Source organism: Ammospiza caudacuta, chromosome 8 (assembly GCF_027887145.1).
Source record: "Ammospiza caudacuta isolate bAmmCau1 chromosome 8, bAmmCau1.pri, whole genome shotgun sequence".
Lineage (NCBI taxonomy): Eukaryota > Metazoa > Chordata > Aves > Passeriformes > Passerellidae > Ammospiza > Ammospiza caudacuta.
The window spans coordinates 38,108,573-38,685,288 of record NC_080600.1 but is presented as its reverse complement, the minus strand read 5'-3'; the positions used below and the strand labels follow the sequence as shown (position 1 = coordinate 38,685,288).

At 41.7% G+C, this 576,716-nt stretch overlaps 5 protein-coding genes across 6 annotated transcripts; 1 reads left to right on the top strand and 4 right to left on the bottom strand.

The window, feature by feature from the left end:
* Positions 1–16,816: 16,816 nt before the first annotated feature.
* NXPH2 (neurexophilin 2) lies at positions 16,817–52,449 on the top strand. Its single transcript, XM_058809606.1, has 2 exons — positions 16,817–16,887; positions 49,662–52,449. The coding sequence occupies exons 1-2, from the start codon at positions 16,834–16,836 to the stop codon at positions 50,403–50,405; spliced, it is 798 nt and encodes a 265-aa protein (XP_058665589.1). The 5' UTR covers positions 16,817–16,833; the 3' UTR covers positions 50,406–52,449.
* Positions 52,450–65,110: 12,661 nt separating this feature from the next.
* SPOPL (speckle type BTB/POZ protein like) lies at positions 65,111–97,912 on the bottom strand. 2 transcript variants are annotated; one of them, XR_009275003.1, is made up of 11 exons: positions 97,702–97,912; positions 83,075–83,209; positions 82,778–82,899; positions 82,375–82,526; positions 78,791–78,918; positions 74,578–74,755; positions 74,428–74,483; positions 72,742–72,864; positions 71,387–71,529; positions 71,142–71,300; positions 65,111–69,257 (listed from the first exon to the last, which is right to left on the bottom strand). XR_009275003.1 is itself a non-coding variant. In XM_058809578.1 (11 exons), exons 2-11 carry the CDS (start codon positions 83,150–83,152, stop codon positions 69,113–69,115), a joined length of 1,179 nt encoding a protein of 392 aa, XP_058665561.1. In that variant the 5' UTR covers positions 83,153–83,209; positions 97,702–97,912; the 3' UTR covers positions 65,111–69,112. The 2 variants fall into 2 exon arrangements, 1 of the variants encoding a protein (XP_058665561.1); XM_058809578.1 differs by having other exon boundaries at positions 71,247–71,300.
* Positions 97,913–228,586: 130,674 nt separating this feature from the next.
* Positions 228,587–242,278, bottom strand: LOC131560717 (histamine N-methyltransferase-like). The gene is made up of 7 exons (XM_058809630.1): positions 242,213–242,278; positions 241,363–241,552; positions 240,048–240,100; positions 236,242–236,349; positions 232,723–232,853; positions 232,097–232,190; positions 228,587–229,791 (listed from the first exon to the last, which is right to left on the bottom strand). Exons 1-7 carry the CDS (start codon positions 242,274–242,276, stop codon positions 229,436–229,438), a joined length of 996 nt encoding a protein of 331 aa, XP_058665613.1. The 5' UTR covers positions 242,277–242,278; the 3' UTR covers positions 228,587–229,435.
* A 25,168-nt stretch (positions 242,279–267,446) lies between these two features.
* Positions 267,447–277,583, bottom strand: LOC131560883 (carnosine N-methyltransferase 2-like). The gene is made up of 8 exons (XM_058809887.1): positions 277,558–277,583; positions 275,517–275,578; positions 274,071–274,209; positions 272,522–272,574; positions 269,506–269,613; positions 269,268–269,398; positions 268,867–268,960; positions 267,447–267,802 (listed from the first exon to the last, which is right to left on the bottom strand). Exons 1-8 carry the CDS (start codon positions 277,581–277,583, stop codon positions 267,447–267,449), a joined length of 969 nt encoding a protein of 322 aa, XP_058665870.1.
* Positions 277,584–298,369: 20,786 nt separating this feature from the next.
* Positions 298,370–543,842, bottom strand: THSD7B (thrombospondin type 1 domain containing 7B). The gene is made up of 29 exons (XM_058809582.1): positions 543,760–543,842; positions 541,600–541,773; positions 491,651–492,446; positions 483,112–483,366; positions 476,548–476,717; positions 465,107–465,262; positions 463,323–463,520; positions 435,817–436,008; positions 432,203–432,437; positions 430,396–430,511; positions 424,623–424,755; positions 423,555–423,658; positions 394,528–394,722; positions 390,194–390,457; positions 374,846–375,024; positions 339,336–339,341; positions 331,112–331,245; positions 330,284–330,437; positions 321,117–321,258; positions 319,606–319,721; positions 319,050–319,167; positions 312,656–312,801; positions 307,635–307,794; positions 307,115–307,288; positions 306,932–307,027; positions 305,762–305,844; positions 304,568–304,760; positions 301,164–301,251; positions 298,370–299,453 (listed from the first exon to the last, which is right to left on the bottom strand). The coding sequence occupies exons 2-29, from the start codon at positions 541,736–541,738 to the stop codon at positions 299,372–299,374; spliced, it is 4,824 nt and encodes a 1,607-aa protein (XP_058665565.1). The 5' UTR covers positions 541,739–541,773; positions 543,760–543,842; the 3' UTR covers positions 298,370–299,371.
* Positions 543,843–576,716: the final 32,874 nt, after the last annotated feature.

Genomic DNA, 576,716 nt, shown 5'->3' with positions numbered 1-576,716 from the left:
TCAGAATTATAAGTTTTAGCAAATAAATTCACTGTTTCAATTATAGGAGAATCTGTGCCAGGATTGCATGTATTCATTCAAAAACATACATTCACATGTGCATAGGAAGCTCCAAAAAATGTATATGTCTTAAGCAAGACACAGGACAGAATGTGACCTTCCTGGCAACAAATATTCAACTAAACACAGAGATTTTAAGCTGTTTTAGGAAAATGCTTGTTTCACATTCACCAATTTGGAGAGGGATTCCTCTTCTGCAAATGCAACTACATCAGCTCTCCAGTAGCAGATGGCAGGAGTGATCATAAACGGGATGATTTTACTTTCTGGTCAACATCCACTTGTCAGGATTTTTATATAGGTTCGTTTTTCATTGAAATGAAGGAAGAGCTGCATCTATTTCTTCATTCACATACAAAATATTTAGGAAAAATTAGCAGGAAACTCTCATAGAAACACAGAATCTTCCCTCCCACTTCCTGCCTTAGAATCTTGTACAGCAGCCTGGGAAACCAAAGCAGGTCATGCATTAAAAACCAGTTTTCAGAACAATTCATTAAAAGCACTGAAGAGTGCTTGTTGCTTTCATGTTCTCCCCAGATGATGTTTTGACTGCATATCATGTTTGCAAGCCCTCATTCCTTGCAGACCTGCTCCCAAGAGAGAGTTAAAAGTGGGAAGACACATTACTCATCCAAGTATGAGAAGTTAAAATCGTTCAGAGGGGATTACAAATGTCATTTTTCCCACTGAATCTCTTCCACTCTAAGTCCTGTTGACTGCACACATTCTCACAACCATTCCCTTTGAACAATTGTAGATCCATCTCAAGCTCAAGTATCTTCCTTTAGGGAAATGCAGAACATTTCTCTTGTTTTCAGTGTGTTGGGAAAGACACGAAACTCATTCATAAAGAATTTGTTTCTTCTCACCCATATTTTTATTCGCACGTGAACTACAACTTTTACATCCTGCATATATAGGAGTTGTGTAGAATTGTGATTTATAGCACTCGTTTCACCCATTTTCACTGCAGTGTTTTTTACTCCTTTTTTTTTATTGTTTTGTTTTGTCCGACTTTGTATTTACTGGGTTTATCTCCTACAGTGTATGAATTTAAAGAAGTTGTGGAGTTCTGAGACGCTGTTGAAGAGGTCTGTTGTCAGTAGATGGCAGCATGTGGCTGCTTAGCACACAGACTGCCAAAATTCTTACAGAGGAAACAAACTCCCAGGCAGAAACAGCTGGGTCTTTGTAAACCCCTATCCCTACATATCTTTCCCAGCAAAATACTGCAGTCATGTCTACACAAAATCCTTCAGGGCCTGAGTCAATTGTGAAGCTTTCTCTGATTCTGGCTTTGGTGTTTGGTTGAGATTTTATTTTTTTTTTCAAACAAAAGCACAGCAGAAATTAAAATATTTCTGTAAAGCAGAGATAATCTAGACAAGGTCTCTTGGTACAGATACTCAGAAAGGTTTGTAAATGTTTGGAATTCCAGCCCTGTATCTGAAGTTCAACACATCAGTTCTGACAACAAAACTGATTTTTGTGTCCCTGCCTCTTCACAGTTCTTGACTACACAGGGTACTTTCCTGTTATCAAACAATGCACACACCTATATAATATTTTCTCTCTTTCCTATCTATATAAAAGGATGCAGCAGTGTATCCAGGAGGATACACCTAACAAAATTTAAAATAATGAATCCCAAAATATACTCCTCTCTCAGGTGGTTTTCATATGATAATTTAAATGGAAACAATTCCCAAGTTAGTATCATGAACATGTCTTATTCATTCTAAATTCATAATTCTTTACATTCCCAAAACCAAAATGGGCTTGAGAAAATGTACACAGCTATTTGCACTTGCAATCTACAGTTTGCTTCTCTGAGTAAGTAATTATATTAAATGCTGTGGGCAACATAAAAAAGTGTATTTCTGTATGCAAGGTTTATTTCCATTTATGTGATGCAGTTCTTTCAGGTTAGCAAGTTTAGGGTGTATTTATAACAGAGTTTTCACAGTGGATAGAAACTTCCTCTCTTCTGGCTGGATATATCTCTTTCACTTTCTGACAGTACAGAAGCTTAACAGAGTATTTTTCTGAAAATTTTATACAAGTGCTGCAAGTCCACAAACAGCTCATGCATCTCTTTTGTCGTGTTGGTTCTACAGCCAGAATTACTTGGGCATTCCAAAATAAATGCTAAAGAAACAAGAACCTATTTTATGTTGCTGGTGTGTTTTTCTTAACTGACATGATTTCATTAGCCTCATTCTGTCCCTCAGAAACAGCTAAAATTCCACTTTTTCCTCGTTGCAAGTAGGAGCTGCCTCAGCACTGTGGGGAAAGAAAACCCTTTTGTCAAACAACATAGTGCTTTTAAATTGCAACATATCACACAATTGATCTTAATAAAACAAGGCCTCAGAAGGGCACTGCAGCAGGTGAGAGCTCATAGATGTTTTTAAAGCAGCAAGTCCATTTGTTTTGAGCCTGTGAGGACAGTGGCCATGGCTCCCATGCCAGAGACAGAATAACTGGAGGGCACAGCGCTGATGGAAGCACTGCCCGTGAATCCTGAGCTCCTGGAGGGGCTCATGTGCTTGACCACAGGTTCCTTCAAGCCTCTGAGCTCTGGGCACTCAGATCAGGGCCTCTCCCCAGCCAGCTGATGCCGAATTTTGCCCCAAAAGGCGAGAATAACTGCCTAAGAGACTCAGCTTAAGTTTAATAAGCAGGAGGTATTTTATTGCGACGCGTCGGGGAAATCACAAAGTGGATTTCCAAGTTTCCCGTAACAAAAGCAAGCTCTTTTATTGCTTGCTTTAAGTTTTGAATATAGGATTACATCAGATCATATACGTAATCATATCTTTTGCATGAATATTCATATGAGGCGTGGCGTAGGCGGAGCGTGGGCGTGGACATTTCTTTTGAGGATCATCTTGGTGGTCGTTCCGGTTGCCTTCATCATGGGCAGGGGTCTCCTGATGAGTCTTCCTCTTTAAACTTTTGAACTTCTTTCCTAATTTGGTCAATTCCCGGTGTACTTGGCTTGATCTCTATGGCTTGGCAAAGTTCTTAGGGTCGGTTTGACATTGTTGGCTCTGAACATGCTTAGCCCATCGCTTCTTCTATCCCTATCTCTTTCCTGTCATTGTGTTCCATGCTTTAGCTAATTAATTGCTCTATGTGTTTCGTAATCCTATACCTTCTTCAAATGCCTCACATTCTATGTTTTAACTCATTATTTCTTGAAGGCTATCCGTTTTGGGGCTTCACAGCCCTGCTGCCCCAGGACTCCCAGGCTCTGTCAGGAGGAGCGTGTGCTCCCCCAAGCTTCCCCCAATTATTTAATCTCCAAAAGTCCATCTGGCAAGGAACAGAATTTGAAACCAGCTGCTCATCCATGGAGAGCATCATTTTGGATTAGGCAGTTATTGCCACAGACTATCTCAGAAAGTCCAAATTTCAATATGCCTTTGAAATTTGGGGTGCTTTGAGTTGCAGCAGATGAGCTACAAAGAAGGCTGCAAAAATCCTTTGTTTCTAAGCAGTATTAATGGAGTAAAATGATGATGGGATTTAAATATCCCAAGGTAATGACAATTAAAATGGCATCAATTATAGCAAAGAATGGCAGTAAAAGTTCTGCATCAACGTTACTCCATAAATACAGGGAAACACAGGACATTTTCCACTTCTCCGGGTTCTAATGCTTCCACATTACATCCTACTTGTAACTATTGCTTGGCAGTTTCTGAGCACACCTTATAGGCAACATGGCAACTGAAAACACAATTCTTTATGTCTTTGATAGCCTTCCCACCCTTTTATTTCTTTTTTATGACCTCTTTTTCCTTATTACCCTTACCATTAATCTCTATTTCCTCCCTGACTTCTCTCTCCAGGTGTTTTCTCCTGTATTTCTTCAGATCTTAATAAATTTGATGTATAACACTGGGGGGAAGGGAAGGATCTTCTCTGAAGCAGCATTTAACAAAGATAAGGTTAAAGGAGGGGCAACAGGATCTAATGTCATTATATATTTAAATAGTGCTAATAGTGCACGAGCAGGCATGCCAGAATTCACCAGCTGTCCCTAAAGGTACAAGCCAGCTTTCTGCCTCCTCACATGACAGCCCAGTTTAACCTCTGCTGGAAAATAGCACAAATAGATTGCAAAACCTCCTTCCCTACAACCAGTCTAATTTATCTGCCTTCAGGAATGTTCAGAGTTTTCTGTAGAGTTGGAAATTCAAATATTACACTCAAGGAAAATTAACACAGCAGAAGTTTAATAGTAGAGTTAAAGCAGAGTGGATAAAGTAGCATAACAGAAGTTTCTTCATAGATATCTATATGTATATGGAAGATATATCTCTATATTTGTATATATAATCTAAATATTATATATATTTATATATATACATATATATATATAATAAAACTGATATATAAATAATATTTTCTGTATGGAAAAACTATGATACCATCAAAATAAGCAGAATTTGAATGGGAATTCATACATGGGAAAAAGTTCTGGACATAAAAACATGCAAGAAATTGAGGGACAATTTAGCAAAGGCAACAATATAATTGGGCTGTGTCCAGCTATAAGAATGGCCTTTGAGTTGCAGGTAATGATATCTGATCTAGACAGTTTCAAATGTTTAGGTTAATTGGCACCTAAATGCAGCTAGAAAACAACAGATCAAAATCTATGAGGAGCCATTTCTCACTCTCTGACCTCACCAACAAGAAGTAAATATAAGACCTATAAATGAGAAAGAGAATGAATATCCAGAGAAGTGTGTGAATAGGAAGAATATATTTAATTTTGGCAATGTTCATATGGATGTGCAACTTTTAGTGTTTGCTATCAACTTTTTCAGGCTACAACATGTAATTTTTTCTTGATTGAGTCTGTGTCTGGAAAGGATTTAGTCTTGTCTTGGATAACCTTCTGGGACAAAATGCTCTCTAGCAGGCTGCTGTGCCTGTATCTCCCAGTTTTCCTTCAGACCTCCAGCAAAAAAAAGTTTGTAAAAAAAATTCTCTTAAATTCTAAATTCAGACAAGCTGGTATTTAGTTAGGGCTTTTTCTACCCATGAGAAATCATATGACTGCTCACTTATAAGCACCCTTCAGCTTCAGAGGCCTTATAATTTGTTTAGGTTAATATCACATATCATGTATCACACCTTCAGTGAGCTTCCATAGCCATGCCAGATGCAGCAGTGGAAGATTTGGGCAATGAAGTACCCTCAGTTCAGCAATCCAGACACAGTAGTGAGTGCTGTACTGTCCTGATGAAGTCTCTGTTACAGACGCAGAAACCTCAGGCAAGATTTGACTTTGGAAAAATTGTTGGAAACCTGGTTTGTGTGGCAGTGCTGGAGGTGGAAATGCACTTTATACTCCATACACTATATAGCCAACACTACCACAGCTAGAATGTTGGAGCTGCTCTACATGAGGAACAAAATACTTCACTCTTCTGTTTAAGCCTTCATAATTTTACTGTCAAATAAAATGTCTCAGGTTTCACCCAGTCTTTCATGGAGTATTTTCTGCCTGCATTAGGCAGCCCTTGTCCTTATGCAAGTTCCTGTACTTACAAAAATATTTCATTTAACTGTTTATAAAACCATTTCTCAGTTCTGACACCGCCAGAAAAGTTTCAAATACAGCACCTGTCCCTCTTGTACTTTCCCTGCATCCACCAATGCTTTGGAAATGAAGCCACATCTCAAAAATCAGGCCTGGATTACACAGAGGTAGTGCAGCTGCAGAAGCCAGCAGGGCTGCACTGAACTTCAAAAGCACAAAAAGTCTGAGATTATTTTTAATAACCTGGCCTCAACCTGAAAGAGAAATAGGAATTAAAAAGGAGAAAAAAAGATGAGGCATGAGATAATCAGCTTAGATAAAGCAAAGGCATGATTTGATCAGTTTGCTCTGCAGTGAAATTATTTGGTACATAACACTCACACCCTGGGTCACTTTAGACAACTCCTAACAGGCACAAAGAGATTCAGGAAGCAGGGGACACTCCATGGAAAAGTACAAACCAGTTCATTACTGTCCAATACACAAAAACAATTGCTAGGAATAATGAGCTACCAATCCAACCCTTGAGAAGTTCACTGCTCCAGAGATGACTCCAGATGACTGCTCCAAACAATATTTGCCAGCCATGAAGATCATGTGAGGAGGCTTTTCTCTGTTTGTCCTTGGGACAGGTTGAACCTGATGTCACCCTGATATTTTCTGAAAAATCCCTTTGCCAGGATTTCTTCTCCTGGAAAGATGAGAAGCCTCAGCTTCTCCATGTTTTGCTGCTCTGGAATGTGGCCTGGAGATTCTTTGTCCAAACATGTGAATTGTTTTTTCTTAATGGCCAATCAGCAAGCTGTGTCCGGACTCTGGTCAGTCAGGGGTTTTTATTATTCATTCTTGTTAAGCCTTTTGATGTATCCTTTCTCTTTCTTTGGTATAGTTTTAGTATAGCATCTTATCATATCATATCATATCATATCATATCATATCATATCATAATAAATCAGCCTTCTGAAAACATGGAGTTAGATTCTCATCTCTGACCTCGTCCTGGGGACCTCACACACACCACACCTTGGTGCTGCAGAGCTGCCATCTTAGTTCTTGTTTTCTTCTTAGGACTTTTCCATGGTTTTTCCATGTTTGTTTTTTTTCCATTTGAATCCTTGAGCTGCCAATTATGTCCTTCTCACCAACCTTATTTCTTCAGTTTCACTTTGTTTCTTTGCACAGCTCTGTTCTGTGTAGGCTTTTCCAGCTCTTGCCATCAGGTCAGCAGGTTTCTCAGAAGTCTGAGCTGGGGCTGCACAAACATTGCTGGATCCTGGATCACAGACACCTGAACCACTGGGAGGAGGTTACAGGGACAAGAAGCTATTCTGGAAAACTATTGACATTCTCTTAGGAAGAGCCATTGTTTTCATTGTCACATCACATTTCTGCGAGGAAGCAGAGAGCAGCAACACACACTTAATAAAATAAAAGAACCTCTTTGCATCTCATTCAACCCTGACACAGCAGTGAGAGCAGCAGAGGATTCACACAAAAGCAGACAGAAGTACATCACAGAGCTCTTCATTTGCACTAAGAAGTTAAGCAACAATAAGCCTACTTAGGCCTGCAGATGGTTCAGTGCCTCTAATGCTTGGCTTGGGTTTTAATGCAGAAATATCAAAAGCTGTTAGTGGCAATGCTGAATGACCTCCTGCCTACAGTCAGTGATTTGCTTTTAATACCGAACACCATCTACAGAGTGACTGATCATATTTTGAGTCTCCTTAGGCAGTCACAAATGGAAGGGAAGAGGCACTAGCTAACTCTCTCTGCCCTGATGAGCAATAGCAGGATAAAGCACTGCCAGCCCTCACAGATCAGAGCCTGCACGCTCTGGGGATGCAGCAGCAAGAAAAGTTTGGTGTGTGCAAACAGCCCAGGCAACATGTGCCAGATGTGACACTGCAGGAGAAGCACAGGAAATAAAAAAGTCATCACAGATGTAACAACCTCATCTCTGGCACTCTGTCTCTCTTGTGAGATGAAGAAATTTCCATATCCTAGCAGGCAATCACATCTAACTGCATGACCCCACTGCTTTGTTCAGTTGAACAGCTAAATAAGTGTTTTCCATCTTTTCTCATATGGAAGGCTCCTAAAATGTCACAACATTCCAATACTGTCAATGTTAACCAACTTATAAAAAGTATATTATCCAGGCTATTCTTCTTGACCCCTGAAAAGAATCCATAAACCTCTGGACAACAGGTCAGACAAACAGACCAGACATAAGTCTCCTCACTAAAACTATTTTTATCTCTTTTTAATGTCCCAGCACCCATCTACTCCTTATAGTAAGGAATCTTGCAAAACTTGTCTTGCAAAACTTATTCTGTTAAGCACTTGTATCAATTGATTTTATTCTGAATATTGGCTGTCATAGAAAATTAACCATGGCAATTGTTTCTAGAAAACTCTTACAAATGCTGTCAGCTTGTGGAAATTGCAATTACTAAACAAGGATCCCTGGTAACTTCAAAACTTTTGGACATAACTTTGAAGAAGTCTGTGTATGTTAGATTTCACCTGTCTATATTTATATCCACTATTGCCCTGAAATGACTGCAGCATCAGTACTGATGAGAAAGAACAGAGTACAAACTACCTGTTTATACCAATGGGTTTGATGCCTATGATGAATTTTGAAAACACTATTGAAAATTTCTACTTGCTACACTTAAATATTTGCAATCTGGCTACAATGTGCCTTATGTGAAGTGAGAATAAGGAGGGAATTTTATATGATGGCACAAAATCCCAATCTTTTTATAAATTACTTAATCCCACAAATCATGTTTTCCTTAATTCATTATTTTATTAACTGGCTGGCTGAAAAGTTATAGTAGCACTTGCTTCCACTAATCATCAGATCAAAGAAATCTGTTGAAGTTTTAATTTTGGGAACATTTCTGAAGAATGTCTTTTGATTTAAGAAACCTAACTTTTCTCATCCACCTAGATATTTTCTTGTCTTCCCTCCTGATTCCACTCTCAAAAGAAAAGAAAAATTGATCTGTCAAATCTTTCTTTCTATAACTCTGAAACTTTTAAAATTGGCAGAGGCTTTCATGGGTCTTTTCAACTTAGTTTTACAACCGTAAAAAATTGACAGATCTCTGCAAGAAAAATGAGAGCATGATAGATTTGTCAAGGACTGAGTGGATAAAAATGAATGCAACAAGACACATATATGCCTCTTTCTGCTGTAAGTGAAAGGAAAGCTCTTCAGAGTCAGCAGCAGGAACACTCTGTTCCTCATCCCCCAGTCACACCAAGTTTATTTACAGCTTTGTGTCCCCATGAGCAGAGGGGGGATGTCTCCTGCTCAGTCCAGCAGCACCAGGCCTGGTGATATTGGTGATACCCCAAGGTGCAATTTTGGACTCCTGTACTCTCAAGACCAACCTAGGCTGATTTCTGCCACCCTTTCCAGGGCTGAGGAAGCTTGTTCTGTTCCAGTTCTCTCCAAGGTTATGTAACTTTCCCTGCTGGGTTATAATTTTCATGCAGGTATCTATGCCCTGAGCTGGATGGTGAAGTCTGAGGTCAACACAGAACAAACTGGTGTGACCTTACACAGGAATTCAATAGGTCCCTCCAAAATCACTGCTGCTCTCCTTATCACTGCACCACTTTTAGACATCTTGCCCTTATTGAGATGGGTTTCAGAGCAAAAGGCAAAGCTAACCAGCATTGACTGGAATACATGGCAAACTTATGCTTGCAAATTCATGCTCCTGTCCTGAGTTTCTGGTCAAATAAAAACCAAAACAATTCCTCCAAGGCAGGCTTCCTCAAACCCACATTTATTATTTTATTTCAAGCACCAGGTCTCTAGAGATGCAGACTTTTAAAAAAATATCCCAGCAAATGAAAACCAAAAAACAACACAAACCACCTTGTTTCAGGGAAGACTCCTGAGGCCCTCTGATTTATCCCAGTGCTGAACAAACAGAGCACCTTTACAGCAGCTTTGCCAGTTCTCCAAAACAATTGTGCCAGAAACTAAAGTTTGCTTTTCTCACTCTCTTCATCCTTAGAGGGAAGCTGTTTCTCCAGAGGGCCAAAGCACTGCTTCCAAGTTCCAAGTTCCTCAGTGGTTCGGGTCTGGATTCTAAAGAAAAAGAGGCTTGTGCTGATTTCCCCACTACTGAACAAACCTTCTAAAGGTAATTCCTTCCTCCCTCAAGAGCTCTGACCCCACCTGGGTAACAACGAAAGGGAAGGTGGAAGGAATTGTGCTTACTCTCCACCTCAGCCTCCTGGAGACAAGATTACAGGCAGCATCAGGGAAACACAAATTCCTTCAAAGTGGCCTGACATGAGGAAAGCTCAAAAAATTCCCTGTTTCTCTGGGGTACAAAACATCTTGTGAATAATTGCTTTGGCTTTGTGGAAGATGATAAGGAAAATCAAGAACTTGTGTCAATTTTCAAAAGTAACCAATTATTTATTTAACCTAAGAGCTCGTGCATTTTTCAACCTGCTCTAATTGTTCTGATAACAGAAGGCACGTTCTGGATGTTTTATGAACAATTTTATCTCTCCAGGCACCAAAGGCCACTGGGACATGTGCTGTGCTCTACCCTGGGTAGATTTAGAATAATAAAAAAAGAGTGACACAATCTGACATCTGCTGATAAACAGTGTGAAAAGAAATGCAGGGCACAACGTCCCATCAGTGATTCAAGTCACTTATGCTGGAAATTATGTAAATAAAGACATCCTTATTTTGGCCAATTTGGCCAGAAAAATGATGGGTTTAAAAACCACAAGGGGCCTCTTTAAGGCATAATGTGATACATTTCTCTCTATCTCTGGCAAAGTTCACTTGGGCATGTTATCATCCCTTTAAGCTATTTATATCCCTACCTTACTGAAACTCTTTTAAAAATATTATATTGGAGTTGTCTTTTAGAAATAGCCAGAGTTCACCTTGATATTAGTAATTGTACATGTTTTATATGGATATTTCCTTATCACTCCTCAGATGAAAGATGACAGTAAAAACAATGCATATTTTTATATAAAGGTTATGAATTAGAAATGTAATAAAATGAAAGGGAAGTGGATTTGAAAGCATCTGCTGAACAGCACTTTTTTTCAGTACTAAATTAATGCAACAGCAAATTTAATCTCCTGAGTCACAGACAAAATTTTAGCACAGCTCTGGGACTTTTTTCCCCATATTATAAAGTTGGATTTTTTTTTTTTTTAATAGAAGTACACAGCAAATATTTTTGTCGTAATGCAGATTTGCATCTTTTTTCTGTTGGGTTAAATACAAAGCACACAGCACACATTTATGGTTTATACATATTCTATGGGAAAATAAATAGTTAAAAATCAGATTCTCAAAAAAACTCTGAAAACAAAAACAAAACTTAAAACTAAAGCAATTTTAGAACTAGAACCTTAGAGATAAATTAAACAGGGTAGCCACAGCATAAATGAATCTCACATGAGGGTTCATTATAAATGAGAAAATGTTCCTTTGCAAGAAATTAACTGATTAAATAATGTATCAATTTCTGATGAGCAAAACACATTAAAAATTTTGAAGGTAGGGTAAAACCCCCAAGGGTGTTAATGCAGTCACTCTGACCTCAAATGCTGTGATTGCTTTCTTTGAATATTTAGTTCTGCAATAACTCTAGCTATATGACTTTTAAAAACAATTTTATTTAATAGCTCTCTTTAACCAGTTACAGACAAGCCATTTTCCTTGCAAGCAGATCTTCATCATTACTTTTTCTCTTTAATGTACCTTGCAAAATCTTTCCCATTTGCCTGTTTTGACATTTTTAAAATAGTTTGTAAACTCTAGAAGTTTAACTTGGCTTCTTGATGTCTCAGTGCCAACTGTGTTGGGACTATCTAGATAAAAAAATAGCTTAGCATTTAAAGATAAGCACAGAACACCAAAATAAGGCAAAATATTGACAACAGAGTTAATGGATTTATTAGAGGTCAGAAAATGTAATAAACTGAAAGCCATAAAAGACTACATGAAAAAGTAGCCAGGACTCTTCAGCCTCACCCAAAAGTACATGGAAAGGAAAAAACCCAAGGCATTCTCTCTTTGGAAGGAAATCAATCTCCCTCAAATTAATCTTCTACTTTAGCTTTCAATGTGAATGAATATCCTGAATCCTAGGGCAAATATTACTAATCAAAGGGCAGGAGAAAATGTTTGCAACACCCTGGGTAAAACAGAATTCCAAAGGCTGATGCGCTCAGACAAGCAGAGATGTGGAAGTGGACAGTTCTCACTCCTGAATCTGAAATAACCAACGTGGGAAACTGCAAGTCAGAGAGAGGAGATCAGTAATAAAGCTGTGAAATCAGCAGTGGTATAAATGGGGAACAGCAAATGCAAATCTAATTCCTAAGAATATGAAGAGAAACACAGTATCAGCAAATATGAGTTTTAGAAATATGCAAAGCTGTTGGAAGCCACCTGAAGGAGGAGAAAAAAGGCTTGGAAACACAGAGAAATAGAATATGGAATAAATTCATCTGGGTTTTGGTTTGTTTTAAGTTTTTGGTTTGGTTTTTTTTTTTTTTCAGATTGTTCTAGGATGACAAATATTGCATTACCACCTGCCTTTGATTAGGTTACTAATTTTATAGACAAAAGAAATAGAGTCATTTATCAACACTTCAACCAAAATATGATTGGATGTCATGGAGGGAAACAAATAGGCTGGAGAGGATGATTAGCAAAAAAGTTGTGAAGAGGATAAGGTATGGTTTAACAGACTGTGTTCAAGGCCTGGGAGGAAATAACTAATAAGGTTCTTTAAAGATTGATCTTTGGGGCCACTGGTATTCAATAAATTAATTAGCTAGTCAATAAATTAATTAGCAATTCCAGCTAGGTAGGAATTGCCATTGAAATATGCTGCTCACATAGAAGCAGCGGGTGAAGGATCTGGATAACACATTGGAACAACTGGAGCAATCCTGAGAAAATATAATGGGGATGCACTCTAGACAAGGAAAATACTGCCACATGGTGTATCAAATATTCTCTTTTCAACAGAGATAAAATAGGCATTAATGACATTCCACAAGACTCCAGCATTTAACTTTGAATGTTCACCCACATTTTTTAAAAAATCTATTTATTCCAATGGGAACAGATAAAAGAAAAGTTTTACTAGACTAATACAGGAAATGGAGTGCTATTGCCTGAGAGAGACTGCCTGGCTCACATGATTAATAAAATTTGAGAGGGAATCAGTGCCTTTTAAATTTTTTGGGCTACACATTATAATTAGAAAGAAGAGCTCATTAACATAAAGCAGTTGACTGTAAAAGGATCCAGCTATCAAATACAGCAAATTTGAAAATTAGAGGTTAGGAAGAGGTTTTCAAATGCCAGAGGTGTGAATTTTTGGAGCATGAAATTCCCCTACTCCTAACTAGCTAATTTAAAGGAGGATCTTGAAGACTTTCCAAAAACCCCACACTGCACAGTCTGCAGTGAAGGGAGATGGACTGAATGACACAGACAGCTGGTTTGTGTGGACAAATTACTCGATAAAGGAATAAAAGTTATTACTGACTTTGTGCACAAGCATTAGCAATCATGTATTAATCAGGTATTTTTCACTCTTTTGAAGCAGCCAAGATGGTTTAGCAGGATCCTGAGTTTTTAGTTTATTTTTTTCCACAGCTGGCTCATTAATCCATTTCTAGAGAGATCAGGATTACTTCCTGCAGTATACAACCATTATTTCCTGAGATGAACCAACTATCAGCCATTGTGCCTTAAAATTAGACCAGAAAATTTGCCCATCCCCATTTAAATGAGGTTTAAAGATCATGCTAACATGGCAAAGACATGAAATGCAAAGCACAGGCCTTCCATTCTCTTCTTAGCCAGCACTACTGTGACTTTTCTGGCAAATAATGCAGATAACAATAATACTTAGCACTTACTGTGCATGATGCTTCTCATCTTCAAAGCACTTTACAATTATTTACTGCTACTTAATCTGGAAAAAGCATGATTTCAGGCCGGCTTCTGGCAGCTTGTGTGACAAAGTTAATGTCATTTGAATCAACTCTGTTTGTATTTAATAGGATAGAAGTGCAGTACTTCAGCTCCAACGCTATTATTCCATTAAAAGCCAATTACAGAAATTCAGCTTTCCCTGAGTTTATAGAGCACAGATTTATTTTTTTTTATTTATTTTTTTTTTTAAACAGACGAGATCTATCAAAACACTTGATCCGAGTTTAGCCTTTCCAACTCTGACATTTGCGATTGCCCCGAGCGGGGCCGCGGTACCGCCTGCGGGCGGCAGAGGGCGCCCGAGATGTGTCCATTGGCCCCCGGGCCCCGCGATTGAGCGCAAAAACCGCGATTTGGGCACCGCAGAAAGTGCCATTTGTCACTGCTAAACACACGCAGAGCAGCGCCTGACTGCTCTCCATCCGCGCGACTTTGGGGGTTTAAACTCTAATACTGGTAAATCCGAGCGTATTCTATTCGGGTCGTTGTGTATTTAACAGGATGTCAAATGGTGGCACTAAAATAAAGTCGGGGCAATCCCAAGCATAAGCGCAGGCTGGGTGGAGAAAGGATCGAAGGCACCCCCAAGGAGCTGATGTAAAGCTCAACATGAGCTCTGGCAGCACAGAAATTCTCCTGTGTCCTGGGCTGTCTCAAAAGCAGCGTGTTCGAGCAAGGGGATCCTCCCCCTTTCACTTTGGTGTCACCTCACCGGCAGGACATGAGCCCTATGGCCCCAAGGAACAAAGGACATGGAGGTGTTGGAGCAAGTCCAGAGAAGGTCACAAAGATGCTCTGAGGACTGGAGCAGCTCTGTGCTGGAGCCAGGCTGGGAGAGCTGAGGTTTGTGGTCTGGAGAAGAGACGGCTCTGGGGACACCTCAGAGCCCTTTCCAGGGCCTAAAGGGGCTTCAGAGAGCTGGAGAGGGACTTGGGACAAGAGGAAATGGCTTCAAACTGAGAGAGCAGAGCTAAGAGTAGAGATTCGGAAGAAATTCTTCTCTGTGAGAGTGGAGAGGCCCTGGCACAGGTTGCTTAGAAAAGCTGTGGCTGCCCCATCCCTGGAAGTGCTCAAGGCCAGGTTGGTTTGGAGCAACCTGGGATAGAGGGAAGTGTCCCTGTGCAAGCTGGAACAGTATGAACTTTAAGGTCCCTTCCAACACTCTCTTCTAAGAGTCTATGATTCTATGAAAAAAAAACTCTTGAACATTTTCCACAAAAAGTAACTCTATTAAATTCATTATAGTACATTTACTCAGTGACCATCACTATTTCAGTCTTCTCCGAGTCTTTGAATCTACTGCAAATGAACTCATTTAAAGTTGTTCCCTTAATAAGTAGTTCCATTTGCTATAGATAAAGCATTTTGTCCAAACTCAAATGAGTGATTGTGACTTTTGGCTCAATCACATCCACATGAAACCTTTTCAAGCCACCTTGCAGCAGAGCTAGGAAGGGAACAAGTGGGATGTAACCAAAAACCAACAATCACCACCTGGTAAAATCATGGCTGCTCTCAAGTGCCACAAGAGGGATTGCAAAGCTGTTTCCACTGACAAGGATTTTAGCAGTTGAATGTACAAGGGTTGTCAAAATGTAACCTGAATACAGACCTAGTAAGAAGATGAGGCTGAGAATTAAGAGGAAAGTAATCTACAAATGGCAGGCAGGGTTTGCAAACTGAAACCACGACTTGCACTTCAGCCCAGTGGCAGAGAGCTCACATATCACATCATGGAATTATTGATGAGCAAACACAGGCGCTGCCAGGCCTGGCACAGGTGTACCTGCTGTGGTGGCACTGCTTCAGCCCAGGCTGTGTGTGGTACACGTGCCAAACCTGGCTGAGGTTCCACCTAGAGCTTTATTTCCCCTTTCGAGGTTGCCACCTTTCACAGGTGTCACAAAAACAGAGGAACAACTTCAGCCTGCTCACGGCTATCTCAACAATGGATCTGGTGAATTCTGTTATTAAACGGATCTGACCCCAGTGAATTCTTTGGAAATGGGTCCTGTGGTCTTCGGGGCGCCCCACAGGCTCGCACACCATTTCCCAAACCCTGCAGCCCTGCACAAGGAGCCAAATTAAACATCATCCTGTGCCCGCTCGAGTGTGCACCAGCCCCAGGTGACAGGGGTGTGGTGTCCCCAGAGCAGGCCCCGGGACAGGTTCAGGGTCCCCGGGGCTGCTTTGGTGTCCTTGGGACACTCTGAGAGTCCCCGGGGCAAGTTCAGTGTCCCCGGGGCAGTCTGAGTGATCCCGGGGCAGATTCGGTGTGCCCAGGGCGGGCCCAGTGTCCCCGGGACAGGTTGAGTGCCCCTGGGGCAGGTTTCGTGTCCCCAGGACACTCTGAGTGCCCCTGGGGCAGGTTCGGTGTCCCTAGGTCACATTCGGTGTCCCCAAGACACTCTGAGTGACCCCGGGGCAGGTTCGGTGTCCCCGGGGCAGGTTCGGTGTCCCCAGGACACCCTGAGTGTCGCCGGGCCGCCCCACCGTGCCTGCTCACAGCACAAACACGTCGGGTTTCCCCACAAGCCCCGTAGCGGCCCAGCCGCCTGTGTGTGCCGGGGGCAGCCACCCCCGAAGGAAGGAGCGGTGACACGAGTGCCCTATAAAGCCGGGACCAGTGCATGGCCGTCGAGTCTGTTCACCTTGCCTACAGCGGCGGGGCCGGGCAGCCCAGGGCGGCTCCCAGAAGCGCACCCAGGCTCGGCAGGGCGGCCGCGGGCGGAGGAGGGGCCGCCGCCTCTTTAAACTTGCCGTGAGGGCCGGGCCGCCCCGCCCGGGGCAGCGGGGTCCGCTCAGCGCCCGGCGGGGACGCGCCGCCCCCGGCACCGCTCCCCTCAGCCGCGGCCCGAGCGGGTCCCTCCGGCTCGGAGGACGGCGGGGCCCGGCCGCGGGCTGTGAGGGGGCCCCGCCGTGCCCCGCGGGGGGGGCCGGGCAGCGCCGCCGCCTCCCGCCCGCCTCAGCCCGCCTCCCGCCCGCCATGGCCGCCCGCGGAGCCGAGCGGCGCCGAGCCGAGCGCCGCGGCAGTGCCGGGGTCTGGCCGCTGCCTGGCAGCGCCCCGTGAGCGGGGACGGCGGGCGGCGTGTCCCTGCGCTCGGTCCTGCCCCCCGTCCTCCTCCCGGAGCGGCGATGAGCGAGACCCGCGCCGGGGGAGTCGCCGCCTAGACCGGCAGCCAGGATGGTGCCCCTGCAGCCCCTGCCCCTCGTCGTGGTCCAGGGCGTCCTCCAGCTCGTAAGTCTCCATCCCCGCGGCCCCCGGACTCTCACGGGGGGCTTGGGGGACACCGGTGCCTTCCTCCGGGAGCGCGGCGGGCGCGGTCTCCTCTGGAGCCCCGTTCCCCTAACCTGCCTCCCGCAGCCCCTAACATATTCTTGGTTTTCTCTTTATTTTTTCCATTTTTTTTTTCTTTTTCTTTTTTTCTTTAATTTTTTATTACTTGATTTTAATTAAGCGGGCTTGCCTCTGTTCGCCCCGTTTGGGAGTGCGGGACGCTCGCAGCCCGAGCCCAGCGCGGCCCCGGGGCCGGGATGCGCCGGGAGCCGCCGCGGAGCTGGAAAACACCGCGGGCAGGGATGGGAGGGATGGGGAAATGTGTTTGTGTGTGCCGAGCACCGCCGAGACTGCCCGCTCCCGGAAAGTTTTCTGCTGGCCACAAGCGCCTTTTTTTTGGCGTGCAAGGCATAGCAGGGCGCGCAGGTAGCGCTCGGGAAGCTCCCCCGTTAGTTCGGGCTTGCTGCAGCGCGCCCCGGGCGTTTCCTTAATTTTTTATCAGAAACTGTGGGACACGCCGGTGCTGCGGTGAATATTGCTGTGCATGCGGTGGGGGAATGCGGGGGCTGACGTGGCGGCAGGGTGAGGTGCAGAGTGCGAGATTCGGGGCGCTGAATGAAGGGAGGGAGGCGATGCCAGGTGCGCGGTGAGACGGGCGAGGAGCGCAACTTCTCCAACCTGGTGCCTCATCCGTGGGGCGCTGATGGTACAAATGGACTGATGCTCCTGTTCGTGAGGAAAAAAAAAAACGTGTTTGTAAAAGAGCTTGGCCATCTTCACTTTTATTTCGGAAAGATTTTAACCGCGCTTGCTGTTTTGGAGGGAGTTCTGGTGTTACTCTCACAAATACCTCCGCTGCAAAAGTTATGCCTGTCTTCCCCGGCTTGCCTTGGACGCGAAAGTTTGTCACGAAGTAGTCAATAGGGAGTGTGTAATAAACCCTGAAGGGATTAAACACCCTCCGTAAGAACTGGAGTCTAGTGTTACAGTGTGAGGTGATTGATTAGTTTTTGAGGAAGCTTATGTCAAATTCTAATCCGGTTTTGGATTGTGCTTGTCGTGTAATGTTTTTTGCTCCAGCACTTTATCATAGCAATGAAGTAGCGAGCTGCAGCCCTGCGATAAGGCGCACATTTCTTTCACACTCCCATCCTTTTGGACAATAAAGGGCTGTTTACATTCTTCACATTCTTGCAGCCCAGTTTCCAACTAAACAACGCGCAGGGGTGAGAGATGGGGAAAGGAGAGCAGCAAATGGATTACAAAGTTGCTGAGCAGGAGGGAACTAAATAAAAACTCAAACCTACAACCTCTCTCTCTCACTTGCACCATCCTTTTTTCTTCCTTTATTTTTATTTTTTTAAGAGCTACCAAAGGGATCAATTGGAACTTGCACCGTCAGGGATGGGGTTTGTTGTGCTATGTTTTATAGGTGATGTTGGGAAGTTGCTTGCTGTGTGAGTGTGTGAGTGAAGGCTGACTAAATGAAGCAAAGTTGCTGCTTTGAATCAAACAAAAATCATAAATAGCCACTGCAGGTTCTCAGGTGGATGTGGCACTCAGCTCACCCAGGAGGATTCATTTTTTTTTTCTGCATTTTTTAGATACAAACAGCAAGGTTTTGGAGTCAATTAGTTTTACACCTTTTGTAAGTTAGTTTAAATAATAAAGTAAAGCAAAATGAGAATGTGTGAGATTTTCGAGGCATTTTAGATACCTTTTAACACTAACATACTACTAAAAAGTTGTGTAAATGTATTTTGGCATGCTCTTACCAGAACACCTGATTTAAGTTACAACTTATTATAAATTATGAAATATTTTATGTTGGTGGTAATGCATCAAATGCAAGTCTGTGCTATTCTTTGTGCTCTGGGCAGAATTTGGAGGGACTGGTGACTTCCTGGAATCAGATGAGCAGGTTTAGAAGAGAGGCATTGGTATTACTGATTCTTGACTTTTTCTTTCCTTTTTTAACCAAAAATCAGTGTGGATAATATTAATACTACAGTGAAGGCTCAGCGTTTCAGCCAAGAAAAAAAAAAAAAATCCCGGGTTTCAGTGATGCAATAGAGCAGCATTTCAGTAAGCCAGAAATGCTACCATCAAACCCTTCCTGCTGGGGCAGCCTTAATTTTTTATAAAATCAGAGTTCTTAGAATGGGAAATACTTTGGCACTGCCTTTCAGTGAAGGGAGAAGTGCTTTTTATTTTAATAGATTGAACTTCAAATGCTGTCTGTCCTTTCAGATATCAAAGTGTGCTGTCTACTTACCTCCTTGTTAAAGATGCATAAATTAGGATGAAATCCGTGTGAAACTTCACAAATCTGAGGAGATTATGGCAGAGTGTCTCACTGAATTTCTGAAAGCAGTGTTAGGTGATTCTTTGTATGCTGCATCTACATTGCTCAGTCGAAGTTCATGTTTTATACTTTAAAGACAGCATAGATATATTTTTTAGCATGTTTCTAGATTATTTGATTATTATATGGGGTACCAGTATGCATGCAGCAATTGCACATATAAATTTCCTAAAATATTCTGCATATTTGGATATGTTAAGCAGTAAGGAAGGCTGCTGTTGAATCAGGTTAAGGTGCTAACTTGCTCCTGTATAAATTCATTAATTTTTAAAGCCAGGTTTACCTTCTGTTGACAATATGGAGCAAAACAACAATTTGCAATGCACAGTCAGTGCATGTCTGGGCTGTTATTGATAAGAAGATGAAAAATTGCTGTGTTGTGTTATCATTAATAGGTGCTCTTGCTTTACTATTAATTTTCAGTAAGCTTTTCCAATTGTCACATAATTGCTGAATGCCCTGTTAGTTATCTCTTTGGAAGTAATGGAGTTCTACACGTTGAGAATTAAAGTGTACGAAGCATTAGGATGATGCAGTTTACAGAATCCCTGCTAGTGTTTTGTTAAGTCAGCTTTAAATACCTCTAAGGAGGAGGGGGAGCTTCTTCTACTTCCCTGCAAATATGAGTTGTTATTTTAAAGAATTCTTGTTGGAACAAAAAAAAGCTGTCACTGTCCCTTTGTCTGGGCAAGGTGGAGTTTCAGGCACGCACAGTCCCAGGCAGGACCTGTGGTTCTGGGGTAGCCAGGCACTGGAACTCTTGGTTTATTCTCTCATCTCTCTGGTCTGAAATTGAGAACGGCTCACAGCAGCGTTGTCCTGTGCTTATAGTCAAAGTTGCTTCAGTATTCTATCAATAAACTCTCTTTAACATTAGCATTGGGCAGAGTTGTTACTGCATTAGAAATTTAGGAATCAATCGTTTTACAAACCCTTAAAAGCAGCTGATTTTTTTTCCTCCAGCACTGTTTATATAGATGAGAAATAAGTAAGAAAAAAACCCAAAGGTTGTTAATTTAAAATTTTTCTCCACCAAGTTTAGCAGTATAGCATTTGACATGAGTGAAATTCAATGACAGATTGTTTGTCTTGGAATTTCAAAGGCTGAAAATAACTATAACCAAAGTAGATTTTGACAATGAAACAAAAATTTTACAGAGGTTTTTTTTTCTTTTTTTTAACAGAATTTAAGGCTCTTAGCAACTTGAGCTGAAAGAATATTTGCTATAGCACAAGGTACTGCTTCATAAGAAGAAATATATTAAAAGCTGAGCTAAAGCTGCCTTTCCATTTAAAATATGCATATCCTGTGAGGTGTAGAAACACAGAGATCTGTTCCTTCTGGCTACTTTAATTTTGTCTCCATAGCCTTGCAAATGTGGTCCAGGTAGCATGCCCTTGCAGTGAGAATCAGAAATAGGCACCATGCAAGTCTCTCAGCACCATTTCAGAAAGGTAAATGCTTCCCTCTGGTCATCTGGAAGTGCACAGATGAAATTCCATCCCCCTTTAATTTCAGTGAGAACTTTGTCATAAAATGTATTGGACCCAACCTTTCATTTGGCTTCCTCTGGTAATTTTTTTTTTTTTTTTTGATGCTGTAGGCTTTGTAAGCCTTGTGTAATAAAGTAATGTAGGTAACTCCAGAATTGCAGGTAATTTGGAGCTGGAGACAGATCAACAAACGCTGGTTTCACCAGATTGAGAATTTATTGCCCTGAATAAGGAGTTGTGTCTTAAGGTGCGTGGGGCCAGGTTTAGTTTGCACGGGAGGTTCCCAACTCAGCCTGTCCTCACATCACATCTTTTATCCTAGCTCCATGAAGCTGCTTCCATGATCCTTCTCAGTTTATTTGCAGGTTGACTGGGGCACAGAAAGATCACAGATCCTGTTTAAAATCTGTACTGCAAGACTTCTTTGCTGTCCAGTAGGCCACAAGATACCCCAGGCTTGCCTAGGCAAAATCCATGTCTCAAACTTTCCATCTGTAACACACAAGGAATTTTTCTGCCATTGTAAAGCACTTGGAGAGATGTCAGAGCCGTGCTGTAAGTGTAACAGACAGGGAAGTGAAATGGAAAGATTGGTGGAGCCCCAGTGCTGAAATAGGATGCTCTCACCACTCCCACCTTTCTGGTTTTCCTCCTGCGAGAGGGGAACTCGGGAATGGGAGCTGAAAAGGAGCAGCAGAAACCACGCACTGACCTGGACATTGAGAGCATCAGAGAGCTGCAATTCTACCCTAGGTACACCAAATTCCTCTATACTATTGAAATTTTTTACCTTCAATCAACACTTTACAAACAAAACGGTACAAGGAGAAGCAAGAGCTGCTTGGGAAGTTTGCACTGAGGTGCCAGCAGGCTGCTTGTGGTCCGTGGGTGAGGTGCTGACCTTTATTTGCTCCAGGTGTTGGGTAAGATGTGGTAATTCTGGGGCACTCACTCTGGTAAAGAGCTGCGGTAAGCAAAGGTCAGCGCTGCTCTGCGCTGAATGGTTTTAATACAAAAGCTGTGATTCCATGGGTGGGGATTGCCTCAGCAGTGAGCTGTTCTGGTGGTCAGGGAAGCCTGTGGCTTTGGATCTTTCACACCTACTTGTCAATGTGTCAAAACCGGAGACAGCGATGAAAAAGGAAGGGTTTTTTCCGTGTTTATGCTATGCAGGACAGTCCATTGGCTCTGCTAATCTGTTTTCGTGTTCTGATTTTTGCCCACATTAACACACTGCTTCACTATACCCATTACGAAACACAAACACCAGCTGTAAAATCTTTGCTAGAGCAGAACTGGAAGGCAGGAAGGTGGAAGTTCCCATTCACGTGGCTGTTACAAATTCATCCTGAACCTGACTTCCAAAAACATCCTATTCTGAGGCAGCTTTAGCCTTTCACTTCGAATCTTAAATATGTTTGTATTTATTTCCCCAACCCCATTCCTCCTTCCCATTGCGTTTCCATCCCTTCAATTTCCCGCTGGGTTTGTAGCTGTAGTTTGTGTAGTGTGTTTAGGCGCTTAAAGGATCAATCAGAGTGAAAATAAGGGGTGACCTGCTGGCAGTTTTTGCTTCCAGCAGAGCATCACTGCTGTGAAGTAAGTCCAGTTGCAGGTCAGGACTTGGAAAACATTGCTAATTCTTTGGTATTCCCTGTCGGTTCTAAGCTCAGTCACACTTAACAAAGAGATTCAAGGAAACAAATTAGGAGCGGGGAGGAAATGAAGGGCTGTGAAGTTGGGTCAGCAGGTAAGACTGAGTGGTTTTGTCTTTGCAGCAGGGATTTCAGTGCTGGTGTGATGCTCTGCTCTCCCTGAAAAGGCAGCGCTTACTGTAAATATAGAATTGGAACGATTGACTATAATTTAAGGTAGATTTAAAGAGCTGTAAGAGCTGTAGTTCTTGAGATAGGTTTTCTCTTTGTTCCAAATGACTGGTAGTAATAGAAGCTATTATTAGCTGGGAAGTGGAAATGAAAGAATAGGGAGAAATAAAAAAATAGAGTGAAGAATCTAATGTCTCTAAAATCGGGCTTTATGTGCATTGGGGCCAATTATGGTTATTGTATCATTACAGTACAGATCTGAGGCTACTCCAAAAGCTCTCATTCTGCTTCTCCAGATCCAGCATGTTTGGTTTATGTTTACAATCAGTTGTGAATTTCGTGACATTATAGCACTTGTTTTAGGGGATAACTAGGTGTTTCTAATATCATCAGTCACCAATATAAACACTACCTTAATTTCATCTTCCTTTACCCATTATCTAGGAAAATAAAACACTGTGCATAGAAGTGCCCCTATACTTGTTCTGCTATTAAATAGATTTAAGGGGTTTTAGTGGAGAAGGAGCTGACTGTGCTTGAGGCTGACCTGAAGGAAAAAAAAAGCCCTGGGACTTTGCTGAGGGAATAAGAGGTGAACATGAGAGAGAGAGAAAGATGATGGATGTAAAACAGCCCTGTGGGCAGGAGTGGAGTGAGCCTGAGAAGTTACTGCAGGCAGAGAAGGACAGACAGACTGACAGTAATGAGGAATATTCCCACAGTAACAGAGTTCTATTTGTGCATCAAACCCAGGTGGGTGAAATATCAGACATTGAAGTTTTTTGTCATTTAATGCTGCCTGTCTCTCTTTTCCTTGCAAGCACCTGCTCGTTGATTCTGTTGCTCCTAACATGTTTGGAAAGTTGGAATTCCCGTTCCCAGTGGGGGTTTAGGGGTCTGATTGGCAGTGGTTTGTTCTCAATCCTTTGAGAACATTCAAAGGGGTTTGTTTTCAATACTTACCTGTTACTAGTGAGTGTGTTTCTTTGCCACTGGGAGCCTAAACACAGGCAAGGTCTTCTCAAGTTGAATTTTCTCTGTACTCCAGGCAGTTGGGTGATTGCTGGAAGAAAACTTCTGAAATTGTATGCACATAACAGTAATTTTATAGTGCACTGTGACTGGAGTTCATGGCACTTTAGAGTCAAGGTGTGTTACATGTGTGTCATCATTATTTGGAGAAACTAAAGAAATAAAATAGAGGCAAATTTCTTATCTCCAGCCCAGTAGACCAGGAGAATATTTTGCATAACTGACTTTGTTCTTCCCTGGCCCATCTCCATCCAAAGGCAAAGAGCTGCTGAATCTGATGTGAACTGGCTGACAACAGGGGCATTTTTGGAGTGATGTCATTTGGATCAAGGCAGGAGTGAAGCCCAGTCCTTCAATTTCTCGAGCAAACAGAGTGCCAGGGAGAGGGCTAAAGCCTGTCTTGTTTTCCACTCATTAAACTAACAAAATGCTAATCAGCTTTGTGGAAAGATTGGCAGTAGATAATGTTGCTGTGGCACCACTGTCTGATCGGGTGTGTTAGCCTGGGCTGCTCTAAATGGGGTGATTGAAACACCTCGGTGTTTTTTGAAACTGATTCAATTTTGCCCAGTGACTGCTTTCAGTTCTGTCACCATTCTAGGCAAGGAAAACACCGATGCTGAATTCCTTGTGGGGCTGGGACAAATCCTGTGCTGCAGCTGCTGTTGTGTGCCAGCCTCACTGCTGCCTGCTGCTGAGCTACTGTGTCGATTTCCAGGCATTGAATTAATCTTCCAGTGCTGGAAACATCCATTTTTTAGTTAATTCTGAGTCAAGCTGCACTGTCTTCTATTGCTGAATGACAAATCCATCAGTCTTCCTTGCCTTCCCCTGGCTTGGGTCTGCTCACTGCTGTGAAAAAGTTTCTGGTTCTCCAGGGAGCTTTTCTAAGCTGCATTCTGCTGGGAGCTGCCTGCTTGCTCCCTCTGTTTCTCTCTCCCTCTGTGCTCCATCTTCCTGAAGTTTTTTTCCAGGCAGAGGATGCTCAGCTCCTCTGGGAGAACCTGCAGCTTCCTTGCTTTACTCTTCCTCCTGGAGATGCCCCTCCATCCAAAGTACAGCAGCCCAAGAGCAGGTAGAAAGCCTGCCTTCCTTTCTACTGCTCGGCTTCAAATATTTCACTTCAATATTTAAAACATATTTTTAGAAACTTTTATTTTATTATTTTTGCAGGAAACAAATTTTTATAGCTACCTTTCCAGAATCTGTTAATGGTCATCTGTTCACTCCTTGCTGATGTCTTCTGTCCAAGCTGTCTGGTAGCAAATCAATCCAAAGGTTTATCAGATTTGGGTCTTTCACTGTATGATGTATTTCCAGAGTGTTTCCATGTCAAATTGTCTATTTTTAAACTCATTTGTCACGATTCCAAGTCTGAGTGGATATCCCCTTTTAAAGCGCCTGATTGGAATATGATGTGAGGATTGGTTTTTAAGGAGCAAGTAAGCATCTGTTTCTAAAAAACATATTTTTCCCCTCTGTGTAGGGACACCCTCTGCCTGTCAAGGTCTTATTGTGGCAGTGAGCTGTGTTGTATAAAACTTATATCCAGACCAAGAGATGCAACAAATTGCATTTCTACCACATTACTTTCCTGGGGCACAGAAGGTTTTTAATTTCTCTACTCTTTCTCTCCTTCTCCCTAGAACCCAGAATCCCAGATTTTTTTTTACATCAGTTTTGGTGAAATCACAGTTAATGCCTTTCCTTAAAGTTCTTAAAGAGTGGGAAAGCCATTCTCATCCATCTCACTCTTCAAGTCTTTTCTCATTTTTCTTCTGACTAGAATTCAGTATCCAGCTGGCACCAAGCTAAGCTAGCTTAAAATAATACCAATGTCTTGAGTGTCTGACAGGGGAATAAATGCATTGTTGAGTTAGGACCTATTTGATTTAAATTAAATAAAATGCCTCTAAATGTAAGGATGAAGAAACGTGACATACCTCATACTCAGATCCATTTTATGGTGTTCACCCCATAATCCTTTTATTCAGACATGTGTGACCTATGTGTTATCAGCAATGGGCAGCCTAACACTGCAGTAACCAGGGAATTTAAACTCCATATTTTATTCAACAAAACCTTTTTGTGAGTATTGGATGAGATCTCTTGCTTGCTTAGACTGAGGGTTCCGTGTTGCTGTTTTTAATACTTGACGTTGAACAATGGAGAAAAGAATGAATTGAAAATAGCAAAATTTGTATTTATGCTAGCTAAGGACACCATTCTGCAGAAATTTGCCTTCTGGTGAGTTTGCAATATTCTTTCAATGAACAGCACAGTTGTATTTTTGGTGGAATAATAAGATTAATATGGGGACAAATAAGTATAATGGCTATTGTATCTTTCTTGTGTTTTAATGGATTGGATTATCTTGTCCATCCAGAAGTAACTATTAGATTTATCTTTAATTTTTTTCTCAATAACACCTGTTACTGTGAGGGAGATGGAACTTTTTTCTGTTTAAGTGTTGAAACTGTAGTCCTGAAAATACAACTCAGTAGTCACTGACTGACTTGTCCTACACCAGTGAAATCCTTTCATGTTTTCAGGGAGTATTGAGATAAACTCAGTCTGTGATCAGTTATTAATAAAGCCTGCTGAGCATGTGCCCTATGTCCCCATTTCTGTCTCATCCACTACAATTATCTAACAGAAATTTAATTATCCTTGAGATCACCAGCTCTGATCCAACTGAAGTGCACAGAATGATTGGACAGTTCTTTCAGTGATGGGCAACAGCATCACAGGAAGCTTGATTTTCTTAGGAAATGGGCTAAAATAGTATTTGAAACAGAAACAAGTTTGAAAGCCAAAACACACCTGCATGGCAATCAGAAGTTCACCAGGATTTCCTGGGTAGCCACACTTTGGTGTTTTGGACAGACATGCAGAGGCTGCAAAAGAGCTTTTAATCTTGCCTTTAATAGAAACACGTGCTGTTGCATAATCTGTTTGGTTCTGACTCCTCAAAATACTCACCTGGAAAAGGACTAGTGATCCATTTCAGTGGGGCAAGAAAACCTACATAAATTCAGTTGGTTTGTTTGGTTTATCTTCCTTGTTTCTTCAGTTTGAGAATAACATCTTGACTAAATGTCGTCAGGAGATTTCTACACACACTTCTGGCAAATTCAGTCATTAAAAGATAATGCAGAGGTTATCAATATCATGACTTTGAATTAAACACCTGCAGATTGTGTGTGGTACCTGAGAATGAGATTCAGCCAGAAGGAAAGTCCAGAACAGGGATTGCAGGGATGCTGCTTCCACTTGCACTGGCAGACTTTTTAAATGTTGGCTTAAGGTGGAACAGCTTTTAAGGACTGATGGACAAACAGGTGGCATCTCCATTCTCTCTGTACAAATAAGCCAGTGCTTATCCCCTGGTTAGGATGGCAGAAGGGAAAATGAGCTTGGATCTCTCAAGACCGTATCAAACTTATCAGAGGAGACAGCATTCTACAGCAGAGTGCTCAGTCCCTGCCCTCACCGAGAATGAAACCTGCTTGGATCTGCCTTGAAGAGGTACAATAGGTACAAATATGTTCATTTATTTTGGTGGGAGGTGGAATATGTACAAATTCAGTGGGAGCAGGAAAGTGACTTTTCCTGCACCTACCTGAGAATGTTCTTGCTCCTGCAAAGAGACACTAGAAAATAAAACACAGTAGGAGCATCCCTGCAAGCATTTTTTTCCTGGTTTTGCAACCTAAGTCAAAGGTGTGTGAAAATCACATCCTGGATTGGATCCTTTGACAGAAATCCAGGAAGGAATGTCTGGATTGTATCCTGGGAGAGCCCATCCAGGGATTAGCAGCTTGGATGCTTGGTGAGGTGTGCTCTTAAACTAAGGGGAATTTGCAGCCTTAAAATGTAAGGACCACTTGGGTCATGTGTCTTACTGTGGGATTTTAGAGATTATAGATTTAGGCACCAGTTACGAAACTGGGGAGGAACTGCATTTGCTCTCTGTCAAACTCTCCCTACTTTTGTCATTCTCCTTGTCAGATGGATACCTGGAAAAATACCCAATGCCTTCCTGTGATGTAGCATTGCTGATGCAAAACACTTCCTAGAATTCTTCCTTAGTGTTTGTTTAGAGGGTCCCATGATGATCCCTAGCTGATGGTATCATATTGTTTAGTTTTTCCTAATACTATGCACAAAGTTTTCTTATTTCCTTCCCTTTATGCTTAGCTATCTTCTTTTCTATCACTCTTGAGACACTTTGTTCACACTGCATTATTTGCCTGTTCCTTTTCCTCAGAGATCTGCAACATTAGCACTGTGAGTCACAGCAAGTTTTACCTCTTTATTGATCTTCTGATTCTGGGTGTTTGGAGTAATTTACTTTTTTTTTTTCCTTACCTCTTTCCTGTTGGCTTTCACAGAACATCTAACTGGAAAGATATGTGCTGAGCCAATTTGCTTAGACAGTATCTTTTAACCCTGACACAGAGGAGTCTTGGAGAATATGGCAATTTCTCAGATTTAGAAAATGGGCTAGATTGAGGAGGAAGACATTATATTCTGAATAATTATTTTTGAATATTTTTGCTACTTCAAATTGATGCTTTTACTGCCTATACATTTTTTTTTTTAATGGGCATGTGATGTAGACAGGTTGGGTTTTTCCTGGCCATCTGCAGCCAGCCCATGAGGATGGGACACTGTGTGTGCTCTGTGGATACTCTGAAGATGTGAACTTACGTGACTGTGTTAGCACCATGCATGAGCTCACAGGCACAGCCACAAAAAGGAGAATGAGTACAGCTGGGAGGGTTTGGTCAGCTCAGAGCTCAGGGAGAACATCCTTGCATCTACCAGAAACATCACCAGTCTCATTTCCAATGAAGTTTTTCCATTGCAAGCTCTTCAGGAGTGTCAGTGTCTGGGTAAAATTGATAGTGTCTGAAAAGAAAAATACCAGCAGGAAATACAGATAAACAGATTGTGCTCTTAAGTGTTTTGCTCAGACCTTAATTTCCTATTAAAGAAATATCCCAGCCACTCCCAAGGGACACATTTCTTTGCAAGCAGTGACAACCCTTGTAGCTGGCAGTGTGTAAGAAAAGCTTCTGTTGAAAGAGGCTGTTAAAGGATCACATGTTCTGTTGATATAAACCTGATATTGCTTCAGATTTCCTATTACTGAAAGAAATGCATTTAGAGCAGTCTGTAAAATAGTCCTTTTGCCTGGAACCACCACCTTTTCTCATACAAGTCATCATCTTTAATAGATAAGCTTTCCATTAAGAGCTAGAGAAGGTGCTAGTTTTTCTTTCAGCAGTTAGAAATAAGAACAATAAATGTGTGGGGGAAATGCATCAGTTTGGTTAGGAACATCAAAGTGTGTTCCTATCTGAAATATAGACAAATCAGTTCAGAGAAGGCTCCAAGTGTGGAATTATTGACCCTGGAGGATAAGATACAGAATAACCTTCCTGAGCTGTGCTTTGTCAATTTGAAATAGTGTTTGCAAGGTGAATAGTTTAACAGTCTCAACCCCCCCTCAGCAAAATATTAATAGTAGATTGCATCACAGCTTTTCCTAAAAGTTTTTTGCCCATTATCAATTACACTGCTGTAAAAGTATATTAATGTTCTATATATCTATTAATCTTCTGTAAGATAAAATGAATAAATCCAAGTGATTGATGTAACTCATAAAAGCCCATAATTGTCTCTTTCTTTCTGCTCTGGTTGCTAATTTCATGATGTGGTCTCAATTCTGGGTTCAGCTGGTTGAGCCCTCTCTGTGGTGTGTCAGAATCCTGAAAGCAGTGGGGTATGTAGGTGTTATATCCAAGTGAAGGGTGAAAGATTAAACCAGGAGATCACAGGGTTAAAAATCACTTTTATAAACTCCTTAAATATACATACAAAACTCATAAATTAACATTTGATATTAAATTCTTCTTTTACATGGAAGAATTTAATCTTTTACGTGCTAAGTCTTTGTCTGCTCCGTGATATTTTGAAAACCACCAGGCAAAAAAAAAAAAAATCTGTTTTATTCAAAATGCTTTTGAGCATTCAAGAAATGCACTGTCTTCCTGACAGCTCAAATAGGAGACAGTCCTGGATGTATTGCCTAGCAAGGAAGAACAGCTCATCCTGTGACATACTCTGTATGTATATGCAAGACAACATCCTGGGAAGTTAGCAGGTAAATTCTGTCCTTTAAGTTTTACAACACAAATATGACTTGTTTCAAGGAATATGTACATTAGAAACAAATGGGAAAAAATGGTTGAATTCAATTAAATGTTGGCAGTCAAAGCCTGGAGCTTATATAATCACCTTTGGTCCAACATCAACAACTGTCAACAGGATACTTTGAAAATAACTTTTTAATGAAATCTGAAGCAAACAAGATTGTTTAAATCATCTTTGGGAAGATTAGTTTCCAGGGTGGGTTATTCTGTTATGCTGTGATTTCAGTAACTACGTCAAATCTCCTCAGTGGTGATGGTGATTATGGACAGAGTGATTCCAAGTCCATCTGTGAATTCAGGCTGCAGTCTTGCAGGAGAACCAGAACCCCCTTGCTCCTGCTGTCTGCTCAGAGTGTGCCTCATTAACCACTGCCTTCTGAGCCTCATCCAGTGCTTTTCACTCAGGTGTCCCCTCATCAAGGCAGCAACATCCCACCTTGGGGGCAGATATGCTTGGGAGGCTGTGTCAAAAACCCGGCATCCCTCTGCTCTCTCCTCATCCTTATCTGGTTTTTTGATAAATATTTGGTAACCAGTTTAGTCAATCATGGTAAATTTAGTAAATCCATGATAAATCTACTCTGCCTATTCCCAGCCATCATCTTGCCCTTCCTTAGCACGTCAGACTTTCGAAAGGCTGTGCTCCATGATTTCCCAGGGGGCTGAAGAGACTCTGAGCAGCTGGTCACCTCCCAGACTGTTTTTATCCTTTTTAAAAACAGTTGCTGTATTTGGGGTCTTTCCTGGTGGTCAGAGCCCTCTCCCAGTCTTCAAAACCTTTCAAACATGGTAGTGAAAAGCCTCACAATAACATCAGCTGGCTCTTTCAGCACACTTGAATGACACCCACCCTCTGGGCCATGCTTGGGTTCAGATTGCTCAGGGAACCCCAATTCCCTGCTCTCTCTGACTGATACTAGGGATTGTGTAGGGGATAGAAGAAAAACTTCAGAGGACTTGAACTAGTTGTGCAAGAGCCAAGTGGATTCCTTGGAGTTCAATATATCACTGCGACAAGCACCATTGGTTTTGTCTAGTGATGGATGCTAAATGATCATCAAGCCAAAATTTAAATAATCATCTGCAAAGGAATAGCTTTAATTCACAGTTTTCTAAATTAGCTAGAAGGATGTGGATGGTTCATTTCAGATCTCTTCAGGAGATCTAAGCTTTACTTAGGGAGAAGGTCTTGAGTTTGGTCTTCCAATATCAACAGAGAATTGTCCCACAGAGGCAGAAAGTGTTCCTTGAGTCGAAGGTGGGGCAGAAATGGGCACCTGCTTGGTGACTGGAGCAGTCCTGTAAGAGCTGCTTCATTCCCCACCTTTCTCTACAGTATTAACTTGGGACACTGTTCTACGTTAGCATTGCATGAGATTCAACAAACTTTTGGAGAACACCATTAGGGTGGGTTAGCCCCATTTTTTTTTTTTCTGATTGAAAAAACAAGAATGGTTTTCTTAAAATGCTGATTATTAAATTCTTTGCTGTATTACATTTTAGCAATGCCTATGGATGCAGAAATAATACATGAAAGAAGATGTGTAATTCCTTGGAACTCTCATCCTTCTGAATTCAGTCAGAGTTTTATGAGAGCAAGCACAGAGGTAAAGCTCCAGCCTGGTCTTTGACTCGGACTAACAACTTTTGCTCCTGCAAAAATGATTCACGTTTTTAATGTTAGTTTGTGTCCTATACATTGAGGGCTTGTAGAAAAATAATATGAGACATTCTAGATAGGCAAATGAACCTCAAAGCAGTTATAACACCTGAAAAATTTATCAAATGTAGGGATATTTTTCAGCTATGGAAAGAAATTATCATTAACCACAGTTGAGCACTTGCAGTTTTCTGCCATACAGGAACTTCATTCTCCCCTCAGTCTGTGAGCTGATGTAGTGACAAGCTGCAGAGAGATGACAGATTTCGCTAAGGATTTGGAGTCTGAACACCTGTGCAGTGTCATGCATTTAAAAATAGAATGTGACAGCAAAACACATCAACCTTCTAATGTCCAAATGGAAACCACGGGGTTTTTTTCTTCAGCTTTTATCCAGAGAAATCACTTTCAATCATCACTGGCCAAGTGAAAATACAAAGCAAGGCTGTTTTGTTGTGATCCAAAATAAACGGGAACGAGTCAGAATGGTAAGCACGGGTGCACAGAAAATATTCAGTAATGCCCATTTCTTTCTCCTCAATGCTGTTGTGCATCTCTGAGGGTGCAGGTTATTAATGGTCCAGAGTGATTTCTTCAGGAAACCCTCAGAGGTGGGTTAGGAGGGGGCTGCCAACCAAAGCTGCTCTGCACACCTTGGCTTCTGTGGGAGTCACTCAACCCTCCAATGAATGCATCAGAAAAAAAACAACCAACACAGGTTTTTTGTTTCCTGTAATCTTCTCTGTGGGAGAAAAAGAAGCATTAACCAAGGGCAAAAAGATAAAAAGAGGCTTGCTTGATTGCAGGGTTAGATGTGTGCATTCTGCTGTCCTCTGGAGGAGCCTGCGTCACTGGCAGTGTTGGAAGGGAACATCTCTGCTGCCCACCTCCCTTAATAGTATCCTTGAAACGTTAATCAAATCCAAAGCACATAATCTTTTCTCTTTTTTTACAGAGGGAATGAGACTTCCCAGTCTGCCAGAGCCTCTGAGCCCTCTGCCAGGCTGCTCTGCTCTGCTCTAAGGTTGAGCTGGGCAGCACCATGGGCTGCCCAGGACCCCAGTCCATCCCATTTTTCCCATTGCACAATGCTAACCTTTCAGCAAGTGCTCTTTCTTCAGCAAAACTTTTGTTTTCAGAGATCAGATGTTTTTTCTTTATATTGACTACAATAATTTTGAGAAGTGGTTTTGGTCTCTTTTCCATTGCAATCCTATTAGCTGTGTTTAGAAGGACATTTATTCAGTGTTTTGGGACAAGATTTTCATGTGATTGTGTGACGGGGAATTAAAGAGGGTCCAGATTTAGCTCTTCTGTGCTCTCATTTGTGGATGAGAAAGACAGAAACCTACTTTAAACTCAGACGAGAATTAGCATTTTGGATGACAAAAGCTATCACACATGAATGGGTTGCTTCTTAAAATCAACAAAATAAATTAGACTCCCTGTTTAGGAGCATCTGGCACCCTTAGAACCTAGTTCATATAATGATGTCTCTGTTTGTTAAAAAGAATTATGTAACAATGTGGTTGATTTATTTCAAGATGATTGGCTCAGCAACTTAATTGGACTATGCAGTATACCAAAACGCACACAAAAAAATAATTTAATTAGCTCATTTGTTTGTGGATGACTGCAAGCACTGCTCATCAGGCTGGGCTCCTTTAGAGGTGAGCAGCCGTTTGATCCTGTGAGGAACCAACCCTTGTCATGTTCACAGCCAGGGAGCAGCAGCACCACTCTGGTGTTCAGGTGTTGGGAAAACCCACAGGAACCTTCCTTGGAATCCAAGGAGAGCTCTGTGACTCCTGGCAGGCTTGGAAACCTTCCTGGAAAAACAGCAAGGCAAAAATGTGCCTTGAAGATTAAAACTCGTTTTCTCCCTCTGTGGCCTCTCTTTTTTCTTGACCTGATATTCCACCTTCCATCTCCCAAATATTACTAACATCCCAGAAAATTAGCATGTGGATCCGGGTTTTAGATTCATCCTGGTGCAAAGTTTTATGTCCTCTGTTTCCAGGATGGCTACTCATACATGAATAACAGGCATTTGCAACACCATTGGACTCCTTCATGAGGTCACCACCTCCCACCTGAGACAGAAAAGTACTATTATTATTATCATCATTATCATCATGGTTATTTTTGTTATAAGAATAAAAATAAACCTTATAGTAACATAAGGGTAACATCTATTGTAATGTGTTCAAATTACTTACGATCCAAGTAGTATTTTCAGAATAGCACTTGACAGTGGTTCAAATAGCTTTCAAGATCTCTCCATTTTATTTCAGTTCCAGAGGCAGCCAAGAGATTGCTGACTTGTGGGAAAATTCCACTTAAGTGTTTATTAAGTTGTTTCTATACTCTAATTTTACACCAATTGAAATAAAATTAGAGGTGTGGATGTTGATTTCTCTTGTGTTGTTACGTTAAAATACTGTGTCCCACATGATTTCCTTTTTCCATTTCTATAATTGAACAGCAAACTCCCCCCTTCTCTCCCACCCCACAAAGCACACAAAAAAACAAGAAAAAAAACCTAAATTAAAATCAGAATAAGGATTTTACTTAAAACATAAAAGAAGAAATAGGGCTGAAATTCCTTACTTATTGCACCCTGTAGTTCCTAGATACAGCTGCACATCTGGTGTGCGAGATAATGCGCTGTTTAGAGACCGTAGTAGAACACAGAAAATTGGAAATGAGTTTCAAGTCTTAACACTACATTTCTTCACTGCTGGGAGCAAGTAAGGCCCTGCTTTTCACTCTTTTTGTAGGTTGTGTGATTTGATTCCCTCTGGTTTTTTGCTCTGTAAATAATATATGCGTGAAGGAAATCAGAAAAGGAATCATTCTGTAAGAAGTATTTTGTGCAGAACAGCTGAGAAGATTTTTTATCAGTACTCAGACTATATACCAAAGTTTAGTTGTGATATTAGCCACAGGATAAAAAAAAAATAAGAAATGCTTAGTTGAGGACATGGGTGGAGCAAGAAAAATAGCATGTGTATCTTGTTCATTCACTTACCACATAATATAAATGATTAAAGCCAAAGGCACAGGGGGTTTGCCGTTCTCTGCAGCAGAGGATATTATATCTCTCAGGGCTGGCTGGTGCTACAATTCACTTTTGCCACAATCACACCTCTCAGTTATCTGCATGTTCCCAGCCTGTAGCTGTCAGACAGAAGTTAAACCTGCAGCCAAGTGCTTCCCTGTTACCTCCTGCTGAAACTCGTGGCTGTTTGCTCGGGTCTGACTTTAAAGGGTATTTTCCTTGTACAGTCATGCAAAATGTAAGACTGTTTTACAAAAATATGACCCAGGTGTAGTGCATTAACTTTGGATTACTATACAGAAAATCAAGTACATCTCTAAATGTAGAACATCAGACCTGATCTGACCTTTTAGTATTTCCACACACTGGTAAGAGCATCATAACCTGGCTGTGAGGCAGGGAAGCAGCATCCCAAACCAGAGAGAGGAGCAAACTGGGGGCATTGGGACCCTTCCTCTCCCTCCAGCCTGTTTATCCCATGTGGTGGCTGTGGAGATGGAGAAAAGCAGCCAATTGAAGCCTGTTGTTGGCACTCCAGAGAAGATATCTCCTCCCAAGTATTCAGCAGCAATGAACATCAGAAGTTTTTGGACATTTTGATCCGTATTCAGCTCTCTGGATTTTTGCAGAATTTTGAGCAAGTTGAACTAGAGCTTATCTTATAAGAAATAAAACTAATAAGCACTAATGAGGTGTTGCACTTTGCTGGCTGGACAGACATCTGCTGAGATCCTTCTTTTCTGGAGCATGAGATGGAAATACTAACTCTGTTCAGTGAAGTAACACAATCAAGCTCCTTGTTCCCTGAAGGTGGGTGATAGCAATCCTTGTTTCTCACTGGGTGCAGCCATCCTGCCCTCCTCCATGCATGGCTTGTGCACAGAAGAAGCTGCTGTGCCTCAAACAGGTGCTGGAAGATTCCCAGCCTCAAAGCCAGCTAAGAAGAATGGGGAAACCAGATTTATTTACCAATTTCTGAGCCATAATCTGTAGCAGACTACCTTGCATGTACTCTGGTGACTGGTCTGGATTAGGTTTGTACCAGTGGGTGATCCAGGCACGCAGGGCTGTGCTCCATTTATCCTCATCCCTGCAGCATCACAGGCAGGCAGGAAGGCAGACAAGCCCTTCCTGAAATGGTTCATCACAAGAACTGGCACTCCTGGAGGTACCAGAAGCTGCAATGTAATTTGATGTAACAAGTTTATTGGCCTGATCATGGAGACTCAGAGACTTATAAAATCACATTTTTATTACCGATTCAGTCACGCACATACATATTTATAGCTTTGTAATTGATCACATAGGGCAACACATTAAATTTTAATACAGGGAATTACTTCCTGTCCCTGTAGAACCACCTTTTGTATCCACAGGAGACAGTTTAAAACATTTACAGCGGAGTTGCTTTTATGTCTGTCATACACTTATTACCAGCTTTGGTCTAGGCAGTTACATTTAGATTTGTTTCCTTCTTTGATCTTCACAATCTCTGGGAAAACATGCATTAGGAACAAGAAGGACTGCGTGACTTTTGAAGCCTGGCATCACTTACACATCACCAGCTCTTGTAGCTTCTCTTTATCAGCTCACATCTCACATCTCTTGTTCTAAAAACCTGCTCTTCCTAAGCCCTGAATGTTTGGGGTTCGAAATTACTCAGGGCACTTGTTAACACTCATCCCCAAACCTACTCATGACCAGGGCTTAGGTTTCTTACACAGACTCAGAATTTAATGAAAAACACCTCACTTTGTCCAGTTTAGTCAGTGTGTGGATTAAGCAGTGACTGTAAGTCTTATTAGCAATTTTGGGTCTTTATGAACTGGTTTATTCAACTTCTTAAATAGTAGTGAGAACTGATTACTGCAAATTGGTATTTTTCAGAGTAAGTCTTTGTGACAGTGTCCACAGGGGTCTTAGGATGAGGGAAGAGATGAAGATCTGACTCCATGTTTCAGAAGGCTTGATTTATTATTTTATTACATATATTACATAAAACTATACTAAAAGAATAGAAGAAAGGATTCATCAGAAGGCCAGCTAAGAACAGAAAAAGAAGGAATGATAACAAAAGCTTTTGTCTCTGACAGAGAGTCTGAGCCAGCTGACTGTGATTGGCTGTTAATTAAAAACATCCAACATGGGCCAATCCCAGATGCACCTGTTGCATTCCACAGCAGCAGATAATCATTGTTTGCATTTTGTTCCTGAGGCCTCTCAGCTTCTCAGGAGGAAAAGTCCTAAGGAAAGGATTTTTTATAAAAGATGTCTGTGACAAGTCTTAAATTAGCAAAGTCTGTTTTGTAAGTTGATTGATTATTTGCCAGGGAGCTCAAGACTGTGGTCAGCTGAAAAAAAGAATAACCACCAAAGAAATCTGTAAACTGAGGTGTTTAAGGAACACTTTGGTTTTGTTACCCTGCATGGCCAAGTTCTGGAGCAGGGAAAAGTCAAAGGGATTGTTGGGGGAATGGGGATAGGAGTATCCATGGAACCTTCCTGGCTGAAGGTGTCCCTGCCCATGGCTGGGGGTTGGAAAAAGATCTTTAAAATCTTTTCCAATCCAAACCATTCTGTGATTCTATGATTATCTGAACTTTGAGGAGGGGAAAAAAGCCTGCTGTAAGTGAAGAGAGACAAGCCAACAGAGCTGAGATTTCTCACTGAGGGTTTATCTAAACTGACTTCAGGCCTTTGAGGGCTTTGCAAGGTTTGGGATCCAGCTGGCTGGATCCACTACTCCACTGATATTTGCATTATTTGTGCTAACACAGGAAAGATTTTTTTCAGGTTATGCTTTTATACAGCCTTTCCTGTAAAACACCACTGGTGAGCCTCTGAAGAGAACACTTCCCCCTGTCCTGTTGCTAGGATTGTACATTTTCTGGGGTGTGTGTTTCAGACATGTGTGCCTTAAAAGCCACATGCTAGAGCACCATTCCCCTCGCCCCCAGCTCCCCTGGATGATTTATCTGCTGTCAGGGCTTGTTTCACCAACTGCAAGCACCCTGCTAGTACAGTTCTTTTGCACAACCTGGAAATATTATTCTTTATATGCCAATTGGAATACATCAAATGCATAGTGAAATGGGACCAAATTAACACTTGGGGTTATGTGCACTGTAATTCACAGTAAAAGAAAGACTGGAAGATGTAAAGATGTGTTGAATGTGCTCCCTTCTTGTTTGATACAGATGTGGAGCAAATAGGTTTGAAATTATATTTTTGCATGCAAATGGCAGAAATTTGTATTAACTCCTATTGTGCTAGAATGTAACATTTTCATCTGATCTGAGCCTTTCTGTCTTCAGATCCTCTTTCTGTTCTTACAGTGCATTTACAACAATCTTAGATATTAATTATCTTGGTAAATTCCTGCAAGGGAACAAACCAGGCACATGTTGTGACATTCTTCCAGGCAATCTAGGTGTCAAACTCATCTCCCTTTGTTAAACACAAGTCATGGATTTATTATATCAGGGCAGATGACTGAGCAACTTCTAATTAAGCCCTGTTAAAACTTATATGGTGACTGAATTTCAAATTTGAACTTTGTTGTTTTCAAATCATCTTAAACCTGTCATTTTGGTTTTTCCGAAAAGGAATTCTGATTTTCCTATTCTTGGGGACATAAAAAATGCCTGAATAAATTAAAAGAGATTAAAATTGGGTTTCAATAGGACCTCACAGCATGAAGTCACTGTTAGTACACCATTCTGAACAACACAATGACTGCAGGCGTGGCTGGCTCATGCCAGGCAAAAGCTAATATTGTTTCACCTTAAAACTTAATAATCAGGCAGCCTCAGTCAATGATTTTCTCTTCTTTAAGAGAGTAATTCATTTAGGAAAGCAGCATGCATGCATGTGTGTAGGCAGCAATGAAATACCTCCAAGTGCCCCAGCGCGCTATCTCAAGCTAAGTGCTTTGAAAAGGGAAAAGAGTTTTAATTTAATTTAGAAAATTTCTGTGCCCTTCCACACATTGAGCAGGGAGGGCAGAAGCTGTGAGCAGGCATGGGGACAGGCAGCTCCAGCGCAGCCCCAGCTTCCACACTGGCTGCATGGTGGGGAGGAGGACAACCCTCAGCCTGGCCTTCATCCCAAACCTGTGCTGTCTGGAGCACGTGGGGAAAGGCAGTGACAGGGGCTTGCCCAGCCAGGGACAGGTTTTGGTGCAGTCCTGGGGTGGTGCTCACCACCAGGCTTTTCCTGGGCCTCCACCTTAGTGAAAGGATGTCAGTAGAGGAGTTTCTCCCCAGTCTGTGACCCTGACATCCCCAGGCTGCATTTCCAAAGCAGCCTGTGCCTGTGGTTTGCCCTGCTGCGCTCCCTGATCTCACTGCTTGTGCCTCTGTGCCTCAATCCAGCTGCTCCTGCACTTCCCACGTGCTTCTGTCACAAAGCTCTGAAGCAGAAATATTTTTCTTAGGGAGATGCCACGAATGCACAGAGCAGCTCCCAGAGCTTGGTCTGACTGTGCTGCTCAGGGTGCATTAATGACAGCACTCGTGGGCAGCAGGGTTTCCAGGAAGAAACACCTTCCCTGAAGAAAACAACAAAAGTGTTCTCTGGAAAAGAGCTTTTAACCTGACAGAATTATGAGTCAAAGTCAATCTCCCCCGTCCCTGCACGGCTGATGGACTCTTGGATACATCCACACACTTCCTTCAGACAGCAGGAGGATTCAGGGGTGTGACGGTGTTCGCAGGGGTCTTAGCACGAGGGAAGAGATGAGGATCTGACTCCATGTTTCAGAAGGCTGATTTGTTATTTTATGATATATATTATATTAAAACTATACTAAAAGAATAGAAGAAAGTATTTCATCAGAAGGCTAGCTAAGAATAGAAAAGGAAAAGAATGATAACAAAGGCTTGTGCCTGACTGAGACAGTCCAGACAGCCAGACTGTGATTGGCCATTAATTAGAAACAACCACATGGACCAATCACAGATGCACCTCTTGCATTCCACAGCAGCAGATAATCAATGTTTACATTTTGTGCCTGAGGCCTCTCAGCTTCTCAGAAGAAAAAATCCTTAGGGAAGGATTTTTCAGAAAATATCATGGCTACACAGGAGGAATTCAAGAGTCACTGGATAACCCCAGTTAACTGGTTCTGTAGCCGGAGCCTGCCAGGTACTTGGGGTTTTCCTGAGATATCAGTGCCAAAAGCACTTAGTGGGAGCTTTCCACACTGAGCTCTGTGGTGATCCTGCCTGAGCCAAGAGTGGTGCCAGAAAAACACCTTGTAATGCTTTAAACAGAGCCTTTCCTTCCTAACTCAGCTGAGAGTTAGCAAGGAAGCGCACGCTCTGACAAGATGCACTAAACTGTGAAAGCTGGGGCAAAGTCGAGAAATTTGGTATTTGTTTCTGCTCATTCTCCCCTGGCTGCAGTTGTCTCTCATTAGAGGCAGTGGAGTTTGGAAGCACACAGGCTGTTCTCCAGGAGTGGGATCTTTATCTCCATCACGTCACCGGCAGGTTGTTAGGAAATGCAGCCTGCAGTGAAGCAACACAAAAAATCTTATGCTTGATTTAAATAATGGTGTTCATTGCCTATTAAAATGTAACTTCTTGCTTTAAAAAAAGATTAATTAAAATGTACAAGAATGCAATTCAGTTACATTTAATGCTTCAGCCTAGTGCTCACTTTTCATCACTCATTCCCAGAAGTAGTATTCAGGGAAGCAAGGCATTCTCAGTTCTGCCATTAAAAGCACAAATGACTATCAAACCTGTTCTTTTCAAAAGCCTGGCTCGAGTATCACCATTGTTAGATTTTTCATAACATATTACTTTGGTCATTACTGTTTTGTAAGATAATTGTATCAGTGATCTAACTTTTGACAGGATCCAAAGTGGCTGAAAATAGTTCACTGCAGCACCTTTGTCTTTTAAAGGCCATTTGGGGCTTGTTATTTTAATCCTTGTGCAGCCTGATTTATCACTTCAAACATCTGTCAGCTGTGCTTTGTCTTGAAATTGATAGTGATAGTGTTACTGATTTTTCAAGAGCAGCTGGTAGAGGTTCATTAGTTAAGCTCTCAAAGGGAGTAGATAACTGTAATATTTTTCTTTGTTAATCATCTCTTACGTCTTGTAATAATACAGAGCTTGAAATCTGCTAGAAATGCACTGCTTCTCTTTGTTTCTAACTCGTCAGAAGCATCCTTTCATTCTTTTAATCTGGTTTGATTATTAAAACTCGCCTCTGCATAATGCAGTAAAAAATTGAATAATTGCACATGAGTGGGAAGAGAGAAAAACCGGCCTTTGCTGTGTTGCATTTCACACTGAGAGAGGTCATCGGGGTCTCAGAGTTGACATCCAAACACAAAACAACTCCAGAGAGGAGATTAAGGCCTCTTCCATAATTGATTTTTAATTTAAACTTTGCAAGGCATAAAAACCCCTCATGACACCTTCAGTAAAATCAGGTTCGTTTCTAACAGATACAGCAGTTTTCCATTCACCTGCTTTCCCTGCCACACAAAGCAGCCTTTGTGGTGAACTGTGATTCTGAAAACATTTCCCCCCCTGAGATCTTGGCCAGCCAGGCTCCAGCTGAGCACCAGGGTGGCTCCTGCCCTGAGTTTCCAGGGCTGGAGCATCTGGGAAGTCTCCTGCCCTGAGTTTCCACAGACTGGAGCATCTGGGAAGTCTCCTGCCCTGAGTTTCCACAGACTGGAGCAGCTGGGAAGTCTCCTGCCCTGAGTTTCCACAGACTGGAGCAGCTGGGAAGTCTCCTGCCCTGAGTTTCCAGGGCTGGAGCATTTGGGAAGTCTCCTGCCCTGAGTTTCCATTGCTGGAGCATTTGGGAAGTCTCCTGCCCTGAGTTTCCATTGCTGGAGCAGCTGGGAAGTCTCCTGCCCTGAGTTTCCATTGCTGGAGCATCTGGGAAGTCTCCTGCCCTGAGTTTCCAGGGCTGGAGCATCTGGGAAGTCTCCTGCCCTGAGTTTCCAAGGCTGGAGCATTTGGGAAGTCTCCTGCCCTGAGTTTCCAGGGCTGGAGCATCTGGGAAGTCTCCTGCCCTGAGTTTCCAAGGCTGGAGCATTTGGGAAGTCTCCCGCAGCTGGGAGTGTGTCAGCGCTAGCGCCGCTTCCACGGGCAGCAGCGCTCACACACAGATAATTACTGCTTGAAATTAGGGTTTTAATGAACTGGTCCTGAAACGTGGAGTGAAATCTCCCAGGCATTAAGGAAATAAGCAGGAGGGGGAAATCATTAACTGTGAAGTTCAGCAGAGGGCTGGTGGGCAGGTGCTGGCTTGGCAGAGGGGCTGAGTGTCCCTGTTCCCTTTGCTGGGCTTTGGTCCTGCGAGCTGCCGTGGGTTTTAGGGACAGGGTTTGTGGGACAGGGTTTGTGGGACTTGGCAGTGCCAGATCAATGCTTGGACTCGGTGTTTTTTACAGCCCTTTCCAACCTAAATGACTCCACAAGCTGCGCCTGCAAGCAGCACAACTTCAGTGTAGATTGAAAACACCTGGCACATCTCACAGGATTTCCAGGTGGATAGGATTGTCTTCTAAATGGCCCTAAAAGTGACTTAATCTCCACCATAAAAGCACATCTCAGTCTCATAAGAGTGTACATGTGTCTACAGTAGCAGCAAAGCTCAGTGCAAAATAGATTGTGAGAATGCAGCCTGAATATTGAAAATATGCACAGAGTGATGAAAAAGCCACTTAAGAATCAGTGGGGGTTATTTGGTGCTAATATAATGATAATAATCTAAGTTTTCTGTACCTACTGTATCTCAATTTGATATTTTTATACAAGACTTTTTCAGATCCTTCACAGAAAGGTTTACATTTCTGTTACTTCCCCACCCTTCCAGAATGCCTCATATATAGTGAAGAACTAAAACTACTTAGTGATATCTAAGAAAAAAAATTTTCCCCAACACACATACAAATAAGATTTAATTTTTATCTCAGAGATCTCTAATTTAGATTTAAGGCAGGGGGAGGGGAACCCAAAGAGTCAAATCTTCAAGAAGAGAATTGGTGCAGATTTTTTGGCAAGAAACATTTCTCAGAACAAATTTTCTGTTCTCTCAGCAAAAAGGTAGATCAATTCAATGCATGGATATAATTTAAAAGCAATCTATGCTCTAAGCAATTTATCCGATTGCAGCTGGAGGGAACACTTCAGATAACCTAAAACTACTTGTCAGGGTTGTGAAAAAGGCACATTTTTGAAATAGGAAATCTTTGCAGGCTTTATTTTTAATTTTCACTCTTTTCTTCTGCTGCTTCTTCCTCTCAGTTTTGTTTCTTTACTGAAGTGCTGTTTTAGTAAAATACTATTTTGCCTGCTTGCACAAATTGGAGAATTTTCAAGTGGTTGGTTTTTTTTTCCCTGTAAAATATGATACTGAGTTTGAAGTTTCAATTTTGTTTAAAAAATACGTAATGAAATTGTGTCAGGAATGGCGTGGCCAGCAGGACGTGGGACTGGGCACACCTTGAGTGCTGTGTCCAGTTCTGGCCCCTCAGTTCAGGGAAGGACAGTGAGGGGCTGAAGCACGTTCAGAGAAAAATCTGGAGCACCAGGAGTGGCTGAGAGGTCGTGGTCTGAGCTGTGCCAGGGGGAGATTAGGTTGGACATTAGGAGGATTTTCTTCACAGAAATGGTGATTAGACACTGGAGTGGGCTGACTGAAATGGTGCTTGGTCACTGGTTGTACTCTGTGGTCTCAGAGGGCTTTTCCAGCCTCAATGATTCAATGATTCTGTTTACAAGCAGAAAAATCTAATGGGCTGCAAGGTTCAATCATGAAGGCTTTCTTTTCTGCTGAAGCATCTTCTCATTGTGTTTTTAACTACACAAAGCTGGGTAAAATTGCTAAAATAATCCAATTCTGTTAGTTATTGAACAGGGGATTTCTGGCTACCTTCCCTGAGTGAAAGAAGGTTGCAATAGCATTTAAAGATTTCTTAATTGTAACCTCCCTGACTTTTCTGGGGGGTTTTGAGAAGTCTGAGTACTCTGCCACTGTCCAACTGGGGATCAGTCCCCCTGAGTCCCAGCTGTGCAGTTTCCCCCCATGATGGATACCCTTGCTGGATTTGGCACACTGAACCCCACAGACCCTCTGTGTCAGCAGATTCAAAATGAAACAGAAATCAAGCAAGTGAACTCTGAATTTGTGACTTAATTTCATCTTTGCACCAGAGTGTTTTGAAGAGCAGATCATTGCCCCAGAAGAGAGAAAACCAAGCATAAGAACCTGCTAGTGCTTATTTACTTACAGTTTAGCAAGGACGAGGCTGTGGAACCTGGAAAGGCATTTTGGGTGCCTGAGGAGTGAGGGCACACTCATCTACAAGGTTCAACCTCTCTTCTTGATATTCACATCCCACCGCCCCATCATCAGCTTGGTGGATTAGAGAACCACAGAAGGGTTTGGGTTGGAAGGGATCTTAAAGCTCATCTTATTCCAGCCCCATGCCATGGTGGGCAGGGGCACCTCCCACCAGACCAGATTGTTCCAACTCTGTCTTTTTGCTTCATTGCAGAGCAGCTCCCCTGCATCCTGAAAAATGAGGCTGTGCTGGATGCAACAAGCATGGCACTCTCACACAGTCCTGCTGAAAGATGTTGCCTAGCTCCCAAATCCCTCACAGCATTCCTGACAGCAATCACATCTGCAGCCATAAAACCCTCCACAGCCTCTGTCTTTAAAAAAAAAAAATTATAATCAGTAAAGTTCAAGCTCAGCTTGTTGTGATGAATTATTGGAGCCCATCATCATTTTCTTGGGGGGAAAAAAGGACTAAAAGACTATAATGGAACACAATTTTATGGTTTTTTCCGTTTAATTGATGACGGGCTGAGTTTTTATTAATATTTCTGGGCTCCAGTGTAAGATGCTGAAAAAGCTAATATGAGATCATTGTATCTGGTTAATGTGTGTGCTTTGCAAAATTGATAAGCCCTGTCAAGACATAAATTATTTAAAATTTGATAAATGTGTTGAAATCACTGAATTTTCAAACCGATAAAGCAGAGTTATTTCTCTTCCCTGCCACACACCCCCCTTCAAACTGGGGCTTTTGTGCAGCCACTCGATGGGGCCACGTTATCTCATGGCTGTGAGGATCCAAAATCAGCAGAGGGAACCCAGAGAGGTGTCCTGTGCTGCTGCAGAGGGGACACAAGTGCAAACCCATGGGACACTTGGGCATGGGAGCAGCAGAGAGCGGGGAGACAATGGAATTCTCCCCCAGTATGAGTTTTTCACTGGTGAAACTGGGACCTAGAGCAGTGGTGGTATACCCCCTCCTCTCCAGCAGTGGGATAAAAAGCTCCCAGTGAGCAGCAGAATGGTGCTTCAGAGCTGTTTATTCCAACAGAACCAATTCATTCCAGCTAATTGCTGAGAGTTTTTAAATGATTCCTGGCAGGGGTGAAGCTAAAGGAATGATTGCTGGTGATTGATGAATAACCTGAATAAAATTCCCAAAGCACCACAACTATTAACTCTTGCATGGGGACACCTGCTTTTATTTAGTGCCTTGCCCACAGAGAAAGGCACTGGAGTGAGTTCCAGATGAACCCAAATTTGGGCAAATGGAGAAAACAGAGCATTTACTGATACCAGTGTTTCATCAGTGTCAGCTCATTTCTCAAAAATAGCTCACAGGGAATGTCATTTAACCCTGTGCTGCTCTGATCAGGATCATATATGGAAGGGGGAGAGTGTGAAGAGCAGTCACCATCTTTTAGAGGAAGAACCAAAGGTTTGAAGTTAAAACTCCATAAATATAAACCACACTGCACTGATTTGAGCTGTTCTTGTCGTTTATGCAGTGAAAGAAAACAGCGAGACGTGCTGTGCAGGGGGCCAAGGTTGTGTTTCTTACTGGAAAATATCTCCAGGCAAATGGGAATTTTAGGGTAACTGGGTGCCATTTTACAGCCTCTGTAATCAGGAAAAAGATTAGGTGATTTCTGTTTGGAAATGGATGGTTTGGAGGGAATGGGAAAACACTGATGCAGCAGAGGAGAACTCCAGCAATAGCCATCTGTTTAAATGGATACACTAACTTCCCTAAGCTGGTATTTTTCAAATACCCTACCAGCAATATTTTTCACTATAGTGATGCATTATAGTGAAATGGAAAGATGCTGAGGAAGTAGTTTTTTCCAGCATGTGCTGCATTCTTTTAATACAGATTTTTTTATTGCCCGGAAATTGCTAACCAATGTGAATAAACAGCTGAACAAAGCCATGGGCCCTTCCTCACTAACAGCAAAATGCAGCCAGTGAGGGAAGGGCCTTGGGAAAAAACAAGTGTTAGAGTTGGGTTCTCTTATTCTGCAAAAGCTTTATTCAAAACAGGAAAAAAATCTGCACTCCACAAAGGTTTTACATTACAAAAGCACAAACACCATTCACATCTCTGAGCAGTGTCCCCTCGTTCCTGCCTGCTGCTGAGGCAGGCACTGAGCACAACCAGGCAGTTCTTTGTTAAGCTCCTTTTTTAACTGAATATTTGCAAAACACAACCAATTTACCCCCCTGAGCCATGAGGGCTTCCCTGCAGCCCTCTGAGCAAACAGGAATTCTGTCAGCTCCTGAATCTCGCCCCTGTAATGAAATTAGTGGAACAAGACAGCACTAGGATGGAGCAGAGTCAAGAATTAAGGCTGTGCAAGACTGGAGAATCCCACAGCCTTGCAAAATACTTCAAAAAAGAGGAGGAAAAAAATACTCAATCAAAGTAAGTTTGAGTAAGCTCCAGCTTTATGTAAGGTACAGCTTTCTGCAGACACTAGGCATTGCTGTCTGGGCCTTAAACAGGGGTATTACATCCTTGTATTTCAATTTATCAATGATTTCACACTCCTGTGTTGTGAAAGCTGTTCTGTTACCACATGGAATAGACCAGGTCACTGCAGCTTCAGGGGTGTGTTTCGTTACCCCATGAGTAAACCTCATTTGGTGTAACAACTACATAAATAAAAGTAGCAGTAGTCTAGCAAGGTGCAATTCTGTGATTTCACCATCATGGTCTTGAAATACTTGTGTCCTGATACGCTATTGATGTGGCAAACCTGCCTGGCTTCAGCATGTGTTAATGTTTCCCACCCGTCAGCCATCCCCAGCCCTATACCCACATATTTCTTCCTTTCCTATCAGAGCCTTCAGCAAGGCACCCCTGGGAAAGCAGCACTCTGCCATCTCATCTGGTGTGAGAGCCCCCAGAAGAGAAATACACCGAGCTCACGGCTCAATGTCCTCTGCATCTCCTCATAAAAGGCCAGGGGAGAGAAGCCAAAGAGCCATTGCAGGATTTCAATAAGCACTGCAGAAGACAAGGAGCCCTGAAGGATGTTTGAGGGTGTTCCTGTGCCCTTGCCAGAGGACACTCAGAGCTGGGTGCAGGCACCAGCAAAGCCAGAATCCCCTGTGAACCAAACAGCTTCCTTTCCATAAATTTCACCTTAAAATATCCAAGCCCTTTTCCCTCTGACTCAGTTGCTAATAGCAATACCAGCTGTAGGTGCCCATGGTTTGAGTGGTCATTAGCATTTTAAATTGCATTTCATTTAGCTGTGCAAATGAGGAAAGTTTCTGGTGTTCCAGCACCCCTGGGCCCAGCTGTAATCTAAAAAAGCAGCAGAAAAGTCTCTTTTTTGTGCTTCTCAAGGCCCCAGGTCAAGTTGGGGATGGGTGAATGTGTGCAGCACTTCTTGCTTGGTGTGAGCAGAGTCATTCTCTGCAGCAGGGGAGTGATTTCCCTGCCAGAGGGGATGGCCAGCGATCTCAGCATCACACGGCTGATCCTGGGCTGCTGACAGGCTTAGCAGTGGCTGAAGAGCCTCTCATAAACATGACAGAGCTTCACCAGGAACTTTCCATCACAGCACAAGTGATGTTTCCCCCAGCATCATTATGACAGTGCTATTTGGGCTGGTACAGATCAGCATCTGTCACTGTTTCCATTAGAATCTCCTATTTCCTCGGGTTCCTAGCTCAGCCATAAAAAAAAAATATAAGATAGAGGCAGAAAGTTGACATACAAGGTCTAGGGCTGAGAGTGATCACTGTTGTCTTTTCTTCCCCCACTTTTAATCTGAAGAAGGAAATAAAGTATTTTTGCAGAGACACACCTGGCCCACTGCATTTCCACCTAGCCTTGGATTTATTTCTAGTGAAAAATAAGTGACAGGACAAGCGGAATGGCCTTAAGCTGAAGGAGCTTTAGATTAGTTATTAGGAAGAAATTTTTTACTGTGAGGGTGATGAGGCACTGCAACAGGTTCCTGAAATTGTTCAAGGCAGGCTGGAAGGTGGGGTTTGGAAATGAATGATCTTTAAGATCCCTTCCAGCCCAGACCATTCTGTGATTTTATGATTTAGCAATAATGATGGTCACCTTTCAACATTCAAGCTGTGAATGTTGCTGCTGTTCCACATTTCATAATCACTGCATTAGGGGTGATCAGGAAGGACATGTGGTGGTGGGTTTGGGCTCTGGTTTGGAGCCTATTGCTGCAGAACAGGCCCCACTGAAGATTAAGGGCTTTGGAGTTTCTAATCTTTGGCAGATGATGAAATGAAAAATTGCAATTTATAGAAATAACAGCTGGATATTGTACAAACAGAGCCCTGTGAGGAACCAGAGGTGCAGGAGACCCTTTGGGATCAGGAGCAGAGGGAAAAGCAAGCCCAACACTGAGGTTTCCCTCGTGAGACACGAAGCACAAAATTCCATCCCACACATTCCACATCTGCATTCTGTATTTTGGCTGCTTTAGGCAAACTTCCACCCTGTAATGTTGCTGCTGGAGAGTGAAAACCCCATTCCTGCATTAGTTAGACTGGGATCCACCTGGATCCTGGCACTGTGGGATCAGTGATGGAGCAAGAGCAGAATTTGGCCAGCAGCAGTTTGTCACTGGGGACACAGGCAGGACAACAGTGTCCTTTCTTCTTCCCATTTTAAACATCTCTTTGTTCTGTTCACACATTTTGTAGAAATAGATGCAGCTGAAAAAGTTTTTCTTTTGTACATTAGGAGGACTGTGGAAGGCAGTTCTAAACAGAACAGACCCTAAAAACACCTTCTCCAAAGGCATTCTACAAAAAGCTTCTCCAAAGATTTACTCAAGATTTAAAGGACCTAAAAAGTCAGATGATCATTTCTATCCTGTTGAAACACAGATCTTCCTTCTGACCTTTGGATCATACACTGGAGTTCTGCATTTCCAACAGGACTTGTCTGCCAAAGAGAGCAGGGAAACACCTGGGATATGTGTATCTGCACTGAGCTGGAAATTTTACTGAGTTTGACTGTGTGTTTGACTCTGAAACCTTAAGGCCATTCTGTCACTACCAGAAGGAAGTTTTGCTTTCTGATTGCAGACTCAGCTTGGCCTTAAAAGTCATGGATCTTAAAACTGAGCTGTGCTGTGTGGCTGGGAGTGCTCAGCACTGCTGGAAAGCTGGGCCTTGGTAAGCACGGGCAGCTGTGCAGCTGAAACCAGCACACCAAAACAGGGCCACTGTGTCAAATTAGGGGCACAAACGTGCAAACTAGGTTTGGATCAAATGGAAAAAGCAGCACCAGAAAAGATAAACGTACAATAAATGGTTTAGGAGACACTTGCACCAACAGAACAGGATTTTAAGCCTAAACCTGCTGGAAGGTTGTGGGGAGAAAAAGGAAGGGAGTGGAAATTTGTGCTGTTCTATTTCACTCCATCTTTTAGCAGAGAGGTCTTCAGGATTTTCACTTTCCCCAGTCAGGTATTCATCTAACAAATCTGTGAGCATGGGGCACCTGCCTGCTCTTGCACATCACAGCCATCATCCTGTCCAAAGGTTGGACAAGAGTCCCCATGGATGTTTCCTATTGAGATTTTTGCATCTTCCATAAGCTGTTCTAAGTTAAATCCTTGAACTCTCATAGAGCAGTGGAAACTCCTCATTACAGTGGTCCAGGTGACCGATTCAGACCCTATGGGTATAAAACTAAATATCAATGTCTCCTTCTGTGTCTTGGCTGTTTCATCCCCCCCTTGACCCTGCTCTCTGTTTCTGTTTGGAGCAGGTGTTCTGTGACACCGGCCGGGTGGTGCAGGCCGCGGAGGTGCTGGATTGGGAGGACAAGGATGCTGCAGAGACACTGGTTGACAACGTGGTCCACTCCAGGATCATCAACCCCCTACGGCTCTTTGTCAAACCATCCCCAGTGCTGAAACACGGCCAGGTGTCCTACTCGGACAGCATAGAAAACTTTTGGGATTGGTTGTCCAACATCACGGAGGTTCAGGAATCTCTGGCACGAACTAAGCGCAGACCTATAGTGAAAACTGGGAAATTCAAGAAAATGTTTGGGTGGGGTGACTTCCACTCCAACATCAAAACTGTAAAGCTGAACCTGCTGATCACGGGGAAAATCGTCGATCACGGCAACGGAACCTTCAGCGTTTATTTCCGACACAACTCCACGGGCCTGGGGAATGTTTCTGTCAGCCTGGTGCCGCCCTCCAAGGTGGTGGAGTTTGAGCCATCTCCACAGTCCACGCTGGAGACCAAGGAGTCCAAGTCCTTCAACTGCCGCATCGAGTACGAGAAAACAGACCGCGCCAAAAAAACTGCCCTGTGCAACTTTGACCCTTCCAAGATCTGCTACCAAGAGCAGACCCAAAGCCATGTCTCCTGGTTGTGTTCCAAACCCTTCAAAGTCATCTGCATTTACATCGCGTTCTACAGCGTAGATTACAAACTGGTGCAGAAGGTCTGTCCCGACTACAACTACCACAGCGAGACGCCCTACCTGTCCTCCGGCTGAGCCGGCCTGGGGATCCCAATCCCACAGAAACGAGCATTCCCATCGACCTTCTGGGGAGGAATGTGGTTTCCTATCAGGTTCAAAAGTCTCTAAAAACCGTAGCTGTGTTCGTGCTGTATCGTAACTAATCCAGCTGTTTATGTAACAATCGTTTTCCTTTGAGGCCGTCGCGTTTCAGCTCTCTCATCGTCTGTAAGGGAACTGCCAGGCAGGCACGTGGCAAGAATCAAACTAAATTATGTCTGGAATGAACATTGATCTTAAAAATCACTTTTTTTGAGCAACTCCACAGCAGAGACGCTGTGTTTTACTTGAATTGGACAGCGCTTAGCAGATCCTGTTTCTCATTGGGAACTTTAGGTGACAATAGAATGAACAAGTGATGGAGCAGCCTCAAAGCTGCTCGTACCCAAACTTCAAATAAACAGCTCTCCCACTGCTTTCATAAAGAATGTTACACAGAGGGCTCAAGTAGTCCAGTCCAAATACTAAGAGGAAGTGCTAATTCTTTGATAAAAAAGGAGAGAAATCTGCATTTTTCTGAGTTGTAGTAGCTGTAGGTGTTCATTGAAGTGAAGAGTGAGTAGTTCTTCCTTCAGACTCCCTACCCATGGATATGCAATGATGTAATTAGACCTCAATGAGCTTCAGTTTATTAGACCCCACAGGTGTGCACATGTGGTATACATCCCTTCCTCCCATGCCCACTACTGGGTTTGATTCCTCTCACACATTCACACAAGCACACACACCCCAGTATTAATTTTGCAGCAACAGAGAATCTATAAATACCTAGAGGAAAGATAATCTCTGTTTAAGTCAACCTGGTCTAGTGGAAGGTGCCCCTACCCATGGCAGGGGGTTGGAACTGGATGATCCTTAAGATTCATTCCAACCCAAACCATTCTGTGATTCGCTGAACTGTAGCAGGGGCTGGCTTCCTGGAAAAGGAAACAATTATTTTGCTATCCAGCCCTTGAGCATTGAAGTGCAGCAAGGAAAACACATCACAGCACAAGGATGATACCTGAACCAGCAGCTTTCTCCTTCTTGGCACCAGTTGTTCTCTTAGCACTGCACTGCACTTACTAAGTCAAAGTATCAGCCATGACAAAGAGAACAAAAATCTATGCACCTTCACCTCATAAAGCAGGTTTGAAATTTTAATATAAATACTCAGCCAGGCTTTCCCCTAGAGCAGCAGCAGCTCCCTGCACTGCAGCTGCAGCAAGGGAGGGTCCAGCTGTGGCTGTGCTCCCCCAGCTGTGGTCCATGGTTGGCTCTGGCCATGCAGCTCCAGCATCACCCCTGTGCTTGCTCTGGGTATTGCTCTGCTGCTGCTGCTGCCACTTTGCTCTGCTGCTCCTTGGTGACAGCTCCATGTCACAGGTCCTGTGCAAGGAGCTGGCTGGGGAAGTGCTGATTGCCTCAGTCAGGCTCACACACAGGGTTCAAGGAGTTACACACAGCTTAAATAAAGCACTATTGAAATACTGTTTGGTGATGTGCACACACACAAGTGACTGTGGCAGCTCAGAAGGACTCACTCATGAGATTAATCCTGATTTCCTTGGTAAAGACTCACACAAAAAAATTACTCTGTTAAAAATATACGAGTAACTGGGTGATTTGTTTTTCTCTTTAGGTGACAAATTTAAATGTGTGGTTTAGTTTGATCAATAATCTAAATGTTTTTCTTCATCTTATTTCATACAGAGTCTCTCCTGGTCTATAATGATGTTTTTTAGTTTGCCTAATCCTGTCAATTCCTACAAGTTGGTCTCTTTGTATTCTGTATAGCGTGTCCTCACCCCAGCTGTACATGAGCTTGGATTTATTGCTACGAGTTCAGTGCTTGGTGCTTTTGTAACTTAGCTGTAAGCCATGATTTTATTGCCATGTATTTTTACTCAGCACTGTAGGCAATTAAAAGAAAACCCTACATGCTATTTATTGTAGAGTATGTGGAAACCATGTATGTATATACACTTAAATATGTGTACATATACAGAACATATGTGTACATGTATTTGTATGTAAATAAAGAGAGTTTATTAAATCTGGCACTTGCTTGTGGCCCGTTTGATGTTTGGTTTTAAATGTTGCATGTATGAAGAGACAGAGTAAAACTAAGCAACAGCAATATCTCACTGCACATTTCTGCCCAGATAGATTTTGTTTTTCTGGGAGATATTTAAATGTGTGCTATAGTGAACTGTGCACAAGCACAGGCAGAGTAGTTCAGCAGCATTCCATGAGATTTGAGAAATGAAGCACATGTTTTGACTAAGACAACCCTTAACTGTTCAATAATTGCAGCAGCTACATTAAAATGAAGAGGAAAGTTTAAATTGGACAACATTCCCAAGCAGGAACGTGCTGGGAGAGAAGGCAGCTCACTGCTGATTCAGCCCTTGCTCAGTTCCTCATCAGAAGGGGAGCTGGATTCTCCTCCTCCCTGGCTGTGGCACTTCCCAGGCTGAGGTTTCCAGGCTCAGGAAGAGAAACCATGGGAGAAAAACTCACCCCAGTCTCCTCCAGGCAGCCCTGGCACAGGGAAGCAGCCTGGAGAAGAGGGAGGGAGCTGTGGTACCAAACCCATCACGCCCAACAAGCCCCCACCACTCTTCTCCATCCACAATAATCTATGAATCAGCCTAAAAGCAGTGGTTGGTTTTCCTTTCAGGTTAATTTTGAAAACATCACAGCAAAAAAAAAAAAAAAAAAAGGCAGTTTCATTCTTACTGCAGTCAAAATCTGCTTAAGAAGAAATGATTTACACCCAGCAGGGTAAGCAAAATACAGTGCAATGATGACAAGCTTGATTAGGTCAGATGTCATGCTGCCCATGTAAACAGAAATAAATGTGATTTCATTTCACACAGAACAGGCAAGAGTTTTTAAAAACATTTTCCTGTGTAGCAGGTGAGTGTTTCAGACAAGTTTCAAAATGTTGCTATTATGGATCTTATTCAAAGGATTTTGAAACTTGAATGATTAAATACCAGATTTAAAAAGTGTCCTGAGTGGGCAATGACACATTAACACATGACTGCAGCAACTTGATCTAGAAGTTTTTAATATACAGCCTTTATTTAATCTCAATCTCCACAGGACAGTTTTGCACACATTTATATCAGTGAAAATGTCACAGAATCATGGAATATGCTGAGGTGGAAGGGTCCCACAGGGATCATTGAGTCCAGCTCCTGGCCCTGCACAGGACACCCCAAAAATCCCCCCTTGTGCCTGAAGCACTTCCTGAACTCCGGCAGGTTTGGGGCTGTGACCACATTCCTGGGGAGTTCATATTAAATATATAAACTTCTTGCTAAATGCCTTTCCTATTGTTCTCCCCACCCAATGGGGAGAACATTAAAAATTTCCAAAAAAAGCTCATTCATACAAACATAAAAAGCCTCAGCTTTTTCTTTGGCCAGCACTCTGTGCAGAGCTGCAGGAACCATGCACATCCATGTTTTTATAATCATTCCAACTTAAGGAAGGAAGTAACAACTTGAGGGTTTTTTCTTCTCTTCACCCTGAAGAATTTTGTCCTCTGGACCTTCAGGTTTCTGAGGTTACACATTTGCTTTTTAGGGTGAATCTGCAAATGAGCAAACCCCTGGATGATCCTGATGCAACTGGAAAAACTCTCACAGCAACCAAGCTTCCATGCAGATCAGCATCCTGTGCTGCTTTTCTTTTTAAATTGTAATTCAAGGACATTAGAATTTGCTATTTGTTTTATGCTCTGTTGACCAGCATAATCTGGATAATGTTTTATTTATAGTATAATAATGATTCGTCATTAGCACCGTCTCTATTCAAATTTGCACAGTTGAAAAGACAATAACAAGCTGCTCTACACTAAGTAGCTCAATGAAACACGCATCAATCAAGTGGATTTTTAGCTGGAGGGTGTCTAGTTTGAAAAACCAGACTTTGCCATTCCCACCTCTCCCTCGTGAGCACCTCCTGCACGTCCATCAGGAGCAGCATCCTTTGTTTTGGAGCTTACAAATCAAGTGGGTTTACAGAAGAGGAGCTGAATTATGAAATATCTTGCTTGGTGTCAAACCATGCCTCCCTTGGGGGTTGTTGAGCTGAAAAACCTGCTCAGATCTGCAGCCAGGAGTGATGGGAACTGAACAGAGTCCACAGGACACGGCCAAGGCTGCTGCCACCAACTCCATGGCACAGCTCTGCAGCCCCAAATACTGGGGGTTGTCAGCCAGAAGCAAGGGCAGAGCTCTTGGTGCCCTCAAGCAAGGACTCCAGCCATCCTGACTGAATTTTGAAAGGAAAAAAGAAAAAAAAATCACAAAAAATTGCTATTTCCAAAGATGTAATTCAGTCTCCAACTCAGCACAAATCCAGCACCAGCTGCAGCCCAATTAAAAAGCAATCACAGTCATGGGAAAACAGTTTAGCTGGAGAAGAAAAAATTCCTACCTGCATAAACAGTGGTGAGACTCTAAAATAGACTCCAAAAGAAATATCAGCACCTTCCTATTCAACAGGAATTGAACAGCAACCAGGTCAGTCTCTTGAACTGCTGTCTGCTTTTGTCCTCAAGCCTGAACAGAAGGGGGAAAAAACTCCAGTGCTTCGGGGAGTTTTTTATGTATTTTCTTCATTTTATGGCAAATGCAGGACTTTTTAATGTGTTTTCTTCATCTTATGGCAAATGCACTGAGATCAGCTCAGCTGCCAGAGCAGGTGCTGGTCACACCAAGGGCATGGGTTGGAGCCCACATGGAACACTTAAAGCTGGACCCAGAGATCCTCCTGGCTCGCTTCCCACTGGGAATGTGCTGGGACTCCTCACCCAGACAGGGGGAGCTGAGCTGCACTGAGGGCTCAGGGTGATGAGCATCCCCCTGTGCAAGCCAGAAGCTCAAACAGCTTTCCCAGCTACCAGCAAAGGAGTGATGTGGGAAGCTGAGCTGGCACATGGGGGCTCTTCTGGCTTGTCAGGAGGGCAGAGTTGAGCTCCCACCCAGAGCTGGGCCATGGGAGCAGGGCAGGAGCACCACAGGACATGGCCTGATGGCACTGATGCCTCAGGTTTTAGCTTTTGTATTTTTCAGATTCTGTGCTGCTTTAGTGTGAACTTCTGAGCTTCATATTAGGGGATGGTGAGCTCCCTTCACAGAGCAGGGAGACAAAACAATTCCTTCTCTAGCTGGGCACCAAGGAAAAATGATCCAAATCTCAGCACCAAGAGCATAAACACTGTGGGCTGGAGAGAGAAAAACAATCAGGATGGGACTGCATGGGCTAAAGCTGGAATTGGACAATTAACTCCAATATGCAAATGGAGCGGAACTGATCAAAGTGTGAGACCCTGTGCCCAGTCGTGCATTTTGTGACCATTTTGGTTCATCTTGGGCGCAGCCCTGGCTGAGCTCTTGTGCTGCCCAAGGTGCATCCATTGAGGCCTCCTAATAAACCCCTACTTTATTCTTTAGCTCTGTCCAGTCTCTGAGCTCAGCCATCACAAGGCATCAGCGGAGTCGAGCTCAGCCACAGCAAAGGAGCCCCTGGAAGAGCTGCCCCAGGAACCCCTTCCAGGCACCCAGGGCTGCCCTGCCTCTCATGCAAACCATCCTTGGAAACCAAGGCAGCTTTTTTGGCAGCCTGGTCCCACACCAGCATCCAGCCCTCACCCTGCTCCCTTGGCAGCCCTTCATTTGCCCCCTCAGACTCAAATCCCATTTCCTTGTTCTCTTCCTCATTCCCAGACAGTTCGTGGCTCTTTCATCATTACAAGCCAATTAAACCTCGGCTACCTTATCTTAACAGCTCCAAATAAGCTGGTGATCTTCCTGAAAGGTGATACATTATAATTGGTTCCAAATTGGCAGGAAAGAGAATAGTGAAACATGAGACTCGGAGGTTATTTGAATTAGCCCTGAAGCTTAAAATGACCAAAACCTCACACCCACCTAAAGCTATCAAGTGTTTGCTTTGAACTTCTAGTCACTGTTGCTTCCCAGCAAACAAGATTTGGCATCTTTTGGGCTGGAGATCCTGCCTGGAGCAACCTGGTCTAGGGAAGGTGTGGAACAAGAGAGTCTTGAAGGTTCCTTTCAAATCAAATTATTTCATTATTAAACTGATAAACACCTAAACAGGCACCAGATAAACATCCCAGTTATGAGGTTTTAGATGGGTGGAGAGCACTCACACTCCTGCCCACATCTCAAAAGCCCCCGATGAAATGCAACTCACACTGAGCTGTTCTAGAGAATGACAAAGAAAAAGAAAAATCAGTCCAGGTTTTCAAAACACATCAAGTTCATTTAACTTGGACAGGAGAAGACTTAGCAGAAAAGTGCTCTGAGAGGAGCTGTCAGTCCCTCCTAAGCCAGCAGTGCTCCCTCAAAGAAGAGGAGGTGGCAGAGTGTGTCTGAAGCAGGTGATGCTGAGCACTGCCAACCTGGGAGCACAGAATATTTAACACAGATTTCTGAGCAGGTAAACTAAAGGATTAAAAACCATTTCAAGTTGCCATATTGAAGATGATAAGCAAGCCTATTTATTAAATAGTACTTAGAGCTGCTTAATTCCAATCCACTTCTCCTGTCAGATATATTTAACCGAGGCGTTTCTGACTTCAATCGGGGAAGATTTGGATTAGCCAAAGCACCGGGGGGGAAAACAACACAAACCAAAGCACCCAGCAGCTTGAAGGCAATGCCACACAGGGAGATTGATCTGCCCCGAGGGAATAACCCCTCTCTTCCCCTTCCAGCACTGGGTTTTAAAGTGAAAGTACCACAAACACCAGGCCCACAGTGTTTTGTCACTGCCAGGCACAGCCTGAGTGCTGCAAGCAGAAAGAGCAGCTCAGAGGAATGGTGTGCAAGGCTGCCCTCATCCCCAGGTCAGCCAGGATCAGCAGTGTCCAGACATTTAGAGATCCTTCTAGCTGGAAAAGAGGGAAGAGAAATCTAGTTTGATCCACCACCCCAGTTATCTTTAAAACAAGCACAGCCCCTTATTTAAAATATGAGTATTGAATTGTGTTGCCAGAAGCAGATTAATTGCAGCTTCCAGGAAAAAAAAAAAAAAACAACAAAAAACTCTGAGCTTATTTCACACTGACTTTATTCCCACTTGAATTAAGTTTCTTATGCTACACCAACTCATTTGAATTTTTTGAATTGGTTTTGCATAGTATCATTTACTGATGTACTATCGTTAATTACATAACACACATACACTCTCCAACTGCATTATTAATGAAAGTGTTTTTAATTAAATGGCTCTCAGCATAATATTCAGTCATTAATTTCACAAGCTCGGGATGTGGAGAGATTCCATTCTGATGGTCTGGGGAAGCTCTGTGCTTCAGATGAGGGACACTTGCAGAGTGATATTTTTTGAGAGGAGCTGGAATCATTATGAGCACAGAATTACCTCCTGAGCAGCTGCTGCTGCAGTTCTGCTCTGCTGGGCATTAGCTGTGCTTCAGCTCAAGAGCTCCTTTTGCTCTGCCACACTTCACCACTGGTAATTTGAAAATGCCTCTCCCTGGACCCGGCGAGATTCTGGGGTGAATAATCTCAGAGTCATCTTTTCGGGACAATTTACACTTAGACAATGGCACTAAGGCTGCACCCAGGGCAATAAAAAGCTTCACATCCTCCTCGCTAATTATGGTCACCCACCTGTCTCCACTCTCAGCCTCTCAGAAGTGACAAAGAACCTTCTCACTCCTGGGACAGGAACACAGACACACTGGCACATCATGCAGCCACCGCTGTGAGCATCCTTCACACTCACCTGCTGCAGAAGTTGCCAATTATGGCCAAGAGGCACAAAAGCAGCATTTTAATTTTTTTTTTTTTTTTTTTTTTTACTATTTCTTCATGCAGAGATGGCAGGATGATCTCTTTTCCAGCTTGGAAAAGAAGGCCCACCAAGGCAGTCCTGTACAAACTTTTCCCTTCCTCAAAGTCTGCAGGAAGGATTAATTTTCACCTCAGTTTATGCCTTCTATCGATTGATGAAAAAGAAGTTCCATTTAAAATAAAAAGAATTCCTAGGACAGTATTGTCCAGGACGACTTTGGAGGTCTTGAAAGTAATTTTTTTTCTTTTTCTAGAAGAGCTCAAAGGGACTTGAGAGCAGCAAGACTGCACACTACAGTACCAGTTTAATCTGTGAATTACGTGGTAAATTCTGTCCATCCTCCACAAAGGCAACGGCATATGAAACTGGTTTTGGAATGGATTCTTCCTGCGACTCAACATTTAATTAGCCTCTAATCTAGATAGCCCTTTTGTTTTTGACTAACAAAGTCCTTCTCTTTACTAAATTTCTTGGGATTAAAGGTTTTTTCCTGGTGCACACAGGGAGGGGAGAGGCTCTTGCCCATCCCATTGTCCCAGAGCAGAACACCCTGGGTCACACCTCACTCACCAGCCCCCTCTGTCTCAGCCCCATCTCCTGGCCCTTCCAGCCCTGCTCCTTCAAAAGAAAAAGGAAAAAAAAACCCACAAAAAACTTTGCTCTGTCAAAAACACACTAAACATGGACCTCCAGCACATTTACAGTGGATTTTGAGAAATTGCTAATATTTTTGTATGACAAGATTAATGATAATATATGCCCACATTCCCAGCACTTCATGTCTACATAAAACATTGTGCCATAATGAAGATAATTGAAAGTATGACTTCCATCAATATTTAATTAGCATTTGGTGCTAACTCATTATTTCGGTGCAAATTATTTGACATCTCGCTGTATGGCCTGCACAGATTTCCTCCTGGAGGGTTGTTTTATTGGGGGGACACAAGGAACACAAGACATGTGCACCTTCCCCAGGGATCAGGGGGGCTGTGAAATAAGGAGAATATGACTGACGTTTTAATCTGCTGCAGGATACAAAAGCACATTAAAGCTCACAATGTGCATTTGGCTCAGGTATTTGTGTAGTAAAGGCAATATTCTGCTAAACCAACACCTTCAGAAAATAAACTGTACCACCATCACACCAGGCTCTTCCATGTGTCTGTGTCCAAATCCCTTCTCCAGGCTGCAGAAGGACACACATGGTGTCAGCACACAGCTCTGGGGACCAAAGAAAGATTCTCTTCCCTTCCAAATCGTTTCTGCAGCTGTTCCCAAGAGCAGTGAGAGCAGCCCTGCCCTCACTCACTCAGGAACAGGTGAGTGAGCCCAGCACTCCCAGCACAGCCAGAATCTCTCCCTCTGTCATTTCCCTTCACCCACTCCCAGCAGCCAGGAGAGGGACACAAAATAAATTCTGCAAGGTGCAAATGGCAAAGAATACTTGGCCTACCATGTGAGAGGGACACCAAGTCCTTCCAGCTCAAATCTACTGGAAATAAAAGCACTCATCACCCTCTGCTTACCCATTATTTGGTGAATCTTCTGTTGATGATGTAAAATAAAACAATCACAACATAACAAAGTGCAAGTGCCCCACTGAAGTGCCCTCCCTCACTTCACTTCCCCAGCTTCACTCTGAGCCAAACTTGCTGAATAAAGAGCTTTTAACAGCCCCACACAGTGGCCAACCTCCCTTTGCAGCACTTCCCTCCCAGCTGTTCAACCCTGGCTAGCTGCAGGAATAGAAGCCAATTCTCACCAAGTTTAGCCCTACAAGAAGCAAGTAAAGATTACAGAACTATGACAGAACTATTGATAGTTCTGTGGTGAGAATCTGTACATACAGGTAAATAAAGCTTATTTTTATTCCTGATGCTGTCCCAGTGGCACTGAATGTTGCTAAGCCAGGCCCAGGTTCCATTCTTGCTTCTAAAAAGGAAGAAAAATACCCCAGGAAAAACTTCTTTCCATCTCTGTAATTCATGCAAAAACACAAACCAGGTTTATTGCTAAAGACAATCTCAGTGCAATAGCACCTTCCCCTACATATTTTTATATAGAGGAATCAGGAATGTTTAGTTTGCTCCCTGCAAAGAAGCAGCAAGATTATGGATTCTTTTGACAGCACTGACAAAGTAAATACAACTGTTCATAGTGTAACTTTGAGTATTTATTACACAAAATTGGCCCAACTTCAGAATGCTTAGTTTTATACCACATTGAGCACCCTCAACAGCTGATTATTTTAAAAAACCCCAAACCTTTCTCCTTTAAAGTGATAAAATACCTGCACTTTTTACCTCTGCTTCTTTTTCCAACTGCCCAGAATATTCCAATACCTTACTGGAAAACTGCAGCCTCCTGCTGAGGGTGCACCTTGGTTACCAAATCAACACATTCTGAACACCCACACTGTTTTTTTCAGGATAATTCTTCCATAAAAACAGGTTTTATACTCTGCTTAAGCACTTCAGCAATGATTGGTACAGAATATTCAGAGGTGAATCTAACTGGGGCACACTGCCCCAGTAAACACTACATATTTAACTGGGTGGCAAAACAACTGGAATGAAGTATTTATTGATTTAAAAAGCAGCTGAAACTGCCAACACTCCATTTCTTTGATGAAGTTTATCTAAAGAAAAAGGATTTCTGGAGCTACCCAAAGAGATGCTGATTTCAGACATGCAGACCCTTGCAGGATCCCAGAGCTGGGGCAAGTTTTGGGTTTGTTTTAATGAGTCAAATGTTGGATACCTGCAGAGCAGCATGGAAAGCCAGAGCTCCTGTGCAGACAAAAAACCAGTGACTTTCAAAACCCCATGGTACTGATTTTAAACACAAAATTCACATGGTTATTTATCTGGATAAATCCCTCCATGTGTGCATGTCCAGGGTAAAACAAAATTAATGACAATATAAAGGAGGCATATAGAGACTCTAAAAATAAAATAAACAAACCAAAACCAACCTCTGAAGAGCAGATGCCCTCCAGGATTTACCCAGTTTTGCCAAATTGCAGCTGTAAATATTTCCCAAAGCTGATGCTCAAAGGATGAGCTGAGCTGCTGACAATAACTTTGTACCCCTACACTCCCCACCTATCCACTGAAGAGAAAACTTCTTTACAGGAAAGATTGAAGCCTTGGGTTATGTCCAAATTATTTATTTGGAGAGACCGTATTAAACTCCCTAATGCATCCATCTTATTCTCCCTGTTCAACTGGAAATCCAAAGCTGAAAATCTGAAAAACCCCAGCACCCCAAAGAAGTAACAGACAAACCAGCCTTGCTCACATACACAAATTTGTATTTTTTTAGAAACACTGGAGATTGAATATGCAAATTATTAGAATGTATTAATTATCATTAATCATTCCTTCACAAAGACTAGAACTAATTGGAGAAATAATTTGAGAAAATTGAAGTACATGACAGAAAGCATTAAGATTCATTAAGTTTCAGTTCTCTGGTCTGTCAGCTTGTCAGAAGTAGATGTCTGCTATTCCAGCACTACTGGTAAAACACTGAGTATTTTCCTAATCTAGTACACAATTTAACCCCTTTTATAGTTTGTTCTGAGATTAACCACATCTGACATTTTCTGCCAGAAGGCACCATCACAAGGAAATTTGTATCTCCATTTTTTAAATCAGCAAAATTGAACTTGCTCAGATTTCACTATAAAGCGTTTGCAGGTTCACTAGGTATTTTGTATTTATTTCCATTATTTGAGAGGTGCCAGCACACATTCAAAAAACCCACAAGAGATGAACAGCAAGGCATTTGAAGAAAAAGCTGCATTCAAAAAATACCCACCCTGCCCCATACCCACGCCTCAAATCCATCTTGACCAGAACAGCCAATAAATACACAAATATTTTATGTCCCTCTATTTGTGGTTCTGCAATAATCCTCCCCATTAGAGCTGGTACAAACTCTTGATCCAGCACAACAACCCCAGTGCTGCTGTGTGGGAGGAACGAGGGCTTGGCAGTGCAAGAATTCCCACCTGCAAGAGGTGACAGGGACAAGATGCACCATTTCATTGACATTTTTATTCTCCATTAAAAACACATGGTGTGGGCTTTACAAAGACCACCACAGCTCCTAATCTGGGCATGGCACAAGGACCAGAGGCAAGATTAAGTTTTGCTGGAGGCAAATATTGTAGTTGTACACTTCAGTAGCAAGTAGGTGGTTTGTTTTAAAGTTTCAAGACTCAATAAACACAGCTGGGTTAGAAAATTGTGCAGATAATAGATAAAATTAATTTCAAAGCTTACTGAAAATTCACCAACTTAAAAATTGAAAATATAAATAGTTTATGTAGCAATTAAGGTTAAAATAGGTCAGACAAGCTAGAGCTTCTATGCTTTAAGATTTCATCCTATTAGAATGTTTTTTGCATACTCTTCAAAATTTACCTTTTTTAACAGAAATGGCTCAGTCAACTGTGCAGGGAGAAACGTGGGAAGTCAAAAACTGTGACTGCTTAAAATGCAGCAGCAGTTGTCTCCACTCTGATCAGCAGCACCAAGTCTGACATGGTGTAATTTATTTTCTGCATGACTATCACTGCCAACGCATGAAACATGCATAAGTTGGGCAAAGCAGAGATTTCCACTCATTATCCACCTACCCTTGATTGAAACACAGCACCTGCACCAAAATATTGTTATGCTCCAAACTCTAAAGGCAAACCTGTTGGTGTCAGGAAACATTTTCAAAGAAGGCCCTGCTCCCTGCCTGACAGGATGATGATCACTGGTATTGCTCCTTCAAACACTTGAACCAAGAGCTCAAAACACTCCTGGTACTTTCTCCATAAGCCAAGGCCATGCAAACTCTGCAACGCTGGTTTTTCTTCCTGAGTCTCCAAAATCACAAGCTTGTTTCTGTTCTTTATACTTGACTCACAAGAAGCCCAATTTTACACTTTGAGCACCAGCTTCACATGCTGTTAAAATAAAACTTATTGACACCCCCTGGAATGCAATTCCGAAGCACTCAAGAACTCTCTCAGCTGAGCCTGGGATGGGTTTTTTCCCTTGGTGCAGTGCTTGTAATGGAAAAAGCAAATCCTGAAATCCTTCACCCGACTCCTTGTATTTTTTTCAACTTTCTCTGAGAGTACAAAGAAGGAATCTTCAAAACTGACAACAAGAAACAAGTTCTTCTAGTGGAAAATTGCCAAGATGTTTGCAGAAAAATAAACTGTTCAAGACTAATTTTAAGAGGCAATTAATAGCATTTCCTCTGTTAGCACACTATCACAATGTTAAGTGCAAAGTTATTTGTGTGTAATGGAAGTAGCTGCATCTTTAATCTAATTTACTTAATAAATCTGGCAAGTAAAATTTGTAGTGGAATGAGTAATATTCTACCTTGAATAGTAATTGTAACTGAAGCCATCTAAAACACAGAAAGCCATTAATGCTATGAAGTTTGGAGTAGTGGCACAAAGACTCACTTTAATCAGCTTTGATTTCTCACCTGACTGCTCAGGCTGCACTCAAACACTTCAACACCAAACCATCCCCTCAGCACAGGGCAGGACAGGCAATTCTGTACAGCAAGAGATGGTTTCTACCCATCAGCCTCTATCACCAATTCAGAATCAATATTTGAGCTTCTCTCTCTTAAAGAAAGAGGACATACACAGGACTGGACCAACACTGTAAAATACTTTTCACAATATTCACCTTAAAGGAGAAAAGGATTTCTTCAAGTGCTTAGTTTCCACACAAAAAAACCCCCTGGAATTTGCTACAGAAAAAGAAAAAAACCAGGTGGTTTCTAAAATCAATCCTCATTAAATCAATTTTGCTGAATAACAACATTTTTTATGATTAACAACTGGGAGGAAAACCATCTTCAGAAAGGATAAAAATATGGCCTTCTAAATAAAGAAATAATGAAGTTTAACATTCTTTATCTGGAATTTCAAGCTCAGGTCAGACATTTGGATTGCATAAATAATTCTGATACCACTCAGGGGTAACCAGTCCTGCTCCCCTCAGAGGTTGCTGAACTCTCTGTGGGGATGTGAGTTATGCCATTACTGATACAAACCCCATGAAGAACATCACACTGGATCACTGTGGAGTCAGTTAAGGGATGATTTATTTTGTTTTAAGCACACCTGGAGAATTTTGCATGTACCTACCCAGACACACACTTTTTATAAAATAACTTACCTCGACATCACCATTTTCAGGAGTTCAGAGTGTCCAAAGCCACATACCAACAGTGCCACATATCACTGCAAATATTTATAACCACATGAAACCCCTTACATACCACTCCTCCTCTTCCACAGCACTTCTCCTGTAACAAATGCCAACAGCATTCCTGCTGGATGGGCTCAGCAGCAGCCTGTGCTCCTTGGCAGGACAAAGGATGATGGTTTTTGATGGTGGGTGGAAGAAGAAAGCAGATTTCAAACCCACCAATCCCATCTTCATTGCCACAGCATCAACCCTCCTTCCCACCAGCCCTGACAGAGTCTGTGCTAAGGGAGACACCTCAGGTGGGAAAGTTAAGCTGTCCCGAGCTTTAAAGTGTCAAACCAGAAAAATAACCAAGTTAATGGGTTAAAATTAAAAATAACCAAGGCTGCAAGATCCTCCCCAAAAGAGGTTTCCAAAAGAACAGCAGCATATTTGACATCAGGCTGACAGTGCAGATAAAATATCTTTCTCAAAGCAAAGGCAGCCATTGGGAACAAATGCAAGTACAGACAAGAAATAAAGACAGACACACTCTGTATAAGTAACAACTTTATTGTAACTTGATGTGCTGAAACGCAAAAATATTTTCAGCAACAAGGTACAAAAAGTATTTCACCATTAACATCAGCTGATAAAAAAAGGCTGGATGGTTTGATACGACTGTTTACATATCTGAATTTCTCTTTATCATTTCCACCCCAAAACAGGTCCAAGTCATTTCACTGGTTTAACTTCTAAAATAGGACTCATTGATCTTAAGCCTTCAAAAACCAGGTTACAAATACAGTGAAGTTCCTTGCAAAACACTTGAAATAGTGAATTCCCTTTACAAACATAGTCCATTTACTGTAAGCAGAAGCCAAGATATGAGACTAAGTGTCTTGGCTAGCTAAGGAGCTAAGCTCTGCACTAAACACACTACTGACAACAGACAGAGGACAGGTAACATTCCATTTGTCAATTACAAAAAAAAAAAAAAAAAGCAATTAAGCTTAGGAATTTTAATCAACTGTAAAATTGAACAAAGTTTGACAACATTTCAGGTAGCAGTACCTCACGTTTGCAATTCACTGCCTTCTATGAAACACAGTTTCAAATACTGCACATGGCTTTTATTCTCCCAAAGGAGAAGCCTTGCTGTGAGGATTTAAAAGGAACACAATCTCTGTGTAGGTCCTCTACTGATCTCCTGTGCAAAGGTGAATTTTATACTAAATACTCAATGTGTACAAAAACATCAGAACTAGAGTATCCTTGTGTCCATGATTATCACGTTTTGACATACACTTATCTTGTAACAGCAAATATTATCACAATTTCACAAAAATATACCATTACTCAACTTGTATCTGTAATACTTATTCCACTTGCTTGTGTAGTTTGTACCTTGGTGAAATTGAATTTAGGAAGCAAGAATCAACATGCAACAGAGGTCAAATGCAATTTGAACTTTTCCATCTCAATTGTGTACCAAAGAGCATTCTTCTTCACCTTTACAAATACGTTTTACAAAGACCTTGCACCCTGTTAAATCATCCCTTCATTGCAACAGTTTCCTATAAAGGCACAATGTGTTCATACTTCTGCATGCAGTAAATGGACTAGGAAATAAGGATTATTTATTGAAGCAACTTCCACCCAAAGCATCTCCTTAGGAGAGGTCTGAATGGAGAAAAAAAAAAAAATATATATATATATAATACATAATAGCATTTTAACAGCAAATTGAGTCCTTATTTTTAGAAAGTCACCCTTGACAAAAAACACCACACAGTCACACACACACACACGCACACACACACAGGACACATGCAGGGTTCTCCCCAGAAAAGCACAGAAGTGGTGGTTCACATCTATGAGAGTAGTGTTGGCAAGCCAAAACATGGCACCTTCATACATAGGCATATTCCTAACCTGGAGGGAACCAGGAAAAACCCCCAGGGTCTCAGCCTGGAAAAACCTGACCACTGATTATTCCTGATCTGCTGCACTTCCAACTGAGGCTTTAAGGGCAACTTCTTGGGATGTGGGGAATGAAACCGAGTTACTGAATCCAAAGGGGAAGGTTGGAATTATCAACGTCCCGTTCCAGTGAGAACACTGCATGTAGGTAATTAAAGAGGTGAATAATTAGTGCACTCACTTAAGAATACAGCAACTGCTTTACCTTTTTCTCAAGATCTGTCAGAACCTGAAAATATAAATAAAGAAAGTCCAATCTGAGCAGATGGATCAGCAGAGGGCTCTTTCCTGTTGGTGTCACACACAGTTCACACTGCCTGGCTCGAGGAGGGGACACTCTATGATGCACACAACATCACAGCACAGTGCCTGACATTTTTTTGGTACTAAGTGTGCTATTAGGCTTGAAAAAAAAAACATCCTAAAAATCTTTAAGCTTTCCATCTGATTACTGTGAGTTGTTGCTTTAGAACAGGCTGACCTGGGCAATCATTACAGCATTAAATATTCAAGTCACTTGGCACGTGAGCGCTGTGAGCGTTACAGTGATGAGGATGAAGTCCCAACACGTTACACAGTGCAGCAAAAATATGATTCTGGAATAAACACCTTCACCTCCTGTTGTGGAGAATGCCTGTGAGACCTTATCTCAGATAAATATTTAAAAATTGATAAATCTCTGTATATATATCATTTGATGCCTTGTGTATTATTAAAATTTCTGATTTTACACTTTAGCCATCATAAAGATTTAGCTAGAGGGTAAGAAAAAATTCATGTTTGGAGGTTTTAGTCTTCAAAATGGGACTGGGCATTTTTTTCCAATTTACCTTTGTAAGTGGTTCACTAGATGCCAAAGTATAAAATTAAATATTCTTTCCTCTAAAAATTTCATTCAGAGCAAGTCAGATGAATCTCAATGAAATGAGGATGGAGAAACAATCTGAAATTCTTCCTCTCTTCCCTGCACGACTTTTTTTAATAGGCAAACTCAAACCCTTACACAAAGTTGTTTATAAATTAGGTGAGATCTCCTCCCATTCCCCTGTAAAACCCAAATCTTCCCCCCAAAAAAAGAAATACAGCATATTATCACTATTACAGTAAACTCAATGCAATAACTCAGGGAACATTTAGAGTGTGCACTACTGCAGACTTTTCCTCCCAATTGTAAACAAAGCTATCAAACACTGAGGATGTTGATATTAAAGCTAAGGTTCATATAGTAAAGAACTGGCCCATGACAAGCAGTTTACAAATGTTTCATCCTTTTTTCACATTATGCAGAATTTCAATACCATCCACATTATGCAGAATTTCAATACCATCCACAATGCTAGTACAATAACTGAAATGCAAGACTGAGCAAGTCTCTGCTTGCAGATACCATCTGACATTTCAGGGAAATACTCCTGGATGTGTGCACAGCCTCCCCAGGTGTTTGTGGGAGCCGTGCATGTACGTCAAGATGGGAAAAAATCCCCTCAAAGTTTTTACCATTCGCATGCCTTTTTCAAATAAGCGAAAATATTTTGTTACTTAAATATGAAAGCTCGCAATAGCCACCTTCAATTGAGTCTTAAAAAGACATGCCTTTCTTTTCTAACAAAACTAAATCCCATGTGGCTGTGGGCATCTTAAAATGTATCTAAAAGTTAAGCCACAATTACCTGTACCTCATTAATTCATCAAAAGTAAAATATATATGTACCACACAACATACAAAAGTTACACATTAAAAGTGCATATTCAAAATCCATTTGGCCCATTTCCTCAATTTACATTTGGTCATTCTATGCATCCTTGACTTTTCTATGCAACCATACACTGGGATATATTTATTCCATATACAACACCATTCCTTTTCACATTGAGCTCCTTTACCTCTCGTTCAGTTCTGCATTAAATGTAAACTAATGATGGACCGTAAAGAAACACAAGCAAAAGGTTTATTCTGTGTTTCTCTTCACCGCTGGGACAGCTTTGACACACACACAATAAGCATTACAAACTGTAATGAAAATACATTTTTGGGCCAAACCATTGCATATTTGCCCCCACAATGAAAAATAAATTATGTTCAAAGCAGTATATTGCCATAAATAGCCTGTGGGCATTTGCTGAAGGTAAACAGGCTCTCCCTATATTTAGCACTTGCCTAGGGTACATGATGTGCCTCTGGTTCAAGTGCTTTTAGTGAGAGGCCAGCCAAAACCTTCCAGTTAGCACAGGACCAAACTATAATCTTTTTCTTTTTTTCTTCTGAAAATAATGGAAGATCCCTTTCAAAAATTAATCTTCAGTTATCAACTTTACTGCATTATGGAGCTAGTGCAATCCTGCAGAGCCTAGTCAAAAAGACAAGGCACGTTAAAAAATAATAAAAAAATCAAGATACATTAGACTATACGGACTAGAGAGTCATTGAAGATAATTTAAGGCCTTTCAGTGAATTAGAGTAATCAGTCTAATTTAAAGCTGAGGATTAAACCATAAATTATCCATCTGAAAAGCAAACAATAGGCTTTTTCAGCTTCTGTTCTGTGGACAAGGATAACAAAAACTCTTGTTATGGTTTGTGAAAACACCTCTGGACAAGGAGGAGTGGAGTCAGTCCAATTTCTCTAGAGTTCATGGAAGATCTCAGGACTGTTTTAGCCGTTTGCGTGGAATGCCAAACTGTGGACACTGTGCAGACGCCAGAGCGCGAAAGGCCTCGGCTACTAAGTGAGGGTGGGAGTGGATCATGGACTTCCAGCCTGCAGTTTCCATTATGTCTGTAGCTTGGCTGAAAACAGAAGCATTAAGAACAGTCACACCATTTCACAGACCAAATGCACGGTGGAGAAGAGCAGGCAAGGCAGAAATGCTGCAGTGAAATATTGTGGGACAGACCGGGGATGCCGGGGAGGGTGCCAACAGAGAGAAGCAGCAATTTGCAATTTGGGTATGGAAATATAATCAGATGTGGGACAAAAGGTACCAGCCAGACCTCAGCTAGAGAACTGTGTCAGAATAACCACCTTGAAATTGCTCATGAGAAACAATAAAGAGGAAAACTAGGAAGAAAATGAGGTCTGGTGCAGAGACAAAAAGCAAGGGAAGACACGATAATCTCATTACATAAAAGGGCATGCTCAATTTGGGGAGAGAGAAGGATGACAAGATGAATCAGCTGAAACTGCCTCAAAAATGATGCAGTTTATCTCCTAGAAAGAGCCATGAAGGCAGATTAGCTGGCTGGCTCCAGACCCCTTCACTGGGAGCCTGCAGTCTCAGTCTCCTATTGAGAACATTCACTCTTTTTTCAATGTAGATGATGGGCCACATTCAAAATAGCTCTCAATGGCCACTGTTGATTTTTAACTAACACAAAAGTAACAACAGATTTCAGCAAGTATCACACTTACACCCAGGAGATAAAAACTATGTATTTGCTCAGTGTATGTATTTACTTTTTGGTTAAATAACAGGAAAAAAAGCAAAAAATTCACTTGCACATGAAGAATATTGTATTGGTTGGGTTGCACGTCACACTGACACAGGATAAATTTGAAACTAATATGCATCAATCCCAAGTTCCCAATGCTCTGCATTTTCACAAGCCTTTTGTGAGCACACTCACATTGTTTCAGGAACATTATCAAGCATGAAGTTATCAGCTGACCTCTACACCACATGACCTCTAATCTTTGGTAGATTTCTAATGCAAGCCTTTAATCTGCTGCTGCAAGTCAGTGAGGGTAAGGGCCTTGAGAAACAATACTAAAGTTCAGACTCCCTGGTGCCCAGAATCAGTAAATTAAGCCAAGCCCTCTCCTATTATTTCCTTGAATTCCTGTAGATGTTTTAGCTGAAGCAAAGATGGCCAGCATGTTAGCTAGCAAACATTCAAGACAGAAATCAGCTCAGGAACTTCCAAATCACTTGAGAAGAAATACATGAAGTAGTTACATAGTTACAATTCTGACCTATCTCTATTACTGATATTTTACTATTTACTTTCACCACCCACTGCTTTTCCACATCATGCTCAATCACTACGCCTATGAAATCTTTTTTTTTCAAGGAGCAACAACAATTTAAACTAAGTGGTACAACACAGTCTTTAAGTTGTCTGGAGCTTCTGATGGCAAGAAATAAGTGCTCCACTGCCCTTACACTGAGCTTACTGCCAGTTGTTCTGCAGCTGGCTGTCTTCCACTCTGTGATTCACTGGAGCTGCTGCAATCCAGAGGCTGAGCCACACAGTCTCAACCTATTTCCAGTGTAGGCAGGAGCCCTCAGAGTCAGAGGGACCTGACTGACGAGTTGTGTGGCCTCCAGAGCACTTGTGCTGGCATGTGGGTAGGTGCACAAACACGTCCCCAAAGGCAAGGAGAGCAACTGCCCTCCTTTCTGTGGAAATACTGCAGGCTCACACTGACCCAAGCAAGTCTCAAAACCACACTGGGGTTATCACTCCTCCAGGCACAAAGCTGGATACTCATGAGAATGGTTTTCTCTATAAAGGCTGCTTCCATCATCTCACAGCACTGTGCCCCTGGGAGAGGGAATGAAAACCAGCTATTGTTAGGATCTCACACTGGAGAGCAGCTAACATTCCCTGGCATTTAAAGGGGGAGTCACAATCATAACTGGGGTAGCATCTGCTGAATCCTACTTTACTTACAGTCAGTGACAGGCCTCAGTAGTGTGGAAATGAAGCAACAGTTCTTAAGATCTGCAGTCTACTTAGCAGTGTTTGTACAGAACATCGTGGGGCAGGGAAACTTACTTGCTATTCCAGTTTTTCCCATCTTTACACCCAAGTTGTCTAAGAACACTGCACCTGCAAGACAGAAGTGTGCTAATATTGAGAAAGTACACCAAATATAAACACAAACATACTTAGTAAGTAATGCAAGTGTTACTTGCCTGTTAATAAAGTCTATTGCTTGTGCTTTTAGCTGTTCAGCGCTGTGCAAATCTGCGAGGATAAGAATGTCAGCAACATTTTCTACCGAGAGGTTACTACAGAGTGCTTCCTCACACATCACCTTCAGCCGTTCCAGTGCATACTGGAGAGAGAGAAAAACTGCACTAATCATTCCTCAAACTCATTCCCTCTGTCCCCACCTCTACAGTTCTTTAGACACTTCCAGCCAGGCTTGGTGCTTCCCAGGTTTAACATCAAACTGCTTCCCCACGGGTGCTGCACAGTGCAATGTGCTGCACTGGACAGTTCTCAGATGGAACACAGGCATTAGGCTTGGCACAAACTCATTAAAGACCTTGCTGACAGAGTTTTTATCAAACAACAGAAATAACTCATTCAGTAGTTTTCATTTAACTTTTTTTTTGGTAAAGGAGGAGAAACGAAGAGCCAAATCAGTATTGAACAGGTTCACATCTCTAAGTGAGGGGCAGGAAATGATACAATGGAGCTTCATCAACTACATTGCTAAAACAAATTTAACTTAATCCCCAGCCCATCTCTGAATTTCCTAATTTCCCTCATTCCTTTGATAAAGCCCACAAGAAATTTGATGGGAAAAAACTGCATCCCCATATTATATTTTGCATGAATAAACTGTGCTGCTTTTTTGAAGGGTGTCACAGTCTGAACAGGTTTCATTTTTATTTTCTGGTATTGCAGAAAATAATATATATAAATCTTATAATAGTCAACCCCAAATAATTAACCTTATAATGGTCTCTACATTTATCAATTATGCCCTAAATCAAGGCCAGCATTCAAAAAAACCCTTAATTGCTGAGCTGCTATAAATCCCTTCACCTCAAAAAATCACAGTAGAAAAAGTATTTCAAAGAACAACAATTTTAAGAGTAGACATGATCCCAACAAAAATGAGATGAAAGATTAGAACTGTTGGGTTTGTAGGGAAGACAAAAAGATGAAAGTTCTAAAGTAGCAGTACTTAGGGAAGCACAGTTAATTCAAGAACTTGAATAAATCTTCTTGAAGAATACAAAGATCTAGTATACATTTTATTCAAAACCCAATTTTCCAAATCATATTAATGGTCTCCAATTTCTAAAAATATTTCATAAATAAATACCTGAAACACTTCTCTTTAAAAAAAGATTTATCAGCCTTATACTGCTAAAAAAAAATCTATTCTTTCCTATCTTTCTTCATTTCTGGTAAGAACTGCTCCTCATGTTTTAAAATAGCAAAATACATATTAAACAATCTGAAAATATTTTTTTTTAAATCAACATTCCCCAAGCAAACACCACATTTGGGAAGTTTGGAGTCAATCACTTACTTTGTCTGCAGCTGCCAACAAATTGTCAGCCATTTTTTCAAGGTTTGGTGCTTTTCCTGTGTAAATGAATCTCATCATTTCTTTAAAAACTTCAGGGTCTACATCATTTATTTCTACACGATTCTGGTAAAGAAGAAGAAACAATGAAAGTCTTTGGAATTTAGCTACAATTTCAAAGTGAATATTAAATATCAACTACATGCATGCTACAAGTTTTCATTCACCATCCATCAGACAAAATCCTTACAAATCTAAGGTAACATTCAACAGTGTTAAACCAAAAGCAATCACAAAAGCTCTTAAAACTTAGGTAGAAATAAGCTGGAAAAGCTCCAGTAATAAAAGGTAATTTTTTTTTTCCTTAGAAATGCATAACTCTGGAGTCTATCACACAGACTGTACATAAAAATCAAGAGTTTCAGGAATATTGAAAAATGCTTCTGAGCTTCCAACACAAAGACAATGTGTTTGGAATATCAGAAATCAGAGAAGCAGACAAAACAAATTGAGCCATTCTTGGCTCAACTTAAACTGAGTCAACACAGCCCAGGTTTTGTTCTGAGAATCCAAAAAGCAAACACACTGAACTGACATCACACAGCTGAAGACTGCCATAATACAACAGTGGCACTGCAAGCTTGACCAATCCTAAAACAGTATCTCCTACAAGCAACTAATGAAGTGGGAAATGATGTCAAAGGTGTAGAAGCAAACCCCAGACTTTTGAAAGAAGTATAAAAATCCCAGGCACAGGAGATGTGCATGGCCTGGTTTCCTGTCAGTGTTTAAAAGGAGAGCTGCAGAGGAGATGCACTGATGGATCTGATGAAGGCAAAGGCCTGGCACGGCACATTACTCAAGCTGTGACATGCCTGGGTTTCTTTCAGACCAGGAACCTCTCAATAAAATGGTCCCAGTATTCCAATTGCACCTGTGAAAACTGGAGGTGCTGGGAAGGAAAGTGACCCTCAGCTGTACCACAGCACTATGTTCACCTGATGTGTTTGTGCAAGTGGCATCTTGCAGTTTTCAACACCAAATGATGACCATCCATCATAACCCTTCTGTGAGGTGATCAGTTCCTCACCTTTTCATGGATTCTGCCCATAACCAACCCACTTTTGATAATTCTTCAAGAAAGACACAAACAGCTCCTCGCTATGGGAGACATCAAGTGCATAAAAGCAGCAGCAGTGCTCTGCTGATTAAGAAACCCTCTATCCAAAACACTTACACAGGTCAAGTGCCTGCAGAAGCTGTGAATGAAAAGGTGTTCCACTGCCTGAGGGCTTAATGCCAGTCATAATCCACCTCTTGTTTCTTGGTTACCATAAAAAACACTTCAATACTCTACAGCAAAACCTCAGTCAAGTCTACCAGCTGATAGGAAGATACAAACTGAGTCAAAAAGGGGGCAGGATTACCAGGTTAATTACACCAGTAGCTAATGTTTAAAAACACTGTCTAGGGCAAATACAAGTACCTGAAAAAATCCAAATCCTCCAGCACCTCTCCACTCTTTCTACACAACTCCCTCAGAACTCACCAGGACAGGTTCAGGAACTGTCCCTCATGCACCATAAGAACCCTCATCCTCCTCAATCTGCTCTGCCTCAAGTTTTCTGCAATGTTTTCCTCTTTCACAAGGTACAAATATTTACATGTAACATTTTCAGTGAAGCTTACCTTTTTGCTTTCTTCCATTTCATGTTCAAACATTGCATTAAAAACTGGAGATCGTGCTGTATCAAGAAAAGTAAATATTAAATATAATCAAATTTTAAATTTATGGCAATTTAAATTACAAAATAATAGCAATACAAAAGTAGAAAGTACCTGCAAGGACAGATTTATGTGCTTTGAATTCTTGTCCTCCTACATAAAAACTGCAATCTGTAAATCTTGTTGTTTCCCAGAGATTCCCTAAATCTTCTGCTAGTCGACATTCAGGTACCTTCAAAGTGTTTGTATTAGACTGTCCTGATATATTTACTGAGTCTTGGACCACGCTTACCTAACAGAAAATCACAGCAAGACAACTCCTTCATAACTGAATGCCAACAAGAATTAAATCACAGTAGTACCTATTGCTAGAATTCCAACAATTCCAAAGCAAAGCAAAAAACAGTGAAGCTTCTGGCATTAGGCCAGAACCATAAATTAATTCTTTACAGTTTATTTTAAAGTAACAAAAAACAAATAGGGCTTACTCTAATATTGTGTACTTATACAACCAAAACAAAAAGAGAGCACAATACCACATGCCACCTTACAGAAATGCCAATATAAATAAGGACATATAGTTCTTGGAAAACCAGTGGGAACAAAAACAAGTTAAGGCTATTTCAGAGTTAAATTAACAGTTTAACACTTCACCCATCTCAATAAAATATACACAATATAAAATTATATAGAGATTATCAGGATCACATGGTCACAGAAAAGTTTAGAAGAACAATCTGTAGAATTTTTCAATATCCCTTATTGTACTGACAGTTAAGTTCATACATAACCCACAGTGTGATAGTGCAAACTAAGTGCAAGTAACAGCTCCTTCATTATTTTAACTTAGTCCAGATGAGGCAGGAACCACAAGTAATTGTTTTCCAAACAAGATTAAAAGCCATTAAATTCAAAATACATGGTGTAAGTAACTTCAATAATGAAATGCATTCTCACAAGATGTAACTTTGTACAGAACTAGTTAAGAAAACTGAAATATGTGCATTTGAAGTGAATATTCTGCCATTATTCCCCATGTTTAAGTCTTTCATTTAGGAATTGAACAGGACAGCAGCACTCCTTGCTGCTTTTTCAGTTACCTTCACATACCAAGTTCTTTAATCAGTGTGTTGGGAAAACAGGAGAACTCAGCAGGTTTTGCTTCTCCTGTCTGAGAGCACAGACCTGAGAATAAAACCTTTGTAACAAGTCATACTACAAGATCTTGATCACTCCATCTCCCAAATACAGAAAATTAGGATTAGATCTTAAGAGAAAATGCTGATACTGTTAGGATCAGGGCTTTGGTTGATTTCCAAAGGCATCTGGAATAAATCTGGCATAAAGCAAAACCAGCACAGCTCAGCTTCACAGAAAGTGGGAGCACTGCAAGCCAAATTCCAGACCAGAAGAGGAGGAGGATGATCCAATTATGACAGCAGCTTGGGGATTTGAATCACTGCCTAATTCCCTGTATCATCTCATACCCCCTTGTGAATACAAGAAATTCTTTTTCATTCTTCCACCTTAAAAAAAGAGAAAAACCCAAAGCACAGCAAAATTCCCCTTTCACAGTTAGACAGTTGAAAAACATTGAAAAAATCTATAGAGCTATTTCCCAGTTTTCACACACACAGTGATTTCAGGAGATATACATACACACAAAGGAAGTTTTAGCTTAGCCAAGCTCATCTTCTGTTGCCAGAGGAGAGTTCTGCTTTTCCAGAGCCTTGACTCAAAGTTCACGGTCCCAGCTGTCCACACAGCATCCTCCTGTTAGCTACAGACAATGCCTAGGGAAAGTCATCTACACACTCTTAATGTGCGCTTCAACTGAGCTCTGACCTTCCAAACTTCTGATTTAGAATGGCTTCTAATACATACTGAGAGCTGGGCAACACAATTTGCTACAGGTCATCTTTTTAAGATATAACCCAAGCAAAGTTTTAATTCAAATCTCCCCACCCAGGTGACCTGGAGTGTATTGTCCTTTAAAGAGTCTAAATACAAAGGATTACAGGGGTCTGACCTTTCACATCTCAGTCCAACAGGCATGCCATAAATCAAGTGCATCCTCTTATTATTATAACCTATTTAAATAAATCCAATCAAGTTAATCCCATATAACTATTGAAAACTTGTCAATTTGAACAAGTTCTGTGTGATGGCACTTAACAAGGATAATGTCCATGATTTTCTGGATTTTGAATCTGTGGTAATCTAATGGTAAGGGTGATATAAATGATTCCTTGGACTAAGGCAGGTAAGAGATCTGTGAAAGCAGGAACATTCTATTCTATTAGCAAATGGAACATCTGGAAGTACTTTCAGATTATATGGAAAGGGAGAATTCAGTTAGAGATCAGTGTCCCCAAAAAACTGAGGCTGTATTTAATCCCAAATTGCTGCTGGCAGCATCAGACTTCACAGAATATTAGACTTAACAGCCCCTCAGGTGCCATCCAAGGGCAGATCCAGCTGATCCTGAGAATCTTTGGTAACACAGAACGAATATCTTTGCTGCCAAAGACAACCAAATAATTTTCCTGCAAGCCAACAGGAAGAAGGGCCCACCAACAGTCAGTAATGAGAGAGCTTCACTCAATATCTGCTACATCTGACAAGTTTTATCAAGCAAAGTGGAATAGTTAGGAAGTGGTAAGTCAGTTTTCCAAACAGGAAACAAGCAGGAAGGCAAACGTGGAAATCAGAGCTCAGCAGTAAAGTTCTAAAAGGACAAAAACTTCAGGCTTGTCTATAGAAACAGGTCCTTCAAACAACACCTGTCATTTCTAAGGACAGCTGAAGAGCTGGTATCACACATCCAAAGAAAGAAATTCCTAAAATATTTGGATTTTCAAGTTTTTCCTTCACCCTGAAACAAGCCAGAAGTTATTTTAACACGTTCACTGAGAACAACTAAATGTTTTACTTCCTTCCACATTTATAATCAGGGTAGGTCCACAACTTCACAAAAGCAACTCACATTAAAACATCAAGATATTTTCATAGGGAAACACAGCTGAATTCAGTGATTAGCATCAGAATTTAAATAACAGTATTTCTCTGTGGAAATCCAGTATTTCTTCTACTTATATTTTTTAAACAAGCCTAATCTCTAAATTTAGAGTGATCTATTCCAAAACCAAATGCTACTTTTAAGAGCTTTTCATTTACATCCAAGTGCTCATTAGGAGGACAACTTAAGAAGAGAAAATACTCAAAAGTATCTTTACAGAAGCATAAAACACTTGTTATATCTGCTTTTATCACCCAAATAATTGTATTCATAACAAATTTATCATGCAGCTAATTTAACTTGTCTAAGTGAAAATAAGATGCACTACATTTGCAATATCTAGTCTCAAGGGCCACATTTCAATTATTCTTCCTACCCAGCATAATGACATATAATTAAATTGTAATCTTGCCAAGACAATTTTACACATTTCCTGTAAATACACAGATCAAAGCAAACTTATTAGCAGTTAGAGCATCTATCATCCTCCTAAGTCACTAATCACTTTATGGCAGCCCAGATAACCAGCCAATGTATATTCAACATACACTCCACTTACACTGCTTACTTTCTCTGCTTTCCATTTTTAACACCAAATAAGCTTTTTACTGAAATTTAATAGGAAAATTTAGGTTATGGATATAAATGATATTATAGAAGAAGGGATCCACAATACACCATGAAGTTGAATTTATAGCACAGCTCTCAATGTTAATTTTCAGTATCAAGCACACCTCCTACAAAATACTTGCATTCTCTCAGAAAACAAAATGTAACAATTAGTCAAAAAATAATGTGTTTCATTTACTGGAAAGACCTGATCATTGGTTAAAGCCAACAGTTAGGATATTAAAGGAATATAGATTTTGACAATCAGTTGGGTTTTCTTTTATAATGTGAACCAGTATTTGAACATTTCCATCCAGTGAAAACCAATCCTCTAATTCCAAATACAACTTCTTTAAATAAAAGTGACCTCAGTAAAACAGCATTTCTCTAGACAGCACACAGCAGCCACCTCTGGTACAAATAATTCTACAGTCAATTCTGATGTAACAAATGTGGCAAATTCATAAAAAGTCCAGCAGTTAAAAGTGATCAATTCAATATTCTACACCTCAGTGTACAAGCACCAAAACATAAAATAAAATGCAATGCAGACAAAGCAATGTATATTTTACCACGTTCATAGTTTTCAGAAGACAATTTTAGAGTACGTTACTGTTTAAACCAACAAAAAAAAATCTCTATTTATTAGAGCAGGAAACATTTTATTTAAAACTTTATTATTTAAAAATTAATACTCACCTCACAAAATAATGTAAGCTTGTCATCTGGTAGAAGACCATTAGCTTCATCTAATAAAAAATCTCTTCGGATAAATTTCTTAAACCCCCAGTCCTTGCCTTGCACAAACCGATATGCTCTTTGGCTTTCTGATAAAAAATTGTGCACAAATACAGCAAGTTAAGGGAAAATATTAACAAACAGCAACAAATTCCACATTAAGACTAAGTGGTAATAAAAAATTCATCAGTTTCACACATTTGGATCACGTGCCAACAGAACTGATTAAAGCCTTTTTAATGTTGTGATAGTGTTATTTTATAAAACACTTGGTGAGCACAATTTGTAATTTGAACCATATCCTCTCATTAGATCTCTCAGGCACCATCCTGCACAAGGAGTTTTTCAGTGAGTGTGTGAGAATGCCAATGTGTCAAAACAGGAATTGTTCAGAGGGAAGCACCATTACAATGAATTTGTCACCACAAACCCATCCTGACAACGCTCTGCAGTTGTCATAACAATCTGGTTTGACTTCTTCCTGAAATGGAAAATCTTGTTTCACAGGTTGAAATGATTTTGAAATACAGTAAAAGCATTAAAATAGCAAAATAGAAATGAAAGCTTTCAACTAGTAAACTATCTTTCAGTCATAAAAGATATTAATTATATTTATCTTCTGGCCCCAGTTATAAGAATTAATTTTTTTTAATCCATCAGATTTGCTGTGACAGCACAACTTTTTCTTTCTAAAATTCGCAGCCAAAAAAGAATTCCCACAGTCATGTCAGTGCAAACACATGTAAACCCAATAAGATCACACATTTTGCATGGCTGGTTGACTGAAAAGTGGCCACTTGTTGCCCAAATCAAACCACAGGAAAGAGAACCCTACACTTAAAGTAAAATGTGCAAAAGAGGTTATTTGGGAATGGTTTTGAGAATATAAGTAGAATAAAGCACATTTTGAATTAAATTTAGAAAGAATGTTCAAAATGAAGGCAACAAGAATACTGAAATAAGAGCAGAGGGGGAAGTGGGGAGGGGTCTTATGAAGAGTTCTTTCTTAAAGATTGTTTCTTTCATTCCAAAAAAGCTGGGCAAGAAACACATCACCACTTCATTTGCTGTACACAGAGATGCTTCAGCTAAAGAGAGCACTTCAGAAGTTCAAGTCAGAAGTTTGTAATAAAAGCAAAGTGTTTTTCATGACAGAATCTGTTAAAAACCCCTCCAAAATAAAGCCATCAGCAAAGCCAGACTTCCCCACACGATTGACCTTGGCAGCACCAGTGGAACACACTGGAGCTGGACCACAGAAAACACACACGTGTCACACACCGCCCTCACCTCCAAGAGCTGGAAAAATTCTACTCACAACAGCTCTTCACTAGGATTATATCAAGCAAAATATCCTCTAGAGATTTATTTTCACTGTATTTTCAGAGCACACTGAGGAGCCACCCAGGAGCTGCCACTGCAGGGGCTGTGAGGTCTCTGTCCCTGTCACCTCATCACACTCCTGTGCCAACAAGCCCAAGCAGAGCACAGCAGCACAGGGAAATGCACTCCCTCAAGTGCAGTGTGGGCAACAGCACAAACACACAACACTGCTCACATTCAAAAACCTGTATACCAAGGAGGAAACATATGTGTAAAATAATATTATCTAATTTTTTTGGCATCTGGATTAGTGTTTTCACACTTTTACCAATTTTTAACCTCATTACCTTGAATTAAGAGAAAAAAAATCAGAAATTTACATTCCCAAAAGCATTCACAAATTTCTTCTCTAGATTCAGCCCAATTCTTTACTCTGCAAACTTAGATTTTACTCTTAGCAGCAACAACCAGTGTTAACCCCCTAAATTAAGAGCCAAAATAGAGCAACACAAAAGTACAAATGTATTTTTCTTCTAATAAAGTCAAAATGTTAGTTCACTACCTGTTTCATCCACAGCTTCATCCCTTGAAGCAGCAGCCTATGCATGAATTATCAATTTACAAGGGACATTGGAAGTGGGGCATCATTTTCCTGTCTCAGTAAATACACAGCACCCACAGAAGCAGATGGCAAATGGCTGGAGAGTCCAAGAAATAAGACTTCTGTTGGTAATTTCCCAAAGTGAAAAGATATTTATAACTCCTGTAGTGCCAAACCCAGCACAGCCACTGTGGCAGAAGCTGCAGACACACCCACTCTCAGGATTTTTAGCACTGCAGTGGAGAGATGATGGGTCAGGTTTGGGTGTTTGCTACAGAAAGGAACAAACAGGTCACTGGAGATTGGGGTACTGGGGGATAACAAATCAACAACGACCCTCAATGAACCCCTAAGGCAAACAAAGGGCCAGCAGCACCTGGCTAGAGGCTAAAACAGATTGCCCAGATAAGCTGTGGAGTCTCCATCCCTGGAGATCTCAAAGCATCACAAGTCCCAAGCCAAGAGCTCAGGATGACCCTGAGCCTCCAGAGCTCCTGTGCAAACTCAGTAATTCTGTGCTTCCATGATGATCTCCAAATAGGTCTGGATGCAGTTTTACATTTTATTACAAATAGCAATCTACTCCAGGACTGTGTCAAGTCCAGACATACATCCTCCAAATGTACACAAGTGTAGCTGTGCTCACATAATCTCCAGAACAGAAAGTTTGCAGGGACTGAAGAAACCATCACCATCAGTGTAAAAGGATTAGTAGAGTGAAACATGCATGTGAAACATGCATTTACCTTCCTTCCAAAGAGTCCAATAATTTAATTTTTACATTTGAACTCCGTTCTGTGGATTTAATTTGCTGATTACAAGTGGGCCTAGTTATTTAAGGAGAAATAGCATGAACTTTGGGTGTAAACATGCAGAACTACAGACTTTCTGCAAGAAATGCAGAATTTTCAACAAAACAGGACTTGAAACATCTCTTAAATCCTGGAGTAGAAGGGAAGAAAAATAGATATTCTTCATATACAGGACTTGCAGCAGAACAAATTCAGTGCAGATCAGCATTAAATTATTCATTTCCACAAGAATGCCAGCTTTCCCAAACAGCATTTCCAATGAAGGTTGTGCTCACAAGTTTGAAACCAAGAGCCTTCCATACATTTTTCATATCAACAAAACAATAAAATCAAATCATCAGTTATTTCAAAGTCTTCTAATTCCTTGGATACGTGGCACATGTTTTTAAACTGATTACAGTGTAAATCAGCTGAAATAGACCAAAATATTATAAAGGATGTCTAAAAGATCCAGCCATCTCTGCTTATCCCATTTAACAATGGAAATCAAACACTTCCAATGTAGCTACAAACAAGCAAATACACCTCTACTAACAGGAAACAAGAATAATCTGCTGGAAAAACTAAATGACAAGGACCTGGAGTGACAGCAGTTAAAAATGTGCTGTAATTTATACTGCTCAGGATAGAATTAACATTGCTCAGTGATCAGAAACGTGTGAAACATGAACAGGATTTTATAATTATGTTTCTAAGAGGAAATTAGAAAAGGTATTTTATAAAAGTTTATCTCAATATTAAATTCTGCTCTCAACTGAAAAAAATAACATTGCTGATGTTCTTACAAAACCACATTAATATTCCCTTACCCATTGCTTTTGTTTCTTCTCTTTTAGCATTCAGCAAGGAAAATTTGAATTTTGCTCTGACTTCACTTTTTGGACAACTGACTAAAAGCAAATACAATGACAAGTAGTCTTTGCTTTCATCATCTAATCCCTTTGGGTTCACTCTCAGGCACCTGAAAAAAAGGAGAAATGGTAATTTTTTAATGGTACCCAGAATAAATTCAGAAATACTTTTACAAGCCACAATCATAAATGTTACCGAAATAAATGTTTCCTTTGTGATTGCTGCAATTTAAAATTAGAACAGTAACCCTTCAAGAAGTGTCCAAGTTTTAATATTGATTTTTAATTTAACTTTACAATTTTTGTGAGTAAAATAACCCCAAAACAAAACCCAAAGCACTTGCTCAAATAAAGACCTTACCACTTCATTTTGTCATTTGGCCCTGATGAAAATGTAGAACTCTTTAAAACTTCACCCATTTCTTCACGGCAAAAGCTGAAGTTATTAATGGTCCACATGTATGAAAATTTTACTACTTTAACCTGAACAAAAGATCAGAAAATGTTAAGAAAATTTAATTTACATATCCAGCATTAGCTATGAGAACTACTTAGATTGTCAGCTATATTTATTCAATATGCCAATAACTTTAATTTCGTTTTTTTTAACAATTATTATGACAACAGAAAATGAAGGCATTGGGATTTATGTAATTACCTGGGTGTAACACCAGCTTTCAGCCACAGGTCCACTGGACATCTCCCCAGGAGGAGGTGGGGTGGGAACCCTTGACATTGCCACTTATTGCAGGTTTATAGTATCAAGAGAGCAATCCAAGCTTCAGTAATTCTCCTAAAAAAAGGAATTCATCCATTTTGTTCATCCTTTTTAGGCGCGGGAAATACAAAAACTCTTATTACTGTGTTTACTAAATGATGCATCTGAAAATTAAACCTGAAAAGAGGACAATGGCTCTGCTGGGTGTCACAACCACTGGCGCTCAAAACCTGCAGGCTGAGCCCTCACACAATAATTTATAAAAACAAGCACCTCTGCATCACACACCACCACTAATGGCAATATTTCAACATTCCCTTGCAAATTACCACTCTGGCCACTCCAAAAGTGTTGTAACTTTCTTCAGGCTCTGCTCCTTTGACTTGCAGAGTACCCAGAGCATCATTAGCACAGTGCCTCAAGTTTTCACCCAGACATAATTCACAGGAACACTCAGTCACCTGGGAGGAGAACAGGCTCACACAACCCTGAGATTTCTGAATGGAGGGTAAGAAATCAGACCTGCATTTCAAGCAGTATTTTCTTTCACAAATCTTTAACACCAACAGAGCTGAAGAACTATAATAACACAAAGCCAGAAAACAGTTTGACTGAACTCCCAACAAAAAATAAAGTGATTTTGTTATGAATTAGCACCACCTAACAGAGCACTGCAGCTCCTCCTGCCCACCAGGAACTGAGGCACTTGCCCAGATCCTCACACCTGGCTACACAGCAGCAATTGGGCTGTGAAAGAAGACCAGTGAAAGAAGGTGGGCAATGATGGGGCAGCTCTGGGTTCCTGGCTGGTTCTCCTTTAAGGGAGGGTTTGCTGTCAGCTGTGGGCAGATTCCTGTCACAGGCACAGCCTCCCACTTAAGCCACCTCATTAAATTGCTAAAAAAGTGAAATGAACCCTGATCAAACCAGAAAAAAAATCAATTATTTCTGCCACAAAACGTTTTCTCTTAGTGCTGAAAGTTTCTTTAAACATATCCTGCTATCACTTAGAAGCACCCATCTTTCTGCAACATTTGACTGCTTCACTGTACAGCTCTTTTTAGCTGTGATAGAACAGCATTAATTGTCTTCCTCAAAAGATGTGATTGCACATCACTAATCATGATGGAACTCTCCACGGATGGAGCAACACTTAGAAACAAGGTTTTATGCAAACACTGGTAAAAAGCCACTGCAAGAGCATGTACAATTCAGTCATGATGTAACAAGTTCATTATTCCTACAGGAAGAATTCTGCTCTGTGAAATGCTGTGATCCTCACTGGATGTTTTCCCCTCTGCCTTTCTGGAACTGCTTCTCACTCGTGGTATGAAGCAGCCCTTCCACATCAAAGCCTGCTGACAGGTGATTGCTCTGAATCACAGGAGTATGAGAGCTTGAAAAGAAAGCTAATTCTCAGTTTTCACCAGATGAGGAAGCAGATTCTTTATAATAATATGCATTAATGAATCTCTACCAACAGATCTGCTATGACAGGGTGAAAACCAAATACTGAATAGGTCTCCTGTAAGATATGGATCCCTGAGACACTGAAAACTAACCATAAACACAATTTGGCTGTCTTTAACAAATGAGTTCTCCACAAATAAAACTAATATTTGTGGCAACATTCAGTACTTCATTAGTATTTTCTATAAATGAAAAACCAACATCATCCCTGAATTTAAGATAATCAAACTTGTTTGCTTCATGTTTTTTTAAGCAGGAAACACATCTATTGTGCATGTTGTGTTTACACAGTTTTTGCTTACATGGTTACAATTGGTTTTGATTCTCTGTACAGAACCACCCAGAGTAAAATTCCTGGGAAGGATACATATGAACTTCTGCTCTCATAAAGCAAACATTAGCACTTATATTACCATTACTTCTGGAAGCACATCCTACTCAGTGGTGACAACTGAAGCTGTTCCCCCAATGCAATGGATTTTGAGACAGAACCATATCCTGAAAGGGTTAAACAGCTTACCTCAGCCTGACTGACCCTGATTGCTGCTCCTTGATGCTCCACAGCTAAAGGCAAGAAGAACACAGCCCATTCCTAATTCTGTCATTTGCATGAGATGCACAGGACTGTCTGGTCTCTCATCTGTGCCTCAATTCTCCAGCCCATCAGACCAGCCAGCTCCCAGTAACCATGAAGGAGCAGCAGATCTGAGCCAAATTTGCTCTGAAGGGGTTTCTAAATTGGAAAAGCCTGAAAATAACTGCTGTACACAATCTCTTTTAAGAAAGTGTTCAGTGACCTTGGGCCAGCTACCAGTAGTTATCTGCCCACTCCCATCTCACAGCTAAATCAGCTTGAATCACTGCGAATTTAACTCTCAGCAAAGGTAGTTATTTGCAATTATTTTCAGGTCCATCTGTTGCCTTGTCTCTGTACCTGCTCTGCCCATGGCAGCTGTGCTTCAGAGGCTGCTCCCACCTGCTGCATGGCCTTTATTTAAGGAAGGCTTGATTTCACCTAAGGACACTTCTCAGGTCCTTCTGAACAGCCTCAGCCTTTTGTAAGGTTTCCCCTTTACTGCACCAGCACCAGACAAGTGATTTTCACGACCTCCTGATACACCTCTGAGGAACACATTAACACTTCACTTTTTTTGCATGGATTTACTAAGCCAAACACATTTTTAGACTGAGAAAACTGGCAGAATGCAGTAACTTTAAATCCTTGATACTGGGAGCCTGCATTGAGGAGCTGTCTGTATTTTTTAGTAAGTCTGAGCACACAACTTAAGCAAAACAAAGGACCAACCAAGGCAAACTGAATAATGGGAGAATGAATAAACAGAGCTTCTGATGCTCTGTTAACATGTCCCAAAAGACTGGGAGAAGGGTGGAAATGGTCTAGCAGTACTGCAGACCTGCCCTTCACTTTATTAAATCAATTAATTGGGATTTGGGTGGGGTGATGTGGATATTTACCAGAGCTACAAGGTGAGAGAGAACACAAGCTTTTACGATGTTGTCCTGAAATCAGAGGATTTTGGAGGTGTTTGGAGAGGGATTTTTGCAGTCTTTAGACTGACAGCCAGACCACCCTGAGTGGCCACCAGGGCAAAGCAGACCCTGCACAGGCAGCCTGAAGGTGAGAACAGAGATGCAACCCTTTGTTCTACAGGGCTCTACGTGGGGAGGAGACTAAATACTACTCTGGAGAAACTGTTTATGAATCATTGATCAGCCACTGTCATCAGCTCTGACAAAATGGTTTTCCAAGTACCAAGCCCTCATCACAGCCTATTAGGCCAAATGGTTGGGAACAGAGAGCTGCAGTTCACAAAACCAGTCAGGGAACGACTGGGTGGAATTCAATCAGTGAAGTGCAGGAAGACAGGTCTGCTATCTGCGGGATGAAACAACTTAGAGGGACAATTTTCATGCTAGAACCTGCATTTATTACTCTGCAGGCTATCATGAACAAAGCAGCAGAAATGAGGGAACATTATCAGACAATAGCTCCAAGAATTGTCAGGCAATGCTGTGCCTGTCTGGACACGGCCCAACAAACCAGTCTGTGTGGCCAGGCAGAAATGTCTGACCATCAGGGCAAACATGCACTGGGAGCAGGAAAACAAGCTTTAATGGATGGGTAAAGGAAGTTTCTGGTTTTCAAAAGGAAAATGAGATGTATTTTTAAAGGGTGTCAAGTTCCTTTCTTTGGATTTTTTTCCAATGAACTGATATACTGAATGTTGTACAGCAGCCAGTGCTGATTTAATTCAGAGTTTGTGTTCATTGTCCTCATTGAACACTTTGTGTTCAAAAAAAAGAAAAAGTCAAAGGTTCTTTGCTTGTACTTCCAGACCCCAAACATGATGGGCTTATCACTTCTACAGGTCTGTTAAGGAAGGTATTGGCTTCACCTGGTAATCACTCTGCAAATAGATTCTGTTAAATCTGGATCTCCCAGGAGCTGATCCTCCTACAGTGAGCAAGTAGGCAGAAATAACATAAAAGAAGGAGATTTCTCAAAGCACATTTTATTTAGGAATTAACTGAAGTGCCATCCTAGTCAAACAAATACTTATGCTGAACTTAAAGCCATGTGAAATTGATTATTGTTAATTAATTACCTGCACACACAGTATAAAGAAAGCACAGGCTACCTTCCAAAATATGTATTTGCACATATTTTCATCAAAAGCTGTATCAGATCTCCATTTTCTCAACTTTTAAGAATAGATCTTAAGATTCAAAGTTACTTCCTACATCAATAGCATGAATTTCAAAAATATCATCTTGTCTCCCCTGTCTGAAATTGAGTATTTATCAACATTATTCCGAACAAGGTTACTTTTTAACCTCTCAGAGCTAAACAAGAGCACATCCCCAGTCTCTTACATCTTGTGCTGGAATTATCTCAACTTTGTCACTGAAAAAGTGACTAGCTTAAGAAAGCACTTCTTTCTAATTATGTATTAGTAAATACATAATTTAGAAACCAAATATAGTTTATGAAGTTTTGAGGGTTTGGCTTTAATAAAAAATCCAAAATAAGTTCTTCTTCATTCAGTAACATCAACTCCCAAAAACTCATTCAAAATAAACATGGTGTAGTTACAGAGCACTTACTTAATTTCCTCTCATTAAATGATCAGTGAATAAAGTATTACATGGTATTATATAATTAGTATGTAAGTGTTTTATATAAAACTAGCAATATTTGTTCAAGGAATGTGTTTAGTTTTTCAAATTATGAAGAAGACATTCTTGGGAAAAACACCATCTTCCCACTTCTTGGCTGAGGAAGAATATATGTATGAATATAAAAATGAAGGAAACAAACAAACCAAATCAAAATAGTTATGTCTGAAGTGAAAGACATTCTAAGGCCAAAGATAAAATTATTTCTGCACTGCCCCACCTGGACCCAGCTGGATCACACAGTTCTAGGCAGCACCAGCTTATGAAGGCCAAACCATAGAAGAGTGAAAAAAGCCAAGTTCCTTTCTCACTGATCACAGAAGGATTCGTGTAACAGCCACCCACCACCTGGGTCACACTTATTTGGTGGCATGAAATGCCTATGGCTTGCAATTTGTTTGTTTAAGATTTTGTCTTATAAGCTAATTAAGCTTACATAAATGCCTACCATTTTTACTAGTAAGTAGAAAAAAAATGAACTTTGCAGGAAATAGGATTGTTTTCTTAATTAGTAAGATTTGCATCTCTTCACAATTGATCTTTTTGAAAGAATTGCTCTTGTATTTCCTAAACAGCTAACTATTAAACTAAGTTTCCTGCTGGATGATCCACAACACAATAACAGATGCCTGAAAGGTCTATTAAGCTCAGGCAATTTTCCAATTTGTTCAGTTATTATCTCCTCTGAAAACACACTTATGATATACCTACGAAAATTTAAATACTGTGTTCAGCATTTATGGATTTTTTCCATCACTGCATCATTTGAGTGAGCAGAATTGCTCACACTTACACAACTGCAATAACATATATCCATCCCCTAAGTTAGAAAACTTCTAAGTTAAGGAGGTGTCTCTTTCTCGGCTGTTTTGATGGCCTGAAAAGGCTCGGGGTGGCCTTGGGACAGCCCGCGCTCCAAAGGACGAAAAGAGTCTTCAGGTTTTTTCTCGGTCTTCAGTGTTTATTAGTTTTTATCGACAAGATTTTCTCTCGGCCCGACAGAGGTCTGCACAGCAGCCGGCCATGAGCACACTGAGAGCCCCCGGGGCGGTCACTTATCTTTATACCCAAAACTATGTATAAGATATTTACCTATTTTCCCCAATACCTTTCACCCTTATTGACAAGTGCACTTTTAGTAAGAACCAATCCCAAAGTGCCACCATCACCACAGAAAATGGAGGCCAAGAAGAAGAAGAAGGAGGCCAAGAAGAAGAAGAAGAAGGACAGGACACGCCCCAATTCCTCCATCTTACTTCTCTAGACCCCCCTATACTGAAATTCTAAAACCTGTGTTTCACACTCTAATTAACCTATCCCTTCACCATTTATCCCAGTGAAATCCTCCCATCCTCATACAGGTGTCCTCTCCCGTGCAGGATCAAAGTCCAGCCACCAACACTTCTGGCAACATTCCAGGACCTCTGAGCCCCCCAAGGGTTATCTCGGTGTCTCTGCACATCAGCCCTGAGGTGCTGAGATCCCACAAGGAGGTACTAGAGTTTGTGTTATCTGCAGTACTTCTAACATGAATAATTTCTCCTTTTTGTGGCAAAAGAAGGGAACAGCAGTTGGGTTACACACAGGAAACCCCTATAACACTTACTGAGGAGGCAGCCCATAACACTTAGAAAGGTTTGAGACTTTTTTGGAATATGATATTAAAAATGCTTATTTAAGTATATGTTTGCTCTGGAACCACACAACAGCAACTAAGTTGACACAAACCCAGCTTTGGGGCTTAAATCAGAAGCTCTGGCAGCTCCTGTGTGCTTCATGCTCACCGTGTCACCCTTGCCATGCCACAGCCCTGCTGGAAGCCTGTGCCCTGCCAGGAGACACAATCAGCAGCCACACCAGCCAATTCATGACTCTCTCCGCACTCTTCCAGCGAGGAAAACAAATCCTGCCATGGACTGGGCTGTGACAGCTGAGAAACTCCATACACACCCTGTCACCCCTGCCTGGGGACAGTAAACTCCTGCAAAGAGAGGGCAGGCAGCTGGGGTCACAGGCATCTCAAAATAGCTGCAACTAAGACTCCAGAATTTAAAAGCACATCCTCATGGTGCTTCCAGCAAAAAGGCCCCAGCAAGGCAAAACCCAGCACGTGGGAAATGCCCAACTTTTCAGAAGGATGATGGTGTTCCTATGTCTGGTGACTCTGAGGTCAGCAGCTCAAAATTAGCAAGAGAATACTATTAGTTGTAAAAACTGTAAAGTTGCTTACATGCTATTTTCAGGCTTTTCTCTCAATTTTCTTTCCTATCCAAAGGCTTTGAAAAATAAAGTTGAATTTTACCTCAGCTGTGAGAAAGCCCAAGTGCTCAGCAGAGCTGGAACTAAAGCTGTCTAGTTTACATCACTGATAAAAATGCCTCAGCATTTGCCTTGCATTATTGTTCTATAATACAGAAAACCCGCTGTGCTCTGTATTAGCTATCCCAGACCATCCCCTACAGCAGTCATCTATGCATTTCCCTGGAGAAGAAATGCAAGATTATTTCTTACAGCATTTTTCATTTTCATTGCCCAGTCTAGTTTTACAGGACCCAAAAGAGGTGTATTTCCACCACGATTCCTCTTGGGAAAATATTCTATTCAAATAATCTATTGCTGTTGGGGTTTGTTTCCTGGTATAGAGCCAAAGTGATCTTTTCCCCTCCTTAGTTTCACTCCATTACTCTTACTCCAACAAATCACTGACATGTGAAAAGTATTTTAAATGAAGACATTTTTTCCCTAAATGCTTCAGTTCCTCACAATCAAGAGTTCACCAAATCAAAAATGCTAATCTTCACTTTCTTCTTTGCACTTGGAACAGGAGTTTAAGCCAACAGAAAGCCGACTGCAATTGTAACAAAGAAATATCTTTTTCTAGCGGATTCACAGCTAGTCTAGTGTGGTATGGGTTGTTTTGGTTTTCTTTTCCTTTAAAATCCATCAGGAAAGCACTGGCCTGCACTCTCTGGAGAGAGGTGCTGTATTGTCATTTGCTGCAAAGGAGCTGTACAGGGCAGCAGAACGATCTCCTCATTATCTTCTGCAGACTGGCATCACCTGCAAAGCTCACACTGAACTGGTACAACTGCTGTCAGCAGGCAAAAGCTCACACTCACAGATGCTCTCAGGAGGGGGCTGATCAGTCATTTGTTGCCCTGTTGCCTCTCATGGCAAAGCAGTGGTCACATTGAGCACACAGCTGCATCTCAGAGACTCTGAGAGTCACAGCTCATTTCAGGCCCCCTCTATGCCCGAGTGTCAGACTTAAAGCAAAAAACAAGTGATACTTTAAAGCTAGGAAATTGAGAAAAAAGGGTCTAAAATTCAATTATGCCAGAGGACCAAACTGCATTTGATGTTAATTTGTCCCAACAGTCTTGAAATTGAGCTAATCCACAACAGCTGATTAGACACATCCTAGGAAAGACAGGCCAAGAGCTGCACACACACTTGCTTTGGTGAATATGAAGCAGTGATCTCTAAAAGCCATCCAGGCCAGCAAAACTTCACATCTCAGGACTGGACTGCAGCTAAACTGGTTTAGACTCACAGAGATAAAGAAAATCCTAAAAGTTCATAGAATATCCTGAGTTGGAAGGACAACAGCTCACAAATTAGTCCAACGAAACTGGCTTCTGAATTTCAAATACAAGTGGACAACTTCTACCATTCAAAACACATCCAGGTACTGTTTTGCTTATACTTCAGAATTTAAGAACCATTCTGATATAATCTGTTTGAGACCCCTTTTTCCACTACAAAAACAACCCAAAGCTCGGCAGTTTCCTGTAAGTTTCCCCACTGACACACTCTTAGTTGCTCAAGCCAGAAGAATATTTCCCAAGTAAGCAGCAAGGCAGAGAGGCTGGCACAGGCCTGTCGGGGTGGCCTGGCTGTGCAGTAAATAGATTTGGTTTCATCCTGGGTGCTGTCAAACAAGGCAGACCAGAAGCAGATGTGAGTGTGCTGCTTTCTGCCTCGGTGCACACATAGGAGACAGTGAATCATCCCACCCCACACACGCAGCACAACGCTCTCCCAGAGCACAGAAACAAACAGCAGGGAAAAAAAGAGATTTACTACCAGGAAATCAAGAAGTCAGCCAGCACCAAGTGCTGAGCACCTCTTTACAAGTGACTCTGGAAAGCTCTGAAGGCTCAGACACTGTAATTTATGAGTGACCCAGACTAACACTTGATGATGTTACTGCCATATATCTTTCCCCTCAGCACTCAGTGAGCAGAGTCTCACACTTGTTGGAGGGGATGGCACCTTTCCAAACACAACTGCTATTTAATCATTAAAAATGATGCCTGGCCTGTAAAACAATATTCAAAACCACTGGCTACAGAATAAAAGTGGATTTTGCTTGTTGATCTTATTAATATAACTAATCATAGAAACTAACTCTGGGTATAAAGTTTGCCACACACAAATTTTGAGCAGTTTACTGCCTACTGAAGCTTTTCTTTCACTTCTAGTTATATCATGCTTTCCTTCTCTCTTCCCTTCCTCTTTTTTTTTTTTGAAGGGGAAAACCCCCACTTCAGCAGAATGTTACTAAAAATGCCCTTTTCTGCCATAAGCAAGACAGGACCTCCCATAGTCACAAGCCTCTCATGAGATGCAACAGTATTAATTCAAATATTTCAGATTTATTTACTGTATTCTTTACCCTGGATCAACCACCTGCCCAGTGGATTTTGCAAAACTTGCCTAAAATGTATTTATGCAAACTTCTTCAGTATAAGTAGTTTCAGTTTCTTAGAAACTATATCACCATTGCAACACAAATATTATTCTGCTGCCATTTTAATTTAAATTTGCTCGCTATATGCACATAAATAAACAAAAAAATTCTACCTTGACATATACTCTGCAGAGATCAGAGAAACGCACTGCAAATAGATTTCATACATTTTATTCCTCTGAAACCACCATACGCCAAGTGCAGTGCCAGATCCAAGAGTGAGATCACGCCCACTTGGACAGTCAGCACAGCAATGCATTGCATTAACCTGCAATCACACAAATCAGAGATTTCAGACAGCTTCGTCTTCAGAATAACATTTTCAGAGCTGAGAAGTTTGACTTTAAATAAGTTCACATAGACTCTATGTGGAACTTTCCAATTGCATTAAAAAAACAGCTAAAAAGAGGTATAAATCCAGATGTACACAAATAATTGCTGCAAGTAACTTTGCACACAGTACAGACACATTAAAATTACTATTTTGTCCTGTTACAAGAACAGTAACTCAACTTGATATGTAAATATCAGTGTACCCACTGGTACATCTGACACTTACAAAAAGGAGCTAAGATTTAATATTTTCATTGTATATTGCTCCATCGCTGAAGCTGAAGAAACTATATTAACCACTCATTATATAAATTCATTACAAACAAGTTCTGGTTTTATCTTCAAGAGTTTTGATTACAAACAAGTAATTCTGAAACTAATCTCAGTTAACAAGGAATCTGTTTTAAAATTTAAGAAAAACTGCCACTAAAGAGTCATGGTTTTGTTGCTGAGGTAATGTCTACATATTAAGTAATTCAGAGCCCTATTGTGAAGACAGTAAATATGTGTCTCCTCTAAAGAATTTAGAGGAATTATTAGCTAATCTGAATCACTAGAATAATTTACCAAGTGCTTGAAACAACAGATAACTTGTGTTGAGATTTTTCTTCGACTTAACCCAGTGGTTTTTAACTTAAACTCTGTGTACTGAAATCATCTGTATTTCATAGGCTACAGGCCCTGCTAATGGAGAAAGCAGATTCATCAATTAGAAACCGAATCTGAATAAAGAAAGCCAGGAAAATGAAAGCTTTTGTGAACTTTTCCAAGGAAAAAGTCAGCATGGAACAGAGAACTAGAAAGCAGAACACCAGAGGAGAAAGCAATACCAGCTATTCCTTAGGCCAGAGAAGCTCAATTCCAGCTGTTCAGGCAGCAACTGCTGATGCAACCACCCCAAACCCTTTTAGAGACGCCCAAAAAAAAAAAAAGCTCTCTAATTAATTTGCTGAACATCCAGCACACAAGAAAACAAGGCATTAGGAAGAAATCAAGTGCAAGTCATCACCCCCCATTTCCTTCATCTCCATTCGCAGCCCTACTCACAAATCGATTTTGCAAAAGACTTGACCAACTGGTAAGTGAGCTCTTGGGAGGGGACCAACATTAAAGGAACTACCAGGAAGGAGGCCAAGAGAAAGCTTGGCTCCCAGGTTTCACCCAGTGATCCTTTCCACTGCACAACAATAAGAGGTTCCCACCCCATGAACTTTGGAAGTTTCCCAACTCTGGAGACATTTACTCCACCAACAGCAGCACTGCCCATGCCAAGAGCTACTCTGTTGCGCTCTCCCTGGCACACAATTGCTTTTTCTTAAAGCACACAGGTGTAAATTGCACATCAAATGATACTTCACCCTCGAACAAGTTAAGAATTCTTAAGTCACAATATAGTGCAAGGAGCAAATGCCACATCAACCACGATGAACTAATGCAGACTGTTACAATTAAAAGTAGCATGTGTAATATTTTTCGCCCAAAAATGAAGTGATAAATGGGAAATGCAAGGCAGTATCAAGGATAAGTAATCTAATTCAGGGAATTTGGATATGCGAGCTCTCTGGATTATTCCATGCCAATGATTTTCTGAATCAGCTGAAAGAGTATCTGACTTTCCACTACATTTCCCAAATGCTATATGCAAACACTCATCACAACAACGTTGACAGATACACGCATGGCTGCAAAGTGATTCCTTGTACAAAACATAAAAAACGTTGTAGCTGATAAAGAATAATTTTAAGCCAGGCTACCAAAAAACACATTGGAAAGCTATTAAATTTGGATAAAAAGGAACCAACACAGCTGAGGTTTCTAGCTGAGGGTTTTTAGGTTAAGCTCTCTCCAATACTGAACACACACTCCTGCCAAAATTCCACCACACAAGTTGAATAGCTTAAACATTACCAAAACCCCACATTTATGCAAAATACTCACTCTGTAACACAGTTACACTTCTTAAGAAACCCACTGAACTAAGGCAAGCGACCATCTTCTCTCAGTTAAGAAGTACAACATCAAAATTACCACCACCTCTCACAGAGCTGCAACAAATCTCCACAAGGTACTGAGGACAAGCTGAATGAGAGATTTCCTACTTCCATGTGAAGGGATAATTCCAATAGGAAGCCTTTTGATATGAGTGGGACAAGAAACAACAGAATCTCACAGGAACATGAACTGGAAATTTTCTCAAGAAATCAAAGGAAGGAAGGTCTCTTGTGAAAATGTACGTATTTTGTAGAGGGGAAAGAGAATCGTGGAATGGTTTGGGTTGGAAGGAAACTTGAAGATCATTTATTCCAGCCCCCTGCCATGGGCAGGGACACCTTCCACTGTCCCAGGCTGCTCCAAGCACAATCCAACCTGGCCTTGGACACTGCCAGGCATGGGGCAGGCACAGCTTCTCTGGGCACCCCGTGCCAGTGCCAAGGTACAAGAGGCTCTTGGAGACCACAGGCAAGACCATTAGTCAAGCACTGAGGCAAGTAACTTCTCTATTTCATCCCAAAATCCAGGGCCAGGACATCCAGGACAAAATGCACCGTCTTCATGCTTTGATTGGGAGCACAGCATTTTGAAGATCCCAGGATTTTATGACTACAGGTACCAGGCTCCTGCTTCTGGCAAGTGTAACAATCTCACTTAAGACTTCCTTAGTCTCAACCAGGTTTTGCTAAATACACAGGAAGCAGACTGCTTTTGACAAGGAGACAGAAATGCCCATAAGGAGCATATGAACCTGTCACAAAAACTGCGAGAAAAAAACCCACCAAAAATATCCACTTGTCATCAACATGAAAATATAACAAAAAAAAAAGAAAAAAGCAGGCTGAGGTGGTTTTGTAAGGCAAGACACACAGAAGCCTATGCCTGGGCATACCCAAAGCACCTGGAAACTTTCAACAGGACAAATTTCTAATTACCACCACCACCATAACTGCATGGGATGCAAAGAGAAAAAAAGTGAACAGATGTGAAGAGACTGTATATGAAAAACAATGCAGACTGTCTGCCAAAGCAGGCTGAAAACCTGGGAAGAATGAATGAAGCGAGAAGTTAATGAGATTTAAGGGCAAGTCAACTGTTTCCTGTTGCTGTCCTCAACTATTTCTTCTCCACTCCAACTTATGCTGATAATGACAACTGGTTTTATTCTCTCTACTGTATGTTTATGTTCAGGTGCTTTTAAAAGCACAAAAAACAACAGAGAAACACAACCTACAGGAAAAAAAAAAAGAGGGAAAAAAAGTAGTTTTACGTGATTTCAACTGAACATGCAAAACTGTAAACAGCATGATGGCTGAAATCAGTGATTAGGGCCAGAGAGAAAACTTGGTAGCTTTTCAAATTCATTTTATATTTGTCTATAGCATATACAAGTTTTTAATAGCAACAAGTAGCTTGCGCCGCCTATGCAAGTACAGAATGTAATTCTTTATTTTCACTGACAGTTTAAAAGCAGGCTGCAAAGTACCAAAGTTAAAAGTTTGGCAGAAAACTGTTTCAAGGGAATATAACACCAAGGATATTTCTGGATATTTAAAATCTCAGATTTCCAGAAGAGAGTTAAATACAGTTTCTGCTGATGTACCAAAGGCTGACGAATTTGCAGCTTTATACACAAAAGGCATATTGTTTAAAAATTATTTTCCCTTTCCTGAGTAAATATCCCCTTGCAGAGTGAGGGGGAAATAACCATGCAGTAGACACACGCTGGAAATCCTTCACAAACATTTATGGTTATCCTGGTCACACATCCCAGAAGGCCCAGAGAGAAGCCAGGTAAAATACTTCCAGAAGTGACAGTAACTAAAAAGGGATATTTATTTCCAGAAATAATACAACTACAAGTACAGAACAGAAAATGAGACATTTCTGTTAACCTTTTTTTCTAATGGTTAAAACAAAATGCCTTGGCAGTCATACAAATGGTTTAGCTCAGAACCACTGTGGTAAAAAATCCTGTAACCATATGGGATATCTATCAAAATAATGCTTTCGGCAGAACTGATAAGGATAAGGAAGGACTCTACTCGACTCTGTCACAGATTGTTCTTCCTGGCAGGAGGTTCGAGACAATCCTTTTTGTCCCAATACTATTTTTATGACTCTCGACACCTATTTAGAAAAGAAATTTAGAATACAGTCACAAAGCAAAGCTACGTTTTAAAACGGATTGCTGATTCCAGTATCCTACAGTTTAAAAAAAACCGAGACCTCAGCCTGAGCGATATCGATATTCCCTTTGTTTTGCCGCTTTCCATTCTTTACGGTCTTTCTCACCTACTTCTGCCCTCGAACAGCCTCAGTGTGATGCAAATCCTCCCCGGACTCCCGGGAATTTCAGCAGACGACATCATCAGGTGAAACCAGCCTGACTCAACTCCACTTCCTGACCATGGCTAAGATGGAGCGCGCAGCCGAGGGGAGCACTGCTCACACACCATCCCCCGAACCCCGCCACAAACTTTGCCGCAGCCCAAAGACGGCCAACAACCAGAACAACCTCCCAGCCACCACCCCCTCCCCCGCCGCCTCTTTCTGCTTTCTCACACGGCGTCAACTTCCCAAGCCAAACCGCACCGGGGGTATTGAGGGCACGGGCGGGGAACACCGCGCTGCTCCAGGGGCTCTCCGCGGCGGGCAGCGCTCACCGGGGCCTGCGGGATGCGGGGATCGCTCGGACCGCGGACAGCCGACACCGCCCGGCCCGGAGCACGGCCCGGCCCTCCCGCAGCACCTCCCGGCGCTGCCCGAGGCCACAACAAAGCCTTTCCCCCTCACCCCTTGCCCCCGGCCCGGCACGTACCGGATCGCGGCGCTGGCGGGGCGGCGCGGCGGGGCTCATTCCGCCGGGGCGGGGACGCTGTGACGGTCACCGGCGCCCGGCGGGAGGCGAAGGCGGCGAGCCCGGGCGGCGGCGGAGCCGCATCGCTGCCCCCGCGCCGAGTCCCGCTGCTCCCGGCCGTGCCCGCCCCGCGCTCGGCACCTCCCGGCTCCCGCACGGCCCCGCTCCCGCCGCACTTCCGGGAGGGAGCGGTCACGCGGCCGCGGGACGCGCCGCTTCCATCCGGGAACGCGCGCGGGGCGGGGCGGGAGCCGAGTGGGCCGGGCCGAGCCGAGCCGAGCCGAGCCAAAGCAAACCGAACCAAAGCAAACCAAACCAAACCAAACCGAACCAAACCAAGCCAAACCGCCAAACCGAACCGAGCCAAACCAAACGCTCAGTGTGAACGCTGCCGGGGACCTCAGCGGCTCCTCGGGGCTCGCAGAGCTACCCCAGAGCACAGCACATGGCGCAGGACCGCGTCCCGGTGGTTCTGGAATATCTCCGCTCCTCACCCTCTCTGCGCAGTCTGTTCCAGAAGGGAGCTCTGCTCTGCTCTTCCCCGTGCTCCCGTGGAGCTTCCTGTGCCTTCCCCTGGCCTCGTGTTCCCTCTCTTGCCCGTCCAGAAGGATGGGGCGCTTCTCCTGAGGGGCTGCGGCAAAGGGATTGTTCAGCCTGGAAAAGAGAAGTTTGGGGTGACCCAATTGTGGCCTTGCAGCACTTGAGGGGAACTTACTGGGAAGATGAGGCAAGGATATTTACATAGCACGTAGTGACAGAACGGGGTGAATGGGTTCAGATGGAAAGAGTGGGTTTAGATCAGATGCGAGGAGAAAAAATATAAATATTGAAGGTAGTAAGGCCCTGGCACATGTTTCTGTGGCTGCCCCATCCCTGCAGGTGTCCAAAGCCAGGCTGGACAGGGCTTGCAGCCACCTGGGATAGGACAAGGTGTCCCTGCCATGACAGGGGGTGGAACAAGATGAGAATCCAGGTCACCTTCTAACCCAAACCATTCCATGGTTCTCCTGCTTGGCACCACCTGGCATCATATTCTTGGCACCCCTTTAGGTATTTATACACATTAATGAGGTTCCTTCTCAGCTCTCTCTTCTCAAGGCTTAACAGGCCAGGCCCAGCTCCCTCAGCCTTTCCTCATAAATGTTCCAGTCCCTCAATTTATCCTCATTGCCCTCCTCTGGACCTCTGCTCCAAACGGTCAGCAGGGCTCCTCTGAGGACTTCTTATTTACTTATTTTTATTTTGTTTTGTTTTTCAGATGATACTGACCTGAAATTGACCTGAAATTGTCACTCGCAAGCTCTGTCTGCTCCCAGTAATGGGGCTGCAGAAGAGCCAGTCCTCAGTGACGGTTCCCCCATGTACAGGGCTGGTGTTGGGCTCTCAGCTTCTCACCCTGCCCACAGATCTGCTCCAGGCTGGCACAGACACTTCAATATCTTCAGTCCACAGCCCCTGACCAGGAAATCTTCTGCTCCCTCCACAAATATTCACCACCCAGCAGTTCTCAGACCTGTTGGTCACATCTGTTTCCTTTTGAACCAGGTGAATTTCTCTACATCACAGAAGTAGTTGCTTCTAAAAATACATGGTGTGATAATTTGTAAATTACATGCACAGTACTGCAGAATTCCCCGTGGAGGTCTGAAAATAAAACGTAAGCAATGTGTTTTGCTTTGTTTTTCAAACAAACAGGGCTTTAAAGAAAACATCCTCTATGGAGACAATTAAGACCCAGTGACACCTTAATTGCTTCTCTTGAGAATGAGCACTAAGAATGCACACACAGAGCATTGTGCTGTGTAAGGATACCCAGGCTAGCAAGGTCTCAAAATCGATACAACTGCATTAGTGAGGCTCAGAGCCCTGGATAATTCATCCTGCAGAGAAAAACTGCCCTGACAGGGCCATACTGCCTTTGGTAGTACTAGTTCTCTCAGAGCTATTTCATGAACCTGTTCAGCACTGCACTCTATTTTCAGATGTCTCAGCAGTTTTTGTTTATTTGGAGTCTTTTTCACACCAGCCCTTTTAGGAAACAACTTTACATCCACAGCCAGTGCTTACTCCATTTAGTGAGCAGGATTCTTGCAGGGGGACCAGGCTGCTTTTACGTTGCCCACTACTTAGAAAAAAACACAGTAAACATTTGTCATTCGTGAGAAACACAAACAGAACACAGAATGTTTGGTCTTGTGAGCCGAGCAGTTGAGTGATTGGAGACACTGTTGCTACTGGGAAGTGAAAGATGACCATTCTTTCACAGGGCAGAATTCAGTAACTTAGTGAAAATCAGGAGTGCATTTCTAGTTGTAACTGAAGAGTCTGCAACGGGAATCTTAGGATTTAAATAGAGTAACTTGGCACATAAGAAAATCAGTAAGTGAATCTTTGTGTCTAGTAACCATCACCTCCCTTAAATCCCACTCTAGAGAAAGTCTGCAAAGATGAATCATTAACAGAAGTTGTGGAAAACATGCATATTTGCCAGCAGTCAAAAGGTGAGATTACAGCTCATGCATCCCTTGGGCTGAAAAGTTCCTTTGCTCCCCCTCAGATGTTGTGGGGTGTGGGCACATGCCATGGCAGGGTGTGTAAATGGGGGCCAAGCAGAGCTGCTGCCACCTTCCAGATCTGGAGTCCCCACTTGATTTTAGCAGAAGTTTAACTTATTTTCCTTTACTTTTAATCCACTGCTTAGTGCTGTTTCCTGCTGTTCCCCCTCAGATTCCCATTTTGCACCCTCTCAGTGCTGAATTAAAGTGCCCCATGCAGTGTTGGTCTGTTGTGTAACACTCAGGTGAAATTCTGTCACTTCAGGAGGCATCGGTGTGATTTGCATTTTGGCAGCACTTAGTGGGTCAATTGAGATGAGTGACCCTTCGTGCCAAATGTTTTACCAAACACAGAGTTTGTAATGTAGTTATGACAGAAATGGGGGAGAAAAACAAGGCAGGGTGAGGTGATTAAGCACACTTCCAGAACAAAGATTTTGGCAGAGACCAGAGGAAGGACAAAACTTTCCTGGGTCCAGAGTGAATGCCTTGGGTCATGCTTCCTCAGACCAGGCAGGAGGACTCACAGGAATATCCTCTTAAAATATACACCATTTTCTGGCAGGACCTTCATGGTATTTATACTTTTCAAAAAATTGTTCAGAAAGAGACCATGCTAGTTTATTTTCCTAAATAAAACTCAATACTGAATGTATTTAATTTCCAAATTACATCCTGGGAAACTGTATGTCTAAAGACACCTGAAGAAAGCACAATGGCTGTTGTAGTTGTTTTTAATTGTACACACAGCCAGTAGTACTGACTCCTCTATTTAGACTGCCCATCACTTCTCATTGTGAAAAGGCTCTCAATCCACACATTTCTGTGTGAGGAAGGGTTGTTTAATGTGAAAGGCCTCTAAAATAATTTTATTTATTGCTCCTAGAAAGATTAGGAAAGCATATTAACATGTAGCTATAAAAGGATTAGTATGTGGAGATTTTCAGTGCTCTAGTCTGGGCAGGCAATACAGTGTGATCAAGTTTCAGGCTGTTGGGAGGTTCACCTTAGATAAACCCCTCAAAACACAAATTCTGTCTGCTATGGTTTTAAACATGGTATTTCTTGTGCTTCTATGTGAAATATGATTTATTCTAGGTTGTTGATGAGATTTCTTCACCCTTGTTTTGTGGTATGAGGTGAGCTGAATTCAGCTGCTGCACATGGTGATGTTAACTCCCAGGGCCTGTAAATAGATTGGTTTTAGTATTACTCCCACAGATTTGGGAGTAATAAAAAAGGGAAGTACTTGCATATGTAAACATGAATTGAAGTGATTTGCAAAATGCAGTTGTGAGTGGAAGCCATTCTCCACTCAATAAGTAGTCACATTTCAATGGTGAAATTATATATCCTAATTACAGATTCATCATAAATCTCTGAGATATTTCTGCTGAAAGGAGCCATTTATATACATGTGTGTAAGCACATTGCTGCAATAAGTTTTCAAGATCCACAACAGGATTATGTCACTAAAATAACATTTTTGAAAGAAATTAAAGACAGGAATTTTAATTTAATCTGTTTTTTAATCAGGGTAATTATTTCATTAACATATTCTAGAGAAATCCACTGCAAGCAACCCGAGAGAGGGCAAGTATTACATGATTTCTGTTTTCTTTTTCTGTCTGTTGTCCAAATGTGAGCACTTTCTGGAGGAATCATGATAAATCCATAGCATCTTATTTCATTCAACCCTATTTACTTTTAACAGAGCCAGCAGACAACACTGCAAATGTGCTGCCAAGATGTATGGGTGACTTTGCATTAAGTAAATGCAAAGGCAGATCTAGCTGATATAAATCACTATTATATGGGCAGTTTTAATAGAGTGAAAAATTTCAGCAGGAAAGTTTTTTGTCTTTTTGTAATAGAAGGGCCTCAGAATTTTAATTGCTGTTTGGAATTTAAAGTTCCAGGGTATAAAGATATTACTCAATTTAGAGTGACTTTCCCACCTTAAATTGTTTTTATATTTTCCTGGATTTCCTTTCTGAAAAAGGGAAAAAAAAAAGAATAAAACTGTTAAGCCATGACAAGCACCTAATTTCCTACAAAGTGGTGATACAGCCTTGAAATTATTCAGTAGTGTTTCAACAGAATGGGTCTTCAATTGGAAAGGTCAGTGTTTTGAAGCCAGCACTCTTCACTGTGAAATATCTGGTAGTTTGCAGGAAGGTTTCAGCACAGATGCAGTTTCCCTGAGAGGGGAGGGTGACACTGGAGGAGTGAAGTGTTCCTGCCAGTGGCTGCAGCACAGAGCCTGACTGGGGGTGAGTCACAGCCAAGTCTCTGTTTTTCCTGATTCAGTGTGAGTTTTGATCTTCTATCTTTCACCACAGATAAAAAACCACCAAGCTCCTGTAACCACCAAGTATTCTCTGTTTATACTTTGCATAAACAAACACTGGTTTTAGCAGAGGCTTGAACTTGGGACTTCCAAACTTTGCCTGAGCTCAGCTGGGTGTGAGCTTCCCTTTCTTCTTCCACTAAAATAAATAAATAAACACTGGACAGATTTTCATGCAAAATGTGAAAACGTTTCAGTTTTCTAACTTTCATAAGACAGGCACAGGTTTCCCAAATAGTTTCAGTCAGTTTTTCAACACATTTTATTTCAAGAGGTGCTTATAAGTTATTAGTGTTAAAAAAGAATTATTAAAAAGAATTTGCTTTGTATTGTCATGTTCCTTTCCCTCAGTTTCTGTGTTTGTGCTATTCACTGTTATGCCATAAAATAGAGAGCAAGGACTTCAAAGCAGGTATCCTATCTTCCTGTGGGTATTTCTTTAATTCATAATGGCAGAAAACTTCCTGGAAACTGGTTGCAACACTGCATGACAATAACTTTTCTGCAGAATGATGAGCTGCAAATCACTGACCATCTTTGTTTTATTCCTCCCCAGTATTTTCTTACGTAGTATCGCCAGTTTCTTGTTAAAAAAAACCATATGCACCCTAACAAATCTCATTTTGTAGTTAGTTTTTCTTCATTCATATTTGCCAGAACTGCACAACCATGATGGCTGTGTAACCACGTGCTGTGTCCAGGTTGTTTCTCCTTTACTCTCCCTTCACTGCCACTGAGGGTCACAGGTGAGATGGCAAACCAGGGGTATTATTTCATCTGCTCAGTAAGCCACAATCCTGACAGCCACAACTGGATGTGGTAACTTTTTTATAATAGTTTCTTCAAGGAAAGATTTTTAAAAAAATATTTCTTTGTCAAATTAATTGATTCTCTTCAAAACTTGCTAAAGGATGAGAAAACCTCTTTAAAGTTCTTTGCAAATAAGCATTCCTCTCCTTAAAAAAAAAAAAAAAAAGTAAAATCAAACCCTGTGGTTTTAAATGTTATGCCAGATTTGTCCTGCTCTGCTTCCTTCTGCTCTCCAAACTCCACTGAAGCACAAAGGGATTCCCTTCCACAGACTTCAGAGAGTGTGGAAACTTCTTTTTGTACCAGAAAGCAAAAAAGAAAAAATGCTGCTTTGTGGCTTATACTCATAAATTTGATAATGAAGCCAAATGCACTCTCTTCCTCATTTCAATACCAGATTGCTTTTAAAATGTCTTTAAAAGTAACTTTCATAGAGAGAACAAGCATGAAGTTCTGAATTTCATGAAAGCCCCAAACATCATTATTTATAAATAGAGATATGCCCAGCATCTGAACACGATTCAGTTGGCTCAGAGAGCCTGTGAACAGACTCTCAGAAGAATCCAGATTCTTCACTGAATGAAGATCAAGCTGCTAAGGCACATTTAGAGGAAAAACCACACCTCAGTTCAGTTGTGTCAGAAAGAAAAGCTGTTTTGAGCTTTATTACCCTTTTTGGTTGTGAGATTCTGTGGTGTTGCCTCTAGAAACAGCCTCCTGCTTCCCAGCTGATAAACAAAATTCTTAGTTATGCTGCTCACAGGAGCACATTTCAATATTAATATTCCCCAAATTCTTGAGTTTCATGACAGGACTTGGTATAATTGTCTCTATGCAAGGTAAAGCCCCCCATATTCCTTCTCAGATAGCATTTTATAGGACTGAGCTCTTCTGCCATACTTGACAAACCAAACTCTTTTAGCATGGAGCCCTAAATATAAAATACATATGTATAAAATACACAACATTTAATAAGGACTAAAATAAATCAGGCATTGTCATTCCAGTAAATGCCTGTTTTTATTCCTGCCAAATATGCATAACAGACAATTGGATATTTACTGATTGTTGCACAATCATTTACCCATGGATTTATGAGTTGCACAGGAAATTGCCTATTTTGTTCAGTTCTGCATATTCCATCCTGTATTTTCTTATTCTTTTTTTCCCCTATTGTGCAATTTTTTGGGTAGGAAATCGTACACTGGGGAAAAAATGGATTGGGGGAAAATTATTAAATTTGAAGCTCATGCCTTCATGTTTTACACGTGACTTGGCCTCTGTTAATTCCGGAAGTTAATTAATCCCTAATGAAACATGCTTTTACTTTGTATCAAACAGCATTTTTATTTGACCATAAATTGTTTTTCATAATTTTTTATGGGCAATGAAAGCATTCTACTGGCTGTTTTTTCTACTTTTTTTTATTTCACTGTCCTCACAAAAGACATAATTTACACAGCTTAATTCACCACCACTATCTATAATTAATCTGGACATATGGCTTTAATAAAATTTAAGTACTTAAAGTATAAGACTATCCTCCAAGTTAATTTTAAAGTGGTTGAACCATGTAGACTAGATAACAAGCAATATTAGATATATATGTATAACAATATCTTGTTAGATATATATATATATATATATATATATATGGGGAGAGAGAGAGAGAGAGATAACAATATCTTCAGTAGTCAAAATAATATAACCTGTGCAATAAGGTTGAGTTTTTGGAGGAAAATCTCCTAAGCAGAATGGTTCCTGAATTTTGCTGAAGAGATATGGGCTCACTGAATTTCATCTCTAAGAAATATTGGAGATTTACATACGAGTTTCCCCATTCCTTGTGAATAGATGTAAGGACAAATGGCATATTCTGAATACCAGAAAAAAGCATCAAACAACATTCAGGATTATTGGAAGGATCCCAATGCAAATGCTAAATACCAAGCTGGGAACACAGAACAGCCCCATGGTAATTTCTAACAGAATCGTGCCAGATATTTGAAATTTTGATGAAGCCAATCTTTTCATTCTAAGACAATACAGGTGTTTCTTATTTATTTTTTATTTCTTTTGGCATCTACTTAGACTTAACACCTTTTTACCTATCAATGTGTGCTGTAAGTGCTGTAGTTCTCCTTAGCAAAGATTTTGCACTGTTGATATTTTCATCCATTTCTCCTTGCTGGCAAGCATTTAGTGTCTCCAGACATATTATGATTCATAAGATGAATAGCTTCCCCTTGCTCTGGGATTCAAGAGACCAGCATGGATGTATCTTATTCCCAGAGCAGAATCTCAGCTGAATAATGGGGTATGACGAGTGCACCACTCACTGATGGAGATCTGCTGGAGTTCCTTCAGCAGCTTAAAACTGCTGGTCAGGAAGAGGTAGATTAAGGCAGATCTGACTTCTGAGTCAGATTATGTAGTGGTAAAACAGGGTTAAAATCATTTTGCAATGTTGTAATTGGATGCAAACTTCATTTGAGATTTCAGCTTTCAACTTATTTTATATGCTTCACCATATTTACATAACACAAAAGTTAATTAGTGACAAATATTGTGCAGAAAACTCCTGTGCACATTATGCTTAGGTCAACGTTCCACTTATATTAAAAGGTGAAAGTAGCTTCATTTTTTAAAAAAAAGAGTCTGTTGACGCCATTGATTTGGAAAGATGTGATATTTTCATATTTATATGTAGGTTCATTCTGTATCTCTTCATTAAAAAAGAATTTGCCATAGTTATCACAAGCATATATTAAAATAACAACTTTATTATAACCCAAAATTCAGGTGCCTGATTGCTTTCAACTCTTTCTTGTTTTATACTTTGAATATTTAAAATGAAATACTTGATGTTTAGAACCAGATATTTTAATGTGGCTGTTTATGCCTGAGTATCTCTGTTAAATTCAGCAGAATTATTTATAGTGGTACAGAAGGTGACTCAGTAATGGTCATATCCAGAAAGCAGGAATTCACTGTGGAACAACTGCAAGATATTGTGCTTAAATTCAGAAAACATAAATAACAGCTCCCTAGTGAGTCTTAGTGAAAAAGACCAGGTAGGTACAAATCCAAACAGATATATTGCATTTCAGTTGTTCAGTAATCAAAAACTGGAATGTCCTTTGAATTTTAGTATTTCAAGGTATTTACACAAGCACATAACCTAGATAATTAAAAAGGAATAAGTTAAATATGATCATTCTGGAAAACTACTTTGAACTCTCTTTAAGTGCTGACAAAACTTAAAATACATTATCTCAAAGTCATTGACAGTCATGGCTGCAACTCTAAAAAATGTGTTCTAAGAACACAAGGATCAGATTTGTCATCTGAACCACCTGTTTGGCCCTGCAAGTTTTAACATCAGAGAAGATGACAGCATCATCTCAAAATGAAGAGATTCACAGGAAGCTGTGATATAATGGAATACCTTGAGGCTTTTCTCTGAGTCATCTCTCCCTGATGGCAATTTTAAGGTCACTCTTGAATATGGACAATTTATTCTGGAGACAAGAAACAGTACTTGCCAAGAAACAAACAGAGATCAATTGGCACAACACATGGCTGCAGTGCAGTTAATCAAAGTGCCTTTGAAATACTTTTGATTTGCAGCTTTGGTATTCTGTTCTAGAAATCAGTTCTAATTTTTCATCCAATACTTTGGGAAGGAGTCTGAATTCCATAATATCTGGATGGAAAATGATTTACTTTCAGTGCTTTGATCAGTCTTTGTTGACAAAGCTTCATCAACCATTACTGAGTTTGGTTTTTTAGTTTTCATTTAAAAAATTTTATGGAAGGAAGACTTTTCACAAATACTAATTCCTTGGAGTTACAGGCTAGCTCAGAACCCAAAACAGAGAGGGAAATTTCCAACTGTTGATCTCAGTTAATATCACTTCTACTTGCTTCTAGTTCCTTGGCTGCTCATGTGCAAGGAGGTGCATAGCTCTTATCTCTTAACTGTGTGCACCTTGTCTCAAATGCTTTACCAAAGCTTGGGAATTTGGCTCTTTTCTACCTAAATGAACAATCACAAGAAGAGCTTAAAAAACTGGTTTATGAGAGTTTCTCATCAGTGACAAACATATTTACTTAGGAGAGACATGGATGGTGGTATTGTGTTTCTGTTTTATTTAAAAAGATAAGTCTATCAATATTTTTCTTTGAAATAAATGGAAAGCTGTTTTCCATTCAGCTGGGCTCTTTATCAGAGAATTAGTTATTGAATGGTCAATATTACTTGTTCTTCTCTCTGCTCACTGGATAATAGAGTGCAGATACACAGAAGGGCTTTCAGAACAATGCAAGAAGAGAGGGAATTCATGCAAACTCATTTTTACAGATAAGAGAAACCTCTGAGGACTTGAGTCCAGGGTTTCATAGTACAGAACTGGCAGAATGGGTCCTGGGAGCACTTAGAGACAATGCTGAAAAAGAAAAAACTTGTGCTCCTGACCTTACAACATTTTATTCATAGCGGAGTTGCATTTATAGAGTATGGCATGCTGGTTTAAAAAGCCTTAATTAGCTCTTTTGAGTCTCAAACAACTTTACAAGTGCAGGCCCTGTTTGTAACTATTGCTGACCGTGGTGCCTCACCTGAAAGAAAGAAATTACCACGGTGTTAGTGCTATCCATGAAGATAAGGCTGGAGTTGAGCAGCAATTCTGGCTGAAAACCTGCAGCATTTGAAGGCTTTTCAATTCTTGTGCTGTAAGGAGTCTTTCATGCAAGTAATAAATTGGATGGCACTTAGATGAGGAGTGCAAGTTGAAAGACAGAAGAGTGCAGGCCAGACAGTACAAATCTAAATGCATGGCTCAGGCGTTTGCCACAGTTCTGGGATTTCTGTAAGCAGCAGATAAAGAACAATTTGATTGTAAAGCTCGAGCTGTTACTGTTCAGCATTCCCAAGATGAATTTGATGTCACTGAGCAGATTTATGGCATCCACAACAAGGCAGGAAATGCAATTAACAAGGCAACACTGCAACACCTACAGAAGATGGTGACGAATTAAAAATGAAGGTAAAATTTGTTTTATTTTTCATTTTTCTTATTCTTTTTTTTTCTGTACTTTCCCATTGTGAAGCAAGGACATAAAATGATTGACACTGTTACTAGGCATAATGCCTGAAACACTGGAATAAGTGTTTAGTGTCTGGTGAGAACTGTGACCTGGGACAGAAAGAGGCTTTAGAGTGAAAAAACCTTAATAGCCATTAATGCACAACAATTACAAAAGTTCAAGGTAAGGGAACAGGGAAGTAGAGCAGGCAGGCACTGTCTGAGAGAGCACACATTGCCTCTTAAGGCAGAGGAAATGCACAAAAACCAGGAACTAAAACACTTAGCCCAAAATATTACTGAGGTTTTTTGGGCAGAGGAAATATCCCAGTGTTTGTTCCCTAAAGAAAATGGAAACTGAAGCACGTGCAAGCACCCACAGAGGCTACCCAGAAACACAAGTTGTGTGACAAGATTCTCAAAAGGGCACACCTTATGTGTGGACATAAGAAAGGACACTTTTCATTTTCGCAGAAAATTAAATCCTGGATGTTATTTAGCCACTGTGCTGTAAGCCCAGTAAAAAGCTGAGTTCTGGCTGACCAGCAGAGCTGCAATCTTACTCCAGCAACACTGATAAGCAACTGGTACGTGTCCATGAGAGAGAACTTCAGCATTGCAGGATCAGTGGACTGGCTGTCAAAACATTCATCACAAGATCATGATTGTTGCCTGAATTTTTAAACAACTGGCACAGAAATACCGTATCTTCCAAGAAAACTGCTTCCCAAAACAGCTGAGTAAATCTCAGATGAATTATTAATTTATCTTCCATAGAAATGTTTCATTTTTTTTCTAAAATCAAATGGAGTTAAATTTTTTCTACTTTTTTCTTTTGCATTAAAGTGACTTCTAAAATGTTTCCTAATGAAAAACCAAAATGAAATAATTTTATAACCTAGACAGAATATTTCTTCTAAAATGCGTTGACCTCTCCCATTACCTTCCATTTTTGACACTTACCCAGACAAAATATAACTCAAAATCACAAATAATTTGGGTTCTCTTCAGTATTTTGGCAAACAAAAAAAAAGTAGTATTTGGCCAAGGGTATCAAGGAACTTGTGCCACAAAAATGAAAAATGGTAGCAGGCAGAACTCACTGCTCTGGAATAAAGAACTGGTTCCACTTCCCACATGAGAGACAGGACAAAGCCTGAGTTGACAAATCTCTCCAGGAGCACCAGAGAGTTTGCACATCCTCTGTTTGGGAATTTTGTGAATACAAAACTCTGTGAATTCCTGTGTTGTGTTCACACCTCACATTTTCACACACCCCAGTCTTTGTTCTAACAGAATCTCACAAGTGCCACAATTACAGAAGTAGACTAGCAAACATTAAAACTGACAGAACATAAAATGTTCTCAGTTTAGTGGCTTGGACATAAGCTAAAAGCAAAGAACACAGCACATGTTTCTGCACTTGAAAAGCTTCCCCCAGAATGTTCTTTCAGGGACATCTTGAAAAGACAAATTGTACTGGAGTTTTCCAATCTGTCACAGTAGAGGAAAGCTTCTGAGCTGTAGAGAGATGCCTGAGAATTAAAAATATATCATTTCATCTGAGAATTTATAAACCTTTCTAGTTCGGTTGGGTTTTTTCTCTCCCTTTGATTAGCAGAAATCCACCTTCCAACTCTTATCCAGAAACAAACTACCAAAACAACTGTAACAATCCAAACTAAATGTTGATTTTTTGTATATTTTTCATGGTAGTTCTGTCTTCAAAATTTAAATATCATTGTAGAGCAAAATGAGGAAGTGTTTTAATGGGAACTCCAGGCCAAAGATAATCATCCATACTGTAGGAAGCTGGAATCCATGCTCAGTGATCTCCCTGAAAACACAAAACAGTGTAAAAGAGGAGTTATTGTCTCTCATGCAAGAAAAGAGATTTTTTAAAACCCTAAAAAACAGGTTTAATTTTAAGGCTAATGAAAAACTCGGCCAATCTCTGACTTAAAATATGTGGATGTAACCTGGGAGATTTTCATTTTTATGAGAAATCTGCATCAGTGTACAGGAATAGGTGGAATCTCATCATGCTCTGACATGATGCACATAAAATTGAAAAGAACACTGTGTTTTGTGATCAAGTGATTCCTATAAACACAGCTTCCTTGGTGGCTGCCTGTTCAGTGCTCATCAATGATCATCTGTAGAGTTGTATTTTCATATGAACTCTGTTTTAGCATGATGTCATGGCTCATAACCTTTACAGTTTGGTAAAGTTCTCAAAAATCATAATTTACAGTTCATTTTCTTCTTGGGATTTTTCTTGTTGGGAACTAGATCAACTGCTGGTTTTATTTTCTTTTCCTCAATGAAGGTTCATATAAACTTTTCAGTTAAGCATTTGGATTAAGTGAATCATGAAGGCTTTCTGTGAAGTCAGTCACGATATTCATGTTTTACAAATGGGGAAGGTGAGGAACAGAGAAGGAAAGTGACTTTCATGGTGATACTGTGAGAGGCAAGGCTGGGAATGGAAACTGGAGATCTTTACTGCCAGATCCACTCTACTAGATGGCAACCATTCCCTACTACTTATTTTTCCATAATTTGCTTTTTTAAAGTCATGATTCTTGTGGGTTTGCAGATAGTATGACAAGTGATGTATTAAGTCACCTTTACCGATATTTTGCAATTTTAATGCAAAATAAAAGGTAAAAGGTAAAACTGGCAGTGTTTTGGAGGAATTTTTTTTTTTTTAAAAGCAGATCTTAATTCTGACTCTTTAAAACTTTCAAAAATTAGAAGAGAGTTCAAGGAATGGACTTGTAAATTTCAGGAAATTATCAAAAACATTCAAAGAAATTGTTGTAAAAATGAGAGTGTAGAAAGCCTGTAATGCCTCAAGGAAAAGGAACTGTGTAGTGGATTCGAGGGTGCAGTAAATTAGGATTTTGAACTCCAGCTGCCCAACCAGAAAAATCTTGTGTTCCACCTGCAAACCATCATCTCACATAAATTTAATTTGCTGGTTAAGATGCTCTGTTTTCATGTCATGGTAGAAAACCTTTCTCAGCATCATCATTGTTCTGGATAATTCGACAGGAGTGCAGTGTGCATCTGTGGCTGGTGGAACAGATTTTCATGGCAGAGTGGTTTGATCCTGCCCAGATCTGGTTTTGATGTTTGCAGTCACAACCTGAGCCAGAATGAGCGGTAATGACCAATCTGGAAGGAATCCCAAAGTCATCACTTCTTTTGCTGTGGTGAAAATCTCTCCAGACATGATTCTGTTTCCATTCTCTGGCTAATTTCTTTGACCTGTCCCTGAGCAGGGTCATTCTCTGATTGTGTTTAAAGATTTAGATGGAAGAACCACTTCCTGAGCTCTTACCCCGCCTGCTCTTGAACAGACTCAGCTGTTTCTTTTAAAAATACACTCTTGCAAATTTTACACCTGAGCTGGCTGGCCCCTTACCAGCTGGTTATGTTGGGGAACCCCACATCTGTTACTCCTAGGGAGTGGGAGGTGAGCTGGATTGTGCAGAAAAGCTGCATGAAATGGGTTCAGACACTAAATAATAACAAGCTTCAGCCTAGAGTAAGGTTCTTATGCCTGAATTATGAGCCTCCTGTAGTAGAAACTGTAAGGGAAATTCAAACAGGCTATTAATTGTAGCAGTGCCAATATGTTAAGGTTTAACATTAAGATGAGTAATTTTCTAAAGGTATATACTAAGCAATTTCAGTTCTTTTTACTTGCTTCATTAGGAGGAAATTCTCTGCAGATGTATTTCCAATAAATGTAATGTGTGCTGATTTAAGAGCTCCTGTATTGGAGTCAGTCAGCCCTGCCAAGGCTCAGAAAACACTGTGTTCCTAAAGCCATCAGGGTTGGGCTGAGGTTTCGTGCTCCTCTCTGCCTTTGGCTTGCTCTAATCTTCATCTGACCTGTGGTAAATTCATGCTGACTGTTCTCACCCTCAAGGAAATGAAGTAAGATTAAGGTTTCTAAGAGTATAAAGTTCTGAAAATGAATATCATGGTCCTGAAGCCTCTTGGCTGCTTTAGGAAATGGTACAAGTCCACTGGTCATGATATTTTGTTCAGTTGACAGAACTGTTTTGTGGAAAGGCTGAAACTTCTCCTTTGAGAAGGGCAGTTTCAGTGATTCTTGGCCAGTGAAGGATTCTGAAATTCTGCCTGAAATTTCAAACACAGAGGGAGAGAATCAATCCAGCATAATCTATGGCATGGTGGCTCTGTCACACAGCAAGAGAAGAAAGCTGGCTCAAGTCCCTTCTCTGCCTGGCTCAGATCAAGGATTTGAGTCTCAGCTGAGATCTTTTGTCATAGCGCCCACTTCACCTTGTCCAATTATTTTTAAATATTTACATGCGCTAGAACGGTTCTTTGGAAAAATACTGAGAAAAAGGAAATAAGGATTGCCTTCTAATAAAAAAAAAAAAAATCTGAGTCAGAACTCTTTTATCCAGGTCTCATTCTTCAGGAGTGGATTGTGTGAAGTTCACAATACACGTGCATAAATATGTTAGCCACAAATCAATGTGATAACCAGAGATTTCACATAAAAGTGCTAACTCTAGGCACATTTACAAAGGATACACAGCAGAGTTCTACACTGTAGCAAGAACTGCATCTACAAAAGTAATTCTTGTCACTGAAAGAAGAGAACAATTTTGTTACTATGAGGAATCATCTGCATTGGTCTCCTTCTAGCTGTGCATGAGATAGTAAGGTTATTTTACTCCATTGCTGGTTTTCCTCTGCTTTTCCTGTGCCAAGCCTCTGTGTATGCTGTGAGCACAAATTTGTGTTGTATCACTGTAGAAGTGCTTGCCACTGTGCATCTGGATGCTGAGGTGTATTTGGGGAACAGGCATCTCTGCCAGAAACAACTGAGTAAAAAATATCTATCACCATAAATAGTCCCCATATTCTCATGGGAAGGATTTCCACACACTTCCTTTAAAGGAATGAAGTGTTTGGAAAGCCTAAAGGGACAAAGAAAATATCATTTCCTCTAACTAAGTGTCCCTAAAATGTTAAACATAATTTTCAGAATACACAAAAATATCTGTTACTTCATTTGACTTGCTCAAAAAAAAATTGGTTTTCTGCCAGCCTCATCTTTCCATAGCTTCTCTTGAAAAGATATTTCCATTTTGAGACCAGTTGCAAAAGAAATTAAGGAATCTCATCAAGGGAATAAAATCAGCTTTATAACAGATGAAACTGGACTATCACAAAAGAAAGAAAATTATTTCTTTTTCATGTTCTTCAGCACTTAATGTCTATTGTTATTGAGGTAAATCCAGAAAAATTATTTTTCTATCTGTTCAGGAGCACATGCAAGATGGTAACTTCTCACTGTTTTCAGCTGCAAGGTATCTGCAATAGTACTTTGAGCTCCAGGTGGCTTTTCCCAAGATATCTGAGTACTGGGAAATAAAAACTGTGCTCTGTAGATCCCAGGCTGCAGGATCAGTGAAGCTGTTCCAAAACACACAGGCTGAGGCTCTGGCCTGTGAGAGGCAGTGGTGTCCATCTGTACCAGGGCACTATCAGGAGGGTTTTACACTGGCACCAGCATAAAGCACCTCTGCTTTCTCTTCTCTGCTCTGAAACTCTTTTTCTTAACTGCTTTTCATTACAGCTCTCTCTGGAAAAATACCAGTAATTTAAAGGTTAATAGAATGCTGATGTCACTGTAATTAGAGCAGAGGAAAAACATTTCTGTAATTACTGCTAATGCTTTCCTGCTGTTCAGCCAATAAGATATGGCCCCCAGTCTGAGATGGAAGGTGGGTGTAGAGATCTGTGTGAGCGAGAACTTGTGTCAGGGTGATCAGACTGGTGCAGAAATGATGCCTGAGTCACTGGGAGAATGCTGGAAATTGGTCATTAAGCAACCCACCTGGAAAAAATAGAAGTCAAAATGTCAAGGATGAAGATGTCATAAAAATGCAGTTTATGGCACTGGCTAGCTAAAAAATTCAGGACATGCACTTAATCAAAATTCATGTTTTGGTTTCACTACACAGCATTACAAGTAATCCCATTAGTGTAGGAGTTCTACATTTTCAAAGATAGCTGTGATGCTGCAGAGCTGACCACACACAGGAGCGTGGGGGAGTGGCCCCTGGGACAGGGCTGGCACACCCGGCCATTGTCCCTAAAGCTGCTTTGTTCCCTGCCTGGTCACTCCCCATGAGGGTGCATGGAGAGCTCTCTGCTCTGCCTCCCCAGGTGGGGAATGGCATTTCAGAGCTCACTGGAATAGCTGTGAGCAACAGAGCAGCTCTGCTTGGGAGGCTTTCTGTTCCACTGATGGGAGACCTCTCAAAATTAAATTTATAGTTATTCAAATTTCTGTATTGTCAAAAGACCATAAAAAGAGAATAATTGATGCATTGTAGTTGTTTCAAGAAATGTCAGGGAATTCCTTTCCCTCTTTTACAACAGAAGTTCAAAATTGGTGGGTTTTTACCAGAAGAAGAATTTGTTTGCACCTAAGACCTTAAGAAAAAAACTCTCTACAAATAAGGCATCATGTGAGTTTTGCTAACTTGAATGGAATTGCATTTTCTCAGTTGCTAATGAAATTCTACACTCTAATGGATGCTCTGATGAAGACACACTAAGTTCCTTCTCTAACCCTCTTGGCACAGCACTGGGCTCAGGCTGATCAGCTCTGTCCTTGAGAGCTGTCCCATCCAGTAGCAGCTCAGACATCCTGTGTCCTGAAGTATTTTACAGTGCAGAAATGCCCTAAAACAACTCATCAATGAAGAATAAATTTTGCTGTAGCTCTTTCCACTATCATACATTTCCCAGATTCTCTTTGGCAGACCTGTCATTAGTCATGTCATTGTTTCCACGTGTCACAGTGGATGTGGATTTTAAGGAAAAAAGAGTTTACAAATAAGTAGCCACATGTTTCAGAGCAGAGCTGGCATCCCCCAGAGGAACTTGGGATGAGAGAAGCAGCACATGCAGGTGAAGGTCAGAAACACCAGAGGGGAGTTGGAGAATGTGATAATAGACAGGAGCAGATAACAGGAAGAGTTTCACTGCACAGGAGCAAGCAGGGCAGATTAAGAGGAAGATAAATAGGCCTTTGAAATTTCAAATCTTCCCCTTTCCAATTTAACATATGAAAGTGAATTATATCTGAATGGTTATGGGGATCTAAAACTGAGAAATAGCCAAGGTTCTTTTCTGACTTCTTTTCAGTGTTCCAGCAGCTCCATTTTCACTTTGAAACACAAGTGGAAGCAAAATGTTCTGAATGGGATCTGTATAGTTCCAAAAGGCATGGTCTCCAGAGATAATCATTACAGCAGCAAGTGTTCCTTTTTGTGCTATCTCTGCAGTGATCAGGCTCTGAATGTTGTACCAAACTGTCCCTAAGTGATTTTAGTAATTTGGAATTACAAATAAGTTATAGTTCAGCTGTAGTACCTCAAATGTAATACTGAAACTGCATCCTGGAGTATGTATTTCTGTACTCCTTTTAGGTGGGCTAAACTATCTGATTTTTACCCGGTACTGTGTATATAGTCTGCATTAAATTGTGATCATGATTAAAAAGCTGAGACCTGGGATCTTCATGGTCTCAAGCTTAGGACAGGCTTTTTTCCTACCTTTTTCATTTCAGGCCAAATTGATTAATAAGAATTAACACCTGAAGGCTTAGCATAAATTTATTACTTCTAACTCTTTTCAACCTGTTTTCACTGAGCATGACATGAAGACTGGACCAAATAGGTCAGACATTTGAAATAAACCCAGAAATTGGAGGAATGGTATCTCTTTTATTGAGCCAAGAGTTCTTGAAAATTCAGGTAATAAATAGATAGGGGGATGAAGGATATAATTTATATCTTGGATCTTCAGAAAACAGGAATCCTCCCCTTCAGTTAACTGTAATTGCAGTGATTCAATGAAAATATTAAATTAATTACTTTAATACAGTGGGAAGATCACTGTTCAAGCAGTGGTTCATCCCCTCACTTTTAGGTTCAGTTTCCAGCTTTTTCTAGCTGTCACTTCTATTTAGACTACATCAGCCTAATTTGAAATTAATCACAGACATGCAGTGTGGCTAATCTGCTTGACCAGAAATTTCTCTTCACTCTTCTGGCAGGATTAGATCCTAACACTGCATTGATTCAGCCAGGCTTTTCCTCTGATCAACAGAGTGACTAATGGTCCTGACTGTGGTGTTTGTCTCAAGAGCAAAGCAGAGCAGGCAGCCAGGAGCTGGACCTGTCATGTTGGAATGTCAGCAGTGTTTGCATTGCTGGAACACTTAGGGAGGCTCTGGCCATGCAGAGATGCTGCTGGAGGGAGCATTTCCAGAGGACCTGTGTGTAGGGACACATTTTGTGGTGATTGGGAGTGGAGCTGTGACCCAGCCTCATCCCCAATGGGTACAGCTGTGAGAAGCAGGAGAAGAGCATTGACAGTTGTAAAAAACAGTTTTGTAAAAAAAAAAGTGTGGGTTAATTCACCAAATACCTTTAAAACCAATAAGTGCTCATTATTGCTTGTTCTAGTTTTGGCTGGGATCGAGTTCATTTTTTTCATTGCTTACCCTCTGATTCTGTGAATAATGTTTTTACTTCATTTTTCAATGCCCATACTGTACTGCATGATTATTTCAGCAACTTCAATGAGCCATGGAGTGCCCAGGTGCACTGACCAACCACCAAAGGGAACAGAGGCACACAGGTGCAGTGCGTGAAGACAAGGGGTATAAAAGGTTGGGATAAAGGGCAAGAAAAAGCAGCTGCTTGCAGCCTTCTGAGGTGGTATGGTGTTACTCAGTATGGGCAGATGCGTGAAGCCTTCTGAAGTTGTTTGAAGCTTTCTGATGAGGTATTGTGTTATTCTGTTTGGGAATGCTTAAAGCCTTCTGAAACTGTACAGTGATATTCTGTGTATTGTGGCCATCCCACCTGTGACATGTCCTGGGCCACCTGTGGCTTGCTCGGGCTTGTGGAAAGTAGTTGGCTTCTTCAAACTCCAGGAGAACACTCCTTAGATGTGGAAAATGCTTGTTTGGACTGTAAGGGGTGTTCTGCCAGTGAGGTGGAAGCTGTGTTATGGGTGTCAAAGAGCTTTTAGGCCTTTTCCAATCCTTTTAAAAAAGGATTTAAAATTCCTTCTCCTCCTCTTACTTCTTCTCCTCTTACTCCTCTGCTCTTGGTGCCTGTGATTGGTGAAGACAGTTCTTTGTCAAAAAGCATGCACGTGTGTTGTCCTCTTCACCAGACATTTAATTTTAATTTGTTACAGTATGGAAAACAGTGGTATGCAGAAACTCTATTGACAGATATAAGCTTTTCAAAGGAAAATCTGATATGGATTTCATGCCCATATCGATGGAAAAGAGCATTGCCTTTTCTCAGATAGCAAATGGCAGGGAACTTTCAAGGACATTTAAAGTAATGAGATAGTGTGGCTTAATTCATCAAATACCAATAAGCAGTATTTGGTGAATTAAAACTTTAAAACCAATAAGTGCTCATTATTACTTGTTCTGGTTTTGGCTGGGATAGAGTTCATTGTTTTTTCATTGCCCCTCTGAATCTGCAAATAATGTTTTTACTTCATTTTTAAATGCCCATACTGTGCTGCATGATTATTTCAGCAACTTCATGTGCAGCTTTTTTATTGAAGGGCAATTTGCCTGCAGCAGCTTTGGCACTTGCAAAGTGAGTAAGAATAGTAATAAGGCAATAGTTCTGCTATTGCAATTAAAGGTGGAAATTATTTATTTTAAATTTGCAAATACTTTCAGTAGGTACTGGACATAAACTTACAGTTACATAATTACTCTGAGAATCTATACTAACTTTCAAAGGTCAAAGCACTAGAATAAAGAAAAAAAGATGTAATGTGCCAGTTTCTATAATTGTTACTTTCATAAGAGTGCTGTCAATAGCTATTGTAATAGTATAGTAATGAAGAGAATTGTCAACATAAGCAAAAGGTTCTGAACCTTTTGTTGTAATATGAAATTTGTGTTCATAAGTGTCTTTGCATGCACACTTGCTAAATGCAATAATAAATCCAGCTGAAATGGTTTTTTCCTTTTCCTTACCCCTTATGTCTTAAGCACTTAAGGAAAAAAGTGTTTCCATTTGTTTCTGTCTTAGCAAAATAGTTACGTTGTATTTTTCATGGCAGAAACTCACAAAACTCTTAGTGATCCATTAAAAAGAACCCTAAAACCACAACAAACCAGGAATACAATGCAAATATGAGAAAAAATTAGCAAAAAATGTGGGATAAAAACCTGTTAATTACACTTCTGTTATTAAGTGATGCCTTCTGTGCCTTTAAACTTACAATGTTTCCCTTGCCAAAGGGCTGCTCTTTTTTGCATGTTCTGGCTTTTGCCTCTCTAGATAAAAAATACTGCTGTGGTAGTATTAATAGTGTAGGCAAATGATTTAATCTCAGGAAGGGACTAGAAGTTTTCTTGTAACTGGGTAAGGGTACCTTCCCCTGGTTGAAAGTTTAGCTTGTGGCCATTTATAACCTTTCTATTTCCAGCTGAAACCTGAGTCCTTGTTCTTTACATGTTCAATGCTGCTTTCTGATAATATTCCCCTGTAACTGAGTGGAGGGGTTGAGTGTGTAATTATGGGTCAACGTTAGGCTTCTAATTTCTCAGGGAAACATTCCCTTCTATCAAATTCTTTGCTGCAAATACTGTGTGCAGCTCTACAGATCCCCTGACATGACTTAGCTGGCTAGCAGTGATCCACAGACCACGCTTCAGGAGCAATTACCCAAAACCAAAGAACCACATGAAAGGCAAACTGTGGTGGGGGTTTCTATCACAGCTGTGTTGTGTTGTTCAGTACTGTAGTATCATGCTGTTTCTTGTCCCCAGTTTGAGAGAATTTTCTCATCTATAAAATAGCAGTAGAAATGTCAAGTGCAGCCACTGTACTTGGAAGAACTGTTTTGCTCCACACGGTGAGTGAGACTAAAACTGAGGAAAAAAGGTGATGAGCTATTTCATATTTTTCTAGGCACCAGTGGATATTTCTTTCCACACTTTCCATAGCATAAAAATGGTTCTTTCCTAGTATATATGGGTTTGCATCTGACTATTACAAACCAGTTTTTGCATTTATGTTCCTGGTGTGCTTATTTATTATCTTACAAAGGTTCAGCCTGTGTCATGAAATTGCAGCCTCTTTGTCTCCTCAGTTTAGTGCAGCTAAGAAGGGGCAATTAAACTGAGGCAATAAAGTGTGTTTGTCATGAAACTGCAGCAGCTTGAATTGCCCTCTGTTCACAATCTTTTAACTAATAAGTTTTAATTTAGGGAGGTTGTATTAGGTGCACAGCATGAGTTTATATCATACTGAAGTGTCCCTGTTTGTACAAGCAGGCAGCTGTTGTGTAAATATTCTCCAGTTTTAAGATGGGGTTAAAAGTACCAAACTGTGATCAGGTCCTGTTAAATGGCTTCATGTTATTTAAATGTAGCTGGTTACAAATTTTGATATTTGCAGAGCATTGTCTGTATTATGCCTGTGGCACAGCATGAAGAGAGTTTATTGCAGGACCTAAGTATGATACACATGAAACTTGTCTGGACCTTAATTTCAGTAACAATTTTGTCATTAATTTTCCTATGCAAATGAGTTTTGACTTGAATTGAAACTGTTTCTCAGGAACAGATTTGCTTTAACCATCACTTTGGTTCTCTACTTGTGTGTGTTGGGCTGTGGTTTTTCTCAATGGCACCTGGCTACTTCTTTCACTAGGCATTGTATGCAAAACTCAATGAGTTCCCACTTGTACTCTGCAAGATTAATGCAAGTCAATAGAGGATTCAGAAGTGAAAGGGGAGAAAAATCAGGTCAGCAAGAAATATGAATAGACTGATTAAATCAGTGGGAAATGCTGTGGTAAAATACAGAGGATTCCAATTCCATTTATTATAAACTTGGGAGGATGAGATGCTTAATAGCATGGAAGGACAGTATTGCTTGAGAATTGGGTTGAATTGGCAGAGTACATCTAAAACTTCTCCTTCTAACAGAATGGTTATGTAATATTACATGGTACAAGTGTTTGGTCTCCCTGCTTTTTAATAGGAGGACTATGTATGTAACTCCTGAGGAAAAGATCAGTGGTGTTTCCTTGCACCAAGGGAATGAAGTAACTGAGAATGCATTTGATACTGTGTGGTTTTGTGGTTTCTGGTTTAAAAGTGGTGACAAAATCTGTGTGGATTTAACTCATCCTGTCCTGTTCAGAAAGGTCAGGATGAAGTCCTGATCCAATGATCCATTCCAGAGTTCTTATCACTTGTTACACACAACTATCAGTACATTGCAGAGTATGGGTTGCTGTTCTTTAATTCCTAGCTTTTACTGTAGTAAAAACATTCCTCACTGCACTGAAAATAGATACAGGCAAGAAGGAGTATGCCTTGGATACTGTAGGAAAAGTTAAATTTGAAACAAGAACCCTAGCTTCCCTTAAAACCTGTTTATAAGAGAAGTATCCAGCATTGCAAAAATGTGCTGTCATGTGGGTTTTGGATCATGAGAGGGAGATGTTCCCTGGGATTTTGTCATCTCCAAATGAGATAAATATTTTAGGATTGTGATTGACTTGTTATGGACATGCAAAAAATCACAAACACAACAGACCCCCAAACTTCACTGGGGAATCCAGTCACTTGTTCTGTATAAATATTCAGTGGTAGGAGATGAGACAGAATCTCTCACTGTGGCATTATGCATGCACCCAGCATGATGGCATTTTAATTCTCTTAGATGGTACAGTGCTGTCACCCCATAGAAAACTAGAAATGAAAAACTCTGTGCCAGCCTGCACATTTCCCATGCTACATGGAAGAAAAGCTATCTGAAATAACTGAGGGCTCAGAGGTGGCAGAGAATGACTGGATTAAAGTTTGATGACAAAGGCACACATACCCTGAAGATCTGACTGTTATCATTGCCATCTGACACTTCAGAGTGCTGCTCAGCAGAGTGTGAATCAATGACATGCTGTTTATTTCTCCTATGCTAAATCCCTGTGTGGGCATGCCATGTGTGTATATATATATATGTATTTTTATACATTCATATATATGTAAAAGTGGACTCAGGTAATTATCGTTACCTGCAAGTGAATGTAGAGCCATCAGAGACTCAGAAATTCATAGCCCAGGTTTGTGTAAAGCTTCTTTATGTGGAGAAACCCTCCCTAAGCAAGTTAAAGTCACTGATTATATGTGCCCATGGAGAGGTTTCATGAAGTTAAACAAACTGCAGTAAACCATGTCAAGTTTCCCATTTTTCCCTCGGTAGGTGAGCTCTAAATATTCCCACCATATTTTGTAACAGCCTTCCCAAATCCTTTGAGTCCAATTTCCTGATGTCAGACCAGGACTGGGATCTGCTACCACATCAAAGTTAACTTGTGGGATTTTGCTTTGCTTTTCATAGTTATGGATGCTAAGCTTCAATAATGTGCTTAGTGCTGTAAGAGGCAGCAAAAATGACACTTGGTGGCCCAAGGAGTGTGCAGCCTAATGACAGACAGACAGTGCAGAGCTTTGGTGCATGTGCCTGCGCTTGATGGCATACCATGCCTTTTGATGGCTTTGACTTTGGGGAAGATTTTTTCTTTTTTTTTTTTTAAGTATCCATGCCATGTCCCTCATATCTTCCCCTCCAAGTTGTATCTTCCTCCTTGCCTTTTCCCCCTGCTTTTGCAACATCTGTGAGCTTCATTTTGTCATGTTTTGGTCCTTTGCAATGCAGCACATTTCCTCACAGACCATTTTTTGAAGACCCTAAATCTCCCGATTTTCTGGAGTTTTTGGGGCTTTTTTCAATTGCATTTCATTTCATTCTATCTCCTTTCCGGAGTGTTTGTAAGCCTTTCTTTTTGGGTTTGCAAGATTCCGTTTCCCTTCCCGAAAGGAAATTTCATTTCCTTTTGGGAAGGGAAAGGGAATCTTGTGATTTCAATGGGGACCAATAGGGGAATCTTTGGTGTTTGTCCCTGCCCTAGATGGCATGCCATGCCTTTTGATGGCTTTGACTTTGGGGAAGATTTTTTTTTTTTTTTTTTTTTTTTTTTTAAGTATCCATGCCATGTCCCTCACATCTTCCCCTCCAAGTTGTATCTTCCTCCTTGACTTTTTCCCCTGCTTTTGCAACATCTATGAGCTTCGTTTTGGCCTGTTTTGGTCCTTTGCACTGCACCTGATATAATCCCGGTCCATTTTCTTGTAGTCACTAAATTTCCCAAATTTCTTTTTTTTCTCCTGCAATTGCAATTCCTTTGATGGTATCTCCATTCCAGAGTGTTTTTAAGTCCTTCTTTTCTGTTTTGGCCTTCAGTGGGGATCAATTTTGGCAAGCTTTGGTGCATGTCCCTGCACTTGATGGCGCATGGCCTGCCTGCATTTTGATGGCTTTGACTTTGGGAAAGATTTTTTTTTTTTTTTTTTTAAGTATCCATGCCATGTCCCTCATATCTTCCCCTCCAAGTTGTATCTTCCTCCTTGACTTTTTTTCCCTGCTTTTGCAACATCTGTGAGCTTAGTTTTGGCCTGTTTTGGTTCTTTGCAGTGCAGCTCATTTCCTCACAGACCATTTTTTGAAGACGCTACATCTCCCAATTTTCTAGGTGTGCTGGGAGACCTGGGGAAAGTGCTTCTGAGAGAAATGGTGCTTTTTGAAATAATGTTTGAGTGCCTGACAACATCTACATTAACACTGGCTAATTCATCGCTCCCAGAATGATGAGATTTTAGGGAAGGGATTTGGCTTCAGCAGATTTTATTCTGCCACGTGCAGAGGGATCAGATCAGTCGACCATTGATGCTATAGTCGAGTGTGGTCCTTCCTAACTTTGTTTTTCCATGTGGTGTTTGAGCCTGCTTTTTGATCTGTGCCCCTTCCATTCTGCACTCTGACTAGCAGGCTGCTCACAAATGCAGAGGAGTTTATGTCCTGCCAAATGTGTAATTACTGCAGTACTCCAGGCACCTCACTGCATACTAAGGAAGTTTTGCTGGCCTTACACTGATGCCAGATATTGCTGTACCAAAAAAATCATCTCCGAGAAAATAAGCTTCTTTAGTCTTTTTTAGTAAGTCCTTCAAAGTAAAATTGATATATTTGGGCTGATACTGCCTTTTCCTTCGTTATGTGGATATGTGTAGGATTAAAACTTCTTTCTGTATTAGTGATCTTCTCTCTTCTGGTTAAATAAGTGTATTTATTCGAGGGACAATTCTAATAGTAGCAAAAAATGTCTGAAGACAAAAAGTGAGAAATTTTAAAAGCATACTGACAATGCAAATTGCTAAGCTGTTTTGAGGCCGATTTTAGAACAGAATACACATGAGGAAATAATTTGTCATATGCTTAATTTGTATTTGGAGTAAATTAATGAGCATAGTGTCTAAAATCTGGGTCATGCAGTAAAAGTGAAAAAAATTGACACACAGCCCAAGTGAAGTCAACGAAATTCTCAAGTTAGGAACTGGAATAGGCCTTAAGAGAAAACAAGAGGATCTTTAGGGTAAAGATGATGACTATGACACACTTCCCTTTGCTCTAATTATTTTGCCCTGCTTGAGCTTTTGTTCCAGGTACAGATCCCAGGCTTGCCTGTGTTGTAGCCTTCTGATTCTAGAAGCAGCTGAAGGCTCACTGTTTCCCAATGCAGATGTGTGTGGGAAATCAGTTCTCAGCACACAGTAATGGTTAATCGTGATTACTCTAAAGCAAATGGATCTCCCCATTAGAGTGGTGATGCAGTCTTCCACTAAGCCTGACAGGACTCATCCAGCCCAGGCTCTAACAAAGGAATGTATTGTTGTGTAAGTGGCAGATTAGTAGATCTATAGCTTTACTCAGACAGCAGCAATTGCTGTAGTCACGATTTGTCACGATTAGTTTGTGACTATTAGTTATCAGCTTCTCAATCTATTTCCTCTGAAATAGGCACTGGCCACTGATGATTGCAATTTCTGATGGACTGGTTTGGGTTACCACTTTTCCTTATGTTACTGTCATTGCCTCGGGCCTCAGCTGCACTGGGTGGCTTCAACAGAAACACTCTTGTCCTTTCACAAGAGCTTCTGGAACTCGTCTGTTCCTGGTTCAGAGCCCTCACAGAGACTGGTTTTACCTGCAGATGCTGCGCAGTGTTGTAAATGAGTGTTTTGTTGCCTCCTCTACAATGGGTGAGTGGGAGTTCATTTACAGTGTGCTGGTGGAATGCCTCCCTGGGATTGTGAAATCCTTGGCATCAGTGCAGTTGGTCCTCCTCATCAAAATTTTTTTCACAAATCCGGTGTTTGCTTTAAACTTCTGTATTGGCTTCTCTCTAAAAGAAAAAAAAGTGTCTGAACAGTTGTCTTTGTTTCATACTCTAAGCTACACTTTCTTGTGATTTTTTACTTGCTTTTTAGCAGGAATGGCAATTCCTGGGAGGCTGTGGTTTCTTCTTAGCTCTAGAAGCAGGAAATTGAATTTAATTAGAGGCGAGTGAGATCTGCTGATGTGACAGGCAGGCTTTGCCAGCACCACCGACAGCACAACTTCCCCAGCTCTGAGATGGGATGGGCAGCAGGTCAGGGCACCCTTTTTCCTCAACATCCACACACCTCAGCTTGTTGCATTTCATCTGGTTGTGCCTGTGGGTGTCTCAGCAGAGTTTGCAGGTGGGGGCTTGTGGAGGCTCTCCCTGCACTCAGGCAGCACCTGCCGGCCCACAGATTTTCCATGGGTTCCACACCCCTGGACATCCAGCACCAGCAGCCCCTTTGTCAGCAGAGGCCAGGGAGAAAATACAATGTGGGAACAGAGCTCAGCTGTACAGGAATCAATCAGCAGGGTCAGCCCCTGGCAGGGGCTGTGAGGGCTGATAAGGCAGCAGCATCCTCAGCTGGAGCAAACGTGCCTCATTTCACTGCATCTCAGCTGCTCTCCAGAGCCAGGCACATCAGGCTCCCCGTGACCAGATTGCTGATTCACTGTGAGAGTTCTGGGGCTTATGTGCAAAGGGGAAGTCCAAGGCTGTCAGAAGGAAAGGAGGAATCTTCATTTTTGGAAAGTGTCAGAGAGGACAGATTTTGAGATGTGGTAATAGAAGACAAAAGGAAAAAACAGTTTGCTGTGACAAAATGTGGATCTTAACTGTTCTCCATTTGTGAGCTTTCACTTAAGAAGAAACTGAGAGATGGGATTTGCAACGTGGCTTATATATGGGTGGTGGTTTTACTAAATATATGCTATTGTTGACCAAGCTTTCTTATTTCATCTGAAAAAATAAATTTCAATCTGTAACAAACCAAATTCAACATGAGATCAGATCTTTGCAGCTGCTACAACTTTGCCACATATAGCCACAGAGTCAAGAGCTAGTGCTTTAAAAAAATGCATATTTTGTGGTTGTCTTTCATCTTGAAAATCAACAGGATAATAAAGATAAAGATTTTATTTAAAGATAAATAAAGAAAATAAAGATTTTTCTAAAGTAATTGTTAAAGTCTAAATGTCACAGAGGCAGTTAGGAATTAGAGAAACATATATGTTTATGCATTAACTCTTTAAAGTGTTTTATTACAGTGTGACAATTGTACTGGGATACTGAGTAAAGGTGTTTACACCCTCAGCCTTCATGGCCACACCAAAGCAGGAACCAACAGAAAGTTCAAGATCTTATGGTATTGCAAGTAAAGGCAAGCAGTTTACAGCTGAGTTGTTTGTTGCTGTAAGCATTTTATTTTCCTTAATTTGGAGACCATAAAATGGTACAGCAGATAAAATATTTGATGTATAAAAGATTAAGTTGGAGACTCCAGTGTGGATCAGTCTTAAACCTATGCACAAGAGCAGGCATGGCTGGATGTGGCAGTAATCATTTTTTCTTCTCTGATTCAGGTGATCCTTACAAACTTGCCTGGACATTTTGTGGGATAGAAAAGAGCTCTGTTGAGGTGAAACCTCTGGAATCATATCTCAGAGCTTCCCAGATCACCTAGAGCTGTAATGGATAATGTGTTGTTACCTTCTCCTCCTCCTTGTCATTGACTTGCAGCCTCTGCCTGCCCCTGTGGAAAACACCAGCCTCAGAGTCTCAGTTTGCTTTTACTGCACCCCAGGGTGGAGCAAAGTGGACAGTGCAAGCTGTGCTTTGTTTTAACCAGTTGGCATTACAGGAGAGTCAAACAACCCACTAAAGCTTCCAGTTGACCACCCCTCACAGTTTAAGGAATCCCATTTAAATTATTCATAAGCTGCCACCATTCTGTGTGGTTTCCAGCAACAAGTAGGTAGAACTGTTAGTGTGGCTGCTGCTCTGTGACATATCCTGCTGGACAGCTGGTCCCTCAGATTTTTGGAGGCCTTGCAGAGAGAAGTTGGAACAGCTTCTGTGCCCAGAGGAGCAGCCAAACTTTTAATGTCCAAAACCTCTCTGTCCCCACCATTAAATTTCTGTAGTGGTTTCCAGAATCCCAAATTGAACAGTCAGGCTCTGCCTCATAACTGTCTCCACTGAAAACCCAATTGATGCTGGAAAGTGCATGTGCAATGTGCTATATACCCGAAAGAAAAGTGTCTGTAAGAGAGGTAGTTGTAAGATTTGCCTTTTGAAAAGCCATTATCAGGAGAAATGAAGGGTGCTGCTTTTACAGCATTAAGAGATCAGGCTGGATGGAGGGAAGGCAGCATGGCATGAACCTGTGAAAAGCTGGAAAGTTTCAAAGGACTGATCCCACAGCTCCCAGCAGCAGCAGCAGCTGTGCTGTGACATACAGGCTGATGTAGCAGTTGTCTGATCCATAGGTTTCACTTCTAGGACTATTATTTCTTGGCAGCCAACCTAACGTAATTACGTATGTTTTCCTGCAACAAGCAAACACTTTATGTGGCTGAGGAAACAGCTGCACTACACTGAAGAGCTCATTTACATAAATATGAAAGTAGAATTGCAAAATTACATATTGTGCAGGGTTATGTGTTAATGTCAAGGATTATAAATACCGATAGGGATTATAAATACCTATAATGCCCTTTTATTTAAAAGGAATTAATATTTAGCCATTTTGAACATTGAGAGACAGTTTGTCATCTGACTATTTAAAAGTGTGACTATTTAGTCTAAAAATAACTTTGACTGTGACTTTGAATGGGAGATAGTTGCATTTTTTTCTTATTTTCTGGTTTGAGCTGCTCGGCAGAGAAGACACCCTTGAAAAGGATTGCCAAGCGAGATAAAATTTGCCTCATTTTCTTTCAACTGAAACTAAGCTTCTTGTTTGTAAATCATAGATCAGTTTCTGAAGGAACTTGGTAAACTCCTTGTGTATGAACTACATAATACAGGAACTAAACTCAGGCTGCAAGTAACATGACCAGGAGTACTCACTGACTCATAACATGAAGTGTTTCCAGAGAAGACCTAGTGGCAGCACAAGCATTTCTGCAGATCTGTGTCTAAAAGAACAGATTTGTTGGAGTAAAACATAAAAGTTTATTTTAGTCCCTCGCCTGCCTCACTTTGTGACTATACAAGTGCTTGTGCTGTACAAGGAAGATGTACAAACCAGAAAAGGAAGGCTAAAAATGTGGAGGATATGGACACAACGCCAGCCTACACTGCCCTAAACCATGTGTGGAATTACAGCATCACTGGGACAGCTGAGTGCCTGCCCTGTGCAGGGGCAGCTTGGCAGGGAGACCTTGTGAAGAGAGTGCAGCTTAGGTGGTGTTTAGCCCAGTGCTTTAAAAGAGATTTGTCACCCATTCTGTGTTGCCATGAGGCAGGGAGGCTGCAGACTGCACACTTCTGCAGTGGGAGCAGAGAGCCCCAGGCTGCTGGGGCCATCTCAGCCCTCTGTGCCCCCAGGGCCCCTGTGCTCACAGCACAGACAGCACACTGCAGTGCTGACACACTGAAATGGCCAAAGCTCCTGGGGCTGGCCCCAGAGCAATGTGTTCTTTTGATTTCTTGGGTGGTTTTATGCAGATTTGATTGACGTGGTTGGTTTCAGCTGATGGATTCAGTTGTGCAATTTGTTCAGCTTTTAATCAAGTAAGAGCAGCAAAATGCTCTGAGTGTCATGACAGCATGATGAGATGAGCTCTAACTCATCTTCTCATGATCTTTCAAAATATGTTGCTACATTTTTCCTCCAGCTGTTTACTCTGCCCATCTGCTGGATGTTGCATTTCTCGCTGGCAGTAAAAAAATCCAGTCTCAGTGCCCAGAGGCTGATGAGTTTTTTTTCTGGGTTGGTTTTTGTTCACAGTTTTAACTTTAAGACTTGGCACTGAAGCAGCCCATGAGCATGAACATGGACTACTGAATGATGCTGCATTTCTCAGATCCTGCTGGTCTCCAAGGGGAAACCCTGCTTGGCTTCATCCTTTCCCTTCCACCAGCCTTTGTGAACAGATCAAGCATTAACCAGAAAGAAAATTAACATTGTTTTGGCCAGAGCAGCGTGGGCTCAGGGGCTTGAGGGCACAGTGAGAAGCAGAGGGAGAGGGGAGGGTACCTGCCCACCTGCAGGCAAGCTGCCAAATTAACCTGTTTGATTACTGGTTCCACAACATGACACCACTGTCACCTCCAGCAAGGAGATGGTGACCCAAATCCAGCAGGTGGAGATGTCTAAAGCTCTCAGGGTCATCCTTAGCTTTTCTGGCAGCAGGTTGTTGTAGCTGTTGAATGATTGGTTTGCATCAGTATTTTGGGCCTGGAGAAGATAAACTATTAACTATACAGCCAATACATCTGTGTTACCTTGGGAAAAAGGCATTGGACTGTTACCAAAAATTTGGTTAAAAATTTGGTAAATATAAAAAAGCTCCTTAACACCAATGTAGCATGAAGAAGCAGGCATTCTTGATTTGTTCCAGATGCACAAGGGGATATCTCCTCCAAAGTCTCATAGAAATATTCATAGAATGCCTGTCTTTTCTAACATCCTTTCTGAGCACAGAAATCAGAGTTGGAAGAACATGAGAAAGGTGTAGGAAAGCATGGGTTGAGAAGAGTAGGAACTTTTTAAACTGGCTTTGCTATTAAGAAAGGGCAAGGGTGAACATCCACATCAGCTGTGGGCCATGGCCTCCCACCCATATATTCCTTACCTCTTTCATCACCAGTGATGCACAGGAAGCTGATTCATCTAAAGTTTCCTGTGGCAAAAAAAAAAAAGGAGCTGAAGGTGTGATGGAGATACTCCCTCATTAGCATGCAAGTATGTGATGAGCAAACATTTCCTCTAAGCACTGCTGATACCTCTGAGACAGCAGCAATTGGATGAGAAAATCCACAGGGCTTTTGACTATTTCCTTGAACCCAAACTGATTTTCTCACCATGGTTAAAATGGGAGGTTACTGGCATGATTTGGCAACCTGCAAAGAGTCATCCAGGCTTGGTTTTGTGCTGAAGCAGACATACTGGAACCAGTAGATATTTATAATAAGCTAAAAAGAGCTGTTGTGGGAAAATAAGAGGCCATTAAAGAGATGTTAAAATAAAAAGAGCAAGTGGTAAATGTGTGAAATGTGAGTTGGAGTCACATGTATGGAAGGTATATGAAATAGCACTAAGCACAATGCCAGTAAGTTAGTGTAGACTAATCCAATGTATATTAAATTAGGAAAGGTGAGTGAAATCATAGCAATATTCTTGTTGCTCAAACAGGGGAGCAGAAATCTGTATCAATATGCCTCCTGGGTACTCTTACAGCTCTTACAAGCTGCAGGAAAGTGTCTCCAGCTTCAAAAGAGGATGTTTGTGCTTTTCAGGTGATCTTGCTAAGAAGAATAAACAAATAGGGCCAGGAAGTTATCCTTTTTGAATTTAAACAGGTGTATTACTCAGTTTGGGAGGACTGTCTGAGAATTGATGGAGCCCTGTGGACTCCATCAGGGGCTGTAAAGACTGGATGATGAAAGAATGGTAACACACGTGAGAGCTGAAGCTGGAAAGGCATGTCACTTAAAAGGGAGGCTGGAAATGCAACAGGACTCTGTCTTGTTCTCCAAGTTGTTTGAAATTCTCAGGCATAAGCCTCTTAACTCTTGCTGGAAGATGACATGCTAAAGATTACCAGCCTGGAGGTATTAGGGTATGCAAGGCATTAGGAATGGTAATTACTGTGACCTCATACATAAATAATCATTTAATAACACAGCTGATTTCTGGAGACTTAACAGGGTGCTGTCAGTGTAGAAAACACAAAAAGGAAATTTTTTGAAGCAGGAAATGCCTTCAGTCTAAGGACTATAAAGGAAAGAAGCTTTGAAAAACAAAAAAGCAAGCATTATCGTGTTCCATAAAAAGGCAGTGGAGCTGAGCAAGAGATGCTGCACAAGAACCTGTCGGCAGGTTTTCAGACTTTGCAATGTGAAATGCTAATGATAAGCTCCTAAACAGAGCAGGCCAGGGCTGGATGATACTGCAAAATATCAGCTCCCACTAGACCAGTACGTTTTTGGTACCTTTTCAGATTAGCTGTTTTCTAGTTAGCTGGAATATGAACATAAACTCTAATTTTAGATATATTTGTGTTGGAAAAGTGGGACTTTATCCATACAATTACTTAAAATGTCTGGTTTGTTATCTTGTTTATTACTCTGTTGTCTGAAATCCCATCAATTTTGTGGTTAGCACCAACTCTGGCAGTTTTTCCAGAGCCAAATAAACTGCACAACAACTTTATGGTGTAAGATGTGTAATAACTTGTAATTCATTGTGCAGTTTGACAATAATTATTCACAGGTTTAGCATTTGCAACTTGATAGCCTATTTTAACAATACTGCAAAAAATGTTCTCACATAAACATTTCTGTAACTAAGAATCCTAATGAATTTACGTCATGTATGGTAAGTGCTTTTAATTTTTAATTTAATGTAACTCTGCTTGGAATACCTCTGAAATCATTAATAGAAAGTCAATGAAAAGACATGAATGCTATTAATTGTGAGTAGGAGACTATTTTTAGTCTCTGTTCCCCCTGATCACAGAAGACTTGTTCTTAAAAAAACTTGGTTTTGAGAATGAGTCCTAGATCTGAGCTGCAGCTATCTACAGGCAGAGATATTTTTAAAGGGGCAGGTCATGTCCAGTTGAGGCAACAATTGAATAGAAAACTTTAATACTTAATTGCAATGTGTATATTTTGATTTTTAAGAAATAAACTTCCTCAGTTACATAGGAATATTAAAGAAATGAACTATTAATTATTACAGACATTTACATGCCTGCACTGAAATTTTTCTTTTCTTATCCAACATTTAAGAAGTGTCCTTCTGAGGGCAGCACTTAGCTAGAAACAAACTATCCAAAGCTGTGGGTTACTTTGTGGGTAGAATTTCTTTTGTTATTTACACAAAAGATTTGTATAAACACATTCTCAGGCTATCTTGGGAGGAGCTGCTATTAAATAAATTAAGTTTGTTAGATACAGAATAATGACGTTTGGGCCAAATCTAGTGCTAATAATTTCAGAATTTGTTTCCATAAACTCTTAACTGAGAAGCCACAGGGAGGGTTGGTGACTCTGCTGTTTAAATAATTTAGTTTCAGGACTCAAGCCATTCAGTTCTGTTTAACACTGTACAAGACCTCCCCTGAGCTTCCTTGCAGGACAGTGAGGTTTTTGAGGAGTTTACATCATACTGTAGGGGTATTTTTAATTTTTTTTTCAGAAAACACAATTTTGTGTTGAAGTGTAACTTCTTTATAGTTTCCATTGTTCACTGAATTTTCCAATTAGTGCCCACAACAGCTGAAGCCTGTGAGAATTCCCTGTGAATTACATCGTTGTGTGGAACTGCAGCAGATATGAAGCTGCTGTGTCAGAAAATATGAAGCACTTTCCCCAAGTATACATCTGCAATTGCATTTATTTTAAAACTTGAAAGAGAAGTTGAAATTGAGGTTTTCTTACAGCTTTTTTCTAATCTGTGTTTTTCAATCTCCTCTCTTTTTGCCTGAGGATCAATAATATGTATTGTGCCCTGAGGGTACATTTGTTTGTTACAGAACATCTCACGAGCCATCATTTCCAAGCTGCTGGACTGCAAAGCCAAGCTCAGTAGATTCTTAGTTTTCTTTTTAAATGTCACTGACTCCATTTCAGGTTTGTAGAGGTTTTTTTCCTACTATCTTGACAGCGAGCTTTCTCTTTGTAAGTGCCTCTTCGTTCTTTTACTATTTCAGTATAACTTACAGTTTTGCACATAAAAAATTGAAGGGCTGTGCTCCCCTCACTCCTTCCAGACAGAGAATTCCTGTGCTGTGATTTGGTGTAGTCAGAGATAGACTGTTAAAGAAATGACTGAAGGGGCTGGATGACTTTGGATGTGATCAGTGGCTTAGGGGTGACTCTGATCATTGCTTCAGCTCCACTGGCTTGAGGGAGGCTGGGTCAGGGTCTGCATGAAGCAGAAGGATGAAGTCTCTGCACTTCTCCCAGGTGAGGCAGGAGCACCACTGTAACCATCCAGCAGGAAGCGGGCAGTTGGATAATCCTCACTGTCCGCAGAACCCAAGTGGCAGCTGGAAGACTTTGAGGTGAGGAAAGCTCAGCTCTGCCTGATTGCATGGAAGCCTTTCTCTCCAGGGACACTGAGACGCCTTAAAGGAAGACAGAGGGGTCCCTAAAGGGAAAGACCTTGGCACTTCTGCAGCCCTTTTTGGATGAATCACAGCAAATAATTCCCAAAGCAGGTACTATGTTCATGTCTCACCATTCTCTGCAGAGTCCATACCATGATAGTGCAACTTCATTCATAGTTACACCAAATTCTTTATCCTGTGTTTCACTGCAGCAGAAATAGATTAGAGGCAGCCTAAAAAATTCATGGAGCAGCAGAGGGAGTTAGAACCCCTTTCAGAAAAGATCCAAAGGCCTCCTCCTCCACGTATCAGGCACAATACAAGAACTCCTGAAATGCTATTTGTTGATGGTTACCACTAAATAAGTCATCACTAACATTTAGTCAGTTTTAAAGGTCATGAATGAGACTACTGATGTCAATAATAGACTGTTCATTCATTTCAGAAGTACTAAGTCAATTTTCAGGTATTAAACCTGCAAAGGGGCAAATGCTAAATCAGCCATAAAATACATGATTACAAAGTGTCAATTAGAGTTCTAACTAGGATCCTTTGTCTTGACTTCTATTAGTAATTGATAACAGAGAAAAAAATAATAGCACTCAACTGTAATCCAAATTCTCCTCAGTTTGAGATGGCTGTATGATCTGACACAGCTGGAAGTGGAAGGGTTAAGTGATAAGGTGGGAAACTCCAGCAGCTGATCTGTTCTGGCAGGTTTCTCTTTTTCAGATCTGTTTTATAAGGTCCTGTCACCTGCTCTTTGCATGGGGCTGTTCTAACCATGAAGGGCAGAATCCTTCAGCAGTGGGTGAGGGGGGAAAGAAAGGATTCTGAGAGTGAGAAGTTCTTGCAATGCTAATACAAAGCTAAACTGATCCTTGTACTGAAAATAGAAAAAGAGTCAATACACAAACTCTGACTTTTATCCTTTCCATCCTGGATAATAGATCCTTTTTTGAGAAATATCTTAACTTTGAATCCTACTTAATTTAAACTGCAAGCTGTATTAAACCTTTCTAAAATACCACTCAAGACAGCTGGATTTTGTTGGTGGGTGAGGGAAAAGAGAGTTGCTTATCTGAAGACTCATTCTAGGTGTAAATTGTTTGAGTGAAGCAAGTGGAGCTGAGTAGATCCCACTTTAGAAGCAAGTCTAGTTATCAATTTCCTGTACCACTTACCCTGAGAGCACTCTTGTTTTCTTTCATTCCACCCTGAAATCACAATACCAGCTCGACATCCGGTGTAGAACTCAGGTGTTAATTCCCAGGGGCTGGAAAACCACTTCTCTTTACAAAGAGGGGCTGCTGAAATAGTTGATACACTGCCTTTGGCACCTGAACTTGAATTCCTACAGCAGGCTAAGACTGTGGAGTTCACTCCAGTCAGGGCTTGGACTTCAGTGTAAACAACATGGAAACATTTTTAAATTGAGTTTGTGTTTAAAAGGCGGAAAATCGCAATTGAATTCTTGCAATCAGGCTTCTCCAGTAAAGCGCTTTCTAATAGCTATACATTATATTTGCTGTATTTATAGTATTTATCAATTTCTGAACTTAAAATCCCAAATAGTTCTATTTCTTCTAACTTCTGAAATTATTTGAGATGCTGTAATAGTGTTTTGCCTTTTTTTTTTGGTTTTTAAATAGGAACAGCTGATGAGAAAACATCTGAAATCAGAAAAGCAAAAATTATTTTGCCATGTACCCGCATCATTCATATTCTATCTGATATTTGAGCACTATCACTTGTGATTGAGACTTTTTAAAATAGAAATAACAGAAAATAAAATATATGGTAATTTTATCCAGTTAATTTTTTTAATAGTTGGAAAAAAATATACTGAAGCAAACAGGATTATCTCTGTGCTTTAGTAACTCCTGTGGAAATGAGGTAAAACTACTTTAGGATATTTAGCATTTAAAAGACTTTTTAGTCTTTAGGAATGCTAAAATACAACCAGTTTCATGCTCCTGTTTGGCAAGTTTTTGACCTTTGTCTTAAATAGATTCAAAAACTCTTCTGTAACCTTGCAACTGAAACAGTTTTCTTGCATGTATTGCAGTGTAACAACCCAAGAGTAAATGAGGAGGGAGCAAGATAAGCAAGAAATTAATTTCTTGGAATGGTTGTAGAATAACTCAAATAATTAGCTAGGTAGAAACATTACTATTGATTTGAGCAAGTCTGGCTATGGACAGATGTAGGCAGGAAGAAAATCACAGCTTTGAGCTGCAGAAATGAATTTTGCTGTAGGCCTGGCTGGGATTGGCTCAACAGTGGTAGAAGGAGTTCATGTGTAGGGTTTGTCTGGCAGGGTTTGGGGCTGGGGGGTACAAGGGTGGCTGCTGTGAGAAGCTGCCAGAAACTTCTCCCATGTCCGATGGAGCTGATGCTGCTGGCTCCAGGGTGGGCCCACTGCTGGCCCAGGCTGAGCCCATCAGCAGCAGCACTAATGCTGCTATAATGTGTTCAGGAGGAGGGAAAAGGCTGTGCAACTGCAGCCAGAGTGAGAGCAACATTTTCCCAAAAAAACCCACACCTGCTACCTCTTTAGTCACCTGTCAGATCACAGGTTCTGGTAAGAACCTCAGAGAAATGCCCATTCTTTACAGTTGTCCAGTCTTAAGGAAACCCCTCCCTGACAGGATACAGAAAATTCACCAAAGATAAGATCTTTGGTGTCCTTTGATACCCTTGGCATCCAGGAGTGAGAAGCCCCACCGTGAATCAGGGCAGAGATTTTAAGCCTGGGTCTGTTTCATTGCAGATCTGTTTTGATTGCTAAGCTCACACTGAACTTGTTGCAGTGGATCATTCTCTCTGTTAACATCTTTAGTCCTGTTCTGTTGTACATAAGGCTTTGCAGTTCAAAACTGCTCTTTTTTATTATTGTAGGTGAGAAATTAAACAAGTTCACATTAGAGGTGTTCTTTTATCTTTCTGTTTTGACTCTCCAAGATGAGTCAGAGGACCCTAACTGTACTTAAATCAGATCCACTTTGTGAGTGCATTTGGACCATCCATCAGAGATGAAGACTCCATAAAGGAGGCTGACAAACTAGCCAGGCATCTGATTAGGCACAGAATAATTTCAATGGCTAATCAAATGAATGAATCCTTACATGATTACACTTCAGTTTTGTATCAGCTAATCATGAAACCAGAAAATACACTAATGGATGCTAGTTTCTGACAGCACCTGTTCGCAGGTACAATTGCTGTAATTTGGGAAGAAGAAGGGAGGGGGCAGCACTAATTTCCTAATCAAGAGCTAAGACAAATATCAAGCTCTAATATTTTTAAGCAGTAGTTTGTTTTTCTCTAGAAGAAAACTGGAGCTTTTCCAGAACTTGGAAGATAAGTCAGCAGTGGGATGCTGGGATCAATCCCTCGTGTCTCCAAGTACACATTTTTTACGTGTGTACATTGATCCTCAGTAGATCATCTCATGGTGAAAAAAGACCTTCTTGGGACATTCTTTAGGAAATGAGGCTATACAACCTTTTCCTCACCCTTCAGGCCTCTTTTCCTACTGACTTCTCAGGAGATATTAGCAGGGACAAGGATAGTCCCTACAGAAAAACAGAAAAAAGTTTGTTTTGTGTGTGTTTGCGCAGGCTCATGTTCTTTTGATCCTTCTCTCAGGAGATTTGGTCTCAGATATAAAAGCCACAAGTTATCATATGGGGAGATACTTCTGAATTCTCTCCACCAAGGTCTCTGACTGAAAATATATTAAAAGCTATATTGCTTGGAGGAAATCCCATTGTGCTCTGTGATTGTAGAGAAGGCAGCAGTCCCTGGCCCAGCCAGCCTACGGTGTAAAACTCTGTTTTCTTTTCATATAAAAAGGTAACAAAAGGGAAATATTGGAGCAAGAAAGGGAGATAAAGAACATTGAGTTCTGCTTTTAATATAGCCTGGGCCTGTCAGTCCTTTGTTGTATGCAGGGAAGAATTTTGGTACTGAGTTATGAACAAGATCTGACATCTACATTCACAATGAATCCCACCGAGCAAAGCCATTCTTGAAGCTTTTATTGTCACCCTTCCTCTGGTGAAGTATCTCGTGAGAAACTGAGCCCTGAATCCTGACACGTGGGTCCTACCCTACAGAAGTCACCCTTCAGTTGCCAGGAGAGCTCCAGGACCTGGGGCTTGGATGCATTAGGCTGAAACTATTGCTACCAGAGCACAGTGCTTACAGGAATGGCTTTAAAACCTCTGCCAGTCAATACTGTCCAGTTCTTTGAAGAATTCTTAATTTAATGCTGCTTACCTACACAGTAAATGTCTCTGAAGTCTAAGCAGAGAAAATAGAGAGAGACCAAGGAAGCTGGATTAGCAGCATTAAGCCACAGTCGATCTACTGCTTGCATTTTAATAGCTTTTGCAAAAGTGGAACGCTAGGTTTACTGCAGTGTGTATCACTGTACAGCCACTGAAATTGCCAGAACTGTGCTGACTTGTAGAGGCTGAGGACTGCTCCCAAGACTTCCAGCAGCAGCTGTTTCAAATAGCTGTGTTTGATCTGTCTTCTGAAATACAAAACCCACAGATAGATTGCATCTAAATTGTCAGCGCTGGTTAATATATGTGGTATGTCATAAATATCTCCTAAACACCACTCAGCTTCATTTTCTCATTGACTTAAAATAGACTCATCCTGGATCTTCTCTAACTTTTTTTACAGTGTCCTAAGTTGCAAAAAAAATTGTTGGAAAAGACGTAGATAAACACTTCATTACAAAGGTATTGTGTTACCATTTGTCATTTCATTATTCATATAATATCTGCATCTGAAAATAATAATAATAGTAATTTTAATAATCCTGAACAAACAACCAAAAATGCACCATGGGAAGTGCCTGAAGTTATTTGAGGGTGAAAACTCAATTGCTAGAATCCCATCTGGTGTTATTTGGGGTTTTTTCCCTACATCTCAGTTTTAAAGAGGGGAATGGACGGTCTATCCTACAGTGAACTGAGCACTTTTTCAGACCTGCTAAGTAAACTTCTGGCCCATTTCAGAGACATTAAAGATTTCCAGCTACCTCAGAATAGATACTTGGTGTTTCTCAAGATCTCTACACCACATGAGCAGAACAATAACTGTGTTCACCACCACAAGCAGGGTTGTTTTTATTTGTGACATGAGTTTGAGGTAAAGAAAATATGGATAATTTTTCCTATTAAAAAGTAGTGGTGATCTGGAGGAATTCCAGAGGTTCCTCCAGAGGAAGGAGAATATTTCTTTTCATGCTGTCATAACTCATAGTCCTCCCTTGATGTTCCTGGCATACTTGTTCTTAGTGTGTGGTCTTCTGCCTCTTTTCTCCCCTGAGGGAACACAGTGTTCTGTTCTGTGCAGGTCATGGCCTGGTGCATCCTGAGCACCACACTTCCTCCCTGTCCTTTTTATCTCGGGATATCTCTTGGCATGGTGCTCTGGTCGTTGTGCTAACTCCAACCACTCGGTTTCCTCCAGAACTCCCTCATCCTCCATCAATACCAGGCATGACCTTCAAGGCCATTGTTGTCTCTCTTTCATTGAATCTCCCCCCCATTTATTTCAGGAGGAACTAGAGAAATAATTTTTCAGTTTGTTTTCATAGAGATTTGTGGAACACAAGGGAAAGAAAGCAGAAAGGCAACTAAATCTTAATTGACTCTGTTTACCTTCTCTCTCTTCATCTTCTTGTCTATTAACAGAGAAATGGGAAGCAACAGGAGAAGGAAATTACTGCTAGTCACAGATTCAAAAGGAATATGAAGTCCATGAGCACCCTCTGTTCCATATTTGTTCCATGCAGAGCAAATAGTCCACTGGCATGCTGACTGAATAATTAGCTTTACACAGTACCTAGCAAATGGTGGTCATGGACCAGAACCCCCTGTGCTTGCTGCACTGTTAGCAGAAGGAAAAAAAAAATTAGAAGACAGTCCCCACTACCAGAGCTTAAATCCAAACTATAAGACAGGAGACACCAGATGGAGATGGACAGATGGTGAAGTGCAAAGCAACTCCTAAACAGTTGATAAGCATGAAGGCAAACAGTATCAGCACACCAGCTGCCTAACATTTGTCCATTAGAGATGTCAAACCAAGGGATGGGATAAGAATTGCTCTGAAGGATAATGGGATAGCTCTGTGGATGCTTGGTTAAAAAAAAACACATCCCAAGTGGAGATGGCAGTAGGGAATAGTTAGCCTGGAATCCCTGCTAACATCCAGTGGAGGCAGGAATTGTTTCCAGTGAGGAGTAGGCTGAGAAGGGCATGAGAGAGAGAACAAGCACTTTACCAAGAAGTGAGACCTGTGAAGGGGAAAAAAAGAGAAGTGTACCAGAGTCACAGTGAAAAGCTTGAAGAATTTTTGTGTAGATGAAAATGAGGCAAAAGTTGCTCTTGCAATAAAAAAAATAAATTGCTGAAAACTGTAAGTCTGCATGATTTTTAGCATCTTTTTAGAAAGAAAAGGCAGTTTCACAGTTCTTGTGTAGAAAGGATCAAGGCTTTGGCACATCTCAGGCTCCCTTCTCAGTGTTTGAGTGACAGGCAAAATACATCACAAGAGGCAGGAAAAGGAGTAGCAGGGTCACATGGAGTGGAGTAAGGGGGCTAGCAGCAATATTTTAGTCATCCTTTTTGTGACATAACAGCTAAATATTTGCAAGGAGATGCCAGGGAGAAAGGCCAAGATGCTGTTTTGGGTGGTTGGAGACAAGCACAAGCTGGAGAGGTGCATAGCTGTGCTACGTGGATGGCAGTCCATGCAAAGGCATCATTTGAGTCTTGCTCACAGTTCTAAGTACCCAAAGAGAAAGAAAAAGGGACCTTGGGTGTCGGGCAACCCTTTGAAAATTTGAGTCTCAAGAAGCAGACCCTTTAACAAATACCCTGAGGGAGCAGAAGGCAGTGAGGGATGTTGGTACTGGGCAAGATTTCATGAAACATGTGAACTTTTTTTTAAACTTGTGATTGGCTAAAAAGTCAGGGAATTCCCTTGATGCTTGAATGACTCCACTGGGAGAACCTGGCTTTCACAGATGATGTGGGTTGGTTTTTGTTGGTTTTTTAATCCTCCATGGCATTTTCCCTTTTTTATGAGTGACTGCATAGCAGTTAGTCCATTTAACTGCAGCTGCTCGCCCCTCTCTGAGGTGTTTTGAGAGTGGGATAGATTAGGGATTTAAACACAGGTGATAGCAGCATTGCCTGGAATGAGCAGAAATGTAATATTTATAACACAAGCATGTTGGGCTTTGGGTGGATAAGTGGTTCATAAAATTCAGTGCAGCATGATGCAAAGTAATGTAGCCAATTACTAAAAGAATAAGCACGAAGATTGCAGTCTAAATAGGGACACAACAAGGAATTCATTGTAAGAAAAGAACCCAAAACGGACTGCAGATAATAGAGTAAACCATTAGCACTCCTTCCTGGTAACAATAACAGAAATGAAGAGGAGCAAGCAATATTTTGAAATATTCTCTGGCATTGTGGTGTGTAAAGCTGCAGGAATTATTCTGGCCTTGCTGCTGGTCCCATTAGGAAACAGTGCTCAGCTCCAGCCACTTGGTTACAGGGAGATACTGAGAAAGTGCTGCAGGGGCAATCTGTGGTGATTTAGTAACTAAGGCATGATTTATAAAGAAAGTTTTGACTTAGTTCTCCTCTGTACCTAAGGCAAAGGAAAATTCCCATGCAAGCATGCAAGATTCTGAATTAATGAGAGTGGATGCTAAATACAGGGGCCATACACAAACTTTAAATTAGAGATCTTTGATTAATGTTAGAGAGGAAAATAAAAGCAGATTTTCAAACAGAAGACAGAGCTTTATGGAAATGGTGAGAAAGAAAATAACTTTCTCTCAGGTCACATAAAAAGTATTTGAGGAAAGGACTATAAATGTGTAGAAAGGATTATTAAAATTCTTCCTCTTATTTTAAAAAGAATAAATCCTGAGCCAAGCATTAGTTCTTGTATTTGTTACATACTGGTGAAGAAACCCCCATGCAATAGAGTCAGACAAAGGGATCTGTCAGCTGAGCACTTAAGATAGCAATTTTACAGGAACAGTTTTTCTCTCAGCAACCAAAAAAAACCCAAAACAAGTTGGCCTGTCTCTCAAAGAAGACAAGAATATAAAAATCTACAACAAAATATCGTGTTCGAAATTTGTTACAGCTATATGTGTTCCAGTATAAGCACCTGGATTTCTTTGTATGGATTCCTCTTCTGAAAATTCATCAGGTAGGAACTTTTCTTTTGAGTTGTAATAGAGAAAATTGTCCAGAATACAGAACCTGAAGACTTGAATACATTTAAATATATATGACACTTCTGACCTGTCATTTCTTTAGTTTATTCCCTCAGATAGTACTTGCTGGTAGGCTTGTACAAATATCTTCAGCTGACCAGATGAATTAGATTTCATTTGTTTCCAGACTTGCACTTTGCTCAGATTACCTTCTTTATTGGTTTACATCGGACCTGAACATCCTCTGGCAACACAAAAGGGCAGCAGATTGTATGGATGGACACCTCTCCCCAACTGAGGAATTCAGTTCCATCCATACCTCTGCCATACCCTGGCCCAGCCCTGAGCTTTTTTTCTAATGAGTAAATTCAGTGAGGGACAGAGAAACTGAAAGATGAAAGTTTTGTGAAAAGATGCAGGAGAGTGTTGGAGGTGGTGTGCACCACCTGTAAATGTACTTAACCACACTTCCCTATATTCCCTCAGCAGTGGGACGGCTGGCTCTCCTTCCTTCTGGCCAGAGGTACTGCCAGATAAACACAGCAACAAACCAGTGAGTGGCAGATCCTACCATGGGTGAGGAGAGAAAAGCCAGTGGTGTGAATAAATGTTAGGGGAAGTGGTACAAATTTGTGTAAAATGTGCAACAGAGATTGAATAGATTTTTAAAGGACAGTTTTTGGCAGGAGAATATATTCTAGATTTTACTTTAATGAGCTTGAATCAAAGGTCTGCACATGGATGGTTTGCATCCATTGAAGTGAATTTAGGGTGAATGTAAGAAAATCAGAAGTATTACTCTGAAGTGAATCCACCAGGGAGATGACACTAACCCTGTGAAGTCCTCCTATGTGTTATATCCCATTCACTTCAGTGGGAGCCTCATGAAGAAAGGTCTGTAGGAATTATCCTGACTGAATGCCTTCAATGCTCTCAAGATGGTAATTTTTTTTTTGAATCACTGCCTGCCTTATTTAGTCTGTGGGTTTAGATGCAGCAGAAGAAATAGATTTTAGTGCGTGTGTTAGAATTATGGTGAAATTGTGTTTGCTCATCAACCCCTAGACACTGCAGCATGGGACTGTGCCAGCATTTTCCAAAGATAGTTGTGGTGGCAGCAAACTTGTTTGGGAATACTTGGAATGCCTGTGCACAAGTCTTCACAGCAGTCTCATGGGCTTGGAACCTGTTGCTATTTATTTTATTGCTAATGTGGCAGATAGCTTTTCTGAGAACAAGATTGGTTGCTAAAGATTAAAAATTATATTAAGATTTATTATTAAGAAAAGCAAACTGGGAATCTCTATGGAAGAAAAATGTTGGGTAGCTGTTAGCAGCCCTATGTCTGGATTTTTGTCTGGTTGTCTGGATTTCGACTGTAATGTCTGCAGGACAACATCAGATCAAATGTGAGGGGATTCTCCAATCACATCCACAAAAGTCGGGCTTTAAATGAAGCTACAGCTCTCTAAATATTTTTGTAGCTTGGAAGTACCACCGTAAATTTTTAATTTAATTCTTTAAAACCCTTAAGCCCTTTTTACTACTGTTGGTAGCTGCAGATGCCTACTTGCCAGTGAAACACAGCATTTCAGCACTTGGCTTCTCCCCAGCCCCTGAATAACCACCTCACAATCTTCTCCTCTTTGTTGGTGCTGCCAGCAGTGACACTGATCTTTTGTTTGCTTGGAGTGGCTGCACTTCCCAGCCAGGAGCTCCCAGGAGCAGCCAGGGGAAGTGAGGATCCCTTACTGCCTCCTTGGCAGGAGCATTGCCTGGATCTGGCTCCAAAGAGCAAGGCGCACACCCTGGTGTGTGATCCCAAGGGATTGCTGGTGACTCAGGAGCTGCCTCTGGTGCCTGAGGCTCAGGGCTTGGCTGCTGGCTTCATTTTTCCCTTGGGATTGGGATCTTGACATGGATACTCTGTTCTCAGCACTGGTACAAAGTCTGTGTGACACTGGGCAGGTGGAGTGCACTTCTCAGTGTGATTATTAATTAAATGCTCTTAGTCACAGTTACTTACATCACATGCTTTTTCTAAAGTACATTTAGAGATTTATATAAAAAAAAACACACTTTGCCATTTTGGGGAGATTCGCTACAAAACTGCTGCAACATGCTGTGTACTCATAAATGTGGGATTTTTATATTCTCCAGGTCTTTAAACAGCTTTATGAAGGACATAGACAGTTTAATGAAATGTGAAATATACACTAAAACTACTTTTTTCCCATGCAGTAAGATAATAAGATGTTACATTACTCACAGGTCCAATTTTAAATTTAAATATAACTTCACTTAATTTTACTTTGCAATCAGGTAAATTAATGAGAGAGAATCACAACAATATGCTGTAATTACATTTGAAAATTATTCCTTCTGTCCTTCAAGAGAGTTCTTTCTGTTGAAGATATTGAAATTTGGTGTCTAAATATAAAATGCAGTAACATCTGGTTCTAATTGCTGGTTTAAATAATATAGACATTTAGATAGATATTTCATGCTTTTCAAAGGAGGCTTTCAGTAGGATGTTCTGAGTCAAAGGTTAGAAAAAATTTCATGCTACTAAAAATAGCTGATATTCCATTTGTGTTCTAGATCTAAAGGATCTTTTACATAAAAGATTTTTTGGCTAAAATATAGTTGCTTTAACTTATTTTATTTGGAAAAAAACAACCAGGTTTTATACCTTTTGCATCTGCTCTTCATTGGTGCATGTGAACATAGTGCAGAAAAATGTTGAGAGCAGTTTATTTCTAGACCCAAAAAATGTTACATCATCCTCAAGATCTCTTATTTTCAGCACAGAATCTTGTCCTTCCCAAATGACATATCTGAAATCTTCTATTTGCTTGTACCTTGCCATTTATTTTCCCAAGAAAAGAAGTTAGACATAACAGCGTCAATGCTAAAGTGATTTTCGTGTCAAGCCACAAAATCACACTGACTGCAAAGATGCTTTAATACACAAATTAATTTAGGCACATGCAAAACTCTAAAAATGTTGAGAATTTGAAATTTGAAAACTCTCAAGACTGAATTAATCTCATCTACAGAACTACTTTTCCTACTTTCAGTATAGGAGGGCTTGGCTGAAACAGTGGCTTCGTGTTTTGCTGTGAAGGGACTGAATTTTGTGGCCATTCTGACCTTTCCAAGGCATGTGTTAGTTTACTTCCAATCTGTTCAGCCACCTGGATAAAAGACCTACAAATTCAACCTCATAGAGCCCACATGATTCATTGTCCCAGGCAGAAACATTTATTAGCATTCTTGAAAGAATCTCCTCCCTCCCCATCCCACTGACTCCAGGCCACCTTCATGCAAGCCTGCACTTCATTTATTGTCAGAAATTCTGAGGAACAAATCTAAGCAAAACAAGTTATGACCTGATCTCTCCCTGCTGCGTAACTTTTCCACTTAGGCACAGGGACAAATTGGAAAACTAGAGGAATTATGGAATGCAATGGTAGTGCCTCATGCACTAAAAAGTCATAAACTGATCAAAGGCTGAAAATAGTAGAGCCTTGCTAAGGAAATAAATGCACTGATCCAGATGGTACAAGCACTTCAGCTCACTGTCCTTACACACTGTGAGACTTTTCACTCTCTACCACAGAAAACTCTCCCAAGCCTCTCTGGCAGCAGCTCAGATCAAGAAAATTTTTTTCTTTTCATAGCCAAAATGTACCATCTGACATCTACACATTGGACATTCAAGGGAGAAGCTTATAGTGTCCAGCATAAAAATCCTAATGTGAAATATTAGGATTTTCCAGTCTGGGCCACCCATGCTCCAATTCTCTGTAGGGTTTGCCTGGAATACCATTTGGGAAATCTTCTCATTTTCCTGTTGCCTGGAATAGGAGGTTGCAGATGGCTCTAGAGCTGTAAATGATGTTTTTATGGTGTTGGTGCAGATTACTAAGAAACCTCTGTCAGAATCTATAATTGTGCGGAACTTTAATGCAGCAGTGGAAACACAAGGAAAAAACTTGTGAGGGAATCAGAACAATCTGCATGTCTGGTGTATACCTCTGTTACCACTAGGTGGTTTCTATCAAAATTTTCCAAAGGCTGTTACTTGCCAGGCCAAACACCTTCAGAGGAATGCAGCTCTAGTGAGGGTCCTTCACATCTTCAGGCTTCAGAGCAAAACCTGGATTATTAGAGGAGATAGAAAGAAAAAAAAACCAAATCCACCCTTCTTTTGCTTCCACTCATTGTTTAACGGGACACTAGTACGTGTATGATAGTTTTACATCTTCCCTTAGAATGTAAAAGAATTCTAGCCAGCAGCAGGACCAAGAGATGCAAGAATAAATTCTCTGTTCCAGTAGCATGGGCAATTTCTCTGCTGTGATCATCTAAATTCAGAGAAATGAGATGGCTCCTTTTTAGGAGATATGAAATCATTATGCTTTCTGCCTTTGGTGGGGAAGAAGGTAAATTATATATTTACCTTCTTCTGTTACTGCTAGTAAAATAAAACTCAACTCTGAAAAAAGAGAACAAATCATAAATTGCAGATAGCAATAACTAAATAAAATGGATTTTAAAATGCTCAGCCATCTCTTTCTATGTTTGTTTTTAATATACTTTATTTGAAATCTAATTGCTTAGATGGTAGTACTCCTGTGATTATTATTAGTTACCTAACAATCATTCACATCCTGCTTTATTTTTAATGCTTGTTGTGTTACACTCTGCCAATACTATATTGTTTCAGTTGTGGGGTTTTTTTCTACTTCTGCACAGGGAATATAGATTATTTTATTGCTTCACTGGGTACTAGAAAGGTCTGTCTTTTATGATTGCTGAAAATCTGTGTACAGAGCAGAAAATGGCACTGCATGTTTCAAACCAGTGATTTCAGTCGCTGAGGCTGTGGTAATGAATGTTGGTGTTTGAGTGCTCTGATAAAGATAACATCACTGCTGCAGGTTGCACAAATCATCATGTATTCCACACTGTGGCATGAAGGAAGCAGCCAATGTTTTTCTGTTTTTTTTATTTCTATTTAATTTGCTTGAGAAAAATACAGAGAATCCTGTACTTAAGGGCCATATTGGTTTAGATCCCTAAAACCTTGACAGCTGCAAAATAAAGTGCTTAAACCCCATTAGAGCCACTGAAATCTAAGTTCATGCCAAACTTCACTGCACTAATGTCTTGGATTGGTGACTTTGTGAATAAATTGGGAGATGCTTAAATTTACACTCAATTGTCCATTTCCTTCTCACTGCCTTGCACTCTCTGTGCTAATATTTTAGTTCTTCATATGACCCAGTCTAATTTTCTTGATATCGAAGTGTCTGTGAAGGCCTAAACATCATTCAGGAAGTATTTCAGGGCAGTTTTAAGTTCATTCTTTCATAAGTCATTTAAGCTCCAGTGTAATTTTTATTAAATGCTTCCATCCCATTGAAGACAGTGCAACTTTAGGCACACGGTTAAGTTAAGCAGTGTTGGTTAATGCTTTCCTGAGCTGGGGATTTCGGTGGTGGATAAAGATCTGCTGGGAGCAGCTTCTGTCACTTACCATTTCTGGAGCCCTGTGGCACACTCCTTCCTCTGCTCTGCTTACCACCACTCATCCATCAGAGGAGCAGCTGGGGGCATTTCTCTATCTAGTTTAAGTCCAAGGCACCTGACTTTGTTAAGCAGTTTAAATGTTGGCTAATTCGCTTGCTTTGATAGAAAGGAAGACAGAAAAGCTTTTTCAAGTGTTTAAATGGAACTATTTGCAATGGGGAATTGACTTATCTTGCCCAAATTAGAAGATAGTGGTTAGTTTTCTTCCATGTTGTTAAATTATATTTCTGCAAGAGAAAAAGTTGTTATTCCTTGAACACCTCATGCCTGTCCTGGCAAGAAGCTCAGAAGGTGATGACCTTGGACAGGGAGGTGATGGTGCAGGCTGGGATCAGCACAGCTGTGCCTGGAAGGAGATGTAAGGTCACAATTTCAGAGTTTTCTGCCTTGCAAAGAGTAATAAATGCTTTGATACTGGCTGATCAATGTCAGTGCTTGGGGACTGAAAGGAAATCTGTGTTTTGTATTTCCAAGAGACTTGAGTGTTGGATGCCAGATTTCTGTCTGGTTGGTTTCTGGAGAACTGTGCCTGAAATAAAGCCTTAGCAAGCTTCCCTATGTTCAAATACATGTTTGGGTCTGAGGTTTTCAATGTAATTAAGATTTAAGCACCATGTGAGTTTCTTGCTGTGAGGAGCTTTATTAGCTGCTTTGAGTAGGTCAGGATTCAAATACTGCTTTTCATGTTATTTCATACATTTGACCTTCCACAACTCATGTTACAAAGAAATGCCTTTCCAAATACATCTTCCAAGTGTAGTAATGTTTATATCAAATTAATCTGAAGCTTCTGTTGCCCTGGAGGCTGAGTGAAATGTGGGTCAAGTCTGACATCAAGTGGTCAGACACACTGCATTCCCAGTGGGACTATTAACACAGTGCTGCTCCTGGGGTCTTGTAACAACCACTGGCTCCACTTTTTTCTCCATGTTTTTTCTTCTGTTAACAGGATTTCTCAATGCTCTTCCTTCTCTGGTTCCCACCAAGGTCATGGAGTGTCAGTGCTGACAGACACAAGAGGAATCATATTAGCCTTGCATTAGATATTGCAGCAGCTGAATCTGTCAGCAGAATGATGGGATCGTGTAAATAAAGCCTTGTTGACTTGGCACTGCACATAAGACCTTTATTCACTCTGCCTTGTTTGCCCAATATATTCTAACAGGATCCAGGTCTTTTTAAAAGCAGTCCCAGCTCTTGAGGCACCAACTCCTCCACGTGGGCATACTTTTCAGTGTTATCAATAATTGCAAGATCACTTATCACTCACACATTTCTTCTTGTTTAAACACACTGCAAGCATCAATTCTGTTCATTGCTCATGACTCTCAAGAAGCTTAATAAAATTGTTCATGCTATGATATAGGAGAGGAAGTGGGGATAGAGACCAGAGAGAATTTAAATCTTTGAGTTGAGACTTTTCCTGGGGGCAGGTCTTGGGTTCAGTCCTCTGGCACACTGAGATGTGACCTTCATGTTTAATGGTATTTGTACCCACACTGACCCAGGAATACAGGTTCAAATTCAGCTCCTTGTGCTCCCTTCCTCCAGGGTGAGAAGGTATCCCTCAGCAGCCAGAGGGACATCTTTCATCTCCATTTTCAAAGATCAGGAGACACAGTTTTGTCATTTCAAAGAACAAAAGACAGGCCATAAGCTATACAATATAAACTTTTTATCTGCACAACTGATTCATTTGTAACTGGAGCATTGGTGTATTTCTATACCCTCTGCATAAAACAAACATCACAAAGGTCAGCGTTTTTGTATACCTTGTAACTGAGTCAGCAATGCAAATACAAACTTTCCATTTCTCCATAAATGCCACAGCTTGATAAGATAAAACACCGTGTTTGTGCCTCTGGGCTTCTCAACTACCAGTTTCCACCTGGACACCTTTGTTTAAATTAATCTCAGAGGTAAAGCTTTCACTTCAGTGTCTTTTTTTTTTCTGCTACAAATTTTGGGTTTCAGTGTGGATCAGTAGTTTCACAGGGATCTTAAGCTGCCATAGACCAGTACTGATGCTAGAAAATACAGCCCTTCCCTGGTTCAGCATGGTTGTTTTTGCAGCTCCACTGTGTATTGGAACGGGGAATTGTTATAGAAAAACAAAACTAAACAAACTCAAAAACCCCACAAACAAAACCCCCTGCTAAGATTTCTGCACATCAGATTCAGAGATCCATTGTAATTTAATTCAGTGTTTAATGGTGGGTTTATCCTATGTGAGCAGAGCTCCCTGTTTCAACTGTTTCTTATGATAAGAAGTTTTTGTGTGAGGTAAATGATCACCTTTCATGTTCCCAGTGTTATCTGGGCAGCCCAGGTCACTGAGGAGAAGGGCAATGTGGTATCTCAAGTTTGAAAGGCCTAATGTGCCCTTACCTGGGAGTAGTTCAGAAATGAAATGAGGTAAATGATTGAGCTCTGTGCTTAAAAAGCTGTCCTGAAACTTTTTTTTCCCCCTCAATAACCTCTATTTTTATGTATTTGGATATGTTTCAGTAGCTATCAATCTAATTTTGAGTTCATTATCTTTAGTCTTCTATAGTTTCACTGACTAGATAAATTCATGTTGAATATGCTAAGTTTTAAATGCCTGCTTGTACATTCATGGATTCATCCTAGTAAAAATTAATGTCTACAATAATGATTATAATTTCGAATAGTTTCTGCTTACACAGTGTGTGATTTATACTAAATCACACCATCACTGAAGTCCCAAACCACACTGACTAGTCCCAGCATTATTCTTGGGATCCATACAACAATCAGAAGATGGAAGCCTTTGCTCCGAAAAGCTGGCATTTTAGAGAAAATGGGAAGGATACAAGATTCAAGCAAATGACCACAGAAGACATGACTTCAAAATATCTCCCCAAACACATTTTCAGATCAGTTTCCAAGTCTGGAGCCACAAGGGACATGAATGTCACAGCCGCAAATTCAGTTCTGGGTAAAAAATAAGTGCAGAGTAAACCTCCTTTCTTTTACATCTCTATTATGGCTTCTAATTCTAATAAAACATTTCTACTGAGTCATGGAATAGGAGTTTTAACAGAGCTTTCTATTGAGTAAAGCTCAGTGTCTGCAGCAAAATGCACTGAATGGTCCTGTGGAGCATCTGAAAAGGACATTTTTGCCAAGCACCTATTGAAGCTAAACTGATGGGTGCATAGAGGGTCACCACAGAAAATCAGCTCAGTGCCAAATGGCAGAACTATGGCAAGCTGCATCTTACAGGCTTTGCAAGGAGTTTTGGCCAGAGTTCACAACTGTGGAGTTTATTACAGTTCAGATAAAATGTACAGCAATTTTAAACAAATCTGGGCATTTTTATACTGAACAGACTATTCAGCATAAGTGTGTGCATCTTTTAGCAAAACAAGTCATTCTCTTGTTTAGAAACAAAAACAAAATGCTACATATGTTACAGAGCTACAGTTGCCATTCTTTATTTTAAAGTCCTACACAAATGGCTTGTTCTGCTCTGATTAGCTTATTAGTTAATGTTGGATATGAAAGGCAGTTTTGGGGCATTGTCTGTCAACTTAGTGGAAATTAGGACAGTGAGTGCCTTCAATAGTCTTTGTTCATTAAACCATATCTCTGCAGATGTTCAGTGTTTTTTATTACTTTTGCTGTTCTGAAGAATTCTCATTCTTTTCCAGCTAATGAGAAATGTTTGACATTGTATATTGTTCATGGAAACAAGGTTCAAAAGAGTGAGGTTTGTTACTCAAAGATTGACACCTTTCCGCTGAATTTATTACACCCCTAGGTGTTAATGCACATTTACAAGCCCTGTGAGAGTAAGATGAGCAAGTTAAACAATCTGCAGAAATTTCTGCTCTCAAGAGAGCCCTGAGAGCATTTTCATGCAAACCAAGAAATTATTAGCCCCATGGGGAATTCAGCTGTAGCCAGCTGTGCTTTTTGTGTGAAGAAGGGTTCAAACATGGGCTCCTGCTGCCAGATTTTAGCTTGAATCATTATAGATGTTCACCAAAGTGAGCATGTCCTGTGTCTGCAGACAGCTAATGCAAGGGCAGGTTATGTTTGTTGGCTTAAACCTCTGATATTCTGGAGTCAGAGCTAACAGAATGGCAACTGGATGCTGTCTGTAAAGGAAAAGAGTTCTCTTGGAGGGGAAATTAGCAGCTAGCTCTGCCTGACACAGTGCTCTCATTGCCAGCAGAAATGCTGTATTTATTCAGAAGTTAAAGCAAAGTCAGTTGTATGTATTTCAAATGTGGTTTGGAGTAATGGCCCTGGCTGGGGATGACAAATTAGCCAAGGAAATGCACTTTATCTGCTTCTTTTTCACGAGCTTCCTGTTGAATTGATCAACAAGGTGCTAGTGCTGCTCCTTAAAACTAATTTTTTTCTTCAAGTTGTGCGTATCATTAGTCAGCAGGATGGATGGAAAGGCAGTGAGGTAGTTGTTTGTGCTTCTAAATAGATATTCATTAAGCATGTAACCATTTTGTTAGGATTCTAGATCTCCTTCTAACTCCAGGCTGTGTTTTTTACTTAAGCAACTTTCAATTTGGTTAGAAATTTGCATATGCACTGTTCTTTCTGGATAATATAATCTGCAAATGTGTATGAAATTTAGAAGTCCATTTTCATCAGCCTAATACATTGTGAACCAGTCTTATCTTGAAAGTACAGATAATAACCTACAAGAAAAGGAATAAAAATATAATACCTTTGAAATATGTAACTGTTTATGAAAGGAAGGCTCATGTTTTTATCTTGTTGCATACCATCCTGTATTGTCTGTACTTACATATAACAATGTATTGCAGTGAAAATTAAGATAACACTGCAGTGTGTAAAATATTAGTTGGTAGTAATACAACTGGCTGCTGGTACAATATGCCCTTTGTGGAAACATAAAATAGACATAGGTTGATAGCACAAAGAAAGGGGCAGTTGCAGTAGCTCAGTATATTAAAAATGATAGCATATCAGATATGGCAATTACACTAGCCATCAATCTTCAATAGTTTGTGAAGAATGCTGCTAAAATGCAGCGAAGCTTTATAAGATTTGTGATCACAGAGTGTAAAATATAACAGATGCTACAATATTTAGATGCCTGCTGGCATTTACTTTTACCCTACACAGCTCATTTCAGTTATATGAAAATTTTATGTGCTCTGTAACCTCACTGAAATAGGAACATATTTATAAAGCAACCACAATGGAACTGAGCATTTTCAATATATACACGACTTGATCTGTTTAATAAGGTAGAAAAGGGCAAAAATTGTCACTTAAATTAAATTACTAATAGCTTATTATTAAATTACAGTTAATGCAGCAGTTGTGATACATGTGATGCCTTTGGACCTGGACTCTCTGCCAGGGATGTGTCACTCAGAACTGGCTGGAGACTCCAGCAGCCGTTGCTCAGCGTGGACTTGAGTCTTGTGGGGGTGATCACTGCAAGTCAGAGCTAATGAAATGAGACAGGGAAAGAAAGTTCTTGCAGCTTTCAGCCGGGAAGCAGAGTGGACGGATTCCTCTGCAAAACGTGCATCTTACGTAAGAGCTGCCAAGATTGCTGCAATCTCTTGCGAGACTGAGTGTTACTGGAGGACTGTGAAATCAGGGCCTGGGTTTACTTGCTAATTAATATTGCCTCTTGGAAGGATGCCCAGCAGCACCTCCTGGTATCAAGCTGTGGAAGTTACCATGCTTCTGTTCCTGTGTATGACTCTGTTTCATTTCATCCCATCTCTATGTTATTTACCTTTTCCTCACTTCCCCTGAGGCAGCTGTGTTAGGGACACTTAATAGCTGAGTGTTTCTGATGTAAGTCTGCTAATCAGTGAACTTGCTGTTAAAATATAAATGCATTAAGTCCAGGAGTGCTCCCAAGGCTTGACCTTGTAGATGTCTGACACAGTATTTGAGCAGGAGGAAGAATTCACTCAAACCAGACTTTCAAAGGAACACCAAGACTCGCCAAAGCATTTGAACTGGCAGTTTGTCCATATGGCATTTGGCTTGGTTCCTTTGCAGTTTAGGGTTCATGAACTGGTTTCCCATGTGGTAACCTGGCAAGCCTACAAGTGTTGGGCCTGTAGGACACCAAGAGGCTTTGGCTGTTTGTCAGGGAGGGATTATAACACAGCCTGGGTTAAAAAAGGCACAGTAACTCTTGTGTAGCAGTAAATTGCTCCTTTTTATCAAGAGAATTTCGATATTGTCGAGAGGAGTGTGGCTCTTTCTGAGGTTAGTGTCTGAAATGTTTCTTAATCCAAAAATTTGACCCTTCACTGACGCTGCTTATGACACTTAGACCATTTCTATTTTATCTTTTGCAGCAGCTTACTCTTTATGGTTCCTGTTTACAAATCAGATCCCTTGTCACACTTGGAACCAAAATCTTTCTTCCTCTAGTAGCCCATAAAATGTAATACAGCAGGGAGCTCATCACTCCAGGTGAATCATCTGGAAACAAGACATACTTGGACCATGGGGGATATCTCTCCTGAACTTGAGTTCCCTGAGCTTTAAAGAGCCACAGCAGAGATTCTTCCCCTCCTGCACAAGCGTGAGGTACTTCACTGCAGCTTGACAACACACACGGTAACCAAGCTGCACAATTGCTATTTGTTCAGGCTGTGTGTTGTGTGAATCAAAGCAGGATCTTGGAGTGGCGTCTCAAAAGGGGTAAAAAGCAATTTCGTGGTCAAACTTCCTATCTATCTCCCCTGCTCTACCCATACAAACAGCACAAACATTTAGCCATACCTATATCTACTAAATCTAAGGTCTGGCTTTTTCTTCTGCAAAGCAAACAATTATTTTCTAGCCTCAAAAACCATGTTAGGAAGTTAGAAAGTGCTATAATTCCACTCTGGGCCTCTGCAAACTCAAACAAACCATCTCCAGATCAAAGTCGGGGTTGATCAATTTCCCTTTGAGGACATTTGAGTTGATTCTCTGCATGTCAGACAATATTGGACAGTATATTCATTACTGCAATTATGAAATATAATCTGTTTATTTGAAAATGCAGGTATTTAATAGTTGTTTGTGGCTCAAATATATCAGACTTAGCACTGAAATTTGTGAGGTCTTTGATGTAAATGAACAGAGTGTAGATAAGCAAACCAACTCAGAGAACTTTCATCTGCACTATTTCTTGGTGAATTAAAATATTCTCAAGTTATATGAAATACATGCAAATGTGGATGTTTTTAATAGCCAGAGAATCAAAGTCAATATCTGAACTCATTTAATCTCAGCTGGCTTATGAAAAATACAATTATGCACAGAGGTATAACATAGGTCAGAGCTGTCAAATGCCACTCAGCCACCTCTTGCAGTGTCTGTGATGGCTGTGCTACACCTGGTCACAGTGGGGGCAGCTCTGCCTGTGGTTTCTAGAGGCCACTGTGGCTCCAAGCCTGTGGGATGTCATCTCTGCCCTTCCCATGGCTGCAGTCCCTGGTGCTCCATCCAAGCAGTGATTTGCCCAGGTGGCACTGGCAGTGGCAGCAGATGGCATGGCAGGTGCTGGGCACAGAACCTGGAGAAGCATTTTGATTTTCTTCCCGGGTGCCCCAGTTCCTTCCCCAGAGCTTTGACCAGTAAAGGTGGAGAAGAGCATGATTCTTGCCCTCTACACCATCCCATCTCCAGAGGAATTCTCATCAAGGGGTGTCCCTGTCATCCTGCCCCATCCATCCTGCCTGCTCAAAGTACCATCTCAGCTCATTCAACCCATCAGCTTCCTCACTGCAGCCAGCTACAGCTAGCTGCAGATATTATTACTGTAGATATTATCCCACTTTTCTGAGTGGGAAAGGTTGAGATCATTTAAAGAGAGGGCAGGTTTGCTGTTATTCAACAGGCAGAGTCTTTTTTCCCTTGAATCTGTGCAATGCTCCTCGCAATCACATTTTCACTAAGAAACTATTCATGGCTGCTGTATGGACAACTGGCTATAACATAAGAGCCTCATTATTACTCATTTTTAGGATCCCTGAGTCTGTTGAGTGACATCTCCATCTCTCCAGCCCTCAGGTTTCTTCCATGTCCCCAGCCTCAGGATCTCACTCATTTGATCCATTTGCTCTGCAAACTCTGTGGCTGTGCCCAGGCCAGGCAGAGCTGTCAGGGAGCTGGTGCAGTATGTGGAGCTCTCCCTCTGGATCTGCCAGGCTGGTCCCCTGAGCACCTTGCATTGACATGCCCGGGTTTCACACCAGGCCTTTATTCAGATAATATGCTGGAGTAAATTTGTTTCTCAGAGGTCACGTCCCAGGAGGCACAGCCTGCCCTGCTTCACATTCCATGACAAATCCATTCTGAATCCTTTTATTATTAATAATAGACAGCAAAGTCTGATCTCAGGGTTCCTGAGGTAGAGTCAGTGATATCTGTGTAATTTAAATCAAACCTGCTCTTGCAGGTCTAAGTGAGTTCTAAAGATTGTATCAATGCAATTTCCCTGTGCAGCTGGGCAAGCCAGAGCGTAATTAGAGATAAGAGCTAAGACCCTTACAAGTGCAAGAGGTGTAACTAACCTTTGCTAATGAAGGATATCATGCAAATAGTATTTGATATTTGTGTGTATCTGATGCTACAATTGAACAAGGAGTGGTTGCCTGGTGTTTAATGATGGCTTCTGTGATTGTACAGGCATTTCTTACTGAAAATGTGATTGCAAGGAGTATTGCACAGATTCAAGGGAAAAAAGACTCTGCCTGTTGAATAACAGCAAACCTGCCCTCTCTTTAAATGATCTCAACCTTTCCCACTCAGAAAAGTGGGATAATATCTACAGTAATAACCACTTCCTCCACAAACACAGTGGTGGAACAGAGAATCTTGTTCTTTGTATACATTTCCTATGAGGCTGTGCATGCCCCCAAAATGCAAGTCAGTGGAAATTAGCAATTGTTTCCTGAAGACAATTTTATCCCTAAGTCCCTGACAATAACATTGACCCCCTGTGTTTGCCATTGCTCCAAACCAGCAACTCCAATGATTTGAAAACTTCATAACCTGCATACAGTTGCTGTAGTTCTTTTCAAAGCTTTTCAAAGAGGGCACAAGGACTAATACAAGTCTGCCTTAGAAGGGTTTGCTGCTAGCAGGAAAGCTAACTGTTGGCAAAGTTGGGCTGTGTTAGCGCCAAGGATTTTGATAAGATTGTTAATGGCATGCCTGTGATTCCAAAGGTCTTTGTAAAATCGTTGTTACTCTCATCACACTGTGGATGTGGATGTGAGATGCATAAGCTGATGTGTCCTTGAAGGTATAAGATACTCTGAGTGTATTGCACATGTAGTTTGAATCATCAGCAGGCTCTGAAGCATTCCCCAAGTTCATATCTTTCAGAGATTATTGGTAGGATGGTGTTGTGCTAGGCCAAGGGGGATGTCTAAATAGCTAACAAGACGCTAGACACCTTTTCTGAGTGTTTTATACAAGTAATTCAGGTTGGAAAGGACCGCAGGAAATCTCCAAACTCCTGCTCAAAGTGGGATCAGCTCTGGGGTCAGATCAGTCTGCTCAGGGCTTGATACAACTGCTGATCAAGACCCCCAGAGCCAATATTGTGGCTGGGGATTATTTGTGCTTCTCTTTATTAAATTTTATAAGGTTCCCTTCGTCATATTCATCTGGCTTGTCTTATTCCTGAATGGTGGTGCTGTTGTGTATGCTCTGAATTTTTCTTGTAGACTTTATAAGCATCTTTTATCTGTTATTAATTTATCTATTGCTAATTCTTAAGATGAAATCAATTAATTGTTTTCAGAATTTTTCATTTCATCCCAAAATTATGGGTTGTAGCCTGAAATGTGGGCATCAGATGAAATTTGGAGAAGTGTTGGGTCTATATGAGCAGGAGACTCAGTCAGACCCTCAAAACTGGATACAGTTTTGATAAGATGTTCTTTGCACATTTCTTAGCTTTCCTGTCTGCTGTCAAAAAGTAAGCTTCAATTTAAGCCCACCAATATAAAGTGAATTAATGACAAAGCAGCTAATGAGAAATGCCAGACTTTCTAATAAATGTTAGCAGAGAGGTTTAGTTTGATTTATTTTCTGATTTTTATCAGAAAATTCATATAATCAAAGAAGACTGCTTAAATTCACTGTGCTTTTTGCGTATCACCAGTGGAATTTTTAGCAGAGATCCACCTGCTGAATCATTAACTCTGTGTGGAGAAATAACCCTCACACAGCCCCCACCACAGCAGAGCTTTAGGCAGGGCAGTTTGTCACCACCAAGAAATGGAAAGGCAGAAGATCCCACTCTGACCTTTTGTCTTTCTCATCCATGGGTGCACAAGTAATAACCGGCTTAAAAATCCAATAATTTAATTGCACTGATTGGTGTTATTAACCATTTCCAGCAGCCCTAATATATTTGCGCATTTTATCTTCTACGTGTGCCAGCAGCCACGTTACTCATCAACAATGCTACAGCCTCAACATGCCAAGCAGTCCAACACAGCCAGCAGTAAATTATTAAAAAAGCTTTCCTCAGCCCCCTTTTGGACTGGGGGTACATCTGTGCACTCTCTTGGCCTTTTGAGGCCAAAAAAGCACAACATAACCAAGAGAAAAGGAGGCCAAGTAAACTCTGAAATTGTTGTGAATGATTCAATCTTGCATTTATGAATCTGTGGGGTTTTTTTCCTCAGCTCTAATAGACCTAAGTAATTCTGGAAGCTGTACTCTCTCACATGCTACAGAAGTACTATTTCAGTAGCAGACTTGTTTGCCACTGAGAAAATTGTTAAGAAATCATATAACAACCGCTGCTGATCCCTAAAGGGGATTGCTTCTCCCACTAGCTATTATCTAAATTGGATGTTTTCTGGAAAGATGAGCTGAATAAATAAAATAATGCCAGCAAGACTGGAGTACTAAGGATGCAAAGATTCAGACTCCTCCATTTTAATGTTCGTGTAACTCCACTGAACTCAGTAGAGTTATTCTGGCTTTAAACCTAAACCCTGGGGCCCAAAATGCTGCAGGGAAAGAAGCTGTCTGCTACCATTTGAACAAGGGGAGGGCCACAGCATGACTTCATTTCCATAAACTGCCTGCCAGATGGAGAGAAACCCTGGGGAAAGGCAGGCACTCCCTGCCCCATCCCTTCTGAAATGTAGGACAGGGGAGAAAGCTCCATTTGAGAAAAGCATCCACCTAATTTCTTCCTTGGGCACCTTGGCACTCACTGTATGGATTTTGGGATGGTTTGCTTAGTGGAAATAAACTAAGAGGGGAAGGACATCTCAGCCCAGAGGACATAACCCCAGTGACTCACAGAGTCTGTGCACTGCTGGGCCAGTGCTGAGGGCCCTTCTGCTTTAGCACTCCTTGATGGGAAGAGCAGAAGCAGAGCAAGGTCCACCCCTGTGGCTGCTCCATGCATTGAAACCACGTGAGATCCCAGCTTGGTCAGGGCATGGAGTGGGAGAGCTGGCTTGGAATGGGACAGGTCCTCTGGGGGTGTCCCAGGAGCCAGCAGGACAGGCAGGGAGGAGAAAGCTCCATGCTCAGTTTTGGGCTCCTCTCTCCAAGGAAGATGTTGAGGGGCTGGAGTGAGCCCAGAGAAGGGCAATGGATCTGGGAGAGGATCTGGAGCACAAGGCTCATGAGGAGCAGCTGAGGGAATGGCTGGGACAAAAGGAGGCTCAGGAGGGACCTTCTCACTCTACAGCTCCCTGACAGGAGGCATGTAGTGAGGTGGATGCCAGTGTCTTCTCCCAGGGAACCAATGACAGGATGAGAGGAAATGGCAGCAGCTGAGGTTTAGATCAGTTATTATTCCATGGAATGGGCTGTAAAGCATTGGACCAGGCTGCTCAGGGTGGGGTCACCATCCCTGGAAGTGTTAAAAATGTGTAGTTTTGGCTCTTGAAGACATGGTTTAATGGTGAGCATGGTGGTGGAGCTGGGTTTGGCAGCTGGGCTGGATGAGCTTAAAGGGCTTTTCCAGCATTAACACTTCCAGGACTCTGCTCTGAAGCTTTCAGAGCTGCAGTTCTGGTGCTGCACCCTCGCAGCCTGAAGGCTCTGGGCTTGGGGTCAGGGCAGCACGAGGCTCTTGCAGCTGCCTGACCACGTTTCCCCTGCTCCTGTTCCCGCAGCAACCTCAGCAGAGGTCAGCAGAGAATTTGATATCTGATACAAATGTGGCTGCTTACTGAATTCCAATACAAAAGTGTTAGGGGGTTTATTTCTATTTGGTTTTCTTCCCATCAACTCATCTGTCTAGGATATCCATTTCTGGAAAGAGGCAGAGTGAAGAATTTAGTCTAATACACCATTTAAATTCCATAAACAAGACAAAAATCTAGTAGCAGACCTGAGAATATATATTGCAGCAATAAAACTTCCCTGAAAGAATTGCAGCAGCAGCTAGGGAATGCTAATAAAGGTTTCTTTGCCTGTGAAGCAACACTCACAGGCCTAGGTTGGCTTGATTTTCATTTAATAAAAACACTACATTAATATAATCATGATTATATTGTGAAGAGGAAACACTTTGGAAACTTTTTGATTCTCTTCATTAATTACTTCTCTCTCCAGCAGTACCACTGCACTGAAGAGATAAAAGGAGAGTGACTGATATTGAGTTTCATTTTTAAAGAACAAAGTGCATTTTTAATTGGGTTTAATATGTAAGCTTGCAGGTAAAAGATGAGCTAAAATTATTTCTGAATTTAAAATAAAGAAATTGCAAACTGCTGCCTTCTGATCAGGCCTGTCCCAACCCATATGGAGACCACCTACAAGGTGCAATTAACTGAATTGATAATTGTACAGGGCAGTTTGAGATGCTCAGAGAAGTGGTTTGAGATGGACACTGCTCTCTAGTCTGTATCTTGGCCAGGTTTTCAGCTGGAATTTAGCTTTCAAAAACAGGATCTAAAAATTGCTTTTAAAAATGAGGTTTTTTATGTCTGTGAGTTCAGAATATATAGAGGTTTGTATGGAGCATAGGAGTAATGTCAGCTCCTGCCTGGGGCTCCCAAGGTCACAGAGGCAGGGATAAAGCCAGCTGCAAATGTAGGGATGGCCAGAAATTTAGTTTTGCTTTCCAGCTGCATGGTGAAACAAGTCACAGCAAAGATCATGTAGAAGCTGGAGAGCCAGCTCTGAAAGCAGCACATATAGAAAAAATGAAAGGAAAACAAAGGAAGTTCTTCAGTATGAAAACGCTTTTCCTATACTCTCCTTGGAGCATTTTATGGCTGAGAAAATGTGGGACAGAGCATGGGAAACCCTTGGAGGCCCAAATAAGGTGATCAGGATCTGGATGTGCACCATTCATGGGGTGGGTTGCTGCAGGGGGCTGCAAGGCAGGCACCATTCACCTTCTCCATTTTAATCCACTGCTGGCCTCAGGTGCTGCACGCTGGGAGTGGAAACTGCACCCCAGCGAGGGCAAAAGCCAGCCTGGGTGCTCTGCTGCCCCTCTCACCCCTCCTGCCCTGGCCAGGCTGCAGCTCCACATGGGCAGGAGCTGTGCCTTGGGTCACAGCAGCATCACCTGCCTCCAGGCACAGGCATCCACCAGAATTTCTGAGTTCTTTGTGGCTTGGAAATGAGAAAACACAAAGAGGTTACTGAGGAAACAGAGCTAAGCATATGGCAGGAGTTCATGGAAACAATGTAAAATAACAGTCTTGCATTCTATTGCTTCCACCCTATTCAAAAAGATAAGTTACAAAAAATAAAGTATTAAAAGCACAACAAAAATAAGGAACCTAATGTCTCCTTCAATGAGCCTGATATTGATGCTACATGTCTTGCTCCAGTTAAAGGCAATAGCAGTAGCTTACTAAAATGATTTATCCTCTCTTTATTTTGTATTTCAAGTTGTTGGTGTATGTAGTATTAATTGTGGTGAGTTAGCAGAGAGAAACAAGCTAATCCATGTGAGAAGATTGCTTCCTTTTGGTTCCCTGTCTGCCTGCTTACTGGCAGTTTCATGCTTAAGCCACTGATTAATTTTTTACCTCTCTCTTGCCAGCAATTATATTTCATTGGTGACTGTTGGGGTATAGAGTTGGAGGCGAGGGCTGCTGCTTTGTCTGAGAAGCAATATTTCATACTGTGTATCACTTCTTAATGTATAGAATCTGGAAAACTAGTAATTTCTCATTTAATTTCCAGCATAATTTACTATGCTGGAGAAATAGCGCTGACAGCTTCTGCTGAGACTGGTATGTGGTATGTTTTATATCTGAAGTCTTGCCTTGCTTCTGTGCCCTCTCTCAAGCAAGGCAAACACAGATCACATTTCTGAGCCAACACTGTAGTTCTTGGTCACTTCATTTTGTAGCTTTGCCAAAGTAGCAATGACTTACTGTTTTCCTGAAAAACCAAAAAAAAGAAAAAAAAAAAAGTAAGAACAGGGCAGTGTGTAGCTGCTATCAATGCAATTCTATAGGTTTGGAGGCTTTTAAGTCACTGAAACAGAACGCTGAAATTAATGTCTGCAAGTATACTCTCACTTTGGCTCTTTGGCTACAAACTTAAAACTACCAATTGCTGTAGGTGACAGTAGCTGATATGTTATATGGTATTGGCACCATGTAACATTTGTCTGTATCATAAAGTGGTGCTGCTCAAGTTATAGACTGTGTCAAGTTGTGTATAGTAGGAATTCACTGCTTTACAATTAAGGAGTAAAACTTAAACTTGTGAAATAAGAGGTTAAAAAGATTACCATTGCTCTGGGTTTGTTAGAGCAGCTGAAATATGCAGTGGTGATGAAACTTTGGCTGACCTGGAGATCTGCTAACCAAAAGCCCTTTGTGAATTGGGAATGTTGCTGCAAAACATTTCTGACCAAACAGTATCTGTATATATGTTTGTACACCCTGTATTTGTGACACATTGATCAGCTCCTCTGTTTAGCTCCTCTCAACCACTGTTCAGAGACAAGCAGTGTCTCTAAAGATTAAAAATCCTGTTATTGAATTCAATTTTCAGATCCCATCTCTGACAGTTGAAAACCTGGCTGAGATACAAAGCCTAGATAGTACAGCTCACTGGCACTAGAAGTCCATTTTATTTAGAACAGGTTTTCATTGCCCTTCTCTTCTCCCCCCTCCAGCAACTGGAAGCTTGTTTGGAAATCTGTAATTGTTTTGGCTTAAGACAGATTTTGTGCAAAGTGCCAGGCTTGGGACCCTGCTCAAAACTAAGCAAACTGCTGAGTTATATGTGTCTTTGTGATAATAAGGTATTAATCCCCAAAGCTGAACATCTCAGAATCCAGCCTGCAAGGCGTGATGTGATGTGCAGCCTTGTGCACCCAGCACAGGAGGCAGCAGCTGGTGCCTGTTAAACACTGCTCATATCTTTGAATCCTGGCACTCTGCACTCTCCTAAAGGGGAAGGCGTCCGTGGCTTTCTGGTGCCTTTTAGCTGACACATTTCAGTGTATTTTGTGATGTTTTCCAGCCCATGGAAGCACATCTCTTTCTGCAGAATGTGTCCTTATCTGCCTAAGTGATCCAAGCCTTCAGGATTTTGCTCACTGTCCATCCAGTTCAGGCAAGCATTGCAGATAAGAGCAGGACTGAGGGCTGGGGAATTGCCATCACAGTCACTTTTTTCAGGAGAAAATTCACTTGCCATAAAACTAGAACATCCCAGCTGAAATTGTAACAGAGATTTTTTTTTCCCTACCGATCCTCCCTTCACTTCCAAGAAGTGGAAGTTTCATGGTTTTCAGGTTTCATGACTTCTTGGATCTTGGATCTTGTCAGGCAAATTTCTCTTACTGGGGACTGACCCAGGACTGACATTTCTTGACCCTGGGGTATTTTGGGGAGCCTCACATTTCTGGTGCAGAGTGTCTGACTGTGCTGCTCTTTCAGAGAACTTAAGAGCTTTTGAAAGCATTTGGAAACATTGAAGGAATGTGAGGTTTTGATGGTTGCAAGATAAAATTTCTGAATTTTAGTTTCTTGTGTACTGGTGCTTCTCACTCTTCGCTCCCTTCCTCATGCAAAGTGAGTTACTGCTTCCTCCTGAGGCCAGGGGGTCTCTGGAGGCAGTGTCAGGGCAGAGTAATTTCTCAGGTTTTGCCAAAGTTGCAGCACCATGTTTTCTCCAGATCACTTGGATTTTAATTAATGCACTGCCTTTCTGCTCCTGCTGCCATTACCTGTATAGAAATGAACATTATGTCCAATCATCCACAGTACACAAATGCCCACACCAGACCCTGTGAGGACCCTCCTAAATCTGTTCTGTAATATTTAAACCCCAAGTTAATGACCCCAAAATCCCTGAAAGCAGCATTCAGCTTCTCAGTAAGCACTGCAGTGAGCAAGGCACCCAACTCTGGCCTGTTTGCTCCCAAAACATCGAGGCACACAACAGCAAAATCCCACAGGTACCCAGATTGTTCCAGACCCCCTGATCTCTGTGTCAGCCCTGCAGCAGCACTGCTCCCTCTGCAGCCAGTACAGAAGCATAAGGCAATTTAAAGTAGATTTTTTTCTAGGGATGAGCTAAGTTTGTAATAAGCACAGCTTTGCTCTCTTTGGCACGTCAGCAGTTTGTTGTGGTGATTTTAATATTGTGCCCTTCACTTCCCTGTTAAGCTGGTGTAATGTAGCCTTGATTATTGCAAGAAATGTCCTTTTGCCTTCTGCTGCAGCTAAGAACAAGAATCATCACTGGGAAGGTTTGGCCTTTTCTGTCACTGGCTGTGATTTGTACTTGTCATGGATCCCACTGTTTGTGATGGAAAGACACAGCCTGTAGCATTTAGAGAAATGAATTGGAACCTCTGTTTCCTGTGAGGGAAAAGCAGAATAACCCAGCTCCTGCTTTTCCTCTGTGAGAGAAGGGAGGATGGCCATAGGAGCTGCACATCTTGAATCCCAGGAACATCCCCTGTGCATGTGTGCAGGCACAGAGCCTGGTTGGGGTTAAGGGGGCATTCCCTGCCTCATTTTGCACTTCCCAACCTTGTCCTGGGAATATTCAGACATTGTGACAGCAAACACACTGAGAGTAGTTCAGGAGATGGATGGTGAGGCAGTAAGCAAATTGCTGCAGTAACATGTACACTTCTTTCAAAGCATCCTGAATGGCCTATTAGGTGTAGAATTGGATTAGAGAGAGCAATTAAAATGGCAAACCTGTAAGAAAGAGTTGTATATTGTTGCTTTAAAACTAGAATTGACCGCTTGAACACTATGTGTGGGCCGCGTCTCTTGCCTTTTATTGAGCCTGGAGGAATTTTAAAGTATTTCATTAGCATTAAATCTGATAGATCCTTTCCATTAAGCAAGGTGAAGCAAGTATAATGCAACATAGCTGGTGGCATTATAGTGGTGTGAATGCTAAAATATATAAGGTGCTTCAGCTGGGGGCCCATTGTGCCCAGTTCATATTTTGAAAAGGTTTGGAAGCTTCTCATTAAAGATAATGAGAGTTGCCAGGTGTCCAGCAGCTCATGAAATGAAGGACTGAGTCCAAATTATTTCAGTGATACTATTTAAATGGATTTCTGTTGTCCTTCCCACAGATTTCCAATAAATAAGCTAAAAATGATTAACCAGACCTCTGATACTGTAAGCCATATATTTGAATAAACTCAGATATGTGGAATAATACAATAAATGTGACTATATTTGCTGTGAATATACTATAGTTCATATAGGGGAGAGTTATGATCTTTTAAAGTTTACTGGATGAGAACAGCTTTTATCTCACAATTAATGGCTCATGAACATAAATTCATTTAAACAATAAATCTAAATTTGCCGTTGTTTGAGGTGATTACATGGCTTAAGTTTTTTTTTCTTTCAACTGGACCATGAATTTCCCAGCAGCTTGGTTTGCTGATGTTTGATTTGTGGTGATACAGATCATATACAAGCTGGCTTGTTGTTTTTAATGAACTGGATGTGTTGTATAATAGAATTGCTAGGTTTGTGCTAAATTGCAGCTTTGGGACTCATTACTGTGAGATGTTATCTGCTTTGAACTGGCTTATTTTATCACAAAGAAAGAAATTGAATTTGCTTAAGATGGCAAATGCAGCAATGGATGGGTTGGTTGGTGAGTGTTTTGGGGCACCCTGTTGAGCTGATATGTATTTTATCTGATCTAATTCACATTCTGCCCAGAAGATGCATACACACCCACACATATGCTGGAGTCCATATAACAAAAAGCCTAAAACAAACAACGAGCACAATGTATTGCTGGATGGTTAAATGCTGCTTTTTAGCCATTGGTTTTTGACCATTTCAACTGTAAATTCATGGGATCTTTTCCTCAGGGTGTTTTTGTTCCGATTTTCTCTGCTGTGCATGCAGAGGCTAATGACGCATTTCTGCCTGCACATATTTAGCTTTTGCATGCACATCTTTCAGCACTTGCACAGAAACACTTTGCAGGCATTGAAATGTAAGTAAATGCAACAGGATTAATTGTGTAAAACCCAGAAAACTGTGTTTCCTTTAACAACCAACTGCAGGTGTGGAAGACGAAGCCTCTGCATGTCATTCTTGGCATTTCCATTCCTTTGCAAAACACTTTGAGCTTTCAGCGTAATGTAAGAGTGATATATAGGAAAATTAAATAGTTTTCTTTACTGTGGTAATTTTAGCTGTTCTCTGCAGCAATGTATAAAAACACTGATTTGCATTGAGAGAAGCATAGGCACCTGAAAAACACTTCTACTCAAACAGTTTAAATCAATGAAAAAAAAGGAGTTCAGTTCAGAGGTGATTTTAAGGAAACACTGAAGGAATAGAAACTGTTATAAACTGGGCTGATAAAACTTTCATTTGTCTTCTGCTGAGCTGCCTGTTAGAGCAGTGCCAGCTGCACTAAGTGTATTGGATGTATGAAATGTGAACATGTAATAAATAAATCTGTTAACATATAATAAATATGTGATGCCTGTGCTGTGGAGGGGTGGCTGCAGTTCCCTTGCTGTGCCTGCCCATCTTCCCTCTTATCCTGGCTTCTGGGACCACTGCCATGGCAATTCCAATTTTTTGTGTAGAGGCATTTGAACCACTGCAGTTATAGTCAGAGTTTTATGATAAATGAGGGTTTTTTTTGATTGCTATGAGGACTCAGATGTAAAATATCACATCACAGGTTGTTCTTTGCAATGCAGCAGAACTAGCCTCCCTCCAAAAGAAAGCCAGTAAGGAACAATATTTTTTTTTTTCATAGTGGGCTTAGTAACTCATTTTAAATGGTTCTTCCAAACTGTCTGTGATCCAGCATCACATGAGGTGAGAGAATTACTAGCTATTTGCATTAATGTTTAGGGTGGATTGTAATGACAAAGCAGATATTGAACTCTGCAGTTAATTTGCTTTTGTTGAAATAACCTTTAAATTATTCTTCCCTTAAACAGATGGTTTTTGCATACTGATGACTGCTCTGTCCCATTCCTACCCTGTATGTTGCTTTACACCCTTTCTCACTTCATCTTCACCCTCATTATTTAGCAGATGGGATAGTGTATACACCATAGAATATGATTTTTTTCCCCCTCACTTTCCTGTCCTGACTTTAGAAAGTTCAGTTTTTGCATGACCTTGGTTCTGGAGGCCTTGATTTACATTGCATTAACAGCTTTATGGAGTTGTTTTATAGTTTGCTCTATTGCTGAAAAACAGGACAGTTTCACTGATAGAATTTACTGTTCATTTTTTCCCAATTGTTTTTGGCATATGCTCATGTTTTGGTTTTTACATCACTGTTACTAGTAATTACCTTGCTGCCATTATTTTTCTTTAATAGAGGATAAATGAGTGTGTGGTATTTTTCTTTAGGAGAGCCTGAGTGGATTGGAGATATCCCTTACGATGGGGAAAATACTGCAGGCATGATTAATGGCATCATCATTGTAACATAATTTAGTTAGGAGGACTTATACAACTGATAAAGTGTCATGTACTTCCACTAAACTGCAATCTAAGTGAACTGTATTTCAGGTTTTTATATCCTCATTTCTGTCTTCTGTAAAGATATTACTGTAAGATTCATACAAGCATCTTTATAGGCTCACGCTGTAAGTAGTGAAAGTTCAATCAGCTCTTCTTGTAGGAATCACAGCTTCTATAAAAAATGAGTAATTATAATTCAAAAAAAGGCATAAATTAGTTCACTAGATGCATTCATTGCAGACTGAAGTTGTGACTAGATGAGGTCTTTTGTAGAATAAAAAGAAATTTAGTTTAAAATAAAGAAATCTGGCCTTGAGAGATGAGAGAGGAATCAGGTATTTACAGCAGTGCCTACAAAAACTTGCATTCTAAGTACTCCACAGACCACATTTATAAATTAATCAGAGAAAATCAATACATAAGTTGGAGACTAATAAAAGACCTTTCCTTAGTAATTAAAACATCTCTATTTCCACCTACTTAATCCAACTCTTTGGGCCAGTGGAGATACTACATTTTAATTTCATCTCTGTGTGTTTTTATATGAAATTCTCATTTTTATATTAAATAATTTCAGAACTTGATCACATAAAAAGAACATTTCCCTATTTTTTCACTGATCACTATTTTTTTCTGGTGGAGCACTTTAGCTGAACTTTCCATTTGAGCCTTGCATGTTGGAGGGGGGTTCTATTAATTTCATCTTCCTTTTTGGTTGAACCTATGTCTCTTCCACCAGCAAAGGCAAGCAAGTTTCACACTGGAGTCCCTTTGCAGGACTCAAGATGAACTCAAGATGAGTCCAGAACTACTTTTCCCCATCTCCATCATCTGGCAATCCTTATTTTCTTGTCTCCCCACCTCTGTTTTGTCTAACTCTGATCACTTCCCCTTCTTTCTGAGCTGGTTATGTTTAATATTTTCCCTTTCCTTGTTTGTCCATGGTCAGCTGTACTTGTAGACTCTGACATTTCAGATGGAGTTGTTTTGCCCAGTGTGTAGCATGGTTGAGCCTCTCTCTTTGTGACAGCCTTTGTGGGCAACAAAAATAAACAGTAAATAGAGTCTCCACTAAATTATTGATTTTCAATTCCCATGTCTCATCTTGGCACTCCAAGCAGGGTGCTTGTGCAGAAATATTTATTGTGCATATTAATTGGGGAAGGATGAACAAAAGTGAAAAATAAAAGATCACTGTGTAGACCCAGATACTTGTGCAGAATCATTTTTGTATGGAAGCAGCTGTGTAAAAGCTATGGTTCTTACTATTTCATCATCCTTCCACTGAAAATTTGAATGGGCTTAAAATTAAGATCCCCTTACATAATGGAAGTCGTAATGAAGGATATGGTTCATAAATTCCAATTGTTAAATTGTCTCAGTGGGAAAGGTGACCTGACATTCCCATATTTTAAGGATTTAAAATCCACATTCAACAACAATGGTAAAGGGTTTAATTATCAGCTTATATTAAGACTTGAATATGAGAGACATTTCAGCTGTTCTCTGTGTGAGCCGTAGGCTTTTAACTATTTCTCTTTAACTATATCAAGATTTCTCTTACCTTCCAAGACTTAGATTTTGCTGGTATTTTTATGGAGTGTCTGTTTGTAAATACTACTCCTTATGGATAAACTAAGCCTAAAAACCCATTTAAATAAAAAAAAAGATGGGAAAGCAAATTTAATATTTCTTTTAATGTTCACAAATACACAAAATATTTTCCAGCACCACAAAACATGGAAGGCCTTTTGAAGTATTTAGGGATGTCACTTAATGGCCATTAGGCAGAGTAACCAGCAGGGCTCAGAGCAGGGCCACTTGTCCCTTTGCACTCCAACAGAAAGAGCTTTCTGTGGTCCCTCAGAGCTCAGTGAGTTAAAGATGGAAACATCCATAATGGACCACATGTTGCACTTTCCTGTTATTCAACACAAAGCTGTTGAAGTTTGTATTTATCTGTGCTGTCTAGGTTTGAAAGTCCCACTCTGGTAAAAATCTCCCTGTATTGGGGGATGGCATCGGTGGTTTTTTCCTAGGTTTGAAAAGCACTGATCACCCCAGTGTTGTTATTGTAATAAAAATAAATAGTAATGACAATAATAAAAGTGATATTGTGTTTGTAACCACTGCTGAAACAGAGGTAGTGAATGATGGCCACGTTTAGCCAGACTGCTGATGCAGGAATACAGAAACTGGAAAGATATCAAGCAGACTGATTTAAGACTTGGAGAGAGCACAGAGCTGTGAGATTGATAGCACAGAAAGGAATCTCTTGGTTGAGGTCCACGGCCTGCATCAGAGCTTTGGGGATTGATAGCACTCGGCACTATCAATCTCACAGCAGCAAATGGGATGACTATTCTCCATGAAGAATGGGCCATGTTAAATACCCTGACATCCATTAGATTGAGAGCTGCAAAATGAGGAAGGACCAGTCCATGTTTGTAGAGATAATACAGTGCTGATTTTGGTGCAGTTTGTTCTGCTGCAGACACATCCTGGCTCGCTGCTCCAAGCTCAGCTCCTGCAAGTTGCAAGTCATGATGGAAATAATAATAAAAATGAGAATAAAAATGTACAGGGGGTAGTGAATATGTAAAGGAGAGGGACTTCTTAAAATTTATAGGCCTGATTTAATGGGGCTTTGAGAAACCTTGTCTAGAGGAAGGAGTCCCACGGCAGGGGCTTGGAACAGGGTGATCGCTGAGGTCCCTCCAACACAAACCATTCTAGGCTTGTATGATTTGTGAAATTTAAAGTGGAAAAATTAAGCAACACTGCTCATTGTTTATTATTTTTAATTTGTGTTTTATTTAATTTTTTGTATGGTACATCATGGCCATTCTCATGCTGAATCTTCTCTTAGTAAACTGGTGGCAAAACAAATTCCTCTGTTGTATCTTGTGCTTTGATTCTCCTTGTGGTATGAAACTCAAGAAACTGAAAGCTTGAGGTGGACATGTCTTGCTTCAGGTCTGTGGGATTATCTGCATGAATTGGCTTGCTTGCATTATTTAATAATTTTTTTTTTAATACAGCCATATAGCCTCCTTCAAGCATCCCATCCTATATCATATTATTCCATCAGAAAAGTGTCATTTACTCACTCTAGCATTTCAAGGGAAGTGGGAACTGTTTTTTTTCCTGTGTGGACACAGCTCCCTTTGCAAACATTGCTGCTCAGAACACTGGCAGATGCATTGCTAAGTGAAAATAAGCATCTCTTGTGTGAAATGATTCAGCAATCCAGAGACAAAGGCGTTAAAGGACACAACACAAGCAGTAAAAACTGTTGTTGTCTTCCAACAGTAGAGAAATCCATAGATAGTAGAGGATTACCTCTGAAATTTGGGGGTTGTTATCTCCTCTAAACCCTTACAATTTTCTAATACGTTCAGATGTTCCATATAAAATTAGGGAAGTGTAATATCAAACCTCTGCAAAGCAAAATGATTTTTTAAAGTTCTGTTGAAAAGTCTGTGGAGAAAAAAAAAATACTTTAACCCAAATTTATCTTCTGTAGTGTCTGGAGGCAAACAGAAATATTAATAGAGAGAAAGAAGTATCCAATTGCACTTGCTGGAGGGAATTTCCAACTTTGAATAATGTGGTACTAGATTTTAGTGTTCATGTGTGACATTACATCTGTCCTCCCTTTTTATATTCTTTTTTTACTTTTTTAGTAATTTCCTCAAGTTTAACTTTAGAAGGTGACAGAATTTCTTATCTTATAGGTATGTTGGGCTTGACTTTGATGGCAGGAGTCATCTCTTAAACACTTCTGGAAGATAAGAGGGATTTAAAATATGGTGCACCTGAATCAAGGAAAATTCTCATATTTAGTGATTCAGGGAAGCACTAAAATTTAAGTATGGTCTTTGCAGACTATCTCTTTTTGTCTGAGAAACCAGGATTTCCAGCAGGTGTGATAAGCATTCTTAGATCATTGTAAATAAATTGGTTTGCTGTTTGAGCTTACTGTATTGCACAGACAGACTTCTGACTGGAAAAAGTATTTTAAAAAATATTCCATTTTAAATGTTTTGCGGCATTTGAATGACTTTTATAGGCTTGCTGATAGCTGGATGCAATTTGAAGCATGCCCATGTCCATGAAATAGTCATGTCTCCCTCAGGGAAAAGTTCCTGGGGAGGGCTAAAAGCAGCTCTAACCATTTAATAAGGAAAATAAACTATTGCTCTCCTGGTCCTTAAGGAAGACTTAGAGGTAATCACATTTACATTCTTGGAAGACTTTTTGTAGTAGTCCAGAAGGGATTTTAAAGTCAAAAGTGAAAACTAAATATAGCTGGAATAATTCTAGTGGCTGTGTGTCACAAACTCAGACTTTAGCAGGAATGTTGTGGCCTTGTGCCGAAACACAAATGTTGAATTAGTGTCAGACAGATGGAAATGATAGTCCTGTGCAGAGGGAGGATGGGCTGGCAGGGGCAGAATATCCCCTTAATTCTATACTGAATGTCCAAGTAATAGAACCGCCTAAAAGTAACTGAGTATGCAAAGAAAAAAATCCCACAGCTCATTTGGGAAAAACTCGACATGCTGGGACCCACCAATGACAAATGAAATTCAGCCCAGGTAAATGAATAAACAATGAGACCAAAAGCCATTCATAAACTGGAAAATGTGCTGATATCTAGACAAATAAAGCAATCTGGGTGTTTCTGCATTGAAATAATCCCTGAAGTATTCATCCCAATGTGTACTGGCAATGAAAAACAAATCAAGCAGTGGAGTGAATTGAATTACCCGTCCTGTGTGCTATAAATCATAAGGAAATCCAAGAACTTTTATGGCTCCATATGGTAGAGTTGGACATTGTCTAGAGTACTGTTTGTAACACTGCTCACATCAAAGCAGGAAAGTTAAAATTGTTGGAGAAGGTGGATCCAAAACAACCCAGAAAAAGGAAACTGTTAACCTTATCATTAACAGAGAAAAACAGATTGACATTAAAGTTCACAACAGCCAAAGGGAAAAGAAAAAAAAAAAGAATCAAATTAATTCTAGGATCTCATCAGTGAAGGAAATTTGTGACTGAAAATAGAGGAGAATGGGAAACTGGGTGGATAGTTAGGCAAAATTCAGCATCCAAACAAAATGCACATTTAATTATGTGTTATTCCAGTAAGAGGTGAGTTAATGGCAGTAGCACTACCTGGAGCACTCATGCATGCCCAAATCCTGTCAAAGAGGAGGATTTTTTTTTGGGTGAACCAGGGAGCTGGGTGCTAGGGATGGATATAGTGTAAACTCCAACACCAATGTTGTTAGAGGCTATCAGATCTCAGTGACCAGCAGTGATACTGCAGGAGTTATGAATAAATGCAATTAGAACAGGCTGATTTGTGAAATTAATGCTGATTCTGTCTATAAAATTCTGCTTCTGCCTCTTGGGTTTCTTCATAGCAGTACCCAACTTCACACCATGCGTTGGCACCGCCCTGGAAGCTGGAGGTGGCTGAATTGTGGTGGCTGAGCTGGATCTGCTGCAGCTCCCGTGTTTGTAATTCCAGGGATGCTCTCTCTGGAGCAGTGCAGAGCACGTCCCAGCCCCTTCACCTTTCTACCTTTAAACTGGCAGGTGGCCTCTTTGTGCAAACAGGCTCCAGGCATCCATCTGGGCTCCTCCCTGGCTCAGCCTGTGCCTGGGGAGGCAGGGCTGGTGCAGCCTGCTGGCTCCAGCTTGCTCAGGACTGCTGAGTTTGCCTTTCCCAAGTTAAAAACTCAGATTTAGGAACTCACAGACCAAAACAGCTCAAAATATGCAGATGGGAAAGGGATTACCCTCCCTTCCTGCTGCATGGAATGGAATCTGTGAAGTCTCCAGTTTCCTTTTTATGGAAGCATTTGGCTTATATGCATCTGTTAGAACTGGAATGAATTTTAAACATGTTTCCACGGAGCATAATTAAACATATTAGAGCCTCAATGAATTGTATTGTCCTATGCCAAACTAAAGACTGCAAGGAATAAAAGGAATTTAAATGGATGTCAGAGTGAAATGAAGTTAACATTGAGCACCTCCATTAAGATCAATAAAAAATTTGTTGTTGTTCAGTGTATTTAACAAGGTTCTGGAGATGTAAAATGAGGTGTCTCATTGGTTAAAATTAAAATACTGAAATGCTGCTAGGAGATCACAGGTAATATAGCTACCTCAGAATACATCACAATTCTAGCAGCAGCCTGATAATTAAACTTTTGTCTCAAGTGCAAAACCTCTTTCATGTAATAGAATACTGGAACTTGTGTAGGTGAAATGATGAATGGAAGCAGATATTTTAATTCTTTATTTTTAGACACTTTGGTAAAGAAACCAACATTAAAGCTCAATTCAGTGTATTGCTGTTTATTCCCAAAAGTAATATCTGTTTGGTTTTGCATCAATAAACACATTAATCAGAAGCAGAAAAATAGAAAGCATTAGTCAATGATCCAATAAAATTCTATAATATGAACCTAGCAATGAATAAAGGTTGATAGATGAATGAAGATAGTGATAACTGATAGAAAATGTAGCCTTCCAGTACACTGCTTATGGTGTCTGAATGAGTTTCAGAATTTAGGTATGAAAAATTATTCTAACCTGTCTAATTTTTAAGGGTCCACTGGAACTCTTACCATATAAATTTATAGAACAGTACTTAAATATTAGATTGTTTTATACGATTTTTTCTGACATGAGGAAAAACCCCTGAGTAAAACAACACACCTTACATCTGGGAGAAGTATGGGAATGTTTCCCCTCATTTATTAAAGATTCCAGGGATCCTTTTACAACACAACATAACTGAAATTATCATATTAAATGTTAGTATAATGTTAAGGTGTTGTTAAAGATATTCCTGTCCTCTTTGACTTCTTCTCATGTACCTTGCTGACTTGATTTTGCTGTGTATTTTCCTCAGATATTTCAATTCCACATGAAATCAATAGGTGTTAACAGGAGTATTTCATTCTAGGAGGTGATTTGCCAGACTCTTTTGCCTGCCTATGCTGCATCAAATTTTCATGAAATTGGAACTGCAACCAAGAAACCAGAATGTTTGTGGTTTAAAACAGTAAAACTGGCACCTGATTTGCTTTAATGTTTGAGGGAATCCTTGTTGTGAACTCTGGGGTGTCAGGCTTGGGTGTCACTGTGCTGGAAGGTGTCTCCTTGCATCCAGGGGGTTTCTCAGGTGTCCATCTGTCTGCAGTTATTCAATGATAATTTGGTTTAATCCTCTGGACAAACAAAGCCTAGTGCAGTCGCACCGTTCCAGTGCACAACTGCTGACTTTCAGCTTTTGAACACATTGTCCAACCAAAGCTGACAAAGAGATCAGTGAGTGCTCATTTGTGAACATAAGTGGGTCAGAAAAGAAAGGAGATCCACTCACTCTGAAAGGGGATTTGACTGTAAGGCACTGAAATGTTTGTACTGGATCATATATCTGTCCCAGTTACAAGAAGACTTTTGGAGTAAATCCAAAATAAAAATGCACACATGGCCAGGCTTTCTTATTTCTTATCAAAATGATGCACTTTGTGCACAGAGACTTATTGGCTTTTCCTTTGCATCTGTGCACATCTAAAAAGATGCAATCTCTTTATGTTCAAGCAAACAAGACATCATGGTGTGCTAAGGAGAAGAAAATCTGCCCTGTCACTGAAACCTCTTTTACATGTTCTGAGTTAAAATGGCAAAAATCACTTTAAATCAAACCATCTCACTTAAAATTAAAGATGCTGGTCCAGCTCCCCCATCTCCTGTAAAATCTGACACACACACCCCTCCTATTTTAAATTATGACAAGTGTTTCTTAAGCATGAATTTTTAGACTACTGGAGCCCATAAAATCTTCTGGTGGATTTTGTCACCAACACATGTTCTCCTAGAACTATACTAATCCTGAAAAGCTGATGCAATGAATTTACACTTCCTAGAAAAATCAAATGAAAAATTTTCACTGTATTCAGTGCAACTCCATTGACTTCCATGGATTTTCTGTTGATTTATGTGAGTATGAATGAAATTAGAAAGGGCCCAGTAGAATAAGTTGTAGTTTACACAAAAAGAATTTATTGCAAAGACTCATCAAAAGAATTTTTCAGGGTAATTTGTAAATGGTTTACTGACTCTAGCTGACCTTCAAAATTGCTATTAAATATTCACTCTAAGGACTACTCTGTATATTTAACTAAAGCCTCAGTTTAGAAAGGTTGCCAGTACATTTCTATCTCATGTCTATGTTTCTCTCCCAATTTCAATGTAAGACAAAATTAATAGTTAGGAAAGGCATGTCTTTTCCATTTGGAATTGCCAACAAAAAATCCAGTATTTTTTTGATTAATAGTCTTATTTTATGACATTAAATATCCACCAGTATCAGTAAGCTGGAGTAAGAATATTTCATTCTTTCCTGTTTCTATGATGTGTCCTCATGTCTCTAAGAACTTGCCCTGCCTACATTTACTGAAGTACATAAGGCACTGTTAGTTTGTACACAACTTGTGTGGCTGAAATCCTCACCTTGCTGCATGTGCTGCAGTACAATATCTCCTCTGCAGTGTTATTAGCAAAAAAGTTTCCTTTAACCACGCTCCAGCTGGAATGTGACACTGCTGTGCTTTTGCAGGGTAGAAACACCCTTTGAAACAATGCTAGGAGGTGTTAAGCTAATCCTTTTCAATGATGTCTTTTTACAGCCTAATCGAGATAAACCCCAGGAGGGAAAGAGAGGTTTGCAAGATGGATCTGTGCCCCGTGTGGTTTTTCAAATGGATTAAAAGTCCATTTTATTAACAGAGTGCAGTGTAGTATGAAATAAACCTGAAAGCATATGGGTTTGCCCTGCCAGAGAGCCATAGGTTGGAACTCTGCTGTGATTTTCCCAGTCCCAGCCTCCCTCTGCCAGGAAACTTCAGCAGCCCTGGGCCAGCATCTGAACCTGTCCTGTGGGAGCCTGGTGGCAGGGAGGTGTTTGGGACAGGGGGGCCTGAGCCCAAACTGCTCATCCAAGGCAAGGGTGGGCCCAGGAGAGCTTCACTGGAGGTGCACATGGGTTTGGGGGGCCTGAGCCTTTGCAGGTGGCTGTTTCCTCTCTGCTGGGAAAAATGTGAGCTCTCTTGGATATTTGGTAATCTTCAGGTCCACCTCTGAGTTCACTGTGGATTATCCTTGGGTGGAGTGCAGCAGTTATCTGCAAATTAGGAGAAAATTTTCATATGATTTTTTTTTTTCCAGTTAATAGAATAGCTTTCTCTCCTGAAGGAAAAAATCAGAGTTTGCTCTCAAGAGCTGCAAATGCATCTGCAAGATAAGGATAAGTTCTGTTTGAACTACCCAGGTCCTGGGGAATTTTCTGGCACTCAGCCTTTCTCTTGAGCCTCTGGTGTTTCCTCTGCAGCTGCCAGGACCACGAGGGGCAGGTTTTGCATTCTATGAACTGAATTGCCAAAACACAGCTCCTACAAAAGCCAGCCAACATGATCTTCTACTCAGAGCAGGGAAGTGCTGATGTGAGCATCCGTTCCTGCTCTTCAAAACATTCTGGCCCATGCTGCAAACAGCCAAATATTCCCTCACATGCACCACATAAAATATCCCACGTAGCTGCCTGGATTTCTGTTGTATTTCTTAATATTTCCTCCAAGAGCTTAAAAAACATTTTAAATTAAGTCAATTGCAGCTGCTCTGTCAGGAATTCACTAAGCACTGCAGCCACTGAAGCAATTAAAAAAATGGCACAGAAGGTAATTAAAAGCCTTACTGGTTCTTGCTATTAGACTGACATTTTAAATGCCTCTAGATGTTTTATTGTGCCAATAACCTATTTCCCTAGTCTCAAAGAGAAATACTACTGACATCAGTAATTTACTAAAGTATTCTACAGGTATCATAATGTTCCAACTAGAAATCTATATTAAATCACTGTGGTTTTCTGTTGTGCACAGTCCTCACCGCTCAGCTTAATGAAACAGTGGTTATTTGCTAATGAATATTAGAGCTTAGTCCCTCATTCTCATTCCCTGTAGTCAGCTGTGCAATATTTGTATTACTTGTGCACAAAGAGACTCTTTCTGGTTATCATGAGCGTGTGGGCTGCAGGGAGTTGTGCAGATTGTCCTTTTCCTGTGCAGCAGCAGAGCAGCAATCCTGGTTTGTGCTGCAGGAGCCGCCTTTCCCTGCCCCAAGGAGTGCTCCTGGTGAGCAGCGCTGAACAGTCTGTGACTGGCTGCTGTCCACAGGCTCTGCAAGGACAGACTGGGGCTTCTCAGTCCTTCTCTGACCTCGAGTCCTGTGTTTGCAGAGAGATTAATAGGGGGAGGTTCCTCCCAGAGACTTGTGTCAGTCCCCACGGCCAGAAAAGTCAGGCTGCTTTAGGATAATCCGTCATATAACCCCACCCTCAGTGTAACCCCTTGTCTGTCCAGCAAGGGAAGCTGGTAGGTTATTGAGCTTTTTTCTAGCTTCCAATTCAAGGTTCAAGAAAAAACTTTAAAAGGATGAAAGGGAACTATTTCATTACCAAATTTTCCCTGATAGCCTCAAAATGTGAACGTGCGAATCCTTTTCATTGTGCCCATGAGCTGCTATTCTTTATCCCTTATAGGAAAAGCATATGACAGAGAGGAAGATGACTGGAGGTGGCTTAATTTTTTGCCTTGATTTATTTTGTAGATCTCACACAAACATAAAATCAAGCCAGAATTCAAGTATGTTACACTTATCTGTAAAGCATAGAGAAGTTAGACTGTGTTATAGGTGTTATTGTGTCTCAGGGTTTGACAGGAATTATTCTGATGCGTAAGCACGAGGAGCAGCATTAATGCTGAGCTTTTGGCTTTTATTCCATTTTTTTCTCTCCTGGGTCACCCTAACGCTGTGCAAACAGGGGTGCTTTGGAAGGGATTTCAGCAATAAACAAACCCACACATATCCCTGTGACTCGGGAGAAAGCCCACACAGGATTGCTCACAGTGACCTCTGTGGAGTCTTTTGATTGAAGCCCTGCTGATCCACGCTCCACATCCCTCCAGTGTGCATCAACAGGAATGCAAAATGGCAAAACTCTCTTGGCACTAATCTCCAAAGCCACGTCTAATTCTCGTTTTTAATGAGGCATTGAATTATTCCGTGCAGTGAGAGGCTGCCTGTCAGTTTGCAGCACAGCTTCATGCGTGCTGTTGTGCCACCAGAGATAAACAATCAGGAGCACTGATCAGGGAGGCAATCACTTAAATAAATCTGAGGAGGGGAAAAAAAAATGCACATGCAGTGCTCAGGATGAAAGAGATATTTTGATAAAGTTGCATATTGAAAATATCTAGTGTGTGAATATAGTGTCTGGCAGTAACTAATTAATAGTGAGTTAGTTTTTGCATAAATGATGTATTTCCTAGATTTGCACTGGGAGGAAGGTCTAGGAACCAGAACATGAAAATTGATGGTCAGTTCCTCATTTTGCCACAGGTTTAGACCTGGTGTCCGTGCTGTAAGAAGACTTCAAAGACACTGCACAAACCACAATCCAACTACGGTCTGCCTGTCCCTGCTGCCATCCTGCCTGTATTTGCCATATCACAACCATGAGCACCACAACAAAACAGAGAGCAGAGGTTTGCTTGTGCCCTCAGCACTGCTGATAGTTCAAGCATTGCTGATGAAGCCTGCATTGCTGTGTAGAAATCTCTGCCATGATCTCATCGCAGTGAGCCAGTAGTGATTCAAGCACTTTGGTCACACAGATCTGCTCTGCTGTTCATTAAGTCAGTGGAATTCTATTGAGTCTGAAGGGCAGTAAATAAACAAATGAGACAGTTCACCACCTGGTTTTGCTGCACTTAACTGTCACTATTTAAGGCCACATGATGGATATATTGATTTCTGCATCTACCTACATCCCAGCCAACCCATCACTCTCTTTGGGTTTATGTTCAAGGAGTTCTTGGCTGTTTTAAAATATTTTTTAAAAATAAATCATCTGTCACAAAAAAAAAAATCATTAAATATCAGAAATTTATTTTAAAAAACCCCAATCCTTGTCTTCCACTTGGGCTAGAGTGTGTTGAGTACCTTTTAACAAGACAGAGAGGGTTCTTTCTGGCAAAGTCCTGCTAAGCTGGGCTCCTGTGCTGTCATCTTTGTGTACAGGAAAGATCACTCTCACAATCTCTGATTCTGTTTGAGCTCCATGCCGTGCCAGAGCAGCACATCTGAAGCCACTGCCCAGCTGCTTGTGATGGCCCTTGGTGCCAGAAGTTGTCGCCCCTCAGCCTCCTGGCTGAGCTGCTCGTGGGACTCCTCCAAATGAATCATTCAGCAGGGGCAGCCTCAGAAATGACAGGTTCTCCTCAAGCCAGAGGGGCAGCACAGTGGGATCCAGCACAGAACACGCGCCCACAGCTCCCACAGGGGAATGTGGCTTTACAGGCAGCAGAATCCTCTGGAGCTACAAAGCTCTTGGAAAGGTTTTTCCATCTAACATGAAAGCCTGATGCTCTAAAGCACAGGAATATTTTAATTAGGAAACATCTAGATGGTTAAGCTTAGCTGAGCAGAAAGCTGAGAGCGTTTGGGTGGGAGGTGTTCAGGTGGAATTGTGAAGTGGTGAGGCAGCTCACTGGCGTGCAGTGTAATTTGTGATTAAGGTTATCTGCAGTATCTAACCTTTCAGTAAATGCCAGCTGCATAATGGCTGTCAGTTTTCTCTCTCACATATTACACTGCAGAAGGTTCTATCTGACCATAAGAATCTATTTAATAAGCCTCTAATGGGAAATGACCAGTATCTGAGTGTTACAGATTAAAAGTGACAATGCTAATTGGCTGCAGAGGTATCTACATGAAGAGGGACCAGAAAAATCATTTAAGTCTAAATGAAATTGGACTGATTTGATATTTGAAAAAGCATTACATTCCTCTTGTGTTTGGCAGTGTGGATTAATTGCTCCCTGTGTCATGTTCCTACATAGCAATAGGCTGAGATTGGTGGGGAGTGAAGAACAGGAACTTGGGGGATTTAGAAATACATTCGTTTACTAAAATTAGAAGGGAAGGTCTGTATTGTAGGTGATTTTTGTGGTGAGGAATGAAATTATATTTTGTAACTGCAGTTCCTGATTGCTGGCGAAACAAATCAGGGGACAACCACATTTCTGTTCTGAGGATGTAAATTTAATTACCTTTTTTCTTAGCTTTTACAAAAGCATTTTGCAAATAGATGTGACTGGGAAATAGAAAGTCACGATTTTATGAGTAGAAATTGATAGAAATCATAACAATAGCAAAATTATCATATGTGGCATACACTTATCTCAAAAATGTCTTAAAATCATTAGGCATCAGGTAAATGCATGTGATTAATTTCTGTATAGTTTGCTAGGCACAAATCTTTACTTTCAAGCAGAAGCTGCAGTACAAATTTGTTTATCTGTATAATTTTTTACAGTTCTAACAAGGCAACATAGCATTGATTCCAAATAACATGTTATGTTCATAGAAAAAGCAGCATTTTCATGTGTAGGTTCATAAAGAGGTTTTGGAAAATAGATATCAGACACTCTTTAAAAGTCCAAAGATACTGAGAAAAATTCCCCTCTAGTGTGTCTCTGTGTGCTTTGGTAAATAAGCTAGCTTCAGTAAATAAGTCTCTTTATCTTTGTAAAGATAAAGAATTAGGGGTTCAATACATTCTGTCATTGCCTTTCTCCAAAATTAAACAAGTTAAACGTTTTGTGTAGTAAAGCATCATATTAGCCTCCTTGACAGATTTTATTTTATTTTATTTTATTTTATTTTATTTTATTTTATTTTATTTTATTTTATTTTATTTTATTTTATTTTATTTTATTTTTATTTTGAGTGGTTTGTTTCTCTGCTTATTTTTGAAACCTACATGAACACGGGGAAAACTGCTCATGAATTCCATGCAGAATTCAGAGAGTTAATAAAGAAAACAGTTAAGTATGTGCTTAAATTCAGTGTGTGAGCAATTCTGTTGAAGTTGGAGGAACATGTGGCATGGTTCAAACTTAATGAATCCATAAGTCTTTGCAAAATCATCTGCTTAGTGTCTCTGGTGGAAGATAAAGAAGGAGAGAAGCATGGTAATTTTACAGGAATATGCACTGAAATATGCTCTGCTTTTCACTGACCCTGCTCTATCCCCAGCTTATACCTGGGAATGTATGCAATGTGCTCTGTGGGACATTGAGCCAGTGCTAGGAAGGAAATAAAGAAGGGAAACAAGCAAACAAAAATAATTCTAAAATCTCTGAAATACAGTAATTGGGTTATTGTGCAATTTTCAGATTAAAGTCCAGGTAACTTATTTTTAAGGTAATTTTTTTTTTTTATGTTCTGCTTATATAATGCATAGGATTAAGGCAAAAAATGAAGGCTTTTCCTAAAGTTCAGAATACAGGGTATGTTTACTTTTATGCAAGAATTGATAAACCTTTCCTATAGCTGCTGCAATGTAAAATAATCATCCACAACTATTTACACAGCATGGAGTTGGGAAACATAGCAAAATAATCAGCATGAAAGTGAGCCATAGAATGTGCTGAACCTATATATATGGCCTAATTCTCCCTTTGTGTCATTTTTAGGCCAATATAGCTGTTGCAATATAAATAAAAACATGGCAGTAATTTCAGTAATTTCAGTGCAGCTGGTCCTTAGATAAGTGAAAATGTTTAGGCTTTCATTCTGCAACCCTTAGTTTGAAATGAAATGTGCAGAGTTTTTCTTGGCTTTGATTTGTTACAATTAAAAATGAATCAGGATGGTGCTAAAGAAAAAAAAAAAAGTGTGTGAATATTTATATAAATACTGTAACTTTGGTTAAATTTGATCATAATAGCCTTTGAGGTCTTTCTGTTCCACAAACTCAGAGCTTCTAGAAGCTGGTCTGAATAATTCATTTGAATACAGATATCCCATAGCTGCATATTTATATTTGTGCTTCAACACCCATATTTGAAGATGTATTTCTGCATACAGCTCACTGGCTGAGCACAGTTTAAATATCAAACCTCAGGGTCAGGCTTCTCATGAAGGACCTGTGAACTGCCACTTGCTCACCCTTGGTTTGGGAAGGAGCAGCTCTGGATCCTGGCTGGGCTAACAAGTAACAGAATTGATTCATGCACGCTCTGCAAAGGTCAGAACTTTGTTTTATTACAGAGTAATGCCCTCATTCTCTGGTGGATAACTTGGTGGATAAAGTCGTTTGGGTTTCCCTGTCCAAGTGCTCTGTTGTGATCACACAGTTTCCTTGCCCTGTCCTTAAATCCTGGCTTGCCTGGGGATGAAAATGTAAATTGTGTTCCATGTGGCATTTTCTGGTGAGCAGCAGCATGCAGAGGTGCTGCAGAACAAAATCTGAGGCCTCATCTCTGTGTTCTCCTTAACTTTAGGGCCCTGGCACCAGTTTAGATCCAAACAAGGTGTGCAAGCTCACTTGCTTTCTGCTGGACAAGGTGCTGCACATCTGGAATCAGCTGGGCAAATCTGCTCCCCTCCATGGCAGTCACACCCAGGTAAGCCCCAAGGTAAACCCTGGAAGTTTTTATCTCAGTTTAAAGCAGAGATAAGTGGTTCTTGCATGTCTTGTAAAGCTTTTGTGGTAGCACAAGATCTAATTGTGGAAACAAGAATAGACCAGCACGAGAGGGAGATCCATATGGAAGTGCAAGGCATGGTTCCTCAGAGTTGTATTTATTAAGCATTGTAGAGACTTCTAAAAAATGGCAGAGAAAAATCTTGAAATATTTTGCTTTCAAGAGTTTTAGTAATTTTTTAAAGTAATCTCTTAAACTCAATTTAAATCAGAGTTGATATTTTATATTTGTCACTCTCCACGTAGTGAAGGGGCAAGGAGAGGATGAATGCAAAGGTAAGAGAGGCTGCTTTTTCTGGAGATCACCACTTTGGAGAGGAAATTATGTCTACACATATTGCACAGTTAGGTCCAGCAGACAGCATACAGATAAATACTTTTTAATACCAAAAAACACAATGAAAAATAGCTCTTGTGGGTTTTCTCCTGCTTTATTTTCTTCAGTTTGGATAGGAAAATGTACATATCCATTAAAAATATCACCTACTTTTTATTTTTTGAACATCAATATTGAGCCAGAATAATTTTTAACCTAACTGCAGAATCCATCACTGTTGATAGATATAAGAATGGCTTCAATTCTTTTTCTTTCCAACAACTTACCATTTTGACATGTAAAGAAGAGTCATTTTATAAAATTCTAAACTTTTACAAAGGTAAGAAATGGCAAAATAATAACAACATTTGTCTTCTGTCAAGAAATATTGACATGGTATTACTACAGCAAAATTGGTTTGTGTTGTGAAGTGTGTCTCATAGATAAATCAGATCTGAGACTTTTTTAAGCTAACTAAATTGTGCTTTGGTGCTGATATATATAAGAATATCAAGACACATGATGGTGACTTTTTTTACCAAAGTGGGCTAAGAGCAGTTCAGTTTAAAAAAAATAAATAAACACAAAACATTTCCTGCTCTTCATCTGCCTTCACTTTTTCTCACTTGGCTCTAGCAGGATCCGATATGTCAGTAAGCGGGCAGTGCACACCTCAGATAGGAACAAGCAGAGCTGAGGTAACTCATGCACAGATTTATGGAAAGATGCCTTTCCCCTGTCAGATGAAATAGATATCATCCAGCATTGTGGTGCTGTAAGAACTTTTCTATTTCCACAAGATTCAAATACGCGTGGGACGCTGTAAACCCTTCACAGGCTCAGGATGCTCAGCAGGCTGAGCTGGAAACCTCTGCCCTCTTTGTACAGCTCGGTGAAGGACTCACAGAAGGTTTGGGGAGTGCTGCTCCTGTGGCTGTGCTTTGCTGGGAGTTGTTGAGCTGACATCTGGCAGAGCATCCTCTCGCTGCAGGGCATCCCCCACGCCGGCAGAGGAGGGGCTGGGCCGCTCTGCCAAATGCGTGCCCTGAACTGGTTCCTTCGTGCCTGGCTCTGCACAGCACCAATGGCTTTCCCCTGTGAACTTGAGAGGAACAGCAGCAAACAATTAGCAGTTCTTCAGTCCCAGGAAATATCCATCTGCTCTTGGCACAACTGTTTGTCAACATATAAATAGCTACGCTGCCAGCAAATGGAGCAATTTTCTGCATCTGGCTCATGCTTCCCTTCCTCCCTGTGCAAGTGGCATTTGCAGTTCAGTGAAAGAATTAATATTTTCATAAAAACATCAGTTCTTATTGAATTATTTTAAAAGGCATAATTTCAGAAAATCTATGGAAATTCCTTGAAATTTTTGTATTTTTTTTTTTTTTTTTTTTTTTTTTGGCATTGGAGTACCCTTTCATACTCTGAGAAGAGTAAAGAACATATCTGATGGAATGCATTTGATTTTGCATTGTGTAATTAGTTACCTGCTGGAGTTTCTCACAGCTTTTCCATTTGCTCCTATAAGGGCTAATCCTAAACTAAGAAAGAAATGAGTCATTCTGTGGCCAGTGGAACTTATGAAGCTTTGTTTCCAGCAGCTCCCTCCCATGTGGTTTCTCCAGTGTCTAATAGCTTGGTTGAGTTTACGCTGCAGGTTCTCCCACAGTGAGATCCCCAAATTAGTTCCCTTTCATTTGACTTCCAATTTTCACAGAGCAAGTAGAAATTTACTTTAGAATTAACATAATGTGGAAATATATTTCATTTCTTAAAAAAAAAAAAAAAAAAAAAAGAGAAAAAAGATCAAAACACTGGTGCTTTAGAGCAGCCATAAGACTGCATTTTACTTTTTCCCAATTAGCCAATATGTGCTGTCAGCTGTGTAATGGAAACAGGGTGTATTTACATACCTGGAGTTGCCCTTGATCCCACCCCTGGCCTTTCAGAAACACTGCAGTATTTTTGAGTATTTGGAAGGGGCAAATAACTCAAAGTTTCCTCAAATACCAACAGATGTTGAGTGGGAAAACTACAGCTTTCTCTAGAATCCTTGCTGTTTGGGTTGCATGTTTTCAGTGTGTGCTGTGGAGGATGCTTGGAATTCCAAGTCAGGGTATGGAAGCTGTGACAGGTGAGGCAGGCATCCAGCCTAGATCACCTTGGGTCAAAGCTTGGGGTGGCCCAAGATCTGCAGGGCTGGCTGAGACATTTCCACCTGGCATCCTCCTTTCCTTCCAGAATTCTGTTCCATGGAGTGACCATGCAAGGGAAAGCTACTCTGTCTGTCTAGCACTGGATCAATGATCCCTGAGGCTCATAATTTAATCAATATCAAAGATAGTAAGTGACTGGCAGGTCTGGTTTAGTGAGCTCAGTGCTTCTTACATGTCTGGGCTCTTGAAGAGTTTAACTTGTGGGGGTTGATCCTCTGAAGCAGAATTGTGAGTCTGGATTTTGTTTAAATCCATCTAAACTTCCTGGCTTCCCATTTTCCTGTGCCCAAAGTGCATTGGGAGAACAGGCAGAGCAGGTGGCTTTGTTTTGACTTGATTTTTAACACACTTACTAAAAATGGAATTGTTCAAGGCCAGCTTGGATGTGGCACTGAACAAGGTGGTCTAGAGGGAGGTTCCCTGCCCATGACAGGGAGTTTGGAATGAGTTGATTTTAAGGTCCCTCCCAACCAAAGCACCTTGGATTCTGTGATACCTGTACTACTGATTTATTGATGGGAAACCTTTGCAGAAATAAAAGTAATGAGGCTCCAGGGGGTTCTCTGACTCCAATCCGGGCTGAACTGGAATTCTCTCTTGAACAGTCAGGTGTTCTTGTTGACGTATCCCAGCTGGCCAAACTCTAATCTTCCACCAATTTCATTCACTTTCAAACCCCCTGGCTTCTGTGGTTTCTTTCTTGTAAACAGGCATTGCTTAGACATTTCATCCTAAGAATTAAGTGTTCTTGTAAAGCAGTTTGGGAACTGAATGTTTCTTGCTCGTGTGATGATGTCAGAGATGTGTAGGCTTCTTAGGAAAATGCCAGCACTGGATGTGCTTCATCTTGGTATCCTGAGAGTCAAAACTGCACCAGATCCTGGCCCAAGGAGCACAGGACTGACTCATTGGCACTATCTTAACACAGGAAGCTGTACAAAAGTAGAAATAAAACCAAACCAACAGAAGAAGAAGAAGGAGCATTTAGTGCCTGATAATGGCATTGTGCATTAGTCACTAAGGGTTTAGTGCCCTGAAATATCATGCTCAGGCTTTGCTTTGAGAAGTTGAGGCACATATAAATAACAATGCAAATCATGCTGGCCTGGTGGGTGCTCAGGGCTGTTGTAAGATTTTTCAGGCACTGTAATTAGTTTCTTTTCAGGAGGCTACAAGGAGCATGAATTAAATAGATTTTTGTAGCTCTTACCAATTTTTAATTTTCTGTATGACAACTCCCTTTTAATTTCTCATTCAGACCAGCAGAGCACAGTGCAGTTATTGTGCATAAGCTGTGAACAAGCTACAAACACACACAATTCTTCTGTACAGACCAGAGTGGAGGCAGAACACTACAGACAACACCATTAGCAAGCAATAGCAAACAAAAATTACAATATTTTTAAAGCTAAATAGTATGGGTTTCAGGGATTTTTAATTTACTATGTTTTATTTACTTTTGGTGAACTTTCCTCAGGGAGATTTAGGATTTCCAGAATACAAATGGCAATACTGTGTGCATTCTAAAACAAAAATTTCTTGTGCTCTGCTGAGAGAACAGACCTAGTTCAGTATGTGTACACTCCCAGAATAAACAAAAACCCCATGGAGTTCTGTGAACTCCAAAACTAGGTGTGAATCTGGGCTAGGTAAAAGCTTCAGCAGCTGTGGAACGCTCAGAACCACACAGATTCAGCCTGGAGCTCTGTCCAGCCCCAGCACAGCCCCTCTCTGCTGGGGGCTGGTGTGACAATGTGGTGGCCCTGGTGCCAGGAGATGGCATTTCCAGTGTGTGGACACAGTGATGACATGGATCCTTTCCTACTAAAGCCCTGCACCAGAATCTAAGCCCAGAGTAATTCAGGCACTGTTAACCTAAATATGCCATCTCATGTTTCATTCAGGCTTACTCCAGCACGGGTGTCTCTGGCTGATTGCAGCTGAAATGAAGACAAATCAGGCTTATTATATGTAAGGGTTGTGAATATTTTTATTTTTGGGTTTTCAGTGGGCCTGATTCTAAAGTGGTAGCCATTTCCACCGGAGTAAATTGGGAGCAATCACCTTGCTCCTCGTCATCACTCACCGTGCAGCTAAACCAGGCTTTCATTCACTGCAGCAAAAGGTGCCTGAGCTCTGAGCAATCAGCACAACACAGTGAAGTGTTCAGCAGAACAGGGACTGAAACACAAGTCCATGATTCCCCTAAGAACCCCTGCAGAAAGTGGCTGCTCTCACTCCCTGCTTTCTCTCTCTTCTGTTTATATAAAACCTGAGCCGGGGTGAGAGTTTCACTTCACCCAGGAGACAAACTTGGTGTTGAGTCACCATGAAATGGGAGATTTGTGGTTTAATCCCACTGGAGAGATCAGACATTGAAGCAGGTACCTGTGATACGAATGAGTTAAGCTGCTGGAAAGGCTTTCCTTCACAGAGCAGGCAGACTGTAACCATTCAGCTTGCAAAGTGTGTGATGGGGATATAGCAAAAATCTGTAAAATGACCACTGGCAGTGAGAAAGTGAGCAGGGACTTTCCAGTCCCCCTTCCAAAACAAGAGGAGATTTAAAACAAACAAAAGGGCATTTATTTTTTTCCCCCACCAAACCTGTGATTTAAATTTGGAGCTCCATCCCAGAGGAGGCTGTGGATGTTGAAGGTTTAAGAGAGTTTGGGGAAGACCTGACAACTGAGTGGAAGAGAAATCTGTTAAGGAGTAGGGAACATGGAGAACTTGTCCTTTGCACAGAAAGTGCAGGAGTTGTGGGTTAGTGGGGGCTGCTGTCATATTCAGGGACGGGATGGATGCTCCTACCTTGCTCCTGCCAGTGCCAGGGCTGCTGCCAGGGGGACACCCAGTGCTGACACCCTTGGTCTCAGCCCTGCAGCTGGATAAGGGACCTGGGCTGCTGGGATGGAAAATCCTCCAGGTTACACAGAGAGCCACCATGTGCCAGGCAAACATGGAGTCTCATGTACTTCTCTGCTGCTCACAAGGAAAATTTCCCATATTTGTACATCCCATACCACCTGCAGAAGGGTTTACAGCTCTGGGATACCCTCACCAAGTTTAGACCTAAGTCCTTGATAGATCCATCCCTAGAAAACATTTCAAGGTCGCCCCAAACCACCAAACCTGTCTTACCCCCTGGAACCATCCTACTCTGACAATGTTTTAATTTTTAGAAAGATTCAGACACATTAAGAAAGAATAGGTTTACCTTTGGTAATATTTGCTTTTTATTTATGAAGTTCCTAGCATAAATAAATCCTGAAAAACACAAGATCTTTTGTCAGATCATGGTATGAACAACCTTGATGTGGTTTGCCAAGCTTTGAATTATAATGTATGTCATCAGTAACCTAAGTTGTTATAATTTACTTCTGACATTAAGATCTTGCTTTTGGGCATATAGTTGCAAATGTATCCTATTCACTTCCTTACTTTCTAAATGCCCTTCATGTTTCAGTAAGACAATCCAATCAAAACTAAAGACCAAATGCACTGTAAAACAAATCAAGCATACAAACAATTCTTAAGCCTTCCTCTTACACATTCACTGGCTTGCCCAAGGCTCCTAAACTTCATAAGCTGTGTAATCATGAAATACACAAAAGTTTTCAAAGGAAACATTTATACCCTTTGTTTTGTATGTTGCTCAGGTTGGAATTTGTACCAAGAGAATCACAGAGATAAGAATTTTTCATCAATGTAATCATCCTGGTCCAAGACTCGCCACTACTGAACATTCTCACTCAAAATGGTTTGGTTTTTTCCAGTTTTCTTAAGTTACAATTCAAAAAGCTAAGTTTTATGATGGCAGCATTTGGGGGTGACTAATTGTGCTAAGAGGAGATGTTCAGCCCCTGATGAAATGAAAGTCCCCCATGAGGAGAGATACTTTAATAATGGTCATAAGGCCAATTTTCAAAGCAATAAAAGCCACTGATTCTCTGTCTTTAGCCTCAGGCTGAATCCCTTATTCTGCACGTGCTTTCCATCAAGACCATTTCATGTTTTGCTCATAAGGGCACAGTATGTGTGGTTTTTCCTTTTCCCTCTCTTTAGAACAAAGCACAAAAGTTTTTTAACAAGGACCCATAAAAAGCAGTTGTAAATCTATGGCAGAGTTTGGTGTTTATTAAAATTCAATTTTAACCTGTGCTGCAGAGGCACTGGGGCTGCAGCCCCTTTGCAGCACCGTGGCAGCACGAAGGCACAGTCAGACCCTGGCTTGGCAGTGGCTGCCTGCAGTTGCAGAATATCCAAATTATCCCATTCGTTTCATTTGGCACACTGGGGATATCTGCAATCCCACCCTTAATGACCTTAGCATGGCTGGGAGCAGCAGCTCAGAGATTTCCAGGACAGGGTCTGTGTTCAGGGAGTCCGTGGTCATCTGCCTGCAAAACCCTTTTAAATCTCTGGTAGAAATCACCTCCTTTAATAAAAAAAACACCAAAAGGAAGGGTCGTGTACTGACAAACAGTTACCAGCGGGTGGGGCTGAGGGAAGCACAGGAATCCAAAGCAGCTTCCCCGGGCTGGGGTTTAAGCTGATAAAGAAGAGGATTAGATTTTCCTGGTGAGATAACCATCTCCCTGCCCTCCTCAGCTGCAATAATTAAATGAGTTTCAGTAAGTGTGACATAAGATCAGATCCCAAGAGCTCCTGCCAAAGAGCACTTATAAGGCATGAATTAAATAAAGGTTGAAGTACTTTTAACCAATCAGCCAGTTTCTCACAGAGAGCCAGGAGCTTCTTCATTTAGGAACCTGACATTTTGTTCAAGTTCTGCTGAGCAGAACAGATCACACCAGTTAACATGGTAATGAAGAAGTGATGGTGGTATTTGCACTTGACTCGAACGTCAGCATAAATTCTGCTCCTCGTCCAGATCAGTACGACTTCCCTGAAATAAAGCATATTTCAGCCTCATTAACCAATTTAAGATCTCAAATGAAATGAGATCAATTTAACTTAAATCCATCATAACCAGGCTGGCTTGAAGAATTAGTTTCTCTGGGTCCATAAGGATACTCCCAGCAAGTGTTTCTGCAAGGTCGTCCATTCTGAGCTTTTTAGGGCGTCCAGCTGCACACAAAACTTTAATTGCTAATACTCAAATTAGATATAGAAATTTCTGCTTTCTTTAGTGTTACTGCCCCCATCAAAACTTGCTCTAGTCCTTACAGCATTAGAGTTCAGGTAATAAATGAATTTTATCATGTTATCATTTAACCACCAACACAGAATTAGAACAATAAACAGTTTTAGAAATAATTATTGCACTTTAGAATAGCCTTTATCTCAAACTATAAATTCCAGTTCTGTTCATACTGCACAGTTAAAACTATACTTAAATATTTCAACTTTTCGATGAGGTGGCCACCCAAAAAGAACATCTGAGAAATAAAATTTTGTAATTAAAACCTCTAAAGGAGGTTACATTTGCTAAATTACTGGTTGAGAGAAATGTGACGTGGTTTTCAAAGCTCAGCCTGTTGGGATTAACCAAATAGGTGTAGTTTCTCCATAAATTAATTAATTTTCTCTCAGCACTAGTACAGTCAAATGTTAAATTCAAAATAACCTGTCTCTACGGGGTCACCTTTATGTGACACCCCTGTACTGATGTCATCAAAATTAATAGGAAAAATTGCCTTAAGCTTAATTGGTATTTTAATGCCTACAGTTTTAAATTACTTGAACAATTTTTTAATTAAACCAGAGTATTAAAACTGAAGCTGCTCTTCATTTTTTGCTGTTTTCTCAATTTTAAAAATATTGCAAAGATAATTGCAATCCACATGGAAGAGTGTTTTCTGTAAAATAAAAATAAATTCTTGTACTCAATACTAGATGTTAATTATAAGAAGGAAACAACTGGGGAAAAAAATATGATGGGAAGTCCAAAGACCAGCCATGATTTCACCTGAATGATTGAACATACCAATTGTTTCCCAGATGTTTAGATTGCAATCTCAAGGTGGGTTTGTATTGCTTTCACTGACTATATCTTTAATATCTACATGGACAGATACTGTTCTGGTTGTTGAAACATTTTGGGAAACCTGCATCTTCCATCACAGTTGTCACAAGTTAAAGGTCCAGAGACCTTCAGCTGATGGTTCAAACTCATCTTGCCAAAGCAACAGAGTGAAAAAATATGTCTGGCTTTTTACTGCTCATTTTAAAGAAAATAAAGTCAATGATGAGATTTTTCAACATCCATAAAGTCATTCTTTCCCTCGTCTTACAATGTTTGTGGACCTCTATTTAACAGAAAGCTTCTGACATCTCTGTAATCTATGGATCATTTATTGTGTAGATGTATTTTAGCACCTACCCTGTTCTTGTATCCTCATCCAGCACCTCTGAAATGAGATAAAGCTCAGAGCTGTGTTCACAGAGCAGTTTCACTGTTAGGATGGAAGTGTGTCATTGAGCCTAAATTAATGTACCAATTCATTAAACACTTTCAAGCTGTATGCCCATATTTGCTAGGGACAAAATGCTCAGTGATCACAATAAAATGCATTTTGGGCTCCAATATAACCAACCTCAATCACCTCAGCTCCCAGCTCACTCAAACCTAACCCATGAAAAATCTGTGGTCACTGGAAATTAGGTAACCTCTGGTTGTTTTAATTTGATCTCATTTTCTTTCAGGTGCACCAGTTCAGAGTGAGTCCACCTTGGCCTGTGGGTTTTTCAGCTTTAAATCAGCAAAAGCAAGGCCAGAGTCAGACCCTGAAGTGTTGGACCACTTTTGGCATCATGCAGCTCTTCACACAAAGAGTTGGTGGCTCACAGCACAGAACCAAACCTGCAGGAGGTTTGCCCATTTTTAATTCTGACTACTCTTAAACTTGGAATTTGCTTAAAGAAAAATAGACTCCTAGCGCCATTTAAATAACTGGATCATTCTTCTTCTGACAGAAACTTATTTTTCTTTTACTTCCAAGGGCCCAGCTTCTAAAGCACAGTAGCACACGTCTAATTAAGTGGGTTGCTTGTGAGAATGAGCTCTGAAATTATAAATATACTCTGAGTTTGCAAGCAAGTAAGTTTCTTCAGAGAAATTTGCACTCTTCTGTTTCTGAAAATCACCTGTCTGGTGATGCAGCTCATGCCACACCAGTCTCTGCAGGGAAAATCCGCTGAGGCAGATTGTCCCATCCTTCACACCCTGGAGCCAGGCCACTGTCCCCTCCCTGGACAGGGGACAGAGCCACTTGCTCCTCTTATATTTTCAGAAATGGGAGAAATTCTGCTGCCTGCATTACTGTGGTAGGCACAGCAATGGCTGTTTTGTTGGTCCTTGCTACTGTTTGTTTTTCACGCCCTTGTTCTTTACCTAACAGAATAACCTGGGCAGCTGGAGCACAGAGGAAGGGACTTTCTTTTCCTCCCAAGTAATTACACAGCAAGTCCACGGTCTCTGATGTTGTTGCTGTGAACACTGATAAAACTTGAAGAGCTTTGGAACATGTAACTTGCTGCAACCAAATCTTCTGGCTGTTCAAGTGTGAATACCCTATTGAGCCAGCAATTTCCTTAAATCTTTACTGCGAGTCAATGCAAAATAAAGGGAATATTTTTCTATGATTATTTTTTTTTATGAGACCCTACTGCAAGATCCCACTCCACATGCAAATTCACCTATGCTTGCTGGGTTTTATAGCATTTCTCCATATGTTTTTACCATTATTTAAGATGCTGGTGAGGTTCCATGATAAGATTAGGGTTTGGGAGGGACGGGCACATCCACCAGAGATGCTCCTGCCCAAGCTGTGCCTGGCAGTACTGGCAGAATTTACCTTTTTCCACTACATTATTTATTTTTGCATTTGTAATAATATGGCTCTTTAACATGTTGGAAAAAAAGGCTCTGCACTTAAAAATGCCACAGGAGTGAAGATTAAGAAAGCAAGTGCAGACACCCAGCTGTTGAAAGCACAAGCAGGATGAAGTTGGGGGTGGGGGACAAAATTATCATTCTCCACACGTGCTCAGCGCCTGCTCTAATCACAATGCAGGCATTATCAGCCAGCATTGAATCTTTGTATTATTTCCAAGTTTCCCCTATTGTCAGTCATTGTGACAAAGTGCAGGACAATCTGACACAATGATGAATCACTCCAGACATTGAGTTTTCACATGGCTGTCAGATGATCTCAGTAGGCTGTGTCACCTGAAAATGCCACAAGACTGAACCCATGCTGTACTTCAGAACAAAACCAGAGTTTGGTATAAACTCCACTGATTCAGGGCATAAACATGGGAGCCTGGAGGGCTGGCTCAGCTTTCTCTCATGCAGGAAAACCTCAGCATTTTCACCCAGAGTGAATGAAACCAGAACCAGGGCTCAAGATATGTTGACAGCTCTTGCATGCAAACCAGGAAGACACGCTGATTGGGGCTTTAAATTAAATTCCTGCATGGATGGATCTGTACCGTGGTTCTGTTAAAATACTTGTTCAATACATAGTGCCCATCAAAGCAGAGGGCATTTATCCTAACAGTTTCAGGTGGATATATAAACATGAGTCCCTTGCAATTTCTTTTTCCTGCATGGCAAAGTTATCTAGCAGGCTCTTTATTTTCTCTGTGGGCCAGGTAAGATGCAGCTGCCCTGATAACTGATTGATATATAGTCAAATGCAAATATGCTTGTTTAAGTACATGCCTTGCCTCCGTGTCTCTTTGCTTGTCGGTGCTATTGTGAGCCTAGCCCAGAAGAACATTGCTCTTTCCCACATTATTATTCACAAAGGAAGCTTTCTGAGTTATTTCTGCTCCTGTACAATATTCATGATAGCAATTTGATACCTTAGCAGTTTCAAGGTTATCAAGTGATTGAAAATCCTGCTGCTTACTTCAAGGTGTAACATATAAACTGCACTGCCATCCATTCTAGTAATATAATAGTTTTTCTTAATGCCTTTCATGAACTCCTGATTTAAAGTGTAAGCTGACTTCAGAAAGGGCTTATCAGCCCCAGATTTCTCCCGTGCTGCTGCTGGGCTGCTGAATTTGGCCCTGCGAGTTTGTATCTCTGCACGCCGCACGTAAGCAGGCAATATTTAACCTCTGGCAGAGATATTGATACATCAGCTCCCGAGTGAGGATGCTGAGGCACAGCCATAATGAGAAACAAAGAAGGGGTGATTTATCTGGGCTCTGTGGGTATGAATCTTGCGGGCAGGAATTGCAGATTGTAGATCAGGGGGATCAACTTTTCTCCGGAGCCGCGCGCTGCAGCGGCGTTAGGCGACCAGGGACAAACAAGGGCCACTGGACCCCTCAGTGCAATGAGCACTCTGAATAAAAGCCCATCCTTTCTCAACCTCTTTTAGAGGCTCCCAGCCACCCACTGAATTTTGGCTGCAGATGTATTTTGGGTGGTTTCTGATTGGTGGGTTTTGCTGCTCGATGGAGTTTACACGGTGGCAGCTGCTTAAGTAACAGATGTCTGTGCCACTAAGGTGCTATGTTCTCACTTTTTATATGGAAAGAAATTGCTTCTCAAAGAGTTTTTATTGTCTTTATGCAAATTAAAATACAAAACTCCTCTCCTTAAAGGTTCTTCAATTATAACAAGAACCTTAAATAATCATAAATACATATGCAGCCTCATAAAATCTTTTGCTCTTTGGATATCAAGGAGGTTCCTTCTGCGCTGCCAATTGTGCATGAAATTAATTCTGATTTCAACTACCAGTATGAAGATGCTAGCTTTTATTCAGTGAAGCCCCACTGGATTTCTAAACAAATAGCGCAGAATAGTTGTTTATGCCAAAATATTTCAAGGAGGAAATTTTGCATTCTGTATCTTATGCGGTGCTGAGGAGTAAGATAGAGCTCTGTACTTATTCCCTAGGAGGCTGGTGATAGAAATATATAAGTTTTTTATCTTCTCTTTGTCAATTTCCTTTAGTAGGCAAACGCGTGATGTCTTTACGGATTCTTTTTATTTTTTAACCAGGGATTGAAATCTGTGAAGGACTCATGCCTAGAAAAATTTCCACACATTCCAGCCTGCTGTGAGCTGAGTGTTAAAGCCCTTACATTTCTGGTTCATCTCACATTATAATTTTGTGTCAGGTATGACTTAGTGCCTTGCACAGCACTAGGTTCCCCACCTTTCCTGTTTATTTCCAGTGACAGAGAGGGATGAAGGACCTTTATCTTCTGCTTCACCTGTGTGTGGATCAAGCAGGATGCACCTGCAGGCAGGATGAAAGCAGTGAGAGAGGGAGGCCATGGCCCCAGCCCATGGCACAGCAGTGAAACCAGTCCCTTAATTTAGTTAATGAGGTACTTAATCAAAGCAGAATGTCAGGATCACAGAATCACAGAAAGGTTTAGGTTGGAAGGGACCTCAAACTCATCTTGTTCCACCTCCTGCCACGGGCAGGGGCACCTTCCACTAGCCCAGGTTGCTCCAAGCCCTCTCCAGGGAGGCAAGACTGGGTGTTTGCAGATTTTCTGCCATGGGTTACACAGCTCAGGACAAAAGGAAGGCAAGGTGGATGTGATCACACCAGAGCATCTTCCAGCCTCTCCCAGGTCCTCTACTGACAGGTTTCTCCTCGAGCCAGGTCTTATGAGCTCTCAGAGAACCTGTCACACCTGAGATAGCCCAGCTACCTCAAATGGCAGAAAATTAGCAGGATGGCTTCTGAGGCAGTCTTGGAAACAGGAAAAGTTTAAGAAAAGGCAAAATAAAAAAGCTCTTTCACAGAAAAACCAAGCTGGGGCAGAGGTTCTTTCTCCTGCTTAAACACTCCACAAAAGTGATTATTTCCTTTGTTCTCTTCTTTTTTAAGTGAATTACCTAGGCAGGACCTTCTGATCTCTGTCCAGTTGGGTAGCCCTAGGTTTGAAGTGAAGTCCCAAAGGTCCTATGAGGTGTCTTTTTACCAAGTTGAGGAGAGAAACTTCTGGGCTTTTTGCCTTTTTAAACAGACAAAAAATAATTTGGTCACTCCTTCACCAAGGAGGCACATTCCTGTGCTTTATAGAAAAAACCACATGGAGTGCAGTCAGCTTTGAAAAGCACCTGCCTGTCACCTCATCACTCTCAGGCAATACAAACTGAGGCCAGCCTTGGCTGCCAACCCAGAGATGGTTTGGCTGCTCCCACCCTTCCCTGACACCCCCAAAACTGGGCTGAGCTGGGCCCAGGGTGCTGCCTAGGAGAACGTGTAGCCACACACCTTTTCTTCTCTCCTCTGGGCTCAGCAATCACCAAACCTATGGTAAAAAAATTATTGCAGAGGGGAACCTGCATTGTGCAAGGTCTCATCATGTACTTGTGGTTTTATAGTATCCTCTTTTGAGGGGAGATAAATTGAAAAAGAAAGTGAAGGGCACAGAAAGATGATTCTTGTTTTTACTGAGCTGTGGGATTTGATGCTGTAGGAGCCAGAGTGTCTGTTCAATGTTTCCATGGGTAAACCTAATTTTAAGTAGATATTTCTGATATGACCTTTTCCTAGTCATATTTTTTTCACATGTCTGGCCAGTAGACTGAGTAAAGAGGTGGTGGATGTGCAGTAGATTATTAACCTGGTGGCAACAACATTAGTAACAGAGAAGGGCGCTTTATTCCACTGCTAGCACTTGCATCTGCTTCACAAACATTACGTAGATAATCACATTCTTCCTGCATCTGCTTTGCTTTAGCTCACACAGATAATTCAAGGGTAATGCACCTTGTCTAAGCTAATTCTAAATACATGCCTCAATCACAAAAAAAAAGTGCTTGGTGGGTATTTTGACCCAATGCACTACATCAAAGTAACCAAGTAAGCTGTAAATGCTTTGAATAAAATTGGACAAAAATTGGCATTTGTCCAGCTGTGTTTCTGGCTGGCAGTTCTTTGAGTTTAAAACTTTCTCTGTAGGTGAATTTACATGAAATGACAGTGCAATCTGTAAGTTATTCAGGAGCTCCAGTGAGAGCTGTGCTGAAAAATGAAATATACCCTGAACAGTGAGCTCAGGTGTGAGTCATGGAGCTGAGATCTGACCTTTCCAGATAACTTGCAGGCTAACAATATTGCCAATATGGGATGGCACCTTTGAAATTAGGGACTTGATGTGGAGGAAATCAGAGCCCTGTGGGTCCAGCTCTCTTGGACTTTGCCTTGTGGATCCAGACATTAAATCATGAAAATTGGAACCATGCCAATGGTTGTTGAAGGTGAGGTTAAATGGAATTAGGCAAAACTATAAATTTAGTAAATGAGGTGCTTAATAAAAGCAGAATGTTAGGATCACAGAATCACAGAAAGGTTTGGGTTGGAAGTGACCTCCAAACTCTTCTTGTTCCACCTCCTGCCATGGGCAGGGACACCTTCCCCTATCCCAGGATGCTCCAAGCCCTGTCCAACCTGGCCTTGGGCACTTCCAGGCTGAGCAGCCCCAACTTGTAGGGAAATAGAATGTAAGAAAATAAAGGTAGTGTAGAAAGTAATCTTACCCCTATGGAGTTGCAGCTGGGCCAATTATCAAAGATTAGGAGCAGGCCTGACTTTACCGGGCCACAGCTGAAAGCAATGAGAAGAAGAGTGCTACAAAAGAGTGGAGTGGCTGGTTGAGAGGGAACTGGAGTCAGTTTGCTACCATGAGAAGAAGGAAGAGTCAGTGTTTAGAGGAGATGCCTATGAGAAATATCAAGGAGGAATGAAACTCTTGCAATAAGGAGACAACAATATGACACCTTTGCGATATAATGGCAACACCAACTCTCTCAGCCTGAATGAAAACCAACAAGAGGTCGGAGCCCTGGAGGAAGCCTCACCTCCTGGCTGAAGCTATGCTTGTCACACACTGCAGATATTAAATCCTGGTCAAGAAATATCAGTGACCATTAGTGTCAGCAGCTCCTGTGAGGTTCTGTGATCAGGTGATAATCTGACGTGTCAGAAGCTTGAAATTACTCCATTAGAGCCAGGAAGGAAGATAATTCATGAGGGCATCATTAGCGTTTCCTTTTCCAACTTCACACAGATTTCTTGGAGGGGCATATGCTGAATATCCTCCCCTAGTACTTGGAGGTGAGTGGAGTCTCCTTCTCAACACTGGCTCCCACTCGTCATCCCCCAAACACTGTGCCATGTGGTTCCAGAGGGCTGCTACTGCCCTGGACACCATTCATGAGCTTGCTTTCTTTTAATCATAACCCATGTTTAATCGTTATTGCTCCCAATGATCAGCATGATAATCAAAAATAAGTTTGTTAGCACTATTTCTGTTTGCAAATACATTTGTAACGGATGTTGCTGGCTGGTATTTACAACTGAACGAGATGGGCTAGATCTGAGCTGGTGACATGAGTTATTTATTCAGCACATTAGTTTTAGTACATTGTTAGGACAATGGAGATAGGATGTTAACAGTTCTCTGATTAAAGGGAAATGTTAAGGGGGTGTGGCATTACAGCATAGCATAAAACTATTTTGGTTTAGATTTTAGCTAATCACTGATAGAATTGGTAAAGTTTAATTTGAGTCTGACTCATGGTAAAGTGCCCATCAACATAAAAGAATGAATAAAAATGAGGATTTTTTTTAACCAACACCTGAGGTTGTGCAGAAAGCAGAGACAACTCTGAGTCTCTCCAAAAATCAAACAAACTAGAAGATTAACATTTAAAAATACAAGATGGCAAAGAGAGATCTGAAACATGTCTTTATTCCTTTCAATGCTGAAATACAGAACTGGACATTCAAAAGCAAATGCAACAGAATATGAGTAGAGAAAACAAGTGAGTTTATCTCCAAAAGAAAAATTATTTTGTTATATATAAGGTGATTTATGAGCTATATTCTTGTTGCACTAACAAACTTGACCTGAAAAGGGTCCCTGCTTGACCCTGGGGGTCTGCATCAAATGCAGGGTGTTTGTCCCAGGATTGAGAACTGCTACAATACTAAAAATACATCCTGGATTGGATAATTTGCCTCACAAATATTGTAGCAGTGAGTTTTGTGGACTAATTTCTATTTTAACCCAGTATAAGTGTGAGTTAATATATGCCTCTTTTATTTTCCACTACTCTCACTTGTTCACATCACTGATTGTGCTTTCCTGTCTTTCTGCATCCGTTGTTCTTGTTTTGCTGTGTATATTTTAACTCAAGATTTTTATAACTGTATAACTACTGCAGTTCCTCACAAAAAAAATCAATAGATTTGATTTTTTTTGTAAGGAACTGCAGTAGCTATACAGTTATAAAATCAGTATTTAATAATTTAAATTAATTAGTATTTAATAATTTAAATTAAAAGCAATATGTGATAGGAAAACTCAGGAAATGTTTGAGCATGCTTAGTGGAATTCAGAAATTTTAACCACATGTAATCTTGCCTGCAACCCTCGGTGCCTTAAGTGGGAATTCCTCCTGGCCCCAGGAACAAGGGGGCAAACCAGGACAAAAAGCTGGATCCTTCTGCAGCTCATAGGCAAGAGTTTTTAAAATGGTTTGTGGAAACACTCACAGAAAACACTGCCCTGTCATTGGGAATAATAGGTAACAAATTGATACAGTCATTAGGGAACTGAAAATGAGGAGTATAGGAAACAGCAATTAAGCAATTTCAAGCCTAAATCATAACAGCACAAGAGGAACTCCCCAGATGCCTTTGCTGCCTTTCAAATAATCACTGGATAAGTTTTGCCAGGAAAAAAAAAAAAAAAAAAGGAAAAGGAAAAAAAGAAGGAAAAATCAGTGCATATGCTCAGGAAAACATCCAACAGCAAAATCAAATTAATGAGGGGAAACTCCCAATGGATGGAAGGGGAAAAGGAATGTGAGGAATGCAGAATCCCAGGACAGTGGCACAGGACGTGGCTTTGCAGGAGCCGTGTGGCCACCAGTCCTGTCCCCAAGCCCTGCTCAGTCCCTCTAGGGCCCTGCTCACCTTCAGCCTGGCATTTCTGCCCATGCTGGAGGAGATTCACCTTCACTGGTGATGCAGGGCCAGGAGGGATCTCCTGGATCTCCACCATCTATAGCAAACTACTCTCACTCTTACTGGTCCTGTCTTTTCAGGACCAGTAAGACAAAGACACAGTGGAAGGATTGAGCATCTCTTTATCTTTAGCAGCAAAAGCAGAAAGTCATGCAAATTACTAGCAAAACCAAATCAAATAAGAGAAAAGTAACTATATGAAGTCCCAAATCTTAGCTGCAGGTAAGATTATACCTATTTCTTCCCATTTGCATGATTAATTGACATCCTGTTAACTATTCACCAGGGACTCTGCAAATCAGCACGGAACAAAACAAACACTTCACAACAGAAGAAGGTCTCTAATTGTGAGTTCTACTGGCATCAAAATGAGTTTTAAAAATGCATTTCAGGAGTCAACTTGTGTTACACTCCAGGTAAACTGGAGGTTGGAAACTTTCTGATCTGCTGCTGGGAAGTGTCTGGGGCAGCCCGAGCTGCGCTGGAAATGCTGCTCTGGCTTTGGAACTGCAGGGGTGATGTTGTGAGGACAGCTGGGATTAATGAATTGGTGGCTGTGGGAACGTCCTAACACCCAGGAGAGTTTGCAGCACGATCCCATGGCTCCCTGCATCCCTTGCAGAGGGGCTGGTGCCTTCCTGTGCACAGTGCTTGCCAGGAGATCAACAAGCCCTTAATGCTCCCGCACATCGCAGCAGCGATATTACGAGATTTTTCCTCCCTGTTGCAGCCTGACAGTTCCAGTGGGAATTCTGGACTAAATGGCTTTTTATTTTATATTTTCATGCACCAGAGAGTAATTTAATTTGTTTTCTCTCTTGCTTGTTTTGTGTTGCCACGGCAGAGAGGACAACGACTGATAAAGGGAGAAAGCGAACGGTGATTTTCCATTTTATTTATGGCGGTGCTGTGCAGCGAAATGTAAAAACAGATCTTGATGCTGACAATTTTGGGGCAATTGTGTCCCTTCTTGATCCCAGGCTGGCACTTTGAAGCTCTGTCACCCACCCTGTGTGAGGAGCAGTGCCCGAGCAGAGGTATCAGGCAAAGGCCTGCATCCTCTGGGTGGGTGACTCACAAAAGAAAAAACAAAAGAGTGAGCAGTTTATTTATCTTGGAGAAGATGTGGCAGGTTAAATCTTGCACTCCTGAGACTGAAGTCAAAGGAATGAATCCTGTGAATGATGAGAGAGAAGGCTGGGACCTAGAGACACAGCAAAATCCTCCCAAAGGAGAGTGTGAGAAATGTCATTGTAGCTGACAACAGAAATACCTGGCTTCTCTTGCATTCTTTTCCAACTAGTACCCAATTTGCATGACAGGTGAGCACTGAATCATGCTGTGTGAGACTTTTTGATCCATAAAGATCTTACTGAAGGAGACAATGAACATTTCAAAATCAATGGCCTGAACAACCAGCAAGGTATGAGTGGTGGTGGCTTCCCACTTGGAAAAAGGAACAATGTAGTGGGGTGGAACCTGAGCAAGTACAGACTCAGTGATACCATTAACTTTTCTTTTGAAAGACACTCTTGCAGTGTCTTTACACCTCCTATTCACTGCCCTGCCTGGCCAGGCATCATATTTTATTACAAGAAAACAAAATAATTTAAAGACCATGTAAGTAAATATTGAATAAGAACAATCAAATGACAATGAAGGCAGAGAAAGGCCACGATTTCTTTTTAATTGAGGGAAAGTGTTCCCAAACCACTGAGAGAAACAACATGTGTCTTTTCAAAGAGCAACAGTATTTAATGGCAAGGACACATCAGCTTTGCTTTTTAATTTATTTTTTCGATTGTGTTTTGCAGGAAGCAGTGGCAGCACCCATGTTCATTAACACTGAGGGTGCAATGCAGGAATTGCCACAGTGGGCTGAACTCGTGGTGTCCTCCAGGGACTGCACAGCCAAGTGACTTTGATGGATCACAGCTGCACCCGGAACCGAGCAGGGGGAGATTAGCGTGGCTCAGGCACACAGATCCCACTCACCTGATTCTCTCCTGTTCTGATGAGATAATTTTTCTAATTAACCGTGATAACACTTCCAGACACCAAGGCCTGTCCACACGCGGATGGAAATACATTTTCAAATGGACCTTTCACTCCTACCCGTGTTTGCTGGTAGTGAATAGAGGAATTTAACACCTTTGTTGCCAACTGATTTGTTTGGCTAAATAAAGCTGAGCCTCTTTAACAGAAGGAGAAGTTGCCCCCAAAAACCTTTGGCAGAAATCCAGACTTCCATAAACACTGAGGTGTCTTGTGCTCACTGATGGAGTAAAGGGAGCAGTATGAATTTAGGAGCAACCTCAGTGCCAGGAGTCAATTTCTGTTTATTCCTCTGTTGATGGTTATCAAGGAAGTCAGTGATGCTGTCCTTTTCTGAGCAGGGTCTGAGCAACTCTAAAAATGTTTTGAAAGCCGAAGCATGCCAGAATGGAGTCCTTTGGAAGTGTGCAGCGTCTGACCTTTATCCCTCACACCATCCCATTTAGGAAGAGGAAGGACCATCTCATGATCCCATTGAGTTTGCATGGAAATCATCTTGGAAGGGAAATTAACCATTTCCCCTGCTCTCACCCACTTTGTTCACTTTTAAAAGTGTCCAGCAAGAAGTTTTTTCAAAGCTTTCTTGACCCTTGCTCTTGTCTGACTTTACACCAACACTGATTTTCTACTCTGTAGAGCTGGAAACACAGAACTCTGCTCCCCTGAGGACCTGTGATACCTGTGAGAAAGAGCAATAACTCCCTGGCCATTCTTTCACCACATCCTTTGAACCTGCTGCAGAAGAGCTGAGGCAAGTGCAGCTTCCCCAGAGCTCAGGTTTTTCTTCGATATTTGAAAGATGCTAAAGCTTGCTGAGAAGGCATTATAAAAAAAAAAAAAAAATCAAGCATGCTATCAAGGCTCAAATGCAATGAAACTGAATTTATTCCTAACTATTCATCATGTTTCCAAGTCTCTGAATGTGTTGTTACCAACAGAGCAGTGTTTAAAGGGGGCTGCAACATCATTTCCCAGCCCTTCATGCAGGCAGAGTAATAGAGAAACTCTAGCACAGGTAAGAGCTTGCACTTTCCCCAGGAGCTGGCAATTTAGATTTATGGAGAGGTTTTAGGAGGATATTTGCCACTTAAACAGAGTTCAAGAGACAGCCCATGTACATGAGAGGTTTAGGACCACAATTTTAAGGATGTCACACTCTTTTTTCTCGCTCCAGAGGTTGTGCTGGCACCACATCCCCACCCTGCCTTTCCCCTTCTCACAGAGAGGTTGCTCCCATTTTTCCTGCAGCTGGGTTTATACAGAGCCAATACTTAGCTGTCTTGTTTCAGGTGATTTTATAGCTCTCTTAACATCTGGTAAAAAATGCAATTGCTGTGGGTGAGCATGACTTTACTGGGCAGAAGTGATCCTTCTGTTGAACTGGATTTCTCTAGCTGTAGTAAGTTTTTTGCATTTTTCTTCTCAAATAAGTCAATGACACTGTCCATTTATGAGCCACTTTTACAAAGATTGTAAAATGAAAGTGTTTTGTAACTAAAACGTGTCAATGCTCAGAAATTACTTATTTAAACCCCAGAAATTACTTATTTAAACCCCAGAAATTACTTATTTAAATTCACCTGAACAGGCTGATGAGGAGGTGTCACTCACCCAAGCCTCAAAGACAATCTTCATGATAGTTCACAAGAATATTTTGCAAAAATTTTAGACTTGATCCTGTGTATAGATATATATTTTGCAGACATACTTTGAGGAGGGATTTTGTTTCACTTTCCTTATTTCTGAGGCACTTTCAACCTCGTCAGCCTTTGCCACAGCTTTTAAAGGACACAGGCAGAGAAAGAACAGATGGAAATAAGGATAATTGCTTACTTTGAGCACTGGGAGAAATGCACAGTGCCTATAAGGTCTCATCCAAAGTTAATGGAAGGACTCTCAATCCATTGTACCTACACTGTGTTCACAGGCCCTGAGCAGCTCCCAGGAATTGAGCCTGCTGGCTGCAGGAGGTGAGCAAACACATTTCCCCCCATTTCACCCAGGCAGAGATTTTTGTGCTTCCCAAGGTCACACACAGCAATGGAGCAGGGATTGAAGCTGGGTATCTCAAGTTTTTTGGTTGCCTTATGGTGACCAGGTCCCTCCTCAGCTGCAGCACAGCATCCCTGTGGCACCGAGCAGCCCCAAAGCTCCTCCAGCATCCCCCAGCCCACGCAGTGCCCTGCAGCACTCTGGAATTGGTTATGGAATTCCCTGTTGGAAAGGGGATTTTGCACAACAGCTCAGGATGTGGAGGGCTGGGGTGGGATGAGGACCCTCCTGCCTTGGGCTAATCACAGCCAAATCTGACTCTGCCACTAGCATGCAGTACATGAGGAGTGCAATTTTTTGTGGGACACCTTACAAAAATAACATAGATGGTATTTTGAGCTGAATGTGCACTGCATGCAGTGCTCATGTCATCCCTAGGAGCTACATAAAGATAGCATGAAGGGCTTAGCTATGAGGATTGAAATAGGAGGGAGAATTCAGAAACCATAGTTAAACAACTTTAAAAGAACATCTGAGAAGATGAACCTTTTGATAGGATTTAGGCTGCCTATGGGATTGTGGAGCTTTAATCAACAAAAGCAGCTTATTCTATCAGTGCCGTGAGCTACAGCAGAAAAGGCATCATCAGTGAGGAACACTGTAGAAAACAATTTCTTTGGTTTAAAAACTTGTTTAGAGCAATCTGAGGCTCCCCCCTTAGTCTGGTGACCATCTGGATGGATTTTGCTTTGGAAAGCCTGTTTTGAACTTGAAGCAAGCAAACATTTGTTCACATGGTGGGAAAGAAAAGATTGAAGCAACGTGCCAGAACTGGAAAAGCCACCCATGCATAGCAGTACATTTACCTAGAGCAAAATAAGCTCTTTGTTTTTTGGGGCATTGTCTTTAGTCCCCTTGTGAAGGTCTCCTTGACCATCCTGCATGGTGGAAAGTCAGGGAAAGACACTGACTTTTCCTGTGTGTGACATCTAGAGCCAGAGCTCTTGGACCCAGCACCCAAAGCCCTCAGCTGGTGCTGGGGCCCTATCCAAGCCCCATAAACAGGGAGAGATGGTAAATTCCATACTGGGAAGGCAGAATTGTTTATTTTCCTTTTCCTCTATGGTTAGCTGTCATGAATTTGGGTGGAACTGCTTCTTGGATGGGCCCCAGACAGTTCTGTCTCTGTGCTGCAGCACATTCACTCCAACACTCATTTAATGAGCTGGCAGGGCAGGGGATGGTGGTTTCCCATTTCAAACTATTTAGCACCCTTGGCTGCTTCTTTGGTAACTGATATAATTCAACCAAAAACCCCAAACCAGTGACTGCTAATGCACATCCAACCCAGAGAGCAGCTGAACTTCCACGTTCTTTGGCATTCCCAGCAGTCAGCATTGACTGAACCTCTGAACCTGCCTCACCCCAAGCACAAAGGTAAGAGGAACTTTGTATTTCATGCTTCTTCTTTTCATAGCTTGAAGTGTGGTGTAAATAACCTTTCCCATAGAGTCAGCTAATGTGATCCTTCATCTCAGACATGTATAATTTACAAACCTGAAACTGAGGGGTTGTCACATTTGGATGAATCCACATATGGGGTGAACAGTTTGAATATTTTGGAAGGAGCTGATACATGCCCCACAAAGGACACTGATAAATTTGATTATTTGTGCACCATTGTTGTTCTGGCAGAAAGACAGCTGTGTTGCCTGACTAGTGTAGGGCTACTTTGCTAGTGTACATTTTCACAATCTAATATTCATTTTTGCAAATGCAAATACTTTTCCTTAGAGAAAATATTTATTTCTTTTCTTTTAAAATTACCTTGAAGCAAACTACAACTCAGTGTTAAAATTAAAAGCACGGGTTTAAAATAAATGTGTTGAAATGCTTTAAATTCCAGAAAAATCTTTCTGAAAATTTTAGAGCTAATTGAGGGCACCTATGCAGGCACGTAGTGCCTTCCCACCAGCATTGCAGAGTCTGAGAGCTGAATTATTAAGAAAGCTCTTTTGCTGGATTTCTGACAAATCACTTTAATGTGCCAAAATTGATTTGGCATGAAATCGTCAATAGACCCTCCAGAATACTGATAGCACTAAAGGCAGGGGCCAGAGCTGACAAACTTGCCTGGCTGGAGTTGGGTTCATAAATTAGCAGTGAGGAGTCTGAATTACAGCCCTCTGCTCCCAGCTGGGCTGTGTGTCTGTCTGTCTGTCCAGCTGAAGAGATTTCAGCAAGGGGAATACTGGGGATGAGGAAAAGGCTTTAGTAATGGCTTTGCTTCTCACCTCTAATCTTTGTCTACAAGCTTCAGAGATGCTGTAGGTAACCACCCCAGACAGTAGCTAAACTGCTATAGTTTTCTCTTATTTTTTTTCCTTTTGTTTTTGTTACAAATCCTCAGATCTTGACTCTGAACACACATTTTCCTCTCATCCCTTGAGAACAGCAGCACAGCCCAGTGCTCAGGGCAGAGAGCACAGAGCTGGCTGTCACTGACCTCTTCTCCAGCCCCACTCTGGGCGCTCCGCAGGGCCTTGGATAAACCTTTCCCAAGCTTCCACTTTCTTGTCTGTAGGACAGCAGTGCTGATTTCCCATGTGTGCTGAGAACATCCCTTGTTATATTCACCTGCTTGCCTTGAAGCACAGATTTGCTGTGGGATCTTTGGTGTGTAGAGCAATCTCCCCTCAGCTAGCTGTGTCTATGGAATTGAAGAGTGTGAAGCAGCATTTGGATCAGGTCTTTAGGCAATAAGTACATATGTGCTATCTCTGTAACATTCAGGGACAGAAGCCTCAGGTGACAGAAATCTGCTTCCTTTAACTTTAATGAATTTGAAATAATTTCCTGTGGAGCAGATATTGATTCAGTTCAGCTGAGGTCCAGGCCTGTGCCATTTCAGCAGCAGCAGCGTTTCCTAAAACAATTGGGAAATTTACAGTACAGGAGGAGCTCTGCAGCCAAGCAGCAACTCAAGGGAGCTAAAACTGTCGCAGCTGATTAACAGGAATGAAAGCTGCTCAGAAACAAATCTGAGTATGAATTTGGAGCGCAAGAATTAATTGAGAAGGGGATGCTCTTTGTACTTCTTTTAGTAGGTCAGGCAGTTTATCCACTAAGATGCCTTTGAAGCTGCCAGCAAGGAAGGCATCACTGGGAAGATGAAACGAGCCAGTGAGTGAAGTAATCTGTGTGTCCCAAACCCTGCTATTCTGAGTGAATTATTTGCATGGTGAATAACAGAAATCTGAGCCAAAGGTGGTCCATGACCCTTTCCAAAGAGAGGGAGAGGAAGGGAAAGGATGAGTGAGGGTAACTGTTGAGTTTGTGAGGGTCCCCAGGATGAGGTGAGAGGTGAGAATCTGACTCCATGCTCTCAGAAGGCTGATTTATATTATATTATATTATATTATATTATATTATATTATATTATATTATATTATATTATATTATATTATATTATATTATATTATATTATATTATATTATATTATATTATATTATGAGAGGGATACAGACAGAAGGTTTAACAAGAATGAATAATAAAAACTCATGACTGACTCCTCAGAGCCTTGACACAGCTGGCCGTGATTGGCCATCAAGTTAAAACAATTCACATGTTTGGATAAACAATGTCCAGACCATATTCCAGAGCAGCAAACACAGGAGAAGCCATCAGATAATTATTGTTTTCATTTCTCTCTGAGGCTTCTCAGCTTCCCAGGAGAAGAATCCTGGGCAAAGAGGATTTTTCAGAAAATACCATGGTGACAGGTAACGTGCAGCTTTAGTGCAAGAACGGGTGGGACACCAGGAGGCTGAGCTTCTGCTTCACTCACAGTTGTGCAAACATTTTTTTCTGTGCTGCAGGGAACACCAAAGCACTGAACACAAACTCACAGCAAGGTGCTCCCACCTGGTGCCACTCATTTAGTGGTGGAGTGGGTCAGGTGAAAGGTTGTGGTCAAATCACGGTGCCTTAGTGGATGGCTGTTCACAGAGCCGTGAATTCAGTGGGAGTTTCACACTGATTTTAATAGAATGTGGCATTAAAAGCAGATAAAGGCACAGGAACTGATCACTTGAATACAGGGGAAGGACTGCAACTCCTGCAGAGGTCAATGAGAGAAAAGGTTTCCCCCAATAACATACAGAAAGGTATTTGAGAAAAAGAAATGTGCATTCACAGCAAAGGAAATTGAGGAAATTTTTCTGGCCCCTGGCTGCTTGAAGATACTGACAGTAGAGAAATGCACTTTTTAAAGCTGTCTCAGTTATAAGTGCAGAAGGGCAATGTAGGATTTTTATCCCAAAGAGTGCACAAGTAAAAGAGATATTAGGATCCTGCAGTCCTGCTCTTGCTCATCAAAGAAGAGTTGTGGAAGATCAAGCCATCCTCTGCCTCCAGCATGCAACCTTGTACCTAAGGAATCACTCATCCTTCACTGAGGATCAGTTAGATGTAAGAGATGGAGGAGAAAAGAATGCAGTCACAGATATAGCACATTTTAGGAAGGTAAAGTGTGAAAGTACGACTTACTTTGCCCATAATTTTCTGTACCTATAGCTGGAAAACCAATAAAAGGGGCTTTTTGTCATAATGCTGTATTATGTTGTATTTATTGTTTTTTCCAGCCTAAAGTGCTTTGTGCATGAGATTAAAAAGCTGCAAGTCTCAGGCCATCTGGCCAACCAAATGGATTTCGTGTACAGGACCACTGCCAGATGTATGCCAGTTGTAAGTTTAATTTTTGAACATATAAAGTGCCTGGGGCTCTGTCTGTTATTCAGAGGAAATCATGTTCCAGTTTTCCAAAACAATCCAAACACAGTTCAAGTCAAGGTGTGGTCCATTCTCCTTCACCTGGTTTTAGGGCATATTCTCTGTTTCTCATAAAGAGAAAATGATGGCAGGAGAATTTTGAAGATATCTCATGTGTTGGGTGTATTTGATCACATCTGTCCAACCTTATGGAATGGTAGGAAACACAGCAATAAGTTTTCTTAAAGACTTCCACTGAAATTGTCTAATTGAAAGATAAAATTCAGTACTTTAGACTAATTTGCACTTACTTGTGATCAACTTGGAGAATATATGCCTTCAAGTATATAATAGTCCATGATATCTTAAAAGTGATATTTGATTTATTTTAAATGAGGAATTAATGGAAGATGAGATATATTTTTAGCTTTATGTACTCTAAGAAGGATAACATGCATTTAATTTTTATTTTGCAAATGTTCTCACATAGGAAAGTCTGTAGCCTGGGATAGATATTGTGAAAATTAAGAAAGGTGCGAGCACAGATAGCTCTGGGCTTTGCAAACAGTTTGTGAGGATTTTGTTCAAAACACACCAGCTGAAATCCAGGGTAAAACAGGATTTGGGTGATGGGAGACAGTGATTTGTGGGTCTGGCTCTCCTCCTGCCCACATAAGTGCATTTCTTCACAGCTGAAATCCTGAGGTTGAATTACTTTCTCCTAAGCAGACCTGAAGGCCCAATGAATCAGAGATAAACGTTTGGAAAGGAAAGACTGACTTATTTGTCAGGGCACAGTTATTCTTTGCTGCAGGGCAGGAGCTGGTGAAAGCCAGACACCCCCAGCACCAGGGGCTCCTGCAGGGACTCTCAGGGCTTTTGAGAGGCTCCAAATTTGGGACAGCCCAGCCCAGCCACCACACTGGTTAGGTTTGGCAATTTCCATCCCAGCCCAGTCAGAATACATGTAGGCAAAACCAGGTTCAAATGTTTGGGAGAGTGGTGGCCACGTTGCTGGACGCTGCCAGCAAGCAGAGGCTACAACAGCAATCTCTTTGCAAATGTCTCTAAATGTCAAAATAAATCCCATTCATCCCAAGAAAGGGTTGCATTAGCTTGGAAATCAGCAGGTCTGATTGCAGCCATGCTCCTGGAGATTGATGAGAAGTTTTGGTGAGCAGCTCAGGAGGTTACCCTGTGGAAAGGGCTCTGTGACCTTTTGCATGCACCTTTCCAATGAAGGGCCATACAAGAAAAGCTGCCACTATTATTTATGGTCTATTTTATTCCTGCAAGTAATATTCCCTGTGATATTAGCCCCTTTTTTCTCCCACAGACTCATATAGGGGATGGAAATCAGAGGAACCAAACAAATAGTAGATTTCATAAAGTAAGGAGCAGCAAATTGAGCAAAAGGAGGATTATGAGGACTAAATCTTTTGTTCAAAGAGTGATTAAAAAGCATTAAGTTGGATGAAGTCAGTCTAGAGCTTAACCAAGAGAACCTTCTGCTCTGTTTTTCTTCTGTTTGGTTTTACATGTATTAAGAAATTAAAGGAGTCGGAGAGACCTCTTGAGGGCTGCTGAGGTTGGGGCTTTTTAGAAAACAGTAGTTGAGCAAAACCAGTTGGACATAAGCTCTTTTTCCTGGTTTCCAGGCAATGTAAATTGTCCTGGCCAGCTGTGTCCAAGAGCAGCAGGAACAAGTTCAGGCTCCTTTCCAGCAGAGGACTCCATTCCCACCCAAATGTCTGTGCTGTGGGGATTCCTCCAGGCCATGAAATTCTGGGATTTGTGTCCTCCTCTCACCATGGCTTAAATGAAAACCATTCCCTGCCCAAGAGCAAATACAGCTGTAGTCCATTGCTGAAATAGGGGAGCTGTTTGCTTTGCATTCAGAATACCTTTTTAAATGTTTTTGTGGATTTAAGATTAAATCTGCACAAGATAAGGGCATTCAGCTTTCAGGGTGGTTTGCCTTGCAAAAAATTGTGCATTTAGAGGAGCACGGCTCCTTTGCAGGAAAGAGCAATAGTATGAAGTAGGAGTTGTCAGTGGATGCTATGCTGTAGCCATGGATGCACATCAAGAGAGATTAAACCCAGAAAATAGTCAGATCTCTGCACTCTGCTTGTGTGTGGCCTTTGGAAAGCTCTGAGCCTTGTTTCCACACTGTGCTTGGACAGGAAGATCAAGGGTGGGGGATAGAGTGAAGCTGTAAACATAAGCAAAGTTCTGTTTGAGTATTTACTGACTTAATTGTCCTCTGCTTAGTCTGGTTCTAAGTGACTTGCTAGTTTGATTTAAAGCTAATTGTTAATTTCAAAATCATCTGTCTCCAGCCATTTGCCATCATGGGCTCTTTGGTCTGTACATTTTTGTATCGTCCCAGTTTGGCATGACAACATTTCCTTGATCTGAAATGTTTTTATTTCTGGTCTTTGAAGTCCTAATGAACATGGCAATTTCCATCTTCACTTCTGGAAAATGCTGCTCTTGGAGACCAGCTGTGTCCCATTGCTCTGCAATGTGGAGTGACAGCTCATAACAGAACAATGCAAAACTCTCTCAGTGCCAGCAACATTAAACTGAGTTGTACAGGGCAAAAAATTTGCCCTGAAGCCTTTTGCTCCCCTTGGATCTTACTTTCTCCCTTGATTCACACTTCTCTTTCTAATGAAAACCAGGACTGTCCCCCTTGAGGCACTTGAATAGAGATTGAGGGAAGCTATTTTCCTTCCAACATATTTTTTCACTGTTCCATCACCTTTCTTTCTCTCTGACTATGTGAGAACAGGTCCTTCTTCCCCAGAGAGAGCTCACAAGTGCTCCAGTGGCTGTGGCACAAGTCCAGGGCAGGAGGCACTGAGTCTTCAGCCTGGAATTCCCAGAGACTGAGCTTAGCTCTTGCACAGAGCAGGGCCTGACTGTCCTCATCCCCTCTTCTTCCCCTCTGACCATTCTCTGAACTCTCCCCCCAAAATCACTGTTATTCCCATGGAAATTTGCTTAATCAGCCAGCTAGCACAAAACTCCATATGGTTCAAGCCAAGAAAGTTAAGAGACTGGAACAGGACTTGAAGAAGTCTCTTAGCTCCAACCATAGGGGATACACATATTTATACAGGCTTTTTTCTTTTCTCTCAAGTACAGTGAATTATCATGGAATCATAATGTCCTCTCAGAATTGCTTTTCCAAGGGATGATGCTGTATAAATCATGAAAACTAGACATGGAAAATATTGAGTAGGTCTCCTGGTCCAGCCATCTGCCAGGAGAAGATTGTTCCCTGCAGAATTTTGCCCATTGCTCTGCTGTAGCAAAGTACCACAGAGATGCTTTATCTGCAAAACAGCCCCACGCCTCTTTATAGTCCTGCGGAACTCATTATCTTTAGTTACAGAGAAATGATTTCACTCCCCTGTTACAGAACAGGGTCCTTCTGTCCACAGCATTTCAAGTTTGCCCACATCCCCAAAACCACAAGTATAAAACTTCATATCAAGCTTGCAGCTTGATAATTAAATCAGAAATATATCTTATCCTCTGCCATCACATAAACTTCCCCTGCATAACACATTGATAACCAACCAGCTACCCCTTCATTACTCCCCATGAATAAAAGGCAGCACAGCAAAATGTTCCTGTGAGTTTGAAGGAGAGAAGGAACATTTCATTACCAGATCCTCTCCCTCTTTGCCAGAAGCTACCAAACAATAAAATGGAAAGGAGAGCTACAGCTTGTGACATCTGTCAGTGCAAGTAGCCTTTGGTTCAACCTGGGCCGTTATAAATATTATATTTGAAGTATTAGCAAGAGCAGATTGGATTGCAGCAGGTCCAGAATGAGGCAGCCTGAAGGCTGGCAATAAAACTGCAAGAAATGAAATGCTTTGGCATAGGTATATTCTGCTTTGCATAGTAAAAGGAATGAAGAGGAAAGAGGGAAACCTTACAGTCTGATTCAGCTCATCTGGAACATTTATTTAGAAGAACCATTTTTGCCACCCTGGCAAAGATTGACCATGCCTGCCTGGGCAAACACAGTGACACAGACAGCATCCTCACAGCATCTGTTTAATTACCCTCAGCACTCTCTGTGCTTCCCTATTGTATTTGTAGGGATGCCCCGACGAAGGAAGGAATGATGAATCTGGCTCCATGTTCTCAGAAGGCTAATTTATTTTTTTATGATACTATATTACATTAAAGAATACTAAACGAAACTATACTAAAGAATACAGAGAGGATACTTACAGGATGCTAAAAAGATAATAATGAAATCTCATGGCTCTCTCCAGAGTCCTGACACAGCTTGGCACTGATTGGCCAAAGAGTGAAAACAACTCACACCAGAATCCAATGGAACAATCACCTGTGGGTAAACAATCTCCAAACACATTCCACATGAGCGCAACACAGGAAAAGCAAATGAGATAAGAATTGTTTTCCTTTTTCTCTGGGGCCTCTCAGCTTCACAGGAGAAAAATCCTGGGCGAAGGGATTTTTCAGAGAATGTGAATGTGACACTTCCTGCATGTGTTGCTCTATGTTTGGCTGTGTCTGCATCATCACTAGATGTGAACTCAGTCCTCACCTCCCTCAGGTACTGAAAAATATAAAAATACTTACTAACTCCTCTTGGTTTCACACAGTGTGAGCTCCTGAGCTGCCATTTGGTTTTTGCTCTCATGTTTAGAGATAATGATTTTAGAAATCTGGTTCATGTTCTTTGCATCTTGGTCCCCCACCTGTATTATGGAGAGAAAATTATTTCTCTAGCCTAAAATTTTGAGAAGATATGAAACTTTTAGCAGAGGCCACAAGTGCTCCAGCGAAACAGGATAATTCATTATGTACATTGAAATCCTTCAAGGGAACAATCAAATGAGTGTGAATATGTCTCATAATCCATTCTGCTACTGCAACTTTAGGTGTTACTTGTAAACAAAAAACTTTCTAGCAAAAAGTTGAATTTTTTAGGTTCATAGTGTAATTTAAAAAAAAAAGGAAAACAGAAAACCAAAAATCCTTTAAAATTTTTCCTCCAGCAATGAGACAACAGAGCAGGCAAAAATTATTGAAGTCCTGGACATTTCCACACCACTAAATAAACCTTCTGCCTTGGCATACATAGGGGATTAGGAAAGAGAGATGCCAGAAATTGGCCTAGACAATATTTCCCTAGAGGCACAGAGAGATATTGAGGGAAATCACTACATGTGATTAAGAAATTGGGATTTTTTTACTCATTTTAAGAATGCAATAGACTGGATGGGAGCCACCAGAGAAAGCTGATGGCAAGAAGAGTGGAGGGAAATCATTCCAGTCAATACTTCAGAAGTGTGGACTTGCATTGTGTTTGCTCCACAGCATTTTTATTACAGCAGAAATGCTCATCTAAAGGAGAATTGACAATCACCTTGGGCAGAAAGATGTTATAGACAAATATTGGCTGATGAGAAGCTCAGTGTGACTCAGCAATGGGCACTTCCCAGGAAGACAACAGAGCAAGGAGATTCTGCCCCTCTGTTGTGCTCTCTTGAGACCCCATCTGGAGCTCTGCATCCAGTTCTGGGGCCCCCAACACCAGAAGGAGATGGATCTGTTGGAACAAGGATGGGGAAGAGCCAGGAGGATGCTCTGGGAGCTGGAGCCCCTCTGCTCTGGGGACACACTGAGAGACTTGGGGTTGTTTAGCCTGGAGGAACAGCTCCAAGGAGACTTCAGAGCCCTTTCCAGTACTTAGCAGGGCTCTGAGAGAGCTGGAGAGGGATGTAGAGCAAGGGCATGGAGTGACAGGACAAGGGGCAATGGCTTCAAACTGACAGAGTCCAGGGTTAAATTAGATATTATGAAGAAATTCTTCCCTGTGAGGCTGGTGAGGCCCTGGCACAGGCTGCCCAGAGAAGCTGTGGATGCCCCATCCCTGGAAGTGTCCAAGGCCAGGCTGGACAGGGATTTTTGCAGCCTGTCCTAGTGGAAGGCATCCCTGCCCATGGCAGAGGAGCTGGAACTGAGTGATCTTTATGGTCCCTTTGAACCCAAACCATTGTATGAATCTATGAAGTGTATATTTAATCGCCCTCTTGGTACTCTTTGGAAGGACTTTCCTCCCATTTCGAGTTGAAGATTGGTCTAATCTGAAGAGCACTTGGCACAGAAAGGCACTTGAAGTTTTCTGCTTAAGGACATGCAGTTGCTCAGGCTCTTTGAGCAGCTTTAAATAGGTGCAGTGGAGGGCCAGTGGAGAGGCTGCATTATCATCAGCTCTCACCTGAGGGCAAACCAAAATACACTGCTGACCTTAGATGGATCAGACACACTGGCTATCAAGCAGATGGCAGTAAAACATCCCTGGCTGCTCTGCTGCTGTTAACCACTTGTGCTGCTGTGCCTGCCTTACAAAGCACAGCAGGGCTAAGCTCTGTTTGTGGGGCTGCCACCTCCCCAAGACAGGACAAACCAGTCCCACCTCCCACACTGCAGTTATCCATGTCCATCCAAGGACTGGGGATTATTTTTCATCACCATCCAGACTCTCCTGGGCTGTCATTTTGCTATTTTGAAACACCTGGCTGCAGCTCAATGGTGACCCATGTTGGTGCCAGCAAATGTCCCCTCACAGGTGTGTCCTGCACCTCTGTGAGAGCAGGGTGTTTGTCCCATCCCCACAGGTGACACAAACGTGTGGTGTGGCATGTCCCTGCCCTGCCTGCTGCTGTTCTTTGACGGGTTCTAGCCCAAAAGGCAGGGCCATGAACAACCTGCACCTGAGCACCATCCTGCTGGGGTTCTGTCCTGTGCCAAGTCAGCAGGTCTGCCCACACAGTCTCTTGCTGTCCCTTTGCTACAGACAGCTGCTCTTTGGGGACATATCTGTGTCCCCTGAGCAGCACAGGCTATGCACAGTCCTCTCCCTCCCCTGACTTCTCCTTTCACACTCAATTCTGCAATTTGTGCCTTGGCTCCCTTCCTAATGACTGTATTATTAGCTCTATTTGCATCTGCTCTCAGCTCTTTATTTCGCATGGAATTATTTTGGCTGCTCCACATATCACAAATTGAGTAGCTGAACCAAGTCCACAAACCCTAACAGAGAAAGCACGTGGAGCAGGGCTCTCTGTGACCACCATGGCTGTCACCCTCACATGTGCCACCACCCCTGGCCCAGGCCAGCCCCCTGACTGTCACCCAGCTGTGTCACAGCGAGGAGCAGGGTGACCATATGGCCTGAGGCAGCTGGGCCATATGAGCCTCCATTTGTGACACCTACTTTGTGCTTCCTAGACACAGAAGGTGTTTAATATGTTAGCTGTCACTTTATTGGTAATTCCAGCCTTAATTACCAAGCCAGAAATGTGGTGCACAAAAGCTGTCCTGTTGAATGTGCTCCCTGCTTCAGGGAGGCTCCATCCCTCACTCAGAGTGTTCTCCATTTGTGACCAGGACATCTGAGCAAAGCAGCATTCCAGGTGGCTGCTCCTGCTGTTTGTCACCTCCCCATTGTCCCCTCAATTCCAGGTGGCTGATCCTTGTTTTGTCACCTCCCCATTGTCCCCTGTCCCCTCAGCAGCATTCCAGGTGGCTGGTTTGTCATCTCCCCATTGTCCCCTCAGCAGCCCATCAGTGCCATGGGGTTTGGGTACAGCTAATGGAAATGTGAGCAGAAAAGGTGTGGGAGAGCCCTGGATGGGCTTCTGTAGGGAAAAGGGTCTGTGGGACTCCAGTTTTCTCCTGGCTTTCTGTCAGCTTCAGGCCACAGAGTTCTCTTATTTAGGCATGAAAGGAATGGAGTAACCCTGAATTCATCCTGAATTCACTTCTCACAGGCTGGGTTTTGGAAACCCAGCCTACACAGATTTACCAAGATATGGTGAATTTGCCCACACAGATTGCCAAAATATGTCCCTGGAGATGCCTCAGTATGATGAGCACCAGGTATGAGCCCCACAGCCTGCACAGGAGCTCGCTGCTTCCCCTGCCCATCAGCAGCCACAATGGGAATTTCTGTCTGCACCTGCAGATTGCCTCTGGAGGGAGGGACTGACCTGAGGAACAGGGGAGAAGCACCCAATTTCTGCTATCCTGGGACCAAAGGCTTCTCAAAGGTTCTATTTCCTTCTGGCTTGATGGAAATTTTTGAGGGAAAAAGGGGAGGGAGTGTGTTAGGAGATTCCCTAAAAACAAATGAAACAGAAGCGCCTCATTGCCTAGGGAAAAACCAGGAGGAGCTGGGTGGATAGAAGCACAAATGATTTGGCTCTTGTCTTCCCACTAAATAAAACCAAAAGCTGGGAAAAAAATTAACAACTGCCTCTCTATGGGGTTTTGGAAGAGGAAGGAACACAGGTTATGTTTGTGTGTGTTGTTACAAGAAAGTATCACCTTAAAAGAGCTTTCTGTATAATTTTACACCCCTCCCAGACAATCCATTGTTAGCAGCAAGCTGGGATTGCTGGTAGACAATAGCCCACTCTCCAGCAGAAAGAACTCTATGAAAGCTGCACACAGTTTTTAATGTTTAATGACACAAAATCAATTGGAAGTGGTTGCTGGCTTCCACAATCAATTTCAGGAGATCTCTCAGAGAACGGGAGAAAGTGGGAGAGTTTCCATTAGCCCTGGAAATCTCATCAGCAATAGGAAAATGGTGATAAACAACCCTGCACTCCAATAAACGTATTAATAAACTTGTCCTCACTCATTTCTCATGTCTCTGTGAGAGGATACAGTTTTGTCACCAGGAAGGTCACGTTTTGGTCTCAATTCCATCCTTTCTTTGCACAAACAAACATCCCCGTGGTTGTGGGTGCCTTGAGAGAGCCACAGCTCCCATTTGCTGCCCCCTGAGCTGTCCCAGGCGCAGGAATGTCTGAGGGGAATATCTTCATTCCCCTCTTGTTCTGCCCCACTGTGAGTTTTGCCAAAGCTGTGTGAGAAGCTGCTCTGCCCCACAGATGAGTGGGAAGGGGCTCCATGGGGAAACATGGAGCTCCCTGTCCTGGATGGATCCAAACTCACCCAAACACTCACAGGTGTCCACACTCAAGGGCCTTTAAGTCAAATCCTGCTGATTTTTGATGGGCTTTATGCCATTTGCCAAGCTTAATGCTGCATGGCAGCTTTTCTTCCCTTGTTTTGCTCAGACTGAGGGAGTGTGATGCCTTCTGCTGGCTGGAATCTGCGGGGTTAGGGGGGAAAAAAGGTTATTTTTGTGTCTTTAAAAAACCCCAGGACTAAGCAGAGTTAGGAACAGCCCTGAATTTTAATCTCAATGCAGAACAAGAGGCTGTTTTCATGTGTTGCAGGTTTGTCCCAGGACTCCAGCTGAGTGAAGTCAAGGCAGGGTTGGTAATGCACAATTTAATCAGTGAATTTGTAGATCTCAAAAGGCGTGCTTAATTTAATATTGTTTCTAATGGCTATTGTCTTCATGCTTGCCTGTTTCCCTGGTGTTTTTCCCTTTTGTAATTACTTGAATGGCACTTCCAGGTGCACTGCATATATTAGCAAGCATTTTCATTTTAGTAATGAGCAAGATGCTTTCAGTGTTTATTTCTTCATTGCCCTAATACTTACTTTATCAAAGATCTTGATTCTTCCAAAGGAGAAAAACAAGCATTTACCACTCCTTTCTACCTCATTTACCTCTTCTACCTTATGATGCCCTCAATAAAAGAGGATTTAAATTACTTACTGGCCAGGGTTAGGCCAGATTTACACTATCACAGAAAAATAAAGCGGAGAGGGGATGCTTGGTCAGTCATGGAGTGGTTTGGGTTGGAAGGAACATAAAGATCATCTCATTCCAGGTCCCTGCCATGGGCTGGGACACCTTCCACCAGACCAGGTTGCTCAGGGTCCCATCCAGCCTGGTCTCAAGGGCTTTGATGCCTCTCCTCACCCCTTGTGGGGATGGGAACTGAGCACTTGTTGAACTCAGAGCCATCCCCTGAATGTCAGGGCCTCAGAGCTGGTTTAAGCTCTGCAAGGAGCATCTGCAGTGCCCCTCTCCTGGCCTTATTATCATCCCTTATGGTTAATGTGCATTTCTGCCCACCTTGTGTGCAGCCTGGGGTGCAGGAGGCTGAGCCCTGCCTGGCCACCCCAGGCTGCTGATTAATGCTGCAGCAGGACTCCAGCATCAGCTGAGAGCCTTCAGCCAGCATTTATTACACATGCACAACAGCCACATGCCACATGCCAGCCCAATTTCCAGATTAGCTGTTTATTAGCATTATTATAAACACGTCTCTTCATCTTCCATTAAATGGCACTGCAGCCCCACGAAGCCTGTAAGGAAGCACTTGGTTCACTAAATTACCCTGCAAAATGTCAAACTGGCTCTCAGTTATTAGCTGTGTGTCTTACAGCCTCTTTATTAGGATTTTGTGTCTTGAGGGTGCCCCGTGGCGTGTAGATTTTTTAAAGTACAAACCGGCGTCATTTTTTGTTGTTTGAAAGAACATTTAATTAAACTGGATTCATTGCTTGTATGGGGCAAGTTAAATGGAAACTAAATAGGAGGCATATGATTACATGTTATTGAGCAGAGTGACTGCTCCAGAGACCAAATCCTTTCAACACAACATTAAACTAAACTTATTTCATGTGCACAGGTTGGCTCTGGCCTGCTAGGGCATCATATTTTGAGACCAGCAGAATGATTATGAGCATTAAACAGCTTTTAACAAAATGTGTGTTTCAGGGAAGAAGCCCTTCTTAAGCTAGACTTAAATATGCTAATGACAGAAATCAAAGCTTCACACAGATTCTGGGTAACCTTTTAAAAATTACCATTTCTATAGTGTCAGATGCAAATGAGGAGATCAGCTTTGTTTATTATTTCACTAGCTGTAAATTAACCAGGGGCCCTAATGAGCATAAAAATAAAATTGGAAGTATTTTTTTGGGCTTGAGTCGTTGGTCACATCATGGCTTTTTAATGTTCTTTAGGAAAACAAAAGGAATTATAATTAGAACTCCATTACACAAGTTCCTATTCCCTGCTCCTTTTATGTTCATGCTGTTGGTGCAATCTGATGTTTTTTAAGGTGTGCACTCACCAAATTTCCTTTCCAGGCATTCTAAGCTTCTTTTTGAATGTCTGCTGTTCTCCAAGCCCATCCCTAAATCCATCCTTCCTTCCTTCCTTCCTTCCTTCCTTCCTTCCTTCCTTCCTTCCTTCCTTCCTTCCTTCCTTCCTTCCTTCCTTCCTTCCTTCCTTCCTTCCTTCCTTCCTTCCTTCCTTCCTTCCTTCCGCCACTTCCTTCCGCCACTTCCTTCCGCCACTTCCTTCCGCCACTTCCTTCCGCCACTTCCTTCCGCCACTTCCTTCCGCCACTTCCTTCCTTCCGCCACTTCCGCCACTTCCGCCACTTCCGCCACTTCCGCCACTTCCTTCCGCCACTTCCTTCCGCCACTTCCTTCCGCCACTTCCTTCCTTCCACCACTTCCTTCCGCCACTTCCTTCCTTCCGCCACTTCCTTCCTTCCGCCACTTCCTTCCGCCACTTCCTTCCTTCTGCCACTTCCTTCCGCCACTTCCTTCCTTCCGCCACTTCCTTCCGCCACTTCCTTCTGCCACTTCCTTCCTTCCGCCACTTCCTTCTGCCACTTCCTTCCGCCACTTCCTTCCTTCCTTCCTTTCCTTCTCCCTTTTTCTTTCCTCCTTTTTCTCTGCAAAAGGCACTGACCCCCTCCATGCGCTGTTAGTGGGAGCATCCTGCCACTTATCCAGGAGGAACTGAATTACAGCAAGAAAATGGAAACAAATAAAGCAGTCTTGGAACACCAATGGGAATGTGGTTGTCCAGAGGTTCAGCTTCCAACTTTTGGGCTTTGAAATGGGCTCTTCAACAGAGACCCTGTTCTTGTTTTTGTTCATTAGCCCAATTTCCCCTGGGACACACCGGTGTGGCTGTGGCTCTGGGAGAGCTGTAGCTGATATAATCAAGGGCAGGGATGTAATTAGCAGCGTTGGAAGGGCTGCTGTGGGCAGATGGGAGCTGAAAAGGCTGTGCCTGTTGTGAGACAGACTTTTATGTGTGTTGGCCTGGGAGTGCAGAGCAATGTGTGATGGATGACCCTGCACTGGGATGAGCCATTTGAACACTAAACCTGGCATCTGTGGCCCTGCTTGCACACAGGGCAGTTGTGCCCTCTCCATAAATCATCCTACAATGAGGCTTCCCTCAGTGATCTGGGTTAGCCTTTCCTGCTGGGTGGGTTAGCTGCTCCGCCTGGGGTTCACCTGCAAGGTACCAAACTCCAGATTTCTCTGGCCACCATCCTTTGCCTTCCAGCAGACCCCTGTTCCTTCCTCAGGGCAAGTGCTGTCTTCAGGCACAGCCTCAGAACCTCTGCAAGGCAAGAGCAAGAGTAGCCAGGACCCGCAGGACACAGAAGTACTGCAAAGTCTGTGCTGAAAACCCTGACTCTGGCAGAGTGCAAGATTTTAGTTGTGCTTTTTTCAATCCTCTCTTTGTACCATTACCTGGTGCACCATTACAACAGCCCATGGGCACCTGAGTGTTTATCTCACAGTTTGCCCTCTGCCCTGGCAGCACATCCATCTCAGCAGCACTTCACATCTTTCTGGAAAGATCCCTGTCCCAGCTCCTGATGGAAATATTCTGTGTCTGCTGACTCTCAAGATTTTCCAGGCTTTTTTTTCCCCAGAAATCTGAAATTTCAGGCATTCTTAGCACCCATCTCACATGGCAAAATCCAGGAGTGCCTGTTTTTTACACATTTAGAGCAAAAAACCTTTTATTCAGAATTTGTTTAGGAACATTGCACTAATTCACCACTGCCTGTGTCTTCCCTGGGATAAAATGCAGGATGTCAGAGCTCCTGCTCCTGATGCTGGTCCTGGGCTTAGATGCCAGTCACTGTTAGGAAAAGGGGTTTACTGTGTCAAATGGGTAGCTAGATGTCTGTGTCACAATGTGTTTCACATGTTACAGGGATTACAACAAGCTCTAAATGGCTGGACTATCATGGCCATTTATTTAGTATTTCTCCAGCTGTGGTCACAGATACCCAGCAGTGACTCTCCTATGCATCTTATATGTACCGGGCAAGCACTTGGGGTAATTTGCCTCAGTGATTTTGCACCTATTTCAGGTCAGGGATGTCCTGCACAGAACACTGGGTGATCCTCCTCAAAACATTTCTCATTCACTACATTCTTGTCTTTTTTCAAGCCAGGTAAAGTTTAATATCTGTTCCTCTTCTAGGAGGAGTCCCAGAGGTCACCCAGCTGCCATGGGTCAACTCCTCTTCCAGGATTTGTAGATCTGAGCAACAGCATCTGCTGTCAGCAAGCTCATCCATGATCACTGATCCAAATTTGGATCAAATCCTTACAGCCCTCTGCTCTGTTCTTCACATTAAAATAAAAATTAATATTTATACAACTGATGCACCAAAAAAACACCCACCAAGATGGAGACTCAATTGTGCTAGGCACTATAGAAACAAGCAGTAATCCCCCAAAGAACTGTCTAAGGGACTGATATTTTAGTTCTCCTGGGAAGACTGGTCTCAATGAATGTTTAAAATCTATTTCTACTCAGGGAAAGTTGTTGGGCTTTCCCTCCTTGCAGTTCTTGATAAACACAAAAGCACTAAACACAACAGCTGTGTGTGACTGTGCAGCTCCAGCCCCAGGTAGAAAACGTGTGCAGGTCCTGCCAGGCACATCCATGGAGTTCTAAGCAGAAATTTCTGCCTGAATCAGGAAAATGATGAGCCAGGCATTGCCCCCCACTTAAACACCATCCCACAGTGGAAATGTGATCACCACAGGTTCCACAGAGAGCAGCCATCCCAATCCCCTGCCAGAAAAGCACATTTCTGGCTGCACTGTCTTTGTGGATGTGCCCACAACAATGGCTTTGAGAGCAGTTGGATCCCAGGCTTGCCTGGGTGCAGTTGGAAGCAGTTTGTTCTAAGCCAGTCATGTTCACTATCCTAATCTGACATGAAGCCTGATGGAAAAATCTGTGATCGATTATAGCAGCGGGACAAAGAGATATGAGAGGAAAGCAATGCAAAGGAACAGATATCAATCACTGCTCCCAACGAGCCTGGAGAAGGTACCTGCTGCTGCTGCTCCTGAATTGAAGGCAGTGTAGCACATCTTTCTGCTGTTCTAGGTAAACACTCCCAGCTGCACACCCTTTGTCTTACAGACAGACCGATTTGGTAAGAAAAGTGGATTTTGAGGTATGGATTTTGTTGGAAGGGGACAAAATAAACTATTGGTTCGTTACCTTGAAAACGGTGTAGCATGTAATGTGTGTTTGCAGCAGTTTCACAGCTGCTTATTGCTCTTCTTTTTAAGCTTCTCAGTGTTGAGGGGTTTTTGTTTAGCTTTACACTTTCTAATTGATTGAATGTGAAATATATGATGGAACAAATTTGTATTGAAAAAGAAATAGCAGACACAATCAACAAACTTTAATGTTGAGTTAGCTTTTTTTCTCGCTGCTGGACAAGATCATACTTCAAAGCAAATTAAAAATGTGAAGCCAAATCCTGATTGCAATGCAGGCAACAGAAATCTTCCTGTCAGCCTCAATAAAAGCAGGTGTAAGTTTTCAGTATTAGTCCAGTCCATCCAATTCACATGTCTTTCTGTCTTTATCTAATCTAATACAAGGTGGTGAGATAAATTACAGAAGGGTATGATAAATTGCATTGCTATTCATTTTTGGCAAGATCACCTATACCCTGGCCACTAATTCATCTCCGCCAGGATCCACTGCAGTACACGGGATCCTTGAAACAGCCTCCAAACGCTGTCATTTCATTTTCTTTTGAGAAAACAAAGAGATTATATCTGCTGGCCAATAGCCTACTTACCCTCACCAAAATAAATGATGCCTCACTGTGACCTCTGTAAAATCGTGGTTATAAAAGTATCAAAATGTATTCATAGCATTAAGATATTAGGTCTCTCTATTCTGCTTGAGTGGAAAACTATGATATGACTGAGGGATTTCAAAATGGAAAATGATGACATGGTTTAGGTTTAGGGATTTCAAAGAGTATTTAATTTGTTTAATTCTCTTTTCATTGGGTTTTGGTGTTCTTTGCCAGATGATACAAACAAAACACAAAACATCGAGTAAGAAATTTGCAATGCATTGTAACAACTTTTTTTTCTGGTAATTGTTTTAGAGCTATTCACCACTCTTGAACAAAGCCCCATCCTGATTCACACCAGTACCACACACTCACTGCATACTGTGTTGGGTACAATTCACATCCATCTGCGAGTTCAAAGAGCAATTTACTTCCTATTAAAGCAAAAAGGGGAGACACCTTATTTCCCCTTACACCCATCAGATCCATCCCTGCCTTCCACATGAGCTCTGCTGGGCAGCCCCAGGGCACTCCCACACCAAGCTGCTGCCAAGCCCATCCATGGCAGACTCTGTCCCACCACCAGTGTGAGCTTCACCCTGAGCCAACCCCACAGCCCAGTGTCCCATCACTCTCCTGCCAAGGAAAAGGGAAGCTGATTACAGTTTTGGCTGGAGTGCCCGTGCCCCTGCTCAGTACCAGCCCAGGAAATTGCTTTCTGCTCCTCAGCATTCAACTGCCAACTTCCTCCTCCTCATCCTGCCAGGAATAGCTGGGAAACGGTGCCGTGGATGATCCAACAGCTGCTGAATTTCACACAGGAGACCTCTTACCACTGAGGTGCAGCGAAGTGATTTTGCACATCAAGATTTTAAAGAAATTTGGGGCACTGCGAGATGAAGGGCATTATTGATGTGAAACAAAAATTATCATATTTACTTCAGAATCCGTTATCCACACCTGCAAACAGTACTTAAAAACAGGGCATGTACTGCAGGATGATGTGAAAACCTGGCCTGGTGAGAGGTAAAATTTCCTTGATTATTTCAGGGAGATGAAGGCTTCATCCTGCACTATTTAGGAGTTGTTGAGGCATAATGGCTACGTCCAGCTAATTGGATGCATTGCTATAGGCACTTGAGAAATGTGATAGACAGATGCATTCAGCTAGAGAGATATCCCTTGGTGCAGAGAGCTGAAGTCAATTAGGGAGTTAAATTGTGAAAGATTTGACCTAATGTCATTTATATCTCGAGTCATAATTAACACTTAAAGTTCAACTCTATAGCAATTTTCTTTTAATAACACTTAAAACCTACACAGGGCTGTAAGAATTGCGCAGACGTGGTGAAGGATGGCTCGAGTGCATGCCTGGATTTCTGCGTTAGTAATTAATCCTCAAAACACCTTTGTGAGGCCTATGGGGAGAATCATTTCTCTGCAGTTTCTCCTCTGAAGAGAAGCAGGGTTTGCCCAATGGCTCCCCAAAGTCTCTGGCTCCTGGAGATAAGGACAGAAGCTCTTTCAGGTGCTGAGCATTCAGCTCAGCCGAGCTCCCGTCTTTTTGTCTCGCTGAATTTTTTTAATTTCACAACAATCTTTAGAAATATCATGGACAAATTACTTGTCAAATGGCCTGGGCATTCCAATTAAAATCTGTGCAAATGCAGAACGTAAAAATCTGTCACAAACACAGCTTCTGCCTCCAAGGTTTTCATGTGGGTGAAATTTGAATCTCACTGGGGGAAGAAACAATCTCTGAGAGTGAGACCTTGTGAGATGGGATTCAGCTCGCTGCAGATCCTTATGGTCAAGTTATAACTGCCCATAAAGAGGGGGAAAAATGGAAGTGCTGACAAAACTTTTAAACTACAACAGTGGAAATGGCGCCGCAATAATTTATAATCTACAGGCAGCTTTGGATTTATTATCACAATGACAAATGCACTGTCATTGTTAATAGGATATTTCCCAGCAAGGACTTCTTGTTATGCAAGCCAGGTTCACTATGTCATGCAGCATGATAGCAATAAAGTCTACAAGAATTTGTAATGAACTTCAATTACTAATAGATTATGGTTAATGGGAAATATGTGCAGTAAAGATATGGGTTTTTATATGCACCTTCTGGTACTCTACAAGGCAATGATTTATGCTACAATTTCTGTTAACATTCTCCAGTATGAAAAAAAAAAAAAAAAAGAAGCCTAAATTGGTGGAAAGCCACTCCATCCATAACAAATATTTAAGATAATTTTGCACATCATGTAAATGAAGATGTAAAATTAGATATTAATCCATTTCATTTCAGCATTTGTATTTTTATTAAAAATGAAGACTTTGCCCTACTGTGTAATGACATTAAAAATCCTATCATGGGCTGCAAGCATGAATTACCCCAATGCAGGAGTGGTGACAGCAGCCGAGCTGTGAGCGCATTTGTTCAATTTGCTGGAGTAATTAACGGAGCAGTGAGAATATTTTCCTGTGCATGATTTAAAGGAGCAGCCCTGGAGCTGCCTGGGCAGATGTGTTTGATGTGGAGGGACACGTGCACAGAGCCTGGGCCCTTTGGAGGGGTCAGCCCCACTGCGGCTCCCCCAGCCTCGAGGCATCGCCCCAAAGCTGTGCCCCACTCCTGGACATGGGGCTGCTCCTTCCCTGCACAGCAAACCTGCCCCGGGAATTCCCTGGGGAGCAATCGCCACACACAGCACCAGAGCCACAAGCTCTCCTTCACTTATCACAGGGACACAGGCCCAGCTGTTTGCTGCTGTTTCAAAGGACTCCCTCCTCTTCCTCCCCCTCCCTCCCTCCCTCCCTCCTTCCAGCTTTTTTTTATTCCTCTACCTGCATTAGAATGTTTATTCCAGGTTTATGTGCTCATGAAATGAAAAGGAAAGTCTCCCAATTTAAAAACAAGCACTACTCAGAGCCATCTTTGAGAAAAACATGGAGATGCAATATTAAGGATTGCATTTACCCAGGGCCACATTTCATATCTCAAACATATATTTAGCCAAAAAGGGACACCAATGCATGAAGAGCTTTCAGGATCATTTCTGGTCTATTTTTAATACAGGTATTCTGAAGCCAAACTTGATCCAATCAGTATTGTGCTGGTTTAATATCATTACTCTCAATGAACCAATGTAGAAAGCCCACAAATTATTTTTTTAGGGGTACAAGCCAGTGAAACATGGAATTGGGGAAATGATGAGGCCCTGGCACAGACTGCTGTGCAAATCCCAGTCCATGGACAAACTGTACTTCCCAACCCTGCTGTGGAATAGCAGAGTCTCACTGTACAATTTAGGGTGATTCTCACATGAAAATGTGGCTCCCCACTCTCTTAGGAAGTTGTTTGAGAGATTTACAAAATGTCCTTCGGTTTTTATGGTAAAATAAGCATAAAACTGTGCTTCCCCACATTCATTTCCTTCTAAAAATACTTAAAGTACTTGCTTCCTGAAAATGTGTGTGTTATAAATTTAAAATTAAAACTGATTTGCCCCTTAAGGGTGCTCTGCTGATTCAGTTTTCCCCCAGCCCCTTAACACAAGCAGTTGCAAGATATAAAATGGAGTTTACTGTATTTTCCCCCTCCCAATTTTAATGAAATTCTCCTCAGAAGCAAAACAGGGGAAGAAGCATCCACACTGAATATTTGTGTGTGTGTGTGTGGTCAGATCATCCTCTGTTCTCTCCAGATCAGCTCTGCTGCTTCTCATCTTTCCAGGTCTCTTCCACATTTTCAGACCAAACCCCTTTTTCGCATTTTGTTGTTTTTTCATTTTTTTTTAAAAGGTCTGATAAACAATGAAACAGCAGGATCTTCAAGGGCATCTTATTGCTGGGTTTTGTTGCTGGATTAGTGTTTTTTTGGTTTTGTTCTGGCATTTCTGTGGCTCCCTGAGATACCTCACCCCTGACAGGGTTGATGTGGCAATATTCAGCAGTCACCTGCTTTGCAAGCACCATTTAGAAAAGGTCACTGACAGCCCAAAAGAGCCACGAAAATAAATGTAACTTTAATTTGTTTGCCATTAGAAATGTGTGCAGCAATCTGTTCTAATGGGAGATTTTCTTTCATTCCTGCTCTGGCATGTGACCACAGCAGCTCACAGATACACTGAGGTCTCCTAATGCAGCAGCCTGTGCACAGAACTGGGTAAAGTGGTGATAAATTTTGTCCTGTCCAACAGAGGATTATCATGGAAATGTTCTAAACTCCACCTGAATTAACATTTGAGCACCAGGAGATGTTTGTGTTTCAAATAACTTGCCCTAAAATAAATATAAACAGCTATTACGCCCAATATGATCTCTTGAAATCACTTCAAATGATTAATAATCTATATTGTATCAGAAATGTGTGTGCAAAAATAAAACACAATTCCTTGCAGCTAAAGTATTACCTAAAGTAAACCATTTCAACACTGAATCAAATTATTGCAATGGCAGAAATCACACCTGTCTCAGGGGATAAATCGAGTATTCCGGCTGTTAAATCCATTCAAGCATCTCTATTGTATCCCACTATGTATTGTGCCTTGTAGAGAGAAAACACTTCTGAAAACTATAAAATCATTTAGCAAAACAAATGCATCAACCACAACAGCCTCACATGGAGAAGAAGCTGAGGAGGTGAAACCCCCTTCTTGCTGAATACCTTGTAGAGTGAATAGATGTACCTGACACAATGCCATTGAAAATGAAATTAAAAAATGCTACTAGAACCAGGCATTTTGGCATCAGAGTTTATTTTTACGTTTTCCTTATTACAAAGCTCACAGGCCAGGGGAAGGCTGGGACCAGAAGCATTCTGTGGTTAATTAAAAACACAAAAAAAGCTCTGTGCAGCTGCAGCAGCTCATTCCCAACAAAGACTCTGCATCAGGGCTGAGGACTGCAATCCTCCTCTCCAGGACATTTGTCACCAACCCTGTGCCTCACCCCTCTTCCCTTGCTTCCCTCTGTAGTGCCACACAACTTGTTCTGCGGATAGATTATAAAGTAAAAACAGAAAGGGGGAGCAGTGCCATTGAATGGAGATGCCTGCAGAGGCAGACACTGAACATGCAGGTGTGAATGCACCTCCAGTAGCTGCAGGTGTGAGATCTGGAAGCCACAAGCTCAAGAAATCCCATCAAAGATCCACCCAATGGTTGGTCATTCTGAGTCTGCATTCCTGCCAGCTGCACCAACAAACTGCAATTTGCTTGTTTAGTGTGCAGAGAGTTTTTAAATGAAGATGGTGGAACCACATGCAGCTCTGGATTATTCTTTAGGAACAACTATTCCTAAGGAATAATTCCTTCAGTTTCTGCAGTGCCTGAGTGGAAGGTCTGAGCTATAGCTGATTTCACAACATCTGTATGATAAAGCACAATTTACTGCCTAGTCAGTTGCACAGTCATAGATTAGTGCAGAATTAATCAAGTATTAAATCTCATTTATAAAAACAGATGTCAATACTGATTTCTTAACAAGCTCCAAAAATTATTGCCAATGTTGAAGTAAATGAAGCCATTTATAAAAGATGAAAAAATACATTTCAGCTGTCAACAGTTTGTATCTCTTTGCTTTGAATCAAGAAGAGGTTAACTCATGGCTCAACCACTATTACACCCTGGCTGTTATTGAAAAACACCTTCCCATCTCTGATTTCACTGCAGCCAGGCTTTCTCAGCTCCTCCATCACCTGACGCTTTAGCTCAGGAGGGGCAGTTTTAGCGAAGTCAAGTGTTTCTGTCAGGAAATCCAGCAAGAGCTCCCCATCTTTGTCCCCTTCAGTAAAGCAGCTGGTTATGTCCAAGTGGGATGGCAGCTCGTAGAGCTGGTACTTGAGCCCAGCTGAATCCAGCATCCTGGGCAAATCACCAGAGGAAACGTAGGAGCAAAGATCCTCCAGAGGGAAGGAGGAACTATACTTCTTCCACAGCGTTTCCCAGCCACTCTTTCCTGAGAGATAAACCACCAGAAAAACACTCAGAGTTAAGGGAAAACATGATTTCAAAGCAGTTTTGATTTTCTGGGTTTTTTAGCAGTTGTCATCAATGCAAGTGGGATCTTCCCAGAGCTGGGACATGTTCTGGGGCACAGTGGAGTTGGCTGCCCCCCTGCTTCTGTTCCTCAGGTTTGGGGGCTGCAGGAGTGGGTGGGCACCTACCCTGGAGCTCCAGCATCCTCCTTGAGCCCCCAGATGAGGCCAGAGCAGCTCACACTTGTGTTTCTCTTCTCAAGAGACATTTTATAAAGCAAACCAGCTGGGTAAGTTGGAAAGTCCCCACATACATCTTCACATCTTTATTTTCCCCCCAGCCTGGATCTCTGATTTGGTATTTCTAGTGCAATTTGCTTGTTTAGTCTCCAGAGAGTTTTCAAATGAAGATGGTGGATGCACACGTAGCTCTGGATTATTCCTTAGAAATAACTATTCCTAAGGAATAATTCCTTAGGTTTCTGCAGTGGCTGAGTGGATGGTCATTTTTAGAAGGATTACTCAGAATGACTGGACAGGGTGAAAATAACTTTGAGCCTAATGAGCAGCTCTTGAAAGTTACAACAATAATTCTCCCTAGGTACTAAAACCAGTTACTTGTTGCTTTATGTGCAAACAGTTATTTACAGTCAAATAAACAGTTTGTGTTTAGAAGGGAGGCGACAATATTTTCTTTCACCCGGTGGAACCTGAAGGTGAGCACTAATTGCAGGAAATGTGCCGGTGTCAGTGCGGTGTGACTCGGAGCCCAGCACTTATCCCCTACCTGAAGGCAGCGTTCCAGGATGGCTCTGGGAGGGCTCAGCTTGGCTCTGCCTTCGTTCTGCAGCAGAGCCACAGCCCCTGCACACCGGCACTGCCACCTCCACCTCTCCTGCCAGCCCTGCTCCCAGGCTGGCTTTAATTACCTGATGAGTTTGAGCTGACATTACTTTTGTGTGAAATTAGCTTTGTTCTGATGATCTTTCAGTAACTCCTTTTGCTTCAGCACTCATTTTAATCGCACTTCTTACTTCCCTTCTATATTCTCTTGTTTTTCTCAAGGTTTTCCCCTTCTTTTCCCCTCTGCTGTTCTGAGCCCTGCTCCTCTACCTCACTTTTTTGTTGCTCCCAGCCATTTCTGCTCCATCAGAAAACACAGCCTCATCTGGCCCAGAGAGGACTTCAAATACTTTTCATGAACTCAGAACTTTAATAACTTTAATTTTGCATAGGCACACATTCTTTCCTGTATTCACATTTTATGAATATCCAAAGGGACAGGATAAGCAACTGGAAGAGTTATAATTAACTATATTCAGGTAATCAGCAATACTCTGATATTGTGATCTATTCTTGTTCAGCCAAAGAACATGAACAGGTTTTTTAAAATCATTTCAAACACAGATTTCTTATTGTAAAGTGCTTGAAAACACTTCAAACCAAAATCATTTGGGGGAAAAAAAAGTAGTTGAATAAATTCAGGTCAGAAGTGTCACTTTATACTGGATCCTTCATGAACAAAATAAAAGGAACTTCAATCACGTTTGCAGAGGTGGCCAAATTCAATGAGAAATTAAGCTTAAACCTCTGAACAAATAATGCTTAACATGGCTTTCAGAGTTGCTAGATGTGACTGTTTGCACTGCTGAAATTTCCATAGCTTTTGAGGCAAATTAAAGGCTTTCTAGAGTCAAATTGGACTCCACCACTGCACTGTCTCTGGCATACCTTGCCCACAGCATTAAAAGGTTGTAGTTTACTCTGCTGCAACACTTTCCTGCTGGATTGACCACAGAGCATCTCTGCAAGATCTGAAACTGCCTGAGAACGCTGTTTGGTACCCAAAATGATGATATTAAGGAAATGGGCAGTTTGAAAAGAAAATGAACCATATGTGCTCCAACACCTGCTGTATGGCACTTCCGAGCCCCCCGCCGCCGTTTGCTTAATGCCAGAGTCTCTGGGAGAGAGAAAATGCAGTGCCCAGCCTGGAAACCTTTTCCAGCAGAGCCTGAAGGGGCTCCTGTGAGTGAGAGCTGCAGGATGGAGCCTCTCCTGCTGCAGGGCCCCAGCTGCCATCCATCACTGGGCAGGCTGTAAGGTGGGGAAGGCAGTGAGGGATGTTTTGTGCCCATGGTGTGGGGTTTTGGCTCATAAATCCACTCAGACACAGGCAGTGGGCAGGTTTCAGGGGATGTCTGCTCACCTCTGTGGCCTGTGCCACACACAGGAGCCCCAAAGAGCCCTCTCCTGACTGAGCAGTGCTTGGGGAGCAGCTCTCACCTGACACCAGGATGATGAGGAGCTTTCCCTGTGATTCCAGGAGGCTGTGGAAGTACCGGACGGTTGCTGGGATATCTTTCACATAGTAGAGCATCTGGAAAAAGCAGAGATGCTTAGAGACATGCAGTGCCATCCTGGTGACTATTATAACACTGTTAAAAGGATCCAAATGGGGGCAATCCTGCAGAAAAGCAGGGACAATGAAGCACCTCAGGAAGGTGTGGGCTGTGGGCTCCCACTGCAGGCTCAGGGCTGACATGCCCTGCCTGCTCTCTGGCACTGCCAGCTCTGAGCTCATGTTATTCATCAACCTGAGAGGAAGAGATTTGCCTTTCTTCAGTGAAGGCTTTGGGAACACAAAGGCAATTTCATGAAAAGGACAAGGAGCTTTTGAAGACACCAGCTAAAATGTATTCTTAGTTGACTGCCACCCACAGCCTGGTTAATAGGACTACTGTGCTCAAAGCCGCTTTTCATTTTTGCAGTTCATTTATGCTAAAGCACTTCAAATTACTGGGAAGTAAACTCACCTTTCTTCCCCTACAAGTGGATAATGAGGTCACATACTTCACGCATACTTTTAACAGCTGAGTCTTTGGCAGCATTTTCTTTGCAGAGACTCTTACCTGGATCATGTGAATGAAGTCCCATTTTTTAGTCTTCTTTTCTGCATTCATTCGACTTTCATATTCATCAGCTGTCTCCTTGTGCCAGGCAAACTTTATGTTCTCGAGGTCTGATGCCTGAGCCACACGCTCTGAAACAGAGGAGAAGGCAGGACAGAGTTATCTCAATTGCAAATAGGGGGCTGATTTCCACTCAGAGCTTTAATACATCCAAAAGCCCTATTTAGGTAGAGAGTTTTGGTACCAGTTTAACACAACAGTGGAATATCTTAAACCTTGAGCCCATATGTGAGGAGAAGGCTGTAGAGGGATTTACAGGACAAAATCTTAAGAGAGTCTGTTGCTTTTCCCTTTGCTCCCTCATTTGGGCTCTTCTGGTGTTTACCTGAGCTAAAAAAATAGAAGTAATTTCTTCCCCATGACTGGCTCAAGCTGAATTAAAAGATGTTGATTGGGATTCATTGTTATGAGGCCACAAGCAGCACATTTCATGAGGAATAGAAGAACTGATAGCCCCAGCACTTACGCGGGAGCCAAACAAAACCCACATGGCTGAGCAGGAGTCAGGCCATGGTGGAGGATTTTCCCCAAATCAAAACAAGTGCCCAAGAATGGATCAAAGCAGGAGTTTCTTTAGAAGAGAAGCACAATTTAAAGGTTGAGAAGGGCAGAAAAAGCAAATGTATTCTTCTAAATTTGTGTAACTGGGATGGCAGGAGAGGGAAGGAGTTTTGTTCCAAAAGCAAGGACCCTTCTCTTGACATTCAGTGGCTTCTGTAGAAACAATTTTTCAGGAGCCCACAGTTCTGACCAGCTGCTTCAGGCAAAAGGGATGACAGTGTTTTAAAGCAAAGAGCTTTAAGGAGTGACACATGGAGTGTCCTCAGACCTCAGTACAATGCACATCAGCAGCTGAGGAAAACACTATTTTGGAGAAGTGGATTCAAACAATAAGTTACACTGAGGGCCTGGCTCATTGCTACATTCTCTTTGTTTTTATGGGAGCAAAAGTAAGAGGTAATTTCATAATGTAGGGAATACTAATGTCCATCTGCTGGCATATGGAGCTCCTCTCACTGTGCTGCTGCTCAGCACTGCTCCAGGCCAAAGCAGCCCCTGATTCAGTTCCTGTGCTTCACTGGAGTTAGCATCAATTTAAAACTTACATGGCCCAAAGGCAGGCTGAGCCTTAGCTACAGAACACATGTTCAGAACAGCACAGTTTGCTAATACCAGAGCCTTTACAGCACTAATGACAATGTTCCTCCCTCTGGGCTCTGATTTGGACACGTCCCCGTCAGGCAGATGAGAAATGCTCCATCAGTGCTTATCTCCTCTCTTCTGAGCCTGGAAATGGGCCGCCCCTTTCAGATGCTGCCACTGTTACTCTGTTAGCTTCCATTTATCAGCCACTGGCCCCAGCACTGGCAGTCCAGATTTGATTTGCTGCTCTAAGCTCAGGAGCAGCTCTTACGCCCTCACCAATAATCCAGAGCAGTCTGGTTCAGTTTAATTGTGGGTCTGTCTGCAAGGGGGAGCTGGGAAGAAAACTGAATTGCTTTCCAGGCTGGGCCTTCAAAGTGCAAACACTAGGAAATGGAAATTCATTATGGGATTGTGGTGAATTTCTGCCTAAATATTCATCTGAATCCCTGATGAAAAGTTTTCCTTCCTCTTCCCCCGGGCTCACCCCAGATTCTTTTCCCAGCCAGGAGCTGTTGTGTACCTGATGGGTGCCATCAGAACTGGCAGCTGTGCTGGTGACGGAGCTCAGATGTGGGGCCACCAACACTCCAACCATGGCCACCAGGGGAATCCACCAGGAGCGAGGGAAAGGCACAGCCTGCCCATGAAGCTTTGAGGAAAGCCTCCGTCCCATGCCACAGCCTAAGAGAAACCTGAGTTTGTCATCATTGCACATCCCAAGGAGTTTCTCTCGTGAGCTTGGCTTCTCCTTCCCATGGAGAAAGAATTTGGTGAGGCAGAAAACACAACTGCTGAATCCTCAGAGGTGCAGATGATGTTTCTAACTCTCTACAGAAAATCTTAGGCCTCAGAAACCTAATTAACGGTAGCTACTGGGGACATGATAAATTACCAAATAAGACAGTTTAAAGAAAGAAATTCAGATGAATATTTCATTTCTAGTTTAGCATAAAACTTAAAATAAGGACAACGCTTTATATTTTCTTTAACTTTCTTCTGGAAAGAAACTCTCTGCAGTAGGATGGGACTGCCAGTTAATTGGTGGTGGCTGGTGGGACCACTGGGAAGATTCAGAGCAAATCCAGTCCAGTGTAGCCCAGACAGGACAGAAATTCCTTGCTCAAGTGCACAAACTGTCTTACAAACAGAGAAGATGCTGTGTTGCCCACCCTTCACCATTTCAGCCTGCAGGAATATAAGAGCACTGGGGATTTTGCACAAGACATCTTTTAAAAGATCAGGTCTGTGTTAAATTGAGAAAGATCTTTAAAAATTAGGTTTGTCCTGGGAGCCTTTGTTGCTTCCAGTGATTCTGAGCTACCTAACTGCAGGGAGAAAGGGATTGCTTCTTTTTTTTTCCTTTGACTTCCACAAGCTGATTCACACTGGGAATGCTTCATTTTTAAGGATTCAAGCAAGAGCAAGACTGGAGATTTACAGTGTGGTTTCACAGCCTGGTATTTACCATGGCTTGGAGGATTTCCAGCAAGAGACTCAGCTGCTGAGGTTCATTCCTTGCGCTCACATCCATCCAGGATGGCTCTCTGGCCAGGTGAGCTCTGCTCAGGGCTGGTGCCACCTCCCTCAGCACCACCTGGAGGTGAATCCTGGTGGGCTCTAATACAGTGATAATCAAACCCTGCGTTGCTGTTTAATGCTCACTTTGTAGGGCAATTTGATCAAAGTACCCTCGTTAACACTCAATCCTGCTCGGAAAATGTTCCATTTTCCTCCATGGATGCTGCTTAGACCTTTGGGCTGGGGAAGGGAAGAAGCTCTGAGCCCCAGAGCACACGGTAAAAGCCTTTCCTATCACTCCTGCTTCCCTTCCCGTGTTTTCTAATTCAAAGCCTGGTTACTAATTTAGTGCCCCACTGTGAGCTTTAGGTGTTTGTTGGAAACGATATTTAAGATGTGAGAGAATCACCATGAGACACTAAAATTTTCCCTTTGATGCTGAGGAAGGATCCTGATTCAACACAAGTTGAAATGGAAAAACTTTCTGAAATGCCGGGATTTCACTCCATTCCCATAAAATCACCCATCACTTCCCACCTTGTTTAGCTTTTAAAGTCTACCTAGGCAAGCATTTGCCATTCAGAGATCTTTGCAGCGTGAGAGACTAAGATTTCAATGAGAGTGAACATTGCTGAGAAGCAATGATTGCAAAAAAACATGAAAATTTGAATTTTTTAACTTTTAATAGACAGTTCTGACAAGAAGGCATTTGAACATAGGGTCATCCACTTTTCAGCACTTTTAAATGCATGTAAAATAATTAATGTAAATTTAATTTATTTAGTGTAAAAATACCTTTGTACTTGGAGATTTGGTCAGCACTTGGCTCTATCACATTGTTGTTGATGGTGGCCCCAGGATACCTGGCTCGTATTTTTGAGAGGATCTGCAAGTCCATCTCACCTAAAGAAGCAGGAGACACAAAACAGAGAATGAAAGCAAAGCTCAGACAAAGGAAATCTCCACCACCATCACACCCCCAGCTTGGCAGACTGATTTCTGCCATTTATGTATGGGTGCACCACACAGGGCCAAGCAGCTGCTTTGTGTTCTCAGTAGGTTGCAAGTGAAGATTGAGCTCTAGGACTTGAGAAAAATGTAAACATCAGTCCCAAATCTCTTCATTTCTCCTCTCTTACTGGCACCACCAGGGCCAAGGGAAAACCTGACACAGTCATGCTTGACCTCTCTTTTTCTGGACACGGTCTAACCTCAAGGAGGAGATCCTACAGGGCTCTCACAGTGCCAGTTCTGAGGGCTCCAGCAAACTTGGCAGGGTTGCTTAGGAGTCAGTAGGAGCATTTCTAGCCAGGCACCTCCCTGGCTACAAGGTCATGTGGAGGAGGGAAAGGGAATATGTGTTTACACTGGGATCAGAGACAATACTCATATCTGTTTGTCTTCAGTGTCCTGTGACTTTTCCCAAAAGAATGATGAATGGAGCACATACCATTTGTGTTTAGCTAACCCTTGTTTACAGAATACCCCAGAGATTCCTGTGTTTCATGTTTCTGTTGAGGAAGAGTTCTCTCTAAACACTGCTCAGGCCAGCTGTAATTGTTCTATTGATGGATGTACTGGTAGATCCAAGATTTCAGAATTTAAAAATAGCTCCATCATTCTCAGCCATCTCACCCCATCTGCAGTGGAGGAAACTCAGGGGGATGATATTTCTGACTGAGGCATGAGTCCAGGGACAATATCCAGCTGGCTTGCTCAACTTTCTCCAACCTCTGCTTATTGTGCTTGGATAGATTTTAGGTGGAAAAAGCAACAGCAGAATAAATTAAGGTAAGAAAGAGTGAAACAGAGGGTAACTATATTGAATATTAGGTCCAGAGGTCATGTTACAAGTAAATATCTAGCTTTGTCCTGGAAGATTTACTTGTGCTTGCACAAAACTCCATGTTATAGAATTCCCTACAAATGAACAAAGTTTTGCACTGAATGGAAGACCACCCTGATGGCCAGGCAGGCCCTTGCTGTGGGGCTGTGGAAGGAGGAGCTGCACAGACTCTGCCCACCCTCATCATTTTCAGAGCCACGGACTCCCACCACTTCAGCATTGGTTCCATCCTGCAGAATATTTGAGGAACAAAAGGAAAACACTGGGCACTAAATTGCTCATTAGTGCCCAGGGTACATAACACACCAAAGCGAGGAAGAGTTGCATTTTCTCAGACTTACGTGTCCTTCTTAAAGCAACCAGCAACACCAACCCTCACATGGCATCTCTGGAAGCATGTTCTTTGAGGGAGGGAAATTGAATTTCTGAGGCAGCAGAAAGAGCTGCAGCTTTGCTATTGCTGCAAGCCCTGTACTCTGTAGTCTGCCATGGTAAAATTTGGGAACACAGAATTTGAAATTAACTACTGCCATAGTTTGATTTTTGCTTGCTTTACCAACTTCCCATAAAATTATTAGTCCTTTGAAAAGGCTGTGCAGGTCCTGATTAAAAAATAAATAAACTGAATTTTGTATTTCCATATGCAGATAGGTTAAAATATTCCCTTCTGCTCTTGTGTGGCCAAATCACCCTTGTACTGCTTTTAACCAAAAAACCCACCCCTTTAATTCATAAATTAATCCACAGCCTTAAATGACTTCACTTTCAGCTCTTTTATATGCAAACAAGTGTCCCGAGGCATTTTACACTCAGATCGGCGGCAGCTTGCATTATCAACAATTTGGCAATTAGGCTATCCGAATTATTTAAACTCTCCAACACAATTACCTTTTAAAGGCTACCACTATGTTCGCCATTAAGTTTCTAATTAAACATTTTACGTAACGGGATGGTTTATAGCCCAGTTGCTCCTTTACAGCAGCGCTGATGCCTTTGATGGTTTTTAAAGGTACAGAGAGCGGCGCGCTGGAGTGTGAACTTAATAAGGCAGCGGTGTTTGGGCAGCTGGAATGGGATGGGATCTAATGGGATGGGATCTAATGGGATGGGATGCTGCATTAATGGGTTCTTGTCTCCCAAGGTGGAAAAACTGAGAGGAAAAGCTTTTTTTCTGTGCCTCCTTCCTAAGAAGAGCAGGGGCAGGTGGGGTTGGGGCAGCAGCTCCATCACTGCCCTCCACAGCAGCCAGGCTCGGCTATAGGGGGATCTGGGGATCGGCTCCCTCCTGGCCTCACAACGGCTGTGCTGAGAACAAACCTGTGAGCAGATGGGGTTGGGTGATCTGGGGATTTTTAGATCACAAAGTGAGCTTTGCCTACCCATTACTGATTAATGGCAAGCTGGACTGTCTCTGGCCAGGATGAAGAACCACGCTTGTGTTCTCTCTCTTTTTCTCTCTTTTTTTCCTCTCTCTCTTTCTTTTCTCTCTCTTTTCTCTCTCTCTCTCTCTTTTCTCTCTCTTTTCTCTCTCTCTCTTTTCTCTCTCTTTTCTCTCTCTCTCTCTCTCTTTTCTCTCTCTCTCTTTTCTCTCTCTCTCTCTTTTCTCTCTCTCTCTCTCTTTTCTTCTCTCTCTCTCTCTTTCTTTTCCTCTCTCTCTCTTTTTTCCTCTCTCTCTCTCTCTTTTCTTCTCTCTCTCTCTCTTTCTTTTCCTCTCTCTCTCTTTTTTCCTCTCTCTCTCTCTTTCTTTTCTCTCTCTTTTTTCCTCTCTCTCTCTTTTTTTTCCTCTCTCTCTCCTCTCTCTTTTTCTCTCTCTCTCTCTCCCTTTCTTTCTCTCTTTTCTCTCTTTTTTCCTGAGGAATGCTTTCCTTTGGAGAGCAATGTTCCTGCTCTGTCACACTGTCTGTTTTATGGCTAATGCCAACCATTTACATACAATTACTTTCCATTTACATACAATTACTTTATGGAGGAGACACTAACCAAACTGAGGTTAGTCTTTGGCGATGGTATGACTACAGCATTTAAACTAGATTTAACTGTTCATATAAAATTTAAGTGTGGTGACTTAATGGGCAGAGAAAGAAACATAGGTTTTAATTATGGGGCCACTTAAGCAAGAACTTAATGAAAAGCTACTTGATCTTACCGGTATTGTTTTTCCACTCAGTGAATGTCAGACAAAAGACTTCTTATTTGTATTTCTTCTGGAGCTCATGCTCACCCCCAATGTTTTGGAGGGCAGTAGCTCCAGCAGAAACTTGTACACTGATGGTGGTCAGCAAACACAGCAAAGCAGAGCTCAGCCATGGCTCTTACATAGCAGTGATGGGAGCTATCACCTCAATAAAGGTACAGGGGGAATATTGTAATGCAGGTAAAAAATAAAATTTTCTGAGGAATCTCAAACATTATTTTGTTTGGGGTTTGGGTGGGGTTTTTGCTGCTTTTGTTTTGTTTTGTCTTGTTTTGGTTTTGTATAGAAACCCTGTGGAGCAGTTAAAGTTTCTCTCTGCCTTTGAGGAGGGATGCTGTAGAAGGAGAGGTTTTTATGGAGGACACAGAGGAATCAGAGTGGGGAGGCACAAGCTGTTTTCAGATGATGTGGTCACACATCAACTAACACCAGCTGTCCCCTGGTGCTGACTTATCAAGGAAAGACTTATTTCCCATTCTGCTCCTTTTGCAACTTTTAGTCTCCTATTTTTAAGGAAAGAAATAAAGGAAAAGACATACCAATATTGAAGTCCATACGTACCTGCTCCACCACCAACACTTAGAACATTGATTGTAGACTTCCCATTTCCAATACTGAAAAACATTATTTATACCTTTTAGGAGAGCTGCCCAGTAGAGAGGGTTCCATGCATGATGTGAGACACTGGAGATCCCATTAAGAGTAAAATTTGCAGGGCAAAACCCAAATGTAATGTGTGTATACACAGGCATGCCTGCAAATGGGCAGGAGGGATCAGATTCAGAACTCTTCCCCTTTGAACATTCGTGATTTCCAAACTGTTATTTTGGATTATTTGACAATTTGTAGAGGTGGCATTTTCCTTTTATTATGAGGGAATACAAGCAGAAGCAAGTGCACACCTTCTCTGTGTCTGCGCTCTGAGGAACAGAGCCCTCGGGGTCTGGGCCAGCAGCTTAAAAATTATTTGTAGAACTTTTGCATTATGCAAAATGGGGAGGGAGAGGGGAGAGTGCAATGCTCCAAAAATCCCTGAGTGAGGCTTTGGCAGAGCCATGAAGCCCTGAGCAGAGCATCCCCAGAGCCAGGATTTGATGCTGGCTGCCTGCTCCCAAGCCAGCCAGCAAAGGACACACACTGGCAGGCCAAGCATGGGCACAATCCAGTCATCCTAGAGAAACCCTAAATATTACCTGAAAAGCTTGCTTTTAAAAAGCTGCTTTCCATCAAGTTTGATGCTAGAATATAGTATCTGTTAGAGCATTTCAGAGCTGATTCAGGGCCAGCCGTTTTTGCGTGCAAGGAAACAATGCAGCCTTATCTCCTCCTGGCTAGGCAGCCTCCTGTGACTGTGTTCACAGGGGTCCCAGGATGAGGGAAGAGATGAGGATCTGACTCCATGTTTCAGAAGGCTGATTTATTATTTGATGATATATATTATATTAAAACTATACTAAAAGAATAGAAGAAAGGATTTCATCAGAAGGCTAGCTAAGAATAGAAAAGGAAGGAATGAGTAACAAAAGCTTGTGTCTCGAACAGAGAGTCTGAGCCAGCTGACTGTGATTGGCCATTAATTAGAAACAACCACATGAAACCAATCACAGATGCACCTGTTGCATTCCACAGCAGCAGATAACCATTGTTTACATTTTGTTCCTGAGGCCTCTCAGCTTCTCAGGAGAAAAAATCCTAAGAAAAGGATTTTTCAGAAAACATATCTGTGACAGCCTCCATCCCGAGAGCCACCATCCAGAGCCGTGTGTGCAAATGGAATCTATCCCAGGCCAGCAGACAGGGCAGGGAACAGCAATCCCGAGGCCAGCACCCCCTGGGACCGTGGCCCTGGCTGTCCCTGAGGCCAGGCTGGGGTTACCTGGCTATGACATCTGGCAGGTGCCTCTCCACGAACCCCTGCATGCTCTGGTGCTCCGTGGATCTCTCCAGGAAGACGCGAAAGGACTGGACGTATCTGTCAAGGTCTGTCAGCAAATTCCTCATGGGTGAAGCCATGCTGGGAGGCTGCAGGAGGGGACAGGCTGCTCCCTGCAGCTCTTCTCTCCGGGCTAGAGAAGAAATGAAAAGTGCTGGAGGGGAAAATCCAGCCTGCACCTGGACTTTGCTCCACGTCTCCAGCCCTGCCACTGCCTCAGAGTGTTGCACAACCTTGCAATACAAACTGCAAATGGGGTCCAAGCAGCAAAGGGTAATTTATCATCTTTAATCTGTGCAGAGCAAGTGCCAGCATTTTTTAACTGTGCTGACACAGGACTCTGTTTAAACACAGTAAAAGGGTCTTTAGATGGTTCTAAAATACAAAAAAAAAAAAAAAAAAATTCCTCTGTTTTGTGAAGGCATGGCTCTGGATTAGAAGAAAGTGCAACACTCATCTCCAGAGATGCTGGCAGATGTCTCTATCTGTTTTTTTAATCTTTTGATGTTCTTAAATGGAATGCTGATGGTGGGGTGAAAACAATAAAAACCTCATAAATGCACTTTATTTTTCTAGTTCTTCTGAAGATAATGGTACAATTCCCATGGGTTAAGTAGCTAATTCACCAAAGCCACGTGAGTTGCTGGAATAGATGTTGTGCTAAGCCAGGCTTACAGGCAATCAGGAGTGGGGAAGGCAAGTGGGGAAGTGTCAGACTGTACCTTGAAAAGTGCACAAAGATGTCTTTATCCTCTCTTAAACTGCAATTTAAGTTCCTCATATCTTGTCCTACCTGGCAAGAAGAAGGGGGAACCCTCTCCCTCCTCAGGGGCCCCATGCTGAAGGACGCGCTGCATTTCCTCGGTGTCTCTCACCATTCCCTCTGCCTTTCCTGCAGAGGTTAAATCCCAGCCACCTCTTGCTATTTTTACAGTTCCCTTTGGACACTCTCCAGCCAAACCCCATTGGTGCTGAAGTGCAGCACAACACCCTCCCAGCCATTGCTTTTCCTGGCTCCCAGCACAGCCAGGACGATTTCCCTGGCTCCACTGAGACCCTGCACCCGCTGCCTTCACTCACCAGCACGACTGGAATTCAAACCAGGGGCTCTTCCCAGACTGCTCCTCTGGTCCCTTTGAGTTATAAATCTGGCCTCTGCTGTGCTCAAGTCCCTCCCAGCTGCACATCAAATAACACAAATAATTTCATCTCTCCTTCACACCATAAACAGAAACAAAAGCAACAGGCTCAGGTCCATATTTGCCACTGCCTCCCTTTCTGGCAGTGAACTTCTGACAAATTTTCTGACTGTGCAACCAGTTTTCCACTCACCCAATACCTGTCTCATCAAGGCCACATCTTCCTCACTTGTTTATGAGAATCTCATACACAATGGTGCCATCTCCTTCTCCCCTGAACACCAGCAGAAAGATGGGCTTGGAACAATTTCTGATTGGATCCCTGATAGATCCACATTGCCTGACCATCACCTTATTCTCTTTCTGCTGCAGGGAGGATGATTTCTAGGAACTATTTCTAGGGACAGCCATCATGCTGAGCAGCTGCCCAGATCCTTCTCCTTCCCCTTTCCAACGACAGCATCAGCTGCCTGGCTTTGCCCATTTTCCTTCCCTGCCTGTGACAAACACCCAAGTTGTGACACATTTTGGTTTTGCAGCCCATGGGCCAAATCTCCTCAGATCCCAAAGGCTCCTGCAGGAAGGGGCATGGTGAAGCTTGGTGACAATTCACCTTCCCCAGTGAGTGCTGCTACCAGAGCCATTGGCAATGGCTGAGAATTCATAATCAATTAGCAATGCCTGATAATTGCTCTCATTGTGGCAGTCCCAGAGAGGAGTGGTGACCTCTGGAGCAGGTCCCAAAGTTGATTTTCCACCCATAGTGCCTCCAAGGCAGACTGGCTTTGGTACACTCCCTGCCCCCCACCTTCTCAGACAGCAAGGATACTTTCAAGCGAAAAAATAGCAAATCTGAGCATTTTAAAGAGCACTAATGAAAAACAAGCTGGCACAACACTGGTAACAAGTAGACGGGAGAGCTTTAAAAACTTTGTCAGCCTCTGACCCAGATGAGCAGCACTCAAACACCCAACAACATCTGAATTACCCTGGGGAATCCAAGAGGGAATTTTTCCAGAGATAGTAAAGAAGGAAACTCCTGGATGTACCTTGGATGAGAATTACTCACTGCTAACCCACCCTGAAAACACAATTGTGTATTCTGTGTTTACCCATTCCTTTGCTATGCCTGACTCGTTTTTTATTTTAAGTGCATAAGGAAGCTTTGCTGTTTGCCACTAATATATTTTTACTACCTTCAATATTGAAAAAACAAAGTTTTGCAGTTTATAAGAGGAGATTTAGATAATTGACCCTTTTTTCTGTTCCTCCCTCTACTTCCCATGATTTAATTTGCCAACATCCCCTGCTCAGCAGTCTCTAATGAGCAGCCGAGATTCATTCTCATGTTGGGTGCAGTTCAAGGAATTTGTCTCATTTCTTTCATTACACTTTTGGCTGTTGGAATTTGCCCCATTTATTTCTTTCTGTGTTTTCTGCTGTTTGAATTGAAGCCAGTTAACTTTAAAAATGCGTAAACAGAAGGAAGGAAAGGACTTCTCTTTTAACTTCTCTTTAACTTTTTTAATTCAGAAAACAGGACTGTTTTCTGAATCAGGCTGATAGAAACTTGTAAGGTTAATAATAATAATATTCACTCGGGCTTGTTCTCTTCAGTGATAATCGAAACTTATCCTAGGAAGACTGGAGGGGTTTTGAAAGCGGACACTGTTTATGCTGCAGTTACTTGATCCGACCCTGCTTAGTGCCAGCAGAGTGAAACCTGCTTGAAACTCGCCATAAAACCCTTTAAACCCTCCCCGTGAAGGCAGCAAACCAAGTGATGGTGGCAGGGTGGGTTTTCCAGCACAGGAGCCCGTGTGCCAGCGACAGAGAGCGGCATCCCGCCCGGAGCGAGCCCGCTCCATCGTTGGCTCCCGCACTTACCTGGGGTGCCCTGTGCCCCTCGGGCTGTGCGAGGGATGCTGCTGAGCCCCCGGGCTCTGCTCCCAGCCGGCCCCCTCCCAATCCAGCCACCTTTCACCCAGCCACCTTCCCGTCCAGGCGCCTCCCACCCATCCCCGCCCCATCCCATCCCATCCCATCCCATCCCATCCCATCCCATCCCCGCCCCATCCCATCCCATCCCATCCCATCCCATCCCATCCCATCCCATCCCATCCCCGCCCCATCCCATCCCATCCCATCCCATCCCATCCCATCCCATCCCATCCCATCCCATCCCATCCCATCCCATCCCATCCCATCCCATCCCCGCCCCATCCCATCCCATCCCATCCCATCCCACCCCCGTGGCCACATCACGGGAGAGGCTCTGCTGCTGAAGGAGCTGGAGCCTCCTATGGCAGCAGCTGCTGGGGATGGAGCAGAGATAGAACCTCTTATGGCAGCAGCTGCTGGGGATGGAGCAGAGTTCGAGCCTCTTATGGCAGCTGCTGCTGGGGATGGAGCAGGCAGAGTTAGAACCTCACAGGAAGAGCAGACAGAGTTAGACCCTCATATGGCAGCTGCTGCTGAGGATGGAGCAGGCAGAGTTACACCCTCCAGCTGCCAGGAGAGGCAGGTGGCAGCTCCAGCCCTGCCACATCCATGCCCACTCTCCATGTGTTCCCCACCAGTTCTCCCCCAGGACACACCTGGCATGGCCACGCTGATGTGGGAGCATCCAGACACAGAGCTCTACCCCTGTGTTAATTACAGCAGGGGTGGCAAATGAAGCCCTGCCAGTGAAAAATAGAAAATGCAGCTCCTGACAAATTGGAAATTATTGTCTCAGTGTGTGGCATGGGGTGATGGGCAGCATCATTTGCAGCTTGCCTATAGAACCCTTCCACTAGAGAAAACTTTGCTTTTTTAGCTGGTTTTGTCAGCAGATATTCTTCTTATCCCTTACTTTGCAGAGCTTAAGCATTTTCCAAGTTGTGTGCACCCTCTGCAGCCCTGTCAGGAGCAGTTTTATCCCAAGTAACATAAGTATGGATAAAACCACTGACCCATGTCTGCTATCACATTGTGATTTGGTATTCAGGGCACCACACATTTGCCCCATTTTTTGCCTTTGTTTCTCCATATTTAGGATTTTTTTTTAAGTTAAACAAAGAAGTTTTCCTTCTGGAGTTAGATATAGAAATGAACTGTTCAAGGAGAAATGAGCTGTTCACATGATAAAAGTCACACAAAATAATACCAGTAATATTAATAACAATGCTTTCAAAGGCACAGTTACAGGGAGAATGGCTGCAGTTTGACATTTAGCTGAGAGTTTACTCAAATGAAGATTTCATATCAACAGTTAAAATTGTTCAGCCAGAACGATGACTGTGTGTGAAGGCAACACCCACTGCAATTTTTCCTCTCTCTGTTCACAGCACCATTTCCTCTCCAGTTTGAGGGAATGAGATACAAAGCCCTTTATCAAAGACCTCACCAGGAGCAGCAATGCCAGTGTTTAGTACCTACCATATTTTATGATTCTGTGCTTCAAAGAGTGATGCCAAATCCACACAGGCAGAACGGGGAGACCAGCAACAGTTTTGCCCTTTGAAATCAACAATCATGACTTGCTTGCCCATGGCAGGGGAGCTTAGGACTAGGTGGCCTTTCAGGTCCTTTTGAACCCCTTTTCTCTGGTTCTCTAATTCTATGACTTTATTTTCAAGGGGTGTTTTGAGGGAAGTGAAACTCTAAGTACCCCATCAGCCACAAATCAAGCCAGCTTCTGCTGGCCTGCAGTGTCCCAGCAAATGTCCCTTCTGCAGGCACAGCTCCCACCCAGAGAACCCTGTCCTGGCTCTGTACTGGTGATAAGCACTGCTGTCCAAACATAGCTGGGCAGCAACATCACTGGTGTTTGGTTTTCTGTGCAGTTCTAGAAATCTGTATTAATTGGTATCACCAAAGCTGTGCAAGCTGGTCTAAAGAAAATAAACTCAGTGCATCTGGCCCACACTTTTTCTCCTCTGTAGAACATTAAGTATGGGTTTTCCAAGTCCCTGTTTCCATTTAATATGAAAGCCTAAGTTTAGAGAGCCAAAAATAAAAATTATATGCATCAGGTGATTTTAAGTGCATTATGAAAATAAAAGATGCTGCTGTTAATTTGCTTCTTTAATTTCCCCTGGGGACTCATTGTAAGCTTTAAGCAAAATCCACCAGCCATTTCAGTGTGATGTGTGCTCAGTGCTGCCTGGAGCAGGGACACTGGGGATTTGGGCATGCTGCACCACTGCCTAGCCCAGTGCTCAGGGAAGGGCTGTGATGAGCCAGTGGCTCAGCAGAGAAGGACCAGGGCCAGGATGGAGCATCATTCTGTAAATGACCCTGCAGAGGAGCTGGCCACACACAGACCTGGCAGATCTATGGGTTTGTTCATTAAGGTGGTTGTACACTATTTGACATCATAGAACCATCACAGAATCATAGAACAGTTGTGTTAGAAGGGACTTTAAAGATCATTTCATTCCAAACCCTGCCATGCAACCTTACTCCAAGTCAGATCCAACCTGGCCTTGAGCCCTTCCAGGGAAGGGGCAGCCACAGATTCTTAATATTTATTTATGAAAAATCACCTTCCTGTCCCATTCTACCCTGTGGCCTCCTATACACAGCACTGTCCTAGATAGCAGGAGGCTGAGTTATTGAGAGGAAATCCTACAAGCCCTAAGGGCATTAATATGTTGGAAATAATATATTAAACATTTCTCTATCATGACAGCTCAAGGGACAATTCACAGCTCTGTAGATACCTGGACAACTGTGAGGTAGAATAATACTGAAATACAAAGTTGTGAGTAAGACAAGTCCCCCTGGGAAGCTGGCAAGGACACAAGTAGCTGTCACTGGCTCCTTAGGTGAGTCAAGAGCTGGGAACAGCCAACACCTGCAGATTATTTCCTTCTCTAGAGTACAGCTGTGTGGGTTTGGGCTGAAAATTTATACTCTGGGAAGAAGGGGAAAGGAGTTAAGGGTCCAAATGAATCACTGAAACCTTTTCCTCCAGGGATGCTCCAAGTGATGCTGGCAGACAGCCCTGGGTGGAGGAAAGGGGGAGGGGATCATGCCCTGCTCCAGGCTCCCAGGGTGCCCACCAGCAGCACAGGATTTCCCATAGGCTGTGTGGATCTCATCAGTCCCATGGCAGAAGTGGAAATAGCAGAAAATAATTATCCACTGATGGTTTAGAAGAGCTGGGCTAGCTGGTGAATCTGTTGATGCCTTCAGAGATGAAAGTCCCGTCTAAGTTGGCAAAAACCAGGGTACAAGCAGGGGACTGGGACTGGCTGCTGCTTACATGAAGAGAGGAGATGAAGGCTGTGCAATGTTGATTTTACCTCAGAAGGGATGGGAGTGCCAGAACAGACCATCCCTCACATAAGTGGCTGCAGTGACCCTTCTCTGGGGAATGATCCTGATAAAAGCAGAAGCAAGACGCTGTTTAATGTCTGAGGAATAATTTCTGCTGTGTCCCAATAAAGCACACGCTGATGTGAGCTGGGCTGATAACGGCAGCGCCGCGCCGGCCCCGCAAAATCTCATTTGTCAGGACAACTGAACTGTCAGTGCCAAAGAACAGACAGGTTATTGCTCATGCTCCTCCAAGGTTACTTTTATTAAAATGGAAATTTCCAAAGCTTTGCATGCACACATACATGGCCACGGGTGCAGGCTGCCCTGGGAGGGGGAGAGGAGAGGAGAGGAGAGGAGAGGAGAGGAGAGGAGAGGAGAGGAGAGGAGAGGAGAGGAGAGGAGAGGAGAGGAGAGGAGAGGAGAGGAGAGGAGAGGAGAGGAGAGGAGAGGAGAGGAGAGGAGAGGAGAGGAGAGGAGAGGAGAGGAGAGGAGAGGAGAGGAGAGGAGAGGAGAGGAGAGGAGAGGAGAGGAGAGGAGAGGAGAGGAGAGGAGAGGAGAGGAGAGGAGAGGAGAGGAGAGGAGAGGAGAGGAGAGGAGAGGAGAGGAGAGGAGAGGAGAGGAGAGGAGAGGATTTCATTTGGAAGGACCCTACAGTGATGATCTAATCCAACTGCCTGATCACTTCAGGGCTGGCTGTAAGTTAAAGCATCTTGTAGAGGACATTATCCAAATGCTTTTTAAACAGATGATAGTAAAACAAAAATAGGGGGGAAATGAGCAAAAATAATAATACCTAGCTGTATTTCATTTTTTGTTGTCATAATACACAAAGAAGCTACAAGAAGCAAAACCTGAATTTGTCTGCTGTGAAATGATTTGTTCAACAAATGTGCCTTTTTATCCTCCCCAGTATATCTGAGGAATAAATTTTTACAAACATGTGCCTTAGTTAAAATAATTTTGCTTTTCCCGCTCCTGAAGTTAATTGAACCAAAAATTGTTTGTGAAATACCTCATTATGAAGCACTTCAAATTCCTGGCTTGCAATTAGTGAAACAAATCAGTGCTCTATTCCCAGACTGAAAAAAACTCCAAAATATTAGAGCATTTCAATTAGCAATTTGAAACTGAAATTCTTAATTGAATTGATCTCAGAAAGAAATTCAATTTGAAAAAAAAAAAAACATTGGTAAAGGGATTTCATTACTGTGCCTGGGTTTGGAGGGGTTGAGCATGGTCACACCTTCACCAACAGGTGCTCCACACCAGGAGGAGCTGGTAGAAGGAGATGCTGATGGAAATCATCCAGACAGAAAACCTCCAGCTTCTTGCTAGCCCTGAGTGCAGCTCATTTTTTCCTGGGGACTGCAATCTCTGCCCAGAAACCCTTTTTCTGTGCTGGAGAAGCATGAAGAACTCAGCAAAGACCTTATGTTATGGGAAAGCAGATTTATGCCAGGCAAGAGGAGATGGCTTTTTATTTGTGCCACTTTTGCTGCTGATTCAGGTTTTCTACACATTTTAGGAAACAATAATCATTCATTATGAAAAAAAAAACCCAATTCTTACTGCATTTTGCCCATATATAGGAATAATTATTTTCTCTTTTGAAGATGTTGTGATATGAGGACAGAACTGATGGAAATACCCAACAACCTAGAAATTAAAAATAACAAGTTGGGCATTGTTTTTCAGAGACTGTCATAAGGGGCTGCCCCTGGTACCAGGCTGACTCAGTGGAGCTTCAGCCCCAGGAATGATAAAAGCATGAAGTGAGACAGAAGTCATGCAGCTCTTAACACCTGCTCATGTTTTAATTCATTTTCACTCGTAACAGCAATAGTTGTTTTTCCCAAAACAAACATTCCTGGCTCAAAAGATCGCTGTCTTTCCTATATTTGTGCTATTTCTGCAATATCCACTTCCCACTGGCACCTTCTCCACGTTACTAATTTCCCCTTTCCTCCTCCTCTGGCTGCTCCCTCAAGAGCTGGTGTGACAAAGAAGATCTGAACAAGCCACACTTGAAAAGCAATCAACCAAAATTAGAAGGGCTTTCTTCTAGGCTGTGTTTGGAAAGGCATCATCCCCCTGAGCACATGGCTCTGCTGCCTGCCTGTGCCCTGCTCTGACAGGGCAATGCAGGGGGAGCAGTGCCTGCCGTCACAGCATAATTTGAATATTCCGCTTGGAACTCCTTGGCGTGGCTCACATGCCTCCTAAATCTCTCTGCTTGAAGTGTAACATTTTCATGCCCTTCATATCTCTTCCTGTGGGAACTTCTGTTAAGCTTTGGAAAGGGTTTAGGCACACTCACTCCCCTCCAATGGCAGCAGTAGCTGCTTACAACCCTCACAATCAAAATCTTTGTGTGAAGTTGTGTTAGGAACACTTGAGATGTCTGTAAGCCACCACTCATGCCAAAACCCCACATGTGAACTACCCTGACCTGGTGAAGAGTGTCCTTTAGACAAAATTTATTCCCCTCAGCCTGTGGGGTCCTGGCTAGATGGCAGCTGGCAGTGCCAGCTCAGGGGTGGCACCCCTGGTGTCTCTGTTGTGCACAGCCCGTGCACCACTCTGGGCATTACATCACCATGGCAACCTTTAGATCTAAAATGCTCCATGTTTCTTTCTGAAATGTTACACATTTCTTTCTTTCTGCTTCCTGGGACAGAGAACAGCATCCTGAAACTGGGGCTTTGCACCCAGCACCTCCAGACCAGTCACTTACCTTTCCCTCTTCTTCTTTCCCTTTTTTTCTTCTTTTTTTCCTTACAATCCAGAAGCTTTTCCTCCTTCTGTCCTCTTAATGGCAATGGTGGGATGTTCCCACAGGTTCCTGACGAGAATCTGTGTGGAAAGAGAGGGCCAGTGAGCTTTAGGAGTGCCTGTGTGGGAAGAGGGCTCAGCAGCCCTGGATGTTCTCAGGGGAACTGTGTGGCCTCATGTCTCCCCTTGGGGCACAGATGGGAGCTGAAGCTCAGCTCCTGCTGTTTTTGTCTCTCCTGGGCCTCACAATGGGTCAGAGGTGGAGGAATAAGAAAAATAAAGATCAAGTGATCCAGCAAGCAGCATGGCTGGCTGGGGGGGCTGCTCTGCCGTGACCTTGGCCTCTGCAGCCCTTAACTCTCAGCAAGCACACCCAGCAGAGTGAGCTCTAATGGCCCTGTGCCACTCACAGCAACCAAACAAACTGCAGGCAGGACCACAGAAACAGACTGACAGCTCTGCACACTGCTATTAACTATCATTTCACCTTTTTTTTTTTTTTAATGCCAGATGTTATGACCAACCACTGTCACGTGCAGTTAGGCCCTGGGATCTGCCATTGCAGGTGCAAAGTGAGAGGGGTCTGCAGCCCACCAGGGTCTGCTATGGCCAGAGAATCACAGAATGGTTTGAGTTAGAAGGGACCTTGAAGTCCATCTCATTCCACTCCCTGCCATAGGCAGGGACACCTTCCACTATCCCAGGTTGCTCCAAGCCCTGTCCAACCTGGCTTTTTGCCAGGGATCCAGGGGCAGGCACAGCTGCTCTGGGCACCCTGTGCCAGGGCCTGCCCACCCTCACAGAAAATAATTTCTTCCTAACATCCAATTTAAGCCTGCCCTCTTTTAGTTTAAAGCCATTCCCCCTTGCTTCATCACCACCTGCCAATGCACAAAGCTGCTCTCCAAAGCCATGCTGAAGCTTGGCTGTGAACACAGCCATGCTTTAATTTATACTACTTTTTTTACTACAGTTTGAGCTAATATATTAATTTTGGAGCTGAGTGTACCACCTACTGCCAAAAGACGTTGCAAATGTAGGATTTCACAGTGAAATATCAGTACAAAAGCACTGCTTTTACTTGCTAGTACTTGTCAGTGCAAGGTACATGGATCATGCAGAAGTCCTTGACATAGTGCTGTAACATCGCTCCAGTGAGAATGTACAAGAGCTTTTCATGGATAGTGCTGTCATTTCATTTTTTTTTAATTACAACTTAATTTGCAGCCAACAGGAGCCTTGACTGGAAGCTCCTCCCTGCAGAGCCCGTTCATGCTTCAGCCAGAGATTCTGAAAAGGCCATCTTAAAGCTTCCCTAGAAGAACTGTGGATTTCCCCCCCTCTGTGCAAAGCCATTCCCAAAGAAATGGCAGTTGTCTCTTCAAGCCTTAAACTGAAGGTGTGTTTATTTGCTCTGAAGCCAGATGTGAGGAATTGTGTCTGGAAAAGAGGAATTTTCCAGAAGGCAATGAGTGGGATGGAAGGGGCAGTGAGGGATGCCTGGCTGTCACTGTGCAGACCTGGGGGAGGCAGCTCTGTCCTGACTGCATCCTCTGAGCTCCTGCTCCTGTTACAGCCCCAGCAATTGCCATTCCCAGCGTGGTGTCTTCACCTGCCCTCTTATCTCTATCCATGATCCCTGCTCTCCCTTCCCTTTCTGCCCTGTAGGCCTGCAACTGCTGCTGGAAATAATATTTTTTAATACCATTTCTATCTCTCCCCTCAATCCAGCTGGTGCCATTGTAGGCAGTTTCCAAGTGTCACTGCTTCTTTCAAATTCACATCCTCCTGCAAGATACAGACCCATCCAACCCAGCCTGCTCACTCTCTCCTTTGTGCAGGCTTTATATTGCAAGTTATTTAAACTCACAGCTATTTTCCTGATTAAATAAACCTGGGACCAGTTACTCTGAAGAATTTTATTAGAAAGCTACATTGCCATCTTGTTATTTTGATCCCTACTCACCTCTCATCTTCCCACAGACAAAAGCTTCAGAGTTTCTTTATATATAGGTGCATTCATGCTTTTATTGAGCAGGAATCCTCTTCGCAATCTCTACCCTGGGATGAGCCTGCTCTGCAGATCATATTTGCTGTTTTGCTTGGGTTTGATTTTGTCTCTGCTCTGACAACCCCTGGCAGAGTTAATGAGGACAAAAGAAGCACTTCAGGATTTGCTCCTGATTTCAGTGGTGGGAGTCACTTCCTGGCCATGCTCTGGGTGCTTGTCTTCCCATTGCAGTCACATCCAAATTCCAAGGGAACTGGGAAGAGTGGGGCAAGGCAGCAGGAAATATCTTTCAAATTTGCACACACAAGGATGGGTACAGTACCTGAAAAGGCAAAGAGAACTGGAATTGGTTACAGTTATGGCAAAAAGAATTGAAAAAAAACCACAGGCTTGCTCTATTTAATGATTTTTACAACTCAGAGCCCAGTGGAGAGGAGACCTGGGCTGTGGCTGTACCCCCTGGCTCTGGTAATGCAGGGTTAAAGGTCCAGCCTCCAGCCTTCAGGCACGAAAATGCAAATGTGGTGCACTTGTGGCTTCCCAGAGGCAGACTAAAGGGAGCTTAATATAAAATTTTAGAGCCAACTTTTTTCCAGATAGAGGAATTACAGCATGGGAACAAGCAAAAGAAAAGTTGTGAAGAGGATTATTATTGTTGTTGTTGTTGTAATTGTTTACTATTAACATTAATTACTATTCTATAATATATATATTATATACACTATACTACAATATATAATAATACTATAATAATATCATAATATTACTTAATAGTAATATGATAATATTACTATATAATATACTATAATAATGTTATAAAATACTTAGAAAATATAATAATAATATTTCTAATATAATAATATTACTATTACCTGTGGGGGTTTTTGTCCCTTTGGTGTTATTTCTAGCAATTTTCACCATGGATTTTCTCACTCCAGAGCAAAGGAGTGGGGTCTTTTGCAGTCATCCAAATCAGGGGCACATCTCTGTCTCAGGTCCCTGCAGCTGAGGCCAGCAAGACAAAGTGCAGTGGGGAGATGCAGGTCTGCCATCCAAAACACATCCTGAGCTGCTGGGGTGACAGTGACATGATGACATCATGAAAAGCCTTGCTAAAAATGTGCTTTATTTTTCCATTAATCAGCTCTGTTTGAGTTGGATGTGCCAGCTTTCCTGAGAGAAGTAACCTGCCAGACACCCAAATATTGGCTGTTTAATTTCCCTGAAGTTAATGGAGAGAGTGCCTGTAATTACACGTGGCCTCCTGTAAGTTTGCAGCTTTTGTGATGAAGTAGGAGACAGCATTATGGCACTTAAAGCTATTGATTAGTTAAGCTAATGGACTGAGACTGATTGAATCTATTGCCACAGCCAGGGGATTCTGTGTGGTGTTTCTTTGATGAACTCAATAGAAAACACCTCTCAAACTGCAGGGTGGGGAGGTGGGGGCACCAGGGAGGGCCCAGGCTGCTCCCCCCACACTGTGAGTTCTTCATCTCCATGTGGCACCACATCCAAATGTCTTGAGACCAAAGCTGCTGTGTTAATCCTTGTGCCACTGGTGTACTTCTCATCTGGGATCTAATACAGAATTCTTGTGGGCCTTGCAAGCATCTGCAGGAGATGGGAACTTTAAGAAAGCACAGAAGTGTGTGAGATTCAATAAATGCCTGAGGGACACTGAGGGAATGGCAGTAAGGGTTCACTCCTCTAACAGAGTTCAGTCTTGGGCTCCCTGGGCAGCTTCCCTTGAACAATCTCACAGTCTCTCACATCACACACGTCTTTGAGGGGACTTCATGTTGATCTTCAATCTGACAGCCAGTGCTGAAGGCCAAGCTTTACCATTGTACCTGAATTTCCCTGTCATTACCAGGATACACCAAATCCAGCCCTCAAACTGTTAATTTTTGTTAGGCTTTCAGCCCAAATTTATCTCCCAAAATTCTGTACCTCCTGGAGTGCAAAGGGGAAGATAGAAGCCAATTCCTCAACCCAACTAAAGGCTGATCAGCCCCTTGTCCATCTGTGGAGGCACCAAAGCCACTTTGCCATTCAGGATGCTGGGGACAGCTTTGCTCTGTGCCATTCCCCTGCTCCAAGTGGAGGCACACAATCAGTGCCAGACAGCATGGAAACTACTCCTGTCAACAACTCCCAGGGTTTGTTATGAGGCTGGGATTTTGGCTGACAACAACACTGAGGCAACCAGTTTGGCTTGCACAGCTGCTGGCTCTTTGGTGTGCAATATTTTCATTATGTGTCAAGGGCGGTGTAACTTCAGCACGGTGCAGAACATATGGATTGGAGACTGCCTGGCTGAGTCATTCTGTATGTAGGTAAAAACCCCAAGAACTTCAAGATAAAGACTATTCCTAGTCAGAAATATTCATTTCCCATTTCAGGAAAAAATATTAGGGGCATAGCAGAGCAATTAGGCAATAGATGGATGCCTGGAGGATTGGCTCACATTTCTGTTTCCCCTGCTGGACTCACCTTGCGTCAAAAGGATGTTTACAAAGAGAGAACAATTATTCAATGGACTGACTGGAGTGTCCAATATAGGCTATTTAGAAGAGCTATAATTATCTATATGCAATAACAGTTGAGTCACATGCTTATAACATCCCTCAGCCATTTAACAAGACATAAATCTGTTGGACAAAACGCAGTCCTGACACGAACAGGGAACATCAGATCCATGGCCAGGGCCCCCAGGCTCCACTGCCTGTCCATGTTTGGGGATGTTTGTGGCAGCCTCTCTCCTGCTGCCACTCTAGAGGGACACAGGTGTCCCACAGGTCCCATGGCAACACCCTGAGTATGTCTCTGCTGTCCCCAGGCACCTTGAACAGCCCATGGCATGTGCAAGGCCACCCCACAGGGTCACTTCCCAGGGGACACAGATGGTGGCCCGGTCACCTGCCCCTCCAGGAGCTGCTGGAGCTCAAAGACACAATCCATCACAACAAGAGAGCAAGGACTAATGAAAACGGATTTTGTGACATTTTGATGTTCCCTGCAGTTGCAAACGTGGCCGTCCATCAGCAGGGCAATGCTGACCTCTGCTGCCGGAAACCAAAATTATGGAAAACTACCTGTGGCAGCACTAACGTGGCCAGGAGGCTTTGGAGGAGTGAGTACAACCCCAGCCAGGTGTAACCTTCGGGTTTGCACCTTGCAAATTTGACGAGATGCTGTAAAATCTGGGTTAAGAGCTGGAGCCAGTCCTGCCCTGATGGCTTGGCAGAGACAGGGGCAGTGTCCCCACCCCTGGGAGCCAGAGCTGATGTGCCCACCCCAACCAGCACAGGGTGTCTCACAAGTCTGGCAGCAGAAACTCCATCAGTGCTTTGCTCTTCTGGCTGAGAGGAGAGGATGTCATAGAGACAGAAGTGATGCTTCACTTTTCAGGCAGCAATTTGGATTTTCACACCTAGAAAATAGTAGCTTGCTAAAATGATATAAAAATACAGGTTATTTCTCTTAATTATACCTGAGGTCCAGCAACAAGGAGTGCTGAGAGAAGCAGCAGACCTGGAGGCATTTTCTAGGGTCTTCCTCAAGGGTCAGTCACACAGCTTAATATTCCCACTAATGATCTTGGCAGAAAAGGAAGATTGTGGTGATGAAAATGTGCTGATGGCCCAAACCTGGGGGTGCCTTCAGTACAGAGGAGAGCTGGGATAGGATACTGAGAGGAATGGATGTCCCTGAGAGCTGAAAGCCCAGTTTGGGATGGCACAGGGGATCAGATTGCTCTGCTCCAGCATGAGATGGGTCTGTGGTGCCACAGAGATACGACCAGATGAAAAGGGCAAGGGGAATGCTGAGATATATCAGTTGGTAGGGATTCATCCCATGGAGACAGATAGGGAAGAGTGCAGCCATTTTTGAGTTATCTGACAGCAATTTAGTCAACCTGGCTTACAGAGGAGCTTTCCCACAGATATTGACACTAGCATGACCCTCCCCCAGGCACTGTGAGTGTTCCCAAGGCTTCCCCACTCAAGTTATTCCTCCTGCAGTTCTGCAGGTCTCTCCTGAGCTTGTTATGATGGACACAGTGAGCAGGGTTGAATCCATAATGGCCTTGTACTCTGTTTTTATACAATTCATGGAAGATGCAGTGCCCAGCCTAGCAAGATTTTTTTGTAAGGGCTCGGGGTAAAGAGTTAATGGAAGCAGCTCTCTCCTGCTTTCCTTGCAGGGAAAATTTAGAGGAACTCTGCAGCCTTGCAGGCACTCCCAGAGATGCATCCTGAGCCCCTCAGCTCCAGTCAGAGAATAAGGGTAGATGTTTTTGGATTCAGATCCACTAAATTCAGCAGGGAGAGAGAAGTAAAAGGTCCAGGGGAGGGATAACTGAAGCACTGGCATTACAAACCTATTGCAACTCTGACAAGTGCTCATTTGCTGATTACAGCTGCCATGAGAAACACCAAGAGTTTAGCTAGAAAAACTCTGTAACCACACTCAAAATGAAAACTTTCCTTGTGTTCCTGACTGCTGCACAGGTGACACAGAGTGAGGCATTTGCAGTTCCTGAGCAGCCAAGGTGTAAAGCAAAGCTCATAAGCTCATGTGTTAACTCAAAACCTTTGGGGACAGTTTGCCATCAGTCAGGCCTGCTGGTATCTGCAGAAGGTGTTTTATTTGCTGCTGCTGCTGATCCACAGCTGGGCAAGCAGGGACACAGGGGAGTCAAGTGAGTGGCTGCTGGAGGGAAAAGGAAGACTCAGGGGCTCAGCAAATGGGCACCAGCTCTCCAGCACTCAGACAAAGGCAGCAGCACGGCACCCTGAGTGAGCTCTGGTGAAGGATGAGCTGTGTAACCCTCTGCTGCTCCTCGTCAGAGGCAGAGTTATGTGTGTTTGTGGTCAAGGTGGTCTGTCCTGGGACGTGTGTTTCTTAGTCATTGTCACAAGGGCTAATTTATCTTTGGTAATTAGTTTCTGTGCCTTGGAGCAGTGAAGCACAAATAAGCATTTAACATTGATCTATTGCAGCACTTCCCTGGGTAAATAGATGGCTCTGGCACTGGCTGGTGCTGATGCATCAGTGTCTTTTACCATCAGAGGAGTCACTCAAGCATCAGCTCAGCCACCAGCCAAAAAGCATCTCTGAGCTTTTAAACCAGCTCAGAATGTGTCTCCTCTGACCTGCTGTGCTCTGGAAGAACAGCAGCATATCCCCTCCTTGCCCAAGGCTCAACTCAAAGCTCCCTAAAGAGGAGATCAAACCAAACACAGAAAACTGGGGCCAGCAGAAATGTCCTTTTCTGTTTTGAGCCTCATGATGGCTTAGGTTCAGCTCCCACAGCCACTGCACCACCTGCATGTCCAGCTCAGCACCACCGTCTGCACTAATTAACCTGCTGCCAGTCTCCAGGCAATTACAAGTGATTATCTGTGTTTTACATTTAGATGAGCACCCACTCTAATCCAAGCTCATCCATGGGACCACCAGGGAAACAAAAATTCATATCAGCTGGTTTAGCTCCAGGGCTAAATGTCTGGCAAAAAATGAGCAAAAAACTATGTTTTTGTTAAAAGAAAATATAGCAATGCATTAATTGAAAAGAATGGATGTAGTAGCTTTTAGTCAACATGGAGTAGAAATAGAAAGAAAAATAATAACTAAGAAAAGCATTATTATACACTAAGCATACTTAGTAGACTGGTGGACTACAAAATACCCATTAATCTAGAAATAAATTACAGACAGTAAAATCTGTTAGAGCTAGTATAGTTTTTCACTTAATTAAATGCGTTATTATTATTTGATGGGGACATGCTTTATTCTGTGATACCTAATTATTTCTCTGAAAAAGTTGCATGTTCATCTTTATGACTGTGAAATTAAAAGCAGGCCATAAAGTCTTACTTTGATTGAGACACTCTTCCAGAATATGAAAAGAAATATTAATTCAGTGCCCACCACCTGCATGCACTAGGCTGGATGCACTGGCTTTTTCCACTGCCATATTGAACAAAGTGCAAGTTAAAAACTATTCCTTCTTGCCACAAGCAGTAGGAGAAGTATGAGCAGCTTGCAGTGCTCAAAAATTATCCCAATTCTTTGTCTGAGGTATGAAACCAGGCTGCACAACTTCAAAGTGGTTAATTTTATCATGACCCCAGAACTGTGTAGCAGCTGGAAAATAATTTCTCCCCAGCTATCAGCTCCATTGTCCTCATTAAAGAGTTCTTTTTTGCTGGTTAAATTTGAGATGGGGAAGACTTAGAGTTGCTATTCATGATGACTTCACTGAATCATTTTACAGCAGTGGAAAAGTTGTAGTGGCCAATATTTAAAATCTGAGAATTTCAGTTTATCAGCTTAAATCCTAACCTCCAGGCATGTTTTCTTTTTTTCAAGGCTGCAAAAATACTCACTGGCATGATGAAAATCAGATCAGTAATATGAGTTATTAAAACAGAGGTAGGAGCTGGGTAGATAATTTTGGGCGCACCTCTTGGAGGTGGTATCTCACTTTAGAACCAGTTCTAACTGGAGATAAACAGGAGCTTCCATTTTTATAAAAGAACCAACACATTATAAATATATGACTTTTAAAATCTTCTTACAAATTTTTCTAACATTTTTCCTCCCTCTGGATTTGTTTTAGTCTGACAACTTCTGTTTTGGTTGAACTTACCCATTTTCTTTTCCCCTTCTTGGCACTTTCTTGAGATCTCTAAAGCACAGGAAAAAGCAGCATTAAAATGTCACAATTGGACTTCCAAGCCTGTGGTATAAAGAGAGTCACAATTAAACAAAACCAATCGAGGGCCTGGTGCATTGATGAATAAAACATGCTGATAAAAAAATGTGTCTCAGTGCAAAGTATCACTATAACATAGTGGATAAAAGATTATTTCCTCAATCCAAATCTCTCAGAACAGAAGAGTAATTTTAGACTACTATTACTGAAATAACCATCAAGGTGTTCACCAAGGTAGTTACCCACCTTGAAAATACAGGTTATCAAATAAAACTCCATTTTCAAGTGATTCAAATGTGGAATTTTCTCAGCTGCAAATTCAAAGGGAAGCAGATGCCCAGGAGCCTTATTATAATTTGAGGAGTTATTAAAGAATGGGATCATCAGGAGAGAGCACAATGGCAGATCAGGTTGAAAAGTACAAACCACTCTTTTTTTTCTTTTCCTGACAAGTCAAATATCAAAACAAATTCACTTCAGGCACATTCACATCAGTTTTCATCAGCTTCCTCGCAAGACTTTTATTGGCACAAATGATCACAGGAAGCAAACTTCATGCTGAAACTGTTCTGCCCACCTCTGAAGGGTAAGTTCATTAGAAAGGATTAATTGGATGAAGGCATTATCTCCTTTGAGAGGTCTTTTTCATGTCACCACTTAATAATGCTCACTCTATTCAAGCCAACTCAGGAGTGCAACTTTTCACTGTCCTTCTGAATAGGCAAAACTCCACCCTTTTGTGGCAACTATTTTTATTTCCATTGCAATGACAAAACTGCCCCTTACTAAATGATCAAAAGAAGAGAAATGCTACAGCAGAGGGCAGAAAATGAGGCGCAGGAGGTTCAAAGGACACTTTAAATCTGCTGATGTGACCTGCTTTTGCTCAGTGAACTTACCTGTGAGCATCTCAGCTCAGATGTACAAGGCAGCCTCGTGCAATGCTTTGTGCCAGAGCCCTGCAGCACCTGGGACCAATTTCTGCCTTTAACCAGGAGCTTTAGTCACTTTTGGGGCATTTGGGAGGCCCTCTGCACATTCATCAGTGAATGGCAGCCTGCAGGAGAGATGCAGGAAATCACATCTTTCATAAGCATCTAAAAGTATTCCCTCCTGTTGACACCATCTCTGCTAAGGACTGAGAAGATTTAGAGAATTTGCATTTGCTGTTGAAGGGGAAAAAAGGAAAAGAAAGGCCTCCCCTGCCTGTCAGAGGGTGCCCCTCCATCTCTGCATTCCAGCAGGGACATCTGAGCCCTGATGGGAGTGATGGGGGCTTGCACAGCTGAGAGGTTTGCTGCAGGCTCAGTGCATCAGGGACATTTCAGCTGACCAAAACACATTTCTGTCCAAAGAGCAAAAACGCAAGCAAGAAAAAAGCCTTTGGTCTGTTCTGCATTCAATCCTGATCCACACACACTGCAAGAGCTTGAAATGCAATTAATAATGTCAGGCCCCTTTACACTTCTAGAGAAGTTATTTATTATTACTATTGTATTGGCATGACACTTATCACCTCAGTAATAAAACCTCTCACTTGCAGTAATGGATCCAGCCTCATGGCCTGCCTGCAAGGAAAGGAAGGTTTTAAAGATGGAAAATTGGTTCCAAGCAAGATGAAGTGATCATGGCCAGCCTGGGAAAGCCCATGGCAGGGCCCTGTGAAAATACAGATACCCTGGGAACAGGGGAAGCTCTTAATTACAAACATGAACCTTCCCTTGCATTCTCAGACTTCAATGCTTCTCTGTTCAACAGCCAAATGAGAGATTTTGGACAGCAGATTATCTCTGAAATAATTTTTAGCCTTATTTTGGAATCAGAAGGTGAGAGTTTTGCAGTCAGGGTGTGTATGAAAGTTGGCCAGATGATCCTCACATTAAAGGAAATTATATTAAAAAAGGAGATATCTTTCACCAAGATAAAAAGTGAGTGTGCAGAGGTATTGAAATGGATTTATTTGTTGGGGTTTTTTTGCAAAACACATGGAAAGAAATCAGGGAAATGAAGGAGGAAAGGGAAGGAGGAGGGATGACTGCCTGGATGCAGCCTTCAGCACAGAAGATCCCTGACAGACAGGTTTGCAAAAGGCAGGGGAGAGTGGGGGAAGTATAAGAAAGATACAGAATATTGACTATTTTCTATATTCCTTACTTTCCTTCCCTCCCTTGAAAGTACAGGATTCTGGCCAAGGAGGAGTTTTTGTCTAAGCCTGAGTGAAATTTTATATATTCCTACACTTTCCAGGGACTGACACATAAATAAACAAGGCTCCAGTAGCAGTAGAAAGGCTAATTATGTTTAGAAGCAATTCGTGGCCAAGTGATGGAGCTGGAAGATTCATTTAAATTCCCACCAAAACAAGAATGAATTTGGGGACTGTATTTGCTGGGGGTTAGGGGGACTAAAATACAGCTCTCCCATACAGCAAAGCAAAAATTTCCTCTCCAATTAACCCCTTTACCTGGCCTTGATAATATAACCTAATAGGTTATATTAATGTCCTCAGTTTAAAATTTCAAATCATCAGAAATAATAAACATTAAGCAGTGGCCCAGGGATAATTTACACCAAGTGCAGAAGAGGGAGGCTCTGGCAGTGCTTGTTGTTTTAGGACATTTGTAATGGGGTGAGAGGCTCCCAGTAAAACACCCAGAGCAGCTTTGTGTCACCTGAGGCTCTGAAGCAAGAAATCTGCATTAACATTTGGCAGGAACTGCAAGTGAGCTAGGATAGAGGCTGGCCATGACCCTGCATCTTCTGAGCATGGGAGGAAAGTTTTCTTTTATTTGGCTGTTTGGGATGGGGCTGTGGTGGAGAGATGCTCTGCCAGAGAAGGGAGCAAGGAATGACAAGGCCTTGGAGACAAGATGTAAGAATTAAATAAGCTCAGGGAGAATGTCTAGGTCAAAACTGGTATTTCTGACATTATTGTTTTTATGAATAAAAACAAATCTTGGCACAAGGGAGTAAGTTTGGGTGAATAAATTTTAATCTGAAGGTTATTCATGGGTGAGCTGTTTGATTCTTTGCTGTTAATTCTGTTTTGACATCACAGGTGTCACAAGGATTTCTTTGTATCCCAGAGTGGATAGCAAATACACAGAACTGGAGAATGGCCTATATCTGATAGTAAACAATAGAGAAAATCTATGAGTTAAATTTATTAAACCTGTAGAACTTTTTTCTGAATTTCCTCAAATAACATCCCCTTTCCCCAAATAACAAGTGACATGATCTACACATGCATGAGAAAACAAAGTCAACATTAATCTGCATGGAAACATCTGTAAATCAGGATCTTGTGGACACTTTGTTCAGCACTGAAAGTGTGTTAGCCCTTCTTCCAGAAATAAGAAAATCAAAATGTTTCCCTCCTAGATGAGCTGTTTTGACACTTTTTAAAGTAAACCCACTCTTAGTCAGGGAAGCACTGCAAAGTGTTTGCAAAAGCAAGGGGCTGGTTTTGTCAGAGGAAGGCAAGTGGCAAAGTGCCTGTGGAGTTAAATCCTAAAGAAAACAGCCACTGGAGCAATGAGCTGTAATCTTCCTTAATCCATAATATCAGCTGTTGACAGATACATACAGAGTGATTAATAGGATGCTAAAAAATATTAACAAAGCAGTAGGGACTTAGAGACCGCTCTGAAAATTTCCTTATCACACTTCTAAATTCACCAGAGGAACCATCATTACAATGGATGACAAAACATATGTTTTCTCTAGCAATTTGCTGGCATGTCTAATCAAACGTGTCATCAGAAGTGGGGAGTGGAAATGAAACTCCTGTTCTGCTCTTCCCTGCTCCTTCTCAGAGATGAGAAGAAAAGCCCCACTGGGATTCTGCCATCTCACATGCTCCACACACCCTCCTCAGGCACCAGATCCTTCCAGCTGGAGCTTCTACTCCAAACATTTATCTTGGAGGGATTTGTTTCTTTCTTTATTTATTTGTTTACAAGGAATTAAAGGAGAATGGGGGATGAGCAACACATTCTCTGCCTAAGAGGACTTTCACCATTTAGCAAGATTTAAGTTTCTGTTGATACTTCAGTAAGGGAGGGGAGTGACTACAAGGAGCGATGCTCAATAATAAAGATATTTCAGACTTGGATTAGATATTCATCCTCAGTCTGGAGGATATGACTTGGAAAAAATATTCAGTTTAAAAAGCAGGATGATAAATACCTTTCTAGAGCTCTATCCAGGAGGTTATTGTTCCTATCAAGGCCTTTATAAGCTCCAAAAATGTGAGCACAATCCTACATGCTTGATATAAGCCTCAATAGATTTCTGTGGGAAAATGTTGAAGGGGGAGGGAAAAAAAGTTCAGTCTCTTTATTTTCCCCCCACTGAGATTAAGTATAATCTTTTTAGTATATGCTCCAGTATTTTACTGAGCTTGTTTTTTAATGAGATTATTCAGAAATCAGCTCCTAGATTTTGCAGTTCCCATGCTACCTTCATTCCCCTGATGATATTCATGAGTAGAGAAGCCTTAACACTTCAAAGGCAAACCATTCAGCCCCCAAGACTGCATATAGGCCCAGTAAAACTAAAATTATCCATCCTTGATGTGGTAAAGACTTGTTCTCTATAGCTCCTTTTTAGGGGACTGTAACACAACCTGAGCTGTGCATTGAAATGGGCAGATTATGGACTGGAAATGAGGATAAAACCTGCAACTGCTCCATGTGAAACTGCACAGTTTGGGTTTTGCAGACACTGATTCTGCTGCAGAGAGCACAGGGCAGCTTACTGCATGGTTATCCACAAAAATATTCTCTCTGGGCTGGAACAAAGTGGTGCTGATGGAGCATCACAGCTCCCTCTGGGAGATGTGGACTGGCTCCTCACTAATGGGAACTGCCATGGAACTCATTATGGAGCACAGCTCTCCTGGACTGAGCTCAGCAGGGTTAATTTGGCTCAAAGCTAGGGCTGGAGCAGCCTCTCCCTCCTGCCATCCCCTCCTGGTGTTTCCCTCTCTGGGATCCGTCACTCCTGAGTCCCTCTCTGCAGACACCGAGCTCCAGCCATTGAGTGGGAGAAAAACAACCAACCCAAAAGCAGATTTTGTGCATTCCTTGTGGCAGCTGTGCTGTGCCATCGTGACTTTTTTACAAACCAGAGCCCAGAGTCAGAACCCATGACTGCAGCAGAAAAAAGTGTGGTCCCAACTGCTGGGATCAGGGTGTGATGAGCCAGCAGAGGAAGCTGCATGCATTTCTCTGCCTGACTGTCTGGTTCTGCTGCTTCAGCTCAGCATTCCCAGAGTTTTGGGAGGTGGATTGAGGTGGATTTATTCTGCTGGCTGCTGCAGCCCTCTCGTGGCCACACTCCCGTTGCTGGGGAAGCACAGCCTGAAATTCTGCATGGGAGGAGAGCGTCCTTTAGAAAGCAAAACAAATAGTTATTAAACAGCATGTTCACCAAAGAATAAATATACAAACAAATGGGACACTTAGGATGCTATTTATTCCAGGTGTACAAGCAGAGTTGTTGATAAACTACTTGCTTTTGAAGAATCAAAGGAAAAATTACATATAAAGCATTGATCAGCTGTGTTTTTAATGGGGTGCCCTGTTTCATCTACCCAGCCTGTCACTAAATAGTCTGCTTTGAAGTGCTCCTTTTTTTTGAGCATTTGAACATTGATTTACAATTTTGTGGGTAAATTTTGTGCTTACAGATGGGTCTTGCTGAGTATCTGTTTATTGGAAATGTGTCTGTCTGTGCAGGGGTAGAAACATCTTGGGCTGGGGAAGATCTGGGCAAACATGTGCCAAATTTCTGCAAAGACTAACAGGTAGATTTTTCTTTGAAGCTTGAAAAGCAAGCCTGTTTTATGGTACCTTTTGTTTTTCCTCTTAATGTACCAGGTAGAGACAGAGACACCACTGCTGATTGGATATAAACATGGGAATTCATAGTGGAAGGAGAGCAGTGATGGGAGCAGTGCTGAGACCCTGTCCAACAGCCCAGCTGCTGGGAGCCAGCACCAGCAAAGGAGATGTCTGTGGAATAAACAATAGGATGGATCAAAGGGAAAAGCTTGTGCACAGGTATGGGGTACTCTGGAGGAGGCTGTCCAGTTCTGACTGACCTTTCTGGAACTGACAGCAATAGTACTTGCAGGCCAGGGTGCCTCAGTCCTGCCAGGGAGATGATATCATGCTGCTGTTTCCCCATTATTTTGCTCATTTTTCCTGTTACAGTAGTTTCAAGAAAGATGGCTGCATTTCAAAAAGATATGATAAAACCCAAACCTAAAAAATAGCCAAAACACCCCAAAGGACAGTGTGGAGACACAATGATTCCAGAGGCTCATTACCTTTTCAGGATGATGCTGCCCCTGGCAGTAACTGCATTCAGCTGGGTGGGGTGGGACAGTTTTAGCAGGATCAGCAGGACTCTGGGTGACAGTGACATGGAATTCTTGCAAGCCAGTGTGAGGATCCACGTGTTCCTGGTGCTGGAAGAAGCCATTTGACCCACACCACACCTCCACCTGAGCCCCTCCAGGTGCACACAGGTGTGTCCTGCCTACCTTAAGCATGGAAGAATCAGACATAGAGATAGATGGCTTCTGTGCCTGCAGCTATTTCCCACCCAAGCTGGGTTCTCCCCCCTCAGAGGGGAATTTTGTTTCCAATGAGGCTGCTGACACTGCAGGCAGCTTCCCCATGTGCTCAGTCCAAGGTCTGCACAGCACCACGGTGCCAAATGCAGATCCAAACCTCACTGGCATCCTGAGTGGCATCTCCCTTTGGAGCTGGCTGCCCTGGCAGCAGCTCCTTCAGCCCTCTGAACAACCCAGGGCCCTTGGGAAATAGTTTCAACTTACCTATATTAACATTTTAACCACATACACCACATTTTAGTGCCGTTGGTGCTGTTTTGCTGTGCTGTAGTGATGCTGCTCCAAGAGAGCCAAGCAAGCTGCAGCTCTCTCCCAGCTCTTCCACATCCTCAGGCTCATCTTTCTCACTTACAAGAAACCCTTAATGCCTTCCACAAAATGGTACTTTGCATATTTTTTGGTTTTTAACTCAATGACCTCTTTGCTCTTCATTTTCTGTAAAACCACGGGTGCAGAACCAGATGTGACTTTTTTAGATTTAAGATTGCTTTTATTTTATATAGAGACAAACAGTAGTAAGAAAGTAACAAAATTAATGTCTGCCTGAAAGAGCACAGGGCAAGGATCATTCTGGGTTCCAAAATATTCTCCAAACAAAAAGGCTGATAAATTTTTAAGACATGTCTATATTGTGAGATGCTGAGAGACTTGAGGCAGTAAATGTCCATGCCAATAAAACCATGTGAAATAGCCTAGTGCAGAGCAACTTGCAGCTCAGGCCCGGGTGCAAAGCAGCAGGAACATCTTGCTGGTTTTGTCCTGGTGATGCCTCAGGTTGTAGCTTTTATATTTTTCAGATTCTGTGCTGCTTTAGTGTGTAGTTCTGAGCTTCATCTTAGGGGACAGTGAGCTCTCTTCAGAGTAGAGAGACAAAACAATTCCTTCTCTGCCTGGGGACCAAGGACAAATGATCCAAATCTCAGGCCCAAGAACATAAACAACATGGGCTGAAGAGAGAAAAACAAGAAGGACGGGACTTCATGGGCTAAAGCTGGAATTGGACAATTAACTCCAAGATGCAAATGGAGCAGAACTGATAAAAGAGTGAGATCCTGTGACTGGTTGTGCATTTTGTGACCATTTTGGTTCATCTTGGATGCAGCCATGGCTGGGCTCTTGTGCTGCCCAAGGTGCATCCATTGCGGCCTTCTAATAAATCCCTACTTTATTCTTGAACTGTCTAGCCTCTGCTCCAGGTCAGCCTTCACAATTCATCAGTTTCTGGTGACCCAGAGGGGACAGAAGGCATCAGTGGCACACACGGCAGCGGCAGCAGCTCTGTGAGGGGGCCGCCACCCCTTCACAGCCGCCCAGGCTGCGCACACCCGTCCGTGGCTGTGCAAACGTGCTGCCCACACGAAGTGCAACTCCACTGAAAGCACGGGCAGGAGCACGGTGTTAAAAACAAGTCCAGGCACACTGCGGGCTCTAGGAGTCCACGACGATCATGCTGAGGTTGTTGCTGAAGATGACCCTGCCGTCCTTGGTGCTGCTGCACTCGGGCTGCCGCAGGGCCGCCTGCAGCCGCCGCCGCAGCGCCGGCGGGGCCGTGCCCAGGAAGTTCTTGGTGCCCGTCAGGAAATCCATCATGCGGCCGCCCACCGCGTCCACCTCGCTGAAGCACTCGGTGATGTCCCAGCCCGAGGGCAGCTCGTAGACGCGGTGCTGCAGGCCCAGGCTCTGAAGCACCTCGGTGATGCCGCTGCAGGTGATGTAGTGGCCGCTGTCGGTGGCGGGCAGGCAGTCCCTGTGCTTCTTCCACAGGCTGGCCCAGCCGCTGCTGTCTGCCGGGGCACCAGGGAAGGTTATTTGGGCAAAGCCAAGGCAGTCAAACACTGGTTCATCAACTATGAAGTGAGCTGGAAAAGCTCCCTCACTGCCTGCTCGGCCCTTGACGGGCAGGAGGAGAGTTTTCTCCCTACGCATAAATACCCACGCCTCATAAAACCCTGCTTTCCCTCAGCCCTGCCTCCAAAAGTGTCCTGTTTAAAGGAAACTCCTAAGAGATGCCTCCAGCACTGAATTTGCCCAGAAGGAAGGGTACACACAGAGGTACCAATGTGCTGAGCCTGAACATCCCGTGCTACCTCTTAACTGTGCCTTGGCCAAAGCAGTGCAGATTTTTCACACCTCAAACCTCAATTATAAGTGTTCATTGAACAATATATACCTCAAAAACACAGCAAGGGAAACAGCCTACAGGCAATGTGAGAGGCAGTTTTTATGGGGAACATGGAAATTTGTTCTTTATCCACCACACTGGGAGCTGGGGATTCATGAATGGCACAAGTGATGAAACACTCAATTCTTTTAAGAAGTGCCATCATGTTGTGCCCCTTTTTCCCTGTCCTGCCATAAAGCCTGAAGCTCTCAGCAGCATCTGCTGTCCTTCTGGGCTCTGTACAAAGAGCCCTAAGGATGAGTCCACCCAGAGCTCAGGTTGTGTTTTTCCAGTGCTGCTTTCACCATGAGGAAGGATGGTGAAAGCATCCTCATTCATAGACAGCCACACTTCTCTCTACTACCTCAATTCCATAAGCAGGGAAGCAAGGGCACAAAGGCTGTGCCTAAGTGGCCCCATCAGACACTGGGCCCCAAGGCTATGCCCAAGATTGCATTCTCCATATGAAATTCAGCATTTTTAAAAATTATTTACTATAGAATATGCAGCACTGACATCCCCAGATAAATATCTGTGGCTCTCAAACTTCAAATCTCTTCAAAACTCCAGCAGTGGAGAAGAAAAAAAAAACAAAAAACGAAAACCAAAAACAAACAAAAAACCCAAACAAACAAAACCCCAAAAGCAAACAAACAAAAAAACCCACCAATACAATGTCTCCCTTACCTGACAAAATTATGATCAGGAGTTTACCATGATGGTCAAGGCAGCTGTGGAAAAACTTGATAGTACTGCGAATATCCTCCACACGGTACAGCATCTAGAAGAGCCAGTGGCACACAGCCATTATTCCTCCTCCATAGTGCAATGACCCTCCAAAGGCTTAAACTCTTTCTCTTAGAGGTGTTTTAAATTCTGTTCCAGATGCTTCCCAGCCTTTCCTGATTCCACATGCCCATTTAGGGACACCTCACAGCACTGAGCATTGCCAGCTTTGGTGTTTGTAGAGCTTCTGCAGGATTGCTGTGGGAGAGCAGTGCTCAGCTCTGGTCATAAATTCAAGCAGAGAGCAGAACTGGAGGGGGCAGTTAAATCCAATAGCCCTGTGTTAAAGCAATGGCCATTACCTGGATCATATGGATGAAGTCAAATTTCTTATGTGTGCCTCTCTCCTTCACCTGCTGTTCATACTCCAAGGAAGTGAGCTGGTGCCAAATAAAAGAAACATTCTGCAGGTCTGGAGCTCGATTCACCAGCTCTGTTTCAAAAAGTAGAAGAAAATCCTGAATTTCATAAAATAGCAAAAAAACTCATCATTCAAATGGATGGTCCTTGCTATAACCCAGGCAGCAGGTGTAGCCTTACCTTTGTAAGCTGCCACGTGCTGTGGGTTGGGCTCCACAATCTCATTGTCAATAAAGACCCCTGGGTGCACAGCCTGCAGTATCCTGATCATTTTCAAATCCTGCTCACCTATTCAATAAACACAAAGCAGGTAAATGCAATGGAAGGATGCACCAGCCACCACTCCTGCCAGGAAATCCCCCAGCAGAAGCGAGGCATGTTCTGCTTTGTGGCTCATGTAGCAGAGCCTGCTGATACTCCTACCATGGTACTGAACTGCTCAGGCTGACACAGAGGTGCAGAGGAGCCTGAGAACAAGCAGATTAGCAGCAGCACAGAAACCTGCTAATGGCAATACCCTGGGTCGTGGGACAGACAGGCCAAAAGAATCACAGCTCACTGTTTACAAAAATAACCACAAAACTGTTTTCAACAATCCTACAAAGGCTGAATGGGTGCAAGGAGGCAGCTGACACAGCTGTGACACAGCCCCAGCACCTGGGGAACTGATCACAAGAGAAATGACCCACTGACATGCAGAATCCTGGATCCTCCCTCTTTGGGGTTTGTCCACATGGCCTCAGCCCAGGGCATCAATTAACTGATGGTTATCTTGGAAATGCAGGTAGAGACTCGCATATTTGTGTGGAAGTGCCCTGCAAATTTAGCTATTGGTGCTCCTGTCACTCTGGAGGAGAAAGCAGCAGTCTGTCCTCCTGTTCTGGGAAATTTCCAGCCTCCTTTGAGGTGATGCAGGTCATGCTGCTTATTTCCCAGAAATGCCAAGTGTATGAGTCCCCCTGGATCACTTCAAACTATGTAAATAAACAGCACATGTGACCACCTTGATGAGACCTCTGCAAGAATCCTGTCTGTAGCTGATGGTGGGGCCTAAAAATAGCCCTGGCCTTGCAAATGTCACACAGAGAGGTCTTGACACGAGACCCTGCATCCTCCCTGCTCTTTCAGCTGAGGTACCAGCCACAGGAAGAGCTGTCATCCTTGGCAGGTGCTGCAGTACACAGAATTCAGGGGAGGAAATATCAGCCATGCCAGCACTACTGGGACATCCGAGGAAGGAGGAGTCTTTTGAAGTGAGAAAAACAAATACCCCAGGCCCGTGAGGAATGCGGTGGCAGCAGGGCAGGGCTGGCCAAAGGCTCAAGGGAGGAGGCTGAGGCTGCGTCCATTGGAGGTGCTGGGACCAGTATTGCTGACAGGAAGGCAGATCCCAATAGCCAGCAGATGAATCATTAGTGACAGTGTGCAAGTGCCTGGTTTGGGGAGCAGCAGCCCTCAGAGCTGCCTGCAGGCTTGGGCAGGGCCAGAGGCAGAGCATCACTGCCCCATGCCCTGGAGCCACTGATGGAGGCAAATGGGTGCACCTACAGCAGGTGGGTATCTTAAAAGCTGCTAAAGTTTGGAGTTTTTTTCACTCCACCTCTGTAAAATTCCTTAATGCAGTGTTTGCAGGTAATAACATCTTCAACCAGTAAAAACAAGCAATAAAAGAACAGCACTCTAGGGCAGGAATTTCTCTGCTGTAGCTTTCCCTGCCAGCAACAACCCCCCAGCACTGACCACAGCAAGGCTGGGACAGGACTGGAACCTCTCTGCAACTGGAAAGTTCCAGCTCAGAGTTCAACCAGCCACGAGGAAACATGGGGTGAGTGAAAAAACGTGATTTGGAGCACAACAGAGGCTTTCAGGATGTGGAGTCGGCCACTAATCCCCATTAATATTTTCATCAACTAAACTAATTCTGAGGGCTCTGTGAAACCAGAGCCCACCTCTGAAAAGGTCAGGGATCAGATATAACCTTTTACTTGGTGCCATCCCAGCTCCCTCCCTGCCCAGCCCCAGCTCTTGCAGACGTGGGTGCAGGTCTGGACCCCTGTCCTGGCATCACCCAGGAAACACAAGGAATTTTAGAGAGTTTATTTTCCCATTAAAACCTCCTCTGAAGAGGACATAAGGAAAATTAAGGACGATGCTAAAAGTTCATTTCCCCCTTGTGCTTTTGTGGAGTCAGAATTTCTGTTTTATATTACTTAATGAAAATAGAGGGTAATTGAGAACTGAATCATTTCTTCCTGCTTGGTTTCTCATATGCTCCAACATATTCCCAGTTGGGGAAAACAATCAGATGCTAATTTTCTCTTACTCAGGAAAACAAAACCAAAAAAAGTGAGAAAAATGCTTTCATTTGAAAGTATTAGCACTTAAAATTCAGCTGAAAATACTTTTCAAAGGAGAAGTAAACTCTGACAAATCAAACCACTGCTTCTTTTCTCTACTCTTTATTTTCTCCCAGGTTCCCTAGGAGCAAAGTTGGCTGTTTCACCACTTTTTTGTTTTGTTTTTTTGGCTTTTTTTTAAACACAAATGCATTTAGAACAACTTTAAAGCTATTTTTCCAAAGGATAGGTTTCTCTCTGGGGAAAAATATCATTTGCAGTTAAACCCTACTTATCACTGGGTAAAAAACACAGCAGTAACAAAGAAACATGTCTTGAAAAAGCTGGTGCAGGTAATGGTTGTGGCCAGGTGGTTTTGCACTGCTGAGAGCAGGGCACTGCCCAGCCTTGGCCTCTGGGATCCCTAAAATCAAAGCAAAGGGAGACATCCCTTCAGGGGGGATAGTCTAAGGCAGGATTTGGGGTGGAAAGAACCTCTCCAATGTCTCTAATTCCCTCCAACAAGGTTTGAAGATGCTCTTGTACCTAGCCAGAAGGAGGAGTCCTTGCTTTGAGGCAAATGAAGTCAGGTGGGAGTCGCCAAGAGGGAGAAACTGAGATAAAATCACACATTTCTCACTGCCCAGAAAGATCTGAGCAGCAGTGTTTCAGAAGGGAGATGGAGGGGGAAGGAAGAGAAGGAGCACTGCTCTTATCCCAGCTCCACTCCTCCTTCTGCCCTTCTGTGCTTCAGTGGGCAATGCTGCCATTAATGTCTGAGGAATCTTCAGTGCCCAATTTTCCAGCATCTCCTTCTGCTGCCCACAGGTCCCCCTGTGCCACATCCCCAAACTCCTCACCTGTGCCACTCCCAACTCCCAGAACACTGAGGGTCGATTTTCCAGTGCCCAGACTGAAAGGATAAATACACGTATAGACAAAATTATATACACATATAAATAAAATTACTTAATCATACTGCGTCACACCACTTCATGTTTTCATTCTTACAACCTGGAAATTTTCATGTTATGCACATGAATTGGGACAGAAATTTGATCACCCCTTTTGAGCCTGGTGATAAGCAGCATGGCTCAGCCAGCTCATATTTCAAAGTGCAGTAGGCATCACGGTGCAGAGTTTCTCACCCTTTGCCAAGGAGATTTCTTCAGGCTGTGGCTGGCAAAAAAAGCCTCTGGGAAGCCCAGGGCAAAAGGGGCTGTCCCTGACTGGGATGGCACTGCTGGGGAAGCAGGGACAAGGTGAGCTGGGGAAAACCTCAGCAGCCTCAGGAGGGAATATTGGATATAAATACTCAGAAAAAGCAAAATCATGAAGCTATTCAGGAGACTGGAAATCATCTCTTATCAACATTAATCCTGGACTGAAATTAGGAGGAGGATCTGAATCGTCAATAATTTTTTACCTTAGAAAAATTGCTTATTAAAAGACTCCAGTCACATGCTTCCTAGCAGAATATTTAATAACAGCCAAGGGATTGAGTTTCCCAAGCACTGTCTCAGGAGGCACCAAAGAAATGATTCCAAGGAATGGGATGAGCAGCAAGTCCTGAAGTGTGTGAGCAGTCCAGGGGCCTTAGCCCTAAAGAGGGTCAAGACCCTTTGATAAACCCAAAATCAGCATCATAGAAAGCCACAATTTTGTCCATGATTTAAATTCACAATTAAAATTTCTTAACATAATCTTTGATGATTATTATTTTATTGTTTATTATATATATATATATATATATATATAAAATATGTTCTGTAGAATAAAAATTTGCCTGCGTAAAATTTTTTCTCAATGGAGAAAAACACAGTTCCTCTAACATCCAAAAATTACCCAGATTTGAAAGGACTTTCTTGTGCTTTGGATCTAGGCTGCTCTGAAGCTGTCTGCAGTTATCCAGCCTTAAGATATTACATCAATACTTTACAAAACTGATTTTCATTTGGTACTTAAGCAATGCAAATCGACTTAGGATAGAAATAAGGAGGTCTTAGGGGATTGGGAAAACCATGAATTAGCCACAAGGAGAGAATTAGAGATGTGTTTTTGTTTGGATGGATGTGCAAAAGCAGGGAGAGAGCACAAGAGAGCATTCTTTTAGGGGAAAAAAAAAACAAAACCAAAAAAACCCAATGTTAATCCTCAGAAAATCAGCTAATGAAAAGAGATTGACATGAGAATAAGATCTTGAGTCTTTTCTTAACATAAGCTGAGGCAGCACAGTGTGTTAATTGAAACAGCACTTACTCTGGAGTCATTAAACAGAATATCCTAAAAACCACGAGTAGGAGACTTAAAACTGAAAAGCATTTAAAGTTCATTCCTGCCCCCAAAAAAGTTTTTGCTGACTCCCAGGATAACAGATGTCTTTCCCACCTCAGGGGAAGTGCTCCTTACCCAGCCACGATGGTGGGCATTTGCTCCCTGTTGAACTCATCCATGCACTGGTGCTCTGTTGAGTGCTCCAAGAATGCCTTAAAGGCCTCCACATACTCCTCAGCTGTGAGGCTTCTCATGGCAGGGATCATGTAGAGCTCTTGGGAAACAAACAGGGGCTGCATGTTAGAGGCTTTGGGGCATGTGGAGGGTCAAAGCACTTACCTCATGGGAGAAACCCAGCCTAACCCAACAGGAGCCAGGGATTTGGGAAAACAATGCAGAGGATGCACTTTCCAAACTGTTCACTCTCAGGGTTACAAAAATTATTCTTGGGCACCCTTTGACATCAGCATGTTTGCTAAGTGACTCATCATTACAGGACAGCCTGAGGAAAATTCCTCCAAAATGTTTAGCCAGATGTGGGGGGCTCTGTGTTGCAAGGGATGGAACTGGGGGGGTTTTCTGGAAAACTAAAGAAAAGGTGGAGGGACTCACATGGTGGCTCCAAACCTGTGGCCACCAGTGGTGCCCATGCTGGACAGAGTGACTGAGAGGGGCAGCTCTGGGCACACCTCCCAGGAGGGGCAATGCAACACAAACACTGCCACCTGCAGCTGAAGCAAAAATAGTCCACCCTGTGCATCTCACTGGTGCCTCTGGACAGCGTGGGACAGAAATGGGCTGCCAGAGAGGGGAGTTCCCTGCTGGGACCTGCAGCTCGTGGCCAGCAGGGCAACTGATGGCAAAACATGTCACTGAATGGGCTCCTGTTCAAATGTGGGTGACTGACACCAAGATCTCTCTCTCTGAGCCAAAACCTGGGATACTCAAGGGGTTCCAAGCAATTATTGCAAAGTCTCCCTTTCCTGCTGTCCCATCCTAAAGGCAGGGCAGCTGCCAGGGCTCAGGCTCTGGCCAGCTGCTCAGGGCTGAGGAGCAAAGGCAGGACTAAGGGAAGGTGCCCTGCTGTGCTGGGTCTGTCTCAGATCAGTGCTGAAAAGGCATCATTCAATGGGGGAAAATCAGCTATTCCTCTTAAATGAAATGAGGATGAAGGACAGGGCTTGGCAAAATATCTTCATCCTCATTTTTGCCTTTCAAAGAGTTGCATTTTTATCACCTGCTTTTAGTCACCACTAGTAAGAGAATCATGTATGTCTCATCCAGGACACTGCAATTTCAAATTGAATGGCTCTGCTGTTTCCAAAAACTCATGTCCTTGGCAGCTGTGTTTCTGGTCCAGCCCCATTGGAGGTAAAGATATCAATGTCTATCCTCAACAATTTGAACTCTACCTTAACAGAAACCTGAATTGCACTCAGTTTACCATCCTGCTTCTTTGTCTTTTTTTTTTTTTTAAACAATCTCTAACTCCAAAAGAATTAAAACCTGTTTGTAGTGATAGCAACCTGAGTAGGCATTTTACTTTCATTCCTTTTTTCTTTTTTTTTTTCTTCCAAATACCTGAATTATCATGTGGTGTTGTCAGAATCTCTGCTTCAAAGTTCATGCTGGGGAAACTATTCCTGTAAGGAAAGTATAGCACTTCAGTTATTTGAAGAACCTGTATGTTTTTTTGAAGCTGCACTGAAAATGCAGAACAAAGGGAAAATGCTCCAGGACGAACTTTCCTATGCTGATAATCCATAATTTATTTTGTTCTTTTTTACTAGAGAAAGCCAAAACTTCTTTGTAGCTGATCATAGCCATAGAATCCTAGAGTCAATAAAAGAGTTTGGGTTGGAAGGGACCTCAAAACTCATCTCATTCCAATCACCTGCCATGGGCAGGGACACCTTCCACTATCCCAGGTTGTTCCAAGCCCTGCCAAAGCTGGCCTTGGACACTTCCAGGGATGGGGCAGCCACAACTGGCCACTGCTCCAGTGTTTGCCTGAGATGTGCTGTGGAGGTTTTCATACCCCTGCAGAACCGTAGCAGTTCAGTCATTGCAGCTGAAGGCATCAGACTGAAATTTTCCTTTCTTCATTTTCCTTTGACAATGTGCCTCATATATAAAACAAGGATGAGGCAAAAAGGAAGGGATGCATTTAAATTGGAGCAAGGACCTCACTTCAGCCAAGACAGGCTTGGGATGAGGCTCTCTGTACAAAGGGAAGAGTCACCTCCTGGGTAATCACATTTCGAGATGCACAGCAAGTCTTGGGGGTGATATCCTTTATAATGTGTTTAGACACACCAAGGCTTTGCTGTGAGAAAATGCCTCAAGGCAGGCAGGGATAGCAGATCCCAGCCCAATAGTCTCCTCTGCCAAGGATAAAAATCCCAAGAGAAGATAAAAACAAGGCAGCAAGTGGAAAAATAAAGAAGGGAGTTTGTAAAGAAGCTTTGAGATACAAATATGTAGGGACCATGCTGTCCATGTGGCAGGGAAGTGGCCACGTGCAAATACTGCACTGCTTTGGTCAATGAGGGCAAGAAAATACTGAGAGGTCCTGGAAGTCTGACACTGGGACACTTCCAGAGTCCTGCAAGAGCAGCTGATTTCGTCTGAGTTCAGTGCCACAGTCATGTAACTCATGTCCATGGGGTGTGTCTCTCTTCCACCCACCCCGACCTCCCCTCTCCCCTGGAAAGAGCTCTCAGGAGCTCATCAGGAAGAGGCCAGAACCAGCCCACCTCCATCATCTCCAGCTTGGCTGCAGGCCACTCCCTCCAATTTCCACTCAACCCTCCAACCTCTTCCATCTCTGCCCACCACAACCCCCAGAGAGTTATTCTGTCCCCCGAGCTGGGTGAGCCCAGCAAGGTGCTTTTCAGAGTAAATCTCCCACTCAAATGCTGAAGGGTAGCATGGCTTTTCCTCTGCAGGGAGGAACAGTTCGAACATGAATTCCATTTCTGACAGGTCAAATGTTTCTAGCCATGCCAGGAGACCTGCCAGGGGACCTGAACAGACTTCAGCACAAGCATTCACCAGCACAGATGCCAAGATCTCTTCCACTGACACTTCTGCCATTTCTCCCGGCAGGGGTTAGATTCTGAGACTGATTAACACTTGTTGCTGGGAAGGTGAAACAGGAACAAATGGACTTCCTCTAAAATCTGCTTAAAATCCAGAGCAGATCCTAAAACTTGCAAATAACATTTTGGGCTGGTTCTGGTCCCCCAACACCCAGGACTAAGGCAGGGACTGGCAGGGAGCAGGATGCCCACGGGCAGCTGGTCCTGCCACAGCTCCCAGGTTAAACCTCTTCCCTCTGTGAGCAGAGCTGGGTGCAATATGGACAGCAGCTGCAGGGAAGTCACGTTACTGCTTTAGGTGATGCAGCCTCTTTAGTTGGAAAAGTGTTTTCTAGGAAGACAAACTGCAAGAATATCTTCATAACTCATAAATGTCATTATTCCTAAACTTAAGCTGTGGAGGGGCTAAGGGGGAAATATTCCCAGGCCACGGGCACATCTGCTGCTCCTCCCACCTCCCGCACACCCATCTGTGACACAGAGCCAGCAGGTGGGGAACGCCATCCCGCTTCTGCCAGTACCTCTTCAGCTCCGGAGCCGGCTCCATGCTGGCTGGATGCTGTGCAGAGGGTCCTCGTGGGTCCGGACACGGGGCTGCGCTGATATCAGATCCTCGTGGGTCCGCACACGGGGCTGCGCTGATGATCCTGATCGTGGGTCCGGGTCGCTGCGGTTCCGTGACCGGCAGCGGGGCCGGGGCCGGGCTCAGCCAGGCCAGGCCAGCATGTCCCGGACGGCACGGCTCGGCTCGGCTCGGCTCTGCCGGACCTGTGGGGACAGCAGCGTCACCGGGGCAGGGACAGGGGGAAACCCGAGCCCCGGAGGCAGGAGCGGGAGCCGGGGCGGGCAGAGCGTGTCCTCATGGAGCGGGGCAGACACGAGGGACACCCTGGGACTGCCGAACCTCCGGAGCCTGAGGGGTGTGAGCCGGGCGGAGCGGGGACCTTTCCGTCCCTTTTTAATGAGCTGTGAGCCCGGTCTGTCTGCCCTGCTCGGGGCAGGAGGGAGGGAGCGCTTCCCTGCATCCTTGCCGCTGCTGCCTGCGAGATGCGCTGGAAGATCGCTGCCTTCCCCAGGGATCAGAGGAGCTCCTTGGCTGCCCGGACACCTGAGCAAGTGATTTTTCCGTCTGTCGCTCAGGGGGAAATAGTGGCAGAAATTCTAGCGAGGACTGCAGCCCCGGCAGCCTGGCACCCCCTGTCCTGCCCGACGAAAGGGACAGGGGGAGCGAGCCCAGCCTGCTCACTCTGCTTGTTAAGCCGCAGGGATTAGAAAGCAAGGAAACATTTTTGGGGACAGCTATCCAGGCCAGAGGTGGCTGAGGGACCCCACGAAGATGCAGTGATCATTGTTTGAAATACAGAAAATCCTGGGTGCTCCCTGCACTTGCCTCTGGATTTTTCCCCTAGCTTCACCCACAGAACTGGTGCTCATATTGCCTGAAATCTGATAACATGAATGTAAAAAAGAAAGGACATAAAAACTTTATATTTCCAAGGGAGGTCCACTGGTGGGAAAAGCAGCATCAGGATCCTCATCACTCCCATTGCCTGGTGACAACAGGTAGAACAGACTGAGCAGATAAAACCTCCCACCTTGCTGAGACCCCCCAGAAAACCTCCTACCCCACACAGCTCCCCTAGACCAGGGACCTCAGGTGGAGATGCTTCACCATCAAGTGACCTGCCTTGGTTTGCACTAGATGTGGCTTCCAGATGGATTTAAGTTATCCACCTCAAGGCAGGTCCACATTAAGCTAGAAACAACTGCATTGCTACTCTTCAACAAAATATTCAATATATTCCAGGTGAGGAAAAACCAGAACCTCTTTGCTAGGTCTAAAGTGCACCTTTGGCTCCTGGTGTGACTGCTGGGGCAGTGATCTTACATCAGTTCATTCAGTCCCTCAGCAGTCCCACCAGAAATTCCATCCCAGACACCAACGTGATGCGCCTGGAGCATCCCAGCCGAGCCCCAAGCACTGCCCCAGCAGCAGCCTCGTATCCCTCAGCCACCTCTGCCTTGTCCCAGTGTCACTCTGACCCCCAGCCCCCGTGCCAAAGCCAGGGTGGGCACCCCGCGGGTCCCACAGGATGCCCTACCTCCCGGAGTGCGCAGACACGTCCAGCAGCCTGGAGCTGCCAGCCCTGCAACGGGGGAGCCTCCTTGTACACCCACGGGTGCTGCTCCCTCCCCGTGTCCCTGAGCCCCCCCGAGCCAGCATTAGGCTCCGAGAGCAGCCTTTGTTCTGGCCACAACAAGGGCACATTGTGGGCAGTGCCCGCTGGCAGCGGTGCCCTCGGAGGATGTCCCTCTGCCAGCCCTGCCCGCCGTGCTCTGCCCAGCTCGTGACTCAATCCGCTCCCAGCCCTGTGTGCCCTGCCAGCTGAAAAAGCTGATTTTTGCTCACTGAGAGGGAGGGTGGCTGCAGGCAGAGCTGGGCTGCATGGGGAGGAAAACAAAGCCACTGTGTTTGCTCTGCAGCTCCCGAGGTCGGTTTGGGGCTGATCCTGCAGAAATGGGTCATCCACTCTCCCCAGGGCAAGCCTGGCTGAGGCTGGTGCTGCCCATGGCCTGAGCCCCTCTCATTTTCCATCTCTATCAGCCCACCACAACAAGCTCAGACCTGCATCTCCAGGCAGGAAAGCCCGGGTTTGACATCAAATTTCCATGAATTTACTTCTAAATAGCAATCAGCTTTGAGGCTGATGATTGTCAGGGAGGTCCTTGGCATTTTTAGAATGTTGATGGCAGAAGGTTTAGGAGTAAATGGTTAAGGCCCCTTCCAACCAAAACCAGTGTATGATTCCATTTGTACTACTTTGTTTTTTGAGACTCTTCCAAATCAAACAATCGATTAAAGCTCAGATAATGTAACTCTGATTTTCCTGTAACTCTGATTTTCCTGTAACTGATTTTCCTGTAACTCTGATTTTATTGTGAGCAAAGCCCTTCTGTAGCAGTTTCCTGTTTTAATGAAAATGTTTTCATCAGTCAGATATTTTCAGTTTTCTAGACAAATCCTCTCAAGTACTGTAGTTTCTGTACTCTCCCAGGTGAAATATTTCATGCAAACATGTTATTCTCCATCAAGCAAATTCTGGTAGAGAGAAGGATAAGCAGCAATTCTGTAGCACCCATTTTTCTGACAGTTAAAAACAAGATTTCTAATTAAGGGAAGAAATGTTGTTTTTCTTTAATCCTTTAATCCTGGGCAGCAGTAGATTTTGGACTTTGAGCAACAGTATTTTTTAAAATATGTTTATATAGGATATTTTCCTATGGGAAAAAGAACATAATTTCTGATAAATACTGAAGAAAAGGCACTGCAGAAGCAGAACCCATCCCTCCCTGGGAGCAGCAGCCCTCACTGCTGCTGGGCTCCAGACATATTTCTATTTAAGCTCCCCAAAAACCTCAAGTATTTGTGTCTTGGTGCTATTTTTTATTTATTTTTTTTTTAACACAACCTTTCCTGCCTCTTTATAAAAGCCTGGATCCTGGTACAGCTCTTCCAGACCTTTTAAAATGACCCTTTCCAACCCATTTGACTAGAGGTCCTAACTCATGTAGTTGTAATTACAGAGCCAAGGCAAGGGCAGGGGGGAAGCCTGCAAAAAAGGCTCTTTGATTCAAGGTGAGGACCAGCTTTGCTCTACAACCCACCCAGTATTCAAAAAATATGTCTTTGAGAGCACAGACAGATATGGTAAAATGTGACTTTCACCCCTCAAAAACTCACAAGTCTTCAGCCAGGAAAACACACTTGAAATTTAAATTTCTGCGGCTGTACCTGTGCTGCTGCCAGTAGCATGAGCAGGATTAAACACATCCAACAGGAACAGCACTCCAAAACAGGGATATTTGCAGATCCTGCTGTACCAAAACATGAGGAATTGCCAGCAAAAGAGATTTTGTCCCTAGCTCAAAGTCAGCAGGGCAAATAGTGAGGCTGGAGACTGGTCTCTGAGAGATTTTTGTGGTTCAAGAGGATGAATTGAGGGGGGCAGGAAATGAAGGATCAGAATTTAAATTATTTTTGCTCACCTGCTAGTAAAGCAAGGCTGAGCCCAGCCATCACACCCCATTTGAACTGAAGGGATCTGAATGCTCCAAGCAGCCAAAGCATCCCAGGAAAAGCCGCTCTGCCAGGCAAAAATGTGTTAGAAAAATTGGAATATCTCTTGGAATGTACATAGGATGATGAGCCACATTTCCATGGGGAAGCAGAGAGAAGCAGTGTAAGAGTGGGCCTGAGCCAGTGGGGGACGCTCACCTTTCACAGGCTTTGGCTGTTCTGTGAACATTTCTGGTCTGTCCACTCTTAAAAAGAGAAACCTCAGCTAAATTCACTCTTCTTTGACAGAATGAGACGACTGGGGATAAAAGCATCATATAGTCAACCCAGGCCACTGGGCCAAAGCTTCTTTTCCATTGGCGTTCTGTCATCTCTCAAACCCTGAGGAACATTTACACAAACAGATAAACCCAGCACCTTTGGCACATGGAATTTAGCAATGTGCATTTGCATAGCACAGTAGAGCAGGTCCCAACCAGGCACTCCGGATTTATTTTACCCAGAGCCACTAGATGGGGATGCAAGGACACTTTTCTGCTCTTTGCTATGCCTGGATCCCATCACGTTGAGCTGGAGCTGCCCTTTCCCACTCACCGGGGCTGCTGTTGTCTTTCCTTTTTCTCTTTAGCAGCTGACAGAGGTCATTTGGAAACTTATCACTCGCTGAGTTCTCATCCTGCAGGGATCAGGCCTCAGGCAGCAGTTATGGTGCAATTGCTTCTTGCTGAATATTATTCCCTGCTCCAAGACTTAGGAGGAGAAAGGGTTTGCCTTTCAGTTTGTGGATTAGCCTTCTTTTATAGGCTGTGGAAAGAAAAGGTACTTGAGATTGAACACAGGGGAGAAAATGGTATTCAGCAAACTGGTAATCTCTGAAAATGTCCATACTTTGGAGCAGTTAACTGGGGGGAAAAGCCAGGAGATTTCCTCCATAGTCAAATCTCTGGGTATTTTTTTTTTTGTTTGTTTCTCCTCTTTTGAAATCCACAGTTGCCCTAAGAATAAGCAAGACAAAATCAGGAGCATTGGTTTGGCAGAGGCTTAGGCAGGACCAGCCCTGCTCTCCAGGACAGGATCCCTCCACAGAGGTGCCCCAGGAGCACATTTAGGCTGCAGGGGTCCCTGCAATGCATCAGGAATGCTGTGGCAGTGAGGAGGGCTCCAGCCCTACAGTAATTGTCAGCTCTGGCCTCCAGTCACCTCGGCCTTGTGCAGTGAGCACCCACTCTCACTATTTTATCTCAAGTGTCAGGATATTTGGTGCTTTTATTAATTCCCAGCTCCTGAAGTCAAGGTGAAATGTGGGAAAAAAAACTGAAAATGCTCTTCTAGGAAATATTTAACAGCAAAATTCCGGCTTTGGGAGTATGCTAAGGTACCCAAAATGCACTCCAGGCTTCAAAACACAGAAAATGCTTTGAAAGAAATCCAAAAATGGATTCATTTCAGAGCAATCTCATGAATGCTTTCAGTGGTTGGCAGGGAGGGAGAGTGGGTGTCAGGGTGTCTTTGCGAGTCTGAGAAAAAAGGCTCTGGTAAATACCCTGAAGGCAAATTATTCTTGTATCATAATAATCCATTCAGAAAAGTGGGAGAACAATTCAAATATTATCAAAATAAATGTCTTCCTTACTCCATATGCTCAAAATATGGAGCTGAAGCTGCCAGTTCATGGCAATCAGTGTTTAAGGGTTGGGAGAACAGAGGCACTGGGGACTGTTTGGTGTTTTCAGCTGGGTCTCCACTAATTGCCAAAACCAGATTGCTCTGCTTCATTAAACATGAACAGAAGGGCAGCTGCTTCTCCAGGGCCAGAGGGTGAGGGGGTTGCAGGGCCAGGGCTGGAGGAGCTCTGGGGTGGCAGCAGGGCCGTGTCCCTCCCTCTGTGCCTGGGACACCACGGGCTGCCCACCTTCCCTGCCAGGGCATTCCCAGCAGCTGCAGCAGGCACTGCACATTCCAGCTCTTCCTCCTCTGTGCTTTTCCCTCACTGCTTAGCAGTCTCCTCATGGTGACAACAGAATGTCTGTTTTCCAGGAACCCATTTTATGGATTAGCCATGGAAGGCACTTGCAGCCCTCCATAAAGCACGCTGACACGCTCTCTGGTGTATTCCCAACTCGACTGAAAAATTGATCAAAGCTGATAGAGTTACAGGGCCCTGTGTCCCTCTGCAATCTGCTGCTGTGCTGCTCAGCCCTTGCAGAGGCAGCAGAGCCAAACCCTGGGAGAACCCTGTGTGAAAAATGCACCTCCATCCTGCCCTTGGCCACGTGGGTGCTGTGCAGGATGTGTCTGCCCTCTCCTGGAGCCAAGCTCCCCCTGGCATTGTGGGGAGCCCCAAAATGCAGCAGGGAGTGCCAGCAGGGCCCCGTGCTGCCACGAGGCACTGACACCATGTGCAGTGTGCCAGGTGTCGCCACATTTCTCTTCACAGAGAAAAGCAAGGCACAATTCTTCCAAAGAATATTTCTGGGATTCACATTCTCTGAACCTCAGAGAAAGGAAAACACAATTCTTATCTTATTTGCTGTGCCTGTGTTGTGCCAAAGTAGAATGCAGCTGCATGGCATCCCATATTCTCCAGTTTTCTGCTGGAGGAGATGGGATGCCATGCAGCAGAGTTGGTTTCTACTGCAAGACCTCATCAAAGCCCTTTTCCTTTTCCTCCCTGCCTTCCAACTGCTCTTGCATTTGCTCACAGAGAATATCAGTCCCTTGAAGCACAGTCTGTGCCTCATTTCACCCCCAAATCTCCTGAGTTTTGGGAGGGCAGCTGGGTGTTGGGTGTGCTGTCCCTCCCCAAGCATCCTCTGGTGCTCCAGCCCTACAGAAACACTTCCTCCTTCTGTTTATTAATTACAGTTTGATTTCTGCTGCAATGCCAAATGAGCACTGAACAGCAAATCCAATCCCTGATTCAAAGAGCTTCCAAATGAGGGGTCAGGTGGGATACAAAGGATGTTAAAATAACTGACAAGGGATCAGAAGGGATGAGATAAAGGAGGAGATAAGGCACTCACCTCCAGTCTGAAATGTGCAGCCAGAGCCAAAATGCTCCTCACTGTGCTGTAAATGATCCCCACTCCCTGCACTGCCAAATTCAGGTCAATAACTGATCAATAAACACTCACAGACCAGTGCCAGGGCAGGAGCACAGGTCTCTGTGCTGCCTTCAGTCACACACAGCCCGCAGCAAATGGAGATGCCTGGCTTTTCACCTCTCTGGAGCCACAGTATCACTGAATTGTTTTGGTTGAAAACAACTCTTTAAGATCAAGTCCAGTGGCTAACTCTGCACTGCCAGACAATTAAACCATGTCCCCAAGCACCACATCTTTTAATGCCTCCATGGATGGTGACTTACAGCCTCCAACAGCTTTAGTTAGATATGGCTCTTAAGTTATGTCAAAATATTATCATATGGTTTTATCAGACAAAAAAGAAGTACAGTGATGACTAGTTTCAGCATAGGAAGCAAAGAGGTAATTTTAAAACTGTTTGTGTTCATGTGGATTCATATACAGGATATTCAAGAAAAATAGGGATTTTTTGCTGCAAGCATCAAGCACAGGCAACCTTCTGTCACCTTGCAAAGTGCTGGATGCTGTCCAGTTTCTAAGCTGTGTGCTGTTGTAACACACCTGAGCAGTTCATTTATGTTCACCTGAATCCTGACAAAAATAAAAGGATCTTCTCAGTGCTGTTTGCTCCCCTGCCATTCCCTCCAGCCATGACCAATTTCTGATGGCTTCTCCCTGTGTCCTGCCACCTGCACAGATCCACATCTGGACATCACATCTGCAGCACAGAGCAGATCCCTGCAGGCTCCCTGTCACTGTCTGGGGTGACCTTGGCAATAGAGGGCTGCAGGATCGGCCCCAGCACCCCTGGGAGGCCAAGTGGGCAGCATGAGCCCTGGACAGCATTAAGGTATTTAATATCTTCTCAGACAAGGGTTTGTCTGATATATTTGAATTATCATTACAGCAGCTGTGATTTTTATTGCACAAAGTCCTTCATGGCCACCAAGGTGATGACAGGTCCCGGTGGCTCCAGCTCCCCCATCCATCCTTGCTCTCTCAGGTGGTTGCAGAATCTCATTTCCTTCCCTCCCAGCCAGATTTTAGCCAGTCACCCCTGAAAGTTCTGACTGCTGAGGCAGAGGCTGGCCCAGGGCTCCAGGCAGGTGTGAGGAGTCACAGAGCACCAGCACCAAGCATTACATTGACCTCAATGTGTCAGGACCACAACTGCTTCAAAATCCCAGGGAACAAAAGCAAATGAGGCAGCTCTGGTGAAAGCTGGACCCCTCTGAGCTGAGCCACACTCTGTGCCATCCTGCCCATCCTGGCCCAGGCACACAGACGTCGTGTTTGCCCTCCTTGGGGGGACATTTCCCTCAGAGTGGATGTCCTTGATTGCCTGCACTCACATATTCCCCGGGGTGTGCATCCCAAACAACACTGCAGAGGCTCCTGGAGGTATCTCCTGCAGATTTTGTGCTTTTCTAAGAGTGAGGAGGGAAGGAGCTTGGTCAGCTCTGGCCCATTCCCATCTGCAGGATTTGGTGGGATTCCAAGATGTTACCAAACTCACACCTAAGGTTTCCATCTCTCTTCCTTCCCCTCCTTGCATGGTACAAATGTGAGAGAGCTTTCCTGAAGCAACAAAGATACTTTTGATCTTGATTACTAGCATCAGCTACAGGGAGAAAATTAGAATTCAGGATTTGTCACCAGCACTCAATTATTCAGCGTTATCAAGTTGTCACCAGGCCTTTAATTATTTTTCAGTTTATATCTAATTTCCCACACTATGATTGCTTTAGCAATGTTAAGGTAGATCTGCAACTGTAATGGGAAATGTCCAAGTCCTTTATGATGCTGGGGACTGGAAATGACAATGTTAATAAAATTCACACATCTCCTGTGCCACAAGCCCTCATCAATATAGTGTTGATCTGCAGTTGACATGCTATTTAATTATGCTCTTTTGGTACCAATAAACACTTAATAATATATTCAAAGTGAGTAAACAGGATATAACACTGACTGTGATTCTGCATCTATTTAAAGGCTGGGCACAAGACCATAAAATCTCACTTTCAAAGCCTTTCAGCGTTTGACTTTGCTTTTTGGACACTGGGAGCATCACTCTGTCCAGGGTATGTGCACCAAGCCATCGGTGTGTGCAGCCAGGACAGGGGTTGTGTTACAGAGGCTCACAGAGGATTCAGCAGTGATTAACACCAATTATGCAGATAGTTATCACCGTGTGCAGAGATCGTTTGTTTTAACACACCAGGCAATTTTGACTCATCAAAACATTATGCAAAGAAGGAAGCCGATTACAATGACAGAAACTCTCACAGACCTCACCAGGGCCAGCAAAGAGGCAATTTGCCAAGTTTCTCACCCAGTCCAGAGCACAAAACCAGTGGGGTCATTTCACCTGCTGTGGATCCTTGTCCAGGGGAGGCCCTGGGGAGCTTTTCCTGCTGCTGTGCAATCCATAACACTGGATCTCTGGGGGAATATACCAAACAGCTCTTTTCTCCTCTTTTCCCCCAAAAGGCTTTTAGCAGTCAGGGCCCTTTGCCTGTGATGAGCAGGGATTGAGGACACAGCAGTGAGCAGTCTGTCCATCCAGGCAGCTCCCAGACCAGTATCCAAACCTCCCCCAGCTCCCATTCCCACTTCAGCAGGCCCGGGGATCCCAGAGAAATGGGCAAAGCTTGGGCATTGCTGTGCACAATCCTGGTCCATATACCTGATGCACAGCGAGATCAGGAGCTTGTGTCCAACCCTGCCCCATTTTACACTGTGTTTGAGCATCCTGGAGCTGCAACACAGTGAGAAAACCCTGAACAGCTCAGCATGGCCCAGCTTGGGGTCTCCCAGTCACCACCAGTTTCATCTTTGGCTGGAGTTTAGGATTTGTGAGGCTTACAGGTGCCTGCCCACTGCTGCTCAAATGCTGCTTGGCATGATTTGCTTCCTGTCTAATGACTCTTCTTGCCCAGAACTAATTAGCTGATGTAGGAAATCACCTTTCTAACCAGCACCTCCATTCCCAGCCTCCAGCACCTTCTGCAAATAAATTTTACATATTTGAGATTCAGATTCATGTTGGATCCCCAGTGCTGATCTCCCTGAGATGGGGAAGCGAGCTTGGGAACACCAGGTGCTCAAGGTCATTGCATATTTCATACTCTTCCTCCCTCCAGTAACTGAGTTAATGCCACACACAGCTGGGAGGGCATTTGCACCCCCAAAAGCACCACGATGCTCTGAAGATGTGCCAACCTGGCATCCTGACCCACAACTGGGTCCTCGCCCCCCAGAAATACCTGCACTGCACAGATGTGGGTGATTAGCACCTGAACCAGAACTAACTTCTCAGAAAATTGTACTTATTGCAGGACAAATTGAGTCTGCTCTGGCAGAAGCCAGGATAATTGCTCAGGGGAGCATGGGGCTTATCCAGCAGTTAATTCATTATTTGTGCCTGCCCAGAGCCAGGATGGAAACAGCAGGAAAGGCAGCATCAAACAAGGTACAAACTCCAGTACCTCAAAACCAATTTGCTCACTTAAAGGCTTGTTGCCATCGCTGCAAGGGGGCAAAACACCTTCACAAAGCCCTCATGGGTGGCAAAATACAGGAGGGACAAGCTTTATCCTGTATTTCTGTGATAGGCTGTACAGATTTGGGTGCAATTAATGCTGTATTTTGGGCTTTGCCATATCTTTGCATGCACCAAAAAGTCAGAGTTAAGAGAGGAAATGCATTTTGAGCCAGGGCAGATCCCACCTTCATGACAATGCCAGGATGAGTCAGCCAGCACCCCCAGCAGCAGCTGTGGCTGGCCTTGCCATGTGGCAGGACTGATGGTTTAGAAAGCAATAGAAGTTTGGAAAAGGTGCTAAAACCCAACAGTGTGCAGGCACTGAGCTGTGCCATTGCTGAGCACAGCAGGGCTGCCTTCCCTGCCTGCTCCTGAGGATTCCCCTTTTTGCTGCTCCCATGCAGCTCCTCCAGGGACTGGGGCTCCTCCACAGCTGCTTGGGGTGACCCCACAGTGTCCTCTGGCTGCTTTGGGATCCCCTGTCACAGACATCTTTTATGGAAAATCCTTTCCTTAGGATTTTTCCTCCTGAGAAGCTGAGAGGCCTCAGGAACAAAATGTAAACAATAATTATCTGCTGCTGTGGAATGCAACAGGTGCATCTGTGATTGGTCTTGTGTGGTTGTTTCTAATTAATGGCCAATCACAGTCAGCTGGCTCGGACACAGAGCTGAGCCACAAGCCTTTGTTAGCATTCCTTCCTATTCCATTCTTAGTAGCCTTCTGATGAAATCCTTTATTCTATTATTTTAGTATAGTTTTAATGTAATATATATCATAAAATAATAAATCAGCCTTCTGAAACATGGAGTCAGATCCTCTTCTCCTCCCTCATCCAAGAACCCCAGTGAACACCATCACAATCCCCCCTGTGCTTGTGAGCCCCTGGAGGCTGCTCCCACCACTCACCCCAGAGCCACTGATGAATGATGAGACATTCCGTGGTGCCAGGGCCTGACTTCTTCAGGAGTCTCTGGAAGATGTGGGAAGTCATTTAAAAAAAAAAAAACCAAACCAACAGCTGAGCCATTCATCAGGGCACACAAACAAGCTCAGGCACACAGGCCCTGTGTGAGTCCAGCCTGGCCTGGAGGCAAAGCAAAGCTGCTCTTACCTTTAACAGCCCTGACAAATTGGAGTAGGATGTGTCTCTATTGAACGGGGATATTTCCCCACTGCTTTTTCTTGTAGCCTTGACTGGTGCAGGGAATCACCATGAATCTTCATTTGCTTTGCTGCATTCACACTGGGTTTAAATTCCTAACACTAAATCCCCCCGGCAGGGGGCTGGAACTGGATGATTGTTAAGGTCCTTCCAACACAAACCATTCTGTGATTCTGTGAGTCTATCAGATAGACACTATCTTGGCTAATTATCCTCAAGATCTTAATACATTAGCTCTAGCAGATCTATTATTGCTCAATACTTTTGCAGAATTTAATTCTGTGTTAATGGGGAGCAGTGAGAATGCTGCCAGCTCTCTCATTCTCATGAAATGGAATGCAGAAATGCCAGGGATAGGCACAGGGAGGGCTCAGAGCACATCAGGACAGTGAGGTTGGGGCAGTCACATTTGCTGCTGCAGGTGGCCAAGGAACTTCCCTGTGTGACAGTTTTTAATTTCAGTTGAGAGAATGTGTTAGTTAAAACCATCTTGGGCAGGTTCATACTATTTTTCCTGTACCATTACACAGCTATTTTTGCTAAAGCAAGCCATAATTAACCTGGTTGTCGCCCTTGCATTTGTAGATAGTGAAGATATTGTCATTTTTCTATTCCTTAAAAAGGAATGCTTCCCACATGGAAAAGCAGTTTTCATAACATGACCATGTTTGACTCAGCAAGGGCACCTGTGCTGCACCCTATTAGCACAGCCTTTTCCCACCAGCTCCCAAATGGAACAGAAGAAAAAGCAATATGAATTCATGGAATGCAGCTTTCAGAAAAAAAAACTTAGAGAGAAAAGAATAACAAATCCAGGCACACAAACCACCCTCATGGCCCTCATCACCTGCTGCAGCACAGAAAGGCCACTCCAGGCTGCATTAACGTGGAGTGCCGCCCTGCGTGTGTGTGAGGAGGGTTTCTCTGCTTCACCTTCTGCTTGGAGAGCTGTGGATGTGTCCACAAGGAATGGGAGAGTTCACATCTCAGCAACAGCTCTGTGCATGAGGAGAGATTGAGCACATGGAGGGTTAGGGGAGGCAGAGCTTCCAGGAGTGCCACAGCATCACAGAATCACTGAAAACTGAATCACAGAATCACAGAAAAACTGAATCAGAGAGCTTGGAAAAGACCAAGAGCATCAAGTCCTGCTGTAACCCAGCCTTACCATGCTCACCATGAGCTCAAGTGCCACAGCCACACACCTTTTGAACACTGACCCCACCACTTCCCTGCACAGGCTGCTCCAATGCCCAACCACTCTTTCCTTGAAGACATTTTTTCCTAATACCTAATCTAAACCTCACATTCCTTGGACATCCCTTGTCCTTGGACTACAGGAATGAGAAAGCATTTCGCCTCCCCATAATTCTTCTTTATGGTAGGAGGGTGTCAGTTTGTTGTCTTGGCAGCAGAGGGAAATATCCCAGCCAGGCATTTTTCTGTCTCAGGGGCGATTCACACATGAGCCATGGCAGCTGAGCTGTCCCTGTCCTGCTGAAGGGACAGCCAGGGGTGCTGGCTCCAGGGCATCCTGCAGCTCTCCCATCCAACAGCTCTCACAGCCCCAGGAAGGGGCTGAGGGGCCCAGCACAAGGCACCCACCATTTCACCCTTCCCTGCCTTGGCTTTTCAACTTCCCCTGGGTATTTTCTGCTGCCAAGCTGATGCTCATCCCTGTGCCTCTCACATGGAGAAATGGGTGATGTGGGGAGGGAGCTGCTGACACAGTGAGGGGCTCACTGACTGCAGCACATCCCTGCACAGGAGAGCCCAGCTGTTTGCCCAGCTGTTTGCCCAGCTGTTTGCCCTCTCTCCTGCTGGCAGAGCCCCCTGGGCCAGCTCCACTCTGAGCAGTGACAGCAGAGGAGCTCAAGCCAGCCCTATATTTCAGCAGCCAAGCTCTGCTTTCAGCTGGGCAGTGCTTTCCCCTTAGGGAAGCAGGACAGAAGGGATTTCACACCATCACTGTGGTGAAATTGGTCATTTGGGGAGGTAATTTGGGTGCATGGCCCCACATCCACAGCCAGACAGCCCTTCAGCTCTCCCTATGTATCCAGCTCCCTAAATGGAGCTGCCAGGTCAGAGCACACTGATCCATCCTCATCCAAGCACCTATTTAATATTCATCATGTTACAGGGGGACATTTTTATGTCGGGAAAAACGCAAATGCTCTCCCAAAATGACTCAAGGGCAATAAAGAATAAATTGTCTTTAAACCTGTATAAGGGATGCTGAAGTCACAAACAAGGCATAAAATAATATGGAGGTGGAAAGTGCTTTTTCCTTATTAGGTTTATCAAAGTAAAACTAGGCTGGTAAGCTTGTTCTATCAAGTAAATGGATGTTGCAAAAAAAAAAGGAAATGAAAATTCTGATCCATATTCATTGTTTCAATGTCAGCAAGGGAAAAAAATTCCACTTTAATCTTTTTTGGTCTCAGAAAACTGATCCAAAGTTTTATATTAAAAAAAAGGTAAGCAAATCTGATAAGACATGAAAGATAATTAATAGAAACAAAGCATGCAGCAGCCAGTGTCTAATATTACACGAAATGTCAAACACAGAGCATGCTTGACTGCACCAAGCCACAGATCCAGGCACTGACAGCATCTTAATGGGGATTTCTTTCCCAAAGCTCCCAGCACTGGCCCGGCATCACTGCTGTCCCTGGCCCAGGGCTGGCAGCAGAGCTTATCTTCAAACACAACAGAATCTTCTTTCCTGTTTAAGTTGAGTTTTAACACAGTCCTGAAGGCGGTGCCCAAACAGTCACACCCATGGAACTGCAGCACCCATGGAATTAAGCCAGGCTGATTCCAGGTTGGGAAGAATCTCATGCCTTGAACAGCAGAAGTTTAAGGGAGAAGAGGACTGGGGACAGAATAGAATAGATTGGAAAAGTCCTTGCAGATGATCAGCTCCAGCAGTAATCTTGTCCCCAGGTGCCACATCAATGTGGCTTTTAAAACACGCCCAGGGATGGCACCCAAGCACTGCCCTGGGCAGTTTGTTCCCATGCTTGGCCACCCTTTTGGTGAAGAGATTTTCCTGACATCCAACCCAAACCTCTCCTGGAGCATCTTGAGGCTATTTTCTCTTGTCACTTCCTACCCAGAGAGGCTGGTCCTCACCTGGCTCCAGCCAGGGAGTTGTGGAGAGTGATAAGGACTGCCCTGAGCCTCCTGTGTGTATTTTTCATTTCTACAGATTTATAAATTAACACATTTCTCTCTGTAAAACAACAGGACAGACAAGTTTCAAGTCATTCCCACATGGTGCAGCTGAGGCTCAGGAGGGAGCTGCTCCTACACCCAGCACTGCATCCCCTTGTTGTGCTCTGGGTTGCAACATTCCCCATTTCACTTCAAATTTCACAGCATTTGGCTCCCACCACCCTCCCTCCCTCCCCCAAAATCCCCTCCCCAGGTTCACATGACTAGGTGGGACAGGCATTTTCCTGGTTTTGATTTTCAGAGACTTTAGAAGAGATCCAAGGAAACCATTGCAGATGGCAGCTCTTCATTTCCAAATCATGCTCTGCTGGTACATCAAAAACACTGCACAAATTTGCAATAATGAAGAGGTCGGGGCTTTGCTGGTTTTAGGGCCTTTTTGGGTCAGTGAGGATTCCTGTTGCATGCAGAGGAATGACAAAGGAACGGGAGTTTGATCTCTTTGGCCTTTCTAAAGCCCACTGAGGGCAATGAACAGATCTGCTCTTTCCCCAGCATCTGCCCTCAGTCCCACAGGCTCATCAGGAGACTTGTGCACATAATCTACTCCTGCAGAAAACACAGAATTACTGGAGAGCAGTTTATGTAAATATACTCTCTCCTCAGAAGAGAACAGTGTTTCTAATGACAAATTGAGTGAAATCTCACTTGGCATGAAGCAAATAAAGTAGTAAATATTTCAAGTTACCGCTCTGCAGCAATGGAGACTGCATTTAAAATTAATTGCTGTGGATCTGCTGTGTCATAAAAAGAAACGGAGTGACAGCACAACCGTGATGTGACACATCTGCATTACAGCTTTTCATCTCAATTCTGTCTTCAACAGGCTCCATCAGCTGCCTGAATTTGGTATATGCAGTGATATTTCCAGCCCATCTCTACTGGAGAAGCAGCAGTGAGGAGCCAGCCTGAATGTCAGTGCTGTCAGTGACTGTGGGCAGGGGCACAGCTCACAGGGATGGATGTGTCTGCTGCTCCTCTGCCCAGCCCAGCAGCCACAGCCCTGCAATACTGACCTGAGACAGGACTGGACTCAGCTATAAAAGCCCATTTTCTCTGCTCCAGGACTGTCAGAGATGAAGTGGTTTGCCCAGTTAAAAAGGTGGTGTGGGGCCATTGGAGAAAACAAGAGATTGCTGTGCATTGCTGAGGTATGACCTGGCTCTGCTGTGACTGTCCCTGGCAGTCCCTCAGCAGGTTTGTCACTGGCAGGGATGGCTCATACACACTCTCAAGGTCTCAGCAAATGCCCTTCTTATATCTCTCAAAACAAACATTTCACTGCTGCTTCAGCTGTGCTACAACACCCACGAGTTCTGTGTAGTATCATGGAAGAAAAAACCCTCTGTCACAGAGGAATCCCTTCTCCAAAGTCCTGCTTACAATTGCTTGCAGGACAAGGCCTCTGTTTAATCAGAGGAAAGATTTAAAACACCACTATTAACAGGAAAACACAGATGTCAACTGATACAAACGCTCTTCTCAAAGCACAGATGACCATAAATTGAATCTCTGCTGCATCCCATCAGTGAAGCAATCCTGGATTTCCATCCTCAGGTACACCCCAGGTACCTCACTTAGCCAAATTTGGATATATTTGGTGTACCCAATGCACACAAGCCAAGAAGCTCAACCCTTCCACGACAGAAGAGCAGCCACAGGCCATGTTTCTCAGGGAACATTTGTATCTTTCACTGCTCTGACCTGTCAATTGCTGGGATGTTTGTCTCTAATTCAGTCACTGGGTAAATTGACTTGTAATGTAGAAAGCAAACGCAAATTGTGTAATTAAATCACTTAATTTGCCACATGAGGCCTTTCAGGATCAATGCACTCATATTCACAAAGCTCAGTGAAGGTGGAAAACTCTCAGGAAGCAGCAGATAACAACGTAAGAATGGTCTGATCATCTCTAAATGAGATGGAATGAAGTCAATAGGAATCATTTACCGACTTCAGATCAGATCCATCGCTCCTTTGCCACCTCAATTATGGGTTTGCCTGATGCTACAGCAGTGACAGAGATTGTGAATTCCTGCTGAACCTGAGCTCTAGAACAGTTACCAAAGGTTATTTGCAATGGAGAGAGGAATTCCTTGTTCCAATCATCATTCCTTGTTCCAGTCTGGCTGCTGAACAGTGCTGTGACCCCTGGGCAATGGCAGCACCCTGGAAACAGCATTTCTGGGCTGCACTCCTCTGCTTGGACACTTCTGCAAGAAAGGCTACTTGAAGCCTGCTCACATGGGGTAGGAGCCAGATTGCACCAAAAATTATAAACTGATGAATGCCATCTTCCTCATCTGCAAAATGAGTGCTGGGTGCTCCACTTCACCCACGTGCTGTTGAAAGATTCTTCACTGTTATTATGTCTGAGGAGTTTTTCCAAGTGCCATGTTGGCAGGTGACAACTCCAACACTAATAACATGCATGTGAACTGTCATGAAGCAGAGAAGAATAGTAACAATTTTTTCTTATTGGAGAAAACTCAATCTGATTTTTCATTCCATCAAAACATCTCTTCACAGGCAGGATAAATCCCATAAATTGCTTAACCTGCATATCTGCCTACAGCCCATCATGATTGGAACAAAACATGTAATCAAAGCAAATGAGCATAATTACCAATGTCTACAAATATGGGGGTTTGGGTTATTTTCTCATTTCATATGTGACCATTTTACCACTGGTTTACATTTAAAAATATGAATAAACTCTATTAGATTGTGGGATGAAATTGCACACATTAAAAATTCCCACAGAAAGCATCCCATTGCTGTGATTACTGTTATAACCATTCAAATCTACTCTTCTCTCCCCAAATGTAAATGCAACCAGATCACAAAGTAATCTTTATATCTAAGGAATAACCTGTTCCCAGGCAGAGTGGGGTTCCTTGCTCTCAGATTTCACAGCAAGACACTTATTTCATTCCTCCCAGGCAGGAACAAGGAATGCTGTGTGCTGTTCCATTTATCCAGGGGCAGCTCATGCAAATGCCCCGGGTGTTTTACACTCTCCTTTCTGATCCTGGTTATCCTGATGGGTCAGACAGATTTCTCTACGGCACCCTCACATCTGTACAGCTTTCCCAAGCAGTGACACCTCCCTGGCACCCCCTCTGTGCAGGAAAAGCCAGCAGGAATTACCTGGGGCTCCCTGAATCTCCCAGTGTGACAGCAGCAGCAGGCACAGCCCATCTCCAGCGTCGGGGATCAGCTCCTGGGACATCTCAATAGCTCCTGGCATGGCTGGTGGCACGAGCCGTGTCAGCAGCCAAGTGACAGCCACGGAGTCACCTGCCAGGCCGTGGCTCTGGGAATCAAGGAGCACATCCATATGGATGGCACATAACAGCCTGGCCTCAGACAGAGCTTCACAGAGGTGACATCAATCAAGCTCCTGAGCAGGACAGGTGCGTGTCACAGCTGTGAGACGTGGAAGTTCATTCATTTAAATTACATCTTAAACCAGACAGAACCATAATCTGTCCTGAGGCACGTTAATACATCAGGTAGCCTGATCCATCCTTCAGAAGGTCCTGAGTGAGGTAATTTTTTTCTGTATTATGACCTCCCAATTGAAAACAGGACTTAAAATTTTATTTTAACTATGTTGCTCCCTCCCCTCACAAGTGCAAATTACATTATACATTTAGAAAAAATACAATCAGGGGCATCGAGCACGTCTGCTGTAAAGAAAGGCTAAAACAATTGGGATTTTTCAGGCTGGAGAAGGCTCCAGGCAGACTTGGGAGTTGCTTCCAGTGCCTGAAGGGTTTCAAGGGAGCTGGAATGGGATTTTGGACAGAGGCATGGAGTGATAGGACAAGGGAGAAATGGCTTTGAAGGTAAATTTAGATTAGGTATCAGGAAGAAATTCTTCACCCTCAGATGCTTTCCCTCACAATCTCACAACACATACATGTGCTCATGGGATGCCTGAGCTGGGAGTTGAGGAATTCCTTCCTGAGGGACCAAAATGTCTCTCCTGTCTTCAGCAGGGGACAGAACCAGCCCCAGCTACTTGAGAAAAAGTTCAGAAATCCCAAATAGGCAAGAATTGGAGTAATCCCTTCTCCATGTCAGGACTCATTTTGGACAATGAAAGGCAGGAATGGACTCCAGTGCTCCCACAGGAGGTTGGGATTTCCCCCCAGCAGGATCTCCAAGGCTCTTACAAAGAGCAATAACCTTGGCATCAGCCTAAGTGACCGATTCCTGCTGTTGCACTGTGCTGCATTCTCAGCCTCGTGGACCCTGCAGGGCCACTGGTTCAATTTCACAGCTTAATTCAATCCCAAATTATCAAATGCATGCAATTAAATTACCTGGTGACATTTGAATCAGCAGGCTGCCCAAGCTGGACGAGGAGCAGACACGGATCCCGTTCAGACAGTGCACAGCAGCAGCCACTGCCTCCAGCAGCAGCCCCATGAGCCCTCCCTGCTGCTTTATTTTATTTTATTTTATTTTATTTTATTTTATTTTATTTTATTTTATTTTATTTTTATTTTATTTTATTTTATTTTACCAAGTCAGACAGGTGCACTCATTTCCTGGGCATTTCTGAGCAGTTCCCTGAAGGGCACCAGGGAACTGCAACAGCTCTGCAGCAGGTTTGGTCTCATGCCCATGCACCAAGCCCTGCCTGCAGCTCTCAGCCCCAGCAGGAACCACGGCCAGTCCCCGTGGCCAGAATGTGCCCAGGTGGGGACACAGAGAGGGAGAGGGGCCCCAAACTGGACACCACCCCACATCCATCTCCTCAATATGAACACACTTTGCAGTGCTGCAAAGCTCCTCAGCTCCCCCAGGATCTGACGTGTCCCGCACTGGGCACACAATCTCTGAGTCACACAACAGCTTGGGTCACAAGGGGACTGAAAGGTCGGCCCCTCTGATGGGCAGGTACACTTTCCACTTCCCCAGGGTGCTCCAAACCCCATCCAGCCCGGCCCCGAACACTTCCAGAGGCAGCCACAGCTTCTCTGGGCAACCTGTGCCAAGTCCTCACCACCTTCACGGGGAAGAATTTCTCCCCGATATCTCATCTAAACCTGCCCTCTGTTTGAAGCCATTCCCCCCTGTCCTGTCACTCCATGCCTCTGCCCAAAGTCCCTCTCCAGCTCTCTTGGTACTCCCTTTAGGCACTGGCAGGTGCTCTGAGGTCTCCCCAGTGCCTTCTCTTCATCGTGGTTTGGACTGTAATTTACCCTGATGCTGAGGGCAATGACCACATGTTCCAGCTGTCATTTTTGCTATTATTACACCAAACTTGCCCACTCCAATGCCTTGCTGAACAGCAGGCTTAATTGAGCTCATTCCTTCATTATTCAGCGAGCACCATTCTGCTGACAGGGTATCCCACAGACAAAATATGTTAAGATCTGTCAGGGCTGTTCCTAATGGCACCAGACCATCACTCCCCTTGTCCATTCTTCCTCTGTAGATGTTACTCAATGCTTCACTGCAGGGCACTCTGAAAAAAGGTTTAGGATCCCAGAAACACCAGATCCTGCGTTATATTCCATAAACAGTTACAGCTGTAAGGTGGAAAGCAAGGCCAGCAGAACATCTTCAGGGCCAGGAACACATGAGACAAGTCCCCCTCACAATTCCATCAGCCTTTCTTTGTAATGAGGGAAGGGAAAAGCACACTCCTGACCCTGCCTTGGTGGCACAACGCCATCTCAGCTGGATGCTGCAGGAGCAATGCTGGGTGGGTGGGATCCTGGCCTAGGGGAGGAACCCTGTCTACAATTCCATCATTTTTTCAATAAAACCATAACATTCAAACCACTTTACAAAGCTGTGAAAAGCAACATGACAAGATGAGCAATGCCTTCTGCCCCAGTCATACCCATCTGCTGTGATGATCCAGGGACCTTTGGATGGGGAAGGTGCTGGGCTGGTAACAATTCTTCTCTTTCTCTTCTGATTATTGGAATGAGCAGCAGCATTGAGTTAAAAATAAGACCAGGCATTCTCCAGATCTGCAATTATTCTCTCCACTTGCACTTGTCTGTGCTCTTTCTCTCACTAATCACTGCAGCACAAAACAATGCCAGAGGATTTGAGATCCGAGGCCAATCTCAGCTCAGTAAATGACTAATAACACAAGTCGTTTACACACATTTAATTCAACATACCAGAAGCAATTTTCTCACTCTCTTTAGCATTTTATTTGCTTATAAATACAAGTCAAAACCACAAGATGGCACTTTCTTACTTGCAACACACACTATTATAAACACTTACCCTCTTCAAATGTTCCCAGAATTTTACATGTAACTTCTCAGTGGTTCTGAAACATTTAAAAAAGCAAGACCTTCTACAAACGGCATTTGTGTTTGATGTATATTAAATGAGGTCAGGTAATTAAATTCAAAAAAAGGAATTTATAAATATTTCAGATAAGAAAATTTAAATACAAAAGCAGAGTTTGTTTTAATTAAACTGAATAACAATTTAAACTGGCCATAATGTATCTACATGGTTTAATTTAATTTAAAATCCTTTTTAAACAATCGAATCCTCTAGCCATTCATCAAAACACCTATCTACTCAGCTCTTTAGAAAATATTCTTGGTTAAGAAACCACCTATGCTTTTTCATAACGATCCTTATTCTGTCCTGTAGGTGGAAATGAAGCAAAATCATATTCCAGACTAGAAAACAGGATAAGAAGGAAGAAACTTTAAAAAACCTGATAACTTCAGACACTTCAACTCATTCTTCCTTGCATGTCTCAAAATACATGATCTGGTTTTAAAGTCTTTGAACGAAATGTAAACACTAGAAAACTCATTGTTGAAGTATGTGAAGAATAAAGAACCCTGCACTAATATAGTGCATAATGATGCTGTGTCAAACTTGTCATTTACAGTAAATGTCACAATTTCCTTGGGATTGTCATGCCTTTTTTTTCAACTAATTCCTTTTGATGTCTGTAGATTCTCTCTTTCTTTTTTTCTTATTCCCATTGTTCAACAGGAAGGGATGTAGCTGCTGTTCTCTTCAGAAAAGTTTCACAAGATCCAAGTTTTTTACTCCATTTTTTTTTCCTTCATAAAGAGGTGGCAAAATTTTCAGCTTGCAATACTTCTGTCCTGCCCAGGATATTATACATCAGGAGATTCCTCAAAAAACTGAGAAGTCGGAGAGTTCCAAAAAAGAAAGCATTTAAGGCAGTTGATGTCTACATTTGGATTTTTTGTTTATGTTACATATCAATGTCTCCATCATAGGCCAGGGTTAGAGGCTTCTGCTGGGGTGGAGGGCTTTGATGCTGCTTCGTTTTTTTGCTGCAAGAAAAGCATTTCAGAAGACAAAACTACAAACTGTAACAAGCTCAGAAACATCATCAACCCCCAAACTTCAATTTAAAAAATCAACTTTCCATAGTGGCTACTGAATGCTTTAACTGGGGGGCACCACAGGGCCCCTCTGGTGCTTTCCTGTGTGTGGTATGGACACACAGCCTGGCAGAAAGGGGCAGCCAGCTGTGCTCCCCATCTGCAGAGGAAATAAAGCACATTCGTCTCCCATCTCTTCTCACAGCTGACAAAACAAGGAACACCTCGCAGAAAAATTGGAACATGAGCTGTCTGGGACTGGGATTTTCTCATTTTTCTTTGGCATGGTATTGAAGCAACAATAATTATTATTGAGAAATGCATTTCCTCAGCAGCCTCCAAGTGATGGAGAAGTGTGTAATGTTATTTAAAAAATCCTCTGCATCCTCTGCTGTGAAGCCACAGAGAAATGGAGCTACATGGCTTGGAAAATAAGGGAGCTGCAGCTCCTAAGCTGCTATTATTTGAGCTTTTAACCCAAGAGAGAGAATGAGAGAGAGAGTAAGAGAGTGGAGGGGTATAAACTATTGGATGGGAGTGGGCAGTGATGCTGTCAGGCCACAGCTGTGACTCCCTGGTTGCCTGTCATGGCTGGACAGGGTTGGGCCAGCTTGCACTGTGAATGTTGTAAGCTCAGGCCCAATCCCTGGGAATTGCAGGACACCTGGATGCTTCCCCTTCTCCCTTTCTGTCCCCCCAGAGGCATCAGTGGCATCCCAAGTACTCCAAGCAGGGAGGGCAAGGAGAGCTCTGTCAGGCTGGGCTCACCTCTCCTGCACTTCAGGAGGGCACACAGCCCTGACCCCCAGCAAAACCCCAGAGCCCAAAGGTGCAGAGCTGGTCCCTGTCCTTAACAATGGCTGGCAAGAGCACCTTTAGACACAGGACATATTTTCACTGGAAGTATTCACTGCAAAAACCTATTTAGGGATTTTCTGAGCTGTAGCGAGCAGCCAAGAAACCACAATTAACACCAAGAGACCCAATCTCCCATGAACTCCTAAGCCATCTCTGAATCCATTTATCTTCCTGGCATGCACAGCCCTGGCAGCAGCAAGCTCACAAGGTAATAATGCACTGTGGGAAAAATAATTTCTTTTGTTTATTTTAAACAACCATTTCATCAGATGCCTCCTACTTCTTTTATTGTGGGAGATAAAAATTCCATAGCACCCTTTTCTCCCCCATTCATGATTTCATAGATCTCTATTGTATTCCCACATCAAACATAATTTTTCAACTGAATGTCCCTATTCTATTTAGTCCTTCCTTGAGCAGAAGCCAGCTCCTTGTTCCAACCACTCTCCTTGCCTTTCTTCAGTTTTACTTCATCTTTTTTTTGAAGAATACAATAAAACCCCTTTCTAGTCCCAGCAGAAGCCTGAATAAATATAAGGGCCTATTGATAACCAAAAATAATTCTTTCCCTGCATGGCCACCAAACTTCTTCACAGTAACAGCTGCTAACATTTACAGTTTGGAGAGTTTTAATTACTCTGAGGCAGGGGCTAAATGAAGGCACTCAGGTAGTCCCGCCTCCATCCTTTCCTGAAGCCCTGAGAATTAAATGCCTGCAGTGCAGTGTTGTGGGGTATTTTGGATGGTTTAAATAAAAACAAACTAGCTTTTATTTAAGGACAGAACACCTGCCATACTCACCACATCAGGTAGGATGTAAAAATTAGGAAAATTATGATGAAGAACCCTCCAGCTGATACTCCATATACCCATATCTTCAGTTTACCATCTGTTGGAAGACAAGGAAAAAGGACAGAGGAAGAAGAGGAGAGAATAAAAAACTTTATTCTAAAATACTCAAAGTTTTAAGAGATCAATTAAAGAGAAATTAGTAGCATCATTGATGGGGAACACAGCAGGGACTAGCTATAATTAATAAACCCCATATTTTTAATAGGAAGATTTCTGAAATAATCCCTAATTTTAAAGACAAAACTTTAATGGAAAGGGGCAGAAGCACAGGATAATTGGGATACATTCCCTCCAAATCCCAGTGGCTGCTCTGGCAGAGGCAGTTCAATGCTGAGCTGACCCAGACAGACACAGGCAACACCTGATGTGTTTAGCTGAGGGCTGAGAAGGGATGGGATTGTTCTCTATAAATACTTGGGGGTCACTTGGGGTAAATACCAGCAAGCACAAGTGGAAAAGCTGCTTAGAACTGGGAAACACTTGAGCAACAAATAAGAATAAATTCAGCTTAGAATAAAAACAAGAATAGGCTTTGTAACAGTAAGAGGGATAAAGCTGGAAAGAGCTTTCTGGTTGGGGCCCAGAGCAGCAGACAAAAGTGGCTTTAAGATAAGGTAAGGCTGAGGACTGGGCTCTTTGGGCTGCAGTGAGCCAGGAGCCCTGCAGGAACCCCTCCATGCACATGTGGGCTTGGGTCTGTTCAAACATTCCCTTGTCTCAGAACACCTCACTGGGACAGCTCCTTAATTACAAGCTTTGCATTAATAATACCAGCAATTTTGGAAAGATCAATATTTCTGTTCCTGGCTCTGTTTCTGGCTGCACAGCTTTCCTTGCAGGGAGCAGCTTTGGTGCTCTGCCACAGCAGCAGTCTGAGCTGATTCACATCAGCAGAGCTGCAAATACACACTGCAGGCAGGAACAGGAACCTGTGCTGTGCCCCAGACACGGTTTGACAGAGGCCATTTCAAATCCAGTCAAGTGAGAGGGACAATCACTGAGCCTGGCTTTCATTTTATGTTTGAATGACAAATTTTTTCAAAGGGAAACACATTTAATCAGATCCCATTCTTTCTCATTTTTCCTCCAGACTTTGGGGAAAGGCTGAGTACCTCTCACAGATTTGTTTTGCTCCTCAAAACACTTGCAGGCTATCTCCCATGTGAGAAGAGCTCTGTTCGTCAGGACTGGCCAGGTTTGAGTTCTTTGGTTGAAGCCTAGGTATGAAATTTGTTGCCCTCTCACCTGGAGATGGCTGAGAAATACTTAGCAATCCTGCAAAGGGACTGTCACAGCCCCATAAAGGCATCACAGCATGTCTGCTGTGAAGGCAGCTCTGCTCTCCATCCCCAGCAGAAAGGCACTGGACCATGTCACCTGACAATTTAAACAATGCTATTTAAATTACCTCTCAAGTCAAAGAAAAGTTTCTGTACCTGAACTCTGGCCTCTCAGAGTGCAGTAAAGAGAGGAAAAACACAGCCTGATTTGAAATCAGTTCTGTGCACTCCTGTAGAGCATTTACAGAAGAACAAAAACATCAGCCTCATTTAATCAAAATAAAATTAGTGTTCCAAACTGTAAATGGAAAGGGAAACCATAGATAAGCTGGAGAAGGCACAGGTACTTTGATTGACCAACACAATGTCAAGGACTGTGGTGCTGCAGGATGTTAAGTGCCATCCATACAGGCAGCTCTCACCACAGACCTGCTTTCACAGCAGAATGGGGAGGCAGCAGTGGTTTCCTGGCTCAGCCAGCAGTAACCACTGCAAATCCCCAGGCTTGTGAGCCTGAGAGCCTCTTTGAGAGGAGCAATTACACATTTTGTCAGAGGGGAGGGTTTTGAAGAGCACTAGCCTTGAGCTGGGGTCTGAGGAGCACACGCAGATTGAAGAGTTAACTGCAGGATGCCACAGGCTGGTGACACACTCAGCACACATGGGGCACCTTTATTCCCTTCCCATATATTGTTTCTATAACATTTCTGCCGTAAATTAGGCAACACCCTGTTCTGTAAAAGTGCCTCAGTTACTGTTTCTGTTGCAGACCCTGGGTGAGAGCTGGCTCACAGGCGCTGCACTGAGGTAAAGCCCTCCAGAAGCTTTTAGTGCTGCAGACTCAAATGCTGATTTAAAAAGGGAGTACTGCAGCATCTACCTACACCTCCCTCCCTTTTTCTAACCCCATAAAGGTATCAGGCAAAGAGATGATACTCAAGTAAGACAGCCTACAGAGAGCCAGGGGTGTTGACAAAAAGGAAATTAACCCCACACCTGTGACTCAAACTGCAGATGAACTGAGTGGGTGAACTGGATGAAGGGCTTGATCGAAAAGCAGCCAACTTTAAAAGGCTTGGGACTGAGCTCTGTGAGCCCAGAGACTGTCAACGCAAAGGTTAACCACTGTCTGCAAATCAAATATGTAAATGTAACATTCAAAGTGTGATCACATATATCAGACAGAATTATGGCTCCCTGAACCCCCTAACAGAACCTTTCTCTACATGTTTTCTAAAGTCTCGTGTTCATTAGGAACTCATTGCAAACAAATGCAATGTCAGGTACCTGAAGAGGGGGGGGAACTGCACTGCCAGTGTTTTATAACACGAGGAGAACAGATGCATTTCAGTAAAACCTGATGTGCCTGCCACATTTGCTTCCCATTTTTAAAGTCCTATTTGCATTTCAGAAATTTGTTTTGAATGAATTCATCTTCAAAACAACAATCAAAATGGGAACCAGATATTAGAGCAATGGACCAGTCTGGGCACATGCAGTCTGAGGTTCCAGCTGGGAAGGATTTTGTGCTATGGATGTCAAAGATCCACCTGGGATGAGCTGCTTGGGCACAATAGCTTGTCTGCCTTTGTGGGACACTTCAAATGTTGTAACTTCAACCCTCATGACTAAACTGTACACTTTCTACCCTGTTCTTTTCATATGTTTTTGAAATATGGCAAGAAACAACCAATGTTTTCTTTAATGAAATCTTAAGCACTTTCTGCTCTGAAATTTCTGAAGCACTAGTGATCAATATCTTTCCTAGGCCAAACATATTACTTCCAGAAACATCATCAGATAGTAGTTCTAAACATCCCCCCAAATCACACATGAGCATACTTCTGCACAATATTATTGCTTCATTCTGTCTTTGCTGTCTCCCAACATAAGAGATTGTGATTTCTCTGTACAGGCACAAAGGCATGAAAGACAGCACACGAGCTGGAAACTGGGAGGTCGCTCTGCAGCTCCCAGACACAATCTCTGATGCTATCATCTACAAAGCTTGTACCTCTCTTCTACAGAAACCTTCTAAAGACAATCTATTCCATTCATATTTAAGTTTTTCACCTGGATTAAAAGGTTGAATAGACCATCCTTTGAAAATGTCATGCATTTTGGAGTTGACAGGTTTATTTTTTCCGGCGATGGTCTTAACATCAGCTTTCTTATCTTCTAAACCTGGTACCTTCACGCAGTAATCCAGGAGTCCATTTGATCTCATTACTTCTGTGTATCCCTGCTCACAGCCACAGACTCCTCTCTGGCAGATAAAAGGGAATTCAGATTAAACCAAGCACTGCCCTCTCACAGAACAGTGCACAGTGCAGGGAAAGCTTGAACCAACTGCAAGGTATAACCTGCACATGCAAATTCACCACCACCAAACCAAACCAGCCAGGAACTGGCACCTGCGAGCCCGTTTCAGTTAAAAAAACCACAAATATATTTGGGGAATTGGTTGAAAAAGGGTCAGTAATTACAGAGGAGTTCTACATAAAACATTTTCATCCCAATAGGCTTAACAACAGGAATCTGTGGCAAACTCCTCTTGCAAGTAACAATTTTCCCACTGACCCTGCTGGGCAATAGAACAGACAAACCAAAACCAATCCTCCTGCAGACCCAAACCCTCCTCACATGTTCCCACTCCAGTATTTCACAGGGCTATCTGAAATTAAGCTTTCTTATGACCAAATATCCATTACCCTGGATCAGACTAAGCAGTTTCTTCAAGAGGCTTTTTAGAAGTCTGTGGTTTGCTAAATACATACTCAGTTTTCTGGATTTCTATTTTAAAATGGCTTTTTAATATTGTTTTCCTTTGAAAACAATATTAATTGTTAATGCTAATTGTTAGATATAAGACAATGCTAATTGTCTTATATCTACAATGTCTGTCTGAGGGTCTGATACTCTTGATCCAAACAGGTGATTGATGCTCTTTTATCTCCTCTTTAACAAAAGTTTTAAACAGTCCCTCTTCTAAAGCACAGTACAACAGCACTCAATTAAAATTAAACTAAGAGGTTTAATTTTAAAATTAAAACCAAAACCCCTCTACTGAATAAACCCAAACTTGCAATACCACATCGTTTGTGCAGGTTCATGCTTTTCTTTCAGGATGAAATTCCCACAACATCCTCGAGGTGGTACCATGGACAAACTAAACAATTTTCCAAGTCCCAGAATGCAATCTAAGATGCAATCTGATTAAATCTTGCAGAGTGAATTTCCCAGCCCCGTTCTGCAGTGAGCAGTTACCTGTGTGCAGAAGGAAAAGGGTTTTCTGCACGGCGGGCTGCAGTGCCGGACCTCGGCAGGTTTTGTCCGAAGAGGACACCCTCCTGCAAAAGAAAACACTGAGTGCCTTCAAGGGCATGTTTCAAAATGTTTTTGTCTTAGATCACCACAGTGTAAGAAGTGCTTGCCTGCTTATTTTATATAGTTAAATACTAGTCTATTAAGCACATTAACATAATATCTGTAGGCATCGCATTAATTAATTTGCCTTAACAAGGCAGGGAATTATTATCATACCCATCTTGTTAATGGAGAACAGAGATATACAGATTTAAGCAATTTGCCATTGGCCACATAGGAAGTTGGGGACAGAATCCAGAATTAGATGCAGATCTTCTGTGTCCTCATTAATGGCTTATCTACATAAAAAGACATAATCCACATAACGCCCTTGCCCATCCTCACTTGGGAAAGCCTGTGCTTCTATAGGAATAAAAACATGTTAATGAGTTCTTAAATACTTGGCAACCTTTGCACATAAGACTTTTTGTTATTATCCTAACTAGTCATTATAAATAGAACTAGACATGAACATCTGCGTTTTCCTTTCCACTCTCTCCTCTCATTTACCCTGTGCATATTGAAAGAGATCCCATGGACATGCAGCCCTACTGCCTTTGTCAATCTCACAGAGCTTCAAAGTTCTGACCATGAATTCCCCTTTTCATCCTTTACAGGCAGAATTTGTAGGTCACAGCAACAGCAGGAATCTCACAGTTTGAGTGATTTGGGACTCCTGTGTTTTGAAAAGAAGAGGAGGTATAGAGGATGGGGTCCCTACCAGGTGTGTGATGTTCTCTTCTGCTCTTCAAAGCCACAGGAAGGTTGAACTGAGGGCTGTGCAAGCCAGCCCAGGCAGCCCTTTAGAATGTGTGCACTCATTTCTTCCCATGACGAGCCAGACAGTAAGGGCAATTAGCCCAAATACTCCTATGCAATATGTGTGTGATGCTGAGCTGACAGCAAGGCTGGTGAGCTCCCACCCATCTTCCCTATACACAAAAACCCAAACTGAAATTCTGTAAGAGCGAAGAAGGATGCCCAACTTCCTCTGAGCAACAGATGCAGAAGCAGAAAAGCCTCTGTGGAGACATTTCGCTCACAAGTGTGCGAGGCCATGAGGGGACATACCTGTGACATTGATTCCATCCGAGCGCTGGCACCACACCGTGCGCACGTTGTCCCGCCAGGGGCTGCTCTGCCACAGGTAGTCGTAACACTTCCCTCCTGCAACACAAACACAGTTACTCCTCACCTTGCAGCCAGCCCAGGACAAACCCCTGGTGGGCAGGGAGCAGAGCTGTGGCCAGCTACCTGAGCAGGGCCGTGTCTCCACCTCCTGTCCCGAGCAGCTCTCCCGGCTCTCTGCAGCCTGCACCATGAAGGCTCTGGATCGAGACTGGCGCCCGGCGGGCTCAAAGCTCCTGCCACTGATGCAGGTGAGCTCACAGGAGCTCCACTCTGACCACTCTGTCAGGTGGCAGTCGCCTGCACATTGAAACAAGAAATCACAGGTTTTCAAAAAGAATTAGCCTTGAAGGGTAAGGATAAGCATAAGGCTAACCTAAGCATACATCAGCTTTAATATCCCTAGGATGTCTCTCTGAAGTAAACAATATTTGGATTTTCTGCTTCATGGCGTATCTCATTTTCTCAAAAAAACAAAGGAAGACTTTCTTAGATGGTCTAGAAACAGCAGACTGAGCATTTATCTGATCTGCTGAAGCACAGATTTGTGCTACAAGGCCTGACAGTACTCAGAACTATAGGAGCATGTCCACCTCAGACAGCAACCACAGGCAGAAAATTCACTGTGACCTTCCAAAGCCTTTACCTGGGCAAGGCACAGAGCAGGGTAACTGCAGCACACTTTCTTTCGATGGCAGCTCACCACATAATGCATTTTCTACTGGTTTGGATGTGGCAGAAACTGATGCATCATGCACTACACACGTGAGGCTGCGGACTTGCAATCCATCTCCACACTGTCCACCCTAGGGGATGGTGAAAGGGAACAGAGGCACACATCAGTGAAATTAGCAAATGACAGAAGAAACACAGTTGGTTCTAAATGAAAAGTCTTCAAAGATACAAATTTGGTCTGCAACAGTATCTCCAGTTATGAGAAGACAGATGGAGATCTCTGTACACCTCTCCACAGAAGGAGGCAGGAGCAGGACCACACATGAAAGTGTGTAATTATCAAAGGTGTGGAAGAGGATACATTCATAAAGGATTAATACTATCTTTGAGGTCTGCCCTTCATGCCTTTTACTCAAATTAATGAATTTACTGATGCTTAATTAGTGCCGAATTATATGAGCACAGACATTTTGGGCTTCTCTTAAGAAGCCAACAGCAGGGCCTGCCCATAAGGAACAGACATTTCTTCTACCCTCCTTTGATGATACAGCCCAAGAAGAGTACTCACATGATTTAAACCCAGCAAAAGTCCTTACTGCACTGTGGGCTGTTTGTGTCATGTTCTAAAGGCAGTGACCAGATCTGGAGCAGAGATCACCAATTCACATCACTACCAAAACACCAACCTGTCAGCACTAAACCCCATTTGAACCAGAAAAAGGAGGCTCCATCTGGGCCACTCCATGCTCATCATCCCAGTCCTGAAATACCCCAGCATACACCCAGCTACTGAAAAGAACATCCTTTAGTGGAAAATCAATATTTCTGGGCTAAAGTTATGATCAAGGGCTGAGGATGCTCTGAGAGATGAAGCACTGAGGCTATTTCTAGAGACTGAAATTGTTTCATTCCCATCAGATGAAGAGCTGTGGTGCTGTTGAGGTGCCTCATGTCTGCATGATGCCTTATGAACGCGCGCCTGAAGCCTCGTGGAAACAGCACTTGAGAAAAATTCAGTAAACAAAACTCAAGAAGAAGGAAGAAACATTGCCTTTATATAACCAAGGGAAATGCTCCTTTGGATTTCTTGGCTGTGGATTCTTTTAAAATAATGGACTTCATCTGCAGAACAGAATGGCTCCTACTGAGTGCATTCATCCAGCAGCAGGATTGCTAGCAGGAATGTCAAGAACGCCTCTCCTGCACACACCTGGCAGCTTTTGCATTCCCTCCTTCCTTTCTGCTGCAGATCCACAACAATAAAAAAAATAACTAGCTGGATTTAGAGCAGCTGCTAATCTAAAGCATCTTAAAGAAGTATTAGTGTAGATTTACTGTATGCAGCCAGATTCCAGGTTTTTAACAGTGTTTCACTTTAGTCAGTGTGTAACTTACTGTTCTAAATTACTGTTTCACTGCAGAAACTTCTGTTGTGGTCTGAGATTAATGGTGTGTGAAAAACTCATGCAGCTGTCCACTGGGTTAGAGTGCTTAGAAATGGCTGGTGGGAACAGAAGATGAAGGGAGGATATTCTTGGGGGAAATGGGCACTAATCAAACTGCAGTATCTCCAGTTTGAAGTGACTCATCAATATATAAATAATAACAATAATACTAAAAAATAAATAGGTCAAACAATAAATTTTTTTTCAGTGCAACAGTTTCCACTATGAAAGGCCACAGACAACACTCTCCATTTTTCTATCACACCATATTGGAGCTTCATTCATATTTTCTAATGTCTAGAATAAAAAAAAAATCCAAAACCCAAATCTCTGAATTCTCAAAACAATCCCAAAGAGAAAGATTTGCTTTTTAACAGTGGCTCCCACTTGTTTTTTTTCTTTCAAGACCAGCAATGGGTTTTTTACAATCAACCGAACACACTTAAAATGTCACCCTGTCACTTACAGTAGGAGATGCTTTTTGGTATATCTGAAAAGGTCTTAAGCAATGCAGGAGCACTTCACTGACTTCCTTATCATCTTGAAAATTATTCATGTCCCCAAAATTATACATTTGAAGATCTAATCAACAGATGTGGAACCAGAGGAAGTTTGTGCCAGCAATGGCACACTGAGGATGCAGGGAATGGCTGCTAATCAGAGGAGAGCTGCCAAGGAAACCATCACATATTCAATTCAGGGATCAATTCCCTGTTGTAAATGCTCTTCTCTGGAAGGTGTGATCCTCTGAGATTTGCCTAGGACCAGGATTTGCCTCTTGTGTCCTTGCTGGAAATATGTGGGAATTTGACTTCCACAAGGAATTCCTGCCATTTGCCTGCAAAAACTCCTATGCTGCCCCTACTGAAGATGCAGAACCCATGTTGGGTTTCCTAAAACCAGGATGTATGTGCCCCTCCACCAGCACCTGCATGGAGCCTCCACCTCTCACCCTGATGGGAAAATGAGGAGAAGGTTTACACCTCCTGTGTTGGACAGTCAGGAATCCCTGGAGTTCAGTAACACACTAATGTAAGGCAGCATCTCCACGAGCCTTCTCTCCATCACATCTGATGCTTCCCACATAGAACACCCTAACAAGACAGGAGGTAACAGCCCTAATGAGATGCTTCACCCAGATGTGCCTTGAAGAAAAGTTTTCCCTTTTTGGCTTTTACTGGGCTTCATGTGTTCACAATTATTTTAGGTAAAGAGTTGTTTGGGCAATGCTTTCACAGGTTGATGAGCATTTAATCAGGTAAAAGTCTCTCTAATGAGGGAGTGTTGTGTGATCACATTTAAGGGAGTGCTTTTAAAACCATTAGAAAGGAAAGGTTCTTAGTCTTTTTAGGAATGTCAGCCAGCTCGTGTTTGATAATGCCTGGCTATTCCAGTTATATTCCCTTAATGGAAAAAATAATGAACAGTGTCAGACACTGCTAATTTTTCCCCCTTTTTTTGAGCTAATCAGAGTAAACCACTTCAACTCTAGGAGGAAAATTATAAATGTCCTGTAACCCTTTAAAATTGGATGTACTGACCAGTTCCTAAGTTCTGCATCCCTCTGAATGCAGGGGAAATGCCCTATGCTGCCACAGGTGTGCCCGGGATGTGTGCAATTACACACTGTGTGTAATTTCCATACTGTGACAATCAGCAACACAGAACACTTAGCAGGCTCTATTCCTAACCACAAAGACACCTCTAATTATTCACATGAAGTCAATTTAGCATAAAATAGTCCTCCTACAACTAGGAATTGCAGTCTCAGTTATAATACAAGGAAAAAATATTTTAGCCTTATAATTAATTGTCCCATTTCTATTATTACAGGATGACACTTTCACATCATGCATTACAGCTTTACCATAGGATGCTTTACCTTATTTCACAAAGCATCCTTGAAAACAGCAATTCTGAAAGCTTTCTTTAGAGCACAGGCTTAAGCTTCTTTTTGGGTAAAGCACAGGAATAAATCACCCTGTATTTATGAAGTACATTTAATTCCTAAGCACCTCATTAAAGAGAAGTGAACATGAATAGAATGGCTTCTCTCCAAAACAAAGCAAAGGGGAGAGAAACTGCTCTGTGGTAATTGAAGGAGAGAAGCAGGCTCTAACTCACTGAATGCAGGGATGGTATCTGGGTTACAGAACGCTGTGATTACTGGCTCTGAGCTGGAATTTAGCTGGGTTTGGGATGGGCACAATTTAATCTGCACAATGTGTTATTTATCTGGAGTAAGCCACGGCCTTAATTCATCTTCCCTACTAATTTTTTTATCAGCTGTGCTAGCTCCTATGGTTGAAAGTCTCTTCCCTGATGCTTAACAGAATCTGCTTATGTTAGCTAGACAAAATACCAGCTGATGCTATCATTTTGTTGCATTTATGTTGTACATATGTTTTATACATTTTATACATGCTGAGTACAGCACATATAAGGACCACATTCACATCAGTATTTGCAATGAGTTGTTGATTAGAGAAAATATAACTATACTTCTGTTCTCTGATCTTGGACTGTCACAATCCAGATTTCATTTGTGAAACCCTGAAAAAATTCTGGGTATTTATTGTCCTACTCACATATTCACTTCACATCCCTCCACCACTGAGAAACCACGTGGGTATTCAAGGCACTGGCAGAGCAGAAATCACAAGGGATGTGTGCCTTTATGTGCATTATTGGCTTCAATCTCCTACACAATATAATGTGGAGAAGCAGCCACAGATCTGGCCCAGGTCCTGTCCCCTGGGACCAGACAGGGCTCGTTTCCACCACACTTCTCCTGCCTCCATCTCACCAAAGCCAGATTTAAGCGGGCTGATAAACCTCACTGAGGAAGATTCACCTCTGCTTAAACTGGGTTACCAGCTAATACGTTTTAATATTGGAAATGTGATCTAACAGATAAGGAGAGAAGAATAAGTCAATTCAAGCTTGATGGAAGTCATTGCCAGTGAAAAAATGATGACCCCAGTGCTGAGCAAAGGTGGCAGGCATAGGGACAGCACATGGAAACTGAATCCAGACATTTTTAGATCATTAAAAAGATAGCCAGGGTAAGGAAAAAGCAGAAACCAGCCCTTCACACAATAACTCACACTATTGTACTGGAGACCTAGGGGGGAAGACCTGCTGTACAGTCCTTCAAAAAAAAAAAAAAAAAGGAAATAAAAAAAGATAAAAAAAAGGCTAAGCTGTCTTGATATCTAGTGCATCTATTTTCTTGTTAGAGATATTTTATGTAATGAAATTATAGGTCACCATGACCATGCCCAGTCAAACACACTGACTCCATAAAATCCCCTACAGTAATTCCATAAGCTTACAGTACTTCAACCCATATCACCTCCCATGAATGGCTGCTGATGGTGGGAAGATGAGGGGCAGGGGTTCACCACTCCTGAACTCCCCCTCTTCCCTGCAGACCTCCACCAGCCACAGCCACACCTCGAGCCCACGACCAGCAATTAATCCCACAAAGTGAGGGTGGATTTTGCCATTGACCCCGGGCAGGGGGAAGCTCTGGAGAAATTCCTACCTGGACCGTGCAGGGAGACCAGGGCCCCAGCAGCCAGCTGTAGCAGGGCTTCACTGGGCAGCTCCTGTGCTGGGTGAGCTGCTCCGGGCAGGGCCTGCCCTCGCCCGCCGCCCGCAGCACCACCGAGCGCCCACGCACCATCTGGCCTAGGACAGACAGCACACAGCCAGGAGACACAGCCAGGGAGGGAAAGGAGGAAAGAAAGACAGATTTTGTAATTTATCAGCATTCCTGGTTCGTTTCCCAGCGCTAAAATCTGTTAAAAAAGCAATTAATTGGGAAGACTGTTTGGATAATAGGGATGTGATTGCTAAGTCTAAGAAATGCGGGCGCTGATATTTTCAAGCACACTTTTTAAATGTGGTTTTGTATGTTTTCCAAATATAGTATTTGTTTATGCAACACATTTAAATACTTGACTAGATCCTGATTATTAAATATGACAGGAAAATAATTCCTACGGCAACAGCATTTCTACCATTACACATTCAATATGTTTTCAGAGATTTTTAACAAATGAAATTTTCTTTTTATGAGCAATTATGTGGACCTAATTTGAAAACTGCAAACACTGTAGTGGCTATTACCGTCCATAACCACTTCTACCATTTCCATTAAAAAACCTATTTATTATTGGTGAAAACTTCTTCAGCCACTGAATGGAAAAAGCAATTATGGTACTACTTTTGAACTAATAAAACTGAATATATTCATTAAACTTACAGCAATTCCATTTCTGCCTCCTTTGCTGTCCATTTATGTCCAGGAATGTTTTCACTCAAAATGTTTCAATTAGAATTCCATCTCCAATTAAAAAGAAAGTGGAAAAGAAAAAGCCCTTATGCAGGGGGATGCAGAAGTTTGTGCTGGGGATAAAATTTCTGCCCTGTCTTTCAATATGTGTGGGTTTGAGTTAAAAAACTGAAAGGTCTGGGCAGTAAGGGCAGACGAATACAACAAGGCAGAGGCGAGTGGTAATTGCTAAGCCAGTGCAAAGGGAGAGATAAGGTGCTGTGGTGGAGCTCTCCCTTTTGCATCACAGCCCTTCAGCTGCTTTTGTGAGCAGAGGGGAGTCTGGAGGGGGAGCAAACACCCTGCAAAACAGGGAGGCAGCAATAACCAGCCAGATCCTTCTCCCAGCTATTTATGCACATGATTTTTAATTAAGGACACTGCAGGTGTAAGGCACATCTCTGATATCTGTCATCGTGACTATCCACAGAGCAAAACATTTTAGCAAATAAAAATGAAAAGCAGACACACCTGGAAAAGGCACTGATAGATACCTTAGTAAGCTCTCTTACCTTTATTCCCTTGCTCTGACCCATTGAATTTTGTTTTTAAACACATTAAAACCAATTTTAAGACATTTCCTTTTCCAGTTTTAATCCCCCAGACCTGGGGAGTTTGTAACAGAAGTGAGGATAAAAGCTGTTACCCACATGACTGTGCATTCAGCCATCACAGAATCAGATACATCAGGAGGTGGAAAAAATCCTACCAGCTGAGAGGAAAGGAAGGAGGAAAGGAAAAAGGAAAGGAGAAGGAGGAGGAGAAGGATGGGAGAGGAGAGGATAGGAAAAGCAGAAAAAGAAAAGGGGAAGGGAAAAGGGGAAAGGGAAAAGGGATGGGTCCTGTTGTTCACTGAAGAGATCAGAGCAAGGGAACAGGAATCTCCCAGCCTGGTGCTGGGTGAACACCCCAACAGCTCTCCCCAGCCTAACTGGCTAAAATTATCTGTTCCCTCCTCTTCAGGAGAGATAAAATTTGCCAAATTAGTCTAAATGCTGAATGCTGAGTGTTGGTGAGCAATGGAAAAGGCTCTTTGTGGGAAGAAGCCTGTGGCTGCAGGGCTCTGGGGCACCCTGCCAGGCACCAGCTCCCTGCATGGAGCTGAGGAAAAGGAGGTCTCCTCAGGTTAAAAGATCCAATTTCATTAGGAGGGACCTGAAAGCCTGAAGCATTCATCAAGCTATTTTAATTAACTAAATAATTTCCTTTCGTACACTCTGTTTAACATGTTTCTAGCAATATGTAAATGGGAAGATCATTGAACAGAAAGAGGAATTAACAATTTTTCCTTCCATTTTGGTTTCCTGCATTTGGTTATCCAAACTACTGAAACTCACTACAGTCCCAGAGGTCAGGCTTGACTCAGTCTATCACTTTCTTTTAACACTGTGAATGAATAACTGAAGAAAGAAATTTCATTGAAACCTTTTTTTGCACAATGATTGCAGTGAGTTTCTTAAGGCTCTATTTTTTTTTACTCCAAAAACATTATCTAGGCGCTCGATTACCACTCAAGTAGCAGAAAAACTCCATTTTTTAATTTTTAAATGCCTTATCTTTTGCTGCCTATTCAGAACAGAATCTCACTGCATCTGAAATTCATTTGTTTCCAATACAAGCTCTAGAAGAGTTGAAGCAATCCCAGTTATTTCTTTAATTTTCCTTTGACTTTTTCTCTAATTTTTGAATGAATTGGCCACATCTCTGATTCCTCTGCTCTGCACTGTTATGTGATATAAACGTGTGCTGAAATTGAAAATAAACATTTCTTCATATCCTCAAATTCGTTTTGAAAGGGAAAAAACAAAAGAGGCCAGTCTTGTTAATGCTGTTCACTCAAAATTCTGTTTTGTGTCAGCAGCAAGAACTGCATCTCAGGAATATGGGATTATATTTTCAAATCAGAAGATTTTTTTTTACCCCCCTAAAAAATTCTTGCCATTACTTGCACTTTATCTCCGCCAAGTGATGTGTCACAGCTGAAACCAAGAAGATTTAGATTCCTGCTGCATTTCATCCCAGTCCCAATGACCAACACGTTGTAAGCAGGGCAGTGAGTTTGAGCAGAGCACACAAAACACAGCTCTATCAAGGAACCACAAGATCAGAGCAGGCAAATAAGCCTTGAAGGTCAGATTAGGTCCAGTCACAAGCAAGTGGGGCAGGTGATAAAAAGGGCTTTTCATCCCCTTCCACTGCCAGGCCTCCAGCAGCACTGGGGCAACCCCAGCAACATCTCCCACTGCCAGACTGGAGCTTGCTGAGTTTGAGTAGCAGGGGAGAAAGCATCACAAGGAGTTCTTCTTCAGAAGGCAACACCAAAAAATATTTTCCCAAATTGGTGATGATCCAGGGAAGAATAAAACAAGCAAATTTTTCATTGTGTGCATCCTTCTGCCCCTTCACTTCAATCCCACAGGTCATGCTGGTGCTGGGATTCACATCTCTGCAGCCTCCTATAGTCCCTGGGGGTCTGAGGACTGAGTGAGGAACAGCAACATGGTAAATCCTGTAATTTATCAGATAAAGTCAGCTTTGTAAGTGGCAAAGCACAGCTGTAGGTGGTTTTATAGTTTAGCAGTCCTGTTGGAGACCTTGAGAGAAGCCATGTGGGGTTGGAAAACATTTATGTAGAAAAATTCAGCACCCTTATCTATTCATTTGCCTTAACAAAGGAAATTTAATTTGCTGAGGATTATCCTTACCAAACATCTTTCCAGTAACTTTGGTTCAGGCCAGGGAAGCATCATCCATTAAAGCAGTTCCATACATCGTTTCATAGCTGTACAGCAACTGATATAAGGAACCTTATATATAACCCAGTGTCAGCCTAAAGCCCTATCCAGCATCCTTAGCAGATGCTGCCCAGAACTACAGCTGCAACAGGCAAACATCAGTTACACATCTCCACAGGCTCAGCACAGGCAGGAAAGAGAGATCTGCTTTATTCATCATCATTCATAAAAATCAATATATTAGCCTTTGGCTGCTGTGCACCACAACTGTGTTAGATGTGAGCACCACATGCATAGCAGCACCACTTCATGCTTAAATGCATTATTCCATAAAATAACACCTGAGTAAAGATATCACCCATTAAAATATATCCCATCAAAATATTACTGGAAAAAACTAGAATAAAAATGTTAGCAACAATCCTTGAGTAAAAAACCAGGTGAAAATACACATCCAGCAACACTAAATTTTGACCTGAATTATATTTAAATCATGTTTCTCTTTGAAGTCCTTTATGGTGCTTCTGCACGCTCTCCAAAACAAGCCAGAAACAAAAAATATTGTTGTGAGCTGACCCAGCAATGCTGCACTCCACTTGCTGTGAGTTCTTTCTGCACACCCAGCATCTCAGCCCTGCATTTTAGCTGTACCAAACACTGGGCAATTACTGGCAAAGGGAAGCAGTTATGAGTGTTTACTACAGCCAATTCCCACAGCTCATTTGTTGTCATCCTTTGTTTTTTCCTATCTAATTTAAGGCTACATCCTACTCCCACAAATGCCCTTGAGAAATCCAGGGTGACTTCAAAGGCGTCACAGTCCATGACCCTTGTGGCTGGAAACCCTTGCTGTGCTCTTCTGAGTGCACAAGTAAAATCTTCTCTGTTATTGTTATCATCCAGAGTATTTACAGCCCAGTGGCACTCGGTGAAGCAGCTGGAGTGACACTGTCTGTGCTGTTGGAACCTCACAAGGGCCACTGCCACAGGACTGGTGCCACAGTCACTCCACCAGGGATGTTTTGTCCAGAGTAGCTCCACACTCCTGAGTTGATACAGCAAAAGTCAGATCAGGACTGAGGCTGCAGGAAAATAAAATGTGTGTTCTGAATAACCTGGATGCAGAGCACTTCCATTTCACTGATGCTCCTGCTTTGGCATGAGGTTCAGAAGACCCTTGGGTCCCTGCAAAGCTGTTCAAGTGGTAGAGAAGGACTGAGCAAAACTTGGCTTCTTCAGACAATTTGTAAGAGAGTTTTCCCGGCTGCTTAGCTGCAGCAGGTTCACAGAAGAGTATCTCCAGGTTTTAAATCCAAGCTGAACAACAGCAGTAGTACAGTGGCCTGTACAAGACAGCTCTCACCAGCAGCACGGCAGGGTTATGGTCTTTGAGGATCAGGGATGATCCATAAACCAGGCTGAGCTTGGGCTTGACTGTGTGGTTCAGGCAGCCTCAATGAGGTTTGGCACCCAAAGCCAGGACAACCACTGGAAAGTCTCTTTCAGCAAGGCACAAATGTTTCCAGCTTTCCTCTGATTTAGGACATGAAGTAACTCCTTGTACTCACTGGCACTCTTGAACCAGTCTTTGGAATTTACACAAGCATTTCAGGATCAGGGGCTGAATACAAGACACATCTTCTTCACTCGAGTACCTCCTTTTGCAAACTACGCAATATAAGAGCTCAGGATGAAAAAACCTTCAGGTACTATATAGGGTGAGCTGCTCCTTGAGCATGCTAAAAGCCAGAAAAACATTGCAACCTGCTTTTGTACTGTATTCTGTTTAACTTAGTAAGTGATAGAACACTCAAAAAATTAAATTAAGTTTATTCAGCAACACAAGCATTAACAATCCAAAATGGATTTTAAAGGAAAAAAAAATTGGAATTAATAGTACTCTCAGTGTGTTGTTGTTAAAACACTGTCCATGAATTATTCATTTCTGTTAAGAAAGCACTACTTCACAAACGGGCTAAAAGCTCAGCAAAGAAAGAACATCACTAATCCAAATATTAAGCTTTTTCTGTAACACGCTTTGATCTCTGGAATCCATCTGAAGGAATCATTTTATGGAAGTTAAGAGCTTTTTTCTTTTTGACCTTAAGTGAATTTGATTCAAATATACATTATGGCTTTTGAATCTTAAAGACCATTAGCTGTACATCTAATGCACATCAGAGGCCAGGGAAATAAAATCCCAAGCTTATTGAGAATAAAACCTTCAATGCATTTCCTCATGTCAATACTCAAAGGGTATTTTAAATCACATAAGTTGAAAAAGGTCCTAATCCTTTCACTTTTTGTATGCTGGTGAGCACTACTGGCTATAGAAAGTCTTGCTGAAGGTACTGGGGTCATGTAAGTGTTAAGGGACCTGTGGATGCAAGATGGAGACAGAGGCATACACTAAATGATGAAAAATAGTCTTTGTGTGTTTTCTTCAATAGATACAATTATGTTCCTAAAAATTACTTCACCAGAGAAATTGTATTTAGTTATTAATCTCTTCAGAATCTTTTAACACTCCCAAGCTCTTTGCTAGCTTTGCATACTCCCCATCTCTGCAGTTAACAGTTGCTGTGACTGAATTCTGAGAGTTTGAATTAATTAATAAATAATCCTCCAGACATCTGACTACTTTTTCCCTAAGGTGCATTTTTCACCTTAGAGTACTTTGAAAATAGCCTGCTTTGCCCTGAACACCCACCACCTCAGGACCCTGAGAGTTTTCCAAAGCCACCTCTGAAGGATTCGGGTGTGGCTCGAGGCTCTCCCTGAGCTCTGCACCCCTACTCAGGGTACCTGAGCCCACCTGGGCCTGTGGGTGCTGAGCTGTGGGGGGCAGGAGGGAGGCAGGGACTCACCGCCGGCGCCACACGTGTGGGAGCACTGCGACCAGGCTGACCACGGCGAGAGCTGGCAGTCCACGGCACACGGCACCACACACCGGCTGCTCGTGGGCACGGGCTTCTCCAGGTGCAGCTGTGACAGGAAACACAGGCATCAGCTTCCCCAGGCCCCAGCCACCTCCTGCCACTGCCAGGCACCCAAGCAAGAGCTGGCAGCAGCTCTGCAGGGCACCACCATGGTGTTTATGTGGAGCTTTGCCAAGGGTGAAGGTGGATTGTAGTTTCAGTGCTGAAAAGTTTCACATCTAAGCATCCCTCAGTGTTTGGGTCTCATTCCAAAAGGACAACCCTAGATTTCCAACAGCAGGACGCAATCCCCTCCCTGATCCCCAGCTTTGGGGTGGTGCAGGGTTGGCAGCCATGCCCCGTGTGTTGGACTCAAGGAGTGACACCACCCACTGACACCCCTCTGTTTCCCAAAGCCCCCAGCACCATACAAAACCTTTTCCCCATTCATGGGGAATATCTTAGCATGGATCAGGAACCCCAGGGAGCGTCCCAGGCTGCTCACCCTCTGGCACAGCTGCATGCTGACCGCGGCGCCGTCGCTGCGCCGGCAGCTCAGGAGGCGGCGGCGCTCGCCGTGACCGCAGGTGGCATTGGCACCCAGCTGGCACCCGCTCCAGCCTGCAGACACAAAGCAAAGGGTGCACTGCTGCAGCTCAGCTTTACACCCAGCACAGAGTCATACAATCACAGAATGGCCTGGAAGGGACCCTAAAGATTGTGTAGCTTCAATCCCCTGCCATGGCAGGGACACCTTCCCCTAGACCAGGCAGCTCAAAGCCCCATCCAGGCTGGCTCTGAAGCCCTGAACATGGGTGTTACCTCCACCCACAGCAGCACTTCTCCATGTCAGGGCATCCCACAGCCAAGAACAACCCCCCACACAAAAGGAAGTTGTTCTGAGAGCCAGGCAAGCCTCAGAGGAGACACGTTCTCTCCGCAGTCCCATACCGCATCCCGTGATGACACCGCTACATCAGAGTGCACATGCTGAGCACTGATAAAGGCTATCAGCTCAATCCACTTGGCACAGGTACAAGGCTCTATTGTCTGAAGTAAAATTCCACTGTGATAAAGCAGCTGGGGAAGTTTCTGAAGGGGAACTCTGGTTTAACCTGTTTTTGTCTCCAGGCAAAGCTATCCATTATTTAAAACTAAACTCTAATAGTCATGAAATAAAAGCAGTATTTCTCGTGGAAGGAAATTAATATCTTATTACGTGTCTGAAATTATGTTGGTCGGAATACAACTAAACTGAAATAAGCTTTAAAACACCATTTAAAATAAACAAAAAGCATAACAGAAGCCACTAAAATTTCCATACACCACCAATAAATAAGAAGGATGAGAAGAAAACCTATTACTTTGTGTCTTCCACCCCTGATAAACATGAACACATAAATGTTCTGCATTTCTGAAATGTGATGATAAAAAAGGCATCATCCTGCTGCCTGTGTTTCTAGGGCTTTTATTACAAACAGGCTGAGTTTATATTCATATATTTTATCTTGCTTTGTTCTCCCTTCCCACCAGCTCCCAAACTCCTCTTAGATCTCTCCTCTGTATGCCTTTCTCATTTATTTCAGCTGGTCAAAACAAAAGGAATTTTTTGGGTTTTTTTGTTCATTTGTTTGCAACAGAACCAACTGCTTCTAAGGTCCTAAATAATGCATTTTGCTCTGAATATCCTAGGCCCACCCACATAACTCATATTGCCTTCAAAGCAGATTTCTGTTGGTATTATTGGCTTCACCAGAACCACACAGATGACACTCTTTTAATTGGAATTTTGTAATTAATTATGTTGATAACCCATTGAACATCCCATTTTAGCATGCTTTATTTCCAATGTACTCGCAACAACTTAAATACAGAAATTGTGCATTTGTCCACTAATGTGTAAAAATGCAGGCGTGTAATTAACTTTATTGAAACTACCAATGTCAAGGCTTTAACTAACACCACAAGAAACAACTAAAAACACATACTAAGGGTATATTGAAAATTTGTACCTACCTGTTAGGTTGTAGTGGTATTGGAAGCAATTTTGATTAAGAATGCATGGCTTCATTTGAGAAACTTCAGGGCAGGGCTTTGAACTGACAGGAGACCTCAGCACTTGTCGGGTTCGGGTTTGCATAATATTGGGGTCACACACCTGGACAGAGAAGGGATGGACAGTACAGAGACCCCAGTAAATCACACAGACATCACTGACCCCAGGAAACCACACAGACACCACAGACCAGGGCTGCTCACGCACATCCATGGCCACATGGAGGCAGGATGCAACCCCACTCCTGTCCTAACTATACTTAAAAGCACATGAAAGAAAAGAAATGTGGTTCAGAGTTAAGAATCTAAGATTACTAAAAATCATCTTTTATCCACCCAGATCTTACTATTTTAGCCCTGCCACACTGTATTTTCCATGTTTTTTGATAAAGATCCTTGGGGACACTGGGACAAAGATTGCACCACTTTGCTGTGCCCTGCTTTGCACCTCCTTCAAAGACTTCCAGTAAAATGCCACAGTACTGAATAACAGGACAGGATTTTTGTCACAATTAATGCATTTTAAGTAGTATCTGATGTTACAGCAAAGCACTCATTTCAAGGAAGGACATTTGTAATTGCATATCAGTTATGATGCTGACAAGACGAGGTGACTTTTCAGAATATGTGATACCAAATACTGATGTCCAGCTGCCTATAAACCAGGATTTGCTTGTTTACATTTTCACAGGAATATGAACCAACTGAGGCAGGTTTTCATTTCTATTTGTGCATCACAGGCATGAAAACTGTTTGTTTTTAGCAGCCCTTGATCCTCACTCTCATAGAACTGCAGCACAGAGCGATTTTCCCACAATCCAGTAACAGGAATAGGTGAGTGGAGGTGGTCACAGCAAACCTAATGGAAATAAATCCCTTATTAAAAGTATTCACCACCATTTATCGAACAAGATGACCCATTTAACTCCTAACAGTTTCTCATTAGGATTGCTCAGGAACAGCAAAGAAAACAAAACAAAAAAGCCCCAGAACAATGCACATAGAACCACATTTTCATAAATGCTTGGGGATTTAAAACATGATTCTTCTATGAAGTACTATAATTACAAAAAATAACTAACAGTTTAAAACCATGGGCTTATTACCATGCAACAAACAGCCTGCAAACACTGAACACTGCACGGGTGGAAGTGTGGATAATTCCTGTATTGTGAATATTAAAGGGAAATGTAATGGCCTTGCAGCATAAATCTGGATCTCAGGCTGCTGTAAACTGGATTAGCTGCACAGATGACAGCAAAACTGAACAGAATAAACATCAGAACAAATGGGGAAAAAAGTCTGGTCTGGTCTTAAAATACATTGTCAGGGCCTATTTCCTTATGTTTACACTACATGAAGGAAAATCCATTACATTTTTATTGCTGACACACACCTTGTCAAATCATTTTAAATGGTAATCTTATTTGAATACCCTTGGTCAGCTAAAATACCCAATTGTTTCTAATTATCTGAAAATTAAACCTATGCTAAGTGTTTACCAATAGTTTACTGCCTTTTTCACCACTAATCTGATTGTTCATTCTCACAACTAACACTAATAACTTAAATGATTTGCCAATAAAGCAAAATGACTAAGGAAAAAAATCAAAGCATGTATCTCAGCAGCTACTCCTAATTAATGTTTCTCTGAATTATGTTACCAAGGGGAAAAAAAAAATCAATGGCTGCTGTGACAGAAGCTGTCTGTGCCAGCTCAGAAAGACCAGCTTTTGCTCCCTTTAAAATAAGAACCTGCAGACAGAAAATGTGCCTCATTTTTAGATAAGTAAATTCTTTTAATAAAATAGTATTTTCCCCCTGTCTAGCACAGCCCCCGTTGTGCTCTTTTATAGGACATTGCTGCAGCCCAGTGCTGTTACAGAGCCTCAGAGCTTTCCTGGCTGGCAGGACCATTCTCCCTCTCAGATTTCCTCCTGGTAGGCAGCAGACCAGTCTAACAGGTCAAAATCTCTCTGGTGTTTGCCAGGATCCAAACAAACAACTGGTTTACTGATGCTCTGAAGCCAGAATTCTCACTGTGCTGATGAGCCATGGGGCTCAGAAGCCAGAGCTGATGCAATAAGCCCCCCACTTTTACTAGTTTTGAATAATAAGGAATTTCTGTAGGAAAAGCATTCATTTAATCAAGCTGAGGAGATGGGAAACACAAAAATTCAAAGTTGGCAAACTGTAACTAATATCCTGTAATATTATTTGTTGAATTTCTCTTAACGTCAATTGAGAAGTCAATTTAGTTTTATAATTGATTTTCTGCCCTTGCTCTTTCAAGTTAACCATGTAAAAAACTGAGCCAAATATATATGGAACTGAGTAAGCAGCAGGAGGGAATGACTTGCAAAGAGAAAGATGAAAGCTGGAATTTTCAAAGGAGCAAGAGGGAGCTGAGTATCCAGCTACCCTGAAATCTCAATGGGCTTGGGTGCACAGTTCCTGCAGGACCCCCCCAAAAACACAGGCTGGAACAAAAAAATCAAATATTTATGGCATAGCAAAGGTTGAGGAATGGATTGGCAGACTTGATGTCATTAGGAGATGTGAACAGTGAAGTAAAGAAGAGGGATTGTTGCCAGTGGAGAGATGCTGAGGGTACTAACAAGCAATGCCAAGGGGCATGTCTAGTCCTGAATGTGGATCTTAGAAAATACTGAGAGCAAAACCAATCACTATCAATGGCAAATCACAGGCTTAGGAGGCAGGACAGAAATGGCAGCCATCAATTTAGAGAAAAGGCAGCAAAAGAAAGAAATATTTCTTGAGTACCCAAAGTAAGAAATTGCTGTGGGATTGAGATTTAAGCTGGATAACAGGTTGATTCTGAATAGTCTCACAAATGAAGAAAATGATAAAACTAATTTCACTGCTCAAGTAACCTTCCATACAAAACAGAAGGTACATGGATCCAGGCTGGATCTGCCCAAGGGATCCAAGTTTCTAATCACAAGCATGTATGAATGCTCAGTTTCTGGGGTTTTAAATAAATGAAACCCACTGTGATTCAGCAGTGTTTTACTGAGTATGTTCATTTACAACTCCTCTCTTCCCACTGAGTGGATGCTACACTTCCAAAGACATTATTTTACTTTCTACTACTCTATTAGTAACTAGTGCTTTCACTGATGACAGATGAAGCTTTTAACATTTTTTTTACATTAAGTTAGCCATTGCCTTCTGTAAGGCTACTGCAACTGGTTTGTGCTCAGCATCAGCCAACATTTCCTCAGTGGAAGCAGAAGGAAAGGCAGGTGCCAACAACAGATGTGTTCAGGAGTGGGAGTTTGACTTGTATTTCTAAGATCATCTCTTTATGCTCATGATACTTACTTTATGCCTGTGGTCAAAAATCCCTTAACTCTCCCACAGATGGGAGAATTTGGAATGTAACTATGAGACAGAAATGTGTGTAACAGAAAATGTTCCCTATTCTGGGAAACTGAAACCCACTTCTGACACCACCCAGACTAGGAATAAAGATCTATGGATCAAGGAAGGACAATGATCATGGGTGCCCACTGCCCATAAATAATAGGGGAGGAAACAAGTCCTAAGAAATGGAGGCAGCTGTGGTGCATGGAGGTGGAAGGTCAGAGGCCTGGAGACCTCTATGTACCTTCAAGATCAGGTGCAAATCAGTTTGGCTAATAATTTTTCCATACTATGTTGCTTGTTCAGATTCTTTGTTGATGACTGTAAGCAATGGGGTTGGTAATTCTGTCATATGCATCCTTTGGAACTGGTAACAGGAACAGAATTAATTTTTTGATGAAAATAATAATGGGGTGCCACCTCAGGGGCCACATCAATAGCCTACAGCAGTAGCATGTCATACACAGACAGTAGATTTCTTTATGGGTATAACTGTACTGCTCCAGCCTACTTTATAGTATTAAACCTCACCATTTCCATTATTCTTTTCCATATAGTACGAAAAAGTTGAGCTAGAGCCACAGATCCACAGGTGAGATTATATAAACCTCTACAGAAACAAAATATGCTGAAGCAATGAGAGGTCTATAAAATGTTAAGGCAGGAATAAATCAAGGTTTTTCTCAAAGGACCGTTTAGAAATTATAACAGCCATCTTGGTTCTATGGGGAAATTTCTGGCACTATTGACTACTGCATTTTAGAATATTTCTTCTAGCCAAAGCTATTTTTCCACCATGACCACTTGTCACTATTTAAAGCTAACATAAAAAGTGAGGGACAAAAACATACACAAAGGATGCACCCAGCCTTTGCTTCAGACAATCACAGAACTGACAAAGCACAGGAAGTTTGTTCTGGAAGAGAAGGGTATAAAATAAAATAAAGCTGCAAGGTTATGAAACTAAGTTCCAGTCTAAGAGCTGTTAACATATCACACATTAATACACACTACTAGACCCTCTTTGGGATGGAATTTAAGAGCTGTTCATTGATCCAGGCTTTCATATGCATCATAATTGTACAGCACAGAGGCTGTAACCCATTACAGGGCCCTTTAAGCTGTTTAATTTATCAGGCAGCTTGTATAATGCATCCTGCACTATAAATAGCTGGCTGCATTATTCTTAACTGGCTATTCATAAGCAAACATACAATCTTAAAATAAGGTAAATGCAAAGGCAGCAACCGTATTTGACTATTTTTAACAGAGCAATGAACCATTACATTGTTCATGCCAGTGTGGATGTTTTGTAACAATTTAACAAGCCATTTACAATAACACCAGCAGTCTTTTGAAATGAAAATGCATTTGCATAAATTTTCTTTCTCAGATGCATCCAGGTTCTGAAACCTTGCCTGCCTCCACACTTAAATAACTTAAAAAAGTGATTGTTAACAAAGATTAATAAAAATAAAATAATGAATATATAAAATGCAGCAGTTACCCACTTTTTTTGACAAAGACATACAAAAACATCCAAGTCACAGGTATGCAAAAGGAGAAGAGCATTTTCTTCCAAAAAAGCCTTGACCAGCAGAATCCTCATGCTTGTTTGAATAAATTATCTCTTGGGCTAGAAAGACAACTCTGTGCAAGCCTCACTCTTCAGTTCAGCCTTCACATTGCAGCTCCTCTGCCAAACTTACGTGCCAAACCCAGAGAAGTTGGGGAGCTTCCTCTGGAGATATCCAAAAGCTGTTTGAGGACACAGTTCTGAGGAATGTGTTCTGGGGAATCCTGCTTGAAAAGAAAGGACCAGATCACCTCCAGTGGTCCTTCCAACCTTGCCTGTCCTGTGTTCAGGCATCAGTTGTGACGGAGACTTTCATAATCCACACAGTGACTCTCAGAGTCTACAGGAGTCCACAATTTCCCTTCCAGTTGGCATTTCCAAAATGCAACAACTCCAGCAAGGAAAGTCACTGCAGAGCTGGGAGCTCTGTGTATCGCTTGGTGACACTTTTGATCCGGTCACTTGTGGGTGTCCCACTCCCCCCGTGGATTCCAGGGAATAATAACTCAATTGTCGCGAGTCCCGAGCGCGGCACATCGCCATCGATCCATGAGGAAAACGCTCGCTGAAATGGAGACAGCTGCTCTCACTCACCACACACACAACCTCCTATAATTAACTAATTTCAGACCTCTTGGAATTAGCTGCTAGAAATGCCAACAGCTGAGGCAAGCAAGGAGGCCACTCCAATCCACACCGGGGGCTGCGACAGCCATCCGCCGACAGAGAGCTAACGAAATAGATTTGAGGTAATTATTTCAGGGACTTGTAGCACCACTCGCATATTAACTCTTTTTAAGAATGCTTTGATGAATTCAATTGAAGTCAATTAATTACATTTCCAAGTCAGATGAATACAAAGTCGAGACGCCACAGGAAGTGTGTGTTATTCCATCACTGAATATGTAACAGAGATGACAGGATTTCAGTTCCCAGATTGTTTAGCTGGGTCTTTGAGCAATCAAGTGATGATGTCTGACTGAACAGGCTATTGTCCCTGGAACAAATATGAAATCTCTTAAGCAAAATGCAAGTCAACCTAATTTCCTTGTGGGTTTTTGTTGGTTTTTCTTTTCCTTGTTATTTTTGGCTTTTTTGTTGTTGTTTTTAACTAGCAAGCTTCAAACTGTTATGTTAAATGACTTTAAAGCTTGATATTTAAGTCACTTGGATGTTACTTAGTGACAAAGAACAAAACATTATAAGCCAAAAAAATAGTCTTCAACCACAGGGAAAACCATTTTGAATGGTTTTAATCTCTCAATAGAAAAAGTGAGAATAATAGGGAAGATTTAATTCAGTTACTATGCAATTCTTGGATCCAGTAGAGAGACAAAACCTCAAAGCAACCTTAAGGCATTGTATTTCTGACAGCTTCATTTCTGACCATTAGATGAAACATTAAAATTTACCTTTGTGTTGCAGTGTTAAATAGCACCATAATCAAGATGCAAAATACGTAATTCAGTTGAAAAACACACATAAAAGAATTGTGGGAGCATCTGAAATTATAAAAGACCACAAAAGTATTTAAAAGCAAAAGGAAAATGCAGCCAAAGAAGGTAGAACAAATACAATGTTTTAGCAGAAAAAAGTATTGAAGAAAATACTTTCCATTGACAAAGCAGTCGCCACCTTTATGACTCATTGATTTCAACACGATTGAAGACCATTTACCATCCTAAAAGTGGAAAACTCACATGGGAAGAATATTGCTACAAGATAAAACCAAGTAATACCCTAGAAAGTATCCAGAGTACAATGACATATTGACAAAGTACAACGGATAATCTAAAAGGCCTTTTTATATTCAGTTGATAAGAGTTAGTTATTCTGCTATCAGGATGAATTTATTATCAACACTGTAAAACATGAGCAGAACACCAAAGCGACTGGCAAAGAATTCTCACCTGACCAAAATCTTAGGTAAATATCTCAAATCAAAAAGCTCCTCAGGCAAAGATGAGGCTGAAATTGTGATCATTCACTTTTTACAAACTAGAATTTGTCAAGTTTCATAAATCCTCTTTATCTCCAGCAAGCCAAACATGACCAGAGCGACAGGAAGACTTCCTGGAATGGTCTTTGGCAGCTGCCTCATGAGTGCTATGACTAAAAGAGTGCCAACTATTGTGGTATGAAATGTAAATGTGCTTGAAATAGAGCAGCCAGGATGCACAGTTTTGTTTTTTCATTACAATACAATATCTTCCAAATGTTCATTGTAATATGAGTTTCTCGACTCACAGCTGTCCCAATTGACCACCTTTCCTGGTGGCTCAGGAGATGGAAGGTTCATTAATCACCCTGGTGTTGGCAGTGCCACACTCCAGCCACCACGATTCCCTCAATCCCTGCCCCACACCCGCCAAAGACACACCAGTGGAACAGCACAGCCATTCTGCACTAACAGCAAGCCCAGCACTCGCCTTGGAGATGCGGAGCATCTGGGAGGGACTGTGCTGTGTGGTTGCCTCTCAAAACCCACCACAAACAGCCAGAGTAGCTGTAAAAGGGAGACAGCACTGCAGTAAACTCATCAAAGGGAGGGTTTTATTTGCCCATAAAACTTCAAGCTGTTTATTTTCTTGTATCTGGACAGAACTATGGGAACACATGCTCCATCAGCACACAGGCATCTCAGTTTCACAACAAAGCATTGCAGAACAGCTTGTGAAAACATATTGTTCAGTTAATTGCATTGGCATGCAGATGCCCTCACATTTATGAATTAACATCCACCATGGCAAAGGGATGTACAAGGAGACACAGGGACTGTGGCATGTGGCCCTGTGCCTGCCAAGAGATGTGCTGTCTGATGGAGTGCAGCCCACGAGCTCTGGGCTTTCCTTTCCTGCTTCTGTGGGCTACAGAGGCTTCGCTATTGCCAAAGAAAAGGAGCCTTCAGGCAAAAATCCTGTGTGTCTTAAGGATATGAGGGTGCTTAAAGCTTCAAGCAGTCCTACATAACCAACTGACTGCCACCAAGGCACCTGATAGACACTCAAGAGCCTCAGGGATCTCTGCATCAGCTCACTGCGTACGAAAATGAAGAAAATCCATGCCTGGAAAAGTCAATGGCAAAGAAACAGCCCAACCACAGTGGGACTCTGAAAGGTATCCAAGCATTTGTATGGGTTGCAAGAGTGTTATACTTCATCAAACCACGCTGCTCAGGAGGAGGTGAACGCAGGAAATGAAACACAAGATTTTATTTGACATGTTCTTACCGAGTATATTGATACGCTACACAAAATATTATGGAAGGAAATTACCTGTGTCAGCACTGGTATAAATACCTGTCCAATAACCACTCAACTTTTGGTAATGGCCCTGTTAACATGGGGGCAATGAATATGTGTTTGTCACTTAAATACATCAAGCAAGTCTATTAAAAAACCCCTCTGAGATTAAACCTGGCACCTATTTCAACACTGATCAAGGAGAAACAATAGATCTGAAGTCACGTGGTTTGAGGCCAGAGGCTTTTCATAACACAGAATTTGCAACTTCTTTCCATCTTTGCATATTTAGGAAAACACAGAGCACTTCGCAGCGGCTTGAATTCCCTGCATAATTCACAAAGTTTTGAGTATTTCATGACACGACAAATTGTTCAGGCACCTTGCTGTCATACCCTTCTGCTGCTGCTGCCTCAAATCTTTCTCCAAGTGTTTGAGGAGGAGGAAACACTGGACAGAAACAATATGTGTTGGGAGGAGAGAGCTGTCATTCCTTGAGGACTAGAACCTGCGCAGAGGAGTGTCACCCCAAGAGTTTACCAGCAGGTTGCTATGGCAGTCATGCACCACTAACAGAGGTCTCCCCTGCAAACACTTCCTAAGGCACTCAGCAGCTGCAATACTGTCCCTTCAGCCACTCTGCTTGTGTGGGCCCTCTCCCGCAGCAGAACAAGGGGAAGGATGTGTTGAATCAACTGTCACAGTAATAACTATGTGTTTCACTAACCAACTTTCTATAGCTCTGTCTCTGTAGAGACATAAATATCTCCAGATTCAACCATGCTGGCAGGATCCATTAAGCCTGACATCCCTCAGAAAATAATTTACTTTCCTAGAAAATAACTAGGCCATGAAATAGTTGAAGGAGAAGCGAAGACTGCTGCGTGAGGAACAGTGCCAGGGACACGGGCAGGAGAGCCTACCTGTGGACATGGGCTCCACTGTCCCCAGTCAGACACTGCACACTCACTGGGACAGTACAAGGTACACTTCTGCACTGCCTCTGGGACCTCAGCCTGACTGCACAGAGCGTTGGGCACAGTCTCCACACCGTGGTCCTCAGCAGTGCTCACACACCTACACAGAAAGCACACATTTTAATTAGAGTATCACAGGCACGATGGGTATCAACAAGTTTTCTCCACCCCATACAGGACATAGACATGACAACAAATACAAGCAGCATGGCTGGTCAAACAAAAAACTAATATGTGAATGCAAATGGAAATCAGCTACGTGCACAACATGCTTTTGTTACTTCATACAGAGGGATTTTAACTGTGATCGGCTGACAAAGGAGCAAACAGAAAGTGACAACCAGCGAGAACAAATCTTAGTGCTCCTGCTAGTAACATCTGAACATTTGGAAATAACTCAGCATTTCCCCATGCCTGGGGAATGAATATTCAGTAATAATGAATGCCACTCTGGTGCATGCAGTGCTATTACTTGGGGAAAATGTTAGCAAATCAAAATATGGAGGCTTTGCACCTCAGGGAGCTTTATGTATACACGGCATTTAGGTTGAAGAATACTAATTTAAATATCATGCCGTGTTCCTGAAAAACCAAGACTGCATCTCTGAAATGCTTTTCCTGTAAACCATGGCACATAAACACACATTTCTTTTCATTTGCAATACACTGGACTCAGCAACACACTCACTGTCAGATGGCCAGATATTGCAGCTTTATGCAAGAACACACCAGCTCTTTTTGATCTGGAATACCTGAGCTTTTGTCTTCACGCACCTGACTTCCCTCGTTTGTATTCCTTCTCCACAGTGGAGGGAATTTTCTTCGCTGCTGATTTTGCATGGAGACCATGGTCCTACTTCCCAGGAATACTGATTGCACTCACTGTAGCATGGGACTGCCTCGTGTACCTGACAGGAGAAAGAACCAAACTCTTCAGCTGAACTGTCCAGGTTAGCATGTCTGCAGAACAAACCACAAAAAAGCACACAGAAAAGTATCCTGGCTTACACTCCCCATGCTAAGGCTGCTGTAATGGCTTTCAGTTCATTTATTCATTATTGACTTGCCAAGGGATTTTTAAGTATATAATGAACAGCAGTATGCATGCAGCATCTTCGGAAGCAGGATAAATAACAGCTATTTCCTGCAGCCAGAAGAGGAACTCCATTACAATTTCATTTGCTCTGCCTGCTCTCGGGATAATCTATCACATGTCATTCACCAAGATCGTATGTACCACATCCTTTTGTATTTCAGCAGGTACAAACTTAAAATCAGCACTCATTTACCTTTGCTTCTAATGCATTCTTATAAGCCATTTGCCCTAAAAGAATGAAATTTCATGCCTCCTACAAATTTCATTTTTATACACAAAAATGGTAAACGCTTTTTTGCCTGCAAATGACTTATCTCTAACATATCTCCTAATCAAACACGACAGCGTGTTCACCTGAACTATGGTATCTACATGGGGAGAAAAATACAGCCAAAAGCTTGGTAAAAGGTGCCAGATATTCAGGTTGTTAAAAGCAGTACACTGAGATATAGCACTTCAGCAGATTTTTAGGTTTAAATAAATGAATGCATCAACAGTTCTATTACAGTGATGAATAAAAGTTATTTATTTTGAATCTGGTTTGTCTGCAGAAGCTGATTTGAAGATACAGTATTCCCTGTTGCTTTGCATGAAGCATAATGTGCTGCCCTGGAAAAATACAACACACCTAAAATTCCTTCTTCCACATACCAAAACCTCCTCAGCCTTGCTGCTGCGAAGCCATTTCATTCTCACTTGTAGAATAAATCAATAGCCTTCCTCCCAATACCCCCCAAAAAGATTCAGACATATGCTTAATAATTTACAGGTTCATTTTAAAATAGCAGATTATGACTAGACATGTTGTGGACACAAGAAAAAAGAAATCCTCTTTATAATATTTGGATGTGGGAAGACAAGAAAATTCAGATACCAGTCTGAAAACAAAACTGGTGTCCCATCAGAAAATCACCTTCATTTCACCTTCCTTCATGGAAGGAAGACAACTTGAAAAGGAAAACTCCTTCAAAGCAGAAAATGTCTGAAACTAATTTTAACTGTGGGTCTGTCTGTACCTTGTGCATAGGTTTAGCAGAGAAGGAAGAATAACAGAGGATGAAAAGTGGAAAACATGTAAAGGTGAAAACACAGAAAAGAGGAAAATCAAAGTTTGAACTGGTGAGGGCAAGGACAATATGAACCAGTAAGAGAATCACATTTCACACAGAGGAGGGGAGAAGGAAGGAAACAAAAGGGGCAAAGGCAGCCATACCATTAGCACATTATTATTAAGCACATATTGTTAAGCACAAATTACAAACCTGGATGTGGCTTTGAGCAACCTGAACTAGCAGAAGGTGTCCCTGCCCATGATGGGGGAGCTGCAAACGAGATGATCTTTAAGGTCCATTTGAACTGAAGCCACTTTCTGGTTCTGTGTGGGCTGTGCACCAAGGCACTGGCACTTGGCCCAACTCCAGAGTGTACAGGTGTCTGTGCATTGTACAAAGTGCACTCAGAGCTGAGCAAGCAGCACCACAAGCAGTGCTAATTAGCTGAGCAGCCAGGCTCGTTATCATTAACTGTGTACACGGGAGCACAGAAAAGCAGCACTCACCAAGCCTGGGAGCCCATGGATGCTGGGACACAGCTGAAGCCACCATCCTGCCCCACCAGCCTGTCACCTCCACTGACTGCAGCAGCCACATCTCTGCATGTGCCAGGGACAACAGCAATCCCCCCTCTTCAGGCACTGCAAAGCCTTTGTGTTCCCCACAGACATCCATCCAGGAGATGGATGTAGAGTCAGGGAGTATTTATTAGTTTCCCTGCTCCACAGGGGGAAGGAAAAACTACAGCCTGCCTATGTTGCCTGATAAAACACCCTGTCATCCACAGGACATGATCAGTGAGGGAAACAGGTGCTTGAGGCATGATCAGTTTTTTCCTCATCAAAGAGGGAATGAGCAAAGAGCCAAGCTTGGACAAAACTGGCTGCCAGGGGCGAGCCCAGTGAGAAGGGCAGTGTCAAGGATGGTAAAGCTCAATAAGTAAGTTCTATTAAGAGCTGGGTGGTCTGTTCCTGCTTTTAGACTTCTGGGGAGGGTAGCCACAGCAGTCCAGCACAAACAGCAGCTTTGGGGATTAAAGATTCTTTTCCTTTCTCTAATGAATAACCCTTCCTCAGGGTTAGGGTATACCACTGTGAACCTGCAGGCTCCCAGCACTCATGCTGCTACTTGAAGCCAGGCTGAGGCCAAGAGCTTGGGAATCCCATCTCGTTGTCTCAGTGACCTCTGATTGCTCCACCTTAACATCTATTAAACCTCAGACCTCTCCTAACCAGCAAAACCCAGCAAAGGCTTAACATGAGGCATTTACCATAAATGTGTTTTAGTGGTCAAAACCTCCTGTGGCATGTACGTGCTGTAGTAACTGTGTAGGAAAACCAGACAGAGTTGGGCAGGCATGGGATGCCACTACAATCAATCTGAGGAATCCTGTGAGCCAAAACAGAAATCCCATAGGCACTGACACAAATAGACATAATGTGAAGTGATACTTCAAATGTGCTCTTTAAAGAGCAGGGAGGATCACAATAGCAAAGCCATTAATAGAGCACTCCTAGCCTGCTGTCTGACTGTGTCAAACCTGTTCAATTACGTGTGAAGTGCCATCAGCTCTCTTCCTCCTCCAACAGACAGACAGACAGACATCCCACTTTGTGCTGGAGGAGGGAGGGGACACAGCCCTGGCTGCTTGTCCCTGGGGTACCTCAGATCCCCAGTGATCTGCTGCTGACCTGTGCAGTATTTCCTCTTCAGTCAGGATCCCCAGCTTCCACTCACCATCAAAAACCTGAATTACAGCTGTCCCAAATAACCTGTTTTCCTAAAATATTGTGCTGACACCACAGCACATTGTTGTGAACAAGCTCTCTCCTCTGCCCTGTGCCAGTGCTGAGCAATGCCATCTCTGGCAGCACCTCTGGGACACTGGGGAGATGTAAATAACCACCTGCGTCACCGGGAGGGACAGATTTCTTCAGAACAAGTTACAACAGGCACCCCTGGACATCATTAAGCTCTTAAGTGGGAGTCTCAAGGAGATGCAAGATTTCCACGGGTGGAACTCAGTGGGAATGAGTTCAGGAAGCTGTGAATACAATTTCTAACTTCATCTTTGCATTTAAAAACCACAGTGATGCGGCATGTGGTTCTTTACTCCACAGGACAATGCTTTCCTCCTATTTTCTCTCCTGGCTTGCCATAATTTGTTTTCAATCACCTCCAATTCCTCCTTTTTCTTCTTTTCTTTTTTTTTAATTTGGAAAAAACCTACAGTAAACCTTGAAGCCTTCCATTTCTGTTTTTGCTAGGAGCTGTGCTACTTAAGGTGGTCAAACAGACATGCTCTTGATTCTTCATTTTCAAAAAGTTTTGACTAAGCATTGCTGTTCTGTGGGTCCCACAAAACAGAGGACCCTAGGTTCACTTCTCACCTCCTGGGTCCATGGGAGCACCCCTGTCCTGACCCTGAACAGAGGCTGGGATGGGATGTGGTGTTCTCATTCCCCACCAACCCGGGAACCCAAAGCACCCAATGCTGGAGGGGGTTGGGATGTGCTCCCATGGATCCCTGCCTGTTACAGAGGGCATCCAACCTTCAAATTACACATGGTCTCCTGGCCCCCACCAAGTTTGCCATCCACTAACTCTGCTGCAGATACAGAAGTCCCTTGTAAAGCTGGGACACTTCTCTTCCCAAGCACAAAGACAACAGTTCCTTTGAAAATCATCTGCTTAATGCTCACCCTTCCCCAAGCTTATGCAAACCTGCTACGACAGTGCATTTACAAACCCCTTCATACTGAGCCCCTGTATGGAACTGCAGTGCCACAATCCATGTCCTGAAGGACAAAAATAAAATGAATTCCATGCAATAGGCACAGGAATCCATTGTTCTGCATGGAGGGAGAATGATGCTGGAAGCTGCAGACACTTGACCTGTGAGGAGCTGCAGAGATCACCCAGGGCAACCAGCCTGGCTTCATCCCTCATTGCCTCAAGAAATAAACACAGTCTTCTGGAATTTTAGCAAATTAACTGCTTTCCTCAGTTTTTATTCATATTTACCTGCTGGGTTTTGGGCTCAGTGAACCAAGGGCTGTAATGATGCCTATCTGAAGCCAAGGGGAGTTTTGCTGCTGCCTTTGACTGGATCGCTGTATCCCTTTGTAGCCTGAATTAACCCAGAACACTGCTCTAACACCTGAGTCCCAAAATCGAGTTGATGGGAACAGATCTCAATAAATTAAAGGGAAGGACAAAAGCTACCTTTTAAGAGACAGACTGCTAAAGCTTACCCTAATAAAACAACCCAGTTCCCATTCACTCCAATGCAAATCCTGAGACCTTGCTAATGCATTATTGATGTGGACAGTTACTTTAACAAGATATACAAGTATTAATCTATTTATTTTCTCTTTTAATAGCTGATACTTGCATTTTAATGAAAAATCCAAATATCTAACCACCCAAGAGCTTTGGTGTGATTTATATTGTTCTCTAACTTACTTAGTTACATGTAGGCTTGCAAAGGACTTATAGAAATAAATGCACTTGCTCAAATGATGTTATTCATTATAACAAATTCCTACCTATACTTCAGGTAGCCTGTCTGATGAGCACCTGCAGAATAAACTAGAATGAGGTTCAACACTTCTGAAAATCATAGTGACTTCATATTTCAGTGAACATCAAGATTTATTGTCCCTCAAGGTAAATATTGACTCTGGTTTTCCCTCAGTCGATATTTTAGCTTTCATGACAGTAAATCTTGGTGTTCACTCCAACTAAGTCAATATCTGCTTATTATATTAGAACAACCAAACTGATCACTGTAGCAGTTGCCTGAGACCCTGAGGACTACCTCTGTGCTATTCATTTCTAATACAAATGGGCTAAATTCATTGCTAACATAAGTTCATTTCACATGGCCGCCCTTACATGAAGGTTACATTAGACCTAATACATTGAAACAGTCAGAACCAAAGAAATAACAACCCATTTTCAAACTGTGGAGACCACCATGAGTAACAGTAAAGGTAGAGAAGATATCATATGGCAAAGTGAGCTTGGTCTGGTTTGCAAAGACACTTGGTGGTAAGGGCTAAAACCACTGCTACTGACACTGGACAGCAATTTGCTCACTTGTAACACTTTTTGCATAACCACATGTATGTTGTCTGCATATCCAGGCTGCAAGAGGAGGCAGCAGAGGGATGTTCTCCTCCTTTTAGAGCTTATGGCCACCAGCTGGTGACACATGGGCCACAGCCAGCATTTCTCTTGCAACCTGCCTGACACAAATGGATTTACACTATGGTGGGAAATACATCTGAAAAAATGTCCATTCACTGTAATAATCTACAAACCTGACTTCTCTGTTGACTCCATCTCGTTCATCCAAATCTTTTCTTTGGTTGAAAGATGTCTATATATTAACTGAATAACTTTTATTATGTTCCAATGCTGCTTTCACATTCTGTTTAATAGCAACCAGATAATTTCTAACAATTAATTTCTTCTATTTAGTTCTTTTAAACTGAATTAAAAACTGAGTACTTGCTTTGTTAATTACTTAACTGCGTGTTTGATTTGGCAGATCTAAGCATGCACTTAAAAGCTTTACTGAATTAACTGAATATCTGAAGGACCAGCACTTGCACATTAACAAACACTACATCACAGAAATTATCTCATTAAAATTTCAACATTAAATAGTTCTCTTTAAAATAAAATTGATTTTATTTCATGCTAGTTTATATATTGATCATGATTGCCAGAAATATGCTAACCACTCACCAGTATTAAACCTGGTTGAACAGTTAATTTTCAAGCAAATTAGATTTTGCAAAGCAGCAGCTTCACTGATGAATATTTGTCTTTAGGTATTTGGATGCTGCAGCAAACAGTCACCAAAACTAAAAAAGAATTGCTCAAAATGACTTAGAGCACAGAAGTTTGAACAGATCTGTGGTAAGACTTCTAAATTATCAGAATTCCTGAATTTTGTATGCCTCTAGCACATCCCTGCACAAATACTTGTGAAACAAATTCAGCAGTTTTAGTTTTTATTTACACCCAAATCAAAGGAGTTTGTGTTTCTTACCTCCTTTGTGGTGTGGAGAAAAGAAAATCAATTAGAGCTCTGTGAGGTTCTGAAAAGCCTTCACTGGTGTTGAACCAAAAAAACCTCAAACTGCCTAAAACTTTTTATCCAGCAAAAGGATGAGACCTGTTTTATTCTAAATTCAGAGCCAGGGCAGCAATTCCAACAGCACAGACACAGAGTTGCTCCAGTTCCCAGGATCTGTCCTGTGGGCAGAATGGAAACCCCTGCACAAACACACCCCTCACCCTTCCACCACTACTTCAAAAACTGCCGGAAAATTATTTTCTCTGAAAAGAGTGAAAACACTTATCAAGCCTCTGAAGTTTCCCCTGCTCTTGATTATCTCTTTATAGCCCAATCCTCAAAACTGCTCAACTTTAATCCGAATTTACACATGAGACAACTGAGGATGAAGAGTTGAGTGATTTACTAGAGGGTGGCCAGGAAGCCCTCAGGGAGTGGAGGACTGAGTCTGGAAATGCCCAGTTCCTTGCACTAACTGGATGATATCTCAGCTTAAATCAGATCCTGCAAAGTTCAGATACAGACATTTCAGGATGAAGCCATCAAAAAAGGCAGCACTGTAAAATTCTGGCTGCAAAATGAGGAAAAGAGGAGAAATTAGGAAAGCAGCAGGGTATTCTTCCTATAAAGACATCTGGATGCTGCATTTTCCCTCACCATGGCCTTTAGATGCTTTTACTTCATCTATTTTTTTTTGCTGGACTTTACAAAATGCTCCTAGTAAATCCCTTACTTTCTTCTAATGGATAATTAAATATTCCAAGTCAGACACTGATTTATTTCAAATTCTTAAGTGCAATGAGTGGAAAATGTCTTGTTTAGAAAGTTAATTGAGGCGAGCTCTGTCGAACCCCAGCCATTACATCTCACTCTGATAGAACTACCATGTTGCTCAGCAAGGCTTATTAATTCATATTTACAAGTGGTAAGTGGTTTTATTTGCTGTGAGATTGGTGTAGGCACTAGAACCACCAAGTGGTAACAGGGTAAAGCATGAGTGCTCTTTCTCAGAGATTAAAATACAAAATTGACATCATTCAACATGAGCAAATCAGGAAAAAACATGCAGCTCCTGGCCCCAAACCTGCCTGTCTGGTTTTACTCATGATTTTACTGTCAGTAGAACCTCTGAGGAGCAGGACATAGCACAAAGTATAACCTTGCACATATTGAGTATTTATTTCTACCAGAAATACTCAGGCAAGACAATTTAGTCTCAGAGTTTTCCAAAAAACTTGAGGAGTTAAAGTGGGAAGTGGGGAGCTTATGAGAATACAGTCACAAAGGGCCAGTTCCTGTGCCTCTGCTTTTTATTTTACATTTTAATTATGTTTCATTCCTACCAAGAAAATACTAAATCCAGGTAAGATACTAACAAATGCCATCTTACAATGATGTCAGATACAGGGGTTTAAGACAAGGCAGAAACTCATTAGTGAGAGTTTCAGTGCATTTTTGCAGATTTCAGAACTTGTAGGTGCTGCTGCCTCCCTGTCACAAAGCCAGACAAGCATAGAAAATTTAAGTAGATAGAAATAAATCAATATCCCTTGTTTCTGAACCAACACACTTTGCTGCAGCTGGAGTTTCAGGGGTAACAAACAAATGTGGCACCTCTCTGGATGAATCTGTAATGTTATAATAATGTTGGATCCAGTTTTAAAGAGAGGAAGAGAAAAAAAAGGTGATTGATGAAGAAAACATCGAAGCCCTTTTTTACTAGATGAGAACAACAAGATGAAGACAGATTGCAACACCAACCTGAGCCTTTGTAGATGTCCATGTTAGCAGGGCATGACAAGCAGAAAGGAAAGAAAATTATACATGCATTAGTTTGGCTGCTGCATGATAATATTGCAAAAAAAAAAAAAGTAAAAAAAGGCAGAAAATCTGCTTAAAATAAAATTGCCACAATGTAATGTTGCATTCAATGCTTTGATTACCGTGTCTTAAAAAAAAAAAATTACCTCAAGCAGAAATCAAGCATTTCTTTGTGAGTGAATGAAAAGCTCTACTATGCTGAAGAATAAAGCAGAGTTCATTCAGCTCCATCCAGCAATCCTCAGGAGCTCATCACTGTGTCTCACAATCAAAGTTTAGGATAATAAAAAAATTTTTTTTGAAAATCTAAGAAAATCTATGATCATGAAATCTGGTGAGACACCCCACAATTATGGACTATCAGTCATAAGGGACCAGAAAGGCTTTCAGGTATTTAGATATTAACTGGGTGGCTCTGTCATTAGTGAAGCCTGCAGCAGCCACGTCCCTCTCCTCTCCTCTGACTGAAACACCCAAGAATTCCCCACAGAGGAGTGGCAGAGCCACCCCAGCCTGGGGACATGGGACTCTGGAGCCTGTCACCACCACCCCAGCCTGGGGACACGGGGCTCTGGAGCCTGTCACCGCCACCCCAGCCTGGGGACACGGCTCTGGAGCCTGTCACCACCACCCCAGCCTGGGGACACGGAGCTCTGGAGCCTGTCACCGCCACCCCAGCCTGGGGACACGGGGCTCTGGAGCCTGTCACCACCACCCCAGCCTGGGGACACGGGGCTCTGGAGCCTGTCACTGCCACCCCAGCCTGGGGACACGGGGCTCTGGAGCCTGTCACCACCACCCCAGCCTGGGGACACGGGGCTCTGGAGCCTGTCACTGCCACCCCAGCCTGGGGACACGGAGCTCTGGAGCCTGTCACCGCCACCCCAGCCTGGGGACACGGGGCTCTGGAGCCTGTCACTGCCACCCCAGCCTGGGGACACGGCTCTGGAGCCTGTCACCGCCACCCCAGCCTGGGGACACGGGGCTCTGGAGCCTGTCACCGCCACCCCAGCCTGGGGACACGGGGCTCTGGAGCCTGTCACCACCACCCCAGCCTGGGGACACGGGGCTCTGGCACCTGTCACTGCCACCCCAGCCTGGGGACACGGGGCTCTGGAGCCTGTCCTTGCCACCCCAGCCTGGGGACACGGCTCTGGAGCCTGTCACCGCCACCCCAGCCTGGGGACACGGGGCTCTGGAGCCTGTCACCACCACCCCAGCCTGGGGACACGGGGCTCTGGCACCTGTCACTGCCACCACAGCAGCTCCCTGCCCAGCCAGCCAGCACTCCGAGAGCCAATCACTGCTCCAGCAGGTCAGAAACCTGCCCCAGCAGGATGTGAGCAAGTAATTACTCGATCCAGAAGCCAAGTCATCTGTCACACGAGATGAAATAAACGCCGTCACTAAACACAAACAGTCCCACAGAAGCACTTTCTTTGTAGGCTTCTGGACAATAGGCAATTTAAAGGAAAGACCATCAGAGTTTCCTGCTAAGTTAAAAATGATGCCTTGGAGACACAGCTCAGCCCTAGCCTTTCTTTTAGGAGATTTTAAATCATTTCAAGGTCTAAGACGTTCAAATTGATATTCTATCAGTTTATTTTCACATCTTTAAGCAAGAATGAATTAACGCAATCAGAGCAGTCACATCTGTCCTTACTGTAGCATAATCTTGAACTGACAATTTCTTCCACACGAGATTTAAAACCAGTTAACTGACAAGAACAATTTGATTGATAGCACTATAGACAAGAGATAGAAGAGACTGGGGAGTGTCAGGCAGTTGAAAGTTACGTTTTTTGAAACACTCTTCTATGAGGCTACACCAAATGCTGGAAGCAGGAGCAAGCTGCTCCTGAGGCTTCCCACAGTCACAGCAGAAACAGTCCAGTTTATGTTCCTGCAAAAGCAGGAATAGAAATGCAAACCAGCCCATAACCTGATTGTTTTGTCAGGATGAGACTGTGGCTCTCCCCCAGCCCACTCAGCAGCAGGTCTCATTCCTCCTCAGCAGCAGCCAGGCAGAAACGGATGCTTGCAGGGAGAGCGGGACAGGCGCTGATGGATGAGTGATAGATCCCATTGCTTCAGAGCCCAGAGAGATCACCCACAGCCTGATTAGCAACTGGAGCTGAAAAAATTTCCCTAGAAGAGCAAGATAATGCTGAAGGCAGGGGATGTGACAGCCTGTTGCTGGCCTGTTTGTGGGAGCTGTCTCACTGCCAGACGTTAGCGCTGCGTTTAGGCGTGGCAATAACTCCAGTGATCTTCTCTCTGTAATTACAGGTGAGGCAAAGGCAGGTCCCCCAGCAGTGCTGTACTGAGCCCAGCCTCGGGACCAGCCACACAATTCCACAGATGTGAAGGCAGCTAAGGCCACACCACTGCACACTTAAAAATCCTGCAATTGTTACAATCTGACAGTTTTTATTGCTATTTCTTGCAGGTGGATCCAGACAGAAAAGATTTAGGTACAGAAGAGCTGAGTTTTCTTCCCCAAATGCATATGTTCAAGGAAAGTGATGTGCTGCAGAGAGAAACCATGTTTCTACCTGAAAGAACATCCATATTTAATAAACTAAAGGCTCCCTTGAGCCAGAAGTTAAATTCTACCCAACCTACTTCAAACATCAGAGAGCATACACACTGTCCCCAAGCCAAAAGATAAGAGGGAATTGCTTGCAAGCCACTACCTCGTGGGGTAGCTGACATCATCTCTGTTTCCAGTCCTTCCTTTCTTCTCTGTTTCCATTCCTTTCTTTCAGGGCAATGAATTGTATTATTCAGGAATATGTATTTTTAGATTCCTGCATTTCTATCACTGACCTGTAGTTTGAGGTTAAATGCTTTACAGGGACCTGCACAAACCTACACAAATCAATGCAGATTTCTACTGAAATCCACTGGGATGTGTTGCAGCAAGCAAGAAACATCTGAACATTTATAGGTGCTTCACTAAAATTTAGGGGAAAAAAAAGTATTGATCATGGTGAATTTTTGCTGCAGTATGTATTTATTTAAATGGACATCAATACTGCCTATATATTGCTGATTAATGAGAAGCTATATAAGAAGTAAATAGATGGGTTTTTGAATAAATCTGGCAAGGAACACATCCCTGTGGGTGTGCAGTGAGGGTTGGACTAGATAATATTTAAGGTCCCTTCTAACCCAAACCATTCCAGGATTCTGTGAAGGAACAACAGAATAATTCTCATGCACATGTGCCCATGCTCTGCATCTAGCACATAGCTATATTTTCTTGGTTTTAAGGAATTTATGAGTGTCTGACTGCAGGAACCCTACCAGAACACTGAACTCCTGATTTGTTCATGTACCAGAAGGCCCTGTACCCTCTAATAAGCACCACCAGTGTGCTGAGTCCTGCTCTGTACCACCATTCAGGATGGGGATGTCAGGGCACAAGTGATTCAGCAGTTCTCACACCTCTGCCATTCCCTGGAGCACCACCTTCATGCATCCATGACTCTGGAAATAATGGAGTGAAAAAGGCTGTTTCCCAAAACAGCAAGTAAAAGGAGAAAATAGAAAGCAAATGCACATGGAGACTACACAACCCAGCTGTGCTTTGCAGTGTGTTGTACTTGTGAACCACTCTACCTGAAACAAACCTTTTAGAGAATTAAATAATGCAACAAAGCAAATAGCATGTGGTATAAATTAGAGGATCCAGTAATTTAAAGATCATGCAAATGGTCTAAAGGAAAGTATTCACTCAGCCCATTGCAGATGAGAAAGTAAGGAAAATTAACAAGGCAGAGACAAGAAACTGATGTTGAACAGCAGATCTGAAAGGAACTGAAGAGTTAAAAAATAAGGGGAAACACCATTATCTATCACAGGAGCCACACAGAGAAAGCCCAACACTAAAAGCAAGTCAATTTACAATAGAGGGAATGGCAGAAAATGGAAAATCAACAGGGTGAAGGCAAAGAAAGGTGAGATAAACTTTTTATGATAGGCACTGATTCAGAAAGTTTGCCAACAAGGAGGGCAAACTTGAAGAGACACTTGAAATAACTCCTGTGTCGATGGGGTTATTTAGGAATGACAGGGACAAGATGCCCAGAATCTTCAGAAGATGCAAGAGAGCTGGAGGAAGAAATGAGGAAAACAGTGAATTGCACAGCAGTCATATAAACCTTTATTCTTCAGAAAATATTTTTCTACAGACATCATCTATAAGCAGCAGAAAATAACAAGGAGATGAGTAGCAGGCAGCATGGGTTTGTCAAGAAAAAACTGTGTGAAATCATTGTAATGTTCTTCAGTAACAGGATAAGAGATGCTGCGGATAGGGATGAAATGGCAGGTATTATGTTGACCTTAGTAAGCCTTTCACAAACCTTCAGGCTAAGGAAATATGGTTTGGATTAATCTAATACTCTGCAGTACAATGCTGGAAAATCACATTCAGAATAGCAAAGTGTAAAACTGGCAAGAAACCACACACATGGCTCTGCAGAGCTTTATGTTCTGTATCCAGTCATAGCCCTTCTTTTCATTAATGTAAGGCTGATGGACTGAAAATGATTCTTACTGACTGTGGATGCTGCCAAGGTGACAGGGACAGCAAGGCTACTGGAGAACAGGAATTCAAGAATTCAAGATGCACTTTATGAATTAGTGACATGGAATGAAAAAATAAGTTGAAAGAGAAGTAGAGAACTACAGTGACCAGAGACTGACCAGACAACAGTGAGAACACAGGATGAGAAACAAACAGCCACTCACTGTCCTGGATCCAGGAATTGCAGAGAGCCATAAAGAGAATGTGATCCAATAGTATAGTAAAATGATGAGACAAATGCAGAGTTTGTAAAACACAGAGGTACCACTTCAGCTGTGGCACAGATTCAGCTCAGGAAGCACAGCCAGGCTTAGGTATCCAAGTTGATAAGAAATCTGAAGGATTTGAACCAACTGGGGAACAACTGATGGCAGTAACACTAAAAAGACCAGAATCAAATTGCCAAGGTGAGTGGTGGCATTTCCTCTGTTGCTTTACAGGCAAACATTTAAAACACCAATATAATTAGTTACCATCTATATGATGGCAGGTCTGTCAACAAAGCATGGTACCACTGTCAGATAAAATAGCAATGCTTAGCCATAAAAAGAAATAACTCTGCTGTATCACACCAGATGCAGAGTAGCAAAAAGACACCTGAGAGAGCTTTAAAGAGGTCTTCCAGCAGCTTGAAACCATCTATCTGCAGCATCACTGAGCTCTATGCTGGCTTATTCACTGCTGCCTTGAATAAATCACAGATTGCCAGACCCTATTTTGGAAACCTGGGGCTATCTTATACCTCATAGAGGAATAGGGGGGAAGAATTTCCATTATATTAAATATTAACAAAATGGTTGTTGTAACACTGCCTACAGTCCTCGCTCCTCATTGTAAAAGCATTGATAATGACAGAGCAGTTAAAGGAAACCCAGGAAAATAATTCAAAGTCTGGAACACTTGTCTAAAAGTAGGAAAATGAAGGAACCTACTTTGGTTCAGATGAGAGGTGGGGAAAAGGAGATTCAATTATTTTTGAGAATATACAGAGAGAATTTCTCTTAGAAGACCTCTTTTTTAAGCTAGCAGATAAAGATGCATGTTCCCAAGGCTGAGAGCTTCAGTTAGACAAATTCAACCTAAAATGATAAACAAAGAGGTAACTTTTTAAGTATGAAAGAAATTAACTACTGGATCAGTTTATCCAGGGTTATTCCTGCTCCAGCCAAAGAGTGTGCCTTTCCACAAACCTCCCCAGCCAGGCAGAGATTTGACTGCAGACAAAGAGCTTATCCTGCACAAGGGGCCAAAGCAGACCTTCATCATCATTATCATCATCATCATCATGACATACCCCTGGTTTTAGGATCTTTGAAAGAGAAACTCCACAGAAGACTTCTAAATCATGTATCAATTATCCAGTGAGGACCACATTTATTAAGCCACACTAGATACTTTAAATACAAAGTGCACATTGAAGTTGAGGGGATTCTTGTGTGGATTTCACGTACATTTTGAGAGGCTCTCAAAAAACCACAGTTCTACATTATAGATCAGAGGCACACTGGAGTTCAGCCAGTTCATGTTCCAGCCCATAAATGTGGATCCCCCAAAGATGACAATATTTTATTTACTGCATCAGCTCTAGCTACTAAATTTTAAGCAAGACAGGAGCTGGAATTCAGAAGGAGAATACAGTTCTTAGCTAAGTCACAATGGCACCAACACCATCAGGATTAAGCAGGAAAACAAAAAAAGTAATTATTTAAATAAAGAAAACACTCCCTTGCTTGCATTTATTCATCAATGAATTTTGCCATTTCTCAACTGTAACTCTGGGGTAGGTAAAATACATAGAATATTTGGAAATGCAAATTGGAGTCTCCTGTCTCTGGATAGAGGCTTCCAGATCTTTGTTTCGTTTCTGAGACAGCTGCTCCTGCTGGTTTTTATTACTAAGACCCCTTACTCTGCAGTGCACCTCTGACCTTCCTGCAGGTCAGTGCATAGTACCTGGCACATGGACAAATATATGCATGTATGCATGGATATCACTAGGAATAAACAGGAGCTGATTGACAGGAAAGTGAAAAGAAAGAATAACTGGCAAAGAAGGGCAAATATTCACTGTGCAGAAGTGCATTTCAGGGGAAGCAAGAAAAAGAGGAGAAATATGGTAACAAGGAATACTGGCAGTGACACTGTGAAGGATGAAGGCAAAGAAAAGACAAAGGAAAACACTAAAGGAAGAGGCTCACTGTGTTTTACAAAGGCTTGACAAAATATAACACAAAGCAAAATATGTCTGAGGCAGGACAGAGGTGCATGGAGAAGCAATGACAAAGTTATTTGCAACAGGGAATCCATGGAACTCTGCTGGGCTAGACTTGGGCCATCTCTGTGGTTTGGCCAGTCCTGTAACAGCCTCTGATCGTGTGAGACACATGCAATAAACAGACAAGCTGGAAAAGGAGCAACACTTAAAAGGCTAATGCCTGTACATCTACTGACAGCTTGACAGTGACCTTAGTACCATCATTTGCTGTATTGGCAACACTTGTGTGGTTATTTTCAGCTTATTTCACAAAGCCAGCTTTGGAAATCTTTGCTTTCAGCAAGCAGCGCAGGTGTAAGAGCCAAGCTCCATTCGGCTTGTACCAAACCTCTCCCACAGAGCAGCTGCACACCAGTGTGTGTGTCCAGACACACAAATTTCAGAGAATCACAGAATCAGAGGATACAAGGTTGGATGGGACCTCAGGGATCATCTGGCCCAACTTTTCATGGCAAAAGCACAGTCTAGACAAGGTAGCCCAGCACCCTGCCCAGCATCACAGAAGTGTCCAACACTGGGGAAACAACCACCTCCCTGGGGAGATTATTCCAATGCATTATTCTCACTGTGAAAATGTTATCTTGTGTCCAGCTGGAAGGAAAAACCTTTTTTTCCTACCTGTTGCCTTTTCCATACAACTCCTCCTTCTTTGTAGCCTCCACCTTTTTTGTAGCCACCTTTTAAATAATGGGTCATGGAACAAGCCACATTTCACTGCCTTTTCATTTAGACTTAGACACAAACACTCCACAGCAAGGAAAGTAACTACTCACTCAGAAAGCCATTCAAACCTACTTGAGCATGGCAGTAAACTCCTCTCAGTGTTTGCTATAGGGACATCAGACAGTTTCCAAATGGCATTTTTAATTGCCAAATGTTGGCAAGTCTAGGCTATGAAGGACCAGCATAGAGCACATTGCTTCAGATGGGTATAGATAAATACAGCCTGCTAGAAATCCCTGAAAAATTCACTGCATTTGGAATAAATAATAGTTTAGGTTGAATTCTTGGTTGTTTTGGGGTTTTTTTTTTCAGATTATGTAATAAAAAAATTAAGCTGCCTTCTGTTACCTTCTATTATATCAACAAAAACTATCAGACAAGGAAAAGCACCAAATAAATTCCTTCTTTTGCACCATGGAAATGGAAAAAGAAGTAACCAACTTGTACTTGTGCTCGTGCATGTTTAGACATGGAAATATTTTTCTTAATAAAAACAAAAGACATTGCAATTTTGAGGAAAACAGAAACCTGAGGCAGCATTTTCCCCTTCTAAACACAGTGGAAGATGCTTCTCAAGTACAGTGCCTGACTTTCTAACTCAGGCAACTGCTGGACACCAACAAAAATCATATTTCTCACTGTGATGGTCAGCAAAACAGGATGTTCAAAATAAACAACCCAAACCACACAATGTATGCCTCTCTGTTCCTGCCTGGCTTCCTCAAGCACTGGACAGAGGTCTCTGGGGCAGAATGTGCTCCTGTTGAACACAAGGGATGTGAGCAGGTAGCTGTGGAGCACTGCCAGCCAGAGGACTCTTTCTAAATATCTCTGACATGAGATTCCCCACACAAAAAGAAAAAGGATTTATTTTCCTCACTTATCCAGACAAAGAAATCATGGCTGCACCTGAGCACTGCAGAGTGAAACCAAAGCAGCTAAAGGAAAAAGCCTAAAGGCACACAAGCAGAAGACATCAGGGATATCCCTCCTGCTGGCACTTGGGGTTTCCACCTATAATCAGGAACACATAAATCCCATCTGTCCAGTGGGGAATGCCATCAAAGCCACCCAGCACTGTTTGAGCCCCCTACAGCAGCAACCCAGAGGTGCTGGCAGGTGCAGAAGAGCATGGGGGACTACAGTATTCACCTGAAAGAAAGTCACCTCAACACTCCTCTCTGCCTGCTGGAAAACTCCCTTGGATGTTTTCCAAAGATTACAGTCATGATGCTTTTTGCATTCCTGGAATCAACAAAACACATCACCAGCATGGAGGGCTGGGGCAGAAGAAAAGCTGATGACAGACACTATTGTAATGGCTGTGCTTTTAGGACCTCCTGGGGATGAGGTGAGATGCCATAGTGGGTAAAATACACCTTTCCTTGGGGAACAATTATGGGAGGCTTAAAGAAAATTAGGTGAAGTAGAGAAGGAAGCCCCTGATGGAGAATACAAGGGAAGCTCTAAAACAGAGAACAGAGCAGGGTACAGTGAGGCAAGATTATCTTTGCTTGGTACAGTAACATGTGCAGACTCCTTCAGAGCACATCTACTTACAGCAAATGACAATTTCATCAATTCTAATGGTAACAACACATTCCCAACTTTTGTTGGGTATTACTCTCCTCAGACTGACTGCTTCCAGAAGCCTATCTTGTTTTGTCCCAAAGCAACGTGAGACTAAGCATTCAGACTTTTTTCTGCTACATTGTCTCTTTGGGATTGTTTTCTTTGTTTCCTTTGCACCACAAGCACACCAGAAGTGCAGACACAGCAGCAGCAGACAGGGGATGTGAGCACATCTCCAGTGAGGTCACATTCTCCATCAGGCTGGCACAGCAGCAGAAGCAAGTGCTGCTCTGACACAGCACAAATAACAGGACCACGAACGTGGTTATTCATCTTCTCCATAGCTCACTCCATCAACAGAATTACACACAGCAGTAATCCATGCCCAGGCCTCTGGTAGGATCTAATGAACTTGAGAAATTCCTATAGGAAGAGTTAGTTTGGTCCTGTTTTAACAGCTCTTTCCCTCTGGAAAGGGCACTGTGGCAGTGGTTGATTAGCTAGGAAAACTCTTCCTTACAGTCAGCCTCTATCTCCACTCTTAATTCCAGCCTATCACCATTACACCCCCAGACACCATGTTGTGTAACCAGTGTGTCTTTCTTTGATATTTATGTCTTTGGGAACTGCTAGGAGCCCCCACAGACACTGCTCAGCCCCAGATGCCTTTTCACACCAATATTTGGCTCTTCCCCTCCCCCTGCAATGGGATGACACAGCTGAGTTACCTGCAGCCCAAACTCCCATTCAGAAGCAGCCTGGGCAGCACAGGGGTGCTAGAAAACACAAGCCCTAGAAATCTTTAGCTTAAGCACACATGGGTTGAATCCAGACTTTGATGTAAAAGGGGAACATACCATTCAAACACCACACTGCTTGCTCTCCCCTGGCTCCTTGGCCCACTTGCTGTGCTCTTCCCAGGCATTAAAAGGGCAGAAAAGCTCTCTATCAGTGTTTATTATGCAGTTCAGTTTTATATCAGCATATTTAACTTGTTTATGCTGAACTCTGCTGCCTGAGAAAAGAACCATTGAGAGGAGTCTTAGGGGATTACGTTCAGTATTTTCTCTTAATTAGGCTGTGCTGGCTCCTAAGATGCTCTGTACTGCTTTTATCTGCATCCTCCCACCAACTGGAACTGGGTATCTCAATATTGCATAAATGTTTTTACTCTTCTCTGAGATAAACCTAAGGAGGTTAGACTGGTCAGCTTCTCTCAGGTTCTTGCCAATTATTACCCATGACCTCACTGCCCTCATGTACATGTTCCTTATCTCCCTCCAACACTTCCTGCTTTTGAATGCTCCTGATTATGTGACAGAGCCTGAAAAATGGCCAGAGGCTCCCTCTGTGATTTGCTCTTTCAGAAAATGCTCTCATTTGCTCACTCTTGCCTTCAACTGTTCCTTTTTCAAAAGAGCATTTGGGACAATAATCTGAAAGCATTTATTGCAATTGGGCCGGTTTTCCAGAATCATTTGGTCTGCCAACTATTGAGATTCATCACAGCACTGGATTTCAGAAACCTGGGGGCAAGACAATGTCCAAGATTTCCTAGAAATCATGAGAAACCCAAGGACTAACCTCTACTGCCTGACCTAGCTCTCCTCAGGCTGCAGCACATTTCCCTGCAGAGATTGTGGCTATTTAATATGAGCATCAAGAACAGTGTGAGGCTATAACTCACCTCAGAATCTTTAATCATACTTTCAGACCAAGCACTGAGAACCTAAGTGGCCATGGGACTTCACCCTGCAGGCACCTTTAAGCCCAAAACACCATCATCCTGCCTGGGCTCCCACATCAGGCAGGTCAGCTGGCTGATGGGTATTTTATTCATGTTAAATCTTTATTTAAAACATTCAGCCTGGTATATGTAGGGCATGGAAGTTCCTGCAGGAGAAGTAGGTCGGTGAGCTGGCCCTTAGTTCAGTGGGAGGTAATTTCTGAGAGCAGACATCATGATGCAAGGCAGGGAAATTATGGCTGTTTCAGGGCAGCAGAAGCCACTGGCAGAGCCTGCCAGGATCAGCTGGGGGAGATCCCAGCCTCTGGCACAGTGCAGTGGAGCTGTCTGGTACTGATTCATAACAGCAGGCAAGGACTGGGAGAGCTCAGTTTCCAATTCAGCCCAGGGTCCCTGGGCATCAAGGGTTTTCCTGAATTATTTATTTGGTTCAACAGGTGATCTTTGGTCTTTAGATTATCTTATTCCACTCAGCCACCTCTCTAATGTATTTTTTTTTTCATCTTCTGCCCAACTTTCCCTATGAAAATTAATTTTCTCTCTGCTTCCTTTGCTCAGCCATGTGCTGAATCCCGGATGACTGTCCTTTCTTAGAAGAATATATAATAGGTGTCCATTTTCCCAATAGCAACATCCAATAAATGCACGGCTTAGAATCACAAGTACTAGAGATAAAACATTCTTGAATAGTGTCAATATAACTTTCCAACTAGTTCAATAGCAGTATTAGTTCCAGTATGACAAGATCTTCTTTTCAAACAGTTATTTAGAAGGCTTTCATCAAGTTACCTGGGATTTTTCCTTTTTTTTTTTTTTTTTTTTTTTTTTACTGTGCATAGCTCCTTTCTCCTTAATATTCAGCATAAAAGATCTCTGAAATCAGAGCTGAAAAACCTCCTGGCTAATTTGATGTTTCAAGTGTCAGTACAATTTTCAGAAAGTACATGGATTACCAAGGTCAAAAGAATCATTTCAACTTTCACCTCAATGTTCATTCAGCATGAGCTTTGAGATACCCTTTGGGGACAAGATGTTCTAGCCCCAGTTTCAATAAATGTAGCTTTGAATTTGGGTGACCACTCAGGATTACTTGAGCTCCTGCTTTAACACCATATGTGACCATCACCACATCACTGGATTCTGTTCATTATTTTGCTCCTTGTTGTGGTTTACATCCCCTTTCCCATTCTGCCTGTGAACAGGGGCAAACACACCACCAGCAACACAGCTCACAGCTGAAGGAGAACACAGCTCACAGCTGAAGGCTGGTGGGTCCATAAACCGTCCCCAGATACACACAGCACATCACCAATACACTCTGAGCGTTCCAACTTCATAGGCTGAAGGGAGCAGTTCCAAAACTGGCAAAAGGGCTAAAACCCATTTTTATCTCTATTTTCACCATAGGAACTGAAGGAGCCAGTAATTACCAACTCATGTGAGGCATCATTTGTTTTGTAAGTGCTAACTTCTCATCCTGAGTGGGCTCCTGCCTGTGCAGCCATCCAGGGACAGCCGCCGGACGCGCCGCTAATTGGTCGGGCGGCAGAACGGAATGTGCTCCGTCAGTGCTTCCTTTACAAATCCATCAGCATGTCAGCCAGGAGTTAGCCCTCAGAGAGGAAAAGCAATGGGAAAGGCGTTTATGAGCTTGACAGGATTTTAGAGTAAAAGTTAAGGGAAGAGATGATGGTTTGGGGGAGACACACCAGAGGACAACTGACTGCTGCAGGTCCTGGACAATCATATTGGGGTCAGCCACCAGCGGGGCACCTGTCTGAGGTGCAGCGCTGCACTAATGGAAGGCACTCACTTTCCAGACATCACTGTGACATATCTGAACACAGCAGAAATTGGTCGAGCTGTATTTGGATGCTTCTGTGAGGATTTTTCTATTTCCTGCAGACTTTCTGTGAAAAACGAATTCAGACATATTAAACACTTAACACATTGGCGAAGTTTTTTAAGTTGCCAATAAATGAGGGCTGTGTTTGGGTGTGCAAATTTTTCTTCCAGGTGTATCTCCCTGCCAAAATACCAGAGGCTCAGTAATGCAAGAACACAAGAAAAAGCAGCACGTCTTACTAAAATTAGGATATGTGGCCAGTAAAGGCAGCTTCTTAAACAAATCAGAATTAAACAGCCCAAAAAATGGTTTTGGCCACAGCTATGGACAAAGACTTTAAAGTAGTAATCTACACTTGAGGACACATCTTTAACAAGCAATAAACTTACATAAAAAGGTTCATGCATTTATGCAAGAAACTGCATACAGAGATCAAGCCACCTCTGCAAGAGAAGGAGCACACCATCAAATTTATTTTCAAAATGAGTTTCATGCTAAGCTACAATCTCATTTACCTAAAAATAATGGAAGAGGAAAGTAAAAAACACCCAAAATTATTATTAAAATGAACAGAACAGAACATTTACCAGATGTTCAGGCTCTCCACCTACCCCTTATCCTTCTTGATGCCTGACACTTCTTTTCATTTTAAAAGTGTGCTAATAAGATCATGAATCACAACAATAAAACAGGTGGCATTAAACCCCTCAATTTAGGCTGCTAGTTAAGGCATGTTATAGGCACTCACCTCCTTCCATTGACTATGTAAGGATGTCAGCCTCCCAGCTTAAAAGATTAATGGGAATACCTCTACAGTGTCTTTTTTCCCCCCCAATTTTTCTTTAACGTCCAACTTATCCTACTCTAGAAGCCAAACCATTCCCATTTCTCCTTTCCCTGTCACATTTAGTGTTCCAGTCCCTACTTTAGCCAGTCCTACACATTTCTGCTGTCAGTGATGAATTCAGTGAGGTTATTGCTTCTATCAGAGCTGGAAGGTGCACAGAGAAACTCACATGAGAGACAAAACACTCAGCTACCTCCCCTTTCTCCACATCATCCTTACCTGACCAACACACAAAGTCAGAAGATGCTGAACTGCCCCACCATGGGTAATTTCTCACTTGTATATACAAAACTGCTGCCAGCCCTTTCCAACCCTTCCTTGTGTATTCCGACAGGAATAAGCAGCCAGCCCAATGCCAGTGGGTACTTTGTTTAACTACATATGACATTCCTGGATTCATCCTGAAAAAGTAGGAAATGCCACACCAAGTAACCAATGAGGGTCATCAATCGTCCATATTCAGCTTTATGGCAAACAAAGGAAGAAAGGCAGCAGAAAGAGGAACAAACAGCTGAAGAAACACACATGGAGGGGAAGAAAGGACCATGTACTTGTGGTACTTCAACACATGGACGAGACCAGCCAAGCCATCAGTGAAAACAGCACCGGAATAAAGAACTATTAGCATTTTTTCAGGAAGAATGGTGAGATCACGGCAGCCTTTGACAGGTGAGAAACAGGCAAAGAGAAGACATGGGGAAGAGGACATCACGGAAAGAACTCAATAAAACCAGAAAGGATATCACCTTAAAATGGCAAATGGAAGAAGGTAAGGTCAGGCTTTAAGGAACAAGAGAGAAGGTTTTTCCATGCATTGAAACAGTGTGGGACATCACCCAAGGTGTACAGGGGCACCAAAGGGGTGGCTGAGGCTGCAGTGGGAGGCAGCACAACCCCACAGTGCATCCAGAGACACATGCAGAGACACTCCCTGGAGGGAGACAGAGGCAAGGACAAGCTCAGTGGGCTGGTGCAGAGCTTGTGGGGCTGTGTGGGAGCACTGTGATTCCTGCAAGACACAGTTGTACATAAAATATTCCCTCAGACAAACTGGCAGCCCCAGAGCACTCCCAGCTCCAAATGCTGAGATGCTGCTCTGAGCCTTGTGGGAGTCCTGCTCAGGCACTGGGGGATTCTTCTTTTCAAGGGAAGGTTTGAGTTCATACTCCTTCCACTCTTAACATGGTTTACAAAGCCACAGAGGAGAACCCAAAGCAACAGAATTACAAGCTGGGTGAGGCAAAAATGAACTGCTGCATGCAAGATAGCACCTCTGAGGCAGGAGAGGGGAAATGTATGCAAATATTTCTTGCTTCTTCCAAGGATCAGCCAGACTAGCAGAGTTGGAGTCTGTTCTTATTCTTATTGGGGTTTTTTTGCAATTCTATTAGAAAAATCACTCCTGACTTCCAGTGGTGTGAGATATTGCAGAATCAGATCTAAACCACGTTAATGTCACGAGAATAATGACTGCAAATCTTGGAGGCACTTTGTATGCTATACAGGTACATCTCAGATTACAGCCACCCTGAATCTGAATTTGTTTTCTGATTGTAAAGCTTTTACTTGTGCTTCCTGCTATATATTCCACTATATTTTTACTACAATATTTCAGTTACTCCTTTTAACAAATTATCTTTTTTTTTTTTTAATTTATGGAAGACTTCTTTTTTAATTAAAGTTCTTAAAACTTACTGCCAAGGACTTTGAAATTCGAGGATTTGATTTAAGCTACCAGAAAAAGGCATTCACGATTACATTGGGATCCCGGTTTCTTCTTTTCAACACCAAAGCACAGTTATATCTCTGTAATAGTTATGCTGAGTATTAAAGGGAGCAATTATTATGGGACATTTTAACTATCTGAACATTAAAAACCTAAGAGCACTAATCATAATTCTTTTGCCATATTAAAACATCATGAGTAAAGCAGGAGCTGCACTAAAGCAATAGTCATTAATCAGTATTTAAAATAAGCCTGTTGCCAAATTATCTCTTAGGCTTAATTTCCTTGAGCAGTATCATCCCACAGAGAGAAGCCTGGAGTATAAACTGTTATATTACTGTTCTTCACGAGACTAGGCCACCACTGGCAATTACTCACCTGCATTAGCTGGCCCCCATGACACTGCCAGAACACTACAGAAGTGCAAATGTCACATTAAATACCCACCTGCCCTCTGAGGCAGCCCATGGCTGATCAGTAATGGAGGCAAAATTGAATGAGTAATTCTGCCCTAACTCTGCAGGCTGAAAATCTGAATTTGGTGGCAGCAGCAGAGCTGGATGCAAGGGAAGGCACAGAGGGCTGACAGAGCCAGCAAGAGTTCTGGGAGGCAAGGCTGAGGGGAGGGGAACAATTGTATTTTAGAGGCTGCAGAAGGAAGGGAGCATCCATTCCTCAGGCACCAGGGAATGCCAGTTCTGGCTCCTTGCAGGGACTCTGCTGCCTGACCTTCATGCAACAGCAGCCTTGTCCCCCATGCTCCCAGCTGGTCCCTGCTCCCACAGGCACAGGGAAAGCCCCAGAGACTGGGGAACAACCCCTCACCTATGTCTGCAGCTTACCCATCAGTCTCACATTCCCATTTTCCTCCACCCTCCATACTAATGAAAAACCTGGTGAGAAAATACTTAATAAAACACAATTTATCTAACCATTTAAATTAAAAAAGCTTTTCTGAGACTTAGAGAGGGCAGTGTTAAAAGGCAGAGCATATGGTCATGAAACAGGTCTGTGCCAGGCTGGGCCAAACTTCCTGAAGTTATGAGCTAAGTGCCAGTAGCAAAATTTCCCACCTGCTGGCGATGATGAACTTCTCCCCTCCCTGCTCCTCCTAGCTGGAAACATTCCCTGCAGAGGAACTTCCATCTGCAAAGGCAAAAGCCTTGCATCCCTGCCTGCTGGAGAACACTCCAGAGTGGCAGTACCACCAGCAGACACAAAGTGCCAGCCAAAACTGCCCTCCCAGGCTGAGCAGACAGGCAAGAGCACGTGCCCTACTCACCACCCAGATGCAGAGCTCCTGCCAGAGCACCTCACTGCTGATTTGTGTTTGTGAGGCGTTAAAAGCCTCAGCTTCAAACAAGGAACAAAAAAAGCTGGTCTCTAATGCAAAGATGTAACATCCCATTTTATATATACTGCACCAAGGAATAACTGTATTGAGAGCAGGAGTTAGCTGTCTCTTTGCTATGCCTTTCATAAGTTTGCTCCTTCCACTTATCCTCCTTTTTATTGGGCACAGGGGAGCTATCCCTCAGCTTGCCTGCTCTTCTTTCTCCCTCCCTTGTCCACAGCTAATTTTATCTCCCCCATGGCTTCAACTTTCATTTTCAACCAGCACTTAGGCTGTCATAGCTGAAGTGTTCCTCTCGAGTCAACACATTATTTTAGCTCATCTCTCTCTCACTTCAGTTGTCCCCACTTCGCTCCATCAACGACACCACTGAGGGGCACTCAGGGCTGAAGTTCTGTTATACCTTTCTTTATGCCACCCCCCTGCAATACTTAACTGGAATTAATATGAAATATCATTTCTTTCCCCAGCTCTCAGTACTTTCTTGAGATCCATTCCTGCTGCAAGCCTCACTTCCCTCCCAAAACCACTCAGACACATCTTGGTTGCACAACTCTTGGTAATACTGGTTGCTACTTACTGTACTTTTTCTTTCAAAAACAACCTGGTAAAAATAGCATCAACATCCCATTGTGTCTGCTATTAACCTGAATGACCAAACAATCTCTGCACTACCACTCTTTTCACTGCTCTTTGATCCTTTCCCATTGTTTTATGTTTTTTTACATTTGGTTTAATACTGAAAGGGTTTCCCACTTTTGGGAAAGAAAGTTGCCTTCTATGTGCATACAGCAACTACATCAGTGAAGATATTACCATAAAAGTGATAAGAAATAATGCTAAGAGCTAGTTCCACTTTAATCCATTTATCCCACTGTGCCTTCCAGTAGTCAGAATGAAGATATGTCCATGGGACCTGGCAAAGAATCAAATTTACATACCACAATAAAACATGAAATAGTTACAACTGCAATTGCTTAAGGATAATTCAGCCTATTATCCCCTTCTGTGTTACGGTGAAGTGTCTGGGCTGTGGGTAAGAGCTGATGCACATTAATAAAAAGTGGATTTTATGTGACTAACAGAAGAATACTTCACTAATTTTGAAGACTAAAAGGACTTTCAAATTAAAAATAAAACCAAAAGGCAGTTGTCCAGGGAATTTGGATATTTGTACTGGGACCAAAACAATGCTACTTTTAATAAAGTTGCCATCATTGCAGATCATAAACAGCCCCTTTTTAGCCCAAAGCAGCAGACACACAATGATCCCAACCTGGCAGTCATTACTTAGGCTTCATGCTCATTAGTTTTTTATCTAAACCATTCTGAGCTGATCAGATTTTCTCATGTGCTGTTTGGGTAAGGATCTGAGTGCATTTTATCAGGGTATATCCATTAGCTTTGCAAAACAGTTTAATGTTTCTCTAATAGTCAATATAAACAACACTGCAATACACAGGTTCTCTCTTCTAAAGGACAGAATATTCCTCTGAAAATGGCTTTTACCAGCTGATTAAAGAAGAAATAAGTCCTACAAAGCACCTTTAAAGCGAGGAATAAAAGAAGTGTAACTCTTAGGTTGCACATTGATGATTTAGAAAGCACTTTCATAATCATGGCCTCTCCTATTTCAAACTTGTTACCCAATCTGGAGCACTCACTTCAGGAATGTCACAGCTATTTAGCAGTGAAGCCCTGCCTGTTGCAGCTAGAATTTAATGTATGAGTGTCTTTATTGAAACCCATCACTCTACCAAGTGACTGGGCTGGCTAATGACAGTCTGAGGTAGAAGACCAGAGGTGAAATGAATATGCAGCCAGGATCAGCATTCCAGCTGCACACAATTTGTTATTTAACTGTATTTGGGACAGACAGACAGGTGAGACAGAACAGAGACACCTCCACTGCCAATATCCATTTTGTTCTACTCTGACACCACATATTCCCAAATGAGTCCATCAAACCTGACCTTTCAACATTCTACAACCTGGGGATTAAGTGAGAAAAAAATGACAGTGGTATTTTCCAACAGGAAAAAAGTTCTTCTCCCTAGATTTGCACTATTGAGAACCGAAAGACCTTTTTGAAATCTTCATGAGGATCTGTCTTTATTATCTTTGAATTCAGAGCTACTATCCCCAAAAGTGAATGCTCCCAGCAAACAGGATAAACTAATGATTGAACGTTCTTAAACTTTTCTACATTCTCTCTTATAAATTTATATATATTTATATTTGCTTGCTGTATTCAGTAATTGCATCCAGGACACTAACACGTGCAGTTAATTTTTCTACAGCACCTCTGAGAAAAATTTTCTCATCATTAATTTTCTCAATGACCTGCTGGCCAACATCATAAATTCCTATTTATTTTTCATGTGAACAAATATTCACAGATAACATTTAACTACAAGGTGAAAAACATCAATCACTCATTAAACATCTCTGCATCTCCCATGTGGCACTTGCAGTTGCATACTCACTTGTGTTTAAGGCTGAAGAGTGGCAAGATTGAGCACAGAATCGGTGAATGCACGACCAAATGCCTGACTAAAGGGAGGAGAGAAACTTCAGCTTCAGCAAAGCTGATGCAACAAAACCAAAGTGCTCTATTGATTTCTGCACATCTCAGCAGGATTTAACTCATCTCAGTATCTTATATGGGTATTTCCTTCCAACTGACCACTGGAAGTTCTCACTGAATTTATGCCATAATTGAGTGTTTAGGTCAATCAAAACAAGTACACAGTGTATGTTCAACTCAGCTCATAATTTCATTTGTTTTCTCCAGTATCTTCTCTGTGTATATCTGTGGACATACTAATACATACATATTGTAAGTCAAAATTCATACTGAAATACTTCTTCAGTTGTTCTACTGAACAATCTAAACTCTTCCTAGAACGTTACAATTCCCACAGCAGGAAGCAAATCCAAATGTTTGTGTTTCCTGCTATGCAGCACAGTGCAGCTCTGCAAGGCTTCAAATAAAGATTATATGTAGCTACCTCAAGTTTCTTTTTACAGACAAATAAATCAGAAGGGACTTACCTGATATTATGGAGATTCACCAGTGAGAAGCAAATGAGACTCAGTGAATTAAATTATTGAAGAAGTTTATCAAAACCAGGCTGAAATTGTCATGGGACCAGAAGGTAACACTGGGACGGTTTCACTGTGATAATACTGTTGAGCAACACACCACAGACCTCCAGAGAGAGATTTTCATATGAAAACAGTGTTATTGGACCACTATTTTCTAAAAAAGACTTCTAATTTATTGCAGAACAAATGCTGCTAATAAAAATACTAGAATCAGATGTTCCCAAAAGCAGTCACTGACAGTTTCATTCAGCCACTGAAACAAGGTGCTATTTCAGAATTTTTTTTCCTCCTAGGAAAGAGGAATGAAAGAGCTGGTTATAAAAATAAATTTGAAGCACGTGATTATATGACAATTCCAAATTAAAGTATTCACCAGCATTCACAGAACCCTTAGAAAAGACAGGCTGGCATTTTCAGCTCTTGGCTTCAAAAGGGCAACTTGTGCACAGTGAGGGACCCAGCTGGGAAGTCATTGCTCACGAGGATGGAGGATCTGCCAGGGGAAGGAGACTGGAGGTTTTCAGTCAGAGAAGTTGGGACTTGCAGGGATCCACACCTCAGAAACAAAAACTCACAGGCAGCGTGCCCAGAGCTCTCCTGCTGAGGAGATCAGAACAAGCCCTGCAGGGATGAGGGAGAGGAGGTGAAGAAAGCACCAAAGGGAAGCCCATCCTCAGGGTTTGGAAATGGCAGAGGAGGAGAGCAGGGGAGGCAGCGAGGGGCAGCTGCCACAGCCAGGACAAGGGAGCTGCTCTGAAGGTATTAAAAGAAGTGATGACAAGTGAAGAGATAATCTGCTCAGGAGCAGAGCTGCTAAACTGGAGTGCAGACCAAAGGCAGCACGTAACTCCAAATTAAATGAATATATGCTTCAATTCTCATTGATACCAATGACTATAATCAAACAGAAAGTATCAAGGTTGAGATGAACACAAAGCTCAAGGGAAAAAAAAGTCCAGAAATTAAGTAATTACCATTCAAACTAGTGAATGAACTGGCATACAAAATTTCATGTGGGGTAGCAAGTTTAATAAATCTAACAAGACACAAACAATATCATACAATCAGAAATAATAAATGTCACATCTATATTTAATAAGGAAAAAGAGTTATCAGAGCAACTAAAAGCCCTTTCTTCTATGCTTAGCAGCAGCAAAGCATTAGAACAATTATTAAGGAAAGAATAATCCAAGCCAGTGAAGTTAAAAGAACTTGGGGAGGAATACCACATGGATTTAATACAGGTAAGGCACACTGATCTGACATCTTTCTCAGAGAAAAAAACCTCTCAATTTCCAGAGAAAGGAAATTAAATTGATCTTGGCAGTCTGATTTTTGGGAAAGCTTTAATGTTGTGTCACCTGGGAAGTTTTTTAGTTAAATTGAAGAAGATGGGGGATTAGTACAGAAATTTTAAATTGGCCTGAAATGGCTAGAGGTAGGACAGCAACAGCAGCATGAAATGGGGAACGTCAGGCTGGAGGGAAGTTATTAGCATCACTGCTGAGGGAATGCTCTGACAGCCAGCCTTGGATAATATTTCACCAATTATACTGGCACACAAATAGCTATGGCCCTGTTTAAATTTTACTGAAGAGAGAAGCTAAATGACATTTTTATACAAGAGGAGTGGGACAGTGTGGAGCAAGATCCACATGGAGCTGGACAGAGTGTGGGAGAGAGGCTGCAGTTCAGGAGAATAGAGCATGGATTGATTACATATCTGGAGACTAAAAATATCCCAAAAATCAGTCTTGGGATACTACAGGGGGGGATCACAAGATGAAACATTATGTGATGTGAAATAAACCAGGCAAAAATGCAATTGCAGAAGGTTTTAGCTCAGAATTTCCCTAGAAGGTGGGATGCAATTACCAGTGTTTTACAAAGCCCTGCTAAGACCCTCTCTGGTGTGCTGTGTACAAATCTGGACACTTAATCTCCCAAATTCAAACACAAAGAAATGCAGAAGAAAAACAACACAACAATTTTGAGAACGAAGCTCACATTTTGCAAGGAGTGGCTAAAAGGTTTCAATATGTCCAGAGACAGGAAGCTGCAAGGGATCCCTCTCTTATCATTAGAGAATAGAGATGGTTTTTTCCTATAAAGAAAACACCAGACAGCAGAGCTTTTAGCACTAATGGAAACTTCAGCAAAGATGAGACAGAAGAAAATACCCATCCACTCAGCCTGGGAATGATTTTCAACAGCAGAGGATGGGCCAGGCTTTCAGGAGTAATGCAGATCATCTGCCCAATGCCAAGGCAAAACTTTATAATGTTTTCAACTGGAAAATGCAGTTGCCTGCAGCTTCTGTGACTGTGGTAAGTCCTGTGTCCTGTGAAAACACCACCAGTGTTTCATGTGTGACCCTGGAACAGGCAGTGTGACACCTCTCCTCTCCCTCAGCTGATGTGACACATTAATTTTCCTACAAACCTTCAATTACAGAAGTGAACCAATAGACAATTATCCTAATGAAACCTCGAATTAAAGGCAAATTAAATTCAAGACCACTGAGAAACTGATCTTTGATTGCAAGTAGGTAATGAATTGGGTTTTGTCTTTAGCAGCTCTTAATAGGTTTTCTGGGGTATCAGAGAAAAGATAAATTGGCTTAAGCAATGACTCATGTAAAGCTACTAAGATAAACACTCATTTTTTTACAGTTTGTTACAAAATATAATTTAAAAAACCTACATTGAATCAACATATTTGCTCTTAGTAACTGCCTTTAGATGAAAAATGCTTATTTTATTTTCCAATCCAAGCTGTTTGCAACAGCTTCAATTTTGGAACCAAGCAAGGCTGTGTGGAATTATCACAAAAGTGGCCCATTTTGGTTTCCATGCAAGCCATTAGGACATCTAATAAATTGAATTTAATGGAAATAGGAAAAGGCCTATTATTTAAGGGAAGAATTAACCTCCCAGCAAATTAGGAAGGATGTGTTAAGTTCCATGATTTAGTTATCCTTATACACATCAAACATAATAACAAAACCAACCAGTAGCAGTTTCATATAGTAAAACTGAAAAGTGGGCGTCTTCTCTAAATAAAATCTATTTATACACTGCAAGTAACACAACATAAGTAAAAACAACTGAAAAGAAACAAGTCTTTTTCCCCCAAAGCACAATGGAGGGAAAGAGCTCTAACAGCAGGAATTTAAACTAAGGAAACAGAAAGCACAGACCTCTGACAATACTTTTATTTTACTTTAAATATAATTACATTATCTCAGGTTTTTCTGGCCTCACCTGGCTCTGCTGTAATCAATTTTTATGAAGAGTACTCCTTTCCCTTGGATGCTTGCAATACAATCCTGAGAGCATCTCATATTTGTGTGACTCAGACATGCTCCAAACATTTGTTTTTTTCCCATTTGCAACACATGAACCCTTTAAAAAAAAAAAAAAAAACCCAAATGCTCCTCATTTCACCATTTAAATGATACTCCAACAGTGTTCCAAATACTATTGGACACATTTCAGGGAAGCATGTGGAGACTGATTGTTTCTTTCATTATTAACTCCATTGACAAACATTAGCTCATGCCAAAAAAATTATCTTTTGGTTGTTTAAATCAAATGTCATCTGTTGCCCATTCTGCAGAGTGGATCACAATCCAGCAAAACCATGGAAATTCCTGGTACATGAAATGATTGACTATTCTATAGGGAGGCCATGTTTTAGGGCTTTACATCTAACTTGGATCTAAGGTCTCACCTTCACTGAGTAGACCAGAAAAAGGGAAAATCTGTTTAATTTAATACTGCTTTATAAAACAATGCTGAGCCAATTCCAGGTGTCTTAAAAGTTAATTGAAATTTGCCTTTATTTAATTAAATGCTGAGAGTTGGGCCGGACACATTTGGTTGGAACAGCACAGTAGTTAGAAACACACTGGGTGGAAAACAGGACATAAAGCTGGTGTTTGCATCTGCTGCCACACCAAATGCCAGGGATTCCTGGGAATGTTCCAGGAGTGAGGAGCTGCCACAAAGTGCCAGCACACCCAGCAGGCACGTGGAGCAGCTGGAGCACACGTCCCACCACCTACCAAGAGCTGATCACTGGCTTGGGCACACATGGGGAGTACAAATGGAGGTGGAAAATGAGCCATGCAGAGCCTGGATCCACACCCAAACTTCTCACAGTTGGTTTTCAAACACAGCCTTTTGGTACAGGATGGTGTGGGAAGAACTGCTCTCTGATGCTGCTCTGAATGGAGAGGAAATAACTCCCTTAACATCATTAAAAGCAGTGTCTCATCCTCAGTTTTAAACCAATGCCTGACAGGCACTGATTATTCTTGGGATTTAATCACAAATTAATTTTCATTCAGGTGCATAGAATCAGCATCACTAGACTAAGAGAAATGCCTAGAATAAATGTTTTACTCCAAAACAAATAAATATTTTAATGTTATCAGAAGGACTTCAGAAATCATCTGTGTTCCCGTCCCTTGCCAAGTTCCCAGATACCCTGATATGCTACATTATTATGACAGGGTGAAAACATAGAAGTAAGGTTAAAAAGATATTTATTCTAACTCTAGCTGGGATTAATTTCTGAGGTTAGCATGCAGATATGACCCAAATACAACTTGTACTTTGAATTTGCTGTGTGATAAGTAACTAGGCTGAAATGTTGCTGTTTGCATACAACTCCTGTGAGGATTCTTATTATGCAAAAGCCAAGACGTGAGAACGCTGATGAAAATCTGCGAGTCATTTATCAAACACTGACCTGAAATGAATATTAAGAAAAACCTCTTTTATATGCAAATGTTTAATCCAACTGAGTTTAATCATGACTTTCCTTTCTCAGGCCCAATGAGTTGTGCATGTTCTGTGCACTGTAAGATAGAATCTTACACATCTCACTCTCAAAAAAGGTGTTGTTTTGTCAGTGGTTGCTCTGGGACCATGCAGAATAGAAAATTAATCTTTTCTCACTGTTTCACTCACCTGTGAGACTCTCCATAAAGCCTGTTTTGTCTGCCCACCTGCTGATCACTGGAGTAGTATCTCCTTTGAAAGGACCAAGTACTTCTATTTTCTCAACAAGACAAACTCAAAGCATAATTGATTACTCCAATGGATTTTCTAGTGAATATCTGTTGCTACTCCAGTTGCTAAAGTACCCACTGGTTTGTGCTCCAACAATCACAGATCTGTTTATTTATTGCCCAACTTCACAACCAAGCTACAAACTAGGGAAAAGCAACATGAAAAAAAACAAACAAACAAACACACTGGTCCCCCAGAATCTGAAATGCTGGCTGCAAAGTGGCAGAAAGAGAAACTTATGTTCCACATGGCCACTTGAGAGTACACAGAATTGAAATTAAAGAAAAAGACTGGCTTTATTTTAAGAAATGTTGAAAAGCTGCCCATTGATAAAAAGCCATATGATGGACATAGTAGCCACTAAGCATTCCCAGTAAAATCAAAACCAGGTGAGGGAATGTCCAACCTCAGGACAATCCTCAGGATTGTCCAACCACTGCAGCTGCAGGACCTGGAAGCATGGACTGAGGAGCAAAGATCTTCTAATATTGAAGGAAAAACATGAGCTCCGTGTATTAAATGTAACACTGAATAACAGCATCAAAAAACAGACACTAATTCTTTTCACCACTTAAATATTTATACAATAAGACACTACAAAAGCAGCATACGACCAGATCTTCATTCCTTTTCAAAGTCTTGCTTTGAAGAGGCTGCTAAACCTTTTCCACCTTATTCTTTTTGCTCAGACAAGAATGAAATATCTTTATGCCTGGTAGTTAATTAGAAAGTTATGAACCTCATAATATCACTTAGAGAAGGAAAAATTCTCACTCTTACTTAGTTAAGTAATAATTTAAAATTCAAAGTAATAATTTAAATCTAACTTATAAGAGCATAAAGGACATTTAAACTTAACAGATACTGGAATTTGAATGGAGACTGGCCAGCAAAGCTGACAGATATTATTTGGTTTGGCATTTCAAATGGCCAAAGTTCATTCTAACTTATATTTGTCCAGTTCTCAAAGTGCTAAAGAATAGCCTGGATAAAAATCTTCCTGACTACCCAAAAAGTGTCTTCAGTTTTTATCTAATGTGATATATGACTTTTTCTACCTGATTTTATAGCAAACCACTTCAATGATTTTTATTAATGATTCTAAAATATTATTTTAGAAATCATAGGGTTTAAAAAAAAAACAAGTTGAGAAACAAATTTTTTGTTTAAGAAACAATGAAGCCCATTCAGCGACACCACTGCAATTACACATGAAGTTATGTAGGAAAAAACTTAAAAGTGACATTAAGAGCAGTTGAGAGTTTGGTTACAGCTCATAAGGAGGAGAGAGGGGTCCTGGAAGGATCCCACTGGTCTCAAACAGCACCAACAGCTGGGACTCAGGGAAGGCTCTTCCCATCCATCCCACCAGAAGTCACACAGATCAGAAATGAAACCAGAGCCAAGCTGAGCCAACCAACAGAGGGCAGCTGCCTCACAGCTAAAGGGAGCCCTTATTCCTGCCAAAACCTGTGCCATCAGTGAAATCCAAGCTGACCTCAAAACATTCTAACTGAAAACTATAATGCCAGGACTGGACAAAGCTTTGCTAGAGAAACTAGCATGTCTTTTCAAATAATAAAGATGTTTGAGAAAGAGGGAGACAAACCTACTGAAGTTTAAAGCAGATGAGTGCTCTCTCTCAAGCCAGCCAACCCTGCCATCATTACAAAAATTGAATTTTTAATAGCATTTTTATTCTTCAATAGAAATTCATACATTAAAAAAAGGTCTGTTTTTAAATTGTACGCTATTCTAACTTTAATTATGGAAAAAAATTAATACAAAAAAATAAATACGGAAAAATTAATAATTACAGCAGCAATCTACCAACAAAAAAAAAAAAAATCCCCCAACAACCAAACTGAAACAAAACACAAAAACTTTTGTTTTGACAACAACATGTGGTCCAGCACTAGAACCAAATTAATCCCCCATTAAAATCTACATAACCATTTTAAGCCTGCTTTTAAAATTATTAATGTGTAGCAAACATCTGTTCATTGTGAAATCACACATGAGTTGCATCCCTTTTAAAATTAATCTGTAACTCTAAAAAACATGTTGACTACATTTGCCATCAAACTGTAATTGATGCTGGAGAAACTTTATTAAGTGCACTAATATTTAATTATCTTTGGCTCTGAGTTTAAGCTCCAAAGTCAATCTGGCACCACTATGGGCCACACCTATTAATGAATCCAAGGGCTCACAAAATGCTTCCTTCATAAAAGGATGCAAGTTTCCTGGTTGCTACAATATGGGAAACAGCTGACTCAAAAATAATATAAATTATAGACAGATTAAAAACCTTCATAACTTTTAATTAAGCAATAAATCACAACAAACTGCACAGGACTGCTGATTTATGCAATCCTCTAGTGAGAAGCAGTAAATAAAATTAGAATGGACAGAATATACATCTTATTGGAGAAGAAGAATCTATCCTTTGGCATTTCATTCATACATAAAAATCCGCTCACCTTTGGTTTTTCTAGTGATGGCTATAGCCTACAACGCAGTTATTTATAACTCAAAAATGTGTCATGATTTATAGATAATGAGGAAGGATTAGCTGAATTTGTGCAAACTCGTATTTACAACTCTCTTCCTGGTAGCCCTGCTAAAACAAGGAGCTCAGGAGGCAGGGAGAGCCCCAGACTGCAGTAAAGGGGAGATGTCTCAAATTTTTCCTTTCCCTCCCCAAACCCACCTGAATGTGACTAAAGTGTATTTTGGCTTTGGTTAAAGAGCCCTTGCAAACAGGAGCCCTGACACAGGGGCTGTGTTTGACAACCACTCAGAGAGCTGTAATTGGGCCTTGAAATCTGAAATCTCTGAGTGGTTTATATTCCAGCCAGCAATCTGGTAATGCTGATGATCTTGATGCTGTCACTTAAAGAAGATGCAAAATTCATGTATTCAGCTTGCGGTTCAAGTGCTCACATTTAGCTGACGGCAAACCCGGCACAATCCTTCCAGGCATGTGCGGGGACATCAAGAGGAGGACAGAAGGTCATCTGCACTTTTATTCTGCTGTCTTGGAGGAAGAAACCAATTAAACAACATAAAAAGAAAATGAAGTCCATTTCTGAATCTATCAATCAGCTGCAGAGCATAAAACAAAGCAAACCCAACAAACCATTTGGTTATAATTTCTGAGCAATGGCCACAAGAAACGTCTGCAGCAGAAAAAATATTAACACTTGTTAAGTATTAATCAATGAGAACTGCTCTAGACAGAGCAACAGAGACAGAACAATATTAAATACTTTAAAAGAGGCAAGACCAAGGTTATTTTAATGACCATCATGCAAGAGGCTCCTGAGAGTTCCTGGCTGCTCAGGAGCTCTGACAGATGAATTCACACAGCATACATCTTCATGTCCCTTCTCCCTCTCTGAGCAGTAACTTCATTTCCAATTATTCTTTCTTATTCATAAAGGAGAGTCAGAAAAATAGAAATTTTCTGCTCTGAATGCTCAGGATATACTCAGAGCATGCAGGTGAGTCAGACCATGTTTAACAAACCCCTGCTCCTCCCAGGAATAAAGCCATCCACTGGAATGGGGTCAGCTTTAAACTGGGGACACACAGAATCTGCTAGATATTTATGACAAAATTCAGTCCTTCTGAAGACATTGCTGCCCACTAACAAAAGGAAAGAAGTGACCAAAATCTTCATTAACAACCAACAGCCTCCCACTGGTTTCTGATGATAATAGATGCTAAATCAGGGCAACACCAGCACCTCATTTACCAACTCAGCCCCACGTCTGCTCCTGCTGGATGCTCTGCACCATGATTCAGATTCACACAGCAGCTCCCTGCACTGGACAGATCCAGGCTGCCTCCTGCTCAACACATTCCTGTCCAACATCTTGTTGCATTCACACTTCAAAAAGTTTTGAAGTTTTATGTGGCAGGTTCTTAGAACTATAAATTGCTGTAATGAATTTCATGACTTGGCGTAGAATCTATTACAAAAGAAATTTCCACGTTTGTGTCTTGCGTTGTAACAAACTATTTTTTGCAATCAACGAGATCATATTTTGGAAATTAATTTTTGAAAGGAGTTATGAAAGAGAGCAAAGAAAAGGAGAACATGTCAAAATCTTCATTTAACTTGCCAAAAGTGTAATTTACTCTCTCTGAAGTAATTGACTCTCTCAGAAGACTAAATCATGTGTGATAAAATGAAAGATGACAAATAACTGTTTCTCACATCTTTTACCACATGAAAAGGTGAAGATGTACCAGCATTTTTTATTCTGAAGGTTCTTGTGTTTGTTCTAATTAGAACAGATGCTAGGTCCTCACTTTCAATGTTATGCAGCATCTTCCCTTCCTTAACAATTGCAAAACTAAAATGAGAACAAATCGCGAAACTTTGTAGAAAAGAAATAAAAAAACTTCCTAAAATGAGGAAGAAGGTAAAAACAACAAACCAAGATTAAAACTGCTGCCATGGAATAACCAAGGCATCAATCCTTCTTGTTCTCCTGCTCCTAAGACAAAGACAAGCAAGAGTAAGTTCAGTCTCAGTGTTAGATGCTGTCACGCTGATTTATGGCACACGCTGTTTGCAGGTCCTCCAACATGACATATTGTCCACAAGAGATTCAGCACAAACCACACTCCTTCCCTTCAAAAAAAAAAGTATTGCCTAAACCAATTGAACTTCAGTTCCTTAGGAGAAATGCTAATAATTTTTTCACTGGGCCACCAGCTTTCTATGGCTGATTTCCAATTTAATTCGATCTCCTCTGCAAGAAATCAAAAGGATAGAGCACTTTAGGTATAATTCCTGCCTTTTCCTGTACTTTACAAAAAGCTATCACATTGAACAACAAATATTCCTTTCAACAACAAACGTAGGAACTCTATTTGAATCAGAAATAATTATGTTCCATTCCTAGTTCCAGAGATGCAAACACATAAATTTCATTTAAACCAAACATTCAAGCTTTGGTATATATCTCATTAAAAATTGGTGGGGCTGTAGTAGGCAGAAAAAATGCAGTTTAATTAATTAGCACAAGGATTCTAAATTTTTGGATTTGAAAGTAATGCCAGGAAGGAGATTGACATTGTAACATATTTAACTTCATAAAGTGCAAATGTTCTGTCACAATTACAGAAAGCAGCATTACACCACACATCAAGTTGCTTTTTTATTAAAGGGAAATTTAAAGAAGCTATCTAGGAAAAAAAAAGCCAAGGGAAAAATACTTTTGAGGGAGTTGTTAAACAGCTCAATTTCTGAAGCTAAAGCTTTTTATGAGTGGCAATTGTGAAAATATGTTTATATGACTCTTTACTCAACAGAAAACCTGCAGGAGGAATGAAAATCAAGTGTGGATAGCTATTGAAGGTGAATATAAAATTAATACATGCTGAGAATTAGAGTAGACACTACAGGGTTATTCTCCTGGAGGAGAACATGGGACTGGTTTGATTTCCCAAGGAAGTGAAGCAACACCCACCCACATGGAAACTCACTTCAGGCAGGTGAGATACTGCTCAGGCTGCTCAGATTTGGCTCCTACTTCTGCTCATTTGACAAACTAAATTGCAGTATAGTACCAAAACTTCCAGTCACAGCAAGAAAAGTGTAAAGGAAACAGGAGGTTCTTGCTATTTTTGACACTGAAAATTCTCCCACATTAGTGCAGCAGGCAAAAAAACTTGTCATTTTTATGATGCTGTAAAATTGCACTAGAATCAGAGGACAGATATGTTTTATGCTGTAATTCCTTCCTTTAAGGCAGAATGGAAGGAAATCAGATCTTCTGAAGGTAAAACAGAGATTAAGAATAGGACTCTTTTTTTCCCCTAGAAGTTAAGTTGCACTTGAAGCAAATGAGTGCTGATAGAGCCAGATAAAAATGCAAGTCAGATGATTTCCTGCATGGCACAGGAAAGGATCTGACACAGCTGATGGACTGATACAGCTCTAGGCTCAGGAATGAACTACTGGCACCTGAAATAAATGAGAGGAAGAGATTCTGAGCGCCTCAAAAAGTTCAGTGACTTTTCTGAAAACTAGAAATCTGTATTATAAAGGAAGTGATTTGAGCAGGAGCTATTTATAGTTAGTACATTAATAATGATATTCTTGAAGGCCAATTCCTAATGCTGGAAGGAGAAGGTTATACATGGGACTCACCAGCCAGGGACTAGATGGGAGCTAATTCAGTGACAGCAATGGAAGATGCTCAGTTCAAACTTAGTTGTTAATACAGGAATCTAAAAGCTTTGAAAATGCTGAAAATAACTGTTTTCTCTGAAGTGCAAATGGACCTAAAGCAGCTACTTTGTATGAAAAAATTCCAGAAATTCATACATCTTTACACCTGAGAGATCAGGTCTGTAAGCTCACCACCACCCTCCTTTTCTCTTTCCTTAAACTCCTCTATGCAATTTCAGGAGCAGTACTTGCAATTCTAATGTGCAAAGTGTCTGTATTTCTCATATTCTACAGTGAACACCAGAAAATGTCATTAAGAATAAAATATTCATTTTAATGAAAGCAGTAAGTTTACATTCTAAATACACTACATTTTTCTCCTGCTATGCCTGCCATTACAAATACTCCCAATCCTTTAAAAACGTTTGCTTAAATATATACAGCATAAATAGAGGGAATAAACTACTTGCTATGATATTTGTCCTTTAGCAGTATTGGCTAAGGGAGAGAGGGGGAGGAAGGAGAAGGAGGGAAAACCTTGACAAGAATATGTATAAGGGCAATCAATAAAAAAAATAATCCTCGGAATTCATGAGTCTTGAAAATAAGATGCATTTTCTCACAGTAATCCTAAAAACCTATAAAAGAATATTCAAGCAATAAACCCCCCTTAACTCGTATTTAACCTTTCATCATGTAGAACTACATATTAAATAGCAACTGCATGCTGTGCAAGTGCATTCAGAGAAGAGCAGGGATGGAAAAATGTAAATGCTACACCTCTTTTAACATGCACAGCACAGCCAAGAACATCTGCCAGCTGACCCCCTAATCCAATCGGCTGTTCAGAAGCAATCACATCCTCAGATAAGAGCTGCACAGCCCCTACATGCAAAGCCCATTTTCTTTAAGAGATGAAGCAAAATGTAGTTAGCCAGCTCTTCAACCATTTGCAAACAGAGGTAAAAGGCAAAAGTAATTCTGCATATTACATGGAGCTGTGTTAAAATACTGTCATCTCTTCCACCAAATATTGTAATTTATCCTTTAATTTCACAGGGCAGCAACACAGACAGAGTTTAAGGCAAAAGGGACCACATCAAATCGAGTGATTTTATCAGAATACCATGAGCATTCAGCCCATGCAAATGTTTGGCACTTCTATCAGAAAATAGCTTTGAATAAAATCTTGAGGGGCTCAACCTCATCCATCGCCTACAATGAGAACTAGAAATACTAAAAAGCTGAATTAATTCTCCTAACTCTGAGTTTACTTCTCACATCTCTTGCAAAAAGAGTGGGCTGCTTGAGAGGCTCTACAGGCAGATGAACACATCCAAAAGAATGGCTTCAAGATACTCCAGAAGAGTCAAACTCTCTGTGGAATAAGGAGCACAAATACCACAGAATATCATGCAGTAGTGGGACATGCCATTATTTCTGTATAAAATCAAATTTCTCCTAAAATATTCTATCCTTAATACACAAGCAAGCTGCAGTACCATGACTGGACAGACTCTTGGGGGACAGTCTTTTACAACACAGTTTATATGACTCAAATAACTACTTATATTCACAAAATAGATTTCTTTGATCATGCAAATTGTCCCTCTGTCCAAAGGAGTAGCTAAATATCTGCATTGGCAAAGCTCCAGACATGGTGGGAAATGGTGAGAAAGAATTGCTGGAATAGTATTTCAAGTAACACTACAGTTAGATTCATGTGAAATATCTGAAAAGCACTGAAGAAAAGGATATACAGGGGTCTGCGAAATAGCCCAGACAGCACCCTGCACAAAAAGAGGTGAAAAGATTATCTGGCTTAAGAAAAAGACACAAAATGACTGAGAGATTTAATTATAAGACAGCGGAAAAATGGAGAGTTCTCCAAAGTAACTGATTAGGCAATAACAAGACCCAACTTCAGAAGCAATAATCAAAAGCAAAATAATTAAAGATACTGGAGAAAATAAAATGGAAATCGTAAGTGAAATCTACTAACACCTGAAGGAATTCATTATTTGTTCTAAATTATGTAAAATCTTGTCAAATGCATAAAACACCACACAGTAGCCACTGGAAAGTAAAACTCAGCACAATGGTGCTGTACTGCTTTACTGTATATAGTATATGTGTATATATATATATATATATATATATGTGTGTGTATATATATATATATATATATATTAAGTCTAGATATAGTTTATATGGTTTTCCCCTATCTGATACCAAACAAAAGCCAGCATTTACTGCAGGTATTTAATCCAGATTATACAAAATAATTAGGATGTCACATTTTTATATATAATGAATCTGTAGAGCTTAGCTCTAGGATTTAAAAGCTGCCCAGAGCAGAGGGAACAGCAGCAGACAATCTGCCTGACAGTGGATTAATGGTATGTGTCCAGCTTAGCTCAGCAGCAGTGCCATCAGCTCATTTACTTCACCATCTGGGTAGGCTACTTGTGCATCCTGCAATGTGCCCAGGGACCTCAGTGTGTTAAATCTGGGCTGGAAGTCCAAGCCCAGTGGAGGCAGAGCAAAACTCCTTCTGAAGCTCACAAAGTACTGAGAAGCATTCAGGAAAGTAATGAACAGAATCACAGGCAAAACGTGCATTTGTGTGCATATATACACACTTTTCTTATTAGCACAACCATTTCTTCTTACCCTAAAAGCTCTGAAATATATAGACTTGCACTCAATCCTTTAAATCTGAATTGGAAGAAGATAAACCACTTGTGTGCCAAATCAGGTAGAAAAAGCTTCTGTTTTATCCTAAAAAAACTCACAAGGGAAGAAACAAAAACTCCAAAAAGCAACCAACCAAAGGAACACTTTGAAAAACAGGAGGTCACAAACCTAAACAAACAAATCTGAACACAAATTCTACATTATTTTTACTACAGCCTGCAACAGAAAGCCTCTAATGAATTCAGTGGTTTTTAGATCATGACATGTGCTCATGGTAAAGAGGCAAAAAGCACCAACCACGTTTATATTAATACCAGCCCTGGCACTTTGCAAGCACTGTGCACCAATAAACTGTGCAAAGACATAACTTCCAAGTTTGAACAATTTCTTTCCTTTAATATCCTCTGAAAGGCTTTTGAAACTGGCAACTCTAATGTGTGTGGGAATAAGCAACACATGATGGCAATAAGTTTGCTATTAATGGAAGGAGTCTGCTGTGTCTGTGGGTAACAAACCCCAGTATCTTTTCATTACAAAGGAGCTTATTGTTACCTTATCACTTACTGTGGGATTTCACTTTGCCTCTCTGGTGATCTGTCTGATCTATTAAGGAAAGCACTGAGCTATGGACAACGTACACTTTATAGCAGTTTTATATTTCTGTAGTCCCTGCTGCTTCTGTTAGCCTACTTCCAATGAATTTCAAATAGAAATAAGGAAAAAGAAGAAGGAAAAAAAATCCAACGAGTATTTACTAAGTTTCTCACAGGAAAATAAAATTAACTGTTAGGAAAATGAGGCAAGTTCATACTCAGGAGCTGGAAGTGGTGCTGCATTCCAGGACATGACTGCTGCAGCAATAGTTGTGCAGAAAAACAAATGAATCCATCATCTCTAGCACCTACCAAATAAATCTTTGTATGATACCACTGAAGTACTTCTACACATCACGTATTTTATACATATACATATTCAAATTCTTCTTAACATATATATGGACTTCCTTCAGCATGACTGTTTCTGTCCTATTAATTAATTTTCATGGCTGAATCTGAAATATAGGGCAGACAAAACTAAACAGTACTTCATTAGTGTTAATTAGTGTTAGAGAATTAATCAGCAAACGTAGGAAATCACTATGCACTTCGCAGAAATGCATACAGCATTAAGTAGCATTTAAATAGAAGCTGATCTTCCTTTAAGAGTAGCAATTTAAAGATTATTTTCCTCTGATGGGATACTTCAATATTGAATATACAGAGATTAATGTTAAAGGGAACCTGTGCTGTGTTGAAGGGAAATGTTGCTAAAAATAGCAATTTTTATTTAACAAACGTTTCTACAGCAACCAGAGTCTCAGAAAGAATGAAAAAGTTTTGAAAATATCCATGACATCTGAATTCTCTGATGTCTACACACTGTCCAGGTAGGATTATTACTCCAGGGCTTCCTGTGCTCTGGGAGATAACAATTTCTTCACATAAGAAATATGGTGCTTCAGGTCAAATTCTGCTGATACATGAGCATTTCTCCCTCAGTCCTCAAGAAGGTCAAGGATTGCCTACAAAAGGTGACCCAGGGTGTGATGCCAGAGATAACTCCTCTCTTTACCTTCTTCACCAGCACAGGAACTCTGGATCCCGACTCAGAACACAGCACAGAGAGTTCTGTTGGCTATCAGAACGTGGCTCACCTGGTTCTTGAGGTCCAGCTTGGGGCAGGGACGACCTCCATTGTAGGGCTTCTCCTTGAGCCACTTGGATCGGACTCTGACCCCCGGTCCACAGGAGGAGCTGCAAGGAGACCAACTGGACCAATCGCTTAATCTGCAATCAAACGGGCATGGGACCGTGCAAGGCTCTTCAATGTAACCTAAACCAAAGATTTAAGACAGGTTTTAATCACCACAACCAACAAACTCCCATCCTCTGATGTGACCTGTGCAACCAACACAAAACAAGAGCTTCTTAAGGAGAAGGCATTTGGCAAACTGACACCACCATCCAACGTGAGGTTATGGCATTATTTGTGAAGAACAGCAGTGACTAAAATTAATTTCTACTTGGTTTAGTCCAAAGAAGGCAGTGATAAAAAGGAATTATGTAAAGGACACACGCTGACAAAAGTACATGTTGTGAAGCTGGTGGTCATCAAGATGTGGTAATTACCTTCTTTATTAGACTGTGGCCATCCATGACAAATTCTGGAGAATTAAGTGTACAGCCTTGGTGTGCACTCCTTCTGCATTACACTGGCCATCTCCAGAGCTGGCACGGGCAGGAGACAGACACAGGCTCTCTCCCCAGCAGAGAGAACTACAGGATGGGGGAGGCAACAGAACTCTTCTCTTGGCAGCTCCCATCAGATGTGTGAGGGACCTGCCTGCCAGCTGGAACAGTATGGTATTTATTCTTGGGAGAAGCAGATGAAACCTGCTTCCCACACCTCACAAGTTCTCTTTGTACCTCTTTCCAAATGCTTTGCTTTTTATGGGTTTCAAAAATGGCATTTTAAAGCTTTGCTTTCACCTTAAGATGGTTTGACATGAAAGCTCTCACAAGACCATCATCTCTTAAAATCACAACACCAGACATCTGCAGGACCAGCACCTCATGAATTAAAATCCAACTGGTTCGTCCAAAAAGGCACAACCCTACAGCTGTTTTAGGAGCTGACATCTGGGAAGAGAGACTTTGCAGAGCCCAGCAGTGGCTGTGGAGCTCTTGGTGTGCAGAACAGCAGCAGAGGATGGCCAAGCCCTGGGGATCTCCAGGGAATTAGTGGCACCAGTCCTGGGTTGGCAGTGTGGAATTATTTCTGCACCTTCTTACTTACCATGCTGCATTCATTCTCCCCAGTTCCTATTATCTGCTTGTCATGTCTGTATGTATTATTTTAATTTAAACAAAAAAGAGATTTCATGTTAGATCATGAAAGCCAGTGGCTTCTCAGATCAGCCTTTATTAGAGGCAGCTTCATCCCTCTGACAGCTCTGGCAATGATGGTTATAGAAATAACTGAACTTCATCCCTACCACTGTTCCGATGTTTCTCATTTTTATGCCCTTTATTACTGTTTGGTTTTCATCATGTGAACACTCTCTCTTGATTCCTCACCTACAGAATACCAAATTAACTCATTTCATTACTCTTTTAGGAAGCGTTTCCCCCATCTACCCAGGTGACAGTCACTGCAGCACAGAGGGGAAAAAACACCCGAACACCAAAACTCAACCCAGAAGCAGCTGCTGTCCAAAACTCCCAGAAAACAGCCCCAGACAACCTTGAACACCAAGGCTGAGGCACAGAGATTATTCTGGTTCAGAGCTGGATTTACTGGCTGAGCCATGCCCAAGCCTGCTGCTCACTCTGAACCAGAACTGTGTTACAGCCTGGGCATGAACCCACAGCAGCAATTCGCTGCCTCCCTCCTGCTCTTCACTCTGAAGTCAGTATCAAGAAAGGTTTCAGGCTTATTTAGGCATCCATCCGCTGGAAAATATCTTCCTTCTAGAGGTACAAGAAATACTGATGTTGTTTTTGTAAACAGTGCCTTAAAAAACAGCAGCAGCAACAGCTCCTTCAGCTCAGTGCTGCTCTATTTCTCCTCTCCTGATTCCCTGTGACGGTGCTGCTCCTGTTTCTTTACAGTGGCCACCCTGCAGCCTGACAGCTGCAATCATTTCCCCCCCTAACTCACGCTGTAACTCTTCCCCAGTGCTGCAGACCTGTGCCCATACAGTGTGCTCTGGTTGTCTTTGCTGCCTCTGATCTCTCTCTGCTGTGGTGCCTCTTCATTTGCTGCTCCAAACCCACTGGAATTGGGTATCTTAATTATTTCTGACTGAATCCATTCCAGTGATATTGGAACGTTTGAGATATTTCAACTTTGTGTGCTTTGTATGCTCACCTCAGTGAGATGACATCCATGCACACACATATACAAATATTTCTAAAACAGACTCACTTTTTTCCCCCAAATAAAAATCTCAAATAACCCACTGATATTCTGTTCCACCTGCTTAGGTTGCCACTCAAAGCAATTCATAATACATTATGATAAGTAAAAGAAATTTTCTCATGATAGATTTATGAGAAGCATTTCTTAGGCAGTTCTCTAAAGAGTTCTGTTCCACCACTGTATGAAATATCATCTTTCCTTGGGCTGTGTGACAGCCTGGGTAATTAACTCTCCACAGAAACAAAGAAAGTGCCTTGTTTCAAAGTAGGATTAGTCAGAGGGGTTATCAACTTATCAGAGAAGGCAAAACGGGCTAAGTCTTTAGGCAGCTCAAGATCTATGTCTATAATAAAAAGAAATATAAGACAAAATAAAAAAAGAAATAGACTACCAAAAAAAAAATAGAAATGAAGATGAAGAAGAAGTTATAATAAACATCTTTCTTATATACAAGAAAGAAGATTTTACAATGAACATGGTAGAATACCAGCACAGGTTGCCCAGAGAACCTGTGGATGCCCCATCCCTGAAAGTGTTCACGGCCAGGCTGGATGGGGCTTGGAGCAACCTGGTGGAGCTCACTGGGTTCACATGATGACCTTTAAAAGGTCCCTTCCAACACAAACTGTTCTGTGAAGACTGAAGAACCTGCTGTATTCCATCCCCAGGAAATGCTGTGAGTTATCTCTCAGGGAACCACAGAATTTCCAAAGACATCCCATTGCTAAGAGGCTGCTAATTCCTTTTTCAGTTTCCTCACCCGCATTTCTTAATTATGCCAATTATAATCAAATACTGGCCAGATACAGAGCACTACACTTCCATATTGTCCAGAGGAAGCTGACTGTCCATACTACAAAATCAAGATGGGAATGTAACTTTCCTTCAAGCTCTCCTCACAGACTGCCATTACTCTTCTATCAACCACATAGGGTTAATCCTACACCAAGGTATTTATTTAAAGAGCAAAGATTTCATTCAACCAAAATTTTCCTCCAAAAATGTTCCTGTGATGTGCCCTCTCTGCTCAGACAGAGAATGCCTTTATGGCTTTTTACGATGAGTAGTAAATAACATTGTACTCAGCTCATCCATTGCCTGTGAGACCAGGATATTTTTTTTTCTGTAGGAGCCAAGCAATAACTTGCTGTTGTCAAGGGACTAAAAAGACCCACAATAATCCCAGCTTTGGCATGCCTAGGAAAGTTGTAGCTTTGGCATGATGCACAATACTAAACAAACAAAAGCCCCAAGGCCAATGTGCTATTAAAACAATCCATTAATAAAGAACTCTACATTCAAGCCACTATCCAGAGAAATAACCTTACCATAACAAAATATGAATAAAGTAAATAACATTTCTGAGCTACTGTTGCTCAGCTTGGGAGACCAACTCAAGGCTGAGTTTACACAGCTGGTTTTATCAGTGTCATCCTTAAATTTCCCACTCATCCATCACATCCCTCATTTTTCTCCCCTCTGTAAAACCTGGTACCAAACAATTGTTGTTTCCACAGAAAAAGATGTTCTCTACTTTTCAGCCATGTTCAGCCTGCTTTCCATGTATTCGTAGATTATTTATTGACGCTTCCTTTTACCTCCTTTTTAAAATTATTATTACTATTATTATTCCTCAAAGTCTCAAACACTGTTAAAATAAAGCTCATTTGATTCAGACAAAGCAGATGAGAACCTCTGTCCCACCTGGGCCATCAGCAGGCTCCTGAATGCCACAGAGCTGGAGCTGCACACACAGATGTCACAGGAGGTAATGACAAGAACACCAGGTTATTTAAGTGGGCACTTTGAAACATGCTACTGGGAACTGGCAGGGAAAATTGGTCTGGATGACCAAATAAGGCTTTTCTACATTTAAGTGCTATTGTTTTTCTACTGAGACACTGTCAACCTAGTGGGATGAGCAAATGCATTTATCTAGACTGCACAGCTCATTTTACTATGATTTATTCATTAAGAACACTGTGCTTGTTGCTCAACAAGCCACAAATGGAGTCTCTAAAGTGTCTCTAACAAACAAAGGACCCACAGATCACGCGGGATGTCCTGGGAAGGCTCAGACACACAATGTGGCAGCCCTGACTCACCTCAATTCTCCTGTGCAGCCTGAGACAAGGCAACAGCAGGTGGACAAAGTGAGGATCATGCTCTGGTGGCTGTCATGGAATCACAGAAGGTTTGGGTTGGAAGGGACCTCAAACTCATCTTGTTCTACTCCTTACCATGGGCAGGAACATCTTCCACTATCCCAGGTTGCTCCAAGCTCTGTCCAACCTGGCCTTGGACACTGCCAGGGATGGGGCAGCCACAGCTCCTCTGGGCACCCTGTGCCAGTGTCAGAGAGGCACAAATACATGGTGCAGAAACTCCCATGGTCCCATTTTTGTTGTGCCACCCAGCAGAGCCAAGGCAAGAGGAGGCAGCTGGGTGATGGGCTGGGGGATGTCAGTGATGCCATAGGGGGCTGTGCTGGGAGAAGAAGGACATCAGTGCTTTTACAAGCAAACATCAGGGACACTTCCACCTGACTGTTTCACTTCCAGAAGATAAATTTGCTGTGGGTGCAAGGTCTGCACACAGCGTTAAACAACAGTGCCAGCAGCATTCCAAGAGGCTGCCTTAAAAGTGATGTGAAAATAAACATTTCTCCAGCAGCTTTGGAAACAGATGCACCTCTAATTGAATTGGCTTTAAACTCATTTGTATCTCTCTAACATATTTCATGGTTTCAATTAACAAACTTCTAGCAGTTCTACCCTTGTTAGTAAACCTTGAGGTGCTTCATAAAACTCAAGGTCATTACTGTGAGAGGGACAATTCTGTGCATCACCACAGCTGCCACTGGCAATAACACTGCTAATTCCCCTTGGAGTCTGTGGGACAGGAGAGATCACCCTTTAACAAACTAGGGAGCAGCAGAGTGGACAGTGACACAGGAGAAATGTTTCTAATTACACAGACCAAAGATAGAGGGGGAAAAAAAATTGATTCATTTTGCAATTAATATTCACATTCACTTGATTACTGACTGTGAAATATCACAAAATAGCGCCAGTAAATCCAAGCAGTGCTAAAAATGTAATAGCTAAAGACTTTATAAAGGAGACCTGGTGGACCACAGCATTTGGTAGGCCAAATTCTGCTCAGCTGAAGCTCTGGGATCTCCTGCAAGGCAAACCTTTTGCTTTACCTCAGGTTAAAACTCAGCATGGAGTACAGACTGCAGCTCAGAGACTTAACTCCACCAGCTGATCATACTTCTGTGGCTGAGGCTTTCCCAGTGTGCCAAGAATAAGGCAGCCACTGGCCATGGGCCACATGGCACAAACAAAGCTCCAGAAGCTTGTGAGCTGCAAGAGGAGCACCTTGTCCCAAATAATCCCCGCTCAAAACCTAAATCCTGCTTCAAGGCAGAAAATTATTAACTGAAGGGAACTAAACATAGTAAGTCTGGGTGACTTAAGTTGCTAAAAACTTGAGTTGCAGCTGAAAAGGATTTAATCTTGCCACAGAACAAATGTTTAATCTTCTTTTTTTACTGTACACAAGGATTTGAGAGATTTTACACATTATTAGTTTGCTGAGAAATTTAGGAGATAATCTAATTTGCATTCAGTAAATGCACAGCCAAAAAACCCAGCAAAAATAACTTCCACATCAAATATTTTGCAAGGCTCAAATAATGGACCCTTAGCTAATTTATTCCCACTTACTCCACAAAAGATGCACACGCTCACGTTATCTGCTAGCAGACTGATTAGAGATTCTAAATAGACCAGAGAGGACTTGTAAAGAAGGCTGGTAAGTTTAACTCAACATTATTGTTATTGAAATTCATCCAAAGGTTGGTTTTATTGCTCAATTTCACAGACTCTATAAATCCCGAGGAGGCAGTTGGGCTGGTGCTGACTTTGCATTATGATTTCTAATTTCTTTTGATTCTGCATTACAGTTTTCTTCCTTAAAGAACTTCCAAGCATACACTTGGCATTAGATACAAGCCCTGGTAGTTGATATATTTAATCTTTTAACTCAATAAGGAAATCTCCATTAATTAGCACTTTCCTTGTAACAGATTGCAGAACAAGCTGAGAACTCTTCCGGAGAAGGAGCCTCGTCTGCTGCCTTCTGAGTGCAAATAAATAGAGCAAATAAATAGGGCTGCACACTGTACATCCATCTCACAGGGAACATGTGATAGAGGAGGGCACAAATCCACTGCACAAGTCTGTCCAAAACCAACTGTGGGAATGATGCTCCCTTTTCCCAGGGCTGCCCTCCCATGGTGAAGGGCTGGCCTGGCTGCTTGGGAGCCCTGACATCTTAACAAAGTCCTTACTCAAATAAAAAACCATCCAGTGGGATCAATAGCAGTTAGGGGAGTAGCTCAGCTGTGTTTTTCTGTATACTTTGCTCATCACTCTGCCACTGGGAAAATCATCTGTTTTCTTCAAATAAAACAGAGTAGCTTTTTTGGTTTTTTCTCCTTAGCAGTGTTGGAATCCTCTATACATCAGGAAAAAGACTCAGCCCACTGTATTTTATTATGGATTGTTTACCATATATTTTTTCCAGGCTACTCAATTAATAGTATGAGCATGTTTTTAAAACAAACCCAAAACTGTGTTTATTTATTATTCTTATTATGATATTTACACAAGAAAACAAGACTTTTTTTAAATCCTAAACACAAATTGTCCACAGACCATCAAATTCCCTTTTCTCTTACACCTGACTTCTCTCAGAGGCCTGATGGCACAGCAGCTCTGAAAATAGATGGGCACTGCAGAGTGCTCTGAAGATCAATACAGACTTGGGCAATTTGGACCTGGCAGGAAGAATCTTCCAGAGCCAAGGGTCCATCATTGGGAGAAAGCTGCCACCAAATGTCACTGCAAGTATCTACCCCCCTCAGTAAATCACAGATGTCCTGAGGGTCAATGGTTTCAGGCTCTGCTGGAGCACACCAAGAAACTCAATTTCAGACTTTGGGGCTCTCCATGGAGAGCATCTTTCTGCCAGTTTCTGAAGCCATGACATTGGGCACTGTCACCACAATATGCCACCTCATTTCTGCTGCCAAGCTGTGACCCCAAGATACAGACAAGCCTCATTTAGACACTTGCCTTGGACAACAGCATTATGGCTTTCATTTGACAAAATGGGACACGGAGATGCATGTCCCTGCATCCTGATAATTGTCATGTATTCTGCATTACAATATTGCTCTTATTTCAGACAAAATAAACCAGCAGATGACTCTGCAGAAGGAACACTAATTAGATCAGTGCACAATTAATACTATCAAGAGGGCTCACAGCAGCATGAAAAACATTTTTTCTTTAAATGTACATTCCTAGTTCTTTAATTTACAAACTCAAGGGCCTCTGCTCACACAGGCACTGGAAGGGCAGGGGAAGGTTGTGAGCCAGCTGTGACCTCCACAGCCCCCTCCCCAGTGTCACAGGGGGTGAATAACACAGTGACCCCCCAAATCAATAATTAAAATCAATACTCTGCCTCAATCCCTTCTCCCATCCACACTAAATGAGAAGCCCAGCTGCACACTTTAATTATAAAGGTGCTGATGCCACTAACCATTACCAGCACCAGGAAGATCCATGAGTGCTTACCCAAAATCCAGGCACCTGCTGCCAGGTCCCATCTGCTTGCATAAGGAGTTTCACTCCACCTATTAGAGGTCACCTTGCTGCAGAAGCATCTGACCTCCTTGAATAAAGCTCTACTATAAAAAACATCTGACAAAAACACAATTTTGCAGAAGGGAACAGTCCTGGTTCTCCACAGCTCAGGCACGGGGAGAGCAGTGACTCATTTATATGATGGAAAACCTTGAGAGGGAAACAGGACGTTTTTGTGACACTAGCAGGCCCCAGCACAGAGTATTGATGTACTGAATTTCTGATAGACTTTTGTTTCCATTTTGCAGTGTGACTTTGAGCTCCCTGGTTGTGTAGTTCAATCTCCTGTGCTGGAGGACTTCAGTGAATTCAGAAGCAGAAGGCAATGCAATCCTGTTAAACAACACCATTGTTAGTGGTCACTCCCCCATGTTAACCAAATACAAATGAGAGCCAAGATGTCACAGTGGGAGTATCTGTCTGCACTGAGGGATATTTGAAGATTTGCAAACCAGCCTCTCAGTAATTTAATTTGCACCATCCTCATTTGCAAACCTTGGAGGACAGAGAGCTATTAAAGTGTATTTCAGGCCCAGGAAGAGACTAAGGTAGGATAAATTCTCTACTACTCATCAGTATCACAAGGATAATCCTCAGAACAGACTGAGCTGAAGTTTAGGTTTAATTTTAATTAAGTTGCTTCTGAAAATTTTCAGAATGTGTCAGGCATTAACCCCTTTAATGCCCACTGAACTCCACCACAGTACCTACTATGTCCAGCTGCCACAGGGCTCCCCAAGAGCAGTAAAGGTATGGAATTGTCACTCTCCACTCAAAAATTATTTGTCATCCTTTTATTTGCTTAAAATTCCTGTTCATCAGAGCTGCATAAAAGGCAAAAGGGTTAAAAAATGTTGCAAAAAACCCCACATAAGACATGAGAGGAATTCTATGAACTCCCACATCACTTCCCAGTGCAGCCACACATCTCAGAGGGATCATGAAGCTCTCCATGAGCAGCAGAAGGACAGAGGTCTTAGGACTAGAATATGTAATTCATGAACAGGACTAGGCTAAATATTTCTTCATACTTCCAATATAGCATATTAAATGGAATGACATGTAGGGAGAGAAAAATGTTAATTCTAAGTCTGTCTTTGTATGGTAACATTTTATTAGAGCCTTGCCTCATAACAGGCTGTATTTGTGACAAATGTGTTATTAAGGCTGAAGAGACGGGCCACATTTCAAGGAAATTCTCTTTCCACAGCCTGCTGCAGAAATCAGGGCAGGAGATCACCCAGTGCATTAACCTGCTATCACAGCTCTCCTAAAGCTCCCACAGACTATTTCTACACTGAGTTACAATTTCTACACTAAAAACATTCCCAAGTCCCATGGAAGAGCTTTAATCAATCTGTAAAAAACCACAAAACAAAAAATCTCCTAACTGAGCCCAATAATAGAAACAAAAGTGATGGACATGAGCACGGGTGAGCAGAGGCGGTCCAGCAAGAGGCAGCTGATGGTGAATGTCAAACATGAGAAAGTCTCTTTGAGGACAGTAAAAAGCCATTCCTTCACAAAGTCTGGCACTGCCACCTCTTCAAAGGGGTCATTTTATGGAATGCAGCAAAAAGCATAAAAGAAATTTGGGCAAGAAGATAAGCAATAAAGATGTGTATTTAGAGCCAAGGAGTAACAACAGACATCACTCTGACTAAATGCAGCACTTACAGAAGATGCTGCTCCAAAAGCCAAGTCTCTAAATATTTTTTCTTAAGATGCATGCTTCCTTTCTCTAAGAAGATAAAGACCTAGAAGAATGTGCATTTCTGTGTACTAATGCCTCAGGGGAAGTCTCACCTTGCCTTAAATAAGCTTCTTTGATAGCCAGTTTGACCCATTCAGAAATAACTTTTTTGATGGCTGTTTATCTTTGATTCTGTTGCCAGAAAAACACAGAGAACTCAATGTCTGAACAGTTGTCCTGTGATCCAATTTCATTTGATAAGTCTTTTAACATCCATAAAGGAAGAACCGTGGCCAAATTTTCTCATGGTGAACAGATTTTGAAAAAGAAAAAAGGAAAAAAAAGCAGCAAAGGAAAAGATAAGGAATAAATCATCATTCTTTGAGCACTGTTTTGGGAGCAATATGTAAAAATCCTATAGTCAAACAAGAAGTGGAGGCCAGGTCCTTCCCAGGCTCTGTGTCTGTGTTACAGCTCCCCTGGCAGCCACAGCTGTAATTAAAAGTGTCACCACACACCCAAGGAGACATGTAGGAATGTCAGAGAGAGTCCAGAGCAGAACCCAGCCACGATTTCAGAGCTAAATTTAGAAGCTATTTAGCTGTGAGAGAGCAGAAAACAGTCAAAGGTGGCAGTGGCTTCAGAGAGTCCTGAAGTGGGGACTCGAGGGCAGGACAGTCCGGTGATCCAGCCTTAATTCCCATGTCAGAGGGTGGGATAGACAGAAAATAAGGTCAATTTTTAGCTGAAGTTTCTTCCTCAAGCAGTCTTTGAAAAGCTTTCCAGTAGCAATACAGCCATTAACAAAATCCAGTCATGTAATAAAAAGGACATAGAGAGACTGTGCCGGTTTTGGCTGGAGTAGAATTAATTTTCTTCACAGTTCCTGGTATGGGGCTGTGTTTTGGATTTGTGCTGTAATGTTGATAAAACAGGGATGTCTTTGTTATCTTTGGGAAGTGATTACAGTGAGCCTAGCTGGGTTCTGAAATCAACAGGTTGCACTAAAAACTGAAATTTCAATATAAAATGTCACTCAGACTAAGAACGAAATTAAACTTTGGAATATTTTCAAAAAGACAGAGAAATGTCTGTTCAGAAAAGCTCGTATTTCTGAAGGTTTTCAAAATCAGGGATTTCTACATTTTCACTCCTTAAAATAAAATTTACTGGATGTGCAAAAATGTGTATCACAGTAATTACTAAAACTGATACACTTCCAAAAATAAACAAGCACCTATTCAGTGTTGCATTTTCAACCTTTTCATTCAAATTTTTCCCCCCAAACCTTGTAGAAGCAGCAAGTCTGCTTTCAGATCAGGACAGATCTGACTCATATTCCTTTAACCTATAAGGCTCTGCTTATGGCTTTTGAGCTATGCAAATAAAAAACTGCAGAATGCTTATTAAAATCTAAGGATTAAAACTACCTGAAAACAGCTCATTTTCTCTTAAAATGGGGGGAGTCAATCCCAGCCTTTTTATTTTAGGATGGGTTAGTCCACTAGAAGCTGGAGCTCACAGGAGACTGCACTGGTTAGAGTAAGGAGGTGTCTGAGCATCCCTGCTGTGCCCTTCATAAATTCAGAGATAATTAAAGCTTTTTAAGGTGAGTGCAGGTCACAGCTAAGCACTCTGTGATTTAAAACCAGGATCTATTTGTCTGTGGTGCCTTTTTCTTCCAGGTTCCCGTTGTTGTGAGCACAGCAGAATTTGAATAGGATAAGCACTGTTCATAAACTCCTGCTTTCCATAAATTGCTCGTCGGATCAAAAGCAGAACCTCCATGCAAGTGCACAGAAATCTCCAGCTTTGATTTTGGAACAGATGAGGCACCCTGTGTTCCTCTAAGATTAAAAACACCCTGTTGGCATCGCACACAAGAGAGAAGGAAAGGGACGACGGGAAATTGTTCAAAACAAAGGAGATGGAAATTCAAAAATAGTATGAGCAGCTCAGATGACAGATTGAGAAGCGGATGAACTGCAATTAAAAGGACAATTTCATGGCCAAGGAGGATGCTCCAGACACAGTTAGAAAATGAAGACCCTCTGGACTAGCAGTGAGCTCAACTCAATATTTCTGATGGGAAAGAAAATGGAGGCAAACCACCAATTATAATTTTGTAATGTATTTAGAGGTTGTTACCTCTATCCATGATTTCATAGGTGCATTTCCAAATTAAAGGAAGAAAAACAAGGGTGAACCAAACCTGGGAGAAAATCACTAGCTCAACTGGAAAATGCAGATCACTCATTTCTCAAGCTTATTGAACAGGTGATCAAGGAAAAAGGTGACGCCACCAAAATAGAGCAGTTTATCACAAAAGCCAGCCATGGAAAAAAAAAAAAGTGTACTCTTTTTTCCTGCAGAAAAGATTTGATATAGAAAGAAATAAAATTCAGGAAAGCTTGTGATTAGTATTTTTAAGCTTGTAATATCTAATGACCATGAGCTAACACACAATTAAATGGCAGTGAGGATGGGTAAATCAGTCAGTGGTGATCAGTGTGCCCACTACAGCTGACCCAAAGTGTTGACACCAGGCTTGCTCAGCTCTGGTGGCTCAGGGCAGAGGTCCCTCCCTCCAGCCTGGGCTTCAGGTCCTGGGACAGAACAAACTGCAGACCTCAGCTGGAATGCCTCTGTCTTCACTCTTTCTGGACCTTGGGATAATCTGCTTGCAGTAACTACACCAATGGGGAGAAACTGTGCATTTCCAGTTGCGAAGGTGTGCTTAAAGGGTTAATATATTTGTAGATAATAGGCTTAGGACAGTTGGAGTCTAAACTTGTAGGAAACACAGATGAACAAACTTAATTGGGTTTTTGTTTAGGCTCCCCCCTCACTCTCCAAACTACAAAAGCAGAATTACTGCAAAAAGTCAGCATCAGAGGAGGGCCCCAGAACCAAAACCCTTCTGAGCAGTTTATTTCCACACCAGACTCAAGCGAACTGCACATTCACTTGACAACTTTGATACTCTCACATAATAGGTCACATTGACCAAGTGAAATAAACCTTACTCAAGTTTAAGTTCACAAGGTTTCAGTCAGGGAAAATGAAAATCACAGCAGCAAGGAGGCACAAGCCCAGAGTTTGCTCTCCACAAAAGCTACAAGCTATTCTGTTCTACACCATTTTTATTGTCCTACACCATGTACTCAGGACATTACCAAACCTGGGACAAATTTGTTTCTACTCTTGAGGGCCAATTTACATCCCTACATTTCTCTTTCTACATTCTGCAGTTCTTCAAAAGGACCCATCAAAAAGCTGAGGTCTAAGTCTTACAACTTCTCACTTCTGTTCTGGTTCAAGGGAAAGGAAGGAAAAGCACTGTCCTGCAGAAGGAAAAGAGCAGGAAACAAAGAGAAGTCAGAAGACCTGAAAGGAGTAGAAGAGGAAGCTGCTTATCCCCACCTCATAAAGCAAGAACAATGCCCAGACACCACCGTGATTGGCATTCCATATATAAGACAATGGATTAATTAGCCATAATCATGGCCAGCCAGCAAATGTTAAAAGGTCACCTGATACTAATGGTGAGCAAGACAAACTGAGCTGCTTTAAAAAAACACTGTCATGAATAATTTCTGAGGGCTTAGCAATTCTTCATGCTTCTGTAAATTGCTCTTCTCCATTATGGTTGAAAAGCATTCTGCTAATTATTAATTGGATAATGATTTGTTTCTATCACTAATTCAATAAGGTGTTCAGAAGTGCATTTTGAAAGTTCCCAGCTCTAGAGACCATAAATATCAGGCTTGTCTTTGTGTAACCTTGGAAGGCAGGTCCCAGGTGATAGAAGTGGAGCCTGTGGAGCTTCTGCCCATTTTTAGTCAGTCTATGCCCAAAGTCACTGACCACCCCTCTGCCTCTGACGTGGGCCCTGTGCCAAGGCAGTGCCACAATCATTTTTACTCACATAAAAACCTGAAGACAACAAAGTGAACAATATTCCCCTGGAGCTACCACTCCCTACTACCTCCCTAAGAGAAGCCAGACCATTAAAAATGCCACATAAATATCAGTGACAGAAAACAGGCTTCAAGGTTATTTAGAAAAGCCCCACGCATAGACAACCTCCCCTTTTTAACAGTGATAAAAACCCTGAGTGTTTCAAAAGAGCAAGTCATGCCACAGGCAAACCCACCTTCAAAACCCAGCAGCTCCCTTTTTGCAGGAGAAAAGGTAATGTGAGGGAAAGGTACACTACTCCTCCTTCATGGGCCACAGAGGCACAATCAGTTGGTACAAGAGCACATTGTTGAAACACAAACCATGGAAAGCTGCTTTATGAACCTGTGCAGCCAGCTGGAACAGCCATCAACAGCTGCAAGAGGAATTCACTCCAGGACTGAATCGCTTCATTAAGGTGGAGGGTTTTTCTCCTTTTATTACACGTGGCTCAGGCTGCTGATCCCCATCATGAAGACCCTCCAGAGAGCTGATTTCTCGGCTCCCTCATACCCTCAGGAACATTTGTGGTGCCCACTGTATGACAATCTCCTCCTGAGACATCATTTCTCCCCATCCCATCATACAGCTCATCAACAGAATTCCAAACTGCTACATCCTGCTCCAAGCTGACCCAAAGCTTTTGGCTGGAAGTCAGAGAGCAGCAGTGGTTTGGAGGCAGCCCAGATGGAGATTTTGCTCCTATAATAAAGGCTTATGTCTGTGATAAGTGATAGGACAAGGAAAAATGGCTTCAAATGCACAGGTAACAGGGCTAGATTCGATACCAGGAAGAAATTTTTAACTGTGGTGAAGCTCTAGCACAGGTTGCCCAGAGAAGCTGTGACTGACCCATCCCTGGAAGTGTTCAAGGACAGGTTGGACAGGGCTTGGAGCAACTTGGGAGAGTGGAAAGGAGCTGAAATGAGATGATATTTAAGGTCACTTCCAACTTAAACCATTCAATGAACTGCATGTCATGGAAAATGGGAAAAAACACCCAAATGGAACGACACACCCTGCTCTCCTTGATTTTAATTCTGTTCTCTTTCTGATATAGGTTACTTGATTATACAAGAAATTTAAGTGTCCCAGGAAGCAGGGACATGAGAATCTATTCTAAGAATTTATGAAAATACACTCTGTGAATGTGAGCTTAACATGGGCACATAACATAACCAATGGGAGGACACCACTGGTTGCTGAAACCATGTGTGCCTGGCATGAGGGACAGCAGGTGACATCACAGGCATTTTGTAATTAAATATAATTGTCTCTAGAAAATTGTAAATTCCTTCATTGAAAACAACCCTGCAAACCTCCAAACTTAGTGAAAGGAAATAAAAATTTCTAAACAAGTAAAAGCAAAAGTAGGAGACATCTTCTAATAAAATGCTGACTGAAATAAATACACCTCCTCCAAACCTTTTACTTTTATGGGATTTTTAGGAAAATGTCTCTGGTATTCTGGCACTATAGCCAACCTGAGACTTCTCGTGCTTCATTTTCATAGCAGAAATGCCAGCAGACCCTTACACTGAGGAAAACCTCAGTATTAAAGAGCAATAAGTAGATATTTGAAGAACTGTGTTCCACACCCAGGACAAACTTGTGAGAGCTATTCCAGCAAGCACACACCTCAGATAAGCTCCCCAGTGAGCCACAGAGTGCTATTCACAGGTGTTGTGTGCTGTTCTACACTCCTTACCCGAAGTGCTACAGAGAGATGGCTCCACCAGTCTGCCGCTCCTGTCGTAGCAGGCGATGGCTCGTAGCTGCACGCCCTGGCCACACTCCCTGGCCGCTCCCTGGGCCGCCATTCCCAGCTGCAGCTCGGCTGGACCCCCTCTGATAATGCAGTCAGACCAATTCCCATGGGGCTGGGAGGTGAACGCCTCGCAGGGGCACGGCTCCGTCTCAACTTGAGGATAAAGTTCCGTGTTCTGGCATTTGTCGCGCTTTCTGCTTCGCCCTGTTCCGACCACAGGAATCGGCACGTTAGCTCAACATCTGCTGCTCTTGATAACAACACGTCATAGTATTTATACTTGCATGAATTCAACACATTAGAACCAAGACAATCTGAATGTTAATATTCAGGGATGTTTCTGAGGCATCTATTAGCTGCTGCCAGTGCTCTGGCATGCAAGGACAACGTACTTACCTCCAGGGGCAACCAGAGAACTTGGAAATACTGTTCTGATGGGTAGATGAAGGAGTAAAATATAAAGTCTCACTCTAGAAATGGTCTGCCCAGAAACTGCTTTGTAATTTCATATAATATTATTTTCCCCTAATTATCTGATGGAAATAAATGGATTGTTTTCTATTTGTTCACAATCAATGGTTGCCAGGACAACTTCCGGAGGACCCTAAATTAGCTACAACTTCTTTGAGATTTCTTTACAAATTAGTTAAAGATGAGCTGTGCACACAAACCATGCTTTGAAGAAAACAGAAAAAGATAATCCTCAGTAAATTATTAGCGCTGGAAAGCATTTCAATGGTTGTGTTTGCTTTCATGTTTTCCTTTGCTCTGTTCCTTCAACAGGTTTTAAAAGAAAGCTCTTTCAGAAGTTTTAGAAAGCAGCAGCAGCATCCAAATAAACCCACAGTACAGCTCTCTGCAATTGCACTCTCCATGCCCTTGTCCTGCAGGACTTCAAGGCATGAGAAGGGGTCAGTCCCAGTACAAGAAGAAATAATGCAAAACAGACAGTTCAAGCTCTCTGCATCCCTACAACTGCTCAAGGGAACAAATGTCTGTACACAGCCTCCAAAGATAAAAATCAATGCTTTTCTTGGCACAGGTCAGCCAGCATGCTGTGGAACAATCTTGATGCTGGCTGAGCTCAGGAATGTCTTTGCATTTGGCATCAGCAACAAACTGTATCTGTATGCCATCCTCAAAATATTCCTTGGGAATCTTGAATGCACTAAAAACAGTTTTGCAGAAGGTTTTTAAAGCTTTGATGCCAGAATAAATGTTTTCTCTTCATTGCACACAAATAAGATACTAAAACCAAAAGATAAGTTATGTAACTCAACAATCCCCTTTCCAGCCTGGAACCAAGAGCCATTTCACCCCAGACAAGCTGGGTCTCATCAATGCCTGTTTCCATACAAATATGTACCTGCCAAGGAAAGGCCCCTGACTGTAGACCCTTAATATCACCATCCTTCAAGCCCCAGCTCTTTCAAAATGGTATTTTCAGAGTTCTGGGGAATGTAGAATTTGCCAGCACAAAATCATGCCAAAAAAAAAAAAAAATCAATCAGCATCTTTACAGTTTGGTAGATAAATCTATGTTTTCATTTTAAGAATATATTTATGAGGAAATGCAGGTACAACTCTCCATACTTAAAGGAAAGTCTTTTAAGAGACTTTAACCAGATTGAGAGCTCTCTAATGGCATTTCCAGCCTTTTCTGTTTGAGAAGCCATGAGGAGCAACAAACTCTATGTTCAGTTGTGTGCTCTGCATTGTGTTAGTAAACATGGGAATTTGGGATTTGCCCACGTTTTGCCACCATGACACAAAGCACAACACACTGAGGTAAGGATGTTAATAACCTCATACTTATGTGACTGTTTTTTTTAACAACTTGCCCTGCCATCTGTTTTGTTGGAATCTTCCCCCTAAATGAAGCTGCTATGAAAGCCCTATTTTAAGAGGAAAAGTGACATTGATCCCATACCCTTCCCATAGAAATATTTTTAGAATTAGTGGTAGTGATATTTTTATCATCTTTACAGACTGCTTTAAAGATCACTGCTAAAAATACCATCTCCAAATTTTTTTGAGGACATAAACCCATCAATTAAATAGAATTTCCTTTTTTAATTACATTTCTGAATACTAAGAAACATTATATATTAAATATTATCAGATAGTACATACTGTAAATAAAATTATAGAAAACACTAAAAATACAGAAAGTGCTTTGTATCCACAATGCAGAGAATTAACTGACTGTATTAATTAACTGAAGACTCACCTAAAAATGGTGTTTCCATTATAATGTCTTTGAATTTTGATATGTTCTGTAATAAGTCCTTCACTTAAGTAATGACTAGTTTCGTATGTAGAGTCAATGACGAATTACAAAGTAAAATGAATTATACTATTAAAAATTGAGTGGAGAGCACGCAAATATTCAGCAAACAATTAGAAGATTTCCATTAAATGACATTATCAATGAACTCTTATAATGAAGCCAAAGCATTCACTTGAGAACAGAAACACGCAGTTGATGAACAAGAGGTACAATTCATGCACACTTACAGAGAGGTGAAATGCAAATGGATCAAGGTCTCTTAACATCACAAAATACTTTTGAAAATAGCATTTTCCTTAATTTTTGAGTTCCTGCAGATGAGATTTTTTTCAAGACTTGTGTCTATTTTTCAAGAAGCATTTATGCAAATACAAGTTGGCACCTGTCTCACTGAGTTCCCCTTTTGAGAAGGGGCCAAACCAAAGCCAGTGTCTGATTTGGGTGTCCCCTTCTCCTCTCTGGGGCGTTGTCACATCCCCACCTGGGACATTCACTGCATGTTCACCACTTGTTTTTCAGGACACCTTCACTGGCCACAGGCTGAGACCACGAGCTCCATCCTGGCAGGAAAAATGGAACCCAGCAAGGTCGGATGGGGAGACTGCTGGTGCTTGGTCACAAACGCAGCGCAGGTGAGGAGACAAACCAACAGAACCTGGGCATTAGAAATCACTTTTGGTCCACTTAATTGAACAGATCTCCATCTGATGTAGAACAGAGTAAGAAAGGGGATAGATAGGGCTGTACTGTTTTGTAACTTGCACAATGCTCATAAAGAAAAATCAGATTTAGAACTACCTGTAAGTAATTATTAATTATTTTTTACATATTTTTTGTAAGACCAGGCACCTATTATTTTGCTAGGGATCAAGCATTTCTCCTACTATAAACCTACAGGCACTGGTATAGAGAACACTTTAGAATATGTTCTTTGCCAGAAACTACAGAGCATTGTATAATACTGGAGAGTTTTAGTGAAAAAGAAATCTTTATCCTTTAATGAGCCACACTGACAAATGGCAGCTTGAAACCAGTATCAATGTGTACTGTAATTGTTATTTAGTAAAACATACAGAACATTCCAGCAGTAACAAATGGAGTAAGAATACAGCCATGCAGGCAAGGACAAGTGAGTCTTGGAGGAAGGAGCAGTGGTGGCCACCACGTTTTGCTGCCCTCCAGGTCCCAGCTTTTATCTCAGCAGATATTCTTACAGCAATTTTAGCACTCTACTCCACAGTCAAAATCTTTGAAGTTTCATCCCTATTAAAGGAGCAACTCAAGCCGGGTACATATTAGCTCTCAAACACAACACAGAAACATGAAAAGATGTGACTGTTGAGAAGAACAATAACAGCAAATTTCTTGTAAACCATGTAAGCACAGTATAATTCTTTTTTACTTAACTATGCACGTGGGGGAAGACAACTCCCAGCAAAACATGCAGTTCCAAACTATTCATATTAAGGAGTTTTAAAGCTTTTCAGTTTGGTCAGCATTCAAATAACATAATAACAAACCTCAACAGCAAGCATGGAAGACTGATCCATCAAATGGTTTGAACTGGTGAGTTTAATGAACACATGTAAAAGATCAAACAAAGCTGCTCTAATGGTACTGGGTTTTCTTTATTCATGGTATTAATTTGCCCTGTTGAACTGGGGCATACCGCTGAGCACAAAACTCCCAATTTTAAATTTCCTCCAGAAAATCACACTGATTTGTACTCCTGTATATGTATTTTCTGCATGCTTCCCAGATTAATAGGTCAGATAAACTTGCACAAAGCCTGGTCACTGTTTGATTTGGTTTACATCTAAAACCTTTATACCTTTTCTGCACTGCTCTTGTACTGGAATGTGTATAAGGCTGGCAATGATCAGTGCCAGATGAAAAAGCAATGAAGGATGCTCTGGATTTTCCCACCACTCCAACACTGCAGAGGCATTATTCCCAATCAGATAAATATTGTAAAAGATTATACCTGTGAGCGAGCGCCTCCTGCTCCTGGCTGTGTCACAGTCAGAGGAGCAGGCTGTGAATTTAGACCAGGGGGTGAAAGTGCAGTCATCCTTGCAGGGAATGTGGCACTCCTGGACCAGGGCTGGCATCGCTCCTGCCCACCGCACGCAGTCCCCGACGGCAGCAGAGCCGCCCTGCTCCGACAGGCACGTCACAGCTGCAAGCAAGGGCACAGAAAACACAGAAAGCCTTATGTTCTCATATATATATTTACTGCATTACACTCTGGGCAGTCAGTCCTGGTGTTCTGTGTGAGTTTCTCTCCCCTGGATTAACAGGATAAAGCTGATTTGGTTTTAGGGCATTGTTCGTGTGTCACTCAGTGAGTGAAGCTTCACTAAACCATAAAGACACGTTCTTGTTTGACCAGTGTGTTATCTAAATGATGATATAAACTCAATATTCTCAAGGAGCAGTCATTTTAAAGGTTGTGGGAACACTGTAACCAATGATACCTTGTACAATCAAGCAAGAAAATAGTAACACTGTGGCCATGAGCCAGAAAACATATTTGGTCGAGGCCAGGATTCACAAGCTGTGATGCGCTTGCTACTCATGGAATTGAAACTGTGGTAAAAAAAAAAAGCCCCTAAAAACTATAAAAGAAAGCTTCTTTTTCCAAAACCATCATTTTTTCCATATTTCAGATGAAAGGAGTGACTCAGTAGATGCCACAGCTAAATGCTTCCTTCAGCAAGGTGTAAGTACCAGATCTGTCTCCCCCCCCCACTGAGCTCCCTAAATATTGTGATACCTCTTATACTCTCCCACTTTGTCTGCTGTCCTTTTTTAGAAGTAATAATTAATTTTTCACAGTGGATATTGGTACTGTATAGCCATGATAGAGAACAAAAGTATTCAATGTATGAATCTGAGTCACAGGAAACCTAGGATAAAACTTGCTAAATTCAGTGAATTAATAGTAAGTAATTATAATAAATAAAAATAGCCTGCACATCATGGAGTCTTTCATTTCATTAATAATAATTAATTCTCATAAAACCTCCAAGATTATAGGCTATTTATATCCTCCAGTGCAGGTTAAACAAAGCAAAGGCAGGTCATGACTTGATTAAGGTAATAAACTCAGGGACAGAGTAATGAACTGAATTTGGCCATGAGATTTTAGTCATGTTGGGCTCTCTGATTCTGGGCAAGTCCACACATTGCATCATAAAACTACTAAGGATGAAGTTATTTCATACAGATTTTATTATTTAACTTTAACAACCTGTGATATTATTTTATGACAATTGCTAAATAATTCAGGTTTTTGAGGCTGCATATATTTTCCTTGTTGCCAGCAATTAATGTGAGTAAGAGTGCATGAAAAGAAAGGTAAAAACAACTCTGTTTTCTTACAGTTAAAGGATTTACTGGGGTGTAACTCTGCAATGAATACACATGATTTTTGGGTTTTAACTATAGCACTGTATGGGAGAAAGGAATGGGTTAGCAATCACCTGGAAATACAAAAAGATCTTATTAAAATGTAATTAGATTCTATGGAAAAAATCAGCATTTTGAAGAGCATGCAAAAGGCAAGCAATTGTTAAATGTCTCTTTAGACCCAAGTGACAGCAAATCAGCATAATAATGACCACCTCTAAATTGCTGATCCTTGCCTTTCACTTCCAATGCTGTGACCCTTCCCAGCTCCCAGCTCCAGCTGTGAGCCCGGAGCCCTCCCCTCCTCATTACAGGACAGAGGTCACAGCTCTGCGCGGGACACGGCCTAATTGCCCTCTTCAGGAAGGTTAAACAGGTGAGAGACTCTGGTGGCCAAGGTCCGTGTAGCCTCATTACCTTCAGCAAGGACACCCCAGGCTTGGCCACACAGCTGTGACCACGTGAGGTGTGGCCAAGGGGATGCAGAGCATCTCCTCAGCATCGCGACGGCGGCTGGCAGGGACATGAACATCGTCCTCCACTGCCAGCCCCACACAGCAGGAATTGTGATTCCAGAGCAAACCATCCCATAGCCATGCTCAGCAGGAGCTGCCAGAAAAGCACAGCTCATTCCTGACACTGTTAATGATGTCAGGACAAGCAATAGAAGTTCTAGGTATCGATGTTAAACCAGACACCCCACTGCTGTGATCAGTTATTGTCTAACCGCCCCAACTTCTGCACAAACGGACACAATTTTAAGCATTCAAATAATTCACCAAGCTCACTGAGCCTATTTGGATGCTAAAATAGAACTATATATATAAGGACATATGAAATCAGGGAAAATATTTGACGGAGATTATGGAGCTTAAAGAAATTATTGACAATGGAAACATGAGAGAGGAAAGTTAAAGTAACAAATAATATAGTGAATTAGATATGTATAAACATGGAGACAAGAAGGGGCTGAAAATAATGTCTAATGTGTACTCTGATAAGAGAAATAACCCCTAAAGGAGGGGAGGAGGAGGATCTCCCGTGACTCTTGCTACATGCTTAAAACCTGGCTTGAGGTGAGCTGCATGAATTGTTAAAATAAACAAAATGATAAAGCAAAAGCCCATTAGGGTATTTTAACAGATGGGGAAGGGGCAGGCAGAAAGCAGCAGAGAAAATGAACCCAACTCCAGTGGTTCCATCAGAAACCAATCCCCTCATTTTTGCTTCTTGCAAACTTCCCAGTTTACTTAGCTTTAACTTCTAAGAGAAAAATATTTTCATATACAGGCAGTTCTGGAAAGAGAATGAGAGAAATTTGTTTTCAGTGAACCTTCAGGAAAATAAAATTATTTATCCTCAGTGGTTTCAAACTACTGATTGGTTTGGCTCATATGTGGTTTATGCCGCATAAAAAATATTTCCCCTTAATCCTCAGTTCTGTCACAATGGTTTTAAATAAACTCATACCGCAAAGCTATTTCTGTTATGTCAACATTTCTTTTGTTTTTTCAAGCAGGATACCCCCCAGAGAGCAAATGCAGTCCATTTGCAGTCCTATGCACTGAGAAAAAAAATCACAGTAACAAATCCCTCCTAGGCATAATGTGTGATTTCTACCATCTCTAAAGCATTTAAAATGGACACAAACATATGACAAAAACTGCTAATATCGGACACTACCAGATAAAGGCTTTCAAATTATAATATTCATTCCCACCAAGAGAGGAAATGCAGGATTTCCTCTTGAACTCCTACTATTCTTTTTATTACCACCAGTCAACCCCACCAACTGGAATTAAACACTTGGGGCCACACTATGGCATGGCATTTTTAATGCAATTCTTCCACTGATATAAAAAGAACTGCTGTCACAAAAAAAATAAAAACCAAAATACTTTCTCTTGTAATAATAACCATGAGTTCATGAATTAAAATGAAAGGTAGCCAGGTTTAAGAGACTGAAAGAAAATAACTTTTATTCAGGGAAGGGCTGGAATTGTTTAGCAGACTGTGTGGATGCACCTATGAAGGTGCCAACACAACAAAGCAATAAACATGAGCAATGAAAACAGCTGCATGTTTTGCTTCAAGGCTTAAGTCAAGTGTTAAATGTAGAGCTTGGGGAGCAAATTTCCCTTTCTGCTGCTACAGGGCCCTGCCAGGAGACTGAGCAAGGACTGCTAAGGGGATATGCAGTGTGACAGTCTCTGTCTTCTGGCTGTGCATTCCCACCCACAAGAGTGTGTCTGCGTGCCAGCATCTCAGCATATGGCACACACAAGCATATGGGAGCTACATTCTGTAACTACATTTCTCCTAAATTGAAAGTAAATAACAGACACTTCTCCTATAAACTTTTAGATGGTGAAATCAAATGTTTGCACACTGTCAGATTGCAGAGGCACTGAAGGCATCCTTGGATGATGTTACAGCATCACCAAAGCAGGGTGTCAGCATCAAACTGAGGGGACTCAGGTGCTCTCAAGTGATCATGCCTGGCATAAGAGCATTGAAGATGATCCTAAAAAAAGGAATTGTATTGAGAATGAAAGAGTACAGGCACAGCACTGCCTCCAATAAGGAAACATAACATAAATTTAATTCCTCTTAAGTAAAAATCCAATTACAGACAGCCTCTGTAATCATGTTCATTTACCTAAGTTACAATCAATTCTCCTTTAAAAATGCATTCCAACAGATTCCAAAGGGTAAAAAGCTAAAGACTGAGAGTATCAACTATGAACCAGTAAAATTATATTGTACCATGGCACTTTCAATTTGAGAAAAGTAAATTTGTGTTTTCAAAACTCTGGAATTAAATGTCATTAGGACATCTGAAAACCATGACTGATAATTCCAGGAAGGTACACTCAGGCCAAACACTAAAACTGAAGCTATGCAGTAGGGCAAATGAAATGACTGGAATTAGTACAGGAACAATAGGATGAGCTATGAGGCTAGACAAGAGCTTTAATGCCAAGAGGTGTAGGCAAAATAAGGTCATAATCTTCCCTGTCTTCAAATTCTAAGAATTGTTGAAAAATCAAAGCCAGCATGTAAAGTCAAAGCTATTATTTTAATATAGCTCTTTACCCTCTTGTTCAGAAAAAGCCTCATTTCTGTTGCATAATTATTCTTGGTATCCCTCAATGTAATGAGAGAACACATCATTGCTTACACATATCACTACTGGGAAGTGAAAAAGAAGTTGAGATAATATATTAGAAAACCAAGGAATAAAATACCATAAGGGTCTAGGCATGCTTACTATAAGTATACTCCCATAACTCATGATGACCTCATTTATTTTCTCTACTGATGCTCTTTCATACTTAGAACAAGTTTCTTCAGAATCCCAGGTGGAACATTTACACTATTATTGGTATGTTAATGCAACCCTAATTATAGCAGGCCAGAATCAGACAGAGTAGAAGACATAAGACAAGGCTCAGCTGAGACACAGGTTGAAGTTTAAAGTCCTGATTCTATAAGAAAATAAACATACACTTAACTCCATCCCTGTGGCAGCCCCTCTGGATGGCAGTACTCCCTGCCATGAAGTGTGTCCAAAGTCTGGACTTACAGAACACTCCATAAGATAACCACTAAAAGCAAGTCTGAGAAAAAGAACAAATTATGCCAGCAAGGACATCACAGACACAAATCTCGTACAAATAACTAAGGAAGAGCTGGGACAACTAGTTATTCAGCAGGAAAACTGTCTCTGAGGTCACCAGTTTCCCATTCTGTAATTATTAATGATATTGACAGAAGTGCTAAAGGGCTGACAAATTCCACCATGCAAACAAAGCACTGAATAAACACAGATCCCAACCAACAGGCTCTATAAACAAACAAGGGGAGCCCGAGATGAGCTTGGGATGCAATAAAGATGGTAAATACCAACTGAAAGATAAAGGAAAGCAACTGAAATGATTTGCATGAAAAGGGGTCAGGGAAGAAATGGGCAGAAAAGTCAGGCACAGAGCATCAGCATGGAGAAGAGATTGTAATGGGAAAGGGAAGAAGTTTGGGATAGAATTAAGAAAGGAGGGACAAACAGAATGCAAAACTGTGCACATCCTTCTCAAGATAAAGGTCCATGTTGTGGCTGCTCTTTAGGCTGGTTTCTCTCTGCAGCCTTTCCACAGTAACACGTGCATGGGGTTAATGTAGGCACAGAAGCCCCCGAAGGAGTTCCAGCTGCAGCTAAGGGCCAGCATGGTGGGAGGGCACCTCCAGCACCATTTAATGCCTTCAACTGGACTCATCTCTGTTCCATCTAAAATAACTCCTCAGAGTGCAATTTGAATTTGATACTCATAGAGTGGGTGATTGATTATTTGGTTTGGAATACAGGATCTGAACTGCTGTAAGGGCTGAGCTGCACATGTCAATTTTGCCAAGCTGTGTGACTTGAGGTTTTATTTTTCCTCATCTGTGAGCCACAGCTGCCCACTGTATGAGGAGATAGAGAGAAGTGCATTGCTGTAAAGCCCATTCCTCCTCCCACCCACACACTGAATGCAGAACACAGGATTGATAAATTAATGCTGAGCACTATTTTTATACAAGCGTTTTCATATTCTAAGTGGTTCAGACTCTGCCTGGCCAGGAAGGCAAAATAATATGAGTTTTTAATGTTTCAAATTTACTTTGTCCAGAGAATAGCTGCAATCTGAGTGCTTCTACATTATGCAATCAGTCTAAAGAATCTTTCACAATTTTTCCCTTTCCCCCCAAACATTATTATAGGTTTTGAATTGCTTTTATTTTCATTTTCTATTAAAAAGAAAATCAATGGAAGTGCATTAGATGATTAATGATAGAAATTATGGTCCTTTCTGAGAACATAAAATACAAAAACATGTTAATTTTTTTCCTCTTTCTGTGGCCCACAATTATCAAAATTGCTCGAGTTCAATTTCTTTGTAGCGCCTATCATCAAGTTATATTTAAGATGAATTATTTATTGCACAACTTGAAAATAAGACTAAGCCATCCTGCTATAAATACATGCATTGAGATGACAGTAAATACAGAGAATCAAATATGCCAAATAACATGAGAGAGAGAGAAAATGGAAAACAAACAAAACATTACAGTATTTCTAGTAACTCAAGCTGGAAAATTACTCAGCTGATTAGGCAAGCACTGACTTCCTCTGCAGTGAAGCACAGATACTAAATCCAGAACAACACTAATACACCCACATATTCACAACTGCTCCAACATTAGATTTAAAATATGATGGTCCAAGGTAACACCTCAAGACTTGAGTCCACCTTTCCTCCTCAGCTCCCCATTCCCCAGCTCCGGCTCTTCCCATTTTGGTATTCCAAACTCACTCTGCTCTTGCCCCCTTGTTCAGGACCAGCAGCTAAAGCTACTGGGACATACACAGGCCCTTCAACAGCTTTTCAACTCATCCTAATCTACATTCCCTTCATGGAAAGTGCTCTCAAAGTTTTCTGAAATACCAGTGGATTTTATATATATGGTCCTGCATAAAACTTTCCACTCTAACTATCACTTTTCTACCATAAAATAATAGATAAGAATACTAAATGCATTGAGGTCTGAAGTCTGGCTACTCATCTCCAGTCTAAAACTGATAATGCAACTGAAATTACTTTGACTGAAACTAATAAAAACGCATACTCAAATAATTCATGTTATCTAAATTAAGTATCTTTCAGCCATCATACAATATTGTCCACCTCATGAGAGAAAAATAAAGATACTGGACTTGAGATTCAAGGGTCAGCACAGCGTAAGTACAGTAAAGACACTGTATTTAGATTAAAGGTAACAGGCAGTGAGAAAGTGAAAGAGAATGTGAAAAATTTCCCTCCTACAGCCTTGAAAAATGAAATGTTTGAGAGTTTTCAGGAGATTTACCCAGTGGGAAAACTAAATACGCAGATTGGAATCCCAGGAAGAGCAGAGTCACACTCTGATGTGTGGGAGTTCCATGCATATGTACATAATATGTATATTATCCATCCAGAATGGCTTTTCCTACTTTTTCCCCAACATTCCTACTGTGCAGGAGAAAAGTGTTTTTTCGAAACCCTATGTCAGGGAATCCATTCTTCATCAGGAGAAAAAAAAAAAAAAAAAAAAAAAAGATGACAAACAAAACCAAAAAAGACACCCAAATCCTCCAGGAGAGACAAATAGTCCAAGAAGGCTGTATTTCTAAACTGGGTATACAAAAGACCCTGATTTCCATAAGTATTAGGAGTGGTATTTCACCTGTCTCATGCTAAATGAACTTCATGTGTGAATGAAGCAGATCCAATAGCTTTGCCTCTTAAAAATAATAAAAATAATTACACCCATCTTCCTTCAAGTTTGCTGTTCAGACCATTCTCACTGCCAGTACATTCCCTTCTACTTCTCTTTTGAAGCTAACAGATCTAAAGGGACTATCTGTTTTTTCCTTCTCATCTCTTAAAAACAAGGCAGAAGATCAGAGAAGATGCAAAGGGAGATATCTTACAGGACTTTGAGGTTTTCATGCAATGATCTTCTCTTCCTTTCTTATGGGCAGAAAAAATAGAAACATTTCTTATTTGGCTGCTGCTACTCATCTTAAATTTTCACTAACTTGTTATAATTGGGGGGGCTATAAAGCAGATTGCATTATTGCTGAAACAATGGGAAAACTCACAATTATTTCAACAGGAAAACAACAGACCCTATTATATTTTCTTTTTAATGATTCTTCTATGAATAAAACATTTGTTTGCAAGCATTTGTTTCTGAAGAAATTACACAATCCAAACACTGATCACAATAGGATTAGTCATGTATACCAAATGCAACATTTGGACACAGAAAGTTCTCTATCATGATTCCTTTACCATTGGTACAGATAATAGAATTGATGGCTTACTTAACTGAAAAAAGCAATCAAATGCAAAAAAAAAAAAAAATTAATACAATAGAACATAAATTGCATCAGACCTGGAAATAGTTTCCACCCTGCTGAAAGATTATTAGTAATCTTCATTCCAGGCAACCACAGCCTGGGACACGGCACTATGCTGCATTTTCTTTTATTACAGTCTTTCCAGTACAAATCATTTTAATCTTGGCTATAATAAATCACCAGTTAGACTCTCAGCTTATACCCTCTTTTCACCTGTGAAGTTTTGTTCATCTTTGTTGGAGCTCAGAGCAGTTTCCCCCATAAAATTGCTCTCTGTGTGAATCTTTCCTGATGCAGAAGGTTTCTGCCAACTGTCATTACAAGATCAGAGGTTCAAATTGAGGAGCACTTAAAGCAGGGGAAGGTCATCTTTGGAAATTAAATTGGAATAAAATTTTGTAGAAGTGGAGGTGGCTATTCACACTGCACCACTGCAACAACAGCAGACCCACATTTACCTCACATGCTCATTTCAGAGCGGCTGGGCCACAAGGATTTATCATCAGCTTCCACCTCCTCTAAGAGCAGAAATTCCCCTCCCAGCCCTGTCCACACACACAGCAGCAGCAGCAGCAGGGGCTGTGCTCCCCTCTAGAGAGGCAGGACCCAGCCAGGGAGGGCATCCCTGAGGAGCACACCCAGACCTGAGGCTGCCTCAGTGACACGAACCCCAGAGGAACGTCTGACCCTTCCTTCCCTGAAGAGGGAACAAATTCTATCTCCAGTCATGCCCAGCACTACCATGACACTTAAAAACAAGGGAACATAACCAGAGGGACACTTCCAAAATTTCCCGAAGAGGTAATTATTTCTTCCATTTTAGTATAAGTTATTTAGGAAACAAAATTCAATGCAAAACCAGCTGAATACTTTGAAAATTCATCACGATTCGCATCACATTTCCTTTTCAGAAGCAAGAACTGATATTTGGAATTTTAACTGTGTATTTCAAAGAAACAGTAAATAGCAGCTTTTTAATTCATCAGAAGCCCAGAGGAAAGGGAACTTTCCATACAAATGTGCTGTACTTGGGAGAACAACTCTTGCTGTTGCTATAATGAAAGCATAAATACAACATAGCAGGAATTCATAGTAATTTGTTTCTATGAGCAAGTTTGACATGGCACAGGCAAATAAATTCAGATTGTACAGCTACACCGAAGTGAGACATTCTCTGAGCTACTGCACTGGCATTTTGCCTTTCCTCCATCATTCATTGCATCAGACCTTTGTCTCAATTTTTCTCTAAACCTTTGTCTTGTCCTGTCAGAAGGCCCACGCTCCAGGGTTATATCTTATCAGTTAATTAACTTTTAGAATGGAAACGCAGCAAAAATGACTATATAAACTTTTGCTCATATATATCAAAGCCAGTGTCAACCAGTGTGGTTCCTGTGTACCTAATCCAGGAGACTTATAATAAAATCTCATCTTCCATTTACAGCCTGAGGCAATAGTAGCTCTTGCAGAGAAATGTGAAGTGATGAGGTTTAGTAGAGCAATAACGTTGCTCAACAGTTTAAATATTGGTCTAGCTGCTGAACTTTATGCCAGGAGGTTCTGGCATTACATTATTAAATGCCAATATTTCATCCACGGTCCTCACCTACTCAGAATAATGCATAATTCATTTCAGAAAAAAAAAAAATCTTACCATTTAAGACATTTTTTTCTTCCCCTACCACCTCCCCATAAAAACCCCTTGACTGCAACACTACTTTTCAACTGATCAAGGCAGCACTAATGGGGAAGTATGGAGATTCTATGTGTGTATATAATATACAGGCTCTTCACTGCAAATTAATGAGCAATTTAGCAACAACATACTAGAAGCAATGAAAACCACTGCCTTCTTTCAGGCCTATAAGGTTGGTGCCAACAAGGAATAAGAGAGAAATTGATTAAGCTGGAAAGTTTGGATCAACAAATAAAGAAGAGGAAGATCCTCGGAGGCAGATTTGATTTCTATTTTACTGACTCTTCAGCTCACATCAGCAGATCTCACTGCTGTGTACTAAAAAAAAGGGGATAAGAAGGAATTGAATGAGAGCCAGTTTTTGAAAACAATTTTGCCCACAGTTCAAAATTTCAGTGAAAAACCCAGCAGTGGAAAGGATGAAACATAGAAAAATAATAAAGAATCTGAATGGGAACTGGAGCCTGACAGGCTGGGAGCATCCAGCAGTCCCTTGCTCAACTCCAAGCACACCTCTTCCACCCAGAGAGGATCACACCCTCAAGCTCCTGATTCCTGTCCTTCCAGAAAAGTTGAGTGATCAAGATATATAGGTACACATCTTATAATTTACTTCCATTCTTGATTTTTTTAAATTTATTTTTTAAGGGCATTTTGAAATAGGCTTATTAAAATGCTTCTTTAGAAAGTTTCATCAAGACCAGTTTTTGAAAGTCAAGAAAACTTCTTATTTTGTTTCAATAAAATGCAAGAGATCACACTGCAAGATTACCATATCACTACTTTTGATTTACTCACCTTTTCAACATGAAGACAGGCAATTCGCATATATAACTTTATTCCAAAGCTGTGACCTTGACTTGTACCAAAAGTTCAGTTCCATGGCTATTAGTTTTGAGGCAAGATGAAGGAAGAAAGGAGTTCTCCCAGATAAGATAATAAACTGTCAGCTACAGCTTATAAAATACAACTGTTTCAAATAGATGATCTGATTTAATATATGTTGACTGTCAATTCAAAATTATGACTCAGTCATTACGTAGCATGGTGACTACAGAGCCTGAATTACTTTTTTGTCTCATAAAGCATTTGGTGTGTGAACCAAAGACATCCTCACAGCCTTCCATGTAAGGTTTCAAAGTAAAAGAATAATCCTAAATTAAATTAAATACTGTATATTGAATGTGTATGGTTAACACATACAAAATTGAACTTCAGCTAAAGGTAAAGAAAAGGCATCAAAAGTACTGTTGGTAGAGTTACTGATTACATCAAGATGAAAAACAGTTTTTATCTAGTTGTTGAAAATCGTAAAGGAATGCAAAAAATGGCTATTTTAACTATTAACCCACTGTCCTAGGTACTCATAGAACTCATAGAAAAATACAGTGAAATTTTAAAAAATCCCACCCCAAACCCCATTATCTCCTGGGAGTGAAGAGAACTGTGCACTTGTATAAACTACATACACAGGATGTAATCTCTTTCTCTGCTCAACTTAGTAAATGCAATTTTTCCTAATAAAAGGAAAAAAATGAGCTACCAACACTGATGTGTCTATCAATAAATGAGAAGTCTTGATGAAACTCCCATGTTTTCCAATATAGTAAAAACAAAAAACCCTGAGATTCATATGGTGCTTTGAACAGATTCTTGTATCCTACCTTGTCCCATACAACAACAGCTTGTTTCACATTGTTACATAAAATTATTCTAAAAAACATAAGTGTTCACTGGAAGTAAGGACATGGGTTACATCTAAGTTAAAAGATGTAAGATTGATTCTCTCATAGCAAAAGAATGAGCAAAGATTGTGAAGAAGTGAGGAAATGTTTAACTCTCTAATGCTTATCTACCTTTCTATTGTATACGTTTAAAAAGCAGTTTAATACACTTTCTATTACAGCTACAGTGTGAGTCTTCAGCAACAACCTCAAACAAACACATTGAATAGAATCACCTCCCAAAATCAAATTATTTTTTATCAGCCAAAAATCTCCTGCACCTACAAAAACACTGAATAAACAGCAAACAGTCACCTGATACCAGTGTTAAACAACTCTTCTCAGAGCAATTTACACGAGGAAATAAAAAAGTGGGACCTGATTTTTGTGCCCCACAGGCTGCCCGATGTACCCACACTGTGAAATACAGAGGCAGTGCCAGGTGAGACACCTAAATCCCTCTCCCAAACTGTGATGGCTCCTCCATCATCTTCACATCACTGTTCATCTCAGATAACTAAGGTGTCACAATATGAACATATTTAATTAAAAACAGACTAAAAATTTTTACACAGTTATCACACTAACATGTTTTTTGGGGTGAAACCCTGTTGCAGCCAATATTTAACAGGTGAATTCACATGACTGGAATAGTAACATAAGGGGGTACAGCACTTGTGTAACAGCATGTAAATGATGGTGCAAAGTATTTTATCTAGAAATTTTACGCCTTTTCCATCTTTGAAACAGTTTCTAGAGAATGACTGGTAAAATTTGGCGTGTCAGGGTGGAGACAGAGTAAATTTCACTCAGCAAAGAGTGTAAACCATGAGCAGAAGCCAGCTGGTATGGGCAGGCAGACAAACACATTCATATAAACATATTTGCATTAAAACTTAGTAAGGCATGCTGGAAAGCTGGGCTGGCAGGGAAAACTGAAGAAAGGTGCAGCTCAGAAAAAAAGGAGAAAAACCAAAGTGAAAGCTTTCCTATGATGGAATGGGCACAACCACAATGGGGATAATCTGGAGTATGAGAGATCAGCTGAGCTCAGCCAAAAGTTATTCACTGCCCTTGGAACTACAACAACAACAAAAAAGGTGAAAATTAGGTCAGGTTCCTGTGGATTAGCAGAAGGCTGCAGCACAAACATGCAATATCAGAAATAGCAACGGAACAAAGGATCCTCCTGCAAATGTCCTGGAAAAAGCCAGACACTCTCCACTGTGCCACCACCCCCTGGAAACCTGGCCCAGGCTCTCACCATCCTCCCCAGGCCAGGACAGCTGCACTCCTGGGAGTGGATTTCCTCACAGGGAAAGGGCTATCAAGGATAAACCAGCTATTCCAAAAGTGCCTGCTCTAATGAATCCTGGCTCTAGCAAACTCAGAGGAACCGATCTCCATGTGTCAGAGGCAAACATCAGTTTATTTTTGATTTGCACAAAAACATTTGGGACAGCTATGCCAAAAAAAAGAAAAAATTAAATACATCAACTTTCTCTCTGTACTAGGTTGATGGACACAGTGAAACAAAAAGAACAATGGCCTTATTTTAGAATAGTTTGTTCCTTTGAGGACAAAAGTCCTAAAAATGCTCAGCACCATGAATCCCAAATGACATCCTTAGTAATTAAATTATATTGCACCAAAAAGCACATGCCTTCAGGAGTTTGATTCAGATGTGCACACTCTAACCAGGAGTAACTGGGTATGCAAAGATTGGGTGGAGTTGACATAAAAACACATAGAATGCTTAGCACTAAAGGAAACCTCTGAAAGAGAATACAGCCTTTTGCTTTATGATAATCTCTGACTATTCACCATTGTTTTATTACTGAATTTTGTTATTGTATCTGAATACAATTTGATTTTATGAGATCTTAAATATTACCTTTATAAACATTTCATGGGATGTTGACTCTCTATCTGCAAATTGCTTATTTGCTTATTGTATCTGTTCATTGATGCCACTGCAATAGCTTATTTTTGCATTAGCTTCTTTGTTGAGTCTAGTTTATCTTCTGAGCAAACCCTGAGATGAAATTTTTAATAAGAAATCCTAAAAAAAAAAGATATAACTGTAACTGGTAAAGACATTTTCCGTTATGGTGCTCTGTTTGCAGCATAATTCAATCAGGGTGTTTATGCCAGTTAACTGAGATTTCAAGAAAGTGCTTTGTTTATCATTTAATCAATATGATTTGAGCAACCCAGAAAGATTTTTTAATAGTAAGCTACATTTTGTTCACTCCTCCTGCAACTTTACCCAAGTTTCAGGCTTCTGCTGAATACTCTCCACACATCATTTCTTTTGCTTCTGCCATTCTGACTGTGCAAACTCAACAGCAATAAAAACCTGTGGCTGAATTCCATCTACAGAACACATTAACTCGTTTGCAAGTAATGGAAGATGACAATGACTGCACTGGGAGAAAATACAACAGGATCATTGGGCTCCCCTCATCAACCTATTTGACAGCTGTACTCGTGTACCCATCACTTATTCCACTGCAAGCCTGAACATTTACATTCCACAAAGCATATAATCAAATTTTATTCAAATACAGCCCAAGAACTAAGTGTATTTAACTTCTGGAAACACATTAGGTGATTATTTCATTCATAGTAAAAATGTAATACTTGCAAAACCACAGAACCAACTGCAAATTGATAATATGTTTCATTATTATTAAGTCTGCCCCTTGGAAACACCAGCAATTAGGGTCAAATGAAACTCCATAATCCTTCTACATTTCTTTCATGGTTGCCTCCAGTATTTACAGTTACCTGTGAAATTCATCTAGCAAAAAAAGGCATCTTTGAAAGGCTTCAGATAAGACAATTTGAGCAGACATATTTTGCCCTGTTTCTCAGCGAAGTATTTAAAATTGCAAAGTTTATGCTTTTATATCAGATTTGCAGAGTATTAACATTTAAATAAGCTTTAAAAAAGGGCCAGATATATAATCTAAATCCAAAAATTAATAAAAAAACAGCCATCTTCCTATAAATGCTACAATTAATCATTGTGATGAACAGAGAGGAAGCAATCCATCTAACCATGCTATAGAGCTGATGTAGCTCTTCTTTTCACACATCACACAAGTTAATTATAATGAGCAGATGTGCTTAGATTACAGGAAAATTTGTACTCCATGAAACCAGGCACTGAAGGTATGTATTTTTCCATGAAGCATAAATTTGTCCCTGTGTGTTTGGAGGTTTGCTCACATGCAACTACATCAGCAATGTGGCTTGCAGAAAACCCATCCAATCCCACAGGACTGAGCTCAGCACTGCTTTTTGTGTGCTCCATGAAGTAAACATTGTAAAAAGGTTCTGAAAAAGCACCTACTGGTGAAAGCCACTCATCACCAACAGGGCAGTTCTGATCTGTCCTGATGCCTTGTGAAGGCTGAGCTAGAACAGAGACTAGGCAGAGCTAAAGAATAAAGTAGGGATTTATTTAGAAGCCTCAATGGATTCACCTTGGGCAGCACAAGAGCCCAGCCAGGCTGCAGCCAAGATGAACCAAAATGGTCATAAAAGGGACGATCAGTCATGGGGTCTCACACTTTTATCAGTTCCGCTCCATTAGCATACTGGAGTTAATTGTCCAATTCCAGCTTTAGGTTATGAAGTCTCATCCTTGTTTTTCTCTCTTCAGTCCATGTGGTTTATGCTCTTGGGTTTGAAATTTGGATCTTTTGTCCTGGGTGCCCAGCTAGACAAGGAATTGTTTTGTCTCCCTACTCTGTGAAGGGAGCTCACCATCCCCTAATATGAAGCTCGGAAGTACACACTAAAGCAGCACAGAATCTGAAAAATATAAAAGCTAAAACCTGAGGCATCAGTCCCACAAATTCTACAAATTCTCCACTGTGCCCTGACCAGTCTGTGACCACATCCTGTGTTCTGGGGTTAAAATGCAACAGAAGAGATAATCGCCCAAATGCCCTCAAGAGTTCGTGTCTGCAGTAGCTGCTCACTTCTGCAGGCCTATTCATGCTTGATTTTCTCAAATGCTGTTAAGTGCCTATTATGAAGCTGCCCTCCAGGAGCACAAGGAATAAATAAGTGGCTGCAAAGGCCCGTGGTCAGCGAGGGCAGTGGCTGGGGAAGGCCCGGCACGTCCCGCATCCCCCGAGGATGCGCTGATCTCCTTCACCCTGAATTAAACACAGGCTGAAGTAGATGGCCTTGGACAAGCCTATCACATTTTAATAGCTTGGTAAGATCCCCTCATAGTGCATACCTCGAGTTCAGGCACTTCCTCTGCATACACAAAGACTGGGATAAAAATTTCGATACAGAAAGTTGATATCTAAAAGACAGTAGGAAAGATATAACTTCAATCACCTTGGGGCACATCAAAGAAAACAAATATATGATTGCAGGGCTGAAACTTCTCTGAACTGTCAGAAAGAAACAATAGTACTGACCTGAATTGATCACAAAAGCGGTAAAAAGTAACATTTGCTACAAGGCTTCACATCCTAGATCCAAATTTAACACTACAAAATACTCTGCTTCAGGAGAACTGAATATCAAATACCAGAATATATTATTCAAAACTTTCCTTATTTCACAAAGCCAATATCAGCAATCCTTTAATAAATGATGCAAGCACCTGGTAAAACCAGCAGCTGCCAGCAAAAAAATTGACTTTAGAAAAATCTTTGTTAGAAGGTGACATATTTTTCATTACTATCTATTGCCATCAAGGTATAGAGATGGCTTTTTCTTCTGTAGTAATTTTATTCCAGGGGAATTCCAATTTTTTGGATGAAGTTTCACTTGATTTATTAAAAATAAAGAAAACGGAATCTTCTCCTGAGTCTGTTCAGAACCAAATGGATGACAGTAAGGGAAGTGGAGAAGGGTTGTTTCCAACAGGAAAAATGTTTGAAAGTATTACTACTGCAATCATCAGACTTATTTAGAAAGTGCTAAACACACCACTGAGAATTTTTAATATTTCTGAACATATTTAGAAACTGCCAGCAGAAAGGAGCACCACTGGACACCCACAGCAAATGTAATATCGACCAGTTCACAGACACCTGCTGTATTCTCACAACTGCAAGCACTTCATAAGCATCCCTGTCCCTTCCAGTTACTGTTCTGTCACTTTAGTGCACCTGTTTGAAAGACAGATGCTGGGAATTTTGAAAGACAGTTTGATTCAAGGTTATTCATTTATTCTGAAATTGAAAACTCATATCTAAAGCCTCTACTCCAGACATAAAGCAATTGGAGTAACATTAATATACAAATTCAGAGTCAACAAACATGACATCAGGATTCCTTTTACACCTTTGTGTCATGACACTTCAAAAAATCTTGTGCTTGAAGATTTACGGTAAGCCATACTGATGAGCTCTGTCATTCAGGATGCTAATATTCATGGTGAGTATTAGTTCTTAATTATTGAAAGAAACTTAACTCAATAATTGCCATTAAGAAGTGCTTTCTAAGTAATGCAGAAAAAGGGAAAATGCAAACTGAGACTTTTATCACGTTCCTCTGAAGGAAATTCCCCAGACAGGTCAAACCTCGGGAGTCTGACAATGAACAATATATGCTATAAATCAAACTCTGCATTCCTTTCAACATCCCTATTTTCCTTTCACCAACAGTTGGGTTTGTTTGTTGATTTGTTTTTCTGTTTACTAGTTTGAGTTTTTGTTCAGGGGTTTAGGGCGGGGGGGGGGGGAGCTTGTTTACTTGTTTGGGTTTGTTGTTTTGTTTTTTTCCCAGGAGGTAAGAGGGGGAAGTCAAAACAATTGACAGAGTCCTTGAATGTTTCATTGATTTAAACACAGAATCACAGAAATTCTAGGTTGGAAGAGACCTTTAAGATCGAGTCCCTCCCATGTTCTAACACCTCAACTAGATCATGGCACCAAGTGCCACATCCAGTCTTTTTTTAAACTCTTTGAGGGATGGTGACTCTACCACCTCCCTGGGTAGATGATTCCAGTATTTGACCACTCTTTCTGTAAAATACTTCCTCCTTAATTCTAGCCTGTATCTCCCTTGGTGCAGCTTGAGACTGTGTCCTCTTGTTCTGTCCGTTGTTGCCCAGAGAAAAAGACCGACCCCCAGCTCACCACAGGCACCCTTCAGGAAGTTGAAGAGAGTGATAAGGTCACCCCTGAGTCTCCTTTTCTCCAGGCTGAACAACCCCAGCTCCCTCAGTCGTTCTTCATACGGCTTGTGCTCCAAGCCCCTCACCAGCCTCACTGCTCTCCTTTGGACTCGCTCAAGCATCTCAATGTCCCTCCTAAAGTGAGGGGCTCAGAACTGGACGCAATACTCCAGGTGAGGCCTCACCAGTGCTGAGTACAGGGGCAGAATGACCTCCCTGCTCCTGCTGGCCACACCGTTCCTGATACTGGCCAGGATGCCATTGGCCTTCTTGGCCACCTGGGCACACTGCTGGCTCGTGTTCAGCCGACTGTCAGCCAGCACCCCCAGGTCACTTTCCACCTGAACACTGTCCAGCCACACCGTTCCTAGCTTATATCGTTGCAGGGGGTTATTGCGGCCAAAGTGCAGACTCAACACTTGGACTTATTGAACTTCATCCCATTCGATTCTGCCCATCCATCCAACCGTTCCAAGTCCCTCTGCAAAGCCTTCTGTCCCTCTAACAGATCAACACACGCTCCCAGCTTAGTGTCATCTGCAAATTTGCTAATAAAGGACTCTAAACCCTCATCCATGTCATCAATAAAAATATTAAACACGATCAACATTTCAACCCAGTATTGTCTATATCTCAAATTAAACCCCTTTGGTTCTACCATACTGCAAGAATAAACAACTGGTCTTCATTCCTTCAATTAATGGCTCTGGAATGTCTCAGAAGCTGATAATCCACTTGACTGATACCATTATGGACAAGAAAGAGGTTATTTGGCTAGAAACTGTGAAAGTAACATCTCTAGTGTTTTCCTGACAACTAATAGTATAAAAGCTTTTTTATTAAACTTGCTTATTTTTGGTAATGTTTCAAGCTTTTCTATTTAAAGCGTCTATTTGAAAAAAGTTCTCCTTAAGGCCATTTTCAAGAGAACCTGGATCTTATCCTGCTCAGTTCAGATGAATTTTTAACAATTTCCCTATGAACCACAGCAGCTTTGGCATGAATTGTCTTTGGAGTTGTAAACAGCACAACTGTGACATACAGGAAATTAAAATTTTATAAAAGCAAAAGTAGATCTAAATCAGTACTGAATGAGCCTGCCTCCACATGGAGAGGCGAACAAGAAGGATGTGAAAGTGTTATATAAAATAGCAAACAAAAAGGGAGACCAACCAGGACACAAATGCCTCAAGAACAAAGGATGATTCAATTAAATTGAAAATCATCAAGAAATTAGAATAGTTTGCTCACTGCAGGGTTACCCCATTGAACTGAGATACCAGATACACATAGTGGCCAAAAACCAGCAACTAAAATGAGCTCATTTAAAATATTAAGGATTAGAAACCTTCATATTTCAGGCTCTAAGTGAAGAAAACAGTGTTTTAGGATGAAATGGCTCCTGTATTTCTGATAAAGAGCACACAGAAGACTGAGTGAACAGGTCTGCTTACAATCCACCCATGGCCACAGAAAAGATTGCTGTACCAGTCTGTAACATCCTCTGCACAAGCCATGACATGTCACCACCCAGGCCTACTGCTCACAGAATACTAATTTCTCAGGATTTGTGTGCCAAGTCTGAATCAACTGCTCATAACTATGATTTTAAATCACTGGAAGCTAGTGGTAAAAACAAGCCATAATTGAGAGGGCCTGTCTCCAGTTTGAGGGAGAGATTGCTCTTCATTATGTCTCTCATTATGCCTTTCATCCTCCTGAGTAAGTCTCGGCACAGTTTGGGTCTCCTTGGACCTCTTTCATCTACTCTACTCTGTTTAATGACAATCCATCATTTAAAAAAGGACCCCAAAAATGACTTTTGCCAACGATAGTTGCTTAGATCATACAGACTCCACACTAGATAAAAGATATCTTGGGAGGACCAAAGAGAGCTGAACTTAATCAGAGGGATGAAAGACAAAATGAAAATCTATCTACCCTTACATTTAAAAAAGGAGTTTCCTTCAGATAAGACGATCTCAACTCTCTCCCTCTGTGCCTGTTAAATATGGTGTGAGCACTGTCAGATCCTGTGGGACTTTCATGACTGAGATGCTCCAGCAATTCCTGTAAATTGTACACATTTGTATGGTGCTGTCTGAGGTGACCGGGCCACTTCCTATTGATCTGAAACCCTTTTTCCCCCCTTCTTCCCTCCTTCCTCCTAATCAAGGCAGAAATACACAGCCTGGCAAGCTTTGATGTCCCTCTGCTTTACTTCTCATTATTTTGATCTTTTAACAATCCCTCTATTGGTACATGCCCTTAGTGTACATTTTCAGGGTTCGTGCCTTCTGGCTTCAAAAGACTGTTGTACTTGATTAAGGCTTTTTATTCCTTTCCCCCAGAAAACAAATGCTCTGTGTGGCACTAAGAGGCTGATATTTGTTTTGTTTTTCAGATATATAGTTAAGCTAGAGAGCCTGCTCATTCCCTTCTGCAGACTGGAATATACTGTCCTGGTTTTGAAGGAAATCAAATACATGTAATTTATCTGATGCAGTCTTCATCATCTTTATTTTACGGAAAGTCTACAGATCATTGAGTTGCCTTTGGATAAAATGCTGCACTGTAGATTGCTGTCAGGACAAATTCTCTAAGAGTCTCCTCAATTTTTATGGTGCTGGCATAAGGCTACAGTGACAGAAATGACTCAGAGTCTCTCCTGCTATTAGTTCACGTCTATAAAGTAATGTCTTGCCAATTCTCCCCCTGCCTATGAAATACTCTTAGAGCAGCTGCACCTGAGGTGGAAGCTGGGCAGACCCAGGCTGAAATATAGTTTTAAGTGTCCTCTGATGCCTGCTGACATCCCCCATTAAAAACAGGAGGGCAGTCCACCATCACTCTTCTGTGAATAACCTGTCACTGGCAAACCAGTATCAATCTTTCTTCCCCTTGTCCTATCAACTCACACCCAAAGAAAGAAAAATTGAACTAGGGGAACATATTACCTGGAAGATCAGTAGGATGTAATACAATATGAGGACAAATTTCCATGTCCCACTGCAGTGCCCATGCATATTAGCATAGACACCTCTGCCACAGCACCAGGTTTTAAGAAATTTGCTCAGAATGATTTCTATGAAAACAGGTGATTTTATTTCTCATAAATTAAACTATAGGAATACCAAAGGCAGCCAAAATGCTCAGAGAGACTGGTCCACTATACCTCACATAGCCTCATCTGTACCCTCCCCTCCCCTCCTGCTCCCAGCCAATTCTAATGCTACAAAACTGAAATTAATCCCATGAAAAATCTCTCTGGGAGAGGATACCTTCCTCATTCCACTGGTGCAGGGAAGGCTAAAAATGCATACATATATACATGCATGATATTAGTATGGCATTTTTGTCTCCCCCTCAATTTTCCCTTGTTTACCCCTTTGTGAAACACTGACACACATTTCTGCATGAAGCAAATCTATTATCAAATCTACACTTAAAAACAGACCAAAGCTTATATGTAAACTGACAGAAATCTGACACAAGCAAGCTGGACTCATGTAATCCCACATCCATACTGCAGTGATCATTCTCTCCATCTCCTATGTGCAGATATACACAGTTCACTGAGAATGAAGATTAGTTTTAAATGCAAAACCAAGGGTAAGGTTTCATTAAGCTCAAGAGATTTTCATTTGTTCAGTGCTATTCACCAGAGGTAGACTCCTAAATACTTAATTTCTTTCTGTTAATGAAATTTGGACATTTTGGAAAAAAAAAAAAGGTTTCTAATCTATTCTGAATCTATTGGCAAATCAGGAATTGGAATTACTCAAGAGAAAGTTCTGGTGTTTTTACCTGACCTCAACTGTTTGCCATTATAGTGGCAGAAGGTGTTATGGAACAAAAATAAAAGGGAGGATTGCCTATAATATGGATTCTGTTTTATGAAACAGAAGAATAAATTTCAGGAACTTGGAGATGCAAAGGAAAATGTAAGCAAAACATAATTTTAAGATGGGTGTTTTTTCACCACGGGACAATGCCAAATATAAGTCTGAATTCCAGACTTTGCTCTACAGTACTGCTGCCCACCCTTCTGCAGTGCAAGTGCTACATTTTACATTTTTTTCTTTAACGAAAATTTCACTTTTCTGATTTCACAGCATGCTCAAATTTATCCAACATATATTTCTGGTCTACCCTTCAAAGTACTCACGATTTGCAGTTACCCAGATGTGCTCTCTAGTTCATCTTCCACACTGTTAGCGACAGCACTGATGGTAGTCCAGGGTGTGTGTGCCCCATGGGAAGCTGTCAGGATCTGATCAGAAGCCACCTGAAACAGCCTTCCTGACTGACAGCAAATAGCTGACAACACAGCTTGGATTGGGATTTTTCAACAAGTTGCACAAGCACCTCACCCTGCATTTCTCTAGGTCATTTTTTAGTACTGCACATGGGAGGGTTTCACATGGGACTGGACGCAATGTCTTCCTGAAGTTAAGGAATATTATCTGTGCTGCTTTTCACTTACCTTACTGCCTGACCTCCAGCCCACTGCCTTGTCAAGGAAAGAACTCAGATTATCAAAAGCAAGAATAGTGAATCAATTATAGTTTGGCTGTTTCTTACCCTCCTAGTACTCTCCTTGTGTTTTTAAGGTAAAAATTGCATTATCAGCAAGAAGAGGAAAACAACACAACACACCTTTGTGAATTTGCAATATGATGTAGAGGAATTATATCTGTAAAGTGCTGGTGAAGCCCTGGGCAGGCATGGGTGATAAACAGACCAAGGCTCTTCATTCTGGAAAAGCAACCTCCTTCCTGAGCCTCAGTGCCATCCTAGACAAACTCTGCTTCACGTTCTTTTCAAATGTATCTCAAACAAGACTCAGCTCATGACTGGTAATTATTTTTTCCCTCAATTATTTTCTTCCAATGCCACCAGCTGCCAGGCAGGTGCCTCCTAGACCAGGACTGTGGCTGGGACCACTCAAATTTGGCTCTGTTTGTGTCCTGTAACCCCTGTTACACCCTAGGCCAGAACCACCAGGAAAAACACTGACCAACAAATGAACACCCAGCATCCCTCAGATTAAGGCTCAAGGTGCCATTGTCCTCCCTGCCCTACCTGCTCCCTAATACTGGAGGGAGCTGCTGGTGACAGGTGAGCTGCTGTCAGCTGGACAGAGTGACACAAGACTGCACCAAATGCCCTGCTCAAAAAACATCACCAGCAAACTGAAGCAGGTGAGTCTCTGCCATGTTTACTGTCATAATTGCATTCCTTGTAAACTTCAGGTTATCACATTGCCTTCAGCCTGTAAATTGTCACAAGATTCTAATGTGTACCTCCTGAAATTGGTAATTCTGTGCAAAAGCATTCTGCAACTCAAATCACATTGATGTGTTCATTTAGCTAATCAGCAGTTATATTAACTATCTACAATACAGAAAATAAGAACTGTTGGGTGACTTACCTTATGAGAAAAAAAAAAAATAGTAACACTGATGTTTTTTAGATGGCACATCTCATTATAAAGAGGTTACCATAAAATAATTGCAGGAGAAACAACAAGAGTATATATGGCCATTATACTGAGTTTCTGGTGGATAATACATCAGATAATATAGCTAAAGGATGCCTGCTTGAAATATTTCTCTAGATACAATCTTAACAGGCTATATCTAAACTCATCCTTTCATCTTGCTTAATATGATGCATTAACTTGGTCACTATTAGACTTGTGATCACAGTACTGCCTAAGTTTTATATAAGACTTCACTGGAACTATCACTGTATTTAGACACACTCAGGAAACTCAGATAGCAGATTGTTACCATTTTTTTCTTATGACTATTTTCTCTTGGTCTGAATCAGCCTAAAACCAGCCTGGTCTGCAGTGTCCCTAAAGCTATCAGAAAGCTCCAGAGCAAGAGCCAGAAACCTGCAATGAAGGAGACAGGAATCTTAAATTGCCCAAGTCTGGTGCTGCCTTGCATCCCACGTTTTCACTGTCAATTCATACATCAACTTTTCAACTGTAACAGATTATACTTAACACTAACCATCTCGGCAAAATCCATGTGGTGTGAATTTACAACCCAGCTAAAGCAGGAAAGGAAATACATCCTGTGTGCTCTGACAGTAGAGCAAGCAAAAGAAATACACCCCAGAGATGCTCAATGGGGCTGTCCAGGATTGATCCACCCCGTGACCTCCGGTGAGACAGGGAGAGTTCTGTTCTCCAAAGGTAAGGAATAGCTTCTTATTACTGCATTGGTGAGTGTGCATTGTTGTTTCCCTGAACATAAATCAATAAACTATCTCTAAAAATATTTCCTGCTCTGTGTCACAGCATTTCTGTATTCTTGAGATGGGGAGCTACAGCTCTGAGAAGGACTTACTGTCTCATTAACAGGGGGAAATACGGTCAAACACTCCAAATGAATCAAAGCAAAATGGCAGGAGCAGGAGAAATAAGACATGGCATTTTCCATTGCTGAAGCTTCTCCCTGCTTTTGGAAAGCAACTTGTTTTTTCATAATCATGTTGTCAGTGTATTTCCAGGACCAGTTTTTAAAGCAGAGTCTCATTAGACCCGTCTGGTCTTTAATACATGTCTGTTTACATCACCAATGGCGTTTGAAGCAACCTTCAAAGACACTTGCTTAAAACAGGCTTTCCATCCACTAATTAAACCTGAACAATCCCTTGTAATCAGCAACACATTTTTCCCCCAAAAACTGTGTGTCCCAGGTAGCTCTTCATGTCAGCACTGAAAGGAGAGGTCATTCCTGAAGGATCCTCCATCACAAAAATCCAAAACAAGGTAAAGTCACCAAACAGCACCTGAAGAAGCAGCAACTCTCATGAAACCATGGAATGGTCTGAATTGGAAACCATCCAGCTCATCTCGTTCCACCTCTGCCATGGGCAAGGACATCTTCCACTATTCCAGGGTTGACCTCTGAACACTTCAGAGATGGAGGCATCCACTTCTCTGGGCATCCTGTGCCAGGGCCTAACCACTCTCAAAGGTAAGACTTTCTTCCAGCTCTACTTTTTGTCAGTTTAAAACCACTCTCCCTTGCCCTATCACTCCACACCCTCTCCAGCTCTCTTGAAGCCCCTTTAGGGCACTGTAAGGGGCTCCAACATCTCCCTGGAGCCTTCTCTTCTCCAGGCTGACCAACCCCAGCCTGCCTTCATAACAGAGGTTCTTGAGTCTTCTGAGCATCTCTGTGATTTCCCCTGGATCTGCTCCAGCAGGTCCACATCCTTCTCATGTCAAGGACCCCAGAGCTGGATGCAGAGCTCCAAGTGGGGTCTCAGAGTGGAGCAGAGGGGCAAAATCCCCTCCCTCATCTGCTGCCCACACTGCTTTGGATGCAGCCCAGGACAAGGTTGGGTGTTCTGCGCTTCAGGTGCACATTGCCATCTCTGAGCTCCTCATCAACCAACGCTCCCAAGTCCTTTCTCCCAGGGTTGCTCTCACTCCATGCTTCACCCAGCCTGTATTTCTGCTTGGGATTGTCCTCACCCCTGTGTGGGACCTTTTCTCACAATCTTGACATCTCCTAGTAAATTAGTCCCTGGTGGAGGCAAATGACAGCTGTACAGCAACACAAAAGCTTGCAGAGATCCTCATTTACTGATAGTAATGTTGTCTTATGTAACTGTCAAGCAACATCCTCATCCTGTTTTATTTGAGTGCCCTGTCTTGGGGGCTTTTTGCCAATCATGCCTCAACTAAGTTTAAATAACAACTATATTTATTAGTTTTAAAGGCTACCTTTCTCTTTCCTGTGGCACTGCTTGCTGAATAAGTTAGTCCATTGAAGCTGACATAAAAAATGAAAGGCTATTGTAATTAGTGCAATATCTTTCCAAGATAAAACCATAAAAAACTGCAACTTCAGACAGCTGTCATATCCTTGGCTATTCTGCTTATTATTCACAGACAAACTCTGATATCTTCTGCATATTATGCAGTACGTTTACATGCAATTTCAGTGAAAATGCTCATGGAACAGGATCTCTAAGTATCTATCTCAGAATCTAACCAAGAGAAAGAACAGAGCTTGAAAGTCATTTCAAACCTCATTTTCCATCAGTACAGTAATTGTCCTAAATAGGTACACATAAACACATACTTTTTTTTTCTTTAGAAATAATTTAAAAGAATTCAACGTTCTTATATAATTGGCTAGATATGACAATCACTGAAAACTAAAATCCTCTTTTTTATATGACAGTCAGGTTATGGAGAGAAAAAAATTTAAAAATGGATGCTCCAAGGAACAGTGAGACTGATTATCTTCAGAAGTAAAAGGGTAATTGCTGCCACACCGAAAAAAAGGAACCAGCCAAATTCATATGAATACTCTTTGGAGAAGAAGCACTTACTGGCTAGAGATGCTGTATTTTATGTAATGCAATTACTGTGTGGAGTGGTGGTGATACCTCGAATGCAAGCTCATTCACAGGATGCCTGAATATTGCAGGAAGGCAGCAACTATCTCTTACACCTGGGATTCTTCCAGTGATGGCCCAGATACCCCTGAAAACACCCACAGACTCACAGTATCATACAAGGTAATTTAGGACACAAGGGGCCTCTGAGGATCCAGTGCCTGCTCCAAGCAGGGTCAATCTCCAAGTTAGAAAGGGCTTCTCAAGACCTTTTTTCGTTGAGTGTTTAGTATCTCCAAGATATCTACAGTCTCTCTGGGCAACTTGGGAGTTTCTCTCACTCCAGCCTCTGACTTTTCTTCTGTTAATCCACTGTGCATCTCTGGTAAGTGTGGCTCCATCTCACCTGTGAACTCCACACTAGACTCTCTTCCAGGCTGAATAAACCAAAATCCCCAGCCTCACCTCACACAGTAATTCAAAAAAAAACCCCTTGCAGTGAAGAATGACAGGAACAGAAGTCCTCCAGGGTTGAGGTTTACAAGCTGAAGAGCCCCTGCAAGACATGTAAGCAAATATCTCCCCTGCCTAAAGGACTGCTCCCTGACAACACAGAGCACCTCTGCACACTCCTGAGGAGCTCAAGTACCAGCAAGGAGAGGTATTAACAAAACCTTTATGAAATTTTCCCTTACTAAACACTTCTACAGATAGGATACAGAACTGCTGAAAACCCAGCAGCTTCTTTTCCAGACACAGTATGGCCAGAGTTAGCAGCTGGGTTTCAGCTGCCTTCTCTGTGGAGATCACTCCTCCTGTTCATACAAAATATCTTTAAAAATCTTCTTCCATTGGTTTCATCAGAGACCTCCTTTTCCTGAGACCTCACTCATCTATAATAATACCCAGAAGAGTGGTTCTATCACTATATGTAATTATGAAAACCGAAGCTGTTACAAAAGCCACAGTTAATTACAAAAAAGTGAACGTGGCACTGAAACTATTTTTGCTTAAATTCACCCAGGTAAATTTTTCACAATTACCCAAGAACAGCACATAGCCTAGGTAATTACTGGAGGGCTCTCCATGCAGTAAAAGTAAGTGTGATACTCTTCTATTATACTTCTAATTCTGTCAGAGTAAGATTAACACAAAGTTCATGCACCTACTAGAACATCAAGATTACCATCCCTCCACACAGACTGAACAATACAATTTACAGATTTGAAAACCTTGTGGAAAGGTTTGTGGTCAAAACCTAGTTAAAGATATTTACTCCTTTGAGTTTTAGTTTAAAACACATTTCTTCTTCCAGATACATCCCACATACTGTCAGGGCTTTTCTTTCTTTTCCTTTGTTTCCAAATTATATAAGAAATTCATTTCATCTTTAAAGAATAGCTTCTACCTTTGTGAAGGAGTAAATTATTATGTCAAGTTTCCTCAGTTAGCATACCTGTATAGCAATTTTTTTTCAATAAAAATAATCTTTTGTTAAAGGTTTCATTGTATTTTCCAGGAGACTGATAACAACCACATCTCCAGCCATCTGCAGGCACCACTACAGACTGATGCATACTCTGAACACTCTTCTCAACACTTCTGTTCAGACAATGGCACCACTAATTTCTAAGTGCTTAATTATGCCAAGGGCAGGAGCCCAAAGCCTTTACCCATGCAGAATTTCTTCAACAGTCTTAATGAAAATCAGGCCGCAGGCAAATCATTAGTAAAATTCAAAATCATGAGGAAATTATCCTTTCCATTTTTAGCATAAAGAATGGATTACTTCATAAAGGCCTATAGATAATTCATTTAAAGCTCACACACTTCAGCTTTAGGCAGAAAAGCAGGTTAAGATATTTGAACATCAAGCACAGATCTACTCCTATACTCCAAGCTATTGTGTTAGTGGTACTTTAATGCCCAGAACAGCAGAACAACTCTATAAAGGAAGCAGTTCCCAACACTTTATTTTTTAAATGTCCTAAGTTGACTATATGATGCTTTTATCCCCAATTGTCTCATTCTGTTTATGCTGAATAATAAGTTTTGCACCTTTAAGACGTGTTCCAGGGAGTGAAGGGGGGAGAGAAGAAGCAGCAGTTTGTTTCCAGACACTGCACTCACTCCTCCACATTCCTGCTCCTGACTGTTGTCTGTGGATGGACAGACAGCGGGACAGAGCTCTCCTTTGCTGTTAGTTAGTTTAGCTAGCTGAGGCAAAGAAGTTCCCTAGACTGTAGTTCTTTCCTTTTTCCCTTTTCCTTGGACCTGTTTAAAGCTGCTCTGGACTGAACACCCAGGGGAGCACTGGCAGCTGCACCTGAGGCCCACTGGGCCGGGCCTGGCCCGTGACATCTCCAGTGCCTGAGGGACTGATCAGAGACTGAGTGAGCTGAGGGGACTTAGTTTGTCATCTCTTTCGGAGCAGCAAAGGGTTATATTGATTAATATTGATTAGTTTTTATGGTTTAATAAACAGGTTTTTTCCATTTTTCTCCAAAGAAGCATTTTCTCCTAGACCAGTTGCAGGGAGGGGCCAATTGAATCTGCTTTCCTAGAGGAGCACCTTTAAAAATTCTCTCCCAGATTTGCCCAGAACCAGAAGAGTAAAGTAGTTCAGTTAGTTTCCAAATTACCTACTGCAAAAGAGCAAAGACTTAAAAGCCATGTGCAGCACCTTTAGCACTGGGGGCAGGATGGAGACTCTTACCCCTGGACTGCAGGCCGTGCCCGCACGCCTCGCTCTGCCCCGGCGGGCCCTGGCGCACCGAGGCTGGCACCAGCACACAGGGGCTCCAGCGGTGGCTCTTCCACCTGCAGCAGAACAGCCAACAATGAAGTGCCTCAAACTGGAAAACAGGGAACAAATCTCAGCACAAACTCCAGTTACCAACCATTTGGAGTCACAAAGCTGTAATTAACTCCTGACACAAGCACCGGGAACTGGATTGCAGATGCCAGGTTCACCTTCTAGGAAGTCACATCCTTGTCCAACAAGGTTCCCCTTTCTCATCTTGCAGGGCATGTTTCAAAGTTAGGTAACATACACAGGAAATAGCTCCAGTGGGCTTTGTCACCAGGCTCTCCTCCTGCTCTCATACAGCTGATGTTGTTCCCAGTCTGCTTTCCATGCTCACAGCCATGGCATCAGGCAGAGGAGAGCATTTTGTCCCCTGCCTGGCACTGCCTTCAGCTCCACACTCTGCTCCAGGACCATCTTCCATGGGATGTGCAGGCTGGAGATTCACATGCAAAGATACAATGGCTTTTCTATTTACTAATACTGCACAACAGATGGACCACAGAATCTTAATGAAGAGCAGTGAGTAACTGCTGTATAGTATTATTTGTCTAATTAGAACTTTTTAAGTATGTACTATTCACTGGAGTGAGAGTACCAGGGGAAAAGACAAGAGTTTCTGCAATAACCATGCAATTATGATTCAGGCACTCTAGGGCCTGTGGTCCCAAAATAGCTTACATTGATTTTTAGATACAATGAGGGGGGAGTTCCCAGTAACAGCTTCCTTACACACATCAGACCCTGAGGTTACTATTTCTAGGAGCTGTGTCTGTTGGTGCTTGTTCTGATGATGCCAGATCTACTGAAATCTCCAGCCTGAGCTCTACTTTTACACATTTTGCAAGGTAAACTTTTTTTTTTAAACTCTGCATTTTCCAAAATTCTGTTATTTTCTGGTGAAAACTGTGCAGGCAAGAGTCATTTCTGGAGAAGGGGACACCCCCTAGAGACAGATTCCAAGCTAACAGTTTTTACCTATACACTGGACAGATGGGAACATCTTCACATTCTCTTTCCTCATACAAGGTGTCTGGACATGGCTGTCCCCCATTGGCAGAATCCTGAAGGATGATCCTGTACCGGGACTGCTTAACTGCAGTGGCATTGCCTGTAAAGCAAAAACAAAAAAAAAAAAAGTTGTCTTTCAGACACAGTTGTCATCCCAAGTTAATGATTTAGCTGCCTTGGTTAGAAACATGCTCTGTGTTTCATTTATATTTTGAAACTATGAGCATTCTAACATTTGTCCCTTTAAAATTATCACTAGTTCAGCAGAACAGCAGCTGGAAGGATGATAAATCAACAGCCTAAGAAATGCATCAAAAAGCATCTGTTTAACAGAACACCAAATCAAGTAAGACCATAAATAAATAAGAAAATAAACACCTTAACTGGAAAAAGAATAAAAGCCAAAGAAACCAACTGTCATAAAGGAAGGTTTTGTTTCTGAGAACGCATTCTGGGGGTCTCAGGCTGCTACCAGTAACCCATCTTTATGGCTCTAGAAATCAGAGATGATAACTTCCTGATGGGAAAACCATTACAACCAACAGAGGCTAACTCCCTCCTTAACCTGAGTTGATGCAAGACCAGTCCATCTAGAAACACAGTTCACAAAATCCATGCACAGAATGCAGCAGGAAAGACAAGAACAAGATTTATCTATTTGTCTCTACAGCTAAAGCAAACACAATCCTTGGCTGTGTAAGAGGTAAGAGCAAACTGAGAGCTGGTTTAACCAGTGCATATGGCATTCTCTGGGTACTGTACTCACACTTCAAAAACAGGTGCTAGAAAAGTAAAAAGGGATCTCAGGAGAGCTCCTTAATCTATGGTACAGACCATGTAAAAAGTTTTAAATAATGGACTTCATCAAATATGTCTGAAAGAGGAAAGCATAGTGGGCCAATAAGCCCACTATGAGTATTATTTTTCCAGCTCAGAATAAGAGCAAATAGCAAAATTACAATGTAGTAGAATAGAAGGAAAACTTAGAAGTCACGTCATGAACACAAAGAACAAGCACAGATCCAAGAAAAAAGTTGACTTTAAAAATACCAAGTCACACAAGCTTCCACTGGCACATGTGCCACCCCTGAGAGATCACTGCAAGGGACACTGCACTGGCAGGAGGCTGCTCAGCACAGCTGCTGCCCTGGTGCAGGGAAAGCACATCCAGAGAGATCCTCTCCTGCTGCTTTCACAGCCATACCTGAGGCAGCTCTACAGCTTCCTACAGTCTCCTTTCACAGCCTGATCTGCTGCCTGTAAAGCCTCACCAAGAGCCTGTTCTTAAAACCTAGCCCACACCATCACTCCTGGAAATGAAACTTTTTTATCTTCTGTCCACTACATGAAGAAAAGAGTTTATCCCTGTCACCTAATGCATAACATTTATAAAATTGCAAGGGCTTGCATCCATTCTAAGTGTTCCCCTCTCTAAACTAAGCAAACCCAGCTTTGTAGATCCAATTCAATTCCTCTCATTGCTCACTTTTACACTGTGCCCAAGGACCTGCAGCCTCCCCAGGGCACAGTGCAGTGACCCCTCAGGGGTCTCACGTACAACCTGCCTGGAATTTGACAAGCCTGGTGTGAGTTTCAGCATTTCTAACTGCTGACTTCCATTCATTTTGTAGTCCATTGCATCTCCAGAGGTGCCTGAGGCCACAAAGACGATTTAGGGAGCACAGCACTTGGCACACAGAGTCAGACCAGGAAAGCTGGGACTCTTCAGCTTCGAGAGAAGGCTCACAGGATCTCATCAGTGTGTATCAATACACTACAACAGGCAGTAAAGGAGACACAGACTATTTTCACTGTGATGTCCACTGTGAGATTTTTCAAGCAGCTGAGTACCCATTTAAGAGTGATTTAATTTAAGCCACTGTTCCTCAGCTTCCTGATAAAAGTTTAATGTGTCAAAAATCTACCACTTCCCTTAATTAGAACAGCTACTCTGTCAAAAAAAGAAGAGATTATATTTATAGGGCACAATTTGTGCTCAATAAATCCTTACTGGCCAGTTTATTACAATCTGATTCTTGAAATGTTCATATCTTGAGTAATAACTTGCTCTTGTGGCTTTCTACATAACAAAGCTAGGGTGAGTAATCTACAATTTTCTTGACCTTTTTTTTTGGAGGAGCAGAGGTGAGAGGGAGACTTTTGGTTCAGTCTGCCATGTTATTACTGAGTTTTAGTTTTTTATTACTTAATTTCTCACCCATGAGAGAGTCACTTGATGCTCTGGCATTACTTTACTACTTCCTTCTTATTCAACAACCCCAATGACATGGGAACAGCTACTCATTGGAAACATTCCTTTTCTCCTGGCTGCAGACAGGAAACAATGGCAACAACTGCACATTCCCCATGTTGTATTTCCCCCATTTCTCAGAATGTACATTTCATTCAGTTCCCCTTTATTTTTAATCCATTTATGCAATTTTCACTGTCTAATATCCTCCAGCTTAGTTTGCATTCTTGATTCTAATCTTTGTGAAACAATATGAGAATCCCAAAGGAAGCAGGACCCTGAACAGCTCTGACAGTAAGACAAAAAAGAGCTTCTCTAGATGTGTGCAGTGCTCCTCTTGATGGTTTGAACCTGGAACTTGCAAATCATATACAGACCTACACATGCCTTGCTCCCAGTGCTACTGGCTTGCTATTAGCACAGTTTCAGAATAGGAATTACAGTCCAGGAGGGCTTCAGCCCCTTGGAGAGGCTTTCTTGGAGCTTCCAGGTCTTCTGTACTCCTGTCTGCATAGAACAAGTTCCAAGAGGTGTAGATACCAATTTCTGCAGTTTGTTGAAGTCTATTTTTTTTTCTAATGTCTTCTTGATATTGCCATCCTTCCTTTCCAAGAACCATGAACTCTATCACTTTGTGATGATTTTCATTCAAATTATCTACCACCATTTGAATCTTACCCATTTCCTTCCTATTAATCAGTACCAAATCTAAATGAGCTTCCCACAGTCATTTTCTCCACCTCAAGAAACTAAATTATCCTCAACATTTATTGCACCTTACTCAAACCCCATTTTCAAAATTGAATTTCCACACTGGCTTTTCTATAGCATTCCTTATAAATGTTAATGAGCATAATTTCTATATTTCAGTTTAAATTGCCTGATTTTTCCAGAGCACTAGCTCTGTGGAGGTCTGTCCTTTTAAAGCCAAACTGATTTCCAGCATGGCTATGACTGTTTGCCCTCCTGAAAAAAAGTCAAGCCTCAAGATCTTAGGACCATCTTAACTTCTCTGTCCTTGACTTTGCAACTCAGATAACGCTGTTTGATAATTCCAGGGATGTCTTAACTCTGCTTCCACTTTCCTCTCTTGTGCCACCAGTCTCCATTCTCCTCCCTTACAGAGCCACACAGCTCCTACCAACCCACTCTTACTCCTCCCTGGATCTTGCATCCTTCCTTCCTCTGCCTGTCACCCCCAGGGCTCACAGAGCTGCACCACCATTCTCAGGTGAGGGACAAAATCCCTTTTCACTCCTGGAACATGTGCTGTATCAGGTCCAGCTTCCCCAGAAAACATCCAGCTTCTGATGCTGAGCAGATGGAAAGCCAGAGTCTGGTCAACATGAGACTCTGCTCACACAAAAAACAAGGACAAATTTTCTGAGATTTTCTGGGATTCAAGTCACCAAAATCAGTGTCATCTCCAATACCTTTGTAGAGATAAGAGCTCTTAAGTCTTTCACTTTGACCAGTTCTGGTTTTGTGTTTATGAGGATTGGAAGTGGCGGATCATGGACTCTCTGACACAAAGTAGAGGTTGTTGGAATTTCTTATTGTGGCACACCATGCATTTTATCTACTTTTACCCCATCTCGTTTCAAATCTGATTTAAAGCATGGGGAAAAATAGGACAGTTACTATCTAACATTTCATGTAAACTTGTTTAGAGAATTAAGTAACTGAAATTTCTAACCTTCCTCCTGGACAGCCAATGCCCAGAAGAGAAGAGGTACTTACAGGTACCATCTATTTTCAGAAGGAAGATGAAAAATGTTATTTATTGTTAATGTTTGCTTTTTTTAATCTCCCTGTTTTAAATCTATGCTGACAGACCAGGGAGTACCTCGTCCATGCTGAAAGCAGTTACCTCTCCAGGCCACCTTCACCCCAGGGAAAGCAAATGACAGAGGAAAATCCACCTGCTGCTCATTCAAACCACTTCATATCCTGAAACCACCCTATTGCTGCTTTGATTCTTTTTTCAATTCATCCTCAAAGCCCAGGTAAAACAGACAGATTGCAGTAGACAGTTGCCACCTGTAGTATCTGAAATGGCAGAGAATCAATAACCTGCAACAAGCTCCCTGCTCCTGCATCCCCAACAGGTGCTGGGACTCAGTGGCACTTCGTGAATTATGTTGTCCACCCATCTGTTACTGCCCTGAGTTCAGTGCCGTCTGCACTCCTGAGGCAGCAGATAATCTTCTGCCAGAAGACAGACGGTTGTCTGATGACATTTAAATGTAGGGAAAATGTCAGGTTTTTTACTGTGAGATGGTAAACTTGGATGAATTTCCTCAGATAAACTACAAACAGCTCAACTGGTAAAGTTCTGTGTAAAGCTGATTTAGTGATTCCATGTTTGTCTAAGTTCTGATCTTATGCTGGTACACAATTAATTTTAAATCTGCCAGGCAATACCTGTTCCTGCTTGATCTGATTAGTAATTCACCATCTGTATATTGCTTTCATTAAATACAACTTTTCTATAAAAAAAAACCACAACACCCCTAACAACTCACGTATGTATAGTGGCTTTGAAATTTCATTATCATGCTGAAGTTTTAATTGTGCAATGCAAATTAAAAATAAAAAAAATCTTGAAATGCAGCCATATCAATAACAGATTTAGCAAAAAACAAACTCCCTCATCTAAGAAGTTTTAATTTAGAATTATATTAAAATGATAACACTGCCAAGGAGGTTAAATAATTAATTTCTTCTCATTTTAATTGTAGACTATTATTTAATAAACAAAGTAATTTACCAGGTAATTTATTCTACCCCTTCATAGGCGGCTCATTTAAAGTCTAAAAATAAATTGCTAATTAAAACAGGATTCACTGTTTTAGAAAGCAACTCATTTTCCTGTAAAATATAACAAGGACTATGCTAAAGCATCCACTGATAATCTTTGAAGGGCAAGGAAACTACCAACAAAAATGAAGTATTCTGATAACTGAGCAGACTTTCATCTGAACAATTATCAAACACAAATTCGTCAGAAAACCCAACATTAGATGATTATAAAGAAACTTTGTTGAACACTCGTTGTGCCTCAAAGTCAACCAACAAGATCAAAGATGTTTGGACCTTGAAAAACAACAAAGCATAGGAGGTACTTGCACACCCCTGTACGTACACCCAGGCTGGTTGAGAAAATTACATTTGATATGCAATTGCAATAAGCAATGTGCAATTCCATGTGCAGCCATACAGCACAGGGGCCTTGGAGCTGTGACTCTGAAGGCAGAAACTCAGAAGGAATTTTTTCCAGGCAAAGAGAATTCACATGTCCAAAGCTGCTCACAAGGATCCCACCTGCCCAAGAACATCAACTCAAAAGTCAAGGTCCAAAGTCCTCAGGTCCAAAATTCATGCAGATGAATGCCCTAAAAGTTACTAGACTGGTGTGAACTTCATCTGCCACGTTTCTAGGCCAATGCTCTAATTTTCCCCCCAAGTTTTGACTTCTTTAGGGCTTACCAGGCTGACAGGCTGTGGGGCAGGGTGTCCACTCACTGAACAGTGTCACAACACAGTCCTTCCTGCAGGGCAGGAGACACGGCCGCACCGCCTCGGGCCGGATGGACTCCGGACACCTGTGGACAAAACACAATAAAAACTTAAAACTGTGGAGAAAGATTCATTCCTGAGACTTTCACAGGGCTGTGAGCACACTGCCATATCAAAGACACCACTCCTGGCCAGAGCAAGCCTTATTTTTCTTTTCACTCATGCAACTCAGCTGAGTTTATTATGTTTCAAGAATTGAAAAAAAAATAATTGTTTTAAAAAATGGGGAGCTTGGCTAGATGACTACAGGCCAAATGTAGCTCTGTCTGTGACATCAAAACCACAAAGCTCATGGGAGTAAAACAGATATATTTATTACCAAAGAAAGTGAGTAGTTATGTTTTTAAAGTAGTCCTGTTTTAGCACAACATGCAGCAGCCTTCAAACCACCTGTCTGTAAGGGCTGATGACATATTCCTCAACTTTCAACCTCCAAGGAACACAAAAATAGTTTCAAGTGCAATACAGTAAAACGAGCTCTGTGATTTTCTTCATTCATTTTAACTCCTACATGGAAAACATGTCATACACTTTCTAATAAAAGTTTCAGACACAGTAAATATATGAAGACTTGAAGAGCAGAAAAGGGACAATTTTATGGGATCTGTCAGATCTTGCAGATCAAGTCAAGTAGGTGAACAGGAAGGGAATTACTTTTTCTTACTCCTTATTAATTTCTATTAAAAAGATCACTCAACAATACTGGGTAACGCATGCAACCCAAAACAATCCCATTTGAAGGGGGAATGTGCCATTAATCCATACAAGAAAAAAAATGTTAAAACCATGATTCAGCTACTTAAGTGTTTACTTACCCCCTTCAGTTCCATTTCCTCTTACACCACCTCAAGAGTGGAGGAGGCAAACAACTATTTCAGGCATTACATAACTTTATAAACAATATGTTTAATTAGGTAAAGTTCAAGCTTATCAATGCATTTGAGACATACATGAAGACCAGATTTCTTTCCTTTTATTTAATTAACCCCATTAACCTCAAGAATGTTAATTAACTTTACTGAAATCAGCACAGTCTGCTTACACAAACAGCATTGTTTTGAGAGTTACAACAGGAAAGGAAACTCAGTTCTAAGTCTCTAGACTCATTAATGGTGCAAAAATAATTAGCAACGTCTTGATTTTTCGATATTAAGGAAAACATCTGTGCTACTTACTTTCCTCATTCAGTAAAGCAAAGCAAAATTTGGGATATTTCTACTGCAGAATATGTAATTTTGCTGTGTTGCTACCACATTATGGAAGTTATATAAACCAATTGAACAATATAGATCACACATATGGTACTGCCTTATTGGAGTGTAAATATAATGCAAAATCTATTTACTTTTTCTATTTGATTAGAGCACTGCCAATAAGGAGTTGCTGAACATTATATTCAAATGTATTTCATATTTTCTTCACACCTGTCCTTCAGGGAAAATATTTGCAGAAAACTGTAAATTAGAGTAGCAGATGAGCTACAACAAAAAATCTCCACCACTGAAAGCATGCTTTTGGCCTGGACTTACATGGAAAGTTAAAATGGGCTGGATATTTGGTAACAGTGATGTAAACAAACAACAGTGATGGAGTAATACCTGGAGAGTTAGTCCTGAAATGAAATTATTTCAACACTGCAGAGTCCACACACTTGCTGAAAATGCCTTTATACATCATGTATATTATAAACAAACACTAGCAAGCTCTCTTTAAATACCTTTTGGGAGTGACCTGGCCAGAGCTGCTCTTCCTGCAGAAGACTTTCCTGGTCTGGATGCCCACCCCACAGGCGGGCTCCCCGCTCCAGCTGGAGGTGGCGTTGAGGGCAGTGCCCAGCACGTCCTCGGAGCAGGAGCTCCAGGGGGACACGTCCCAGAAGAAATGCACACACGGGTGCTCGTTGCAGGCACGCTGCTCCCGCAGGGCTCGCTCAGGGGGACAGCCCTTTCCACCTGAAAAGGGTCAAGAGAACACCACATCCTCATTTCATGTTCTTGAAAAGTCAGGTTTGCACAATACCTTCTCTTCCCCCCTACCGGAAAAAAGTAAATAAATAAATAAAGCTTAAATAAAGCTGTTGACCTTTATGGCTGCAATAACAACCTTCTAAAATATTGTTTCCTCATTAAACTAGCCTTGCATAAAATTGTATTCCAATGCATAATGGAAACAAAAACAGGCAAAGTGTATTTCTGAGTTACTTTATCAATAACTCCTACACACAGCCAAGTTAATTCCGTTTAAATGCCAGTATCACTCAGCAAACATGCAATCAGGTTTAAAGACGAATTAAGCATTATTTTCGTGTTCATTCTCCTTGCTAATCTCCCTTCTCTCCCAAATATGAGAGAGAAGGAACATCTCTCTCTCATATTTGGACTCTATCCACGTGTTCCCTTAAGGATTTGAGCAGTAGAGGAAGCTGAACTGTAATGACAGCAGGATGCATCAAATGAAACCCACATCTGCCAATCAAGGAAGGAGAAAACTTTAAAGACACGTTTTGAGCATGAAGCCTTCACTTCTTTGAAGGACCATCCTTCGAACTCAAGATTTTGCCAAACTGATGCACTTTGTCAGCAACTGGTGACAAAGCCCCAAAGTTGAGGAGTTTAAGGAGCCTCCCCAGGAGCTGAAACACTCCAGCCAGCAGCCTGAATTTATCCATAAAAGCAGATGATCCTAGCTCAAAAGCTATGGAGTAATGCAGTGAAATTTAACAGTAAGCATTGTCATTTTAGGAAGAAAGAAGAAAAAATTACCAAAATCAAAATAATTCTCCTCCTGGAGGGAGTACCCAGCCAACTTGGGACACAGTCAAAATGCTGGAGGTTTTGAAAGAGCTGAGGTGCTAGGAACAGATACCACAAGGTTCAGAGCAGATTCACACCCTACTAAAATCAACAGGAGATGAAGGGAGGCCAAAGGGATGCTTATTGCCTTGCAGGACTGACCCTCCTGAAAAAAGGTAAGGCCCCAAATGGCCACAATGAACAGCAGTGAGAAAAGAAAAAGAGACAAACTACCTAGCCCACCGGATAATCATGTCACATTACCATTCATCTTTTCATGAAAATGGACTGTTCCTCACAGGGCTCAGTCTCAGAAATGTTTAGAACGATGATGAAGTAGAAAATGTCCCAGGTAGCTTATTTCCTGAACAATCTGACTTGGCAGGAAAAACAGAAACCAGTTCTTTTTTCTTGTGCGTTTGAAACACACCTTAAAAATAAAAAAATTGTAAGAAGCAAATGGCAAAATGCCTGATCCATTAGTAAGAAAAAAAAAAAGGCAAAACTAAAGAACATTTTCAATTCAAATTTTTAACTTCCCAGGGAAAAATTAGGGTGGCTTTTTTTTAAATAATGTTAATTACAATATGTTAACAAAGCTCTCCTAAACAGGGCTAATTTAACTTAGCATATAAAAAAAAGTCTTATCCAAACTTGCCTGCAACACTGCAAGCAGGAGATGCTGCTTTTGTAAAGAGCACAAGGGCCTGGCCACTTTCTGCATTTCATTGATAACTTTTCTACAAAGAAAGCAGAACAACATGCCCTTGCCTGGCCATTCCAGTAGCCATTTAAAGATTATTTATGATGTTCAGCAGTTCCTATAATTCATTTTACACCTGCTGGGAGTGTCTGCTCCATTATATCCTCTTGCACCAAGTTTCAGACTTGCTGTGTAAAAAATTATCCTTTAAAACCTGATTGAAATCCAGTCTCATACGTTTCATCAACAGCTTCCTGGTTACATTCTGGGAGCAGGTAAAGAGCTTGGAGAAAACAATCCAAAATTTCCATTAGTCCTTCAACAGTAGAGCCACAGCTGACACTTCCTCCAATGACAGAGGACAAACAAAATGGCCCTTGCAAAGGTACCTGAGCTCTGTAGAAGTCAAGTGTGAGCTGGGTATGAAAAAGGTAGAGAAAGCCAGGTAATTCAAAATTGCCTTAACATTGCAGTGATAATGGTATTAACTCCACTTCCACTCTCCCAAATTTCAGTCACTATCTGAACACAGATGTGCACTCTGCACAGCAAATCTTAACATCATTGCTAAAGATGCACAGAAACTCAGGGAGTTTGATTTTAATAGTTAATTACTCCTTCCTCAGAAACTTCAAGTATTCAATTCAGAGAAACTTCAAGTATTCAGAGTACACCATTTTTAGGCTAGCGCCTTTCAGGCTGATTGTGCTTCTGTACTTCCAGAATTCACTTCTTCACCATTTCACTCTCATTTTACCATGTTTTACCTTTTATTTGGATTCATTATATCCATGGAAAATATGAGACCAACTGTATTTTCATTTTAATTATTCTCTGTCTCATAGACTTTTTTTAGTAGTAGTTATTACCATTCAATCAACAATTATTTTCATCCTGAAGGGTCCCAATTTTCTTCACAAGTGCTTATGAGGATGTTTATGTGAATACAGACCTTTCACATGAGTAAGGGTTTGCAAGATCAAGTCCTTACATTAGTCCAGAAACAGTGGGTGGCTTTAATTATAATTTACAAAATAGCATCTAACAGAACTTGTCCTGGATTAGATTTGCATCTAAAAGTGTTTTGCTGCTGCATTAACTGCACCTAGTTTTGGCACTAGCAAGTATTTTATGTCAACAAGGCTTTAGTCTGTTGGACCTCTTCACATTCTATGAATTTTTATTCACTTGATCCAAGACCTTCCAAATCCCGTGTGATAAACCAACACATAAATTAATTACCATATGTGTAACTGATTTAGAAGACTACACTCCTAATACAAAAAAGTTTGTTTAAATAGCTGTATCACTGATGTTAATATGCAAAAAACCAGATACATTATATGCCCATGAAGATCAAGAAGAAATGACATGTATTTATCAAGAGCTATTTACTTACTACAAGCAGGTCAACACTTTCCAGGTGTTACATTAAAAAATAAATAAATAAGCAAGTCCTTTTTCATTTTCTCCTTTATCACAGCTCACTGGTTTTAAATCATTACTGATATGTTCCCATATAAAGACACTTGCATGACAACTCTGTCATGCAGCAATTTAACTGGTAGAGAATGAAGCTCTCCAGAACCAAATTCACACCCAGACAGGCCCTCAACAGACAGCAATTCAGAGGCTGAAGTAAATAGTTTTCAGCAGTGACAGAATTTCTCCAAGTGACGCATGAACTCCAGCCCATCAAGATCTCTTAGTCTTTTGGCAGAGACAAGCATTCAGTATTGTCCCTGATTCCTGAGGAACTGGGATTAGCTCTTGCCTCAGGAAGGGAAGTCAGAGCACTAAAGGAACAGTGATTACCCAGAAATGTTCAGCACTCACCCTCAGCTGGAAGGGCCACGATGGACCTGCTCCTGCTCTGAGTGCCCTCGGCGTTTCTGCTGGAGCACGAGTGGGAGCAGGGGGACCATGGGGACCACTCGCTGAGCACACAGTCCCTGGCACAAGGGACTTCACAAGCCACCACCTCGGGATGGGGAAGCTCTGAGCAGAGGTGATGTGGAACTTCTTCACCTGGAGCAAATGAAACAAGACAGACATGGAGGGAGGCACAGCCTGGTTCAATACCCACAGCCTGCTCCAAACAGACTGACTTGATGTCACATGTCCACCTGCCCGGGGAGGAATACGCTACAGAAAAGCATGGGGTGAGGTTTCAGGCTGCAAAGTGTAATACTTGAACAATTAACTTAAAAATTTATTCAGGAAAGCAAAGAAAAAAATGTGTTTCAAGCTCAGTGTGTGACATCTTGGCTGCAGTCCACTCTCTGAAGGAGGTAAGCAAAAGGAATGAGATATTACAGCTTTCTATTGATGAAATTATCTCACCAGAACTAATGATAATTGCCCCATATTTTATAGCAATCTCTACCTCCAGAACTTCTTTTCCAAAGTATAAATTGTGCAGGTCCCCAAAGAAGTCATATTTCTTTTTCCTGTAGGCCAGAGAAGTTTTGGTCCTTCTCCTTCAGCCTCACCAGAGGAGCCAGTCTTATTTCTGACTCTTGCCTCTCACCCAAAAGCTAGGAGATCTAAAATTGTGAATCTATTGTGCCACCACCATCCAAAAGAGAAATACTTTCTGCTGCAGATGAACCAAGAGACCTGGACCAAAGCAGATGTTCTGACGAGAAGCATCTTTCCAAAAGCCCTTTCAACAAGAAAGACAGTGGGGAAAACCTGCCAACCAAAAGAATCACTGCCAGAATGAGCAGCAAAAGGAGGCACATGAGGGATGTAATGTGGAATACAACACAGGGAACTATTGTTTTTAGAAAGGAAAATAAGCTATTTTTTAAAATTAGAAATTTGTGTAATTACAATAGAATTTACAAGGACATTATAATTCATAAAAATTCATAAAATATAACTCTTTTAGTACTGAATTACACCCAGTGTCTTACAAATGTGTTTTAAGTGATGAACAGTCATGACTGACTTTGCTACATTATTCAATTACTTAGCACTTCCGGATCCTCAAGAAACTTCAGCTACATCTGAAGTTTCTAGAAGCTCAACTGTTTATAAACAAAAGGGTCCCATCACATGTTACCTCCTCTTTTGCCCCTATAGTAGTTACAAACCTCTCCTTCAAGGTTTCTTTAATTACGAACCTAGGGAAAAAAACCATAATGACTATCCAGCCTTAATTATACATTAAAAAAAAAATTATATTGGCAGAAAGTGCCTCTTTCACCTCACGCTCCAGGAACAGGCTCTGTAACAAGGCAGCCCAGGAAGCAATTATAACTGGGAGGGGAGAAAACTGAGCTGCTTTTACAAGAGCCCACATCTACAAGTGAGTAAATAAGAGAGGCAGGCTGTGAGCACATAAAGCTGTCAAGAGCACAGTGCTATTATCTGCAGTTGCATCCCTAAATGAAGACAGGCTCATCACCCTCGAGGCACAGATAAAACTTTTCAAGCGTATTATGAGAAGGAACAGCAGATCCAGCAGGCAATCAGACTGCAAGATATGGTTAAAAATACTTTGGTTTTATGCTCCCTTTCCTTTCTGCTCACCTGGAAGGCTCAGTGTTCCACCCCCCTACACAGAGCCCCCATCCATCGGTGCTGCAATTGGCATCCCAAGGAAATCCGAGCTGAATCCACTTTGAGCAGCCTCTGTATCAGCATTGCTGCTTTGGATGCTCACCTAATGCTGAAAACCACCTTCAGAAAAAAACCAATGTGAAAACAGCAAATAAACCTGTTAGGCTTATTCCAGCTGTCTTCCCAAGCCACCTAAGCATCAAAATCCCTGCTAAAGTTTGACAGCTTGTCTGTAGGGCAGCAAGGCAGCCAGGGCAGGCTGATTTAGGAGTCAGTGGTACAGCAGCATCCAGAGATTACATGCTTTGGTGAAGCAGGGTGAAACACCTGTCCTCCTCTCCCATCACTGACAGGACAGCCAGGGACAGGCCAGGACAGCCAGGGACAGGCTTCAGGACCAGGCAGGATGAGGTGGGACATTGGCCCTGAAAGCATGAGCCCCACCCCTCCATCCACAGCTCAGGGTATCTGCTACATCAGGACTTTATGGCCAGACAGTGCCATGATCTTAACCAAATTCTGAATTTAGCCATTCTATTTTCCAACAATCAGACTGTGCTACAGATCTAAGCATCACTTGTTAAAAGCCAAGAAAGTCTTTCCACTGATTTAATCAGACTTTAAAAAACTCAAACCACTCCTCTCAGAAGATGATTTAAAACACTTGGGGCCCCTTTGAGGTGGCTTTTGCTACCCATAAGCTCACATGTCACATATTGTGGGGTGACCACCCTGTGGGGAAGGAGGACAAATACACTTTCAACTTCTTCCTTCCACAGTTTCTTTTCAGACTGGATTTACAGCAGGTGACAGCTACACTGCAAACAGAGGCTGCAATTCACAGTTCCTGGGCAAAGAAAGGAAGCTTTGTGCTTTGTTAGGAGGAGTTTACCACCGGGTGCATGAAGGCACAATTCAACACTCACTTTGATTTACTTTATAGCTCCATTTGCTGTGTTCAGGTTTAATCACTGCCTTCTATTACTGCAGAAGGGGAATTTCTTCTGTACCAGCTGCCTGGCAGAGAATTCTCAGAAAACTACTGTATACTACAAAGGGAGGCAATAATCTTTAATTTTCCATGAAAAAATACTAGAACAGGACATAGCTGAAGTGTGCTTTATGCATTGTCACAGATTTAAAGGGAATATTAAATTCTCAAGAGCTTCCAAACTGTCCACTCAGTACCTTGCAAGTGTAATTCTTATCTCACATATGGCTGAATAATCTTTCTAGATCTTTCCATAATCTTTACATGCACGAGTGTGTTCTGTGAGGCCAGATGGGAGATCCACCCAAGTGGACTGAGGGAGCTGGAAGGAGAACTCACCAAACCACTGTCCATCCCTGACCAGAATTCCTGGCTATCCAGGGAAGTCCCAGAGGTGACTGGGGGCTGGAAATGTGACACTCAGCTACAAGAAGGGCTGGAAGGAGGATCCAGGGAACTTCAGGCCTGCAGCTTGACCTCAGCACCAGGGAAGGTGATGGAGTAGATCATCTTGACTGCTATCAAACAGCATCTATGGCACAAACAGGGGATCATTCCCAGCCACCATGCATTAGGAAAAGCAGATCCTGCTTAACCAACCTGTTCTCCTTCTATGACAAGGTGACCCACTTAGTTGATGAGGGAACAGTTATGGATCTATCTTTAGACTTTCTGGACTTTATCAAAGCCTTTGACAGCACTTCCCACAGATTTCTCCTGGAGAAACTAACTGCTCATGGCTTGAACTGGTGCAGTGTGCTGGGTAAAAGCCAGTCTGACACCCAGTCCCAGGGAGTGGTGGTGACTGGAGTTACATCCAGCTGGGGCTGTCACCACTGGTGCTCCCCAGGGCCCAGCACTGGCCCAGCCCTGGTTACTGATGATCTGGACAAGGGGATTGAGGGCACTCTCAGCAAGTTCAGGGACAACACCAAAGTGAGCAGGGCTGTGGATCTGCTGGAGGGCAGGAAGGCTCTGCAGGGGAATCTGGACAGGCTGGATCCAAGGCTGAGGCAGCTGTGTGAGTTTTGGCAAGGCCAAGAGCTGGGTCCTGCACTTGGATCACAAAACCCAGGCACCTCTCTAGGCTGGAGGGTGCCCAGTGGAAAAGCACCTGTGGGTGCTGGCCAGCACCAGCTGAGAGCAAGAGCTCAACCAGACACCATCACCTGAGAGCCCAACCCACACGATCCAGCTTCTCATCTGCCTGAGGAATAAGAACTGAAACAGCACCCTCAGCATCCTCAGAGCCCAGCTGATCCCCCTCACATACTCTTTTTTCATGCCTTAAATGCTGATTGTTCTCAGCCTCACTGAATGCTTGCTTTCCTAAAAGAAGCTGTAGTTAAGAAAAATGTTACAGTTTTCTATTCAAAATGCTTTATTGCAAGCATCCTGACCAACTCTAATGGCATTTTTTTAAACTGATTGCCTTGTACTTGAATAGTTTAGCGATTATAAAGCTAAATACTCAAGATATAACCAACAGATAGCATTTTACAGGAAAGATTTAATCAATTTTCTTTCATGTCAGGACGTAGTAATTACAAAAGAGAAGACAAGCATGGCATTTTTGTAAATATATTTGCTAACAAAGTTGCTCACAAATGCTAAGAAAGACCTAATGTACTGGTCTCTCACTCGAATTCTTTAACAAGGTAACAGAGAAGCACCATCCTGAGCAGAATTTTTCATTCACCTAAAAGCAAACTAAATTCTTCCCAACATGAGAAACAAAATAAGGAATCACCTAAAACCCTCCTTGAACTGAAGAGCTTGGCTTTTTTCCAGAAACTTTTTTTTCATTGTCTTTTGCATTCCAGAAGGAGAAGCCACTCCCACAGTCCTGAGTACTGCACTCCATGATGAGGCACTGAACCAACAGGAATGCTTTGTTTGGAATCATTCCAATAATAAACTGCACCTGTCTGTTTTACACCCTGCCTTGCAGCTCTGGTGCACTGTCTCATTCTTCCCAGTGACCTGTTATGCCCACCTCCCATGACACAGTTTTTAATTACTCCTGCAAAAGACATCCCTCCTGGCTCAGGAAAAAGGGAATGTCCACTGGACAGGAGACAACTAAGGCAGCAAAAATAAAAATCCCATCAGGCAGCAGGAACCAAAAGATCAACTCAATAACAAACCGAGTGTTCTCCTTTTGACATTCAATAATATGATACCATGCTCATTTTTTAGAAAGAAAAATTGCAAAGTCACTTTAAAGTTTTCATGTCTGAACATGTTTGGAGCCTCAAGTGACCTCCATGATGGGAAAAGACCCAAGACAGGAATTGCATTTCAGACCGTTCTGCACTGCTACCTAGAAGTTCAGAAAATTTATTTTTTGCACAAGTGACTGCTGCAAAAATGCTGCATATTTAATGACAATTACCAGTTTGCCATCAATATTTCTCCTTGTAGCATTTCAAATTATTCAGTGGAAATAATGAAGCTGTCATCTAAAATACTATATGTATCGTAAAATTTTATGTCCCACTTAAATCTCAGAAAAGAATGACAATAAACTTTGATTAAATACTTGCCTGTAACAGAGTGAGATGTCAACAGACAGCAGTAAATTCAGAGGGATTCCTATTGACTGCATGCCAGTTTGCTGAGAGCAACTGCATGCAGAGAAACTGTGTGCTGGCAGGATCCTGGCCTGGGCATCTCATCAATTAAGCAAAATGTTACATTTAAACGCAATAACAATCAAATTACAATAGGAGAAATTTCTTACAACCCTCCTGAACATCTTCATCTCATCACAACATCACAGATTTATTTTTTTTCCCACATTGCACAGCCAGCTTTAGAGAAGAAAGCATCCAGGACTTGCCATGCTCAGTCATCTCCACAGATGAATGTCACACTCCACTGCAATCCTGGCTCCTGGCTGACTTTGCTTAATGCCAGTCAACAGGTAAGAACAGCAGAAAAGAGAGGTGTCAGTTTGTCAGGGAAAGCAGTGGTGTATGGAATAAATTTAATTGCACTGGTCCATCACTATTACCAGAGCCCCACGGAGGGAAAGAGGATGCAGAAGAGACGAAGAGGAAGGGAGGTCGAGAGCGTGAAAGAAGGTGAAGCTGTGAAATAGAACAAGCACTCACAACAGACCAGAGGAAACAAACACAAATAAAACATTCTTTGGGGGGGAAGAAAACAAAAGAGATGAGACAATCCTTAAGGTTTTGAGTCAAAAGACTTGGTCAAATGCCATTACAAAAACATTTTCAATCACATAATGCACAATGAAGAAAAAGGGAATAACAATGCAGGAGTATAAGGAAAAAGTAAAAGCAAAATGTACAAAAAAGGAACAGAGGAAAGGATAATGAATATGGAAAGCAATGTATGTCTGGAAAAATGTTACAAAATCTCAAGTCCCTGCATAATTAGCCACAATCCTGTCCCTTACCTATGTCCAAGTGATCATTACAGAGGTTATGAGAAAAACATGATGACGAGTATAGAAAAAAAAAGCAGTATCTGTTTTCCTTCCCTATACATCCTCTACTGCAATTTGGACTGTTTATCCACCATTCTTTTCTCTCTTTATGCAAATGCACCTAAGAAAACTCATTTGTGAGTCCAAGGAAGCTCAGCACACGTCAGTGAGCAGCTGCCAGGCCTGCAGAGAAGGTCCCAGAACACCTCAGGGCAGAGCATCTCCAAAGTCAAGGTCAGAACAACCAACACACCTGCAGGACGTTACCCAGAGACACCAGCTCTGCTGTGTCTCCTACCCCACACAACAAAGACAACTTGTTCCTTAACAAAGGAATTTGCTGCACCTTCACCTGCTGAGCTTGGGCATAGAAGCAGAATTAGTTGTACCTCGTGGTTGTTTGCACAACCCCTCCTGAATGGAAGAGAAATTGCTCAAGTGGCAGCTGAAAGTAAACAAGGGTTGACTGAATCCCCAGAGAAAAGCAGGGAAATTCAGGCTGCTGTTCATAATAATTAACATAGCACAGCAATCTGAAAACTTAAAGTATAAGAACATAACATAATCCATATTAGTGTTCTGCAGGCTTTTTTTTTCCCTTTATTTCTTTTCAATTCTTTCCTTATTTTCTCTCCATTATCCCTCTTCCTTGTAAATGAGAGAATCTACACAGGTGGGTTGATCAAGACTGATTGCAATTAAGATTTATTGTTGAAATTGCTGCTATGGTGTAATTGAAACAGGTGTCCCTCTATTTCTTTCTCTGTACTGCTTTGTTCCAAATGCTAAACAACACAAAATATTGTAGAAACTAATCACTCAAATAATTTCAATGTATTTAAATATTATAAAATATACATATATTTTCAAAATTTTGAGGAAAAAAAATATAAGTGGACTCGTTCACTCCAATAGTGTCCAGAATCCATTTCATCTTACATCTTTGTACTGGGGAGAATAATTTTAGTGGAAGAATTCAGGCATTTTAGCTCAAAAAAAAAAAAAAAAAAAAAAGGGAAGGTGGCATTCTATACCCAAGGCATCACACCTGTGAATTTCCAAACTTTTTATTTTTGACAACTTGAGGTGCCATTTTCAATGTCAAAACTTGAAAAAAAATTGTAAGGGGCTTATTACAAAGGGAAAATTAACTGTGCTCTCACACAGCCACTGACCCCAAAAAGAAAACTTGTGTGTTCAGACATGGAAAAATGCAAAACTTCTGGTTTGATTATTATGATTTTTCTTCAGATTATGCTACTCTTAATTTTGACAGGCCTTGCTCATTTCCTCATAAGCATGAGAAACCTATCACTGATCGTTATCCAAGTGATATTCCCAAAGTAAATTGGCAATTTGTAATATATTGGCAATAGCAGACCCTTTTTCTCTTGTAGCCCCAGAAACCACCCCAAAAGTGAGTTGGCATTAACACAGGACACTGAAAATTCATAAACAATAGTGCAGCAGATGAGGTTGATCTAAGTTGGCAAAAGTCTTGTTTTCAGATACAGTGAATGCTAATGATAATAAATAATTGGAAATACCATCTGGACTCTTTAAAAAACCTCTTTCTCCAAGTCTGCAATTGAATCTCTACAAAAAAGAGGATCAATGCAAAAGAAAATGAAAACAGTAAATTAAAATTAGATTTATGCCAACTACTTTAAACTAAGAGCTCATTTAGAAGCAGTTAACACAAAAATGTGTTCTAGTTCAGCTGCAGAGTCTGGCCTAAGCTCATAAAGCAACTCTGAGAGCTCCCACTATCCATCAGGAAACATTCAGAATCCGCAGGACCAAATACCAGGCTATTTTTTATTTTTATTATTACTACTATCTTTTTCAATTTTGTCTCTATTTGATCCACAAATCTCAGAACTGAGCTTTTAAAAATTGCAATAAAGAAAATACACCCAGTACCACAGATGATCATCAGTGCAGGGTCTAGATGAATGCCTGAGATCTGTTCTTGACCAAAACAACACAAACAGCAAGCCATGACCTTTGGTTCTTGAGGAGAACTTCCCACTGTACACCCAGGTTTAGCAAAGTAGCAGCTGTGCATGTAAAGTGCATCAGACATTTTTCAGCTGGGTTAAGTTACTTCTGGCTAATGTACCCTGACCTCTGCTTGAACCATTTTTACATAATAAAGCTGTGAATTTTAGGCAGAGTGTTTAATTCCCACTGTGTTTTGCATACTTCATTTAGTACTTAAAATGGGGATAAATCAAATATAGGAAACACAATATTAACAATATTTTCTGTGTGCTTCCACTTTGCCTATGAGGTGGAACTTTAATTACATCATTAATAACAATGCCTGCATTTTTAGACAGTAGTGCATCATTCCTCTAGTGCCATTTAAACTGCATTTGGTCTCTAAACTGCTCCACCCTCTGGAACTGGTTCACTGATTATATTGGAACAGCAGCCTCTTCCTGTTCGCATCTCAGCTACCATGGCATCAACAGAACAATTTAAAGGCAGGAACCACTTATTATCACCTAAAATTGATTATTTAGAAAAGTTTCCTGATATTTTCTCTCTCCAGAAAGTTTCTATAGATTTTAAGGTGACAGTTGCTTTCAGGAAGAAAACAAAACAACAAAACAAAACAACAACAAAAAAATCCATCAATGTTTTTCCCAATTATTCAGCATCCAAACTGTTCAAAACACATTAAAAAATAGGGGGATGTGTGCACCAATAGCTGCTCAGTTTTCCCAAACTGAGTGACAGAGCTAATACCTGAAGACTGTCTGAAAAAAAGTCAAAAAAAGGTCATTGCCAGTGCTTTTGTAGCGCCCTCGTGGTGCAGCCAGAGCTCACAGAAGGAGAAGAGAGGGAGATGACACAGGACAACAAAAAGGAATGTAAGGAAATAAAACTCAGGAGAAGGGTTTGCCTTTGTTGTCAAAATTTCCCCAACCTGGGGCTGTCTCCGAGAGGCTGAAGGACCATGTGCTGAGGTGGGAGCCCAGACAATTGATGTTTGCTGGGTTCAGTGCCAGCAGCTGCCCTCCCACACTGACCTGGTCCTTATTTGATCCAAAGTACAAAAGGAAAAAAAAAAAAAAAAAAAAGAAACCCAAAGGGTCCAGATTGATACCAACCAATCCTCCCCAAACAGATTTTCCAGGTCCTGTTGGAGAGCTGCTATTTTAACTTTGCTACCAGATTAAAGGAAAATACAGAATCAGTAAATGGAATCAGATGAGCACACCTCACCCCATTTTTAATCACCCTGAAGTGTCAAAGCTGTCAGGAGACATTTGGACACGCTTTTCACATATAAGAATAGAAACACAAAAAGCGAAGAATATCCAGCTAAAATTTGGTTTTCTACCACTAAATTTCTTTGTGTGAAAAAAGCAATAACCTCCCTGCAACTTAGAAAATATTTTTGTTCTGATTATTCAGCTATTAAAATAGGAAAGTGTCGTTTCACGACAATTGCTTTCGGCAGGAGATATTTTACACTTATATTTGCAAGGAATAGGAATATAAGGAAGAACAATATTAAAACCTTCAGCGTTAATCTGTATTTTCAAAGCTAAGCACATTTTGACAAACTTTCTAATAGACACTGTTCAAAATTCATAACATATATGAGCATGATTACATTATTCTAATTTATTTTCTCTTCCCTCATGCACAGCAATAAAATTTTACCTTTGAACTTATATTTATTACAACTTTCACTCTATGAAGGGCATGCAGGCACAGAAATATAATAAAGCTCTGCTAATTCCATACATTATTGAAATCCTAACGGTGCAAATGGTATCTTACTGTCTTCATGCATACTTAAAATTTCAATCCAAAACCTATTCCCTTAAAAGGGATGGTTAAGAAACAGTATGTGTTTTTCATACATTTGTAAATTGCTGTAGCAGAAATTATATCTTATATATTCAGAAAAAATTATGTAATATTAGTGTTTGTTTAGGTGTTGTAAGCAAAAACTTGATAGATGCTAAATAATTGAGAGCTCCATCCATCAGACTCCTAAGCACTATAAAAATGCAGAGAGGGGAAATGCTAGAGAAGAACCTTTGCACACCCATGAGCTGCTGTAAATTTTGTCTAATTCCAGCAGTGAAAATCCCACTGACTTCCCCAAACTGTGAAGTGTACAGCTATACAGGATCACTTTGAACTTAACAAAGCACAAAAGGAATTTAGACCAGGAGGATCAGGGGTCACCCATAAAGCAATGACACCTGGCCAAGGAAAACATCAGGACTAACACACAAGAGAAATTTGGGGCATCTCTTAACCTGGTGGATAGAGCAGCCACTGATCCAGCAATCCAGGTGAGGGAGGAGCTCCTGCAGTCAAGTGGATGACAAAGTGTAAGAGTTGAGTCAAACTGCAAGTGCAATATTGGCAGAGCTCCTCTCTCCTGCAAAGGTCACTGCACACATTAGCTCCAGCTCCATTGATTAGCAGCTGAGATAGCAGCACTGCACATTCCTCTGAGCCATCAGCAGGAGAGACAAGGGGGTGACTTTCTGCATACCATGTCCTCGTCACATTCCTGGTAATTGTTCAGTCACAGATAAGGCACAAATAGGGAAAAAGCAGCAGAACAGAGTCCTCTGAAAACATTAAGAGAAACAACAACCTTTACATTTGGCACTGAGGCATCAAAAATGATAGCTATTATTATGGCTGTAACTATGTGGCTGGGACTCAGAAGAACTACATTTTGCTTCCCTGGAAACACAGCCACGTGTTTAACACCTCAACCCACAGGAACAGGTCTCCCCACCATGGCCAGCTTGCAGAATGCCTGCAGGACCTGAAGACATGCTGCCAGAAATGGTGCAAAGGGCTCCCAAACTCATGGGGTCCTCCTGGAGACAGGCAGTGCCAGCTCTCAATTTCAGATCAAATTTAAGCTACTGAGCCATTCTGTGTAACAAGCCCAGACAAGACAAGTCAAACCTCATCTTTGCACAAATTGCCAGCACCAAAGAGCAATGCAAGGAGCAGCTCACCACAGCAAACTACCATGGTTTGTCTCTCCTATATGAAGGTGGACTTTCAAAATCAGCTATCCCAGCTACTAATCCAGAATTCAACAAAAACCTCAGAAATGTAGTGGTCTCAACCATGTCTGCTTTAGAGAGGAATACTCCCTTTTAAAAAGTAAGGAGAAAGGTTTTGCTCTGAAACCAGACAAGCAGAACAAAATTTTTACTTGGTCTCAAGCAGTTAGTTGGAACCTATTCCATTACAGACTTTAAGTCACCTCATTGGCAACACAACCTCCCAACATATTGAAAACCAGCAGGAAATGTTGAATTAATACATATATGCTAACAAGCACTCCTACAGCCATGAATGTTTAATCCAGTTTTTCACTAGCTGACACAATCCCCCATGGCTGCTCTCTGGTTTTGAAGCTTTGAGACAAGGGAAGAACTAGAAGGCAAGGGCTGCAGAGCAGAGAACCACAGAAAAATCAGAGGGAAAAGTCTCTGGAGAAAGCCCGGAGCAGAACACTCACAGCAAAAGAGGAAAGGCAGAAATGTTAACAACTGGAGTGGGATGGAGGAGGGAGAGAAGGGCAGCAAGGTGAGGACCCAGGAAGTCAGCCTCTCTCTTCAGTAGCTGTGGGGCCACATCTGGATGATGTGTAGAATACTTCCCAGCAATATATAGGATTTTAACACTTGTGTGCTGTGTATACAAAGAGATGCAAACAGAATGAGTTTTCAGACAGTGCAATACTGGCTGACTGCACAGGGTAACTTATTACACATGGGAAAAAAGGAAGTTCTACACACCTTTGGGGTCTTACCAATACATCTTAATGTTCTGGACCATGACAAATGATTGGATAACAACTCTTACTCCCCTTGTCATCATCCATCTTCTTAGGAGGCTTATTTCTTCAAATCCTGATGATTAACCTCTGTAGTCACTTATCTGAGCAGTGAAAATTTATTGCCTTTACTAGAAAATGAAATTCTCTTCCAGGAGAACTGCACTGGACACAAAAGGGCAAATTTCCACCCTAGAGTATATGGATGCATTTTCTTTCTCCTTAGTGGAAACTATATACATTTATCCAATGTCAGTATTTAGACCAAAGGGTATCTCCTGTGTTAATAAGAATGGCTAATTTCCAATTAAATGAGCTTACAGATCATCGAGATGCCCTAATGAGAAAAAAAAAAAGATAAGGCCACATACTAATCCTGCTTTCACTGCACATATTTAATAGGGCTGCCAAGGCAAAGTCTCCAAAATACTTACTAATTACACTGGACTGCCTCCAGCTGCTGTCACTGCCAGGGAATGGGCAAAGTTTGCAACAAACCAACCCACCAAGAGTTCAGAGATGATATTATTATTTTGGGAAAACCCTGAAGAGGTCAAGAAACAAGAAAATAAAGCAGTTGAGGATGATTTGGAGAGAAAGTAGTCTGCAGACTTCATAAGCAGCTGCAGGAAGATATTTTGGCACAGCTGGGAGCAGCTCTCAAACTGGCAAGGTGCAAAAGTGCAGGGTAGATACTCCACAGCATCAGGCTGGAATTAAACAAACACTGTCCTCAGCAGATACAGAACCTGTAGTGCAGACTGGAATGTAAAAAGGGGAAAAGCCATAGGCAGAACTCTATAAACTCTATTGAAATAATCAAAAAATGTCATCTTATTTGTGTGGTCAGTGGCAAAACATAGTATCCCAAGAGTGGTTGTTCCCAACACAGGGAAAACCAAACACCAAAAGGTGAGTGGAAGACATGAAGGCACATCACTACGAAAATCAGTTTCTACCTCTGTCAGTCAATAATGAGAACTAGCAAATCTGTGCAAGTGGAATGAGACCCTCATGAGAAACACTACCAGGAGCAGTCTCTGCAGCCGTCTCCTCAAGCTGCAGGTGAGCCATGAACAGCTCGAGTCAGGAACCTCCACTCCAGCTTTTCAGTGCAAGAAGGGTTGGAAGAAGTGCAGGTGCCCAGAGTGATACCATAAATATTGATCACAGTGCTCATTCCACTTCATTAGCCATGGAGCACACAACGGCTCCCCAGGGAGAGGAAAAGGCAGGACCAATTCTACTCACACTGCCATACTAAAACGCAAACCTTGTGGAATATTATTTCAATTACTGCTGCTTATTCATGCCAATTTCAGCCTCTTTAAAAAAAAAAAAAAAAAAAAAAAAAAGAAGTGTTTCTGGACAGTCAAAACTCTGAGCTGCCAGAATGAGACATCCACACTACATGAATCAGTCCTGTGTAATGATACCCAAGAGAGCCCTGTAACCAGCAAAAAGCAGTTTTTCAGCCCAGCACCTCACCCTGGGCCCCTCAAAACACAGGTCATTAGCCAGAGGAACTTTTGCTGCTGCAGCTGTGGTGTATCTGAGCCACAAACTGGTGTCTGGCAATGAAGGGGCCCTATAAACTCAGTACCTTGTTCAGACTGACTTCCTGACTCTGGCTGGGCACCAGGTGCCCACCAAGGCCTCTCTGCCACTGCCCCTCTCAGCTGGGCATGGAGAGATTATCATGGATTATCAGGGAAGGTTCATGAGGTGAGTTAAGGGCAGGGAGGGATCACTCACCAGTTGCAGGCAAAACAAACTCCACTCAGGGAGATCAATTTAATTACCAGGATAATGAGAAATAAACCTAAATCTTAAAACACTTTCCCTCCCATCCAGGCTTCACGTTAATCCTGATTTTCTCTTCCTCCCCTGTAGCTCACTTGCTACCAAAACCTTGACACTCAAAGCCAATACACCTACATAGTACAATACATAAATCCTAAACCATTTAACCTTCAAAAATATATGTCTGGGAACCCTGCCAGAGAATATTTGAAAGGGATTACAGTAAATGTATTAGTTGTCACTTAAAATTAAAATATGGATTTCAATTGAAACTCTATATAAGGGGGACTTTTCCCCCCAAAATCCGTTAGTTAGCAACCATGCTGAACGAAGGGAAAATTGTACAGTCAGCTCAGACTACACAGGGCAAGCTGATATATTTTAAAAGCTACATTTTTATCTACTGAAATAAAACATTTTACTTTTTTATTTTTCTACTTTAATCAGAATATAACCTCATTAAATGACAGTGTGTGAAAAGAACATATAAACTAGAAAGAAAATATAAAAACTTTCTGAATAATTTAATGTTTATTGCTTTAAGACTTTGATATTCTGGTCTTTACTACTTAAATGCAGTTTAAATGTATTACTTGCCACGGCCTTCACGTTAAACCCAGTAAGTCTGCAATTTGTGATAAAACTCCTTATCTCGCTCTTTCTGAACCTCCACAGAGATCCAAGGTTAATTTGCAGATAATATTACTTCATGAAATAATTATCTTAGTCTATAGTACTTAAAACAGCTGAATTCCAGAAAGATAGTTTGGCAAATGCAGCTGTTAGGGCAGCAGATGAGGCTGCTCCCAGGGGCACACACAGCCCCACCTGGCAGCACCTTCAGTGGGGGCACAGCCTGGGTACCCCAGCTGCAGCAGCCACTCCCACAGGAATTCAGGGCAAGGATGCTCCATGAAAATCAGGGATCCAGTCCCATCCAACCTCCCCCTCCAAGCCCCCACATGCCAATGGCAAGGCAGCCTCTGCCTTCCTCTTCACAACGCCAGCACTTGCTGAAAAATTACTCTCTCCAGCCATTCTTTCTCATCCTGCTAATTTTTCCAAGCATCCTCCTATTAAACTACACAAATATATCCATTTAGTAAACATCCCATTAACCAGGTCAGCATACAGTGTTCACAACTTATTATGGAGCAGCACCAAATCAGTCACAGAAGCAATTATGCAATTTTAGAGCAGACAAGTCACTTTAATCTTCATATGGGGCCGGGGATGTACATGCCAATGTTCATTCACAGGACTCATTCATTTCCAGGTATTGTATTCCATTTGTTTCACCCTCACTTACACTGCACTCGTGTCTTTTGATTTGTAAGTTTTGTGGGCTGTCAGAAAATATGAGCTCAGTGCTCCACCCTTCATGTCAGGGATTTTTTAATTGAATTTAAGGGTATTTATACACTTCTAGTGCCTGGGGGTAGTGGGAGAAGTTGGGCTAGATATTTAGAAGCAAGACACAAACTGTTACTTTATAAAGCCTTACCTATCAGTAACAATAAACAAGCATTAAAAAAAAGAAAAAAATACCCAACAACAAACATTAAAGAAGTGAAGATCTTTCCAGAACTGTTTAAAATAGATGGTTGTAGAGTAGAGAAATCAGAGCTAAGAATCTGGGAAGCTACAGTTACAACACAAGGGGAAAAATGCCTGTTAAAATTCCAGCTTTATTCAAAGACATGCATTTATTGAAGTGTCTTGGGAAAACGGGATGCCATATAATATTAACAAACAAGAACATGCTCTGTCAACCACATGCAGCACCACAGACATTTTGAAGGCCTAAATAAATAATGTATTAGAAAACCTAGCCTAGGCTGAATTAATTCAGACTCCAATGATATAAATGAACAGCAGTAGTGGAATTATTTCCTTGGGACTTCAGTCACATATAGCATTAAAAGTTAAAGCCTTAAGATACTTATTGATAGGCAAGAAAGTGAAATCCTTAGATCTATGCATGCCCAGAGAGCACTCTGCCCAACTTGGAGTTTCCAAGAGAGTTACCAAAGCACTCAGCTGTATTTGCAAACACCATGAAAGAGAACAAAACACCCCCTTGGCTCTAGTCCCCTTTGACACAGCAGTAAGTGTACAACAAACAGTGCAGACTTGGTATTAAACTTGGGAAATCCACTGAAACCAGGCCAGGGGAGTGATGGGAATTCTGCATGTGGCAACAAAAAATGCAATTTGAACTTAGAGGATTTTGGTTTTTACAATACACAATGGGCAGCCAAGGTCCACCTCCTCCCTGCTTCAAGCAGCTCTGGAGCCTTTTCTACAGAACTGCCCAATACTCACCAGGTTCATGAGGACTCTCGAGTTCTGCTGCATTTTCAGTACAAAAACAATGTGGTTGTTTATGTCCTGACCACATGTGCCAGTAATGAATGGAAACAACCCCCAGGGCAGAGACAAACCTAGGTACAGCCCCAGAGGAGATGTGGAAGGGGCCAGGTGAACCTCACACCAGCTGGAAGTGACTTTGTTCCTCCAGCAAAGCACCCTGGGCTCACCCAGACCCAGAAAATTCCCTGCTCACTTACCAGACAAGGATTCTCTCTCCTTCCAGAAAAGTCACTTTATAACCATCTCACTCCTGAATCCCCATGGACAGCACTGGCCACAAGACCAACCCAAGAACTTTGTGGGGTTATTTTTTTCTTCTCAGTAATATGAAAGGAAAAAGCAGCATTGTCTATGTGCTACTGCCCCAATCCATGGAGGTGTGGTGGGTCATTTTTATCAGTTTTTTCTCTTTCTGGTCTTGACAATTACAAGGTCAATGTGAGGGTTCATTGGTAACAACTCCATCAGGCAACTGATGGCAAAATATAAACCTCAGCTGTCAAAAAGGAGCTGGGGAAATTCGTGCTTACAGTCCATGTCTCCATAGGAATTTTTTAATAAAGCATCTATTTTAAGAACCATGACAAAAGGTGACTCTAAAATTACACAGTAGGGAAAGACCAGGCTTCAAATTGTAAAATGCATCTCAACAATCCAGGATGATTCTGTTTCTAAGGAAACTCCACCTCATATATATATATATGTGTGTTCTCTCCACAAACTTGGCTCTGACATTTGCAAGCTACCTAAAGATACAAACTGAACAAGCTGTTTATTTAGAAGGGGACCATGAAATACCTTATCCTGTTACTTGTTTAACTCTCCTAGACAAAGGCAGTACCTAATTTGAGGCAATTACAGCCGTACTTCATGCAGACAGAAAGAAAAACACCACACAATGGAATTTTAAATTGTTCTCAATCTCCTCACAGAGCTAATCTTTCTCAACTCACTAATTCACATTCACTCCAGCACTTCACAACAGCTCCCATTTATTAAATGCGAGATTCAATCCACAGATAAACAATTCAATAACGTAATCTACACTTAAAATATTAGCTTGGCTTCAAAGTTTTGGGGGTAATAAGGGGTTTTCGCTCTTTATAGCTGTTCTTAGCATCATTTCTTGTCACAACTTCAGAGCTGAGGTTGTGTGATCAAGGTGCTCTGAACTTGCATTTCCACACAAGGCAGGAACTGTGTGAGGATTGAATCCTGTCCCACAGAACTCACTGAATTCAGTGGGAAATCTGCCAACAAGGGAATGCTGAAAAACATTTAGGAGCCACATCTTACAGCTGTTTTCCCTGCTCTCCAACTTCTCTACTACTTCATATGTGTTTTTCTCTTTTCATTACTACCACCTGACTAATCTCAAACTGCTGCCTAATGAAGAGTGCTGGCATTACAATACTTAATTAGAATTAAGAGGAAGATTTACTTTAAAAACCTGACCAACCAATATGCCCCAGAGCCAATCTCAGTAGTGCAGAACTACCCCAAAATTTCCACGTTCCAAATTCTTAATTAAAAGTTTGTCAAAACTTCTTATTTTATGTCAGGAGCCTTCCCCTCCAGCATCCATTAACCTCAAAACAAGTGACTAAATTGTTTTTAAATCAGCTCTACTTCATAAACAGCTTGATTAAAAAAAACTCAAAGAAAGTACAAGACTTATCTTTCATTTCCACTCAACAGCCTTCAGAACTAGTGTACAAAGGTGGCTCTCACAATCGCTCCTGTCCAGCACCGAAGGAGTTTCAGCTACAGAAAAAGCTTTCTGTAGGGCCACCCAGCAGGGAAGGATTAAATTACACAAAAAATCCCTGCTTTTTTCCCTCCACTGAAGGGCTGTGGTCAGAGATCAATGTGAGAAGCTGTCTATTGAAGTTACTGGAATTGTTGCCTTATTTAAGCCTCGGGAGAAGGTTGGTGCTGACTCCCAGAGCAAGGCACAGAGCCAGACCAGGGTGCAGCTCCTGCCTGAGGAACAGGGAGCATTGAGATCCCCTGGCTGCTCCAACCCTTCCTCCCCCACATCCCTCCTCTCCCTCACCCCATCCCTCCTGCAGACTGAGCTGCAGGGCAGCCCCCAGCCCCACTTCTTACAGATATTCACTACCAGCCTCCTGTCTGCAGAATCAGGTTCAGTTATTTCTACTTCATACAGAACTTAACTGGCTTATTTTGAAACATTTTTTTCTTCCATGAGTCATGCCATGGGATTTGCACTCCATCCCACTAAACCTCATACACAGAATGCAATAAAATACCAGTCATTTCCTCACCCTAATGACCTCCCGTTTAATTTAAGCCTTTTATACTGTCCTGACTATTTCTCTTAGGAAAAAAAGTATTGGCTAAAATAATTTTGAAATGTGAATTGGGCAATTTTCTCTCTATTAGAATCTAAAAAATATCACATGTGCCAAATACTATTTTCTGGTTTGATTCAGCCTGGCAACCCAAGAAAATCAGAATTTGCCATTGTACAGTTTCTCCATTAGCTGCACACCAGAAAATTTTGAAACATTTTATTAAAGTAACCCAAATGCCTTAGAAACTCCACTGGGGATGAGAAGGATAAAAAGATGACATGAAGTATCCCCATTATTCATATTCCCCAAGAAGCTGTGAGTTCTAAAGTCTCAAATCATGGTCAAGGAGTATGGTCTGCCATCTATCATATCTACAGCTTAGAAACCCTTCAGCAAAAAAGCCAGGAAATCCTTAATGCCCTTTGGAACCCACTTAATCCAAGAAAACAGAACGTTTATGAATGAGATGAACCCTCACTGTCACATCTTCCACCTGTTCCTCCTGGTGCCTTCAGCCACATTTGGGTCACAGATGCAGAATTTTGTCATTAGTAATACTTTTCAAACAGATCCTTTCAACCTCCCTCCTCTTTCACCCACTTAGTTAATTTTAGAATTGTCATCAATCTACATTCTTAACACCCTTCTAGAACAATCCCATTTTACTCACATGTTTTTCTGAATCAGAGTTCCCTAAGAAATGCAATAACCCTCCAAAAAGAACATGAACTACCTGTATGTGAAGTTTTGCTCAGTTTAAAGAAAACAGCCAAGCAGGTATTTTATGCTTCATTTCACTGAGAAAACAGGAATTCCTGTTGGCACTTAAAGGTATTTTTCTAGTTTTGTACTGAAACAACTTGGGCTTTTTTTCTACAATAGGGACAAACTCAAAGAAAACTATTATACAATTCCTTTTCCAGACTAAAAAAATAAATACTTCAGCAATTACAAAATACAATACAAGAACTTTATTTCAGTCTCATAATCAAAAGGTTAGAAAGCATCAAACTCCATAAAGGTTCCCAAGACATTAAAAGCAGCTTATTAAAATAAAGTTTTAATCTACATATATATGCACTAGCCTGGTATATAAATGCTAACCCTTCCATGAAGTTTCTTCAAAGCACTTGCACCAAAGTAACAGACCTACAGGTCACACACACCCCCCTGCTCTTTAGGTAACCTTTATCACAAGGCTCAGATCAACATAGGTCAAACTTATTCCTTAACATTTAAAAAAGAAAGGGCAGTACAGATCTTGCCATATTAACTGATGTTTATATTTTTCTTAATGTTATAGCTCCCATTTCTGAAAGGGCTACCTCGACCCTTTGTTCCTAACCTACAAGTGTTTGAAGCTCAGGTTAATTTTTAAAAAACATCAGCACCTGTTGCTCCCCCTCACAGTGCAAAGGGGGAGCTGGGTATTTGAAAATCCAGCTCCTCTCTGCTGAAACAGCCATAGGGAAGAAGCAGCCTTTGCCCTCACCATTTCAGCAATGCTCTGAAGTCTTGTAAAACATCTCTTGGAGATAGAGGGTATCAAAAAGGAGCCCTAGATACTGAAAAGAATCGTGGTTTTGCATAGCAATTCATTTGGGGGCATTCTGCACTGACCACAAGCTTACACTTATTCAGCAACAAGAAAAAATAAGTTCACAGGTGGCTGTAATACCTTATAGTGACAGCACAGGAAGGATGAAAGCTGGCTTTATTCCTGATAAACCCCACTACATCTCCATCAGCCAAATATGAGGAGCTAAAATTACCACTGGGTATAAGTGCAGCTGCCTTCTGGGTGACTGACACAAGACACACCACCAGCATTTGAAAAAGCACAGCCACAGCTTAGCTGGAAATCATGCAACATATCTGCAACCAAAGATACAGAAAATAAATCAGAGCATGCTTGAGTTTAACCTCACAATTCCAGCCCACAACCTTCCACCTGTCCAGCATTAGATCTCAGCCTGTACTTTAGAGAAATATTCCTGACTGCAGGACAGTTATTTACACACACACAGCTACTACAAGAATCATTTACAGACTTTTCCATTTCTCTTTTCCTTGGCTGGCAAGTCACATGTTTGCTATAATCTTGAATTAAGTAAAACTGTTAAAGTGTGACTAAGCAGAGAAAGCTCTAACTTTCCAGCAGCTTACCTTAAAATCAACCTGAAGCTGATCTTCTGCTTCTTTTGCAGACAATTCAAAGACAGTAAATTCTCCTGAACATGGCAGTGTCTGTCCTCACAGTATTTGTGCACCAGTCCTAGAGCAGGGCACAATCTGCATTTTGAGTTTTTAAATGTTTCCAGCAGGAGACATCGAATATTTGGCATGGTACCAGCTGCTGGAAGGCAAGGCTTGATGGAGGCAACTAAATCCACTCCACCTGGCTCGTTAACAACCAGCCTGCTCAAAAAGAACATCAACCTTTATGACTACAAGAAACACAGGTCCCAAACCCACTGAACAACTCACACAACCTGCTTCAGGATTCCTCAAACACTCATAATACTCAGCCCTGCTACTACACTGCAATATCCTTCTTCCTGCACGGCTGCTAAATGAGAAATATGGATCTTACCTAACTGCTAGAAACCTTTGCATGTTGCCTTTTAGAATCTGTATTTCTAAAAGTCGGGAAAACACACTAGTTTGGGATCAGCTGTTCCAGTGACAGGTACAGTGAGGTATACTCAGGAACTAAGAGGAAAGAACTTATTTTGAACTTATTTTCAGTACATTGAAGAGGGTATTATCTTTTCTCTGAGAAGCATAAACAGAATCTGTAAATTAACTTTATATCAATCTATTGAAAAAGGAAAAATCATGAACTCTACCCAGGGAAGAACTTGGCTTTGCTGAGATTGGACTCTAAGAGGTCTTTTCCTACCTAAGTGATTCTATGACTCCTGTTAAAACAGGACTGGTCAGGTGGCTGCTTCTCTCATGCCCTGAAGGAGGAAGAACAGCAGCTGCCCTGTGCCCTTGCAGCCCCTTCCTCCTGCAGGACTCAGGCTCACTGATGGGGATGCTCCAGCCCTTGGGATGCTCTGCACAGAGCAGGGATCACAGACACTCTTGGGGACCACAGGACACACTGGCACTGACCTGGAAGCACAGACAGGCAGCTGAGCACACCACTGCTGATATTCTACCCCCAAAGAGTCTTCAGCTTCTCCAAGTGCAGAGCTTCACTGTCAAGCCCTGGCAGAATGTAATATTGGATCTTAAACTAACACTGCTTTGATTACCTTACTTCCCTTTACTCCTCGCTTCAATTCCAACAGGATTTCGGTGTCTGCTCTGGCAGTTGAGTTGTGTGAATAATGGATTTCTGTTTGGGCACTGAACCAAGGGGAAAAAAAAAAGAGACAGAAAAAAAGGAAAGGGAAAAGGAAGCTAAAACTAATGTTTAAAGTGGGATTGAAGAGAGATTGGGGGAGGATTTAGGGAAAAATAATCAATGTAAGGCAAAATGTTGTTCTAATCTGAAAGGAATATTTTGCTTTTGCTAACAATCTCTTTTAAAAATATTTTGAGTTCTTAATTTTGTTTAAGACTAGTTCATTTGCCAAAAAAACCCGCAAAACATTAATAATTTAATCTAAAAAATGCTGAAATAAAACATTTTGTCTCTGGAACACTATTCCCCGGTTTTACAAATAAAACTGCCAGATGGAACAGAAACTCAGAAACAGATGTATTTCAACCCAAATATACTTTTTCAGTGAACCTATTAATACTGAAAAACAAAAATCCTCTTATCTTCTTGGCAAGCACCAGGTTCTAGATTCCAACTGCCTAGAACCAAAGAGATGGCACAGGAAAACAAACCAGAACTGCTGTGCTGAAGCTCCTCTCAGCAGCACTGCCAGAACCCCTCTGGCTGCAGTGTTTTACTCCTGAGCTGCCCCTGTGGCAGATGGAACACAGCAGGGATGCTCACCCCCCCAGCCGTGAGTCCTGAAAGCTGCCAGGTGTTGTTCATTTATCAGCTGAGCCTGGGGAGGATGCACACACACCCAGGGTGCCTCAGAGCTCCAGGTGAGGCAGGAGGTGCTGAGGATGGAGGTTTTGTGACAGGCCCCAGGACCAGCCCTTCAGGTGCTACAGGGGAGAGTCAGCAGCACTGGGCCCCTCTGGGCTCTGCTCCTCTGCCTCAGCACCTGCACCTCCCTGGCACTGCCTGAACTCTGCATAAGGAACAGAGAGATTATTCAGCACTGCTACAAATACTGTCCTTAAAATGAAGACACCATTTATAACAAGTCTGGATTGTTTGTCCAAACTCATGGCATCCCTGCCCATGGCAGAGAGGATTGAGATGATCTTTGAAGTCCCTTCCAACTCAAATCTTTCTATGAATTTTAACTCCCACAAAGAAAAGAAACCCTGAAACCCAAGTACAGGGAAGCAAATACTCAGCAGCTTTTGAGCTATGCTTAGATTTGTTAACCAGGAGTAGAGTAGAAGAGCCTGAATACAGCAAAATCACATGACCTTTGCATTAATCCCTGTTGTTGAGCTAATAATTTTCTGATTAAAACAATTAAGCCTTTGGGTATGACTTATTTCATATATTTGATTACTTAGATACCACGCTGTTCTCTGTCTCAGAGAAATCCTCTCTGCTACTAATAGTTTTTCTGGTAGGAATCTGAACAAGCAAAAGCAAATTAATAAATGATGACATGGGAATTCCACTGAAATAGACTGATGACTTGTGGGTATGATTCTGAATAATAACATTTTACGACCTACTCAAGAGCACTGCTAATAGGCAAGAATTTGCTTATGGCACCGTCAGAAACATTTATAAAATGCTTGGAAAATGAATTGTTACTTTTATGAGTCAGACTTGTTATTTCATGAGTTTATTGTTATAGTTGCTTTTACGTATGTGCTCTCAGGTTGTACTCCTTACCATAATGACTGCTCTGCACAAGCTTCAATGTCATTTTCTGTTATCAATGCAGCCTAAAACAGATATGGGAAAATGCCAATAAAATGAGTGCCCGAATTCCTCCATCAGACTGAACCCACCATGTTTATCTATTTTGTAGCACCTAAATCAAACAACTGTGAAATTACCTCTGAAGGACGAGTACTCCTGTCCGGACTGAAGTTCTGCCTGCTGACCCTGAATCAAGCCCTGCTGTCTGAACGCCCCCTGACCCACCACACTCAAAGTGCTTGTACCACTTACAAAGACAAAAGAAGCAAAAGATGATTTTGGTCATTCTCTTAAAAAAAATGAAACACAATAAGCATTGGCTACTGCACAGCTGCATTTGAAAATGAAAAAGTTTTGACCACGTTCATGTTTTGTGAAGTGGAAAGTTTTCAGGCAGGTCCTTTCATCTGGTCAATGCACAATAATGTTTGTCATTGCTAAGCAAGGCTGCCCAAAATCAAATGTCAGACACTTGCAGCTATCTGCCCAAGAACACATTACAAAAAGGCAATTGGCAATTATTCAATTCCTTGTTGAACAACCAAAAACAACCGCTCTGAATAAAATCACAAATAATTCCTGAGGTGTCTGCAAATACAAAAAAAGAGCTTTCAAATAAATTCTTTTATCTGAAGTATAGATCAATGTAGCCAATGACACACACAGTCCAATTTTTAGTACAATCATCAATTTTCCTATACTGTTCTTTTGGCTTCACAGACTTTCCCAAATATATCTATTATTGACCTTCACCAGCTAAATAAAAGATACCATCCATAAAAAATTTATTTATAAGAAGCATACAAAAGAACTCTTTTTCTATTCTATGCATTACTTGACATTATGTTTCTACACAGTATTTAATTTAATTTGACTTATTACACTACTGCCTTTTGTTGATATAGAAGAGAAGCACTCAAGGGATATGGACCAGACACTAAGAGTATCTTGCACATATTCAGTAACTTATTAACAGAGATTAGAGACACTCCTAGGTGGGAGCAGACACCTAATAATGACAAAGTAATGAGATTACTATTGTCTTCTCATTACTCCTCATCTGTGCTAAAGCACTGCAAATCACAAATTACAGACTCCAGCTACTACATAAAACCCTGCTGCCCATAGTATGTGCTCTGTGGAGCCACTTCACCATTACAAATTAACCTATTTAAGAAGCAAAAAAGTCATTTCTGTACCTCTGGGCTGAGCACAAGTGTTACATCATTGAACTTCATGCCAGCCCTTACACAGAGAGGGAAGCCTTCAGAGAAACCCACAAAGCAGAGCTTGACCCAGCTGTGACTTGTTCCCAAGTTGCCCAAGCTCCAGCTCAGGCCAGCAGCAGTTTGTTACCCAGCCCAGTGGGTAAGCCCAGAAATGATGGCTCTTTACCATGGAAAGAAAGGACACTACAAGGGATTCAAAGGTGAGGCTTCAGCTGGTGAGAGAGATTCTCTAGCCCCTGCACCCCACTCACCTCTCTCATGGCATGGGCTGGAACCGGGGACAGTACACGGGAGAAGGAAAATGTGGTGGCCAAAAGCTCCTTTTTGGCAAGTGAAAAAACAAACTCCACATGGAAAAGGCCTCCTGTGCCTGAGCCATGGAGAGCCCAGTGTTACACAGAAAAGCACAGGTGACAAAGGACACAGGTTCAGCCACTGAGGATGGAGAAGGGAGGGAAGGACAAGAAGCCTGATGGAAAACCCCTCTGCAGCACAGCTGACATCAACAGCACAGAAGCTGCTCATGAAGAGAAGGGAGCAGACTGCACCAACACGAGGAGAGCACCACATCACAAAGTTTGGCATTTACATGAAAATGAAGGCATCTTGCTGGCAGGGATACAGAGACAACCCAAAGTACCCTAATCAACACACTCCAGGCCCAAATGAACTGTTAAGTTGATGATATACTGGATTTGGCATTTAACAGGTTCCAAAAAAATTTTTTTTCATCCCTTCAGGCATTCAGTAGGAATACTGAGCAATAATGCCAAGCATGGATGACAGAATGATTGGATAAATCACTGGATTTCAGAGCTGAATTCTACAAAAGATGCTTAAGTAAATGAAAATAGCAGCACACAACACAGCTTTCAGCAGGGCCATTGCTTGCACAGAATACTGAGCATGTGTACAATGCTAAGCATGGACAAAGGCCTCATGCTATTTCACCTGTAACTGACACACCTTAGTTTAACATAATTCCCTTCTGACCTCCTACTGCCAACTAACCAGCTACTCCAGGTAAAACACATTAAGCAAAGCTGACACTTACTCCAACTTCTATCCAAAAACAAAGCAGACTACTTTTTGCAAAGGAAATCTAGGTAAAAGAACATTACAGAAGGAAATAAATAAGGTTATGAACAAAGCAACTACGTTAGTGAATTAAGAAAAGAAACAATTTGACTCTTTTTCCAGCTTCAACTGTAAGGACTCTTCCAGACCTCTGATACTCAATCAAGACTCCAGAAAGTCTACAGAGTAATATTAAGCAGTGATTCCAACCTGCCTGGTAACCTCCCTTCACATTTCCTGGTGAAACCTTCTCAGTTTTAAGTGGACCCTGATCACATCTAGCAACAATGTTTGTCTCAGGCTGGTGAGGTAGGAAGACTGTCCCACCAAATTTTTTTTTGTAACTAGAACATGCACAGAGTAACTGAAATGAAAAGGTTATTGTGAGACTTCCAATACCTTGTTGAACAATTGAGTGAAAGAGAGACACTTCAAAGGCCTGGCCTCTGAAGGATCATAGCCACAGAGAACAGTTTGGTCAGAGATCAGTGAGCACCTGCCATGGAACACACTTTCTGTCCCAGCACAAGTTGGGGCGCAGAGATGGATGCTGGCACAGCCTCAGCAGTGTGATGTACATGGTGCTCCTCAGCAATGCCAGCCTCCACCTGCACTCATCCTGCTGGCCTGGACCTACAGGAATCATCACACACCAGCACAGACCACTCGGGCAAAATTCAGACTGAGCTCTTTGCTCTCCTTGACATTTTAACAGTGTCATTTTGTAACAGTTGAAGATTTCTTTTATTCCTCCCATTCTCACAAACTGACAAGAAAACCACACAGATTTAAATATATTTCAAGAGAATCTGTGCTTTTCAGGCAAAGCAGCCATTATTTCTTTCTGCCAGGTTTTAGTGCCTCATAAACAACACACTATATTAACCACTTACTAATTAACCACTTGTTATCACCCTGAAATTGTAAAAGAGGAATTCTCCATTTCCAATACAGTATCAGGCTGTAAAGTTGCACAGTTTTGCCACTTTTGAGATGATAGCACAGTCTTGCTGTGACTAAGGACTGCAAAATTGTGCTCCATGTAATTGAATCTAAAGATCTGACAACAGTGACCTTATCAAGAAATGAAACTTTTGGCTGAGGCTCAAACCACACACAAGAAATAACATCTTGCTGGCTGTTTGTAAACGTCACATAAAAATGTACTTATTCATTATTAGCAACTTGTACACTGAACACTCTGCAGGTCTCAAACTGCTGCCAAGGGAAGGATTACTCAGTACAATAATTTCATTTACATCTCAGACCTGTATTAATTCTGGCAGCACAACCGAGCATCCCTGCTCGTGACTGTAACAGTGTTATCCCAATGAGAGAATTATTCAGACCACAGGCTAAAACCAGAGTTCTGGGAGCTGGATTGATATTCTAAATGACCATGGAGCTGCTGACCTCCGTGAGAGCAGCTCCTGATTTAGTAAAAATATCCCACTTTTGTGGTAATAAGGCCAGAAATGACAATACAGAACCCGCACTGGCGAGCCATTCCCTTTAGGATAAAATGGAACAGAAGGCTCCAGGCAAAATCCTTGGTTCTACCAGCCCCAGGCTTTAAGGAGCATAACAGCCAACTCAAAAATCTGAAAGTTTCATAAAAAATTCAGTAAGGAACCATCGTACATAAGCACCAATTGCTCCGGAACAAAACGTCATTTTAGGAGGCACAAAAATCCACGGGGTTTTTAAGAGCAGAGCCCAGCTCACCTTTCCTGCTCCTGCAGACAGCCTTGAGGACACGGTGCCCAGGCCCACAGTGCCCTCGGTCGGTCACGCAGGCTCCCTCCGACACCTCCCACCCGTGGCACTGCGCGTCCTCACACGGGATGGACTCCACCAAGTGAGGACAGCCCGCCAGGGCGCCCACTGGATCCACCACCACCTGCCTCTGCCTCATCCTGAAGCCTGGAAAAAGCACAGCTGGATTAACTGGACAACAGAAATAAATATTTATGCAATCATCTAGTAGTGAGAGGACTATATGAGGCATCTGGAGCTGGGGGATTTAAAGACAAACAAGTGAACAATATTTACAAACTGGGTTGATTGGGACAGCACTGTAGGTGTCCAGGCATGCAAAATCTAACAGTGTGCAAAGAATTCCAGAAACTCACATTTTTCACATTTCTTTTTCCCTTTCATCAGCATTAGACAGAAATATACACGTCAGCATATAGAAATTTACCAGCAATGCATATATTAATGTTATAACAGCATTAAGATAAAGAGAGGAAGTTAAGGAACTGAAGATATAAATGACATCTCCATTCTGCCTGGGAATCCACTAACGAAAGGATTTGTTTTGAGACACAGCAGAACAGTTTACTAAGAAATTAGTATTCTGTTTCATGAAGGCATAAGGTTTTCTGATACATAATACATATCAGACCTCTTTGAAATGACATCCTATTAAACTGGAAGATTCAAATGTAAAGTGGAGGAAAAAGGTTACAGAAATAATCATAGAATTGATTACATAATCTACCTCCTTCTGAATAAAACCAAAAGTCATGTTGCTATATACAATGCAGAACTAATACACAAGTATCTTTCAGCAAGTTCTGTTATGTAAATGACACAGAATTCTAAGAAAAAGGCAGAAAAAAATACATGTGGGTTTTTCCTCTGACAGTCTTGGAGCAGGGGCAAATATACAGCATTAGAAGAGGCCTCATGGAAATGCTTCGGTCATGAAACAGAAAATAAAATTAAAAATAAAACATCGCAGAGAATATAACAGATCAAACTTCCACAGTTCTCAAATCAGCAAAAAGAAATTATTTAAAAACAATTTAAACATGAAATGCTTTTGCGATTATTATTATTTTTTATTATTTCGCTTTTTGTTTGAAAGTTCTTGACTAGTTGAAATCATTTCACATACTTAAGCAGTTTTCAGAAGAGCTTAATTTCCAAACAATAATATCCATTCCCTGACATGCACTCCAAGAACCATCTTTCCAACTTAGAGCCTTAGGAAAGGCTCTGTGAGGAGTCTCAATGTGTCACAGTAACAAACATGTACAGCTTTCAATTAAAATCCAGGGGAGGTTGAATTACATTTGCATATCCTTCTTCCAGGAATTTAAACCAAATCCACAACAATGAGAACAACCTCTTGGGTCCACCTGAGTCCAGATTTCAGGGCTGTGGGATGCACCTCCATCCTGATACACTGCCCTGAAACCCAGGCATGCAGTAGGATTTCCAAGGGGATCAGAGAGGGGCAGCCTGGCAGCTGCTGGCCCAAGAGATCATCCTGCACAAGTTTAGTGCAGGACAAAAGCACCTGAATCAGCTTGAAAAAAATCTTACTTTTTCTTCTCACATGAATCATGGCAAAAAGCTTTTAAAGGTCAGATTCCACTACGCACATCCAAGAGCTTCATCCTGTGTTAGATTCATTTTTTTAAAAAGCACATTAGGCCCCCAATGTCCAGTGTGACAGCCCTGCTTTTGCAGTGCCCCTGCACTGCTGCACTCCTGCTCACCTCTCCCTCCGTGGCGGTGCTGGCAGCTCTCGGGCAGGCAGGGACCCCACGGTGCCCACGGGGACACCGTGCACTCGGCCCGGCACGGCAGCTGGCACAGCTGGGAGCTGGCAGGGGCAGCACCCTGGCAAAGCTTCCCATCCACTGGTCTGGCAACTGAGGGAAAGGAAAAAAGAGGAAAAAAGAAAATCAAGGTTGTAACTCTGTCCTGCTGGACTTAGTTATCCAGAATGCACCAAAATCCAGTGATTTTGATTTTTCAGGGTCTTATCTCCCAGGGCAAAAAGTTAATCCTGTGTTTAGAAAGGCACTTAAGAGTTTTATCTAAACCACACTTATTCAGCAAGCCATTGAGACTATGCTTAGTTGCAATCAGGTGCTTTAAAACTAGATTGAGTGCTGATTTTCAGCAGCGCTGGAGTAACAAACCAGGATCTAATCCCCACATTTATGGCCAAGGAGACCTCTTTAGAGAGGTCTAAAGAGAAAGACACCTAAGCAGGGGATCCACAAAACTCCCACTGCAATTGGGAGCCAGGCAGAGGCAGGTGAGTAAAACCCAAGCATAGGGGACTCTCCCCATTTCCATGCCCTTCAGGGCACTGCCATCTCTGGATTATGGATGCAGTGTCCAGACCGTGGAATTTTTTCATCTTCTTTCACTAAAACTGAGCAGAGCTCTCAGATTATTCTACACAGACTCAAGCACAAAGCATCTTTCCTGCCTGGGAGGAGAGACATTTACCTGAGCTGCCTGCACCCATGGATCTCCAATCCTCTTTATCCCAGAAATGAGCCAATCCCAAACCCTGCCAAGCTCCAGTTTAGTTGATACTGACAATGGATTTGGAAAGTTGACTCTCTTTGTATTTTCATTTATCATAAGAGATTTCTAGATTCAATTAACTTCTCTCACCTTTTTATTTGGGGCAGGGGGAGGAAGGAAAAGAAAGGCAAAGAAAGACTCTTAAATCTGTCCTCTGAGTCATTATATGATATTGCATTTCAATTACATTATGGGCTGAATTTGGCTGTCTCTTTAGATAAATCAATATCAAAGCAGTCTTTCAAAAGGCAAAGGCTTGTTTGAGTTTACTTTGCCATGGCATTACCAAGACTTCATTAATTTTTATAGCTACTGAATTTGTTTTATCCTCATTTTTATTTTTCATGTCTGTTTTTCTTTGCTTCCATGCATGGAATTGATTTTAAAAGAATTTGTAAAAACATGCCCAACATATGAGTAATCTTTCCTTTTTCTGATATTACACCATTTTCTTCAAAATTAATCATTTGAAGAAAAACACTTCTTTTTTCTTTTAGACACAAGAATTTAATGTTCACAACCTCAAATTCTGATTTGCACATCCTGAAGCTGAGTTTAGACCTATCAGTATAAAGTGATATTCAGACCAATATCAGTGCTTATAATTCCAACTCATCAGAATAATAGGATTAAACAACAGTGTGATTTAATTCTAAGCTGAAAGATAATATATTGGTAAAAAAGACTCTTTTCTGAATGTTTTCTCAGACCCTGTAAGGCCTTTGACATGTTCATTTAAAGATTAGAACAAGGTGGCATAAATCCAATTCACCTGAATGCTCACATAAAGAGACCTTTTCTAGAAACCTTGCAAGTGAAGTGACAGACAGAATGAGATAAATATTAGAGTTTTAAGGATAAGAGTATTTATTTTACCAAGAAGTCTCATGCATGGCTTAACCTGCCTCTCAGCATCAAGCTTTACAAAACTGTATCAGTTTTCTGGAAGTTCACTCAGAGAAATGAAAGGAAATAAAACTGAGTACAAATGGTCAGCCCAAGGAATAAAGTCCAGTCTTGCTTTGCTCTAACTCAAGGTGTTTTTGCCAGGAATGGCTCTTCCCTCCCCATTGATTTTTAGGTTGTTTCTATACTGAATTTAACTATTTAAATGTGGAAGCCTAGATACAGCTGGATGGTTCTCCTTCTTTGAAAATCAACCAGTGCATCCAAGATGATTTTAAATTGATTTTGGATTAAAAAATCAAGAAAAATTGATTAGAAAAAGTCAAAGGGGCTACCACTCATCCCACACTCATGGATGACTTCTTCCCATTCTGATGGAAATTCCTGCCTCCTTCCCCCTGCCAACCACCCTCCTGCTCCTCTTCCTCCCTTGGGCTGATGCCCTGTTTAATTCTAGCCCTGGGAGCTCTTTTCCCAGGACCTGTTTCCCATTTGGCACTGGAATAAGGCTGCTTGTTTGCTCACTTCCTTACATAGTTCTTTGCATTCTATGAAAGGTAAATCAGAAAATACCATTCTGATCAAATATCCAAATACATTCCAAGTCTGTGCCAGCTTCTGCTCCTCACTCTACACTGACTGCAGTCCTCCAGTCAGTCTTCAGGAATAAGACCAGAACAATAAATCCAAGCTGTAATGACAAATGCATATACAATGCCATCCTTTTCCAACACCTGGCAGGTGTAGAGAGACAGTTTCCACCCAGAGTGACAGGATGAACCAGCAGGGTCCTCTTTAAAACAGAATTCATTCTTCTTCAGCCATTTGATTAAAAACTCTGATTTCCATCTGGTTTATTTCAGAGCTTTATGTGATTTTCTAGTGTCATTCTTTTATACTCTAACAAATTTATCTTTTTTTTAATTATAAAGGAATGATAAGGGGAAATTTTTCTTTGAACCCTTTAAATGCCAAAATTCTCACACACTGCAGCCTCCACATGGCACGGGGAGCCTGGCTGGGCATGTCCTACTCAGGGAAAAAACCTGACATTATGCCTATGATAAATGACCAGAGCTGCCAGGAATGTCTTTAGGAATGGGCCAGCCTTCTGATTTCATTCAATAATTGACTCTGTAGTGGCATTTTCCTGCATTCATACAGAAAAAGTGGTTTTTTGTGTAATTATTTCCCTTGGACCAACCTTAGCCACGTTTTTGGAGGAAGGTGAAAGGCAGAAGCCAGGAAAGCAGAGTGGGAGGGGGAGGAAACTTCTCTGATTCAAGTAGCAGCTTATTTATGACACTTGTTCATACCTTTTAAAATCCTGTGTTCTTCCCAATCTGTAGAATAAACTTGAAAAAGCAATCAAGTACTAATCTGGCAGCCTCTGAAACATTGCACATTTCTATAGCTGTTATATTGAATCTATCCTTTATAAATGCAACTGCAGCTGTTCCCAGCACCAGTGTCTTGCCTCAAGTTTGAATTTTACAATTTGCTGTTATTTTCAGGTTATTGCTACCAGCAGGAGATAATAAATTGGGTTCTAAAGTGTCTTGTTTCCCTATATATTTTTACTGAGGTAATGATTTGGAGGAAGAGGAAATCAGCTATGATATGATTATTTCCATAATGCAATTTTAAGCCAATAAATAAATTATCTTTGAATAGAGTCATATGGACAGATCCTTGCAGGCACACATACTCACACTATGCTAAAAGCAATGCTGACCAAACAAGAGGCAGAAATGCATAGGATGGCATTTTGTTTGCAGGGGGCCCTGTCAAATATGGTTTTTCAACTCCTCAGGAGGTAAATAACACCTTTTTCCTGGACTTTAACTACATTTTCCTTTTACAGTGAAAACCCAAGTATTTTTTAACTAAAACTAAAATGAGATTTTTCTAAATATCACTAATATATCTGGAATACACACAAAGATTATCAGGTCTGCCTCTTACATATTTCAGGTAATACTCAATTCTCAAGGCAATAAATCCAAATGTTTACCATATGGCAAAACTAATCCAAATTGAAGATTGCCAGGATACAAGGCAGCTATGAGAAAGGGATGGCATATCCTTGTGAAAGCTCTTTCTGCCTTTGCTGGGACTTATAAACCAAAGACACTTGGATCAATACAAAGGGAAATTACTTGAGAAAACCACAAAGGAGCGAGTTATGTTATAAAAACACCTTCATGTGTAAAACACAATAGGGGTAAACCCAGCACAACATTTGCAAGCAATTTCTCTAACCTGAAAGACATTTTTATAGCAAAAACAAAACACTGCACAAGGGAGAAGTGGTGAATGCCATCTGACCAGCCTGGAAATGGCACCAACCCAGTCCCTTGCACCCCTCCATTAAGGGCCTAATGCACCCCATGTCTGAGGGAAAGGGTTCCTTTATGCTTTCAGGAAAAATCAATTAGTTTTGAAGCCACTAAGTGCAAAGTTGGAGGCCTATTTTCAATTAAAATCCATTTAATAGACAAGGAACAACGTATGAATAGAAAGCTAATCACAGCATGAAAGAGGGTTAATAGTGGATTGCCAAGAGCAACAACGGCTTAATGCATTTCAGAACAATAAAAATCCTCACAATTTTATTAAAGTGACACAGACAAAAAGTATCCCTGTGTCCTCCCTCTGCTGCTCAACAGGACTATGATCTCAGCTGGGATACTGCATTGTTTTGCTACAGCAGAACTTGTGGAGATTAACAACACTCTACATATCTGGCAAACATTCAGAGTGAGCACGGGGCTCCCCACCAGCAGCCACATGACTGAGCAGATCAGAGGTGACAATTCATTAAGAGTGTCCAGGAAAAACAGCAGAGGCAACAGGGATGCTGGGATGGCAGCAAAGCCAATGATGGAAAGCAAAAAAGGATTCTGCAGGATATTTAAGCCTTTTGGCTGTTAGCCAGAAAATGCTGAAAATCGCTAGAGCAGACCACCAGAGAGGGTAGAGAAGAAACAAGGAAAACAAGGAAGAAAACCTATGAAACAGGAAGAAAATCCATGAAAACTTCATGAAAGCTTTGTAAGAGTGTGAGCTCTGCCCACTGCTGTGTTCAGCATTCATTCCACAGGAAGGAGGAACCTCTTCTGTGACTGGCACAACAGAAGCCCCTCTGTGGATGTGCCTGGGACACCGGGATGTGGCACAGGTGGCCCCAAGCTAGGCTGGTGACTCGGATGCTGGGAGCAGCCAGGCTGGCCTTGGCACACAAACTGCATTTATCTCCAGTGTCCCCTGCTCCAGACACCTCTGGCTCCCTCCTCTCTCCCCAGTGTCCCAGTTTGAGGCGCAGCCTCGTGCACACAAATCCTTTTAATTTTTCATCTCTCTCCCTGTTACTGTCTGAACACAATGCAGCTCCCCAGCCTCAGAACAGCAGCAGGACAAAATTACACAGAACAAACCATCACTTTCTGGAGGGAATTAATCCAGTTCCAGTGGCAGGAAATAATTATAAAAACACAGATGCAATTAAAATGTTAGCTTATAAAGATAAAAGCCTGGACTAAAACCTAGAATCTCACGTGAACTCACTGGGCAACACATTATTTGCTGCATACCACAGTCAGCTAAACAAATTCAGGCATTTATAAAGTGATAACTATTCAGGGTCATAGCAAATAGCTTATTGACAAAAAAAAGGCCTATTTTTTATAAGGCACCTCCTAAAAGGCTCACTTTTTTCACTGTCAAAGTCTTTTTAAACATTATTCACTTCATTTTAGTTTAATTAGTTTTAAGATATGAAAGAATTAAAAGTATTAGACCTCTGAAAGACATTAGGGAAAATGTTGGGTTTTTCTTTCTTAATGGATTCATACTCAAATTTTTGAACTGCACATTAAAATACCACTGTCAAGCACTACAACAATCTGAATAAAATCATTTCCTCTCCTGCTTCTACAGGGTTTCCCCTGAAGAAGCCAGCTGTTACATATTTATTTTTCCATTATGTGAGTTGTATCTCATAAATCTGCTCAGCATTTGGTGAGCTTACAGATCAATAACTTGGCATCACAGCAATATAAATCTGATACAGACTTCCCTAAATATATTTCACACTTCAGAGGTGCATTTCTCATCTTTTCAAGCCAATACAGCCATCCCAGTGATAAATAACTAGTTTGGGATGAGAGGGATCCTTGGGGGGGAGAGATTCCACCTGAGAATCTGGCTTCTAGCTGATTCAGGTCAGCTAAGCTCCAGGCTGGATGCTCCTGTTGCTGCACCAGGAGCAGCTCAACAAAGCTTTTTTCACACCACTGCTGACCATTATTTCTCTCCCTCCTACAGTCCTAGTCAAGTTTTCTCATTACTAATATATTCTAACCTATTCCTTTTCAATTTCATAAACCAGACAAGGAAAACAGGATTTAAACATCAAAGTCCTAAAATTCTAATTTCCGTAGAGCAAATTAATCTTCTCATTCCTGCAGTTTCACCAGCATAAATTTACCACCAAAAAAAAAAAAAAAAAAAAAAAAAGTGTGCATTTAATATAGTGCTCACACTCCACACAGGGTTCACTCCAACAGGGCATAACCTGCATCAACTCCTAAACTCCACAGGCAGCTTATCTTCATCAACACAGTCCTTTATATGCAGGATGTACATCCAACATGCAGGATGGCAAAAGCCATAAATGACAACAACCTGCACAACCAACTCCAGTTCCTGAAGAGCTGGACCTGGTGCTCCACAAGATCCCTGGCACCCAAAGGGATGGGGGCATGTTTAAACTGGGCTTTCCACTGGCACTGTCCCCTTCCCAAAACCAGAGTTTACTGAACATGCACCAGTTTGAAACACTAATCCCCCAGGAGACACACATTGGAAGGTCATGATTCAGAGCAGAACAAAGAACTAGCAGGGAAAAAATTGAGGCACCCTCATTAGGAAACAGAGCAAAGGAGGTAACACAGTACATTTTGGAGCTAAAAAAGACAATAGGACAGAAAGGGAGGAAAATAAATAGAGAATAACATATCAAGAAAAGGACTCCTCAAATCAATCTCTGTGCAAGTCTAAAAAGGCACCAATATCTGAAAATCAAAACACAAGGCCAAAATATTTCCCATATGGGAATCAAGAAGAGTCTGAAAAAACTACTCATCAGATAAGAAAGGAATAGGCATTTTTGTCTATCAGCAGTAGGGAGAAAGTTCAATATTTTGAGGAAAACAAGAATGCATAAAGGCCATAAAATAATCATTTTGAGACTCGTAGAAGTAGGACTTAGATGAAAGTGCAGGGGACCAGTTTCAGCTTCAGACCATTTTGTGATTCTGCCAGTAAAGGGGCTTGTAAGACAAAACTACATAAGGGAATACACAGAGGGATGGATCAGAGAGTAACCATTAGACCTGAACAGGTACTTGAGGATTTTCCAAGTCCTCAGCTGTAAACAGACTAAAGGAGGTTTTGCTGCTACAGCTGGCAACACACAAGTTTATAAAAAACCAATCTGATGTAAAATGAACCAGGTGGAATTTTATCCTAAAAATAAAGCAAAAATTAGGATAGGCTGGGGAACTGCAGGGGAGTAAGGCAAGGTACTATGCCTGCTAACAGGTGAGGGTTGAATGTCTCTCAAAGGAAAGAGGAATATAAACATGATAGAGACTTCTGCACAAAATAGGTTTGAAGGGTAACACTAAAAGCTATCCAAAAAAAATGAAGGCACAACTGTGTCACATACCTGCTATTGAAATTAAAGCTCAAATAAAAACAAATATATGGAGACAAATATGATGGAGAAAATCATTAAGCAAAAAAAAATGTAAACAAAACTTTAGAACCTTGTACAGGCATGAGAATTTTATGTGGCTTTTCAGATATAATAACAAAGATTAAGACGACAGGAACCTGCAATGATTTCTGCTGAGCAGCTAGTAAGAGATACATTTTATTAACCAAATTTACTATTCAGAGTAAACAATAAAGAAGATTCAAGGAAGCAAAGCCTTACTTCACAAAGGTCTTTTCAGTCCTATAATTAAAACTTAAGCAGACAGGCTCCAAAAGCACTCTAAGAAAATTCTGAGAGCAAGACGTGAATTTGATTTCATTCAAACAAGTAAAAAAGGAAAAATGTCAAGATATATAAGGCACAAATTTTATGAAAGAATGACAGGGCAGACAGAACCCTAGTTAGAAAACTACAGAAAATATGGAAAGAGCAGCAATCCCAGCTACTAGAGACAGCAGGTAAGTAGTTCAGAGAAGAGAGGAAATACTTCTGGAGTATTTTATAAAGACTGCCATCTCCCAGAATACTGAGAAAGAGATACAGTTTCCAGATAAAGCCAAAAAGGAAAATTCATTAGAAAACAGAAGGATACTCCCTGGTCTTCAGAAAAGAAGGTAAAAAAATCCTGAGGTAGAAAATTAAATCTAGGAACTACATAGGTTTACTAACTTTTTGAACATAAATACAGACACCAGTCCCAGATTCTAAGAGAAATTCTCATTCCCATATCAGTGGAATAATTTATTGAGAGCAGAGTTGTACTACCAAACAAGGAGAGGTTTCATAAACAGATTGTTGCATAATATTCTTGCCTACCAGATGTCTTTTTTGTTGGGGATTGCTAGTTAGTGATATTCACCCAGATCAAAATTTATTATGGAACAATATATTTCAGATAAAATTTTATAAAACCCCAAAAATCTTTTCTCTTTTTGTAAGCCCACTTATAGAGGAGAAGAAAGCATGTGTGTCCTATGGTAGCAGTGTCTGGCTTTGAAAATAAATTAATGACGTGCATTTCTACTTTGCTTAAGAGAGTTTTCATAGGAGTGAACAGACTTAATTTTAAAAAGAAGTACAAAGAAGGGTGGTCACTACCATGCCTACAGTTTGTTCCAGAAATGGGATTCCAGGCACAGGGATGAAGGAATATCACAGTTGAAGGGCAGAAAGGGCTGTACCACAAGCAGCTCACTTGCATATTCTGTGCTACTTTTTGTGCAAAATGTGTCTCCTCTTTAAAAGCAACATCATTTCAAACATGCAGATTTGCTACTTCCATCTCTGGAATTACTAGATTACAATCTCTTTGTGAAAAATTAAGCATTATAAATTCAAACATGTTAAAATTCAGTGAGATACTTAAAGACAGCAGGATCTGTAAAAGGTAATCATGTTAAAGTTCAGCCTAAATTAACAAAAGCCTCCCAGGGGAGGAGGGATTGGACTCCTTGGACAGAACAGTCAGCATTAAAACCAGCACAGTCTCTTCACTTAGGGTTACCTACATTCACAGACCTCTGAACTGCCCAGCACTTTACACATTTACCAATGTAAAATGTAAATTCAGCTGTAACAGCCTCAGAATGCAGGAATATTACCAAACACTTCAAAGACTGCAATATCTTTTCCTTCCAAATACTCATATTAATAGTATGAACATCCTCCTCAAGGCTTATAAAACATATAACTTCACTTGGAACAAGACAGGGATTTCTTAGTTAGGTCACCTCTTGTGGGAGAAAAATATGAAATCTTATCAATGCATTTCTTAAAGTAATACCTGAGTGAGAGTTTTCCATTTTCAGTATCTTCAAGTTGGAACCTTATAATCAAAATACAGAAAGATTTCAGTCGACTTAACCTTCTGAACAGCTGATATATAGGGCTCAAGGAAACAGGCGCTCCCTTTCCAAACACACATTTTAATAAAAGAAGAAATAGATGGGAAGACTAGGCAAATAAAAAATGGGATAGACATCCTTGGGGGATAAAAGAGCTTTGAGCAGTATGTATAAACACATCACAGATGGTACCTGTCTCCAACTAGGATTCAACATATTTTATCCCAGAATGCTGCTGGAGAGACCACAGGACAAAATCTTCTTTCACATATGTCATTGGGCCCAGCTCCAAACTCTCTTTGGAAGTAACCAGAAGAATAACAACTGTGATGGATGGTAATGTTCCATTAGACTTGCTTGTTTGACTCCTGAATGATCCCTTTAAGGACACTCAAGAGGTGAAGAATTACTGTGCTTTTGATGATAGCAATTAGACACTATATTTGCTTATACATAGAGAATTAATTTCTTCATCTTCTCATCACTGAAAAATTGGTACAGTAAAAGATGAGATAGTGATAAATAAAAGCATTCTGCCAGTTCTGACTGCCAAAAGAAAAAAGCAAAAAAATATGTAATTCTTTATTTATTCAAAGAACAAAAATTAGTCAGCTAGTAAATGAGACACTGAATATCACTGGATGAGGAGGGATAACAGGGAAGGCTTTTCCTGCTCCATTTGCACGTCACTGTGCTGACAGTAGATGGGATTTTCATTTTTCAAGCACTACTGTACATCTGCACTACTGCTTTGAAATTACAGTAATAGTTTATAACTAGTACAATTGCTCTGCACAGCTGGGTTTTTCCAGCTGACTATATGAATATTTTTTTAAGATTAGAAGTGTAAATACAAGGAAGAGGTATTGCATGGTTTGTGGGGTTTTTTTAGTTGAGGAGAGGGCTGGCAACTTTTAAGCTGAACGGAACTTTGAGCAAGGGAAAAATCTGCAGGTGGGTCACACACTGGGTATGCAGCACCACTCTGGTCATGAGATACAGAAATGCTCAAGGAATTCAGAGACGCTCCTCTAGTCTTGCTGAGAAATTCACAATTCTGACAAAGAATAAAGTGTGAATGAAGTCAGTTCGAGCTCTCTGCTCACCAACCTGCCCCACAATGGCTGCAAGGAACACAGGAAGGCTCAGAAGGATGAAGAAAGTCAATAAATGCCACACAGCTTTTATCAACAGCACTTTCCAACTCTGAAAGTCCACACTTGTTTGGAACAAGAGAGAGGAGTTGTGCTGGGAGAGCACAGGAGTGCCAGATGTCTGGGAGAGGTGAATCAGCCACTGTGCATGGACTGAATAGAAATTAAAACACGTCTGGTTTTCCATGACCTCAGAGTATGAGAGGGATGCTGGGACACACACTGGGCATCCAGGAAACTCTTGCTTCTCCTCTGTAAGTAAAAAATCTAAGATACAATATTGTGTTGTTATTATCTTACATCTCTGCTCAAAAACACATTCTGCAAGAGCACCACATTGAGTAAATAAAACAGCCTATGATGAATTATTCATTGTGAATCTGTAACTACTTATTATTCTTCTAAAGGAAATATAACTCACTTCCAGTGTCCAAAACCCGTCTGTCTGCTCAAAAGTTGTGACAATATTATTTTTGCTTTCCCCTTCAAATCACAAGAAAGATTGTGTATCAACCTGAAGCAGAGGCTAAAGCCATATCCAGAATGGTGTGTGACAACTTGTTTTATATTCTGAACTAAGACTACACTAGAGATAAGAGCACTCAGCTACCAAGGGGCTGGGTTTCCTGATATATGACAGAGGAAGAAAAGTCAACTCCAAGCATAATTTAGTTCCTTCATCCTTTGTAACTCTCCCAATGAAGCAAACAGCAGAACTGGCAGCAATTCATCCCCGGAGGCTGCGGCTCCTGGCAGCTCCTCAGGGCTCCCTCTGGTGCCCACAGCACCTCCCTGTGAGAGCATGGACACAAGGAGGGCACCAGCAAGCCAAAGGCTACCAATGACTCCACGTTTTTCACTTTTTTCTTGCTGTTTCTCCCACTGAGATGCACTCAGGCCAGCGTTTCAGAGCGACCCTGCACACGCACCCTCCTTGGGCCGGTGTGTCCCCAGCTCCACGACGATCTGGGCACAGTACACCACCCGGGTCTGGATCCCACCTCCACAGAGCCCTGCCTGCTTCTGCTGATGAGGGTCCTGCTGGTCAAGGAGCAGAGACACTTGGCAAGCTTTCCACTCAGAAGTCCTCCAGGCAAACCTTTGGAAATAGAAAGAGAACAGGTAAAATTAGTTTTTGACAGACTACAGGAAGGGAGAGGTACTTAATTAGATGACAAAATACAATTGGTTAAATCTTTGTAGCAGCACTTTCCTATCCAAAACAGGGAATGTTTGGAAACATTTTGAGTGTTAAATTTACATAGGTTAAGTATGTGCTATTTGTCTGGAGCACTTGTGTAAAACTTTTGACAGAGCACCAATCTCCAAAGCGTTCTGAAGCACTAAATCATCCTGACAGCACCTTTGAGCACAGAGTAAAAAATGAGTGAAGATTAAGAGGTTTGATTAAGTGTGAACAGTAGTTTTCAAACATGTGTCTCAAAGCACTAAACCACCCCTCTCTGCCAAGAGCTGAACACCTCACTCTGAAATGCCTCTAACAGCTGAAATCCTGCATTTGTAATGGAGCTCCAAGCACTTGCAGCTTTTCCACAAGGGGTACCTTTCTATGTGCCCAAGGTCCTGCCAGTTCCTTCAAGGGATTGGCTAAAGCATCTCAGTTAATTCCATTTTCCACAAGTTGTGAAACACAGAAAGCTCAAAACAAAAAATACTTTCATTCTATGTTCCACTCACACCTACAGAGCATTAAAGGTTCTCAAGGAATTACAATATTTTGGGACACAGGTAGGTGAATGCTGTACAGACAACAGTTGTTGGTGCGTATCAGTTTAAATGACAAGAAGAACTTATTAAAACCACAGGGAAAACAGTGCTATCTATCCATGGAAAGCAGAATTTATTTCCCCATCATGACTGAAAATGCAGAGCATACTTCTAACACAACTGTTTCCACAGGCAGAGTTCGCTTTGATTCACAGGTCACAGTCTGAGAGGAGTAAATAAATAAGAGCCCAAAGTCTTCCCAAGCTTCCGAAACACAAATCTCAGGCAATACTGTTTTTATAACCAATCTGTTCACACTTGTGCTGCTTTATGCCTCCACTCCTCTAAATTTCCTAGTTTATTTTTACCACAGAATCTTTGGGTTTTGTGTAATGTAAACGATGTAAAATAATTTCCTTCCTTTATTCTCAAGACAAATACTCTCTCCTTTTACAGCAGATCCACAGTTGTTAAAACTACATATGTTCCTTAACTGCTGACTGATCACTGTAAACTCAAACACAGTGGGGTGTCTCTGCACAAAAAGCCTTCCACATCATAATTCTGTTTATTCTCCACAGTATCTGCTCCTGACAGCTATGGCAAGTAAACCTGCATCTCAAAACTATATTAAAAATAAACACACTAGTTAGAGTACACATGTTCTCTTAACTTACTTTGTGAATGAATTTTTTTTGTGAATGATTTTTTTTTAGCACCAAATTTTGTAACGTATTCACAAAAAATATTTGTGAATACTGCCAATTACTTGCATTTACAGGTACTGTTCAGATGAGCTGTCATGCTCTCTTAAATAACTCACAGCATCTTGTGCAAATCTGGATACAGTCACAGGGCTCATTACCCCCAAAGAAAATAATGAAGAGCACACTTTTCACATGACAAGTATCAAATATCTAACTCCCACAACATATAAAGAACAGTCATGAATTCCTCTTCTCACTAGTTCCTTTTGGGAATTCCTAATCCCACTTCTTGGGCCTGCAGTGTTAAATGCAACCATAAAGGCAATGAAGAGTGCTCTTCAGCAAACACCAGGTGAAGGGGATTCCTCCTCCACATCCCTTCAGAAATCTGTGCTTTTCAGGTCTATCTTTGAAATTAAAATCTTAAATATAGAACACATGCATCTTTCCACAGCCATGGAAATAGTTGTTTTAAGGAAGTATTTCTTAAAACAAAAACGGACTAAGGTAAAACTCATTATCAATATCTGATTTAGGAAGTCAGCTGTGAACTCTGGATCCTAAAGACTCATTTCCAGAGGTGTGAGCATCTGCTTCTCCTATTCAGTGTGAGCTGCAGGAATTAACACCTATGAAAATTAGGCCATCGGTGATTAAAATTATGCAAAATAACTAAATCTGAGCTCAGAGAGATAATTAAACTTCATCAACTCTTGAATTAAAAAGAAAAAAAAATCCTTTATATATTCTCAGAGTAACTTGTGTGAGCATGGGCAAGGACAACCCTCCAGAGCACCACTGGCACCAACTCCAAGCCTCAGCCCTGTCTGCTCCTACCTGCACATGTCCAGTGCTCCAAAAACAAATCCTGACCTCCAGGCATAAAAAGGGACACATTTCCATGGCCATTAACAAGCCCACCAGGAGGTCAAAGGGCCGAAGGGCACTGCCCAAGTGTAACTCCAGAGCCTTCTAGCACAGTTCGCTGCACTTCCTCTCCAGTCTTTACTACCTCACACCAATACCTTATCTTTAATTTGGGCATAATAAACCTCATTTACAAAGTAATACCATCACATCTGTATCTCAGAAACAAGCCTTTTTTAAAGAATCAAGTCTTAAAACATTCCCATTTTCCATCATTTAACTTCTGAAAAGCTTTGAATTTCCAAGAAAGCAAGGAGAGTTTCTGCTATATCCCTGTCTCGTAACGTAGCAACCACAACCAAAATGAATGATATGAAGACATAATCATAATTCTGGAAAATCTATCTATTCCCAGTGAACATGAAAGCAACAGATCAAGGATAAAAAAGATATAATACATTGTTTTAAAACTCATGACTTGGTGACAGTTATGAAACAAACAAGGGCTCAATATCTTTCCGATTTACAGCAACCTCTCGGTCTCTTTAGTCTGCAGGACTTATGCTCTTAGTGTTTACACAAGTTTTATACCTGTATATACCCATTCACTTTAATTGAACTATCCCAAATTTATATCACAATAAAAGAAAGTAGAATCACCTCCTATGTGTTTAAGCTTTTTAAGCACTTAATCCTTTCAGAACAAATAACCAAAGGTAAAACAAAGCACAAAGCTCTGGAGTCTTATATGCAGTTAAAGTGTTTTATTTTCTTGCATTTAGACTATTGATTATAGATGTTATTGTAAACTTCAGCCATAAAATTAAAAGCTCTTCCCATTTAACAGCAAATTTACACCTGTGCCACCTACCTGTGATGGGACCTTTAACTTGTAGCTTTGCCATGGGCATAGAGGTTATATTTAACTGAGCAGTTCTGAGGCTTAAAGTATTTTTGTCATCTCTGGAGCCTTTTAGGAGACTGGAATATAACTTCACCCACCTCCCTCTGAGGAGTACAACTCTGCAACCTCTTAAGATGCTGCTTTTTTATGTCAGTGGATGAAGCCCACAGTGTGTACCTCCATGCAGTCAGGGGTGCTCTCTGCCCCTGCATTAAAAACAGCCTCTAGAAAATCATAAAAATCACAGACTGGTTTGGGCTGGAAGGGACCTTGAAGATCATCTCATCCCAACCCCCTGCCAAGGGCACAAACATCTTTCATTATCCCAGGTGGCTCCAAGCCCCATCCAACCTGGCCTAGGACACTTCCAAGGTTGGAGCAGCCACAACTTTGCTGGGCACCCTATGCCAGCGACTTACCACACTCACAATGAAGAATTACCTCCTAATATTCTTCTAAATATAATATTAATTTCTTCTTAATCCCATTCCTTCTGCTCAGCAACTTGTTCTGGTCTATGTCCTAGCCCATTCTCTTTGCTGTGGCTGAAGCATGCTGTGGAAAATTCTTGCCCTAAAACTAAAGACTACTTGTTTCCAAAACAACCTAAAAAAAAAAAAAAAAAGAGATGTTTTCTAGGAACTTGGAAAGTAAACAGCAGTCTTACCTTAAAGGATTTAAAACCTAATCTGATTAGGCAAACAGAAAAAAAGAAGGAGTGGTTTGTGTTGAGACCAGGCAAATGAAGGACAGCCTCTTTCATTTCTGCTACTGAAGCTCCTTAAAGTCATCATGATCATTTAAGAGGTAAAAAGAAAAGATCATTGTTTGGTAAACCTTAGCAAACTACAGATGAAATGGCATATATTTAATGGGGAAAAAGCATAATTTTCTAGGTATTACCCTACAAATAGAATGTGGTCAAATAAGGAGAATGGAAACATCTAAAGTTTCTTGTATTATTTCACAAGGATTAACGCTACATCTCTATGCCTGGAAAGCTACTGATTTCCAATCTGAGCTATTTCCAGTAGCTCAGTCACCAATTCCCAAGGACCAACACCAAATCACCAGGCTGCAAACTGAAATATGGACCAATAGCAACCTTTACCAACTGCTGAAACCTAAATAACATACATTTTTCTTACTTCTATTCATTAATACAAAATCCTGGTCCCCACAGCTTTACATCCAGTAGACACAGCACATACTGCAATATTATGGATTTTCATTCTCGCTTGTTTCTTATACAGAGTGAATCAATCAAAGTCTAGTAACCAGGCACTGCTGTAAAATTCTTCTGCACAGTGTGAGAAGGTCATAGCCTACCACCTGCATTTTGAGATATTACATCCCTAGAAATAACTATTAACTAAATACCAGAGTTGTACTTTTTAATATTTTCAGCTAAGTAGCTCTATTAACCTGCAAGTTTAATGTTATTTTTCTGAGCTAGCACATTAGAGTTCATCCTCACTCATGCAGGTGCTGCCCTGGAGGTGCTGCCTCAAGGTAGGGAGGCATAATGGGATGGGGAAGGTTTCAGAGCTCACAGGCTCATGAAAACCTGGGCATAGCAGCAATGCACTAAAAGAACAGATTTTCCTTCTATACAGAGAGGGAGGCACCTACAAAAATTATCAGTGGTTTGCAGGTTCTCACCTTTTGTGCTCTCCTGGCTCTACACAACCGTCTGCCCTTCAATACAGTGCAATGTCAAAAAGGGGAAGTGAGAAACCAGGGACAGACCCACGTCTGTTCACTCCCTGATTAACTTCCAGCCAGTCTCCCCCCATCAGGAATCACCTGCACCCACGCTCCTGTACAAAATCAGCAAGACAATGTGTTAATCTATTGTCTTTGAAATTGATGTGCACTTGGGCAGGAGCAAAAATCACTCTGTAAGAGCCTTTCCTTAGAAGGTAATCAAGCAACAGAATATTTTTTTATACTTCCTCTCTTCTGCTAGCAGGGTGCATAAAAATGATCAGCATTTGATTTTAAATGAGCCCAGTGATACAGAGACACTTTTACAGGTGATGCCTTTCTAAGAAATGTATCTTGCAAAGGCTTTATAGAAGGTTTTGGCAGTATCTGGCAAAAGCCCCAGAAACTCATGACTTGAGCACTGAACAGCTCTCCTATTAAACACACTCATTCACAGACAGGGAGATTTTTCTGCATGCATATAAAATTCTATCAATCCCAAAGCATTTTACAGTCAATCTCAGAGCATGTCTCATGAAAAATCAAGCAACATTTCATTTTCTTAGCAAAGCACACTATCGAGCTCCTCTGCTAGCCTGGCCAAGCATAATGGACTTGCAGACCAGAAAGGTGAGATCCTCTCCTTCACACCACAAACCAAGCAAGCTCTCAGGGACTGCAAAGTTTCCCATTTCAAGAAGCACACAAAGGGAAGCTGAGTCCAATCTATTACCTCTGAGCAGTTCCCATCTTCCTCAAGCAAGACTGGGATTTTTTTATGAGGAGATGAAGATGAATCATTAAATCTTATGTAAAAATTAAAATTTCAAAGCCAATAAAAGCTCAGCCATGGAGACCTGCCCAGTCTCTGCACAGCTGATGAAATTCTCTGAAACAGCAATCAGGACAAAAGCCATTTAGAGAACAAGAGCGACTGCTCTCAGTTTTTAAAATATGATAAATGTGAACTACATATGAAATGTAAAGGGGCCAATTCAAATTTATTTCTACATATAACTGTAATTATTGTAATGGGAATAATGAAAATAGCAATAATTAAAAGAGCATTAGACCAATAATCACAGCTAACAATGACCAAATCGATGATCTCTCTGACACGGAGAAAGCACCACTTGCTCTCCATGCACAAACCGAGCAGGGAGGAAATGCAGGGGCTTCTTTACTTCCAAAACCTGGGGGAGAAGCATCTCTGGCTATACCTGCCCAGTCTCTGCACAGCTGATGAAATTCTCTGAAACAGCAATCAGGACAAAAGCCACTTCAGACAGCAAGAGTGACTGCTCTCAGTTTTTAAAATATGATAAATGTGAACTACATATGAAATGTAATGGGTCCAATTCATGTGTAGAAATAAATTTAACTGTAGTTATTGTAATGGGAATAATGAAAATAGCAATAATTGAAAGAGTATTAGTAACCATAAATAATACCAATAATCACAGCTAACAATGACCAAATCGATGACCTCTCCAACACAGAGAAAGCACCACTGGCACCCCTCTCCATGCACAAACCGAGCAGGGAGGATCTGCAGGGGCTTCTTTACCTCCAAGCCATACCTGGGGCAGGGCTGCAGCGGTGCCTTCCCTCCTCCGGTGCAGGCCTCCCTCTCCTCCAGCTCCGGGCAGGGAGCCCCGGCGCCCACGGGCACGCTCCGCACGCGGCGGCGCCGGCTGCGCAGCCCCGCGGCCACGCTGCCCCAGCCGCAGCTGCGCCAGCAGCGGCTCCACGGCGACCACTCGGACGTGGCGCAGTCCTTGGGGATGACACAGGACCTGGAGGTCACGGGGCTCGCGGGGTCTGGCAGGCAGAGGCTGTGGTAAGAACACAGGACAACAGCTGAGGAGGTCTTGCTTAATGAGATTCTTTTCTATGCCATACTCCCCAAAAAGAAATCCATGGTCATTCAGTCAGAAGATCTACACCGACACCAGTGCAATGGGAATAACAGAAGTTCTAATGCAGGGCACATAACACAATTCCAATGAGCTCTGGGTGCTTGCATGCCGAGTACTTTGTAAATACTGTATCTCATTTATCTCGAGTTAAAACAGATGCACAAGGCATTATATTTGCCCCTGTGTAGCCAGAATTTCACAATTCGTCCTGGATGGAAAACAAAATCCAAGTCCAAGAGAAATACTGCCAGAGGTAACCATTCCAACATCCCACACAAAGGACTAGATGTCCTCCATCCATCCATCCATCTGAGCAACTCTGCTCTTTCAAAACCTAATTAATCCCACACTAATAAGAAAGGTCTCAGTTCCATGAGGCTGTCATCAAACATGTGCTGTCAAACAACGTCAGAGGGTTTTCTAACCTGTTAGATAACCAGAGACTCGGGAATGCTGCAAGTGGGGCTGGATTTTGGGACTCAATTAGTCCTGCTGACATCAGGACACGATCTCACTCATTCTGTAACTTCAATGGTGCCCTAGGCCAAACACAATGGAAAACCAAATTCCAAGGGGAACTAACTGATGAGATTTGGTACCAAGATACAAAGTCCCAGAACAACATTTTGAAAAGTCTCAAAGCTACAACACATTTTGACTTCTATATAGTGTTACAGGGACAGTGTAAACTGGCCTCAGAAATTAAGACCACACCTGATGAACTCAGTGTGAACTCTAATTCTTCTTCTCCAGCCTCCAGCTGCTTGTGGTCAAGGCTTTTGCCAGCTGTAAGGAGCAAACACAGGTACACTTAAAAGGTCTGAAATCCAGGGCTGCTGCCAGGGAAGCAGCCATTACCTCTCCTGCTATTCCTTACAGCACAGCTTGGCCAAACTACCTCCCTCTAAAGCAAACAGACTGGGGCAATCATGTCAGGATTGCTGGGCAGCCTCATGGGGAGAGCAGAGAAGGTAAAGGGCACTCACTCCCTTCTCCAGTCCAGAAATTGGTCCCCTTTTCACATTGGTCAACAGGAATATTCCCATTGAAGCACATCAAGTTTGACTAGAACCTCAATCACCAGCAAAATAGAGCATTTAGTGGCTTCTATTTGAACTTGAAAGTAAACAAAAAAAAACCCTGTAACAACTTTTTGTCTTGATTTCTCCACCCAGAATAAAACTCAGTAATCTCACAGGTGCTGTGAGGATGAATTTACTGACGCTTATTTAAACAACTTCAACAAGTACAAACAGCCTGTGATGTAACCCCTTCAAAATGAAACTATTCTTGCTTACAATTGCAAAACATGCCTCATTTCTCTACTACAAGTCAAATTGAACTGATTACAAAGCTATCTCTGGTACAAAATGTCAGTTCTATCAAAACAAGGTGTCCTGGAAAGTAATAATCATTATATAGGTACTACTAACACAGGGGTTTTGAGTGATTTTTGGAACATTAAGTTAGGTGCAGTCACATGAATGGCCACTTTATTTCCTTTTTAATATTTTTTCAAAAGGGGAGCCCCCTATGCTAAAACATTAACAAGGAACAATAATTCCTGATTTTCAGTAGATAAAACAGTAGAACATAAAAGACACTGTCCTAACTGATGGTACCAGAAAACTGAAGTTTATCTAAGAACACAGAATGGTGTGGGGAGGGAAGGTAACTGATCTTGCCTCTCAAAGCAATCAAAACTCCCCATTCAGATATAGTGTGAAGAGCAAAATCCACTTTTGGGGTTGCACCACTGCCAGAGAGATTTTAGTCCTGCCTGATCTTTACTGAAACACCAACTAAAACGTAGCCTTTAAAAATCTGGAGTCTTGGTTCAAATGATCTTTGCCAGTCCCAGTTCTTAGCCAGACAATACCTGCCCTAATGGATTCTCCAAACCTGTGCCAATCCTCTGGCTGGGAAAGCCATCCCTGCCCAGAAATCACCCTGCACTGGCAAAAGCCTTTGCCAGAGGCTGAATAGCTGTTCCTTTCCCTGAAAATCTCCCCCACTGCTCCTGCTTTAAAAGGCAAGATGCTAACTTTGTTGACCTCAAGGTGAATGAGACATGGAGCTGGCAATTTCCACCCTGTTCAAGTAGGCTTTTGAGGGAGAATTACAAGCAACTGCTGAACAGAAAGAAAATTAATTAACTTGTACCGACTCACTCAGAGCCTCCAAGTCAAATTAATTGTGACACTGAGCAACACAAAGACAAATGTAAAAACACTCTTTTGCATGAAATTCAGACACAGCCTTTCATGTCGCAGATGTATTTAGGATGATCTAATACAGATAAAGCCCAGACCTGGGAGACACTCGCTGATCTGAGGCTGCAAACCAGACACAGATTTGTGCTGCTGTGGCTGTGTCCAGACCAGCAGGGACAGGAATGAGGTCTTGGGGACAGGAGGTACTCTCTCAGCCCTGGTGATAGACTAAAATCAGTTTAAAACTGATTTTCGACATATTCATGTCTCAGGTTAGATCTTCTACTTGGGGGTCGATCTGGTAACAGTGATACAGCAGAGTACTGTAGTTTACACATTACACAAGTGCTGCTTTTGTGTGTTACATGCTTGGATTGACACTGTAAAAGCCCAGGAATTGTTTCCCAGCCCACACTGCGGTGTCTGTGGTGTAGGATGGATCCATTAGTGAGCAGCCAGCAGCAGCACAGAGCACAGCTCGCTCAAGTGGCACAGTGCCCTCTGAGCCTCTCGTGTGCTGAAGGGCAATAAACCACTTATTAAAGAAACACAAAGCACTAGGAAGGAAACCTACTCACGTCTGTTTCACACTCCCAGAGTGCTGGAGCAGAGCAGCAGAGGAGGAGGGAAAGCAGCCCAGGGTACCACCCTGACTGTGCAGCTCCACATCCCTGGGTCTGTGTAACTTCAGGCTGCTGCCCACAGAGCAGCACCACTGATCGCCTCCATCTCCAGCCACACACACACCCATGAGACACAGGAGCTGTGCAGCCCTGAGCTGAACAACACCACCCTCCCTCCTGCTCTGGACAAAAAGCAACTCACCAAAAATAGCACATTTTCCAACAGCTCAGTGCCTGTGCTACATGCCCTGCAGTCACAGAGCCATCACATCCACCACAAGGGAATGAGTGGGAACAGGTCCATCAGCTGGAAAAAGCAGCAACACCACCCTGGAGCTGAGCACCAGTAAATCAGGTTGGGCACAGCACAGGAGTCACTCCTGCTTCCCTTCCCAGCTGTACCAAGGCACTCAGAAGCAGGTGAGTGCATTTCCTTACGTTACAGGATGAGACAGGCACTTATTGTTAAACCTTTCACACTGAAAGCACCCTCTGCAAAGAAACTGGGCACACGAAGAAGCTGTCACCATGGCCATGCTGCTGGCACAGGGGCAGCACCAGGAGCACAGGGTGCCACATCCTCAGCCAGGCTCTTCCCAGCAGCTCAGGAAGGCTCCTGGGGAGTCCCATGCCTGGCCAGGGAACTTGTGTTCAAACCCACCTGCTGCAGAACAAAATAATCCTGAAGTGAGCTAAGTTAACAACCCATTTCCATTTTTCCTCCTTCTTCTTCTTCAGCACCGTCTCCTATTCTGTAATTAAAGACCCAGCCCTACAGGCTGCTGGAATTCACACTGCCTGCTCTTTGCACTTGGTCAATAATATTAACATCTCATAATGGACAGTCTTGCCATGCTTCTAACAGCATTAAAACACTTATTTCCCTTAGAAATTGGCAATCAGTGTTAACAGGCACACTTCTGAGAATTCCTAATACACTTCTGAGAATTCCTAATGTATTTTAGGGTCTTCAAATGCTGCCAGGACTGTTCTGGATACCATATATTCAATCTGTGCAGCAGAGGTTTCTTTGGCAGAAGAAACATCAGCCCCTTCTGCACCAGGTTGGTGAAGATGGGGAATATTTGCCTGCCATAAGCTTGACCTAAGGGAAAGGGAACTGGGAGACCTATAATCCAAACAAACATCAGTAAAGATGTCAAAGTTTTGGTGTTTCCAGAATTTAATGCACCAGATCCTCTGTTTTAATTAAAAATAAAATGCTGGCTTGCATTTGCTCTACCTTGGCAGACTCTGAGATCTTGGGGCTACAGAGGCAGCTGCCTCCCAGCACAGTCTGGGAGCAAGAGAAAAACCACAGTTATTATTGCACACCACTTCTAAAATCACTGAACCCCAGAATCATTAGGGCTAGAACAGATCTCTAAGGTCACTGAGTCCAACTATGAAGCCAGCACTGCCAGGTCCACCACTAAACCATATCCCCAAGTGCCACATCCACACACCTTTTGAACCATCCCCTGAGCAGCCTATTCCAGTGCCTGGCCACTAAATTGTTACTCATGGAAATTTAAAAAGCCACCACTGCTCCTTTGTTTCTTGTGCTTTTAAATAAAAGCAAAAGAAATGAGAGACAAAACTTTTGAAAAGAATATTCTTCTTCTCCAACAGCTCAGGGATTTGTTTTCAAGCCTGAGCACTGAGGCTTGATTCCTACATCTGCCAGGAGGAATGTGAACATAGAATTTCTCTCCCAGATCAGAATCACAACCATCAAATAGCATTTTACAGCACAGCATTTTCACCTCCGGACTGCAGAATTTTGTATTCATCCAGAGAACAGAAGAATGTCAACACTGAAACTGCAAATATTTTTTTCCTAAAAACCTACAACAGCAAAGTGGTTAAGCACAGTCCACCAGGAAATGGATAATGGAAATTTAAATTACAGAGGCAAACAAAAGAGTTGAATGCTGCTCCACCTCCGCTTTGACAGATGGGTTGTCCCTTGACTGAGTTTGACCTGAATTTTCACTTACAAAGTAAAGTAAACAGAGACCCAAATCCAACTCTATTATATCACTGTTGTCATCTTACACATAAAGTGAAGAGTTTAAGAAATATGTACATAAAAGACTCCTAATCCAAATAATAATAATAAAAAAATGCTTTTTAAGTGTTTGCTCCTGACTTTAACTTCTCAGTATGCTTAGCTGAGCACACACATCAGGTTAGAAAATCAGGTTAAATTTATTTAGAATTTCAATGTCTAACTATGCACATTTATTTTACCAAACTGCAATTTAGTATCTAACCTAAACAACCTTTTATTCAAAAAAAAAAAAAAGGAAGGAACTCAAGTGGCTTTGTCTCATTATTCTGTAGATTTTTACAACTGTGACAAGACAGGAAAGCAAAAATAGTAGCATTTTTCACATTTGTTTCTTGCATCTTTTTCAGAGATTTTTTATTTTTTTAATGCATATAAGTGGTTGTGTTTGAATCTGTTATTGAATGTAAGGCTTAAGGCAACACCATAACGTTTTTCTGAACTAAAATGAAACCTGAATTCTATCTGCAATAGTATGAAAAAAATTCCAACTTTTTAAATAAAAGAAGTCTTTAAAAGGTTCAAACCAGATCCATAACATCATTCTATTTTGATGTTACCCTTTTTATTTTCATGAATATAACGTTTCTACACCAAAATCGTTTCTGAGCAAAAGCAAACCCTCTCAAAGCCTACTGATGTTTGGCTGTTCAATTGTTGTCACTTCAGGTGTTTCCAAAAAGGTCTGTCCCTCCTTTCCTCTTCCTTTGTCCCTTTTCCTTCTCTTTAGAGAAATGCAGGACCTCCAGACTGAAAAGATATTTAATCAAAAACATCCCCAGCTCTGTTTCCCTGGCACGGCATGTCCAGCCTTCCCCATGCTCCTGCTCCTCTCCCAGTAATTCCTATTTACAGCCCTGCAGTCAGACACCAGCAAATTAAACAACCTTGGTAATAAATTGGGCATCTTTGCCATTTCATTATGAATTAGGAGGCAGGATGAGGACGTGGCCCCTCTGCTCTGGTGGCCCTTGGTGGTGGTTAGCTGATCTCTCCTGTCACCTGCAAGAACTGGGCACTGGTGGAAGGCACAGCCCTGGCAGACCAGCAGCTCAGAGCCCACTGTTAAAGCACATCTTGGGATATTCCTGTCCTTTTCCCTCAGTTTTCCACAGGTTTAATTTACAGCGGTGCTTGCTTAGTGAGCAACGTTAGTAAAAAAGGGAAACATCAGCCAGGAAAATGCAGGAGCACAAATAAGGCACTTCTCCCCCGGTTTACAGCAGACACTTGGCTGCCTGCCAGTCCCCACCACGGGGTTATGCAAATGCATTTACTCTTCTTTATCAGTAGCCAAAACACCACCGGTGCTGTACAGCAACATCTGTAAGATCGGGCTGCTCTTCACAAGAACGGCAGCAAATCTGCTGCACAACAAAACGAGGAGGACACCACCAGGGGATGCTTAAAGGGAGTCACTGTCAGGAGGATTTGATATCTGTGACACTCCAGCCCTGGAACCAAACAGGGAGTGGATTTTGGGCTGGATTTTTAGCTTTGAATTTTAGGCCCAAAAGGAGAAAGGAGAAGCGTGTGAGTGTCTGGATGCTGTAACATGACATGACCTTTCCTCCTCTACTCAATCAATGGGCTTTGCTCTTGCATTTAGAGTAAGAGTAAAGGATGGGTCAGGCCCGGCTCTGCAGTAAATCTGAGACACAAGCTCAGCAGAAAAAGACTGCCAGGAGGTGGCTAATGGAGCTGTACACTCCCAAAAAGGGGGCTAGATCAGCAAAAACCTCAGAGAGGAACAAGGAAAAAGACAGCTCGATCAGGGATAGTCACTAAAACTAAAACTCTGCACTGTCATGCAGACACTCAGTGTATAACACAGAAAACATTTATAGAAACTTTCCATTTCCATTATTAGAGCAAATATAGCAGTGAGTGTGTGAGGGCAGAGCAAGTGAAATTTTAACAAAATCATGACTGCCCTCTCAGAGCCTCTGATAAGAAATGAGATATAAGAGGCAGGAGAAAGCTAACAAGTGTTAACAGACATAAAGCTGCTGCTGGTCACGCTGTGGAATAAATCACAAGTGACTCCATTATAGTCAAGCAGCTACATGAACATAAAATCTGTATATTTAGAATCAGCATATAATAAGAGACGAGTAATAAAGTCAAGATGTTAGAAACTGCTGGAACATTTCACAAAGCCTGACTTTTTTCCAAGTGATAAAAAAAAATACTTCATACTTGGCTATGGGTGTAATAGAAGTGGGTAAGAAAAATTGTTAGAATTCATATTTTCACCTCAGTGTGTGTGCAAAAACACTGCAGAAATTAACAGGGGTAGAGAATTGGATGTAAAATAACCCCTTCTCTCTGCCATTTGAGTTGGTGCAGGTGCCAGGAGCTATGAATTATTGAGAAACAGATTGATTTCTGCAAAATTCAAGAGAAGGATTTTTCAAGAACTTCTAATATCCTTGAAAAACAGAACACAGTAAGATCTCCAGAAATTCTGACTTTCTCATAAGTCAATCAATTTATCAGTCATCTGTAGCTACTGGCACCTTCCCAAATCCAACCTGAAGTCAAACAGCAGAGCTCAGCTTAAATTTTTATGTGAGAAATAGAAAGAATAAATCTTTCCATTATTTGCTGAACATTACTCTAACCTTCACATTCAAATTACAGCAAAGCAGCCCATATATATATGGACAAAGAGTAATCATTAGATAAAACATTAGGTAAGAACAGAAATCAAAAACGTGTATCCAAGATGGACGTGCCAGTCACCTATGCTGTGCCAGCACCCAAGAGTTACATCCAGACAGGAAGGCTCCTCAATAAAAATAACAATCCCAGGTTTACTCACTGATTTCTTTCCAAAATATACCTTCTAGCACATTCACAATATCTGAGATTTATTTTACCCTGTATTGATTCATAAGAATGAAAGAGTTTAAGCTGAAGCAATCAGCCTCTTATACCAAATACATGCAGTACATGACCAAGAATGGATCCTCCCTCTCCCACAGCCAGGGCCCAGCAACAGCACAAAGTGATATATAATTCCATTTCCTCAAAACAACAAAAAAGAGACCCAGAAGAGAATTATTAAAAAATATAAAATGAATTTAAACAGTCACAAATCGTAGAAGAATGCAAAATCTTCAACATATGCTAGAAAGGAATTAAATCAAGAAAAGGCTCATAAAGAAAACACATTAAAAATTGCGTTTAAAACTCAAGAGCGGGATTCATTCACTGTGGCACTGCCAGGCAGAGCCAGGGCTCCATCACACAAAGGCAGCGGGGATGCCATGAGCGGGAATCAGCCTTACCTGAGCTCCACGTGCTTCCCATCGCTCCGCACGCAGCGCACCTGCCTGGTTTGGTACCCGATCTCCACCTCCCCGGCCGGCTGCTGCGGATGAGAGCCACCGAGTCCGGCCGCGCTTCGCTCTCCAGAGTCCGAGCCCAAATCCAGCATCGTCCTGCCCGCCAGCTCCGCGTCTCTAGGATGGGGCAGCCGGCATTGGCCCCAGGGGCCCAGGCGGAGGCTGTAGGTGTGCTGCTCCTCCCCGAGCGGACAGGCGGGAGCCCCGCAGGCTCTGGACTCCGTCAGGTTGGGGCACGGGGCCCCGCCGTAGAGCGGGGGAGCGATGACGGCCCGGGAGCGGTGCTGCAGGCTCCCGGCGCAGCCCGGGCCGCACGGGGACCAGCCCGAGAACTGCGACACGACGCAGTCCCGCGGGCAGGGCACCAGGCAGGCCTGCTCGGCCGGCGGCTGAGGGCTGAAGTGCTCGCAGATCTCGCTGGACACCGCGGTCCTGTTGAGCTTCTGCAGGCAGCGGACGCTGCGGCGCTGCAGCCCGTGCTGAGCGGTGACACAGGCCTCGGCCCCCGCCTCAGCGCCCGCGGCCGGGACCAGCCCGCACCTGTCCCATCCCGAAACCTCCCACTCGAACAGCTCCAGGTGCCAGTCGCACACTTTAAAGCACCTCCGCTGGCTCTCGGGTTTGTCCTGCTGGTCGCAGTTGGCGTGGAACGTGGTCCAGCCCTCGGCGTGGGTGCACCAGACGGCCCGGCTGCGAACGCCCCCCGAGCCGCAGTCCCCGATGCAGCGGCCCCAGTGACCTGCAAGAGAGGGGCTGGTGAGAAATTGCACACAATGCTGCCCTGCAGACCCTACTGACACCGGCAGAACGTCACACAACCACCAAGCCATCAACTCAGAGCGGTTTGGGTTGGAAGAGACCATAAAGCTCCTCTCATTCCAACCCCCTGCCATGGAACAGCTTCCACTGTCCCAGGGTGCTCCAAGCCCCATCCAGCCCGGCCTTGGGAACTTCTGGGGATGGAGCATCCACAGCTTCTCTGGGCACCCAGTGCCAGGGCCTCCCCACCCTCTGATTAAAGAATTTCTTCCTAACTTCTCACCGAAATCTTGCCTCTTTTAATGGCATATGTTCCATGTTGCAATATGTTCTCCCCTCCTGCCTCTTTTAATGGCATATGTTCCATGTTCCAATATGTTCATCCTTCTCCTATCACTATCTGCCCATGTTAAAAAATATAAATCATATATAGAATATAAGCCATATCCCGTCATGTATTAAAAAGCAAATAACTACCAGCTGGTCCCTCAAATTGGTTAAGTGCTTCCTAAAGGCTGCGAGTCACTTCTCCCAGTGTACTCAGATGGAGAATGTTTGGGGAGAAAAGAAAATGCCTCACAGTGCTTCAAATTAAAGGCGAGCCTTTAATTTCTGCAGCAGTAAAATTCATCCCAAATGAATATTTAATTTCATTTGTACAAATTAATATAAAAATGATCATAAAAGAACAATCATCTAATAGGAAAAGAAAGTCAAGTTAGATAAGAGGAAAATAGTCTTAATAGAGCAATTAGTCAACAGAATAAACTGCACTGGGAAGCAGCAGAGTCATCATCCAAAGGGATAAAACAGTGAGGATAAATACATGAAAATAATCACCCTCAAGGTACACTGAGTAAATCGTTTCCACTTGCAGCACGTGGTACTATGAGACGTGGCAAAGCCATCATTCAGGAGGAGAAATTAAACCAAAATAAAACCCAGCAATGTAGTTTTCAGTGCTGGAGCACACCAACAGACATACATAATTGTATGAAATTTACTTGAGGATTTACAAGTGAAAGCAATCAGACAAGGCTAAATAGAACAATTTGTCTGTGAAAATATTATTCAATAAAAATCCACCAAATCAAAAGAATACTGAGGGCTATAAAGTACAAAATTGCTGGCAAACTGAAGAGCAAAGGTAGAGAAAAGCACTCAGGCCGAATCTTAACTATTAAAGGGATTTTGATGATCCTCTCAAGGGGGTGTTATCTCGTTCCTAAGTTTAAAAACTTTCCAATACCTCATAAAAGAGCCATTTTGTTCACTACAAACATTGCATATGTAATTCTTGCCTGAAAATACACTGCAACTGCCCTATAGTTGCTATTTTCTCAAGGCAGAAAATGAACTTGCAACAAATAAGTCGATTTATATTAAGCAACGCTACTGCAGTCAGTTTTTTTTTTAATTGATTTTAAAACTACCGGAATCAGTTAGGTGTCCAAAAACACACAAAAACCAAAACCAGTCCCATGACAGCTGCTATTATAATCCCAGGTATTTTCTTCAGGCAATGGTGGTTTTGTTGGCAATCCCATTGTTCTTTCTCTGTGAATAGAGGAGTTGATCCTCCAGAGACAAGGGCTTGACACTGCGTAATGAAAAATGAAAATAAATAAATAAAAACTCCTGATGTTTTTATTTTTAGGAAAGGAGAGAAGCAGATAGGAACTGGATATAACTAAACTTCTTTTCCAATAGATCCCATAGTTCCTGTTCCTCCTGCCCCTTCTTCCAAGCCAGGGCTGCAGCTCTGCCCTCAGTCAGGCACCTTTGGCAGTGGTGGACAGGCTGGGGCAAGAGGGGATGGCAGAGTCCTCGCGGTTTGGACAGCTGCAGCTTTTGCTGAATCCCTCAGGCTATGTGCAGAAATCTGTGTCCTTTTAATGCCTCTGTTTCACACCAAAAGCCATCAGCCCAAGGTAAGGACTCAGTCATGACAGGTACCTTGAATGGGAAAAGGCAGCATCAGACTCTAGTGTGCTCTACAAGCTGTCCTACACTAATGACAGGCTTTCAGCAGAATCCAGTGTGCTTAAAAACTAAGTAATAAAAAAAAAAATTAATCTTTATATATGCTTTTGAAGTTCAGTTACAGGGGAAGAGGTCCATTGACAACTTAAACATTCATCCTTGGTACTTCACCTTGATCTAACAGAATATTCTTTTCTATTGCCACCAAGATTTGAAACCAGACATCAGATTATGCAAATACTGTCATCTAAAGGTAATAGTCAAAATTCAGACCTCAGATCCTGGGGGGCTTTCTATAACAGAGAAAAGTAACAATGATTAAGCATCACAACATAATTGTATCGTGAACTTATTTATTTCTGTGCAGCACTTCAGCAAAGGCAGTTTAGTTTTTAGAGATGTGGAAGTTTCTGTACAGAAAAAGTTCCATTTTCATCAGTTTTATTTAAAGCAAAAATTTTTTTAAAAATCCCTTTAGCATTAAACAGAACAAAATTTTACACATCAATAAGACCTTGAAACACATTACACCAGTCAAGGGTTTACAATTTCTTAAGACAGTGAATTGCATTAAAATAGCATTAACCCCCTCCCCCCACGGAGGAATGCCAAGCAGTTGCAGCAGAGATCACTCATCAAACCCAGCACTGCTCTTTCCCCACTGTACAGAACTCTCCTGGGTGCTGCTCATGAACTGCTCTACTCATGAACAGCAGAATGATCACTCAAACATTAACAGGATACAGAGACACTCAGCTGAAGCCAGAAAGCAAGAACTGGCCATTATTTAAAGTCAGTTGTGAATTTAGAATGAAAAATTACAAAAAACAAAAAAAAAAAACCCACCAAGCAAGAACTTGTAAGTAATTACACTGTCGTTAGACACATTATAATTTGCAATTATTCCCTGGCAAACATGCTAAAAACAGAGCCTGCTCTTGGCATTCCAGGAAAAGAAGCATGAAAAATAAGGTTAAAAAAATCAGATGCAAAACCCATTACTATAGATTTTTTTTCACTTCCTGACAATCTCCTCAGGACATGGCAGTAAACTTACCCACAGTGTTTCACTGCTTGGTTAAATATCCTGTCCAGTAGCTCAAATGAGGAGAATGCTGCAAATACTTCTAGTCAATAGTCCGCTTTGTAATTAGAATTATTTTTAGAAGGCTCATATAAAATTTACACTTTTCTCAAAATCTATCTGAGTCAATTAAAAGAAACATCTCAGCACAATGTGAATTAGAATATTAACTGTGTTATAAACCCACTGGAATTCAGGCATCAGAAGCCTGAACTGCAGAAGCATGCTTTACAACTCCCCATCTAGAAAGGAAGGCCACTGGTAATTAAAGAAGAAGAGTAAATAAGAGGAAATTAATTTCACAGCGATCTGTCTACAGAAAGTACAAAAATATGAAGATAAAGGCTTGACAGTCTGTCTCCTATGTATTGTACCCTAATCAGATGCTGGATGGATGTTTGATCTCATCACAGCAGGACGCAGACTGTGGATGTACATGGAAACAGGCAGGCTCCAAGCTGGGTGTAAGGAAAATCCTCACTGCTGTGAGGATAACCCTGGGGACAGGCTGCCCCAAAGGACAATAGAACCTCATCCTTGGAGGTTTCCATATCTGACTGAACAAACCCTGAGAAACCTCGGGGTGTGCATTCAATGCTGAGCCTGCTCTGGGATAAGGTTCAACCAGAGGAGCTCCTGTGGTCCTTTTCCACCTGGGTTTCTCTGTGTAGGAGCATCTGACTCACAGCAAGGCTTTCTCCAGCAGGATGCCAAAAAAAAAAAAAAGATTTTCACTAATAAATACCACTGAGATCTGCAAAGTACCAATAAACACACAGCAGCATGAAGAAATCCATTATCAACCAAGCCAAAGAGAAGTTCAACCAAATCACTATTTCCAAAAATGAGAAGTGAAACAAAACTTGCTGGGCTCACACAAAAAAAGGTAACAGACAGATGAGGTGTCTTTGTTTGGGAACAACTGTGAACAAAGACATCCCACTGTTTCTTCCAGAGCATCTGTAACACTACAAGCAATGACATGAAAGGGATTAATAAGTCAAGACAATCTGTTAAAGCAAAATTACACATTGTTCTGTTTCTCTTCTTTGATCAGCCAAAAAGAGCTGTACTATCACCCCACTCAGCCTCTCTAACCCCTTTCAAAACATGCAATAGCACAGCAACTGGAGTTTATTTGATGCACTGTGCACTGATTTGTTTTTCCTGCCTTCAAGACCTACCTACAAGTGCACCATAATTGTGTCTGAAAGGATGCAGTGACATCTGCTCTCTGACACGCAGGTCACACACACAGAAGGCAAGCAGGCTATACAGATAATAATTACACTTCACAGACAAAATAAAACACCACTGAACACCAAACTTACAAGAGGAATCCCAGTAAGAGCTGCTTAGTAAGTATGTTATTGCTTTATAAGAACTGCTAGAATAATTATGCTCTGTTTATTGTGACATTTTAGCTTAATTGAAACCATTTCACCGACAGAGAATTCATTCAATAATAAGCATCTCCCACAATGACTCTGTCCCTGTTGCTATGCTCTGATTTGCAAACTTAGCAGAAGATGAGCAATCAGTAAAACAGAATATTGTGTTAGTAATTTGTATCAGATAAGAGATATGCTCCAGTGAAGGAACACTGAAAAAATTAATAGACAACCATTGGAATAGTCCTATTTTCTACCCATTTTTACCCTCTCTTTCAGTTTAAGTATCAAATTTAGAAGCAATCGTTCAAGACCTTAACAACTTGTTTTTGAACAGAATCTCCTAATTCTTATCCATCATAACAAAGATGTACAACTTCATTTATTGAGGACTAACTCCACCAGACGGGACATAACTCCCCAAAATCCCTGCAGCATCCACTTTAATTGAATACTTCTGTTTGAAATGTCCCAGAAGCCCTCTGAATGTCATCCTTCCACCAGAGCATGGCTATGGGAAGTGCAGAGCTCCAACTCAGCCTGTGAATTCTGAGAACAGGTAACAACTGACTCAGAGAACACATGAGCCTTATTCCTAATGGCACTACAGCTAATTAATCTCCACTATTAGTAAGACAGAAAAAATAAATTCCACTGAATATGTTTCACCAGAATAACTGGTTGTTTTATGAGAGGGTTTTATGAGATTTATGTAATTTTAATGTAATTTTATGAGAATTATGCATGTTTTATGAGATTTGGAGGTATATTTATTTCACATACGCCAAAGCTGTTGAAGATCACACAAATTATAACATAGGTCCTCACCAATATTTTTTTTTCTTGGCATGATACAAAGGCATTGGGGTTCTTGGCACATTATGCCAAGAAAAGTAATTCTAAAGATTTAGATAAGGATCCTACAGCCACATATTTTCTTGGAGACAAAACAGGCTAAAATCTTTGCAGTCTAGGACACCAGATCTGGGAATGTTTCAGTATTTTATAATACAAAGGAAGATTAGTATGGCTGTAGTTGGCTGAAATGCCCATTCCCTTGCTTTCTGAAAGAGCCCTTCTGTCTCCTTGCCCTGCATCTGCTGCCACATCTCAGCCAAAACAGAGATTATTTTCCTTGCCTATTCTTAACTGTCTCAATTATTTTCCTATTTATTATTAACAGCAATTCATTAAATCTCTTTGTACTATAATCTGAATGAAAGATTCTATACAAAAGGCTATTGTTCTATTTGCTGAGTATCATACAGGGCATAAAAAATTCCTCTGATTCCTGGGATTCATTTTAAATATATGCAGCACTTTTTTAAACTTTCATGACCTACACAAACGAGCAATTCAGCAGCTTAGTTATTCATCTTATTTCAGATCTGAATAAATGTGAAATTTAGTGACTTACAGCCATGCAGCAGTTTGTTCCCATTTTACACTTCAGGTTTTTTCTTTATTATCCATATGCTGTAACACTCTAGACACACTCCAGCAAGAAAGACATTCTGCAGCAGAATGTAATGAACACTGCTGTTTATGAAAATACAGAGATTTACTAACCCCTTGGCACTGGAAGGCAGGATTTCCCAATATTAAGAACTAATGTAAATGGTATTAGCTGAGCTACTCAATCATGTGCCCACACCCGGGAGACAGCCCAGGGAAAAATATTCTTTCCTTTCAACTCTCAATTAAAAACAGAAAAATAAAAAATACCCCCACATATTCCAAAACATTTCTGTCATATTCATCCAACACATTCTGAGGGTCTGTGAGAACAGATTTCTGGCCTTGACAGCAGTGGAAAATAGGACATGAGACCTAGTAATAAGTAATGTATATAAGCTTGTGCGTTGAAAAACAAAAAGAATAAATAGATCTTATCAACAGATTACAACTCTAAATTGTTTACTGCATATGAGATTAAAACCACCTCAGTGCTGGATTATAAATAGCTATAATCAAACTCTGGCCTTTTTGGAATTCCAAACATCTATGGAAACCAATTCTTTTAAAAACATAATAGCCTAGGTAAGGTGTTTGCAAATGTAACCTTAAGAGCAAAAGAAATGTTTCTTCAGTCACTCCAGCTTGACTCTGGGGTGTGTAATCCCCAACAGGAACTGTTATTTCTCAGTGGGAAATAAAACCAAACCCAGAATCAACACAAGACAGGTTACACAGTCCTTCCTGTAACACAAATCACCGGTTTACCAGTGGGGCCATGGTGAAATCCTGGGCACCACAGGACACCCCTGTCAGCAGCCCCTTCTCCTGAGCCCCCAGTCACACTTCAGTCCTTTCCCCATTCCACAGGAAATCTCAGATCCCTTCAAGCACAATAAAACAAGAACTTGAGAAGGTCCACTCAGATATTTGCAGGCAAGTAGAAGGAAGAGAGATTTGTGAATGTGGTTATTTCTCACTTGGCTCCAGGAACTGGGTGATTCAGAAGTCTCTCCAGTTGGATACAGCTCCTTACACCACTGCTTTCACACCAGCAAGCTTCACACAGAGTTTTTCTGCTTTTCCCACACACTGCCTTTCCCCTGCTGCCCTTCACAGAGGCAGTCACTCTGAGATATTTTTCAAGCATGCAAAGCCTGCTTGAAGCATTTCACCCCATGCCCATGTTCTACTAAGAGCCCAGCTGGGATGCCCTCAGCTCTGGAGAGTCCACCTCATCTGCCTCTTCACAAGGAACCTCAACAGAATGGTTTGGGTTGGAAGGGGCCATAAACACCATCTCATTCCAATTTCCTGCCGTGGGCAAGGACAATTTCCACTGGACCAGGTAACACCAAGCCCTGTCCAACCTGGCCTTGGGCACTTCCAGGGAAATGGGGCAGCCACAGCTGCTCTGGGCCCTGTGCCAGGGCCTCACCTCCTCACAGGGAAGAACCCACAAACAGGGGAGACTGGAACTCATGGACTCCTGAGGGAACCACAGCAGGAAACTTTCTGCCAAAGGTTCACTGCTCTGAGACAAGGCCTGGGTGGGACAGCTGGGGGAGGCAGCTGCTCAACATCTGCTTATTCAAGCTTCAAGACACACAGAGAATCCTTATTTTAGTTCTGTAAGAATTCATTACCCAGCAAACACCAAAGATAGAGCCCAACCGCTCTTCTGAATTGCGGCAACTGCAGTTTCTAATTTTCTTACTCTTTCATGAAGCTTAAATTATGTTTGTTCATTAAAATAACAGCAAAATTAAAAAATTGTTTCAGAGAAAAAAGTTGTGAAATAATATAGCAATCTGCACACCTGCAGAACCTTTCTGAAGTATCCAAATTTACTTCATAAACACATTATCACAGAAATGCATGCATCCCCCTCCAGACATCATTTTAAGGGAGAACTACAATTTTTCTGCTTTGCTTCATCCTATTTCCAACTTACATATTTTATAACCCACCACAGCCCAGAAGCCCACAGACATTTTCAGCTACTGCAGCAACCAATATGTGATGGTAAAGGGAAGGAAATCCAGAGTTGCACGTGGAGGTGCTACCAGGTCTGGCTGGGGTGGAACAGAGGAGCTGCTTCCCCTGTCCCTCAGCCTCCTGCAGAGCTGATGCACCTGCAGATGTGTCCTCCTGGGGAAGTTCTCCAGGTGGGACCTCTGGTGAGCCCCACTTGGAGCAGCCCCTGTCCCCTTGCTCTGGGGCAGAAGTGGGGCTGCCCACAGCACTCGGAACAGAAAAGGTAAAACACAGACATCATGTACTGCTACAGAAATACCTTCCCAACCATATGGGCCACTCATTATTGCTAATAAACATTATAGAAGAGCTATACAATGGGCAGGAGCCCCATGGAGCCCAACTGCTGCTAATTAGTATTTCTGCAAAGATGGGGAACACCTATAATAATGATTCCCTAGCAACAGCATAATTAATTCATATGAAAAGTTCTATTTTTAAACGTGTGCATTATCAATTCTATCAAAACTGGACAGAGGTTATTGTAGAACTCTACAAACTGCTTTTACTGGGCATTTTCACTTTCCTTACAATCCATATTTAGTTATCCCCTTTCAATTATTAATAATTAAATTTCCATTTACTCTAGACACTCCATATTCTCAAGGGAAAGCATTTTGGAAAAGCACAACTCTCTGTGTTGTGTGAAAATAGCTGTGCAGGAATCAACCAAATGAGAAGCTATGCCAAAATGTGGAATATAAGTGTTCTCCAGCAGTAAATCAATTTCACTGTCCCACACACACTGGGAGCACTGGCTGCTGACAGGAGGGTGGCTGAGCAAAGAACTCAAAGAGCTGCAGTTTCCAGTGCATAGCAGGGTGAAAGATTTTGAGATGCCAGTGCTTTTCCCTTCAGGGAAGAAGGACAAGCATATAGCACATACTAAAACAAAACAAACAAACAAACCCAAAATAAAAAAAATTTAAAAACGCAACAACTAAATCTAGTTCACAAAAATTCCTTAATTAATGTAATAGGAAAACCAAAACAAAGACAATAATGTCCTAATGGAAATGAACTCCCATCACATCATAAATTCTGCTTCTTGACAGCAGAACAGAATACTAAAATACTTCAGTTTGCACTCAGGGAGCATGATTATATTACCTCATTCAGGCTTGCAGGTGCTAAGATAAGAAAAGTCTCGGGGATCCTGTGCCAAGAATTACAAAATATAACTAAGCACATCATATCTGGATGAGTATGTGAAGAAAGAAAAATCTCCATCCCATCTGGAGGCAGATTTTGCCAGGCATCATTCCAAACGACTGCACATGCAGGTAAGGGAGAGCAAAATATGGTCAGGTTAAGATCTGAACATCAGGCCAGACTGAGATCCAGGGATCAAATGAAGGGGTTGTATTAACCCATAAAATTTTCTACTAGTTTTAATTTTAATTTAGTTTTTTTCTCTTCTAGCTGAGATTGATTCCACAGAACAAAAGCCAGTAATGCTTAAGGATAAACAGAGAAGAGAGTACCATAGTTTGGGCCATAAATTGTGTCAGGAGCCCAAGAGCTGCAAGTTCTGCACGGTGTTAACCCACAGTCTGGGCTGGGAAAAAGCACTTTAGGGGAAGGGGCAGAGTTTGGGATGATTTTTTTTCAGTATCTGCACTTCTGAAATAAAGAAAGCTGAAAGTAGAGCACCAATTCCAGTAAGTCAAAGATGGAAGTGTTGGAAGTGTTCAAACATCAAACTGCACCCTGAAGTTACTTAGGGGTCAGCCTCACCAGACTGGCAGATCTTCACTACCTCTTTGGCAGGTGTTCTGCTCACAGTAGCCTGAATTTATAGTGGTTTTGCATTTCTGAATAGCCTTCATCTATCACTGAAATCCTAACAGATGGACACCTTTACTCACATTTTCACAGCTTCAGCACAAGGGATAAAACCACCTCCTCTGAGATGTTTAAACAGCTGATAATACCTAATCCTGAGGCTGCTTTTGCTAGCACAGCCCCATATTTCTTTCAAAAACCACTACCAGATGTGGCAGGCAGCACTCAGGTTTTCTGTTTGCTGAGCAGAGATGAACAATCTTGAACTCGGAAATCTGGTCACTGTTGCCATAAAAGATCTCCCACCCTAATTTTTTGAAATAAAAGAATGGTGACATGGGAAAATATCAGTTATGGATGCACATATGGTATACATGTATTTCACATCCAAACAAAGGCATCTGCCACCACAATGCCAGCCCACACTTTGCAACTGAAGATTTTTTAGAAACAGACGTTCTTACACATAAGTAATCATTTAACAAGGCCTCAGAAATGCAGCCCTTAATAGATTTAATTAACAGGTTAATGATGTGCATAGCATGCGTACTCTCAAAAGCAAAGATTTTCACATTAAGCTTGTTTCTGTTTCACAGAAGCAGCTTTCTGTAGAATATCTGTGCTAATGTAATTGCACATCTGGCACTTCTGCTGCTTTCAGTTGCAGAGATATTTACAAACAGTGCTAGTAATTTGCACAAGAGCACCTATCTGTTCTACTGTTTTACACTACAAATAAAGATATTTGCATGAAAACCCAACTGCAAGGAGTCCTCTTTTGTACTCCTGAGTGGTTCTATTGAATATATAAAACGATAATTTAGCCTGCACAATAAATCTAACACTTACACTGATGTCACGACTGCCTGAGATACCTGCATAAACTAAGCCAGCCTCGGGTTCACCTTGATATAAAGGGGTCAAGTAAAAATTTTTAGATAATTCTAAATTAAACATCAGCCCTGGTAATCATCTCTGGCCCCCTGTTGCACTACATGGCAAAACTAATGTTTTAAAATATAATTTCTTGGTGATGTTCATTCATCATCCTCACTGTAACTGGGAAATTATCAAAAACCAGGCCAGAATAATGGAAATCCCACATTATCTCTATCAGTATTGTCAAGATAGTGCTGTGGTTATTAATTTAAATACGCCTCAAAGAACTAGCACAACTTCAAACACGATTCAAGAAGATAAAAGGCCATTCCTGCCTCCAGCTGCTTTCAGTTCAAAATAGGTCACATTTAGGTTCATCAGATAGCACCTGAAATCCCTCAACTTACTAAATATTGACAGATGTTGCTGCCCCAGTGTTTAATCAAAGGAGTGGATGAGCCCAAAGTCCTGACTGAAAGGAGATGCTATCAAAGGAACCTTCCAACACCTGCTCAAGCTCAGGAATGGCAGAAAAGATAAGCCAAGACAAATATTCCTTCCCCCTTCATAGGTTAAGACACATCTGATTAAGAAAAATCATAAATTATTTCATAAAAGGAAAAGGATATATGTGTGATTGTGCATAACGTACATAACTGATGTCAAAGATTTAAGTGCACACAGACAGACATGTAAGTATGAGCTGTGGGATATTTATATCCAAATTATCCCATTTTGCTCACCTTTTGGAATCAACCAGTGTTTTCCATCTCAGTCTGCATACAACACACCACAGCATATGTAAAATGTCATTATTTCCATACCATGGGCTCTGAAATACTGGAGCCAGCTCCCAACCCTTCCACAGTGCCTTGGAGGTCATGATGGAGGCTGTGGATACTGCTGAAAATCAGATTATGGCAGGCAATGAACAAAACACTGAAATCTGGTAACCTGATTATTCCAAATCCCCTGAGAGGAATACAGACAGGCAGAATGAGGAGTGATTTTGGGGAACAGGGCAATAAAAACACTTAGCTAATAATCCTGAACCACAGATTTCACGTGGCTTTTAGTTTTGCTGCTTTTATGTGAGTAAGCTGTTTCCATATGAACCAGCTCATTAGCATGCCCCAGCTGCTTCATTAACCAGTACATGAAGATTCAGCATCACCACAAGAAAACAATAAACTGCTACAGAAAGAAATTCCTCAAGAAATGGCAAGGGCTATCTGGGTTCTTCCAGAAGGAAATCCAGCTCTTGGTCTTCTACCCTGGTTTAAAGAATTGCAAAGTTCAGAGCAGAGTTTGTGTAACCATCAAAAAACCACAGGAAACCTGTCTACACCCACAGCAGATGGGGAACACTCAGCTGCAGACAAATCAGAGTGGTACTTCTCTGAAATAAAAAAAAAAATTTGGCTTTCCCACTAAGGATACTGACATAACTGCTCTTAATTGAATTTTAATTCCACCAGGAATTCTTTAACTCAATGAAGCCACTTGAAAACAGTATTTTATTATAAATGTCTATTGCTTTCTTATGACTCCCATAACAATATTTCAGAATATTCTGAGGTAAATAAAGGCAATTTGATTTGGGATCCTTTGAACAGTAAGCCATATATTTTACATATACAAAGAGAAATGATTGGTCAAATGCAAAAATCAATGAAGAAAAGGGAGCTAAGAAAATGCAATCCATATTCATTACATGTTTTAAACATTTACAGTCTGCCCTATCTGAAGTTTAGAAATTCAAGATATTCATCATCTTTGAAAATTGATCTTAAATGACTTGTATTCCTTCTGCAATGATGCAGAAAGATTTTTAGTCTATATCTAATCTTGATACTGCTGCACATATAGAAAGGGTGTTCCAAAAAGCATAAATAGAAAGCAAAAGCAGGCTGTATATGGCCAATAATCTGCATAAACTTCAGGTCTTTTTAAAACAAACAAAAAATCCAATTTCTTTAAACAATATTTACTGTTCACAGGATGTGTTTTTTAAAAATCCTTTCTTAAAGCTGGTATGCTAAATTTAAACTGTTTCTACTTTAATGCCTGAAGAACAGAGAAGAGGAGAACACCTCCTGACCTCTGAGCTTGGTCACTGTAAGGCTGCATTGTCACAGGTTCTTTTACTCAAAGACCTGCCAGTTTTGTTGTCCCATCACTCTTCCCAAAGCACTTCACCATACCATATTCCCATTCTCCCAAGTATTCTAACTTAAACCAATAAACACTCTCGACAGGCAAACTAAGCAACTAAATACTTTTCCACAGTCATTTTTACTCATGCAAAACCAGAATATTAATGATTACTCAGTCACCATTTCCATTTATCTAAATTTGCCTGGTTATAACAGTTGCTGCCCAAAGAATTTTCCCATGATAAAGACGGATGTGTGGTCACACACCATATCCACAGACAGCCTTATTTATTTCCACAAGCCATCAGTTTGCACCAGACTATGACAGCAGAAGCTTCCCACCATGTGTCCAGAAAGCCTCACACCAAACTTGGCAATAAAGAGAAAATAAAAGAGTGTATGCACTCCTACATTGCCCTGTACCTTCCTGGCCCTTCAGGACAGCATCCACAGGATCCTAGAGAAGGAACCATCAACATGAGCATCACATTTCTCCTGGGAGAAGACTCCAGGCTGACAACCCACCACCTCCCCAGGGTGACACCCCCAGCCTTGGGATGCATGGGAGCAAGGGGACAGTAACACAGGAAAGGTGTCCAGGGTGGGAGCTGTGCAACAATAACTGCATTACTCTTCTCCTCTGTGAGGATTAGATCTGGGCTAACACTGATGGCCCTCTCACAGCTTCAGCCACACTACCATTAATTAACTGGCTTTATTTATCTCTTCCTCCTTGACCAAGAGGAGAGAAAATTTGCCTTGCAACACTTTGACCCATATTAAGAGATGGACTCTGCTTCTCAGCCTATACAGATCTGAGTGGTTTTATTCCTGAAATTGCAATTCCAAATCCCACCAGGGCTGCAATGAACCAGGAACAGGGAACCAGGTTCTGCCAGACCAGCCCAGGCAGAGCACTGTGCCACAGCCCTGCTAAACACACAAATGCCTGAATCTGTAATGCAGCAGATTCAAATCCTGAGTCCTGGGAATAAATCAGCCTCAGTAAGTAGAAATAAAGATATTTTGCATCAGCCCTCACTGTCTTTACATTTATAAGATACTGCAATGCCTTGGAAAAACAAGTCACTATGGCTCCCTGACTGCAAAGTTCAGAGTCTTGGGTATTGCAACAGACCTTAATCTTTTCAAATAATTCATTCCATTTCACATGTAATAGCCAAAGAACACTATGCAGAACAAAGACACATGATAGGAACTGATTTAATTTTTTTTAAATACCAACTAATCAGAACATATTATAAATTCTTCCTTAGATTAAGGATGTACTAAAGCCCTTCTCAAGTTTCATATGTTAATAAACCCATCCATAACAACAAGTCTGTAGGGCTTTCTATATTCATAATTTATGGGAAAACCAGATTTTCCCTAACGAAACTTTGGTGAGGCTTGAAAACACCTTTTTATGGTCACCCTAAAAAACCCTTCAAAATCACTCAATTATAATGAAATTGCTTATACAAGCTACATTAAATTATTAACTCAGCATCAAGAATATAAATAAAGGGCATGCAGCAGTAACAACACCATGTGCCATCAGGGATTACAGCATTCAACAGCTGGACCATTAGAACAAGACACCAGTGCCACTCACACTGATAAAAAGTAAGGGGGGTTTACTGATCACCATGCCCCAGGGAGGAGGAAGAACAGCTGCTATTTCCTGCAGAATCCGTCATATTTCCTCTCTTCGGGGAATTCAAGCCCCAGACAAATAAATTGGTTGAGCAGGCAGAAGAATTCAGTTTTTTCCAGTCTATTTTAGCGAATGTGTTTGCCAGCTCAAGGAGAAAAACACTTTTACAGCAAGAATAAATATCTCCCCCTGCAACATCCACGTACTTCACTCAGGGGGTTGCAGTGTCAGCACCAGCAGACACTTGACAGAAGCATCCATGGCATCATCTTCCAAAGGGAAACAGGGGCAAACTGGTCTCTATTTTGTCAATTTGAGGTGACCAGAGTCTACATTCCTACTCTGTTTTTCATTTCATTCCTACCTTTTTTTCATTTAACTCTCTCCTACATTTTGGATGCTGAACTAATTGTTAAGTTTCATTGATGAACTTCAGCTTGTCAAGAAACATTTCTCAGTAACTTCCTTGAATTTCCAAATGGGTATCAGGCTGTTATATAATTTCTTTCAAGAAGTCACAGGAAAGAATTCCGTATCGACTCAGACTCGCTTCCCACTGATGCCTAATCCATATTGCAATAATAATGTAAATTATCTCTGAGGAGTGGTTAGCCATTGTGGTCAGATCACACTGCAGGCAGACAAGCTCAACCAATATGTAAACTGTGAGGGAGACTGGTAAATGTGCTGATTATGTAAATGGAATTGTTTGAAGTCAAAGATGCGGGCCTGTATTTCACTGATAAAATGTGTAAAATAGGAAAAAAACACTGTGTAAGCAATTAAATTTAAGTTTCTAATCAATAAAAGGCAAACTGGGACCTAAATCCACTTTATGGGATTTAGGAATCAAAGTCTTCCTGCAACTCAAAGACAGCTGAGATGCCCATTTGACTAGAAGGGAACTTACTGTAAGACAAAAATGTCACATTCTATCTCGATACCACTCACAAGAGAGCCATGCGTCATTAGATTAAGATAATTTGGTCTAATGATGCTCCTGATCTTTAGTTCTGGCTGGCATTCTTTGTAAATAAAGCTTTACTCTCAACACTTTTGGTGGCAGCATCTCACAGGAGTTTGGCAGATGAGCTCACCTGCCCTTGGTAACACTTTGGATTCATTTTTTGTAGTATTTCTCCAAGGACTCCAGAGGTAGAAAGCATATTGTGCCTTTAAACTTGCACCTCATTTCAAATATTTCCATGTTGGCAGAACTTGGGTTGGAATCAACATGCCCAGAGCTGCAAAGCATCCATTCTCCCACCTTTTCTGTGAGGAGAATGTGGTGGCCCAGCACAGTCAGAGCACAGCTTTGATTTCACTGCTGGCTGCCAAACACAGAGACCACTTCATTTTTCCTTCTCCCCTCATTCATCCTTTCATACAATCATAGAATAGTTTGGGTTGGAAGGATTTTAAAGACCATCTCATTCCAACCCCTGCCATGGGCAGGGATACTTTCCACTAGATCAGATTGCTCCAACCTGGCTTTAAACACTTCCAGGGACATCCACAATTTCTCTGGCAACCTGTCCCAGGGCCTCACCACCCTCACAGCAAAGAAATCTCATTGTCCTATGTTGCCACCAAAACATGGCACAATCTGCCACCAAACACAAACTCCTCTGCTTCACAGAACCCCAAAAATTCAGCAGTTTCTACAGAAAGACACTGCTTATGCCAAGCTTCTTCTTTACCATTACCTGTGAATTGCTGTTCAATATTTTACCTGCAGCTTTATCCCTTTCTCAGCTTTGTAAAGCACTGTGCAGGGTCACAGTCTTATTGAAACAACAACACTCTTCCTGGTGACATTTCCACATATGAAAAACAACAGGGAACTACATGCAGCACATGCAAATAAACACACCCAGAGGCGTCTACTGATGCAGGAATAACTGAAAGAGAAATTTATACCACACAGCTGGGGCTGCAATGGTCAGGCTTCACTCTGAAAACACCAAACTGCCACCATCTGCAAGGCCTCTGATAGTTCACTAATTAATGATCAAGACTGCGTTTGCTCCAGCATAATTTTGTGCTTTTATATGGATATCTTATTTGATTATAATTATCACAGACTGGAGAAGTTTATTAGGGCCAATCAATTCTTAATGCAATTAAAACCCCAGGGGAACAATACAAAGTAATTTTTATTGGTGATGAGAGCTTATAACCAAAAGGGAGCCTGCTTATTGATCACAATTACTCCAAATTATAAAATTAAAGCAAATTGCATGAATTTTCCAATCCTTTTTTTTTTTTTTTTTGTAAACACCTGAGTTAAAACAACCAGTTTGCATTAAAAGTGGCAGAATGAGCTGATCTTTGGGCTCCTTCTGGCTCCTCTGTTTTCACCTCTTTGGGGAAGGGATTGTGCAGGCTTTTTCTCCTCCTGGGTGAAATCACCCAGTCCCAAAATAGCTCTCTGGGCTATTGCCTCTGCTTCCCAACCCTGTTAACACAAGACCTCTAATTCTTTCCCTTCCACAACACTGTGACACTTCCCATTAAAATGAGTCCAAAAACCATTTCTCCACAGCACAAATAATTATTTATTCTTTCACCCAAAGGTATTAACATGGAGATTGGAAGGTAAAAACAGTAAGAAGTCCCTATGAATGGATTCTATGTACATACACCTTATTCTGTTCTTTTATACATTTTTAGAATACCTCCACCTCGGTGCTGGTAAAACAAATTATTCCCTTCCCCATTCTGTCACTCTCTCTCTATTGTCATCCTGAAGGTGCTCCTTTTCTTTCTCTGCCCAGACAGGAGCCTTTCAGGGTTTAGTCTGTTCCCTACTCCAAGCCCTGCTTAAGAAAAGCAATACACAGCACACTGATGGGTGCCACAATGTGATTTATTTCTATTGCACAGTTCCCCACAGTTTCCCCTGAGAACCCAGGTAATCACAGTGAGAACATCTCATCACTGCCACTGGTTTAGCCCCATTTGCTCCCCCTTAAGGGAGCCTTTTGATTTACCATCTAGCATTTAATCAAGATAATGCAGCGTGTGCCAAATTCCACTATAGTATTCTAAAAAATGTTCAGTTTTGAGAAATAATGTTTAGCTAGTCAATCTACACTGGATGTCTGTTTGCACAGCTTTTTCCAAACAATGCGGACAACATCCCACTATTCCATTGCACCACACTATTTAAGCATTTTGTGGTTCTGATGAATGAGACCCAGTATCTGATATGCCATACAAAAACTGGAAATAAACTACCCTAAAAAAAAGAGGAATAAAAGGCAGATCAGGGAAATGCCAGCCACCCTTCTGCTGGGATATTTCCAGCAGGACAGCCCTTCCAGCAGCAGGGACAAGCAGGGGCACCCAGAGCCAGGACACCTTCATTGCCATCAGCCTCCTCACAGGCACCAAGGAGAGCACAGTGGGGAAAGGCTGACTTTCTATAAACCAGCCTCCTCTGATTGTTCTCAGGAATTACATAAGAGAAACATCAGAGGAGCCAACTGTGACTGGCACTGAACAATTTGGTCAGTGTGCTTAATAGCACAGACTACAGGCATTGCTTCCTGCTTCAATATTCCACTGCAAAAGCTTTCCTCCCGAGGCTTAGAGAAATCCTTCCCCCTCTAATCCTGTTTTCCAGTGACAACTTAAGAACTGAAATGGCAATAATTTCCCATCTCCAGTGCTAATTCACTAACTGCCAAACCTTTTTTTTTGCCTCTGCTGTTCTACTCATCCAGCAGGGCTCCGTATCCTCACGAGTTTGAACTGTTCAGCTCAGTGAGGGGAAGCATGGATGGGTAGAGAAGGATGGGGAATCACTTATTAAATTATACATTATATATTTTAATTTCTACTCTCTGGAAAGAATACCAAAATCATCTTGGATCAAGGCCACTTAGCTCAAGGCAGTGATGCTTAAACTCCCCAGCCCCACTGGACACCCAAGACTGGGCACCTTGTGTCCCAGAACAGTAGTTTACAGTCATTTGCAATATATAGAATACCTACTAATTTCAAATATTTATTATAAAAAAAAGTTAAGCTTCCTCTAATAAATCAGCACTGCCTGTGTTTGTCAATTTATTTGCAGCAGCTCATACACCCACCAAGCCTTGCACTGGCAGCAGCATCTGGATTAACCACTGTTGTGCTGTTAATCACACTTGTCAATTATGAACTGCAACAATTAGAATGCTGCTTGATCTTTAAACATTTCAGAACTAATAAATCAGTGAGATATATATATATATTTATTTATATATGAAGAGTTCTAAGAACAGGATACACACTCACTTCAGACTTCAAGTCTCAGATAATTCTGTACAACAGACTCTTTAAGGGCAGGTTAAGTACTTTTGTACTTTTCTTTTTTCAATATGACTGGTGCCAGTTCTGAACCAGAATACTATTTCATCCCAAAATGGAACACTGTACAGTCTGAGTCAATGCCTGTGAAAGTCACTGGAATGCTTAGATATATTTGTTCTCTATTTTTATGATAAAAAAAGAAAAATTCTATGCCTGCAGTGTGACTCAGTGTCAATTAGACACCAACACCTCAGGCATTTTCCTTCTGGTTTGATACTCAACTCCACAAATATCAGTTCAAAGGGAAGAGTTTCTCCAAGCCCACATTTGGGCAGATCATGTGTTCCCTATGAAATGGAAATCACCTTGTAGTAGTGGGTAGCGTAGAAACAAAAGCGACCCAGTGTTTTCAAAGGGCAAAATATTATATTTAAATGTCCTCTATTTATATTTGGGAATTTGCAGCCACCTACAGCCCTGCAATTTCACTTTTGTTTGAGATTTTCTGCGAACTGACTTAAATGAGAGTGCAGATGGAGGAGGAATCACACATAACTAATTTTTATTGACTAGGTGTCAGCACTTAGAGACAAGCCTGTGATAGATACCTGTGGTATTTTTGTAAGAACAAAACACTGCTGCTGGGAGGATGGGGTGGGTATGAACATGCTGACTGGTCACAAAGGGCCTCAAGGGTTAATTGAGAGCAATCAGCTTTTCCAGCAGCAAGCTGGGAGCACCCAGGTCATGGCCACATGTGGAACTTCTGCCCAGAGAAGCTCCTCTGTCAACACACAGACACAGCTGAGGGTAAAGATTGTCTTTACATAAAGCTCTGAATTCTCCTACTCTTTCTGTAGGAATATACACATTTAAGCCACCTTTCAAAGGGTATTTGGTAGGTATTACCTGGGAAATCCTTACTTTCAGGAGGCATATCCCATTAATTGCCTGGAATGTTTCTGAGCCCTGAGAAGCAGGTACCAGAATGGTCTGTTGAGCCACAAAATGCTGAAAACTGGGCAGGTTCATGGGGAAAGATGGGGGAAGACTTAATTCACTACAAGATAGAAAACCAGGTTAAAAAGGAAAAGGAAAAGCATGCACATGCCTTCCATTGTGAACAGCTTTCTGAGCAGAAACCAAACAGAACTCCTTGAATCTAAGTTTCAATTGTGATTTTCACTTCTGCAATCTTGCCACTACCCATCCACACCAAACAATAAGCTCCTAATTAAACAGCACAGATTTAATCCACAGTTCTGCCCTAGCAGTGCTATTCTCAGTCACTCTCTGCCCCTCAGAAAAAGTCCACTAATATTCCACTGTTTCTATCTTAACTGCCCCAATCTTGCAAGAAATATTCTACCAGCAGAGATCAACTGGATGCACCAGCATAGCAAAATCCCTGATTCTCCATCTTAAATTGATTCTTTTCCCCTTCATACATATAATCTCTTAAGCCCTTCATTCAATATTTTCCACAGCCTATAATGTGTTCCTAAGACACACACAGCAGCTCCAAACTCATTCCCTGCTCTTCACCACAAAGTGCAGCTCAGTACAGAGGAACAAACACCTCATTTTCACTGGGAAGGAGATCCCACCTGGCCTTGGCTGCAGGGGGCTGCCTGAAACAGTGAAAATTGCCTCAACAGCAAACTTCAACCTTCCACATTTTTGTGTTTCCACACCCATCTGGAGAAAGCACACATTTGCATCTAGTCTGAGACAGAAAAACCCAGAAAATATTTATGGCAAATTAATACTTGTATTGCTCAACCAAACTTATAGATATAATAAATAGAGATCATGCAACATTCAGCCTTATTTTGACTGCTGTTTAACCTTTTCTGCTCAGTGCATAGCAGGAAATAACTGCACCCCCAAAAAGGTTGGCACACTTTTCCAAAGTTCATTTTCCTCTAATTTCACTCAATTCCAAACTCTCCTGCAATGGCAGGTGTCACAAGAGGAAACAGGAACTTTTTTAATTGGTCGTCTCAGCCTAGCAGGAATTGTCAGAGTGGAAAAAATTGTCAATTTTTTCCACCAGCATTTTTATGTACAATACTTCCATCATTTAAGAAGGTCTGGAATGTTGTGAGGATCATTATCACATGACTAAGAACATTAGGCAAAGCTTTTATCTTGGCTGCTATTAAGTGCCTTTTTATTGCTGTATCAATCAACTAAATGATTTCCAAAGTCTGGTGTAAAATAGCATGTTGGTGGAGCAGGCAAAGCTGACATTGGGTGAAACTGTAATGTGTTTACATCTTTGGACTTGATGGCTTATGCTGCTGGTGAGGCATTTCCTAAATCTTTCATTATTGTAATGACTGGAAGACAGAACTGAAAATGAGTAAGAGGTTGTCTGGTGTGCAGGTGAGTCCTTGAAAACTTTGAAAACCAAAAATAGAGCCCATAAAAAGTACTAAAATAACTTTTTATGTTTGAGCTCTAGGTATGGGGAAGCAAAAGGAGGAGAAAAGAACAACTTTGGAAATAAATGGAGCAAAACTGTGATGATGCAGATGGGGAGGAACCCAAAAGAAGATGGAAGCATGAGTTCCCATGAGGTTTTCATAAATTAGGCGAAAAGAAAAAAAAACCTTGGATTTTGAATTGAGAACTTCAGACTTCAAATTCAGCAAACATAATTATGGTTTTCCATGCTAATAACAAGGCCCAGCACTGTTCCCTTCAAGCAGTTCAGAACTCCTGTCACAACTGCAAGACAAAGCACAATCAGCTGCTTTTATTAGAAATGGTTGCTTTCTTCCCCAAAAACTGAATGTTCAGCAAAAAGTAACAAAATGCTATTTATTAATAAACTCCATGAAACATTACAGTACAGGGGGAAAAAAGAACCCAGTAAGTCAGGTGCCTTTCTTTAACAAAATGCATCATGCAAAACTCTGAATTTATAAATGCATAAGTGTATCAGCTCTGGCTGAGATGCAGCATTTTGAAAGTTTCAAAGCAGCAGCTTGAAACAGATGGGTCACTGGTTAGAAAAGTTTGCTACAGATGGAGAATTACTACAAATATTTTGCCACTTTACACATGGATCAAAACTTTGCATAAAACACAAATAATCTTCTCTCGCAACATTGCTTTCTTCTTAAAAAGAGGCATTAATGCAATTATTTTGCAATGTCAGAGAACTTTAATTCTCCAAAGAAATGCCCTGATATACTAAAAGCACACACCTCTGCTCAAAGCTCCCCTTTCCATGGAGGGAAGAACATCCAGGAATGGGAGATCCCATTCCTGGGATATTTGCCACCACACTTGTGTGAGCTCACCCCTTCCATACAGAAAGAGTTTGCAGAAACTCAAACCAGCAGCTACAGCTCAAGGGACAATAATCTCCTGCTGCTGCAGGGCTGGTCCCACAGCCAGTGCTCCTCCCTGCACGGCAGCAGAGCTGCAGATGTGTGCCAAAGCTTCACCACCAGTCCCACAGCTGGAGCAAGGTGGATACTGTGGGATAACCCCACTCACAATGGGGAAGGCCTTAGGATGCTGCCACTCTGGAGCTGGATTTCTCCAAATGCTGCTCTCCCTTGATCTACAGCTCTGAGGAGGATGATTGGGAGCCCTGAAGCATGCAAAGCCCAGCTGCTCCTCACAATACAGGAAAAGACCTCCTTAGAGTATTTCACAAGCCACCATTTTTTATCACTTTCCCTCATATATATCAGAGACTACATGTTGCCTTTCAACAATTGCCTTTTATTAAGCCTACCACCAGTTTTATCAGTAAATTTTACTGCATAGAAAAGTTTTCTGTACTTCACAGTACAGCTATTTCATATCTGATTTTATCTTTGACTAGATGGGCTGTTCAGAAAATTTCAGACAGGACACCTGCTTTACAAATGAATTAACAAACAGCAATAGCTGTAGAAGATCATGGGCAAAAAAAAAAAAAATGAGACTCAGAGGTTCAGTCATTTCACTGCTCCTAAAGGCAACTCATTGTCACCAGGCAGTGGTTCCACAGATTCTGAAGTATGAAGGACTAAATGCCTGCCTTTATTTCCTGGGCTTAAATGTCATGGGAACAGAGAATGACAGAATATACTTTCATTATTAAATTTTTGTAAAATTACTAAGCTACATGTTATATCAAAACTGCTCCACAGCAGGTGCATCCTGCTGTAGCCATCCCCATCACCTCCTTACATTTGTGATAAAACTATTTTACAGGAGCTTGTAACACTGTAATATTTGTATTAAAACACCTGAAGTACACAGAAGCACACACTACTCTCCTGAAAGGTCAAAAACCAAAATTTTCAAAGCCAAATTTTACTGTCTGTAAGCCACAAATTATTCCATAACCTGAAAGAGTGCAGCATGTACATCTGAGTAAATTCAGAGTAAATTTAGAGGTGTGTTGCTATCAGAGGTGGGGTGACACACAGAGGTTCTATCTCCCTCATTCCTCCAAGTAAAGAAAAATCAGAACTCCCAGAGGCTGAGTTACATTAACTCCCAAATCCCATGGAAAAACAGCAAACACAAGGAAACCCCAAAACACCCAGCAGGGCACGAGGTGAGATGTGCTCTGACACTACAAAAGCCCCACAAAATATGCATGAAAAAATACTTTTTCATTGTAATATATGAATGTCTAACACTAATGGCAGTACATCAGTAAACATCATTTAAATTGTCAAGCCTTAATAACCTTCATCCTCTGAAAGTGTTCTTCAAAGCCATGTTTGCACAAATTAACCAGGGCAAGGGCACAATGATGCATTGGTGAACTTGCAGAGGAATGAGTAAACACAGTAAGAGAGTCTAAATAAGAAAATGCTTTCCATAATACTGTTTGAATTACAGGGTAATTAGGTGCTTTTTTAATGCATCTTGTCAAACTTTTGGCTCAGGCTAACATACAACTGTGCCTTGTTAAAAGCAATTCATTCACCACAGACTTCAGCTTTGAAGGAGGAAGAGTCTAAAGTTTCAGCTTAATAATTAATCTGCAACTTTTAAGCACTGCATCTATAATATCAATATTTCAGCACTTTAATCATTGGGAAACTAAACACATGCTTAATTTGAAGTTACAGAAGGAATGATGTGAGGCAGACTGTGGCTGGCACCTCAGATCTACCCTTGGAAAACATTTCACTTGCAGACAGGGAGATCCAGATCTGCTGGGGTGAAATGCTCACAGACTGGATTTGCCTTCTGCTCACAAGCTGCATGAAACAACCTGTGAGACATTTAAAAACATATCTGTGAGACTGGGCTGTTACACAAGTAGGGGTTTAATGAAATATTCTCAAAGTCACTGCACTTTAGGCATAAATTTAGCTTGGTTTCTGAAATAAAGGTAGCACACATATTCTGAAGCACAAAACTGCACAGCTTTGGGCTCCCAGGTACTGAAATACTTTTGGTCATAAAAAGCACTTTTGGTAAATGCCAGTGAAGGCTTCCCCAGGATAAGAGTTTCAGCACACACTGAGCATCTCCCTCTGCTCAACCAGGGGGCTTTGAGTATAAAACTGCTAACAGATGGCAATGCTTTACTTTGTAAAGTTGATTCCAGTCATTAAAAATGTGAATTTTTCCACTTCATTTCTGCTGATGCAAATCCATTAGAAACCTTGATATACAAGAGAAGCCCACTTCTTGTGACAATTTAAGTGTGACTGCTCAAAATTTGTCACAGACATAACAAGTGTTATTGGGCTTCATCCAATCTCAATCAGACTTGCTCAAATAAATTCACTTCAACCCACACTGCAGCTCTTCTTTAAACAAAAACATACAAGATTCAGGAAAATATAAAGTTCACATGTTACCATTGTATCTTATTCTCTATTAACTGCTCTGAGAGGATAACATCATTTAACCAGCAACCACTTGTGAGCAGTGTCAAATTGGGGCTTTTTAATATGTGTGCTTTAAATAGGACCTTCACATTTATGTGTCTATTCTATGACACACAATGCACAAAAAAGAAATTTTCTTCATTACAACAGTACTACACATCAGTCACAAATTATTAACCAGTATTTTCTGACAATTCAGTCCCTTTCAATTATTTATTATTTGGCACATGCTTTACATTTTTTCTTAGACTGAACCTCTCCTGTCTTGTCAATAGGAATTCATATTTGCTATTCAATTTACATAATGTGTGGGCTCTCCTGAATCATCAAAATAAGCTGAAGTAGTAGGGAAGTGACTTACATGAATATCAACAACTCCTATTTTTCACTCCTAGTGACATCCATAGAGAAGCCAAAGTATTGAAAAATAATACCAAAAAGAACAGGTGAAGAAAGGCCAGAGGGCAGGCAGCATGATAGGAAAAACATCTGGCATCAGGTAAAAGAGGGTAAGAAAATGGTAATTAATAGAGGAGAGGGGTTTCCTTGGAGCACACACACAGGCATGTGCTCCCCAGTGCTGCATCCAGCCAGGGGGCTCCTAAACATGATTTAATTTGGAGCACAGGACACCTCTGCTGATCAGCAAAGGAATCCCAGCCCAGCTCCAAACAGCTGCAGAGAACAGACACTGCAGCCACGGGGCCAGAAAATAAAACTTGATAATTCAAAAATCAGCCAAAGCACAGGGCAGCAGCTGAAGCAGGTGACTCAGCCCAAAAAGGTGTCCCATTGTCACTAAAACCTGGCTAAATTATACAAGTGATCACCACAGGGAAAGCCAACAAAATAAAAAGTATTTCATCAACCACTGCTCTGAATGACATGCTCAACCTCATCACTCCTACCCCAATTTTATTACAAGAAATATATTTAGGTAGAGAAAGACAAGCTCAATCTCTCTGGTAGGAAAAAGAAAAGGGTATTTTATGCTTCTCTAAATTTATCAAGAAATAATTCCTTATGCAAGATGAAAGGCACAGTGATGCTGAAGTGCAAAGCAGCACCAGACCCAGCACATCTTCACTGGCAAGCACAGTGTGTTCCACTTTTCTGCACAACCCATTACTGACAAAATCCCAAGAAAATCTTTATAATGTTCTGTTTCTCATTTCATGAATTTTTACAGCTAATGTGCTTTCAGTCAAGAATAATGTAGTGATTAGAACAGAGCAGGGTAAGAATATCTGGCAATGTAATACCTATAGAATTTAATTAATTTCTCTCCGCCTAGAAGAAATTTATTGATCACTAATTTTTTTTCTTGCTTTAGATCAATTTTTACATCATTTAGCATAAAGTTTCTAGAATTAATTCATGAGAAGGTACAGATAACAAGCTTTGAAGGTAACAAGATATTGATTAGTGCAACTTTCTATGCTAATTTTAGGATTTGATCACAGCTAATTTAATTTGACTGGTGCTTTTTTACTTTTAGATATCTACTAAATAACTTGAGGATGAAGATTCCCTTCAAGGTATCTCAAAAATAACTTGAGGATGAAGATTCCATTTGACAATAACTTCAGAAGACTCCATGAGAAAATAAAATCAGGAAAACTTCCAGGGTTTTGTACTCACTTGTGCACACACACTCAGGTATGAATTCACACACCAGCTTGTTTAGTGGCAAAAAATATTACCTGGAATAATGTGCCAGGACACAGGGCCAGGGAGGTCTCAGCATGGAGCCACCTCTGATTAGGAATCTCCACTGAAATGATAATTTTATAAATATCAGGAGTAAGAGATGTCTTTTGCTTGGGCAGTGTTTAGCACTATCTCATGTCAAATCACTTTGTGTGTCAAGCACTGTGTGCCAAATCAATGCAATTTTCACACTGAAATAGTTTAAGGTATGATTTTACTCACTGCAGCTTTCACATTCCTTGGCACTGCTCTGTGTTTCCTGGGACACCACAGCACTGGACAAGCCTCTCAGACAGGGATTTGTCAAAAGCACAACTCCTGATCTGGGGTAACTGTTTGGCAGCCAAATTAAATAAAATCTAGAAACCATCTGTTTTAGAAACTTTAATGATTAATTTTAGGAAGATGTTCTAAAAATGAGATTATTTTTGGCATAGCATTTATTTGTAAGACATATTGCTAGCAATCCAGCATTTTTCATACCAGGCTTATAACTACATTTTCCAGTTATCCATCTGGGCCCTTTTCAATTCAGTGGTTTAATTAAAACTCAATGGTATTATCAATCTGTTGCATTTTTCATTTTGATGGTTATTACATTTACAGTACAGCAGGAGTACAAATTAGAGTAAGAAGATAAATCTCATCTTAAAATTTCATTCTCTATCTTCAGTAACTTTCATTGTCATAATATTTTCTAGCTCATTCACGTTCATAAAACAGTTTTAATGATCTATTTTTTTTTATTACAATAAGGGAAAACAGGAAAAAATGTTTTTCAATAGCTTTACACATCTCACAGGGTATCTCTCATCATTCATTCCATCAGTCTGGTCAACAGATGGGCATTACACAGCAAGGTTGGGAAAAGGTCCATGACAAGGCTGATATTAAGTTTTCTTTTCACCTCTTAAACATGTAATTTGGCAGCAAGCAGCCAAGTACATATTTAAGAGACAGAACCAGAGATAGATATGTAGGGAAAATGTAACAGATTCCCCAAAGAAGAGAATGGGGAAACAAAAATTGCAACGCTGCAAGTTGCCAGTAGATTCAATTAATGTTTAAGAAGAGCATAGCTGTGCTACCAAACTACCTACACAGCCCTGGAGGACTTCAGCTTTAGGATGCAATATCCAGGGCCTCAAGGAGTCTATTTATCATCTTTGCTTTGGCTTTGTGCAGCATTCCCAGTGCTGCTCTGTTTCCTGGGGAGACAATTCCCCTTTTCATTCCCAGCCTTGCAGCAGAGCTCCTACCATGCCCGTGCTGCTTGCCTGGCTCTGAAAATAGCAGGGCATTTGGAGCTACACAGCTAAAGACTTATTAAACCAAATTTTAGAGCTGGCTTTGGTACTCATGATTGCTGCTGAGGTTATACAAAAGAGGAAAAAACCATCTTGGGGTCCCACATTCAGTGCCACTGAATGCTTCAGGTTTTCAGGATGAAATATTTCAAATACTGCCTTATGGTATGCAATATGAGAACCACTAAGAGGAAAGGAAAAAAAGGAATATTAACCCTACATCACTAGCTGATAGGCAGCACTCTTAAAACCTTACAAAAATACAAGGCATAATCCAGTTAAAAAGAAAGAACTGTAAGGAAAAGGATGATTTATTAGCTCAAATGATACAGTTAGCAAAACCTCTCTTTCAGCCTTGCCCTAGCAGGATAGCAATGAATTAAATTTTGGGCCTTGCTGCTCTAAGATGGTTGGATGTGAGAAGTACCAATTGTTCCAAGAGTCATTTAGGCAGATTCATGGCAGAGTTCATCAAGGTGAAGGTGATTATCCCTCACAATGGTGCAGCTCAGGGCTCCCTAAAACTCCAGGCTGCCAGAAGTGCAAGGGGACATCAAAAAGTCTCTGTATTCTCCCCATTTTCACAGAGGATGACAGGCAGCCAGCGTGGGCAGTGCTGGGGACAGGGGCAGCCACTGGGGCACTCTGGGCTGGCCCCTGCTGCTGCTCTCTTGGACTCGCTGGACAGAAAGGAAAACCAAGGTTTGCTGAAGGTCAGCAAGAAACACACCTTTGCTCTCTCGTAGATCATCTCCTGGCCTTACACCAACAAAGGAACTACAAAGAAGCATTTATGTGATTAATGTTTCCCAGCAATCAAGCTGTCTGCTGGGACACCATTTGTCACAAGTTGTGCCTGGGTTTGTGGTGTTCATCATTTCGTTTCCGCAGACCTCACACAAAGTCAGGGGAAATTCTTGCTGACTCAAACGTTGGACCAGAGCCAGCACATCCACAAAAAGATGTGGTTATACAGCTTGAGGGAGGAAATATTGTTTAACTTCTTGGTCAAATGAGATTCCAGCTTGATTACTGAAGGAGAAAAAAAGAACAACACAGTGAATTCTGACAGGCACCATGAAATCATGAAGTCCAAAACAAAGCCTGTACCATAACATGGAATGTCATCTAAGGCTCAAACTCTGGCTTTTCCTTTTACTGTCAGCAGAGGGTTCCTTTGGCTGAGTCATTATAACAGCACTATTATAGAAAATAAAAAAGTTCAGATAACACCACTTTTCAAGAAACACACGCAAATAGCAATTCTGCAGCTGATCAGTTTTGACACACCTGGCTATCAACATGTTCAGCCTTCAATGAAAAGCCTGAAGTTAGCTGAGAGGAGCTACCAAGACTATGTCTTCAAGCTGACACTCCCAACAAGGATTGTAGAAGCACCTTGGCAGTACTGACTGTACCCATCACCCCCAGCCAACACCCACAGGACACATCCTACTCCACACACACACAAGTGTCACTCGCTTCAGCCAACTCATCCACATTTAACTTTGAAAAATGCTAGAAAACCAAAATAGAAATTAATCTTAAATGAACACATAACTGCTCCAGGGTCATATAGTGGGAGCACTGACTAGTTATGTTTCTGTATGAGGTAGTCAGAGGCACAAAAAGGGCCTGGCACTCAACTTGTATTAACTTTTGATATGAGTCAGACACCCAATTATCCTTTGTGCTGTTGAAAAATCCACCCTCGTCTCTAATTCTTGTATTTGCATAGGAGTTGACATCTATTAAAACATCATTAGGTATGCAGTCAAAACAACATAACATTTCAAAAAATTACTGGTAGTCATGGTTAATTGCCTGTAAAATATTTCTTTAAAAACTCAGTAATTGGATTAAATATTTCAGATATCTCTTCCACAGATTTTGGGGTTGGATATTTACCAGGAGAGCCTCAGCTACTGGTATTTGCACCAGAAGACTAGAAGGAAACCACAACACAGCAGCAGCCTATGCTTTATGAGTAGTTCTGACTTAATTGCAAAATCATAAGTAAAAGAACTGAAGTGCCTGTCAACTCAATATCTATTTGCACTGTTGTTAAAAGGGTGATGTCTATACACGTGCAACAATTTTGTTCCAAATCAAATAGAACAAAATCTTTACAAGAGATGTAAATTATCAAAAAATTAACACAGATTAGCCTTTACAACTTAGTAAAGAAAAAGATGGGCAAGCTGGTTAGAATGAAGGCTAAGAAACAGATGAGGTTTCAAGAATATCAGGAGCCAAAGGAATGCTGCCAACAATATGATTAAGTGCCTCCTGGGTCCTGTAGAGTCCCCATTAGACAGGCTCACCCCATCCCTCAGACATTGAGTGATCCATTCCCTGCCCTGATCGAACACTTTGGTTCCACTGTGCCCTGAAGGACACCCCAGTGGCCAGAACACACACAGGTACCAGATATTCCTGAGCAGTGCCCTGATTGCAGCCTCTGCTCCACACATTTATTCTTGGAAACCACAGACAGCCCTGCACCAAGAGCTTTTTTAAAATATATTTTATTCCTACCATTGTTTCTGATGTTTCAAAGAGCCTTGTCAGTGCACAAAGTGCAGAACTGGCAAGACACTGTGAGAGTTTCAGTGCCACACTTCCTTCCCATCAGCAACAACTCTGAGCACAGAACTCTGCTGCACTGTGAATGTGGAGAATAAAAGGGGAATAAAAGGTAAATTGGCAACAGATCAATAGCCTGCCAAGAAATGTTCTGTTTCTTTAATAAGCCAGAAATATAAACTGATATCCAGAATAATATTTTGGTTTAAAACCAAGTGAGAAACTGGAGATTACATCAGCTGAACTAAACAAAATACCAAAAATTTATCTGAGTGCTCCATCACTCTAAAATTACTACAGACAAACTGCCTATTTACCCAGAGGAAGCCAGCTATGGACATGAGTAAGTATTCTTTGTTAAAATGAAAATGGTATTTGGTCTCTTACAGCGAGGTATAATACAGCAAAAAACTGCAAGTGTTTTCTCATCTATTCTTGAATCCCCTTATAAATGGAAAGGCCACTTAGCAAATAACAGAAATGGATGCAGCTGCAAAGCCAATGGAGATAAGTGGGGAGATGAGCAGCCACAGCTGTATCACATTGCTTAGTACATTAAGTTAAGGTAATCCCAAGGCTGGGATCTCAGTAATGTCTGCAGAAAAAGCAGTTCCAAGAGCCACTGCAAGATGTAGTTTATCAGAGTTTTGTATGGCACTGTGAGCACCCAAAACTGCCAAAAAAGGTGCCTGTCCAGCACTGAAGAGGATGACCATAAACCAGCAGCCAAAGAATTACATGGACCTCTGAAACAAAGAAAGAAATCTCCCTGAAATGTATTTTAAAAGGCATGATTTTCCTTCTTATAGCAGAGGAGAGAGCTGTGGGAGGCAGATAGCACAGGGCACAACATCCACATCATCTGTGGGAGAAGACCCCACCCACAACCAGGAGCTGGGATGGTGATTAGAAACTTTTGGGGATTATAACTTGAAAGGTGTTTATAAAGTGATATTAAACCTCTTGTACTGCAGCTCAGCTGGTGCATTACTGATACTGGCCCTGAACATACAGTTCACTGCTTGCTGGTTAATTACGTCCCATTAACAAATCAATGAAGTGCTTTGATCCTGATTTGATTCATGTTGGATTATGTGAGCAGCTCCTTGCTGCAGCAGGAAGGTGTCACAGCCTTCCCTGCCCCTCTTTCTGACAAATTGAGAAACAATATGCTCCACAAAATTTGTACTCACATTTTATCGCTAATTCAGCCCCTTGAAGGAAATTACTGATCAGTTTGAGGACTGACCAGGGAGAAAAGTATTTTAGAGGGAGAAAAACATCTTTGCATGAGCAAAAATAATGCCATGTTGACTTCAGGTAAGCTTGATTACTCTTCAGATACATGAAAGCCCACTGTGGTTTTGGGCAGCTGATGCATTTTAATATCAAATTTATTATTTCTTCCATTAAAGAATTTATCTAAGATTAGGCAGAGGCCTGTCTAAACTATTAAAAGCACAGATATTGTCTTCTGTCTCAGTCTGTTCATTGAATTGTTTTCCCTCCAGACAGACAGGTACTCACAGCAGCACAAAGAACACCTGGCAGGTCACAGTGCAGGAGGATGCCTGCACAACAGCAGCAGCTAGCAACTCCCAATTTGTTATGTTGGATTTTATTGTTCATTTTCTCCTGTAAATTTTATTTTCCTGCAATTCTGCTAAGCCTAAGTGAACTATAGACCATTTACCAGAGTTTAACTCTCTGCTGACTGGTCCCCATAAACAGCATTTGTTGTCACAGCTATGAATTCAGAGAAAAACAATCCAAGGGAAAGTATTGTAAAAGAAAAGTGACAATTAAAATTCCTTTTACTGATGACCCTGAGCACAGTAACCTGCTGGCAAACATCTCCTCTTCCCCCTCCATCAGAGCCCTCAGCACAGTGTGTCCTACACAACCACTAACCTTCATTTCACCTTTTCTTTTTCCTCTTTCCCTGATGGATGCAAAGCTGCACAGGGACAGGACAGGTCCACACAAAACAGGGCTTGGCAGTGCAGGGGCAAGAGAGAGAAAAGAGATGGCAGCTCTAGGCCACTCTCACTCTTTCCCTTTCTTTAAAAGTATCAAGAAGCTGAATGATTGCATTAAAATTAGGAAGGGTGCCCACCTGCCCTGAGTAGTTAATTCCCTTCCAAGGAGCCACCAAAGCCGTCTGGGAGAGATCCCTTTCTGGAAACAAGATCCCCAGGAGTTTACATGCTAGAGAAGGTGGAGCCCAACCTGAACAAAGAGAAATTCCTGGCTGAGGTATTTCCTGGAAGGTAAATGTATTTATTTATTCTATGGCCTTTCTACCTTCTGTTAAATTCATGAGCTTTTATGTTCTGTTATATTTTCAGCATTCAGCTCAAAAAACCTCAGTCATGGCACAGAACGAAGAAATCCCATAAAGTCAGAAAGCATAAAGAGAGATTTAACTGCCTCTTCCTAATTTTGTTTTTCAGCTCTGAGATAAATCCTTGATGCAGACTGAGTGTCTCACCCACTCTGCAGTAGGGGTGCACACCTGGGACACCCCCTGAAAGTGCTGCACAGCTCCTGGGCTCTCACCACAGCCCAGCCCAAACACATTCCAGGACCAGAGCTCAGAGATGCCAGGCATGGTGCCAATTCCCTGGCCACCCCAGCAGGGTCTCCACAGAAAACACAAACAGGATTTCTCCAGAGATCCACACTGCCTGTGCTGCTGCAACCACGTAAATTCCCACCTGAGCTCTCCACCCAAGCACATCAGCTCTGTCTGATCTGTCTTCAGTAGCTGCAAAATGCTGAGCTCTAATATATGACAGTAAGGGGGTCTAAATCATTCCACTTTTGAGCTGTCACACACACACAAAAAAAAGCTTTGGATGAGGCCAGACCAGTCTGCCAAACATAATCTGCCACAAAATCTTCTCAAATTAGGAAGAAAAAAAAAAAAAAGAAAACAACTTACTTTATTTAGCTTTGGTTGTTCTCCACCTCTCCCAAAACTGAGCTATAAACTTCCCCAGAACAGAGCCCATTAACACAATTTCTAACAACCAGTAACATCACAGGTACCAGGCAGCTGTCACCACCATGCCTGTTAAAGCTTTATATTTTCACAGAAAAAAAGCTGGAACACTACCTGGGGTTTGGTTTTGCATCAGAAGAATACAAGACTGAAACATAATTATTATACTTAGAAAAATTATACAGGAGCTACCCAGAAGATATTTTATCTACAATCCCACCTGGTTTCCAACTGAAAGGAAATCATCCAGCTTTAAGAAAGAGACTCCAGGAAGGGTCACAATAACCTGAACAGAAGCTCTGAAAATTAAGCTTTAGAAGTTTGTCATCTTCCTCCATGAGACCAAACTTCATCCTTCCTCATTCCCATAATTTCAGTCTAAACAGCTGTGATAGTTGCAATGACTCCTTTGCCTGTACCTCAAGCTATGCTCATTTTAAGAACATACATTTCTCTGAGGATTTTATATATATATATGCAGAATAAACTACCTAGGAATATACACATCACCTGGATTGGAGGAGAAACCAGAAAACAATGCCAATATTTCATTTTAATATCACAAAGCAAAATGCAGGGAGCTTTTCAGAAATTCAATTCCTGCTCTTTGAAAGGAAGAAACTTGGAAAAGGAGTTTCAATTTCCAAAACTCCATTCTTATCCTCCTCATCACTTGCACATGGAATCATTTCATTTGGTGGTGATATATGGGAAATTCTGCTGCTCTCATTTCTGAACAGAATCACTGAAATACTGATAAGCTGTAAGATTTTAAACTGAAAGCCTTTTTTAAACAAGACAGATTATATGCAAGAGTAACACAAAAGACTGGATTTTTGGGGGGGTTTCCTATTTATTTTTTTTTACAAGAACCTCTCAGATCTCTTGGTGCTGTGCACAGCCCAGTTCAGCTCCTTTCTCACTGACTGAGGATGAAGATGGGCCAAGAGCACCTCAGGTGCATGGTGCTAATGCAGTGAGGCTTTCTGTGCTGTGCAGCAAATAGGAAGCAAGGTTTGAATGTTCCTGACATTCCTAATGCCACCCAGCAATAGAGATAATGGTATGAAATGCACAGTCCTGGAGGTTGGCAGAACAGATGGAGCCTTAACCTTTATGGGAGACTCTGGTTACACAGCTTGTGTCTTAAATAATTTATAGGATCTGATCATATGGGAGCTTCAGCTGTGGAAACAGACGATGCTGAAACAAGATCTGATCCAATCTGTTCATTTGCCACTGTTCAAAACCTGGAAAAGGTGAACAGGTCGCCCTGGAGCCCATGGCACTTGCAGGCAGGGGATTTCCAGCCCATACACTTGTTTATTCCTGCTTACTGCTTTCAACACAACCCAGCATCACTTTGTGGTACACCACATTTGCTCTAGCTAATCAACTTTGATCCAATTCTGCTCTAAAACCAAGCAACTTCTCCTCAAATTACAGTTCAGGTGAAGATGCAAGTTGGGCAATCACTGCACATTATCAGACAAATATTTAAGCAAAAAATAGCAGCTTGCTCTTAAGGTATAATATTTACAAATGTGCACAGAGGTTCCATGGGATTGGAATGGTGAACAAGTGTAGATTGAGAAAACTTTAGCCTGAGAGCAGCATTTGTGCTGACCCCCAGGGTAGGCAGTGCTGGCACAGGGACACTCAGGGGCTGTGAACCTGACACAGAGCAAAGAAATCACATAAATTTGCACATTTGCACTTCCACAGAGCAACAGAGCAGGGAGAAGTGAGGGAGCAGCACAAACACGTTACCCAGGTCAGAAATACACACAACATTTTTAGCATGCCTTGTCAAACAGCTGGGCCAGTCTGAAAGCTCCCCAAAACCATTTAGGAGAAGCATATTAAAGCAAACCAGCCCCAGTTTAGATGACTTTAAAATTCCAGGCTAAATTCTGCTTCATAAAAGCTGATTCATGAACAGACCAAATATTGCCGTTCTGGGATGCACAACCAAGAGTGGGGCAGATGGTCTGGGGTGGCAGCAGCTTCACTCATCTGATTTTAATCCATCACCACAACCCTGTCAGAGCCTCAGTCACGTGTGTTTCACTTAACTCACTTGCTGGGTTCACACAAGGCATCCAGAAAAAGCTCACTGAACAAGATGTACAGCTCACATTTACTACTCAACCCTGCCAGCATTCCTGCTTTTTTAAACAAGATTGGAGAAATAAATTCGCTCTTGGCTGCGAGAACCTCGCCAGCTTTTCCATCCTAACTGTGTTTTAATCGGATCAGCCCTTAAACTTTTCAAAAAACAGTATTTAATGAAAACAAACAGATGTACAACTGCCGAATGTCGCCGGGAGACTGTTAACATGTGTCATCACCAAGTTTTAATAGCAGAACTAAAAAAACAACAAAGATTGAGAGTTATGACAGGGAAATATGGTTGCTATAGAAGTCCAGCTTCCACAAGACAACACTCCAGCAGGGAGGAGCTCCCAGGCACAGCCCCAGCAGGTGCCTGTGCCAGAGCTGGCGGGCACACCTCAGCCCCAGCTCCCTCTGCCCACCCTCTCAGTGCTGCACACTGCTGATTCAACAGAGAATCCTCCCAAACATAGGGGGAAATGCAGCTTCCCTCACATCAGGCTTCAAATGGGCTCCTCCAGCAGCGTGATGTGACCTGACCCATGAGGAGTGGGGACGAGGACACATCTCCCTGTGGCAGCAGTTCTGTGCTGCAGCCTCCTGCAGAAATACACCCACCTGAACAGGTGCCCAGCCACCAGCCAAGGAAGCTTCTCCAGAGGATAATTCCACTTGCAGCACCCTACAAAATAGCCCCATACACATTGTGATCCCTATTTCTAAGAATAAAGCTAAATAAAATGGTTTCTCCCTCTGCTTCTCACAGGAAAGTAAAGCAAAGAGCCTGTCTAAACTTACTTCCCTTTTCTTAATGAAACTTTTATTGATTTTTCATCCTTATGAATCATTGCCTTGGAGCAACTTCTTTTAGCCGCAGGTTCTCACATTTAATTTGTATGTAAGCTTAAGGGAAGGTTTATCAACAGAGTCTCCAGAAAGATACTAGAATGGTTTTATGGAAAAGCTAAGAAATTATACATATGGCATTCACCAGCCTAGTTCAACAAGAACAAAATAAAAAAATCCAGAATAATTCATGACATTGACAATCAGCAGATTCCTGTGACATCCTATGGCACCTCCCTGCAGCTGTCAGTGCTCAATGCATATAGAAGTCAGGCTGAATAAATTTGTTCTGATAAAGAGTAAAAATAAAAATACATCAGACATTCATTCAGATGTATGTATCTTCCACATGTTAACAGCTACCTAAAGATAGCACAAAAGAACCAGTTTCTGGCACCAAAATGTGTATTTGAGTTGGGCATAAGGAAACTGCTAGGATTTAGTGAATAAATAAATGAAAAATCCATCAGCAATACATTAACAGACAAGACAGCTTTGCCAATACCAAAGACATAAAAAGGAACAAATCTCTGATAATTTATTCTTAAGCTAAAATTTTCCAGCTGCTTCAAGTGCTATTTACATGGGAAAAAACAACTAAAATGCTACAGACCTTTCAGCTCTCATTCATGCAAAATACATTTATTTTACTGGTCTAGGGAGGGAACAAATTTATGGGCCAACAAGCAGCATCCAGGGTACAGTAATTCAAGTAACTATTACTCAGGTTTGTCTCTAAGAAAAGGAGGTATCCTTCTGCTTAAAAGTTAATCGTTTGCATTGTGAGTAATACTGTCTAAGTGGCAAAGAAAAGTATTGGCTAGAATTGGTTCCACAAGACCTGAAAAAAAAGGGTCTTGCATAAAGTATCTAGGCTTCTGGGGAAACAAATAAAAAAGGAAAAAAGTTAATAAGTTGAATCATCTGTCACTTTATCAGTCCAACATCTGTTATCTTTGAGAGGTGAAGCAAAAGGAAAGCTTGATGGAAATCTTTTCCCCATTCTCTCATGTCTTTGCACTGAAGTATCAACTCACGAGCACTGCCCTAATGATGAAAACCCAATTGTCCTCAACTACTTCCCAAATTAGCTGATTAAGGAAGGAATTCAATAGTGTTTCCCAGGTAGGATCCATTAATACCCACAGGCAGGGATCAGTAACAGAGCCTGCAGAGCGCTGCCCATGCTGCTGGGAGCAAAGCAGAGGAGGGGGAGACAGAGAGAGGGAAACAATTCCTGGTGACAGGAATGACCCTGAACCACAAACAGCCAGCCTGAGTCCCAGGCTGGACTGTGCCAAGGGGAGAGAAGTCCTTGAACTGCACAGCAGCAAGCATGGGATGAAGCCAGATGAGATTACTCATGCAGGATGCTTATTCCACTGAAAGAGAAGTGGCAACACCAGCACCAGGAGAAAAAAAAGGGGATTTCATAAACAGATTGAAAAAAAAAAATGTTTGTTGATCATGACAATTCGGTCTTCTACTCCAAAAAAGTTTAAGAACTGTAAAAAGTTATTGGGATGATGAAAGTTGTTGCTATCTTACTGCAAAGCTCTCGTACCTTCTTGGTGATTTCTCCTGGGCAACTCCTCACAGCACAGCCAACAAACTTCAGCTCTCTTCAAAGCACAACCAACAAACTCCAACTCTCGTCTCAACCAGCTAACCCTTTTGTAGCACTCATCTTATTGGACACAGCTGTGGCCCATTAAGGGCAGGCCTGTTCCTAATCTTTGGTGATTAGTGCAGCTGCCGCTCCTCAGGTGTGAGGCCACCTTCTGCACTATTTTCTTACATTCTATCCATCCACAGAAAGGTTAAGGAAATTTTTAAACTCTCACTTAAACAGGCCATACCAAAACACTGAGAGTAAAAGAAAGAACATTTATAAAATCCTCCATGAAGAAAACATGAAAAGGTTGCCCAGCTGCAAGATAACTGAGTATTGTAACCTTTCAAAGCAGCAATGAAAAGCGATTAGACCATTCCTTGGATTGAAAATGATTGATCATGCTGCTGGTATTGGAACTGAAGCTGACTATAATGCCTTTTATGTAATTGCTTTATTGAATGTAGCACAGCTTTATTTGGCAATATAGTCAGAACACTGAGTTTTACCAGTTCCTTAGCTCCTGATACACCACAGACACACAGTTACAACACATTTATCCCAATGACATTGGATTAAATGGCACACACTGAGGTTGCCTCCTGACCTTTCAGCTAAGGTCTACGGGGAATCTTCTGCCTGCAGAATCATCTAGTTGATTTGAGTACCAGCAGCTTTCCATCCTCTGCATCTGTTTGCTGGTTTATTCCATAAACTATATCAAAAAAACCTTAAATCTGATTTGGGGCCCTGTGTGCTGTAATAATTAAATCATTCTGAAGACTCTGAAAGCTGGCTCATCCATTTAAAAAAAAATCCATCAAGGACAAGTAAATCACACTGAAGAAGAGGAGTAAGTAACACTTTCTTTTTTATATCAGAACACATTGAAATATCTATGGGAAAAGCAGTGGGGGTGAGGAGTTGTTTGATTTTAACCTTTGTTTTTATCTAAAAAAAACAGTTCAAAATTTAAATGTAACTGCATAGAACTACCTTTTCTCACTTGCTTTTCAGTTTCCATGATTTACTATCCCCTGGTATCACTCCCTGCTCTTTGAAGAGAGTCCTGGCAAAGGTCAGCAGTCAATTAACCATCAATAAACACCCAACATGAGAGTGACAATTTCAGGCTGCCTGAGCTCCCATTACTAAACCAAGCAACATGTTAGAAATCTCATAACAAAAGGCAAAAAGTACTTTGGAGTGTTCTGAACATAAATATAATGCTACCTTTAAAGCACTAAGTATGAAAAATATCAAAGGAGGTATGTAATACCAAGTTTTATCATCTATTGCACACGTATATTGATTTAACCGAGACACGCTCACTTATCTACAAAGCAAAAAATTGGGTTTTAAGTACTGTACTTTGCAAGACCCTTAGGGCACAATAACATTACTGTCATCATTTACTCTGACTTCCCTGTCTCTCATTTGATCCATCCCCAGCCTTCTCAAAACATTGCAGCTCTGTTTCTATTTCTGCCACCATGCCAGTGCCCCTGGCTGGGTGGCAATGCTGTAATTATACACGGGTGACATAAAACACAGGCAAAAATTAAAATAAACATAAACACACACAGGCACTGACATCTAGGCAACGTATTTAACACTCAGACACATGGATAATTTTCCCAGTGCTGTGCAGGCAAGGATGTACTCAGGGTTTGGGGAAGGTCGTTTTGCACATTTTCTCATGTTTAAAATTGTTTGGGGACAATCCTAAAAGCAAGATCATCTTGGCATTTTGCAGAGGAATGCAGAAGATAGAGAATTGGTATTTCCTTAAGAGAAAAGTGGGATCAATAACAGTTAACAGTTTGGATAAACCCTCATTATCAGATTTTTACAACTTCAACATGAATCCAAGTGAGCCTCCTGTTAAATGCAGACACAACCTCCAATCTGCAGAATGACAAATTTCACACTAAGAACATTTCAAGCCAAGATATAGCTACACAGAAGTTATGAAATATTTAATGCCAATTGAAAAACAGATGTACTGAGTTAGTTTAACTGAAAATACTGAAGTTAAGTTATTCTAGTGATACACCATATGCATTTAATGCACAGAGCTGCAAACAATTCACTGAAATTCATTTTCACTTCTGCTTGGATACAGAATTATTTTATTAATGCAACCAAGAATATTAAGGGAATGACAATAAAAACATGAGTGCTACTTTATGAGCTATAGTTAATAACAGAACTTCCAGAAAGTTTCTGGTGTTTAATCCATAAAGCTTCCTTTTAATCCTTGTCTGCAAAAACTCTATTACTGTACCCCATCCAGACAGCTGCTTCAAAACTCTGCAGCTAATACACACCAAAATCTATTGAATGCATAGAACATTTAAAGTATAGAAATAATTTTTTATCTATGCAGCATTTCCACTTCAAGAGATAGAAGAAAAGTGTTTATTTTGCTTAGAAGCAGATGAGTGATATAAATGTAACTAATGGGTCAAAAGATGTTAAAGATGTCACAAGTACTGAAGTTTTCCCTTCAGCAGTTTCAAACCTGAAAGTTATGATTATAAATGTCACCATGTAGAGAAGTAAAACATGCCTCACATGTAGGTGGATATTATTACACTATTGAAATTTGAAGGTCTCTAGATCTCAGGGGGGACAGAATAAACCCAAAAAGACACGAAACAGTGAAAAATTTCAGGTGGTAACACAAACACCAGATGTCCCCTGGATTTAACCCCATGGGTGGCACACCCAGTCATGTTTCATATTTCTGTTGACTTATTCAATGGGTCAAAAAAGTCCTGATAAAGACTAAAAGAAATATCTACCTTGCACATTTAATGTTTAAGGATATTGAAAATATAATGCTTTAAATGTCAGAATTTTTCAGAGGCATACAGCATGAACTATTCTTGCAAATGAAGCGTAGGAACACCTTTAAAGCTGCTGTTGACTAAGCCAAGGAACACGAACCCTTCATTACCACTTAATTTTGTGCAGGGTATGAACACAGCCCTGGGGCTGTGCTGGTGACATCAGCCCCTCCCCGAAGCTGCAAATCTGACAGCACTGCTTCACAGAGCTGTGCAGGGCTTCTAAACACACCCTGGGAAAATAATCCAACAACCAACAGCAAATGTGTAGCTGAAGGTGACGGGGAGGGAGCCTGGTGCTGTCCCTGCATCAGCTGGGTACCAGGGCACACGTGCTCCGCAGCCTGGGCTGGCTCCTCTTTGAACATATGCCCTTTCAAGTGAAATTAATCACTCTCTTTATCACTGCTGCAGCATCTGGAGCCATAATCATTACCCAACTGCTGGGAAAGAAATGAAACCACTAATCGCACGGGGAGCAGGGCTCAGCGTTCAGAGCAGGAAAGTTTTTATTAAGTTCTCATTTGAAAAGTGATTTTTCATGGCTGGCCTTGCAGGACATGCCACACAAAAGCTGGATCTGCTTCAGCAACTGTCTACAACTCACCCCCAGCACACAGAACCAATGTGTTTAGAACCACTATAATGAGGGCTTAACATGCTTTTCCAAACTTAGCTCTATAATCCTAAATCACTATTACACGCAGGCACTACACGGAGACACATCCAAGCACGAGCTTTAAAAGGGCTCTGGAAGAAGGAACTGCAGAATTCTGCAGAGACAGAGACCAGACAGTGCCTCTGGAATCACACCCTGCTCTTAGACTGGTCTCAGTCCAGGCAAACTGAAGCTATGACATTCAAAACTCCTGAATTAAGTGGTTATTTCATCATATCTATCCACTGGCTGAGGGTGATTGAATTAAACAATGTCAAGACTATGGAAATAACCTGGATTATCATGAAATATCCCTTCCAATTTCTCTATTTCATGTTCCTGGCTTTTGCCATCCACATTTTTGGAAACTAAGAAAGAATGCAAAATAATTTTTCTTTTTGGAAAGAAAAGAAAAATGAATAAAATTATAATGGCAGGATTATTCTCAAAAACAGCAGCAAAAGAAAAGAAATATCTAGGGAATAAGGGTATCAGAGGGCAGACTTCCCAAACCTCATGAAGAGTCCCTAGAAAGAGTCAGCAGCATAACTTGCATACTGAGAACAGCGTGTATTTTAGGGATTTCTAATACAATTTTGTGTTATTTTCACCACAATTGTGCTCAACACAAGAGCTGAATGAGGATGTGATTACCCTTATATACTGAAGCCATTCAGCTAAGTGGCAAAGTAAAACCCTTAAGATATACTTATTTAAAAAAAACCTGCAGGGTTCTGAACAAGGGCAGCAAAGTAATTAAATCTAGTACTCCACTAAAACAGGCTGAAAATGTGATCATCCATTTTTAATGCTCCACCTATACATAACAACAGAAATCTTTGCAAAAGCTGCATTCAATTAAAAAAAAAATTAACCCCAAGGAAAAACTACAGAAATATCCCAATCTGTTTTTCTTGCCACTCACTGTGCTTCTTTTGTGACTGAAATATGTACAACAATACAATCCAACAAAGTTGAATGAAAAGTACCACAATTCCAATAAGAAGCTATCTATTTTTTTTTTAATGAACTATTTAAAAGAAACCACTTTTGCAGATTTTCCCCTGTGACCCCCCAGCTCTGTTCCCATAGTAACTATTGAGGAAAGAAAAGGATGAGAAGCCTAACATTTCCCAATACCAACAAAAAAACAGAAGAAAGCACCTTCTTCTCAAAAACCATTATTCTCAAGAAGAGAAGAGGGACATTAAAAGATTAGTGTGAATCTCCTGTGTAATCTAGTTTAAACCACCACCTACTGAACATCTGATGCTGGTTGACAAAGATGTTTGCTAAAAGCAGGCAGCCTTACTGTAAAAAGCCTGCTGAAATAGTTTTGCACGCCCAACAATAACAAAATGACTGGGCACATGCTGCAAAAACTCCCCCCTGAAGGCAGCCAGCCCACAGCCAGGCTCAGCACTCCTACTCCAGGCACATCAAGTGTTAATTTCTGCATTTATTTCTGGGCTCTTTCAGTTGCTCCTCTGCTTGCCTTTTTAGTTGGATTGTACTCTGTGCTGCCCACCTGCTTGCCGGAGTGCTTTTCTAGGAAAATATCATAACCCAAGGATTCCTTCTTTAGGCAGGGCCACCAAGAACCTCCCTCTGCTGTCCACAGCTCCTCACGGGAAACCAGAGCTAATAAACAAGCCAAGTTTTACAGACAAGGAAAGCTTAAAAAAGTTTAAGTATTCCTGTATCTCTAAGCAGCATCCAAACTCCTCCAGGAGCTATTCCAACATCTCTGATGCTGTCTGGCTCCCTGTCCTTCATCCATGTCCCAAACATGAGGTTTCCAGCCTGGTGGGATAAGGACAGGACCCAGGTGGGAGTGCCATGGGCTGCCCTGGCATTTATCCAACCCAAAAGCAGACCTCAAGCACCTGGAGGGAAGACCAGGCTGGAAAATTATGTTCCAGCATAAGAAAGCTTCTCCAGCCTTCATGGAACTCTTCTGGTCCTGTTCTCCGCCAAACTCCCCAGTATTTCCTGGCTGAGGACACAAGGTCTGCACCAACTTTGAAATGTCTCACCCACCTAACCATGAATTAACCAACCCCTGCAAAAGGGTCAGAAATTAAGGCAACAGGTGCATCTCCACAATCCCAAGACAAGCTGGATTCAGCTGTTGAGAAAATAAGACCAGATGATGATAGCAATATCAGAAGTGGAATTAGGATGGATGGAGCAGCAGAACGAAATGTAATAAAATTTTGAGAGTCATGGAACAGAAGGGTGGAAATGTGGATAGGAAATTGTAAGGAGCAAAGAAGAAAGAAAACCAAATATTTATAAATCTGAAACAGCTGCATTTCTGTCTGAGGAAATGTGAGATTAGCTTTGAGGCCACCCTTAAAGGCTCTCAAATATCAGTGACTAACATCAACCAGCATTTTAAATTTTGCTAACAAAATTTTGCAAAACAACTTCCTTTGAATCTTCAAATGTTATTGTTTTTTAATGTTTGGTAGAAATAGAAGCATAATTTATACTGTCTCATAAAGTATTATTTGTAAGTAATTATATTAGACAAATTTAGAACTAAAGTACTACTTTTTTATTTAAATCACTTTTTTAACACCTACATAATTAAACTGCGCCAACACATTAAAAACAACTACACTGCTTCAAATGAAACTGTTCTTTACAAAAACCGTTCATTGTTTTCAAAAATTACTCTGAGATATTTTAAGCCACACATCTATAATTCCAATTAAATACAGTAAAACATCAGTAGGTGAAATCTTAATTGAGATCTGATATAATTCTGAGGAGCAGTGCTAATAAAAGATTTCATTTGACCAACCAGTTCTAAGAAATAAGTTTACTCACAGAGGTCCAGAAGCTTGGTATCCCTCAATTCATAAATTCATTAGCAGCAATGACCAAAAGAAGAATTACTTAAACTAAAGAGTAGTCCAGCTCCAGAACAGAAGCATAAACTGACCATGAATAAAGGTAAAAACAAGATTTCTCATTTCAGAACAACTTTTCATTATTAGGTTTATGGCAGTGTCCTGGTTATTTTGAGAACAGAACATAATAGATTTTTTTAAAACTACTTACTGCTTCTGCTGTCAATACTACATGACTACAATCTGTAACCCAGGAGCACCACTTGTGTTCACTCTTAGTATAGTGAAGAACCTTTGAATCATACAAAGTTTGATTAAATCAAGGCTAAATTTCCACTTCAAAGTTTCAGCATTTAAAACTCCATCCAAGGCAGTGTAAGAACAAGCCACAATTAGAATGTTTACCACACAATGAGAAGTTTGGAAGCATCAGTCAGATACACCACAAACCTTCCAGACACCACACAAAGATCACTAAAAAGGATTTGTGCTTCATTCATGAGCTGCTGTCCCATCAAACAAAGAAACCATTTCATTTAGGACAGATAATCACTCCTCATTTGGTCGAGCTTTTGGAATACCTCACTTGTTGCAGAGCTATTTTTGAGTCTCCTTTCAGCAGGTTTGAGCTCTACTGTCCTTTCAAGACCTGGACTCCTTTTAACATTTGGTGTACGTAGGTAAAAGCTCGTCTTTTAAGACATAAGGTCAAAGGCACTTCCAGACCAGCACTTGACCTTCATGAAATTACAATCTTGAGAAAGGGCATTTTATGGCAGTATTATCAGAGAACAAAAGGCCTTTTTCATCATAGCCAGGGCCGAGCTCACCCACACTCACGGGTGGTTCAAAGGTTCCTCCACATCAGAAGTTGTTCTCTGAAAAGTTCATTTTGTCCCTTTTCCATTATGGATTGTTTCTGAAGAACGACTAAAGATCAAAACCCATCTGCTAACCCTATTTTAAGGACAACTTTCAAATACAGGGAGTAACTCCAAAATTAAAGTTTTCATATGTTCACCTCAGGCAGGAGTACTTACAGCTTACACACCTGGCTCCCCAAAGCCCACGAACTCCAGACATTTAATGGTTTCTTCCTCAGGTAAAAATCTCTCTGCTGTGATCAGAATCATTACAAACCCATTTCCCAGTCTGATACCTCACTTTCAGTGCTCTTCCACTCAGATCAGGGAGCATGTCCCTGCTGGGCTAAATAGCCATCATGATTCCTTTTTTCTAGAGCAGGAAAACTCACTGGGACACAACATCTGGGTTTCTAACAATCCCCTTCTTCCCTTCCACAGTACACAGAGGATTATTTCCATGATAGATAGCATTTCTACCATTATTAAAGAACCATTTTTCTAAAAATCAGGGCATTTCCATCTAGAAAAAACATTTTTTACAGTATTCCCCTCATTAAAAAATAAACCCATGTCATTGCTTTAGCTCTGATAGCCTTTTATGAGCTATGTCCCTTATATCTTGTATTCTGTTTGTATTTTGGGGGAACCAGAACATACCTGGGCTGTAGTTTATGGAGGAGCTGAAGACACCAGCAGAGAAGGGGAGCCTAATCTGTCGATGAGCTACAAAAAGAGTTTCTGGAAAGAGACACTCCAGCACTTTGTAATCCTAATTATCAGCCCCTTCCTGAAAGGTACTCAAAATATTAGCTTGTTTCTTACACTTAATTGTGATTTTGGAGCTAAATTTTGGAGTTTTTAGAGAGTCGCCAAAAAAAAAAAAGAAAAAAAGAAAAAACACCTAGAATTATGATGTGGACTATGTATGTGTTACTATTCTATACACAGTTTTAAAACCCTGAATGGCCATCACTAAAGCACAGGCATACTGGCACTGCAGAAGTTCCAGGAACTCTTAGTGCTACTCCAAGTGTTGGAGAAAATTAACATGGTGAAATATTCAAATTGCTAATTGGCAACTGCATTAAATACTATCAATTTACAAGAATTTAGGTCCAATTAAATTTTGCAAGTGCAACAAAATTATTCAGCTATTTGATGTTGCTGAGTAATTTAGCTGATATGATTATTGTTTTCATGTTTAGTGGCCCCTAAATGAGAATCTGACAGGAAATGTCTGGAAACCAGAAGACACAGGATACAGATATTAATTTGTAACTTCTAGAAGCCAAAAGCTCAAAATAAATGGTTTTAAGACAGGTCACAAATAAGCAACATGCAAGTGATAGCCCTCTGAATAGCTGAGGGAAGAGTATGTATAAAATTACCTCACATTGCCAAATTTTCATGTTTTATAATTTCAGAGCCTGAGGATTTTTTGGATGCAGTGATTTCAGTACTGTTGTTTTCTCCTAGAATAAGACCACCAAGCCCAGAATGAAAATGTACAAGTCTTCATTAGACAGTGTCAAGGATTTACCTGAAAAAAGGTCTGTATTATGAACCGCAGCAATTATATGATTTTTTTTTTTCCTTTTCCCCAGCCCCATCCATATTAAGGATGCCTCCCTGGATTTGTGTGTGCTAGGAAAATTTATTTCAGTACATAAAGATTCATTTTCATAAAGCCAGAGCTTTCAGTAGCATAATCTTATTTAATTATAAAGCATGACATTTCAATAAGAAGTTGAATTTCTCCCCAGCAGGTAAGTAACTTGCCATGCTTACAACAGACAATTCAAGATTTAAAAACAGAACAGATCATCCCCTTTCTCATTATGGACTGTTCATTTCTCATCAGATTGTTTTATTAAGAAAAAGGACAGCAGCTACAGGTTTTCCTTCTATTGGAATGGATCTGCTCAGCTTTTATTTTAAAAGTTACTTAATTTTAGGTTCACTGTGCTGTGCTTTTATTAACTTTTTATTATTTTGTATTGGGCACAAAATCCTCAAACTATAGGATGATTTTTTATACAATTATTATACAAGCCACAGGTCTCAATATGTCAAGATGTCCATGATCTATATCCCAGAGATATTATTAATATTTTACCACAAGGGGTTATGTTAACTCTTCTACCTCTCCAGACCCACCTATTCCATTTAGGTCACCACCCCTCTCTTCCCAAAACACTTCCTTTTAATCTTCTGGAAGACACACCTTTGTGACTAATCACAGTGAAAAACCTTTTCAGGTAAGGCATGAAAATGTTTACAAAATCAAGCCCCATATGCCCCCCTGACAGCAGACTGCCATTTACTGCCCATTCTGTAGTTCTCAGGAAAACTGCAAAAACAAAAGATTCAGGATTTAGAAATGCTGATGTTTCACTACTACTGCAGGAGCTTCACAAATTATACTTAGTTTCTCAGCAAAACAAAATGTTTTGGGTGAACATACTATTCATTTCAACCTGGAACTAAACATTTGGGGCTTAGATGTAACTTTTATCTAACTTTGAACAAAATACTTCAGTGGGGAAAAAAAGGGAGGGAGGGGTAATGTTTACAAATATTGGAGAAAAATCTTTTTTCTTCAGTTAGGACAATACATTGAGCTGGAACTCAAAAGGTATTTTCTTTTGGAAAACATATCAGTCAAAGTTGTTTTCTACCTCATGTACCCCATAAGCAGAGAAAGTACATCAAAATACTCCTAAGATTTAAAGTTTTAAAAGTGACTCTCGAGAGATCAGATATTTTTAATGCACTGTGGGAGTCACAAGAACTGATAATTTTCTTGTGCATCTGGAAGAGGAGCCTTAACAACAATCCTATTGTGGGGCTTTCAGAGCATGGTGCCCACACAATCCTGGGCACCAAATTTTCTTAGCTCTAATTACATCTGCCCCAGATGCCTTTGAAGCATTGAAAGCTCCTTATTTTCAGCTGGAATCATGGAGTCAAATTAAAGTTTTATGATTTACAATGCACAGCCCTAATGACTGAGGAGAAGACAGACAGCACTGAAGGCTCTAATTTGTCTTTAAGAAAACAACTCTACCTTTCAAAGTTTGTTCAAAAATCATGTAAATAACAGTGAATTGGAGAAAAGAGAGTCATTGTTTATTTCCTCCTCATTTCACATGCTAGACAGTGTAAAGAAAAAGTCTTTTTAATACAGTATCATGCTGTACTTCACCAGCCCTTCCCCACATTCCCACACCAGGCAAGTTTGTGTTGATCCCACCAGAAGAACAGTTCTCCTAGAAAAATTGTTCATTATTCCAATAATTCAGTCTACTACCTTCTACAGAAATGTAATTAAAAAATAAATAACCAAAATACCAAAGAACCTCTCCAAAACAAAACAAAACACAAAAAAAGAGGGAAATTATTTTTCCATCACAGTTAATTGCTGTGTTGCTCAGTCACAAAAGGCCAAACCTCAAAGGGATCCTGAGCAATGGTTCAGTTGGGTATTTTTGATTAAGCACTTTAAGTAAACATTTCCCAAATTAACCAATCTTTCCATTTCATTGAACATTCTCTGCAGTTGTGTGTTGGGCTGCAAAACAAACATCTGAGACACCACGCTTGGTCCTGTGCAGCTGTACCACCCCACCTCCCACCCACCCACTCCAGCACCAAAGCATCTTCACAGCTTTCCAACCTTGTACACATTCAATCACTGCATGTATCCAGCCTGACTGAGGGACAGAAATAATCCATACACCAATGGAATTACAAATAGATCGACCAACAGCATGGGCTTCTGACTCAGTTCATCCTTAGAGATGCTGGTGTGCCTCTTGCATACAAAAATTAAAAGAAAATTATTACATATTTCAAAGAAAGCAATATTAGGATAATAATCTAGTAAAAATACTCTAAGATGAAAAGCATTAAGGAGTCTAGAATTATGCTCTGGGTGGATAATTGCAACAGACATGTAGATTACTAATGTCAAACACAAATTAACTTTCTATTTTTCAGAATTAAAAAAATTAGAACAGAAGACATTATCAGACTTTTAAAACTTATTATTGAAGCAAAACAGAAAGGACAATCATGTCATCCTTTAATACAGCAAATATCTAGTAGAGAAGCTAATATATCTGTTTCCTACCTGTTTTCCAGACAAACTGGTGACCTCTCCTGGCTTGCAGATCAGCTGTTTGCAACATTAAGAAAACAAACAAAAGGAAGGGCTTCCCCAGGCTCTGCCATGCCCAATGAGGAGAAACCCAGTTCTGTTGTAGAAGCATAATTCAGATAATTCAGTCTCTTGTATTCTTTGGTCCTAGAATTAACAACAAAAGAAAAAACAAAAAGAGAAGGCTTGTTAAAATATTTAGACCACCAATGGGCTCAGCCTAAGGGTAACCTGGTGGCCACTGTGGATTTGATGAGGACAAGTCTGTTACAGTGCTGCACTTGGAGAGGGAGAAAAGAAAAGGAAGAAGGGAAGAGAGAAGGGAAGGGCCAGCTCCCAGAGGACCTACAGTCCCACCCTACAAAGCCACTGTAAATGCTTCTAGCAGGCTCTTAGCAAGAAATCTGCCAGTGCCAATAAATGGCAATGAACCCAGGGGCAGCGTGTGGTGTGTGCCTTCTTTTCTCTATTAGCTTTAGCAGGAATGGTATCTTGATACAGGCAGACTAAACCAAAGTGAGAATGGATTCCATGAACAAAATTCAGCTCCAAATCCATGCCCTACATTTAAGATCCAGGCCTGGAAGTGTTTTAGCTCCTAACCCTGTGTAAACATGGGATACACAAGAGCAACTACAGAAATGCAGCAGGAAAAGCAGGGGGTGCTTATTAGCACATGATGGACCAGCTTGAGAGGGAAAACCAGACACCACACAAGCATTTCTGTGGAATTTGGGACACTCATTCAAGTCCCTTTGGATCATTGAGCTCCAGGTCAGCAACCAATTACTCCAGAGAGGTCTCTCTGACTAAGGGATTTTAATTAAGCTCCCCAACACTTCAGACAAATACCAGAGGCACATTGTGAATGAGACTGGAGTGGATCCAGTCCTGCTGCTGCAGCAGTTTTACACCACACAATTCATTAAGATAATCACTGAGTGGTGCTGGAAGCAAGGAGGAATGCTCCTCTGGGTCTCCCGTACAAAGCAGGAGACCAACTCCTAAATGCCTGCTTCAGCAAACACCCACATCATTTATATACCACAGAAAAGCTCCAAACAGCAGAGGTTAAGAAACTCACACAATAAAATAAGATCTTAAAAATTCCTATTCAGTCCAGTAATTCCAATCTTTGTGTCTCTCATTCCACAAGATGACCAACTAGGCACTTAGGCAGACTTTACTTGAGTTTGAAGTTATTTTGCATTCATCCACATTCAGGTGGGAACAATTTAGAAATCTCAAAAAACATTCATAGTACTTCCACAACAAACAAGTTTCTGATGTAAATTTACATTAATTTATATTAATTTTTCTGATGCAACAGCTTTTGTATTTATACCGTGTATTTATACCATACTTAAATTCTGCACATAGTTCTAGTTATTAGTGATTAATCCTACTTTTATAGGTAAAAATGTCACATCTCTACTTGCATAAGGATGGAGATAATACCTGTCTTCAAGATTTGTCTTCACGGGCATAATCTTGGTGATTTTCATTAAAATTATCAGTTATTAGAGGTTCAGACCAGAAAATTCTATTACATTGCTAACCTTATGAAAAGCAACATTGTCATAGCACATAATACACAGCATCGTTCTTGATAAGAAACTGAAGATAAATCTGGAAATTGTACATACTGAATATACAGTAGAGCTTTTAATTCCAGGCTGTATTCAAATTACTTTGAAACAGTTTCTATCATGATAAATTCATGCAATTACATTTAATCAGATATTGACTAACTACAGTGGGAGATACAATGTAATATCTGTTATCTGGTTTAGCTCATTCCTGCATTTCAGATGAACAGCATCTCATGTACAAGCTAAAAACCCACCAACCTGACCAAATAACGTGGGCAAGGGACCACATTTATGCTTTGCTTATGTCTTTTGGGTTAATTTTATTCAGAATTCACATTGAATTCAGAATGCATCCACCAAGTCCCAGCACCCAGGCAATGTAACACAGACCACAAGTGGCCTCATAGGAAGCACACAAGCCCAGAAATCTCGAGCATCATTCAGAAACCCAGTGCAGCAGTGAAGTCCTGGAGTGTGGGGAAGAAGGGCCCTCAGAAACCCTGCAATTCAGCATTTTTTGCCCATCAGGATGGCTGCTCACCTCACACAGAAGAGCTGAGGAGGAGCAACTCGGCCAGTGCCTTCAGCATCGCCGTCACCATCTATGGCGGTGGGACAACAGAGTCACCAGCTTTCTGCCAAGGGAAGGACAAGCAGTTAGTGGCACTGGCTCCAACACCACCTCTGTAGGTCTCGCATACTAAAACACAAAACCAGGGAAGGAATTATTCAGATGCTCAGATTTCAGCACTGGAGGGGAGCCACACGCCCAGCCCTGCACAGACAGCGCTCATTGCACTTGCAGGGCAGCCCTCCAGGGCCAGAAAATGCCATAAAACCACCAAAACCTAAACAGGCAGGGGTGAAAAATGGGCAGATCCAAGGACACCTCAGATAACAGCTGATTAAGAGGCTGAGGTTTTTAATGAAGCACGAGTAGGGCTCAGGAGCTGCTTTCTGAATGCACTGCCCCCATCTCAGCACTCACAGGGTCAGCAAACAGCAGCACGTCCCTGGGAACAGCAGCCTCCTGCCCAAAACAAGGGGTTTCATTCTTTGGGCAGGACTACAAAGATAACTGGCTGCTGCTCCCCACTGAGCAAGAACAGAGATTACATTAAGTCAGAAAAAACAGAAATAAATTAGACACCATGCCATGGGCTCTAATCTCCTCCACCCCAGCAGAGCTCAATAGATTCCACTGATTTGCACCCCAGCAATGCACAACGAAAATTTGTCTGTGTGTCTAGGTTTGTGTAACACAGTTTGGAATGGTAGCTGTTCTGTCCTGATATGATAAAAAATTATTGCACAGGCAACATATGCTATCTACAGAAACACGAATAAATTACATTATGAAGGCCACCAACACTTCACATCAAATTTAGTTACATGATATCTCAGCTCCCAAATGTGTCAGCATGGCTAGCTGTAAACTGGCAAACACAGATGAAAAAGGAGAAAAAAAATGAAATTTGTATTTAAAAAATTGATTTCATCGAGACTAGTCATTAAATTCATGGAATGGCTTAAATATCATAAAATCATTAAATGGTTTGGGTTGGAAGGGACTTTAAAGCTCATCTCATTCCAAACTCCTGCCATGGGCAGGGACACCTTCCACTGTCCCAGGTTGCTCCAAGTTCCAACCAAACTGGCCTTGGGCACTTCCAGGGATGGGGCAGCCACAGCTTCTCTGGGCACCATTTTCACATTAACATAATATTTTCTAAATATGTTCAAGGCATATGCTTTAGTCAGAAAAAATATCTCCCTCTTCCAAAATTATCTGGACTTAGTCAATAACCCTTATAATCCAGGCCTGGCCAGTTCATAGTTTGCACTAATGGATTCTCTTGAAATTAAATAATGAGGTGTTGTTTTGATATTTGGAGGATTAGCCACAAGCATCCTTGTCACTTTGGTTGGTTGGTCTGGAATCTTCTTTAGAAAAACAAGGATATCATCATTAACTGTAATGGCTGGGAATATCCAGGCAGCCTTGAAAAAGACACGTGCAAGTTTTATAATGATCATAACCACGCATTTACATTTTCTAATCCACTGCTAATTCTCTTAATGACAGAATTAAATCAAACTAGTTTTGAAAAGCAAACTTATTTTAAAAACCTGCATTTCTGCAGAAACAGGGCATTCCAGTGACAAAATGTTGGAAATAAGTAAACATGTACGCAGCTGACAAGTATCTTATTGCTGAAGTGATCAAAATTTAATTTAATTTTCAACCTCAATGGAATATCCAACAGCCAAATTCCAGTCTAATCCCTGCTTAGCTAGAGAGGGGAAAAAGCCTCTGGGAAACTTTTCCCATTTTCCAGCCACTGCTGAGCAGTCAAAGGCAGGTTTGGCAGGCACTGTGCTAGCCCAAGGCACATCAGAGTCCTCAAAATCATCCAACACTAAAAAAAATAAAAGACTGACGGTCCAAATTTGACTGTACACTCTCACATAATGCACTGTAAAGAAGGGACCAGTTGCTCTTTCTCCAGGTCTCCATGGGACAGGCGTTTCTCCAGTCCTTCTGCTCCATTTCTATGGTTTAGGGAAGCTCAACCTGGCTCTGCTCCAGCATGGATTTACAACGTATTTAATACTGAATTTAGAAAAAGATCAATTTAAACTGATCCAAACCTGAGACATGATTTCAGCTTGTCATACATCAGTTCAATTCCCCCTGACTTCACTGGGAGTTGTGACCTTTCCCATCATGGGTAAATCTGACCTACTTTTGGTATGAGATGGGAATGCTGACAAGGACATCTGGGTAGCTCTCTCCATTTCAAACACATGATGCAATTAGAATAATCCCAAATACTTTGAATAGCAACAACAAAAAAGAAGAGCCATTACAGATTATATGTGTGGCTATAAATCATTTGGCAGGTGTCTAGCACAAAGATAAGCATCATTAATCATGAATAAATTTCCTTAATACAAATGTAAGTAGTAACTGTGCAACTGTTTGCCTATTACACACAAACCCACTGCCTGTGATATCCCAAGATAATCTGGATGTTTATATCATATTCTTTATCCTCAGATAAAGTCTGCCTTGCCTGCTCAGAAAGCTGTTATCCAAAAAGCTCATTCTATTCTGTTCTAAAGCAGCAGAATGCCTGGCTTGTAGCAGCAAAGGCTGATCACCACAGACAAGAACTGCTCACCATCCCTGGGGAGAGATTTCCAAAAAACCACAAATGCTATAGTGTAACAGGCATGGAGTGTAACAAAATAGAAATGTTTGGACAATCACATATGCCAAACTAGGAACAGGCACTCAAATGTAAGTACCTATGTGCCCAGTCTTTTATTTAATGATGAATGTAGTTACACTAAACTTCCCTTACACTTCTATACCTAAAACACACCCTACACATTTCTCCCCTTACACATTTGGAGGGAAACAGTCTTCTGGTTAAAGCAGAGGCACCCAAAGGTCACCCCACTTCCACTTCCAACTCTGCCAGAAGCTTCCAGTGTAAAAAGTCACCCAAGGTCACGCTCCGACACTAAAACTCGATTCTGCAAGCGCTCCCCATGATTTCAGCAAAGTGACTTTGCACACATGAGAATGGCAGCTTGATTTTCTATACCTCTACTGCCTCACCTCCAAACATTACTGAGAATATTTGCCCTTCTTCCTGGAGCATTTGAGAAAATCCTGGTTAAAAACATACAGATCAAATGAGCGAGATTTATACATCAGGTGGACAAATGCTGACAGCACCTTTATCACTTTTGTCCTAAGTGGTCACTTATTTAAAGTTTTTAAAGTGACTCTCAAGAGATCAGATATTTTTAATATTATCCAAACATTAACTTGCACAGTTCTCTGGTAATTTGCTACAATAAATGTAAGGATAAAAAAATGCCTGAAAAAGTATTTGGTGTTCACACATCTTCACAGAGAAGATCATTCCAAACAATGAGTCTCAACCAGCCTGCTTTGGGTGGGATGAATCCTGCACAACCTCCAAACCAGCAAAGCTCAACAGAAATTTCATGGTCCATCTTCAGATATAAACTTCAACAACCTTCCTCAACAATCCATTGCTAGAAAGCTCAGTAAGTCATCACTATCATCACCAGTTATTTTTGAAAGCTTGGGTATTTTAGAGATGTCCATAGTCAAAACAGTAAGAATCTATTAATTATTTTCATTTATTCTTCTATTCAATTGCATCTAATTCTTGTTCCAAAGCTACAGAAGACCCAGAAATTTAAAAGCAAACATATGAAACTACTGTACTGCCAATTAATTGCTTCTTAACTTACATCAACCTGTTTGGGGTAAAAAACACAAATCCTAAGTTTTCCTCCTTCAGTCTCTGTACAACCTAAAAATGTAACAAAAGCAGGTTTGAATTTAGAAGCTTAATTATAAACTTAGCTAAGTGGATTATAATGAAAGATGTTCCAGCAAGGGAGCTCAGACTGATGCATTATGACTACATTAAGGAAAACACCAGAGAATAGACTTTCTATCAGTAGAACAACTTTAATTACAACAGTGCTGGAGCAGAACTGCTCTGTTAAACAATGCTGCTCTTACTTCTCCTTCACTCTGAGTACTTCCAATGGACTCCACGGGAACACACTTGACTTTCAAGAATACAAAGTGAATGGGGTTTGCAGACTCTTCCTAGGAACCTGGTTCAGTTAAACACAGCTGAAGCAAAACTTGCTTCGTTTGCACACAAACATGGGTGATTCACACTCCCTCAGAAGGGCAGGAGACTTCCAAGGCAAGGACTCAGGAATTTGTGCAAGGCACCATCCTATCCATGACACAGCCACCCACAGCCCCCAGGCCCACTGAGAGCAGAAATGATGCTCAGCACAACCAAGAGCTCCCCAACATCTCCCTCTACACACTGCATTCAGTGTGACCCAAGTGAAATCCAAGCCCTGGAATTCTCAATGGGATTTGAGAGCCACAGACCTTTTGGTGTTGTATCAGCACTCAAAGTAGGGTAATTTACCTTCACAAATGTTCTTTAGGCCATTATCATACCCCTTGCAGCAGGAACAAGTGCAGAGCAATTAAGATCAAAATGCTCAAGACTGTCAATAGGCTTCCCTCCTGAACTCAGGCATTGATTTTATTTTTTTCTGAGCAGCAGAACAGAGAAAGTGTCCAACAACTTTTAAGTAACCTTTTCAGGCTGCTCGTGCACTTTTATATATTTAATCAAATCCAAAAAAAGAAGGCTGCAGAAACTCAAATCAAACATCTCATCAACACACCAACAGTCACCATAGAAACTTACAAAGGCCCATTTTTTGGGGGATAAATAATTTTGGGGGGTTATTTTATCTAGGTTATGTTTACAACCCTGACACATTATAGCTGAATGCCTCATGCCAGCCCTCTCAGCCAGCACAGCAGAACACAGCCTGGAAGCTCAGTGATTTCTTCACATTATAGCACATCCTTTCTGTAACAACAAAACTTTATAGCTTTGAGGGACAAAAAAAAGTTTCTTTTTGTTTATTTTTCAATGGCTAGAGAAAAGTTTGAGTCTATTATCAATCCACTGCTCTGCTGAAGCTTTTATCATTGGCAATGGATGAACTGAAGGTCCTTTGAAACTCAGCTGTATCTAAGAATTGCTGTCACAGTTGCACAGATCTTGGATTACTGTTAAATTGCAATTAAACAAAGGCAAAGGGAGCTGGCACTACTTCCAACACCATTTCAGTAAATGCTATTGCAAGTTTTTGTTCAAAGAGGATTACTCTCACTTCACTGGCAAAGCATTGCATATAATGCACATTCAGCAGTATAATACCATTTGAAAACTAGTATTTGAAATTATTTTCCTTTGAAAGGCAAACCTGGAAATCAGAGTGAGTAGAGAGCCATGTCCCTACTTTAGCAGCAGGACCATTCACACGGAAAACAACAGAAAGGTTCAAAGTCACCAATTACAAGGCAGCAGAGTTTCAAAAAAAGAATAAACAACCCCATAACCTCTGCTGCTAGAACAATGGCAGATTTCCTGAGCATTTCCATTAAAGTGCTTTCAGTTCAGAAATTAAATTGCTTTACTGCAGTGATTTTCTTCTGCATTCTGATATTACTTTATATTATTTGACATTAGTACAGCATCACAGGCTGTAGGTCAGGGAGTTTTTTCCTCTCCTCACTGGAATATGGCCACCACATAGAGTTTATCAATCTTAAAACACAAGGTCAGAATAATACAATCAAGTTCCACCAGGCTTATGAGCTCACAAAGACTTGGGCTCTGCTTAGCAGGGAAGGACCATCGGCCTCCCTGCCACAGGACTGGTGTCGCTGAAGCTCATCTCCAGTTTGAGTTGTTACATTCTGCACTTCCACACATCAACCAGAGCAATGCGCACACCCAAACCCCTCACCAAAGAAACCACTGCAAATAGGCAGAAAATCTGACTGTTTTACCTGTTAATCAGTTCTGGGGAGAGTGTGTGGGGTTCAGTGTTGAAATTCTAACCACTGGTGACTTTGGCTAAAATAGCCAGCCAAACGTGCAGAGGCCACCTTCCACACTTCTTACATGTGCGATTTTCCTTCTGCTCTAACACACACACTAAGAATAATTTATTTCCCACAAGATCTGTACCTCTATTTGTAGGTAGTCATTAGCATTTTGCCATTTGCACTACCTAGCTGTAGCCCATACCCAAATGAGCTAATAAGAAGAGACACACACACACATCCACAAAATAGATCCCATTTCAAAAAAACTCATTTCCAAAGTGCTGAAATAAACATTTATTCCAATGCGTCCTCTGCCATCAGCTGTTTATTTCAGTGCACCAAAGAACAAACTTGTAGGAAAGGAGAAAATAAAGAGCCAAATAAAGAGCACAAGGCACGGCAAACTGAACACACAGGCTCTACAGAGTTCATCAAGCTCTGACACTGGACCTCTTCATTTCCTATCAAGCACCATCCACAAAACCTTGTGATGAGGTCTCCTATAACCAAGGCTTCATCATTGCTACAAAATAAAACCCTGTATAAGTCAGGTCCCATGTCAGAACATGTATTTTAAATAATTATACCTTGATTTGTCAAAATTAATAAAAAACATTTTGTGATTCCTTAATATTGATTCGTTGATTTTCCTTCTATTTACTTTGCAACATTGATGTTAGTGGGCCAGGCAGACACTGTAACAAAAGGGTTCAGAAAACTGTATTGCTAAAATTAAAAAATAAAGATTAAAAATTAAATAAAAAATAAAGATTAAAAATAAAGATAAAAAATAAAGACTTAGTGAAAGCTAAAAACAAATATAATAAAAACCACCAAATATTGGTATAAAGAACCGCTAAAATTTGCTTCCTGCACACACACACAGATGCCAACGTGCACACACTGCACTCTGAATTCAGCTTTTACTGATTGCCACACAGACCCCAACTCACCAAGAGCAACACAGTGCAGTGGTATAAGGCTTGTACTGAGAAGCAGCATCTGCTTTTTAGTTGGAATTCATTTTCAGAAATGCACGAGCTGCTCCTTTTCCCAAACTTCCTCACACTGCCACATTTGGGACTCCAGCCCTCCTTTTCCTGGCCATGGCAGTAGCCAGGATTGATTTGCCTCTCCAGAAGATGCACACGGCAGCCAAGTGCCCCATGACAGCAGCACACCCCATCACCCCTGCAGGGAGGGAAGAGCACCAGGCACCTGCTCCAGGTCAGCACCTGGCCCTGGGACGTGTGCCCGAAACTCAGGCATTCCCAGGAACTTGGCAAGAGCTGCAGAACCTGGTGTAAAAATGTGGGTTTTCCTATCAGAACCCACTCATAATACCTGCATATTTATTCAAAAGTCAACTTGCTTTCAACCCAGGATTAACTATGCACAGCAGCAACAAAAAGCTCCACATTGTCACAGAGGCGGTTAGAAAGGATGACACTCAGCTGGAGCTGAGTACAACCATAGATCTGGTCAGGAATTCTGTGGTTCTGTTGCCTTTCCCATTCCCATTTCTTTTCTCCTGTTGCTGGCTATTGTCCCTCCCTGTATTTTACCACATAGGAAAGTCTTATCTCTTTAGGGTGAAAAATATATTTGTCTTGAACACGATATAATACAATTCACACAGGGAGCCTTGACACTGCAGCAGTATTGATACAAAAAATAACCATAATGATATGAACTGCTAAAAGACCTCCTTGTGACACTGTTTAAGCAAGGTCAATTGTCTGTGCAGGTTGCTCTTACCAGAGTTCACGTTACATCACTGGTGCCATCATCCTGACCTTCCCTGCTGTCATCCCCATCACAGTTCAATTAACAGAGGAATCCTGCAGTGGCTTGATGAGCATCTGCTGCCTCTACCCGGCAGTAATTCAATAAGGGAACGCCATAGGAAGAGATAATGAGAAGTCAGACCAGTTGTTCTGTCTCCCTCCAGGAGAGCAGATGAGTTTGGTTTATGGGAAAGAGCGTGACCTATGAAAATTATCAGTTAATTTTATATTTCAGAGCTTCAACATGCAACTTAAAGTGCTGTCTGGTTTCCCTGGTGGTGCTGCCCACAAGGATGCAGAACCACATTTCCTGGTGAGTCCCTGATTAACAACTCTCCCCACACCAAAGAGATTAATCTTTTTGAATTTTCTCTCTGCCAGTTCCACCAAAAAATGGTTCCATTCATGCATTCAGCAGTGGTTGGTCTGAACTAAAAAATTAAGCACCTGAGCAGAGAAAACAGGCCAAAACTACTACTGAGGCAATTCAGGCAGACTGAAATTCACAGAAACATCAAACCTGGATGAAATACTTCCACAAAACCAAAATCTCCTACTGCAGACAGTGTCAGCCTGGGTCTGCTCTCCCTGCCCCACAGGACACACTGCTTACTGGTGCTCAAATTTTATTTCTCCTTCCATTTCCTTCTGCACCTTTCCAGCAGAGACTTCCCTTAACTTCCACCTATCCTCTGAGTCTCTCCTGTTGCTTTAGGAACATCTATTCCATCAACAAAAACTCAGAGCCACCCACAGCCCTTTCATCTCCTATTCCACCACTGGATGTCACAGGGACTGTGTCTGAGGGATATGGCTCTGCGTGGATTTATTTTTGCCCAGTGACTGTAGTGTCCTTATGAGTTTTGCAGCTTTATTTCAACAATCCTATTCTCTGAAATAGGACATTCATTTGATTTCAAACACAATTTTCTATTTTATGTCTCCTTAACATCATTAAGGCACAGATCTACTGAAGATGGTAGGCATGAGAGGAGAAAAAAGGAAGATACATTTGAGTTCTGCAAGGTGATCGGTGAACCACAGTGAATTTACACAGCTGCCCATTCCCACAGCTCCACATTCACAGCTTCATTTGAGCCACGTCCTTTCCCATCACACAATTATCTGCACTGCCCCAAAGACTGACCACTCTTCCCTGTGGGTACAGTCACCAGGGCAGTTCATTCCTCACCCCCAGGACAGGACAGGTTGGCACATCCCTGCTTCAGCCAAACCTTCTGCTCAAAGCAGGACCAGAGAGCTGGGAATCTCACAAGGCACTTGACACTGTCCCCAAATTCCTTGTTTTGTTTCTGTTCCCAGCAGAGCTCAGTCTGCCAAGCTCATGCAAACTGACATGAGATCTGAGGCTGTGGTTGCCCTCATCCGAGTCCCACAATCAGGACTTTCCCCATCTCAGTACATTCTCTTTTCTCCATTCAGTTCTGCCACCTGTTTCATCACCTGCTGCACATCTCCTCCTGAGCACCTTCTCCTTAATCCTCAAATCCTTTCTATCCTTTGCCCTTAATTCTCCCCCATACTAAACTAGTTGATTTCTTCCAAATGGCAACAGATATAATTTTATTACATCTATCACCTTTTCTCAGCTTGTTTTCTTATCCCTTTTCTCGCCCTACAGCACTTTGTTCCTTCTCCTAACTAGCCCTTTATTCACTTGCATTTCTCTTCTATTTTCTAATTCCCTGGGAGTCATTTTCATCACTCTCACATATTCTTCTCTATTGTTTTTTGCCTTTTTTTTCCTCCCTTGGAGACGTTTGGAGAGGAAACTCTAGACACAATACATTATATCCAAAAGAGGATACTATAACAATTTTACAGTTACAAATAATCAGCATTTAAGAAATCCTGGAATAAGGCTGCCTTGGAGGAATGTATTAAGATAGTCAGGTTTCATGATTATATCTATTTTTACCATATTACTAAAGTCTATATTAAAATACAATTTAAATCTATCTTTGACTTCTCTTGCTTTTATCTATTCATCACACTTGCTTTCAACCCTCTCTTAAAGCCTTACTCATCCTTCTCTTTGAAACAGGCAGAAAGTACCTATAAATCCAATAACTGCAATTACAGAAAATGTTATTTACTTCACTCTTAGCAGCTATGTGCACCATTAAAAAAAAAGGCTTTTTTATTTAAATGTATGGGGTTAAGTAACTCAAAATTTGATAACCACAGTACGGACTAGATTCCATCTGGTTAAAGGAAGAATAGACATGGCCTATGCAATAAATGCTGCTAGAGAAAATTAGTCATGTTCACTGGCTACTTTTGATTTAAAGCTGCATCTCAGCCTTAACAGCAAAGTAAAACAGATATATTTTATACATATACCATATATATAACATATATAACTATTTATAGACAGTCCTACAGGGCACACCTGTAAGCTGCAAGCAAGGCATATAAAACACTGCTTCAGGAGAAGGACAGAAAACAACTCCAGTGCCAAGACAGGCCTACAGGGGTATTTTAGGAACCCAGCAGTAGGAGGAACCTGCTGAAATTCCTCAGTTCCAATTATCCATACTTGATTAGCACGTTGTCCACTGAAGTTTGGGATGGTTACAGCAGACAGATGTTCAAAAACACATCTGTCACACTAGCCAAGGTAAACCCATCAGGCTTTTGCAGGTTTCCCTGCTCATTTTTTACACTTTTCCCCTTTAGCTGCATTAATAAGTCAATTAATGCATAAAGCCTTCTGTAAAAGCACACCCAGATGGATGTTTACCAGACTCCAGCCTTCCTTTCTATGTGTTTCAGAATTTAAATAAAATTTGAGCCAACCTTCTGGAAAAATCAGTGCTGGCAGAAGCTCTCTTTGTGGGTTCACACTAAGAGAAATTAACAGCTTCTGCAGTGAAAAAGCTGTACTTATACCTGAATAAAATAGTCTTGCTAACTGAAAGTATTTAGAACTTCTTTTACAAATGCTCTCAGTACTAAAAGCTGCATCTACTCCCAAAGGCTTGAATTCCACATTATTTGAACTATTTTACATTCCTGCAGCATTTTCTTCCTTCAGAAAGATGGGAGTCAGAACTAAATAGAGGACTTGATAGCAGCAGTAATCCAATATATCTGATTACATAAACAAATCTAAAATTAAATTAGAATTTAAATGGCAGAAATAAATATATTGCAAGCCTTGAGCATTTCTTTAAAAATTGGCCTACCAGGCAATATTTGGCAGAGTTGGTACAAGAGCTGGGTCATAATTCTGTGGATACTTTTTTCTTTATGTGGTAAAACTAGCAGGGAACTGGGTTACAACTAGAGTTAAACTCCACTTACTATGTAATTTTTACTCGGTACCTGAGTCCTTTTTTAAAGGACTGCAATTGCTTTGAGTTATACAAAAAGATTGATCTGTAGAAAGTGGAAAATGTCTCCTGTCCTACTTTCAAGAGTGGGATTTTGTCATGCCAGCAAATGTTTCATAGGATCATTTCAACTCTAAGAGAAAGGGAAAAAAAACCACAAGAATTTTTGTCCTGTGGGAAGAATTTCCTCTGAATTGCAGGAAAACACATATTTGCAAATATAAATACACTTAAAATCATGGGCTCTGCTTTTCCTCTATTTGTTACTTTTCCTGCTAAACAAATTTAGCAGTGATTTGGATTTGGTGCTAATGAATGCCGAAAGCAACTTGGCTTCCTCTTGCCAAGGACCTCCATAAACTGCAGCTCAGCAAAACAAGACAATCTTCTTATCCTGTGTAAGAGCTCAATTAAATCATCATTTTAATCTAATCCTATTTAGTGGCTCTCACATTTTCTGTCCTGATGCTAGCGAAGTTAATGGCTTGAAAAAAACCAGGAAAGTAAATATACAGAGATAGAAGGGAAGGACAGAAGAGAGGAAAATACAGCTTCTGTTTCACTGAAGACCAGTTGATGGCAGAAAAAAACAAAATAACACCAACCAGAACCAAGGAACCCCAAACTCAGAAGACTGGAACCAGCCTGCACAGAATATAAAATCCAACACTTTTCCTGGACCCCAACCCCATCTTTCAAACACAACACAATTGTGAGCTGAGAAAAACTGCTCCAACCAAAAACTTCCAAGCAATTTTCCAAAGTTTTACTGCTTCAATCTGCAATACTTACTTAGAGGTCAACACCTTGCTAAGGAAATCAATTATTATTACAACAAACATTCAAAAAACCACACAAGAGGGCTCCAGAACACCCCTGGAATGCACACAGCTCTTTATGCAGAAGCGACTAATCTCCCAGAGTACTATGTAAAGTGGTTAAGCTTAAGAGTTGCATTTAAAATTATCCTCAATATCCATTACAAAAGAGAGGTACCTACCCACTGATAAATTAGCAATTGTAATAAGGGACTGTAAGGCTAAGGGTAAATTGATTGTTGTTCCTAATTTTCCCTTTATTTTAATCCAAAACTCTCCAAACTGCAAGAAATAAAAGTACAGGAGAGAGGGTGAGCAAAAAGCTTTTGACTGCATATAAAACATCTAAAAATAGTGCTTCAGTATATTTCCATGTGCTCGAAACAGCAGTGAATATCATCTATATAAATCTGTTCCTAGCAGAGGTTTTCAGCAGCATCCAAGACTCGAGAATCAATTGTAAATTTGTATTTTAGATTAATCAATAAGAAAAAGCACAAGACAGGCTTTAAACAATATGCAGCATTTAGCAGGCAGATAGAGCTATGCACCACCTCATACAAAATAGATAGAGACATTATTACAAGCCATATATTTTTTAATCTTAAGGAATTTATTTGGGAGGAGCTTAAAAAAAACTGCTTTTAGGGAACCACTTGAGGAGGTTTGTCAGTGGTGTAAGCCTCTGACAGGGATGAGGGTGCAGGATGCACATGGGGGATGTGGCTGGTGCCAGTGGCTCCGTGGGCAAGGCTGGAACCCACACACACACACACACAAAAGGGAGGGTTTCCCACAGATCCCTGTGATGTGCCAACACCTCCAGCAGCTGAAGAGCTGCACTGGAATATCAATGTGTGCCCTACCTTCAGATGAACGAGCTGTCAGCACCAGGGAGAAGAAAAGGCAGGTTCATAACGACACAGAACGTAGGGAAGCTGCAGATCCCTTCGCAAAGCCCACCCTGGGAGAAGGTCACCTCAGCAAAGCCATGAGGACTCTCCAGGCTCAGATCAATGCTGCCAGGCTCACTGAAACAGCTGTCACTCTCAACACTCAATAGTCCCCAAATCCCACAGGAAAAAGTGACAGATGTCACATCTCCCCAGAGTGAAATGATGATAGCATATACCCAGGAACTGATGGCCAGCTCAGAGGTGCTTCTCTTCTTTGCTGGCAAGATTGATGTCTGGTGTATCTACAGGGGAGCAGCACTTAATCCATGAGGGAACACTACAGAGACACTGATAGCCTATCCCACACCAACAAGAAAAAAGGACTTTTTCTCCTCTATTTCTGGATTAGGCCAATTGCTATTTGAATGATGACCCTGAGAAATGATTCCAGCTCTAACAAGACTTGTGCCAGCATCAGAATCAGACTGAGCAAAGCCATCTCATCCTGAGGCCAGTTTGTCAGATTGTTGCAGTGGTACAGAGAGGCACCAAGACCCCCAGAGCATTGCTCCAGGCAAGGGAAGCTCTCTGCATCAGGACTGTGACCCTCTGTAAGGAGCATCACTTGAAATGAAACCTCTCAAGGCCTCTCAGGGATGGAAGTGCCTGTAAATAGTCATGTACCAGCTCCAGTGAATCTCCTAAACATTTACCTGCATGGTTTTGTTATCTCTTGGCAGCCTAACACAATCTTGCCATGCCCTGCACACTCCACCAGCAAACACCGAACCTTTACACAATCCATGATCTCAAAAAGAACAAATGTTTCCCTTTTTGTGGAATTTCAGTGCACACTTATGCACCCAAACTGAGATACAGACCCTGGAACACAGGGAAAACACTGCTCATTTCCTCCCTTCACACATTTGCTGTATTAAATATCGTTTATTAATGCAAAACAACTTGCAGAGAGAAATAAGTCTGAAGTTGACTTTCCCTTTTGTCTCACACAGCATTTCTCATCAGAGAAAAGACAGAGTTGCTCTCAGAGCTAAAAATAAACATAATATTCCAAGAAAACAGGTTAATTAGGAATGAAGTTGCAACAGTATAACTCTTTCTGCTTTTGTACATATACACTGCTCTAAGTATCCTCATGCAAGTCTATACCTTACCAGCTCCTCAAACAAACCCACCAGAATCTGCTCAACATCCATGCCTGTTTCCATTCTAATAAAGTTTATGTAAATTCAAAACCCATTCAAAGGTTGTTTGCTACTGTTTAATTAACTTCTGAACAAAAAGAGAGCTTGTTTTCCCCCAAAATTTGTGATTTTATTTTCTGTAATAAACACTGACACAGTTTAAGGAGATCACTGTGCACATCCAGTCTCACTTCCTGCATTAAACAGACCAAAGACCCATCCTGAAAATACACGTATCCATGCCAAAACTTCTACTGAAGCTATGATGTGTACTTTAAACATGGATCTCACTTTGCTTTGAAAGTGTTAAGAGCAGGGAAATAAGAAATTGTGTTTTTATGTTAATTCTTCTTGCAGTTAAGCATCGTTTATAGCTATAAATTTGAATTTTAAAGTACCAAATTAACAAACAAACAGGTTTGTAAGCAGTGAACCCTGTTTCTTCTGTAAATTTCCATTCCAATACAGCAGTATGAGTTCTGACTGATGGGAAAAAATGACTGGGGGTAAAAAAAAGAAAAATCATTCTAACCTTTTTAGGACTACCCTCAAATGTGACCAGTGATTTCAGGTGCTCCTTACAAGACACAGCAAATGGGCTGGGATTGCAGAAAGCAGGTGATGAGAAGCTCCAGAAGCCAGACTCTTTTACAGGCATCTTAGAGAAATGAAAAAGAAATGTATCCAAAATTATTCACATTACATACACTACTGCAAGCTCTCTCCTGATTGCCTTAGGGGGGTTAGAACAGCAGCCTGTGAAAAATAAGCGTCCATCAGGCTCCTTGTGATTTCCAGACACGCTCAAAAAAAAGGTTACGCTGATATATAATCCTGACATGCCAAGTGTTATTTGGGGATTTAAAAAGACATTGTAACCATCCTAATAAAAGCCATTATATATTGCTATAGGATATGAAAAATAATAGGATAGATTAAAAATGTTTTTTAAATGCCCAGCTTGTGCAAACACCTAAGCTTTTGTAAAGAAGTGACTCCCTTCTGAAAGGAGCCAGTTCAAAAGTCTGCACTAGAGGAGAGGTGGAAGAGGAAGGAGAAAAAACCTACAAAAATTATGTCTAGACAGATATGGTGCATGCACTTCTTAATTAGTGTAATATATATGAATTTTTCATGACAAAAAAATCAACTTCTTTTAAGAAAGAAAATCAGTATGAATTAAAAGCTCTCTCTAAATCTTTCTTTAAAAGACTAAAAGGAGCACTAGATAAATCCTGTATCAAAGGAATTTATGCCATTTGATATGAAGTATTACAATACTGGACCTGAGTCTGCCATCACTGAACTCAAATGAAATTTTTTAGCAACCTAATCCACTTAAAACAAATTCCTTGGTTAAAACTTGTCTCACTTTATTTCCAGAAGGAAAACTGCCTTTCTGGATAAAGCCCTGGAGCATGTAATGTATGCAGATGTGCAGTCATATACATAAAATACACTCATTAATGTACTTACTGAATGTATTTATTAATAACCCATTTCCCACAGCCTCTCAGAAACATCACAGCAAGAAAACACACATGTATTGCAGCAAAGTACAAAGATGGAAGGAAAAAATGCATCAGAAATCAAGTTTAGCATGACTTTTGTTTAGCATGACTCCTCAGTGTTCCAGTGCCTCAAACATAAAAGTGGCCTCTTCAATCTCAAACTGGGTTTCTGATGTAAAACAAAGTATTAAGAAAATTATCAAAATGAAATCTGAACAGTAGCTACCCATCCTCCTTGCTAAAAGTTATGGTCTCATTTTAGAATCAATTAACTCAAGTACAATCCCATCAGAGAGAAAAATGTAAATCTTTATTTCCTTTATGGCTTTACCTCATTAAGGAGGTGTCTCATGGATGTACTGAAGCCTGGTGCTCCCTAGATGCTTCCCTCCAGTTTCAACACAACCTCAGGTGGTTCATCAGCTCAAACTCCTCCTCACACCCCCACTCTCCACTCAGGTGGCAGCAATGGATGGGATGCCCACCACACGTGGGATGCTCAGCACACACAGGATGCTGCAGCCTTCCCACCCGGGGGAGCAGTGAGTTTGTGCCTGCTCCAGGCAGACACCAGCCCCCTCTCCACCATTACAGAAATTAAATTCCCTTGGACACACCTACCACCATGAAATCTGGTTCAGACCATGCAGCAGAACACAGGCACGCACAGTCCAGGCTGAAAATAAAATTTAATAGTACATTACACAGAAGCTCATAATCAATTAGCATATATAATTTGGCAACACATTCTATATTATTTGATACAAAATTGATTGTCTGCAACTGGCACGGTACAAGACCTACAATTAAAATTAATCACTCCTACTACAACAGGAAAAATATTTCCTCCATATTCCCCCTACAGTGCACTACTACTTTGTTTCTTTTCCTTAAGGATTCAATCTGTAAATTCTGCTATCATATCAGAATCTCCTTTATCTCAAAAGAAGTTTTGTCTCTTTCATGGTGGCAACAAAAAATCTGCAGACACCACCTTTAATGCATCCTAAGAGATGCTCAGAAATCCAACAGAAAATTAAAAGCACCTGAACACGTCTTAATGTTTTAGAAGAGCACAGTGTGGGGAGAGGGAGGATTTTTTTTTAATATAAACTTGATGTTTTACATTAAAATACCCAGTACAAAACTGCAAGATGGGACTATGGCAATGAACCCTGAATGAGCAGCCAGACCAAGATCCAGAGCCCCACAGAGCCATAGGGGCACAGATGGTTTGCAGTAACATCCACTCCTGGATCTGCTGGTGCAGGGGAAGCTCAACAGAGAAAACCCAAACCTGGGACTGCTGGGGTGCTGAGGGAGGCAGCAGCAGCCCTGTCCCTGCACACCTGCTTTATGGGGTGGATGGAGGAGCTCCCCAGGCTGTCACCCGGGTGCCCTGGAGCCTCCTTGCTGCAGGGACCTGCTGCCACCCCAGGGCAGGAGCTCCATGAGTGAACCAAACCCAGATTTTGTCTCTGCCAGCCCCAGCTGGGGCTCCTGGGGTTCCTAAGCACAACCTGCTCTGCAGCAGCTCTCCCACACCAAACTGCTTCCCCTTGCTCCTCACAGCAGTTAAGCAGCACACAGAAAATTGAATCATAAGGGCAGACAAATAATACATCACACATTGCCAGGAAATCCTCCTGTCTTTTGAAAGAAACTTACTGCTGAAGCCTTAATTTGAGGGAATTGAAAGCCTCATAACAATTTATGTTGGATTCAGGTTCCTGCCCAGTTAAATGCCAGTAGTGACAGTCCTAGATGAGTTCCCATCTTATGACCAACCACCAGCCACATGCTTACAGGCACACTGTATTTCCCTCACTGCAGATTATATTCCTCAGGGGATGCAAAATCTCACAACCCAACTACACCAGCTGAGAACTATGCTCAATCTTCCAAGCACCCCCAGTAGCTGATGGGCACCTTCACTCCTCTCAAAGTTTATCACCTTAATGTGATAAACTGATCAGATATATATGATTCAATACAAGTTGAAGAAACACCAGTTCCTTCAACTTGTGGGTGACATGCATAAGAAAAATTAGCATCTCTCTGAAGTCATTCTTGATATGGCCATCTTCCCATCAGCCAGTCCAAACAATTGCTGGAATACCAATGGCTCACATCAGCTGGAGCAGGCATCCTTCAGTCTCATCCATTCTCCCAAGTTGATGAAAAAGTTCTTCCAACTTTTGAGAGTCCATAACCCTGGTGTGAGATGCCATTCTCTGTGAAGGAGAGTCCCTCTGCTCCCTGAGCAATGAGCCATCCCTTGCAGCAGGATCTGCCCATCACCACTCCATCAGCAGCACCAGGCAGGGAACAAAATGTCAGGCTGGCACTAGTCAAGGTTTCGTGCTTAATGGTCACACTTGAAACGTGTCACAAAGGAAAAATATCAAAGTGTACCTGAAATTTTAGTCCTCCTTTAGCTGCAGATTCCTTTCACAGCATCTTCGAGCTACCAGCAGCGAAGATGAATTCAGCAGCACTTCTGCCCTGCAGAGTTCCATTACCAAACCCATCCCTTCCCAGCACTGTCCTGCCATGCTCCACGTCTGAGCTGGAGACAAGGACTGGGGTATTGCTGGGGCTGGGCACCTGATGCTTCTTTCCTGAGGATGGAGCTGCTCAGAACAGTTCTGGCTTTTATCTCCACTGCCTCTCTCCAACCAAAGCAAGGCTCCTCGTCCTTACTGAGCCTGCTGCCCAGACAGCTGGGACAATAAGGAATATCTCCCATCCCATGTTCTCAGAGACGCATTACACAAATGCAAGTGTTATACAAGAACAGCCTCTTCTCATGCACTCTCACAAATGTGGGTATCTTTCCCTTCTAGCCTTCTTCATTTCCATTTTACTTTTAATTTGCATACTTCTTCCAGCCTGGTTTTAGCTCATTTACCTCACTACAAATGATTTATAAAGTTTAACAGTAATCATGTATCATTGTCGACATACATATGTTTGACTAGACTCACAGCACAGAGCTTGTTTTAGCTACTCAAAAACTATTTGCTATATAACAACACAGATGATTCACTTGATATCAGTGTTTCTGACAATATATGTCTGTGCTGAGAGCAAGGAACCATAAGACAAATTTGAGGAAAGATCTGGCCACTTTCAGTGATAATTCACTGCTTCTCCTTCTTGCAGAAGCACTGATGTATTTTGTGTCCAATCTCTGATGCCTTTTAGGGGTTCTGTCTGAGAAAGCCCTGATGGGCAGAACCTGTCCTCAAGAATTATCACCACATCTTCCTTTCTGTAACTAAGCAATACAGACCATCTAAATAGGCACACCCAAACTATGACACAAGTTTGCCAACAACAAGCAGCTAGTCCTTCAGGAGACTCAGGCTGCTCCTGGGAAAAAATTCCACTCCTGAAAATCAGCCTCACTGGAGAACATATTTATTTGTCTGAGTTGTGTTAAATCCTGAAGCCTTAACATTTCTCATTGCAAATTATCAGAGCTCTGGAGAACCCATCAAACATCAAGAGCTATCACCTGTGCTCCTGCAATTCACATGTGTTATCACCTATCACACCACAGCATGGAGCAGCCATCTCCTGTGACCTTGAAGTTGCCGCTTCCTCCTGAGAGACACAGAGCATCACTTTAATGAAGTGGTGGCAACTTCTGGAACCCCAAATCATATTGATTTTTTCATGTCTGTCTTCATACATCTGTAATCCCCAATGACTCCACCATCAGTATCAGACAGCACAGGCATTCATCTTTCAGTTTGCTGTCAAGGGAAGCACCAGCATCTGACAGCCCCTGCTCCATGGGCATCTATCTGCAGTGCAACACTGCTAAATGGGATCTCATTCTGAACCTGTCTCACTTGGCATTTTTATATTTCAACACCTTTTTCATTACTTTATTGGCTAAAAATAATGGTGACTACCAACGACATGTCCAAACTCACGCTTCTCTGCAAAGTTCATCTCTAAAACAACATTGTACTGCTGGATGTTCCTGTGTTGGCTCCACTTGGGGATCAGAAGCATTTTTGTCCCTACAATGCCCTGGTTAGCTGCACTATAACCCAGGCTGTCTGGGGGAAATGAGAGCAATACTACAGAGTGCACAAAACTTTCCCAGCCTTTTCACTTGCTTAAAGCTACCAGCACCTGCAGTATCACTACTAGAGCCCTTGGCAGTACTGGACCTGTTCTTCTCACATCTGCAAAGCCTCTGCAGTCACGGAGCTTCTGAGGCAGCACAAAATGTTTAAGGCTCTTCCTCCTGTTGTTCTGGGCCCTTTAATGACAATCCTGGCACATACTATACATACACAGGTAACAAGAACATGATACCTCTGTGCTCTCCTACTTTTGGCTGTCTATTTTAAAGTAAAGGTCTACCAGGCATCATTCCTCTCCCTGTCATGGCTCATATTTACTTTCTCCAAACATCCCTCTCTAAATAAAAACAACAACAAAACAAAAGAAAATAAAAGAAAAGAAAAAAAACCACACAACCAACAACAATAAAAAACCACAACCAAACCTGTATTTAATACAGACTGAAGAACCAGCTGCTTGCACAGCCACGGACTGTTTGCATACCAGAGCTCTTTTCAGGGAGAATCCATCTGCAGTAACTAACTCACTTAGAGCTCTAAAGCAGTTTCTTCCTTCACAGGAATGTAGGGAAGTGTTTGTTACATGGAGTCTGAAATCCAGCCTGATGGGCTTACTGCCAGTTTTTGTACAACACGTGCATAACACATCACTGGTGGCCATGGAGCAGTTTTAGGCATCAATCATGCCTGATTTATGAGATAAGATCTGGCTCCAACACCCAGTTCCTCAGCCCAAGCACACACACCACTCTGCTCCAGGATGGAGAGCAGGAGGGCCAGGAGGAAGGACAAACCTTTCTCATCTCTTACTCAGCCCACAGCCCAAGACTTTCTCTTCAGCAAAATCAATTCTTTTTCACACAGGTTTGACAGCAGCAGCCTGAAGGCAAGGAATCCACAATCCACCACGCTCAGATCCGTGTTTCAGTGCCCAGCCAACACAGACCCACCCATCACCTGGACTTCCCAGAGCTCCCACTAGTGCTGGGACTCGGCTCCACAATTTCAAGGAGCTCATGTAAAAATTGATTCAGCAGAAGCACAGATATCTGTGTTTGTGCTGTCTATAAAAGATAAGCTGAATGATTTCTGATGACCATCTGTTAGGAATGGCTATTTAACATTCCCATTTCGACTGTAATTTCCATCCATTATTTACCAGACCCTGAGCTGTATTTGCCACTGGTGTAGAAACATTATTTAAATTATAATACCGTGTCAACAACCACTACATTGCAATGTGGCATTTTGTAACATGTAGATTTGATAGAAGACAAATTCAAGTTTAAGAACTGTTTTGTACTGAGGTACAGCATTAAGCATCTCACTCAGGGAGTAGACTCACAAGTAGGTGGCTGAACAACCATTTTGAAAGGGATAAGAAACTGACCAGCATCCAACCAGCACAGGGCAAAATCAAATTCCAAAAAAGGCACATCCTTCCCTTTTCTTTTTATCATTTGTTGGCTCTCATCTAATATTCCTCAAAATCCCATTCAGAAAGATTTAAATTCTGCCTCATTGCTGTTTTGTCTCAGTAAATGTATTAGAGCTTGCTTGGTATCTTCTACTCTCTTTCTTCCTAATTTCTTTGTAAAAATATTAGCAAATGTTCCAAGGAGAAGAATAACTGTCAGAACTGGAGTGTAATCTGGCATATTCCCACCTATTAGGATTAAATTATGTTTGACCCCCATGCAGTGGTTAAGATTAATGAGTCAATTATTTCTAGCCAAGGTACAAGGCCCCCAGTTGTTTCACTATTTCAGTATTAATCATCACACTCCTTCTGCAGTGTTTGATACCCATAGAATAATTGTGAGCCATTTTTCAGTAAGACTTCATGAGTATTAGGCTTACTCCAAAAAAAAATACAAAAAATCCCCGAGATGAAAAGGAAATAGGATAAGTTAGAGCCATTGGCCTTAAAGCTTTTCATTTGACAAAGTTATGTTCCCACAAGACATTGTGCAGTACAGCAGCATCAATTGCTGCTGTTCCCCCAGGGATCTGGGCTTACAGCTCCAAACACCAGCACACTGAGGCACAGACAGTCCCCACAGGGAAGGGAAACCCACACACACACAGAGACTTCTACACAAGGGGCTCTTCCAAGGTTTGCAGGTCTCTATTCCAGCAGACTTCCCCCAGCACAGCTCAGTAATTGTTACTATTGAATACAGACATGGCTATTTAGGTGCAAGGTGCAGCTCACAGAAGTGCACAGTGAGGGACCAGGTGATGCTCTGCTCCACCACTCTTGAGCAAAGCCCAACAACTGGCTCAGGAGCTGTGTATGTGCTGTGACACCCACCCCAGGGGATGCAGAACTCCTGCCAGAGCCTGGCTGCAGGAATTCAGCCCTTTGCTTAAGGTCAAACCACAGGTTTTTTAAGCATTTCAAAGCAGGAACAGTGGCAAGTTCTTCTGAGTAAAATATGTCCAGGAAACTTCATGTGAAATCTCTACCTATGTAATAGATAAAAATCAATCTTCCCCAGGAGTTAAGGGACAGGACTTCTGGTCTACAAAGACACTGAAATAATGTGGAGATACACACCTTTGGAATCTCCACACCCTAAAAACCCAGAGTGTAATCTCACTTTAAGAGCTGGTCCAAATTTATATTGAAAAAAATCTCTAAAGTTCTCAATATATAAGCTTATGTAAGATGGACTTTAAATCAGCAGCTTTAATAATATGCACTTCAGTTCACCAGAGTAATCAGCAGACAGTTTTAACAAAGTTCATTATAAACCCTTTTAAACATGAACTAAACTTGAACTTCCACATCTTATAGGCAATGATTCGCTTCAGTTATTCTCTTAATCCAAATAAAGAAAATGGATCTGCCATGAAGCCCTCCAAACCAGGTAATCAGAGCAAATGCTTTAAACTGAGGCAGAGCTGCAGAAGTTAGACTTTAGGCTTTGGTCTGATTTGAGGAAGTTAATTTTGCTGCTTTGCTCAATTTTAGCTGAAAATGTAAAACACAGAAGCATGGCTTGCTCTGGTTCTGGTCCCCAGCCCTGGAGCTGGTTGTCTGGGCTTCACTGATGGACAGGAGCAGGACTGGCACACCTTGGGAGCCTCCAGAAGAACGGGTTGTTCCACCTCCCCAGCCACGCCTGCTCTCACCTTCTGCTCAGTTCACCAACAGCAGCACTGCTGGAGCTGCTGCACACCTACACAGACTCACAGCAGAGGGAAAGCTCCCAGGATGAGTCAGGCACACTGGTACAGCATCCCCTCTGCTGCACAGGGGCTCCCCAGGCCCTCTTTTATTTTTATGGCAAGGGAAAGCAGCTCAGTGCCCTAGGAACCTCTGCCACATTCACTGGAGCACAGGGGTGATAAAAATGTCAGAGCTGTTCTTGGGAAAAAGATTCAGAGAAGCCACACACAGCTAAGGACTTCTGGGCTCTGCTGTGTGGGAGAGGGAGTACAGCTCAAATCCAACAAACCACACCACCACTCATAGCCCCCTGCCCTGATTTGGGGAGGAGAGGCCTCAGTGCCCATAAATCAGCAATCAGAGCAAATGTCACCTGTCCCAGCTACAGCACTGCTGCGTTCTGGAAAGGTTTCGCTGTCATCTCCAACAACAGCAGGATCAATCTATCAGATGTAAACCTCCTGGAACAGTGGTAACCACAAGGTGACACTCCCTAAATGAACCTGCACAAAGCACTTTGCAATAATCATACTCTGAAAGTAAATAAAAATACTTTTTAAAGTTATCAACTTTTGCCTTTTATATGAGCAGTCTTCAGAAACACTCTGATTATTAAAAGCCAATCAGACAGCTATTACTAGAAGAAAATATGTGGAGTTTAGTTATCAAATTTCCTTAGGGGAAAGAGTTAGAGATTTTAATACAAATTTATCTCTCACTTTTAGCATTGAATTCAAGATTCAATCAAACAAAATAAAATACAAGCTCCCTATTACTTCCATAGAGCCTTTAGTTGAAAAAAAAAAAAAAAATTTAAAATTTAACAGAATATAAAACTAACCAAGCTGGAAACACACATATCTTATCAGTAATAACACATTTGTGAGGTCTCTATGCCCCCCAATAAGTATGTGGCAAGCTAATGAGACTCTGCTGAGGGTTCAGCAGAGCCCCTGTGTGTGAGACCTGGCTGATGCCACAGGGCACCTCAGCCCTGACTGCAGAAACATCCACCAGGAACACGGAAGGGAAGATGGATAAAAACTTCCCACAGCCACCTTTATCTAACAGGAACAAGGTAGAAGATACTACATTAGAGTTAATAAAGTATAAATTCTGCAGAATTTATAGTTAATCAGTCAGCAAGTGATTGCATTTGGTGCAACTGGGAAACCAAAGCCTGTCTGTAAAATATTTTGTCAACAACAAGAAAGTCTTTAGGAAAATTTCTCAAATCTTATCCCCTTGTTTAGACTAACAAAAAAAAAATGCATTTATATGTTCTTTTGTATCAATGGCAGAGGAGGAAGGGGAAACAACCAGCACAAGATGAAAGACAGCGAGCAGAGGTGGGGTGCATGGATTGTGCAGGGACAGCAGCACAGCCTCACAGTTCTGAGCTCTTAATAGTCACCCCAAGATCAACCAACAACAGCAATTAAAATTCCTGTAACAATGAAAACTTAGATTTATTTGCATCTATTCATACCTGTTATCTGCAAAATCTACTGCAAGTGTTTAACTTACTGCCCTGTTTATAACATGGCTTAATTAGGCCCCAAGGGTGACTTTTAATCTAATTTACACCAAATAGATCCTAAATCATGAGCACTCACTCAGATATACTCCAGAGTAAACAAGGTAAGAAGTTACACAAAATGCCTAACACAAACGTTTTTGTTTCCTGGGTTTGTAATAGCCAAAATCTTCTGTAAATTCCTCTCGAGCAAAGTTTTAAATCGTTTTTTCTCTACAGACTCAGTTCACCACTTTGCAGTGCAGTCTGCAACCTGCTGGTTTAACCTACAAAAACTGCAGGCACAGGGCACTGCTGCTCTACAATCACAGAACTACTGACAAGAGGGGAAAATTAATCCACGCAGAGTGCCACAGTGCTGCTGACAGACTGCTAATGGTTTGGCTGGCTCAGGTTAAAGTCTGTGTGGCTGTTTATGTGCCTGAGCACAGGTGAAGCACAGTTATCCCCCAGGTCACCTCTGACACAGCCACTGCTCAGGGCACAGGGCAGGGCTTCCTCCTGGTCAGGGTTCATTACAGAAATCACTCCTTGCCTGATCTGAGCTCACTTTAGGAATGATTCCCAGCTGCAAGTGGGATCAGAGCCCTGCCTTCTTTCTGTTTGCATTTTGCTTGGGGCAGATAAACGCTGCTGCAGGGGACACACAGGGACCCAAAGCCTCCCTCCATCCTGCTCTGCTTCCCCACCAAAGCCACAGCCTGCTCCAGTCCTGCTGCCCACGGCCTGGAAAGGCAGGAGAAGGTGTCTGACGTGCTCCCTCCCTGTGCCCCAGAGAAATGCATTATCTGCCAATAAACCTGGTTATCCATTGAACAGACAAGCCGGAGTCCTGCGAGCCTCCTCAAAATCAGGTTGGGAATGTCCTGGCAATTGCATTACACAGCGCTGCCCAATTCATCTTTTTATTCAAAACCACTCTTTACAGAAGACAAATGAAAAGCTGAAACAACAGAATCCCTCACTGCTCCCAGCATTCTTCATTGCTAGCAAAACTGTTCCGGTAACAGTGGAAGACAAATGAGATTATTTCAAGGCTGCAGGCATAAATTATGAATATAAATGCTATGGAATAAGTTCCTTCCCGCTGCCCCTTCTCACATGCGGTCAGGGAAGCAAAATGTGTGCAGGGAGATGAACAGGATAAAGCCAAATAGCATTTTAAGTCTTGCCCTCAGCAACTAACACTTGATGCATATAGATATGTGTGTGTATTTCTGTATTATTTTATTTATTTTCAAGATTGTGCCTGGGCAAAACCCCTGCTTTCAAATTTTTTCTCATTTCTCAACACCTGGGCAATTAAAATTAAAGCAGAGGTTCACTTTACAACACCATAGCCCTGGAGTCCCTCATTTTTTAAAAAGTTTGCTCTGTAAAGCCTGAAACACACAGTGCTCTGAGGCCTTTTCCCATTATCATTTTTCAAAGCTTGGCTCTGGGTTTGGTTTGGAGGGGTTTATTTGTCTTTAATTTCTATGCTAAAGTGCTGAGAGGTACAATAAGAATAGGTGCACACTGTTAATATTGCGACTTCTCTGTGGATTTATTTGAAAAACAGTAGAAAGTCTGAAATGAGTAAAGACTGTAGTTTTCCTCTTCATTAAACTTCTCCTCATCCATGCATAAACACCTAATTCTCCACTGAGCTTCCCAGAGTATTAAAGTCATTTGAGAAAAAACACAGACAGCATCTTACTTACACTTTGTTGTACAAAAACACAGTTACAGCTGTGCAGCAGGACAGCAGCAGCAACAGGCACTGCCACCACCCTGCTTGGAAAGGCAGGTTATCCAGCTGAAAATCAGGCTGGAAGTGTTCCAGAAGAGAGGACAAGACAACAGATGACCTTCTTCCAAGAAATCCAATCCCTGACTCGTAGCAGGGTTTGGGTTGGAAGGGGCTTTAAGTTCATCTTGTTACAACCTCCTGTCATGGACAGGGATGCCTTTCTCTAGAACAGGTTGCTGCAAACCTCATCCATCCAGGTTGCTCCAAACCTCATCCATCCAGGTTGCTCCAAACCTCATCCATCCAGGTTTTGAACATCTCCATGGGTGAGTCAGTCACAGCTTCTCTGGGCAGTGTCTTCCAGTGATCCTGGTGCTGTCACTCCAGGCCCTTATCCCAAGTTCCTCTCCAGCTCTCTTGGAGCCTCTTTAGTCACTAGAAGATGCTTTAAGGTCTCCCTGGAGCCTTTTCTTCTCCAGGCTGAACAGTCCCAGCTCTTCCAGCCTGTCCATAGCAGAGGTGCCCAAGGACTCAGAGCATCCTCTTGACTGGCACCTTGTCCTTGGACTCACTCCATGACCCTTGCACTCCCTCCAGGAAAAATCAGCAGGGCAAGGAAGCCAATGAACCTTTGTGGAACAGCACACCCAGCCCTTCTGCAGGGCAGCTTCTGAGCACACAGGGGAAGCTGGAGGAGACACAGAGCACTCCAGGGAGTACAAGGACACTGATCCAAGGCACCAGGACAGAAATGTGTACACAGCACTGAGGCTCTGCAGAGCTCACTCATAACCCATCCTAGGGGATGTCCTCCTGCATCCCAGGGGATGTCCTCCAAAAATCAATTGGTTTGTAATTGCCACGGCTTAAGTACAAGCTTCAGTTTATTTTTTTAAACTTCCACGGACCTGCTGTCAAGCTTTCCTATCTTACAGCTGAACAGCAAAATCACAGCAATTATAAAGTTGTTTTAAAGTTGTAGCTCACTTTGGAATGCACAAGCTACTTTGATTCTGACAACCATGGTAATCACAACGTTCTGCACTTAAAATGTATCCCCGGATTTAACATTGTGTCTAGAAAAATAAAGCAATAGCTTAGAATTAAGTTTAATCCATCAACCCTTTAGTTCAAGGCTGGCTGAACAAAATAATGAACATGTGGTTATGGAAAAAACAATGCACTGAATGATTATGGATTGAAACCTGAAAAAAGCAGTACTTTCAATAAAATATTACTTCTTAAAATCTATCAGTTGCATTGATTATACAATCTCACAGCATTTTTTTCCTACTTAAATATTAAAAATCACATTAAAAAGTTGAGGCATTAGTTACGGATGTTGATTGCTTTGCTCTAAAGTCAGCAACAGTTGCTCTGCTAAGCTTCTTCAGCCTCAGGAAACACTCACCCATTTGACTTTCACCACACCATTTGCACAGAAAATAACAACTGCCATAGAAACAATTCTACAAAAATAAATTCCAAGAAATATTACATTTGAGAATTCTGTCTTTTATGTGACAGCTGGAGCGCAGCAATGTTTTGAATGGGAGCAGCAGCCCGTGCCTGTATCCAGATATTCTGCTCATGGATCCCAGCCTTTACTCAGGTAAAAGATTCCTGGGATTATGTTAACCATGGACTATCATTAAGTTAAACCAATAAAAGCCAATTAATGCCACAACATACCACATGTGGTTTATATACAACATTTCTTTGGTGGCTACTCACAAAGGTGAGCCGTTAGTTCTAGCAATTAGCAATTTTCATGCTTTGGTAAGGTAATGGCACTAACCCAGTGAGAGAAAGGTAATTCATGAAGGAAGATCCCACCATGGCCATTAGCAACCCAGCCAACAAACTGCTGCTCTCCTAAAAACCCACCACAGCAGTGCACAATCCAGGGACACCTTTTCAGGTGAAATTTAAGTATAAGCCAACATATTTAAGACAATGCAACCATCTCCACCATCCCACACCACCTCCAACTTCCAGTAAACACATTAAATACTCCAGCTTCGCTGTTATAGTTTATTAAATTATCCCAGTATCTCATTAAAATCACACATCTGTAACTCTGAGTGAGCATTTCATAACTTCAGTGCAGGTTCTGTCACTAAAGTTTTGCTGTTGTTTTAGACCAAAAGTTAAAAGCAGTGAAAACCCAACAGTCTCCAACTGTATTTAATTCATGGGAGATCAACTTAGAATCACAAAATGCTTTGGGTTCAAAGGGACCTTAGAAAACCTTGTTCAAAATCCCCTGCCATCAGCTGGGATACCTTCAATGATCCCAAGTTGCTCCAAGCCCCATCCAGCCTGGCCTTGAACACTTCCAGGACATCCACAGCTTCTCTAGGAACCTGTGCCAGAGCCTCACCACCCTCACAGGAAAGGATTTCTTCCCAATTTCCCACCTAACCCTGCCCTCTGCCAGTGTACAGCCATTTCCCCTTGTCCTACCCCTGCATGCCCTTGTCCAAGTCCCTCTCCAGCTCTCTTGGAGCCCCTTCAGGCACTGGGAAGAGCTCCAAAGTCTTTCAGAGCCTGAGGATCAGTCATTAACCTTCTTCCCATCAGTTCAGCACTGGCTCAGCACAGCTACCACAGGAGATGTTAACAGTCCTGGTATCTTTGCTAAAGGTTAATCACATCAGTTCCTTTTTTCTAAAGCAGAGATAAAGATCTATTGGACTGTTCATTGCTCCTCTCTCAAAACAGAGGGGAGATTGCTGAGAAAAATCTTCAGTTAATCACCTGGAGGAATAAAAAAGCAGGGAATTTTACATTATTAATGAAAATCCAGGCAATTAGATAAGTAATAGCTTCCTTCCATTGCATAATACAGTTAAAGTTGCTTATAAGGCTTCCTGATGGACCACATTTCAGGCCAAATTAAAGCAGCTTTCCCAGTTATAAGTCTTGTCTTATGCACTCAGGAGCTGCAGGTTTCATCCATGACTGTCATTAAAACTAAACTGGAGTGGTTTATTTCATCCTGTAACTTTTTAATATTCTGGTGGATTATGAAGGTTATCCTTCTCACATATATTTTACATCAAAAACATGAGAGAGATGCACCTCACCACAACTCCTTATTCAAAATACTCAACTGAATCCCCAAATACTAATCCAAGTCCTAGATCTGAACGAAGCCAGGAAGAGTTGATCTGAATGCAAGCATCCCCCATCCCAAGTAAATCCAAATCTCCACCCCCATCCTACCACTACAGTCTCTGTGGTGAATTACCAGAAATTCCACTGGGAACATGAAAAAATTATTGAACAACTTCAATCAAGACCAGAATATTTCATTAAGGAGTCTCAGTTGCAATTAGAGTTTTCAGATAAAAAAGTATTTTGCATAAGGATGTTGGGGAAAGTTTTAGACATTCAAAAGATGGAATCTGTCCCTGTGGGTGCACATATGCAATTCAGAAATGGGGAGGAAGGATTCATCCCTTGTAAAGTCAGAGGAAGAACTGAAACTCACTTTGCAATACAAACAATCTTCACAAAGTGAAAGATCTCTTAACATAGTATTATGAAAATAAATATGAATCTTGGGTAGACTTTCCCACTCAGTGGATTTCAGTTTCCCACACAAGGAATGAGCAGAAGTTACAATTTGCTGTGTTAAACAATTCTTCCTCTCTCAGACACACAACAGTCTTCACTGAATATTTCTGGGTCTGTGCTATGAACCCCAGACAGCCTGGTTCACTACATGAGACAAAACCTAGAGAATTTAAAATATAAAAACAATTATCACACACACACTCTGATAGTATTCAGAGGGAGTATGTGAAAAATACTAGTTTTAAAAAAAGGACTAAAAACAGTGTGCAAATCTTGTACATGAAGTGGCCTCACAGTCACCAGTCTTTAACAAAAAACATTTTATGTAGCTCTCATTAATACTCTTTGCTCAGAAACGGCCAACAAACAGAGTAATGAAACTACTAAATGTCAGGATGTGACACACTGGCAGAATTTATAGCTTGCTAGCACACTTGCACAGTGTTATGTTCATTTTTACTAAGCCTTGCTACTTTTTACATTAACTCACTCACTTATTAAAAGCTGTAGCTTTATGACATCCCAATGAAATCTGGAATTCTTTTGAAGTTTCATTAATTCAACAACAACATTTATTACAATAGTAATTAACAACAGCACCACTTTTGGAAAAACCCTGGCTAATGTATTCAAGGAACATAAGAAAGGAAGAACTGCCTGTATCATTGAGCTCAGTCCCAGAGCCAGAGAGGTGTGGGGGAAGTTTAACCTGCAGGTAAACCATAAAGCATCTCTGCATGTCTCCTCAAACACCAGCAGCAGCTCAAGCACCCAGTAACAAGCCAAGCCCAGAGTAAAGCACAGCAGTCAGAGCAGCAAAGTGAAACAGAAGCACACACAGATCAGGGGAATCACCATCCATTGGGTCAAACACCCAAATGATCCTGGAACATGCATGAAGAATGCATGAACATGTGCCACAGAAGAAAGCCAAAAATCTCATCTTTCTTTGCTCAAGATGAACATGCTTTCTACTCCTAAAGCCTCATAATCCAATTAACCTGAGCCCAGAGACACCAGCACATATCTGCTGTGACCTAAATCTAACATCCCATAGAGAACATAACCAAATGCCACAAAAATCCATATACTCAAAGTTAGAGTGAAACTCCTTTGGGTACAGCAGCAGAGGGATTTCAGATACAAAATTTCTCAGACTGAGATGCCATTCATTCCAGGACATCTCTCATTATAGTTTAAAGGCTCAGTTTCCAGGCTAAAATAATTTTTGACAAATGTGTGCCAGGTCAGCTGTTGTCACATCATTCATCTTGAGATGTGGAGCTGATCTTTGCTTCACCTTATCAGTAATTTATGGAGGGGTAGGAGACAGGATGGAAGAGGGAGGATAAGCAAATAGGGCAGAACCACCACATCACCTCTCATGACACCTGGAATGACACACACACAGAGTTCCCAACACATACACTCCTCAAGGCATCTTAGGAACACCTGCTAAGGTTCATTATAAAGTTTTTGTCCCTGTCCAGACAGGGGGGTTGGACCCAGGAGGTCTTTAAGGTCCCTTCCAACCCAAAACCTTCTATGATTACTGGGATACAGAACTTAAGCTTGCAAATACAACCCCAAACTCCAGGGCTTTGGACAAACAGATAATGTGGTACAGCCTCACACCACGTGTACATTTTGATTTTCCTTATGAACCCACAATTTCACAGGGGTAGTCCCTTTCCATGTCTAAAGCTCTGCCTTGGCATCTTTTATAGTGCAGTCACCTGTTCTGAACTGGATCTGTGGAGTGTTCAAAACAGACCTGAGTGTTTTGGCTGATACAATTCTTTTAATTTTACACTTTCTCCTCAACAGACAAGGACTGCTTTACACATCATGAAAGAACACCCTCACTTCTTCTGGTAACTGTCTGCTTCAAAGTTGTCTGTAAAGATTCCATCAACCTGAACCATTTCCATTTGCATGGGTTTAATACCAATTTTCATACAGACTTATCCCACAGAAGGAGCATTTCCTGCTTTCCTCTGCCTTAGAGACTTTCCAATCTTCCAGGACTCCTTCAGAAAACAGAAATCAGAAGCAGGTCCTCAGTGCACTTATATATAAAATGTGGCCTGGTGTAGCCACATGATGATTATCAAGGGCCCTTTTCCTGGATCAGCAGTGGTGGGAAACACACCAAAAGTATTTTTATTTAAGTCCCTTCCTTCCTTCCAATTCATTTAGCAACAGGTCACTTGACTGCCCAAAAACAGTCTTTAAGTGCAAATGCAGGGTTTTATCATTTCTCCACCACTCCACTGCAGTACAGCTGGCAAATTAAATATTTAATACAAAGGTCCTCAATATTTAATTAGGGACAAATAGCACTCTTTTGCACTTTCCTTGAATTTGAAAACAACCTTTCCCATTCTACCTCCACATGAACATTTAATATGACAAAGGTGTATTTAAAGTTATTAGAAGTCTGTTGATAACAATATTACAATGAATTAATGTCTTGTCAGACTGCTGCATGTTACAGTCTTACTACTTTATCCAAAAATGGATTAAAATAATACTTTTGCTGGTCTCAATCAAGTAACAAGGAAAATACACTTGGTTATTCAGGAAAATATAGAGGAACTTTGAAACAAAATGTTAAAGATGTCATTTATTCTCTCATAGCATGTTTATAGTGAAAGGTATCATTGAAAATGCTTCAAATACTTATTAAATAACTAAATCTGTCATAGCACATTCATAGTGATAGGTATCATTTTAAAGACTTTAAATACTTATTAAATAACTAAAACATCATATAAACTTTTTAATATGTCATGGCTAGTATTATTTGGAGATTCTCTCTTATTTTGATGACATGCCCAGTGCTGTAACAGCAGGAGGCAATTCCACATCAGGAATGATAGCTTCCACCACAAAAAGCTTTAACAATACAGATTGGATCTGTTAGTGCCAGAATTCTTGCTATTGGGCTAAAAACTGTTGATTATGCAACTAACACAAGCAGCCAGCAATGCAAGGTACTTCCACCCAGAATCAGAGGATGAAGGACTGCTTCATTTCAGGGCTGCTCCATTGCCTTAAAAAGAATTTCCAGGGATGAATACCTAAACCTTCACTATCTTCTAGAAAATCAAATTCAAAAGTGCTTCTGGAGGCAGCTTTTTTAATTCTAAAATGATCATCCTACACACTGGAAAACACAAGTAATTAGTAAATTATCTAGTACTAGTTGCAAATCAGTTATCTATCTTTCCCACACACATTTTAATTTACATAGCTCTAAATGAAAAAATATGATACAGGCACTTTGTAACTCTAAAAAACCCTGGG

Coding starts and splice junctions, on each gene's coding strand:
- NXPH2 (XM_058809606.1), top strand. CDS start 16,834: ATGGTGCCCCTGCAGCCCCTGCCCCTCGTCGTGGTCCAGGGCGTCCTC. Junction 16,888..49,661: donor TCCAGGGCGTCCTCCAGCTC/GTAAGTCTCCAT, acceptor TGTTTGGAGCAG/GTGTTCTGTGACACCGGCCG.
- SPOPL (XM_058809578.1), bottom strand. CDS start 83,152: ATGTCAAGGGTTCCCACCCCACCTCCTCCTGGGGAGATGTCCAGTGGA. Junction 78,919..82,374: donor AGAAGAAACAAAAGCAATGG/GTAAGGGAATAT, acceptor ATTTTTTATCAG/AAAGCCAAAGAGCATATCGG. Junction 74,756..78,790: donor AGCTTACATTATTTTGTGAG/GTGAGTATTAAT, acceptor ATTTTCTGTTAG/GTAAGCGTGGTCCAAGACTC.
- LOC131560717 (XM_058809630.1), bottom strand. CDS start 242,276: ATGCAGCGCGTCCTTCAGCATGGGGCCCCTGAGGAGGGAGAGGGTTCC. Junction 232,191..232,722: donor ACTTCATTCACATGATCCAG/GTAAGAGTCTCT, acceptor TGCTTTTTCCAG/ATGCTCTACTATGTGAAAGA. Junction 229,792..232,096: donor CCTCATCATCCTGGTGTCAG/GTGAGAGCTGCT, acceptor TTTATCTCTCAG/GAAAGAGTGGCTGGGAAACG.
- LOC131560883 (XM_058809887.1), bottom strand. CDS start 277,583: ATGGAGCCGGCTCCGGAGCTGAAGAG. Junction 274,210..275,516: donor AACACCACATGATAATTCAG/GTATTTGGAAGA, acceptor TTGTTTCCCAAG/AGCTCTACATGATCCCTGCC. Junction 272,575..274,070: donor ATGCCCACCATCGTGGCTGG/GTAAGGAGCACT, acceptor TTATCCTTTCAG/TCTGGGCACTGGAAAATCGA.
- THSD7B (XM_058809582.1), bottom strand. CDS start 541,738: ATGCTTCTACAACAGAACTGGGTTTCTCCTCATTGGGCATGGCAGAGC. Junction 483,367..491,650: donor GGGAAGCACGTGGAGCTCAG/GTAAGGCTGATT, acceptor TTCTTACCACAG/CCTCTGCCTGCCAGACCCCG. Junction 312,802..319,049: donor CCACACGTGTGGCGCCGGCG/GTGAGTCCCTGC, acceptor TGTCTGTCCTAG/GCCAGATGGTGCGTGGGCGC.